The following is a 553,046-nucleotide window of genomic DNA, read 5'->3' as shown; positions in this document are numbered from 1 at the left end:
GATGGGAATGGACTCGGGTCGTCCTGTTCGACCCATAGCAACGGAGCCCAGAATTGTGGGGCGACGGTTCCCGGGCAACCTCAAAATCCTGTCCGACATTCCACTACTAGATAACGCACTCTGTGTTATCCCAGGTCGGCCTCTCATCATCAACGGATCTTTAATAGAGAGTAGACCCCTTAAAGTTATAATTTTCTAGATTTGGGAACGTTCAAACATACAAACTCCCTTTTCTTCTTTCTGAACGAGTATCATCAAAACTCGCTCTCTTTATTTACACTATTCGAAAGCAAATCACGGTTGTGCCTCATCATAGCATGTCAGTCACATGTTTTTATCGATCGTCATTGACATGGTCGCATATGCTTCCACCATATTGGATCTGTCTGTTCGATAGGTTATAACGTCTCTAAAGTTGTCCGATAATCTTTCCGGCAATTCTTCAATCTTGACTCCTTTGTTGTAATGCAAGTTGGACACGGTTCTGATGAACTGTAAGTAGTAGGTGGCAAAGTCTCCTTTGCCTTGCCTCAGAGGGACGAGTTGACGGTGGGTGGTACTTCGGGTGTTTAGGTCTCTAAACGAGTCTTCCATGTGGGCGACGAAGGAGGTGACGGAGAAAAAGAAGTCAGCAGGATTGGCATTAACGAGTGGTGTGACCTGATTAAGGGCTCTGCCCTCCAAACAGCTGACCACGTGGATAACCTTTACTGTCTCATTGCGGAACCGATTATGGTTGACTTCGAGCTTCATTCGGAGTTGGGTAACAAATCCGGGGATTTTGGTCCGGATATCATAGAACTTTTCAGACAACATTTCAGACCCAAAGGTGGAGAAAGTGGTTGGTGCAGTAGCAGCGAAAACGGGGATAGGAACATTGGGGGCAGGCGCAATGTGGTCAATATTGAGGTCAAGATTGACCTGCATTACTTGCTCTTCCAGCTGGTCAATGGTTTTGTGGATGGCGGAGAGCAGTGTACGAGCACTATCCCTCTCGTGTTGGATGCTTTAAAACAGAGTAGGGAGGTGGTCAAACAGGGTAGCAGTATTCTATTCGTACTGGTGGTTAAATTACTCGATTATGTTAGATGAGACTCATGTAGGTCGGTTGGGGGTGGACATGGCGTATGGTGCGGATTACGATTCAACGTAATCCTAGGGAGTTGGGTAGCGAGTATTCCGTAGGGTACGGGAGATGGTCATAGGGGCTGGTAGATTAATCAGTGAGGGGGACAGAGAAATGTGCAGTAGTTTAGAACTAGCGGTAATAAGGTCGGAGAAGTGAGATGGTCTCCTTAGAAAGGAACAGAAAATAGTACTTCAATAGTAATAGCCAGCGTAGATTATCTAAGCCATTGCGTACCAAAAGAAAGAGAAGAAAAGAGAGGGAAAGAGAATAGAATTGAGGGTAAAGCCCCTTAATATACCCAAGAAAACCCTAGCAATTACAAATCCAAAGTGACTCATACTCTTACAATCGACGGAACCCTCTAGAAATCCATAGAATCTTTCTGACCAATTCGACCCTTTGTAACCTAGTTTATTAACCAATCGATCCATGAAAATCGGAACATGTTTTATGATCTGAATTGAGTTACACTGAGAATGCCAATGCTATTAAGGGCTATACTGACCACCTGTTACAGGAAACACGAACACTGCTTCTAAGTCAAGGAATAAGGATAATACGAGTGATGGGTTGTGATGTGAGTACGGTCGGGTAACGAGGGAACCAGTATAGGAAGGTACCGAGGGGTGTGGGGGCACCGGGTGCAACCACACTAGTATTAGGCTGTTGTGAGGGCACGCTTACTATTGGGTGTCTCACCCGGAACGGAATAGAAGCGGGGCTTATGGCTGCAGGCCATTCTACTTAGGGAAGTAGCTCTAGGACAATAGCATGATACAGCTCGGTTACTGGCAATTGCGGGGTTCATGGTTACGTGTTGGAATTAGAATGGAGGAACGGAACTATGCGGGGGCGCTTTTCTATTGGGGGTTATCTTCGGGTTGATTGTCTTATTCTATCATCGTTATCTCATTAGTATTAGAAAACGGGCCTTGGTATAGGTTCCATTATGTATAAATAGGGAGGGTTCTGCCTCGTCTCAGTGGCATCATCAGTCACTCAGCGAGCGGAATCCGGTTTACAATATTATAAGTTTAAAAGCTACAGAACTATCGCTTAGCATTGGCATTTCCCCAAACACTATATTGTACCTTATCCACTACGCTATCATTTTCATCGATCGCATATTATCAACGTCCCGATAAGACCACTACTTGCTTATACCAATACTTGAGAGTATTTTGTTTGTGGCGGATAGTCACCGTGCGCTCAAGTAAAAGAATAAGAAAGTAGTCTATTAGAAGGACTCTTTGATACCGTATGCATCCCCGAGTAGCAACAGCAGCTATCAACAACTTTACTTGCACTACCTCTTTTGTCGTTCGCAGAGGCAGTGCCGAACACCTCTACTGCGGATACCTTGAGTACGCCGGGTTTTTTACCGAAACAGGTACTACTTGCACGTTCGAAGAACACGACCCGGAAATCCTCAACTATCCCGAACTCTTCCCCATCAAAGTTACCCTCAGTCAGCAATCCTACGGATTAGCTCACTCCGTCCCTTGGTTCGTCGCTCAACCCTGGTGCAGGAGACAGCCACAACTCAGAATCGAGCAACTTAGCGATGTCAAGGGGTCATCAGCAACAACAGGAGGAAGACTACAACATGGAGAGCTCGATCACCGTGAGAGATCGAGGTATAGTCGAGACCCAGGCGAGACAGCGCCACAGGAGGGATCTGGACATGCCGATCAGCGACCTCTTCAGATCGACTCAGCCGGCCGCATCCTATGGCCAACCCCGCTCCCGCAGGCAAGGGGACTATCGAGACTATTCCCCGTACAAAACGCCAATCAGAGAACGATCTTCTATTCCGAGGCCCTCGGTCCTCAGGGTAATGGACGACGATGAAGACACGAATATGGACGTGGAAGAACGCCGCATCGAGCACCCCTTTGGAGAAATCATCGGGCAGGAAATCGAACGGAGAGGAGCCCCAGTGGTTCAGCAGCTGAGTCGCGGACTTGGAGACCTCACTGTGAGCGTCCAAGACCTGCCCGCAATCAGGGAAATTACTCGGCAGCACGCGGCGCAGCTTACCCAGCAGCACGAAGAGCAGACCAAACTCATCCGCGAATTGCAGATGAAGTTCAACCAGGACCAAGAAGAACGGGAGCGCCGAGATGGGTACATCCTCGCGCAAGTGCGGGCAGAGACAGCCGCAACCACTACGAACCTCGGCCAAGTCTTGGAACAGATCGCCAATACCACTAGGGCCCACCAACAACGGCAGGAAGAGCAGGCCCAGCACATAACTACGCTGGCCGACTGGATTCAAAGGCTGCCGAAAGAAGGCCCAGCCCAAGTCCCAGACGGCATAGCGGCTACACTGGCACAGTTGGAGAGGACCATGCAGCAGCAGGTCTCCTTGGTAGATGGGTTGTCTGGAACAAGGACGGCTCTAGAAGAAATGATAGAGCAGATGAAGGAAACAGCCCGTAAAGCGGCTGCGGAAAAACCACTGGCCCCAGAGACAGGTGGCGGCGGATCAGGCCCACCTCCCAAACCACATCCCCAACAACCAGTCGCCCCTCCAGCCGGCTCCGAATCCAGTGATGACCTCGAAGACCAAGGCCAACGAGGGAAGCAAGGAGGTCAAGGAGCACAAGGTGGAGGTAACGGGGATGGCAATCAGGGAGGAGGTCAAGGAGCACAAGGTGGAGGTAACGGGAATGGCAATAAGGGAGGTAACGCCCCGGAAGCACCCGGATCATCCCCATCGGACTCCTCAGATTCGGAAGACGAACGCCGCAAGCGGCGGGAACGTAAAAAACGAAGACAGGAAAGGAGGTACCAACAAGGGAAAGATCTCTTGCACCCCCCTCGCGCCACCGTAGGTGATACACCCAAAAAGGCCAACATTCCCTTCTCCGGAAGAGCCGATCAAGACGTAAGACTCTGGATCGACCAGATGGAGATTCTAATCAGTCTCCAGAAGAAGGTCCAATGGGATGACGGCACCAAGATTATGTGGGCATCCCTCGAGTTTACCGGTAGTGCGGCAAACTTTTGGCGGAATTTTACGGAGAGGTTGGCTGTGGACAGAAGTATCGGAACCTGGGAACGGTTCAAGCAAGAGCTCCGCACTCAATATGGCAACCGCACAAGTCAGGAACAGGCCAAGCAGAAGATGGACAGACTCCGGCAAACTGGCCCAATCGACGACTACATCAACGAGATGCAGAACCTAGAATGGGACGCACGAGTTGGACCAGTTGTCATGAGATCCATGATCCTAACAGGAATAAACTCCTCGCTGGAACAACGGCTCTCCAATGCGATTGAGGAACCTGGGGATTTCGTGGACTGGTTAGCCTGGGTACGAAAAGTCGGACGTAAGGACCACGAGGTGAAGGCTCGGAAGGAAATCCTGCGAGGTAAAGATACTGTGAAACCTCGCGAGGAAAAGACGGAACGGCGGAAATCGCGCAACAACGCAAATCCTCGGAAAACTTTTCCCGCATCAGCCAACAACTCCAAAAACTCGGATGACTTAGGTGTCACCAAAGAAGAGAAGGAGAAATGGCAGAAGGAAGGAAAGTGTTTCCGTTGTGGTAGAGATAACCAGTTCGTAAAGGATTGCGTGGCGACGAGTAAGGTCAGGTTAACGAACCTGAAGAGAAAAGAGTATCCTTCCGGGAGAAAGGACCACGGAAGGGAGGGTGATAAGAAACGGAAATTGGGGCCACAAAATGAGGCATTCAGGGCAAGGATTACGAATTTGGAGGACTAAATTGATTGGGTATTTCTACTTTTGCGATGTTTCATTCTATGTTGTGTTACGGCTTTTCTATTCTGTTTTGGAAGGAAGACTTTTCTAAGGGATCGGGTTATGTTATGTTCTATCGGTTTTGTTATTTTTGCGCAATTTAAATTCTCTTTACACACATTTTGAGAAGCGGGGTCACATTTCGAAAACGCCTGGTGCATAAGTGTTGATCTTTATCAACGCCCGAATTTTCTATATAAACTCCCTCGCCCCGCGCTCAGAACAAGAACTATCAACATCAACCCACTTATACCAAAAGAACAATCCACCTTACCTTACACTTTCAAAGCATACAAACATGTCTTCACACAACCAAGAAACCCGCCTTGAGATTGAGATCTCTTGGAACCACCCCGCAACTAGTACCCAACATGCAGAAATAGTCAACGCACTTCTAGACAGTGGAACAGAGGACTGGGTTATGTCCTGGAACTGTGTCCACCGTCTCAAGACCCCAACTCAACCTCGACCCAAGCCTCTCATCATCAGACAGGCTGACGGTACCCCTATGCCTAACTCCGGTACTCACATCACCCAAGCCCTTACCCTCCACGTCGGCAACCATCTAGACAGAGACATCGTCTGTGAGGTTGGCTCATTCGCAGGAGAAGACCTCGTCATACCACATCGATGGCTCAAGGAGCATCAACCTACCATACATTGGGGTCAGAACAAGGTCACCTTCGACAACATCAATTGCCAAGTGAAGGGATGCTTCAGGACCATGTATGATATATACGAAGAAGACCCAGAAGAGCTGGTCATCAGGCTGTTGAGGTCGTCACCCGAGACACAGATGATGATCGAGCAACACCCCTTCTGGGCAAGGGCATTGGTAGGCGAGGCTCTCGCTAGTGCTATACCAATGGAGTACCAGGACTTCGTCGACGTCTTCTCTAAGGAGGGAGCCGATCGACTACCTGATCACTCTGAATGGGATCACACCATTCCCCTTATGGAAGGAAAGCAGCCTCCATGGGGACCGATCTATGCGCTCTCCCCAGTGGAACAAAAGGCACTCCGGGAATAATTGGACGAAATGCTAGCCTCGGGCAAAATAGTCCCCTCCACCAGCCCGGCAGCAGCACCGATCCTGTTCGTGAAGAAAGCCAATGGAAAACTGAGGCTATGCGTAGACTTTCGTGGCTTAAATGCTATCACGGTCAAGAATCGCTACCCTCTTCCACTCATGACAGAGCTGGCCGATTCAACGAAAGGAGCAGAGTTCTTTACCAAGATAGACCTAAAAAATGGCTATAACTTGATTAGGATTGCCGCTGGCGAGGAATGGAAAACAGCTTTTAGAACGAAGTACGGCCACTTCGAATATAGGGTGATGCCTTTTGGCTTAACCAATGCACCGGCGTCGTTCCAGGTCATGGTCAATACCATATTCAAGGATCTTCTAGATCAAGGCGTAGTAGTCTACTTGGATGATATTCTAATATATTCAAAGACTAAGGAAGAGCATACGGCTCTTGTGAGGAAGATATTGGGGCGACTGCAACAAAACCATCTATACGGGAACCTCGAGAAAACGGAATGGTACAAACAGGAGGTAGAATTCCTGGGATTTGTACTATCAGGGAAAGGGAACCAGGTCTCGCCTAAGAAGGTGAAGGCAATCATGGAATAGTTACCACCCACCAAGGTCAAGGAACTTCAATGATTCCTCGGATTCGCCAACTTCCTACGACGGTTCATCCACAGGTACTCCGAAGTTTGTCGACCAATGACCGACCTCTTGAAGAAGGATTCCGTATGGCGATGGAGCAGTGAACAGCAAAATGCTTTCGACGAACTCAAGGAGAGATTTACGTCTGCCCCAATACTACGACACTATGACGAACACCGCGAAGCGATCATAGAAACTGACGCAAGTGACTGGGCTGAGGCCGCAGTACTCTCTCAGGTGTTCGAGGACGGTATTCTACACCCGGTAGCTTACCACTCTCGCAAGTTCAACGAAGCAGAGGTAAACTACGAGATCTATGACAAGGAGATGCTCGCTATAGTTTCTGCTCTCTTGACTTGGAGACATTGGCTGGAAGGAACAGACATTCCTATCCAGATACATTCGGATCATCAGAACCTACAGTACTTCACAACGACCAAGAAGTTGTCGAGAAGACAAGCCAGGTGGGCCGAAAAGATAGCACCTTTTCGCTTCAGGATTCATTACCGACCAGGCGAAAAGAATGGCAAGCCAGATGCACTTACAAGGCGCCCAAAGTTCGCTATGGAAGGGGGAGTAATGCGCGAACAACCCGTAAAACAGTTGCTCAGCGCAGAACAATTTGTCAGGAAATCACAGACCAATGTAGAAACTGGCCCTGAAATCATTGGCAACTCCAAAGAAGAATGGACTCCGTTGGATCAGTGGTACGACATACCAGGTACTGAGCTGCCTCAGCCACTACAAGACTGGTATGAACAGGATAGACAATGGGTTCGGAGAGTGTTCCGGGATGAACCTCTCCCTGATGCAAACCTTGAAGTCTTCGGGACAGAGGAAGCTGATGCCGTAATAACGGAGCTTGCCACTGAATGGACCCCGGGATCGAATGAGGCCACCCACGATGGTCGTTGGGTAGTGCCAGGATACGCGGTCAGACAAGTCATTGAGGATCATCATGACAGACCCGTAGCGGGGCATCTAGGAAGGGATAAAACCCTTGAGTTGATCGATAGGAACTACTGGTGGCCAGGAATGTCCACAGATGTAGCCAACTTCGTCAAGACTTGCGACGTGTGCCAGAGAGCCAAGCAACGTCGGAGACACTTGTCACTCCCTCAACCCCTAGAGTTAGCCACCACACCTTGGACTGATATCTCAATGGATTTCGTAGTAGAAATGCCAAAGGAGAAATCAGGATTCCGTAACGTATTGGTGGTCGTGGACCGTTTTACGAAAATGGCTCACTTCATTCCAATGACGGGAATCAACGCGGAACAGACCGCTAACGCCTTTGTCAAGGACATTTGGCGCTTTCACGGACTTCCTAGGAGCATTGTCTCTGACAGGGGAACACAGTTCGTATCGGCATTCTGGGCTGCGGTCACAGAACGACTAGGGATTCGTAGAAGACTCTCGACCTCGTTCCACCCACAGACGGATGGACAAACAGAAAAGACCAACCAGCACCTCGAGTCCTACATCCGGGCCTATACCGCCGGAACAGGAAAGAAATGGAAGGACCTACTACCGATTTGCGAGTATGCATATAATAATGCGAAACACTCGTCGACAGGACAATCGCCGTTCTACTGTAACTATGGTTTCCACCCACGAACAGATTGGCCAACGGATGCGAAAATCGGACAGCTGGACGCCAAAGGAAGTACCTACCTGGAAGACCTTCTCCTAGCTCATGAGTCAGCGAGAGACACGCTGCAGAAGACCTTTGACAGGATGGCATCAAGGCCAGGACCAGCAGTTCAGCGGTTCACAATCGGTCAAAAGGTTTTGCTGGATACTCGGAACCTCGGCGGTTACAATAAATGGTCGGATAAGTTTACAGGCCCCTTCGAGGTTACCGCGACTGTAGGAAATAGGGCTTATAGATTGAATCTTCCGGTAGAATGGAAGGTTCATGACGTATTCCACGAGATGTTGCTGAGACCTTATCGAGAGGATCCCAACCCTGGCAGGCAACAGAACACACGAAAACGACTCGCAACACCCGAACCCCAAGAGGCACTCTTAGATGAGAACTTCAAACCGGTCACCAACACTCGGCCCCATACGCGGAGTCAAGGGTCAGTCATCGACTCGAGTCGGCCTCCGAAACGACAACGGACTAGGGAAGACTAGCTCGATACCTTTCCTACTCTATGACTTTTCCCACAGGGTTTTTATCATAGAGAGGTTTTAACGGTCGAGGGCGACGTCTAGGAAGGGGGAGTAGTGTTACAGGAAACACGAACACTGCTTCTAAGTCAAGGAATAAGGATAATACGAGTGATGGGTTGTGATGTGAGTACGGTCGGGTAACGAGGGAACCAGTATAGGAAGGTACCGAGGGGTGTGGGGGCACCGGGTGCAACCACACTAGTATTAGGCTTTTGTGAGGGCACGCTTACTATTGGGTGTCTCACCCGGAACGGAATAGAAGCGGGGCTTATGGCTGCAGGCCATTCTACTTAGGGAAGTAGCTCTAGGACAATAGCATGATACAGCTCGGTTACTGGCAATTGCGGGGTTCATGGTTACGTGTCGGAATTAGAATGGAGGAACGGAACTATGCGGGGGCGCTTTTCTATTGGGGGTTATCTTCGGGTTGATTGTCTTATTCTATCATCGTTATCTCATTAGTATTAGAAAGCGGGCCTTGGTATAGGTTCCATTATGTATAAATAGGGAGGGTTCTGCCTCGTCTCAGTGGCATCATCAGTCACTCAGCGAGCGGAATCCGGTTTACAATATTATAAGTTTAAAAGCTACAGAACTATCGCTTAGCATTGGCATTTCCCCAAACACCACCAGTCACTTCAAATATGACATTCTCAATCAAAACCCCCCATAATGTTAATTCTAAAGGTTTGGGGGAATTCGGGCGCATACTATTAATTGGTAGGTGAGGCGGAAGACATGTTATTTAGCGGACATCGTCAAATTCCAAGCCGTTTACAAGAATACAAAATATCAGGATACACATTATAAAGACTTTTATCAATTAAGATAATGAGTTTTAGTCATAAGTGATGAATATTGTTCACTCTCAAGTTCAGAATATGATAATGGATTGTATGTATTTCCGAATGGATTGGTAAGCCGCAACCTGGTGTTTTGCGAGAAGATATTTTGTAAACCGTAGTGAAGTATTCAATCTATTCAATATTGATCCAGAACATGGTAGACCAATCAAGCCATCAAATACGTTGAGTATCAATTCCAGTATTTTACTGTACCAATAAATTCTCAAGGGGGCGAGTAGCGAATATTCCGCAGGGTACGAAGGGTGTAGTAGGGATCGGTGTGGGAACTCGCAATAGGGGTCCTAAGGGACTCCAGCGTCGGTAAGGGTCAACAGGACAATGGGCGGCGAATCGGTGGTATTCTCGAGTAAAGAAGATGAGGATAATATTGTAAAGTAATAGACAGTGTAGAGTAATAGACAGCGTAGATACAGAAGACGTTGCTTAAGGAAAGAAAGAAAGAGAAAAGGACAAGAAATAAGAACGAACCCCTCTAATATACTCAAAGACATCCCAGCGATGACAAATCCCAAATAACTCATACATTAACGATCAACTGAACCCGTAGAACCCAATAGAACCTTTCTGACTAATCCAACTCCTCGTAACCTAGTACATTCCCTAATCGATCCATGAAAGTAGCCCCTCCCTTCAAGCGCGAGCTCCTGCGAGCTTTAACCTTAATCTTTCCTTCCAACGGTACAGGTTTGCCAGGGTAACGTGTATGAAAGATATCAACGGCGCCGGTATTATCGTGGTATGCGGCGGGTTCCCATGTAGGGTCGGTATAGCCTGTCCATTTAACAAAATATTGCAGGCCGTTCTTTCTTGTTTCCCGCGAGTCCAAGACCCCTCAACTGCGTACTCCTCTTCCTGCTCAACGATAATAGGTGGGGGTGGTGGTTGGATCTGCTCCGGACAGGATCATTTGCGGCGGGGTCTAGCAACGATACATGGAAGACGGGGTGCATTTTCATACTCCTAGGCAGGTCGACTCGGTACATATATAGCGAGATGATTTCTTTAACGGGGAACGGTCCTAGTTTCTTCCAGTGCAACTTCCGGGAGTTACGGGTAGTTCGGATGTTTTTTGCTGAAACAAACACCATATCGCCGATATCGTACCGCGGAGCCGGCGTTCGTTTGGTATTAACGGCCTGTTCTTGTTGATCTTGCGCCGTGTGGATATTGGAACGTAGGTATTCATGGAGTTCTTTCATCTTCGAGGCGAAGTCTTTAGCATTGAGGCTTGGTGGGATCCTATCAAGCGATTTGATCGTCACTGTGAACCGGGAGTGGAAACCAGAGTTCGCGAAGAGTGGTATAGCTTTGGTGGATACGGAGACCTGATTGTTGACGGAGAATTCTGCCATAGAGAACTATTTTACCCAATCGTCCTGTTGATGAGTGACATATCCATGTAGATATTGTTCCATTACGGCGTTCAACCTTTCAGCTTGGCCGTCGGTCTCCAGGTGAAAGGCGGTGGACATTCTTGCTTCGATGTCGAGGTATTTACAAAGAGCCCTCCAGAATTTGGCTGTAAATTGCGTACCGTGGTCGGAGGTGACATGTGTGGGTAGCCTATGGAGCTTCCATATATTTCGCAGATATATTTGGGCGACGTCTTCGGAGTTGACGGTGGTATTACAGGGCAGGAAATGTCGCATCTTTGTTAACTGGTCAACGACTACCATAATCGCATCGTACCCATCGCTCTCCGGTAGTCCAGTAACGAAGTCCATTGATACCTCCCGTCATGGTTGTTCGGGAATCGGTAAAGATCGAAGTACGCCGAGTTTTCCATGGGTGTTGGGTGTGCTTCGTTGACAGGTGGGGCAGTTCCGAACTTAGCGGGCAATATAATTCCGCATAAGGGGCCAGTAGTAGTCTCGACTGATGAGTTCGAATTTTTTTTCGCGTCCTGGGTGTCCAGCGGAGGCAGCGTCGTGGTAAAGTTGGAGGATCCAGAGCTTGAGAGGGTCGTAGCCGGGTACATATATACTATCTCGGTAAAGCAACCGGCCTTCAACCTCGGTGCATTCGGCGAGTGATATATTCTTTGATTATCGTTTACCTTTGTTCCGCATATCCAGTATCTTTTGTGGAAACGGTTCAGCGCTATATCCTTCATCGAGTAGTCTATTCAGTGAGGCGTTCTTTTCAGCGGGCTCATTTGAGAAAGAACCCGCCAACAAACTTAGCTTTGATTCAAGATTCTCTTTCTTCAATACAACTTGACTCTGGTGTAATTGCCTTTCATCCCCCTCTCGAGGGAGATCTCCTGATCTTCTTGTTAACGCGTCCGGTTTCCCCCCTTATTTCTCTGCTCGGTACTTAATGACAAAATTGAACCGTGATAGATATTCCACCCACCGTGCTTGTCTCCGGTTGAGTTGTTTAGTACCCATAAAGTATTCAAGATTGTTATGGTCGGATATGACGGCGATTGGGTGTTTGGCCCCTTCAAGTTCCGGTCGCCATTGCTCGAAGGATCAAATAATCGCTAGTAATTCTTTGTCGTTAATCTCGTAGTTGCATTCGGCTGGGGAGTGCTTTTTTGAGAAGTATGCAACTGGTCGAAGAGTAGCATTATCATCGTACTGGAAGAGTACACCGGCAGAGACGTAGTCTGATGCATCGGTTTCCACAGTAATTTCTTTCTCCGGGTCGAAATGGGAAAGGATGGGAGCTGTTGTGAAGGCTTCTTTCAGGGCGTTGAAGGCAGTTTGGGCTTCAGGTGCCCATTCGAATGATATATCCTTACGTGTCAGTCTGGTAAGGGGGGAAACCAGTTCTGAAAATCCACGTATGAATCGACGATAAAAGTTAGCGAAACCTAGAAACGCTTGCACATCCTTAACTGTTTTGGGGACGGTCCAATTCTTTACTGTCCCCACTTTCCTTGGATCCATTCTAATACCACTGGGTTCGATAATGAGGCCGAGGTAGGTGGTGCTTTGTGTATGAAATTCACATTTCTCTGGTTTCAGCAGTACTCCATTTCTTTGTAGGGCTTCCACAACCTTTTCGACATGTACTTGATGTTCTTCGAAGGTGTTGCTGTACATGAGAATATTGTCAAGGTAGGCTGTACAAAACATATCAAGGTAATCACGGACGCAATCGTTAATGAAGTGTTGGAAGGTGGCCGGTGCATTGGTAAGGCCGAAGGGCATCACCGTATATCCAAAATGCCCGTAACACGTACAGAAAGCTGTTTTCCATTCTTCACCCTCCGCCATTCAGATTTGGTTATATTCTTGGCGAAGGTCCAGTTTGGTGTACTAATTGGCTTTGGAGAGGCGGTCGAGAGTTTCCCGGATAAGCGGTAGCGGGTAGCGGTTTTTGACGGTGAGTTCATTGAGGCCAGGGTAATCGACACAGAGACGGAGTGTTCCATCAGCCTTTTTAACAAGTAGGACGGGAGCACCGGCGGGGGAAGAGCTGGCCTGAATAAAGCTCTTTTTAAGGTTGTCCTGGATGTATTGCTTAAGTACGATGAGTTCTTCATGGGACATTCTATAAAGTGGGCCAAATGGGGGCTCTTTTCCCTCCTTAAGCCGTATCTTATGGTAATAGGGGCGGCAAGTCGGCATTTCGTTAGCCAACTTCTCGTCCATTATCTCGTGGAACTTCTTGTACTGGGTTGGGACTCGGTTCCTCCAATCTCCCTTAAGGGCCTCGCCCATAGCTTGTTCGATTTCCTCGATAGTTGTGCTGAAGGTCTGGAGCTTGTCCCTTCGAAGAAAGCAGCAGAGGGCAGCTGAACTGACGAGGTGGAAACAGGGTGGTGGTGCAATCCCTCTAATAGGAACAGGTATTGTGGAGGAGTTGCACTTGCGTTTGCAGTATTCGGAGTCGAACATTATGCTATTGTTCTTAAACCGTAATGTGGCATCGTGTAATTGAAGTCAAGGGATTCTGAGTACGAGTGGATACGAGCCGAGTTTGGTGACAAAGAAGGGGATAGTTTCGTGGTGGGAGTCAATTGACAGCGGGAGGTAGCACAGGTGGGTAATCTGTCCGGAGGATATGGGCCGTCCGTCGATGACTTCAAGAGTACGGGGTGATTTAAGGGGGAGAAATGGAAGGTTGTTATGTCGTGTGAATGTTTCATCAATGAATGCAAACCCGGAGCAACCGGTATCGATCAATGCGTGGGTTTGAATAGGTATTTTATTGTTTACGATTTTACTAGAAGCAACAAAATGATTCCCATCCAATTTATCCTCCACAGACGATACCGAAAAGCCACAGATAGAGAATGCAGACAAAGGAGAAACATTAGAAGGTCCCGGGCAGGTGCCATTGATCAACCCCGGGACTACTGAAAACCCGACTCGGAGGAAGCAGGACTAGGTACTGGTGGGACAGCGGGGTCGGCGGCAGTATTGCCAGGTGCAAAGATGGGGCCCCTCATAACCAGTTGATTACCACGCGAGTGATTGGCAGAGGGGCAGTTGGCGAAGGTATGGCCGGGTTTAGCGCAGTACATACAGAGATTGTTGTCCCTCCGCCATTGTTTTTCGGCGGCAGAGGTTTTGCGTTGTCCATTGACAAAGGTGTATCGTTGTTCGGTGGCAGGGTGTTGAGTGGGACGGGTTTGGAGGGCGGAGAGGTCCATTGGGGTGAGGCCTCCGATGGTATAAGATGGGTGTGCGATAGCGGTGGGGGCGGTAAATTGTCCCATCGTATTGTGAATGGCCCATTGTTCAGCTTTATGGCCCCGAACCTGGTTGTCAATTGTCATCAACATGGTGGCATATGCCTCTACGCTCTTATACCTGTCTGTCCAGTATGTCATTGCATCCTTCAGGTCTTCCGACAGTCCTTCAGCTAGAGCATCGATCTTGGCTCCTTCGTTGTAGTCTAGGTAGGCCACAATACGGAGGAACTGGGAGTAATAGGTAGCAAAGTGCCCTTTGCTTTGCTTCAGGGCGACGAGCTGGCGATGGCCGGTACCCCGGGGATCTGGGTTTCTAAACGAGGCTTCCAGGTGGGCAACAAAGGCAGTGACGGAGGAGAAATGGGCAACAGGGTTAGCGTTAACGGGTGGAACGACCTGGTTAAGGGCCCTTCCTTCCAAGCGACTGACGGCATAGAGAACTTTTGCTGCCTCGTTTCGGAACCGATCGTGGTTGACTTCAAGTTTCATTCGAAGTTGGGTGGTGAATCCAGGAAGCTTGGTACAGGTGCCATCGAATTTTTCGGGGTCTGGGAACTTTTCAAACCTGAAGGCGGGGACAGTAGCAGGTGGGGGAGCAGCGGCAACGGGAACAGCGACAGTAGGGGTGGGAGCGGCACAGGCGATATTGAGGTCGAAGTTGAGCCGGGTTACCTGCTCCTCGAGGTTGTTAATGGTTTCATTGGCGGCGGCGAATTGTGTACTAAGGGTGTCCCTTTGGAGGCGAATGCGCTGGACAAGGACGGCGAGGTTGTTAAATAATTCGGCAGTGTCGACCTCATACTGCCGCTTGAATTCTTCTACATCGTTCGTTAGGGCCCATGTAGGTGCATCGGGGGTGGACATGTCATACGGTGCGGATGACGATGCAACTTAATCTCAAGGGGGTGAGCAGCGAATATTCCGCAGAGTACGAAGGATGTAGTAGGGATCGGTGTGAAAGCTCGCAATAGGGGTCCTAAGGGACTCCAGCATCGGTAAGGGTCTACTGGACAAGGGGCGGTGAAGTGGTAGTCTGCTCGAGTAAAGAAGAGGAGGATAATATTGTAGAGTAATAGACAGTGTAGAGTAATAGACAGCGTAGATACAGAAGACGTTGCGTAAGGAAAGAAAGAAAGAGAAAAGGACAAGAAATAAGAACGAACCCCCCTAATATACTCAAGGAAATCCCAGCAATGACAAATCCCAAATAACTCATACATTAACGATCAACTGAACCCGTAGAACCCAATGGAACCTTTCTGACTAATCCAACTCCTCGTAACCCAGTACATTCCTTAATGGATCCATGAAATAAATATTCATAGCTTTCAAACCTTCATAGACGATTGTAACAAATGAGAATTTGAATTTCTCATACACTTGCTATCCTGATAGATATACACACCTATCAAAGGATCGGAAATAATACAGAAGGTTTTGTTTGTCAATAACTGTTAAATTTGCTGTTCTGATAAGAACGCATAAGTATGAACTAATTATCAATGATATCAACTAATTCAACTGCCAATTACTGATTTGAATGTTTTTCTGACAGGTATCGACTCCCATTTAGTGTTGAAACATTATACAGAAAGGTTTTATTGTAGGTATACACTTCACTTGCCATTCCGATGTGTATGCATACGTATCAAGCAATTGCCAAAAATCCTCACAAATATAATTTACTATTCCTGATTTACATTCTGTCACAACAAGTGTGCATACAAATCAAATCATAGCAAACCATACCAACAAATCTCAATTGCAAACTATGATGTACTTTCTGTTCCGATTGATGTTTATACCTATCAAGCTATCACAAACAGTAGTAATCAATTTCACCATTAATGTTTGCTTTATATGCTGTCCTAGTAGGCATGCATATCTATGCAGCGATTCAATATTACTCAGTAGTATCTAGAACAATAATGCGATACAGCCGGAAGACTGGTAATTGCGAGGTTCATGGTTACGTATAGAAATTACAGTGTAGGACGGAATAATGAATTGATACTTTTCCATCTGTTTTTCTTCAGGTCGTTATGTTATTCTATTGTTACAAAATACAATTTTTGGTCAAAATTTAACATATCAATCTGTATTTCGTGGTGGTTGAAACCTGGTTGTGGGTAGTTAGGGTTACGAACGTTGAAAGCCGATTTTGTTGATACATCAATGTGTATTTGGTGGTGGTTGGAACCTGGATGTGGGTAGTAAGGGTTACGAACGTTGAAAGCGGATTTTGTTAGTACATCAATGGGAATTTGATGGTGGTTGAAACCTGTTTATGGGTAGTTAGGGTTACGTGCGTTGAAAGTGGATTGTGCAACGTAGGTCTATGGACGAGGGACTGTAGTGCCAAGGAATACAACCGAGACGAAGACGTAGTAGAGGATATTCAAGACTATGGACTATGAGGTGGCTTTGTTTGATCTGACAACCAAACTAAACCCGATAATGTAGCGTAGACCAAGAATAATATTCGTGGAGTAGAATACAGAGAGAGAGAGAGAGAGAATCTTATATTGCATCGAAGCCGCAGCTTATCGCACACCTAACTACCCGACTACAACCTCCACCGACTAACCCAAAAACAAAACCGAAGTACAAAAACTAACTACCGAAGCTACGAGAACTACGTACATAAATAAAAAGAACAGCGCACGAAGAGGGCGCAAATAACACGTGGTACAGGTAAGCAGAATCTAAGCGACAACAAAGAAACCTCCCCGTAGTAAGAAAGAACCCCAAACTTCTCCGTCAACTACATTAGCGAGCACAATCCTAAACATGGTGTTCAACCGAAACGGTATCATTACCAACGTTCCCGATGTCATATCTGTGGACGAACCTTAACAGGACTGGGAAACCACGCGCACGAAGGCAGGAGAGGCCAACCGCAACAGCGTCAGGTGTGAAAGCGAGGGGGGATGGATCGAATGTGGGTCCTCGGGCATCTGGTTGTCAGGCAGCGAGGAATTGAGGAGTGGTGACCGGTAGGTCAGGTAAAAATGGGTTGGGTCGTCAGTCCCAGGAGCAACGGCTAAAGACTGTGCTCGAGTCGTATTTAAAGTGGTGTCCTCTGGAGGGGACGTGCAAGTGGGGTGAGTCGGAGACTCAGTATGTATGGGGGGTCGCAATCGAAAGTGCCGACCGTATTGTGTTGAGGGGTGGTCTCGGGGACCGGTAGAAATGGATGAGGGGAGCGGGCCGTCTCGGTTAAAAAATGGGTTGCCTGGTTAAGGCCGATAGGGAGGGGTAAGGTCACGGGACCTTGGGTAAAAAATTTGACGATACTTTCGCGACCGAAAGGCCGCTAACTTCGCGGGCTGTCGAGCGCTTTGGCAGTAGGTTCTCACTAACTAGAGATTACTGACAGTGTCCGTACCCGATGTGTGGGATCACTCGTGCGATGAGTGAAAATAAGGAGGGGCGAGGGCGGCTTTCGAGAGTAGCCGCTGGTTTGGCGAGGGGTGAACGGTGGATGCATCCCGTGAGGGCACCAAACGAACAAAGCAGGGGGGTGTCGAGCGACGGAAGTTCAGGAACCGAAGCAATTCGAGAATCAGTATAACTCCATCTCGGGGGGAAGAAATCCTATGGCGAGCCAGAGGCGAGTCAGTAGAATACAGAAGAAGAAGAAGAAACTTATATTGCTTTGAAGTACAAGACTTATCGCATGCCGAACCAACCGCCTAAAAACACAAACCGAACCGAAAAGAAAAGAAAAGAAAAAAGAAAAGAAGAACAACAAACACAAACAATCAAGAACAAAGCAAACACAAACAAACATGAAAACCAAGGGAACTCGGGAACAACACTTAACCAGAAAACCCAACGACAAGGAGAAATAACATATCTCAGCGGACTCGAGCGCTGGATCCATCAAAAAATAAAATAAAAATAACAATAAAATTAAACGGTAAAAAGAAACTACCTTTCCTAATCCCATCCCTAATCATTTTCTTCCATCCCCTCTTCCAGGTCCGCCTCCGCCTCCGCCGACTCGTACCATTTCGAGAGTTGAGATTTTTTTGCAAATTGTAGGATGAGGTCCGTTCTCAGGTTTGTAAACATCCAGTTTTCCCAGGTCATCGCTCCGGGGATCTTTTCTATCAGAGGGGCACGGATTCGAGCCCACGCTGGGCATTCCATAAGTGTATATTTCGCTGAGTTTTCCATACCACACTGGGATGGTTCGGGGTCTGGATGTACTGCGTATTTGTCGATTCGGGTGGTTTGGCACCGGATTCGAAATAGTTTTTTTGCTTCCGTTAGGGTGAGTTTCGCTATCTTGGGAGGGGGGCGGAAATCCCCCCGATGGTGGTAGTTTGGTATTGGTTGTGTATTCCATTCTTCCAACAGGTGGTCGCGTAGTAGTTTATTTTGATTCCACTTATCTCTCGCATTTCCGGGTGTTTGATATGGGAGTAGTAGGGAGGCGATTCGGTGTAAGCCTGTTCCTTTGATATTTGCTTCTCTGTATGGGAGGAGCTCGATCAGGGATTCATTGTTGGGGTGGGTTGCATCGGTGCAGAGTATTCTGGTCCCGTATTTTCTTGAGCGATATGTCAGGAGATGTTCTAGGGGGGGTAGGCCTGGTTCTCGGAGTAATTTAGCTCTCTTGGTCCATCGTGGTAGGCCAGTAATGACCCGGGCCGCTTCGTTATATAGTGGTTCGAGGGATCTTATAATGTGGTCTGCGCCAGTCCAACAAGCCTCGGATCCGTAGAGCGGACTTGGGAGGAAGCCTTGTGTTATAAGGTGGTGGATTGTTTTAACCGTTATGCCTGGTAGGCGGGTGGTGTTTCGAATCTGGTGGAGGGCTTTAAGGCCTTTTGCGATCGCTGCTTCGATGTGGGGCCGGAAGGAGAGGGTCCGGTCTATGCAGACTCCTACATATTTCAGCCTCTCCTTGGGGTGTATATTGATATTGTTAATTTTGACCGGAAGTCGTGGTTGTTGTGTCGATGATGTGGTAGGCCGGAAGAAGATCAGGTCGGATTTATCCGGGTCGTATTTAATTTGGAGTGGCTCAGCTTTTATTAGTCTCTCTCTCATTCGTTCCTCCATTCTCTTGATTGTGAAGCCTGGTGTTTTGGATATTTGCACCAGCGCATCGTCATCAATATATGTGGTGTCCATCTCTTTCGGGCTGCTTGTTGGGTCCAGGATTACTCCAGCATAGATCATGAATAGTACCGGGGACATGGGGCTACCTTGCGGCACTGCAGAATCATAGGGCTGTGGTTCCTCTAGCTCATGGTTAAATTGAAACTGTAGTTTTCTGCCGGTATTGAAGTCCTTGCACCATTCTATTAAGTAGGTGGGGAATTTTTGTTGGTACATGATTTCCGCGAGGAGTAGGTGGTCGACGCAGTTAAATGCTCCTTGGATATCGTTGGTTAGGATCGCTGGTCTGTCTTGCCGAGCGATTCCGGTACTGTTTTTCAGTAGTAAGTTTTGTTGTATTGGTGTCAAGGTTCTCAGGAGGGCGTCGATTGCCGAGATGGTTGGTCTTCCTCCAAATTGATTCGCTGAGAGTGTGCCTAGGATTTCTCCAGCGGTGCAGAGTCTTTGAGCCACTATCTTCTCCAGGATTTTGCTGAAGCATTGTAGAAGGGAAATGAGCCGGTAGGCTTTTGCTTCATGATAGTTTGCTTTGCCGGGTTTCGGGATCGGGATACACTTAGCTATTTTCCATTCCGCTGGGTGTACTCCGTGCCGGAGCATGGCGGAGAAAATGTCTTGGATTAGAGTTGTATTTACTCTGACTATCGCTTTAATAAAGGTATAGGGGATGCCGTCTAGGCCGGTCGCCGAATGTGCTGGACAGGAGTCGATTGCTTTATTGAGTTCTTCGGGGGTGACTATGTCGAAGGTGTTGCTAAGGTCAAAAGAGGGGGGCCTAATGTTTAGGGGGGGATGGTCGGGGGACGTCCGTTTTGAGGGGAAAAGTTGAGCTCTTAGAGCTTGGCACTTCCCTGCAAACGTTTCTTCACCTTGTATTGTTGGTATGATTGTGTCTCTTCTCCTTCCTGCATTTAGGACTCTCCAGACCTCACTACCTTTCGCCTCGTTCATTGTCTTTTCCCGCTGGTCCACTTTTGCTTTCCGGATCATGACTGTCTATTCTCTGCATGCCTTCCGGTGCTCCTCCATGTGGTTGAGTTTCTTTGTGTTTCTCGCCTTCCTTTCTGCCGCATTTACCCTTGCCTTCATTTGTTTCATTTCCTCTGACCACCAGGAGTTGGCTCTTACTCCTTCCTTCGAGAGTGGTGTTACTATACTGATTGTTGCCCTGACCAGTTCTAGGAAGAAGTCGACAGTTTGTTCCGTATGTTCCTTGGTTTCCCATGCCTCTGCAGGGAGGGAAATGTTTGACATGTGGTTATCCAATAGCTTCCAGTCTGTTTGCCGCCACATCCGTCTTGGTACAAATGGTGGTTTTTCCAAGTGTAAGTGAACGGAGGTTCTCCCGTGGTCTGAGCCCGCTCCATAGGGTTCAGTGCTCCATCGTAGGTTGTGGTCGAGAATTGGGCCTTTTACAAATGTAAGGTCGATGATTGTAGGCCTTTTTCCTCTGTCTCTGGAGAAGTGCGTAAAGACGCCTGGTTCGTTCAGAAGGGTCAGTGTAACGGCAGCTAGACGGGTTGGCTATGTGAGTTGTCTGGGTACAAGGGAGAAGGATTATGTAGTGTGGTTGGGTTTTAGTGAAGCGGGTTTCTATTATGTTCTTTCTGTTTCTGTTATGCGAGGGTATGAGCCAGCATTGGGATAGGGTATGGATATATAAGGGGGGCGTTGTCTTGTGATTTCTTGTTTCTCTTTCTTTCTCTTTTCTCTTCATGCAACCTCTGTATTCTACTTGCTCGCTAAGGCTCGCAAAGAACTCCCTGATAACAAACCTCGCTTTAAAAACATTTTATTTATTCCCCTCGGTTTACCCTGGTATTCCATACCAGGCGGAGCCACTTTACCCCCGATCGTACGGTCGCGTTTTGTTGTTTCAAGCGAAAGAAAACCTACGAAAACTGGCTTCTAGCGAAGAATTCTCCAGCCTTGACCTCCCAAAGGGAAGGAAAAGAAACCTCTCCGAAACATCACTTTACGCCGCCAGAAGAACTGGACACTCAGTCATGTCGCAGCAAGCTTCGCTCCAGTCCTTTTTCACCCAGTCTTCCCAACAAGGGACAGCCCCCTCGCAGAACAGGAACACTCAGGTTCCCGACCCAACCCCATCCGGAGCTCAGGAACAGGAATTCTCCTCGACCTTTGCAACAGAATCCGACTACAACGACCCCTACCAGCCGAGAGTTGACTACCTCTACCCGAGCATTGTCCCCCAGGACACCCACACCCAGACGGACCTGAACTACATCACCTGGGCCATTAGACATGCCACCAGCCGGATCTGCCCACCCTCCGACAGGATTGAAATCCTCGAAGAGCAAACGACTACTCTCCGGAGAACAGTGGATACACTGAAACATCAGATCGAGGCGCAGACAAACATGAGCACCAATATGCATTCGGCGATCCACGCGCTCCTCAACAAACAACCACAACCACAGCAACCGCAGCAACCGCAACAACCGCAACAACAGCATCAACAGCAACAACAGCAACAGCAGCGAAAACCACAGCAACCGCAAGGACAGAGAATGCCCCCTCCAGCGGTCCCACAAACAGCTCCCCAAGCAGCGCCACAGGCAGCTCCTCAGGCCCCCCCACCCACACCCCCCCAACAAGCCCCACCTCATGGATGGAAGGCAGGCACCTGGGCCGCCGTGGCCTCGGCACCCGGTCCTGCCCAAGGTAACTTCCAGGTCATCGAGAGGAAAAAGAAGTCCGCAAAGCCAAAAGCGGATCCCCTCTTCAAACCAGAGTACACCAAGATCAACAGGGAGATCATCGTGGAAACTACTGCCCCATCCGACGTTAACCCCTCCGAGATCAGAACCCTCGTCAATGCAAGAATCCAAGACGAGTCCTGCCATTTCATTTCGGCAAGAAGAACACCCAAGGACAACTTCATCCTGGAAACAAAATTCGTTACCCCTGCAACAAAGGCAATGGAATATGCCAAAGAAATTGAGGAGGCCCTCCTCACCCTACAGGTACCGGTCGCTGTCATCCGCGCAAACTCCAAATGGTCAAAGTTTCTCCTCCATGGAATCCCCACAACGGTCGGGGAGGGCATTGAGGCGGGACAACTAGTAGCATCAGAAATCAGAAGCAACTATGGAGAGAACTTCCAACTTGCCCAGGTTCCCCGCTGGATATCCAGGGCAGAAACTCGAATGGAGAAAACCCACTCATCAATGGTCATCGCGCTCCCAGGGCAAATCACAATGGAAACACTAGGAGTTAAATTCCTATCTCTCTTCAACCGAAGCTGCCATATCGAGGCCTTCCTCCCAACCTTCCCGGATACCCAGTGTGCGAAGTGCCTCGAATACGGCCACCGCCAGGAGAAATGTAAGAACAATGGAAAATGCGGCCACTGCGCCGGAGATCACCTCACCAGTTTCCACCCATGCAATCAATGCCAGGGAGGATATAGATGCACCCACACCCCAATCAGATGTCTGAACTGTAAAGGAATCCATAAGGCCTCCGACCCAGCATGCCCTGAAAGAGTTAAACGCCGATTCCTTAACAAAGGAAAGGAAAACGCCCCACCCGCCCAAGACCCACCTGCCGCACCCACCCAGGAGCCAATTTCAATAATCCAAGTACCAGCCACCGCCCCGGTCGGAGCCACACCCGTTCCCGAAGACGACCAACCCATGACGAATAATGCCTAGGCTGCGAACAACCGCGCTCGCACACCAACTTAATTGTGCACGGAGCGAACTAATCACCAAGGCGGCGGTGGAAGAAGCAGAAACAGACTCGAGCATTTATTTCCTACTATTACAAGAACCATGGACCTCAACAGAAGGATATCCACCAGAATCAAATCTCTTTTACCTTTTTACAGCCAGCAATACCAACACGAAATACGCAACATACGTCCGCAAACATGCCAATCTCGAACCAAAACACCACTACACACACGATAATTTTATAGTATCGATCACGGTAGAAATCCAAACCAAAAAAACCCAAACCCTAAACATATACTCCCCAGGCCGAAGTGGCCCCTTCGCTCAAATAGCAAGTACAATCCAAACCCTTGATAACTGTCTAGTAATGGGAGACTTCAACTGCCACCATCAGATGTGGTACGGAGTAAATTCACATGAATACAGAAACAACATTCGAGCAGACCGCGTCAATGGCGCACGGCTAAAACGATGGATAACCCGACAGAAACTGACCCTCCTGAACGAACCAGGCGTCTTTACGCACTTCCCCAGAGACAGAGGGAAAAGGCCCACAACCATCGACCTGGCATTTGTAAAAGGCCCAATACTCGACCACAACCTACGATGGAGTACTGAACCCTACGGAGCGGGCTCAGACCACGGGAGAACCTCCGTCCACTTACACCTGGAAAAACCACCTTTTGTACCAAGACGAATGTGGGGACAAACAGACTGGAAACTATTGGAAAACCATATGTCAAACATCTCCATCCCTGCAGAGGCATGGGAAACCAAGGAACATACGGAACAAACTGTCGATTTCTTCCTAGAACTGGTCAGGTCAACAGTCAGCATAGTAACACCACTCTCGAAGGAAGGGGTAAGAGCCAACTCCTGGTGGTCAGATGAGATGAAACAAATGAAGGCAAGGGTAAATGCAGCAGAAAGGAAGGCGAGAAATACAAGGAAACCCAATCACGTGGAAGAACACCGGAAGGCTTGCAGAGAATGGACAGTCATGATCCGGAAAGCAAAAGCGGACCAGCGGGAAAAAAACGATGAACGAGGCGAAAGGTAGTGAAGTCTGGAGAATCCTAAGCGCGGGAAGGAGACGAGACACAATCATACCAACCATACAAGGTGAAGAAACGTTCGCGGGGAAGTGTCAAGCTCTAAGAGCCCAACTTTTCCCCTCGAAACGGACGTCCCCCGACCATCCCCCCTTGAACATTAGGCCCCCCTCTTTTGACCTTAGCAACACCTTCGACATAGTCACCCCCGAAGAACTTAATAAAGCAATCGACTCCTGTCCAGCGCATTCGGCGACCGGCCCGGATGGCATCCCTTATACCTTTATTAAAGCAATAGTCAGAGTAAATACAACTCTAATCCAAGACATTTTCTCCGCCATGCTCCGGCACGGAGTACACCCAGCGGAATGGAAAATAGCTAAGTGTATCCCGATCCCGAAACCCGGCAAAGCAAACTATCATGAAGCAAAAGCCTATCCGCCTATTTCCCTTCTACAATGCTTTAGCAAAATCCTGGAGAAGATAGTGGTCCAAAGACTCTGCACCGCTGGAGAAATCCTAGGCACACTCTCAGCAAACCAATTCGGAGGAAGACCAACCATCTCGGCAATCGACGCCCTCCTGAGAACCTTGACACCAATACAACAAAACCTACTACTGAAAAACAGCACCGGAATCGCCCGGCGAGATAGACCAGCGATCCTAACCAACGACATCCAAGGAGCATTCAATTGTGTCGACCACCTACTCCTCGCGGAAATCATGCATCAACAAAAATTCCCCACCTATCTGACAGAATGGTGCAAGGAATTTAATACCGGCAGAAAACTACAGTTCCAATTCAAGCATGAACTAGAGGAACCACAGCCCTATGATTCCGGAGTGCCGCAAGGTAGCCCCATGTCTCCAGTACTATTCATGATCTATGCCGGAGTAATTCTGGACCCAACTAGCAGCCCAAAGGAGATGGACACAACTTACATTGATGACGATTCGCTGGTGCAAATATCCAAAACACCAGGCTTTACAATCAAGAGAATGGAGGAACGAATGAGAGAAAGACTAATTAAAGCTGAGCCACTCCAAATTAAATACGACCCGGATAAATCCGATCTGATCTTCTTCCGGCCCACTACATCATCCACACAACAACCACGACTTCCAGTCAAAGTTAATAACATCAATATATATCCCAAGGAGAGGCTGAAATACGTAGGAGTCTGGATAGATCCGACCCTCTCCTTCCGGCCCCATATCGAAGCAGCAATCGCAAAAGGCCTAAAAGCCCTCCACCAAATCCGAAACACCGCCCGTCTGCCAGGGATAACAGTCAAGACAGTTCATCACCTAATAACACAAGGCTTCCTTCCAAGCCTACTCTACGGATCTGAGGCTTGGTGGACTGGTGCAGACCACATCATTAGATCGCTCGAACCACTATACAACGAAGCTGCCCGGATCATCACGGGCCTACCTCGATGGACCAAGAGAGCTAAACTCCTCCGAGAAGCAGGACTACCCCCCCTAGAACACCTCCTAACATATCGCTCAAGAAAGTACGGAACCAGAATACTCTGCACCGAGGCAACCCACCCCAACAATGAGTCCCTGATCGAGCTCCTTCCATACAGAGAAGCAAACATCAAAGGGACAGGTCTACACCGAATCGCCTCCCTTCTACTCCCATATCAAACCCCCGGAAATGCGAGAGACAAGTGGAATCAAAACAAACTACTACGCGACCACCTGTTGGAAGAATGGAATACACAACCAATACCGGACTACCATCACCGGGGGGATTTCCGCCCCCCTTCCAAGATTGCGAAACTCACCCTAACGGAAGCGAAGAAAGTTTTTCGAATCCGGTGCCAAACTACCCGAATCGATAAACACGCGGTATATACAAACCCCGAACCATGCCAGTGTGGTATGGAAAACTCAGCGAAACACACACTTATGGAATGCCCAGCGTGGGCTCGAATTCGCGCCCCTTTGATAGAAAAGATCCCCGGAGCGATGACCTGGGAGAACTGGATGTTTACAAACTTGAAAACGGACCTTATCTTACAATTTGCAAAAAATTCTCAACTCTCGAAGTGGTACGAGTCGGCGGAAGCGGAGGTGGACCTAGAAGAGGGGATGGAAGAAAATGATTAGGGACGGGATTAGGAAGGGTGGTTTCCTTTTACCTTTTTAACTTTGGTTTTAATTTGTTTTGATGGATCCAGCGCCCGAGTTCGCTGAGATATGTTATTTCTCCTTGTCGATAGGTTGTTTCTGGTTGAGTGTCGTTCTGGAATTTCTTTACCTTTGTTTGTGTTCGATCGTGTTCGCTTTTGTTCTTGTTTGTTTGTTTGCGTTTGTTGTTTCTTTTCCTTTTGTTCTGTTGTTCGGTTTGTGTTTTAGGTGGTTGGGTCGGCGTGCGATAAGTCTTGTACTTCAAAGCAATATAAGTTTCTTCTTCTTCTTCTGTATTCTACTTGCTCGCCTCTAGCTCGCAAAGAACTCCCTGATAATTAACCTCGCTTTAAAAACACTTTATTTTATTCCCCTCGGTTTACCCTGGTATACCATACCAGGTTGAGCCATTTCGTCCCCGATTGTACGGTCGCGTTTGTTGTTCCTAGCGAAAGAAACACCACGAAAACTGGCTTCTAGTGAAGAATTCTCCAGCCTTGACCTCCCGAAAGGAAGGAAAAGAAACCTTTCTGAAACGTCACTCTACGCCGCCAGGAGAACTGGACATTCAATCATGTCGCAGCAAGCTTCGCTCCAGTCCTTTTTCACCCAGTCTTCCCAGCAAGGGACAGCCCCCTCGCAGATCAGGAACACTCAGGTTCCCGACCCAACCCCATCCGGAGCTCAAGAACAGGAATTCTCCTCGACCTTTGCAACAGAATCCAACTACAACGACCCCTATCAACCGAGAATCGACTATCTCTACCCGAGCATTGTCCCCCAGGATAGTCACACCCAGACGGACCTGAACTATATTACCTGGGCCATCAGACATGCCACCAGCCGAATCTGCCCACCCACCGACAGGATTGAAATCCTCGAAGAGCAAACGACCACACTCCGGAGAACAGTGGATACACTGAGGCACCAAATCGAGGCGCAGACAACTATGATCACCAGTATGCACTCGGCGATCCATCTTCTCCTCAACAAACAACCACAACCGCAGCAACCGCAACAACCACAACAAAACCAACAACAGCAACAACAGCAACAACAGCGAAAACAACAACCGCAGGAACAGAGAATGCCCCCTCCAGCGGTCCCTCAAACAATTCCCCAAGCAGCGCCTCAGGCAGCCCCTCAGGCCCCCCCACCCACACCCCCCCAACAAGCCCCACCCCGTGGATGGAAAGCAGGCACCTGAGCCGCCGTGGCCTCGGCACCCGGTCCTGCTCAAGGAAGTTTCCAGGTTGTTGAGAGAAGAAAGAAGTCCGCAAAGCCAAAAGCGGACCCCCTCTTCAAGCCAGAATATACCAAAATCAATAGAGAAATCATTGTTGAAACTACTGCTCCATCCGACGTCAACCCCTCCGAGATCAGGACCCTAGTCAATGCAAGAATTCAGGACGAATCCTGCCACTTCATCTCAGCAAGGAGAACACCCAAGGATAATTTTATCCTGGAAACTAAGTTTGTCACCCCAGCAACGAAGGCAATGCAATACGCCAAAGAAATTGAGGAGGCTCTCCTCACCCTACAAGTACCAGTCGCCATCATCCGGGCAAATTCCAAATGGTCAAAGTTCCTCATTCACGGAATCCCCACAACGATCGGAGAAGGCGCCGAGGCAGGACAACTGGTAGCATCCGAAATTAGAAGCAACTATGGAGAGAACTTCCAACTTGCCCAGATTCCCCGCTGGATCTCCAGAGCAGAGACACGAATGGAGAAAACCCACTCATCAATGGTCATCGCGCTCCCAGGACAAGTTACAATGGAAACATTAGGAGTTAAGTTCCTATCCCTCTTTAACCGAAGCTGCCACATTGAGGCCTTCCTCCCAACCTTCCCAGACACCCAGTGCGCGAAGTGCCTCGAATACGGTCATCGCCAGGAGAAATGCAAAAACAATGGGAGATGCGGTCATTGTGCCGGAGATCACCTCACCAGCTTCCACCCATGCAATCAATGCCAGGGAGGATACAGATGCACCCACACCCCAATCAGATGTCTGAACTGTAAAGGAATCCATAAGGCCTCCGACCCAGCATGCCCCGAGAGAGTCAAACGCCGATTCCTCAACAAAGGAAAGGAAAACGCCCCACCCGCTCAAGACCCACCGGCCGCACCCGCCCAGGAGCCAATTTCAATAATCCAAGTACCAGCCACCGCCCCAGTCGGAGCTACACCCGTTCCCGAAGATGACCAACCTATGACAAATAATGCTTAGGCCTCGAACCACCGCGCTCGCACACCAACTCAATTGTGCACGGAGCGAACTCATTACCAAGGCGGCGGTAGAAGAAGCGGAAACAGACTCTAGTATTTATTTCCTATTATTACAAGAACCATAGACCTCAGCAGAGGGATACCCACCAGAATCAAACCTCTTTTATATTTTTACAGCCAGCAATACCAATACAAAATGCGTAACATACGTCCGCAAACATGCCAACCTCAAACCAAAACACGACTACACACACGATAATTTCATAGTATCGATTACGGTAGAAATCCAGAACAAGAAAACCCAAATCCTAAACATATACTCCCCAGGCCGAAGTGGCCCCTTCGCTCAGATAGCAAGTACAATTCAAACACTTGATAATTGTCTAGTAATGGGAGACTTCAACTGCCACCATCAAATGTGGTACGGAGTAAATTCACATGAATACAGAAACAATATTCGAGCAGACCGCGTCAATGGTGCACGGCTAAAACGATGGATAACCCGACAGAAACTGTCCCTCCTGAACGAACCAGGCGTCTTTACGCATTTCCCCAGAGACAGAGGGAAAAGGCCCACAACCATCGACCTTACATTTGTAAAAGGCCCAATACTCGATCACAACCTACGATGGAGCACTGAACCCTACGGAGCGGGCTCAGACAATGGGAGAACCTCCGTTCACTTACACTTGGAGAAACCACCTTTTGTACCAAGACGAATGTGGCGACAAACAGACTGGAAGCTATTGGAAAACCACATGTCAAACATTTCCATCCCTGCAGAGGCATGGGAAACCAAGGAACTTACGGAACAGACTGTTGATTTCTTTCTAGAACTGGTCAGGTCAACAGTCAGCATAGTAACACCGCTCTCGAAGGAGGGGGTAAGAGCCAACTCCTGGTGGTCAGATGAAATGAAACAAATGAAGGCAGAGGTAAATGCAGCAGAAAGGAAGGCGAGGAACACAAGGAAACCCAATCACGTGGAGGAACACCGGAAGGCTTGCAGAGAATGGACAGTCATGATCCGGAAAGCAAAAGCGGACCAGCGGGAAAAAACGATGAACGAGGCGAAAGGTAGTGAAGTCTGGAGAATCCTAAGCGCGGGAAGGAGACGAGACACAATCATACCAACCATACAAGGTGAAGAAACGTTTGCGGGGAAGTGTCAAGCTCTAAGAGCCCAACTCTTCCCCTCGAAATGGACGTTCCCCGACCACCCCCCCCTAAACATTAGACCCCCTTCTTTGGACCTTAGCAATACCTTCGACATAGTCACCCCCGAAGAACTGAATAAAGCAATCGACTCCTGTCCAGCGCACTCGGCGACCGGCCCGGATGGTATTCCTTATACCTTTATTAAAGCAATAGTCAAAGCAAACACAACTCTAATCCAAGACATGTTCTCCGCCATGCTCTGGCACGGCGCACACCCAGCGGAATGGAAAATAGCTAAGTGTATCCCAATCCCGAAACCGGGTAAAGCAAACTATCATGAAGCAAAAGCCTACCGGCCCATTTCCCTTCTACAATGTTTCAGCAAAATCCTGGAGAAGATAGTGGCCCAAAGACTCTGCACCGCTGGAGAAATTCTAGGCACACTCTCAGCGAATCAATTTGGAGGAAGACCAACCATCTCGGCAATCGACGCCCTGATGAGAACCTTAACGCCAATACAACAAAACCTACTACTGAAAAACAGTACCGGAGTCGCTCGGCGAGACAGACCAGCGATCCTAACCAATGATATCCAAGGAGCATTTAACTGCGTTGACCACCTACTCCTCGCGGAAATCATGCAACAACAAAAATTCCCTACCTACTTAACAGAATGGTGCAAGGAATTCAACACCGGCAGAAAACTACAGTTTCAATTCAACCATGAGCTAGAAGAGCCACAGCCCTATGATTCTGGAGTGCCGCAAGGTAGCCCCATGTCCCCGGTGCTATTTATGATCTACGCTGGAGTAATCCTGGACCCAACAAGCAGCCCGAAAGAGATGGACACTACTTACATCGATTACGACGCGCTGGTACAAATATCCAAAACACCAGGCTTCACAATTAAGAGAATGGAGGAACGAATGAGAGAGAGACTAATAAAAGTTGAGCCACTCCAAATTAAGTACGACCCGGATAAATCCGACCTGATCTTCTTCCGGCCCACCACATCATCCATACAACAACCACGACTTCCGGTCAAAGTTAACAATATCAATATACACCCCAAGGAAAGACTGAAATATGTAGGAGTCTGGATAGATCCGACCCTCTCCTTCCGGCCCCACATCGAAGCAGCGATCGCAAAAGGCCTTAAAGCCCTCCACCAGATTCGATACACCACCCGCCTACCAGGCATAACGGTTAAAACGATCCATCACATCATAACACAAGGCTTCCTCCCAAGCCTACTCTACGGATCCGAGGCTTGGTGGACTGGCGCAGACCACATTATAAGATCCCTCGAACCACTATATAATGAAGCGGCCCGGATCATCACCGGCCTACCACGATGGACCAAAAGAGCTAAACTCCTCCGAGAAGCAGGCCTACCCCCCTTAGAACACCTCCTGACATATCGCTCAAGAAAGTACGGAACCAGAATACTCAGCTCCGAGGCAACCCACCCCAACAATGAATCCCTGATCGAGCTCCTCCCTTACAAAGAAGCAAACATCAAAGGAACAGGCCTACACCGAATCGCTTCCCTACTACTCCCATACCAGACCCCCGGAAATGCGAGAGATAAGTGGAACCAAAACAAACTACTACGCGACCACCTGTTGGAAGAATGGAACACACAATCAATACCGAACTACCACCACCGGGGGGACTTCCGCCCCCCTCCTAAGATAGCGAAACTCACCCTTACGGAAGCAAAAAAAGTATTTCGAATCCGGTGCCAAACCACCCGAATCGACAAACACGCAGTACATACAGACCCCGAACCATGCCAGTGTGGTATGGAAAACTCAGCGAAACATATACTTATGGAATGCCCAGCGTGGGCTCGAATCCGCACCCCTCTGATAGAAAAGATCCCCGGAGCGAGGACCTGGGAAAACTGGATGTTTACAAAGCTGAGAACGGACCTCATCCTACAATTTGCAAAACAATCTCAACTCTCGAAATGGTACGAGTCGGCGGAGGCGGAGGCGGACCTGGAAGAGGGGATGGAAGAAAATGATTAGTGACGGGATTAGGAAGGGCAGTTTCCTTTTACTCTTTAATTTTGTTTTTATTTTTTGTTTTGATGGATCCAGCGCTCGAGTCCGCTGAGATATGTTATTTCTCCTTGTCGTTGGGTTTTCTGGTTGAGTGTCGTGCTGGAACTTCCTTGTTATTGTTTGTGTTTGTTTGCTCTTGCTTTGTTCTTGTTCTTGTTCGTTTGTGTTTGCGTTTGTTGTTTTTTCTTTCTTTCTTTTGTTCGATTCGTGTTTTAGGCGGTTGGGTCGGCGTGCGATAAGTCTTGTACTTCAAAGCAATATAAGTTTCTTCTTCTTCTTCTGTACTTCACAGTTACGAATACTATTTGGTTCGCGCTACGTCATAGGGTTTACCCGGTATACTAGATCAGGTACAACCATCCATAATCCATAGTCCACAGTCCCGGTCCTCGCCTTAGGTATACCCTTTGGCCCCATAGTCCATAGTCCACGAACCTCCTACATCCACGTCTTCGCCTCGGTTGTATTCCTTGGCTTTATAGTTCCTACGCCCATAGTCCCCGTTATACTTAGGTTGCATCTTCTACAGCCAACCAATAGAACACCGCATCGCTTAGCTCCGGTCGCGACCATGTCCGACACCACTCAAGATACGTTGTTGCAGCGTCTTTCAGAATTTCTGATCACCTATGGTCCCCTCCCAGCCGATATAGACTTCGGCGAAGAACTTACCGAGGCTCATGGTCTTATTGCTGAGTGTTTGGAGGCTCTCACCAAGCCTCTCAACACCCCCACGCCACCAGAACCCGTCATCGATACGGCCCAGGAAGAGGTTATTACCAGCCTCACCACAGAACTAGAAGCAGCCAATGAAAAGGCTGCCGATTTTTGGCAAACCTTGTGCGATAACCAGGAAGATTCTACCGAGATCATCCGAGGTCGCGACGAGGTTATCGTTGCTTTGAAGATTGAGCTGGAGGAGTCTAAGGCCGAAGAGGAGGAGCTTCGGTATCGCCTGGCACTACATCAGGAAAGCCTCGCCATCACTGACGAAAACCTCGTTGATGCTGAAGATGAGATTCTTCACATCACCTCTGTTGCAAAGGCCTGGGAGGCCCAAGCCAATGCTACCATCGCTGATCTTCGTTCTCGTGTTTCTGCCGGCACAGTCAAACCCCAACGCCTTTCATGGATCGACTAGTGGAGGTACGGGGTTATGGAGAGTCGGATTAGTCAGAAAGGTTCTATTGGGTTCTACCGGGTTCCGTTGATTGTTAATGTATGAGTCAGGTTGGATTTGTCATCGTTGGGATTTCCTTGAGTATATTAAGGGGGGTTTTGTTTGTATTTTGTCTTTCTCTTCTTCTTCTTCTTTCTTTACGCAACGTCTTCTGTATCTACGCTGTCTATTACTATATAATATCATCGTTCTCTTCTTTCCTTAAGAAGACCACCGCCTCGCTTTCTCCTCGTCTCGTCGAACCTTACCAACGCTAAGAGCCCCGTAGCATCCCTATTGCGAGCTCCCCTATCGTCCCCTATTACACTCTTCGTACCCTGCGGAATACTCGCTACTCACCCCCTTGAGAACGCCGCCATGCCTCCACCAAATCTCGTTACTTATCTCCTCGCTCTCAAGATCCCCGTACCATTAGCAATTGGCGAGAAAGGCCAATTGAACATGTGTCTCCAAAGCCGGCGCTAAAAGGCCAGCCCCTTTGGTAAAAAATGGCAAACCAAAGGGGCTAGCCCCGCCACCTGTTCCTGTTGTCCCTGTTGTCTCCACTGTCTCCGCTGCTGCCGTATCTGAGGACGAGATGTCCGAAGACTCTCTTGTCGTTACCTGCTCGGTTTCTCAGAATCCTGACTCTTTTATAACCACTTATGCCCTTATTGATACCGGAGCCTCTGGATATGCTTTTATCGACGAATCTTTTGTACGCCATAATAATCTCATAATGACCCGCCTTAAAGTACCTCGTCAGGTAGATGTTATGGATGGGAGGCCTATTGAATCAGGAAAGATCACCCATATTGTCAATGTGTTGCTGGATATTCATGGTCATCGGGAAACTGCATCATGTTTTGTAACGAAGCTGGGACACTATCCAATTGTGATGGGAATACCTTGGATGCGACGTCACGATGTTACGATTCGGCCGAAGGAAAATTTACTTGTTTTTGACTCTCAAAGCTGTTGTCAACACTGTTCACTCAGTGGAACGACAGTCACTGTCCATGGAATATCGATCCCTCTACCGGAACATCATACTGTTGTCGTTGCAGCAGTTGAGAAATCCACCGTCGACGTCAAGCAACTAGTACCAAAGGAGTTCCACCATCGTCTCCATATGTTCCAAGAATATGATGCTTCAGTCCTTCCACCACATCGGCCGTCACACGATATTGAGATCGTATTGGAGAAAGGTAAACGACCACCGTACGGACCAATATATGGATTATCCCAGGTTGAATTGAAAGCACTACGAGAATACCTTGACGAAAATCTACCTAAGGGATTCATTCGAGCCAGTGAGTCGCCAGCGGGAGCACCCATACTATTCGTAAAGAAAGGTGATGGGACCCTTCGGCTTTGTGTGGATTATAGAGGCCTTAATGCAATTACGATCAAGAATCGCTATCCGTTACCGTTGTTAAAGGAAACCCTGGCCAAGTTATCAAGAGCGCAATACTACACCAAGCTGGATCTACGTTGGGGTTATAACCAAATCAGGGTAGCCGAGGGAGATGAATGGAAGACGGCGTTCAGGACTCGTTATGGACATTTCGAGTATACTGTAATGCCGTTTGGATTAGCGAATGCCCCTGCCACATTCCAACATTGGATCAATGATATTCTACGTCCTTACCTCGATCAATTTGTAACAGCATATCTGGATGACATTCTGATCTATTCGGAGACTCTGTCGGAGGACAAAGAGCATATTCAGAAGGTTCTGAAGGTACTTGATGAGAATCATGTTCACTTTAAGCCTGAGAAATGCGAGTTTATGGTTCAGGAAACAAAGTATCTCGGCCTTATTCTCACTCCAAATGGGAATAGAATGGATCCAAAGAAAGTTATCGATGTTTTGGAATGGTCCATACCGAAAAACCTCCATGATGTTCAAGTGTTTCTGGGATTTGCAAATTTCTATAGGCGGTTTATTTTGGGATATTCGAAAATTGTTGCTCCGCTCACAGCTTTGACGAAAAAGAATGTTAAATTCGAATGGACGAATGAAAGGGAGGAAGCATTTCAGACTTTGAAAAGGATGTTCACCACGGCACCAATACTTGCGCATTTTGATCCGGATCGGAGGATTGTGGTGGAATCCGATGCATCCGACTATGTATCTGCCGGAATCTGGTCCCAACGCGACGACGAGGGAATTTTGCATCCAGTTGCTTTCTTCTCAAAGAAGCATTCCCCTGCGGAATGCAACTATGAAATCTATGACAAAGAACTCCTGGCAATTGTACGATGTTTTGAGGAATGGCGACATCATTTGGAAGGGGCACAATTCCCAATCGAAGTCCTCAGTGATCATAGGAACCTCGAATATTTTATGTCAACAAAGCTATTAAACCGTCGACAAGCCCGTTGGTCGGAATTTCTTTCACGTTTCGATTTCGTCATTCAATTTAGACCAGGAAAACAAGGGGCAAAGCCGGATGCATTGACTAGGAGGTCGGGTGACCTACCTAAGGAGGGGGATGAACGGTTGACGCATCAAAGCCAGGTGGTTTTGAAGCGAAAAAATTTGGATTCAAAGCTAAGTTTGTTCGCGGGTTCTTTTTCAAATGAATCCGCTGAAGGAATGTCCACTGTAGAAGAGTTGTTTTTAAATGCTTACCAAGTTGACAGTTTCCCGAACAAAGTACTCGCGATGCTTCGGAACGGTGTCCGCCATTCGAATAAGATCTCGCTTGCCGAATGTACGGAAGATAACAACGGTCGGCTACTTTACCGTGGGGCACTCTATGTACCGGACGTCAACGACCTTCGGTTAAGACTTTTGAAGGAATATCACGATAAACCATCAGCGGGACATCCCGGTAGAGCGAAGACACTGGAGCTCCTGAATCGAGAGTACTACTGGCCACAGATGCGAAAATATGTCGACCAGTATGTTAGGAATTGCAATGTGTGTGCCCGTAGCAAGGCACCACGCAATGCACCTTATGGGGTACTTCGACCTATGCCAATACCCGATGGACCATGGAGGGACGTATCAATGGATTTCGTTACTGACCTTCCGGAAAGCGATGGATATAATGCGATATTGGTGGTAGTCGATCGACTAACCAAGATGCGACATCTGATTCCCACAACTAAAGAAGCGGATTCAAAAGAAGTAGCGAGGTTGTATATCGATAATGTTTGGAAATTACATGGACTCCCGGAAACTATGGTATCTGATCGAGGAACACAATTTGTTGCGGAATTCTGGAGGTCCCTTTGCGATCGTTTGGAAATATCGCCAAAGTTCTCTACAGCATTTCACCCCCAGACGGACGGACAAACGGAAAGAATTAATGCTGTGATGGAACAATATCTTCGAAGTTATGTTTCTTATCAACAGGACGATTGGGTTCGATGGTTGCCAATGGCCGAGTTTGCAACAAACAACTATGCTTCTGAAACGACGAGAGTCTCTCCATTTTACGCCAACTCGGGGAGGAATCCAAGAATGACTTTTGGTCCCTTGGAACATGGTAGGACGACAGCGGAGGATCAGGCTAACAGTATTGCAAGGGAGATGAAGGATATATTAAATCTCCTAAAGGATGAACTATTTCGAGCACAAAGAATTCAGGAAGAATCGGCCAATATACGTCGAACTCCAGCACCTCACTATCGTGTGGGGGATAAAGTTTTCTTATCGACCCGCCATGTCCTTACCAAACGACCGTCGAAGAAACTCGATTGGAAGCGTATTGGGCCGTATGCCATTAAGCGAATCGTTAATCCCTATGCCTACGAGCTAGAACTTCCCCGGTCTATGAAGGTTCATCCCGTATTCCATGTCTCTTTATTGTCGTCTGCAGCAAACGATCCTTTACCAGGACAACAACAGTTACCACCACCGCCGGTCGAAGTTGAAGGACAGGAAGAGTGGGAAGTTGGGGATATTTTGGATTCCAGGGATCGTCGGGGAAGATTTGAATACTTAGTTAAGTATGCCGGTTATGATGAAGCTTCGTGGCAGCCATTGTCGGATGTCGAACATTCGCCCGATATTGTCAAACGATTTCACAAACGATATTCACGGAAGCCTGAGCCTACCAGGAGGTAGGCCTTAGAGGGAGGAATGGTCTGTAACGGCAGCTAGACGGGTTGGCTATGTGAGTTGTCTGGGTACAAGGGAGAAGGATTATGTAGTGTGGTTGGGTTTTAGTGAAGCGGGTTTCTATTATGTTCTTTCTGTTTCTGTTATGCGAGGGTATGAGTCAGCATTGGGATAGGGTATGGATATATAAGGGGGGCGTTGTCTTGTGATTTCTTGTTTCTCTTTCTTTCTCTTTTCTCTTCACGCAACCTCTGTATTCTACCCGCTCGCCTCTGGCTCGCGGTAGGATTTCTTCCCCCGAGATGGAGTTATACTGATTCTCGAATTGCTTCGGTCCCTGAACTTCCCTCGCTCGACACCCCCCATTCTTTGCTCGTTCGGTGCCCTCACGGGATGCGTCCACCGTTCACCCCTCGCCAAACCAGCGGCTACTCTCGAAAGCCGCCTTCGCCCCTCCTTATTTTTCATTCATCGCACGAGTGATCCCACACGTCGGGTACGCACACTGTCAGTAATCTCCAGTCAGCGAGAACCTACTGCCAAAGCGCTCGACAGCCCGCGAAGTTAGCGACCTCTCGGCCGCGAAACTATCGTCAAATTTTTTACCCGAGGTCCCGTGACCTTACCCCTCTTTATCGGCCTTAACCAGGCCACCCACTTTTACCCGAGGCGGCCCGCTCCCCTCACCCCAACCCAACCGGTCTCCGAGACCACCCTCAACACAACACGGTCGGCACTTTCGATTGCGACCCCCATACATACTGAGCCTTCGGCTCAACACTTTTTGCATGTCCCCTCCAGAGGACACCACTTCAAACACGACTCGGGCACAGTCTTTAGCCGTTGCTCCAGGGACCGACGACCCCACCCACTCCTTACTTGACCAACCGGTCACCACTCCTCAATTCCTCGCTGCCTGACAACCAGAAGCCCGAGGACCCAAACTCGACCCACCCCCCCTCGCTTTCACACCTGACGCTGTTGCGGTTGGCCTCTCCTGCCTTCGTGCGCGTGGTTTCCCAGTCCTGTTAAGGTTCGTCCACAGATATGACACCGGGAACGTTGGTAATGATATCGTTTCGATTGAACACTACGTTTAGGATTGTGCTCGCTAATGCAGTTGACGGAGAAGTTTGGGGTTCTTACTTTTACTACGGGGAGGTTTCTTTGTTGTCGCTTAGATTCTGCTTACCTGTACCACTTGTTATTCGCGCCCTCTTCGTGCGCTGTTTTTGTTTTATTATGTACGCAGTTCTTGTAGCTGCGGTAGTTAGTTTTTGTACTTCGTTTTTGCTTTCGGGTTAGTCGGTGGAGGTTGTAGTCGGGTAGTTAGGTGTGCGATAAGCTTCGGCTTCTATGCAATATAAGATTCTCTCTCTCTCTCTGTACTTCACAGTTACGAATACTATTTGGTTCGCACTACGTCATAGGGTTTATACGGTATACTAGACCAGGTACAACCATCCATAGTCCATAGTCCAAAGTCCCCGTCCTCGCCTTAGGTATACCCTTTGGCCCCATAGTCCATAGTCCACGAACCTCCTACGTCCATGTCTTCGCCTCGGTTGTATTCCTTGGCTTTATAGTTCCTACGCCCATAGTCCACATTATAGTCAGTTTCTGTCGAGTTATCCATTGTTTTAGCCGTGCACCGTTGGCGCGGTCTGCTCGGATGTTGTTCCTGTATTCATGTGATGTTACTCCGTACCACATTTGATGATGGCAGTTGAAGTCTCCCATTACTAGACAGTTATCAAGGGTTTGGATGGTTTTTGCTATTTGAGCAAAGGGGCCACTTCGGCCTGGGGAGTATATATTTAGGATTTGGGTTTTCTTGTTCTGGATTTCCACCGTAATCGATACTATGAAGTTATCGTATGTGTAGTGGTGTTTTGGTTTGAGGTTGGCATGTTTGCGGACGTATGTTGCGCATTTTGTATTGGTGTTGCTGGCTGTAAAAATATAAAAGAGATTTGATTCTGTTGGGTATCCCTCTGCTGAGGTCCATGGGTCTTGTAATAATAGAAAATAAATACTTGAGTCTGTTTCCGCTTCCTCTACCGTCGCCTTGGTAATAAGTTCGCTCCGTGCACAATTGAGTTGGTGTGCGAGCGCGGTGGTTCGGGGCCTAAGCATTATTTGTCATGTGTTGGTCATCTTCGGGAACGGGTATGGCTCCGACCGGGGCAGTGGCTGGTACTTGAACTATTGGAAGCAGCTCTTGGACGGGTGCGGCCAGTGGGTCTTGAGCGGGTGGGGCGTTTTCCTTCCCTTTGAGGAATCGGCGTTTGGCCCCCTCGGGGCATGCTGGGTCGGAGGCCTTATGGATTCCTTTACAGTTCAGACATCTGATTGGGGTGTGGGTGCATCTATATCCTCCCTGGTATTGATTGCATGGGTGGAAACTGGTGAGGTGATCTCCGGCGCAGTGGCCGCATTTCCCATTGTTCTTACATTTCTCCTAGCGGTGGCCGTACTCGAGGCACTTCGCACACTAGGTATCCGGGAAGGTTGGGAGGAAGGCCTCGATATGGCAGCTTCGGTTGAAGAGAGATAGGAATTTAACTCCTAGCGTTTCCATTGTAATTTGTCCTGGGAGCGCAATGACCATTGAGGAGTGGGTTTTCTCCATTCGAGTCTCTGCTCTGGAGATCCAGCGGGGAACTTGGGCAAGTTGGAAGTTCTCTCCATAGTTGCTTCTGATTTCTGATGCTACTAATTGTCCCGCCTCAATGCCCTCCCCGACCGTTGTGCGGATTCCATGGAGTAGAAACTTTGACCATTTAGAGTTTGCGCGGATGACAGCGACCGGTACCTGTAGGGTGAGGAGGGCCTCCTCGATTTCTTTGGCATATTCCATTGCCTTTGTTGCAGGGGTAACGAATTTTGTTTCCAGGATGAAGTTGTCCTTGGGTGTTCTTCTTGCCGAGATGAAATGGCAGGACTCGTCTTGGATTCTTGCATTGACAAGGGTCCTGATCTCGGAGGGGTTAACGTCGGATGGGGCAGTGATTTCAACAATGATCTCCCTGTTGATTTTTGTGTACTCTGGTTTGAAGAGGGGGCCCGCTTTTGGCTTTGCGGACTTCTTTTTCCTCTCGATGACCTGGAAATTTCCTTGAGCAGGACCGGGTGCCGAGGCCACGGCGGCCCAGATGCCTGCCTTCCATCCATGGGGTGGGGCTTGTTGGGGGGGTGTGGGTGGGGGGGCCTGAAGAGCTGCCTGTGGCGCTGCTTGAGGGATTGTTTGGGGGACCGCTGGAGGGGGCATTCTCTGTCCCTGCGGTTGTTGTGGTTTTCGCTGTTGTTGCTGTTGTTGGTTTTGTTGCGGTTGCTGCGGTTGCTGCGGTTGCTGCGGTTGCTGCGGTTGCTGCGGTTGTGGTTGTTTGTTGAGGAGGGCGTGGATCGCCGAATGCATGTTGGTGATCATGTTTGTCTGCGCCTCGATTTGATGTTTCAATGTGTCCACTGTTCTCCGGAGAGTGATCGATTGCTCTTCGAGGTATTCGATCCTGTCGGAGGGTGGGCAAATCCAGCTGGTAGCATGTCTGATGGCCCAGGTAATGTAGTTTAAGTCTGCCTGGGTGTGAGTGGTTTGGGGGACAGTACTCGGGTAGAGATAGTCGATGCTCGGTTGGTAGGGGTCGTTATAGTCAGATTCTTTTGCAAAGGTCGAGGAAAACTCCTGTTCCTGAGTTCCGGATGGGGTTGGGTTGGGGTCCTGGGTGTTCCTATTCTGTGGAGGAGCTGTCCTTTGCTGGGAAGACTGGGTGAAGAAGGACTGGAGCGAAGCTTGCTGCCACATGACTGAATGTCCAGTTCCTCTGACGGCGTAGAGTGATGTTTCAAATAGGTTTCTTTTCCTTCCTTTCGGGAGGTCAAGGCTGGAGAATTCTTCGCTGGAAGCCAGTTTTCGTAGGTTTCTTTCGCTTGGAACAACAAAACGCGACCGTACGATCGGGGACGAAATGGCTCAGCCTGGTATGGCATACCAGGGTAAACCAAGGGGAGTAAATAAAATGTTTTTGAAGCGAGGTTTGTTATCAGGGAGTTCTTTGCGAGCCTTTGGCGAGCAAGTAGAATACAGAAGAAGAAGAAGAAACTTATATTGCTTAGAAGCCGAAGCTTATCGCACACCTAACTACCCGACTACAACCTCCACCGACTAACCCGAAAGCAAAAACAAAGTACAAAAACTAACTACCGCAGCTACGAGAACTACGTACATAAGCAAAAGTAAACGACGCACGAAGAGGGAGCAAATAACAAGTGGTACAGGTGAGCAGAATCTAAGCGACAACAAAGAAACCTCCCCGTAGTAAGAATGAACCCCAAACTTCTCCGTCAACTACATAAGCGAGCACAATCCTAAACGTAGTGTTCAATCAAAACGATATCATTACCAACGTTCCCGATGTCATATCTGTGGACAAACCTTGACAGGACTGGGAAACCACGCGCACGAAGGCAGGAGAAGCCGACCGCAACAGCGTCAGGGTGGAAGCGAGGGGGGTGGTGTAAGAGTGGGTCCTCGGGCGTCTGGTTGTCAGGCAGCGAGGAATTGAGGAGTGGTGACCGGTAGATCAAGTAGGAATGGGTGGGGTCGTCGGTCCCTGCAGCAACGGCTAAACACTGTGCCCGAGTCGTAATTGAAGTGGTGTCCTCTGGAGGGGACATGCAAAAAGGGGTGAGCCGAAGGCTCAGTATGTATGGGGGTCGCAATCGAAAGTGTCGACCGTGTTGTATTGAGGGGTGGTCTCGGAGACCGGTTGGGTTGGGGTGAGGGGAGCGGGCCGCCTCGGTTAAAAAATGGGTGGCCTGGTTAACGCCGACAAAGAGGGGTAAGGTCACGGGACCTCAGGTAAAAATTTGACGATAGTTTCGCGACCGAGAGGTCGCTAACTTCGCGGGCTGTCGAGCGCTTTGGCAGTAGGTTCTCGCTGACTGAAGATTACTGACAGTGTGCGTACACGACGTGTGGGATCACTCCTGCGATGAGTGAAAATAAGAAGGGGCGAAGGCGGCTTTCGAGAGTAGCCGCTGGTTTGACGAGGGATGAACGGTGGACGCGTCCCATGAGGGCACCGATCGAACAAAGAATGGGGGGTGTCGAGCGAGGGAAGTTCAGGGACCGAAGCAATTCGAGAATCAGTATAACTCCATCTCGGGGGGAAGAAATCCTATCGCGAGCCAGAGGCGAGCGAGTAGAATGCAGAAGAAGAAGAAGAAACTTATATTGCTTTGAAGTACAAGACTTATCGCACGCCGACCCAACCGCCTAAAACACGAACCGAACAAAAGAAAGAAAGAAAGAAAAGAAAACCAACAAACGCAAACGCAAACGAACAAGAACAAAAACAAACGAACACAAACGGACACGAACAAAACGAGGAAATTCCAGAACAACACTCAACTGGAAAACCCAACGACAGGGAGAAATAACATATCTCAGCGGACTCGAGCGCTGGATCCATCAAAACAAAACAGATAAAAACAAAATTTAAAAGTTAAAAGGAAACCGCCCTTCCTAATCCCGTACCTAATCATTTTCTTCCATCCCCTCCTCCAGGTCCGCCTCCACCTCCGCCGACTCGTACCATTTCGAGAGTTGAGAATTTTTTGCAAATTGTAGGATGAGGTCCGTATTCAGGTTTGTAAACATCCAGTTTTCCCAGGTCATCGCTCCGGGGATCTTCTCTATCAGAGGGGCGCGGATTCGAGCCCACGCTGGGCATTCCATCAGTGCATGTTTCGCTGAGTTTTCCATACCACACTGGCATGGTTCGGGGTCTGTATGTACTGCGTGTTTGTCGATTCGGGTGGTTTGGCACCGGATTCGAAATACTTTTTTTACTGTTCCATTAAGGCATTGATTCTTTCCGTTTGTCCATCTGTTTGAGGGTGGAATGCGGTAGAGAATTTTGGTGATATTTCCAATCGATCACAAAGCGTCCTCCAGAATTCTGCAACGAACTGTGTTCCTCGATCGGATACCATAGTGTCGGGTAATCCATGTAGCTTCCAGACGTTATCAATATATAACCTTGCTACTTCCCGTGAATCCGCCTCCTTTGTCGTTGGTATCAGATGCCGCATTTTGGTTAGTCTATCTACCACAACCAAAATCGCATTATACCCATCACTCTCAGGAAGATCAGTCACAAAATCCATCGAGACATCTGTCCAGGGCCCATCGGGAATTGGCATGGGGCGAAGTACTCCATAAGGTGCATTGCGTGGTGCCTTGCTACGGGCACACACATTGCAATTCCTAACATACTGGTCGACATACTTTCTCATTTGTGGCCAGTAGTATTCTCGATTCAAAAGCTCTAGGGTCTTTGCTCTACCAGGATGTCCTGCTGATGGTTTATTACGGTGTTCTTTGAGAAGTCTTAGCCGAAGGTCGTTGACATCTGGTACATAGAGTGCGCCACGGTAAAGTAGCCGACCGTTGTTAGCTTCCGTGCATTCGGCAAGCGAGATCTTATTCGAGTGACGGACGCCGTTCCGAAGCATCGCGAGTACTTTATTCGGGAAACTGTCAACTTGGTAAGCATTTAAAAACAACTCTTCTACAGTGGACATTCCTTCAGCGGATTCATTTGAAAAAGAACCCGCGAACAAACTTAGCTTTGAATCCAAATTTTTTCGCTTCAAAACCACCTGGCTTTGATGCGTCAACCGTTCATCCCCCTCCTTAGGTAGGTCACCCGACCTCCTAGTCAATGCATCCGGCTTTGCCCCTTGTTTCCCTGGTCTAAATTGAATGACGAAATCAAAACGTGAAAGAAATTCCGACCAACGGGCTTGTCGACGGTTTAATAGCTTTGTTGACATGAAATATTCGAGGTTCCTATGATCGCTGAGGACTTCAATTGGGAATTGTGCCCCTTCCAAATGATGTCGCCATTCCTCAAAACATCGTACAATTGCCAGAAGTTCTTTGTCATAGATTTCATAGTTGCATTCCGCAGGGGAATGCTTCTTTGAGAAGAAAGCGACTGGATGTAGAATTCCTTCATCATCACGTTGGGACAGGATTGCAGCAGAAACATAGTCGGATGCATCGGTTTCTACTACGATTTTCCGATTCGGATCAAAGTGCGCTAATATGGGTGCCGTTGTGAACATCTTTTTCAATGTCTGGAATGCTTCCTCCCTTTCGTCTGTCCATTCGAACTTAACATTTTTCTTCGTCAAAGCCGTAAGTGGGGCAACAATCTTTGAGTATCCTAGGATAAACCGTCGATAGAAATTAGCGAATCCCAAAAATACCTGAACATCATGAAGGTTCTGCGGTGTAGACCACTCTAACACGTCGACAACCTTCTTCGGATCCATCCTATTCCCATCCGGAGTGAGAATATGACCGAGATACTTTGTTTCCTGAACCATAAATTCGCATTTCTCGGGTTTAAGATGGACATGATTCTCATCAAGTACCTTCAGAACTTTCTGAATATGCTCTTTGTGTTCCAATAGGGTCTCCGAATAAATCAAAATGTCATCCAGATATGCCGTTACAAATTGGTCAAGATAGGGACGTAGTATATCATTAATCCAATGTTGAAATGTGGCAGGGGCATTCGCTAATCCAAATGGCATTACTGTATACTCGAAATGTCCATATCGAGTTCTGAATGCCGTCTTCCATTCGTCCCCTTCTGCTACCCTAATCTGGTTATATCCCCATCGTAAATCCAGTTTGGTATAATATTGAGCCCTCGACAGCTTAGCCAAAGTTTCTTTCAACAACGGTAACGGATAGCGATTCTTGATCGTGATTGCATTAAGGCCTCTATAATCCACACAAAGCCGAAGGGTCCCATCACCTTTCTTTACGAATAGTATGGGTGCTCCCGCTGGCGACTCACTGGCTCGAATGAATCCCTTAGGTAGATTTTCATCAAGGTATTCTCGTAGTGCTTTCAATTCAACCTGGGATAATCCATATATCGGTCCGTACGGTGGTCGTTTACCTTCCTCCAATACGATCTCAATATCGTGTGATGGCCGATGTGGTGGAAGGACTGAAGCATCATATTCTTGGAACATATGGAGACGATGGTGGAACTCCTTTGGTACTAGTTGCTTGACGTCGACGGTGGATTTCTCAACTGCTGAAACGACAACAGTATGATGTTCCGGTAGAGGGATCGATATTCCATGGACAGTGACTGTCGTTCCACTGAGTGAACAGTGTTGACAACAGCTTTGAGAGTCAAAAACAAGTAATTTTTCCTTCGGCCGAATCATAACATCGTGACGTCGCATCCAAGGTATTCCCATCACAATTGGATAGTGTCCCAGCTTCGTGACAAAACATGATGCAGTTTCCCGATGACCATGGATATCCAGCGACACATTGACAATATGGGTGATCTTTCCTGATTCAATAGGCCTCCCATCCATAACATCTACCTGACGAGGTACCTTAAGGCGGGTCATTATGAGATTATTATGGCGTACAAAAGATTCGTCGATAAAAGCATATTCAGAGGCTCCGGTATCAATAAGGGCATAAGTGGGTATAAAAGAGTCAGGATTCTGAGAAACCGAGCAGGTAACGACAAGAGAGTCTTCGGACATCTCGTCCTCAGATACGGCAGCAGCGGAGACAGTGGAGACAACAGGGACAACAGGAACAGGTGGCGGGGCTAGCCCCTTTGGTTTGCCATTTTTTACCAAAGGGGCTGACCTTTTAGCGCCGGCTTTGGAGACACATGTTCAATTGGCCTTTCTCGCCAATTGCTAATGGTACGGGGATCTTGAGAGCGAGGAGATAAGTAACGAGATTTGGTGGAGGCATGGCGGCGTTGGGGTTTGACTGTGGCGGCAGAACCACGAGAACGAAGATCAGCGATGATGGCATTGGCTTGGGCCTCCCAGGCTTTTGCAACAGAGGTGATGTATAGAATCTCATCTTCAGCATCAGCGAGGTTCTCATCAGCGGTAGCGAGACTTTCCTGATGTAATGCCAGGCGATACCGAAGCTCCTCCTCTTCGGCCTTAGACTCCTCAAGCTCACCCTTCAGAGCAACGATAACTTCATCGCGGCCTCAGATAGTTTCGGTAGAGTCTTCCTGGCATTCGGACAAGGTTTGCAATAGATCGGCAGCCTTTTCGTCAGCTGCTTCGAGTTCCTTGGTGAGGCCAATAATGACCTCTTCTTGGACCGTGTCGATAACGGATTCCGGGATTTCGGAAGGCTTGATAAAAGCCTCCAAACATTCAGCAATAAGATTATGGGCCTCGGTAAGTTCATCACCGAAGTCTATATCTGCTGGGAGAGGACCATATGTGGTCAAAAATTCTGAAAGACGCTGCAGCAGCGTATCTTGAGTGATGTCGGACATGGTCGCGACCAGAGCTAAGCGAGGCGGTGTTGTATTGGTTGGCTGTAGAGGACGCAACCTAAGTATAACGGGGACAATGGGCGTAGGAACTATGAAGCCAAGGAATACAACCGAGGCGAAGACGTGGACGTAGGAGGTTCGTGGACTATAGACTATGGACTATGGGGCCGAAGGGTACACCTAAAGCAAGAACAGGGACTGTGGACTATGGACTATGGATGGTTGTACCTGGTCTAGTATACCGGGTAAACTCTATGACGTAGCGCGAACTAAATAGTATTCGTAACTGTAAAGTACAGAGGTTGCGTAAAGAAGAAAGGAAAGAAAAGAAAACAGAAGAAAGCCGAGACAACGCCCCTTTATATATCCAGACCTCAACCCACGATGACTCATCTTCTCGTGTAACAGAAATAAAAAGAACATAATAGAAACTCGCTTTAACAAATCCCACACACATTGCGCAATCCTTCCTTTACATACTCTGACACTCCGCATAATCAAAACGTATGGCTGCCGTTATAGGTGATCTCCGGCGCAGTGGCCGCATTTCCCATTATTCTTACATTTCTCTTGGCGGTGGCCGTATTCGAGGCACTTTGCACACTGGGTATCCGGGAAGGTTGGGAGGAAGGCCTCGATATGGCAGCTTCGGTTAAAGAGAGATAGGAATTTAACTCCTAGTGTTTCCATTGTGATTTGTCCTGGGAGCGCGATGACCATTCATGAGTGGGTTTTCTCCATTCGAGTTTCTGCCCTGGATATCCAGCGGGGGACCTGCGCAAGTTGGAAGTTCTCTCCATAGTTGCTTCTGATTTCTGATGCTACTAATTGTCCCGCCTCAATGCCCTCCCCGACCGTTGTGGGGATTCCATGGAGCAGAAACTTTGACCATTTAGAGTTTGCGCGGATCACAGCGACCGGTACCTGTAGGGTGAGGAGGGCCTCCTCAATTTCTTTGGCATATTCCATTGCCTTTGTTGCAGGGGTAACGAATTTTGTTTCCAGGATGAAGTTGTCCTTGGGTGTTCTTCTTGCCGAGATGAAATGGCAGGACTCGTCTTGGATTCTAGCATTGACAAGGGTCCTGATCTCGGAGGGGTTAACGTCGGATGGGGCAGTGGTTTCAACAATGATCTCCCTGTTGATTTTTGTGTACTCTGGTTTGAAGAGGGGGTCCGCTTTTGGCTTTGCGGACTTCTTTTTCCTCTCGATGACCTGGAAGTTTCCTTGGGCGGGACCGGGTGCTGAGGCCACGGCGGCTCAGGTGCCTGCCTTCAATCCACGAGGTGGGGCTTGTTGGGGGGGTGTGGGTGGGGGGGCCTGAGGAGCTGCCTGTGGCGCTGCTTGGGGAACTGTTTGTGGGACCGCTGGAGGGGACATTCTCTGTCCTTGCGGCTGTTGTGGTTTTCGCTGTTGTTGCTGTTGTTGCTGTTGTTGCGGTTGCTGCAGTTGCTGCGGTTGTGGTTGTTTGCTGAGGAGGGCGTGGATCGCCGAGTGCATATTGGTAATCATATTTGTCTGCGCCTCGATTTGGTGTTTCAGTGTGTCCACTGTTCTCCGGAGTGTAGTCGTTTGCTCTTCGAGGATTTCAATCCTGTCGGAGGGTGGGCAGATCCGGCTGGTGGCATGTCTAATGGCCCAGGTGATGTAGTTCAGGTCCGTCTGGGTGTGAGTGTCCTGGAGGACAACGCTCGGGTAGAGGTAGTCAATTCTCGGTTGGTATGAGTCGTTGTAGTCGGATTCTGTTGCAAAGGTCGAGGAGAATTCCGGTTCCTGAGTTCCGGATGGGGTTGGGTCGCAAACTGGAGTATTCCTGTTCTGCGGAGGGGCTGTCCCTTGTTGGGAAGACTGGGTAAAAAAGATCTGGAGCGATGCTTGCTGCGACATGATTGAATGTCCAGTTCTTCTGGCGGCGTAGAGTGATGTTTCGGAAAGGTTTCTTTTCCTTCCTTTCGGGAGGTCAAGGCTGGAGAATTCTTCACTGGAAGCCAGTTTTCGTAGGTTTCTTTCGCTTGGAACAACAAAACGCGACCGTACGATCGGGGGCGAAGTGGCTCAACCTGGTATGGTATACCAGGATAAACTGAGGGAAGTAAAAATAAAGTGTTTTAAAGCGAGGTTTGTTATCAGGGAGTTCTTTGCGAGCCTTAGCGAGCAAGTAGAATGCAGAAGAAGAAGAACAAGAAACTTATATTGCTTTGAAGTACAAGACTTATCGCACGCCGACCCGACCGCCTAAAACACGAACCGAAAAAGAAAGAAAAACAACAAACACAAACGCAAACGAACAAAACAAGAACAAAGCAAACGCAAACAAACACGAGCAATAACAGGAGAATTCCAGAACGACACTCAACCAGAAAACCCAACGACAAGGAAAGATAACATCTCTCAGCGGACTCGAGCGCTGGATCCATCAAAACAAAACAAAGTAAAACCAAAATTAACGAGTAAAAGGAAACTGCCCTTCCTAATCCCGTCCCTAATCATTTTCTTCCATCCCCTCTTCCAGGTCCGCCTCCGCCTCCGCCGACTCATGCCATTTCGAGAGTTGAGATTGTTTTGCAAATTGTAAGATGAGGTCCGTTCTCAGGTTTGTAAACATCCAGTTTTCCCAGGTCATCGCTCCGGGGATCTTTTCTATCAGAGGGGCACGGATTCGAGCCCACGCTGGGCATTCCATAAGTGTATATTTCGCTGAGTTTTCCATACCACACTGGCATGGTTCGGGGTCTGTATGTACTGCGTGTTTGTCGATTCGGGTGGTTTGGCACCGGATTCGAAATACTTTTTTTGCTTCCGTAAGGGTGAGTTTCGCTATCTTAGGAGGGGGGCGGAAGTCCCCCCGGTGGTGGTAGTTCGGTATTGATTGTGTGTTCCATTCTTCCAACAGGTGGTCGCGTAGTAGTTTGTTTTGGTTCCACTTGTCTCTCGCGTTGCTGGGGGTTTGATATGGGGGTAGTAGGGAGGCGATTCGGTGTAAGCCTGTTCCTTTGATATTTGCTTCTCTGTATGGGAGGAGCTCGATCAGGGATTCATTGTTGGGGTGGGTTGCATCGGTGCAGAGTATTCTGGTTCCGTACTTTCTTGAGCGATATGTCAAGAGATGTTCTAAGGGGGGTAGGCCTGCTTCTCGGAGGAGTTTAGCTCTTTTTGTCCATCGTGGTAGGCCGGTGATCATCCGGGCCGCTTCATTATATAGTGGTTCGAGAGATCTTATAATGTGGTCTGCGCCAGTCCACCACGCCTCGGACCCGTATTTCATGGATCGATCAGTGGAGGTACGGGGTTATGAAGAGTCGGATTAGTCAGAAAGGTTCTATTGGGTTCTACCGGGTTCTGTTGATCGTTGATGTATGAGTCATGTTGGGTTTGTGATCGCTGGGACTTCCTTGAGTATATTAAGGGGGGTGTTTGTTTGTATTTTGTGTTCTTCTTCTTCTCTCTTTACGCAACGTCTTCTGTATCTACGCTGTCTATTGCTATATAATACTCTCGTTCTCTTCGTTCCTCAAGAAGACCATCGCCTCGCTTTGTTCTCGTCCCCTTCAAACCTTACCGACGCTAGAGCCCCGTAGTACCCATATCGTGGAGCTCCTACACCGTCCCCTGCTACGCTCTTCGTGCCCTGTGGAATACTCGCTACTCACTCCCTTGAGATTACGTTGCGTCGTCATCCGCACCGTACGATATGTCCACCCCCGACCCACCTGCATGGAATGCACCCAAAGATGTAGAGGAATTCAGGCAGATGTATGAGGCCGGCCCTGCTGAACTATTCGACAACATCGCCACCCTCGTCCAGCGTGTCCGCCTCCAAAGGGACACCCTTCATGCACAACTCACCGCCGCCAACGAAACCATTGACAACCTCGAGGAGCAGATAAACCGGCTCAACCTCGACCTCAATGTCGCCCGCGCTGCTCCTGCCCCTACCGTCGCTGTCCCCGTTGCCCCCGCTCCTCCACCTGCTCCTGTCCCCGCCTTCAGGTCCGAAAAGTTTCCAGACCCTGAAAAATTCGATGGCACCCGTACCAAGCTCCCCGGATTCACTACCCAACTTCGAATGAAACTTGAAGTTAACCACGATCGGTTCCGGAACGAGGCAGCAAAGGTTATCTACGCCGTCAGCCGCTTGGAAGGAAGGGCCCTTGACCAAGTCGTCCCACTCGTTAACGCTAACCCTGCCGCCCCCTTCTCCTCTGTCACTGCCTTCGTCGCCCATTTGGAAGCCTCCTTTGGGGACCCAGACTCCCGGGGTACCACCCGTCGCCAACTCGTTGCCCTGAAGCAAGGCAAAGGGGACTTCGCTACCTATTATTCGCAGTTCCTCCGCATCGTGGCATACCTGGACTACAACGAGAGAGCCAAGATCGATGCCCTGGCCGAAGGACTGTCGGAAGACCTGAAGGATGCCGTGACATACCGGACAGATAGGCCTAACACCGTCGAAGCCTATGCCACCATTTTGATGACAATCGATAACCAGGTTCGGGGCCGCAAAGCTGAACAACGGGCAATTCGGAATACAATGGGACAATTCACCGCCCCCGCTGCTGTCGCACACCCATCTCATACCGCCGGAGGCCTCGCCTCAATGGACCTCTCTGCTCTCCAAAGCCGTCCCACTCAACGTCCTGCCATCGAACAACGATACACTTTTGTCAATGGACAACGCAAAACCTCTACCGCTGAAAAACAATGGCGAAGGGACAACAACCTCTGTATGTACTGTGCCAATCCCGGTCATGTCTTCGCCAACTGCCCCTCTGCCAATCGCCCGCGCGGTAACCAACCGGTAATGAGGGGCGCCCTCCTCGCACCCAGCCATACGGCCGTCGACCCCGCTGCTCCACCGGTCGCTAGTCCCGCCTCTTCTGGGTCGGGTTTTCAGTAGTCCCGGGGTTGATCAATGGCCCCTGCCCGGGACCTTCCAATGTCTCTCCTTTGTCTGCGTTTTCTATCTCTGGCTTCTCGGTATCGTCTGTGGAGGATAAATTGGATGGGGATCATTTTGTTGCTTCTTGTAAAATTATAAACAATAAAACACCCATTCAAACCCACGCACTGATCGATACCGGTTGCTCCGGATTCGCATTCATTGATGAAACATTTGCGCGCCATAACAACTTCCCACTTCTCCCCCTTAAATCGCCCCGCACTCTTGAAGTCATCGACGGTCGGCCCATATCTTCCGGACAAATTACCCACCTCTGCTATCTGCCGCTATCCATTGACTCCCACCATGAAACTACCCCTTTCTTCGTCACCAAACTCGGCTCGTATCCACTCTTCCTCGGAATCCCCTGGCTTCAATTGCACGACGCAACATTACGGTTTAAGAACAATAGCATACTGTTCGACTCCGAATACTGCAAACGCAAGTGCAACTCTTCCCCGATACCCGTTCCTATTAGAGGGGTTACACCACCGCCCCGTTTTCACCTCGTCAGTTCAGCTGCTCTTTGTCGCTTTGCTCGAAGAGACAAACTCCGAATCTTTAGTACAACTATTGAGGAAATAGATCAAGCAACGGGCGAGGCCCCTAAGCAAGACTGGAGGAACCGGGTCCCAACCCGGTATAAGAGATTTTATAAAATGATGGACGAAGAATTCGCTAACGGGATGCCGCCTCGCCGCCCCTATGATCATAAGATACCGCTCAAGGAAGGGAAAGAGCCCCCTTTTGGGCCACTTTATGGTATGTCCCGCGAGGAACTCATCGTGCTGAAACAATATATACAGGACAACCTTAAAAAGGGGTTCATTCAGGCCAGCTCTTCGCCTGCCGGTGCCCCTGTCCTATTTGTTAAAAAGGCCGATGGAACACTCCGCCTTTGTGTCGACTATCGTGGCCTCAACGAACTTACTGTCAAAAACCGCTACCCGCTACCACTCATCCGGGAAACTCTCGATCGCCTTTCCAAAGCCAAGTGGTACACCAAGCTTGATCTTCGCCAAGGGTACAATCAGATTCGAATGGCTGAGGGTGAGGAATGGAAAACAGCCTTCCGAACGCGTTACGGACATTTCGAATACACCGTAATGCCCTTCGGCCTTACCAATGCACCAGCCACCTTCCAACATTTTATTAATGATTGCGTCCGTGATTACCTTGACATGTTCTGTACAGCCTACCTTGACGATATCCTTATTTACAGCGACACCTTCGAGGAACAACAAGTACACGTCGAAAAAGTACTGGAAGCCCTACAAAAAAATGGAATACTGCTGAAACCGGAGAAATGCGAATTTCACACACAAAGCACCACCTATCTCGGCCTGATTATCGAACCCAATGGTATTAAAATGGACCCAAGGAAAGTGGAGACGGTGAAGAATTGGACCGTCCCCAAAACAGTTAAGGATGTACAAGCATTCCTAGGTTTCGCTAACTTTTACCGCCGATTCATACGCGGATTCTCTGAACTGGCTTCTCCTCTTACCAGACTGACACGTAAGGACACATCATTTGGATGGACACGCGAAGCCCAAACCGCCTTCAATGCCCTGAAAGAAGCCTTTACCACGGCGCCCATTCTCACTCATTTCGACCCGGAAAAGGAAATTACTGTGGAAACCGACGCATCTGACTATGTCTCCGCCGGTGTACTCTCCCAATACGATGACAATGGTATCCTCCGACCCGTTGCGTACTTCTCGAAAAAACACTCCCCCGCCGAATGCAACTACGAGATTTACGACAAGGAATTACTGGCAATCATTCGGTCTTTTGAAGAGTGGCGACCGGAACTTGAAGGGGCTGCACACCCAATCGCCGTCATATCCGATCATAAGAACCTCGAATACTTTATGAGTACTAAACAACTCAACCGGAGACAAGCACGGTGGGCAGAATACCTGTCACGATTTAATTTTGTTATCAAATACCGACCAGGGAAACAAGGAGGGAAACCGGACGCGTTGACAAGAAGATCAGGAGATCTCCCTGGAGAGGGGGATGAAAGACAATTGCATCAGAGTCAAGTTGTGTTGAAGAAGGAGAATCTTGATGCAAAGCTAAGTTTGTTGGCGGGTTCTTTCTCAAATGAGCCCGCTGAAAAGAACGCCTCACTGCAGGAATTATTTGATGAAGGATATAGCGCTGACCTGTTTCCCCAAAAAATACTGGATATGCGTAATAAAGGCGATCGACAATCAAAAGACATCTCACTCGCCGAATGCACCGAGGTTGAAGGCCGATTGCTTTACCGAGGCAGCATATATGTCCCTGATTACGACCCCCTTAAGCTTCGAATCCTCCAACTTTACCATGACGCTGCCTCTGCTGGACACCCGGGACGTGAAAAAACATTCGAACTCGTCAGTCGGGACTACTACTGGCCCCTCATGCGAAATTACATTGCCCGCTACGTTCGGAACTGTCACACCTGTCAACGAAGTAAACCCAACACCCATGGAAAACTCGGCATACTTCGACCTTTACCGATTCCCGAACAACCATGGCGGGAGGTATCGATGGACTTCATTACGGGCCTACCGGAAAGTGAAGGGTACGATGCAATTATGGTAGTGGTTGACCGGCTAACAAAGATGCGACATCTCCTGCCCTGCAATACTACTCTCAACTCCGAAGACGTCGCCCGACTATACCTGCGAAACATATGGAAGCTCCACGGGCTACCCACACACGTCACCTCCGACCGCGGTATGCAATTTACAGCTAAGTTTTGGAAGGCTCTTTGTAAACACCTCAACATCGAAGCAAGGATGTCCACCGCCTTCCACCCAGAGACCGACGGCCAAACCGAAAGGCTGAATGCTGTAATGGAGCAATATCTACGTGGGTATGTCTCTTATCAACAGGACGATTGGGTAAAATGGCTTCCTATGGCAGAATTCTCCGCCAACAATCAGGTCTCCGCATCCACCAAAGCTACACCATTCTTCGCGAACTATGGGTTCCACCCCCGGTTTACAGTGACGATCAAATCGTTGGACAAGACCCCACCGAGTCTTAACGCTAAGGACTTCGCCTCGAAGATGAAAGAACTCCACGAGCACCTACGTTCCAATATCCGTACAGCGCAGGATCAACAAGAGCAGGCCGTCAATACTAAACGAACGCCGGCCCCACAGTACGATGTCGGTGATATGGTGTTTGTTTCAGCAAAAAACATCCGAACCACGCGTAACTCCCGGAAACTGGACTGGAAGAAACTGGGACCGTTCCCCGTTAAGGAAATTATATCGCCATATGCGTATCGAGTCGACCTGCCTAGGAGTATGAAGATGCACCCCGTCTTTCATGTGTCATTGCTGGACCCCGCTGCGAATGATCCTGTCCCAGGGCAAATTCAACCACCACCCCCGCCCATTATCGTCGAACAAGAGGAGGAGTATGCAGTTGAGGAAATCTTGGACTCGCGAGAATTACGAAACACTGGCCTACAATACTTTGTTAAGTGGATGGGCTATACCGACCCTACCTGGGAACCCGCCGCATACCACGATAATACCGCCGCCGTTGATATCTTCCATATACGCTACCCCGACAAACCTGGACCATTGGAAGGAAGGATTAAGATTAAGGCTCGCAGGAGCTCGCGCTTGAAGGGAGGGGCTACTTTCATGGATCGATCAGTGGAGGTACGGGGTTATGAAGAGTCGGATTAGTCAAAAAGGTTCTATTGGGTTCTACCGGGTTCTGTTGATCGTTGATGTATGAGTCATGTTGGGTTTGTCATCGCTGGGACTTCCTTGAGTATATTAAGGGGGGTGTTTGTTTGTATTTTGTGTTCTTCTTCTTCTCTCTTTACGCAACGTCTTCTGTATCTACGCTGTCTATTGCTATATAATACTCTCGTTCTCTTCGTTCCTCAAGAAGACCATCGCCTCGCTTTGTTCTCGTCCCCTTCAAACCTTACCGACGCTAGAGCCACGTAGTACCCATATCGTGGAGCTCCCACACCGTCCCCTGCTACGCTCTTCGTGCCCTGCGGAATACTCGCTACTCACTCCCTTGAGACCGTAGAGTAGACTTGGGAGGAAGCTTTGTGTTATGATGTGATGGATCGTTTTAACCGTTATGCCTGGTAGGCGGGCGGTGTATCGAATCTGGTGGAGGGCTTTAAGGCCTTTTGCAATCGCTGCTTCGATGTGGGGCCGGAAGGAGAGGGTCAGGTCTATGCAGACTCCTACATATTTCAGCCTCTCCTTGGGGTGTATATTGATATTGTTAATTTTGACCGGAAGTCGTGGTTGTTGTGTCGATGATGTGGTAGGCCGGAAGAAGATCAGGTCGGATTTATCCGGGTCGTATTTAATTTGGAGTGGCTCAGCTTTTATTAGTCTCTCTCTCATTCGTTCCTCCATTCTCTTGATTGTGAAGCCTGGTGTTTTGGATATTTGCACCAGCGCATCGTCATCGATATATGTGGTGTCCATCTCTTTCGGGCTGCTTGTTGGGTCCAGGATTACTCCAGCATAGATCATAAATAGTACCGGGGACATGGGGCTTCCTTGCGGCACTCCAGAATCATAGGGCTGTGGTTCTTCTAGCTCATGGTTAAATTGGAACTGTAGTTTTCTGCCGGTATTGAATTCCTTGCACCATTCTGTTAAGTAGGTGGGGAATTTTTGTTGGTGCATGATTTCCGCGAGGAGTAGGTGGTCGACGCAGTTAAATGCTCCTTGGATATCGTTGGTTAGGATCGCTGGTCTGTCTTGCCGAGCGATTCCGGTACTGTTTTTCAGTAGTAAGTTTTGTTGTATTGGTGTCAAGGTTCTCAGGAGAGCGTCGATTGCCGAGATGGTTGGTCTTCCTCCAAATTGATTCGCTGAAAGTGTGCCTAGGATTTCTCCAGCGGTGCATAGTCTCTGAGCCACTATCTTCTCCAGGATTTTGCTAAAGCATTGTAGAAGGGAAATAGGCGGATAGGCTTTTGCTTCATGATAGTTTGCTTTGCCGGGTTTCGGGATCGGGATGCACTTAGCTATTTTCCATTCCGCTGGGTGTACTCCGTGCCGGAGCATGGCGGAGAACATGTCTTGGATTAGAGTTGTATTTACTCTGACTATCGCTTTAATAAAGGTATAGGGGATGCCGTCCGGACCGGTCGCCGAATGCGCTGGACAGGAGTCGATTGCTTTATTAAGTTCTTCGGGGGTGACTATGTCGAAGGTGTTGCTAAGGTCAAAAGAAGGGGGTCTAATGTTTAGGGGGGAATGGTCGGGGGACGTCCATTTCGAGGGGAACAGTTGGGCTCTTAGAGCTTGACACTTCCCCGCAAACGTTTCGTCACCTTGTATGGTTGGTATAATTGTGTCTCTTCTCCTTCCTGCGTTTAGGATTCTCCAGACTTCACTACCTTTCGCCTCGTTCATCGTCTTTTCCCGCTGGTCCGCTTTTGCTTTCCGGATCATGACTGTCCATTCTCTGCATGCCTTCCGGTGTTCCTCCACGTGGTTGGGTTTCTTTGTATTTCTCGCCTTCCTTTCTGCCGCGTTTACCCTTGCCTTCATTTGTTTCATTTCCTCTGTCTACTAGGAGTTGGCTCTTACTCCTTCCTTCGAGAGTGGTGTTACTATACTGATTGTTGCCCTGACCAGTTCTAGGAAGAAGTCGACAGTTTGTTCCGTATGTTCCTTAGTTTCCCATGCCTCTGCAGGGAGGGAAATGTTTGACATGTGGTTCTCCAATAGCTTCCAGTCTGTTTGTCGCCACATCCGTCTTGGTACGAATGGTGGTTTTTCCAAGTGTAAGTGAACGGAGGTTCTCCCGTGGTCTGAGCCCGCTCCATAGGGTTCAGTGCTCCATCGTAGGTTGTGGTCGAGAGTTGGGCCTTTTACAAATATAAGGTCGATGATTGTAGGCCTTTTTCCTCTGTCTCTGGGGAAGTGCGTGAAGGTGCCTGGTTTGTTCAGGAGGGTCAGTTTCTGTCAAGGTATCCATTGTTTTAGCCGTGCACCGTTGGCGCGGTCTGCTCGGATGTTGTTCTTGTATTCATATGATGTTACTCCGTACCACATTTGATGATGGCAGTTGAAGTCTCCCATTACTAGACAGTTATCAAGGGTTTGGATAGTTTTTGCTATTTGGGCAAAGGGGCCACTTCGGCCTGGGGAGTATATATTCAGGATTTGGGTTTTCTTGTTCTGGATTTCTACCGTAATCGATACTATGAAATTATCGTATGTGTAGTGGTGTTTTGGTTTGAGATTGGCATGTTTGCGGACGTATGTTGCGCATTTTGAATTGGTGTTGCTGGCTGTATAGATATAAAAGAGATTTGATTCTGGTGGGTATCCTTCTGCTGAGGTCCATGGTTCTTGTAATAATAGGAAATAAATACTGGAGTCTGTTTCCGCTTCCTCTACCGTCACCTTGGTAATAAGTTCGCTCCGTGCACAATTGAGTTGGTGTGCGAGCGCGGTGGTTCGGGGCCTAGGCATTATTCGTCATGTGTTGGTCATCTTCGGGAACGGGTGTGGCTCCGACCGGGGCGGTGGCTGGTACTTGTACGATTGGGAGCAGCTCTTGGACGGGTGCGGCCGGTGGGTCTTGAGCGGGTGGGGCGTTTTCCTTTCCTTTATTGAGGAAACGGCGTTTGGCCCTTTCGGGGCATGCTGGGTCGGAGGCCTTATGAGCTCCTTTACAGTTCAGGCATCTAATTGGGGTGTGGGTGCATCTATATCCTCCCTGGCATTCATTGCATGGGTGGAAACTGGTGAGGTGATCTCCGGCGCAGTGGCCGCATTTCCCGTTGTTCTTACATTTCTCCTGGCGATGGCAGTATTCGAGGCACTTCGCACACTGGGTGTCCGGGAAGGTTGGAAGGAAGGCCTCGATGTGACAGCTTCGGTAAAAAGAGAGATAGAAATTTAACTCCTAGTGTTTCCATTGTAATTTGTCCTGGGAGCGCGATGACCATTGATGAGTGGGTTTTCTCCATTCGAGTCTCTGCTCTGGAGATCTAGCGGGGAACCTGGGCAAGTTGGAAGTTCTCTCCATAGTTGCTTCTGATTTCTGATGCTACTAATTATCCCGCCTCGATGCCCTCCCCGGCCGTTGTGGGGATTCCATGGAGGAGGAGCTTTGACCATTTGGAGTTTGCGCGGATGACGGCGACTGGTACTTGTAGGGTGAGGAGGGCCTCCTCAATTTCTTTGGCATATTCCATTGCCTTTGTTGCAGGGGTAACGAATTTTGTTTCCAGGATGAAGTTGTCCTTGGGTGTTCTTCTTGCTGAAATAAAGTGGCAGGACTCGTCCTGGATTCTTGCATTGATCAGGGTCCTGATCTCGGAGGGGTTGACGTCCGATGGGGCAGTGGTTTCAACAATGATCTTCCTGTTGATTTTAGTGTACTCTGGTTTGAAGAGGGGGTCCGCTTTTGGCTTCGCGGGCTTCTTTCTTTTCTCGACAACCTGGAAATTTCCTTGGGCGGGACCGGGTGCTGAGGCCACGGCGGCCCAAGTGCCTGCCTTCCATCCACGGGGTGGGGCTTGTTGGGGAGGTGCGGGTGGGGGGGCCTGAGGAGCTGCCTGTGGCGCTGCTTGGGGAACTGTTTGGGGGACCGCTGGAGGGGGCATTCTCTGTCCTTGCGGTTGTTGTGGTTTTCGCTGTTGTTGCTGTTGTTGCTGTTGTTGCGGTTGCTGCAGTTCCTGCGGTTGTGGTTGTTTGTTGAGGAGCGCGTGGATCGCCGAATGCATATTGGTGATCATGTTCGTCTGCGCCTCGATTTGATGTTTCAGTGTATCCACTGTTCTCCGGAGTATGGTTGTTTGCTCTTCGAGGATTTCAATCCTGTCGGAGGGTGGGCAGATCCGGCTGGTGGCATGTCTAATGGCCCAGGTAATTTAGTTCAGGTCCGTCTGGGTGTGAGTGTCCTGGGGAACAATGCTTGGGTAGAGGTAGTCAACTCTCGGTTGGTATGGGTCGTTGTAGTCGGATTCTGTTGCAAAGGTCGAGGAAAATTCCTGTTCCTGAGCTCCGGACGGGGTTGGGTCGGGAACCTGGGTATTCCTGTTCTGCGAGGGGGCTGTCCCTTGCTGGGAAGACTGGGTAAAAAAGGACTGAAGCGAAGCTTGCTGCGACATGACTGAATGTCCAGTTCTTCTGGCAGCGTATAGTGATGTTTCAGATAGGTTTCTTTTCCTTCCCTTCGGGAGGTCAAGGCTGGAGAATTCTTCGCTAGAAGCCAGTTTTCGTAGGTTTCTTTTCGCTTGGAACAACAAAACGCGACCGTACGATCGGGGACGAAGTGGCTCAACCTGGTATGGTATACCAGGGTAAACCGAGGGGAATAAAATAAAGTGTTTTTAAAGCGAGGTTTGTTATCAGGGAGTTCTTTGCGAGCTTTAGCGAGCAAGTAGAATGCAGAAGAAGAAGAAGAAGAAACTTATATTGCTTTGAAGTACAAGACTTATCGCACACCGACCCGACCGCCTAAAACACGAACCAAACAAAAGAACGAAAGGAAAGAAAAACAACAAACACAAACAAACAAACACGAACAGAAACGAACACGAACGAACATCAACAAGAATAAGGAAATTCCGGAACGACACTCAACCAGAAACAACCCAACGACAAGGAGAAATAACATATCTCAGCGAACTCGGGCGCTGGATCCATCAAAACGAAGTAAAACCAAAGTTAAAAAGGTACAAAGGAAACCACCCTTTCCTAATCCCGTCCTTAATCATTTTCTTCCATCCCCTCTTCTAGGTCCGCCACCGCTTCCGCCGACTCGTACCACTTCGAGAGTTGAGAGTTTTTTGCAAATTGTAAGATAAGGTCCGTTTTCAGGTTTGTAAACATCCAGTTTTCCCAGGTCATCGCTCCGGGGATCTTCTCTATCAGGGGGGTACGGATTCGGGCCCACGCCGGGCATTCCATAAGTGTATGTTTCGCTGAGTTTTCCATACCACACTGGCATGGCTCGGGGTCTGTATGTGCTGCATGTTTATCGATTCGGGTGGTTTGACATCGGATTCGAAATACCTTTTTCGCTTCTGTAAGGGTGAGTTTCGCAATCTTTGGAGGGGGGCGGAGTTCCCCCCGGTGGTGGTAGTTCGGTATTGATTGTGTGTTCCATTCTTCCAACAGGTGGTCACGTAGTAGTTTATTTTGGTTCCACTTATCTCTCGCATTTCCGGGGGTCTGGTATGGGAGTAGTAGGGAAGCGATTCGGTGTAGGCCTGTTCCTTTGATATTTGCTTCTTTGTAAGGGAGGAGCTCGATCAGGGATTCATTGTTGGGGTGGGTTGCCTCGGAGCAGAGTATTCTGGTTCCGTACTTTCTTGAGCGATATGTCAGGAGGTGTTCTAAGGGGGGTAGGCCTGCTTCTCGGAGGAGTTTAGCTCTTTTGGTCCATCGTGGTAGGCCGGTGATGATCCGGGCCGCTTCATTATATAGTGGTTCGAGGGATCTTATAATGTGGTCTGCGCCGGTCCACCAAGCCTCGGATCCGTAGAGTAGGCTTGGGAGGAAGCCTTGTGTTATGATATGATGGATTGTTTTGACCGTTATGCCTGGCAAGCGGGCTGTGTATCGAATCTGGTGGAGGGCTTTAAGGCCTTTTGCGATCGCTGCTTCGATGTGGGGCCGGAAGGAGAGGGTCGGATCTATCCAGACTCCTACATATTTCAGTCTTTCCTTGGGGTGTATATTGATATTGTTAACTTTGACCGGAAGTCGTGGTTGTTGTGTGGATGATGTGGTGGGCCGGAAGAAGATCAGATCGGATTTATCCGGGTCGTATTTAATTTGGAGTGGTTCAGCTTTTATTAGTCTCTCCCTCATTCGTTCCTCCATTCTCTTGATTGTGAAGCCTGGTGTTTTGGATATTTGTACCAGTGCGTCGTCATCGATGTAAGTAGTGTCCATCTCTTTCGGGCTGCTTGTTGGGTCCAGGATTACTCCAGCATAGATCATAAATAGCACCGGGGACATGGGGCTACCTTGCGGCACTCCGGAATCATAGGGCTGTGGCTCTTCTAGCTCGTGGTTGAATTGAAACTGTAGTTTTCTGCCGGTATTGAATTCCTTGCACCATTCTGTTAAATAGGTAGGGAATTTTTGTTGTTGCATGATTTCCGCGAGGAGTAGGTGGTCGACGCAGTTAAATGCTCCTTGGATATCATTGGTTAGGATCGCTGGTCTGTCTCGCCGAGCTACTCCGGTACTGTTTTTCAGTAGTAGGTTCTGTTGTATTGGCGTTAAGGTTCTCAGCAGGGCGTCGATTGCCGAGATGGTTGGTCTTCCTCCAAATTGATTCGCTGAGAGTGTGCCTAGAATTTCTCCAGCGGTGCAGAGTCTTTGGGCCACTATCTTCTCCAGGATTTTGCTGAAGCATTGTAGAAGGGAAATGGGCCGGTAGGCTTTTGCTTCATGATAGTTTGCTTTACCGGGTTTCGGGATCGGGATACACTTAGCTATTTTCCATTCCGCTGGGTGTACGCCGTGCCGGAGCATGGCGGAGAACATGTCTTGGATTAGAGTTGTGTTTGCTTTGACTATTGCTTTAATAAAGGTATAAGGAATGCCATCCGGGCCGGTCGCCGAGTGCGCTGGACAGGAGTCGATAGCTTTATTAAGTTCTTCGGGGGTGACTATGTCGAAGGTGTTGCTAAGGTCAAAAGAGGGGGGTCTAATGTTTAGGGGGGGGTGGTCGGGGGACGTCCGTTTCGAGGGGAAAAGTTGGGCTCTTAGAGCTTGACACTTCCCCGCAAACGTTTCTTCACCTTGTATGGTTGGTATGATTGTGTCTCTTCTTCTTCCTACGTTTAGGATTCTCCAGACTTCACTACCTTTCGCCTCGTTCATCGTCTTTTCCCGCTGGTCCGCTTTTGCTTTCCGGATCATGACTGTCCATTCTCTGCAAGCCTTCCGGTGTTCCTCCACGTGATTGGGTTTCCTTGTGTTCCTCGCCTTCCTTTCTGCTGCATTTACCTTTGCCTTCATTTGTTTCATTTCATCTGACCACCAGGAGTTGGCTCTTACCCCCTCCTTCGAGAGCGGTGTTACTATGCTGACTGTTGACCTGACCAGTTCTAGAAAGAAATCAACAGTCTGTTCCGTAAGTTCCTTGGTTTCCCATGCCTCTGCAGGGATGGAAATGTTTGACATGTGGTTTTCCAATAGCTTCCAGTCTGTTTGTCGCCACATTCGTCTTGGTACAAAAGGTGGTTTCTCCAAGTGTAGGTGAACGGAGGTTCTCCCGTGGTCTGAGCCCGCTCCGTAGGGTTCAGTGCTCCATCGTAGATTGTGGTCAAGTGTTGGGCCTTTTACAAATGCAAGGTCGATGGTTGTGGGCCTTTTCCCTCTGTCTCTGGGGAAGTGTGTAAAGATGCCTGGTTCGTTCAGGAGGGACAGTTTCTGTCGGGTTATCCACCGTTTTAGTCGAGCACCATTAACGCGGTCTGCTCGAATATTGTTTCTGTATTCATGTGAATTTACTCCGTACCACATTTGATGGTGGCAGTTGAAGTCTCCCATTACTAGACAATTATCAAGGGTTTGGATTGTACTTGCTATCTGAGCGAAGGGGCCACTTCGGCCTGGGGAGTATATGTTTAGGATTTGGGTTTTCTTGTTCTGGATTTCTACCGTAATCGATACTATGAAATTATCGTGTGTGTAGTGGTGTTTTGGTTTGAGGTTGGCATGTTTGCGGACGTATGTTGCGCATTTTGTGTTGGTATTGCTGGCTGTAAAAATATAAAAGAGGTTCGATTCTGGTGGGTATCCCTCTGCTGAGGTCCATGGTTCTTGTAATAATAGGAAATAAATACTAGAGTCTGATTCCGCTTCTTCTACCGCCGCCTTGGTAATGAGTTCGCTCCGTGCACAATTGAGTTGGTGTGCGAGCGCGGTGGTTCGAGACCTAAGCATTATTTGTCATGGGTTGGTCATCTTCGGGAACGGGTGTAGCTCCGACTGGGGCGGTGGCTGGTACTTGAACTATCGACTCTTGGACGGGTGCGGCCGGTGGGTCTTGAGCGGGTGGGGCGTTTTCTTTTCCTTTGTTAAGGAATCGGCGTTTGACTCTTTCGGGGCATGCTGGGTCGGAGGCCTTATGGATTCCTTTGCAGTTCAGGCATCTGATTGGGGTGTGGGTGCATCTATATCCTCCCTGGCATTGATTGCATGGGTGGAAGCTGGTGAGATGGTCTCCGGCACAGTGACCGCATCTCCCGTTGTTTTTGCATTTCTCCTGGCGGTGACCGTATTCGAGGCACTTCGCGCATTGGGTGTCTGGGAAGGTTGGGAGGAAGGCCTCGATGTGGCAGCTTCGGTTAAAGAGGGATAGGAACTTAACTCCTAGTGTTTCCATTGTGACTTGTCCTGGGAGCGCGATGACCATTGATGAGTGGGTTTTCTCCATTCGAGTCTCTGCTCTGGAGATCCAGCGGGGAACCTGGGCAAGTTGGAAGTTATCTCCATAATTGCTTCTAATTTCGGATGCTACCAGTTGTCCTGCCTCGACGCCTTCTCCGACCGTTGTGGGGATTCCGTGAATAAGGAACTTTGACCATTTGGAGTTTGCCCGGATAATGGCGACTGGTACTTGTAGGGTGAGGAGAGCCTCCTCAATTTCTTTGGCATACTCCATTGCCTTTGTTGCTGGGGTGACAAACTTTGTTTCCAGGATGAAGTTGTCCTTGGGTGTTCTCCTTGCTGAAATAAAGTGGCAGGATTCGTCCTGAATTCTTGCATTAACTAGGGTCCTGATCTCGGAGGGATTAACGTCGGATGGGGCAGTGGTTTCAACAATGATTTCTCTGTTGATTTTAGTATATTCTGGCTTGAAGAGAGGGTCCGCTTTTGGCTTTGCGGGCTTCTTCCTTCTCTCCACAACCTGGAAATTTCCTTGAGCGGGACCGGGTGCCGAGGCCACGGCGGCCCAGGTGCCTGCTTTCCATCCACGGGGTGGGGCTTGTTGGGGGGGTGCGGGTGGGGGGGCCTGAGGAGCTGCCTGAGGCGCTGCTTGGGGAATTATTTGGGGGACCACTGGAGGGGGCATTCTCTGTCCCTGCGGTTGTTGTTTTCGCTGTTGTTGCTGTTGATGCTGTTGTTGGTTTTGTTGTGGTTGTTGCGGTTGCTGCGGTTGTGGTTGTTTGTTGAGGAGAAGATGGATCGCCGAGTGCATACTGGTGATCATGGTTGTCTGCGCCTCGATTTGGTGCCTCAGTGTATCCACTGTTCTCCGGAGTGTGGTTGTTTGCTCTTCGAGGATTTCAATCCTGTCGGTGGGTGGGCAGATTCGGCTGGTGGCATGTCTAATGGCCCAGGTAATGTAGTTCAGGTCCGTCTGGGTGTGAGTGTCCTGGGGAACGATGCTCGGATAGAGGTAGTCAATTCTCGGTTGGTATGGGTCGTTGTAGTCGGATTCTGTTGCAAAGGTCGAGGAGAACTCCTGTTCCTGAGCTCCGGATGGGGTTGGGTCGGGAACCTGGGTATTCCTGTTCTGCGAGGGGGCTGTCCCTTGCTGGGAAGACTGGGTAAAAAAGGACTGAAGCGAAGCTTGCTGCGACATGACTGAATGTCCAGTTCTTCTGGCAGCGTATAGTGATGTTTCAGATAGGTTTCTTTTCCTTCCCTTCGGGAGGTCAAGGCTGGAGAATTCTTCGCTAGAAGCCAGTTTTCGTAGGTTTCTTTTCGCTTGGAACAACAAAACGCGACCGTACGATCGGGGACGAAGTGGCTCAACCTGGTATGGTATACCAGGGTAAACCGAGGGGAATAAAATAAAGTGTTTTTAAAGCGAGGTTTGTTATCAGGGAGTTCTTTGCGAGCTTTAGCGAGCAAGTAGAATGCAGAGGTTGCGTAAAGAAAGAAGGAAAGAGAGAAAACAGGTATAAGCACGAGACAACGCCCCCTTATATATCCAACCATAGTCCGATAATGACTAATACCTCCGCGTAACAGAAACTAAAAGAACAGAACAGAAATCCCTATTACAAATACTAATCCCACTACACAATACCTCCTCTTCTCATTCCAATTTATCACCTAGCCGAAATGAATAGCTGCCATTACAGATTATATTAGATTTGCTACATCCTTCGGTCAAAATGAAATACATCAATGTGAACTTGGTGGTGGTTGAAACCTGGTTGTGGGTAGTTAGGGTTACAAGCGTTGAAACTTAGTATAGCGGTGACCTGGAGTACAGAACCTGAGAGCGTAAGAAAACACAGCGGAGACAAGAAGTGGGATTCACCCAATGCGGTAACCCGGAGTTCAGAATCCGAAATTTATGTATTCCATCGAAGCAGAGGATGGGGAAACGTGGTATCATTGAATTTCATGCACCATCATGATTGTGGGCTCGAGATTGTGCGTTCAGTGACATGCAATCATCGATTGTTGTACCCGTCCAGTGAGTGGCGGTGCCGGAATTGAACTAAAAGGGGTTGCCAAGACTCACAGTGAGTTACCCTACTCAACAGCCCCCAACCACCACCTCCGCCCCCGCAATCACAACTACGACCCCCTGTACGCGTATACCTGATGATGGGAATGGACTCGGATCATCGTGTTCAATCCATAGCCACAGAGCCCGGAATTGTGGGGCGACGGTTCCCGGGCAACCTCAAAATCCTGTCCAACATTGCCCTACTAGAGATGACGATAATCAAAGGGCAAAAGCATAACTACCCAACATTGGACAAAGATTAAAGCGGGTTCATGACTATCAGGACAATGCGGAAGAGAATTGGAAGCCCTCGGCACCGTTCAAAGACGCGGCGGAATGGAGATTGGCTCATTTCTTTATCGAGCACAAGCTGACATCTACCTCAATTAACACCTACTTCCATGAGGGGTTGCATAAGATGATAAAGAACGAGCGTTCCTTTCAGTCTGCTTATTCTTTCCAGAAACAGCTCGCCAAAATGACGGGCTCCCCACCTAACTTTCAATACGGGACCATCGGGGACGGCTTTGGAAGAACAACCGACTTATATTACAGGAATCCGGTCGAATGCGCGAGGTATCTCTTGGGTCAACGTTGTTACAAGTCGAGCATGATTTATCGCCCGGAGAGGGTTTACGACGTGGACGGATATCAACTTTATTCCGAGATGCATACAGTGGACTGGTGGTGGAATATGCAGGAAAGTCTTCTTACTAGGGTCACGATTGTCCCAATTATCTGCAGCTCCGGCATCACTCATCTGACAAACTTCTTCGGAGACAAGAAGACCTGGCCGATATATATGACGATAGGCAATATACTGGGAAAAGTACGATTCAAGCCGTCGACCAATGTGTATTTGCTACTCGCACTATTGCCAATACCTACTAAAATAATTGGCAACACGACATCAAAGGAGAGACTCCGGTCCTGGATGGCGGAGATGCTGAGGAGAGTCATGTCAGTTATATTGGAGCCTCTGCTGCACTTTTACCAAAGGCTCGGCGTCTTAATGGGCTGCTCAGACGGGTACGAGAGACGTTCTTGGCCGATTCTGACGGCATGGCTTTCGGACCACATGGAGAGCTGCAATATTCTGAATAACAAGTTCAACTTGTGCCCCAAGTGCGAGATACCCGTCAATAGACTGGGCGAATACGAAGCCGAACTGCTCAAGACCTACCCTCATGATCAGAATCAATACAAGAGAATGTATCATTAGTACAGGGTGCTGAAGGTACTGGAGGATGCGACAAGAGACGAAAGGTGGGAGCTGAAGATGCTGACCAAGTGGTGCGATTCTTGTGGTTTATGACCTCTGTACAACCTTTTCTGGCATCTCCCATTCGTCCAAGCCTACGACCTTCATAAGCCATACATGCTCCACATGGTATATTTGGGAATTCTGAAACATCTTATGGAATGGCTAGAGAACTTCCTGAAGGAACATGGTCGTTTGGATGAATTCAACACCATATGGACATGCATGCCACGTTACCCTGGATTTACCCCACCGATGAAGTCTTATCAAGCGATCAGTCAATGGCAAGGGAAAGAGATGTGTAATTTTCAGAAAATAATCTTACCAGCCCTTGCGTCTGCACTCAGGAATCCGTCATCTACCCAGGTAGAGCCATTCAAGAAAGCCTTTCAATACGTCCAGGAATTAGTTGAGTAGGCACTAGTCATCCAGCATCGTTCTCATAACGAGCTGACGATACACATGTTGGATAGTTACCTGAAGACTTTCCATAGAACGAAGGATATCTTCAAGAAATATCGTGCGACTAGAGAGACTGACAGACTTGTGGCGGAACAACGGGGGGAATTGCACGGGGAATACGACGTCGAGTTAGTAGGCCTAGAATGCTCTTTAGGCCAAAAACGAAAGGTTATCGTATACCAAAGGCTAAATCTCCAGGCTGAAACCGACGAGATCTTGCGACCAGAATCCCACTTCAACTTCCCTAAAATGTACCTCATGGGCCATTTCACAGAGCACATTCGTCAATACGGCAATATTCCGGACTATTCGACGAAGTCTTATGAGTCAGCCCACAGGGATCAGATCAAATACCGTATCGTCATAGCAATCGCATCGATCCCGCAATGCAGATACTTCGGACATTTAACCGTGATTATAAGTTTTCCATTTGGAAATTAAATCTTCTACAAATTGCCCAGGATGGTTATTCCAACACTGAACTTGTCAGCAATTTCGACGTCTTAGAACCATGTCTGAGGACGAGGATGTAAGCTACAAGATGGGTTCTTTGAGACCCTCAGGAAGACCCGGCATTTCAAGCGCAGGATATTGCGCCATTGGTCTATTTACCAAGTGATACAAGGGTGGAGAAGAGTTGCGTCAAATGCCCGGTCAAATTAACTAATGTCGGTAGTGTAGATATCGCAGGTGCTACAAAAAGATCGGGTTTTACATCCCGGGGTATTTCAGGAGGGAGCTATGTCTTGGATATGAAGATATACCTGAAGATATCGATAGCTGGTGGGTAAACACATTCAAACAGCTCAGTTTACCTATCTTTTTGCACGGCAAGGGCGACGAGAGGACAATTCACACACTTTGTACGATGGAAACATTGGGTTACAGACTGGGAAACGCACGCAACGACTGAGTCTGGTTTGGTGAAACGCACGCAACGACTGAGACTGGTTTGGTCAAAAGCTGACTGACGTCGAGGCTTTGCAGGGTTTATGCCCAGCAAGTCTGCTTGCGGTCTTTAAGCTCAGGGACCCAAGCCGAAGGAGGGCCAGACTTCTGGCTACAATACAACCATTGAAGTCGGACTTCAATGGAAACCCCAATGTTGACCACGGGCTAATAAGGGTATTACGCTGCTCAAGCTCTCCTGACGATATATAGGTAGTAAATATAAAAAGCATTTTAGGCGCCGCTTATTTGGTGCCTGAGACGACATCATCTACGAACAATAGATGGTTTATCAATAGTATGATTGATCTATCGATATACGGATCGATTTCCTGAAGTAATACGGGATGTTGGACTGACCTTTTTATAATGATACTGACGACATGAACACCGGACAAGAGACTTTAGACAGGTGAATTTCTGAGGAGAGATTCTGAGCAGGGGGGATTATTATGAACGGGGAAGACGAACGGGGAAGACAAACGGGAATTAGACAGGAGTCTTTAGACATCTTAAACAGTGGAGATTCGACACACTACATTGTATTCTACATATTAGGTGGAAAGTATTAGACAGGTCCGGGGGTCATTAGAGTTTGTATTTTAGCCGAAGTAATTATTGGACTTGGATTTTGGACAGAAGATTTGTAGTAGTATGATAAGTTATGAGAAAGAGAATTATGTCCGAGTCAAATGATTAGGATTTCTCAATTGAGCTATCTTCGTCTTTTCACGGGTAGTGAAGGTGGGAACATTTGCCATAAAATGAGCGTAGGATAGATTGATTCGAAAGACGAGCTAATGAGGTCGCACGACCGGTTTCGTAATTGGAGCTCTAAATAGACAACATTTTGTGGTCGACTGATAAGCGGCCAAAAATAGAGGAATATACGATGAGATACCAGAGCCAAAAGATGATGTTTTAGGGGCAAAAGACGAATTTGGGCATCTGAGTGCTGGAATTCGTCTTGGGGAAATCCATTTTTTGGTGATCAACGGGGCTTTTAGGAAAGGGAAAATAAGAAAGGAATGGATATGGGTGTCGGTAGCATCCTCAGAGGAGTGGAGAGTGTTTTGGAGGCGCTTACCAGTACGTTTGGAGGCTTTGTTCAAGCTGCGGAATAGGGGAAGTGAGCACGTAGACTATGTATAGTGGAGTTACTCGAGGCAAAGAATCGTGGTATTACTGATAGCTCACATGAGTTCTTGAAGGTTTGTAAGGGGAGGAGGAAGAGGATGTGAGTTGTTAATATTCAGAGTATATTGGGAATGGCCCATTTGTTTGAGGTGGAGACTGATAATTGGTTGATGGATACTAGGATAGACTTTCATATGTGGAATGAATTCAGTTGAAAGCTTGCAAAACTGTAAGGTCATTCGTAAGTGCTCTAGGAATGTTAGACCCAATTGAACTACCTAATTCAAAATTCGTGTCATTCTGCTATATATGCGGATTGGAAGAAGGAGGTAAAGTTTCAGCCGCTCAGTATCTGAGTCTGGCTATCCAGCAAGCTTACTCTAGGAAGGCAATTCCAGTCCATGTTTGCTGCTTATGCATGGACATTGAGCTTTTCACAAGAGACGTACCATTGACTCGACCTGAAGGCTAATAGTATCTTTCACGAATCAACAGAAACATACACCTCCATCAAAGGTATGCTAGTCATCACCACTATACAAGACAGTGCTCGTATCAGTATCCCGCGACTGACCGTACAGCGGCGTTGAGGATACCCAAGTTAGATATCATTTGAAGGACTAATGCCTTCCTATTCTTTGATGACGGCATATCAATACAAAGGGGGCAAAGTGAGGGTTGCCTCACTTTGAGTGGGTATGATGAATGCTTCAGCTCTGATAACGGTACCTACAAATGCAGCCCCCAAACACTCTCGCTCCAGAGTCAGGCGGCTATCTACCACCCTTCGAGCCACATCCTGTCCCCCCAAGGTCATGGACTGTGGCGCCTCCCGCTATCCCTGTCATTCGCCAGATTAATCTCGACAAGCCAATCGGGTTCCTCACAGCTCCAGAGTGGTATCAGTATCACAATAATCTTTGCAGCACTGTCCGACAGTACACACATTTAAAGCAGATATGCGTACACAACATATTTAGCCCCTCGGTCACTTAGTTACTGTCCAGCTGTCCAGCAGACGTATGTAGAGCGCCCAGGTTTCTCTCATGTCTAGATCCCTCGTGCATATGGGTCCTATCTCCTATATCTACCACTTTCCCAGTCTGAGTAGAGTAGCCTGTAGTGGTGGGCGCATGGGGCAAGCATTGGGGAGACTGTGACGGTATGGTTCTGGAAATCTCCAGTTGGACACGCTTTGCTGCTGAGAGTGTTTTGGTTTCCCCGCGTGGGAAGCGGAATGAATGAGCGCCTGAACCCAAAAACCTTCAACAGCTGAATCAGTTCAGCTGTTTGCTAGTAAGGGCAAAAATACCATTACATTCCGCACATTCGAAATCAACTTCGATCAGCAAGGCTGGACATAACCATCTATGCGCACAAGCAGGGAGAGTATCCGCATCTGGGAGTACTACGATCTTACTGTCATGTCCTTGGCGGTAACCCGCATAATTTTATCTAGAGGAGAGGGTTAGGTTTGTTGCAGAAATATTTCAAGTTTCAACCAAACATTGTAAACCAACCAGCAGGAGATTTATCCGTTGCCACCTCTCAACTTTGAATCCCATATCTCTCACGAATCCAGTATACCCGGTTCAGAAATGTTTAACAAGACTTTCCGCCAATCCGGCGGCCAAGTCGAGCGTGTACGAATATCGGGTATATTTTTGAGGGGACTTTAAAAGACCGGTTTCGAGGCATTATCTCTGCGCATTGCATATATATAAAGACACGAAAACGTGAAAACTGAATATCCGATTTGTATTATCTTCACAGGCCGTCTATCATGTTGAGTTGCGTGATATTCCATGTTTTCGAACGATCCTCCGCCGGAGCAATGATAGTGTATATATGGGGAACGGTATTGATCTTTTAATACACAGCATAATAAAAGCGTCCCTCAAATTCTTGTCCTAAAATTCCACATTGTAGGCGGAAGTTCCCTAACCCACCACATCAATGATCATGAATGCCTCAGTAACTCCTTTTTTCAAATCTTAGAGACATCGGAACAAATATCGCTCACCGTTTTTTTTTTTTTTTTTTTTTCGCTCCTCGAACTTCATACCAAGTGGTAAACGTAAATCTGTCAAATTTATTGCACCATCTCCAGTGAAAACATTATCCCGGCGTCGCAAAACACCAAGCGAAGCGGTACACAGAGCATCACTCGGCCTCAATAATTTCACACTCCCCAAAACTACATTTAGCATGTGTAACCTTTGATCTACCATGTACAACAGGCCACCAACAGTCCCAATATCATTGACGCCCAGGCAGGAAAACACTGAGCATCCGATATCAAGACAAAAACACCTCCCCCCCCTCTGCCATCTCGTCGAAGAACCTGACAACCGGCGTACGTAGTGATGAGCAGAAGCCGGGACGCCCCACCTCACAGCATGGGACTAACAAAGACATGACTCGATAGGAGGCAGTATCAACCAAGGAAAACCCACAAGCTGTTGCCCCTACACGTGTTGAAAAATCGAGTGATCCCGTATGTTCCGATAGCAAGAGTTTTCTTTTTTCTTTCTTTGTTTAATTCATTAATCGTATGCAGACCATAGTCTATGACGATATCGCACTACTCCAGAACCAGCCTACATCCACCGCCACTTATAAATAAAAATAAAAGAAAATAAAAAAAGTAACTTGCAAGAGTTTTTCACATCAAAAGCTTACAACATACTAACTAGATCCGCCCCCTTGGTGGTCTCGAAAGGCACTACCCAATTATTTTAGACAGAATTGTGACTTTCATTAACTCCATTATGACTTGAAAATACAATATATTACTGATTTCTTTGCAAATCCACATTCTCCCCGCTGTTGGCGTAAAATACAAGCTCGCTCCAAATCTCGCCCTGTTCAGAGCGTGTCAGTCCCTCAGCTGACGGCTAAACTATTTTTGACATTGTTCCATCCATCTATCCCTATATTTATCCTAACCTTCATAAAATGCGAGATAGTTCTTAACCGAAAACCCGCCAGCTCACCACCAGGCACCAAACCAGAAGCCTACACAAGGAAATTAAGACAGGCCCCACTAGCACATCCCCCAGTACTCACAACATCAAACAATATCCCTCACACCTCACACCGCACCCAACCCCAAAACCCAAAAGTTCCACATCCCGCCGCAACCCGTTAAACGAGTGATAGCCCATGACGCCCATTCGCACATCAATCATAGTCATAATAACGCCTTCGAGCTGACTCTTTCCCTCTTATCGATCATATCAGAGGGCCATAACCATTCCTGGAGGTACGAAGTCTATTCCAAGATGCATTAAACAGCGCAGCGTGGTGATAGCGGGGGGTATTACGATAAGACAGACCTATTCCATAGCTGTTATGTATCACCTATGCTGTACCTTTTCTGCAAACGGCATCTCGTCTGCTCATGTCCCCGTATCGGGATGGTCAGTGTTCGGCTACCCATGTGAAAGGGGCGGTGGTGCTCTTCTCCTGGCGAGAGATGATGGAATCAATGACCGTAGCTCTGGAGATTGTTTGTCAGGATCGGCCACTAGCTCTATCGCCTATCTATGCATGGACATATTAAGCTGTCTATTTTGAGGCATCGACGCTTGCTGCGGTCTTTGGCCGATTTATTCCACGTGCAGCCGTGCTTAACCGTTTCTTTGCATGGAAGGAGGGGAGGAGGGGAGGATGAAGGGGGTGGTGTTGGGCAAAAGGAAACAGGAAATCAGGAAACGCAGACAGCTCTAGGCCATCTAAAGTAGATCTACCTGACAAGACCCGTTGCTGTGCACATGTAGAGTAGCTATGTTGCCATGTGGTCCCTGTGTGTCCCTTTGCGGTCAGCAGCCAAACCTTCTTTCAACCACAACCCGATCACTCGATCAACCCAACTCCTCCGAACCCTCCCCCCTCCTCCCTCCTCCCTCCTCCCTCCACCTGCCCTCCACAGCTTCAACTGCAAGAGATAATCCCCAGCGCTTGTTGCACCATCCATCTCACGGCCCTGATTGGCCCACAGCCAGAATTAAAAACTTCCCACTCTCAATGATTGACACTAGAATAAACACCCCAAAACATCATGATGACCCTGTAGATTTCCAAACCGTCGATAATTAACAGCGCCCACGCACTTTCCCCATTCGCAGCCAATGCTCCGGTCCCAGCTTCCATCCCGCCCAAAGAGGACGGCGCATGGGAGGTATCCAACTATCAGCACCTTCATTATCACAAACCTCGGCTCTCCCGCGCCAACACCGCCACATTCCCCACCCACCGCCCGCCAGCTTGAAACTCGGCACACGACCAGACCAGACGAGCCTCTCCACGGCGCACATACCGGATGTAGAATGTCATCAACATATCTGCAGGGCTATGAACAATGCACCGATAAGGTGCCACGGGCAAGAAGGCGAGGGGGCCCACAGGACCGGTTACTTGGCATGTACCAAAATACCCTGATTTGCTCGCTATACATAGTTATAATCTCCTAGGGCGAGTTTAAATCGACCGCGCCAGATCGCTCACCGTAACGGCCAGCGCCGAGTCCCGCGACCTGATCCGTGTCGATGATCTACAGGCACGCCCTAGTTCCCTGCCACTACTGTAGATGTGCTGTGGGTTAGGGTTCGTGATCTGAGACGGAGATTATTGGGAAAAAGAAATATGTAATATTGCATGTCCACATCGCAGCGCATATGATAGTAATCATCGCGAAGACGACACGGCCACACATACCCAACGTCCATCGGCAGAGAGAGAGTGAAGGTCTGCACAGCTTCCGTTCGTGGGTCCGCCTGTGCTCTCCCCTGCGGCACAGCTGTCAGTCAGCGCCTTCACTCCATCTAGCATCTCACTTGCGGTGCTGCTATTCGCTGAAGCTTAGCAACGACCTACTCGATTGGCGATCCGGCACTCGACCCTGTTCCTTGCCCAGAGACGATCAGCGCTTGAAACGATTGCGCCCGTCACGAGAGCCTGTCACAGCTGGATGACGGTGATGGTGATGGTGATGGAAGAGTAATCCTGGCCATCATCATTTATCCCGTGGCCGACAGCCGAGAGCATAGAACACCGTTACGTCTCGACAACAGACTTGCCCGCCCAAGGAGGTCCCCGCCTGGCCACGGCGAACAGAGGCAGACAGGTTGTTCCCTTTTGGTCCCAAAGCAGTGAAACCCCCCCCCCCCCCCGAGGGCCCGGCAGACAGACATGCGCACGTAAAGAACGTCCATCCGACTCCCGACTCCCGACTCCCGAGACACACCCATAACGTCACCGGCAGCATCCGGGCCTGCGCTCGAGTGTCTGTTTTGTCTGCTGGCCCAGTGCTTGCTATATGACCCTGCGCATATGGGTGGGACTGACCTTCCTCCGTTCTTCTACCCCGCAATCAGGAAAAAGAAGGTGCCCGGCCGTTGGCGCGTGCTTCAGGAGCGCCATCTGGGCCGTGGGGTACTGATAAGGTTTCTCGAGGAGGGTGTGCTGCACCTTCTGCTTATAGCAGATTCTGCCCTCTCCCCCTGGGCGCGCCTGCCTGCCTGCCTGCCTGCCTGCCTGCCCTGCGCTGCTCGTGAATCGGATCTTCGATCGTGCAGAAACGCCGTGAAACAGCGAGGGAAAACGGAAGCTTCTCAGCAGCAAGCCTCTTTCGAAAGCCACACGGCGCCCCGACATGTGGTTTCTGTGGGCACAGCAGGGATGCCCCGTGGGTGTTGACAACCGACCGCATATGCCAAAAGCCTGCCTCTTTCCGAAACGACGATAGCGGTTGGGGGCGCGCCGCTGTGATTGGGCCACACGATACGCCAGTTCGATGTCCTATTGGCCCTGGTAAAGTCAAAATACCTGTCGCGAGTTTCCCCTGGAGCTACGTTTAATGCGGGTAAGCCGGTGGCAGAGGCAATTTCAAAGTCTTGGTTAGCGCAGTGGCTTGACTGGAAACGTACTACTTCCTCTGTTTTTCTACAGAACGGTGCCAGTGATCACCGCGAGTGCTGGGATTGCATTGCGAATTTGGAAACTCTGCCGAACAGAGAGTCTATGCAGAGTGGCTAGGGAGCTCTACCCCATCTCCCCGCTCCCTCTGCTTTCCCATGACGGACTGCCATCATCTCTGCGGTTTATTCCGCCTGCCTAAAATGGCCATGGTGAATGTTTACAGCGATGGAGCAGGAGCTTGGCCGTAAGGCTCAGTTACAGTAGGGGGCAAGAAGGAGCTGTGCGGAAAAAAATTGAAGATTTGCAATCTCACGAACAATCATCACCTCGGAACGCTCCGCAGAGCTCCCTTCTCGATACCTTCCAGCTTGAGAGCCATTCTACCGCCATCCCCACGACAATTCTCGTGATCGAATTGCGACTGAATTCAAGGCTTCGTTCGATATAAATACCGAGATATCCGCCCTCCCCCCCGGAAGAGCAATCTCCTTTCCCCCATCAGCCTTCGTCTCCAACAAACCATCTCTCTGACAGCAGCTTCTTCTGGCCTTTGATCTATTCGGTATTCCATCCTTCACAATGCAGCTTTTCACGAACCTCGCCCTTGCGGCCCTCGCGATCCTCCCCGTCTTTGGCAGCCCCGTCCCCTCGGCGCCCAAGGCTGGCGACATTGTCCCAGACTCGTACATTGTCGTCCTCAACGAGGGTGTCTCTGATGCCGCCTTCCAGGCCCACACCAGCTGGGCTTCGAGCGTCAACGCTGCGTCCATGAAGAAGCGTGGACTCGAGCCCCGCGCCGAGACCTTTGACTACACCTACACTCTGGGAAGCTTGAAGGGCTACGCCGGCACCTTTGACAAGGAGACCATCGACCAGATTGCCACCCGCTCCGAGGTGGCCTACATCGAGCCCAACGCGGTCGTCGTTGCCAGTGCCATTGTAAGTTCCCGATATCAATCCTGAATATATATATATAAATATCTGACCAGTGGCTAATCCGGCAAACAGACCACCCAGTCCCCCATCTCCTCGTGGGGTCTTGGCTCCGTCTCGCACAAGTCCGGCACCGGCTCCAACTACATCTACGACAGCAGCGCAGGCTCCGGCGTCTATGCCTACGTCGTCGACACCGGTGTCCTGACCACCCACAACGACTTTGGCGGCCGCGCCGTCTGGGGCTACAACGCCGTCTCGGGATCCAGCAACACCGACGCCAATGGCCACGGAACCCACGTCGCTGGAACCATCGCCGGCACCACATACGGGATCGCAAAGAAGGCCACCATCATTGCCGTCAAGGTCCTCGGAGACGATGGCTCCGGCACCAACGCCGGTGTCATTGCCGGCATCAACTGGGTCACCTCCAACGCCCAGAGCAACGGAAGAACCACAAAGTCCGGTAAGTATACCCGTCCGTATGGAAATCGACGTACATGGTACTGACAGTGACATTGACCAGTCGCAAACATGAGTCTCGGAGGCTCCTACTCCGCCGCCCTCAACAGCGCCGTCAACAACGCCGTCGCCGCAGGAATCACCTTTGCCGTCGCCGCCGGGAACGACAACGCCAACGCCGCAAACTACTCTCCCGCGTCCGCCGCCAGCGCCCTGACCGTCGGCGCCATCACCTCATCCCTCGTCCGCGCCTCGTACAGCAACTACGGCTCTGCCCTCGACATCTTCGCCCCCGGCTCCAGCATCACCTCCACCTGGATCGGCAGCAACTCCGCCACCAACACCATCTCGGGCACCTCCATGGCCTCTCCCCACGTTGCCGGTGTTGCCGCATACCTGATTGGCCTCGAGGGCCTGTCCACCCCCGCCGCCGTCCGTTCCCGCATTCTGGCCCTCGCAGGATCCGGACTCGTCAGTAGCCCCGGCTCGGGCAGCCCCAACTACCTCCTCTACAACGGAAACGGTGCGTAAATGAACTCCCCCAAGCTACCGGATCCGGATGGACGACCTTCCCCCATGGCCCAGGACTTTCCTCTCCTTCTCTTCCTTCTCCTCCTTCCTTCCTTTTCGCTTCTTGTCTCTGTGTGTTTTTTGGGTGGTGGTTGATCTGGCTGGACCTGGACTTACTGGGATGTTTTTTCTTCTGGCGGGGTAGATGCGGGAAAGGCAGAGAGCGGGTCATGTATTCTGTGCTCCGACACGCTGGGAGGACTCGGGCTGTGGTAGATGCGTGGTGGCGGTGGCGGTGGTGTGGCTGAAAATAAAAATGTCTCTTCTACATACAAGTACATACCTAGCTGCTGTGGATGGTGCGAGTGATTGTGTATGATGCGATGCGGTGATGCGGTGATGCGGCGATGCGGCGTGACGTGACTGGTTGCGGTGAATGTGATGCGGCGATGCGGCGTGACGTGACTGGTTGCGGTGATGTGATGACTGTGTCTTGCAAGGGCTTGGGCTGGCTGTGCGTGTGTTGCAGTGTGCTAGCTGGTACCCGTGGAACGCTGTGTGTGTGTACATGTATGTAATTTCATCAATGCGATATCTGTAATCAGGAGAGTACATATAATTTCCCACGACAAGAAATACATCTTTGGCGTGATCAAGAGCGTATGGTAAGCCACGCGTCAGCTGCAGCCGCCTTCGCACACAGCTTGGAGACTCTGCAATCGACTCACCCGCACCTTACACGCCGTCTCTCTCCCTCTCGAGCCCGCAGAGCTATATACGAGCCACACATATATGCATTACACACCGCCACGGAAGGCCTACAACCACTAGTAGCCTATATGGCCTACATTACCGGCAAAATGGGTATTTTTATAAGCCTCCGGTTATGATTTACTCCCAGATAAGGCTTAATTAAGCGCTTGTTTACCAAAAACGGTGGTTTTAGCGTTAATTTGGTATAAAACTGTATTCTGGGTAAGGGTTGATGCAAAATAAGGCACATATATGGCTTATTTTATGAGTAACCATTAAACTTAGATAATTATTACCAAATAGTTTAAGCCTTTATACTGGATCTCCCTTATCCATCAAATAAGCCTTTTAAAAGGCTTTTCGGTGGATAAGGTTTATATAAGGCTTATATAAGGCTTAAAATTCGCATTATCCTGGCCATATATTACTTCCAGCACCGGGGTTTCAGTTCTCCTATGGCTCAGTGGGTAGCATGAGGTATATGCTACCTGCCAGGCTCTGGGTTCAACCCCCCCCCCCCCCCCCGGGGCCTTTTTCTTTTTGTCTTTATTTAAAAATAATCCTTCAAAATTGACATAAGCCTTATAGTCATTATAATCCTTAATAACCCTTAACATCCGAAAAAGCCTTAAAATCCGAAATAACCATTATTTGAGATAATGATTATTGGTCCGAGTTCATTACTGTAGACGTAAAATTTGACTAAGCATTACGCTACCCAAAACGGTGATTTTATCATTATTTGAGCCTTACCTAACGCTTATCTTTTTCCCCTTTTTGCCGGTAAAGTAGCTGGCCATATTCAATTGGGACGACCACACATACAGCCCCAACCGACAACCTCAAACCCACGACATGCTAGCTATCCTGATTCGTTCCCTGACTAAAACTATAGACCCGACTCAAACACGTCCAGAGAGTTTCCAGGACCTGCGCGTATGCAGACGCCCGCGCCCAGACCGCCTCGCGCAGGTCTTCTTGTCCAGGGTTAGGGTTTCTTTAATTCGAGGAAGTCGACTACACACTAAAAGTACATGGCGGATTATGCTATGCGTACATGTATATATGCCAGCCATGTCAAAGGGTCGGCAAAGCAGCTTCCTCGGATATCCCGATACGAGTAGCGCGGCACGAAACTTCAAAAATAAAGATATGGCTGTTCTGGTACGAGGCCTGATGATCCAAGAGCTAGCGATATTATGATAGAGATGAAGCGTTCTGGCCAACCATGGTGTGGCAATTTGGCAGGATCAGAGCGCCAAGCAAACCCATAAACACCTGCTGTCGTGAGTCCAAACTTACACGTCTCTGTTATAGTGGAGAGGATAGGTGGAGGCCGATAAGCTCAATCTATCAATATATATGTATGTGCTCTGCGCATTGCTGTTCATAGCTCTTGTGATAGCTACCGATCTGGACTCGACACCTTCACCTTTACATGAATCCACACACGCATGCCAATCCACTAGAGATAATGCCTCCCACCAAATTCAAGGACGGCCCTATCAGATCCCCTTCCACTTCCCCTCTCTCACCACAACCTCGCTCTCAGCATTCCAGCAAACACAATATCCCCACCCCGACAGCATCTCCCGGCAAACCCTTCCCGCCCAACTGCCTAGCCCTACCTACTATCACATCCCTTCTCAGAGCAGCTCCAACCTCCCTCTCGGAAGTTCTCACCAGCAGCATAACGCCCAGACACCGCCACACACATACCACAACCAACTCGTGGCTATCTCGGCCGGCGAATTTTTTCATTTCTCTCCTTCCACGCAGGGAGCATCCATACACGGATATCTCCCCCCGTTTCCGGCTGCGGTCGGCGTTGCAGCGGGGGTCTTGGCGATGCCGTGGTGGTGATGTTCTAGGATATATGGGTCTTGGCAAGGCAGGACCTGCTGCTGCCAGGGTTCTGGATATCGGTGGGGTGAAGTGTGCTGGAGCCGGTGGACATCTGGAGAGGGGAGATAGGCGAGTAGGTGGAGGGTGAGAGGGGGCGGTTGGGTCATGGGTTATCACTCGGTCGAGGGCTGCACCGGGAGTGATTGGGGAAGGACCTTTTGAGTTTGGCGTAGACCTGACCAGTTCCACAGCGAAACTGCACGCATCATTAGCAACACATTCATCCGTGGCTCCACTTGAAATTATTATCTGGGCGGGCTTACTCACAGCAGGATTTTACATCAGCGCAAACAAGCCGCATCCATTCCAAGCGCGCGGATACCTGTCATTCGCTCTTCTAACAAACTAGTCATGACGCCCCTATACTCCGACCCCATCCCACGGTGCAGTCGTAGCCACGCCCTGAACGAAGACCCTGAACGAAGACCCCGAATTGGTTAATTTCCATAAGTGTCTCCTATCTCGCATCGATTCTCGATTTTTCCTCGCTCGCAAGGAGGGACAGCCATGTAGCCTCATATTACTCTAACTATTTAGAATTATTGCTATATTGTTATGGGTTAGGGTTATTGGTCCACATGGAGTACATAGACAACCAGAGAGCGCTATAAGCTCTTACCCCCCCCCCCCCCAAACCCTTCACTTCGTTCAGGGAACTACTATCTCACACGCATAGTAGCAATTCCCCGGTTCCTCGGCGGCGAATTTCAGGATATGGATTAGTAAATACCCAAACATCGGCAGCTGGTACTCCACCCGCGCCAATACCGCCGGAACTGCCAGTACGCCCGCTCCCTCGGGATGTATTACAGAAGGTACAGATCTCTACCGATACTGCGCCTCAAAATAAATCTTGGTACCTCCCTGATCACCAGAGATATGACCGTAGCTTCGGATACTTATAGCTTACATCAGTATCCCCACGAGTCATAATTCTTAGATATAACGTCTGGCTTAACTGTGAATTGGAGTGTGGGAGAATAGACGACTTGAGGAGGGTTTGAACACGTGACCTTTGTGAGGACTATGTTTATAGTGCAAAGAAGATACTATTTCGCCGCTGAGTTCCAGCGACAGCTATGGGAGTTTGTTGCTCCTTATATACAGATATTTCTTAGTACCACGTGATCCCCTGATTACATAATCCTAGCGCTAAGCCTCCTTGTTCCAACTATGAGTCACCCCTTATACATGAGTAATTACCATACATAACCGATGTCGCAATGCCATATTTTTACATTAACAAGTGTATTAGCGCTCGCCTAGTTCATCAATGTCAATCATGATATACCCGCAAACACAGGAAGCCCAGATAAAGTAACATCCTCTAGGAACAATATTGACGCCTGTGAATCCATCCGCTTCCCACTAATCCCGCTTCATAGGTATCATAAAAGAATCCAAAATCAAGGTTACTTAGGTTATTCTCCAACATAGCGACTTTATGTGTCCAGGTAGCCCTTCACCTCGAAATACATAGCCTGAGGTTGCAAAGTTCTCTTCGTGTTCGATGTCAGCTTTTACGGAAATCTCGGTCACAGGTCATCACTCGCTGCACTCGTTGTGGGGGCCATGCACGAGAACCCTTACCCATGTTATTCTCAACCCAAAACAAAGCTTCTCGAGTGTCGCACCAAACACGTGTATGTTTCTACACAAGGTGTGTCTTCTCCACAATGTGAGCCCGAGACTCGACATGGTTGTTCCAGCTACATACCTGAATCACCGCGCCACGAAATAAAATCCATGGAAATCTGCATCCCGAGGCCACAAGATGTTGTTGCCAAACGCCCAGATCTCTTTCTTCTTGGTCTCAACCATATCAAGCAAGATTCCTCTCCCCATAGTTAGCATGACTTCAGCATTACCTAGCACAAACACCGACAATGGCACAAGCCATATGCATCCTAAGATCTATACCACTACATGTAGTCCCTCTATGGACCGCCGTTATGTTGCGATCCGTGACTTGCAATTAACTCTTTCGAAAGTTTTGATCTCCTACGTAACTCGGGTCAATTGGCAAGTCCCCAAACAGCCACGAAAACCCGGGGCAAATTGGGTGATTGTTTCTTTTTGCTGCCCCACGCATTGCCGCTCCACGCACAATCACAGCCCATCACTCACCCTCCATTACATAGGTTGGTATTGTTGTTAACTCATTAATTACATGAGTTATGACGCAAACCCGTTAGAAATAACTGCACTAAGGACGTTTATCTCTCCATTTCTTCCCCCTCTGACCTTAAACGAAACGTGGTTGGTATATCCTATACACAACAAAGAAAGTCCGATGCATTCTCCACATTCCTATCCCACTATATTACAAAACCACACTGATAATCAAATCCGCCCTTGCATCTCGGTGTCATCTTCCCGTAACCACACAAACTCATCATCTGTACTTTATACAATCCATGATCAAAGAAAGAGACTCATGGAGATGCGTACGAAACCACAAAGGAAAAACAAACAAAAAAACAATGATCGCCAAATTTTAACCAGGTCTAACAAGACTCATGCCGACAGCCACAACCTCGCTCCAAAACCCTGACATTACCCAAAAAGAAAAATAAGAAATAAATGAAACTCCCCCACACACTTGGCTTATACTCATTCATTTACGCGTATGCCTTGTTTCCAGCAACCCGCTCGTCATGTTGAGCCTCGGCGAAGACACCGGAGGCGATAGCCTGTTGCTCTTTCGAGACATCGACAGCCTCGTTCCTGCTGGAAAGACCATGAGGAACCCATTCTATATCATGTTAGCATTGTTTTTTTTTTTTATTTGATCATCTAGAATAAATTCGACTTACTGCTAGAGTTCCAAGGGTTGACATTAGCGTCGTTGTACATGTCCTCGACCTGTTCCAACGAAAGGTTGCTGCTCTCGTAAAGGAAGAAGTACACGATAACGGCAGCCAAAAAGTTACATCCGGCAAAGACGTATCCGTATCTGTATCCAATAGCCTTGGTGATGAATGGTGTGAAGAAGGTCAACAAAAAGTTCCACATCCAGTTACCGGTGGTTGCGATGGCGCTGGAGTGTGACCTGGTGCGAAGAGGGTACATTTCTCCGACACAGACCCAGGTACCGGGTCCCCAGGTCGAGGCGAATGAAGCGATGAACATGCAGGCGCAGAGAATAAGAACACCACCAATGGACTTTTCAGAGGGATCCTTCTCGCTACCAATGGCACCAAAGATCAAAAGCCAAGCCATCTGCCAAAGAGCACCACCGATAAGGGTCTTGCGGCGCCCGAACTTCTCAATAAACCACAAACCAGGGAATGTGCAGACGACGTTGACGACACCGAGAATAATCTGAGTGGCGAAAGAGTTGGAGATACCGACAGACTTGAAGATACTCGCACCTAGGTTGTATTAGCTTTTATTTGAGCCGTTTCATCATATTGATATCTAGATTAGGCATACCATAGTAGAAGAAGTAGTTGGCTCCGGTGAGCTGTTGGCAAACCATCAACATGAAACCGAGAAGAGTCCGGTAAAGCGCCTTGCCCTTGGGATCGAAACTGGAGAAGAAACTGGCTTTGCCGGCGGCAGCTGCCTCACGGACAAGAACCTCGATATCCTGGTACTCGCTCTCGATAAATCCCTTCTTGTCCCTATTCTTTGCGCCGGCAATGAAGCGGAGAGCCGCAAGACACTCCTCGTTCTTGTCGTTTGCAAGAAGCCATCTGGGGGATTCGGGCAGGAAAAACATTCTGTTACAGGTTAGACACAGATCGAAGTAAAGATTGACGTGATATCTTACCCAACCATGAGGGAACTGGCCCAGAAGTAACCGATTGCGAGAGGTCCTCTCCATTCGCCGCTGTTACTGACACGAGAAGTACCCAAGTTGACACAGTATGAGGTCAAGAGACCGCAAGTGACAAAGAGCTGATAACTGGCAACCATCGCACCACGGACCTGTTTAGGGACCGTTTCAGACACGTACACAGGAACAAGTGCTGAAAGATGATGTTAGCTTTATTCCCACTGAACCAATTGGGATTGCTTGAGGGGCATACATGAAAGTGCACCGATGGCAATACCACTGAAAACACGACCGATGATAATTTGATACCACGCATGCTGAGCTGAGATGGAAATAGTATTTCCAATAAAGTAAACGAAAACAATACCAATCATAGCCTTCTTTCTTCCGAATGAGTTTCCTAGAGGACCAGCAATCAAAGCACCGATGAGAGCACCGATTGAGAGCATTCCCACAATGAGACCCTCTCGAGTCTGACTCCAGGCATAAACACCCAAACCGCGGTCCTCAGCGAAACGTTTCATGAAATCCTCCATGATGATGAAACCAGAGACTTGACCAGTGTCGGCACCGAAGAGAAAGCCTCCCATAGAGGCAACAAGGCCGAGAATCATGATGGGTCCGGAGACCACAGATCTGATCTCATCGAGACGAGAAGTAGCTACAGCAGACATTGTTTGAGATGTTGATAGGAATTGAGGATGGATAGAGGTTGAGGATAAGCGGGGAGAATAGAGTATTTAAAGAAAAAAAGATGGAGAAGAAGAATGTGGGTTAATAGGTCAGGGGGGAGGGGTGACCCACGGGGAAACGTACAGCAGGACCACAATTCACTAGGGACCCTGGCCAATGGTGGGGTGACGTCGAAGGGGTACCGAAGTGGATAGGTAGTGAAAAAAAGGTCAAGTGGGAAAATTGGGGAAAATGAAACAGCAGACAATTCCTGGTCCCGAGAGGCCGAAGGCTAGTTTGTGACATAGGGACGAGACCAGGAAGCTAGGGAGATGCCTACATCCTTAGAGACATCCAAACCTGGCGGTGAACATGATCATGACTGCAACGATGATGACGATGATGGCAAGAGATGTTTTCAGCTCTTGAATTAATTCGGGAATTGATTTCTACTGAAACAGAAGTACCAGGGTTTACGCCTACACCGAGAATTGTATCCACGAACCCCGCCAAACAATACACGTCTCGTCAGTCACGTCGTGACACTTGGGATTCTTTTTTTCTGTTTTCCCCTTTTACCCCACAGAACATGTATGTACTTTCCCCATGCAACATAATCCCTTAATTATGCTTTCTGTCCCTTTGTGAATCACCTCTAGTCCCGTTGAACCTGCATTCAATTCAACCGTCCTAAAGACCACACTATCCTACCCACAGACAAGATGCTTTACCCATTGTGATAAACACAGTTCTACGAGGGGAAGAATTGGTGGCGATTAAGCTGTGGACGGACATACGAGGTGGGGACGAGATCTGGAGGGGACGGAGTGGGATGGATGCAAGAGGTTGGCCCCTCCGGTTGATGTCGAGATGTCGAGTGACGAAGTGGGTCCGGACAAGGCACCGACACGGAACAAATGCTGTCGGAGGCACAATAATCCGATCCGCCTGCCGACAGCGCCTCCCACGTCACTTTGAACCTGAGATGGATCTCCGCCAAGCCCAGCCCTCCGATCCTAGAAAACCTCACGGAAAAATCTTAACGAGGATTCGGTCCCGGCATCAAGCCTTTCATCAAATCTCTTGTCGATGTGAACTCCGCAGTCCATGTCCGATGGCCCCCGAGACAGAATGTCTTCGGCCGGCATGCACAACGTTAACAACGGAATTCGAACCCCTCCGTAATTAACAGATCGATAGATCTAGAGGCAATATGCCATGCCGCCTCTACCCCTCCAAGAAAAAGATTTCAATTCACTGATTACTATACCACATCTGATTCTCTTCTACTACCTACATCAAGTTGTGGTCACTGGCCCGGTTGCTGACTGCGCTCAGTGAAAGTGGCCATGACATGAGCTTTTTCAACCTCCTCCAAAACAAAATGCAGATCTTTTCTCTTCTTCGACACACCTATGCGGCGACTAGCCCAAACAAATCGCCCTAACTAAACAAAAATGTTTTATCCGAAAAAAAAGTGGCCTGCAACTAGTCCATAGGGCAGCATTTCGCGAACTTCCTTACGGTCCCGTTGAGATTAGTTGAGATGGAAGGCTACTACAGCTACTCTACATACATAGCCCCGGCCCTGGGATCCCATCGAAAATAATTCATCCGTCACCATCGTTCGCCGTCGATATTGTCTCCTGTCTTGAATCACGGAATCTTCAGGCTCAATCATCAAGCATGCGGTGATTTTTTGTATTCTCCCTATCAGTTTGGCCGGTCCCAGTCGTACCATATCACGTCTCCGGAGATTTCAGACGGATGCATGCAAACCAACCTGCAAGAAAGCTACGGCGAGATCCCGGCCGGCATGTATCTAGCGCGCTGCGTGGTGCGGTACCTTTTTCCGATCAGCCACCACCCGTCGTTCGCACTGGCTTCCGAGGCATGCTACCCCTAACCCATAGCGATCAAACATTCCTTGGCATTTAAGCCCTAAGTTGTTCCGAGATGCCGCTAGAACACCGGCCAAAGGACCGCAGCTTCCCCTGGTTCAACAACGGAACCCTTTTCAAAAACGATATGAAAGGGAACAAGTCTGAAAAAAAAAAACCACTTCACACGCTACGAAGGTGAATCTAGTGGGTCTCCGTGAGATTTGATCCAATGATAATTTTCAATTGAAATTTGAAAATTCCATCACGTCAGAGAGCTCGCCGGTTTGCCGGTAACGTCTCGATACCTAGGCTTCAGGACTTGTAATCTTCAGGGTTCTCTATGCCGCGGTATTTCGAGGATTAAATGGTAGAAGGGTGAAGAAGAAGGAAAAAAAAACAAGATAGAAGAAAACAAAACGGAATCTAATGAAACCGAGTTTTTTTTTTTTTTTTTTTCTCCTCTTCCCATTTCGCTCAGAAGGGATACTCCACCACTGGGAAAACTACCGGCACCTTCATCATCCGACTGAAAAATAAAAATCAAACTTCAAAATCGAGATTTCAAAACAATCAGCTCATGAAATAGACTAAATCATCTGCCCGAATTTCGTTACATCTCCCGAATACGTACAGAGAAAATAGTAGCAGCAGGACCCTAACCTCCCACTGGATGATCCACCACGTTACTTCCAGGTACTTGCCAGCCAATCATTTGCCTTTTCCTGTACAGCTCCACTCAAGCGTCATGCGCGGTTAGTCCAACCCGTTGGAAATAATAACTCCGATACAAATTCACCGACAGATCCGACCCCTGTCTATCTAACCCTACGGTTCCTTGCAGAATGCACCGGGATGGAAAAACTTATCCCCGCTCTTTCACATCACTATACCCAAAACGTAGCTATCGGGCAACAACCTCCACCTCATTTCGTCGAGTAAAGGAGGAGAACCCCATTTCTTTGCATTCTCTCCACTCTTTCTTAATTGCCCCCTGGGGAAACCTTCTTTGATTTTCCCCAGTGAGGGGGATAGCTACGTGCTTCAGGTGGGGAAGCGGGGTTTAGACGATTCATTGAATGACCGAATGAGCTTTTGTCGGAGCAGCTTTTTGGAGGAAGAAACGGATCAATTGAATCGCGTACTACGGAACGGAAAAATTCATCTCATTTTCCCTATCGACATGTTAAAAATATCGGATAATTTAGTTGTTACTTTTTCACTCACAAAGGAGAGCGGTTCGTTTGTCACAATGAACGGTCACGGATTATCACTCGATCTTGAGACAACCACAACACGACGTGCTGCTGCTGCTTTAGACCCGGACACAAGAGCGTAATTAACTCAAGAGCACTGACCACTCATGAGCCACGTATGAAAGTCGAACCCCGGCATACAGGACACTCCCTATTAACCATACTCCCGCACAGACCTGGTCCACGCAAACAATCAACTGAGGACAAGATCTGTATTCTGCCTTTTTTTTTTTTTTTTTTTCTCCGCAGAAGTCAGTTCAATGGAGCTTTAACGATGAGATTCACGTGATTCTTACTTATCTCAGTCAAGTACACCATAGGGTTGGTGTTTGCCGCTTCATCCAGAATTGGGATATTCTTAGGAATTAGCATTTCGAGCTTTGTGAAATTGCAAGCTTATATTTGATCCGGATGCGAATGTCTCGGATAAAGCCGAGCACGTGAGTTGAAATTTGGTCTTTAAGTTGTAGCTAGGCTACATGTAAGCACATACCAATGAGGTCACAGAATAGCACGCGTTTACATCACCTGTTCTGTATCATACGTATCTGGGGCCGGACCTTGTTCTTAAGTCACACGCACGATAAACCAAGCGAGGCACTGAACGGCCTACGAAATAGGGAGACTTCTAAATAGTTATTAGTGCTCTTTCCCTAGCTATGTTCTGGAACGTGTCACGCCAAAATAGTTCCTTCAACACGAAAGAAGGGTCAAGTATTGGATATTCGATGCGGTCTTGTGATGCAAATTGCAACCTAGCAAATATACAGTTTCCGGTAGAATTATTGCGAAAGTCAGAGCTAAAAGAGTGGATTTTGTTGGTCTGTGCTCGTAGCAAAAGTCTTTTAAGGGCCAATAGGACTATCGGGTCACGGAGAACCCACTTTCGCAATAATTCTACCGGAATCTGTACTTTAATCCCCCTTCTCCCCCGATTTCCCCGAGGTACAAGCAGTAATAAAACAAGACTTAGACTACTTTGTTATGGGAAAACGGTGAAAACGGTTCCAAGCTTTGAGTATGGGGGACCGGAAATCGGAAATGAACTTCAGCATCTATACCCATATGTTGATCAAATTCGCGGCGTGCCGGTCGCCGTTGATCCAGAACCATAAGCTCTTTACCCATTAACTTATTACGCAGCGTACAAGGGCTTGGATTATCTCCAAACCGCGCGAGCCACACGTTTTCATCATCAATACTCCATTAGGACAAGCTCGGGCGATCTATTAGACGCTTCGACTTCATCACTTTGTCGGTTACACGCGAGCTCGCATAGGTTTATAGATACAAATATTTATTTAAAAACAACAACTCGCGGGGGTCTGTTTTGTACTCGTAAATACATACATGCAAAGCCATATGGGGCGGTAAATGTGTCAAAAGTAATTTTACCAACGGTAGTAAATTATTTTACCACCGGTGGTGAAAATAATACCAGTATTTATACCTATAATCCTAATTTTCATGATAAAAGCACAGACCTTTTGACCAAAAGGGGCCATATAATGCCAATATATATGAAGATTGTCCACCGGTGGGAAATTTTCATATGTTTTGGCATTAATGATTGAACATTTACTTATGTAGTATAACGCAGCATAAAGACCGAAACCCAGTGTTTATACGGTGGGAAATGTACTAATGTAGGATAGCGTGCAGACACAATGACTGAAATCCAGTGCTTATACCACCGGTGGTAAATAATTTACTACCGTTGGTAGAATTACTTTTGACACATTTACCGCTCCATAAAGCCAGAGAGAAAAGGAAGTAATAAATAGATAACCGAATTTGCCAGAGGCCCAACTTTCTTCATGAGGAACATACCCAGGGTGCCAGAAAATGATGTACATTTCCATTGAGCTTTTTACCACATCTTTTTGCAGTATGGTAGTGGCCTATTGGGATATTTATATTCAACTACCGCCAAATGATATATGTGTTCTTAGTCATAACAAAGATACCCCCAAAATGTGCGTGCGTAGGAATATTGAAAACTTCTTCCTTAATCAGGGTCAAGAATCACGTCGTTTCAGAACAATGCAGGCACGAACAGACAATCCTATTATTTGTATCTTCCTAGCCTGTTTATGTAATGTTTCCATTAATAAATCTATTACTTTTCAATATTATCAATTAATTGATCCATGCCGATCACCCGGAGACCTGGTCGTTGATCAAAAGATAATCTTGATCTAATCTGATGAATCATAATGACTAATCAGGATCAAGATCAAATGGAGTGATATCGTATGAAGCAGGTCCAATCTTCTGCCACGGGACAACTTAACGACAAACACCTTGAGGATTCAAGATTTCTGAACTTGGATAGGAAATTTCAAATGATCACGCAAAAACCGCTCCCCTTGGTACATGTATGTACTTGACAAGTCCGACTCAACGAAGCATTTTACTCAGTTTATCTCCACACAGGGCACAATCCAAAGCTTCGTATGTACAGTTTTAATATCAAAACTCCGCCACGGATCATGCAACTGATTCTGACCATTAATTGCGTTCGTCGAAGGCATCAACTGGCACGCGCACCGCTGGTACATGGCTAGCTTGGACCCCTAAGTGATTAATAATAGACGTCCTGCACGTATATTCAGTTATCAATAAGTTAGTACCGGTCTTTGACTTTGAGACGCTGGACGAGCATTAACTTTGGCAGTTGAAGCCACGTTATCACAAAATCTCACTCGCGTTTGTGTCTTGGCGTCATCAAGTTACATATGTTATGATATGTGCAGCCTGGTTCGGGTTTTTGGCTCAAATCCAAGTGTAGCTACAATCTGGCTACCCGCACCGCATATTAGATCAAGACTTTTCAGTCTTACACATGAGCAAATTCATAGAGCACAATGTTTGTTCGCTGTAACCGATTTTCACCAACCAATTTTCCCTTTCGATCTCAAGTCCCCAGCTCAGGCTCATTATCACAACTCTTCGCCTAATTAATCCCTTATTTGTCAATGCCGATCAATAAATACGGGACGAAACTCGTATAAATTTTTTATTGTCTGAAACGGATTTCCACACGCGCTAACTCGATTCTTCACCAGAATATTCGATGTCCCCAGGGATTCGCTAAACAACTACCGCGGCCAGGAGTCTACACTACCCACCAACAACTCGATTGCCAGCGATAATTCAGTTAGATGCCGGAAAGGCTGTGCTGATTAATTGTATATTAAACAGGCCCATTGGCAGATCTGCAGAGAGCTATGGGCCCAGATGGCGGGGAACAGTACTTCCAGGTCTGTGGCTCCGCATACTAGAGTTCTAAGATATATCTACGTTCTGGCACACAGCTGCAGTAAATACTTTCCGGACCCTTTAAGAATATTAAGGAAATGCATTGCGTATGTGTGGTTACAACGGCGCCGTGTAATCTTATAGAGATTCCCCTTCCAACTAATTCCGGAACGAACAAAGAATTGCATCAGAACTATAATCTGGGAAACCATCACCCCTCAGAGTTTTTCGAATGACTGATGATCGGTATTATTAGTAACGCTGTCACAGTTGTTGTGTGTGGAAGCTTTGCCCCAATTGGTGTAATATCTACATTCTCTTATCTGGAAGTTAGAAAATAACGTTTAGTTATAAAGATACACGAGAATGACTGCCCCACCGGGTACAAGCACATCTAAGAGCTCTGCCATTGGGTGCCTCATATAACTCTGAAAGTCTAAGTTACTGCGCATATTACGAAATGCGCATATGCAACAAAGTAATAAATTAGGGAAAGTGCTATATATATGATTGAGTCTCACACAGCGTTCAATTGAGCGAGACAGTGGACTGAGACAATTATTTAATTTGTCGAAAACAAAGAACAAACCTATTCTCCGAAGATGTTTCATTCCTTTTCCCTTTCGTCCTTAAGTTCAAAATTCGAACTCAGCCCCATACTAGGCGGAAGTTCAATGTAGAAACACTGATACAGCGATTCTCATCACCATATGTACTTGCTAGCTAGACAGGCACAACCGATATTGCAATACAAACACAAAATGAAAAGCCCTGGCTTGCGCGCTACAACCCATCCACGAACCGTTTTCATAATCACCCAAATCATTTTTCATTACAATCATTAACTATCCATAGCTACAAAAAAAAAATTGCCCCAAAAGAAAACCGCTCCAAAATTGCTCAAACCCGATATAGTACGCCCCTAGCGCTGCGGTGCATAATTCATCTGTCCCTGGGTCTGGGGCGCATAGCTCATCTGCTGCGGCGCTGCATACCCTCCCATCTGTGCCCTCGCCCGCTCTCTGTCTCTCACCTCCATATCCTCTTGAATCAACGTACAGCTACCGCAGCAACGATGTCTACAGCAATCGCCCACCCCGCCTCCTTGGAGGTTGTATCTGTATCTAATTTCATTCCGCTGACGACTCGAACCCGAGCCGCATGTGCAAAACCAGGATATACACTGTTCAATTAATCCTCTATTAGTATCGAGACTATAGCAGAGCGTACGGGCAGCGGAACGCTTACGGAGAGGTTTATACACGACCAGTTCTTCAAGGTTGAAGGTGAGGTCCGTATCCGCTCAAGGGTTCTACTGTAAAGAACGCAGGGGAGACAGAATCCCAGAAGACCTATTTGTGTCAATTTTCTATCAGCAAAGCTGTCCCCACAACATCATCAAGTGATTAAAGTGGTAAAGTAGTACATGTCGACATGTCGTCGAAGCAATCGCACATGTCATGCTGCCACGGGCCTGGGGGTCCATGCTGTGGTGTATAGTGTTCCGAAAGTCGCTGGGCAGGTTGGGCATATTGAGGGTGAAATTGGGTCTGCATTTGCATCTGTGGTTGTTGTTGCGGTTGCGGTGGCTGTTGGGACAGTGGATACTGATATATCGGCATTGAGTTTACTGGCGTTGGCATCGCGGGTACAGGGGAGGCGGCGACATTCGCGGTACGATTCTTCTGATAGTCTGACATTTGATTGTGGGTATTCATAATTGAATTTTAATAAATTGGTACTGAAAAGTAACAGGAAGAGTGGATGAGACCGGATGGTGGGTGGTGATCCTCTTATGCTGCAGTTATAGTGCTCATAAAATATATGTAGCTAGGTAGAGTAGGTACACAAAAAAGGCCAATGCAGCTTTGGTCTGAACTGTGGATTTCGGGGATGTCTTATGAGTTGAGTGCAACAGCGGTCTGCATGCCTCAATAATTGGTCACAAACACAACAAATGCCACTGATAATGTACCAATTAATGCAGGTACTAAATTAGAGTGCCTACAGTTGCACTTTGTTGAAATATACATGATTATGTAGAGTAGATACTCCATATCTGCTTTCTCACACTTATCATACCCCGTACACTAGATTTGGGCTATGAAAAAGATCACGCTACCATGCACATACAGGTTCCTCCATTTGATTCCTCTCCACTCTCCACTAAGTCCACTTTAGATAGTTGCATCACTAGACACGCTGGGGCTGAGGTTTGGTTATTTTCCAACGTTACACGATGCGTGTGCATGTAGCACGAATTCGCGAACGCAACCAAAGAACCAATTGAATGCCATAGAATAAAGCGGCCTATTGATGCACGCGGAGATTGCTTTAGAGCTGTTACACGAGTGAACTAATAAGACATATGTATTATAACATGAGAAACATACGTACATGCTGGTGTTGGACAAACGTCTTAGATCTTATCGAACTACAATACGTATCCCTTCGTCTGGCAAAAAAATGCTGTCCACCCCCCAAAAAGCAAATTTTATATGTGGCTTTACTAACAGATCCCGTTATTTCTCTTATCAAATAATAGATCTCACATACAAATATAATTCATGTGTTATAGGGTGGGCAGCATTGCCAGACGAAGGGATACCTAGAGTAGGTATATGTAGATTCTTGCACCTACAATAATTGTTTTGATTAATCGATTCGCGTATTCAAGTTTCCCTTTATGGCATTGCATTTGTTAGAAATCGGACGAATCATTTTCACTGTGTTACGGCCGTTCCTCGAGTCGTCGTCGTTGGAGGACCGGCTGTGCGATCGATAGAATTCTTGCAAGGTATTTTATTTCCCTAGCCAGTAACACAAACTCTACCTACAGTTCCCTGTTTCTCCAATAAATCAATCTCTCGTTATGCGTGTATTTAAGGGGGTGGTAGTATCTATATCTAATCCACCATCAATCGACCAAGTTCCTCTAGCGACCCAGGGCCAACTATAATTATAAGGTTAAGCTCAAGGATCTTCTTTCTTTATACCTGGTACTCCAGATGCCAAATCTTTCCCATATGTATCTACACACAGCCACTAATCGACCTCACCAACTTTCAATTTCCATAACTCTCCCAGCACCCCCTCCGTCTTACTTCGGAGTGCGTTATGAAACATTACGTTCGTCATGAATTCCTTCGCACCATTAATCTTCCCTGCAGTCTCCCTAGCAAATTCGTAGTCCACATACCTGCGCATTACTTAGAAAAGAGTTCAGCTAATCAGATTAATGATTTCACTTACATATCCTCGATATATGTGGCAGCGAACACTGGAACCTGATTCTGTGCTAATACTTCTTCATCGTAGAGTTTCGGCCAGTCTTCATATTCTGCAAGGTTCTCCGCCACTTCCTCCATCTTGTGGAGCTCAGCAAAGTCGCTGAACATCCACTGATATATCTGCTTCCATTAACCACCGCTATGAACTTTATAAGAATAAGCGGGAGATTACCATTTCACCAGTGAAGTAAACAGGCTCGGTGTCTTCGGCTTTTTTCATATCCTCCCACGAGAATATTGAGGGCTTACTAGAATCCTCTAAGACCCTTTGGGCGGACCATCGTGATGACTCACTGTATGAGCAGCAAGGTTATAGTTAGCTGTAGGTAATACCAAGAGATGTGGAGACGGACCCCTGGCAGTAAATCATTTCATGGCCGATGGCGTAGATGGGATTCGTGTCGAAGCTTTGGTGTGACTCAATAGAGGAGAGGGTTTTGTAGGTCAAAGCTCCAAATTGGTTAAGGTCACTGGCGGCATTTTGGACAAGGACTAATAGTTGTTAAATCGATATCGGATAAATGTACATCCGTTACAGTAAGGGGGTTGTTACTCACTATGCACAGAATCGATTCCTCCTATCCCGAAGTCAGCGCCCATCTAACAAAACAGAAAGGACAAAACGAGATAGAGGGCCATACCATGTCCCCCAAACGCCAAACCCAAACTCAGAAACCTCTCCGGTGTTAACATTCCCTCGCTTGGCATAAACACCTCATTATTTTCCAGATACTTCATAATATCCCTTACCCTTTTAATATCTCTGGGATATTTCTCGTAATATACTTTGTTCCTAGATTTGACCTTGAGGTACATACGCCTGTATACTTCATCTGGGTTGTTGACAAGTGGGGGCATTCCACCAGTGGTGAACACTAAGGGGGAATTAGTTGAGGTACGAGAGTACAGAGTGTAGAAAATGGACTATGGTGTACCTTGTTTAAGACCTTCGGGACTACGGCGAGGAAAGTATCAGCATAATATAGAAAACTACAGGAGTAGAGGATATGCATACTGAAGTGATAGATAAGTAACCGCACAAAAGCCCCCAAACGACTGCCCGATGACCGACCACTTCTCACCCTCCGGAAGCAATGATAAACGTATGGCCTCACAGTCTCTCACTATAAAAGTCATCAGGACTAACTTCATCTTCAATTACGAGGTGAGAAGGATCACCGATGTTATCTGCCCTGAAAAGCTTCACATAATCTGCTTGCTCTCGCACACTGCCCTGTTTCGCCAATGTGAAGGAAGTAATCGGTGTACTCATTCCCGTGCCGCGTTGGTCAATATATAAAACTTGATAGCCCTTTTCGAATAAGAAATCTGTTACCGGATGGGAGCTTGGAGGACCACATCCGAAGCCAGGGCCACCTATAGGATTGTCAAGACATAAGTTTTCATATTCATTCGGGGCGTAGGTACCTTGGAGGTAAATGACTACGCAGTATTGTAAGCATTAGAAGCTTCTTAGGCTTTAGAGATCTTACGAACAATAAGGAAGCTTTCCCCCAGTTGTGCCATCATCATCCTTCTTGTTTGGAATCGCGTTTCTCGCGAAAATCTTAATACTACCCTTCGCTGGATTAAAGTAATCCAGTGGAACCTGAAACCATCTATCCACTATCTTAAACCCACCTTTAACCAAGTTACTAGTTAGCTCATGTAAGGTATAAGTACGAAGCTGTGGCTGGAAACACGAACCGGTAACCCGATATGTCTCACTCTCAGCCTGCAATTGAAGTGCGGGATAGATTTTTGTTCGATTCATCTTAGACATGGCACGCTTGAATCCTATGGGTAAGGAGGTTATAGGCCTTGAGAAACCGCCCTGCCGGAATGTGAACATTCAAATGAAGCTTGCTGTGGTTGGCTGGCTGCCGGGTTGGTGAGAGCGGGGGTTGGAGGTGGTGTGGGCCACCAACCCTAACCCATTTAATCACGTGATCATGAGATGAAACTACTGCATGCTTAGCAAAGGAGGGTGTCAGGGAGCAAAATTGTGGCTCTTTCATAAAGACAAGGATCATGACATGCAGTCATAGTATATTAGTAACCCTCATCATCCTCGATGATGGGGACCATACTTGAATACAATACCTTTCTACGCCCGTTCATCGGACTAGATAGCGTGACTTAGTGTTGTTGGGAACCAGGTCAAATTACCGTCTATCACAGAGGGTTTCTATATATGTAGCAAACAAGGCGAGAGTGTAAACTTTAATTTAGGTGCTTAGTAAAATAGACATCTTTTATTAATAATTACGGTGATACTGTACATACTAAGACTACATACATGTACATAACGGGATTCCAATAGGAGTAACCGCTGCAGCACACAGTAAGTGCCGGGCCAAGCATCATAAAATATCACTCGGATAATTTGACCCTATCATGATTCCCTAAAGGGTGATTTGGTCTTCAGGCCCGGCAGTAGATACCCCTAGGAAGGCTGTAGAGCTCGAAAGAGCATACTCCATTCCTCCGCCGAGAAAGCCCAACATCCGACCTATAATTTAGGGCCCGTTTGGTTAATTGCAACTTCAACCTCAACTTGCAAGGATTATTGGCTTAATCCATGGAATAAATATTTGAAGTGTTTGGTAACAACAGTTGTTACCATCTGAAACCGAGCAAAACCACAGAAAGGCCATAATCTGAACAGATACTGATAGAGTTATAAAGTTGATTATAATGAGGAGCAATGGAGAGAAAAATAGTGCCCAACCAAACACCACCAGTTTTGCTTGCAACCCATGGAATGGCACAGGGACGCCAATGGGCCGTGGGTTGAGACGGGCGGCCCGGGCTATTTTTTGACGGGCCGGGCCGGGCCGGGCCATAGGTTTTATTTGATGGGCCGGGCCGGGCGGAGGTCAATATCTGGCCCGGGCTAAATAGTCACGCCCGGGCTTCAAGGTGTTCATACACTCTTAGTTGTTCGAAGGAGTGTGATACATGTATCTGTACTCTTTTTACCATAAAGGTGTAGCACATTCGATCTTATTCAACTCCAGCCCATGACCTGGACAATGAATCAAGCAGATGTAGACCAGTTCGCACGGAGGACCACTCAGTTCTTGCCAACGAACACCCCTATTCATGGAAGCCCGGGCTATTTTGCTTGGGCCAGGCCGTGGTTTTGATAGCATGGGCCGGGCCAGGCCGTCCCTCTTTTTCAGCCCGGGCTGGCCCATTGGCGTCCTTGGAATGGCAATAATTCGGTTTATTTTTCTTTGCAATCTAATACGGATTGACTTTCGTTGCAACCAAACGGGCCCTTATACATCTGTTCCTAGCCTGCTTGCAGATTTAGTAGCCATTTTTTTTGATGGTGTGAGCGCCCAAGACTTGGTGCGTAGGGAGCTCGTTCGGACTAGATCATGTATGCGAGTACTCTAGAGCAGAGTCGTAAATTATAAAGTTGAACTTATCAACGAGACCATCGATCTGCTCGAAATGCTTTTTCTAGCTGAAGGCGACACCATAACTATTTCCCAATAATAAAAGTCTGATATTCCCAAGACCGATAGTATTATTGTTAATTCGTTCATGATCAAGATTAATAATAGTCATGTTTGTTGATAATAAATCAGGACCGCCCAAAACCCAACAGTGAACTTGAGATTAAATCGTAGACGGAATGCTCACTGGTTCCATTTAGGCCGGTTCCGGAACTTACTCGCACTGGTGTTCGTAAAAGACAACAAAAAACACATTCCGTCAAGTAAACCGGCGCCACCATCGCCCCCTCGACCCAAAAAGTCATAAATGACCACCAGAATTAATATAATCACTACAAGTAGTCTGCCAAGTCTGCTCCTCCCTGATATCACTTCATGAATTCGAGTAATAACTCACCTAACACATGCATTTTTTCAATGCTAACCTGCACGGAGGTGCTACGTTAATTCAGAATCTGTTGGCCAAACCGCTTCCACTCACTTGCAGCAGAATTAGAATAAATGTTTAAAATTGCAAAAACAAGGAAGAAACATTAGAACGATAAACAGCCTGAACCCCCAAAAGACAATCAAGGAAAAACAACAAACAAAATAAAGAAACGCAAGAACAATTCCTGTTGCATCTTGTCCAGTGATAGTACAATACACAACGCCTTTCCCCTGTATAATAACTTCAAACACAATGGTAATCATGCGCAGAAGGCTACAGCTAGGGGAAACCACCTGGGGGATAAACAAAAACGATCAATAAGAGGAACTTCCCTGTAGAATATATAGCGGTTCACCCCTTCTCTCCACGAAATAAAGCTATAGAGTGACAGTAAGGTTTCATGCAAAAAGAAATCGACCAGAAAAATACTCCGTGGGAATATCATAAAACGCCTTGCCAGAGACACAGGTAGTAGTATGTACCGTACGGCGTATTTCGGACCAATCGATCTCAATATACAGAATGCTTTGCGCCGTGGAAGGAAGGTAGAAATAAACAAAAAGTCTTCACGAAGGAGAGTTCAAAAAGAAATGATAACACCGCGATTCCAAATCAAAAATGCACCGTTGCCATAATCCAAAATAACGCCGTCCCAATGCTATGGTTGATAACACCTCTCAGTTGCTGCCCGCAGCAAAAGATATTGTGGTGGATGGGAGTACACACCTAAGCCCTGAGCCCCATGAGCATCTGCATCATCCCCTTGAGTTCTGCAAACCCCTGCTGAGTCTCGCGTCTACTCTCCTCAAATAAACCTCTCAATTCTCCGATTTCTCCCTTGAGTCCCTCAACATCCCCCTTCAAACGTGTTAATTCTTCTCCAACCGAGCGTAGAGATTCGGATGTATCCCTGGTGTGTTCCTGGACAAAGCCCAAGGTTCGGCCCGAAACAGTTACCTGATTGGATATGCTGTGTACACTCTCCGAGAGATCGAAAACATGATTGGCTAGTGCATGCATGTTCTGGACAGGATTATAACGTTCATAATCCGATAGAAAGTGCTTCCGCCTAGACATATGTTCGTTCCAACGAAGAATTTCGCTAGCAGGAATAGGTTCGGTGGGTACTTCAGAGTAGTGGTTCGAAGGGCTCTCCGAAGTTGTGGAGCCAGGGGATGGCGGTGAGTGCGGATCTGTGTTCATTTTGTAGATAAAATAACGAGATAAAGAAATTTGTCGGTCTCAGTTTTTAAAAAATATAAAAGGTGTAATATTGAGTGTTAAAATATGTACGTGGCAAATTTTCGGGAAGTTACGGTGGGAGTTTGGCGATCTTGAATTTTGGGTGAGAGTTGTGAATGGTGGCGAGACTGCGAACTGATTGCCGACCGATGAGCTGTTAGCCGCGCCATGTCTTCGTTCCATCGGCTACTTTTCCACAAGGATATCGAGTCGAGATTTACCTGATTTTGAAGCTGGATATGAGGAGATTATGATGACGGTGTGGATTTCTTTGCAAAAGCAGTTATACGTTCGTTCGTGTGGGTGGCATTTTGTCGTTGGAGTGTGAAAGGGAGAAGAGGAGAAAACGGCGATGAATGAAGAGGGTAGGCGTGGCAGGAATTTCTTGGCAGACAACAAGAAGCAGCCAATATGGAGAGGGGATGTTTCACCCGGGGCGCAGGAATAAGTAATAGCAACATTGAGCAGGTTATTTCGGTTGGAGGACAACCGGCGGACTATCATAAACACCGAGATTCTGATTCTGGGGATGAGTACTGCAAAATTTAGTGAGTGAGCAAGAGAAGAAATATAATTGCAAACTCATCGCTGTCTAGCTGATGCCTTATGAATCATGGCACTAGAGCTATGATTAGAGAACTCAAAAGAGATGCACATACATCTAGGTATATAATAGTGCTTTGCGTTCGCGAAGTGAGCAATCCATGCGGTTGCACCTTTGTACTCATTTCTCAACAGATGCGCAATACAGCATTCGTACATAAACGTCCCGGGTATTCCGCGAGTAAAGTAGATATCTGTGGTTTCTGATAATACTCCATAAGGGCGCAACCCCAAGCCCTAACTACACCCAGAAACGTGCGAAATCAAATAAATACATGTCTTAGCCAGCAACCGCAGATGTATTAATATTATGCATGTAATACCGCATACCTCGCGACATAGCTCGCGCGAGTTATGGATTATTTTCTTTAGTTCATCCTCTAGTGGATTATCACAGGGTTTCAAGCCCCGGGTTAGCTTTGGTATTGTTGTAGGCCCTTTGCGCGGAGGGACTTCGGGTCTTGGTAAGACGATGCCAAGACCGCCAAAAACGATCGACTCCGGATCCCTCTGCGCAAAGAGCCCGATTGTGAGTATGTTGGTAGGTAAACAGAATAGGAGCTGCGAAACACCCTGAAGATTCCGGGTCCTCATGTTGGGATTGATGGGAGCAAATGATTCTATGGCATAGTGCTAAAGTCCGATTTCGGATCACTGCGCATCTACTATGTACTGGAATATAATTCTTCTGAGATTGCTGCAATCTGATTGGTTGACAGCGACAGGGATATTTAGTAAGCACGACACATCAAATTTCGTTTGTTTGGTGCTGTTACCCTGCCTGATTTGGTGCGGTTACCCTGCCTGATTTAGTGCTGTTACCCTGCCTGATTTGGTGCTGTTACCCTGCCTGATTTGGTGCAGTTACCCTGCCTGATTTGGTGCAGTTACCCTGCCTGATTTGGTGCAGTTACCCTGCCTGATTTGGTGCAGTTACCCTACCTGAGGTTACGCTGCCTGCAGGTAGCGGGTGCGCTCTGAATTTGAGGTGTCGCGCCCGTTGCTATGCACCTTTGAGGTACGGTGCGGGTTCTGAGTGTGGGTTGCGGAGTTGCGGAAATGCACCAAAAAAAACCCGTTTTCGACCCTGAAAATAACCCCCGGTGCGTCAAGTGGCCGGAACCCCCCTATTTTGCACCGGTGGGTCTATGGGAGCTGGGTGATAACACACACAACTCCTTGGGACCGGACTCTTTGCCAAAAATTCAATCTACTGAATAAAATCTACTGAACAAAATCTACTGAATAAAATCTACTGAACAAAATCTACTGAATAAAATCTACTGAATAAAATACCATCAACTCTTTAACAATCAATATCTTCGATTAAATTATCTGCTCCCGGGCCAAACAAAGTCCATTCCATACCGTTCCATAGTGTTCTCACCCAGCTCTCTCGGCAACATGTCGACAATTAAATGCACAACCTGTAAACAAGATAATGATATTGCAGATTATGATCTCGATCGTAATGGCCGGCCCCGTAAATCATGTCGGCCATGCTTAGTGAGTTTTTAAGTTACAACTATTAATTGAATTCTACTGATTCGGATCTTATTACAAGGCTCGCTCGCGTGAAAATACACGTCGTCGAACAGAATTAAGACGGCGGCAACAAATCGTAAATAATGTAGAGGTGAGTGGCAACATTGCTCTTTATAGTACCAATACGCGGGGCTCCTATTCTAATAGATACTCCTATGGCAGCCATCTCGGCCGCCGATTCAACCCGCGGTACCACTAGCATTCCAATCGTCACGGGCACGTTGGACGCCATTGGAGTTGGGCAGAATGACAGTGATTTGTCCTTCATGTCAAGCTTTACATTGGCTAAGCGAGCGCGTGCAAGGGAGTTCAATCACGTTACCGCGGTTTGAAAATTGTTGCAAGAAAGGCGATGTTCAGTTGCCGGCATTGGAACAAGCCCCCGAGTACTTACGGTACCTACTAGAATCTACTGATACAATTGCTAGACAGTTCCGTAGCCGCATTAGGGAGTACAACTCCGCTTTGACCTTTACTTCCGTTAAATATACCTCAGATGAACGCATCGACCGTCAAGCTGGGGGGGTTACATGCTTCCAAATCCATGGCGAGCTATATCACCTTCAGGGGCCCCTGACTGCAGCAGCAAACGATACGCCCGCTTTTGCTCAGTTATATTTCTATGACCCACTCTACGCTGCACAAATGATGCAGCAGGGACATCCAACTCTAGATATTGCGGTTTTGGAACGGTTGACACAAGAGATACACACAGTCAATCCATTTATTCCATTATACAAGACAGCGAAGGAAAGATTGGAAGCTGCATCCTCACAAGATGGAGATGTACGTGTCTTACTCAATCCGCAATTGCGGTTGATAGTGGAGAGTGGAGCGGACAAGCGGAGACACAATTTGCCTACAAGCAATGAAGTCGCTGCGATTATCCCGGATGAATATGGTGAAGCAGGATTCCGGGATATTGTCTTAGCACATAGAAATCCAGATGCCAATAGGCAGTTTAGTATAATTGATCCTAATCATGCCGCTTATATGCCCTTACATTATGTTCTGCTATTTCCAAATGGTGAGAGGGGTTGGCATTGGGGCTTACGGCTGCGGGATGAGTTGAACCGAAGGAAGAATTTAAGGTTACAGCAACGCGAATTTTACAGGTTAGTTATAAACACCAATGGCTCAAAGACTTTTTGATATGGCTAACTTTTTGATTACTATACATGGTGTGCAGGTACCGACTGCATACCAGGACGACTGAACCCATGACTTTATTCCTCTCGCAACGGCTATTTCAGCAGTATTTGGTAGATGCTTGGGCTGTTTGTGATCAGAATAAGTTGAATTGGCTTCGACTGAATCAAGCAAATATTCGGGCTGATCTGTACAATGGGTTGGCGGATAATATGTGGCAAGAGGACTTCAACTCGGAACAAACCGGGAAGCGTATCATTCTACCACGAAGCTATACAGGAGGCGACCGATACATGCTGCAGTTGTTCCAGGATTCCATGGCTATAGTCCGTCATTTTGGGCGTCCCTCACTATTTGTTACCTTTACCGCGAATCCAAAGTGGGAAGAGATTACTGCGGAGTTACTACCGGGGCAAACTGCTGTTGATAGGCCAGATTTAGTTGCAAGGGTGTTCCATCTCAAGCAACAACAACTCCTCCAAGAAATAAAGCGTAAACACATCTTTGGTCGCTATCTTGGGTCTGTATGGACCATTGAGTACCAGAAGAGAGGGCTGCCACACATGCATCTACTGATATTCCTTCATCCGGATGATCGCTTTCTGACAGCAGAGAGGATCGACGAAATTGTGTGTGCAGAGTTACCGGACCCCGCGACTGATCCTACGGGGGAACTAAATGCAATCATTAGAAGTTGTATGGTACACGGTCCATGTGGAGAGGCCAATATGCGATCGCCCTGCATGGCTTCAAAGAAGAATGGGGGACCAACTGCATGTTCGAAACGGTACCCTAAGGCCTATCAATCAGAAACAGTTGTACAGGAGGATGGCTATCCACTGTATAGAAGACGTAATGATGGCAGAACCTTTTCAGTGGTAGTAAGGGGCTCAGGGTTTAATCAAGAGTATCAGATGGACAACAGATGGGTGGTTCCATATAATCCTTATCTTTCTTTACGGTATAAAGCTCATATCAATGTCGAGATCTGTGGTTCTATCCACGCGATAAAATATATACACAAATATATATATAAAGGTTCAGATCGAACAACACTTCAAGTAGGGAGTGACTCGGATGAAATTACTAGATACCTCCAAGGGCGTTATATAGGACCCACTGAGGCTGTATGGCGTTTGTTCGAATACGGAATGCACGAAGAATACCCGTCAGTCATTCACTTGGCTGTTCACTTGCCCGGCGAGCAACCGGTATACTATGGAGATAACTCCAACCGGGAGGAGTTGATACAGAGGATGCAAAACTCGAGAACTACACTGATGGCTTATTTTGAGTACAATACAGAGCACGAGGATGGTACCCGGTATCTCTATCAAGATTTCCCGGTGTACTTTACCTATGACGCTAAATCGCGGAAGTGGGCATCCAGGAAGAAAGGTGTGGCTATTGGACGTATGTGGCATTGCAATCCTATGATGGGGGAGAAATACTATATGCGTCTACTGTTAACCGTTATCCCTGGCGCAAAATCTTTTGATTATCTGAAAACTGTCAATAATGTGCTGTATCCTACATTCAAGGCTGCATGCATTGCCCTTGGCTTATTGGACGATGATCAAGAGTGGGTGCAGTGCTTTACCGAAGCAAGCATATTCTCGAGCGGATATTCCCTCCGTACACTCTTCACCACTGCCTTGCTATTTGGCAACGTGACTGAACCTCTGCAATTATGGGATAAATTCAAGTCAAATATCTGCGATGACTTGCCCCGAGCTATGGAAAGAAACACAGGTCTCATTATCCCCCCTGAGCTTCCGGATGCCCATCTGGACTATGGTCTCTACCTGATATCACAGATTCTTGCCGACTCCAACAGAACGCTTAACGACTTTGGGTTGCCCCTCTATATAGTGGATTGGAACCGAACAGGTGGGAACGAGATGATTGCATCAGAACTACGATATGATATGGTTGCGGAAGCGGCAAGTCTACAGTTGAGGATCGCACAACTCAATTCAGATCAGTTGGAATGCTTTAATACTATTACACACAGTATTGAAGAAGCTGCGTCCGCCCTATTCTTCATTCAAGGGCCCGCAGGTACTGGAAAAACGTTCCTATACAACGTTATCTGTAACCATTTCCGCTCCCAGGGTAAGATTGTGCTTTGTGTTGCCTCTTCTGGCATTGCGGCACAGTTGCTCCCTGGAGGCAGAACATCCCATTCCAGATTCAAAATTCCGATTGCTATCCATGAGGGCTCAACATGTGACATCAAACGGGGCAGCCTGTTGGCCGGTTTAATTCAAAAGACCGCGCTGATCATCTGGGACGAGGTACCTATGCAGAACAAGTATTGCTTTGAAGCGGTCAGCCGGACCCTGAATGATATATGTAGTGTGGGGGATGATTGCCTGTTCGGAAATATTCCGGTCGTACTCGGAGGGGATTTTGCACAAATTTTACCAGTTGTGCAACGCGGTAATAGGGCTCAGATAGTGCAGGCATGCCTACAACGGTCTTCTTTATGGCAGCACTTCAAGATATTGAGACTCAAGATCAATATGAGGGTCCGCAATGGGGTTGAGAATGAGGCGTTTGCGGCTTGGCTTGGGCAGATGAGCCATGATTCCCGATGGTATGGTAGAATAACTCTACCACCATACATCCAGAGCTGTAAGACAATTGAGGACCTTTGTATGCATGTATTCCCGCAGCATATAATTGAATCAGCCCCAACAAATTACACCGCATTCTCGAAGCGGGCGATTCTGGCGATGAGAAACGATACAGTCGCTGAGTTTAATGATAGAGTTCTACAGCAAATTCAAGGCGAAGTGCACACGTACTATTCGGTAGACACTGTTGACAGTGGTAATTCAGAAGAGAATGCAAATCTGCTACCTCCAGAATATCTGCAGGGTCTCAATCCGTCTGGCCTCCCACCGTCTATCATCAAACTAAAGGTGGGAGCACCAATAATTCTTCTACGCAATCTATTTCCAAAGCAAGGTCTTTGCAATGGAACACGAATGACGGTAACTAAGCTGGGTGTACGGTGCATTGAAGCCAAGATTCTGGGTGGTGAGTTTGATGGGGAGCCAAAGGTTATACCACGTATACAGCTTTCGTCCACTGAGGGAGATCTACCTTTCACATTAATGAGAAGGCAGTTGCCTATTCGGCTATGCTTTGCGATGACTGTCAATAAATCGCAGGGTCAATCACTGGATGTCGTTGGGGTTGACTTGAGGTCTGATCCCTTCACTCACGGGCAGCTCTATGTAGCGCTCTCGAGAGTCACAGATGTAGCTGGCTTGATGGTGCTGCAACGAGATGAGACGCCGCCGCAAACGGACAACATTGTATACCGTGAAGTGCTGCTGTAAAGAAGTAAGTCCCCTTAATCCATATTTTTATTGATACTGACTGTCGGTTAGGGTAGAAAGGACTTACGCTGGAGCCAGTTGGAGGACTTGGGGGTATATGGTTGAAGGTGGTAGAAGGTGGATTTCTGTGTGGATGGTATGTATATGCCGCAAGGTGACAGTTTGGTATATGACACTAACATTTATTATAGGTTTTCGGTAAGGAAGGGAAAGAGGGGTCGGTTATGGTATTGGATGTAGGATGGGGGGAATGCAAGAAGTTGGGGGATTGGGTATCGAATGGTAAGTATATATACCGATCATGTACCACCCGGAAGTGCTTACCAAATTATTAGCTAGAATGACTTATGGAAATGGTGGGGAGGATCCAGGCATGGAGGAAATAGGAGAGAAGGATAGAGTTGGATACGGGAAGGTGGGTGAAATTGCATAGTAGGTGGGAGGAAATGTGGAGGAAGCGGGAAGGAATTGAGCGGTGGACTGTATTTAGTTAGCAATTTGTATTTTCTTTAGCGTGTATGTTTCTTAGCGTTTATCTGTCTTATTCCCTGTCTTATCGTTGTTTTGTAGCATGGTTTCTTTGTAATAGAGTGATAAAAAGTTGTTAAAAAGATATGCGATTAGTAGAAAAAAACTGCATCGAGTTACCCCGGTTATTTACACCATTCCCCGACTATGATCGTGTGAATTTATTAATTTTGTCACAGACTGCCGGATGGAGTAAATAACCGGGGCATTACACTCTTGGATCGTTGACTGTTCCCAGCCTCCCCAAGCGGACAACCCTCTTCCCTATAAGAGACATAAATGCCAACGTTATAGGGTTATCAATGACACATCCTCTAACTAACGTCTGAATTGCACAGCTCGCGCTCCCGCCATGAGTTGAACCCATAGCATTGAGGACATGTATCAGATATTTACCACTAAGCTAAGTACCTTTGTTGCACCAGCAACTCTTTTGGACCCTAAATACCTTGCAAGTATTATTTTTTATTTTTTAATTTTTTTATTTTTTATTATTATTTTTTTTTTTTATATCTAATTTAATATAATATTTCCGCTGCCTAAATTGTGTACACAACTCGCGGTCGCGAGGTGGCCCACCCCTAGTCCCTTCGTACGTTTTCACGACATGTGGCAATTGGTGGCTCACCATACAAATTGTAGAAGCTAACTGCAAATGTCGGCTGGCAGTGCAAGATAGACACAAAATTTCTCTAAAAGGTAGTGGAGTATACTCTGTTTCGTTAAAATTTTGTCTATCACGACGCCGTCGTGGGCCTAACATGTTGTGAATACCGGGAACAGACGAAGGGATATGCGCATGAAGGGTCACAACATTATGCATTGTCTACAAACTATTTTGGCCTTACTTGGATTGTATTGCAGCTTAACACGCACAATTCGAGTAGATAAGTGTTTCTATAAGCTCTTAAACTGTACCAAGATATGTAGAAGGTATTTTACTAATATAGCTGTGAGTAAGTTATATATAAGCTAGAGTACATCATCTGTGGAATTGCGGGTGATAGTTGGTGCGCCAAGATAAGTACCTAGATGATGACTCAAGAATGACTAAGGAAATCGTTCGTTGCATTGATGTCAAAACAACCAGTAAGGAATTGAATTTGTAAAAGCCCACAGAGGAATATAAGAGATTAATTAGACTCTTTATTTTTTTAGGTTAATATGAAGTATCATTTCTCCTACCTAGATTTAGTGGAAATAATTAGATAAGCTGTACATATGTAGAGGAGTGCCAAGCGAGTAACAACTCGCTTGGCACTCAACCGAAACTAATACTGCCCAATCAAATATTCCATGCTTCCCACACTGCCGAATCATTTGTCGGTTTCCCACCCTGTAATATTTCGATCGGTCCTGTTATGCCATAACTAACTAATACCATCACCGTTACTCCGAGAATTCCCAGAGTAGAAACCTATCACGTTTGATTCCGTCACTCGAGTGTTGAGATTGGCCCCTCAGCAAGCGTCTTTAGCCTATCACATTCGAAGGTTACTCAACGGGATCCTGACGTTCTACAAAGAAAATTCACGAGATGGATCGGGAAGGACGCATCTGAGGATTCAGGAACGGTGATTGAATTTCCCGAGCTTATTGAGGAAGAGTTGAAAGTAGGAAGTTGACCCTGGTATATTCCTCGGAATCCCGGGGATTCAGGATCATTGTTAAATAGAGCCTTCAAGTCCCTCGTCTGTTTTGTTTTCTCTCCATCTTCTTTCGAAAGTGAAGAGTACTAAGGCATTTTATCTATGGCTATCCTTCGTTACCTTGTTCTTTCGCTGTTGCCGTTTTCGGCTTATGCTCTGCAGGCGCCTGTTGATACCACAACATGTGGTGGAAAGACTTTCACTTATCAGGAGCTGAGCGGGTACGGATTTGTGCCGAGCGACTTTAGAGACAAGTTCGGGGACACTCTCTCATTTGGTTCCGGGATTGCGATTGAGCGGAGCTCGTGGAGAAAGACCAACGGGAGTTATGACGGGATCTTGTGGATGCTTCCTGATCGTGGCTGGTAAGTTGATGGTTGGCATCCGTACTAACCCTAGTGGGCCATTTATTAGGAGCCTGCTACTGTCGAACAATCATTGACAGACCAATCTTGTGCGCAGGAACACCGAAGGCACAACTGCCTACCAGCCCCGAATCCACAAGTTTAAGATCTCTTTCAACCCTGAGATAGCTACCACCCCCTCTCCTCCCAACCTTCACTTTAGCTACCTCGACTCAATCCTCTTCACCGATCCCTCGGGTGACGCACTCGCCGGACTCGACCCCACTACCTCACTTGCCTTCCCCAACTTTCCAAACCTTCCCGCGAGTAACTTTACCGGTAACGGCTTTGGCGATGCTGGCCCAGGCGGTGTGAGAGTCTCGTTGGATCCCGAGGCGGTAGTGCTTGGTAACAAAGGTTTTTGGATCAGCGATGAGTATGGCCCGTTCATATATCATTTCGACGAATCCGGGAAGATGACCCAGGCTATTAAGCCCCCGGCTGCACTTATCCCCATGAGAAATGGCGTTGAAGAGTGAGTTTAAGAGATTTTCCTTCTCCATCGGCGTTATCGATTCGTACACTTACGCGTCTCCGTGTAGCTTCTCATCCGACAACCCGCCCAGATACGATCCATCTCTTTCCCCGAGCCCAATCGATCCAACTTCTGGGCGATCAAACAACCAGGGCTTCGAGGGATTGGCGGTTTCTGGAGATGGCAAGAACTTGTTCGCTTTGCTTCAGTCCGCAACAGTGCAGGATGGCGGATTGGAGAAAACTAGTAATAGATTCGCGCGGATGCTAAAGTATGATATCTCGGAGGACGACAAGCCGAGATACGCCAATGAGTTTGTCGTTCCACTTCCGGGGTACCCTGATGTAAGTTAGCAGTTGTCTACAGATGTATTGGAAGGCGCCGGTATGACTGACTCTACTCCCAGCCTTCAAAGAAGAAAAACCCTCGCACAGCTGCCCAATCCGAGATCTTCGCTGTTGGCAAGAATCAGTTCTTCATCCTTTCCCGCGATAGTGGCTACGGCCACGGTGGCGATGGAACCGAGTCTCTCTACCGCCAAATCGACGTATTTGACATCACAAACGCCACAAGCATCAAAGGCTCCAAATATGACTCTCAAAACTCTTCAATCACCACTTCGTCTTCGAGCGGTGTTCTCAAGTCCGAAATCACGCCTGCGACATACTGCCCTTTTATCAACATGAACAATAATGATGAGCTTGCAAAGTTTGGCTTGCACAATGGCGGGGACCAGGACTCAAGCTTGCTCAATGAGAAGTGGGAGGGCCTGGCAATTGTTCCCGTTGATGGCAAGGATGGAGATGACGACTGGTGGTATGTTATTGCTGTCAGCGATAATGACTTTATCACTCAGAACGGTAAGTCCGCTTTCGAGAAAGAAAGAACAAAGTTCCCCTGAACATCCACTGATAATTGTGCATAGGAACCTACAACTTTGGCAAGGACACCTACGTCGACTCTTCAGGCTACAGCCTTGACAATCAAGCTTTGGTGTTCAAGGTGAAGCTCCCAGATCATTCGAGACCCTTTGACAGGTCCTCGAAATGATTGAGTGCGGGTAGTTATTGCGTGGATACCTGGGTGATCATCCATGGGTTTTGAAAGTTATAATTATGCACTCTAGTGTACAAGAGTTTTACTATTTATTAAATAGACTAATAAATATGTCGGTATTATATAAATAATTACCTATACTAGTGCAATTGTATGCGGTTAATTCGTTATAATATAATTATGCCCGGCGTAGCACACTAGGTCACCGTCACCACAGTGTACTTCTCGATGATATATCTCATACGTATAGCTGTACAGCGTTCTAGTATGCTATGGTGACGTTCCCAGCGGCAAAAATCCAGGATCACAGAGGTAAGGATCAAAACTGATCTCTGGCATTCGTTTCCGTTTCACGAACAATTCCGGGCCAAAGAGTTAATCGATCGTCAGTGCTGAGGAATCCGAGTCACTGGCCATAGCTTAAACATAGTCTCGCTTGATAATCAGCCGTTTAACTCACCTGTTTATTTGGCAAATTGCAAAGTGTGGACGTTAGAAGATCTAGAAATATTTCACCGAAAACTAGTGTACATGTGGTCGAGATGAACAGGAGGAAAAGCTCGACTCGGCTTGTGACGACAGATGCTCGTTTGGACCCGAATTGTGAAAGTTCGAGTGGCTCGGGCTCGAGCTTTTCGGTGGTTTCAGGTTTGGGTGTTGGCTCGCCGCTCACACCATCAAAACCCCAGCTTTCCGGGCCAAAAAGCAGTCTTCACGAAAGTTACATAGTGCCCGTATTGTCCCCGATACGATCCCCAGAAACCGAGCGAATAGGCACTACATACAATTCTAGAACATTGGAGGCCTAACTTAGTTACATGTAGCCATACAAACCCTGTTTTCAACCCATGCATGTTTCCTGCATGGTGTTTGAAAAGTAACTAGAGTACAGTTCGAGCCTGACAAGGGGCCAGGAGGACAAGCACTTCCGCAGCAGTCTCGTCGCACAACCTACCGTCATTTATTACCTGCATGCTGGTTGACCAATGCTGTAGAGTACATATAGGTACGTACTTACTCTAGCTCAATGGAACCCTGTTTGGTTTTCGGAAGGATGACGATCAGGCTCGATTTTTTTTTTTTTTTATTTAATGCAAGGCATTTACCAACGCTCTAATAGCTGTAGATGACTGGTACGAATACACGGCCATGAAACGTATCCTAGTCGTCTCAATTGAATTGCACAACACCAACCTTTCCAACGGAGTTGACCATGCATGAGGGACAATATTTATACTCGTTCACCGCGCTCGTAGGCTCTGCTCAACCATCGTGATCCTCTCGAACCTCAAGCTACAACGACTATTCCGTAACGTGGAAATGACAATTCGTCAGAACGATGCCGGCCCTGGTAAACCTGTTTCGAATGAAGAATCGGAGCCGCTTGCGCCAGTTAAATGTAGCGAAAGGTTTCTACATGGCAAACTTATTCAGGAGTATGTATTTCAACCTGAAGGAAGTTATACTGAGGAATGTGCTCCATGTACTTACCACCACTGCCCGCAGCTTGCCACATAAATGCTCGCAGCCCTATACTATAAACCCCTCCGGCAGAAGAATCTATAAAACGCAGATTGAATGCGCTTTTCCCGAATGTAAAGCGATCTTTAAGAAAGCAAGACAGTTCGACCGCCACTACCGCACAGTGCATATCCGTGCGGCAGACCAGAAGCTTGACTGTACCATTGAGGGATGTCGTCGTACTGGCGAGGAAGGGTTTAGTCGGAAAGATAACCTCATTCAGCACATGAGGAGTGTTCATGGCGAAGAAATCCCAAAGAACCTGGTAAGGTTTAATGGGACGAGGGCAGGAATAATGTGGGGCGGTTGGGTCGATGAATCGCAACCAAGGTATCTGGTGAAGGGAACCTCTGGATCGATAGGACTAGGAGTAGCCGGTTAGTGATAGCTATTAAAATCTGTTTGCACGGTCAGGATCTCTCATATATATATATCGGTATATATACTTCCTTTCCCTCTATCGATACCTCAATCTTCGGTCCTGGCACCTCCCGAGATTTTTTAATATTGTTCAACACTCCTTTCCTAATTAAGGGGAAGAACATTTACTTCGTTTCTGGATTAACTTGTTGTACCCCTGGCGTTTTTTTTCTTCGGGTTTTCTCTACACCTTTTCCACTGTTCGTTTTGAGGCTTATTTTATTTTCTGCTTCAGTGTAAACTCGCCCTTCGCACTCGAGTCTATGGATTGGGTTGGATTAGCCATATTTCTTATCGCGTGCTCTTTTTGATTTCTATGTATATCTACTACTGTCATTCACTAGTACTACTACGTGGTTAAAATACAAACATTGACAATTGCTTATTATTCATGACGATATCTGGGTGATAAAAGTGAACTCGTTCTGTTCTCATGAGTACCTGACCGACAGATCTAGATAGTGGAGAGTTTAGTATCTGTCTGTATTGGGTTGTACATATCTATGTATAACGTACACAACGTATACTAGGCACGGCGGCCAAGGGGCGACATAAGGGATGAAGGGTCGTACTAGGCGGTCTGGATTAATTAGATTCCGTATATCGAGGCGCTTCGATCTTAATCACACCGGCGCGGGTTGAGCGATTGAATTGTCTGTCAGTCAAGATGTGCTTACTCTACATACCTCAATAATAGTTTTAGGTTCGAGCCTTGTTGTACTAATCTCCTATACGCTGGTGTGTATGCGTCTCACCGCCAGCAGATGGGTGACGAGAAATTTAAAGTGAACAGGGGTGAGAGTATGTATAAATTCAGAGCCATCTCCCTACCTCTCTCTCCGCAAACTTCTGCCCGTTCTTACCTCCATTGCTACACCCACCGTACCTTCTTGATTCGTCAGACCCTCGCACACATACAAAGACACACAACATGCAGTCATCTACCATGCCGAAAACTAGCGCTGCGTGTGCAGGGTAAAGCTTTTTTTTTTAGGGTGCTGACGATCAGGCTCGAAACAGCAACTTCCACCGCCTACCAGCTGCATGCGCAGGCCAGTCCAGGTGGTGCCCAAATTGTTTCGATTGGGCCTTGCATGATGCCGAGTACTGGGTACGTGCGCATATGCCTGGTGCGCAGCGTAGTACGAGCATCTGTCCACCCGAAACCCCACCCTGTTCCACCCACAATATTCCGGGAGCTCTACCAAGATCATCACCCCAGCTGCAGGTAAACAATCGTGGTGATCGTTTATTCTTCAAGTGTTCTTTGAATGCCTGCGAGAAGAAGTTTCAGTATGCGTCCCCCATATTTCTTCCATGTCTTCTTTAAAGCCCAGCTACGTATACTAACAAGTCAAGACGTTGGCCGCATGAGTGCATACCAGATGCGAGTCGTCGTCAATGCAAAGCTACTTGCACAACCGAAATCAATGGCAAAGAATGCTTGAGGGTTTTTAAAAATATCACGGAATTCAAGCGACACTTTGACTCCGTTCACATCGGCACGAAATTCGACTGCACCGAGGCGGGATGTCATCGTGTCGGGGATTATGGATTCACGCGTAGGGACAACCTCATCGACCATATGCGAGCGGTCCATCGCATGACGATTACAAAGAGCTGGGTCCGCTTTGGTGGTAGGACTCAGGATGGAACCCCCGTCGTCGTCGAGACCACGACCGAGGAAATCGAAGAAGGTATGGACGAAGAATATTAGAAGACTTTGGTTATCGATAGCCATGAGAGCGGATATGGGTGACGTTTGGTTTTTTTCCTTTCGCTCACTCATTGCAACTATTTCGATTTATATTTTGCTGCTGTCTTTATCGGTTTTCGTATCATGCACGTTCTTTCAAACTTTTCTTTCTTCTCTTAATTGCCTGCCTAGCTAGTGGCAGGCATATTCATGCTTTTTTCTCTTTTTTCTTTTCATATCCTTATTCGATCTACATCGCTTTTCCTTTGAAATATTATCGCGACGTTTGTTTCACTCTTTTTACTCTCTTTGGATTGAAAATGTATCGTGGAGTTGTGTGGAGTTAGGTGGTCGTGTCAATCATTCAAAATCTTTCCTAATAATCATTACCACTCTCGTTCCACTCGTTCACACGTGAGGTTTAAATTCAGTAAAACTAAACCTTTTTGGTTATCTTACAGTTTCCGGTAGAATTATTGCGAAAGTGGGTTCTCCGTGACCCGATAGTCCTATTGGCCCTTAAAAGACTTTTGCTACGAGCACAGACCAACAAAATCCACTCTTTTAGCTCTGACTTTCGCAATAATTCTACCGGAAATTGTAGTGGTACCCTGCTGCCGTTGCCATGGCAACTCAAATACCTGAAAATACTTGACACATAGCTACAGATGAAGAATGGGTTTGAATTTTTCGGTGCTTTCAATTTTACGTGGATGTTGATAGTACTAGAGGTACATACTCCTCGCAGAGAATGCGAGGCTGAGGAATAAGTGCTATTAGCATGCCACGTCCACGTTTCGTATCTACAGCGTGACACGAGTAGGTTGTGCCTACGGCGTACGTACACAGATCAAGGAATTAGAAAAGCACAAGAGCACAACGACATATCCATGCTCCTAGAAAAACCTACGCGCACGTCCACCCCGTGGTGGCCGATCGAACTTTGCTGGAAAAGTATCGTAGGGATATGATTTAGAGAGAGGTTTTGTTAGCAAAACAAATGAAGTAGAATTTCGATAGCTATAGGTTGAATTACTGCATGGTCACGGCCGGCCGGTACATACCGTTGCCTCCCCACTGGACACGGGCCGGGTAATCCCTGTCCCCGAGACCTCGGCTGTCCACTAGCACCGACAGCGCCTCAGGCTGGAATATATCGAACCCACCCGACCGACATCCAATCCCACGGGCCCAGCCAGCATCATCGATAATTGATTCGCCCACTCCCAAGAAGAACAATGCGAACATTTCACCGCCTCCTCGCCTCACATGGCATCCCAAACAAGGCGAAATCCACTTTAGGTAATTAACTCCATCAAATAGGCCAGCTGGAGCTACAGCGGGGTGGTGTGCAGTGCTAATTGGAGGCCAACAAGCTGATAGCTCTTCTCCCGCCAATCCCGCTGTATCGGCGGCTGTTTAGGGCGCATAGGAATAAGCTGGGTCCCATGGTATGGTTTGGTTTTATCTGCGAATGGCTAACTGGGGGAAGGAGGCGGACGGTTGGTTAATTAGCTGTGGTGGTAGGAACGGTTCTTCGGGGATGAGTATATCAAGGCCGAGTTCAGGCGCCATAGGGATATTGACAACCCGCTGCAGATCGTAAGTATCACTATGGTGTCTTGAGGTTTCGGGGGGCTGGGTTTAAATTCTAATAGTGGCGCAGGTGGGGTTCTTGAAGGAGTGGCAGCTATATGCGCAGAAAATCGAAGGCGACACATGGCGGGATGAGAAGCTGGATGAGGAGAAGTTGAATAAGATGAGCGGTAGGTTCAATGTTCTTTTTGTAGTTTATTATTACTGAATACTGACCATCTTTTTAGATCAGCAAGTCGGACAGCTTTACGAATTAATGAAAGCCATCAGAGATCCTCATGGCGACGGTGGACACGGAGAGGGGGAAGGGGAAAATGCTCCCCCGGAGAAGATATAGAGGAAGATATCAATGTCTTTGTATTATACTCTGCTAAAAGACCTATATTCGCTTCCTTCCTCCACTTTAATTCCGGCGGTGGGCAAACTTGCACATCTTACTACAATCTACTTTTTCTGCGAAATCTCTATCGATGTGAAAAGTTGACAGTAAATTCAGATCATAAATCCCCCGCCCCTGAATCGTCGTCTCCCACTTCCTGGCGATCTCGAAAATCTTCATGAAATATCACTCGTGATCGGGAAAGCAGATTCCATAGAATTAATGTTCTAGGCGGGCAATCTATATTCTTACTCAATTTTAAACAAATCAAAAACCACTATGCATCAAGATATATCATATCGTCCGTTTCATTTTTGGTGGTTTTCCATTAAACAACCATCCTGCGTCAATGTCAGCACTCGGTTTGTACGCTTTCAGGATGAGAGGTCTTACCATCTACTCATCCAAGTGGAGGTGATGTTCTTGGCTTCATCAACCAATCCCATCTCGAGCATCAATTGCACAGTTCCTCTTACCGCAGATTCTAAAGCAGAGGAAATCCAGGCATGTGTATAGGCAGTGTGTTCTCCAATGAATATGACCTAAGTCACAAGCGTCAGTAAATAATTAATCCCTTGAAAAGTCGCCCTTTCTCATATACAGGACAAGATTGCGGCTACTTACATTGTTCTCGGTCTCAAAATAACTCGGAATGTACAACTCATGTTGTCCAACGCCGGGCGCTGCCCAACTAGCGGCAGCATTCTCATCCAGTAACCAACACTGGCGATCAAACCTGCGCACATGGTCAGCAAACAACGCATAGAAATGGATCAGGACACGAAAAGCTTACTTCCCGGTATACTGCTCCTCGACGATCGGCCCATGGATCTCGGCGATAGCGTTGAGAACGTACTGCACATGGTCCTCCTCGGACATGGCGCCGGCTCGGAAGGCAAAGTCGGAGGAGGTATAACTGGCGAGCATCACACCGGGACCGGTACGGTTGAGCTGGTAGGAGGGGTAGCAGATGGTGCCAATTCCTAGTGGGGTTGTTAGAATGTTTGGTGGAAAATATACGGAGAGGGCGAATTAGCTTACCATGGATGTCGGTGGAGGTACAGCCGCCAAGAATGGGCTGTTCTAGGTGCTCCCAGAAGCGGGTGCTGAATTGGAGAGATACCTGCGATTGCGTGTTAGCCTCCCATCACCGGGAATGTCTGTGGGGGTTGCTTAAATACTTTGCATGCACTGTTGTACTCCAATTTATCGATGGCCCTCGACAATACACTCGAGAACTCTACACGCAGTCGCCCGTTAGTCACCCACACCTCTTGTTCTTCTGCAAACTACCAACTCACTAGGAAGCCTCCAACGGCGGACCTGCGTAAACGGCACCGCAACGAACGCATAATCGAACTCCTCCTCCTGGAACACCTTCTCCGTCAGATTATCCCGCCACGAGAACTTTATCTTGTTACTTTCGGCCAGATACTCGGCCTTCTCGATACGCTGGTGAAACTTGACTCTGTCCCCGAGGAAAGGGCGGAATGCGAGTGGGAGCCTTTCAAGTCCTGTGGCATGTATGTATTAGTCACACAGCCCGGCAGAGAATGATACAAGTGGCCTTAATTTAATTACCTTTATCAATAGTCCTCCAGGTCGTTGCCGAAAAATAGAAGCTCTCGAATCTACAATTAACCCCGCACGTCAGCTATGAGTACCATGAAGCTAACAACCCATCGCCAACCGAAATTTAAAACTTACAACGCCCCCCAAAACGAAGCTTGTCCCGCGCCGTCAAGTGTGTCAAGCGCCAAATCAGTAATATTCAGCTCGGCACCCAAAAGATTTCTGATGAATCCGTACTCGGACCAACTATCCCATCCCTCGTCTGTGCTATAATTAGCCCGGAATTCAGGGTTAGGGTTACACTAGATGGTGGGATTTACTGATGAATTGTTTGTGCGCGCGGTACATATTGTTTGACAATAGGGCGAGCCTTTCCGGCGAGAGAAAGATTTCTCGGATTGAGTCATCGACCTGTTCGAGCCCAGGAGGGAGGACAGTCGTGGTGTTCATGGCAGCAATCTCGCCCACCTATCATCGTTAGCACATCACGCCCCCATCTAGAGACTGGCTATGAATACTTACAGTAGGGACACTTCCGTCCGCATTCCTAACGCCGCCGTTGTATGAAGGCGCGTTCAGCGAGCTCTGGATCCATGGGATGAAGTCGACGGAAAGGTCGTCCCCGGGGGTGGCACCGTTGAGCTTGTTGATGGTTTCAACGAGCTGGAAGACAATCTGGTGGTCCTTGATTTGGAGGGTTTCGTTGGTGGAGGGGTATTTGATTGATTCGGGAACTGTGTGGAGTCAGTATTCTTTAGAAGGGAGCTGCAGTGGATGCCAAGAGAGCTTACAGCGCATGGGTCCCATCTCTTGGTACTGGTAATCGGAAGGTTCGCCTTCGAGATAGATCGTACGGATACGACTGCGTGAGTTAGCTAGGTAGGCTTGTTCGTAATTGGAGAATGGTTTACGTACCCGCCAACACGATGGGAGGACTCGATGATCTCGAAATTATGGAAGCCATGGGATTCGAGGATGAGCTGTGGAATTATGCATGTTAGTGATTTACAAGTTGTCAATGATAGCAAAACACTTACAGAGCTCATCAACCCGGCCATCCCACCACCTATAATACCGATCCCTACGCCCCACGATATCAATATCAGCATATAAAACCCCGCGTATGATATACCCAGGTAACGGAGGTAATTAAAGCATACGTTTTCCCTTGGCAAGCTCCACATCAACCTGGCTAACGTTTTTCCCCTCTAGGTAGGCCACTCCATCAAACCACGGTCCGCTCGCATCAATCCCGCTTGCGTTATTCATCTTGATACTCTCCAAGTCTCTCCTTCTCCTCTTCCTCCGTAGGCTCAGATCCACGACCTCGCTCCGGCATACCTCATCACCGCTTGCCTCATCCCATGCAATCAGGCACCCGCCCTCAGGCGAGTCCTCGGGCAGACGCCATACAAGTCTCGAGGACTTGAGCGCATGCACGCTACTTGCGACGGTGTGGTGTGCAGAAACGGAGTCAGAGTCGGTGCACGGGCTGTAGGTTATCGTGAGAGGGTTTGGATGGGGCGTAGTCACAGTGAGGTGGATATTGGAGAGGCCAGTGTCGACTGGGGCTAAGATGTCCAAGCTGATTGAGCCAGCGAGAGCCCCGCTCAGGAGTGAGAGAAGGAGCACTTGGGGGCGGCGGAATGCCATATTCACTTGGAGGTTTGCAGTGCGTCTATGCTGCCTACTAGCTTGTGTGGATGGAGGACAAGAGGGAGTTCTTATATGTAGTGGGAGCTAGATTTGGGAGCTGGATGGTACGATATACTCTAGAGAGCCAGCGTGCGGCGGGCATTATTGTTGCGCTGCATTGGGGCATACACTACGCAAGCACCTACCTGGAACGGGGGGGGGGGGGGGGGGGGGGTTAGGCGGCTCATGGAGAGTGCATCATGGAGAGGGCAGGGCTCGGGGTGAGGCCGTGGTACCTGGAATACCTTGCGCTTGGGGGTGGGGGAAGCTGGGGGGTTCTTTGTGCTTTGAAATGCGTGTTGTAGTTTGCTTAATGTCATGTCAATTAACTGGATGCGTGCATATACAGCTCATGTACGTATAGTGATCATCTAGAAAACTCTGCGTAACAAAGGTTGTACGTATACCGAAATCAAATACGGACACAATTCGGCTTGTCAACTGGGCTGTGACCATGATGCTACTATTTCCTGGGGTGGTTGTACCTGTATTCATGTAGCACAAGGGCCGTTTCTATGCATGTAATCGAAGACGACAAGGCATATGCTTTGCCAAGAGCGTTCCCCATCCGTATCGATTAGCAGATATCCGGGGTACTGATTACGCCCTTCAGACTTGATCGGCCGCCTATCTAAGCCCTTGCGAGCGCGGAAACTCTCATTGGTAAAATCGAGGCGGGCGAATGTTACCTCGTTACGTAGATTTATTAATATATATATATGTGTATGACTGTATCCCACCAATGCGTTGGAACTATCCGACCCCGAGCCCAAGGCATTGTGCGTATACGTAGAGTGCTAAGTAGTCAGCTTAGAGCACTAGTGATGCGTCTAGAGATGAATGAAATACATGTATGTAGAGGACTATCGAGTGGGGTGAAAAGTACAATATATTGCAGAGTACTTATGTATACATATCGTTCTGTAGGTATAACATCCAACATGTTGGTACCTACAAGTACATGTAGCTATAGAGCTGGTACCGGCCGGTATAGAGGGTAATGCCAGAATACTGAATACGAGGGACCTACATGGTACCCGGCCAGTACTCTACTGATCTACGTGTATGTACTCTATATGTGTTACGGGCCGGGCTGTGAGCATTCAGTTGAGCCTCTGCCGCTTCTGCCCCAGGTCTGTTCCCCAGTACACCTCTCGACGCCATGTAGGGAGATTTTGTGGTATGTACGTGCTTCGAATTCTAGAAGCACGTAACCATCTGTTTTACCTTCTAGGTATTTATTATACTCTAGCGTACGATATGATATCAAGAGATCAGGTGGGTATGTAATTGACTGGTATCTATTACATATATACATATCTGGTACACAGCTAGGGAGTGTTGCCTTAACTTTGACAGTTTGATCGTATCGAGAAGGTGGGAAATTCCGGAGGAATGTTGGGCCACCACGGCCTTGTACATGTACTACGACGGATAAATACGGGGTTCGCTTAAATTGTGTGAGCCGAATTCGTGGATGGTAAAGATGATGTACACACATGTACAGTCGAACCTCGTTATGTCGTTAGCTTATTCTGGGAGCCAAACCCCTACGAGATAGCAAATATACGAGACAGCAAGAGATCCGAGATATCGAATTACGAGATAGCGAGGTGCGACTGTATGTAGGTCCATACATGTAGTTTACATCAGCAGGAGGTCTGATTACACATAGGTATTTACAAGTAATCTCGGGGTCCGAGAAACCGGCATGAGCTGGCCTGGGTTATGATGTATATGTATAGCGATCAGATTCCCGTAGGTGCGCGCATGTGTCGTTTGACATAGGTAGAATATAAACACGTACACACGCACATATGTAGCCGAAGTTATAGTTATGTACTTGATCATGACATAGACGTCGTCTGATTGATTCAGGGAGACTCTGATAGATACACGCATCCTCATTAATATTAACTCCCACCTCCTGAACCGGATTCACTTGCTCCCCTCGACCTCACATATGATATTTTGTCGTCTAACTCTAATTATTCTAGCAAGCAGCTATATATATCGGCCATCAACTACGTGCCAGCTATGTTCTGTGGTGATATGAAGTTGTATTAAATTTACTTTGAACTTCTTGGAGGTTGAGAGCCAACCGATTAAAGTCTCCCCGCAGTCAAGAGATCTGTGGTCCGAATTTCTGGCACAACGACCCGCACGTGCATTTCATCGGTCTCGGCGCTCAACGTCCATTCCTCTAGTTAATTGTTTCATAGGTGCCAACATCGACGGTGACTCGACGCCATGTGGCACATTTTGAGTAACAGCGTGCAAGATCTTCAGAACGATTTCCAGGAACCAAAATTTGAACCTGCCTGCATGAGGGAAAAAACGCTTTTTGCACCACTCAGTGAGGTCGGCACTTTAGGTGCACTACGCCTTCTACAAAGTCAATTGGGCAATTGCTGATCTAAGCTAAGCTCTAGACTACTCTATCTAAACTACCCACATAACCGGCTTTGTTCCCCACTTGAGAGTACTCTACACTTGCGCCGCTGGACTGCAGTCGTCCTGTTTGATAGTGATAGCCCGAGTGTGTTCGGGCACATAAACCGCTTTTAGAGCATGCAAGTTGGAAACCCGGTGCAAGCGTTTGTTGAATGGGTTGGATGCCTTTAAACATTGCACTAGCGGTATCTCACCATAGAAATGCTCCATTTTGCATCTTCTCAAGCGCGCCAGAGCGCTTGGATAAACCAAAGCCATACATTTCGATATTAGAACAGCTGTCGTGCATCAAACACAGATCCAGAGTGCATAATGCACGACAGCTATGCCTCGGCGCACATGCCCCGCCTTGAATTATTTGTTTTGCGAGTCCATGGTCACAGAGCGCTCCCTTATAAACGGTGTTAAGAATGCTCAATTCCCCCAAGACTCAAACTATAAAAAGTTTATCAAGAATTATTCCGGATCATGACTACTACCAGCAGACCCAGTAGTATCAGTTCCACGAAGAGGTCTCGGTTCAGCTTCTCCGGACTCACATCAGGTTCAAAATCATCCAAACGAGATTCTCTATTCCGCCGTACCCCCTCAAATACCGATAATGGCCTTAGCTCTCTTGACTCACGAAGCTATCTTGGTGGTGAGGGCTACTCGGAGGTTAGTGCTGGTAGCTCAGCTTCACAAATACGAACAATGAGCAGGGTGATTGTGAAGAAGTTTGATAAGATGTCGACTTCTACGCGCTCTGTCATCTCGTTCGGGGGAAGTAGTGGGGCAAATAAGGTGGGATACAAGAATGAGGAAGAGGGGCCTGATAGGCTGAGTTCTAGAGGACGGAGTCTAGAGATGATACTTGAGGCTGGGATGGATGTATCTATGAAGTTGCGGACATTCTTTGAGAAGAATAACGATATTCTGAAAGGCGATTCGAGGGCCGGAAATCTGAAGATGCAAAACGAAAGGATCCTGGAAGGGGACTGGGGGATGACTACGGAGATCGCCGTGTGTGGGGATAATGGAGCTGGTAATGATATCTTTGAACGGGGTCGAAGATGAGTTCTAATATTGTGTAGGAAAGAGCTCTTTGATCAACGCATTACTGGATGTCGGGTGTATCACTCCTATTGTAAGTTGAGATACATCTGTACCTGATACAGCTATAGTTGACATTGCCGCAAATAGAGTAACAGTAACTCCTGCACGGCCACGCCAATTGAATTCCGCGCTCGAGACCGGGCCCAAAAGATGAATTCCAAATATACAGTAACCAGCACCCTTCTGACGCAGGCTGAATGGTTACCTTTTGCGACACGGATTCTTGGAGATATTCAGGAGGATCCGGCAGATATGAAATACATCACCGCCAGGGGAATTCTTAAATCGCTGTTCAACCTATCGGAAGAATCAAAAGTAGTTTTGGAAGATATTCAAGCTATACCGGCATTCTTGAGGGATTTGGCGGATAAATTCAGCACTCAGGATATCTCGGAGGTAAATAAACATATACAGAGACTTAATTCTGAGTGTTGGGCTGTCTTGAAGAAAATAACGTAAGTTGTTCCTGATATCAGATTCCTTGTCTGGAATACTTATAAAACGTCGACAGAATTTATATGGATTCACCGGTTTTGAATACCGGTGTTGTACTTGTTGATTTACCTGGTACGGAAACTGGCTTTTAACATATATATCTTTAGTGAAGTAACTGTGCGCTAATTAAATGTAGGCCTTGGTAAAATCAACCCGATGAAGCTAGCTACAGTCAATGAATATCTCAAATCGTGTGAAAGTGTTCTGATCGTGTCGGATATTTCACGGGTCGGAATGGATGATTTGTTAATGGACCCCATATTTGAACCTATTGCTCCCCGAGCGCAATTAGAACCACCGTCGAAGTTCGCATTTATTCTCACTCAAATCGATGTCAGTTTATTCCTCCCATTAAAAATTACATTCTAACAGTAATTGTAGAACATACCCCGTGTTGCCAGTGATCCAAAATGGGATAAGTACTACTCCCGCTGCCCTGATGTAAAAAAAGAAAAACTCAACTGATTCCGCCTAGAAAACGCGAAATTCTTTTGCGCGTTGCAGCTACCCGTGACATGATTCACAAATCTCCTAAATCTCGTCTCAATACTTCCACAGTGATATTCACCTCCAGTCTCGAGTACCAGTGGCACCACCGCCGCCTTCTCCAACCAAAAAGGACTTCATGCATCTCACCCGAAGAATCTGGTATCCCAGCTCTGAGAAGGTTTATACAAGAAAAAGGATTAAAGAGGAGGGAGGCGGTGGTAAAGAGTCTGGTCCAGGGAAATATGACAACCTTTATGAACTCGGTGCAGAATTGGTGCAATGAGGAGGAGACAGTTCCGTCGACACCAGAGGAGGAAGTAATGGCACCAGAGGAGGAAGTAATGGCACCAGAGGAGTTGCAAATGTGTTTCGAGGGTATGCAAAAGGTTGGTTTTCATTTCAGAAGCGCCAAGTAAATGTATGGTGGTTAATCTGAGGAAAATCTAGAACATTCATGATTCTATAATTACGGGTGTCTCAAATCCATTGAGAGCTCTGGTTGGATCTCTTGAGCAGGATATCAGTACGGCAGCCTGGCATATATCCACATTGAATACTCTCACTAATGAACTGTAGAAAACGAGAATGTCCTGAGGACCAATGCAAATGAAGCCCAGGGAATTGTCAATAGGTGGATTAGTGTGAGATATCCTAACTTCCAAATTTTGAAGCCACTCTAATAATCCGATTCGACAGGCCTGCGATCACTGGGCCGCATTGGACAAAGTCTGCCGCCAGAATGGTTCCTTTACAGATAAGAGCTCTGGGAAGAATATCGATTGGAGTAAATCAATTGCGGATCTATTAGTAAATAGTGTCAATGAACACTGGGAATCGACTTTCAACCAGGCAGATGCAGCAATGTCATCCATGTTTGTGAAAGTTTCCGATACGGTTTTAAAGATGATATCTGGTGAGTATCATGATTGGAAAAAATTAGAAAAGGGAGTCCCTGTTATGTGCGCCGCTGACTTTACATCTGGTGCCTCAGAGGCGGTCAACCAAACTACCGACCCTGATAAGGTCGCTAATGAATTGCTACCCATAGCAGTCCGTATCTATAATATAATCCACACCCAAAAAAACCTGTGGCAGTCAAACTTAAGGTGAGCACAAAGTTTTCGCTTTCTAGCTCCACGATTCTAATAGGTCAAAATAACTAGAAACACAAACAACCTCGTCACTGGAAACCAAGATATTCTCCATCCAAAGCTTTGCTCCTTTTATAGCTCCATTCGTGAAATTAATGGAGCCGGGATGCTTGTTCGGCGTAAAGAATATTCATCTGAGACACTACCTGAGCTAGTTTTCTCTCACTATGAGGAGGTTTGCAATAGCGTTTTTGAAGAGCTTAACAAGCTTGTTAAGGAGTTGGAGGAAAGGTTAATTAGCGCATTGGATGGGGTCCTGGATGATGTTAGATCAAACTATTTTCACCGAGAACCTGTGGAAATAAAGCCTAGGGTATATGTGGATTTGAAGCCGGTGAAAGGGGAATTAATGGAGCTCTGCAGGTTAATGAAGCAGTTGGAGTTTCTGGCCATGAGACCGAGGGTAACTGTGGAGACTAATTCATAGAAGGAGATTAGGATTTAGTTAGGACTTGTAAATAATGTAAATAAGAAATTTGTTTTTGAATATTATGGCTTTTCTCACTGTAGGTAATTTAAAAATATTCGATTAGCTGGACCTTCGGTGTTGGTATGGGTGGTAGATTTGTTGTATGGTTGGTCGGGCGTTGTATAGTGGGAGTGGGTCGGCCATACTTCAAAGTTGTTACCACTTAATTCAAGGAATTCGGGGTCAAAGATACATACGAGTGTCATGTCAATCACTGACCACCAGGAGATCTAAAGAAAGTATAACGGGTATTAATGGAAGACGGTAAAGTAGATCATATCGACACCCTTCCAGCGATTTCTATTGATAATAAATACAGTTAAAAAGATACTAATAAAAAGAGCTCATCCAGGAGAACAATTAGTTCCCCCCAAACCACCCACGACGACGGTGCACACCCCCGTGCCTAACACCCGTAGAAACAACTTTAGTCGCCGCCGCAACATTTGCACTGACACTAGCGGTCGAAGTAGCGTTGTGTCCGTCAATCCAGATATCAGTCTGCGCACCCTCAAAATATCCATATCCTGTGTTGTAAGTAGGGGCATAGTGTCCCGGCTCAAACATGTTGTTACCCTCCAAGTTCATCCAGTACATTGGCGACTTTGCGCCCTTCACACACTTGCTCTTGTCACCTTCGCAGTTGATAGGAGCCACGGGCTTGCCCAGAGGAGTAGTGTTGGTGGCATTGGTGACATGGCAGACAAAGGGGACCATATACATCTGGTCGGTCCCGCCAATAGATTTGTGGATCCAGAACCAGGAGCACATGCAGCGGTCATTGGGACATGCGGGGAGGTCAGGAACATGGAAAGTCTCGAGCTGGCGGGCGGGGCTGTCGTGAACGACGGAGAAGACGACGAAGTCGCTGGGGAGGACAGATTCCGCGTCGCTTTTGTAGGCGATTGCGAGAGCGCTGCCGGCAACGTCGGTGCGGTTGGGGGCATGCATGTCTGGAGTTTTAGCTCGTTAGTGGTTGTGCTTCCTGGGACGGTGGAAGAAGCAGAGAAGAGGGTGTACTTACTTCCCCAGCCGTTCTGGTTGAGCCATGGGTCAGGTGCCATTCGAGGGTTTGCATCTTTGAAGCCGCGCCCAAGGGTTGTGAAGGCCTTGTTGGAGGATATCTCAACATCTACGGATCCGTTTGCAGGGAGGGCAAAACTCTCGTTGTCGGCAGGTGGGTTATCGAGGTTTCCGTGCCACCACCTTGGTATCATTAGCGTCGTTATAGCTTGTAGGTTAGAAATATGGCGGGGTTCATACCATTGTTCGAAAGTGTAACCTTGAAGAGGTTGACTAGCATTATCACTATTGATGTTGGTCGGATCAAGACCATACATGGAGGGCATCCAGACCGAGAGATGGGCATTGGACATCAACGCCTGTGAGAGGACCAAAGGGAGGAACGTTGAAAGGTTCTTGACGAAAACCATTTTGACAGATATCAAAAAATGGAAAATAAAGAATGGAGAAGCAAAGTGAATGTAAATGAGTGAGTAAATAACAAAAACGAATAGACCTGCCCCGGGTTGAATGAAGTTATCGACTAGCGGAATGAATGAATGAATGAATGGGTTAATAAATAAGAACCGGAGGGCCGGTAAGTTCGTCTTTTATGTACTATATCAAACAAAGCTTTGACATGAGGAATTATGGATTTACGTTTCGAGGGGTTCCAAGCTAACCTACCATGGGACTTGTAGGATGGAGTGATTTGTCATATTGGTGATCTCTAATCGATATCCGGTAGGTGATGATTAGTTATTTATTAGGATTAGTCCTTGGAAATTTAATTAATGTGGTAAGAGTAATAAACATGATACATAAAAACATCAAGGTGTAGGTAGAGCGGAAGGACGTATAAGGGAGGCATATAACCATTAGGTCGAATAGTCGTTGGATTGTTGATAGGTGCAGTACGTACTTTGTTTCTAGAAGAGAGCTCGAGCTGCAAACCCATCCATGGTCCTCGTACGACCATAATTATAACTGAGATTCATCGCATAAACTCAAGTTCTCTTTTTCTTTCACGGTGTGATACTTCACTTGTCCGCCCTGGAGGGATTAGAGGGTTCGAATATTCCTCACCGGCAATGATATCGCTGAAGAAACTTATTTCTGCATCTCTTGTACACCATATGCATGTACCGGTAAACCTGTGCGGCCAGTGATAAGTACATGTAATGAATGTTCCTGTTACACCCACTGTATATATGAAGAACTTCATATGTACCTCCATCATTTAATTACGCTCACCCACTATTCTCACTCCTGTTATCATAAGTCCACCCAGAGAATTCGTTTTCCCAGAGCATGAAAGATCCTTTAGTTTAAAGGCTGCGGGGGGTGGACTTCTCGAAGCGTTAGATTGATGTTACCAATGGCCAGGGAAACCCAATGTATTAAGGTAGTCGGATCTGGAGTACAACTACACTAGGGGTGGGCCACCTCGCGACCGCGAGTTGTGTACACAATTTAGGCAGCGGAAATATTATATTAAATTAGATATAAAAAAAAAAAATAATAATAAAAAATAAAAAAATTAAAAAATAAAAAATAATACTTGCAAGGTATTTAGGGTCCAAAAGAGTTGCTGGTGCAACAAAGGTACTTAGCTTAGTGGTAAATATCTGATACATGTCCTCAATGCTATGGGTTCAACTCATGGCGGGAGCGCGAGCTGTGCAATTCAGACGTTAGTTAGAGGATGTGTCATTGATAACCCTATAACGTTGGCATTTATGTCTCTTATAGGGAAGAGGGTTGTCCGCTTGGGGAGGCTGGGAACAGTCAACGATCCAAGAGTGTAATGCCCCGGTTATTTACTCCATCCGGCAGTCTGTGACAAAATTAATAAATTCACACGATCATAGTCGGGGAATGGTGTAAATAACCGGGGTAACTCGATGCAGTTTTTTTCTACTAATCGCATATCTTTTTAACAACTTTTTATCACTCTATTACAAAGAAACCATGCTACAAAACAACGATAAGACAGGGAATAAGACAGATAAACGCTAAGAAACATACACGCTAAAGAAAATACAAATTGCTAACTAAATACAGTCCACCGCTCAATTCCTTCCCGCTTCCTCCACATTTCCTCCCACCTACTATGCAATTTCACCCACCTTCCCGTATCCAACTCTATCCTTCTCTCCTATTTCCTCCATGCCTGGATCCTCCCCACCATTTCCATAAGTCATTCTAGCTAATAATTTGGTAAGCACTTCCGGGTGGTACATGATCGGTATATATACTTACCATTCGATACCCAATCCCCCAACTTCTTGCATTCCCCCCATCCTACATCCAATACCATAACCGACCCCTCTTTCCCTTCCTTACCGAAAACCTATAATAAATGTTAGTGTCATATACCAAACTGTCACCTTGCGGCATATACATACCATCCACACAGAAATCCACCTTCTACCACCTTCAACCATATACCCCCAAGTCCTCCAACTGGCTCCAGCGTAAGTCCTTTCTACCCTAACCGACAGTCAGTATCAATAAAAATATGGATTAAGGGGACTTACTTCTTTACAGCAGCACTTCACGGTATACAATGTTGTCCGTTTGCGGCGGCGTCTCATCTCGTTGCAGCACCATCAAGCCAGCTACATCTGTGACTCTCGAGAGCGCTACATAGAGCTGCCCGTGAGTGAAGGGATCAGACCTCAAGTCAACCCCAACGACATCCAGTGATTGACCCTGCGATTTATTGACAGTCATCGCAAAGCATAGCCGAATAGGCAACTGCCTTCTCATTAATGTGAAAGGTAGATCTCCCTCAGTGGACGAAAGCTGTATACGTGGTATAACCTTTGGCTCCCCATCAAACTCACCACCCAGAATCTTGGCTTCAATGCACCGTACACCCAGCTTAGTTACCGTCATTCGTGTTCCATTGCAAAGACCTTGCTTTGGAAATAGATTGCGTAGAAGAATTATTGGTGCTCCCACCTTTAGTTTGATGATAGACGGTGGGAGGCCAGACGGATTGAGACCCTGCAGATATTCTGGAGGTAGCAGATTTGCATTCTCTTCTGAATTACCACTGTCAACAGTGTCTACCGAATAGTACGTGTGCACTTCGCCTTGAATTTGCTGTAGAACTCTATCATTAAACTCAGCGACTGTATCGTTTCTCATCGCCAGAATCGCCCGCTTCGAGAATGCGGTGTAATTTGTTGGGGCTGATTCAATTATATGCTGCGGGAATACATGCATACAAAGGTCCTCAATTGTCTTACAGCTCTGGATGTATGGTGGTAGAGTTATTCTACCATACCATCGGGAATCATGGCTCATCTGCCCAAGCCAAGCCGCAAACGCCTCATTCTCAACCCCATTGCGGACCCTCATATTGATCTTGAGTCTCAATATCTTGAAGTGCTGCCATAAAGAAGACCGTTGTAGGCATGCCTGCACTATCTGAGCCCTATTACCGCGTTGCACAACTGGTAAAATTTGTGCAAAATCCCCTCCGAGTACGACCGGAATATTTCCGAACAGGCAATCATCCCCCACACTACATATATCATTCAGGGTCCGGCTGACCGCTTCAAAGCAATACTTGTTCTGCATAGGTACCTCGTCCCAGATGATCAGCGCGGTCTTTTGAATTAAACCGGCCAACAGGCTGCCCCGTTTGATGTCACATGTTGAGCCCTCATGGATAGCAATCGGAATTTTGAATCTGGAATGGGATGTTCTGCCTCCAGGGAGCAACTGTGCCGCAATGCCAGAAGAGGCAACACAAAGCACAATCTTACCCTGGGAGCGGAAATGGTTACAGATAACGTTGTATAGGAACGTTTTTCCAGTACCTGCGGGCCCTTGAATGAAGAATAGGGCGGACGCAGCTTCTTCAATACTGTGTGTAATAGTATTAAAGCATTCCAACTGATCTGAATTGAGTTGTGCGATCCTCAACTGTAGACTTGCCGCTTCCGCAACCATATCATATCGTAGTTCTGATGCAATCATCTCGTTCCCACCTGTTCGGTTCCAATCCACTATATAGAGGGGCAACCCAAAGTCGTTAAGCGTTCTGTTGGAGTCGGCAAGAATCTGTGATATCAGGTAGAGACCATAGTCCAGATGGGCATCCGGAAGCTCAGGGGGGATAATGAGACCTGTGTTTCTTTCCATAGCTCGGGGCAAGTCATCGCAGATATTTGACTTGAATTTATCCCATAATTGCAGAGGTTCAGTCACGTTGCCAAATAGCAAGGCAGTGGTGAAGAGTGTACGGAGGGAATATCCGCTCGAGAATATGCTTGCTTCGGTAAAGCACTGCACCCACTCTTGATCATCGTCCAATAAGCCAAGGGCAATGCATGCAGCCTTGAATGTAGGATACAGCACATTATTGACAGTTTTCAGATAATCAAAAGATTTTGCGCCAGGGATAACGGTTAACAGTAGACGCATATAGTATTTCTCCCCCATCATAGGATTGCAATGCCACATACGTCCAATAGCCACACCTTTCTTCCTGGATGCCCACTTCCGCGATTTAGCGTCATAGGTAAAGTACACCGGGAAATCTTGATAGAGATACCGGGTACCATCCTCGTGCTCTGTATTGTACTCAAAATAAGCCATCAGTGTAGTTCTCGAGTTTTGCATCCTCTGTATCAACTCCTCCCGGTTGGAGTTATCTCCATAGTATACCGGTTGCTCGCCGGGCAAGTGAACAGCCAAGTGAATGACTGACGGGTATTCTTCGTGCATTCCGTATTCGAACAAACGCCATACAGCCTCAGTGGGTCCTATATAACGCCCTTGGAGGTATCTAGTAATTTCATCCGAGTCACTCCCTACTTGAAGTGTTGTTCGATCTGAACCTTTATATATATATTTGTGTATATATTTTATCGCGTGGATAGAACCACAGATCTCGACATTGATATGAGCTTTATACCGTAAAGAAAGATAAGGATTATATGGAACCACCCATCTGTTGTCCATCTGATACTCTTGATTAAACCCTGAGCCCCTTACTACCACTGAAAAGGTTCTGCCATCATTACGTCTTCTATACAGTGGATAGCCATCCTCCTGTACAACTGTTTCTGATTGATAGGCCTTAGGGTACCGTTTCGAACATGCAGTTGGTCCCCCATTCTCCTTTGAAGCCATGCAGGGCGATCGCATATTGGCCTCTCCACATGGACCGTGTACCATACAACTTCTAATGATTGCATTTAGTTCCCCCGTAGGATCAGTCGCGGGGTCCGGTAACTCTGCACACACAATTTCGTCGATCCTCTCTGCTGTCAGAAAGCGATCATCCGGATGAAGGAATATCAGTAGATGCATGTGTGGCAGCCCTCTCTTCTGGTACTCAATGGTCCATACAGACCCAAGATAGCGACCAAAGATGTGTTTACGCTTTATTTCTTGGAGGAGTTGTTGTTGCTTGAGATGGAACACCCTTGCAACTAAATCTGGCCTATCAACAGCAGTTTGCCCCGGTAGTAACTCCGCAGTAATCTCTTCCCACTTTGGATTCGCGGTAAAGGTAACAAATAGTGAGGGACGCCCAAAATGACGGACTATAGCCATGGAATCCTGGAACAACTGCAGCATGTATCGGTCGCCTCCTGTATAGCTTCGTGGTAGAATGATACGCTTCCCGGTTTGTTCCGAGTTGAAGTCCTCTTGCCGCATATTATCCGCCAACCCATTGTACAGATCAGCCCGAATATTTGCTTGATTCAGTCGAAGCCAATTCAACTTATTCTGATCACAAACAGCCCAAGCATCTACCAAATACTGCTGAAATAGCCGTTGCGAGAGGAATAAAGTCATGGGTTCAGTCGTCCTGGTATGCAGTCGGTACCTGCACACCATGTATAGTAATCAAAAAGTTAGCCATATCAAAAAGTCTTTGAGCCATTGGTGTTTATAACTAACCTGTAAAATTCGCGTTGCTGTAACCTTAAATTCTTCCTTCGGTTCAACTCATCCCGCAGCCGTAAGCCCCAATGCCAACCCCTCTCACCATTTGGAAATAGCAGAACATAATGTAAGGGCATATAAGCGGCATGATTAGGATCAATTATACTAAACTGCCTATTGGCATCTGGATTTCTATGTGCTAAGACAATATCCTGGAATCCTGCTTCACCATATTCATCCGGGATAATCGCAGCGACTTCATTGCTTGTAGGCAAATTGTGTCTCCGCTTGTCCGCTCCACTCTCCACTATCAACCGCAATTGCGGATTGAGTAAGACACGTACATCTCCATCTTGTGAGGATGCAGCTTCCAATCTTTCCTTCGCTGTCTTGTATAATGGAATAAATGGATTGACTGTGTGTATCTCTTGTGTCAACCGTTCCAAAACCGCAATATCTAGAGTTGGATGTCCCTGCTGCATCATTTGTGCAGCGTAGAGTGGGTCATAGAAATATAACTGAGCAAAAGCGGGCGTATCGTTTGCTGCTGCAGTCAGGGGCCCCTGAAGGTGATATAGCTCGCCATGGATTTGGAAGCATGTAACCCCCCCAGCTTGACGGTCGATGCGTTCATCTGAGGTATATTTAACGGAAGTAAAGGTCAAAGCGGAGTTGTACTCCCTAATGCGGCTACGGAACTGTCTAGCAATTGTATCAGTAGATTCTAGTAGGTACCGTAAGTACTCGGGGGCTTGTTCCAATGCCGGCAACTGAACATCGCCTTTCTTGCAACAATTTTCAAACCGCGGTAACGTGATTGAACTCCCTTGCACGCGCTCGCTTAGCCAATGTAAAGCTTGACATGAAGGACAAATCACTGTCATTCTGCCCAACTCCAATGGCGTCCAACGTGCCCGTGACGATTGGAATGCTAGTGGTACCGCGGGTTGAATCGGCGGCCGAGATGGCTGCCATAGGAGTATCTATTAGAATAGGAGCCCCGCGTATTGGTACTATAAAGAGCAATGTTGCCACTCACCTCTACATTATTTACGATTTGTTGCCGCCGTCTTAATTCTGTTCGACGACGTGTATTTTCACGCGAGCGAGCCTTGTAATAAGATCCGAATCAGTAGAATTCAATTAATAGTTGTAACTTAAAAACTCACTAAGCATGGCCGACATGATTTACGGGGCCGGCCATTACGATCGAGATCATAATCTGCAATATCCTTATCTTGTTTACAGGTTGTGCATTTAATTGTCGACATGTTGCCGAGAGAGCTGGGTGAGAACACTATGGAACGGTATGGAATGGACTTTGTTTGGCCCGGGAGCAGATAATTTAATCGAAGATATTGATTGTTAAAGAGTTGATGGTATTTTATTCAGTAGATTTTATTCAGTAGATTTTGTTCAGTAGATTTTATTCAGTAGATTTTGTTCAGTAGATTTTATTCAGTAGATTGAATTTTTGGCAAAGAGTCCGGTCCCAAGGAGTTGTGTGTGTTATCACCCAGCTCCCATAGACCCACCGGTGCAAAATAGGGGGGTTCCGGCCACTTGACGCACCGGGGGTTATTTTCAGGGTCGAAAACGGGTTTTTTTTGGTGCATTTCCGCAACTCCGCAACCCACACTCAGAACCCGCACCGTACCTCAAAGGTGCATAGCAACGGGCGCGACACCTCAAATTCAGAGCGCACCCGCTACCTGCAGGCAGCGTAACCTCAGGTAGGGTAACTGCACCAAATCAGGCAGGGTAACTGCACCAAATCAGGCAGGGTAACTGCACCAAATCAGGCAGGGTAACTGCACCAAATCAGGCAGGGTAACAGCACCAAATCAGGCAGGGTAACAGCACTAAATCAGGCAGGGTAACCGCACCAAATCAGGCAGGGTAACAGCACCAAACAAACGAAATTTGATGTGTCGTGCTTACTAAATATCCCTGTCGCTGTCAACCAATCAGATTGCAGCAATCTCAGAAGAATTATATTCCAGTACATAGTAGATGTAGATAGTGCCTACATGAGTTGCCATCCAATGAGATCCCTGTATGGTTGTAAGAAGCTAGACCGAATTGGCCAGGTTAAGCGATTCTAATATTTCGTGCCAAGAGCTCACCACTCAGCCTCCGGACCTTTCGGAACTGTTTGTTTAGTGATGTTTATTATTATGAGTACGTGTAGTTCATGATTCTCTGTGCCATGTGGAATACAATTTATTTATTCGGCCAGAACACACGTAACTACCCTTCGTAAGACAAAAGTATTCTAAATTAATAAATGCTTTCGTACAGCAAACTCACCTACTACTCAACATGTGCTACTCATGCCTTGGCCAAGTGCTCAATTGATCAATTGATCAAGGTTTACGTTGTATCGGCGGGGAAAATTAAATTAACAAGCGACAGGCAAGGTACAGGGCCTAGAGAACGTATAGCTCGGCCATCACTACTTGCCGTAGCCCTGAAGAAGATTCAAGTCCGCTCTGGTGTTTCATGAACCATGATTTGTGTAACGGAGGTGAATTCTACTATGTAGTGTCAATCGATACCCCTTTCACGTGTTGTGAGTAGCCTACAGATTTAAGTACATGTACTTAGCGGATATGTGCAAAATAGCCTTTGTTGTCAAATAAATGATGATATCTAACGTCCATGCCCACTTTTAGTTACAAGTATTTGTTGAATTCAATCGCATCTTAAAATGCTGTCACATACTTTATATGATTGAATATTTTTTCAAACAAAACACATCTGATACAATTTCCTTCAAAGAAAATTTACGATCGCGAGCCCGTTTAAATGTACCTGCAAACGATACATAGACCCCCTATACCTGCGACCTAGAACTATTATTCCTCGGGATCTCTTGGCCCTTGCTTTTCTAAAACCTCTAAATAGTGCTCATCATCTTCGATATCAAATTCTAACGGTAAGGTGATTGGTGTCAACGGTATCCCTTTTTTCTCCAGCTGTGCAAGTCGCATTGCCGTTGGCAATTTATTTTTGTTAACGCTATAAATAAAAAGACGATGGCAGCTCGATGTCACATGGAGATCCCAATTCCTGTACAGATCTTACGTCAATGACATTTTCTCAGGAGATATGAGTGCGGGGATGTCATTACCATGCTGAACGGACATATGTTGGCTGAGTGTTGAGTGAATTATCCCAGCATCTGCACACAAATTCCAGCCAACCTTCTGCATCTACCGGCAAATCGATAGACCAGAGTCTCCACGCGTGATAATACTTTTTGCTCAAATTCTCCCATGGTACTTCATACCATACAGAACCTCCGTCACCTGAGACCTCCACTCTCTGCGGCCACCGTCCTCCACCACTATAAGCCCAACCTTTGACTGTAATTTTACCATCGTGCACAATGACAGCTTTATCGGTTGGGGTCATCATGGCGCTAGATACGGGCATGTCTTGGATTGAAAAGCCAGAGCTATAAGTCGTATTGTGTTTGCCAATTTGTTGATTGTAGTAGAGATATTCTTTGCGCTGGACAACGTTCTTGCTGGGTTCCGGAAGAGCGTTGACTTTGGTGAGCCATTTGCAGGATCTTGCTCCACTATTTCCACTGAAATTAGCGTCAAAGAAAACAAAAGGAATCGCCAAGCCGATAATAGAGAACAGAAGGATAAGCATACATGTAACCGAAGGTGACGGTTCTTAAGGGAAACCCATGAATCTTTGGTAACGGTTTATCGTTCATCTCCCATGCTAGGAGAACCTCGTTCATTTTAACCTTTCTCCACGGTACCGAAATGCCGTAGTTGGAGACATGGCCTTTTTTGAAATACGTGTCCGCACCAATAAACTCTAGATGTTTTGCTTCCGGCTTCAGTCCACCACAGTATTTGATTACCTTCTTCAAGCTTACGCCGGTCCATTTTGCTGTTCCAATCGCGCCCTCTGCCCACTATAGTACCCGCACTATCAGTTCACGATCACAGTCACTACCTATATGTTTATGCATTCCTGTAGGGCTTCTCACAGGAGCATTTATAAGCTCGTCACCTTCTCCTGGGTATAATGCAATCTGCTCCAATCTTCTAGTCCCCGAACACTGTATGGTGACGATATTACTCTGTCTCGGAAACAGACTTTCGTTTTTAAGTTCAGCGAGAGTTATCCGTTTAGGCTCGTTAACAAGTCCCCCGACGTCAAAAAAGTAGGCCGCTTCGTCAATTTCTGGAATTCCGCCATGGTTTCGGACGAAGTGGAGTTCGTTGGGTGTAACCGCTGATTCGATCAAACGATCCTTTGAGGCAGAAATTGTTGACCCTTATTTAGCATATTGGGGTCTTGTCGGAATTGACAGTGTTGACTTACTCTTGGGGGCTCTCCATTATAGGGAAACTGTAGAACATGCGTCATATCCTCCGCCTTCTCCTGCTTGACAATATTCCAGCTTTCCTCCGGCATCTTCTCCATAGTTGGACCAAGGGCTGCATGATATTGTTTCCAACGAACACCCTCCAAAATCGGATTTGTTTTTGGCAATGGAACCAGTTGAAACTCAGATGGCTATTCCGAATGATAATGGGGTTAATATAAATATCAAATCGAACATTTGGGGTGATTGGACCTACTGGAGCAAAATTATGCGTTTGCAAGACCTTTGCAGCTTGTTCCCGTTTCTCTGGGTAGTCTTCCCACTCGATATATCCATGCCAACCTTCCCTTTCCTCGGGAAAGTATGGGATAGTCGTCTCATCCGTTCGTGTCGAAACACTTAGAGTAGCCATTATAACTGTAGTAATCTGAGGTTGGTCGCAACAGACCTTGCCGGCCCTACTGCTCTTTAAAAACAACTCCCGTCGTATTTTCTCCTCGGGCCATACACAGGGCAACTCGAGCGGCTACCATATCCGATGACGAGGTTGTCATGATGACGACAAGGTGCTATGTATACTACTTTCATTCTTTGTTTAAGTCTCGTCGGTAAACAGTGATATAACTGGATAGAAGAATGAACGAATAATCTTCAACGAGAGTTTAATCTTGTTACAGTCGTTCACGGGGTGAGGACGAACACTGGGTGAAGACGAACCAGGGTTATTAATATGGCAAGAAACAGCCTGCCAAAGCGATCTTTCCCATCGCTTCCTATTTGTCCAAAAATCCCTGTCCGTCTACACCCAGTGTTCGTCCTCACACTGTGAACGACTGTACTAAAGCTCATCGCCCCATCTTAGATACAAGCGATAACTTGGTTGAAGATAAACCATGGCCATGCATGATAAGAAAATAGCCCAATATTGACAGACTTAACAGCGAATCGGCGCCGCTAGTAGGGTACTAATAGCTGAATCTTGGCAGCTTCCTGGTTCACAACATTTACTAGGATGCTGCCAAGCGGATGGCTAGTACAGCACATTCAAGTAATTCCCAGAGCTCCCCCCTCGTCACAACGATATGGGATGAATTCCCAGTCTCCGCAATAATATTTGTAAGGTAGTTTTCTCGGGCTCTTTCCTAGTGAACTAGCTACATGTATGCACATACACGATGCACATACTTGCTATATACCATAAGGCCCAGCTTGGCAAAACTACCAATTCTGGAAGTGGCCAGGTTTATACCTCGAAAAGAAAGGACCAGTATCCCGAGAGTGGAGCGAAATGCATGTAGATGTAAGCATTTCTGGGGTTTCACGGATAATAAACCCTCAAAGCTTTGACCGGGACGTATCCGGGAATTAGATATCATGAAATAGACATCAGGCTGTCTAGCAAATCTTCTAGGGTTCAAGTTTATAATTGTTCATGCCCAGTCATTCGTTGTCGGTCAGTATTTAGGATACTTCCCAGTGTTCTCGTGAATATCATACAGTATTAGAAGGCGGGATTAAACAAGACGCTTACAAGAAGCATGAGACGCAAGGAAACCAAATGCTTGTTAAGCACTACTTCTACCATCCTCCCAGTAATTGAAATTCTATTTATCACTTCCTTTCGACTTTGGCCTGTGAGAACCCCATTTTCCGGCTGGGGGGTTGAAATTCCTTTTCAAACTCCCCCAGCTTTCCGCATTATAGTCTTCTTGGACTTTTCTGCAGGTTTTCAAACCCCATTCCGTCACTCCGACCATAAACATGCCTGAGTTTTCGTCAGCTGCTGAAAATATAGAAAAGATAGACAAGGATCCATACTTTCGAACATAAATGCCATACTCCCTTCCCCAACCTTTTGCGGTTTGAGTATAGCATTACTCGCCTTCTCGTGTGTGCCATGATCTGGCCCATGAGCGGACATTACGTTATGCAGACTCGCACCGGCTGGGAGGAAGCCACCGCTTGCCTTAGCGTCATAGTCTCCTGAGATAAGGCCCATGAACTCCGACATTGTGTTACGGTGATACCATGGAGGTCGAAACGTATCTTCACCGACCAGCCAACGCGGTGGAAAGATAACAAAATCAGCGACAGCAGTACCATTTACAGCAGAATGCACAGTCAGCACTGTAAAGATACTTGGGTCTGGGTGGTCGAATGAAATGCTGCCAATGGTGTTAAAACGTCCGAGATCGTACTTCATCGGATAGTAGTTCCCATGCCAGGCAACTACATCGAAGGGGTTATGTCGCTGGGTAGCAACGAAAAGATTTCCATCGAATTTAGCTGTGATGCGGTAAGGTTTCGACGCACTTCCGACATCATCCGTAAAAGATGCTACAGGTGCCTGAAAATCACGAGCGTTGGCCAAACAGTTTGAACCAATGGGACCGAGCTCAGGAAGCTCAAAGTGCCCTGTTGTGAATGTTTCCAGTATATAACCACGGACCGGGCCATTAGGAAGAGTGATTCGAAAACGAATCCCACGTGGGATGATGAGGATTTCGTTTGGTCGGACATATAGTCTATATTTTTGTGAGTCTACTTCTCCACTTAAAAAGCATGTGGAGGGCGGCACCTTCCAAGCTCCGTCTCAACATCCATTTCTCCATGCTGCAATACAACAAGCCAGTCCCCATCGGCATTGTAAAAAGCGGAATGATAATCCATATTCTTCCCAGCAGCAAATGCGTAGATACCGATTCCATTCTTCGTACTCACATCACCTGCTCCAGCAATCATGTTTAGTCCTTGAACAAAATCCCTATCCTGGTAAATCTCAAACGGGTCCCATCTCAGCTGATTCGGGATCTGGTGAAATGCTGATGGGCGGAGAGTAGATTGAACCCCTGGGACAGAATCAGGGACTGGAGAAAACGAAGAGTGTGAGGCGGATGGCATAATTCGGTAAAGCCAGGACTGCTTGTTTGTTGCTCGCGGAGCTGTGAAGGCTGTACCGGAAAGTTTTTCCGCATAAAGTCCAAATGGTGGCTTCTGCGGAGAGTTCATACCCACTGGAAGGGCACCCGGTATAGCTTCCGTTCTAAGCGCAGCGGGGATCTTAGCAATAGTGAAGGAGAAAAAAAAAATTGAACATCCGGGATAGGTAATATCTCACTCATGATAAGAGTTAAAGCCATTCTGATATTTGTACGGATCTGGAGTACTGAATGATGTTAAGGGCATAGTGGATGGCAGCTCTTCGTGATGAGATGAGGTATAGTGGGAAAGTGACTTATATATTAAATTAAAGGGCTCCAGGATGAAGGCTAGGAGGTGATATACTAAATTAGAGGAGCTGTTTATTCTTCGACAGAGAAGAATTTCGGTGAACAGCAATTTCCTCGCTCTGATTTGGTGTTTGGGAGAGAAGGGATGGTGACGTCTCTTAAGGCTTGTTGGATCTCGGTTATTCACGGCCCTTCGAAGATCATGCAATCAACACCCCTGCAAGGGCTACCTGTCACGACCCGGGTTAGGCCTTATCTATCATGGCCAGTAGATACATGTAACTTAAATTTCTGGTTTTGAGTCCGATAGGATGTACTTACTCTACATCCTCATGTATTCAACCCTTGGACAATTCTTGAGATTCAATTGTTTAACGACCGTATTTAGTCGACGAGTTAACAACAACGATTCTTTCAAACGAGTAGGAAGCGGTTTAGTAATCCCTGCCAAGAGTTTATATACAATTGTTTGAAGACGTCGGGTGAAGACCGTTGCCAAGTCGGCAATCTCCCTTGCTACATGTAGGTACGCCTAACCCGAGTCCCGAGCCAGTGAGTTCATAGTCGCAGGTCAGACTACATGATATTCATGCGCTGGTGGTTAACGTTAGATCGATCCATACATCATATATACATACTAAGTACATACTTCGTATATGTAGCCAGGCCCTGTTAATTGGATTTCAATTCCAGAGATATTGATCTCCTTAGTTAAGCACACGGCGGGCCGTGAACTTCACCGTCATAAAAGAGTACGCGATTTAGTGGAAAAATCAATAGCTAGAGATCCAAAAATACCTCGAGCTCGTGTACGTTCATCACGGTACTAAACCTAATTGCTTCTGTTCATCCTCATATATACATGTATTTCAAGGGACATAAAATCTTTCATAAATTGATAAAAACTGTTTAACACGAAATGTCAGTTGGCATATCAAAGCTTTCTACTCTAGCATTCAACCCAGTCCCTTGTTTAGCAGATGCCCCAAGCCCACGTTTACTATTGATAATTAGCATTCATCTTTCTGGAACTTCGTAGAGAGAAACTTACGCAAACGCACTCCACAATTCACACAAGTTCTCACCCCCGGTAAGAGCTTGGTCTGCGTCTAGAATTGAATCCCTCGCCGTCAAGAATGTTGGCGAACAAGGCTGCAGCTTCATTCCCTCGAGAACTAGTTTCATCATCAGATGGCGGCCAGTAGTCGGAATGCTAGTGCCAGCACGGAAGGTTGGCATCACTTCTTTCTGGTAACCCCATTTGTCTTCGAGATTCCACATGGCTTCGTACAAGATATTGGCCCAGACAGAACCGATTGCATGAACCAGAGTGTTCCAATTTGAAAGATTGATGGTGGCATAAGTTGTGGGATTGATGGTCATGCTGGTGGAGTATGGGTACCTTCGGATTCCTATGTCGTTTTGTCAATAAGTTTATTCTTAGATCAGAGATTTATATCCATACCAGCCCCGTTAACCCAATCACCCATGGCATAATCTTTTGTACGGGTATCGTTCGGCTTGATCCTGATTGCAGTGGCATAGAAATCGCCCCATCCCTCGCCCATACCACCGGATTCAGTAGTACTCAAGCAAGTAGACCTTGAAGGACCACCAGTTAACCTATTACTGAGCCCGTGGGTGTACTCGTGAATAATAACACCATTATCAAAATCTCCGTCGCGCTGAACACCGGGAACCACATTCCATAAATACATCCTCATCCTTGGCCTTGATCCATCAGCAGGTGTGGCCATGTTGGCATTATTAAAACCAGAACCGTCTTGTGCGTTGAGTTGCACAGCATCGTTACCACGGCCACCAGCACCAGTATTTACGTCCTCAAAGTTTCCAGCCACCTCTGTGAACCCAAGGACTTCCAAGAGGTCGTGGTATGCATTGGCCGTATAGAACAACTGCGTAACAGCAGCATCGATATAGTCTTTGGGTGAATCATCTGATGGGCTGTATGCGAAGTTAAAATTTAGACTATTTCCAGAGGAGCTCGGACGTTGATTGTTTAAGTAATCAGAACCGGCATCCCAGTTCTCCTGAGCAATACCATTGTTACCCCGAGTTGTACTGTAGGATGTGCTTCCGGCGGTGTGCCAGCCATTGGGGGAGGCAAAAGTACTGGCGGGATTGGTCACAACGGTTCGGGCGCCATCGGTGGGATCATTTACACCGATTGGGCTATAAACGTTAGTGGTAATTCATATGCTGTATTGGATAAATACATACTAAACATTATAGGAAGCATCGGCAACATAATCGGCAACTGCGATGATAGAGCCCTTTTCTTGAGCATTGGCATAGGTGATGAGCCAGTTCTCATTGAGGTCAGTCTCGACCCTCCAGACAAGCTTAATGCCTTCAGGGGTCTGATAGTACGCGAGATCTGCCCTTGGTTCCTACACAAAACCACTGTCAGTGGCTGTCCTCGATCGAATCGTGCTCAATACTGAAGGTTTTATACCGAAACTGCGCCCTCAGACCCCATAATAGTAAATGACTGTCCACCTCCTACCAACGAAGACTCCGGAACTGCCTCTGCAGCGTCGACATTTAGTGGCAGATCCATTTTCTCGACAATTCCCTTCAAAGCCTCCAGCGGTGATAGTAACGTTTGTCTCCTGACAGGCGCGGGTACATTCAACCCCTCAGTCACAAAGCTCAACCCCACGGAGAGAATCGACCCATCACGCTTAATATTAACATTTGCCTGCGCATTCTCAATATCAAGTCCGTTGAGTGTCTGGGTAAAATACACATGTGTGATACCAGAATCGACATCCGTATAATCATCGCCGTTCTCACGGAACTCAACATTGGGGACTATGCTCTTGAGATGTTCGGCCGCGATAATCTTGGGGTCACTATCGGCGCGAGGTCTGAGGGCAGAGCTATCAAGTGAGGTTGAGTCGATATACGATCCATCAACCTGCCCAGGGATGGTGAGGAGCCTTCGGTGAGCTGCAACAGCTGTGGCAGCTGTTAATGCTAAAAGAGGAGCAAATGGAAAACGCATTGTTTGTGATTGATCTCTGAGGGACTCGAATACGTAAGAGAATCCTGAAGAACAGACTTCTGCTGCTTGCGAAAACCAGACTCTTGATTTTGAATTGAAGCCGATGCTTGGAGGTGGGAGTGTCTCCTTGGGGATTCATAAGGATATATATACTCATTATTCGATTTCTTTACCGCCTGAATTGGCATTAACTATCTTCAAGGCCATGTGGAGTGAGTTGCACACATGCTCTCAGGATTGCCTAGAAATATGGTATACAAGTATCCGATCACACGAACATACTTGTTTCAATATGGAAAGTGTGTATCTGCTCTTCAATTCCTCCTCAATGCTTTCGATCATCCTAACTGATACTATCGTGATAGGTAGTGTTCACGGATTGAGCAGGTGGAGTCATCTCGGGCCCCATCTCATAATATGAGATTATCTGATATATGCGGGGTGAATTGTTGCGATAAGCTGATTGAGCTGCCTGAAGCATACGTTTAGTACCCGTGACACTAAAATACTTTAAATTCATACCATAAAAGGGGAAAGTAAGATTTTATTACCTTAAGACGGAGTGATTCAAGGTGAAAGTCCTACCCTATAGATGATAATACTGACTTGAACTACACGGTGGACACCGTTATCTAGCTATATCGCACAGGTGTTTCTGGGGTGCGCCTAATTTTTCGGCACCTTGCGATACCCTTGCGATACCCTTGCAGGACACAAAAACTACTGAGCAATAAATATTAAGTTCTGTACCTGCTTTTTTGGAGGGCGATCTGCGGGGAATTCTAAATTACAGATAAGAACCTTGCTGAACTACTGAAGATGGTATGGCGTATACATCATTGTCATGGGATTGTGGATTTATACTCAAGTATGAATATCCATTTCAAACAGCATTTAAACTTTGGTTCACCATTTGCAGAATCCTGATATCGCAGATCCTCACCGACACTTAATTCCAACGACAAAGATCAACGGACCACGCTCTACCTCCTCCCCGAGCCAGGCCAAGGTTTCTGGAATAGTTTAAACTTACGATTTCTCTAACTTCATCCATATATTCAAATCAAACCAGTGACCTACTCTAACGGGTTTTGTCCCTATAGAGCATAGCTCCATAATCCGGGGTTATAACATCAATTCGGAAGTTGAGTTACAGTTGCTACCTAATCAGGAACCCAGCTACTATCCAACTTCCTAATATGGTTTTAAACAATAATTGGAGAACTCAACAGAGGGCTTACATCCAATAGTAAGGGTCTTCCCAGCTGCTAAGAACGATTGAAGATGCGGCCGCCTAAAAAGTAAGATAAGAACAGTCTTACAATTGAAGAAGTTGTTTCTTAACTACATGTATTGCTATCGCGGTGTTCTTGCCGGGATTCGAACACTATCTGTACATATTCCAAATCAGGCTCTTGTACCTACCATTAGGTTCAATAATGTGTGATTTGTACCGAGATGTAAGCTATAAGCCGCGTATACGCGTTGGGTCGAAAACGCTTGATCTGGCTACATAGTACAATACTGAGACGAGGGAAACGGAGAACCAGCTATCATTCAATGCGCCCTTCTCACCTCCACAGATCAACACATAGTCTAAGGCGGTTACACCTAGGATGATATCATTACCTTTTATCAGTATCTCGGCCAAGCCACACGCGGTTCCGTCCGCCAAATGCCTGCGCACTAAATCTCCCGCCGTACATACTCTATGTAGCTCCTCCCCGAGCTAGAACAGGGCCTTCCTTTTCAAAAGTCTGAGTATATTATTTACGTACACACCACACAAACCCATAAGCAATAGCCAATACTCCGCGCTCAGCTGGGATTTAAGCATCTTTCCACTGCCATTTCCGCTAATCTAGTTTACTAATCTAACGCATTGTCGGGGGGTCCCGAAGCCTGATCTGGACCTGCATTTCACATGCCTGGGCAAAGTATGCATCGATCAACATGGGTCGAAAAGCACCGAATGGCACCCCTTGAATTTAAGCAGGTCCCCATGGAGCCTAACTGGCTTGGCCCACTGGAGTGATGAAGGACCGCAGCGTGGGGGGTGGGGCTATGAAGAAACAAAAGTTCTATTGGCTAGCTTTTGGGCTTCGAACCAACCCACCAATGGTCGAATCCCCTGTGCCGTTTTTGACACAGAACCATCGCACTGAAAATTAAAGCAGAGAGAGGAAGGAAAAACCGGGCGCCTATCGAATGTGAGCGTTACAGTGCAACAAAACTTACATTCCGTTTTAAACAAGTATCACCTGCAAAAACACTCATCCTTACTTGCGCTATGATATCATAGATATCCGTCGAGGGAACTATAAGGAAGTATAACTACATGCATACGCACCTTATGTACCGCATTAATTCACCACCTCAGCGGACGATCACACAGTACGTTGGAATTCCCCTATCTGGTCATTTGTCTTGAAAAACGCCCACCAATCTTCCCTCATGCCCGCTGTAAAGGACCCTGTGTGACAGTCCACCGAGGCGAATTAATGCGGTAGCTGATACATGTGTCAAACCCCTCCCAGATGTCAAATAACCACAGTATTACCGCCAATTAACCCTCAATCGATCCATCGGAGTCTCCAAGTAGTACTTTGATTTCGCTTAATCCCGTACCTACTTTCTCACGAGGCTACCGATCTCTAGCGGTGCGACTCACGAAATATCACTCGACACCACCCATTGCACGTCAACAACGCTTGACCCAATACCAGCTCGGGGCGAACACAACGAAATAGTTTTGTATTGTTACAAGTGGAATGCAGCCTCCGGCCGCAAATTAGCTAAAGCCTAAGAGAGTGAAATAATACTGTCCAATCTATATACGACCTCTGAGTGGATATTGCAATGTCCAATCTATCTACGAAGCCAAATTTCATCCATGATCTATAGATCTATATCCCTATATATGAAAGTGCATGCTACATGTACATACGTCGCATCCCTTCCGAACTCGGGAGTGACTCTTTGTCTATTACACATCGTAATTATATATGGTAGAAGAAAATTAACCAATGATAATGCTTCCTGACCACAACGAGGAAGATTATACTATTCGGAGAATAATGTTCTAGTACATTAGAGAACTATCTATCGGGAGGAACCCTCCGATAAACATGTCGGACGAAGGAAACATTTGTATATCGTATGACTACTTATCTGACAGCCCAGGAAACGGCAGCCAACCTTGGAACTAAATAATACATCGCCGTGCGTTCACGATCTGGAATCCATACATACACATACAATACTAAGAACGATCCCCCGGGGGCCACCGGTCAGCCCTTACAACCTTTCTTTATAGGCATGGAGATATCATACAAGCCCGGCCCGTCCTCTCTCTTAAATATTTGTAAAGGAGGCATAGGGCAGATCAGCTAATATAATTTGAGCGTCAGTCCCCGGCTTAAGAGGCGATCAGTTCGCAAGAGGTATTTAGTACTTATCCGGTACAAAGAACCAGTCCCTAAACCGACATGTCTATCGAGGGTGTTTGACATGTCGATCGAGGGAAACCCCCTCGATAGATAGCTTCCTACAACGGACTACAACGTTAATAACCCTACCCTACTCCATACCACACAGAGCCATCTCCACTTCTATATCCACTCGGCATAAAGGCGTCGTGAGGATTTGGGCTAGGTTCTATTTGGATATTGGCGGGTGGATTTAATTCTATTTCTTCGTGCCCGGGGTAGTCGATTAACAGAGTGGGGGTGGGATTGTGGGCGTTATACTATGGCCCCAATATTGTTGGTATCGACAAGTGATTTGGTAAGCCTATTGTTGCGTGGGCATTCGCAGGGAGTGTCAAAATACAGCTATTAAATCTGGATTCACTTTTAACCATCTTCACTAAGACTGTACCAGTTGTAAAACAAGCCTTATGCACGAAATACCAAGATTTTAATTTTGACACCTCAAACTGACCACATTACTCCATCTAAAAAGATGTATTTACCTCTCGTTGACGGAGCCAATTCAGGACGGAGTTTTCAAGCCACCGGCATCAACTAAAACCTACATAGGTCGGTTGAATTTTGAAGATACTGAATTTTCTGCGCACAATACGAGGCTAAATATCCCGATTAAACCGCCAAAGATCTTGTTTTCTCGAGAAATATAATAGTCTTGACAGTTTTTATGGCCCTATCATTCCTATCGTGTGCCTTTTTAACCCCGTGTAAAGACTTACCGATTACTCTCTCTAGTACTCTGTCCTCTTTATTACACAATATTAACACCTAGGTACCTTAGTATCCAGATCCATAAAATCTTTCCAAAGGTAAAGGTCAAACAAATGTCTCCGCATCATCCCGCCCCAAATCTTCGTGGCCCGGCCATTCTACGATCAACGTAATGAAAGGAAAAAGATGCCCCACAATCCTCATCTGGCGCTCTCCTATCACCGACTCTCTCATCAACCTTTCCGTCTCATTTTACACGCCATCGGTCTCATGCCCAGCTTCCTCAGCAAGAAGGGCCCAGTTAAGGGGAGCCTTGCTTCTACCCCTACCTATATCCTGAACACATGTCCACTGTACAGACCAGTTCCGTGGCCGTCTCCACCGGGGACAGCGCTACAAGCTGACAATATTGCTCCTCCCTCTTGTTTCAAGCCCAAACCATGCAGCTCCATAGGTGTTTGGTGTCTATAGTACTGTTGCAATTACAGTGCGAGAAATCTCCGTGACAATGCCTTCACATCAAGTTAGGAATGCACTAGTTACAGAGAAGAGATGAGAAGAGACACATACAGCTCATGGACCGCCTCGAACAAACACACCCCTCGTCATTATCGCGCTTTGGTGCTGTGCGCCCAAAGGGAGATCAAGCCCACCAGGAACCAAGGATGGAATTCGGCATTATCGCATCGATGCATACCTTTTTAGGGGAAAGAGGTCTATTGGAGATAGGATGGAATGTTATTTGTGTATGCGTATGAGAATCTAATCAGGACGATGACGGTGGAGAGGAGAGATACTTGTAGTCCCTCGTGGTGCTGGTGTAGTATACGGGTAATGGAGTTCCGGAAGACACCCGCTGTCACAGCAAAGTAAGTTCCCCATCCCGGCCCACCTATCAGAACATCACCCACCAGCACATCGCTCGGATCTCCGCCCGCCCTCCATCTGCGCATGCACACCACAGCTACTGCATGCACGCGCACGATCCATCTCGCACCCACGATCCGGATGTCTCACCGCAACCCGATCCCGCACCCGATAGGCACTCTCCTCTCTGCTACCACTGCGACTGCTGCCACCGTCCGTGCAACGCAAGCGGAATCCCGCTTCCAGCACTATCGAGTGACGCCCCATGACGCCACGCAGCAACCAACCAGACAGGGCCTGTGTAGCAAAGTGCTTTCGGTCTTTTGTGCACTTTCGCTTCCACATCCACAGTCGACCATACGATCAGGCACACACTGTTGTGGCGTCCTTTTCTAAAAATACGATGCACGAGGACAGGACAGAGTGGTCAAGACGGGTTTGTTTGTTTTTAAAATAGGTACAGAACGATGATATGCACGCAGATGTAGTATCATCTTCTCGTCGACTTGTGTTGCCTTCTCAGAGGCAGGAATGCAATGGAGGAAGAAAGAGAAAAAAAGATCTCAAACCAGTTGGTAGGTAGTTAGTATGTAGATACATAAACTACTTAGCGATAGTAGAAAAGAAAAGAGAAAAGAAGATCCCCAACCCCACATGAATACGCAGAAACAGCAAAAGATAAATGAAAAAAAGAAATAACCCTGACAAAATAGACCGTGGAAAACCAAAAGGAAATTTTCGAAAGCAATGTTAAATACCCGCCCCCAGTACCACAACCAAACATCTAATAGTCAGTCAGTCCATCCAAGTTAAGCCCGCTCGCTCCCCTACGCGGTTAAAGAAAAAAAAGATTATAACGATGGCAAAAAAAACTATGTAAGAAAATTAAGACAATAAAGAGAGAATTAAAGAAGGGTGCTTTTTTCTAAACCGACTCCCACACACACACACACACACACTCACTCACTCACTCACTCACTCACACCATCCCATCCCATCCCATCCCATCCCATCCCGTCAAAACCCAAAAAAACTCCGGCTGACCAATGAGTTCCTGAATCACCATCGCAGCTTCTCCCTTTTTTTGTTTTCAGATCGTTTCCTCCCCATCATTAATTCTGCCCAACAAAGGCCCTGTCCATCTGCGACTCGATACTAGTACCAGATGAGTCGTCCTTGTGGGTAGGGCTCATGGGAAGCATGACTATTGTCGAGTTTTTGTGGCTTCCGGGGGCTGGGCCCTCGAAATCAAGAGGGGGCAAGGCTTTGACCCTGGAGGCATCTTGTGAACCCTGTGACTTGTGCGATCCATAGCTCTGCGGGCGCTCGCTTTCCAAGGGTGCTGCGGGCATGTATGTCAGAGGCCTGTATGTCGGCTGGTAAGTCTCGGAAAGGATGTTCTCTCGAGACTGGGCCGCTCCCTGCTGATGATATGGAACATATCCACCCTCGGTGTTGATCTCGGGGGACTGCGACTGGCTCCTCTCGCTGTTCGGATAGCTCTGTCTGAATGGCGCCGGACTCAATCCTGAGGGGCTCATGGGGCTCTCAGCCTTAGGAGAGTCGGGCATAGGCTGGTCCAGTGGGCGGTACTCAATAAAGTCCTCACCGCCAGACTCACCATCCATCTCAAATTCATCATCAACTCCAGGTACCCGCTGAACCATCCTCCAGTCCTCAGCAATATCGAAACAATGACTGCGTCGGTAGGTGTAATCTATCTCGTCGTCGCCGTTAAGATTGCTCGAGGATCCCGCGGGACCGAGACCTCCGTATGGCCCTGAAACTCCCCAGATTCCACTCATACGGCTGGCCCTGTTGTTGCTCCTCTCCCATGGCAGAGACCCCTTGACGTTTTCACACAGGAAGTACTCGACACCATCTCCATACTGGCAACCAACAGCATCAACAACCGTCATCGGAAGGTTCTGGAGAACACAGTACATGAAAATCCACCTTCCCCTGCGGGCCTCAATGATATCATCCAAGTTCTTCCCCTTTGCGAAATCTGCCTCGAGTTTCAGGTAAGCGCTGGCAAATTCATTCTGTCTTGCTCGTTCAGTAGTATCCTCGTTGTATGAGTTCTTCAACACCACCGCCAGCTCGTCCGACTTCAACTTCTTCTGCGATCTTGGCTTCTTTGACTTCTTTTTCTCGGTGGCAGGCGCTTCTGTGATGTGCAGCAGGCGAGGCTGATCGAACGGAATATTGGGCTGGACAGGGACAGTGGAGTTATCCAGAGCCGCCATAATCTTCCTCAATGCATTCCGCGCGCCCTCCTCCTTTGTCCTCTGCTCCTTCCCTTCTTCGCCCTCAGAGAAATGGGTAGCCTCAAAGCGAATCCTCTCACCGTGGATCCACTCGCGATCCACCAACAAGTCGTACAAAACACAGAAATCATCATAAAGCCGTTTCAGAACCAGCCTGTTCAGACCGCCGGTCTCGGTGTATCCACCTCCCTTCCCATGCTTCCCAGCCTTTGGTGGCCATGACCCGTAAACATTCTTGTAAAAGTTCAGCGTAAGTTTCCTCATGGCTTCAAATCCTGCCTTCCAGGGCTTCAATTCAGGGTATTTGTCATCACCAACCCACACGGACGGGTAGTCAAAATTAGTCAGCCCAGTCGTAACGTTGTACAAGCGAATCTGGTGAAGATTGAGCGAGGCACGATCCAGGCGTTTCTTTGTTTCCTGGGAGATATATTGCAGTCCCGTATGACCCTTAATATCCTCCCATCTACCGCTTGCATGGATGAATCCCTCCCTATACAACCTCTGGCACCTCCAGCGCTCGCCCATTATCAGAGCCTCGATAATCGCGTCATCATCATTTCGGATGTCATCAATCTTCAACTCCTCAACGTAATACAAGAAATTTCCCTCCGCCGCGTTGATCTTCTTTGACAGATTCAGGTCCTCAGCATGCAATTCTGGCGAATGGGGACCCTGTAGCTGCTTGAATATCTTTTCCATAATCTGAAAAGGGGTTTCCCTGTGCAGCGTAGAGACAAGGAAAGTGTAATTGAGAAACGCAAACAAGTTTCGGACGTCGATGAGCCTCTGAAATGAGTCATTGCTGGGGTCCGAGTTTGAATGCTTGTGCTTCTTTCCCTTCATGGGAACAGCAGATTTCGGCTCCGAGTCGGTCGGCGGATAGTAAACCTTGTACGCGACATTTTGGTCCATGAAACTGTCCCCCTCCCCTGTTTGAGCTAACTGGTTGAGAATGCCCGGTTGACCGGATAGATCCTCATCTCCCCCTGGACGCGATGACGTTGGCGCACTTCCCGGCCTGCTATCCTGCTTGAAAGGGGCCGACGGAACGCCCCTTGGAACCTCCAAAAACAGATCCTGCGAGTCCTCCGGGCCTTCAGAAAATTGCAAATCCTCGATATACTGACCGAGCGCAGCAAACATCAGCGGGCCCGAATTGATCCTAAAGCTCGGTGCAACCGGCTTTGCTGCATTCCTGGGTGCTAAAAATACCAGCGTATCACCCGTGGGGTCCCACAGATCCGGTACCTACAAATCAACCAAACCCGATGAGTCAGCCAACCTAATAAATAAAATCGAATACTACGAGCGAGTAGGGTTTAGTTAAAAATGGATCAAATGTCCAACGTACCTGACCACCCCGAGTCAGGGGGCCGAAATTGTATCCCTCCAGGTTCTCGCTGCTTCCATGAGCTAGCCTCCACGCAGCCGGGATCTCAACGTCATCCTTGCGCTTCTTGCCAAAGATCCCGCGACGGCCCTTCTTGCCCTTGAGCTGCCTGGGAATATCCGCCGTTGTCGGACTGGGCGGCATAGGAATCTGTGCTTGTGAGGATGATGTAGGTCGCGATGAGCCGTACGATGTGTATGATGCAGCCGAGGCAACCGAGATGCCAGACATGCCAGACATTCCCGACATTGCTGAGGCGCCAGAGAAGTTTCTCGAAGTTCGTGAGGATCCAACCGGCGACGAAGAAGGATGTAGGTATGGCGACAGAGAACCTGATGCAACAGGTGGGTGAGCTGGTGTAGGAGCTAATGATAATGATTCTACTCGTTTTGGGTGGACTGATGTTGAATCTTGGACTTTTGGTGATGAGGGCAGTGGCATAGAAAACGTGCGGGTAGCCTTTGGCGCGATCTCGCTGGTGGGTGTTCCGTTCAGAGCGGTGATGGGCGTCTGAAGACTATCCGACCTTTCTTTTTGTTGTCGAATGTTTGTGTTGAGAGGAGGGAGTGGCGGCGGTGTTATTGTTTGTGGCACGATTTCTTGCACTTTCTCTTGCACAACTTCCTCACTGGCTGGGGAGCCCCCAAAGAACCCGGTGAAACGCTTCATAGAGGTGCTGTCAAAGATTGACGAAGCTCTGCGCCTGGACGTCTTAGCCATGATTATTCAACACACACACACACGCACGCCCAATGATAATAATAAATAAATAAACAATCCTGCTGACAGTGGTTGTGGTGCTCTGCTGATCGATCTGCGGCTGCGATGGAAATAGAAGGGGACAGGGAAACAAAAATGATATGATAGAAACCAGATCGAGGAAAAATAATATGAGAAACGAAAAAGTAGATGTGGGGCGTCGAGATTTTCTTTATCGAAACCACTAGCAAGAGAATTGAGGGGAGAGGATGGGGGGGTGGGGAGATATAAAATAGAAAAAAGAGGTGAGGTACACACCGATATGCGTGTTGGAAGGGGGGGGGTGTTCAAATCCAACAATCAAGAGATTAAGTGCGCCTGGAACGGGAGTGTAACCACGGGGATCCCCACAGGCCAGTTTCTAAGGGAGAAAGAAAAGCTGCTACAAAATGATAGTCAGTACAACCTGGCCGCTTCTAGTATCTACTGTACGGGCATTGCCGCATAACCTGTTACGGCAAGATAAAATAATGGGAAATACGTACTTGACTGGCGTAGCAAAAAAGCAAATAGTGACCCAGAAGTGGAGATGATGGTAGATGGTATGATTCTTGGGAGGGGGACACGACAACCAAAAGAACACTGCCAACGTCTACTATATACCAAACGGGATGGGACGAGTAAGGGATGTTCTGTGAGTGACGAGGATGATGGTTGTGAGTTTGATGGTTGTGAGTTTGGATCTTGGAAACGGTAATACCAGTTAAGAACTGTGATATGCAGTACTAGTAGGTAGCTGTCCCTGGCTGGGGGCTTGAACCTGGCTGCAGCAGCGACAGGCGATGGGTATAAATGCTAGGGATAGGTATACAGCTCTGAGGCTGATGATGTCGATGGTCGATGTCTAACTCTGGCTCTTTTCGATGCTGGAGCTGTGTGTAATAATAATATAACGAACGAGCAAGAGGAGGGTTTGTAGCAGGTGGACCAGTCGGGTCATTCAGGTCACGCACTCGATGTATTTAGGGATACTCAAGTGTGTACACAAGGCCACCAGAAATATATTTAAAGAATAGAACGGATATGCGGTTGGGATGCACCTCTAAGTGTGCCTATATGTACGAAGTATGAGAAAGGTATATATGTGGTGGATAGAACGGATGTCGAAGAAGCACGAATAAGGCAGAAAACGAAAGGCTAGTCCACAAAAGAGACGGAGGGTTTAAAGTGAAAGGAACTGAGAGGGAAAAGAGAATTACCGTGAAAACCCATTAGCTTCCTTTCTCTACACACGATCCACCATCTAGCTAAAGATACTAGCTCAAGTGGAGAGAAAAAATCCATTTCTTCGGATGGATGGATGGGACGGACATGCAGAGGATTCTAAAATTACACAGCTCCTCACAGCTCCTCGCGCTCCACTCACTTCCCACCACCAACCCTCTTCCATCCGCCTTACCTGATCACCAAGAATTCAAGACAGAAAGTAGCGGAACAGAAAAAAAGACCGAACGACGACCCAGTTATGCAATGACGCAAGCCCCCGGACTCTTTCCGCCTGGTAATTGGTCGTCCCACAGCTGCGGCTCAACCACTCATCCACCCCTGACCTAACCGTTGCCAACTTACTCTATCCCAATCCAGCAAAGACCCTTTCTCTTTCTCCCTACTAGACCCTGTTTTAAACTCCGCCCCACCCTTCCATGTCCTTCCCTCTTACGGAAAGCTGTCAATGAAGGTTTTGTGGCTTTCCAAAGGTCAATCGGGGCAGGAAGGGCAAGCCAGGTACCAAAACCGCCAGACAGTTAACGCCTCGCCCGAGCTACAACTACAACTGCACTTTTTGCGTTGGTGACCGATGATGACCCCTTAAGAAGATCAAAAAAAATCTACTTTGGGATGACAGCATAAAAAAAACAATTCCTTTCTTCACTTTCATGTAGAGTAGCAATTATGCACTTTTCACGGAATGGGAAAGAAAGAGAGCAGAAAGGGAGAAAAAAAAAAAAATGAGCGCACTGTCCACGTTTCATGGGCTGCGTGTTTGTATGGCTACCTGTCGATTTCGGGCTTTCCTAAAGAAAGCTGAAACGTGTCTGGTATTCTACTTCTAGGAATGAGTTGAAGCTAGGGGGAAAGCAGGAGGGCGATGTCGGAGGAGGATGAGGAACCATGGAGCTTGGGAGGAAGTCCGGCTTGGAAGGTAAGGTAAGGAAAGATGTATCCCTTGGACGGATGAAAGTTGTCAAATTCGCGACCACACTCTTTCAGCTATCACTAGCTTAATATGGCAATTGTTCGAAATTCTTGATTGGCTCTGTTGTTATTGCCAACCGTAAAAAGCAAGATAATTCCCTTACTAAGTGGTGCACGGTCCAAGGGATACAAGGTGCCTAAGGTAAGGTAGAGGCTGTACGAAGTGCCAACCCCCGAGCCCTTGTTTACATCCATCCATCCACCACCACGGCCCAGGCTATGGCTCATGAATCGGTACCTTTTCAGCCGTCGGAAGCTACAGCTTACTCACTATGTACTCATATCCCCGAATGTTAATCCGTCGGTTAGGAGATGTGTTTTTTTTTTTTCATTTTTTTTTTCCTTTCCCATCCCGTTCGATCCGTCTGTGTCGTTGTGACAAAAACCTTTTTGTCTGGAGGTGAACATCCTGGGTCACAGAGACGCTCCCACTCCCACTCCCGCGGATCCTTGCCTTCTTTCCACCGCCAAGGGAGTGGGGATATTATTATTAGAACTCGATACCTTTAGACTCTCGAGGCCGCCAAAACCCTCTCGCTTGGATCAAGCGCGGGTAAAGACTTCGTTTACTGTACAGTGCTTGTAGAGCTACATATTATGTACATTGGACCGAAGTCTCTCTCAAGGGAATCCGGAAAGGTACCTACAGCAAACACATCACCATTCGATATCTCCATGTCCCTCTGCGGCGGCGGCATACAGCACAACCTCCAACCTCCATCCTTCCCCCTATATTCCTGTCATCCCACTCCACGGTACTACATATACGAGCGCTCTCATATAAGCACTCCAGCGGCGGCGAAAAGGTTAAAATACACCCTACCCCGATCCCTTCACCCCCCAATCCCATTACCTCAAATTACCAATGTTGGTATCCGGGAGGCGCCTTCCCACCAACCAACATTCCGACATGAATCACGTGGTGCGAATCCTTCTCGCGATGCAAGTGCTGTTTCTTGGTCGTTGGCGATGAGCATACAAGTACTCTCTCTACCAGCTAGTGAATGATTAAACTTGCTCTCTGCCACCCCCCATTTTTCCATATATATACCTACAGACTGCACTGAGGAAAAAAAAAAAAAAGAGCGCCAGCCAATCGATACGCATCGCATAGATCTACCAGGCCCCTAGCGAACGAACGCACAGGATATATTTAAGCCAGAGACAGAACCAAAGACACCGGCCGCGAGACAGCGCAAAGATTTGCGTGGCGTCTGCAGGGACCTAACACCAACCCACCTAACGCAGCAGCAGGACAACCTCGCATCCTCTCGAATCGGGCTTTTTCTCTTACGAACGAGCGACTCACGCTTCGAGTAGCTGTTAACTGATGCGATGCAGGACGTAAGAAAAAAAAAGGCAGCAATAATATGTCGTGCCGTCAGTCGCGCGCGAAAGGAGTTATGTGCTTCTGCCCTTTTTTCTCTCTCTTTCTGACAAACCCGCCTAGCTAGCCTAGCTAGCTAGCTGGGCAAGTAACACGCGCTGCACACACCACTCACCACCCATGGCCCATAAGGCATCATCACCACACGTCCTTCCGCAGAGTGCAATTAACATGATCGCTCATTAACAGTCCCCCGAGATTATTGCACCTCCCCCCAGGGGGCTGTTTCGGGACTCGGGTCGCGCAGCATCCGGTTAAGAAGCTTTCTGTCTGTCTGTGCTGCTCATGAATCGATAATATATGTAATAATAATATTGCACTTTCCAGGCAGCATCAGTCTACAGCGAGAGGGAAAATTATTGTAGAAGCAGGGGGTGACTCGGCCAATGGGACTCTTCCCATACTTCTACAATAATCTTACCACACGCTGTAACTATGGCAGCATCACTCTAACTATCCGCGATGGGCCCCCTCTCATAGCCACAAGTCGTACCTACGGCCTGCTTACACCTACAGCCAGCCAGCCCTTCCAGAAACCTACACTTGCGACACAGTAGAGCATGGGCGCAGACTGTAACTGCACAATAATATACGATGATCACAATTACCTACATAACTTCACTTGCACCTAGCTACCAATCACAATATTGACATCAAATCACGACATAACTAATTGGCCAACAACCCTAACCCACCAACGCTCGACCCCCCCGGAGATTAAAGGGTCGGGGATTTTTTTGATTGACCTGTTTTGCGGGCGAGAATTTTAAAATGTGGACAGACAGACAGTTCAATGAGTCAAAATGGGGCCAAGTCGAGTGAGAGCCAATGTATCGCATGTACGGACGGAAGTGCAATACTTGATGCGTCCACTTCAATTTTCGTATTTATATATATATTAGAAACTAGAGAAGTATACTAGTACTCGAGACCGGCACGGCGCAAAAAAGTATTTTCGGGACGACTGCAGGCCGGTAGGTTAAGATGTCTTTTTTTTCTCTTCTAAAACATTCGCATTCGCATTGCTATTATTTTTTGTGGGCCAGAACGGCGACCAGTGCTTGCCCAGAAAGACATGAGGTGGGAAATAGAGCTGCGATGCGAGAGAGGGTTAGGTATAGAATATGTGGACATATGGGGGTGGGTGCAATGTTCTGCCAAGTATTGCAATGTTCTGCCAAGTACATATGTGTGTCTGTAGAGGCACAGTACGGCTGGATGTGATATTGGGCTGGGAGCTGGAGCATGGGAATGGCTTTGACATATTCGCATATATATTTGTCTGTAGATTACTCTAGGGCTTGCGCTCGAGATGTAGAGTCACGATCTAATTGAGTTCAGCTTTCGAGTTTTCGACCCGTAATAGATAGCGCACATGTCCACATCTGCAGCCACGAAACGCACCGCGAAGGAAAATAGGAAAACAAAAAGAAAAGAGTATGTAGAGTAGAATCTATTCTCTCCTCCTTCTGCGCTGCTCTACATAAACAAACCAACAGGCGCCTAACAGCTATGTACATACACACATCGACTACATTTACCTACACACCCACACCGCACCACAACCGCCTACTCCACCTCCGGATCCACGCGGCGGCAAACAATTGACTTCTTCTCGAATTCCACCCCCCGTCCCGTTACCAGGTAATAAGCAATGCTGGTATACGGCGTGGCTTGAGCTAGTGCCTGTCCTCCCTCCCTCCCTCCCTCCCATCCCCATCCCCGTCCCCGTCCCCGTCCCCCTGTAGTCGTTAGGGTAGAGTGAAATGTAACTCTGTACCACCTGGCATGGGCTGCCTCTGTCCCACCATCACTCGTTATTTGTGTTTGCCTTGAGGAAATTCAGCTGGTGCGGAGTCGCACATACAGATTTCATCGAGTACTGATCGCAGAGTACAGCCGTGAACAAGCAACTCCCTCTCCGTGTCCCAGGTACTTTCTGTGACAAGCTCAACCCCCCCACCAGGTCCAAACCAGTAGGTGACACTGACACCCACCCACCTCCTCTCACCACTCCCCGCCTCATAACCTCTCACCACCCACCCACTCCCATCAAGCACCGCACCTCTAGCTCGCGCACCCCCCCCCCCCCCCAAACCCCAAAACACACGTGCTGCTCCTCCAATGTTACGGAATGGGACGATCGATCTCAAACCATCTCTATCCCGCCCACATGTCACCGCATCTAGAAGCCGGTAGAATAGGTAGGTACCCTAAAGAAAAGTATTAGTTAGGCTTTAGAGTAGCTGCTCTACTCTACATGCATTCAATTCAGCTCAGGGGTTCAGAGCATCCTCCCCCGCGAGCACGGAATGTCCATTGCTTGGCTTTCTGTCTCTTCTTGTCTGTCTGTTACCTGTATGTGTGTAGAGTAGCGGGCCGTACCCAGCCAGCGAGCTCGACGCCGACGAGTAAACACCATTCGGGCAGACGAGACCGGTTCCGCCGCGCAATAACGCACATATGTCGCCCTCTCTCTGTGTCTGTCTGTCTGTCTGTCTGTCTGTCTGTCTGTCGCCGGGCCACTCTAACTCTACTCATTCTCTCTGCTATGGCCCAATCCCAATCCCAATCGCAATTAGCTAGCTAGCCGGCCAGACGCAAAGACACCCCGGCCGGGAGCGGCGAGTGCCCCGAACACCCACTACCACTCACTGCCCATCATTTCAGCGCTCGGCCCGTCCTCGCTCTAGATCCCGGGGCCATCCCCTCCCATCCCATCTCCTCTAGCTAGCTGTCTGCCCCCCAAAAACGTGCTCAACGACAAAAAACGTGCTCGCTGTACGTACGCTTCCATCTACCTTCCTTCCTCCACCTTCCCTTCCTCCTCCTCCTCCTCCTCCTCCTACTCTAATTACATACTCTAACTACACTCTCCCCTCCCCCGAGCCAGCAGATCCCCGACGTCATCAATCTCCCGGCCGGGTGTACAGTCCGGCCCCTCGGCAGCCCTTCATGGATCGAATCCCATATGGCGCGACCACGGGAAATCACTCGATGCCTCGGGTAATGATTGGTTGGTTACCTACCTACCTACCGCACCCTGCCCCTACCCTTGAGGCTGCCAGCAGGGTGTTTCCCCGTCGTTTCGTCTGCTGCCGGGAAGGGCGGCCGGGTGCTTGCTTGCTTGGAGTCAGAGTAGACTAAGTGAAGTGCGACGAGTGTTGACTAAGGCGGGTGGGTGGGTGGGTTAGAGTATAGGGAGAGCGACAGAGGGGGGGGGTTGGGGTTGGGGTTGGGTTTGGGGGTGCATAGCATAGGTAGGTAGGTATTGTACTCTAGACAGACATACAGACAGACAGACAGACAGACTCTACGTACCGACAATGCGACAGCAGCTTCTGCAGAGGATGCTTTAGGATGTGCAGGTTGTTTTGTTTTGTTTTGTCACTTTTCTTTTGTGTGGTTTGTTTTGTTTTGTTTTGTTTTGTTTCCTTTTGCGCCGCTGCACGTTTCTCCCCGTGGAGCCCGACCGACGCATCTGGGAATGGCCCGCGCGCTGCGATACTCCGGGGTCCGGACCAGCGGTTGAGACCGATATGTAGAGTCGCTAAACTGTTCCGCATCTGGGTTACCGGGTCACAGTGTGTGCGCTTCTAAACATGAGCGCAGTTGGTTTGGTTATGCGTCTGAATTATCGATATCTGAACCAGTTATCAACATACGCGAATTGTCGTTATGTAAACAACTGCACTTCCCTCAATCGAGGACGGTACGTATCGCCGTACGTGTCGGCTTACACAGCACAGCTCAGTTACAGTAAGCTAAGTCAAAGTTTGGGATTCGTACGATCCTATTTACTAAAGCATCAATGATCAATATTCACTCCAACCACCTCACCTCACAACGCATGTGCATTCTGGAAATATTTGATTATTTGACATGACAGATCTCGATATTCCGTCGCAACCGGGGTTTTACCCTCCCCATTGCAGAGATCATCCTGGCTGCTACTGTATATAGTGTTAACTTGGTATTCTCCATATATGTAGGTACAGACTGCACTGCACAAAGTGAAGTGCACTACATGTATTAGTTAATTCGTGCGTGTGCGACGCGTATGAATTATTATAATTAGTACTGCACGTATGAGAGAATCTGATAAGCTAGCGATAAGATCCGCCAATACTACCACCATCTCCAGCTAGCAAGCACACCTCCTCTTCTCTCCCCACAAACCCACAAATACATTACATGTAGGTACCTCTATCGATGACGTGTATACTAACTCTCCCCATCCGGATATCCGGTGAGGTCAAATACGGAAAGGTTGTAGGGCTGATAGCACTGGGGCTGTGTAGGTACCTAGACATACGAAGGACGTGGTTGTGGCTGTGTGCCAACAGTTGGTATCAATATCTGTCGTACCACATGTAACTAACTGGAGTTGTATGTAGTTTTTATTGTAGATAGTCCCATACCCCACTCGAGTCCTCCGTCCAGAATTCCGTGCTGTACGGACCCCGCCGGAACGATCCGTGGGGCCTATGTACTGTATGTACCTGCAATTGCGAGAACATCCGATGTGATATGAAGTATTCCATACCGTTCCGTGCTAAAACAAAGACGGATAGTTCAATTTGTAACCTATGCAACATCTGTGTTAGTCATTTCTCTCACAACGATCGCAGTCAATCTACATGCTACTTCATAGGGACCACGACGTTTCGAAGATATAATATGAGGGGTAGACTGTGATATGCGAGTTATTCACCAGCGTTACACCACAGCGGGCTGTATCACTCTATCCAGTGAGGTGTGTTGTACACGCGCGCACATCAGCTGTGGTTGCATAAATGTAGTTTATGTATTTGAGAAAAGGCTGAAGTTGTGGTCCGGTGAGTGTGAGGGAAGTCATGAGTCATGACTCGATCGGCTGGGGGTTGATGAATGAAGGTATCATTTTTGCATCATGTTTCACCTTGTAATAACAGGTTATTATCATGTGTGCTCGGGTTGATTGGGTCGCAGGCGTTTGCTTGGATGAATTCTCCCGGCAAGGCGAAATACTGTTTAATAAAAGAAGGTGGGATGAAACCACTAAAGCATCAAACGGTAAATGTCTGGTCAAAGCCCTCACTTGGGCTTACAAGCCTTCGAGACCATACAATGCTGGTAAATCCCATACGCCTTGTCACCGCGGCACTGGTCCACAATTCCGAGTGATAATCCATGATTGTAATTACCATTTCCAAGATAGGACCCCACGTTTCAGGTATTGAAAAAACTGATTGGATGCTTAGCATTCCAGAGATTGTTTTAGGAGTCCTATTTATGAGGCAACCCTAGCGAGTATTTATGATGCCGAGTACCGTTATTGTCAAGCTTAATTTAAGGACTATGACTACCATGCACCAGTCACAACGACGAGTCAGTATCAAGTCAAACAAGACGTACTGTCATAAAGACTAAACTCACAAACTTCACTAACTTCCATCAAAATAGTCAGAATTGATGGTTGAGTCGCGGTGAGCTACGGTGGTTTCACAGATTCTTTTACCCCGGTCCAGAGAGGATTAGAGCAACTTCGGAATTGGAAAAAGTCACAAGTTCGTCAGACTATATCTAGTTGTCAGTACACCTTATGTGTAAGTGAAAATAACTCAGGTCAGGTATAATTTATCCGAACTAACCTCTTATGAATAGTTATGGACGGCAGGTTCGCCACTGCATCACCAGAACCACATGTTCCTTAAACCACCATATCCGTATGCATACTCGGTGTCTTCCATGGATGTAGGATACCTATCATCTTGGGTACTTCTCAAAGGTCGGATCATGTTGTCAAGTCTGCCTTTTTTTTTTTTTAAGCCGACGAGTACGTTTTTGCATGTGGAATTCTGGGCACATGCGCTTGCCACATAGAACTTATTGAATCAGTGCGTTGTCCCTTTCATGGTCCGCAATGTTTCTAATGGACCGAAACAGTGTTAAAGGCTGTTACAACGAACACCCTCTCTACGTCTCTCAGGCCCTCGGTTTCATCCGGGGCCTAAGATGGACAAGGAAAATGCTGGTTGGGTCCGGAGGATCCAGGGGATCCGGGAGAGCATACAAACACTTCCCACGCAGGGACGGCCAGTATAAAAGCAACCCTTAGCGTGATACTAGAAGGAAGAGAAAGGCCTGGTGTCCCGTGCTTTGGAGGAAGACAGGTTCTAGTAACCTTCCTGATGATAGGAGGGGCCGAGGGCGGAGAAACGTGATGATGTCCAGACGTAAGGCTTGTGACGAGAAGGAGGGGCCCGGGGTGGGGGTAGAGATAAGGGAAGTAAATGGAAGGAGCTATAGAAGCTGCCAGATGATGGATGAGCAAGGAGCTGGTATAGGTATGGCCAATATCATCCATGAACCGACTTTTCAAAATTCCATTTATCGTGCGTTTGGACACGGTAGGTACATACATGTAGTGTGGTGTTCTGAAAAGAAGGAGCAAAATCTATACGCCAAGTTTGCGTGTGTGTAAGAGTCTAGTCTAAACCTTATTTTAGGCCGGGTCGGGCCGAAGTATCATCGAACGACTAGCCAAAGTTGGCCATCGGGCAACTTAGTGCGCTGCTCAACGCACATACTACACGTACTAGTATCTTCCTGACGTTTTTGAACTGGGCCATTATTGCATACACCCAAAATCATGAGCTTGGCATATTTTTGTATGGCATGCAATATCAGTCGCGTCCACAAACGTCAGGAAAATACGAGTAGAGTAGAATAAGACATGACTGTACCCGACGAACGAATCAACCGATAGTAACATAAGATGGTCTTACCCCACCGGAAGACTGCATGTACTCAATGCATATAACGATAACAGAGGATGGTCTTTGTAGACCGAGTGATATCTTATGATCAAGTACTCTATGCTACCCGATAGGCATATATCCCGGGTCGTACGGACCGTTATTTCCGCCTTTTATAACTTACGAGCCGATGATAACTAACATGCTTTCCACCTATTCTGCCCTATGAAGGATTGATACTTCTCATCATGTAATATCACTCGAGTCATAAATAAGAAAAAACGAGATCTTGGCATTCTTGATAGATTTACTTGCAATTGGTTATCACACTCACGGAGAGAAATTTTAAATTAGAGAATCTTATGTCGAGGAGAGATGAGGTATGATTCCATCTAAAACATAATTACTGTCAGGCTACATGCATTTTACGCACAAGAATAACTACCGGTATGCGAAACCGCGCACAGCAGCGCCTTATGATCGGATAAGTATATCTTCTAAAGATTGTTCTGTCCTATTTGCCTCCCAGGCTCATCGCGGACTTATTTTATCTGCTCTTCTCTGTTTCTTTCGCAGGCTTACTATTGCATCTCCATGTCTCTCCCGACAGCATTTCGCTTCTCGTTGCATTTTATTATTTCTCCTCCGATAATATATCGATATCGCTTCTGGTTGTAGCTTATTATCCGTTTTTCTCTTTATTCTTCCATTCTTCTAGCACTCATAACTCACAGCGCTTCATATCTTTATTCACGCTACTGAACTGTTGGAAAACGTGACGGAGTCTCGTTCTCCGATAACATACACGTGGCAGCAGCAACGAAGTTCTTTTTGTTGCCCCAACATGCAGGCAACGTGGTAAAGGCGTGTCATTTCAGACCCCAACAGCACACCGTCCTGGGAAATCTATATTCATAATCCTCTGAATCATAATACTCATCATATGAAGGCTGACTACGTAAAAACTGTGAAGGAATGGATCGATTCTAAGGTAAGTGATTCGTCCACCCTGGCCATCCAGTACATTGCCGAGTCGATACTCACTCGTCCGAGCGTTGCGTTTACTGATTTGATCAGACAAAAAGATAGGATAGCTATTATTCGAATTCGCCTAGGACTCTTCTTTGGCCCATCCAGCGAAGCATCATAAGAACCAGCCCACAGACTAAGTAGGATACCGCCAATTATTGTATCGCCGGGCGACAAAAGTTCCTACGATTTCGCGCAATAACCAGCAAAAATTGCCTAAAACGACTAATTTTCAAAGTTGGTACGCGGGGTTCACACCTAGAAGACACGCTCTATCAACCTTCGACTTTCCGATCACATAGCTATCCCTCTCATATCTGTTATGATTCTGGGGTTATAGTGGTTCCAAGAGATACTTCACGCAAGATAAGGGGAACTTTTGTCACCAAGCAATATCAATTGATGCATATCTTGCAGTGGAGGAGGTAGATACCTTCCTAAGATTCATATAGTTAAACTATTTATGCCTACGATCGACTAGAGATCTCTAATGTTGGAGAATATCTTATCTTACTGGTACCTAAGCTCTACTAACGTCATGATCCTATCGTGGCCATGGACAGAGTACGGGCTCGGAAGGCGCAAAAGTAACAGCGCTATAGCATACAAGAAGGACTAATTACTAAAACTTTTGTCAGTTCTAACCTTGGCGTCTGTTTGGTTTATCCCAATAGCGGCCAAAATCACACCCGACTTGGCAGAACTTGGTTGCTATACCAGGGCCACCCCTCAGCAGCACTTCCTCCTCTCCAGAGTCCCCTGAGTCTCCCGGTTCAATTTTTGGGAGATGGGGACCGCGCCGGCGGAGCTACGGTGGAGTGATTGGTGGTGGGTTAGGCTGGTTCTATTTTGTAGATGTGGTATGTTACAGCTCTCGAGATGTGTAAAGGTGGTGTTGTTTTTCTTATCTTGCCCATGTTCTTGTCCTCGATTAATTACTGCGCAAGTCGAAGAATCTGAGGGGTGGTTTATATCAGAACCATTGATGACCGATCGTGGTGATTTAACGAAATTTTCTTGAGCTTCTGGGGCTGTGTTCTCCTTAGGTCGGTGTAGGCCGAGTGATAGTTCATGAACTCATTATCTAGGCTTTTGAAAATTTTCAAATCATGCGCTATGGCTATGTAGTGTTCAATTATACTTGCTATTTTGATTCAAAGGTCAATAATATAATAGAGGCCGGCCGAGATTCCCTGCAGCACTAGAGCACTCTAAATCCAGCTTACAGTTTCTCGACATGGCTACAGCACTTGAACACATCTACGTACGTAGGTAGGTGCACGCGCATATATCTACATAAATAGATATCTCTCTATCAATACGGACACCGAGCGTAGACCAACTTAGAATAATAGATAAAAAGACGGAATATCATGAAATCAATTTATTTGTACAATCAATCGCGTGTAGTATAATATCTCAAATAGGATATAGATTCTCGCGGCCATCAGCTGTTTCCACACCGCCGCGCCGGTTATGCAATAATTCCGTCATGAACTACATGAAATACATGGACTAGCCAGTATCCTAAGGAGCCGGAGCACGGCCTTTTGAATCTGCAATCGTGCCTACGGGGCAGGGTTTCTCTAGGGGGAATTTACTGATTTAAGCATTGGATAAACCGCGTCCGGCCGCCTGATATGTAGTAGTGTTTGTTGCGGTCGAAGAATGCTCACGACGTATATAAAAACAGCTGACAGGCTTATCTCAGAAGAGAAGATTGTCCGCTACTTAATCTAAGCGTGTTAATTAAGCTTTTCCTCTCTTTTTTTTTTTTCCTGCTTCTCTATCTTGAGGGGTTTTGAGGGTGGATTGATATCATCATTCAACGAATTAACGTGTACTGCCGGGAGGACTCAAATCATGGCTACATGTATCCATGTATCTATAGCCGTATCGTCATGTCAGAACCGTAGAAATAGGGTGATTAGGCCCACAGATCGTAGAAAAGAAGGATCTACATTCAATGCGTGACTTCCGTGCTCCGAAGGCAGAGAAGACGTATAGAAGCACTTACATGATCATAGACATATGTTTAGGCTAATTCGGAAATACATGGAGTATCTGTATCGGTATCCGTATCGAGGGTATCATAAATCTAGAGGTTGAAGATTGTGGCAATTGCTTGTGGCAATTACTTATCCCGAGCCGCTTGTTGGTCATGGCTGAGTATTAATCCATGGGGTGATCCGGCCGAATCCGGCACATTTGCCGATTTCAATACTCTTGCTCTGATTTCATGTATGTGTTAGTTGCCGTTCCCAGGGACAGATAAGTGAATCAGGACAGACGCAGCGTCGAACACTCTTGAAGATATCATGAAATGTCACTCGTTTTCAGGGTCACACCACTAATTTTATTTTGGACAATCAAGAAACATGTCTAGAATAATGTACCTATCATTGCAGTACTAGGTATCGGGTAACTCAATCAACAAAGTTCTGTATATTCTTTATCCCGTGCACGTGGTTGTGATCATGGCATCCGGTTAGTCCCGACAGAACTATATTGATATTGCACAACTTACATGTACTTATAATCACCGCCGAGGCATTTTTCATCAGTAAGAATTTTTCGGATTATATTCGTACGAGGAATGGAACCTTAGTTCAGAAGCCCTTTATCGTCGGACTTTTGTAAATATGCGAATCGGTTGCTTTGTTTAGACGTTCGTGGTATAAATGCTTGTACAGAGGTGCTCTAGATTCGATGACATTGATTAGTTAAATTTAAAATAACTCACTATGGGTTAAATTTCCGTAGTATGATTCTCAAGAGCTAGGCTGATGTTGAAAACTGAAACAACAGTCACTTATCGTCCCTGAGCGTAGCCTTACAGGATTAGTTGACGAAATCGTGATGGAAGAACATGCGCAATGACAACAATTCGGGAATTTACTTATGATGGCTGTTTATCTAAGATGCTTGTATTTGCAGGGCACCCGAATCTAGTATTTTTTTTTTCATTTTTGAATCAGGAGTGGGTTCAGTACCTGGCACCAGCGTCGGCGCCTAGATGCGTATCTGTACCTGCCTGAGGATGCCGTTCAGCCGATGGAAAGGTAGCCATCGCGAATCTCGGGCTTCAGATCGAGCAGTTGAGACAGAAATCTCGAATTCTGGGTATCTCTCCGTCGTTGCGTGCGTGCATATGCACAAAAAGTCTAATCAAGAATCACACTAGGGTCATAGCATATCACTCGAATAACAGGATTCAGCGGAGCCCTATCCGCGGGCATAAGTTTATCCAGATTTATCCGGTGATTGAGATTTGGACGGAGGTAAGCTTTCTTACCTATCTGCCGCTGTTGGTATGTTAAGTGCTTATCCGTTCGTGCATTGCAAGTGGAGAATCTTCTTTTTCCGGATACAACTATTCTGATATCTCTGTAGTGGTTCGGATACACTCTGATATCGCTATATTCGCCGGATATCCTTTTGCAAGCATTGTGTTAAGTAGGCGGGTATTGCACTCTAATGCCGCGTTGAGATTCCACGTTCAGTTTTTTGTAACTGTAGGTACAGTAAGAAATAAGAATTTAACCATTGAACTGGAGATCTTAATATTTCTATACTCTATCATGTATTTTCGCGTTATTGATTTGCTATAGGTATGGGCAGTTCTTATAAGGAATAATTATAATATGCAGGATATCTCGGAGAAAAGAAGTGGGAACAATTGTAATGTACATATTGTAACACCACACTTTTCAATGATTTCCAATGCAAGACGATCCTTAGTTCCTCTGTTTCCATCATATAGAGTGCTTCTTTCCTGGCCGCTGGAGCGGGGGGTGGGGAGGGGGGAGCAAGTGAGATGGGACGAACCCTTTGTATATGTCTTTCATGGTCTACGTATACGTATACCCCATGGCTGGCAGTTATTCTTGAGTCAGGGGTAACATACTCCGAACGTACCTCATTTCTCACTATTCATCCAAAACTACGGACCCAAAGAGAGAAAAGGTGGAACACGCCGAACACCCATTTTCTTAACATTATCCCGAAGCTAGGTATGCTAAGAACGCGTACCCCCGTATCTCACATTCGGGTTTTTGTTATTTCCGACCCGTGTATGGATAGCTACAGCGCCCATGGCTATAGATTAGTGCTCCACTATGTCGCAAAAATCTTTCCACAATAACTCACTTACTTCACCATGCATCAATCGGTTTGAATCAAGGAAAAGATGAAAGCATTCGTGAGCCCAATCCAATTCATGACCACAGTGGAAAGTCAATCTAGATCATTTTTGTAAAATAATCATGCTGGGGGCAGGTTTAACCGGAATTTAACCCTTATGTGTCTACTTTAAATTTACAGTAGTAAGAACATAGATTACCAGGGTAGCCGCGTAAAATTCCCATAGAGCTTCGAAGTTCAGGGATTTTGAAAATATCCCATCCAGGTCAGACAGACATACGGCAGGTAGTCGCGCACGCGCTAGATCGAGATTGACTCTTCTTGGGATAGATCGCTATGTTGGAATTCGTAAAGATCTCCATCACGTATACGCACCTGCTTTCGAAGGGAGGTAGAAGAAGAGCGAGAAGACCCCCCCTGCAATATGAGAGGAATTTTGGATTAATAAATTTCATGCCAATCATGAATGGAGAAATCTCTTGTGATAGATAGTTTGACACCAATCACAGAATGGATGCAAGTCGATATAGCCCGGAACCCTTTATTTTCCCTCTCCCAAGACATACGGGGAATATTATAGCGAAGATTGTCGAGGGATAAATTATGTCGGCTTAAATTTGAGCTTTTTTGGTGTTTGCTATGTAATATGTGGCTGAAGCTTCGGTCCTTTAAAGACTCGGATGCGCGCGTGAGGTAAAGCCAAGATTGAACAATTCACCACTAAAGTAAGAAACGGAAGGGCCTTGGAGTAACTACAATTTGCTTGGCGTGTGGGGTTAGTTAATTGGGCCAAGGTGTGGGCACTAGTTCCGCCCCCATATTTGAGAAAACGCCTCTGAAATCTGGGGTGAGCCAAGGGGCTGCTAATACAACGCCTTAGCTTTCTTCTGCTGGGCCACATGAGTTGAGCAAGTGGAAATCACCTGGCCCAGGAGTAACTAGAGTACATAACGCTTTCCATGTGCATCGAAAGCTGGAAAAAAACCTGGGTTTGACCACCCTATGTCCTCAATACAGAGGTCAATCGTTTCGTGAGTTCCTGCTTGTATACGTATGCATCTACCTGATACTAGGTATCTTACCGTATGCTAGTTGAACCTGCGGCAAGTTGTTGGTGTTTCTCCGTCTGTCCTGGTATTATGATTGGTGATCATCCCGAGTAGGCCATGGAATACAGTCTCGCATGAATTTTCAATTGACTGGCCATGATCCAAAGGTTGGTAATGCTAGATCATTTATCCATGCCAAAGTCGGACTCGTTAATAAAATATGCCTAACTAATCTGGCGCCCGTTGCCTGCTCTACAGTAGATGGTGCGGGACGTGTCTTTAGTGAGATTAGCCGGCTGTGGGGTAAAAAGTGGGGATGGGAGCCATGTACCTAGTGCACTCTAACAAATGCTTAGGAGTTCGGTAAAGCTGAGAGTGGCTTTTTAGGCATGATCCGTATGGACGCCAAACTGAAATAATGACTGTATACTCTACACCATCTTCTCGCACTGATGCCTGTACGGTTAGGAAAAATCTTCCGTGAAAGGTTTAATACACGGTCCTGTCATCCTCATCTACACGTGGTAATGTTAGATCTTGCACCGGCCAAGAAAAACCAAGGCGCTCAAGATTCTCCCGAGCACCGATAACTAAAAGTTAAAAAAAACAATAGGATTTAGTCTGTATGACTTTACCCTACCCTTGTTTAAGCAGGCGAACAAGCGAGTGGTGGCAAAGGCGCATATCATATGCATGAAAGCTACTATAATTCGAACTCCTCAATATGTGGAGGTGGAGTAAGTAGGGGTGTAGGGGAAGGGGGGGAGGAGGAGGATTGAGGGTATATATGAATGTCCAAAGGCCCCTTCAATTCATCTTGTGTTCGACAGGTCCACGGCGAGTTCATTCAGAGACCCTCCAGAAAAAACGCTCAAGATGTCTTTCCTCACAAAGATTGTCAAGAATGATGCTATGAAAAATGATCCCCCCCAGATTTACAACTGGAGGGTTTATGTCCTATCATGCTCAGCATGCTTTGCTGGTATGTTGTTTGGTATGGATATTGGTATCATTGGCGGTGTCCTGAAACTGGACACTTTCAGACAGTATGTTTCCTGTTCATGATATTATTAATTTTCTAAACCGTCACATGAGACTAATGGATTTGTTTTTCTTAGTATGTTTGGACTTCAGCATCTAGACAAAGTTGGTGGTGCCAACTTGGAGGCGAACATCGTGTCTACTCTACAGGCAGGGTGTTTCATTGGTGCATTGGCTGCCAGTTGGTTTGCCGATAAGTTTGGGCGAAGGGTTACACTCTTCGGATGTGCTGTGATTGCTATTGTTGGAACTGTCTTGCAAGCCGCGTCCATGGGTCACTTGCCTGCTATGTATATTGGAAGGTCAGTATTAACGAGCAGACTGCTGTGCATGTGAACGACGGCGACTAATATTTGAGTAGATTTGTCTCTGGTGTCGGTGTCGGTGCTGCTTCTATGGTCAACCCTCTTTACACATCTGAAAATGCCCCTCGTGCCATTCGTGGTGCTTTGACTGGTCTATATCAACTTTTTGTACGTATCTCACTTTTCCTTTTAGCTCTGACCTTCAGCTAATTCCTCACAAACAGATTGTCACTGGTGTCTGTATCGCTTTCTGGATTAATTACGGAAACCTTCTCCACGTCAAAGGAAATGCCCAATGGATTGTATCCCTTGCTATGCAGGGACTTCCCGCCGTCTTCCTCGCCCTTGGTATGCTGGTCAGCAACGAGTCACCACGTTGGCTCGCAAAGACCGATCAATGGGAGAAAGCTACTGCCACTCTTGGTCGTGTCCGTAACCTTCCAGGTGATCACGAATATGTCCAGGCGGAGCTCCACGAAATGAGGGAACAGCTCGAGTTTGAGGCACGCATAACAGGTGGAAGTGGCTTCTGGGATTTGCAGAAGGAGATGTGGACCATCCGAGGAAACCGTAACAGAGCTCTTCTTTCTGTCGGTCTCATGGTTTGTCAACAAATGACCGGTACCAACGCTATCAACTACTATGCTCCTCAGATCTTTGTAAGTAGTACTTTGATTTCTTTTGGCCTGTCCAATGTGCTAACAAAAAACTAGGCCAATCTCGGTCTCTCAGGAACTGAAACTGGTCTCTTCGCTACCGGTATCTATGGAATTGTCAAAATGATCACCTGCTCCATCTTCCTTCTCTTCGTTGCGGACTCCCTCGGTCGTCGTAAGTCTCTCCTCTGGACATCCATCGCTCAGGGTGCCTGCATGTTCTATATCGGCTTTTACGTCCGCTTCGATCCCCCACAAGAGGGCGCCGCTGTTCCCCCAGCCGGTTATGTCGCTATCGTCATGATTTTCTTGTTCGCTTCCTTTTTCCAATTTGGATGGGGTCCAGTCTGCTGGATCTATGTCTCCGAAATCCCTACCGCCCGTCTCAGAGCCACCAATGTCGCTTTGGCAGCTGCTACCCAATGGTTGTTCAACTTTGTTGTTGCGAGAGCTACGCCTAACATGATGGCTACTGTTGGAAAGGGAGGATACGGAACTTACTTCATCTATGGATCTTTCTGTTTCTCTATGTTCTTCTTCACATGGTTCTTCGTACCAGAAACCAAGGGTGTCTCACTCGAGAAGATGGACGAAATCTTTGGTGTTGTCGATACCAAGATTTCAGACTCGGAGAGAGGTTTGCCTCAGGGTGATTCAAACCTTGATGACGAGAAATTTCCTGTTGCTACTCATGTCGAGTCCAGGAACTAGGGGAATGTAGTGTATAAACGAATCTTTTCTGTTTTTATGATAGCCAGCTCATGTTTTGAGAGTGGGGGTTTTGTTGTTTCTGTGGATATAAAAAATGTATCAAAAGTAATTAATTGGCGTAATCCAAATTTCGTCCATGAAAAGTCTTGAGTTCATGTGAGTGATGCTTGCTGGCCATGGGAAAGTGACCTTTTGCAACGATTACAAGTCTAGCTTAGTCTATGTCGGGCACGACTAACCCGGCTTCCAATATGTCTTGTGAGCTTCGGCTAGCTATAAGCTCTCTGGGAGCACTAAGTACGGTACTGTAGTTTAGATAACGCAAGACGGAGCTAGAATGCCAATACTGATTTCATTGGTTTGACAGGAGCCCATATTCCCTCCTGAGATAAGGAGAGTCTTTCCACGCGTATGATAATGACGTTGCTCGAAGACTACAGCTGTTTTCAATTGCAAATTGGCATTAATTGTCTGCACCAAAATGATCTGCAATTTCGGGGCAACGTCAAGCGGGAAACCTCTAGCTCTAGTATATTATGTGAGTAAAATCTAGCTTCTTAAACTCACTTTCTCGCAATCTTCTGTCAACGCCATATAGTCATGGCGCTTCGGAGCTTACAATCCCTCCACAAAACTTACCCACCTAGAGCTTCTTGGTCTCTCACATGCTATTACTACTCGATACATCTTTAAAGTACTACCTTAGTACCACCTCCTAGACCTACAGTACACACATGCGTCAAAATAAATGCAAAACTTGCCTTCCCGGGAAAAATTCCCAGTTGATTGGTTTTATATATCAGCCCCCAAGGATAAATTGCATATTGCTGCCCCCATTTTCATCGTCCGATCCACCCCCATAATACAGTCCGTGATCGATATCACTGCATATATTATTCGGTGCTTAGCCCTGGTATTTAGATTTGCCTTCCGCTGACCCATCTGGCATCTATCTACCCTCCCAGATCAGGTGAGAGATCCTATCTAACTTGCTGACCGACTCACTAGTTTTTACTCACATCAATCTCTCAATCTACTTTATCTATCTCACTTTATGTGAGAAATATATTTGTAACCACAGTAGCGCGGTGGCAAAACGGCAACTGAATGCTTGTATCCAGAATACGTACATAGCTACATCTACGTCGCCAAGTAACGGTGAGTATCTAAGGTGCGCCACTATATTTCCCGGTTAAAAAGCTTAACCCCGGCTGATCTGTGCCTTGATCTTGTCTTGTCTCATGTATCGGCCCGTGACAAGATTGGCCAATCAGCTAGGCATTTTGAGAGTTTCGGGGTGAATTTTCCCGTTGTGTGTGGATGTGGCTTATGAACCCTCCATGTGATCACAAATGCGGCTTGTTTCTCAAAAAAAGAAAGGAAATGGTAATGATATTTAGAACAAGATAGAAGGCCAAGAAATTTATTTGAACAGTAGAGTACAGAAGTAGTAATACTTTAGACCAGCGTCAAAACACCTCCCACCTCTTTGATCTCCACACTTCGCTTCTCATCTAGCGAGACTCTTCCTGCATGGAGGATGGCCCCCGTAACCACTGTGTTCCTTAGTGTTGGAAGACCACGCTTATCGAGCGCCTCTAGAGTGATTTTCTTCTCATTCAGTAGGTTGCAGGCATCTACGAATTTCTCGAATGAGATATATCCGTAGCCAGTTTGACCGCCGAAGTTGCCCTCTTCATCAGGGGCGTAGCGCATGTAGAATCTGAATTCATCGACTTCAGTAAACGAACAATGTTGATATAGAATAGGGTTAGGGGAGTTCTTACGGATTATACCACGCTAAAGCACCAAGGTTGTCATCGGTGACATCATAACCTCTCTTGGCCTGGTTTGCCCTAATCTCACCCTGACTAGCCATGTAATGGAAGTACTGATTTGAGTGTACTCCGGCCTTCTGCGGCGCTGTCCAAGAAGCTGTGTAAACACCTGTTCCCACCTTTGACTTGTCACTGTTCTTCCTCCAGTCTACAAGAAGGGTGATTGTGTCCTCTGTGCCCTCGGCGCACCCAAGATCAGTGGCGGTACCACGGGAGCCGGAAGCGGTCACCTTGAAAGGTGTCCAGTCTGGAATCATGGATGCGTTGATATCAATGTGATGCGAGTTAAGGTAGTAGGAGATGTCAGAGTCGACACCGGCCCATGCTTTGAATGTCTCGAGCTGGGATTTGGGCTGTGACATGTAGGAGTAAAAGTAGTTGAAGTCACCCAGAGTCTTTGCTTTGGCACGGGCATCTGAGTAGGCTGGGTCGAATCTCTTGTGGTGCTCAACATAGACGAATACACCATGCTTATCCGCCTCCTCGATAAGCTTAAGGTGGTCTTCTAAAGTCTTTGTAGCCGGTTTAGTAACTAGTACGTGAATTCCCCTCTGGATGGCATATAAAGCGATAGGGAAATGTGTTGTGTCAGGCGTGAAGATTGTAATGGCATCACCAGGCTTTAGCGCGTCAATGGCGGCTTTGTAGGCTTCTGGGTCACGGGCGTCACCGGCGGGGAAAGCAGTGAAGGAGACATCAAGCCCGTTGTACACGTCTTTAATGTTCTTCTCGAGATGGTTCCCTAATATTTGTTGGTGAAATTCTATGATGAGTGGAGGACATCAACGGCAGAACATACTGATTGCGGGAAACTTAGAACCATTGGTTCCAACCATGCTGAGGTCGCCAACCTTTCCACGACGGCGGAGGTCGAAAAGAGTTAATCCGACAACACCGACCTATTGCGATTAGTTTTGTTTATTTGTTGAGGTAGGGTAGGGGTTATACCTTCTTATCGGATTGAGATCCACCACTTCCGGTCCAGCCAGTGGTGTACTCTCCAGTACCAACCTATTCATATATACACCGTCAGCAATTGACTCAGTACCTTCTCATAGAGAGATCCAGACCATCAAAACGTTGACAGGTGCCATTATTGCGTATTCTTAGGAGTAAACTATAGCTATGGATGAGGTGATGTCAATGTTAAGCTTCCTGAGCTGAGGGGCATCCAGGGCCCTACTTATCTAACTAACCAACCCCGCCAGACCCTAGGCATAGTCGACATTCTTGGCTAGAACGCACCACTACCTCCTTTTCAACAATTAGTTTTTCCGAGATGCGCCGCGGTAATGCTATCTCAAGATGGAGCTGCAGGGGCTAATTCCCCAAGTACCTCGCTGTTTTGTTCCTGAGAGACCGAATGTTTTACCCAGAGTTCGGTCATACTCAGCTCACGATCAAAGCGCAATTATGCCGAGAGGATACCAAGACGTTTCTCCGCATTTTCGGTTAATAATGTCATGATAATCCATCGAGTTAAGCTGTCAGGCACAATGCTACTATTTAGCCGAGATGATCATTGGTTCCCCGCAGTACTTGAGAGTGGGTTAGGGTTACGCTAGTTGCAGTGCTAGTACTAGGCTGCGGATATAGAGATACTCATGGTTAGCTGTTTTGCTATAGAAAGCTGTCACGGGTCTTTTATCGCTTCCGTAGCATATGCATCTAGCCTCCACGAATTCAATTTCACCAGAGAAAAACACCAGAGAGAGCTTCGGAACCTTTTGACTTGTTTTAGGAAAGATATCAACGTGCCAACAATGCCCCTTTCACCACATCCATTCTCTACAAACCCGTTGAAAACCCGTGCGGACCTCCACAATGCTCTCGAATCATTTCTTAACCCTTTAGCACATCATACATCTCCCAATGGTGCCCGTATCAAGATCGGCAGCACTGCCACACATTATGATGAGACTGCCGCACAACTTGAAGGATTTGCGCGTCCTCTTTGGGGGCTCGCATCTCTTCTTGCTGGCGGTGGTAAATACGAGGGTACAGAGAGGTGGATTCATGGATTAGCTGCAGGAACTGATCCGGAGAGTAATGAGTATTGGGGAGAAACGAGAGCGAGAGATCAGAGGATGGTTGAGATGTCGCCTATTGGGTTTTCGTTAGCAGTTGCGCCGGGGGCAATGTGGGAGCCGTTGGGAAAGAGGGAGAAGGAGAACGTGGTGAAGTGGCTGAATGCAATCAATGATAAAGAGGTATGAACAAACTGTAAAACTTTGGTTTTAGCATAATTTGCTGACTGAGTTGGGAGTAGATGCCAAACACGAATTGGTAAGGATTTCCTATTAAATGGACAAGTGTCTTGGCAATGATTGCTGAATGTTTTGGCGTTAGGCTCTGGTTCAGAGTGTTTGCGAATCTAGGACTTTCAAAGGTGGGGGCACCATTTGATCCTGAGAGGTTGAAGGCTGATCTGGATCACCTGGATACCTTCTATCTCGGTGACGGATGGTCCCGCGACGGACCTGAGGGGGTCCGGCAGCTTGATTATTATTCTGGATCATTTGCGATCCAGTACGCTCAACTGGTTTACTCAAAGTTAGCTGCAGATACAGACCCAGTCAGATCTAAGGAGTACAGGGACAGGGCCCGAAAATATGCTGCTGACTTTGTGCACATGTTTGATGAAGAAGGTAATACCTCAATCTCAACGACTGGAATTTCACTATTCTGACGATGACGAAGGGCGTGCAATTCCCTTCGGTCGTAGTACAACCTATCGAATGGCCATGGCCGCCTTCTGGGGTGCTGTAGCTTTTGCAGACGTTGAACTTCCCGCTCCTCTATCCTGGGGCGTGATCAAAGGCATTCTCCTACGAAACCTTCGTTGGTGGTCTCACCAGGACATTTTCTCCTCCGACGGAACCCTTTCAATAGGTTATTGCTACCCAAATATGTACTTCACCGAGAATTATAACTCCCCTGGATCCCCATATTGGGGAATGAAAGCATTCATCCCACTCGCCCTCTCAGAATCACACCCTTTCTGGAAAGCAGAAGAGCTACCATATCCGTCTTCGCAGCTCCCAAAAACCGTTGCGTTACATCACCCAAGTCATATTATCAGCCATCTGGGTGGACACACGTTTCTGTTGTCATCAGGCCAGGCGTGTCATTACCCACTTAAAGCCACGCAAGCCAAATATGGAAAATTCGCCTACTCTTCGGCATTTGGATTCAGTGTGCCCACCGGATCATTTGGCCTTGACCAACACGCAGCCGATAGCATGATTGCGTTTTCGGAAGATGAAGGGGAAACCTGGAAGACGAGACGACTGGCACCTGAGGCACGAATTGAGTCGATAGATGGTGAACCAGTGCTCATATCGAAATGGTTTCCATGGCCTGATGTGGAGGTTGAAACATGGCTGATACCGCCCGTCGAGAAAGTGTCTGAGAACTGGCATTTGAGAGTTCATAAACTTAAGAATCCGAACCGAAAGATCATGTCTGTAGAGGGAGCATTCGCAATATACGGGCAGACCAGCAAAGATGGAAGGACATTGGGTACATTTGATGGGGCGGAAGGGAGGTTCACAAAGTTGGGTGAAGCATTTGCAATTTCTTCTGCGGGAGCAGTGGGTATTTTGGATATGTCACCGGGTGATCAGAGGAAGGGAGTTGTGATGAACGTAGATGCGAATGCCAATTTAATGGCAGCAAGGACGGTTTTGCCACAGCTAGAGGCGATAAATTTGCCAAAGGAAGGAGAGACATGGTTGGTCTCGGCGGTGTTCGCATTGCCGGTAAGGTCTGGAGAGACAAGTGTGAAGGGTACTTGGGAGGAGAAGTGGGAGAAGAAGCCGGCGGTTCCAGAGTGGATCTCGAAGTTGATGAAGCAATGATTCATCGATATGTGGCATGTTTTTTTGTTCATACGGACATTGAGTCCCGACGATCTTCCTAAAGGATAGAAATTGAGAATATTAACAGATTGCCACTGCCCACAATTTTGAATTTTTCGAGAACCTAGGCCTCTACCTTAAGGTGCCTGTCCTTAATGCTGGTCAGGGGTTAAACATGGAATATCACTCGAGGCCTTAATAACTTTAGTTTTTCGAACTCACCAACACATTTAGACCAGAAGATTCTATGCCTCAGCCAATCATCTTTCAGTACGTACAAAAACTCTCATTCTCGTAGTAATTTGCCCCGATATCCCGACCTCGCGCCTTCCCCACATTTCAAGCTAAAAGCCAAGATAAATACCAAATATGTGGCGCAAAACGCGCGCGACGAGCTTAATCGCTGAGAGTCGGGGGTAAGACAGGTGCCCCTGTAGACAAAATCCCTATTGAGCTTATAGAGCAAGTATAGCATTATCGTGCATTGTTTCGCCATCGCAAATGCTCGTTCTACCTTGGCTATGGAAGCGAACACGACGCTTTTTTCACCAATGGATATGGTTTTAGTTTTGAGTCTCCCTTGAGTATTTAAGTAGACTCTGGTACATTTCTTTGCCTGATCAAGCGCAAATATATATCGGGTCATTAGGTTTCGAGATTTTCCGAGGTTACTCAAGCATATCCGAAAGGAACCGTGTCGGAGCTTTGAACACCCGGGCTTCTTAGTTTTGAAGACGTTTATAGGTGAGAATTAGAGTTGGTCGGGTGCAATCCATAAAACGCTGGCTCGAGACAGGCTGGTCCATCAGCTCAAGCTCGTCCGACTCATAAACCAAGTCCACTTATGGGGGAAGATGTTGAAAGGATCTAATATCTTTCCCGGCATCTGGCAATGGGAGACTAGAATGAGGTGAGATATAATAAAATTATCTACTTTCCTGATAAATCTGGATATTTGATTCCCCGATAGTTATACCTCTTAAGTACCGCAAGTCGGAATTGAAACTGAACGATTGATAGGCGAGAGTGTGCCCGGGACGAGTCTATCGTTGGCTCAATCAAGCCAGCTTGAGCCGTGGAGACAAAGGCGCTAATAATTCAAACACAAAATACTTAGATGACATAGGTATAAGCCTACTTAATTCCTAGAAAAGCTTTGTTACTTACTTATCTAGGTTTCAGTATAATAGGCATTCAGAGAGCAAAGATTGAATACCTACACTTGTTTCCTTAGAAATAATCGTTTCACTGTTATGTACAAGCGCTTAAGCCTGCTATTATGTAGTACTGCTGCTGCTGCTGCTGACAGTGATACGTGGAGATGCAATATAATATTGGCGATATTGTCTAAGCGCCTTTAATCAACCATAATTGATTCAGTAATGAAACAACCCCATTTTGATGCTGGTTGTGATGTCAACGGTGAGTTTATGGTGGGGTTGAGTGACAATAGCTTTGAAACAGACGTTTGGTGGTCGTGTTGGTAAGATGTGAGGTGGAGCCGTTTTTATAACAGGTGATTGAAAATAAGGTTTCATAGGGCAAAACTTAAAATTTCGTCTAAAGGACTGATAATTCAGCTAAACGACCCTAAAAACTCAAAATAATGTTAAAGCCATCTATATCGATTCATCAAACACTATTGGGTTTATATCTGCAGGACTCATTGTCCTGCACTAGCGCAGCTCTGGGTATGCAATGTTGGCACTTCTTCTCTACTAGATCACTGAGGAAGCGCTCCTCTTCCAAAAAGACTCCTTATAATTGGTAAGGAAACCCTCCATAGAGTCCATAGAGGGGGTACATTTCTGAAGGAGCTAGGATTCGCGAAGACTAATATAATGTTGAAGGAAGGATAAATTCATTGATCGATATGCTGTCATGATTGGCCAGCCCCCCGATGACATGTAATGCCCTGGCACCCTAGCTATAGTATGAACTCCAATCGACCTCCTTTAATCATTGTATCCAAGACTAACAAAGGGACGTAGGACACCAGTCGTATGCGCATTCGGTATTCTTTTAGTGGGGGCTGATTATTCCTAGAGATGTGGACCACAAATTTCTAGTTTAGCCAGGAATAGCATTCACTTAGGAACGTTCCCGAGGAAACTTCACTCGGGAAAGTGTTTTATCGGGCCCAGGGGCCTTTGATGCCTACCCCAAGTTTATTGAGAAATATCCACAGCGTAGGCGGAAAATGCCTTCAAAGAAAGAAAGACACGTGACTGTTAAAAGTACAGCACGTAAACCCAGAAAGTTACGTTATAATACACGATAATGAAAAAGGGGTTTCGAATCCTGCCTAGGTACGGATGTAACCTACTTCAACTAGAGTGCCATTACCGGGAGGTTGTATGAAAGATGGCTCATCATCCATGACAATGAGTTCTTCTCGAAGGGACTTTTATCTTACCTGGTTTTTGCTCTTTGTAATAGCTGACCGCTCCTGAATAATCTGGCTCACTGAGTAACGCCCTCCTCCCCCGGGAGCGAACCATGTTCGTCAGCAGCGAGAACTACAAGTTCCAACCACGTCAAAGTAGGAGATGAGAACGAGATTAGTAAGACGCATCTCTTTCAACAATTTATGCGTGTGCTCCGCCATTGCCACCTTCTGTTTCAATCTAGTGTCTTTTCACTAATAATAAAAGGTGTGCAGATCTGGATCTTCTTGATCACGAGATGTCACCCGGTCGAGTCGCCCTTGATCTCGTGCTATCTCAACGATCACTCCTGGCCGTGACACAAGTGGAAGTGGACTAAACTTTGCCATATAAGGAATATTTATATCTACATGTAGCTACTAGTGGCCTAAGTTAACATTATCAATGGGCACTCTCAGCGGATCGGCCCGTTGTGAATATATTAACTTTCCCTTTTAAGTCGGCCCCTTGGTGAAGACTAATCGATTTAGGAGTATTCCTGCATAATTAGGATCCCGCTACTCTATTTCGCTAAGTTGTATTAAAAAACGGCAATAGGTATATTAATTCGATTTCACTAGTTCGAGTGCGTCACTATGGAGCACTCGAATTCACAATATTGAAATAGAGTACATATATATAGGCCCAGCTTTTTCGTACCACACGATCAGTCATCGTACAGTGCATAGATATATTTTGTTATCTTAAGTATTGCGGCAAGATAGCATATAGTATGTATAGCGTGATCCACGAGGACGATCGTCCTTGTGTCCTCGCCTCGAGGACCCTCGAGGACAATTCTTAGCATATTATACACTTATATATGTGCCGAATTAAGATGAGGTCAACTAATTAAGGATAGAATGTGTTTCTTGATTGAAATAAATCTAAACACCGCTTTCTGCTCGCCCGGAATTGTCCTCGAGGTACCTCGAGAACAGCAGTGATCAACCTCGAGGACAGCCAAGGACATAGGTCAACGAGGACGAGGAACCTCGAGGACACCGTCAAACGGCCTCGCCTCAAGCGTCCTCGTGGATCACACTGAGTATGTATACATAAACCTCACCGACCCTCTCAAAGTTATAAACCCATCAATATTGAGACAATGCTTCGAAGAATATGATTATTCGATCCTCAGTGTACGTACTGTACTGAATCTTTGATTAATAAACTAGTCAGCTGGTGACGAAGTGATACTATAGCACCGAGTGCGATTCCATGAAATGAATACATATTGAAAAGGCACATGTAGTGCATCCACATGAATATGTCCCCCACGGCTAACATGCAGTAGGATAAAAAGAAACTCATTGATTGCCCACGTGTGGGGGTCGATTATAAGACTGTCTGTGCAAACTGGAAGGTTGATGTCAGTTCTTAACCAATAACTGTTTTAATACATACAAGTAACTCATGCCACTACGTTGTATGTACAGTAGTTTATTTCGCTCTTCCGACAGGCCGCCTCAGAACTGGCGAGGCCAAATCTAGACCCCTCTAACGAAACCCACCCCACTTACCAGTGAAACATGAAACACATATATGCGTCTAAGACATTCCGTGCCTGCATACGTATGGTTTTACTTTTGATCGGCGGGGCAGAAACCTGCATACTCGTAGTTTCCTGGCGTTTTTGGACTGGGCCACTATTGCACACACCCAAAATCAGGGTCTTGGCGTATTTTTGTATGGTATGCAATATCAGTCGCGTTCAAAAACGTTAGGAAGTTACGAGTAGAGTAGAGTACCTACATGTATTCTAGAGTACCAGATCTAGAGGCTATATACAGATGCATCATAAACCGCTGATTGCAGCCGATGCAGCGCAGAACTCGCAAATCAGGAGTATCGATAAAATATAAATGCTGCCTCGCGAAGTTTCAAGTAGCAAATCCCAACATCTCACTTAATTAACACCACTATTATTGAGAGGCCGGCCATCGGATATCATGTCATCTATCAGTTCGCAAAATTAAATGGTATCTCGATTACATGTACTTACTTAAAGTATAATATAATGACATCATTTAAGGATGCCGAAAAGCAAATCCAAGACGCCGCTATTGTACGCGTTGCCTGGGCTGCTCACGTCATCACGGTCTTGCGTGTTGTCCTGATTTCCCCACCTTCTTGCATCATCAGTATCCTACCAGTTAATATGATTCCATCTCCAGGCAACTCAATACTCAGTCACAATACACCTTCGCCCAAGCCATAAAAGCCTTGAAGTAATCAGCTGTAAGCCAGCCTTGCGGGGCATACTGGGACCGAGGCACCGGTACCATTCTCGCTAGTAGTTGAAACAGGGTATTATCTTGTGTCTTTGCCGAAGAAGATGTTCGATCATGGAATCATCTGTGTCTGACCATCATGCTACAGAATCATCTATTCTCACTCGAAACACATATTACCATTCATTTCACGACTAAATTCCAGCCAAGTCCTCCACTACCAAACGTTTCGGACTTAACCGATCTTTTTGGCACCGGACTTCCTTACAAAAAGGCAGGATTCGAATCCTCCCTGAATTTGGTGTGTGATTAATGCACGATCCCTTAGATAGATGGCACGGTCAAATTCGCAGCCTGTCTCTAGATGTTTGAGCTAGTACTGCCCCTATTTAGTAACCAATTCTAGATTTAGTTAGCTCTTTGGTTATTGTTATTCGCAAAATAAAAGAAAGTTGTCCACCAAGGTGCGTACAGGAACCAAGTTTGAATTCGACCGTGCCATTTGTCTAAGGGCTTTTTCTCTTATGTAGTTTCGAAACTCTTTCCGCCTTCAAATCCAGCCACTGACTGACCCCAAATGGTTGGTTATGAGGCGGTGCATGTGGTGTAGGTAGCGTGGGGTACGCTCGACATTAAGTCATACCTGAAACCACAAAAAATAAAAAGGAATCGAAAGAAGACAGGGATTAGATGGGTTGTTCTAGTTTGGCTCATGGCGCCGGCGGCGAGACTGAGAAATCTAGATTGACACATAAATGGTCAAGACTGGGAACATAAATTGATATTGTGGGTGATTCATTTCTTTGCTTCTTTCAACAAGCACTCAGTTCACACCGCCTTCTACTGATTTGACTTTTTTATCCCTTCGTCTGGCAAAAAATGCTGCCCACCCCCCAAAAAGCAAATTTTATATGTGGCTTTACTAACAGATCCCGTTATCTCTCTTATCAAATAATAGATCTCCCATACAAATCTGATTCCTGTGTTACAGGGTGGGCAGCATTGCCAGACGAAGGGATAAGCTTACACATATTTTCAATTACAGATAAACAAATCTAGTATCCTGAGAAGGGCCGAACGATCTATGTATGGGTTGCTACATGTATGTTCATAGGCCATCACTCGGCAGGACCATCAAATATTTATGTATCACATTCATACATGTGCATATGCTAGTACTAATGCCATCTTACCTTATTGTTGCCATCAAGTTGGACGTGGGTACATGTCTGTCGATTGAGGCTGGTGCCAAGGAATTTGATTGATTACATGTGGAACCTGGTAGAGGAGGCTCAGTTCATGCGTGGACCTGCGTGACCAACACCAACGTCGGATGATGTTTAAACAAAAGCAGTACCTACAAAGTTCTAAATAATAGTAGTAAGTCTTTACCCAACACTGAACACGTGTATATCGAGCGAAAATGAAGATATTGAAGTTGAAACATCCGGGTTACATCTGCAAGCTGCAGGCTATGCCCGGGCTCTCGAGGAAAAATAAAAACTTCCATTGTTCCGGCGGAGCTAGCTAAATCGTACGGGGCTTTTTAATACCCTTTATAACTCAATGTCTAGCAATGGTCCGACGATAATCAAGAGTGGTTTATATTCGGGCCCTCGGCCCTTGATGGCTTGCCTCGGCAGCTAGGAACATCCTGGAATTGTACTGAATACATGTACGTTACATTTACGCTACATGAAACATTCTACTCATCTCATCTATCAATTGACACTCTAAGGTTACAAAACAACGCCTTTACACACCCCACCACCCACTGACCGGGATGACGCGATCGATCCTGATCAGGTTTCTAGAATAAAACAAAACGCAAACGAAAAAAGAAAAACAAATGGGAAAAATACAGCCACCCAGGTTTCGTCTCATCAAAGGAAAGGGAAGAAAAATAGTTCCCGCCCGGCGGAAACATTCACACCCGTAAAATCGTACGGACGTTACGTACGTCACACGCGTCAGTCAGCTAGCCTGCCAGGACCGCAACTAACAAACAGAAGATATTCGTCTTGCCGGTGGAAGCGTTGTGTCTTTTTATATTTTTTTTATTCTTGATCGCCATGCATGGCTAGCCGCGTTTGCATCTATCGCAACGATGGTGAAGGCAGACAGAACATTCGCGCGTACCGAGGCCGTACTGGGAAGCGCAATTGCAACATGTCCAAATTCCCTGTGTTGCGCAGTTCCCGCATCGTGTATGTCGGCATACACTGCATCCCGGTTTGTCGAGCCCATAACCCGATGAGCAGACACAGCAAAGCGAGATTTTTGGAGGTGCTGGCATGGTTGATTGGCTTTTCGTTTGAAAGTAGGCGAGTCTGTTTGAGGATTACCGCTTGCTTGCGGTAGCTGGCAGGAATATAGAATTGCAGTTGGCCGGAGTGCTGTGTTGTATCGAATTTTTGTCTGTTGGATTTGTTCGTCTTGGATGCTTTGGATATGGGTGGTGAAGGAGTGATATTTATTCTGGAAGCCTCAGAGAAACTGTTTGGGAGATATGGGTTTAGATATGGATGGGGTGCGTTGACTGGCTGGGGTTGTGGTAAGATTAATTAAGGTTTGTGGGTTGGAGATGACCACTATTTATGTATGTGCAGCTTCCATGCCTCACATACTGTCTTTCAAAAAAGAACTTCTACTGTTCAACACCGTTTTCCGAAGTTAGGTAGGGGCAATTGGTATTACGCGGCAACAACAAATGAGAAGGACGACTATTTCAGTTCATTCCTGGGTGCTTTGAGCTGTTGCACATTTGACCGGGATAGGTTGCTCTGCCTAGCTCAGTACATGTAGCTATGATGATTTACCCTCGACTGCTCTCTGTTGGCTAACTAAGCAGTGCCAGTAAGTAACCTAACAGGGCATGCGAGTGATCCCCCATGGCCAATATGAGTATATAATATAAGTTCCTAGGATCAAGAGTAACCCTGGATTCCACGGTAATCGTCCATGCATGCAGCATCCCCATCGTTGATACATAAGCCGTTGTACACCTATTTAACTGTCTGTGCGCGAGGGGACATACAGATACATGTATGCGACGCAAATCATTCATGCACAATCACTCGAAGCCATTTTACATTGCATGCATGTACCTAAGCTTTTCTTACGGCTAAGCGGGTTCGACGTACATGACATGCCAGGCCGGGGAGAGATGTAAGTAAGCTTCGATGATAGTAAACCTTTAACAGGCGTATATTTTATATATACTCACTGACCTCTACCCCTTTAGAATACTTCAAGCCATATACGGGTGCATAGTTTCCGAACTTGTATTATTCGTACAAGCCAACATTGTAAAAAGTCGCACCACGGATCGTGTAAGTCCCGCAGAGCCTTAACGTTATAACAGTCATACCCAGCGATACCGCCGCCAACATCGTCACATCATCACTATTTGCCTCATGCTGCGCCGCGGTTGTAAAAAGGTATCAATCAGTTCCAGATCTATTTTAGTTTGATTTTGCCATGGCCAGGGGATGGCGCTGGAGTTTTCGGGTTGAATACCGATTTCGAAGGGCCGAGGCCAAAGTTAATGACAAAGGGCCGATATTCGAATAATCAAAGGCTACTAACTCTATAGTTTGAGTATATGTGATATGAATAGCTTTCATGGGTGATCACTCGAGCTTGTAAGTGTGGTCAACTTCAGCTGAGCGTCTCTACAGCAAGTGGGCTGTGGTGGTTCCATAATTAGGGTCACTCTTTGGTGGTGTTTCGGATACTGACTAACTAATATACCTCTAGTTACTATAGTAAAGTATAGTACCATACTGCTAGTGATTATGGGTACCGGCAGTAATTATCGGAGATCCAGAGGGATAACTACAATATGTACCTATGGTACGTGGATTATTGTTGTTTTTAGCCCCGGCCGAGCTGATAAGCTGTTAGCTGTGGTAGTTCCCGTCCGGCCGCGGCCGGGCCGAGTTACAACGGTCATTCTACCTCCTACCCAGCTACCTAGCCACCCTGTCCAGCTCTACCCCAACAAACAATAACGAAGAAGACCCCGGCCCAAATTGCGTGTGGGCTGCCGACCGTTGACGTGCGTGTGATGAGAGATGGATACAAAATGAAGAAGATGAGTACATACTAGTCGATGATGTCATCTTGCCTACGATCTTTGGTTCCTGAGATGCAGGGCTTAACGTGGTTGTTAAGTCCCTTCGTGGATCCAATTTCACTACCCCTGTGTAACCCCAGTCTACAAGATCCGGGGTAACTAATTGAGGGATTGTGTGTTACCCTTCCTAACAATAATGTCTGATTCTAGACCATTTCCATTCTCTCCTCCGTGCCTGTCGCCCCAGCGGACGAAACGATGCCCTCCATGTATTGTCTCGGCTATCACAGCGGAAGAACCTTATTTGATCATCCCTCTCTCCACCCCCAGCAACAGCTGTAGCTAAAGTTTATCCAGAAGGTTACTGCATGTTCGTAAGGATATGTCCTTGCTGGTTGTGTTGGTGTGGGGCATGGCCGGGCATGGGGACGTTTGGTTCGTGCCTCTGCCCGATCAACGGCTTTGGCTCCGGAAGATACATTGGCCGAGACAGTCGGCGTCCGCAGGCCGTCTCGAGCTTCGGAAATATAGGTATATCTTTGACAAAGGGTGTGTGGCCGTGGTGGAGCTTTGAAACACCCGGAGCTTGACCTGATTTGTGGAGTGATAATAATGGGATCCGGTACGTCGTATCCGTTCTGTTTCCTCTGTTCAGTAATGTTCGCCTTATAAATGCAATCATATCAGCTGCATACGGGTGATTAATTTCGTGAAGGACTAACTATCATGATCAACCGTGTGTACGCGCAGACATACTCTACTATCTATACTGGACCTTGCAATGTTATCTGAAGAGTGGAGATCATATGAATGCAACTGCCAACATGCACGTGGCCGACAATGTCTTTCTTTGGTAGTTGGTATAGACCCCCCCGGACCCCCACACGCGAAACCCTAGAAATAATACGTCGTTCAACTACATAACCACGGGACTACCCAGTGGTCCATCGATCAACCTTGCTAACGGCCCATGTGTTACTGTTATCTGGCTGATTAATATTTTATGTCCGTAGCCCTAGGAGCGAATCCGATAAGAAAAGGGCCCGTGAGTAACGTCTCTTATGACTGAATGTTATTGTTATGTTGATGTGTGTTATTATTTGAAGGGTACCGCAGTATTGGACTAGTTACTATTATCTACATGCGAAACCAAACATCCTCTCCGGGGCCCCGATCAATATACGCCAACTATACTAGGCAACCTAGGTATTCTAACCTCACCTCTACTACTTATTCCTTGCCCATATGAGCTGTCGAAACGTCAGTCAAGCCAGTCAGCCTCGTACCCTTACAAAACATCAAAAAGATCTTCTGAAACATGGAAGCTAGCCCCCAAGGTTCGCCATCGCAACCGCCATTTACAACGTTTTACCCTTATGGAACGCCTCCGAGGAATAAGTGGGGGAAAGGGAAACTGTGAATAGCCGTTCATGGGATCGACGATTTAGAAAAAAACTTACTTTCTTTTTCGCCCACTTTTGTTCGGACAATACCCGAGAAACCGTTGAGTTGCATACTCGGACGTTATACTCGTTATACAGGAAGCTCCTCATTTCAACTAGACACGCCGTGGGTTTCTCTTCCAGGAAACTTCGTAAGCCCTAAACAATTCCGCCCCACAAAAAGGTATTAGCAATGAAATTATTAAGTCATATATATGTCTTCTATATATAAATATATATATATAATAGTAGAAACCGCTCTGGGTGCTATTAATCTATATGGCTGAGCTGGCTAGTGGTAGGCAGGGCAGCAGTTACATCAAGCATTTCATCGTTCAGCGTACGTGGTCGTCCTTGTTTCAACGATCGTGGCGCAGTCGTTTTGCCAAACAGACAAATGTTCCGTTGTATCCGCCTCACCGTTATATACGCGCAAGGGACCGTTGGTGCGATCTTTTCAGGGAGCAGGCCTGCTTCCAGGGAGGTGCGAATGAACTCCCGCTGTGTCTCTGTCAGAAGCTTGCGGGTCTTGTAGGGCTTCTTTGCGGTCTTGACGGTGATGTATCTCATAACTTGATCCTTTGGGATAGGAAAGCTTGGTTTTCTGTTTGATTTGGTCTTGTTGGTATACGGAAACCTCACCGGGAACAGGGCGGAAGGAACGTCCGAGTGATTAAATATATATGTACAGCACAGCCAGCAAGCAAAGGCAAAGCAAAGGGTTTTAATCTCTAGCCAAGGATGATATAGGTAAAGAAGCTTCTTTTTCGATATGTGGTTATTATTCCCTTATTATTGATCATTTGCCTTGATGCAGAACTTAACTAAATTTCCAGGTGTCCAATCCTAGGGCCTTGACGAAGTATGTATCTAAAAAGAAATGCGGGGATATAGAGCAAATAACCTGCACTCGGCAAGCAGCCAGATCTAGACTCACGGTAAAGCTGTTGGTTGTCTTGAAGTGGGTACCAAAAACGCTCTTCCAGGCTGAGACAACTCAAGAGAATACTACCTCTTGTGCATGATGTGGGGTTGAGCCAATAGCTAAAACGTAGAACGTCTAATATTAATTCAATTGCCGTGTCCGGTAGCACCTATAATATCTTTAACTAAGCTGTTCTTGTTGTATACGTACCCCTCTTTCATTCACCATTAATTCCACACAAGCTTGACACTCTTTCTGAAAATGACAACAATATATCATTCCCCACTTTTTTTGCTTTTCTTTCTTCTCCCTCCAACGATTAGCTGTGGATATCAAGAATTATATTCTCAGACTCGAGCTCGCGAACCTACAGAAAAGTCGAACCTCGCACGTTGTGCCCAGCTCATGAGGCAATAATCACTTCCTACCTCTCCCCGCTTCTTGATTTGCAGGCCTGACGAGGAGGTTTATTAAACCAAATATTCTCCTCGCGTAGCGGCTACCGTATTAGACCCGGAGAGAATCGAAGCGGGGTAGAATATGCAGCGCGAGTGCCAACCCGTGCGCTTCCAGTAAGCGCAAAAGAAAGGACTGGTATCGTGACTACATGCTGATATTGTTGGATGTCTCAGCAGAAAAACAGAAGAAGAAGGCGCCATAACAAATCAACTACACACCTAACCATTTAAGGTCAATGTTTCCCTTTACCGGAATAGGAGGTTGTTCATACCCCGCTTTTCGGAACCTCAATTGACAGCGTTTTTGAAAATGACAGGTACACCTCATGGCAATTCAATGGGGGCATGGAAAATATCGTGGTTACGGCGCCTGTCCGAGTGTGGAGATATCATTACCAGCACTAACTCCGCCATCAACTCTTGAACTTTGCCATTTGCGCGCTAGGTGAGTCAAGAAGGAGCGATGGGTATATCAAGCAATAGTGCCCGAGACGCCATTCTTTGGATGAGAGTTTCCACAAGCTTAGATCTTATTTTACCAGTACAACGTGGCGAAGGAAAAAAGGGCGTTGTATCAAAATCTCAGGTCTAGGGATAGTACGGAGGAGTACGTAGGGACTCAGGCATTGTAGAGTAATTATTCTCCAAGTCGTGCGGGTCCATGTATGTACGAATGCATCTGCGAATTACTGTAATACCCCACCTTTCGCCTAAATGTGCACATCGAAAATCCAAATGTTTTGCAACCGGGTGAGGAGTGTAACCAGCGAACGAGGCGCCGCCAATAGTTAGGAAGTTATCAGCACAGACCAGATCATATCAGTCTCATTACGTTCTCCCCTGGCCTAAACTGCCCGATAGTTTAGAACTCTGCTTTTTAAAAATGAAAAATGAGATTCCACGGATATTGCGATTGGCCGCCTAAAGGTCTCGGGCCAAGGGAGCGCTCGAGCTCGAGCTGATCAAAATGAATCTGTGGATTTGACAATAAATGTCGTAATGTATGTCTGTGGAATCTTCAAGAAGCTCAATTGCGTAGGTACGCACAGAGCCATTCATAGATATTGGTATTTACTCCGGGGTCCTCTCGGTGCTAAAATGTCGGTATCGTGCTCTGGGACGTCGACACACACACCTATCTGTTCCTTTTCTGTTCGCCTTGTCACTGAAAAACAATTATTCACATTAGACAGAATTCTCTTTTTCCCGTGGCTACCGAACAACGAAGCAAGGCTGACATAGGTAGATACGGGTTCTGTTGGTTTTGTTTTAATTCAGATCCATTTTGTAGCATTGTTTTTCTTCTCCGTTTGGCCCGTCGGCCACTAATTCAAATTACCAATAGATGTTCTCAATAAATAATGTAGCCTCATGAGGTAGATCTCTATGTCGATAGATCAAACCTGGGGTAAAATATAATCTTTCCCTACAGGAGCACGATTAGCTAGCTGCGGGGTACATACATCCCATGCGGTTGTATTTACAATAACTAGGATGTTACTCTAAACGGCTTAGGTCTGAAATTCAAACCCACCAAAAGATGGAACTCCTTTAAAGACCAGCGATCACGAATCTACTGTATTCACTCTGGCGAGCCGGGGAAAAAATATTACAGATAGACTAAAATCAAGGCATAATGACATGCATAATGCAATGTACTACACCTCGTGAGGGATTTATTTCTACAGAATTTACTCTTGAGAATCTCAGGATACGAGTAAAGGTTCATTGCACTGCTGTCATATGAGTACCTACCTTTCTAGGTAATTATATCTGTTATGCAATGAAATAATCAGATATGGAACCACACTTGTAATATATACATTCATGCAGCGCGGTTCCTCCGTTAACAGTGTGATCCTAGAAATGTTGGGGTCGTCCACAGAGCTCATGGTTAATTGGACGTACTCCGAGGATACAACGTGGCACGTATTGGCCCCCATGAAGCCGAAACTCATAACTTTGTAGTTCGATACTTGCATAGTACTAATTGTTGAGTAGAGTTCACTTCTTCCATAAATCAAGTCAACTGTCCGCAATTTGGATGCCCACAGGCAGGGGGCCAATGATTGGTGGTGTTATAGCGCTGGGTCTTTTAACTGTGTAGCTACTACTGCAGGAAGTAGGGTAAATAGTAACAAAAGAAATCCAGATGTTCCTATAGGAGTAGCGCCCACACGAGTCGGAATATCGCCCAGTAATAGAATCGTCTGAATTTCCAGCCTCGAAATTCTTTCAAATTCGGCTATTAGTATCAGATAGGAAACACAGTTGTGCAGGACAGCGAGAATGTGCATAGTCAACTTCACAATCCATGTGTACATATCCATCCAGGTGTATACCTCGGGCATGAAACCGAGCATAAGAAGAACGAAGGAGCCTGTTTGTAGGAGATTCTACTTGGTACCCATGATTCATGATGTGCAATCCTAGGCACAATGGAATATCAAGGCTGCACACATACAAAGTGTAGGCAGTTGGTCTCCCGGAAGAGTGCCTTCGGTAGTTCTGGTTTTAAAAAATGATGCTGGTTGGTGTTATCGCGGTTATGGACGCCCGTCTTCTTGCAGAATAGTAGCTACGTAGACTAGAAGAGCTTGATCGAATTTTGAAGAAGGGTAGAGAGGAAGATATGATGCTATCATAGCGTACTCCTTGATAGAATGATACCCCTGAGCTATTTCTTCAAGTTTGATCAGTCTGGTTGGAAGAGCATGAGAGGGGAGGGTACTGGTTTGAGTGAGCTCTTCCCAGTCAAATAAGTAGGTATGTCTTCATGAATTCTTATTACTACTGCAAAGTTCCTCCTACATCGTCCTCCATGCCGTCCTCCACTAGTGAATCCCTCAAAAGTGTCTTCCACGGTGTCCACCGCAACGTTATCCTCCTCAGTGTCCTCCACGATGTTTTCCTCAGTGTACTTCTCCACGGAAGTATGTTGATATGATTTAATCCCATCTAGCGTGCTCCATAGATACGCGGTAGCATACATGTACCGAACGCCCAGCTACTAAAGTAATCATACACGTTATGAAGCCTGAGTTTGAACGAGATTCAAATTCATCCCGATATATGCTTCTCCCCGCATACAACAATTACCAACCTTGGAAACGTACATAATATAAATAGACAACGAATGGCACTACACCATCATAACTTGCTCGACAACAAAAGAAAAACATTCTGCAGTGCAAGCCTTGTGAAATCTACCGCCCGCTCGCTACTCAACCCGGTTACTGCTGCCGCTTAATTAAGTTGTCAGATACGACCTCGGGAGGTAAATCTCGACCATTTTGATACCCGAGATATATGTGAGATGATGGGATTGCCGAATACTTCAAGTTACGGGTCTCTGCCTTGACTGTAGATTCATGTATGTACCGAGAGATCGATATCCAGATAAGCCAACCTTATCACTGTCCATATGCGCGCTTATAATATGTTATTGCGCACATATGTGCGCACCTAGCTGCGCATAAAACTCCTTCTCTACCAAATCCCAGTTGCGTTAGACACATTTAGTAATTGACAAGTACATCCAGATATTTATTATTTATTGTAATTAGTTAAAATCTCGTATTACTATAATCGATATAGCTCACTCTGTTCCCCCGTAATAAAACGCTTGTTTAAACAAAACGACCGAAACAGCACATGCTGCCCCCACATGAATGATAAACGCAGATGGATGCCAACTAGTAAATAATAATTAATCAATCCGTGCGGAATATTGACATGTTTGATGTAGGAGATTTCAGGAACGTTTCCGGCCCGCCGTAACGTGCGATCGATTCTACATATTAGATTACCCAGTGTAACGGCCGGCTAATTTTTCCCGCCGATCTCCCTCAACCGGGTTGCAATGATGTAGCCACGAACCTAAATCTTATCTGATTAAAGAAAATTAAAGTGGAAGGTGGAACCGTACATTACAAGAGCTGCGTATTTATCTATTCAAACGTCCTGACGATGATACACCCTAATCAAAGGATTGGTGGATAAAGAAAGCTTGAGCAATTTACTTGTAATGACGTCCTCCACGCTATGCCCGCAAATAACCTCGCTAGCAAAAACGTGAAGCCGACCCTTATATTACTGGACTCAGAATCAAACCATGATATAAGTTTAGTGATTTCTATCGATATCGACAACATCTATCGCAATCAATTTGTGTTGCAGATAAAGACGAGTGACAACTTGTCGTTGTCCGTCACGTCGAATGTCACACCGGCATGCTTCAATTTTTTTTTTTAGCTCGCTTAATAAGTTTACATTCAACGGTTCTGTAGTGTAATGGTTAGCACCCGGGATTCTGATTCCCGTAATCCCGGTTCGACTCCGGGCAGGACCTTTTATCAGCTCTCTAATCTCGTGATTGACTTTTATTTTAAAGTGCGACAAAAAGTTTTCTTTTTCCATAGGTGTCTGTCCACCAGGACCATGCGTTGGATTCCGTCCTGTTGACATCCTTGAGTTTGTAGGAGCCTCTATGCACCCCAGTACAATCTAAGGATGCCGACAAAATGTTGCTGAGGATTTCCGTGCTTTAGTCCGCTTCACAGGACTTGAAGTGGTGAGCCGTTGCTACGCAAGGGTTCAGCTTTGAACGCCTAATTCAAGACATTCACGGGATGGATTACATTGACCTGTCAAGTAGGTACATCTATATAAACTCGGCTACCTTGGCTTGAATCAACTTATTAGTCTACACGGAAGGTTAATTGAAGTGACGGAAAATACTACTTAGTATGTTTAGATAGCGTGACAGATGGCTCGATGGTGGGAAATGTAGAGTGCATATCTCACTCACGCCTAGCCCTAGTCTGAAACGCATAAAAGTAGCACTGGACTAGACTGGAATGGGCCAATTACATAGCTTTGGAGCGGTCCGAGCAGTTAAACATGCTGTTCAGCCGATAAATAAAATAAACCCGAGAGTACGACCTGAACTACGAAACCTCCAACCCTGACTGAGTTGGAATGCAAAGTTCCGAACAGGTCCGACCATTGGTAGCATTCGAGCCGTGATGATGCGAATACGGAAAGTAAGGTCTCGCAAGATCATCTGAAGCAGAGATCAGTATCGACACCATGGTCTGCGAAGTGTTGTTTTAAGTTGGAGAAGACGGTCAGAATAAGGATTGATCAACATACCACAGATGTAGAATAGGTCCAGTTGTCATTCCCAATTCAATTGTTTCAAATATCCTGGTAGCTCTTTGAGTAATTTTTTGACTGACTCGACTCAGCGAACGTTCATAGTGGATTCCTCGCTCGGAGTTTATTGAAAATCCCAACGCACTCGGTATCTACTGACTAAAATGCGTCTCTCTAGCCGATATAAGCGTTTCTAACTGACGTTCGAATCGTACGCCCAGGACCGGAAACCGGTACCCTTATAGGGCGTGCACCCTTATAATAGTATTTAAAAAGCCCAATAAGAACCGAGAAGTCGTTAGGGCCATTATTCTTATAGCAAGTATCTTCATAGGGAGATTCGGCTGTACTCGGTTTTGATGGTATCTTAGATATGTAGGCTTACGGCCCGGTCATCTAAAGTTGGTTTGGACCCTGTCGAATTGTGAATCATGTTTCAAGATTAAACTTTTGCAGTCCCCGAGTTCCAGTATTTAAATTATTCATGAAACCAATACATCTGGTGATAGTTTAGCCCTGCTGGGCTGCTATCCCTTATGGTATCATTATAATTTCTGGAGAAAAGAAATTTCATATTTCTTATATGATAGTGAACTAGGCGGCTTCCCTTGTTAGGCAGAGCCTGATAGTCATTTCTCTGGCCCAAGTCAGCCCATCCCCAGGTTTGGAATCATCAAAGAGTTACACTAGAACTTACGTTACGGGAATAAGCCGAGGTTTCTGACTTGTACAACTTCCCCAAGATTATTTCACTTAACACTTCCCTGCCCATGATCATCCGTAGAGTCATTCGTAACGTATCATCACATGACCTCCGTGGTGGAAGGCACCCCAATCAAGTAAATTCCCCAGACCACTCTCGGCTGTTGATATGACTCCAGTTCGTTTCATTCTCATTTTGTCGTATAACAGCAATAGATATCAACATGTTATGCCGTGTGTAGCATGTGTATTCACTGCGTTTTGTGATTTTCAAGCATAAAACTCACACCCCTTGTCTTTTGGAACAGTTTTGTAAGACTCATGTTCGGGGTTGGGGGCTTATTGACAGTTTTGGCGTCAGAAGCCGAGCCCTGTAATCCACTCTTTAGAAAACGAATACGATGCAAGTAGCGTGCTCCCTCTGTGCTGCACAGCAACCATATACCAACATGGCAGTTGGGATCAGGGCTCTATAGGAGGATTGCCAGTGAAAGATGTCTTTTAATGCACGGCAAAGTACTATCGGCCTTTTATTGAAGGCGGTAACACCTCATTGGCCATTAGGTCTTACATCTTCGAGCGAACCTGGTATCTATTCTATGATAGGCCTGCAAACTTGATTACCTCTAAAGCCTCCACTCGGGGTACAAGGAAGTACGCTACTGTAGGGATCGAACTGTGCTTGAAGATTCCGTTTTCTTTGGGTAATCCGCCCTTATCATGTGGGCAATACGAACGACTCTGGTGATTATCGAGTGATAATGTATGATTTACCTGGTTTTCGCCGCCGCTAGGGGGTTAGGGAGAATCTCTGAACTAGTAGTCATAGATAATGGTGTTAGCAGATGAGTTCCACAGGCGGTTATGGAAGAAGCTTTTGGGACTCTTCTCATCATGAGTCCTAACAGGCCCATACGAAGTTCCAGATATACCGTCTCGAAAAGAGAAACCCAATCGCATATCAGATCGAACGCGGAAGAACACTATTACCTGAAGGAGTGAATACACTCTTGATAGCATTCATCGTCTTTCTATGATAAAATATGATTTAGTGATGTTTGGTTCTAGATAACGTTAGATTCGGCGAGGTACTATCTTTTTATCGGAAGCGGCCCACCCATTTGAAGCACTGGGCAGCGGATAAAGAACGTCCAATATGTGTTTGCCCATAGCCAGTGTTATTGTTATTGTTGTTAACTCATTAATTGCTACGAGAACATGGCCAGTATTGAAATGCCAACCTTTTGGAATAATTTGAGCGGTTGACCACCTGAGCCTTCGAGATAAAAAGCTCTATACATATCTTCGCTCATCGGCAGAGGAAGAACATAGATTCCATTCGGTGAACATACTTATCTTCATCGTACATGCGCTCCCCAGCTCTTCCAGGTCAACGACGCCTTGGTGAGATTTGCCAGGAAGTTCCCCCCGCTACATCCGCCTGAAAGTTCACATACTTTCAGCAAAGCCATTAATTGTAACAAGGGAAATACAGGCCCCGCATGCTTTTTATCTCAGACCTGAACATATTAGCTCAGAACTGATACTTTTGACGTGAAGGTAAGTTGGATAGAAATCATGGACAACAAGTCGATGAGCATTGCCATATATAGTGAAGTGACGTGCAATGAGAAGACAGACCTACGTAGGTGACGTTGCGAGTGAAAGTAAAGAGGACATGCTACACGCCCAAAATATTGATATGCTGTTAAGCCTGTGGAATGGGATTACTTATGAAATCTGATGCACGGCGGGCATAGGTGGACATTAGCTTGGCACGCCTATAACCAACTAGTTGGTCATAGGCGGGCATGCCACCTATGCCCGCTCGAGCAAAGAATAAATACTCCGTATCATAGATTGAATAGAAACTATCTTGCGCATCATACACCTTGAACTACGTACATTTGCGTAGCAGGACATAAACCTTAAAAATCCTTGGCGTACACACCTCTCCACCAAAACAAAACCCTAACCCTCCACCCAGCACCTTCACTATTGAATGGAGCCGGAGCCCAACCACGACAAAGGGACAAAAGGGGACACCGAGATTAATTTCATACTCAACCGATGAGGGGTCTGTGGGCTCCAGAAGATAGAAATAAACTTTGAAAGGACTCCGGTACACTCAAAAAGTACTGCAGAACATTAATTTGGATACTGATCTGTAGGCCTCGCAAGTACAGTGTTCTAGCCCTGACGCACCGTCTACCACTAGACCAACTCGCCCACATGACTGATATTTGCCCTCTCCCGAAGTGATACTTGAGAGATGGTCACTACTAAGTGCCAAGGCACCTTATGTAGCGATACTTACAATTATGTTTACAGAATACTTATCATCCTTCTCTACAACACCACTTCATCTAATTGAGAAGTAAGTTTAATGGCCCGGTGTTATCAAAGAAAACGGGATCTACTATAAACCTACCTAGAGAAAACGGGAGAGGCATAACTCCCTCTCTCCTCTCATTCCAAAGGTTCTCTAGCTTCTTTAATTCCCCTACCAATGTTTCCCTCCCCGTTATTAGTATGCATTTACCAATATATTCTCCGCAAGATAGTGTAAGGTAAAGTACTAACGGTCCATTTAGGATCTTAAGCCCAATAACATTTCCAGCTTTTCAGTCGATACTCGATCTAAGAACACCCGGTGTGGTTCTATCTAGGTCTATGTCACTAACTGTAGACAAAGAGTTCGAGCTTATGTGAATCTTGCCAATATCTTATCGCGATCCATATACATCCTTTGGACTGAGATATGACCGTTGGCATGTTCGATTTTTGCAAACATACATGTATATAAGGTCTTGCTTGTAAAAACCTGTGTCTGTAGCCTGCCTACATATTTTAACTAACTACGTGTAGCCTCTCCAGATACCGATCCCAGAAAAGGTACGAGCTTCTAAATATGTCTATATCATCCAAATATCAAATCCTTAGCTAATCGAGCTTGAAGACAATATAAAGAGTCGTGGGTTGTATGGGTCCACCGGTACTGTTACTGTCACTCTTATCAACAGAAACAGTGCATCTTCTGTAGATTGAGGAAATGCTATGCTGTTAGATTATCCTAAAAGTAACCCAATTAGCGACTATTCTTCGACAATTCTACAATCTTAAAAGCTCGATATTTCTTTTCGCTTCTGCGTTTAGCAGCACAGCCTGTCCACCAAAAAGGGTTTAGCTCACTCCGCTCCCGATACTAGTCCGAAAAAATTTGCAACACCAGCTGGAGGATTCCAGTGATGCCGAACTCTCAAGAAGGTCTTGCCCGGAGTCGAACCGGGATTACAAGAATCAGAATCTTGGGTGCTAACCATTACACTACAGAACCGCTGGCTAGGGCACCTCTACCTGAAATATTTTCGGTAGAGTCTGCCCCACTTGTGCCATGTTTTTCAACTAAAATGGATATATTGGCCTTCGTAAACATGGTTCTGTAGTGTAATGGTTAGCACCCAAGATTCTGATTCTTGTAATCCCGGTTCGACTCCGGGCAGGACCTTCTTGGACACATCCATAGATAGGGTCGACAGTTTAGTTTTTTATTTTTATTTTTAATTTTTGGGGGGGAATCTGCTTCCGTGGAAAGTATGTGGATGCCTCAATAAAACACAACAGGCAACCAGTATTACGCATTCATATGAACATCGAAAAAGCGGCATCGGCTTCATTGACCCAGGTAACAGGTGTAATTCTCTACTTTGACTACGTTATACCCGTCTATACTCAAGACAGCCATACGGTCGCAATCCCACCCTACTCACTCACAAGTCCCTGATACAAGAGTCAATGATCATTACTACAACTCCCAGAACCAACCCTCATAGAAAGACAACAACGGTGGGAAGCCAGTCCAATCAACTAGCCTACTCAGATAGCCTACGTAGGGTAGAAAGACGGTGATTGGCGCTCTGGTTTTAAAGCTACTGAACTGACAGCTTGGTGGTTAATTGGTGGTTGATACGGTCCATAGAAGGAGCGTAGGCCTCCGAGCTTGATAGCTGCGAAGACTTAATCATAAGCTCTCCTTCGTGAGTCGAATCATCAGTTCTGATCTACTAACCTCTCATATTCTCCTCGTCAGCTAATTTATAAAGACCCCACTAGGTGTCTAATACCTTCTACACCGCACACCATCTTGTGCCAGCTACTGGCGATAAATACCCTCTATAATTTCTTCTTCCCCTCCTTCTTAGGCTCCTTCTTAGGTTCTCACTCGTCCACTCAACACTACATTCACACCCGCTCACTCGTCCACTCGACATTATTCTCGCTCGTCCACTCAACGCTATATTCACACCTTCTCACTCATCTAATCAACACTAGATTCTCACTCGCTCACTCGTTCAATAAACACTACATTCACAACCTCTCACTCACTCACCATGAATCGGCTCTCTATAGACCCGAGCACCCTCTCCAACACCCAGCAAGAGCTGGAGCAACTCTTCGAAAACACCATCTACGACATCGACGACGCCGAGCTCCTCGCCCACCGATCTCTCCAAAGACCCCGCACGCCCTCCCAAGAGCTAGCACGCCACTTAACCAGACTAACACTACACATTCCGGGGCGGTCCAACGGTGCTAGGTATGGCCCTGGCGCTACTAATACATCGGTACTAACAACCACTGACGCTGACACCAGCGCCAGCCCTCCCGAAACCTCAATCGAGGACCTAACCCTCCTATTCTCGCAGCTATCACTCGAGCCCACTCCGCTTTCGCCGGCTAGTGCACTCAGGCTTGCGCTTCGAGAGGCGGTGGCAACGCCGCTGGAGGGCATTGCGGAGGAGGACGAGGGGGAGGAGAGTGATGGGACTATGTATAGCTGTGACGAGGGGGGTAGTGAGCGCGGCAGCGAGGGCACGGTGAATGAGTGGGATGAGTGGGTGTTGGAGGATGAGGAGGAGGTGGAGGTGCAGGTGGCGGATGAAGATGAGGTGGATGCGGAGGCGAATAGGGTTATGGATGCGATTGTGTTCAAGTCGTGGATTCAGGTTGTGCCGTGGGTTGTTTAGGATTTGGGGGGCTTCTTTGCAATTGGCGTTTTTTTTTTGACTTTTATCTAATTATGTGGGTGGGGTGTGGAGTTGGCTGGCTATTTTTTAAGATATCTTTTTCTTTGCTTCTCTTTGCAGTTGCAATTAATATTATAATGCGGTTTTGTGTGTTGTGGTTGATGAGGGACTAATGTCTCTCATATGTGGATCTCCTTGGAGAAGTTAAGGGTTTCTTTGGCGTTTTTTTGACTTTTATATGGGAGTTGTGCTGACTATTTTCATTTACGTTTTTACAATTGCTATTCTATGTTGTGCTTATGAGGGACTATACAATGTGCTTATGATCATAAAACTGGCTTTAATTGGGTATTGGGATGGGTAACGAATTGCTCTTTTTTTCTTTCCTTTTCTTTGATATATTTTACTTTATGCTAATGTGATCATTACCCCTTATTTTCGAATAAACTGCGTCAGTCCTCTGGTGACACAACTGAGTACTGACCCGATACTCCCAAGTCCGCGATGTTCTTTCTAGCCCACTCTGAAAAGTGAGCACGTGAATTGAGCTATGTATCAATGATAGCTATCTCAGATTCTCAACACCCAGTGCCCAGAGGCAACAGTCATTCCAGTAATATAAACAATATAAACACCCACAAATACAAATACAAAGTCTACAAACACCCCCTACTCCGCCTCCAACGGCGCATTCTCCTCCACCCCCTCCACCCGAATACCCCCCCTCTTCGCCTCCCCACTATCATGAAACGGCAGCGCCCACCCGCCCTCGCTCTCCGGCGTCGCCAGCCACAGCCTTAACAGATGCCTGCGTGGCGCGGGCGGCGCATGGTCCGTGTACTCCGTGCGCGCGTGGAACACATGCGTGTTACTGACGACCTGGAGGTCGCCGACGTCGAGGACCATGTGTAGCGACAGCCGGCGACAGGTGTTTTCTAGCACGTCGAGCGCGGTGAGTTGTGCGGGGGTGAGCGGCGGGATGAGGCCCGTGGAGGAGAAGCGCGTGAGGGAGCGGACGTAGTAGGGGTCCCATCTGCGGCGTGTTAGTGGGTGGTGGTGGTTGGGGGGGAGGGCAGAGGGGGGTTACTTGGAGTAGAGGCGCCCGCCCCACCAGTAGAAGACCGAAGCGCGGATCCACTCGGCTTGGCCGGGAGAGACCTCGCCTTTACGGTCGAAGTACCACGTCGGTTGGCACAGCGTCTCTACGACGTCTGGCCGCTCGCGCTGTAGGACGTTGAACACTGTGTGCGCCGACACAACATCGGACTCCCCGCCCTCCAGCGCCCGCGCAAGACATAGTAGTCCCACGAGGTCCGAGTCGTCGGCGTGGAAATACTGTCTTTATCCCCCGTCAGCGCTACCTCCCACCCAACCTTCCCCTTATCTAGTATAAAGAAGTAGACTTACCGCGCATTGGTGCGGTATATGCGCACTTTATCGATCTGCGTCGAGTCCTCGCCGAGATCCTTGACATGCCCGAGAACATGCCCGCGCCCGTTCTGGGACACGAAGTGGCCGAGATAGCTTCCGAGACCCATGTATGCGGCGGCGCACTTGCGGCGGTCCCATTGCGTGACGGGGAGGCCCTTGAAGAGAATGAGACCGCGGCCGTGGAGCAGTTCTTGCCGTGTGGTTTCGAGGAGGGAGGTGAGTGCTGGGGGGAGGGGGAAGCGCTCCTGGTGGAAATATAAGTATCAATTGTGTATGTCCATATCATATCAGGGCGTTCGTGAGCTGACCTTTGTGATCTCTGTAAGCTCCCAGCCAGCCGCGAGGAATGCAGTAGCGGCAGAGTCGATGGCCTGGATTTCGGCGGGCTGCCAAATATGGGTCCAGAGTTCGGGGTTGGCGCGGAGGGTGTCTGCGGACCAGGCGGTGGAGCCGTGGATCTGGTGCGGGAAGGAGGTGTAGGGTGCGAGGTCGGCGAAGAGGGGTTCGTGTTGCCCGGAGGTCCTGGGAGCGGTGAGGATTGTGGTGGTGGACATCGTGACGGTAGTGGGGGCCTTCAATTGAGCGAGATTTTGGGTGGTGGGTAGATCTGGAGTGGAGGTGGGAGGTTATTTATTCTTCTGCAATTGTGATATCTGTAGATCCGGGATGACATGACGTTAATTGTGGGGGGGGGGTTATGGTGATGTGGCCATGGGCGGGGTATTTCGATATTGAGTGTATGATACCATTCGCTGGTGTATGATGCCATTCGCTGGTGTATGATACCATTCGCTGACCAGGGAGCTGAGCAGGGAGTGACCGATAGCTACATACATAGCTAGCCAGCATCTCGAGCTGTGGTGTTGCTGCCAAGCATTAGCTGGGCTGGGAGGGAGCTCTCATCGATAACACGGCCAATACGTGCAGAGAGTCGAGACTACATGTACATGTCGGTGCAGAACAACTATATATACCGTAGATACAGCTAGCTATGTGCACCCACATTAGAGGTTAAGGGATGTCGTATTGTAAGGCGGTATGTGTTCCATTGGCGGTAACAAGACCAAATTAACTATTGGACAAGAAGAGAGCTGATCATGATGGATTATAGGACGTGGTCGAGGACAGGTTGTCATACCACCTATTCCTCGTTGTAGTAGTTATATGGAGCTGACAGTCACGTACGCCGTGCGGCAGTATTTAGTGAGGTTCCCTGATCCAAACCTCCTAGTAGAACCATCATCTACGATATCGATCGAAACTTCTGTCGAAATATCTCCTACACTGGCTACATGGCGCGAACTATCAACTGCACTCTCACAACATCGACCAGCTATGGCTTTATGAGTTTCCGACCATTATTATCGGCCTATGCGGTGGCTCAGCGCTGTAGACGTAAGGCCTAGGATGAACGACCAAAACACTCATTACTGAAAATATCACTCGGTAATCAACGAAAGAGATGACTCCAGTCGCTTCTAATAATGGATCAGCTGGGGCGGCCACTATCTACGTTGACCTGATTCAATTCTCTTTGTGGGTAACAATCTCAAATCAACAAAGTCGCACATCACCCGAGAACCGGCTGGGTATCCACAAATGTATCGAATTTAAACCCACTACTGACTAAAGACCTAGACAGTATAGATGACACACTCGAAGACAGATCCCTAGCTTTCTTATAACTAAGACTAGGGTCGCAAACACTTTACCAAACAATACCCTCTCCTCGCGGGGGATTCTCCTCGTCCCTTGCAGAATCACCAGCTAGCACCCGGTACCCGTTGCGTACCGACTTGTCACCGAGTGATCTTGGATGATCCAATAAGACTGAAACACCAAAATCACCCCTTACCTCGAGAATCTCCAGCAAAATGAAAGGCCTCAGTAAGGGCATCGAGATATGTTTATCGCGGAGATTAAAGCACCTGTCTCCTCGTAATATTCTCGCACAAAAATGATATTGCAGGCACGCTGTAAGGTCCTTCAATCTACATCACTGGCATTGGGGGGAGAAGGGCATAACAAACAACAAACCTGCCACTTTCTAGCATCAATAAATACAGTCCTCTCTCCGTCCTTCTTTTTCCGCACCGTACTCTATCTACCTACCTACTCGCTCTTTACAACTACCTCCAAGTTTTTCTACTCTACCAATACACTCCCTACATCACACTACCACACTCCTTAAGCCAACCCACCACACAATCAAAATGCAGTTCTCACGCATCCTCCCCACCCTCATCTTCCTCCTCCTTCCCTTCGCCCTCGCCAGCCCTCTCCCGCAAACCACCGCCTCCGGCAACGACGGCTCCGGCGACCAGGACGTCGGCAACAAGGGCCAGAACGCGGGCAACGCCGCCGCAAACAAGGGCACCGTCAAGGGCGACTACACCGTTGAGCAGGGCGTGCAGACATGCGGTAACGCGCAGCTCAACTGCTGCAACAAGATCGAGAAGAAGGGGGATACGACGAGTGCCGGGTTGTTGGGGTCTCTGTTTGGGTCTGGCGATATTGGCCTGCAGTGTTCGCCGATTAATTTGCCGGTTTTGGCTGGTATGTTTATGTTCCTTATAGCTTGGGGAGTAGGGAGACGGTGCTAATGAGGGTGATGGTTTGCAGCGCAAGTGCCAATTAATAAGGCGTGTGATGCCAAGGCGGCGTGCTGCCAGGGAGAGACTTCGCAGGTATGTGGTTTTTATGATCATTGGCTCTAACAGCCTCTTTCTTCCTCTCTTTCGATCATATACTAACATAGACGTTACAGAACGGACTCATCAATCTTGGATGTATCGCCCTTGCATCCCTCATCTAATCGATACTCGCCCTGGATAACGATAACGAGTGGAATTGGTTTATACAAAAAGATTGGTCTACGTTTATAATTTACATCACATCACATCACGGTCTTGCTGCGATGATTTTTCTAGTCTCTGTTTTTGCTTCGCTTCTTTGCCCGTCTACCCGTAGGTAGACGGTGCCTTTTGTTTTCTACATAGCTAGCTAGTTACTTGACTTTCAGTGGGCTTTTTGGAACCTTTTAATCCCCTCATCACGTAGATTAATTTTAAATTTTATATACATATCTGCGTAAAAATCTATATACACTACATAAACCTCGGTCCCTATTGCTTATTGCATGTTTTGTTTCTTCATTATGTGCAGCAAGGAGTCTTTTCTGTGCCTCAGACACAGTCAAAGCCCAGAGAAAAAATAAACACACGTGGGAAAAGACCTCAGAAAACGCGAATAGCCCCTCACAGTCAGAGCCAAACCTCACAAAATCCAACCGTAGTTACTGCTAGAAGAATCCTCTTCTCGGCCTCGGACAGAACCCAGGGAGAGACGAAGAAACCAAAACCCATATTACCAAAAGCGTTTTCTTCGCTGCTTCGGACGGAACCCAAGCAGCGACGAAATTACCAATAGCCAGAAAGAGCCAAGCCCCATGTTTCCAAATGACGTCTCCTCTCTACTTCGGACGAAAGCAGAGAGAAAGCAGCCCACGAGCCACAGCCCACAGCGGCAAGAGCCACTGCAGGGGAGCCAAAACTCACATTGCCAAAGGCGTTTTCTTCGCTGCCTCGGACAGAGCCCAGGCAGAGACGAAAACGCTAATGGTGAAGCTGGCCCTTAATGGCCAGCGGAAGCCAAAACCCGCGTTGCTAAATGACTTCTCCTCCCCACTCCGAGTGAAAGTAGAGAGAAGGGAGTCCATGGTCACAAGGCAAGGGCCCAGGGGAAAACACCACGGGACGAGTAGAACCCCACCAGCAGAGCCAAACCCCACTAGCCAAACCCCACAAAGCCGAACCCCACAAAAATACGAACCCCACAAAAATACGAACCCCACAAAAGCCAAAATTGCAAACCCACAAAAGAAATCTGAACGGATTTTCCTCTCTGCCTCGGACATCGCCCAAGCAGAAAGGAAAAAAACCAGACAGAAAATGGTACAAAGTACCAGGTTGGGAAATCAAAAATTAAACAACCCAGGCAACCCGAAGATTGCTGGCTGAACTCCCTGACCTCTATGTGCAATGAGGAAAGGGGCGATCAGGGGAACTGGTTTGCATGTTCTCCAGTTCCCGTCGTCAGGTAAGTATGAGGAGAGAAGAAGGGGTGTGGGGAAGAAGCTGCTTATATAGCTGGGGGAGCGTGGTGCCAAGCCTGGATTTTGGCCAACGGGTTGTGTGTAGGTATGGCTTATGTTTGGATGTGCGTGTGCGTGTGCGTGTGGATTAGGGGATTGGCGTGATGTGTTCGGGAGGGAGCTTGCGTAGGTGGTGTGCAGTGTCAAACTTACGAGTAAGCAAGGCATGGACGGACGCATCCCATCTCCTACGTATCCACCAAGGTGTTCACCACAGCCACACCCTGTAAAATTGAATCATGATAACTTCTAGTGTACATGTATTCATGAAAATCAGGCAGCGGACAAATGTATCTCCACCTGTATTTTGGAGGTATGTTCTTGGCAATCGAGTGATATTCTATGATTAAGGTACCGCTCGCTACACATAGTCCTATACAGCTGTCTTACCCAGACCTCAGTACTATCAACTCGCTACTATCGTCGCCTTCTTCTCCATAGTAAGAGTGTTCTATGCACACACCCGCGCCCTGTCAACAGCAAACCTACTACCCGCTTTTCTCTTCGCACCGCCCCCCGCCCCCCCCATGTACTCGGAGCTTATCACACAACCACCCCTCCCTCGGGTCTTCACATCACAAGGACTAACCGTGGGCAACCCGTCTCAACATCGGAGAGTTCACCCTCGCAAGGATGCGTTTTCCGTACTCACTCCACCATAAGATGAGCCTCATCTCACGATCTTTTCTGCTCCTGTTTGGCTCTGGGCGCTGCCGAGGACCCAAAAGGTATAGAAACATCACTTATAAGGTTACCTGGATACATATTTATAGCTGGTCTGATGCGGATATCAGTCGAGTCATCACATGAGCTTGGCTCGATTCATAGTCCTAAATCTATGCTCTAGAATGTGGAGATTGCGGATGCTCTTGTGCATCATGTGTCTCTGTACTTTGTGGCCACACCTACGGGACAACTATGCTTCCTATTGGATACTTGTTGATTGCCAAGTAGCTCTAGTACTAATAGTTTCTTACGCGTATATTGTACAGGCTTGTGGTGTCATCTTGGTAGATTTCTTATAAAAGGGCCGCACCACTTCTTTTCTTGCCGTTATTTCAATGAAACACCCTCCCTGTCCTTCAAGGGTTTCAGAGCCATCGTTATTTCCTTCAACCAACTCGTCTTCATGCATTCGAAGGACAGCTTTCGATCTTCGAGTGACATTCCATGATTATAGTCCTTGAAACGGGCCACACTATTTACCTCTCTCATTCTTATTCAACGCGATTGAAGAAAGCTAAAAGTGCATTCTATTCAAAGCCAATCACAATAGTGGCCATCCAGATGCATAGCGTTAGCTACAACTATGCACTCCAGCCCAGGTATCACCTATTAACTCCTAGCAGGCCTCACTACGCCCCTAACCTCTCCGAACCCAACACCTTCCCCACAAACACCTTTTAGGATAACTTCATCTCCATCTTCCAACCAATACCTTTCCACTTTCTCCCCATCAGTCCCGTCGCATAGTACGACAGCCTCTGCCCCATTCCGACTTGCCTCTAACAGACTCCCTAGAGATTCCCGCTCTGTACCAGAGATGGTCCCAGTTCCTAGAAGGTCCCCGGTACGCAGAGGACAGCCTGTGATGGTGTGGTGCGCAATCATCTGTGGGAAGGAGTAGAGGAGGTTTCGGGAAGAAGTTTGGCTGATGGTGTATGTACTCCCCTTGGGTACTGTTAGATAAAGAACACGTTAACTCACTTCATTTTCTTAATTCCTTAAAGAAACCGGTAGGATTTGATTTCTCTATTTCGCCTATCGGGTTTTCTAGCTAGCAATCCAAGGAGAGACTTACTGTTTAACAAAACCTCGAGATTAATGTCATACACGCTGTTTTTCTCAGCCTCCCTTAGATACTGGCTCAGCGGCGCAGCCCCGTCAGATCTCTGCAATGGTGCGGTGCGGAACGGCTCAAGTGCATCCATCAGAACTACCCAAGGCGATATTGACGTCGCAAAAGACTTGCTCGTGAACGGGCCAAGTGGAACATACTCCCATGCCTGAATATCTCGTGCTACACCATCCAAACCGTTAGCACATATCCACCACCAAAAAGACCTCGACGTAGCCCCCACAAGGAACCGTAAAACGATATATCGTTACTCACCGGACCAGTCATTCAACAGCACCACACCAAACAACCATTCCGCAGCTTCCCCCACTTCCACACTTTCCCCCATTGTGCTGTCCCTACACAAGAATGCCCCGAGCTCCAGTTCAAAGTCCAGTTTCCCACATGGCTTCACTACAGGTGCTCCACCAGGCTTATCTAATACCTGTCCACGCGGCCGCACTACAGGAGTCCCAGAGACAACAACAGAGGAGGCACGCCCATGGTATCCAATCGGCATATGCTCATAATTTGGCTGCAGCGCATTGGCGGCCCCACGGAACAGCGTGCCGACGTTGAAGGCGTGATGGCGGCCGGCATAGAAGTCGGTGTAGTCACCAATCTGCAGCGGGAGATGCATTGTCACATCAGCTAGTGCGAAGAGACATGACTTCTGGAGAGCTGCGTTGTCTTTCAGCACCTCCGGATGCGGTGTGTTCTCCGCAAGTACAGACTGGAGATACTCCCGCACGAGGCGGTGAGCAGGGCGGCCAAGTGCTGCGAATTCGTTAAGTGTACTGTGGGAGGTAAAGACGTGGCTTGATGTGAAATCGGGGAGCGCAGTGAAACCGCCGGAGAGGGTGAAGATGTGCAAATCGAGAGCTTGGGCTCCAATTGCGATGGCGGGGTGCGGGGAAGGGTAGGCGGGCGTGGTGATTATGCCGAAAGGGATGTTTGAGAGGCCGAAGTGGCTCCCGGTAGGGATTTGGAGCCAAGAAGTCATTGTTTGAGGTATGTCTATATCTAAATTGATAATGTGTGATTAAAGTACTTACAGGTATCCAAAGTTGAAGCTCGAGGTTAAAGCTCGAAGCTCTGCGGCTACCGTCGGCCCGCCGACACCTTAAGATCGCCGCATCACGTGGTGATAGCCGCCCCTAGCCACGTGGTGATAGCCGCCCCTAGCCACGCTATACATAACCCTAATCCCGCTGCATATTTCTAATCCAGTTAGCCACTGGGGATTTATGCAGCTTAACCCTAAACTGACATCCACCAGCGTTTATCTGACTGGCGACAAGCAAGCAGCATCAGCTTTAAGCCCTGGAACAGAAAATTCCCATCCCTTCAGAGCGCTCTTCTGATCCAAACCGTGGCTTTTTGTGCTCGTCAATCACAAAGCTTGTCTACCCGCGAACCGCACCACGAGAGCAAAGGTGCAGAAACAAGCAAGTCAAGTGCACAAAGCTGACATCAACCCACAGCCACCAAAACAATCCGGTACAGAGAGAGCAAAGTAGGTGGAATAGGTGGATACATGGCTACTCTACTTTACCCTCTTTATGCATGCAGCTTACAGCCACCAATCTCAGCCCAATCACACACCCCAGGTTATTTTTGCAAAATCGAGTCAAGAGCAGAGCAGAGTACTCTACCTACTCTAGGGCAGAGCGCCACAGTCGGCCAACGGTGTGTAAGACGCTCACAAAGCAAGGAGCAGAGACGTCTCGTCTGTATGTAGACTTGTCTTTTCAGTTGGTTCAAAAGTAACAATGGGCGCATGGCATCGGTGTTTTGGATGTAAGCAAGTGCATGTCTCAGACGACCCCCACCGCACAGATATATATTTACCCACTTCTTTATCGTTGGCCAGCCAGCCAGCCCCAGTTGAAAAGGTTGCCCTAGGCTCGACTCTGCTCCTCTGTGTATGTACGGCCGCGTAACCTGCGATAACAAACGAACAAACGGAAAGAAAATCCCAAGACGCGGGTCGGGTTGACTTGGGTGGAAAGTGTGTGGAAAGTGGGTGAACGTGGCTGTCGTGCACCACCACCAGACTAACAGTATGGAGTAAGTATTCCTCGTCCTCTTAATAATATGAAAAATAGGCTACACTGCAGCTATTAGATTATTCTGGAAGCGCCAGGGAGGGCTACATTATACATACTCTTACTCCACGAATTCGAAGGTGGTCATGTCAAAGAAGTAGCGTACCGGCGTGCAAGATCTCCGGCCGTGATTTAATCGGCCAGCCCGAAAGTGCAGAAAATCAAAGCCAAGTCAAGAAACCAAATCCAAGTCAGGGGATTGATTAGAAAGATCAAGAGAGCACCGCTTTTTATTTTTAAACGTCCAACCAACCAGCCCCATACATAGCTTACAAGTCGTAAACCCGGTAGAGTTATGAATGAATGAAACACACAAGAAATGAATGAACAATGATGAGATGAAAGCACGTACAATCCGCCCACAACACAACCGTGCCCTCTTCCCCCTGCCCATCCCTTGGCCAATATTGCGTATGGGTTCGGTACCAAAAGATAGATGGAAATACCGATACCGTGGGTATGGTTTATGGAAAGGGAAAATGGAAAGGGAAAATGGAAAGGGAAAAAAAAATCGGAAAAATGGAAAAAATAGAGTACAGTAGCAATAAATTTTCATACTGAATTACGTTGTTTATGACATTCACCCACCCTCCCTTCCTCAGCCGGCCCACAATTCCCACAACCATTCAACCATTCATTCACCCCACAAAAGATCCCCCAACACCAGCATAGCAAAAAAAACACAAGAGTAAAAGGTAAAAGGTAAAAGGTAAAAGTAAAAGGAAAAAGACATAGTAAAAACATCAAAAAAAGATACGAAGAGCCGTTTGTTGGTTAATATATTACACTACGAAGAACATTAAACTCCTCCTCCACCAGTATATCTACTCCGGCCCTGCCCATTTTCTACCGCCTATGAGGGGGCATATCCTCTGGGCCTGGCGTATAGATCTCTACGGGATCATACGTCGAACTATCCGGCAACTCCGAGATCCTGTGCGAGTTCTCACTCATCGGCACCCCACTCAACCTCGGATCCACCGGCTTATTATCCCACGGATTCGCCGCCGCGCCAGCCGGGAGTACAGAGTATCTGGGGTCCTGGTAGACCGGCGGGTGTTCGGTACCCATGAGCCCGTCCTCCGGCGTCGTCGTCTTGTTCTCCTTCATCTCCGCACCCTTCTTCTTGCGGCCCACAAAGAAGAACAAGAGTCCAATCAGAGCCAATGCACACACACCTCCAATTGCGATACCGGCGATGGCGCCGACGGAGAGGGAGACGCCTGATGAGTTGTGAGCCGCGCTACTGTCGGGGGTCGGGGTAGCGGTGCTGTCGCTGGGGATAGGTTCGCCGGGAGACAGTGCGAAGTCGGCTTGACCGGCGCGGGCGGCCACCTGTGCGACGTAGGTTGAGTTTGGGGGGTTGACGGCACCGACCATTTCGTAGGTGATGCAGCTGCCGATCTGGGAGCAGTAGTAGTAGAATGGCAGGGTGTCGTTGACGGTGATGTTCCATGTTGGGGGCTGTTAATTGATTTGGTTATTAGTATTTTTTTATTTTTTTATTTTTTTTGTGAATCGCAGATATATATATATATATATATAATATTTCTCTTCTCCGTTTATCCTCAGGACAGAGAGGAGGAGGAGGAGGAGGAGGAGGAGGAGATGGAGGAGGAGGAGATGGAGGAGGAGGAGATGGAGATGAACATACATTAGCTGATGGAGTATCAATAGGATAGAAATGTGACCACCATCCATTGCCCTTCCCGATATTATAAGTCTCCCATGGAATACAAGGATAGTCTGGATCCATCCTCACGACCGAATGGTTCGCAGGGAAGAATTGAAATGCTATATGAGCGAACAAACGCCATCAATCAGTTACAAGCTCTCAAATTCGCTGGAGCAGATAAAGGCCGAGATGGCAATAAACTCACAGATGATGTCTCCAGGATCAGCAGTGACGATTTTCGGACTGAAATCATGATCACCCTTCCCCACAGTCACGACGTGCACCGCTGCCATCACCGATTTCCCCATCATCAACGCAGACACCGCAAGCTGTAATCGTGATCCCAACATGATTGTGACTATCTTTATCTTTCCCTGCTGCTGTTGCTGCTACTGAAAAAAAAATATCGCCTTATTTTTTGTCGAAGAGAAGGCAGCAAGATGAAGAGAGGCTTCCTTCTTATTCTTGTCGATGGAAAATAAAAGAGAGGGAGGGAGAGGAAGGAAAGAAGAGAAGTGTGAGTGGGAAAGCATATCACTTTTAACGCACAGATGGGGGGGCTACCACCCACCCTCCACACACTCACAGTGACCCACTCACAAGTAAAGTTGGGGCTGGGTAACACTCTAATTGGCTACAGAGGGCCCTGTGCGCTGGTTTTTCCTGCGAAGGTATCGCAGCTGGTCTAGTGCTTATCCGCCACACCCAAACAATATTTCCGGGCTGTGGTTGACTGTGTGTCTCCGTTACTTGAAGTTATCACACATCCCCAACTAGAGTAACTGCGCCGCACAAAATCGGTGCAGGACGGGTTATATACACATGTACTTGCCAGATTGACCTACTCTTCCTGGAAGGAATTCCAGGGATGGGGATCGCAATGGTTAAATCTTGCGCGAGCATGAGACTGGCAGATGGGATAACTTACTCTACATCGCATTATTTAAACTGTATAACTTACACTCTCTTTTTTCCCAAAAGGCAGGTTATTCAATTGTTTTCTCCCACATTTTTGTTTCGGGGAAGACCGTATCTAATAGCTCTCGTGAGATTGGCCTATCATGTAGGTAGAGTATGTAGTCAGAGGCAGCCCCAACTGTTTTCCTCAGACATTTCGCTTATTATTAAAACAAGCCTTTCCCTCACAGAAACAACTAATCAACCATCCCGCCTTTTCTCTCCATACAGTTGGAGCGCGAAAAATAGCCAGCCTAGCGTTTGGCCACACAGACTTCAAGGCCTCAGAGTGGAGTGAACCTTCGTTTCTCGCTTAATCCTTAATCTGTCTTCCAATCAGGATGCGAATTGCGCGACAGGGCCCTCCAACTATCAGCCAGCCCCAGATGTTTCCAAGCCACTCACCCTAACCCATAATAGCCCGAACGGGATACTACTAGTGCATATCCCAACCGTCCGGGCCCGTCTCAGTGAAAAGCCACAGTGAGTTCTTACTGGCGACATCGACGATATCTATTCATGGTGGTACAGTAAGGCTGTTGTGGGTGACCGAGGAGGATGGGTGCCGAATCCCGGGAAAAGAAAGAAAAGGAAAAAGGAAAAAGAGAGAAACGAAAAACCAATACTCGCTGTCTTGATTCTATCCACGTATGTGCATGCAATGTGTCTATCCGTGATTGATGCTGTGAGGAAGAGAAGCGAACCAGTTTTCTTCAACCAAGCATCGCGCGCGTGTAATTACGCGTTTGTGGCTTAAGTAAACGCTGGGAATGCATGCACATTACAGCGGGTCTTTTTTTTTTCTTTTTAGTTGAAGGAATCTCAACTTCTGAAATTAGACGCTGTTTAGCTTTGTGGCTGAAAGAATTCGGTGACCCAACTCTTTTAGCCCCCGTTGAGTCCACGGTTGACATGACATGACATCCATCCATTTGTCTGTTTTTCTGTTGGACCAGAAGAGTCAACATCCTCACCGATTGAAGGATAATTTTTCTTCCGTTACGTTAGCTGCTATATAGGCTTTTGGCGAAGTCCCAGAGACCCTGTAGCGGGCACAGACGAAGTTTCCAGCCTTATGTATAGTGCCGGCCTACTCTATGTAAAGGTACGCATAGCCTCAGCCTTACTCATGAGATTCATCGTCACCAGCACAGGGCCTACTGTATTCCATTGGCTGATCGCACATCCTATGAGGCCATGCGATGGTATCCCTCTCCGGACTTGATCCCGTGCGGCTCTTTCGGTAGTGCTTTCCTGAGATAGGTGCAGGGAGGAGGGGTTCTACCTTGTACTTGCGGCCGCCGCCTGCCTATCGGGACTTGCATAACCTAGAGTACTCTCTACTCCATGTGCAGCGAGACTTCCAAGATATGTAGAGTAGAGAAGAGAAGTAATTTATACAAGGGAAGTAATACATTCCTAATCTAATGCCTTGTCATTTTAGGCACGACATTGAGCATTGAGCAGGTGTGTAGGTCTACAGTAGTGTACCTACTCCAAGACTCTACAATACTGTGCGGAGCATTAGAGTGGAGTATGTACATAGGTAGCACAAAATGTACCTTGATCTTCGTCATCAACTCTTGAAACGTCGAGCCCCGACGCCCCGGGATCGCATAAGAAAGCAACCAAAGAGAAAGTACCAAATGGGAGTGACGATCCTGGTTTATTTTTAAGAAAGAGGGGGAGGCGCGGAGAAGCGACTCTCTCTTTGTTGACACGACTCTTTCTACCTAGGCATCGAATCATTATCTTCTTCCATTCAACCCTACTACCTCGGGTACATGTAAGGTTCCAATTATCCAGAGATCTTCCCAATGTTTAAAGCGGATCAAGCCACTCAGAACCCAACGTTTTTTTGTGTGCAACTCTTGTGGTGCCGCTTATTTCACAGACATGTTTATAAACGTTTTTTCTTTTCTTCTTCTCGAGCTGTACCTGCTTCTCATTTTAGGTAGTCAAGTCCTGGTAGATAGGAATGTTTCCAATATGATCCCAGCTTCTGATTGTGGCTTGCCTCGCTAGTTAGGTATAACTTATGTGGCTCGGTTTTTATGTTATTTTTGGCCTCATCTGGGTCCAGGTGTTATGACTTGGGTATTCTTAAAGTCCCTACTGTGTTGTTATGACTAGATGATAAAGAAGCTCTGCAGGGTAGGATGTAAATCCTGAGGCACACCTCTCATTCTAGCAGCCTATCAAACAACAAGATCTGTCTTAACGGCCCATATTCCTGTGGCGAGCTGTGGCTTCCGCGTGACAAATATGTCGGCATCCCATCGGCACAGGGCTTCTTCCAATATCTGTAACCGTCAACTGAACTCCGTGCTCGAGTAGCAGTTTTGGATTCATAAGATGGTCAAAATACACTGAGTGTTTGACACAACTGACGTGTACATGTCCGTCAAGCTAGCCAGCTAGACACATGGGTAAGACATTTGAATCTGAAAAGTCTAATCAAACCTTTCGTCCCCAAGAACCGCAAGAAATATACCACCTGGAATATGTCTGTTAAACGTCAGTCTAGTAGCTTAGAATAGGACAAGTACGTTACCCACATCTCTAACCGCTCGTTTTCCCGTTCGTCACTTAGATGCTCTTGTTGTTTGTTGTCTCCTTAGATCTTATCAACGCCCTACGGGTCTCGGGTCAGCTGTAAATTACGAGTGCTACACAAGACTCGTTTCGAGATGATACCCCTGAGATTCCCATTACATAGCTCTGAGTCCCAAGTTCCCAGGCCAGGCACGCACTGACTCTCTGCGTGTGTGGCTGGTGTCTCGGCGAGAAACCACCACTCCGGATAGAGCGGAGGGAGTCCCCACGCTATTCGAGATGAGCAAGCTTGCTAAGTATTTGCCTCATCGCGTGGGTATCGGGCTCGAGTCTGATTTCTGTCAGTATTCTTCAATTCAGCCCTGTGAGCTTTTCCGTCGTTGCTGATTTCAAATGTGGATATAGCTCTTCGTGTGGGCCGGCTGGCCAACGCCACAGGGGAGTAAGTAACGATGAGAGATTCGGCAGCGGTATGCGGTCCCGACTAGCTAACGATGGTTAGTACATGTATTCCTGATAGAGTGTGGGATGGATCTTAAGGAAGGGTGGGAGTGGGATGTTCGTTGGGCCTAGAGGGATGGGAGGTAAGCCAGACATGTGGTGGGTGATATTACATATAACGATTTCTCTGTCCCAAATCCACCTACATCTAGCCAGATGTTACCGGCTTAGTTCTAGACACTTGGTCAGTAAAATGAGATTTCTCTACATGCCGCTTTGGTAATATACGAAATGGATCGTTTTCTCGTTGTTACTCATGGAATATCACTCGCCACGAGAGCCCATCTGCGTGCACACATCCACACATGCACCGATCGCGATCACGCCATGGTACCGTCTCGTCCATGATGTCAACCGCAACCACCAAAAAATACCGGAACGAGACTACTCGCTGCCATTCCCATCGCGATTCCGGGTGCAATGTACGCTCCACCTATCTACCACTGCCCGCCGCTGCCGTTGTTGGTGCATATATTTCCATCGCATCAATGCCGAGAAACAAGCTTTCAAACCTTCCAACCACAGCCCCTCACCTCCTTAATTTCATCTCCAAACTTCCTCACGCGCGCTGAAGCACATTCCAATGGCCCGGTGAGAGGTACTATATAATCCATGTGGTTGTTTCCGTAAGCACAAACCTAATCCATGCGCCTCTGACAGCTCGACTAATATACGTACCAGAAGAAGAGGGACTTCGAGCCACTCCACTGAACCCGTCATCTGCCGGTACATTAAGCCCGCACGGCAATCCAGCTTGGGCGGACACTGCTTCCCGCCACTGCTTCACCAACTGCTCCGTCCCCGATTCCTCGACGGCCCGCGTCTTGATATAGTTACCTACATATGTCTATCTACCGCCCATGGCCAGGGACAGCTATCCCATGCCTTTAATGCTCTCCGCGCCGACAGCGCCCGCTGTACATATCTCTCCCACCCACGATAGCACCTGCCCGTATCAGTGAACGGTTCACAAACTCTCCGACCTCTCGCCAACGACTCTCCCTCCCCATGCCCCGCCCCCTGCCGCCGGAAACCGGACGCTCTATACTAAACGTCACCCACGATACCAATTCGCATCCCACCCCACGGTAACGGCGCTCCCCACTCCATACTCCCCACCCGACGGAAGTACCGGAGTTTGCATGGCTGCCATTCACCCCTTACCTCTGCGAGCCACATGGCAGCGACAAACTACATCATAACGCGTCCAGCCCAGCCCATGACGTACGCAACCGACCGATATATACGCTCTCCACATATAGGTCGGTACTCTCGCGCGCAATATGGGCTGATTTCCTCCCCGTGCTACGGGTGGATATGTACCTACCCGCAACGCAAGCATGAGTCTTACCTGGGAACCTTCTAGAGCAGTGATCTTTCCCGGAATTTAACGGGTGCAAAATTATGCGAACCTGCGGGGTTCTGTGTGTTGTGCGGCCATCGAATGTGTAGGACCGGCGAGACGGATCATAGGGGATCACTCGGTATATCAACTCTCAAGGCTCAACAATTCTGGTCTTAGGCCATTACTGGATTTTGTTTCTCAGCTCAGTGTTTTTTTTTTGTGCTTTGGTGAGAGATTATTGAGCTGCTAATTACCAGGGCTACAACCCATACCCGTGGTCCTGTGGAAGGCGAATGCGAGTGATGTTGCATGATCGGCTGTGTACGCCGCTTGCTATATGCTATAGGGATCTTTGGAGGTACTTAGAGAGATGGGGTGTTGGGTGTGTTATGTGATCCGAGCTGGGAACCATGATGTTTGGGCTTGTGGGTGATAGGCTATAGTGAGCTTTTCGTTGAGAGATACGCGTCTGGCGGACAATCACCACCATGGCACATTCCATACCCATCCTAAATACACAGAACAAGGCTCTCGGGGACATATTAGACTTTTTATAACCTTGTCTCTATCTGGCATGTACCGCATCTTGCTCTTTTCCGAGGCCTTCTCGGGGGGTATTTTTTTTGCGAATTGGGGGGTACGGGAGTTGATGGTCCTGATACACAGTTTTGTGTTTTCTAGGTACCGGGTTCGGTGTCCCCTGGGGATGGTTGGAGTGAGATATGTCACTTAAGGCTGGCGCCGATGGGCCCGGTGTTGTTGGTTAGTTGATGATGATCCGCTCGGTCACTTCAAATGGGAAGCTAAATGAAATCACTTTATCGGTCATCGCGGAAGCCTTACAAGTAGCGGAGAGTCGCCGAGAAGGGCATTAAAATAACTACACTTTTTTTTTGTTTAATTCATTAATTGAATAACTACATCACTGTACCGGTTATCCATTTCGTGAACTGGAAAAGTCCGCCTATTGGGTAGAAAATATATCACTAATTCTATCTTGGAATCCCGGGATCGAGTGAGATCCCATGCATACGCGGTATTTCTTTGCTACCTACATATATCACTGTTGCTATTCTCCGCGCGTGCGTACGAATGCCAATAGGCTTTAAGCAAGCCGCGTTCCGTCAAGAAAAAAGGTTAGATATGCTCGGTGAAATGGACACCCGGCATGCCCACTCACAATCCGACGGGGTATATCTCTCCGCAAGCGGGGGTAAAAACTTATTAGACCTCTAGAACATACGCACGTCTCTTCTTTCCCACCCGCTGAGGCCGCCCTACCGGCGCGTAGTTTCTCCTGAGGGGGCGGTAAAAGTCCCATATCGAGAGAACAAGGAGGTCCGCAATGTCATATCTATATGAGTCGATTCTATAGAATTACGTGTGGGCCGGGGTGTGGGTGCTTTGTGGCTTTGCTATAAGTAGTGGTCCCATGGGTCTCTAGAAGCCGTCGTAATTACCGCGAGTTTACGGCGGTCGATTTTAGGTAAAGGTAGGTATCAGCTTCTCGTGACAGCTCTGGAGCAAAGTCTCGAGGCTCCTATAGTACTTGCGCTGGCGGTACCAATATACTTGAACGGTCGCATGAGGAGTACTTTATCGTACCGTCCGGCGATTACCTAGCCAAGTATATAGTAGGTACTTTTTTTCACTAAATTCTGAAATAATCTGGCCATGGGTGTATCGTGAAATCTGACAGCAAGAAGTCACGTTTAATGAGGTGCGGCGAAAAAAGGCTCCGCTGGACACATCAAAAAATCCTGCAAGTAGCGTAACCGAGTGACAGCTTGTGCGTGAGCATGTCTGCGGAGTATTAATGATCCGAGGCATGGGCGCTGCATGGTTCTGTAGTGTAATGGTTAGCACCCAGGATTCTGATTCCTGTAATCCCGGTTCGACTCCGGGCAGGACCTTTCGATACTTTTTCCTACACTTTTTTACTGGTGGGGAATTTTTATTAAGGTGGTTAGCCGCATCGGGTTTTATCTACTACGGCGATTGTCGCCTCTACTACCGGGAGAGGTAAGTGACCGTTAAATGTTACGGTAATTGACAGCGCCGGCGTTCTACTAATTCTCGTTCTTTACTAATCGGCGAGCAATTGATTATCTGCGCACAGTAGTGATCATGACATAAAGCCGTATATCATTGACCGTTATGTCAATAGTAGTTCACACACCACATCACCCCATTTTTCAACTACTATTTTCACTCCCGTAACAGCGGCGACCTTAAAAACACCCTCCTATACACCATATATACCCCGCAACCCGATCCTCGTGTCCCGCCAGTCAGCCACCAAGTCGTACGAACCTTTTGTTTTTTTTTCCAAACCTGCACTTTTAACGAAGAAGAAAAGAATTACCAAAATGCCCTTCTCCCCACACTACCGGTACATACTCACGCGACATGACTGTAGAGTACGCAAGCGCCTATCACCAATCCAGTCGACGTCACGACAAGACTTTTCACCAACGTAACGTGCAACCAGCGCGCGCTACACCACCATCACCACCTCACCAAGAGAACCAAGAGAACCAAGAGAACCAAGAGAAAAGGAAATGAAAAGGACCACCATTCCGAGGGTTAGGTTTTCGGGCGGGTGACTATCATCATCCCCGAAACCTAATCCCAAGCAAATTTGGTTACTACCGCACAGTAATCACTTCCGCGCCAAAGATTAGTACCCCATGTCACTTGTTGCTAACAGCAGCAACAAAATACCTCAAGAATCCAATTTCCCTCTTGTAGGGTAGTAGCATAGCCCACCTCTGCTGTGGGGGTGTAGAGTAGGTAGTGTTTCTTGGTCCATGGGTGCACTACAGTGCTGCTATATTTAGAGGGCCTGTCTAGGGCGGGAAGGAGGTAGGGGTCGTGAGATTGGTACTGGGCTAGATAAGTCTATCTACCACGTTCTGGTGGTACAGGCATTCTGTTTTCTGTTCTTTTCGCGGTCGAATGATGCTCTACCCTACTGTCATAGGTATTGTATATGCGCAGTTACGGCGGCGTGCTGTGGAATGCAATTGGGGGCGAGGGGGCACGACAGGATGGGAGTCGTATTGTACTATATGAATTGTATGTATCGGGTAGATTGATCAGATGATATTGAGGCAACTAGAAAGTACAGTACGTATGCAATGTCGCCGTCGACAACTTAATATCAGATTGTATTATAAACATCGTATTCTGAATTGGTGGCTTTTGATGGTTGACCTAGTTGATACTGACTTCAATGTGCATGTGCACTTTACGGTTTTTTTTACGAAAGCTTGTAAAGAACAGCACTCCACGATACGATCCACGATACGAGCTTCATGTAGAGTAGAACAGGGAAATAAACATATTACTATTTGCCTACTAACTTGACATGTACCAACCGCAAACCAACGAAATTATCTTACAGACTAGCATAGACCATTGCAGGAGCGCTTCCCACCGAGACTTGATATAAAGGGAAAAATAAGAACAAACAGAGAAATGATCGCAAAGACACAATGGGGCTAAAATCGCACGCTCACAAAGCAAAAAATAAGAGAGTTTTTAAAGAAGATCCGCTTTCATTTGTGCACACCGTAAACTTATACACAAGTGGCTCCCCCACATACCACCCACATTCCTCCCAAAAAAAAACTACTTGACACTCATCCCACCACACCTCGACCCCGACAACTCCAAGCTTTGCCATCCAGTCATGCTCAAGATTACAAAAGAACCAGATATCGCTCCGAATTATTAATGCAAGTGGCTACTAAAACAAATATGCTGAAAAAGAGAGAAAAAAATACAAAAAAGGTCGCTAAGCCTCACAAATGATTATATTTTATACTCTAGTTCAAGTAGACGACGGCACCGATCAAGCAGACCACCAAAGCAAGGGGGCTCTTGAGGAGACCGGCAGCGGCACCGGTAGAGATAGCGGTGTCAGTAGGAGTTGAGGTCTCGTCAGAGGTAGGCTTCGAAGAGCGGGTGGAGGTGCTGTGGGTGGAGTTTCCGTAGAGTCCGGTGGTGACGGTGGCGTTTGAAGACATGACAGAGGTGACCATGGTGGTGGAGTTTCCTTGGACAACAGTCATGACAGTAGTCTTGGGGGCCTCGGTGGTGGTAACGGAAGGAGTCTCAGTGGTTGAAGCAGCAGCCTTGGTGGAAGAAGCCTTGGTGGATGAAGGGGTGACGTAAGATGAGTATGCTGCGGAAGCCTCGGGGGAGGCGGCCTTAAGCTCAATGAGAGGGGTGTAGTTGATGTTACCCGCCTTGTCCGTGATCATGACCGCGTAGTCCTTGCCGGCGGGGAGGTCTGGGTTAGGGGTCCATGTGAAAGTACCGGTGTTGGTGTAGTCGCCTGTAATATTGTTAGCAATTGTCTAAATGGAGTAGTAGTAGTTAAACTATTAGAGTCTACTCACCAACAATGATCAAAATATCCTTAAGGTTTCCTGAAGGACCCTTTCGGAGAGTGAGCTTGATCAAATTGTTGTTGGTGGGAGTCCAAGTGATGGCGTAAGGCTCGCCAGCGGTCATGGGGTGGGTTGAATCAGGGAAGATGATCGGGTTCTCGCCAGCCAAAACGGAAGTGGCAAAGGCGGCAATGGCAAAAACTGAGCTCATGAAGAAACGCATGTTGACTGATTATTGGGATTGTTTGGGGTTGTTGGAAAAGTTGATTAATGAGTGTGTAAGTTGCGTAAAAATGTAAAGAGCGAAAGGAAACCGAAGAGACCGTGTGTGATAGCGAGATGAGGAGGGAAAGAATCTGCTGTTGGGGGGGGAAACGAGCTGGTTAAAAAGGAATGGATGTCGAGGGTTTGAGTGCTAAGGATTTGACGAAAGAGTAAAGGAGAGACAATTACCAGCCATACCACTAAGGCGGGATAGTGGGGACAGAAGCATAGCATAGAGGCATACAGCTCAGATGTGTGAATTGGTAACTGTCTCTGCGTCTGTAAGGGGAATAGCTTAGAGCAGCCGAGGGGTATCACTCCCGTGAGTGGTCCACTACTGCAGTCTAGTCTGCGCCCACGAAATGAGGTTTATGAGACCCATCATCAGAGCACCAGCCAGTGCCACAACCACCACCAGCACATCCTCCTCGAAATTTGAGAATTGGCCACCAGACTCTGTGCGCTGATTGCTTGATTTTGGCCGATTTCCTGTCTCTGCCTACTGTACATACATTAGAGTAGCAGCGACAGTTCAGAGTTGAGCTCCCCAGCACTGAAGCTAAGCCTGATGTTCAATCAATCCACAATCCACAATGACCCAAACCCCCTGCAACCTTTCCCCCACAATCTTCGAGCATGAATTCCCATCCATCCATCCACATCCACCCTATCCACTTCACTTCACCACTATAGCTGTAGGCAGGTACCTGCATGTACCTAACCCCAATACCACTACCCATCCCCCCTCCCCGTGACCCTCCCCCTGTTCCTAAATCCTGCTGAAGCTTCCTTAACAGACTAACTAACTCGCCATCTCACTTCCAGAATAAGTCGCGGGGGCCGAGTTCCTGCTCTAGCGGGCCGTCAACAGCCAATTTCCAATTTCCCAATCCATCCAGAATTATTCTTTCGGGAGATTGCCTCCATGTTCTACCCGGAGGATGTTTCCCATTCTCTGAATAATCCGTGAATTCTCACAGGTTGGTTATGTAAGTTAACTACACCAAATACTTCTTTCCCCCCTTCCCCCCAGATATCTCCTTCGGCCTAGCTTCACAAAGTGCTCACACCGTTGCCAGCTTGTTTTCGTTGTTGTCCTAGTACATAGCAACCGCACACGCGAGAATCTCGCTTCATTTTCAGGGGCAGTGCCACATTAGGTTTAAGCTGCGGCTCAAGCCTTGGCTACGACCGAGAGAGCGAAAAGGCTAATCCCCGGTAATGCCTCATCCCTGTAGACATGCTTAGAGCATTTTTCTCCTCCAGCCATCCAGATGGAATCATCCGAATTTTTTCGCCTCTCCCCTGGAGCGAAACCTGAATCAAGATTTGAAGAACGTTTATTCACTTGGCAGAGTTGGCAGTTTTGGATCGTTTGGCGCCTAACCGCCCACCCGACTCACATTTCACATCCAACGAAGATCGAAAAGATTTGTAGAAAAGTATTACACACATCTCCTCCCTCTCCTGTAGGTACTGCTGCAAAAAGCAGGTACCCGTCCGTTGCGATTACCAAAATGGTGTGTGATCTGGGCGCGAAGGCTTGAAGGGACAAGACAAAAAACTTCTGCCGATATGTAGAGTATGGCACACAGGCCGGACATGCATGCAGAAAGGAGAACTCTGATCGCCCTTTTTGCCCTGTCTTTGCCTTTTCACACGTTTGTCTGTGCCTTGCATGCCACACAAATCAGAAATAAGTCTAACCCCAAACCTCTCATCTCAACGGCTACCCCTGAAGCACGCACTGCAACGCACGATTAAGCATGCATAGGGGGGTAGTGGCCAGAAATTCAAGATGTACAAGCCTGTGAGTTCGATACCTATCATCGGTTCACCGTAACAATTACCTGAGGCGATTAGACACGATTCATTCTTCTTCGGTTCGGAGTCAAAAAGGGGGGGGGGGGGGCTTGAGAAAAATACCTGTTAATTGACCTAATTGTTTTTGCCCCTAAGCCTCCCCGTTCTAGACTTCCCCTACATAAAGTATTGGTAGAGTACCTCGGGCCCTCTTCGGCAAACTAGGAACAAAATGGGTTTTCCCGATAACCCCCTTCTCGTCGAGATCAGATCTTGATTTTGGATGGAATTTGAGACATTGTCGAGAACAGGACAGCATCCAACAAACACGTGCAGGGCGTGGGGATTGTTCTGGAATTGCAAGTGGTCAGTGCAGAAATCCCAGACAAGCGGATATGATTTCCCTGTTTAGGATGAGGGGCACAATGGTGATTTCCGTTAGATGGCGAGAGAACGTGAAACAGAGAAGGAGGATGTTTCGTTTGTGAGATTGAGTTAAGAAGAAATGAATGTGGGGAGCGAGATGCAAGTGCAAATGCGTGATGGCCAATCAAGGTAGCGGGAGAAGGGTAATTGAGGTGTAATACCTAAAAATAAAATAAACTTGAAGAAGCGATGCTTAGATGCCGTGGAGGAAACCGGGTGAGAGTTTAGAGTTCATGGCGAAAAAGTGGGCGGTTCATCATGACCGCACTAGTTAAGTTCACACGATGTTTCCTCTCGAAACGAACCAAGTGTACTACAACTACAGAACGAGTATGTATATTATATCGATGAAATTAAGATACTTCACTAATATACTCTATATTCATTCAATTCTATCGGAGCCCTGCTTTAATTCCATCATGATCATTCCACCTTTCATATTACAGGCACAATATAAAGTGCAACTACAGCAAAGTACCACCACTATATCACGGCACACTCCCTTGCCCAATATACACCAATACTTCATTTCACCATATCCTCCTCCTCATCCCATTGTTAATATTCTGCGAGGCTTAATCTCATCCAAGATTAAATACCCGACATCTCAACCTTCTAGAAGCCCGCGCCGTAAAAAAAATGAAAAAGCCTAATTCCGAGTGACACTCCATGATCGCCCATCGGCACAGATGAACCGTGCTTAGTCAGCATTTCACAATCTCGGAGCCGAGCGCCAGAACAGGTTCAGGGAAGGGATAAAGGATAAGGCTTGCTGACAGATTACTAGATGCCTGGCTATGGGGAATTAAATAGAGGAACAAGATGAACAAGATGAACAAGTATTTTAGTATCTGTAAGTCTACGGGTAGACGTAGCCAAGGTCAAGAGCACTATTTCGCATGTCATGACGACGAAGATGTTCCGTTTCAGTGCGGTGCACTGCAGTTATCGCATGAAACTGCAGTCACATTCGTCCTCGCTACTTCCTTATAAGGGGAATAATCCCCTTGTTTATAGTTCGCATGTGACCAGCTAGGACTAATAAATAAAGCTCGCATGAAAAGCTCTCAAGGAGCGAACGCGAGTGATCCTCTATGATCATCGGTAGTTACATGCCAAGAAGTATGTACATCCCCACCATCCGGAGCAGGGTCTGACCTGCATTTCTCGGTAGAGTGGACCGTAGGATGCTGTAAGGCAATATGCAAGGGGCTCTACGCGATGTCAACTCCAAGCGAATTAAAACTACAGTTGCAACTCGATATGCCGGATTGCCAAGATTCTAAGGATTTCGTACGGGATAGCAAAAAATCCGGGATAGCAAATTGATTTTGCAGTAGGAAAAATAATATTCTCAGAGGATCTCGTACGGGACAGCAAGGGATCCGGTGTATTGAGTTCCGGCATATCGAGTTGCGACTGTACAATGAATACCGCAAAAACAGGCCTCAGTGGCCGGTCACACAGGACGTCGAAGCTGCCTTTGTAGGCTAGTATGGAGGTTAAGGTCATATTCGAGACAAATAACCAAAGAGAGGAATTCTAATGTCTTGTGCGACCGGCCACTGAGGCCAGTTTTTGCGGTACATGTACTTATTTTCCATGGTGGTATCACTCGATATACTGACACCAACTACATATCCTCTCCATCGTTTTCACCTGATTTTATCGCAAGTAGTACGCGCGGTTGGTCCTAAACCGAGCTTGTTATTGGCACTCTGGGTGCTGATATCACTACTCCGGTCTGGCCTGGCTGCAAGTCTTTGTGATCCGTATTAACCTCCTCTTTTCCTGTCTTGAACAATCACAGGCCTAAAAGTCTTGAAAATCAGGGACGGTCTGGGAGATACACGAGCGTAATTACTCGACTTCATACCAAACAGTAAAAGACGAGGACGAGCCTACAAATGTAGCAAAATGTAATTGAGCCAGGTCTTAACTGGATACTATCTGAGTTGCTCTGACTCGGAGTTGAACCGAGGATCTCAGCATTACTAGTGCTGCGCCTTACCAACTTGGCCACCAGAGCTTGTGTAACAAGAGAATTTAGACGTTTATCAACTATAAAAGTCATGATAGTTGAAATCACAGAGAGAAATTTCTCACTGACACGTACTTGTACTGCGTATGCTTTTCTCCGTAGATTCGAGGGGGTAAAACTAGATATAAACTATTGCATTGACACTTACCTAAAACCCTTGCTCTGGCTAGAATATCCCAATAAGGCATAGTTGCTTCTTGTGATAGCTCACAGGATCTTATATAAGTTTATAGGCTCCCCGTGCACTCTATGAATTCAACGGTATCGTGATTATCACATAGAAGAAGGAGAGAAGGAGAAGGAGGAATATAAGTGTGGTATGATCATGATATCGTAACAAAGGTATCAAGTTCAAATTTATTTAACTACATGTAGGCCACGTGTGTCACTGCTATACTAAATAGGTGAGCAAACTCGCTACTTCATCTGGTAGTTACAATTAAGTATGTACGTACGTACTCGGGGCAGGTAAAAAGTACCGGACAATGCAGGTTTTTGGTTAACCAATGGGTCTGCGTGCTAGGCGTGAGCTACTGCAAAAAACCCCAGAGACAAAACTTGCATTGTCCAGTACTTTTTACCTGCCCCGAGTAGGTACATCGTATTTGTATCTATGAGGGAGTTTTTGAAATTTAGCTTTATATCGGCACTGCGGGCATCGCCGGCCAAATTCATCCACAGTTGATTCCCTGCTGTATCATCGCATAAATACTAAGCATATAGTAAGTACGTAAATATAATACTTTTTTTTTTTTTTTTTTTTTTTTTTTTTTGCTTAATTCATTAATTGCATGCAACCTTACAGTTATGGCAATATCGCACTAAGCCCCTGAACTTCCCATCTGCCTCCACCACCTCTCACACAATCCAAACGGACTTGAAGTAAAATGAAATAATACAATGGAAATATGTTAAACGCTGCCTCTTAGTCCTCCCCATCCATATCCCATTTCTCTCCTTTCCTCTTCTCCATCCTCTTCTCTTCCTCCTCTCTCATGTCGCCATTTCGTGAATCGCTTCCAAATTGCCAGCACTGTATCGATACCCGCTGCTGTCCAGAGCAGTTTGACCACAGTATTATGGTCATGGTCACCGGATCGGGTTTCCGCAGTCGCGTCGCATTCTGTCAGCACATGGGCTACGCTCTGCTCTCCGAAATATAATACTGAAGTACTACTATAGACTATTTGAAGAAGAACATAGTGAATTTAAGATACGCATATTTGATACAGTTGGATATTTATCTTTTCAAATAATGTCAAATCCGTATAGGTGAGCTGTCCGAACTTGTCATGTCGATATCTGTTATTGTCATGTTGATACTTGTCCGATCCGTGAATATATAATTAGTTAGATACTTTGTCGATAAAAAAAATCAAGCCACTTAAATATATCGCCCTACTTTTTTCAATAGATGTTTCAAGCATACACGAATGAATCATCAATCAATCAACAGATGCTTCGAAAACTCATACGAGTGATGATCTATGAAGAATACACCTGACGGTTTAAAGTTCGCTTGAAGAGTTCGCTATAGAACTGCTCCCGTCTCCCTGTTGGACAACCCCAGGGTATCTGGGCCGTAGACCTAGTTGCTGTGTAGAAACTTTATACTACATGCATGCGCATGGTTCGTAACTCAAGTTGGTGGATTAGCTGATGTTTCCGTGTTGTTCTATATTTCTCGAAAATCGCCAACCAAAGAAAGGCGTTATTGCATGTACTTTGAAGTCAACAGGCCCATAGTCAGATGGCGAGATTTATCTCTGATCATGGTAGAGCACTTACCCTTTCTCGATATACGTCGATATTACTAGTTCAAACAGAGGAAACTGTCCCTAGCAGGACGATATAGGGTGTAGAGGCTCGAAGAGGCGCCCGGGGATCAGCTTACCATACTCACTGGTAATGAGGATATATGTATATGTGATTGCGTGGGAGGCTATCCACGAATTCAACAGAGCCCTGACTTCCTGGAGGGGGTCGGCGCGGTTCGAGTTGGAGAAAACCGTACCGTTTTGAGCTGGAAATAATTAAGCCCAGGGGCCGGCTTTGAAAGCATAGAGCGAATTAGATTTTACTCATGGGGTAATTGTATGTTATTAAATCAACCTTATATGTACATAAATAGTAACAAATACTAATTATTAATGCGATGTATGTGTTGATAACATCCTTCGGACTCACGCTACTGCATAGAATCCCCGAAACACATATTATCATTTATCCGATCGTGGTCATGACACGTACGTACAAAGATAACATTTCCACATCCGTTAGTACCCTCTATGCAGTTCCTAAACCTCCCAAATTTGAAAACCCTACAGCTATCCTTCAATAACCTCTAGCCCATGAGTGCAGGGCCGCTCCACGAATCTCTCGCCGTTCCACACCTGCACCGGCAGCGTAGGGCAAAAATGCACCATATCAATTGTTTGATTAGTAACCCCGTCCTTCTCCTCCTCCTCTTCCCCCTCGTCCTCATATTCAGAGTCGTAGTCACTAGTGCAGGATTCTTCGTCACCCCCTGGGTCCTCCTCGTCAATAACTAGGCTGCAGTTCCACTTCGTATTCTTACAAGTGGAGCACTTCATACGGGGCCTAGGAACATTCCTCGGAAGAGGTGTAGAAACCGCTTGATCTAGTAGCGCAACGATGATGGCCCGAGACTCCTTAGGTTCGAGGTTAATATCATCTGGAGCTTCGGAAGCCTGGGACGAGGATGACGAGGATGACGAGGAGATCGGATCATCTTGGAATGCGTGGGCAGAGATCAATTCAAATGCCGTAGTTGCGAGCACCCATACCCCTTCTTGCAGGGCGTGAAGAGATGCTTTGGTGACATCGAGGGGGCAAAATTGTTTTGGAATAGCATGATCATCAGCTGCGGTGATGTTTGTAGTAAGGTGTGAACGTGGATTGGTGTTAAGGTCATCGGTTGTGTTGTTTAGTGGTGTGGCCATAGATTGGTGGATGAGTGTTTAATCGGGCGTGGAGGCCGTGTACATAAAAGAGGAAGAGCAGGAGATTTGAGAATAGTGAGATCAAGAGTGGGTAGGTCAGAGCAGGGACGATTCTCAAGTGCCACTGGCTACATGTAGTTATCCAATGGGTTGCATTTATGGGTACCAATTGATACCTTTCTGGTGCTTATACCTTTCTATGTTTGAGAACCCATAATATTAACGGCGGGTAATACAACGATACAGACATAGAGAGTACATCATTGTTATATATGAGCCAATCAATGAGTGGATGTAAGGAAGAGGGTAATATATATTGGCATATGGAAATACGGTACGTATACAATCAAGTAGCAGAAATCGAAACATGCTAACACCTAAAAATATTTGGTCAATTAAAAGCTTTAGATTCTACTAAGGTTGTTGATTAGCCGAATATTTCATGAATGCGAAAATCTACAGATAACCCTTTTTTTTTTTTTTTTTTTTTGTTTAACTCATGCTAAAGATGACTATTTTAATCGCTAGAAAAATGCAAATATTGATGATTGTATCAGCCAAAAGGAAAAAAAACTCAATTCAACTAGGGTAGTACCAGGTCACTAGTTTCATCAATTCTATGAACAGTTATCTTACAAATATTAGAAATCCAAATCTTTAGACGTTGTAAAATAGAGAAGTGATCTAAAAATAGATCGAGAAGATCTTAGCTTAAGTAATCGACGGAAATGATCAACCAGCGAGGAATGTCAAGAGGAAGGAATGTCGGGACCAAACAAAGATTTGGTGCATGAGACAAAACCTGAACTCGGCGACGCTGTTTTCGGAGAAAAATAGTACTCAGGGGAGCATTTTGCGGTCATAATGATAATGCGTCATTCCGGTTTGGGTTTTGGCTGGGCGTTAAGGAAGTTTTGGAGAGTATTTTTTGGCAATGGTTTGAAGTGTGCATGTGCTGTGCATGTGGTTACATGTAACTACTGAAGTTTTCGGTTCCTTCAGAAAGCTCTCATGATCTCCAGGTTACGAACAATGAGTGATCAATCGCAATTCAAGTAGGATATATAGGCTTTAGGGAGAACCCGTCTAATTATTGACCAGGACCCATAGGCCAGGTTGCAAGAAATCGGCTATAGATTGTAGGCAAAAACAAGATGTCCGAAAACGTCACTCCGTTTCTAGACTCTTAAGTCTCTCAGAGCTAAAGACCGAAAGCATTTCTTCCGAATCCGTCCTCATTTTCCAGCTATATAGCTTCATGCTTCGCATTCCTATTTCACATCTCCCACCATCCATCCGTTCGTTCACTCGTTAATTATACATCGATTGATAACTCCCAACAACTAAAATGTATTTCTATACCGTACTTTTCCTCACCGCTGCCCTCGCTAGCAGCACAATGGCTGACCTCTTGGTCCCGTCCGTGGTTGCAACGACAACCCTCACCTATCTCACCCCTACTGTCACTCCCACGCTCACCATATACCCAACTTGGAGCAAGAACTATACCTCCATGACATACCCAGGTACTGGGATGACTAGCATTTACACTCGTATGAATCACACTATGACTATGTCCCACAACACTACTAGGAGTAACAACACATCCACCAAGACTCAGACGTCCAAGTAAGTTTTTAGTGCTATACTTAAAACCCGATGGAGATACTAACTGTAGATTTAGTACAACGGTGACAAGGACGATCTGTGACGAACAGAGCCGCTGCAGTGTCACTGTATCTGTTGGTCCGACTGTGGTTATAACTGAAACCGGTACGGGGGTGATGCAACCTACCATGACCCCGTTTACTAGTGGTATTGGACGTGTTGTGGCTGGCAGCGGGTGGATCGTGGTGATCTTGTGTGGGCTTATGCTGTTAATGTGATTGTAGGGCAAATTGCAAAGAGATATCGGTTTTTTTGTATTCAGGAAATAATTAGTACTTGGGTTTGATTGTTATAATTTTTGCTTTTGAGAAACTAGGTTGCTGTTGGGCGGTATATAAGGAATAATACATGTATGGAAGCCCTTCCACCATTATGTATTGCGATCGAAGTACATTTTTGGTTAGGGTTGGTTTAATTTTATGGCGCACAATAAGAGAGAATTTCGAGCTTATGCATGTCCCAAGCTTGAATGTAAGCTCTCACAAAAACAATTTAGTATTGTTACATATACAGTGGTTTAGCTCAAGACAACGCACATGCATGTCCACTCCAAGTCTGAAAGTACCAGGAGATCAGCTAAGAATACATGTAAATGAGGGTATATTTTGATCTATTCCACTGTTAGTTCTTCATAGTCTAGAGATTTTGCACTCGACTTCGATTTCCTATAAGCTGCTACTAAATCCATACAAGCAGTAAGTATGAGCTCATTTCCCCTTGCTACTGATTCTACCGTATATCCTGCCCAATGATTCCCGCAGAAATCCATCTTCAGATCTCGAATTCATCAGCAACATTCAAATATACTGGAAGAAGAACAACCAGTAATGAATATCAACCTCTCATCCACAGACTCCTTTTCGCGACTTATCCTTCTTCAATTCGAATCCACAAGTTCATCCAGTCACCGAACAGACTTCCCCCATAATCTGCGATTGGCCCACAGACAAGATAAAAATGAAATTTTTTATCAAGCCAAACCAACTACTCCTGACGCACAGTAGTCTGGCACCCACTCCCATCCAACTTTTAACAAGCAATCCTTGACCTTTGATGTCACCTCTTGAACCCTCCACCACGCATCCCGAACACTCTCACACTCAACTACGGCCGATCTTCGACCGTCTGAGTCGTCATTGATCGTGACACCAATTAAATAATTGTTCTTACTGCCCCACCAAGCAATAACGCCCTCCTTGTCCACTGGGCTTCCGATACCTCCCTCGCCAATTACGGCTGCTTCTAAACCAGTAAACTTGACGATACGAGTTGCACCGCACTCGGCGATTCGACTAGCAACGTAATAGTCCATTCGAGCTATCGCTTGATCCGCCCAGTTAACATTGGCATTAGACTTTCCTGAAAACGGGTGCTTTTTGGTGGGAGTGTTTGCGGCCAAAAAAAAGGCATGTGCCTGAGCTGAGTGTACGAATATGAGAAGACAAGTTCCACGGTAAGGATACGGTATAATGCGTTCAAGTGCGCCCTGGGTGATACAGGCGAGAAGTGCAGGAAGAGAGAAATTGGGCCCGAGATTGACAACATAAATTGCACGCCGCTTGCTACGTGAATCGCTGACCAAATGGTCGGTTGTAATGCGGGGCGAAGTGTATCGAGGAGAGGGCCTAGAAACCACCCCCGGAGTAGCTCGGGGTACGGGAGGACGAGTCATTGCACTGCCATTCGTGGGAATGACAGCACGAGCGTTTTTAAAATGGTTAGGGCGCAAAATAGTCCGTGGGCCCAAAGGTACCGAATGAATGTTATGTTGCTTTTTTTCTACCGTAGGTTCCGCCTTCAACTTAGTTTCAGAGGTTTCTTCCTCGGCTTCAACGTGGTATTGACCACCATTGGTAGAGACCCTTTCCCTGTCCGTGATTCTTCCAGCAAGGATCAACTTTAGGCAATCCACCTTTGTTTCCAAATCCATGATCCTCTCCTGGGCGGTGACCAATTTTTCTTCCAATTCTTGACCTACCTTCATCTCCCCGTTTTCTTTTAAGTTTTGCTCCTTCACTGCACTATTGAGTGGTTCAGCTTTAGACTCTAGCTCGGCTACTCTCTTTGCCATCTTTTCCATATCTTCTTTGTATCGTTCCGATAAAGTAGCATTGTAAGTAGCCATGATTTCTTCGTAAGTCTTCTCGATCGACTTTCTAGCTTGCTCATGTAGCTCTCCCTCATTGGTGAGTTCGTGGTTCAGCGCCTCCCAATCGCTGCGTTTTACGATGATCAAATCAGATAAAGAGATCCCGTCGAACGAGTGCTGGACAAGGTTTGAGAAACGCTTGTAAGTCAAAGGCGACTCGCCCCCATCGGAGTTGAAGCTGTTGACAGAGGAACGACTAGAGGCTTCTGAAGGTGCAAGTTCAGATGGTATTTGAAGCCTCAGTTCGTGCTACTGAGCATTAGTTTAAACCGCTCTTTTATTATAGCAATAAAAACCACAACGCGGGGAGAGTTGTACTATGTGAGCCATGATGGGGAATCCTAAGTAGCTTGGACACTGATTTTATGGCCTTTGGTGTCGCTATCTATGTAGATACCAGGCAATGTGATGTGACGTTGGTTGCTAGATGGGAGATTGTGGCATGGACCAACATGAAGGCACTTTACTGCTCGCAAGCAAAGCGAGTGCCAAGAACCCAATGCACAAATCTGTCACATCTGCATATTGACGTCCAAATACTGCCTCTGGTTGGCCTATACCCCTACTGCAGCGCAACGAATTTTCTCAAATACAGCGGTAGGCAGGTAGGTACAACGTAAGATGATCAACAAAGATTTGATTTCTTTTTAAGCAGCTTATGAAGATCTAAATTTCAAAGCACAACACCTAAATGTTTGGCTATAGTTAGTAATCAACTATTCTAAATCTGAATCGATTTAGTCTGGCCGAGTGATGATTTGTGATGATACATGCGTACACGAATGGTTGCCCTGTGTCGATTCGTTGATAAGGCTCCTGCTGTAAAGACGATTCACAGCATGTCATTAAACTTAAATCAAACCATAGAAGGTGGGTAGGCATTGGAAGACTGTATGTACTTTTTTGTCTTGATTCACTCCCAAAGTGTTCATCAAAATTAGTATTTCTACTGGGCCATGACATTAAATAAGTAGCTGCATTTGTCATCAAACTGTAGAAATTTTATGCGGCTATTAAGTACTCATACTTTAAACTCTCTGGCTCTGTTAATGGACCCTACAAAAAAGGAATGTGTCATCTATCCCGTGATGCATTGAATTATGTGTCTAACTACGAAACAGGTTCCCTAAATACACATAGATTTGACCGGGTAGAAGAAAGCCGAAAGGAAATGTAACCGGATACCTAGAAATCATCCATCCAGCTCTCAAGGAGCTCCTTATCTAGAAGAGGTGGTGTGTTTTGAAGGAAATTCTCAGTAGAACCTTCGCTTGAGTTTGGCCCTGGCCGGGCCTGATTGTTGTCCAAGAGTTTTAAAGCATTCTTTTCGAGATTAAGCTCGGGCTCAAGCTCATTCGCGATCTCAACCTCTACCTTTCTTGGTGAAGGGCTCCGATAGATTAAGACTTCAGCTTGAGTTGCAACACATGGCACATCTTGGATTTGGCCTATTTCGTCAAGTTGAGAGGTTCTAGTCGATAGCATTTGTAAAACCTTAGCCACTTTTTCTTGTCATATGAATTAAAGATATGAATTACCTAAGCCTTGCAGTTTTATTAAGGGGTATTGAAAGCAGTACTTCGTTAAAAGATGAAGACATTTCCCCGGAGCTAGTCTTCCTCTTAGTATTCTCTCTGAGGTAGGGTAAGAAGGAATCGTTTCTTACTCTGGGCGAAAAGAGCCGACCACCAGCATAGAAGGTTTGAAATTCACTATGTTTACTGCAACTATTGGATCTCTAGATGATTGACTACAATCTGTTAGTTCTCAAAGTCATCCTGTCAGGTCAAGCACTAGTAGAGAAACCTACTATATCTCTTTCAGATATACATCTCTCTTGGGTTCTGCTTCTTTGGGAGTTATCACCTCATGTCGATAACTATATATATCAAACAAACAATTAACATCTATTGATGGGTGAAACGTTAAAAAGTCGGTTTTCAGGTATACCTCTCGCTGTCTCGGTCAATCTCATCGGGAAGGTAAGTGTTTGTCTCTAAAGATGGTGAAATTAATTCATCAACTATCGGTCTGTAACCATCTCTTTCTTCGTCTCTAATACCAGGGTGAATTTCTGGCCTCGGGCGGGGTGGAGAGTGATCCCTGGGTGTATGAGATAGATTCGTGAGACAAATCCTACTTGAACTGGTTGATATATATGGGAGGAACGCTTCTTTTGCGAGAGAAAAGGAAATCTCTCTATCGTCAATATCGGTATCACTCTCTTCTACCTCTGAATGTTCAACGATACAGCGGTAGTTATCAAGTTCGCCAACCGCGATGAAAGGACATAAATCGTTCTTTGGCAGACTCTTGTACATGTTGTCGTTTACTTCGGGCATACCAAGAGTCACACCGCGGCCCACGGATAGTATCTCAATTAGCTTAGGTTTTGAAACGTTATGCCAGCCAAGGTTCTCTATGGGTTTGTCTGTAGGACTTTTAACGTATCTGACGAACCTGCCGTCGGGACCCGAAAACGCTTTCTGGGAGGTGAGATAGGTCTTGAATATCGCCGCATCATGTACAGAACAGAAACAGATCGTTGTGGCCAATACTTTCGCTGATGCTAAAGCAGTAAGACGGCACGATTCAACTTTCTGTAATCACAAAATATAAATATTAGGGTTGAAGGGTATGGTAGGATTTGGGAAACAAACCAGCTCAGTAGCAAGGTAGCTCAGTGTTCTCTGGAGCTCTTTAGGCTCTATCCCAGGGATGATTCTTAAGCTCCTTGTGGCCCCTTTTTCAATCTCGCGAGAAACATTGCAGTAGCCACCTTCATTTCCAGTAATAAACTTCCCATCAGTCTTCCCAGGACCAAGCCATGGCTTGACTATCACATGAGGACTACGCCTAAAAAGGCATTGAAACTGAGAATCAGGGGAGGTATAAATGCACTCATCCTGCGTATCGCCGATAGCGTAGCCAGGAGGTAGTCTCTCACTGAGGAAGAACCCATGCTCAGAAACATACGAGAGGTACTCCTTTGCACAAGTTGGAGTTACAAATGTAATAAGAGTAGTCGTGTGAGGTACACTTCCTGGTACGGTAAACATTTGATAACAGCGTATTCCACGAACGGCCCGGAAGGAATTCATCAACTTTACCCCGCCCATAGAGGAAGGTAGGTTAGTGACGATGATTGTCTGAGTTAAGGGTACAGTCCAGATTCTATCGATCTTGTCGTTCAAACGCACAGCAAGGCATAAATCTTCATATAAACGGCTGTTTTCTCTGGATTTTGTGTGGTATTTGTCCCAGGCAGCAGCCTTTTTAATAAGCTCATCAAGATAATCTCTCTCCACTGGGACTAGGGGTATTGATCTATTCATGATGAAAATAGCAGCGGTGTAGGTAAAAGATGACTGAACAGGTACAAGTATTGGTTAAGGTTTGAAGATAGTGGGTGTTAGATGGTAAGCTCTATATATTCCATCTTGGTTGTCACAGCTATATTTATAAAGAGTGCGTAACTGCCGACTTGTATCTGGCTTACATGACCATTAATTGCACTTTGCTTAATACATGTAGTACATGTACGTAAGTTAACGACATGTACTTGCGCCTGCACGTACTAAGAATTGTTCCGGTGGTACAGTCATAAGACATACATGTAAGTACACACTTAGACAACTTCGGGGTACTACAATCTCTTCTATGAGTACATGTAGTACACAGGTACTACATGTAGTAGTACACAGGTACTACATGTAGTAGTACACAGGTACTACATGTAGTAGTACACAGGTACTACATGTAGTAGTAACGGCTCTCTGTCGTTAGAAAGGCTGTAACCGAGTAATCAATCATGATCATGATAAATCACAGCCAATATCGTAAAAGAGAATTACAATGCGGGAAATTGCGATGTAATTCGCACCGTCAGTGATGCGGCATTGTGACGAATTAACTCCACATACTGCTAGAAATACAGAGAACAGCCGCCATTGCCGTACAGATTTGTTAAATGTTCGTTTGTTGACTGGAGATTTCTTTATTTCTTTATATCCCATGGAAGGTTCCCCGGATGTATTTTCTATGTGCATGTATGAACCAGGTACAACCCACCTGACTATGTATACAGTACCAAAAAAGCGGGTGGATCCAGTACCATATCTGGCAAAATACCGTAGGGTTACGGTATTGTTACGGTATTGCTACGGTATAATAGTTAGGATTCCGATTTAATTCGGAAGTTTTACACAATTCCGTGTTAGTACAGTACCTATTACAGCCTCTTTTTTCGTACTGTATGTACATGTATTTACAAACACTTTCATCCTTTTGTTTTTTTAACAGAGATTCCCAACAGTTAGGCTATATATTACAAGTGGTTTCCGGCCTTCGGCCGGTACTACATGTATATTAACCAGTCCAATATACAGGCAAGCCGCTTTGCGGCTTATTTTCTCTATTTGCCTATCAGTCGGGACTCTCAGGCCGCTGCGCGGCCCTCGACCCCTCCTGACAGGCAAAGTCCATCACTATATCTGCTTGGTCGATATGTGCCTTTTCTGATATCCTCCATATATCAGTGGACAGGTCAGACAATTTCTCCAGTTCAAGCTGCAATTATATCCCTTTAGCAGCCACCAAACCGCTAAAATCGAACTATTAATCGATTCCCAAAACCAGTAGAAAACCTATTAACAATCTAACACCACTCAGCATAATACTCTATGTTCATATATATATCCAACACAACATGTTTCAAATGAAACAAAACCTCTCTCTATGAGCCAATCAGAAGCTTTTAAATGCACATGCATATGCAGGTTATAATTTCTAGTATTTCGCTGACGTTTTTGAACTGGGCCATTATTGCATACACCCAAAATCATGAGCTTGGCGTATTTTTGTATGGCATGCAATATCAGTCGCGTCCACAAACGTCAGAGAAATACGAGTACTTATTAGATGTATGTAGCTACATGTATGTCTTTCAACATTCGCAAGGTTCCCGGCCTTCTTTTCTGTTATAGGAGCTAGGTTACCTCCTTTCTTTCCCTTTTATTTATTTTTTTATTTTTTATTTTTTTGATAATGTGAGGAAACCGGATAGCCACAGTTAAGATTAAATAGCAGATAGTATATCGTGAGGTCTTTGCTAGCAAAGAGTTGGAGCAGATGCCCAGCTTTCTTGTGATTGGCTGCTAAGATGTAGCGAGAGGAGGGAGTCTCAGATATGGGTTAGGGCCTTGATGGTATGTAGTACAAGGGACAGGGCTAGGGTTGACGCGTTCACTCAACATCCCCTCGGAGGCCCTCGCTCAGCTACAAGATACCCCACACCCGACCAAACACCAGCGGTGTTCCTCGCCATGGCAAGCTCTTCTTTATCTATCCAACCGATTCCCATCTCTCAAACGTCTCGGCGGATCTTTGAGTCTGTGTTTCCTCCCTCGGCATCGGCGACACTCCCGACACCGCTCGCTTCACCCAGTCCAGCCCTTGCTCTCCAACCCCCTTCAACAACGCCGTCTCATGGGTACAATACTCGTCATCACCCAAATCTAATAACACCTCCGCCGGTCTCGCTGGTTCCTAGTCCTGCAGCTTTATTTGCCAAGGAATCAAGAGCATGGCATCTTGCAACATCATACTTGTCGTTCCAGAATGCTCAATTCCCCGGTTCTATTGAAGAATGGCTCGAATTATTTCATTCGGAACCTGCAAAGGATGTGCTCGAGGCCATGAGATATTTGATCTCGACTACAGATGATTCGGGCGAGGGGACGAGGGAGAGTCTATTGGAGTGGTATATCTGCGAAGTCCGGAGGCATTTCTTGGGGTGGGTCAAGCCGGATATTGGCATTCCCGCCGTATGGAACCTAGCCGCCCAGTTTGCTTGAGATAGTGATGGAAAACGATTGGGTAATAACTTTGGGCTAATTTGTTTGTGGTGATCTACAGGAGTACGATAATGCTCCCTTGGTTTTAGAGAAAATCCTATCAAAATTGACAACTGCTCAAAGCATTTATTTGCATCAACTCAAATCATACCTCATTCCATCAAAGAAGCGGAAATCAAAGAAACACCTGCACGTCCCTAGCTCTGAAGACGACGGGAACGATGATCCACGAGTTCAGAGTTTCATACGCTCGCTGAACTCCGTCATTTCTTATTCACTTCCAGATCCTGCGTGGGGTAGTCTCGTTTTTGCAGTCTTTTTAGAGCTTTGTGGGGTTTCTGTAGGGCTGTCTGTCAAGCAAGATGAAACAAGTGACACCAGAGATGATGACCAAGATACGGTAGTAGACGCAGGAGAGGCCAGTTTCAACAGTGAAGGAAGTTTGTCTTACCAAGGCGCTGGTTTGAGTCAGTTAAGTTTTAATACAGTTACCGATGTGGACGGTGATATCATTATTGATGATGACGGGAACTGCCTGGGTGATGTGGAAGAGATGGATGGAATCAATGAATTCGAAAAATTCAAGAAGATTGGTGAAGAAAGGACAAGGAAAAGGAAAGAGGAGAAACCAAGAGAAGAGGCAAGGAAGAAGGTACTGGAGATTTGGGGTAGCATGGAAAAATTAGGAGTTGGTGGGGGTGGAAGACGAGGCGAACGGGTATTTGCAGAAGTGAGTAGGATCACCTTATGTATAATCTCTCGAAAATTAGATGGCTAACGAAACGGACAGGTAATCAACTCGTTAATGACAACTTATATCCAAGAAAAATTTGCTAGAGTTTGGGAATCACCGAGTAAAGTGGGTCACGAACTTGACGATTGGGTAGAACATGTCCTCGGTGGTCTCGTAGTGGATGTTTTATTCTCGTCCAAAAGTACAAACGAACAGGATTGGACGGCTAGATTGAAAAAATTAAGTCCCAGAGAGAGCTTCAGGGCCAGCCGACAAAGTCTTGATAATCGCAGAAAGGGAGCGATGGAAGTAGATGCTGGAGCAGGCGCAGAGGAGGTTGACCTCAAGCGTAGGAAAGAGGATTTAGAGAGTTGGAAAAAAATTGCTATTGGTAGGCTGGGTCGCTTAAGGGTGGGCGAATTATTTGATATTGTGGTTGAATGGCCAGAGAGTCTTGGGGGCGTCGAGGATTTAAAGGTACTTACCATACCACAAACTCTGGATATATGAATACTGACATCAGAATATATATAGTCTTATATCACGTCTCCACCTACTCGTCTCCATCTCACGACTACATTCACATCTGCTCTCTCTAGTCGTCTTCTCCACCCTGCTGCAGCTACCTCGGATATTCTCCGAGCATATATCTCCCTGATCCGTGCCTTCACAGTCTTAGATCCCCGTGGTGTTCTGCTTGATCGTGTTTCACGTGGTATCCGCCGATACCTGCGTGATAGAGATGATACTGTACGTGTTATAGTCCGCGGGATAATGTCCGAATCTCTCCCTCCTGGCGAAGGTGATCCTGAAGAGCTGGGGGAACTTTCTAAAGAACTAGGAAGAGGCATTCCAGCTCTTATGGCGCAGCAAGGAGGCGGGTTTGAAGAGCTGGACTATGATGATATGACATGGGCACCCGATCCTGTCGATGCTGGCCCTGAATTTAGAAGGAGTAAGGGTTTAGATGTTGTCGGGAGCTTGATATCTCTCTGGGATAGCAAAGAAGTCTGGACAAAGGAGATTCAAGCCGTTTTATCTAGTAGTCTTCTGGGAACAGATGGATGGACCTTTGAGAAGGAAATCCGGACTGTGGAGTTGTTAAAGCTTCGCTTTGGAGAAACAGCAATGCAAGGCTGCGACGTTATGTTGAAGGATATCTCTGATTCAAAGCGCTCAAATACTGCCATCAGAATCAATGAAGAACTAGGCCCCCATGAATCTACAGATGAGGTTGATTTAGAAAAGGTACAGCTGCACGCAAAAATATTGAGTCGTTTGTTTTGGCCTGCGATGAAGGAAGACGAGTTTAAGGTGCCAGAGGAAGTCGAGGTGCTACAAAAACGCTACGAACGCGGCTTCGAGAATCTCAAATCTAAGAGAAAGCTCACTTGGCTGCACAGTATGGGGATTGTGGATGTTGAGTTGGAGCTTGCGGACCGCATCGTGAAGGTGCCTGACGCTGCAACATGGCAGGCTGCAGTTATCTACGAATTTGATGAAGATAAGGGGGGCGCTACATGGTCAATCAAAGATATTGCGGAACGCCTAGACATGGAAGAGAGCTTAGCTAAACGCGCCGTCTCTTTCTGGTGCAGTAAAGACGTTCTTCGGGATTCCGGTGATGGGGTATTCGTCGTCGTTGAGAATTTGGCCGAATACGAAGAGATCCTTGGGCGGCAACAGGAAGCAGATGGTTCAGAGGCAATGAGAAGTACTGCAGGAGGTGTTGAGGATGAGGAGATATCAGAAGAAAAGAAGAAGGAGCAGAAGACAGTTGAGCAGTTCATTGTTGGTTTGTTGACAAACCAAGGCGCGACATCGGCGGAACAGATTGGTACTATACTTGGGATGTTCTTGCCCGGGTTTAATTGGGGCGTTGACGAGCTGAGTGACTTCCTGAATATGATGAGAACAGGAGGTAAACTCGATTACGAAAACGGGTCCTGGAAAATCGCATCGGCTTAAATCGTTGCTTCTTGTGGATTTATTCTATTGGTAATTAGACACACATAGAGGTAGATATACATCTCTATACTAGCCTGGGAGTAATAACGAGTTCTCCTACATTAGTAGTTATCTAGTATCATATTGCAGCCCACAAAGTGAACTCGGCCAAATATAGTCGCCCCAAGAGTAATGACAAGAGAATACATGTAGCCAAAGAGAGCCAGTGGAAATTACTCGTACTCTAAAGTCCAGACGTACGTTTTTGGCCAGGACTGCTATTGCAATATACGTTTTTTAGGATTTTACGTGTAGCTGTGGCTGTAACTGTGGCGTCACATAAGTACATACATTCAAGCCACATCGCTTTCTTAGGGCTGACTCCAAACTCACAGTTCCTGCATGGAATCTGGGAAACCCAAAAAGCGTCTATTCTCCGAAATACGGTACTGTGTCCGGTATTTTCTGGATCAATGGCGAACCTGGGTCAAGAGCATGCTGTTTCATCTGTCGTTACCATTTTCTTCGTTCAAAACGGCTAGACACTTTCCTTATTTGGCATTTATTCCTTAATCTATGATCTTTTTCTTTATTATGATTCTTGCTTAGGATTACTGTATCGGGCTCAGAAACAGTCGTATACTATGACAACAGCACTTAAACTTTGGAGTTGTATGATAATGGCCCATTTCCCAGTCTGACAGTACTACATTATAGTCAAAAACGTTATACATAATACCATTAGAAGCAGACGCTTTCTGATAATTATCTTGCGATGTGAGGTTCTTCTGCAGATCTGACTCACCTATCTGTGTGCGAGTCATCACTAAAGCCTTTAAAGCTATCCCTTCCTGCTCTCGCCTCCCAACCTTCTCTATCCCCAATATCCCACTATCGCATCCAAATTATCTTCACAACATAACAGAAAGAGATATGTCTGTCTAATTCCCCTTCGAATTTATCTGGCCAGCACCTCCTGGTAGTTTGTCTCAATTTCAACGTCTTTATCCTCCCTAAATTTTCGTATCTACTATTTCAAGATGACTCCTCGGTTATCAACTATATCTCGCATTCATAATATAAGAATTACTCAGAGAAACCTGGTAATAATAATACAACTTATACTGTTTTTAGTAGCATTTATAGGAGCTGTACACGAGAAACAACTCGATACGGTAGCTCTCGTTAGCTGAAAGATCACAAACCAAAGCGAAACGAAATCGAACGACCCACAGGGTAGCTTCAATCGAAGAAGCGAGGAGTGTGCTGTGCTTTGCCGCCGGATTTTTTGGCCTTTCCATCCTTGTAAAAGCTACGTCAGCAGGGAATTCAGCTTTGCTCTCTTAGTCTCATCAGTTACCTACACCGTGTTATCTATTGTATCACCGATTATCTTTCACCATGTCGAGTATCTTCACCTTTAATCCCTCCCCGCCAAAGCCTGCTTCGCCTTGGGCCAATAATACACCTATTCATCCCTCTCCATCAACAACACCGAACCCATTGCCTACAGGAACAGAATCCATCACAGATGACACACCCGGTCATCTCAAGACAAATAGTAATTCCGGCCGGTTCCGTGGAAGCTTTATCGATGCCAACCACAAGAGGTGGGGTGAAGGTATTGCAACCGATGATGGGGGGGTGGTAAGGGGGCTGGTATCGGAACCTCAAATGGGACCGACCGAGTACAAGCTGAGTCTTATCAGAGGAGGGAAGAGTGAAGCACGGATGGATCAATTGACAACTCAATTGCTGTGGAGATTACAGCAGAGTAGCCCGTAAGCCAATCCCGCTATAGATTCTAGCGTCATTCGTTTCATGAGCTGATCTTAGATCTAAAATAGATATCATGGAAATTCTCTTACGTCTAAATCCTCGGGAGCTATCTCTTCTTTGTTACAGGAGTCACAGGGAGCGCTCTATGAGATCGGGGTAGCAGATGATGGGACTTTTGTCGGTCTCAGTGAGGAAGAATTACATGCGTCTCTTGATACTTTGCGTGGTATGGCGGCGAGACTTGGGTGTAGTGTAACCGTTGTCCGTAAAGTCTGCGTAGGCACGGTTGATGAGCGTGAGATCAAACGGGCTGAAGCGAAGCTTGCTGAGTATATCAAAGCTAGGCAACGAAATCAGAAAATTACGAAGATGAGCCCCGGAGATAATTACAATGGTGGTTCAACGGAGACAATCGATGGCGCTGATACGGAGAAATTTGGAATTCCTAGACTTGGAGACAGCCTGTGGGTTGCTGAAGCCTTTGTAAAACCGGGTGACGGATCCCCGACTATTCCGGCGAACGTGAACCCGGAAGAGGTTATAAAATTGCCTGAAACAAAAAGCAACACAGAGCAACTCCGAATAACACTGACCGGAGCAACGACTTGTGGTAAAACCACCCTTTTGGGAACTTTGAGCACAGGAGAGCTTGATAATGGGCGAGGCAAGAGTCGCTTGTCGTTACTGCGTCATAGGCACGAGCTTGTCTCTGGTATCACTTCCTCTGTCGCGTGGGAGATCGTGGGTTATCGGCCCGAACCGCCAGATACAGACAATGATAACCCAGCGAACGAAAGCGGAGCATCCAGAATAGTCAATTACGCTTCTGGTAACATATCTTCCTGGACAGATATCCATGCATCGGCAGTAGATGGTAGAATTGCGTTCTTGTCCGATTCCGCCGGTAATACAAGATTTATCAAAGCCACTTTCCGATCATTAATTGGATGGGCTCCGCATTACGCCGCTTATCTGATCGCTGCAAATAGTGAAGATGATAGTGGTGGGGTTTCTGGCCATGGTGTCCACGCCCATCTAACACTTTGTACTAAATTGGGGCTAAGGATGTTGGTCATTATTACAAAAATGGATCTAGCCTCGAAGACTGGGCTGAAGAAAGTATTCTCCTCTGTATTGACCTACTTGAAAGAGCATGGGAAAAAACCAGCACTTATCACATCAATGAAAACGCTTAAAGATGTTGTTCGTGATGTCGAAATGGATCCCGAGCATGTGGTGCCGATATTATTCACATCCTCGGTTAAGGGCGATGGAATCGACTTGTTGCATGCACTGATTGCAAGCTTGCCATTGCCAGAATCTCTCAGGGCACCGGTTATTGAGAGGGTTATTGAACCTCTGCCAGGCACGAGTCTCGTTGGCGTCACAACAGGGACAGAAAATCTTTCTGTCTTGGAAAACGGCGAAGGTATGACAGTGGAAGTGGACGTCACCAATGACAAGGAGGAGTTGCCTTCTACGCTGTTTCATGTTGAAGAGATTTATGGAATACAGCCAGCATATGGGAACGCAGATGCGGATGGCGGTGCAGTTGTGGGAGGGCACGTGAGATATGGCAAAATATCAATAGGAGATGAGCTTGTCATTGGGCCTTTCCCTCCTGTCAATGCTCCGCCTTCGAGAAGCGGAACGCCAACGCCGACAACAACCCCTATTCAGAACTTGAATCTGTCAACATCTGCAGGGCGTCTATCGAGGCAATTTTCAAAAAGTCCTGATAGCGGGGACGAAAGACGTGTTAGAATGACTTCTAGACAAACCCCGACTCCAAATAGCGGTGAGGATGACATAGAGGACATTAGTGGTGGAGAGTTTGAATGGAAGACTGTCAAGGTTATTTCAGTTCGAAGGTTAAGGCTACCTGTGAATACCCTTTATACAGGCGAGGCCGGAACATTGGGAGTTGTGCCCATTTCAGAGGAGTCTTCGATATCGGATCCTGTCCTACCAATTGATCTCCGAAATATAAATAGCAAACTAAGGATTACCATCGATGACGATAGTGATTGCAGCGACGGTATACACCATCTTTCGGGGACCCCGAAGAGTATGAAAGCTGTTACGTTTGCAAATCCTCCGCTGACAAACATTCACCATATCCCGATGAAGTTAAGGAGGGGTGTGGTCATCCTCAACCGCCCATCAACTAAGTTGTGGCCAAAAGCACACACTGGATTTACAACAAAGCTCGAAGATCCCGATGCATGCAATTCACTAGTAATCGGTAGTAGCGTCATGGTCTATATTGCATCCATCCGTGTTGCAGCTAGAGTGGTTTCCATTGAACCACCCCCTCCGCCTGCAACTGCCATCAAGAGAAAAGACAAAAGTGACGATGCACTTGGTGTTTTTAGCTTGGATGATGAATTTGACTCCCATTCTGAGGATGAACATACGGATGATGACGATATCAAGGAAAGATTATACACCTTTGAGTTCAATCACAGAGCGGAGTGGATTGAGGAAGGTGCCATCGTATTGATTATGCCTGGTGGTGGCGAAAAAGGGTTGGAAGCGTTTGTGGGAAAAGTTTTGAATAGATTGGTGTGAGGGGAAGTGATTAATTTATACTTTTATTTATTTTCCACAGTTTTTTTTGTTTTAGTATTTGTTTTTGTTTTCATAGCTCTCCCTGCCTAGAAACTCTGGGAAGAGTTTTTTTTTCTTTCTCTTTTTTTTTTTAAATCATATTCAATTTGATTCCGGGTAAAAATGATCGTATATAGTAGAAACTATGGCGTAAACCCCGGGAAGTGTTGCATATTTGTATTTTATATTTCCATGTTTAATGTTAGGTTAAAATTGCTAAAGGCTCGATAGTATTTCCAATTGCAATCTTGCCATCAAAGTATCTTGTATGAAGGCAGGACATCTATATCGATAAGCACCCCTGATTGTATTGATATCGATATTTATAGGTCTTTGGGTTTCGCACCTTAATTCTGTTTACGACTTTTCTGTTCAGATCTTCGTGTAGATTGCCAAGATCGGGACATACCGAGTGACTTTTTGTGATCTCATGAAGGTGTCAAATCTTATTCGGAAGGTTGCATTGCTGACGTACCGTTAATTCTCGAGCAATCCACTATATCCGTAGAGGCAGATGGTAAATCCGGACCAAAGAGAGAAAGGCTCGGCGCATATGCAGATAGGTGTAGGACAAGGTATGCGTTGGAGAGTGATGAGCCCGCGGCCATGATACATAGGTAGATCTGTCCGTAGTTATTGTAGTTAGGAACAATCATGGCGAGACTTACTCAACTTTCAGCAAGTGAACAGAATGCCGTTAAACATCATCATGTCCGAGTCCGCCCAGGACCAAAACCTAAGTCAATCAAGGACCGGGTCCTCCAGTCAAATGGAATCCAACCAATCCGGAAACAAGAGCGTTCATGGAGCCAGAAGCAGAAGATACGGGCTTTGGTGTTCCTCTATCATCATCGCATACCTCTAGCTACTAGTGGTAAATTGCGTCCACCAACACAGGCAGAGGCATCACTTCTGTTCGGTGTTCCTCAACGTACGTTGAGTGACTGGGTGAGAAAGCAAGACCAGATAGAATTGGTAGCTAAGGGTAGTTCAGCACGCACTGTACACTTACAACATACGATCTGTAAATGGCCTGAGCTAGAACGACAATTGTACTGTTTGTTTTTGGAGTGCAGAGAAAAAGGTCAAGCTGTTCGTCGTGGTTGGTTTAGATTGCATTCAGATGAGATTTTTCGAGAGCTGTTCCCTTCCGTTGGTACTCAGCTATCACTTTTCCGCTTTTCCAATGGCTGGTTTGCTCGCTTTTTGGGACGGTACCGTATCAGTCTTCGGTGTATCACCAAAACTGCTCAGAAAATTCCCGAGGATTACCGTAACTTGATTATCAGCTGGCTACAATTTAATCGCCGCAATTCTCAATTTGATCCTTATGAGTTTTACTCACACCGCGTACCTGTTGGTGGAGGTTTTATTCGACGCCAAAACCGATACGATCTCGCGAACATCTGCAATCTTGATGAAACACCAATCCCTTTCGAGTACTTATCCGGTAGAACTTCTAATCTAATCGGAGACAAAACTATATGGGTTAAAGAAACAAGAAGCGGCTGGGATAAGAGACAGGCAAGTCTCGTACTGTGTATCTTTGCGGATGGGGTCAATAGGATACCGCCTATGATTATATTCCATGGACAAGGCAAAAGATTGGGCAAGGAACAAGCCAAATACCACCCCGGTGTTCTTGTTGAGTTCAACGATACTGCATACATGACGGAGGTTCTGTTCATCAAATATATTGAAATGTATTTGATTCCAGCATTGAATGGCAAACCTTCACTATTTGCTATGGATCTCTGCACATCCCATAAGACTCCTGCCGTCCTCGAAATCCTGCGATCAAAACAAATTACACCAAGCCTGATTCCCGCTGGATGCACTAGCTTAGTGCAGCCTCTCGATGTCTCAATTAATAAACCTCTTAAAGAATATATACGTACATTGACAGAGGAAGCAATCAGGGACTGTGAGAGTGTGGAGAGGGTTGAAAAATGGACTGTTAGTGATAGGCGAATACTTACTACATGGAGTGTTGGGGACGCTTGGTATCTTTTTGCAGTTGAAAAGGATGAATTGATTAGAAGGGTCTTCCGTAAAGTGGGTCTTTCTCTCGCTGCAGATGGCAGCCAGGACGAAGAGTTGGATATTAAGGGGTTCAAAAGTATAGAAATTGGCGACTGGAAACTATCTGGATCACTACCCGCAACTCTAACAACTTTCGAAAACTTATACCAACCCGTTCCTCTTGATTTTGCAGATGTAGATATAGAACATGATGAGAACAAGTCTGTAGAATTTATAGCCTATGGAGAATAATTATATATGTACATGCATGCACCTATCTGCATATGCGCCGAGCCTTTCTCTCTTTGGTCCGGATTTACCATCTGCCTCTACGGATATAGTGGATTGCTCGAGAATTAACGGTACAAAGCTAGCTTGCAAAAGAGCTGAAAGCCTCCATTCGAGGAAGTGATTAGCTTATCATGGTAGGATCCGAGCCAAAACCGATACCTTTTGGGGTGAGGTCATTTGTTATGTGTGTGCATACATATGCACCTGAAAATCAAATACTCTCACATTCCTGCATGAACTGCGCTGCACTGAGGAGATTTTACGCGCCTGCAGATGTATGTAGCCACACCAGCAATCAAGCTTGGATTAACCGTACAACACAGCCCTAGATCGATATGGTATCTATGCATCTAGGCAGCTAATCGGACTATAATGCCAAGACTATGTATAATAATGGGAGGCCTGAATTTGAAGAGTATTAAATGGAGCCCATTATCTTCCGTATTCAAAGTTACGAGTAGAATCACTTGCAGAATATATCCATACGGTTGGTAACTCCCCAGGCTTGGAAGACTGCCACAGGAAGTATTCTTGGGTTTCCGATTTGTCCTTCCAGGAAGTTCAAGATTGTTTTACCTCAGAGCCAAGGTATGAATGTTCAAGTTTTTTGACTCAAATGGCGCTCACTATAATAGTATACGTTTGAACCTAGATCACCTGACCAGATACAATCGTCAAAATGGGTGGCAGCACATCAATTGTCAGGGTATGTGACATGTATCCCCAATTCTCAACTTGCTCATCTACTAGACTAGACGCACTAATATATATCGTGTGATAGGATTATGAAGAGGAGAAAAAAATACAAGAGAGGTATGAGAAAACCATCAACGACCAAAACGCGCGCCTTGAAAGAGAAAAGGCCGATTGGGAGCGTCACACAAAAGAGATGAAAGACAACTATGATCGGATTATCCGCGAACGGGACGAGCGCCGCGACCAGGAAAAGGAGCATGAAGCAAAAATGAAAGAGATCGAGGAGAGAACTAAAAGGGAGCGGATGGCGAGAGAGAAGTTAGAGGAGGAGATGAAAGTGATAAGAGATGAGAGAATTGCGAGGTACAAGCAAGAAGTAGATGAGAATGAAAGGAGGAAAAAAGAGGTGGAGGCGCTACTCAAAGAGCAAGAAAAAGAAAGGGTTAAAATGGAGAAGGAAAAAAAGGATAATATGGAGGCGATAGAAAAAGAGATAAAAGCCACAAAGGAGCTGCGAGAAGGGCTCCAGAGACAGATGAAAAAAGCTCTAGAGGAGGAGGAAGAAAGGAAGAAGAGGGAGGCAGAAAGGGAAGCCCGGCAAGAAGAGTTGAATAAACAACGAGACGAGGAAATAAGGGTTGCAAGGGAGGAAGCGGAGAAGGAAGCGGAAGCCCGTAAAAAGGCCGAGGATGATCTCAAAAAGGGAATTCGGCCAGAAATGATTCCTACAGAGAAGGATGTTCAAAAAGTAAAGGCCAAACTTCAATACACCGATGACCACTTTCACTTCGCTGTTTGTGGCCAGGCCGGAAGCGGAAAATCGTCTTTGATCAACGCGCTCCGTGGTATGAAAAATACCGATCCAATGTCGGCGAAAACGGGGGCTGTCGAGACCACTCAATTGATAGGCAGATACCCTGACATGGACAAACGACCCCCTCGAGCATGGATTGTCTGGTATGATATTCCAGGTGCCGGTACCACGAATATTTCCGACTGGCAGTACTTCAACGATCAAGGTCTTTTTATCTTTGATCTCATAATACTTGCAGTTGGAGACCGCCTTTCCACAATAGATATTTGGATCATAAAGAACTGCCGGCGGTTCAACGTTCCCTGTTTTATCGTTCGCTCAAAGTCTGATCAGCACATCAGAAACGTCGCCAAGAATGAGTTAGATTATGACAGTGAAGAAGAAGATCAGGATCATAAAGCCATCAAAGAGCAGGCCCGAAGGACATTTATCGAACAAACCCGACAAAGTTTTGCATCGATACTCGCAAAAGAAAATTTGCCCTCACAAAGGACGTACATCATCTCTGCTTCGACCATGTTTAGTTACATCAACGGAAAGCAAAAAAGTATGATAGATGAAGGGGATCTTATCGTAGATTTGTTGCAGGCAGCTTATTCAAGGGTTGAGATAAAGTGACCGAATGAAATCGTTCTTTCTCCGTTTCCTTTTTTTCGTTGTGGTTGTGTTAGTTCGTTTGCTATATGGGTATGTATGGACCTAGTATACATTTGGATCCATTGGTTGTAGATTCCATTGTTTGTCTTATTATATCATACTTCTTATCGTACCCTTACGTTTTTCGTATTATTTTATTAGATATGATATTTTCAAGGATCTGATTTGTGATTTCTTTGGAGGATTATGTTTTTTTCCCGTAACTACATGTACATCTAGTTATTATGTAGTTCATTAAATACTATCATTACTAGTACTATTCTAACAGCAGTCCAACTAAATAATCCTCGTTTGTTCGCGGTGTAACCAATCAAGTGAGGAATTAATTCATGAGGAGAATTATTATATGTAATCAACCAGTCGCATCATTTCGCTCACCGAGAATTGATAAGTCTTCTTGGTTCGAGTTGAAGCTTTTAGGGCTGTGTTGCCTGGTTTCGCTTATTAAATATTCACTATACCTGACGAAACCCTGTGATTCTACACCGGGTTTTGTAAAGAAGTCGGCATGATGATACTAGATATAGCATTTAACTGATTACTCATCCTCACCCCTGTCGGTACTGCAGTGTGTTCTTCACGAAGCTAAGCCAAGCTGTACCCTTTCTCTAATTTTTTCCGGAGGGCTAGAGGAATCAATACTAATTTTTCAGTGGTTTTAAACGTTTCCTCTCCGCGTCGTTTTTCTTACCATCCATCATACGCCGGCTATACCCAGAATCCTGGCTTGGATATGAAGTGTATGTGCATGTGTGTACCCTGCATGTAGATATTGTACTAGTACCTACATGTAGTCTAGCCTTGCTGTATGCTGAGGAATTATTAGAGCTGGAGTTAAGCTTAATTTCAGCTCTAGCAACAATTTCTTACTATGCACATACATGTACTCGTGCTTTGGGATGAATTAGCGACCTTAACCCATATCATATATACACCGGCCGGCTGCTGCTATTGAGAATCCGGTAAGGCTAAAACTAGAAGTAAAGCAATAGATCCCTTCCCGGTAGTAACATACATGTATGTATTGTAATGAGTAATATATTTTTACCGAGATCCGCAATCAGTCATGGATGGATGCTGGAATGTAGCTGATGATTCCCAAAGCTTTCCCAGGGATGGGGGTGGTCTGTGGGCCGGTGAAGCTTAATTCTTGTTGAGAATGTACGTATACCAGGCCATCAACACATGATATGGTGTCACACAGACAGGACGAACGTCGCACAGAAGAAAATTGCTTCACCGCAGTATATGTCTTTTTCTGTTTCGAGGCGGTGAAGAAATTTCTGTGTTGATGTGCGTTGATATGAGGGCCCAAATTTGGAATAATGTAACTAATTGTAGAAGGATGCACACCTTAATGGACCCATGGTTAGATGGAGGATCTAGATATAAATTCAACATATCTTCCCGATATTGGAAACAGCATCAAGAAAATCATCACTACATTCTTGCTCAAGCCAGCCTTTCCTTTCTTTCCTTCTTTACTTTCTTTTATCACACTCTTTTAGTATCAAGTTGACCTTGATACACCACTCTCTTTTAAAAAAAAACTACTCACCTTAGTCGATCCTTATTTCATCAAGATCCGGTATCTTCTTTTTTTCACAACACGAACATCATCCAGAAGCTTATCAAACGCTCCAAAATAATAACCACCCAAAATGTTGCTCCCACAAATGTCCTCAATTCTCGTCATGGCCCTCCTTGCGGGGTCCTCAGTAGCCATGCCGCAACCAGTAGTGGCCGGCGCTGTAGCCAATCCAGTGAATGGAGGTCTCGTCAAAGCCGGTGGGGCTGGTCCTATCAAAACACAAGTCATGCCAAACACGGGGGCCAATGTTGGAAATCTGAACGGTGACAAGAAGAAGAAGAGCAAAGCGACGACTCCGATAAACGCCCCAGTCGTCAATGGCAACGATAGCACTGGAGGTAAAAACAAGAAGAAGACTGGGTCGAACAACCAGACTGGAGTCAACGGCAACACCGGAGCCAAAGACAAGAAGAAGAAGACTGGGCTGAACAACCAGACTGGAGTCAACGGCAACACCGGAGCCAAAGACAAGAAGAAGAAGACTGGGCTGAACAACCAGACTGGAGTCAACGGCAACACCGGAGCCAAAGACAGGAAGAAGAAGACTGGGCTGAACAACCAGACTGGAGTCAACGGCAATACCGGAGCCAAAGACAAGAAGAAGAAGAAGAAGACTGGGCTCAACAACCAGACTGGAGTCAAAGGCAATACCGGAGCCAAAGACAAGTATAAGGACAAGAAACTGGCCGGGGCCGAGGCGAGGAAAGCAATTGATGCCAGGAAAAAGAAGGGGGTCGCCGGCGCCACTTCAGACAAGAAGACCAATTTCTACGGTAACAACAACAATCGGCCAGTCAACAACTACAACCAGCAGCCCAGCTACTATAATAATTTGCCATCGCAGAACTACGGTTCTCAGAACAGCTACAACTCTTACACCCCACCGGCCTACACTCCCCCGAGTTATAACACCCCGAGCTATACCCCGAGCTACAATGCCCAACCTGCCTATGCCGCCCCGGCCCCTGCTGCCCAGTACTATAACAGCTACCCAAGGAACTACTACAGACGTTAAACGGTTGTTTTTGTTCTCGGTGCTATTCGCCTTCATCATTTCAGCGTCGATACCAGCTATGAAGAGTTTGACCTTGATTTGATGGAGCCAATATAAGAGGTGGGAGGAGATGTAGTGAGAAGTGATTATGGAGACTGGTGGATACGAGTGTATGATTTTCTTTTGTTGGAATGGGTTGGTGGCGGGCTACATGTATTGGAGTTGGGTTCGTTTCCTTTTTGTTTATTCTGCAATGCTACGTATCACAGGAGTTCCTGCGTTTGAGAAAAACTTTTGTTATTTGATACTATATGGATGTAGCTGGTGCGTCATGTTTAGAGGTTGATACAGGTGAAGGGTACGCTTGTGGATGGAAAAACCTTTTTTTGGCTAGAAATATACAATATTACTGTCCGTTGATTGTCCATATGTTCCATTGCAAAAAGGTTGGGAACCGTGTCATGCATCGTGAATCAGTTTTCTCGTTTGTTTTCACAGTCAAACACAATAGATTCTATATATAGGGTATTGTGAATATCAAAAGATGGAATAAGAGTTTAAGATGGATAATGCCAAAGATCTGTATAGGAGAGATCGAGAGGTAGCGCATATACAAAGTACCTTACTTGAAACCACCCTACGTATATCAAGACAGATATCAAGCTGTAGATTCGAGTTTAGAGGAGAGAAAGCAATTATGCCGTAGGAATAAAGTAGCAAGATCGTAATTAACCTTGCCAGGTATGGTACTGGATCCATCCGCTTTTTTGGTATATATTGTGATAGACGGCTTATTGAGTTAGTTCCCAAAAACACCTAGGCACGCTATGTCTAATCCGATAAACGGGTGTAAAAAGGCGTTGCATATATTTCGTCGAGGCCGATAATGAGGGTCAATTGCTACATGTAATATAATATGACTAATGTTACCTGTCATAATTACGAAAGAGCCGGAATTTTGTTCCCCACGGTTTTAATTTCCTCTACATGTATTTGTATTTCTTACCCCACTTCGCATCTAATTATCACAGAATCGTGCTGAAATATGCCTTCCGAGCCTAGGATCAAATATGCAGTTTTCACTATGAATCATCAAATGCAATCACAATGGTGTCAATAGTAGATGATGTCAACGGATATATAGTCCGGTATATCAAGGGTTGTATGGGTATATAAAGACACCTATTTGCACTATAGTCGAGTATACAAGCAATACAAGCAACATATCTTTCTCCATCATACAAGCAGTCAAGAAAGCAGCCAACATCCGCCTATATCTATATTTCTAACAGTTTATGAGCCTGGCCAGTGCCACAATTCAATAAGCATATTTTATTCTTTCCCATATTATTTTCTTTATTATCTATAAAAGACTGATATAATGAATCAATAGTTCATAAACTTCATCATAGCCTCGGATTATCCCAAGCGTATAAAGATGGAGGAACAATCATGATCCAACATGAAAAATAAACCAAAAATTAATCGACCTCAAAGCTCCGAAGATCTTTGGCAGAGGCTCAACTTCCCGCTGTGCAATGGGAGTTTTGCGTTCTGGAACTCTGGTAAACTTGAGCAACCAGAGTTCGTCAGTTTAGTGACCTTCTACTTATCACCAAACGAATCAAAAATTAGCGACCACAAAGCTCCGAAGATCTTTGACAGAGGCTAACTTCCCGCTCGTGCAATGGGAAGTTAATATCCATCTGGAACTTGGTGTGCTTGAGCACCAGAGTTCGTCCGCTTACTTGTTCTAACACAAAGTATGCCATGAAGATTCAGAGGGAGGAAGGGTAGGAGGCATTATATAGTACATGGTCAAGTGGACAGCTATCGTGAGGGATTTAGCCACGACATCTATATCTAGCTATCTAGTAAACTTGGCCCGATTGTCGCGTATGTTGCATTATCAAGTTGTTCTCTTTAGACGTTAAACGTTGTCCGGAGAGGGGATTATCCATGTACTTAAGTACATATACGTGTTTTTGTCTATTAGCATGTACGAATACGTCTTATTTACTTCCGATTGACGTTTCAGAAGACAGTTGGGTTTATTAAAAGCCAAATTTTGTATTGTATTGTACACCTATAGCTACATGTAATTTTGAGACTTACATCTGTCTCCAGATAGGGAAAAAATATTTTATTGGTGAAAGTACTATATGTAGGCTTTCACCTAGCTGCACACGGCGTACCAAGATAAAATGATACTCAAATATTCAGCTGGCTCTAGTATCCAACGAGATTCATGCGGACCGTGATTACATGTGTACAACGAGTGACCTATCATGATCTCAACCATCCCGGTTGACCATCCAACCATCCATTGATCCGAGGGTCTCGGGTGCAGCAACTCGTCTCTGAAATGGTTTGGCACATTTGTTATCCGAGACGTTAAGGTTCACTTCATGACATAAGAAGAGCAATATCAACGACGTATGTACCGGTAAAACATATATATGTACATGTAAGTTAATTGGGTTACGTGGTTGCGGTTTCGGGCATTGCAAGTCTTACCTACTACACACGGATATATGCACAAAGGCCAGATCTTAAATACATACTTGTACCGTAGCAGCTCAGGGAACTCAAGCAAATGTAGCTACATGTACTACTGAGTTGGTGTTCCTTCAGTTTGATCGTCTACACTCATATTAGGGGTTGCTCAGTGCCCAGTGCCAACGGCTTGACCCGAGATGCCTAGCTCCCAAGATCTTCATATAAGATAAGATACGTATACTGGGGGCAGCATCAGACAGCCCCCTCTACACTATTGATCTCCCGGTAAAAACGGAAGGTTTGTCAATAGATTCTAAAACTCTCCAGGATGCAGGTATTCACATTGTACGTAACCACGACTGATCATGAGGCGGGAAGTATGGTGTTTAGTTGGGTTAAACAACTCAATGTTATGTAGATGCCCTTGAGGTTGAAGAAAGCTCGGCCATCAAAGGAACATGAGTTATCCTTATCACCCAGACATCACTACACCTACGTTTAGTTAATAAACAGGTTTCGGAGGTGCAATCATCTGGAACGAGGCAGGTACAGGCTGTTGTCAATTTATGCATATCTGTAGTACTGTCTGCCAAGAAAGGCTATGCTACATGTAATAAAGAACACAACCCATGGGTGCCTGCAGCTCCGGAACACTGTCGTTGGGCCAAGAATTCTGCGGTATACCGAAACGTTCACGGGACAAGCGGCATTGGAGGCCAAGAGGTATACGCGCGTCCTCGAGATTGTTTGTCCTCGGCGGGTGAATTTGAATATGTCGAGGATCGAAGCTGGAATGTGAATGTGGGGGTGTAAGCGTTCTGAGTAGTTAATGTGGTACTACTCAGAGTATCTGGAGGCTGAAGAAAAAGAGTTAGGCCGCTACTTCTATTCGTCACTGAAACGAACATCTTCGTAATAACGCCACTCCCGAAGGTCAGGCAGGAATGCGCAGGAGACATCAACATCTTTATTGGTGTCATATCCATCCAATACGTTCCCGGGCTTGCACTGAACGCTCTAGAAGGAAGTGCTCGGCACGATCCTTCCGATGCTTGCCCACAGACCCTTGTCCCTAACCGTCCAATTGACCCGCAGAAGCCACTCTACTCTATTTCGATTACCTACCTTGTGTGCGGATTCTGGTTAACGAAATGTCCCGGTCCGCCCCTTTTTGATTGGGTTCGGAGGCTGTGCAGTCAGTGCAGCGCAGTGACTTCTGTGTTTCATTCGAGGGTCTTGGCAGAACTTCACCAACCATCATTTCTGGATCTCTTGATACAGCTTGAAGCTCTGTGGCAACCATACTCACTGAGTTTGAATCAACTGATCTTATGCTGTACTCGTTCTGTAAACCGTGGGCCGTTATAGAGTAAATACATGTAACAATAGAACTCCCGAGTTGAGCTTTAAAGCAAAACTGATAAATTAAGAGCCTGCTATGGGGCTAGCTCGGTCTCAGAGTCAAGGATTAACCACGACGCCATGTACCAGTGGGGAATATTATTGAATACTAGTGGCTTTTGGTACCTCGAGGCTCTTGAGCCAAGCGATTTAGCTCTTCCCCAAGTTTTGGGCCGGGGCAGGGCAAGACAGCAAAAAGTTACCCCCCGAAAATATCTTGATAAACGGCAAGGTGGGTCATTTGGTAATGAGTTTAAGTTCAGGGACAAGTCAGAAGAAGGTACGTCAAGTGCTATCCTAACAGTCCCCCTCTTCCGTGTCGTGTTCTACATTACTGTGGCCCTTTGTTCTCTACTCTCTTTCAAGCTGTCTGTGACGCTCCTATCTTCCCACTTTTGTTACACCCTCCGTCCACAATGAAGACTCGACATGCCAGTGCGACTAATCTGCTATCTCTACTTGCAGCCTTTCTCCCCGCTGTAGTTGGGCAGGATGAGAGCAATCCAGGAACGCACAGCACTGTTTTTGACCCGAAATACAATGTACCTAATAGCCTCACAATAAACCCACGAACACACCCAGGTCTCTTCAGTGTAAGTCCGATCTGACCCCGCGTGCATATCCGGAGATCCCCAATGTTTCAAGCGCCTGACAAAAGTAAAAAAATCGTGTAGTTCACCGGTCGATGGCTCCTCTCTCCCGCACGCCCTACCCGGCCGCAGAATCCGGTTTACCAGTCAACACTTTGGCCCGGAAACTCCGTGACCGTTCTAGCCCATGGCACTGAAATCTCCGTGAAAATTGTGCCGAAACCGCAGGGCTGGATTGAGGACTACCATTTCTATGTGTCGGTCGATGGCGGAGAAGACGCCCGGTACAGCATCCCGGCTTTCAACTCAACCGAGATGAACAAAGCCGGAATGGCGACTTCTTTCAGTGTTCCGATCAAGGAATTGGTTGAAGGCGTGCAAGGCGCGCAAGGCGATCTGGGCGACATGCTTGAGCCACACTTGATCCGTCTTACAAGCGTCCCGGAAACACCACTATCTTTTGAGGGCCTGGAGGTACAGAAGACATTGATAAACGAAGGGAAAGGGTGGATGGAAGAGCAGGATGACAGGCTTTCGATCGAGTTTGTTGGTGAAGGAAGTGATGCGGAAAGAGAAACCGGGTTCTTTGACGTACAAAATGTTTATGGTGATGAGCCGAAACCTTCGCTCGACATCTGGCGACACAGTGTGCAGTATAGAGTAGGGGAAACATTGGGCGTGAGACACAGCCATATCTCCGCAGGTTCGTATTTTGTTTATTCTCTCCCAGAAAACAATAAATTAACAAAAATATCGATCATAGGAACCTGCCTCCTCACATCCTGTCCAGACCAGGCCGGGCTGTTTGATCAGTACTTCCAAACCTCTCCCTTCCTCAATTGGGTGGAATCTGATTCAGATCTCGATCCGCACCACAATTCCCAGCTCAAAACACCTTACCGCTTCCCCGAACTCTCTACCAAGCCACAAGTACCTATCCCGCCCGTCAATATCGTTGTCGTCGACCTTGGTGTTCTAGATATCCTGATCCACCGCCAAAACCCAGACGATTACTCCCGCGCACTTGTCCTCTTTCTCGCACGTCTCCGATCCCAAGCGCACCCAACAGCGCAAATCCTTGTAGTTGCGAGAAACAGCAAATATGTTGTATCTTCCTCCCCCCCATATGCCCTCGAATCTACTCCAGAAATCACACAACTTCGTGAGAAGTTGTATACGGCTACTGAAAAAGCGGTTAAAGTGCTGCGCAAAGAAGCAGCTGATGAGAACATCCATTTGGTCTCGCTGCCGTCCATTGCCACATCAGAAGCGAGTGCATATCTTCATGCCATCTGCCCATTTATAGTGCGATCTCCCTCAGTCCTCTCCAAGCTCTCCCTGAACAGATTTGGCGGAGTGGCCACACCGTCGAAAGCGCAGAAAGTATGTCTAGAGCTCGGTGGCCAAGAATATGGTAGCGGATTCAGTTATCTGGGATGGAACTTGACTCTGATATCGATTGTGCTCTTCGGTCTGTGGATGTCAAAGAGCATCCTCGTTGGAGCTTCGGCCGCGATATTTGGGAGAAAGACGTTGGGGATGGAGGAAGTTGAGGTTGAGAGGGGGCTGCTCAATACTGGCAGCGCAAAAAAGAATGAGAATTATGATAAGTCGGGTTAGTTCCTGGGTTTGGGTATATGGCGTTTTTGATACGACTGGAACGCTTGTTACGGCGTAATAGTATAGCAGCTAGGGTCGGGTATAGAATATGTAGTTGTAATAGCAGCCGATGTTGGGTAGGCATGTCCGCATCTTGGGCTGAGCGTTCATTCTGGGATTTTTTCTTTTGTTAGTAGAATTAGCACTCTCTCTTCATTTTCATATGTTGTCTTTCCTCGTAGTTTTATCGAGGTTTGCTCTTAATTAATATATCTGCCAATTGCAAAGAAGGAATTCGAAAGACTGGCTATCGTGGGTGTCTGCACATCTTTCGTTCACTATGTAACTGCAGGTAGAAATGAAGGAAAGAAGAGCTTCTGTTAGATATATAAACATTCTCCCTAGAAGCACTACGTACCCACCGGGGGTGGTGGGCGGCGGGGGCTACTCCGTCGCATCGCACATCACGACGGAGCTGACGCCGCAACGTACGCCGACGGGGATGTTTGGTGACGAAGCTGGTCGACATAGAAGCTTTTATAGCTTCGTTTTGGAGGGTATATGTAATAATTGCTTTTTCATAAATACATGTACATAAATAGATCTACAGTATCGAACCAGTGGCAGCGAACGCGTGTGCAGTGTTTAATTAGGGTTTGGGACGTCCTCCTGTTGTAATGCGTATCTGGTACCGATCTTTCATGTCTTCCAATAAATCAGGCAGTTTTACCAGACTAGAACCTTGCCAAATTCAAGAGTGCTCTTTACACATCTAGGTTTTCTCATAGCCTCTGGGAGCTCGGAGTCATAGGTACAGTATCTGTGTGTATGCAGGTACACCTAACCCTGTATCTGAAATTTTCCACAACACCATCATGATCGTGAGTTGGTACTTTTGCGTAGGGGTACATACAGTTTCGAGAGCAAACGTATCTACTGAACTTTTCAGAAGCTTTGTTCTAGCTCGAGAGTCGTAACCACCCGAATTAAAGCCATCCTTGGCGCCAAGATATTTTATAACTGGGGTTGGAGTATTATTCTTTCCAGAGCTCGAGGTTAAGGATCTAAATATACATAGAGCAGGATTGGCTCCCACGAACTAGTTTATTCGAATTGAATAGATATAATTATTTGTTGGTTATGTGCGTGTTCTGGCGCATCCGTGAACCAGATTTGTCGTCAATGGGCCAGACCACTAAATTTATAAAGAATGTTACTCTGTCTCCATGACAATTTATACATGTATTCAATCTTCACACATACTTCTTATGTATCCCTTCGAGAACTGTGTCCGGTACTGTCGTGCAGGATACGTGACTATCAGTCATTTATCCTATAACTATGGACTTATGACAAGGGATAGGTGGCGTGATAACTTGTCCTCAATTATGTTGTATAAGGAGCTAGAAACTCTAGTAGTCCTATTAATATCAACATTGTCTCTCTCCTAATCCAATAGTTTGGTCTCCCTACACCCATTAGAACACGCACTGCCTTGCAGTACGCATCGCACAATAGGTGGCAGGTGTGGTCACCCCGTATTTCATCCTCATCCTTCTCTAGATTGGAACTGAAACTACACGGATCCGAACCGGTCAATCAATCTCATCCCCCTCGGGAACAATCCTACGGTTTAGTCTTGGAATATTCTAGGAATCAGGATAGTACGTTTTACACCGAGTCACCCTGCCTATGATGCATGTTAACGGAAAGGAAAGGATAGAGCTGATACGAATGGGTGACTCAGATATTCGGGGGCCTGGCAGAGATAGTAGATACCCGGAGCTTGGTAAAATGATTACGGTGGTAGATTGAATTCAACTGATGGCATAGTCGAAAATTCTATAAATTCGGGTAGTATTTATGGCCATTCATCCACTTGGGACCCTTCTTTGACATGCATGTTGATTAACTGGGGACGAGCCTATTTCTCGTGAGTCCATAATATCGAACATAGAGTAATAAGGAGGGTTTTATCGAGAAGAATATTCGACTCCTTAGGAAAGCGGATAGTTTACGCACCAGTAAGAGATTTCCTGCCTTTCTTAATGCCAAGTTAGGGTCAATGATAGCTTGGCCTTTTTTCTCCATTCATCTATCTCATCAGTCGGGTGAGAGGCTCGAAATCAACTTGCTGATTCCATTCCACACGGCTAATTGAGAGAATCCGCTACAGACATACTCTCCATACTGATATAAATGGCAAAAACTTCTCGTGAGGCCAATTCCCTTTTCATACTTCTACCTGCCAAGTTATCGCTCACGTGACTGAAGACTTGGCATGTTCCAACCCTCACCCACCCGCCCCCGCGCCACTCTAACCCACCCCACCAAGGTGTGACATGAACACTTATCTACCACCCCCCCGACTTCAATTCCCGCTTCATGCTCACCCGCCAATGCCGAAGCCAATTCCTCATCGTTCACCCGCAGCAGCGCCTACTCCTTCGCAGCTTTTCCACCGGTAACGATGAGGACCACACGAGGAGGCTGCTCAGACGACGCATGAGCATTGGGCTCCCTGCCGACACAACAGGTATTGGTGGTGGCAGCGGTCATGGAGGTCTGGGGAGGTGGGATGAGGCGCCGCCGACCTTCTCGTGGAGTCGGATTCAAGATGGTGGTGGGTTTGGCCTCATCTTTCCTTCTTTTTTTCTCTTTTTCTCGTGGTGGAGGCGTTTGGTTGACCATATATGCATTGCAGTGTTACCCTCGACACGGCCGAAAGGTGTACATTACCAGCTCACCGACATTGGAACCACTACCTCCGCATTTCTTTCCGCAATCTTCAAGCCAATTCAGGCTTTCTTCCCAACGCGCATCAACGAGTACCCGCCGCCTCCTCCTCCGAAACCGCTCTCTATTGCTACACCAACATCAACACGCGCCCTGCGTGACCTCGAGGAAGGCATTCTATCTACTGAGAAGTCACTGAAATGGATTAGCAGTAAGCATAGGGCTCTAAAGTCGCACTCGCCATATCTACAGCTCAGCAGCCGGGCCGTGGTGTCGCTATTCCAGAGACTCTTAGAGGCAGGGATGTACAAGCGGTTTCTGGAGGTCCTGGAGAGCGAGGATGTGCTAGCTGAGGAAGGTGTGGATCTGGTATGGATGAGCCTGGAGAAGTACGATGCGGTGACGAGGCGGAGGATACTCGAGGGGCTGTGCGAGACATGCAAAACCCAGCATCGACAGCGGTTTAGAGGGATGTTGATGGGGCTGGATTATAAGGTGGAGAAGGATCTGCACATGGATGTGCTGAATGAGACGGCGCAGATGTTGTCGCAAATCCTTGTTGTGAAGGCGCCGACGGAGAAGGGGTATGCCGCTGAAGTGGCCAAGGCAACGGTTGTAGCAGAGCTGTCTGGGGTGTGTGATAAGATCGCTGCTGGGACTGTCAAGATAGGCGTCGAGACGAGTCAAGCGGTGTTCCGCCGGTTCTTGGAATTGGGCGGGATCAATGACGCGGTCAAGTATGCGCTGAAACCGGCGGTCAATGTCCCCGGAGCACATAATATCGCAAGGTTGTGTGATGCACTCTGTGATAAGTTCAGGTATCAGGATGCGTACAGGCTGATCATTGACGCTTTGAAGGTCCAGTCATTCGGATTCATCTCAGATTTAGATGTGCGGGCTGGTGTCCGCACTGTTGATAGACTGAGTGGGAGAACTGAGGATGAGCTTGTAGACTTATGGGAAGCCCTCAATGCATCTTACGCAATATCAATAAGAGATATTACCAAGGACACTTTTGCCGCGTTTATTGGACGAGCCTCCCGGCTCAAATTCGGGCGACGGTCACAATGGTGGGAGGGAAACGGGGCTACTCCGCTGCTCAAAATGTGTATGGAGATTATCATTCTGCGTCTGCGCGGAGAGGTGAACACCACACATCTTGCAACCCTCATGGAGGCCTGGATATGGAACTGGCAAGGGGACGAGGACAAGAGGGTCGATACTACGTCACTAGACGAAAGCATCCCATTTCTGCCAAACTTCTTGGATATCCTTTCTCATGAGCAGCTTGACCAGGTTCTCATCATGGTAATAAACAGGATAACTATAAACTGCCAGCGAAGAGGTAACGAGATATTCCCAGTGCGAGTATTGTGGCCGTTTGTTTCCTCCGTGGCCAAAAGTCAACTTTGGAGGAATGAGGAGAGCGTAGCACTGTGGGCTCTCGAGGGCGCTGTATTAAGGAAAGGCCTAGCATCCAAATACCTCGCCTTCCGCAGCGACCCCGAAATCGCTCGCTTTGTCGTGCGCCAGTACCTCCCCTTCCGCATGGCCGTCGAGGGCGCAGACGGCACCGAGAAGGAGAACGCCAAAGCCGTCTTCATGCAGCTGCGGGGAATGGACAATCCCGGCGGCATCACGATCACCAACTCCGAAGGCAACCCAGAGGCCATTGGCCCCTTCGCACATGCCATCCTCGCCTTCAAAGACACCGGCATCCCATGCCGCACCCTCCTCCTCGATATGGTGTACACCCTCTATCGCCTCATGCGGCCCCAAGAAATCGTCGAGCTCCTCCGCGCCCTCAACGCCCACGGCATCCGCCCCAGCTCATCCCAATACTCCCTCCTGATCCGCACCCTGACCCCCACCCACCCCTCCAGCGCCCTCTCCCTCCTCAAGCTCTACGCAAAATCCCAATACAGCGTCTTCGCCGCCTTCATCGCCTCCACAGCGTCAACACACCCCCACCTCGCCATCGCCGCATACCGCTTCCTCACCCGCCCCAACGTCTTCCCCTTCACGCCCGACCAGCCCTGTCTCGCGCCGCGCCGCCTCCCAAAACGCCGCCTCCTCCTCGCCATGGCGTGGAAATTTGCAAATTCCCCCGCTCTGACGGCGAGGCAATGTCAGCGCTGGGTCCACATCTGCTACGGGACCATGCTCAAGCTTGGCTATGCCCCCGGGCCAACGATGGGTCTAGCAATTGCTGTTGCAGCAGTCCAGAGAACGATCAGGGAGGGTATCCCCGTCAGCATCAATAGCGCGCGGCAGCGGTGGGTGATCCAGGCTGTCAAGAGACAGGCGGGGACGAGGAAGGCGGAGGAGGTGGCGAGAATCTTGAAGAGATGTGAGGATGTGCGCAGGGAGCGGAACCGGCATAGGAATCGGGAGGTGTCGGCGGGGCATCGGGATGTGGAGCTGTGGTTGGAAAAGATTAGAGGGCCGGATGCGCAGTGGTAATTGGTGTTTTTTTGTTTGTGTGGCCTTTTGTGTGTATAATGGACCCTGTGTGTATGTATTTTTTTTTTTCCTCTCGATTTTTCCCCTTCTTGTAAACTTTTCTTATTCTTGGTTGAGCGGGGGAAAAGTAGTGGGGTTCTAGTTGTTGCTGTTTTTTTTTTTTGGCTGGCTGGCTTTCTTGTATAAAACTTCTTGGGTTATTGCTTGCCTGTGGGTCTGATGATGTAGACGGGGCTTGTTGTTGCATTTTGAGCGTACAGGATATCATTTCATTATTGAAGGTGTGGTGCGGTGTGGTTGTAAACTTGTATACATATAGAGCCAAAAAAAATATGGATATGGGATATGGGGGTTGGTTGGTGTCTGTTCATCATACGAAATCACTCGGTCGGTATTATTTTCATTTTCTCCCCTCTGGTATACTCAGCGTTGGTACTTTGTACGTAAGAAAAAGAGCAATAGACAGTACTATTGTGATGGAATCAGAATTCTTAAATCAGGCACTGTTCCTATTACTTTTTCACCCCCGCCCACTGAAAACCAGGCTTCTAGCAATGATCAAACCACCCACAAAGCCAGATCCAACACAACCGCCAAAAACCAAAAGCCAAAGACAAAAAAAAAAAAAAAAAAACACCAAACAATAAAATTAACTACACACTAAAAAAACACACCTTACTGCCTCACTTACACCTCTTCTCCACAATGCCTGCACCATGCTCATCATACTCCTTCCTACTGATCCACAACTGATGGAACGCGCCCAAGCTCGCCAAAATACTCCCTCCCAGCCACCCGGCATACCGCCTCTCCACGCTATTCCCCGCCGCCATAACCCTGACCCTTGGGCCCGGGAAGGCGGCCGCAATCTCCGCATTGACGCGGTCCGTGAAGCCATACACGAGGGAGCCGGCGCCGGTGATGACGACGTTGTTGAGGATCAGCTGCTTGAGCTCGATATCGACGTCCTTCATCGACGCGTGGATGAGCGCGTTGAGGCCGAGGGTGCTGCTGGGGTCGGGGTGGCCGGCGTAGTTCGTGAACATGGAGGGCGGGTGGAAGATTCCCTCGGCCACGCGGTGGCGCTCAGAGTTGAAGACGAGGTTGTAGCCGTCGGGGAACTCGAACGGGCGGCCGGTGGTGGAGAGGAGGGATGTGGCGGCGTCGTGGGCGCCGGTCGAGGGCGGGAGGGGGCCGGGCCCCGTCCACACCTGCGCCGTGTACTCCTTGAACTCGGTGAGGACGCGCTCCTCCTGGAAGCGCTTGTAGGACTCTGTTGGCTCCTGGCCGGGCTCGAAGGCCTTGTAGACGGCGTCGGCGGGCTTCCACGCCTCGACGGGGTTCTTGGAGAGGACCTGGTAGTGCGCGGAGAGCGGGATGGCCGCGGAGGCGAAGTAGGCGCGGATCTGGTCGGAGAGGAAGTTGCCGCCGAGCGGGGAGCGCGTGCAGCCCTTGCGCAGGACGAGGCCGTCGTGGATGGGCGTGATGGAGATGTTGGAGGCGCCCACGTCGATGACGAGGCCCGTTGCTTTGCCGGAGGCGAAGCCGGCGCAGACGCCGGACTTTGCGAGGTAGAAGGCGGGCACGTCGAAGTCCTCGAAGGCGATCTCGATGGTCTTTTCGCGGTTCTTGGGCGGGTTCCAGGAGGGCTCGGTCATGAGGAGGGGGTGCTCGGCGAGCGTCGTGGTGAGGCGGGAGGTGATGGCTGCGCGCCAGAGAAGCGGCGCCGTGTCCCAGTCCGCGACTGCAGGGAGGGGATTGTCAGTTGGGGGGGGGGGGGGGGGCTCAATGTCACGGTTGGGGTAGGGGCCGCACCTATGCCGTCGCTCATGGGATTCCGGATCTCCATGCCGGGCCGTATCGCGTGGACGTCGTTGTCGCCGATGAACAGCTTGCGGGGCTCGTCGCCGGCGGCATCGATGACTCCGTAGTCGCTGGGAATGACGCTCTTGGGTGTGTCTTCGCCGGCAAAGCCGGCGCGGGTCCACGCTGTGCCCGGGTCTAGTACAATGGCGGAGATCTCATCTGTGGAGTCCGTTTGTTAGTTCTGAGCTGAATCTCTAGCTGCGAGATGTGTTTTGCGGGAATGTACCTCCTCCATACTCGACCGTTGAGGGCGCCTGGTTCGAGGAGAGCGTCTGGTGAAGGTGGGACATGGTTTCGTGAGTGTTGTGGGGGAGATTGAGGGGTGAGGCGCCGTGGATCGTTTCTTCGAGCTCAAGAGGGCCGTGGGGGGGGGAACGCGTTGTGTTGTGGGGCCTGGATCACAATCAGGGTAACGCGGCATCTGATTAGATAAGATAAGCCCGATAAGCAGTGGAATACTTCGATACGTCTGGAAGGCAGTGCGTGTTCCAGATGAATGGCTGTAGCAAGACCAGGCTAGAGTACTGGATGGGAGGAGAGACGAGAATGACGCTAACAGGACTACTGGAATTTTTGGTTTTATACAACATGACCGAGCACAGGTTGTCACCTCACAGCTGTAGTAGACGTACACAGCGGACAGTCACGACAATGCTGGAAGACACTGCAATTGTGCTTTCCACTGTCCTGGCCCACGGAAATAGCACCAAGGTCACTCCTAGTTATCTTTTCCTGGGGGGCCGCGCGGGACCGAGATGAAATATCAACCGAATCATAGGTGCGTGAGCTTTCAAAGTATAGATAATTGCATTGGCGAGAACCCTTATACATACATAGTTCCCGAATATATAGTTAATTCGTAATCGCAAAGCCATATACGCCAGCTTTTGTGCACTCGTATCTACAGTCGTTTACCATCTCTCTTGAATACTGCCACTGGACGATTCTGATTCACAGGGGCCCCAAGTATGGCAAGAAACAGGCAAGCATTGTCCTTGTCGTTGACAGTCAAGCGACTGCAAACGACTGTAGAGGTTTACTTCACAAAAGTGGGCGGTCGTGCCCTTGAAATATACGCCACCTTCACGCACATCCATCCCCTAACCCTCACGCACTATCCATACATTCCATTGCCACCCGCGCCAGCACCCAGCAAAGCACCGATGCCTAACAGCTCAACAACCTCCTACCACCTTCCTCCTCCTCACCCTATCTAAACATACCACCTCCTACCCTGATTCAAGAAACCTACAAACAAAACACATCCCTCACCCATTTCCTCACCCTCCTCCTCCTCCGCCCTTTCACAGGCCCCCCAGCTATCCCCGCGTCGTCACCTACCCACCACACCTGCTTCTCAGGTGTCTGTGTTCCGCTATCTGTGCGCCCGTTTGACGTCGGCGCTTCTGTATACATGATCGGCGCTGGATATGCACATATCTGCGCAGGTGTGAGGGTTGCCGGTGGCAGGGAGATGTACAGGCGGTGAGTCTCCATTTTTCGGTCTAATGGGGGGCTTGGTGGGTAGTCGAAGAAAGGGGAGATTGGGCGCTTTATGAAATTGTAATGCAGTATATGGCTGCTTTCTACGATGTGCTGATTGAGATCGATTGGTATCGAAGCATTCAATATATGCGTACGTCATGGAGTATCACTCGGCATAGAATTATATGCTATTTATTGGATATGAGGGGGGCAGGGTTTAGGCACCCAAATGCAGGGGGGCTTTTGTATTTGTTCTCCCGGCCATTATTTTTGAGGTCAGGTGCTTAGATATGGTGCACAGATTCCTCGATGCGAGTGTCCAGCTGCTCGCACTAATATAGTGGGAGTATATGACTTTGCTAGACCGGATGGATATCTCCTGACGCAGCTGACCAGATCCATCAGCAGATATTAGCGATTCGCTAAATTTCTCGCACGTTCCACAGCTCACTACTCATTGGCCATAACTCACTGGCCACTGGTTTGTGTCGTGTGCTCAACGCCCAGCACAGAGATGGCAAGCATCTGAATCCGGAGCCAAAATTACCTTAGAGCCATCCTTGGCGCGAGTGATACCACATGATTCAGCCTAGGCCTGCTGGTGTTGTAACTGGATTACGACTGTCACACTCGCAAACCTACATGTACGTACGTACGCACACACAAAAAGCACGTGTAGGCTGCCTCTTCTTTCTCTCGATCTCCCCTTCCAACAATCATCAACAGCTTCACCATTGGCCATCTATACAGATTTACCACTTATAGGATCGGCATCATAATGATTTCTCGTTCTCGTCTCAGTTTCTGTTACACTTTTTTCGGAGCACAGGATGGGAATACAAAAGCTCAGGGTTGAATTATCCATTACTGATTCTCGCCACATAACTATTTCAGGCCTAATTTCAGCTTTTCTTTGTACGGCCTGGAAGTAACATACAAGCTCCTAGAGTTGCAGAGGCTTGAAGCTGAGATTTCTGAAACCCGGGATTCCTTTTATGGCACATCACTAGATATACTAGCCAGCACCAGTATATATATATATATATATATATCCTTACGCATGTGGTTCGGCACGAGCAAGAGAGTTTAGAGGGTTAGGACTCACTCTCACTAACTAGCACTGTGGATACCGTTCTGTGGCAACAAAAAAAAAAAATAATGGCAAAACGTCCAAGCCGAAATAGGGTGGGGCTTAAACGGCTGATTGCCAACAAAAAAACCAAGCCATTGTGATAATGGCTCCAGCCCCTAGGCTCGAATGCTAGTGATGGGGGTGAAATGCAAGAGGGAAGAAGAAGACTTGAGCATAGCCTTATCTAGTCTTGGACATCTGCAAGCTACGTGTTTGTTTGTTGGCTTTGTCAATATACGAGAGAAGTCTTACATCTTGACAAAGCCTCGAGCCTGTCAAGTCCGAAGTATTTATCAAACGATACTCTTAATATATATATATATAATATAGGCTACACCTCCTACCAGTCACCCTGATATCTCTCGCAGTCCGCAATCATTCGACTACATGTAAATAAGATCATGACTGGCTGAAAGTTTTTGAGAGGTCTCGTAAAGCATATTACCTTGGGGTACTTCTTACCTTGCCTTAACCTGTATTTCAAGACAAAGGCTCGGCATAGTATTTGTTCCGAAGAACTGCATGCCTTAATAACTGCACGTCCTACCAACACGAGGCTTTTCTAGACCAAAAAAAAAAAAAGACATGCTCGTCTGTTCGTTATCTATAGGAGTCCACTGGTTGGTTGGGTTGGGTTGGGCAACCTGATTTGAGTGCCTATGGTGCCGAGTGATATCTAGTGACTCTACACCGAAATTGATTCATGCACACGATAGGGAATGCGGGTTCAGAGAGCAGGTATTTGGATAGGTATAATTGACAAAGCCCCTCGATCCTATTCCGTCACCAGGAAGCACTTCCATTGGCCAGGCTGAGACAAAGAACCGCCTCCGAGACTGGAAGGGGGTGGGAACTGGCACCAAAAAGTGTCGCGATATATGGCTCTGACAACAAACACTGCCAGAACTATAGCTACAGTTTTAAATATCAACTTTGGATTACCCACATAGATCTTCAGGGGGAAAAAAAAATTAGCACTTTAGAAAGCAGATATAACTAAAACAAATCTCAACCTCGCATGTATAACAATAAGTAACAGTAATACGAATATAATACTAATACTAATACCGCCGCCGCCACTGCACCTATATAAGTTAAGCATATATATAACACAATCATGACCACCCCACGGTCACCCCACCACCCACTAGACTACCACACCATACTACACCAGGACACAACCTACATTTATGATTCCAGAGAACAGAGTGAAAGACAGTGAAAGACAGAGAGAAGAGAAGAAGAAATAGTTAGGACAGACAGACGTCCGTTATAAAAAAGGTATTCACAAACGCCAACCAACCGCAACAAACAGACCCGTCCTTTCCCATACAAAAACCAGGAGCCATGTGATAATATAATAATAAAAAAAGACACAAAACACCAACACAGAGAAAAGACAGCATAGAGAGGAGTGAAAAGAAAAAGAGTAAAAGAATATAAAAAATACACCCTAAGACGGCATCGGTCTAATCCTCGAAGCCCCGCCTCCACCAAAGAAGCTTCCACCCCCGCCCCCACCTCCACCCCTACTACTATTCCCACCGTTTCCCCCGCTCCTCCCACCCCTACTCCCGCCCGCCTGGAACGCCCCTCCCCCGGAGCTCTTCTTGGCCCCACCCGACTGCTTCCTCTGCCCACCACTCCTCTTCCTCCCGCCCCTTCCTCCAAACGCCTTCTTCCTCGGCCTCGCCCCCGCACTACTCGCACTCCCACTCCCACCACCGCCGCCACCGCCAGCACGCGCAGCATTCGCAACCTGCTCCATCATCGCCTGCTGGGCCTGCGACATCTTCGGCGGATTGAAGTACTCGCTCTCAGCCGCAAAGTATCCAGACTTATCGCCCGTCTCTGCGCCGATCTCGTTGTCGTCGTCTTCGTCGTACTCGCTGCCGTCGTCGTCATCGGTGGTGCTAGGAATCTGCGTGGGTGCGGGCACTTGCGACAGGTCGGCGCCTTGCATGTTTGTTTCGCGCTCTTCCCGCAGCGGCGCGGTGAGCTTGAGGAAGGAGGCGCCGAAGTTGTCGGCTTTCTCGGTGGGGATGTTGGGGATTGCGCGGAGCTCGTCGAGTGCTGTGGGAGGGGGCTGTTAGTTACCGGTTTCTTGGGGGGGGGGGGGGGGGGTTAGTTACTTCGTGGGAGGCGCAGGCCAATGGTTCGTAAAATCTTGTCCGTAAAGACGCTTTCGATCCTCTGGATGCGCTTCCGCTCCATGATCTTCTGCCGCAGCTTCTTTGCGTCGGCCACAAAGCGCTCCATGATGTCCAGCGCATACGAATCATACCCCTCGAGCTCCGGGTCCCCTGTGATCGGCTTGCCCATCTTCTTCTTCTGCCCACTACCGGCAGTATTACGTTTCTTGCTCCCCCCCTGGCGCACAGGCATGAATCCGAGGCTGTCGGGCTGCTCATCGTCCTCTTCTTCGTCGTCGTCAACTACAAAGCCGTCAAGCTCATATTCGTTTTCCCCCCCGAAGTCCTCCTCTTCGTCTTCGGCTTCGGCTTCATAGTGGCGGGTGCGTTGTACTTTAGTGACTTTCTCCTTGAACTGGTACCGGCTGCGGATGCTCTCGACCTCGAGGGCCGCGGTCGTCAAGTGGCTTGCTGCTGTCCGCTTTGCCGCGGCGGCAGTCTTCTTGGGGAAGGCCATCGAGATTGCACGGCGGCTTTGCAGGATCGGGTTTGCTTTTGCGTTATTCAACTATAGAGATCCATCAGTATGGCAAGCTCCTTTTAGCACAAAAAAGTTGAGATGAAATAAATACTCACGTAGACATGGCTGACATAGAACCCCGCCTTATTCTGCACATGCTCCTCCGTGACGGCTCCAATCTGGACCAGATAATGAAACAGCCTCTCACAATCACTGCGATCCCACTTCTTCCCCGCGCCATATCCCGCCAGCCCATCACTACCACTATCCTTATGCGCCTTACTCGCGCTGCCACGGAACACATCAATACAGTACAGCAGCGTCTTCTCATTCAGCTGCGACACTACATTCAGCGCCGCAACCGCCATGTTCGTGATATCCACATCCTCATACTCAATGCCCGAGCAACAATTATCGCAGCTCTGGTCGCACTGCTCCTCCGGGAAGTTCTCGCCAAAGTAGCGCAGCACCTGGACACGGCGGCACTCGGCCTTATTCTCGCAGTACTGCACCACCATCTGCAGCATCTCAATCTGGCGCCTCTTCTGGTCGGCATTGCCGTCGCCGTCCTTGATCATGCGGTAGAGCGTGCCCGTGTCGCCGTAGTTGTAGAAGAGGAAGCAGCCGCTGGGCAGGCCGTCTCTGCCGGCACGGCCCGTCTCCTGGTAGTACCCCTCGAGACTCTTGGGGATGGTGTAGTGGATCACGAAGCGCACGTCTGGCTTGTCGATGCCCATGCCGAAGGCGATAGTCGCGACTATAACATTGAACTGTCTTGCCTGCCAGCCCTTCTGCAGCCGCACCTTCTCCTCCGCTGCCAGGCCCGCGTGGAAGTGCTGCGCCTTGATGCCGCGCATGCGCAGCTTCTCCGCGGTCTGCTCGCAGTTGGCGCGGGAGAGACAGTACACGATACCCGTCTTGTTCGCGTACTTTGGCTGCCTGCAGATGTCCACGATCTTGTCCAGTATGTCTTTCCCCTTCTGCAGGACCTGGTAGTGGAGATTCGGCCGATTGAAGCTCTGCTGAAACGACTCGCAGCGCGGCATCCGCAGGTTCGCCGTGACATCCATCTGCACCTTCTTCGTTGCCGTCGCCGTCAACGCGATCCAGGGCACATCCGGAAACTTCTCCCTTAGCTGCCCCAGCGACTTGTAGTCGGGCCTAAAGTCGTGCCCCCACTGCGAGACACAATGCGCCTCATCAATGACCACCCGCGCCAGCTTCCCGCGGCGATGGAGGTGCACCAGCGTATTCACCATCTTGTCGCTCTTCGCGATCATTTCCGGCGTGATATACAGCAGCTGTATCATCTCCTCGACATCCTGGTGGTAGAGCGAATCATACAGCACGCTCCTCTGCATCTCGCTGATCTCGCCATTGATGTAGAAGGCCATGACATTCAGCTTCTGCAGATGGTCGACCTGGTCCTGCATCAGCGACAGCAGCGGCGAGACCACGACCGTCACGCCGCGCGTCCTGCCCGTGCTGATGACGGCGGGCAGCTGGTAGATGAGCGACTTGCCGCCGCCCGTGGGCATGAGCACGAACACGTCCTTGCCCGACAGCGTGGCGTTGATGGCCTCCAGCTGGTTGTTGCGGAAGCCCTTGAGGTTGAATCTGCGGCGGAGCTGATCCGCGACGTCGCGCGACCAGGGGTGCCGCATGGCGGCGCTGTTCATGTCGATTGTGGCGGCGCGCTGGACATGGAGCCTTGCGTGGGGGCCTGCGGGCGCGATCTGGGACTTCTGCGGTGTCTGGCTGGACGGGTGCTGCTGCTGCTGCGTGGAGCGGCCGAGGGCGTTGTTGATAGTTCGTGGCTCGGGCGGGGAGTTGCCGGATGTCCTTGCGAGCGGTTCTCGTGGCTTTGCGGTTCTCGATGTGCTCTTCTGGATCTGGACAAGCTGGATGTCATCGTCGTCGTCGCTGATGACAATCTCGCTGAGCCTGTGTGAGGGCGTCTTTTTGGCCGGCTTCATATAACTGCTGACAGTATTTCCGAAGCTCTGCTGTTGCTGCTGGTGGTGATGGTGTTCCTGTCTACTACTCGTCGATGTATTGAAACCCGCCGCCATATTCCCCTTGAAACTCGACACCGTCCTCGACTGGTAACCAAACGTGCCCAACTGCTGCTGCTGCTGCTCCTCCTCCACCATCTCCTCCACATCAAAGTCCTCCCCATAATCGCTCCCATCGCTCTGCAGCGCCGGGTCCGGCGGCACATCGCAGTCCTCATACGCACTATAATCCCGCCTCTTCGCTGGCGACCTCTTACTCCTCTTCGGGGACTCAAACGCCGACGGGCTCGGCGGCGGCGGCGGCGAGCCCATGCCAATTATGAATGCATCCTGTCTCGCTGCTCTTTGTAGCTTCCGCGGCGAGGCCCACGCCTCTATCAATGACATATCCCGCTCGTCGCTGTCCTCCTCCAATATTTTCTGTCTTCTGATGGGGCTGCTGGGCGCATACTGCGTCTGCCTGATGATCTGCGACGCCACCCGCTTCCGAGTTGGCGTCTCGGGCACTACCGGCTGCGTTGCCTCTACGCACAGATTTGTCTCTGCCTCTCCAGCTTCAAACGCCTTGATGCGCGCCTCAATGGCTTTAACCTTCTTCCTGAGCGCTGCAGACTCCTGGACGAGCTCCATTGGCGGCATGGCGCCCTCAGCATTGTAGTCCGATACCTCCTCCATCTTGGCATAGCTCTGCCTTGTGACGCTCGGGAGCAGCTTCTTGAGCCCCTCTAGATCGTAGTCGGAGAGCCCGTCGTCGCTCTCGGTGCGGGCCTTCTTCTTGGTCCGGTCAGAGCGGGGCGTGGGCGGGATTGCGGTCCGTTTTGATACGCCAGCAAGCTTGGTTGGGCTGTCGCGCTGCAGCGGTGATGCCTCATCGCGCGGATGGGGTCGGCGGCGTTCCTGTGTTTGTGGTGGAATGGTTATTGACGATGCAGGGCCTCGACTGGAGGAGGATGTAGGAGCTCGACTGGAGGATGTAGGAGGCCGACTAGATGAGTCGGCCTGTGCGATGGCTTCTGTGAGGTCTAGGTCTGAGGCGCCATAGTCTTCATCGTCATCGGCTTCGGGCTCGAACGGCGGCGAGGGCTGTTCGTCGGAGCCTCCCTCGGCCTCGAGAAGCGCAATCTCGTCGAGTCTGGTGTCCATGTTCCGTCCCATGCCGTGGTCATCTTCCTCGTCGGCTGTCTCATCAGGCTCCTCGACCGACAATGCTCCGTCCGAGTCGTCTTGATCCGAGCTGGGTACTACCCGTCTCATTCTTCTCTTGGACGGAGACTTGGTGCCCTCAGCACGAGTCTTTTTCAGTCGCTCGCTCTCAGATATTACCGGTTTCGGCGGCCATGTCTCGCCCTGGGTCAGGTCCCTCGTGATCTTGACGGTCCTTCTTTTCTTGCGGACAACCTCCTCTTCCTGCTCCTCCGTGATCTCGATAGTCCCATTGCGTGCATCGTAAGAGTTTGACTTACGCAGCTTCCCCACCCTCGTCGTGACCTTCTGCTCCTCCACGCCCACTCCCCTCCTTCTACTCGACGTGGTGGCGGCCGGCTTCAACACCGGCTCCATCACCTGCGACAAATCCGGATAGTCCAGATCGTCACCATGATTCTCACCACTCGAATACGGCGGCGGCGGCTCCAATGGCCCCTCCTGCGCCTCAATCACATTCGCCTGCCTCGCACCATGGCTCCTCTCCGGCGTCGAGCGCCTCTCCGTGCGTGGCGACTTTGACGGGAACCGCTCCGCCCCGTGCTGGGGGTTGTCGTCCTCAAACTCCAGGGAGCTGCGTTTGTTCCTGTTCCGCCGGACGGGGGACGCCTGTCTGGTGGGACTGTTGCTGCCGTCCATGGTCTCGTCATATCTAAAGAGCGGCGTCGACGTCAGTGCGGGTGGTGGTGCCCTCTGCGTCCCTGGCAGTGGCATGGGGGCGGGTATTTTCTGCGGTGAGCTGGTGGGCTTGACGGTGGTGGGGGTGCGGCCAATGTAGACGGGCTCGTTGTCGTCGGATGTGAGGTCGATGGTGTCAATTTCCATTAGTACGTGTTTTGGCTGTGGTGGGCGTGCTGTCGACGGTGGGCGGGAGGACGATGATGGTGCGTTATCTACAGCACAGCCTCTCAGTAACGGTCCCTCCATATCCAGCACAGCAATGGGGGGAATAGTGGGGGTAATTACTAGTACTCAACCCCGGGGTCCTGGCCGCTGTCGCTGCCGCCGTCCTGGGCACCTGCGTCGCCGTCGGCGTCCCAACCTTCTTCCCCGCCGTGAGCCTCTCCCTCCTCACCTGCTCCAGCTGCAGTCTCGCCATCTCCTCCTGCTCTTCCAGTCCCTCCTGTCCGTCCCAATCTTCCTCCTCCTCCTCCTCCTCCTCCTCCTCCTTCCTTCTCTGCAGGCCCTTCTTCTCGGGGATTAGCACCGGCGGTAGTAGCGCTACGGGGGCGGCGGTGCGCGGCGGCGGAATCTGCGGGCGTTCTCGTCGGAGCCAGGTCAGGTGCGGTCCGAGGTTGTGTTTTGTGTTCATAGAGGCGGCGGGTGGTGCATTAGGTGGTGGGGGTTTGTTGTTTGTGCGAGGACGAGGGAGGGGCGATCGATGGACGCGGTGGGTGCAGTTGAAAGTTCGCGTTTGGGTGGGTCCGGGGTGAGGTGCACGTGACGGGTGGGCTTGGCGGTGGGTTGGTGTAAAGTGTTTTTTGGACTGGAGGCCTGTTTGAAACCTCTAATTCTCTTCTTCATTCCACTCCTTTGTTCGACTTCAGAACGGTCCTGCGCTAGTTACGCCTTCATTGTTCATGGCAAAAAAAAAATAGGTGTTTAATTATTGCAAATCACTTAGTTAAGCTGTGAACAACCCAATCGATAAGATCTCAGTGTCTCACACGCGTTTAATTCTGGAAGCTTGTATGTAATCTACTGCGCCGAGGAGTTCTCATCAAAGCCTACAGCATTCACTTTCCCATTCCCAAATTCTATCTATCGAGCAACACCCCTATGAACAGCCGGTAAAACATCTCTTTCTCTCCCTTTCTGCCTAGCCATGTATAGGAAACTCTCATGGATGTAGGGTGCATGAACCTCGCTCCTCAGATCCCACGTATACGCCTCCAACCGCTGACCAGGCTGGTACTCGGGATCGATCTCGTGCAATCCCGCCTGCGTCAGCAGCTGCGGCATCAGGGGGGATCAAGCCACTCCCATTGCCGCATTGCCGTCTCCGCCGCCCTCCAGATCGAGCACGGCCGTCGAGTGGAAGTCGGTCTCGACCGTACTGAAATGCGCGGGGTTGAAATACTCCCAGAACGAGATACGTGTGCCCTCCAAGACGGCCGCAAAGCATCTGTCGTCGTGGCGCATGGCCGCCGCGCATCTCGACAATTGTTCCATCGAGGGTATCAACGGAGCGCCTGCTTCCGTGTCCTCGACAAACACGTGCTCCACAAATCGAGGCTTGTTGGCCAGGCGCTCTTCGGCTTCGGTGAGTCTGAGCACAACGTAAGGAGCCTTCATGGTGTTCGGGGGCCCGACGCCAAACCCCGCTGTGCTTGAAAAGTAGTGTGCTAGAAGCGAGTTGGTTATTAACGGCCCGCGCCTCTCTGAATGGGCGTGGATTCTATTGAGGGCTACACCAAGCACGCGCATATCTCTGTAGAAGGCGGCCATTGTAATGGTGGTAGTATCTGATAATCTACAAGCTGTCAGCGTCAATGCAATAATGATGGTTAGATTATCATCTCCAGAGTTGGTTTGGGGTAAAGTTATTATACCCTTGATATAGCTGCGCTGGAGTATCGAACGCGGCGGTGAAGTACTGTGGGAGGAATGTAACTGTCCCGTACCCATCCCCTACGGGCAGCAAGCTCAAGCTGCCTTTATATACTCCTGTCATTTTAGAGTTATCCGCTGCGGGGTATGCTTATCTTCTCCTCTCTACTCTACTCTACGGCTTCACCTTACGTACCACTGTGGGGTGGGCTATGCTATGCTGATCATTGGCCCTCCTCAGCGGTGTAAGTAGTACAATCCTGTTTATGATACATCCCCTCGCTCGTTGCAGCAGGAGCGGAGACATATGAGATGCATCCCGTCACAGAAACGAGTTGGAGCCGGATTGAGCAGCTGTCTGGTTGCCTGGTCTTGAGTTTCCTTGCCAAAACTTCCTCCTTACTCAAGAGGAGCTGCACAAACAACAGCAACCATAAGAATATTTTTGAAACATGGCGGTGATAGATCTGCTTCTCAGCTATCTAGAAAACCAAAGATCTCTTGAGTCGGGGAAATATTCATCTAATTTGAGGATTTGACTGCTAGGTACTCTGGCTCCAAAACTAGAGCCGGCTCTGCTGAGTATGTACATGTACCCCTTCGTGCGTTCCGCAGATAAAGCCATATTAGGCCCACGATGTGATGGCCAATAATTCTAACTCTCTAGATATCTATATCCAGACTGCCAGAAACGGTGACTTCACAGCAAAAATTAAAGAGGTAGAGTGAGGGTTAGGTTTACTACTACTGAGTAATACAAAAAGGCTACATCTAAAAGCTGCCCTCTACTAGCATCCGGTCGTGAAAACACACGAAGGGACATATGCATGTAGTGGATGGTGGAAAGCACGTACAGTAACAAAAATCAGCCCTTTTCAAACATGACTTGTAGCAAATCAGTTATGACTACAAGTATGTATGGTATTCTCAAAAGATGTGCCAAGACCTTGAATACATACATTTATTTGCATGGGGTCTTGGCAAAACCCGCTCAAATGCTGAACAGCCTCCCACATATTTGATCAACAGACTTATATCTTGGAGTATATGTTCATCTACTGTGTATCTCCCTATCCTGAAAGCCTTTAATAAAGAATTGGAGGTTGGGGCGGTGGCTTAGCTCCTCTACCTGCATGTAATGCACCTACATGTATGTACGTACCGTACTGTCGGTGTTTGACCTAACCTACCAACCAACCTCCACCACAAACCTCCAAACCCTCCCAGATATCATATTTAAATATCACGCGAATTACACTCAAACGCAAAAGACCTCTCACTCACCTCGACACCGCCCACCTATCGACCCCTACCAGAGCCGCACCTAATCCGCAACTCCCCCGAGTCCACCACCACCACCACCACCACCACCGCCCACACCCGCAATGCCACCAAAACGCCCCCGCCCCGCTCCCGCCAACTTCGCCGCCCTCCGCCACTACTCCCTCACGCCGCTCCCCGCCAGCACCACCACCACCACCACCACCCCCACCCCCTCCTCCACCTCCACTCCCACCCCCTCCGCCGCGCTCACCACCGAGATCCAGTCCCTCCGCCGCCTCATCATGGACCAAGAACTCACCCTCTCAACACTGCGCCAGCAGCTCCCCTCCCCCACCCCCACCCCCACTCCCACCCCCACCACCACCACCTCCCCCGACCCCAAAACCAAGCTAAAAACCCTCAAAGCGCGCAAAAAAGCCCACGACACATCATTCGCCACAATCGACCACCTCCCGCCCGCCGACTCGCCGCTCAACCTCCTCCTCGCCTACCGCTCCGTGCTGCTCGTGACGGCGCGCACGGCCGAGTCGCTGGTGGCCGTCAAGGCCGCCATTGCGGCCGCCACTGCAACGCTGGACCGCGAGGTCGCGGAGCTGGCGCAGCAGCGGGCTATTACGGGTGCACTTACCGCGCGGCTCGAGCGGGAGGAAGGGTTGGGGGGTGGTGAAGAGGGGGAGGGGGCAAGGGGGGTGGCGGAGATGGTGAAGCGGCGGAAGGAGGTGGGGAGGCGGACGGCGGGGGTGTTGCGGGAGGCGAGGTGGTTCGTGGGGGGGGTGTTGGCGGGGATGTTGCTTGCTGAGGAGCGCGGGGGAGGTGTTGTTGGCGATGTGTTGGTGGAGGAGGGGGTGGAGGGGGGCGGGGGGGCGGGGAGGAGGAGGGGGGAGAGGAGGATTGATGAGATGTGGGGGCAGGAGGGGGGGGAGGAGCCCGAGAAGAGGGTGGCGAGGGAGTTCATGGAGGTGCTTGAGGTCAGTTCTTCTCTCCCCTATTCCTACTACTGTCTGGCTGTGATGTGTGTACTAATGTGTGTGTGGATGTAGGCACTGATGAACGCCGCCCTCGAGAACGACCCGTACATCCCGATGAAGAAGGACACCGCGATCGTGCGCTTCCTGGTCAGGGCCAAGGTTGCGGCGTTCCATCCCAAGGACGCCAGGAGACTGCGGTTGGTGGACTTTGGGAGCAGCGTGGAGGATGGGTAGTGTGTGGGGGTATTGGCCGGCGCTATGGTGTTTTTTTTCCCTCGTGTTTTTAGATAATGTAATTAATCAGTTGGCTTTAGTGGACGGTTTTAGCTGTGTTCTTGGGCGTGGATGTGCGGTTTCGTGGTCTTGGTGGTTATGGGCTTGTAAAGCATCTTTGTGAATTTTTATGAGCTCCGCCGTTATAGTGCACGTGGTGGTGGTGATGAGATAGCTATGTGTACCGTAGATGTCATGCTCAGACTTGGTGGCTCGATAATATAGATGGGCTTCTCTGATGTAGCTATGAGCACCGCAGGTCTCACGCTCAAACCGAGGAGCTCGAGAGCTTACAGGACCCAAAATCGTTATACACAAGACAAGCTAGCCTGCGCAGGCAATCCATCCAGACCAAACTTAAGCGCTGTAGATGCACTCGGGATAAGATACCAGCATCATAATAGGTCCAGCATACACACTATATAACAGTGCCTTCAACATCCACTCGCAATGATACCCGGATGTGATAAACGCAACAGATGCCCGACAGTGGCACTAGTAGTGTGGCCATATACACGGGCGAGTGATATCCAATGACGCACCAGCGCCCACCCACCCAATTACATGTACCCACCCAAACCAACTAGTGCCAAGACAGAACACAACCCACCTAGTATCCACACCCCCATGCACAGCCAATGAACGCCGCCTTCCGGAACGGGGGATAATCAGGGGCCCGAGGATGACTGCCTCCTAGCATTACATCCGTGGTTGTGGTGCTCTACAGGTGGTTTGGGTTTAGGCTGCGGTTTGTGCTGTGTTTTGATAGTTGGGTGGTTGGATACGACGAGTCGACAAGTAGACAAGTAGACAAGTAGACAAGTAGACAAGTAGACAAGTGTGCGAGTGATATACCATGACCGCACTCACCTCGACTCCCTAACTCTAGCTCTCCGACAGCCAATACCAGCTAGCTCACACTACTGCAAGGATTCTTGCTCTCACATTTGCACACTCCACACAGCACAGACACAAAGACCAGACCAAACCAGACCAGACCAGGAAGTACTTTTCATTATATTACCCCCTACCTAATGATTACACACCCCATACCCCCCCATACCCCCCCATACCCCATTCCCCAGCCGCCCAGCCCAACCCATGGCCACCAAAGAATACAGCGCGCTATAAATGGACAAGACCGCTATCTAACAACGTACCCGCTCATCGTATGCTACTAGAGGAGCATAATATAACCGCACCCAAGCCCACCAAGAAAGCCAAGAAAGCCAAGAAAGCTCAACGGAAGAAGAAAATAATACTAAAAAACAATATAAACAACTAAAAGCACCAAACTAAAAGAACGCCCTTTCTACCTACCTACCTACCAATTTCAACTACTAACCACTAACCACTAACTAATTACCTACTTTTCGCCCCCCCGCCCCCCCGGGGCACTAACACTTCAAATTAACCCCCATCCTCGCCTCCTCCTCCCTCACCTCCAGCATCACCTGCACCCCCACAAACAAACACCCGCCCACCACCATCATAAACACGCCGCCCTCCCACCCGCCCAGCACACCCCTCATCAAATCCCTCAACCCATCCACGCCAATCGCAAACCCCACAAGATTCGCCGCCATCATCATGAGACAATTGGCCACGCCCCCCAGCGCACACAGATTACGATACAGCCTCTCCCTCCCCGCAAACCTCCTCTTCGTCACGATCCTTCTTGCCACCAGCTCCGGCAGGATAAACAGCACCACCATCCACCCCCACGCCAGAAGCTTAAAACTCAAATCGTGCCACAGCGCCACAAACGTAAACACGACCACCATTCCGAGCACCGGCCGCGTAGAGCCGCCAAGGGGGACATAGATATAGCGGACAGTCCATCTATTATACGACCTATGCCACGCGCGCCAGAAGCTGACTGCCGAGTAATTATTGCTCATGCAGCGCAGCATATTCTCCGGTGGGTCAACCGCGTCGAGGAGACTCCACAGCCGGAAGAAGCGCCACGGGATCAGCAGCTTGAGCCAGATGATGTGCAAGTTGAAGTAGCCGATCATTGACAGCTGCGCGGGGGTGTCGCCGGCCCAGGAGCCGCGACTGGCAGTCTTGGAGATGGCGACGACGTAGGTGTAGTGCAGGATGAACTCCATAACGAGGATTGTGAGGAGGAGGCGGAGGCCGTATTTTAGGACGTGGCGGGTGGGGCCGATGGTGGGGGAGGGGTAGCGTTGCTGTACGATAGTTAGTAGGGGTTCGCCGGGGGAGAGAAGGGGAGATAAATACCTGGTAAACAAAGTCGTTGAACGTCAAGATGGGGCCAGCAAGGTATAGCGGCGAGTACAGCGCATATGCAAGGTAGCTCAAAAAGCCATAGTCCTCATACCGCGCTGGATGGTCGATGCGCTCCCGCTCCGTGAGCTTCCCGGGCTCCAGCGTCTTCTTCTGCACGTCCGCCATCAGCCGCTGGTCATTGCCGTCATCGTCACCGCCGGTGCTGGCGCGGTCCGTCGACACACGGCGCGACTCCTCGTCGCTCCGCCGGCGGTGATGGTGGTGCCCCGGTGGTGGTGGGGTGGTGCTGGTGGTGGCGACAGCCGTGAATGTACGTACCTCGATAGCGGCGCCACCGGCGGCGCCCTCCTCGCGGCGCTTGGCGGCCCAGTAGTGGTCGAGGTTGTAGGAGATGAGGCGCAGCACCGTGATGTTGAAGCTAAGGCTCCAGCGCGGGAGCAGGCCGCCGCCGAAGGCCTTGTCCATGGCTTCGCCGACGCCCGCGCCCTCGCCGGCAATGAGCCAGGGGAGGATCGTGGCGAAACGGTAGCCGTCGCAATACTCGTTGGCGAAGAGGACGGCCATGTTGAAGATCCATGTGAGAATGGGGTTTGCGATGGAGGTGGGGTGGAAGAACGAAATGAGGTAGTTGCCGGTGAGGATCACGAGGATCTTGACGACGCTGAAGGCGTGCAGGGCCGTCAGGAAGATGAGCGCAAAGAGGACGTCGAAAATGTTGCGGCGCGTGATGTTGTGCGAGGCACGGTGGGAGCTGGTGACGGGCGGGGGCGGGAAGACCGTATTGAAGACGTAGTCAAAGATGCGGCGGAGAACAGAGTGCAGGGCCAGCACGCAGAAGAGAATCGGCATGTTGGAGCGGAAGGACCGGAACTGGTGGTCCGAGTTGTCGACCTGGCGCCCGGGGATCCATCCCGGTGACAGCAGGTGCTTGTATTTGGGATAATTTGGGTGCGACTCTGCGGGGGGGGGGGGGAGGTCAATGCAGTCCTCCTCTCAATGATGGGGGGGGAATATCACACCTTGGGAGAGGTCAATGGCAACCTTGAACATGCTAGACACGGCAATGGCAAAGACAACGTAGTAGAGAAAGAACTCGGGGGTCTTCCACCGCGCAGGGCCAGCCTCCTCGCGCACCTTCTTGCTCTCACGGCTCTCGTGGGCGGTCTTTGAGGTGCCATCAGTGAAGCGGGAGTCAAGCGTCTCCAGCGAGAAGATGTCGCGGAGAGTAGATATCAGCCGCATTGTGAATGCAGTGACAGGGCGGAGAATATGGGAAGAGACGTGCCAAAAGGAGTTATTAATTAGAAGCCCAAAAACCAAAGGAGTGCTGTTGTTGGTTGGTTGGTTGTGGATGTGGATGTGGATGTGGATGTGGTTGTTGAGTAGTTGTGGTTGAGTGGTTGTGAGAAATGCACTTGACTGGTAGAGCAGTGCTACGGACAACTACTAATTACTAAACGGACCTCTCTGGCTGGACTGCGTCAGGGGGGACGGAGTGACAGCAGCGCGAGAGTGACAGCAGCGCGAGAGTGACAGCAGCGCGAGAGTGACAGCAGCGCGAGAGTGACTCTGGGCCGCGAGTGCAAGAGTGAGTGTGTCTGAGTGCAAGCTGAGTGAGTGAGTGCAAGCAAGCAGGAGTGGTGCAAGTGTCTAAAGCAGCAGCAGCACAGATCGGACTGCGGCTCTTCCACCGCCAAGAATTCAGGGGTCTTTTCCTATCCGTCCAATCCCAATGCGTCGAGAGATGTCTACTCTGTGAGTCTACAGCTGCCACTAGGAATCGTGGAATAACAACCCAATCCACAGAAAGAAAACCCTCATCTCCATCTGCACTCGGAACACACCCGATTGTCGCTTCGGAGCCTGGAGCCATCTACAAGCGACCGTGCTGTCCAATCCCGGGGGACACAATATGCTTAAACCGCGCAACGATAAGCATTCCAGCCCTAGGTTACCCCTGGACATGCCAACCGGCAGCGCGGCATCATTCGACAGCTCTCACAATGCAGAGCATCACCGAGCCGAGGCATCTGAAATATGCACATAGATTACCGATCGCCCACTCGGGGCCAAGCGTGGTGGTTCGGACCCGACACATCCGGGGATGCGAGTGATGGGGTATGATGGGAACCCTAGCCCTTAGGTATTTCTTGACGATTGATGCCAGGGCGCACACCTTTTTGTTCTGGCCTATCAAGGATCTAGCCTTGAGCCGTTTTCGGTGAGTTACTCTCTTTTCTTCTGCTTTAATTGGAACGCGCCTCCCCCCAAAAAAAGAATTGGGACTATATTTTTTTTTTTTTTTTTAGATCTAGAATGCACTAAACTGCATGCCGTAGCTTTTATATCAGCTAGTGCAGTCCGCAAAACACATCTAAGCTAGGTAATCTCTTCCTCACTTTCAACTTTTCGAGGCTGGGTTATATAAAGGGCCGGATCTGTCCTTAAAACTGCAGTAAAAACACTAGTCACGGGTAACTTACTATTGTGCAGATATGGCCACGGAAGAATACACATGGTGAGATTGAGCGAACAAGACTGGTCGCGGGTTAGTAAAGGGATCATCTTTCGCTCTTATCATGTCTCTGTCTCGCCATCTGCTTGTCTCGCCCGTAGAAGGTCTTCTCATTCCACACCCTCCAAGCTGCAGCGCCCACAAACTCCCACACGATGACATCGTAGTCTTCACCATTGATTTACGTTGCACTTGAACACAGCATTACGTCAAGGCCCACAAACCCACCGAAAGAGCAGCCACCAGACACAAACAGGTACTCTCAATACTCAACACCAGCCAGGTGTTTTGTATAGAGGGTATCTATCAGAGCCTCGTCCTGTTCGTTTCGTGTGGTTGAGATCTAAAGGTATCAAGTTGGTTGGTGTAGCTTTAGCTATGGATTAGAGCCGGAAGGGTGGGGACGAGAATTACTAGGGGACAAAGAAGGAGGTTAGGTATTGTTGTGATTCTGGCGACATTGGCGACATCGGTGACTTTCTCTGGCCAATATGGTGATGATGTGTTATGGTGGAGGAAGAGGGCGGATGGGCGGCATTAAATAGTCGACGCTTGTCCACATGTAGGTTTCAGAGAAGGTACAGGAGATCCGGACGGCAGACATACGCTTCAATACCACAAAAACACCGCAAAATGCCAAGAAAGGTTTCAGAACCTACCCCCCCAAGAAAAGGGACGGAAAAGTTTAGGTTTGGGTTTTGGTCTTCTTCATTTTACACTTACGGAGCACTCAACCCTGAAGAGTACCACACAATTTGAATCTGAGCACTCGTTGCTCATATGTCTAGAATCCCCAGTATGTGTAAAGTAGAATCTCACACCCACTCCTCAAACGCACCACACCTTAAGGGCTTCACCTATCAATAAGCATACTAGCGGATGTAAGGAGTACCAATACCTCTAGACCTTCCAAAACTACACTTTACCAACAGGGCCATACTTGCTAATGTGGGAGCTAGAGCTAGAGCTAGGTGAGTGTGTTTACACCCTTCCCTCGAGTAAACACTCAATCACGAACGATCACTCGCGCCAAGACACATGGCACGGAATACGCCCACACGCCCTACCACGGGATTAGAGATTCTCAAACAAGACACCAAGTCTAATATACCAATAGTTACAATGGGGCGGAATTAATACCAGTCACAGATCTAGATCCATTCGCAGCTATGTAGAAGAAAGCGCTCTATCCACACTACCCAAAACCACGCACACCACCACCAACGGCAGCATCATATATACCGCTCGACGTGCGCACACCGTACGTAGTACACGCATACCAAATTAATTCTACATTATGCAAACAATCCACTGCCCAATAAACAATTACACCGATGCCAACACCAACTTACGGGGTGTTATGGCTCATGGGCCACCTGGCCGGCCTAGCTAGCTAGCCCGTTGGCACCGACGTTCGATCTTTTGGATTTAGATTACACGTTGTGATATTGCCCCGGAAAACTCTACATAAGGGGGGTGTGGTGGGAAGGGTTGTCAGTGGAATAGCTGGGACCTACTTAATATTTGGTGTATCTGTTGTATTTCATGTTAACCTGACTCGACTCCTCGGATGCTATATGTATTTTCTGGTCTGAACGAACTGGAAGCTCGAGCGCGGTACATACATGCGATATCTTCTAAACTGTTCCAGTTTATAAACGGATACGTATAAGAATAAAGTATAAGAGATTGAAGAAAGAGCTAAAGTTCCCAAGCTTTGATCTTGGTTTATAATATACATATAGAGGATGTACTAGAACATCACCAATAACTGTGGTTGCTAGGCCAAACAACGGAAACTGGATCTATCAAAAACCTTCTCGGGAAATCCCTCGATAACCACTCCTACACATCTCTCTTATTCATGATAAGAGGATACTCCTATCAGAGTGTCTTTTGAAACAAAGACCAAGTCGTCGGGACATACAACTCCTCGCTATAACTCTAGTGCATTTATTTCCTCTTATACCTACGAGCGAGTTCTTGGAGAGCTGGCGGACCCAGTGGATTGTTCTCATTCAATCTTCTATAACCAGGCGGTTTCGGAACTCCGTACACAGAATACACGACAGGCGGTATTCCATTTCTAGCCCATTCTACGAATAAATGATCCGAAGTTTTTATAGCTGCCGTGACGAATTTAATGACAGTTCTTATCCAATCAAGAATATGGAACTCATCATCTGTTCCTATGGCTTCCCGAAACTCGATTGTTCCGTATGTGCTCAAGGGGGTAAAGTTGTATTTGAAGTATCTCGAAGGAATATTTTCACGGGGTTTTTCTCCATCTATAGCTAACGCTGCAACGACTCCGTTGACGTTGTAAACAATTTCATCAAGATTCGATCCCTTGTCAATTAAAGAAAGCGCCTCTTCGTCCGACAAACCCACTAGTGGTAGAGAGTTGCGACATAACTGCATCCTGAAAGGCCCTAGATCAGTACACCTTCGACTTTTGGGATGAAAATGGGACATATGTCTCTCAAAAATAAATAATGCTTTTGATATACGCCTTAGCTCTGCGAGTGTGAACGACCTATCCGCAATTGCTATATGAACGTGAAGCCCCGTTGTCGAGTTAAAAGAAAGTTGGGTTCCAGCAAATTGAGCGGCACACCTCATACTATCGCACACCCGGGGAACCACCCAGTTCCAAGCCTTATTTCTGAGTATCGGTGTTGCAATCTCTATCCGCCCATCTGAACTGTCTTCAGATTCGATACTATCGTCGGTTTTTACTTGAAAGAATTTAAAAACTTCGCGGCGCGCGACCGGTTCATTGATGGCAATTCCTGTTTTCATATCATCGGCCAGTGTCTTTAAAGCCTGAGAAACAAACTCAAAGCGATCTCCATGAAAGTGTTGCTGTCCTACTAAATAGGGTATAATCATTTCTATCTCGATACCGATTGTGAACTGATTCGGATTTATACCAGGAAAATCTCTAGGAGCCATAGGCTTGGGTGGTTGTATGAGGGAGCGGTGGTGTTGTATAAGAGATGCGTGGACCCTCGTATATAAGCTCTTAGCTTCCGCTATCATGATCAATGCATATATGTTTAGCCTTCATATTCTTTTCACAACTTCATAGGTGTAAAGTACTCAAGTAGTTACATGTAGTTATATCTATACCCCCACAGTAGAATTAGAGGTGTAACTATCGAAAAATGACGGGTCCCCTCAATTGATCAAAGGTGCTATTCCTGGTATTGATTCTTGGTGAGAAACAGCATCGTAGACCCGATATACCCGAGAAAAATTCTGTTCCATGACACTTCACGCGTCCTAACACGTGTTGAAGAAAATTCACCGCGGATCTTTCAGGCGTGGCTGCATGTACTTGCTTAATAATAATCAGTCAAACGTTCAGACATGGCCTCCTAAGTCCGAGTGATGGATTATGATCGACTCATGTATCGTCTGAGACATTATTTTGCGGATTGCGGTTTTAAAGAACACATAAAATTATCCCAATACGAAGTGAAAGGCCCACAATAGTTGATTGTGCTGTATAAATTGAAAGGCGAAAGCCGGGCAAGGACAAAGATCGAAAAGAGGCACCTGAATTTATGAACCACGTGTAGTACATGTATGCACCTGCTGAGATCTTAGATTGCCTATATTGACAATATTGTCAGGATGGAAATATACGCCTGCTACATGCATTTAGATTTAGTACCAATATCCCAGGCTTATCATCGTTCCTTGACTATATACATGTATGTAAGTGCATATCTGATTGTAGAAATGATTTACATACCACGCTAACATTGATGTTGCGGCTAGCTGTTCAGGAATTCACTCTCGATAGAAGGACAGGCTGAATAAATTTAACGAAATGAACTGAATTTTAGCAAAGACAATCAATGTGCTCCCTGTTCGCCGGTCCAGATGCCCCCACCATACCCTCCCTTACTACATCCTCTCATGGTCATTCATTATTGCGTAACAAAAAAAGAGAAAGAATGCGCAATCGGTTCATTTGTCCAAGACCGCAACAAAAAACCAGTGCGCAAATATTAAGAGAAAACGAAGAAAAACAGAAAGAAAAAATACTTAAAACGCGACGACACGAATTCGTATAAAAAGCTCTTATCTCTTCTTGTTAAAATTTCAAAGCAGCAAGATAAAAACACACTTGAACCTGAATCCCCGCATCGAGCAGTCCTCAGTTCACCACCCAAACTTTACAACTTTCCACTTCTGGCCCTAAACACCGCTACCTTATCGTCATAAAACAGTATTTCCCTCAACCTCACCCTTACTCCCCTTTCCGACTTCTCTTTGACCCATTCCTCATCCTCGCTAGAGTCTTTCTCCCCCGCACCTCCATCGGCGTCTGTATCTGTTTCATCCCCATCATCCGCATCGTCATAATCGTCCTCATCCTCATCAACATCGTCCTCATCGTCAACACCATCAGAATCCTCTTCACTGTTGGCTCCAGGTGGTACACCCGTAGTGCCAGGTGCCGTGCTATTATGTGTTACCCCAGGAGAAATTGCCGTATCAACATCGGAAAGATCATCGATTCCATCCGAGGATCCACCATCTTCAAGAAGCTCAAAACATTTACTCATTACACCCACGTAACAAAGCTCGATCTCGGGCCGAAGGATGACAGTATTGACGATTTGTTGAGCCATCTCTTTTGCCTCGAACTCAGTGATGTGAGGGCCGCCGCGGACGTAGTGAATATACAGAGAACGTAATTGCTGCATCAAGGGGAGGCGTGTGAGGAAGTAGTGCTTCGAAAAGTTAGCTAACTTTTATCGGCTCTGATATTACGAGAGAACATACCCAATTCTTCCAATCAATGGCCATTCCTAATTCCCTTAATTGCGGCATCTTTCCACTGCCTACAAACGCCAAAACCTCCTTCTCGAAAATCCATTTTGCGGCATGATCTCCGCCATTTCCCACATTACTATCTATCAACAGCTTCTTCAAACTTCCTTTATGCCTTCGTATCGCTGCTCTATATATAAATTCAACTGTGACAATACTTGAGAAATTTGGCGTTTCTTGTAGAAACAAGACTTCGAGGCTGTTTGGAGGTAGGGTGTCCCTGATGAAATATAGGAGTTGAGGTGTCACAGTATCTGTATGGAGTTTCTTTAGACGAATTCTGTAGTCACTGGGCCCTTGATACAATAAACCCCGTGATCGATGGCCAGGAGATGTATGATGGAGCAGGTACGTCGATTTGTTAGGGTTTTGGTGTGGAGAGAACTTCTGGCGCAATGCTTTCCAGAGTCGATCATGATCGTAACAGTTCAGAATCGTGAGATTGGATAAACATGTCCAGTCTATGCCTTTTATTAGAACGCGAACTGAAATTGGAACTCGTTCAAGCTCTAGAGTCTCGAGCTTGAGTTGCCGGATTGGCTTCTCTTCTTCTGGCTCGGGCGTCTTTACTTTAGCTGTTCGTGGGGCCACCGTGGGAGGTACTGGCGCTGCCTCCATGGCAAACAATGGCGTTGGTGCCGGAGTAATCGTAGCTGCCGATGAACTAACGCTGGGTACGGTTTCTTGTAATGCAGCTGGGCCAGCAATATTGTTAGATGGGCCAGGATTGTTAGGATTTGGATCAGCGATGTTGAAAGGCAGCGCAGGAACCTCAGTACTTGTCAATCCATCAGGGCTTACTATAACCATATTTGTGTCCGCTGATAGAGTTACTAGAGGCTCACTCGACAACGACAATAGGTCTGTAGATGAAATAGATCCCTGGGCTGATGTGACTGGAGCTAAGGGTGCCGCAGGTTCAACATTAGCATCTGCGTTCAGATACACAGACGCCAGAGCCGCTGGAGGCATTACTACCGTCTCCGAAACATCAATCAAATTTGCTGCAACACTCGGAGTACTTAAATTCGCTCCCTCTACAGTTCGGGTAGATTTCCTCCTGCGTCTCCCTTCTTCCAGATCAATGATCCTACTCACAATGACCCCTAATACACCACCGACAGCGGGTAAGGCAGCTGGTAAAGGCCCGCCAATACCGGTATTAATGCTGCTCGGAATCTCGTCTAGATCCCTAATCCATCCGCCAGATGGAGGAACATGGCCCGCTAATCCTAGTCTCAACTCCCTGAGAGAGTCAACGGAGTTTTCAATCGCATAGCTAATCTCCTCCAAGTACTGCCTCTCATCAATATCCAATACACTCAAGCTCCGCAGTCCCTTAAATCCCTTGAAAGTCGGCGTTTCCACCCTTCTCCGGGGATCTTGAGATGTCGGTGTAGTGGTGTCGGTATTATCGTGGAACCTGACATGGACATTCTTTAATCTGCCATTAAGATCATGGAGAGCTTTGAATACGTCCCGCAGTACCCCAGTCGGCATGTCCCAAGAAAAGGTTTCCAGAGAAATCATTCTCGTGATCGCAAGGCAAACTAGTGTCCCAAGCATCTTGCCCCCTTCTTTATTGATGTTATAGTCGCTCACCCATTCTGCTGGCCCATTACCTAGGGAGAATTTCTTCACCCATCGTGCGTAGTCATTACCCCGTACTCCCGCTGCAACAAGGGTTGCGAGACCATAGGTCAACGCATCAACCCCGGTACGGTCACCTGGAGTGAGAGCATCTGGCCAAACAATATCGAATCGGGAGTAGATGTGTGGGATAGCAAGAGCATGCAGACAGTGACATGTAAGGGATAGATTCGTGAGGTCATTCGTGTGGTTCACCTACAACCTGTCAGCCCCCAATAAAAGAACAAAGTGAATACGAATGGGATGAACGACGCAATGGTAAAAATAAGTTGAGCTATTGTTGATTGCGCATAAATCAGACATACCTCCTTAACGATTTCCTTCAACACATCCACTGGTAGCTCGATGAGTGTTAATGGCTTCTTCTTCTTCTTCTTTGGTTTACTTTGCGTGAAGGGTGGTTTGAGGTCTGTGGCTAATATCGCCTTCTTGATACACGGAGGTGTTATCGGTGCACCCTCCCCTTCCTTCTTGATTATCTCTTTCCCCTTAGCCCTCGATGAAGCTGGTACCCCTCCAGCGGGGACGAGTTCTACCAACAACTGCTCCTCCTCTTCACCCTCTACTTGATCCTCTTCCTCTGATTCCGCATCCGTATCCTGTCGGAATAGCTCGTTATCATCATCGAAGCTCATGCTCTCAAAATCTTGTGATTTATTTCCCGACACGCTGGCCATTTTTACCCCGACTTATAGCTCTGTTTCCGTCCGTGCTATGTTATTTGCGATATAGGCGAGGTTGAAGATGGGGGAATCGGAAGGTTTGTTGCAGAGAGGTAAGCGAACAAGAGAGCGGGAACGATTTTGAGGCTCAGCGAGGGACGCTGCCGGAATCGTACAGGCGGGATGCCTAGATGGGCAAATGGTTGTGCGAATTGTGCACCTGTAAAAGGCTCAATACCTTCTACAATAAAGATAAAGAAACTAACGATAAATAACGCACTAGTAATTAGATACCGGGAAGGAGAAAGAGTTCGATAAATAGTGCGTGGTTTGAACTGCTTTGCTTTGGCTTCTGCAAAAGAGGGGTCACGCAATGGGCTTCGCAGAGGTTATGTATCTTGATAGCTGATTTGATTACTGCAGGTGAAAGGCAAAGCAAGAGGAGATGATGCCAGATGTGATGCGATGTATGTTCTATTTATGTATGTAATGTCGTGAATGAGAGGAGCTGGAGGAGGCGTTCGGTTCGAGTGGAGAGCAAGCAAAACAAGCAACGGGCTACCTATGATATCCCCAGAGGCCGGGTCAAGATTGGTGGGTTAGGGTTTCTGGTGTATCCAATGGGGAGAGTGAAGCTTCATGGTGCTACAGCAGGTTCGACTGGGATGCTGATCTCCTCGGCGCGGGTTTAATGAGGCCGCTAGAAGCCTATCATGGAGCTTGGTAGCTCACTTGTAACAGTCTACAAAGCGTGCCTTACGAAGTCATCTTCTTCCTTGTCTAGTCATGTTTCATTTACCATGCACCGAGCTGTACCGTATGGGCATAAGGATATATGTAATTAATGTATTGATATATCTATATCTTGAATAAGTGTATCCCGTAGAAAATAGAACCCAACTCCAGAGGTATACTTTTAAAACCCTTCCCAAATACGCAACAGTAAAACTCCTTTACACTAGGTATAAAACTTATTACACCTCGTGTCTGTATGCACAGCACCACATTCCAACCCGCAATACCTTGCCGCGCACCTTTGGCATCGATATTTCCCCCAATACCCACAAATCTCACAGAATACCCTCTTGGGTTTTGTGGGGGGCGCCGAAGCCGCGGCCATGTATCCCAAAGGTTGGCCTGCGTCCTCCTCATCCTGTAACACTCTTGCTTGTGCATCTGATAATCCGGATGTTGGGTGAGAAGGTGTCGCTGCCGCGGAACCGGTAACGCTAGGGTGCAAAGCTTCTTCATCTGCTAAATGGTTTGCGAACGTCTTTTGGGAAGCAAGAATACGACGGACATTTTGTGTGCTGCTTGCTTTCGCCCTATTAGAAGCTATCCGTCTTGTTAGTTATAATCAGCTTTTTACAATCGCTGCAACTAGGAGCACTCACATCGTCCCCCCTTCCCTTTGATTGGAATCGGTATATTCACATCCCTATAGTTGTCATTTTCCAGCTCCAATATCCTGGTATTGATTTGCCGTTGCCTTGCTGCGCTATTCTCAAAATTATTGTTTCGAGTCGCCCGAACACGGGTCGCCACCGGTAGTGTATTCCTATGGGCGAGGGCTGGAGGAAGATTTGAGTAGGTCCAGTTTGGCCCACTGGTAGTCGAAGACGAAGGGAGGACTTCAATTGTCGGCATTGTGGTTATGTGAGGTTTGGAAATAATGGGAACGCCCAAGTCAACAGCTTGCTGCGGCTCCATAAAAACATCACTTTAGGGCTGAGGGTTGCCTGATAACCCCTGCTGACACGTCCGCCAAGCCTCGATAGCAACGTCACGTAGGTGGAGCTCCAACACCACGATACCCCACTATACGATCACGACCTTGAACTATCCTTCTTCCCCTGCCCGTCCGCGTTTTGTACAGCTATGTCGGGCAATACTTACATGCTAGTCGCCCTTCCTTTCTCTATTTCTCGCTCGAACGACTCGGAAGATGCGTTCGCTGAACTCCAGTCCACAGTTCCCTCTGATGCGGGGACCATCTCGCGTTTCCCAATTCCGGAATTCAAAATTGGGACGCTAGACGCGCTCGTGATTCAAGCAGATGAGCTTGGAAAGCTAGACGCAAATGTGGAAGGCGCGGTAGGAAAGGTTGTGGAGGTTCTAAGAAGTATAGTTAGCAGCCCACAAGAGGCAGAAAGACACAAGACAGTTAGTGATAGTATGTTGATCCCTTTGCGGGATATAGTGAGAGAGAGTGGAAGAGAGCACTATCCAAGATTGAAGCTAATCTGAGTTTGAGCGCATTTGTAGAGCCAGTGGAACATTATCTGAGGAGCTTCTCGTGGAATAAGGTCAAATACCGTAGCGACAAGTCAATTGCGGAGCATCTAGATGCTCTACAGAGGGTAGCTTAGCTTTCCACCGCATAAAAGGACCTTCAAAAGCTTATATGTATATTGTTACAGGAAGTATCTTCGCTCGATAACGACATCAAGACCAAATACACTGCCTACCAACAAGTCAAAAGCAATCTTGTCTTGGTCCAGCGAAAACAAACGTAGCTTCCTATGTTCTCCTAATAAGCTTATCTTGCTAATAACATGCTCACAGTGGTAACCTTTCTACTCGCTCCTTAGCCTCTATCGTTAAGAAGTCAGACTTTGTACAATCTTCCGAGTACCTCGAAACACTGCTCGTCGCCGTCCCTAAATCCTTATCCAAAGATTGGCTCCGCACCTATGAAACACTAGCCCCCATGGTCGTTCCACGCTCCTCCAAAAAGATTTCAGAAGACAACGATTACGTTCTCTTTTCAGTAGTAGTGTTCAAAAAGCATTCTGCCGAATTCATCATCAAAGCCCGCGCTGCCCGATATACCCCTCGTGAGTTTAAGTGGAGCGAAGGAGCAGAGGAGCAAGACAAAAGAGAGGCGAGGGATGTCGAAGCCAATGAGAGAAGATTATATGGTGATACCCTAAGGCTTGCGAGAACGGGATATAGTGATCTATTCATGGCCTGGGCCCATGTCAAGGCGCTCAGAGTCTTTGTGGAGAGCGTATTGAGATATGGGCTACCTTTGGAGTTCATTAGTGCTATTATCCAGGTTGGCTTCTCTCCCTCCTTGTTCGCACACGGGCTTCTCAATTAACCAAATTAGACCAACCCAAAAAACGCAAAACATGTCAAGAAGCCCCTCGACAAAGCTTACAGCTACCTTGGCGGCAACGCCTTCGGCCGCGACAAAAAGGGGAACATCAAAGACGATGTTGGTGATCTTGCCGCCGGGATCATGGGAGATGCGGAGTATCCTGCTTATTGTTATTTTGAATTCGAGGTAGCGTAAGTTGAAGTTGCGAGAATAAGAAGCTGGCTATGATATGATAGATACCTACATGTAATTGAATGGTGTGAGACTAAATGAGATGGGAAGAAAAATATTTTATAAGCATGTTGTATATAGCATTTTTGTCGCTATTAAGATTTACATTTTGCTTCCTCAATTACTGAACCTATAATACGTAAACATCTGCTAGGCTCGTTTCAAAGTGTCATTTTCCATGGGCGACAAAGGTCCACGGCGGATGATCCCACCGGGATGGGTTCGAAGTCAGGCTCAAGGACAAAGCGGGAATTCTTTTGATTTTATCCCAATATGAAAATCCTATTCCCCGTACTGCCTTCACGATCCACTAAAAAACCCATGATAAAAGAAAAGAAATCCCCCACCATCCCGTTGCCACTATATAAGGATCAAACGATCGCCCTTTTCCATCCCTCTACACCGAAAAAAGGAAAGAAAGAAAACAATTGGAGAAGTAAGATACTGTAAAATAAGACTTGAATCCCGCATACCGACCGTATTTTAAGCTTGTTGTCTTCGTCTCTTTCCAACGGTGGCCTGGAAACCAGTCTTGATGGCACTATGATATAGAAATATTAGTACTGCGCAAGATAACAATGGAGCAGGATAAAAGCATACGCAACGGAACGTCTGGAACCACAGCTGTTGCAAGTAACGAAGAACAATCTGTTTTCTCCCTTCTTGAGGTCGGTGTCAGGGGACTTGCAAGTCCTGCAGGTAACGTATTCCACTGCTCTTCTGTCAGTTCTTGATATCATGGGTAAACGGACAACTAGAGGGAAACGCACGGATATAACGTCTGAGAACGTTCTCCAGCTGTTTTTGCTGGAATTTACCCCTAATGACCAGACGCTTGCTTCCGTCGACGCTACCACTGGTTCCCAATTCTGCAAATAAGAACTGTGTAACGTGTTCGTCCTGTCTCTTCATACGCTTGCAAATATCCGAGATATTTGCAAAGATGGTCTTCTTGTTTCCTTCTCTGAGCACCTGAGGTGGCGGGATTTTGTAGCTTCTTCGTCCATCGCCAGTAAGGTCTGGGTGCTGTGTCCTCAGAAGAGTAAAGAATCGAGTGAGTAAGAGAGGATATGTCAGGTCGACGGTGCTCTTGGAGTTCCAGACACCTGTTCCAAGTAGAAGGTCGCCAGCATCTTCGGGAGCAATCTCTACGGCGGGCTCGGCGGCCTCATCCTCTCCTTCAGCGCGGGGAACCACACCGGCCTCAGCAAGTTGAGCCTCGAATTCGCCAGCTTCGGCGGACTTCTCCTTGGTTGACTTCTTCTTTTTCTTCTTCTTGAGAAGAGCTGTAGGGTCAAACTCCCCCTCCGCTGCAGGTGCCTCTTCGCCGTCTTCCTCGACCTTTTTGCTACTCTTCTTCTTCTTTTTGAGGCCCTTGAAGAGCTCTGTTACCTCAGCAACAGGGTCTTCTTCGTCAGCTCCGGCAGTGGCAACTGGACCTATGGTATTGATAGGTGTTAGTTTGGTACTTGATTTTTGTTGAGGGTTCGCAGAAGGATAGAAGAAACAAAGAGCATAAATACAGAAAGAAATAGTACAGGATTGAATTTAAAAAAAACGTTCAAAACATACTCAAGCTGTGGCTCTGAGCGGTAGTCTTATCCTCACCATTGGTATCGTCTTCGCCGTTCTGACCATCCTCAAAAGTAACACTCCTTCTTGGTTTCTTCCTCTTCAACGCCGAGGGGTCGAATGCAGGAGCTTCCTGAATCAATTATTAATATCTACTCCCCATGAATGGATATGGCGAAACCATGAAGACACTGTCGATGGCGATAAACGCCAAGTCCCCAGAATGAGTGGGGCGGAACCTACTTCATTATCAGACATGATTGCGATCTGTCTCTTGTTTTTCCGAGATGAGACTAGTTCGTATCGCGGAAATTATTGATGCGTTTGTGTGAATAGATGGAAAGATACGTGAAGTTGAGTTGCGGTGGCGGGGTTGTTGAAATGACTCCCACAAAAAAGTTAAGACCAACTGGATTGGGTTTGACAACGAAGATGAGGTGATGTGGGGAGAGAGGGCTTAGGGCTTGTTGCTAGCTTATATAATCTATTGAAGTCTCACTCGAACAAATTGCTTGCAGTACTAGCACATATTTACGTTCCTTTTAAACATGCTGATGTTGTAAAAGCAATCACATCAAATAGAAGACAATAGCAGCCTTTTTTTTAAAGTCAAGATTTTAAGCGCCTTGTAGATACTGGTAAGGGCCTGTTCGGTCAACCGCAAATACTATGGCATTAGGCCACAATGGACATTACTATGGTATTACCGAATACAATGTTCAATTGACCACAAACCTTTGTAGAAATAACATACATTTACATGATAAACGCCTCCAAACATTTTTATTCCAAACACCTACATGTGGTGCGCAACCCTAACCTCAACCCCAATTCTCCGTCTGACTACTGACGGTGGATATAAAAATTTAATAAATGAGTTGGTAACAGTGTTTATGGGGCAGGTGTGTATTCGCAATCAATGGAGAGTTATAGTCGTTGGTGGGGTAAATGCAAGTATGTCCATATTACGTTAGCAATGGCTACTCACATAAATTATTGGCTCGACCAAGCACTTCAATACTGGGGCAATATACAGTTTTGCTATGGGGACGAAATACCACGAAACCGCTCACACCATAGTGTTGAATACCACGCCCGCGCGACTGAACAGGCCCAAAAGTTCGTTTATGAGTGTATATAAGATCATATAGTTGTTATGAGGGAATAGAAAGGGGAGATAATTCGATCGAGAATGCGGGTATCTCTTCCTGGTGTTCATGATATAATACTAGTAACCGCTGTATATTTTCCAAGGCACTACATATAGCACTTCCGGGCTTGAGTGGGTTACAGATATTATTACAACAGTGGAAATATACAAGAAATGATCGATTTACTAGTTAGTATCGGACTCATCTACTGAGCCTGTGTTATGTGTAGGAATATGTAGCTATGAACGTATTAGAGGTTTATTTGGTAAGTCTACATGTGGTCGAGACAACGAAATGTGGTTTGACACTTCACTGAGGATCAAAACCTCGGATTGTTGAACCTCCGTTGGTGTGTTATATAGATAGGGAAATGTTATAAATTTGCAGATGGTGTGGGAAGAAGAACTGAATTGGTATTGCTTATCCAAAAGCGCCATTTTCAATAGATTAACGTTGTTTTATGAATATGAAAATAACATGCTGAACACAATTCATTTCCTCAAACGGCGTTTTAGCCGCCCCACAGGTCCTGAATTATCTCCTGGAAGGAGGGTTCCCGAAAAAACGAAATCGTTAGACCGTCTAGCCACATTAACTACCCTCAGGTTAGTTTATTATGTATGTATATGGAGGCCGAGATTTGGCCTCATATATGCGAATTGGTAACCTAGGGCCCCGGCAAGTGTTGATTTCGAGTATTATTTTTTTGGTTTCGTAAAATGGCAGGTGAGCCGAGAACTATTGAAGAAATATTTCGCGTGTAGATACCCCGCGGGAGAAAATTAAAACATCTAGGTAGATGGCATTAGTTACGTATATGAAGAATGCATTAGTGCTGTGAAAATAAGGGAATTTACCGCTCCCCCAATGACAAATAATCTCTCCTCCTCTCTTTTGACCCAGTTAACAATTGCCGTCGCTCCTTTGGCAAGCGCATTCCTATTTGCTCCGGCGCCGGCCACGCAATAAAGCTCAAAGGTAGGCGTAATCCAAGATAAAGACACAGAAGAGCTGCGGATGCAGTGATGGACCTTCAGATGCGCGTTCTTTGCATGGACGGCAGAGTGAAGTCGTTGGTACAGGTTCATCAACCTTCTTCGGGTGATAACGGTATAGAAATGTGGCTCGAATGAAGGCATAGTGAACTGGACATTGGCACGAGATTTGTACAAGAAGTGTCTTATAACGGTACCGGGAAGCACGTCGGTTGTTGTATAACGCCCGCGTGAGACAGCCTCTTCCACAATTTCTACACACCCAGTTTTCTCCAGTTGCTGCACCATAGGATCAAGTTAAAATCTCCTCGATGATCAAAGATTGGAATAGGATAAGCTCGCAGGAAAGGGGAATAAAATTTGTACCTCAACAACAACCTCCTTGACCTCCCTCATTTCAAAGAATGCATCCTTATCTGCAGATATCAATACCAGGGCAATTTCTTTCCTAAAGAAGCAAATATACGCATGCAAAAATCCTTTACTGTTAAACTTCGGCAGACAAATAGGAGTCCAGTGTTCCCCTCCATCTCTAAAAGTGCTCGCGTTGAAAAGCATCGAGAAAAGTAGTTGAAGATCCGGGGGATGAAGACTATGTCGCTTTGGTCTTATTACACTTACAAGACGCTCGTCCGCAATCACCAACCCATAAAGTAGTGAAGATGATCGAGACTTGAGGAGGATATTATTGATTTTCTCGCGATGATGTTTGCGCATCTTGACGCATTCCAGGGCGGAGAGAAGGATTTGAGGAGATCCCCTAGTCATAGCATCAGAGAGGCCGTCAAGGAAAACCTCAGTACCCCCAAGGAGGCGTCTAAGGTCAAAGTTTTCACGGGTGGCAAATATTTTCGACAGCTGACTCAGAGTGAGTGTAGAAAGGACTTGGGTATACAGAGCGTCGAGTTGAGCTCGCAGCTGGTCAGAGAAGTTAGTAACGACCCTCTGTTTGAAACTTGAAATATATTCCCCTCAAAAGATATCTGGTTACAGTGCAAGAGCTTTGGTAATGTTGAGGGAGACCGATCCCTTTGCATTTGTATTGGCGCTCTGGGGATAATATTTTGAACTTGTTCCAGACTCTTGATGTGAAACGGAAGCCTCAAACTAGGGAGTGTATATTTTCCTGGGAAGGAGTAATCTAGACTGATAGAAGAACGAAATTTGTATACCTGTGAATCTGACTCCCCCATTGAAGAGATTGCAACCAGGTATAGCGGTCCTTCAGCAACTACCGCAAATCTATGTTTCCCAGCACTAAAACATTTCAGAGTGTCGTCTCCATCTTGGAAGAAAGATATGATAGCCTGTATGACGCCCATGTATCCGGAAACGACGGTTTCATCTCCATATCTGCTGTAAATCGGTTTCCCGGCCGAGGAGAGGATGAAAAAGTGTTTCTTCCGCGCTCTCCACCTCGCAATTAATGCTTCTGTTTCTTGTCAGCAATCATTCGTATATACAAGTTGGCTCTGGGCAGATTTACCTTCCTCCAACCCCTCCTCGTCACTACTCTCATCCCATCCTTCATCCTCAATATTTCCATCTGAAAACCCAATCCCTCCCTGACCTTTACTTCTCATTCCTAAGAACCTTCCTTCACTCTCGCTGAGTATCTCACCCAACATACTCTCAACGTCATTGTCCCCTGTATTTAATGTCGGCACAAGGCTAACAATACTATTCGTGTCACTAAATGACGGAGCACCTGTAACAATTCCACTACCAGTACCGGAGCCAGCTCCATCAGTTTGGTGAGCATGAACACCCTCGGGGAGGGAGATAGCAGTTGTAGCTTTGGCCTGGAGGCCCGGAGTAGAGGAACCGCTTGAAGTCGCGGAATGTATATTCTGTAAAGAGAGAATATTAGAGGTTGCAGAGTCCAGTATTGGACGTGGAGGTAATGGCGGTGGAAAGTAATCTTCTTCCAGAGCTATTCGATTGAGTGCATCTGCATCCAAAGCCGTAACGGGCTGGTAAGTTGACGCACGAGGGGTTGCGATATCATCCTGATCGTCGGAGCTTGAAGAGGATAGAGGCTCGACATTTGGTTCTTCTATTAATTTCGGGTTTTGTGCCGAGTCTGGCTCGTGTGAAGGTGCTGGTGAATCCATGTTGTGTATGACCGTGCAGGGTGCACTGAGGCTTACTTATGAAGCTTATAGCATGTTCTTAGTAATCATTGAGTCATCATCCTAATCAGCTAGACATAGCTACATGCATACAGTAGCAAAAATCGTGGTGATATTACTACTGCAGTGCTATAGCAGCGCTGCGGCATTTCAAAGAATGCATTTGCAGGACTGCTCTGTGCTTTAAATGCCTAAATGATCGTATAAAATAAGGGACATAGAACTAAAAAAATATTTTTCAAAATTATTCCCCAGATCTTTCTAACCCATCGATGAGGGAGATGAATTCATAGACTTATTGACGAACTGGATTATTGTGTTCTGAGTCTCTGTGATGGTTTAATAAAATGTTGAGCTATGCTTCAATGCAGATAATCAAAACCTGTGTGTATAGGCAAATATTTAGTCAAACAGTGTACACCTCTGTGCAACATGGGTACATGTAGTACTAGCGAAATGCGGCAGTGCTGCCGGAGTAGATTTACCCCGATTTTTGCACTGTATGTACTAATTTCAATAAATACGTTGAACGGTAGGCTACCCTGGGCTCGATGGTCACGAGAATAATAATGAATCAGGCATAGGCACATATATCATGATCATTGTGGTAGTTAATCGATACCGGCTGTAGCACCACGACCCACTGTTTTCGAATTAATATCTAGATCTATTTGGCCAGAAATTAAACCGTATATACCATCACATTTATCTAATATGAAATATAGGCTGTTTCGAAAATATCACGCACTTGAGAAATCGGTACCGAATAGATAAATTTAGCGCATGAAACAAAAATGAGCTTCTCTTATATATTACACAGGGAATTTCCAAAAGTTGAGACCGGGCATGCATGTACTAAGGTACACTATATTTTGTGTATGTATTTAATACATATTCTAGCTAGCACGGAAGTCATCATCTCCCCACGGTATGACTTCTTGGGAATACTACATGTATATAAGCAACTGCTGTAACTCATGCCTTCCTAACCCCGAATTAAACTAAATTTCAGGGAATGAATGCTAAAATATAGGTATGGATACACATATATACTGCCCTTCATTTTTGTAGTGCTCTATGTATGTCAACGAAAGTCTGATTTCAAATTCCCTTTAAGCTTTACGAGATCAATATGTTCGAGTGATAAAGTATGATTGTGATTAATATTCAGTGATGTTGTTGTTGTTGTTAACCCATTAATCGTTTAATATTCACTGAGAGGACGGTTATGTGATAGTCATAGTTTATGATCTTAGATAGTACATATGTTTTGCTTAAACAATTCCTCGAAATTGTCTTGGGATTCATTTAATTTCATACTTCTTTCTTCCCTCTATGTATCCTGGTGTCAGGCCTTCGCTCTCGACAGGTCCGTAACCACTCTTAAAAATATCCAGCGGTCCAAGGTAAAGCTCCTGAAACTTGACTGGAACATCATGCTGTCCCCATAATGCAATACTTAGGCACCATATACGTTAGTTTATTTTCATCTATAAGCTCGATATACCTGGATCCACGGAAAGACTTACGCGATTGTGTTCTTCCCTTGAGGATGAATTATACCTGGGAAGACAGGAAACATTGTTTGTGGCCCAATATCGCTGACGTATTTCCCAAATTGCCATCCATTAACGAAAAGCTCAGCTCTGGCAGATGTTCCATTCTCAATCTTCATGAAGAACCCCAAGGGCACATCCCAACCGTCTGGAAGATCAAGCTTAACAGTGGTTCTATAAAACTTCACTCCAGGCCCTTCAAATCCGTCCATAGGCGATCCTTCCTCCCATTTGGAGTCGTCAAAGCCCGAGAAATGGGCACCAATACGCTCAGCATAAAGTCCGTCTTCGTTGTATGGCGCGCGGACCGCATCATCAAATTCCTCTTGACCAACATTCCCTTGGAGAGTCCAAGATGTAAAAGCGCTGCCACCGGTAAGAATTGCGGACCGGATACCACGAGGTTTCTTTGTGGAGTGTGGGTCTCCGAAGGCACCATCGTCGCGCTCGTAACCCATACGATCTGCAAGAACAACAAGTACATTCTCTTCCTCGTTAACGGTGACGTTGGTGAAAGGGTGAGATTTTTCAATATAACCAGCTGGGTCAGGGGTGCCTGCGTGATAACCAAGAAATTCACCATTGAGCCAGGCACTGTACCCGAATGCAGCTCCACCCCAAACTTCCAATGCAACACCTGTAGCAGTAGTCCCATTGGCGGTTTTACCAATAAAACGACCGCGGTAAATCGTATTCCCTGTGTGATAGCCGTATTCACCCGCATACAAAACAGGAAGGGTCTTTGGAGGGAAATATTGGTTTGTTGAGTTCATCTTGTCCGCCTTGACCCATGCGGAGTCATCAAAGTCTGGATCAATCTCAGGTAGCGAATCAATAGTTTTCCATTTTGTACCATTTAATGATGGAATTTTCAGCTTTTCCAGGTTTGGCCCGCTGAGATTCGCTATGCGACTTCCATATTTTGATTTTTTGGTGTTGAGTCTTTCACCGTTCCATGTGATTGAAGAGAAGGTTGAATTCGCAAAGACCTCGAGCTGAATGTCCTTGTTGATGTCTCCAACCAGGTCAAGGGTTTTTCCATGTGCAGTGGCGTTTCGTACAAGGTACGGTCCTGATACTAAAACGTGGGATTCTGGTGGTTCGTAGTATGCTGTCTTGATTCCTGGTGCCCAGAACTGATAGGCCGTTGACTTATCAGTAAGCAAGAAGGTTGCACCAGGAAGCTGAACAACTGAAAGTCCCGCTGTTTGAACAAAATCGATGATCAAAGTACCGTTGGTGGATTTGTGGGCGATCTTTGCTGATCCAGTTGTTGTGACCTCTCCACTATCAACACCAGAAACAGCGATCTCTGCGGCTTGACCTTCTTTAAGATAGAATAACACAAAATCTTCCCCATCTATCACAGTCCAGGTAGAAATCTCAGCAGTTGAGTATAGAATATTTGTTTTCCCCGCTTTGTAATCGGTGGGTATGATCTTTGTTTGACGACCTTCTAAGAGCAATGTTGAACTTCCGCTTGGAACAGTGATGGGTCCAAGACTAGTCTCAAGGTTAATAGAAAATGATTTGGTATCGGTAGAGTTTGTCACTGCGCTTCGAACAACATAGAAGCCCGCGTTAACTGCAGCGTTGCGAAGTTCTGTGACAAAAACAGCGGCATTGGTAGTGTAGTTTTGGGCGGTGCTATTGCCAACTTGGGGCGCATGCAAGAGGGAGGTGGTGGCACGAGTGAGGAGACCAAGGAGTTTAGATTCGTTGGCACGATCGCGGAGGAGACGGCCTTCAGTGATGCCACTGCCATAATCATAGGAAGTGTAGACGACAGGTGTTGCAACATGACCCCTATCAGATGTTAATAGGCTATTATCTGTCATTTAGACTTGATTATTACCAGTTGGTACCTCCGAAGGTCATGTAGTAGGATTGCATCGTGAAGCCTTGGGCAACATTATTTTTGTAGTAAACATCGACAAATTCCGGTCTATTTAGACATGTTAGCTGGGTTTATGCATATAATATATACGTGGTTCAATGCAATGTGGATAGCTCACCCAACCATCTCAGCACATTTTTCATAACCAGGACCTGCCCAAGGGTCAAACGCGCCTCCCTGGAACTCAGGAGTGAACGAAGGGCCCCCGTAATTAACTTGAGCAAAATGATTGTAGTATCCAGTATCGATATTAAAATTCATTTGTGGATTGGCACAGTCAAATCCTCTAGGGTAACTATCAAGCCCATAAATGTCCAAGACACCGGGGTAGTTACGAGGATTCCATGAACCGCCTCGAACGTTCTTGTTGAAATCGTTATGGAATATGGGCACAACTATTCCTACTTCTTTGTAGGTTGCAGAAAGATCTTCCATATATTCGTCGGCACCCTCGAAAGCACTAAAAAAAAAAAGATATCAGTTTAGATTTTAAAGAAAAACCATAATATAATGCCATCAAATCACTCACTATGACCCACTACCACTCCTGTACTCATTTTCGATCTGCGCCAGTATTACGGGGCCACCTTCGGTGACTTGGTTCTTGGCGATAATCGGGCCAATTTTTGCGATATATTCTTTCCAAGCCGTTGTATAGAGCGGATCGTTTGTGCGAACTTCCAAAGGCTGATTGATAAGCCAGCTATAGGTTTATTAGAACATCTCAATATTCTTAGCGTCGACTAGCTGGCCAACACAAGTCATACATACCCAGGGAACCCGCCTGCAGTTGTTTCTGCATGAAGATATGGGCCAGGACGAGCAATCACCCACAACCCAGCTTTCTTTGCCGCGTCAAACACGGGCTGTAGATCATGAGTTCCGGTCTCAAAGTCAAAGACACCATCTTTTGGACAGTGGAACCCCTATTTATAGTTTATTAATTCTAATCCTTTCCAAAGAGAGCGATATCTTGATCCATACCCAATGAAAGTAAATAGAGATTGCATTATAGCCAGTTGCCCGGATTTTTTGAAATATATCCAGGTACAGGGAAGGATTTGGAATTCTCCAGTAGTGAAACTCTCCTGAGAAAATGAATACTGGCTGTCCATCAATATAGAGAGAAGTAGCGTCCCTAAGGTTCAAGTAAGCAATTAGGACCGCTCAAAGGAGTTGGTGTAGCTTGAGCGGTGGAGGAACTAACCATTGAATGGCCTCTGTCAAGTTGTTTGATTTCAATAAAGTGCTCTGGCTTATAGCTTGCCCTGATAGCAGGGCAAATATCAGAGTCTTCAACCAAAACATTGAGCTCAGAATTCCAATAATCATTAAGAATTCCCAGGAAATCCTGTAGTCTCTGTCTGCTGCATTTCAGTCAGAGGGAAATCGATAGGAACGAGAACAATCCATAGCTTTATACGTAAAGTAATACCTCTTTCAAATTCAAAGTACCTTCCATATTTCTTTCCCCTCACCTCCATCCTGCATCGAATTCGGCCAGGACCATCTTCCGGGACGCGTTTGCATGGTTTTTTAGGCAGAAAGTACCTGGGTACTCATTAAATACGTGTAATTCGGTGATAAAAACTTGGAATCAGTAACAATTCGCTCTTGAGAGTCAATTCCAAAATCTTTCGCTGGCGGAGAGACGGGCGGTAATACACCGAGGAACCCAGTTATAGGACTGATTAAGAGTGATTGTGGGGTAAATGCTGCCTTGATCGACAGACGTCACATCAAGGACGGTTTTATTCTCGAAAGAAGCCACACCCGCCGTGCCAAGTTAAGGGAGACCGGGGTTTAGCGATAGGCTAAATTAAAATGATCGTACTCTCATACCCGGAAATATCACTAGCTGTACTATTGTCCGGGAATTCCCCGGGCAGATGCCTGTTACATGCACCTGATTATGCTATTCGGATAGCCAGGTGTCCGATATACTTCCCACTACATTCTTAAATAAATGTGCTGTATAGGTGACAGTTCTTTGAAGTATTAATCTGCACATATAATATATAGGGTGCAGGGAATCTAGTTGGGCCAGTCAGAATTGAAATGGGCATCAACTATGGCCTGACTACGCTGGCATGATACATTATCTCATTCTACTTGTACTCTACGTTGAGCCATTACACCTTGACCTCCAATATGGGCAATTGTACATGAGTTTAGTTTTACTATTACACATGTAATGTGGAATTGTGTTCGATTATGTATTGTACTTTAGTTGCAATTGATGAAGTTGGAAGTGCGGGGGATAAGAGTATTTTGTATTATAGGTACATGTACTTCGTACGCACATGTGCCTACATGTACTTATGTACCTAGCCGCAGCCGGGAATATCAGTTGTAGTACTAGGATTGCTTATTTAGGTAATATACCATACCGGTACGTGCATACATCTACACATGCATCTTTCGTAAAGAGAAGCTCGCTATATGTTGTACATTTTACCTGGTTAGCCTATGTAGGTACATTGGGTATCTTTTGGCTTGAGTAATTTAATAACTTCATTTATAGATGTTTGGTACGCGAATTTAGATGAGATTCCTTTCCAGGTTAGGCCGTACGCCGACCTCGAGCCTTTAGGCCATAGCTAGATAGATACATCGATAATTTATGTATATGCATAAAAAACATTCTAAACGTACAGCAACAAGTACATGTAATTGGGATGGTCTGTGATCATGAATAAAGTGAGAGCTACATGTATGCTAGATGGTGTATATATGGATGTCATCACGAACGTCAATTCATTATGTACTCTACACTTCATGTAGCCATATGTACAAAGTACATGTAGCATGCACCGCAAAAAATACAAACAATTACAATACATAATTATAAATGAACAAAGGTCAATTGCAAGCTGACAACTATTTTAGCACTCTATCATGAGTTCTAGCTGGCTCCCTTAATTCTGTAAAGGTATTGTTTAGATAAGTAAACTCTTCGTCTACCACAACCCACTAGCCTGCCCGTCAAAATCTATAACTATATGTAAATGCACACCAGCTGGTACACCGGGTACATGTACTTAAGTACTTTTTATATTGGCGAAAGAGGTTTGGTCTATATATGATCATGACGGGCATATGTATTGGGTTTAGCCCTTTGTTCATGTGCGCTCATATAGTTCCTTATAACTGTACTCCAAAATAGGTTTAAATGTATTTTTTGCAAAAGTGAGGATCGATCGAGAGGATAGGGTTTTCGGTATTGTGGATATTACAAATTGCCTTCAAGTTTGGTTTGTACTTATTTTGCCGGCGATTATTTGGCAAAATTTTCATCGCGCCAAGCTTTTGTACCGGATTTCTCCGTGTGATTTGAGTCAGATTCCAATGAGGCTCAACTCCTGCAGTTATTTAGGGTGCGATGATGCCCCGCCTTTTTTTTAGGCTCTCCATTTTTGGTTACCGTTGCTACAGTATTTTCTGGATCAATGGCGAACTTGGGACAATAGCGAGCCGGGTAAGTGCTATCTTATCCGTTTGAAATTAGTCATTTTCGTTTTCTTTATTCAAAACAGCTAGAGACTTTCCTTATTTGGTATTATTCCTTCGTCTATTCCGGATTTTTTTTCTCTTTATCCTGCATGGTTCTTATCGGGTCTAAGTCGAGTACTTGTCTACTTTATCTTTACTCTAATACATGTAGTTGCTGAGGTGTGGCCTAATTGCAAGGACAAATCACATAAATTACACATAATCCCACCATTGAAAACAGACTCTTTCTGATAGCAAATGTGAAGTCCTTCTACAGATCTGGTTTTGACCGACTAAATGATAAAACGTATATTGTTTTTTTAGCGGCCGCGGAAGAGGCGATGTCGGTGGTTGGAGATGAGGCTGGAACGGGCTGATTACTAGAGCTGAAGATGCAGCTGGCCCATCTCCTCACTGAATCCCCCTCTCTTCCTCCACCTCATAGTTACTAATTCTGCCGTTTTGTCTACTACTACCAACCAAACCCCCACCTCTGTTTGACCATTACCAGGCTTTGATTCGCGTAATCCTTCAGTTGATACCAAACCCGAGTCGATCGCAACATGGCTCACAATATTCCTTATTTCAATAGTGGTGCTTCACTAGCCAGTCTTCCTACCGAGATCTCGTATGTCTATAGCTAGCACGAAGCCTCTCAATTTCGCTTGCTAATACAAATAACGGAACAGCGAGCAGATTTACGCCTACCTCACGCCCACAATCCTAACACGGCTTGCCAAAGTGAGTAAAGCTGTTTATGCTTCTGTTCAATCACCTCTGTACCGGCATACAACCATCAGCTCCTATGAGAAGCTCCAACTTTTCGTTAGGACCTTACACAGCGCTGCTACATTTGATACCTGGGGCGAGGGTATAAGTAAGAATATTGTGAGTTTATGTATTTCAGTTGATCCAAATGCGGGGGCGAGGCCAACAGCCGTCATGCTCAGTAGAATGATTAGCGTTATCGGAAGGTATACTCCCCATCCTACATTTATAGCAAGTGTTGGGCTTTCAACCCTCTACGATTTTACATAAAACATGCTTTTGGTTTTTCCACCAGATACATGTACCTTCTTTTAATAATCTAATCATAGTTCAATATACTAACCTATCAATTGGCTCAGATATTGCCCTACCGTCAAGATCACTCTTGATATAAAGAACGGCTCTTGTGACGCTCAACCAATTTGTTCATTCGAGGGAGCCACTTTCAGTAGAATTAGTCGTCTAATCCTTCATGTGGGTACTGTTGCAGTGGGCGCTGTGAGTACAAGTTCTGGTGGTCCATCAGCTTCATCCCGTTCTCAGGTTATCCCCGTTCGTCGCTTCCCTATGAACGACTATAGAGCCGTAGGCCGGGGAGTTTGCAGACCAAACAAAAAGTTTTGGTCCGGCATCTTCAACGGGCAGAGCTTTCCAGACTTAAGAGAAGTAGAGATTAGGCATGATGCTGGGATAGGAGGGGCGGGAAGTACATGGAACCCAACACCAGTAGTCTTCGATAATGGGGATTTGAAGGGTCTTGATAAAATTACGAATCTAATCGTCGAGTCGGCCCCCGAACTCAATGATTCAGTTCTTATGAGCGCCTTGAACTTTGCGCATAAGCTGAAGGTATTGGAGCTGTGTAATATCAATGGCTTAAGCTACGAAGGTGATACATTCCCTCCAGTGCAGATTGTTCTCGTTGACTAAATCATCGTGCCTTTGAATTTCTAGCATTGTCTCAGCTTCTTCCGCATGCCCTGCCCAACTTGACCCATTTTACCCTCAAGATAGCCGCCAACCATGGCGCCTCAAACATGGCTAGACGTCAATTAGAAAACTACCAACTACCATCTCCATCTAACGGCAGAAACAACCCCTTACCCCCCCATCTCTGTCCCCTCTTTAGGCAGTTTGCCAGAAACCTTCAATATTTGAATCTCAAGGCGCCCTACCTTTGCCGTGACCTGTTCTTGGACGATGTGGAAAAGTCTAAACTTGAGGAGGTTGGTGTCAGAGCGGATATTGGTGGTGCAGCTGGTGCACCTCTCCTCTCGGGCAGTGGAGAGGAGGTAAGGGTAGATACAATAGCAATCAACGAAATAATCAAAACTTTTAGGAGGAAAAGGGAGGAAAATAGATTTAGGGCGGCAGTAAACGAAGCTCTGAAGGAAAAAGGTGTCAAGAAAGGTGACAGAAAATACGAAGTCGCAATTACCGGAGCTGAGTATGAAGAGGAGCAAAAACGAGTAAAGAGAGCGAGGAAGATCAACGAACAGAAGTGGACCAGAAAGATCAGGGTCTCACAGGGAATGTGTAGAGGGGGCGAATGTTGGGCTGAGATGGGTGTTCTTGCATCACTTGAGGAGGAAGGTGTAAATTGGCTTCTTGGAAGTACGAATCCGAATCCCACTCATCTCAAATTATTCTTCACTATTTTATACCAAGAATTGAAGGGCCAAAAAGCTAATAAACACAGATGAGGTCCTCGGACTCGTGGCTAGGTGCGCCCATGGTCATGTTGACACCGACCAAAAGTACGAAGATGTATTCCCAGGTCTTGTAACCACTGATCATGAGGGGACACCGAGATACAACAGAAATTACGGCCATGATTTCAATGATGACTTGTGAAAATTAAAAATCCAGGGCCGTTTCTTGTGAGGATATCCTTTAGGATCTCGGGGGAGATCAAGCTTACGTTTGTGTATTTTTTATATTATTGCCTTTTCTTTCTTTTTTCGCAGGAATGAACTCTTTCCAGAGCAGATATTTTAGGCGGATTATGAAAAAAAGAGTCTACATAATTGCACGTATCCTAAAATAAATTAGCTCTTGATATGGCCTCTACATGTACTACTAGCTAAACGTAAATACGTGTATGGACGCACTTATCAACCACACGAATTATCTACCACACTAAGCCTAATTATTGGGTCTGGCTCGAGACAATAGGTACATGTAGGCACCATACATATAAGAATTTTGCTTCTCTTGGACAACATTCTGCTAATGTGTGTTAGTTACATGTATCGATAAATTCTATTCACATCTGCACATGTTTGTGATGTTCAACCATGAGCTGTCAACATTTCCCTAAGCGCCCTTCTAAGATAATCACCAACCATATCGGGATGGCGCCACGCTATGTTAAGTATCCGACACCTCGCTTAATGTTATGCAGGGTGTGCAAGAGCCACACAGCTCCAATTATTTCTGGTGAAACTAGAAGATCCCGGAAATGACGTCGAGACCTCAACCAACTTCTTCAAACCATTCGCGCTACTATTTCCGCATCTTTTTTTGCTCATACCCGATCAAGCGCCTCCCGCTGTTTCATCAAGCTTTCACTACTTCTGAGTTTACAATAGTTTCCCTTACCGCTAGAGGTACCTACACTGCTACTAATTCCGGTTCACAAGGACTGGATACCCCTGCTTCGTTACACGGGTAACGAGTCTTATAAGAAGAAACTCTTCAGCCATCTCCTTTTGAAAATGTAAGCAGGTCTTCAACTCTAATTTTCTACACCACGATCATCAAAGGAATCCTTTCATCTCTTCTAATTACCCCAAATCTATATCTTTATAATTTCCCAATAAGACACGAAAATGGCCATCCCCCCACCCCCTTACACCATTCGAAAGTCCCCCACAATCCCCGCTGACCCAGCGCTTTCAAGGCACCGCACTCTCTCCACACGATCTAAACAACCCCCAGCCCGTAGCTCCCCCTCTCCTGCCCCTCCTCTGCGTCGCAAGGTATCCCTCTTTGCCTCTCTCCGTGCTTCAACTCGCCCCGATCTATCTCGTCGTCTGTTCCGCCTTATAAAATCAGAAAATCATGTCATCACAGCCTACAACACCGCTGCGCATGAGCGCCAATGCATTGCAACCCAGCTATCTGAATGGGGCGAGTCAACGGGCGACGATGCTGTGTCAGAGCTCTCTGACAAACTCGGTGTTATTCTTGCCGAGATTGGCGGTCTGGAGGAAGGTTTTGCAACAAACCTGGAAGGCTGCAGAACAATGTTAAAGACGATCAGGAACACCGAGAGTAGTGTCGGACCGAGTAGGGAGAATAGAGCCAGGATATTAGAGGATATTAGAAGATTGGAGTACAAGGAACCGAACTCGCCAAGACTAGCTATACTAGAGCAGGAGCTTGTCCGAGCAGAGGCCGAGAATCTGGTCGCGGAAGCACAGCTCACGAATATCACGAGAGCAAAATTAAAGGAGACTTATGTAAAGCACTTTGCGGCGGTAGTAGAACGGGCCGAGAAACAGGCAATACTAGCACGGCACGGGAGGAGGATGCTTGAGCTTCTCAACGATGAACCTGTTGTCCCAGGAGATATGCACGAACCCTTTGAACGCGAGGGAGAAGCTCGGCAGATTCTGAACGATGCAGAAGAAGAACTTCGACAGTGGACATCGGATATTGAAGAATCGCCTCCAGCACAGCAGGTCACGGCTACCGCCCCATCATCTGCCCTTATACAACAAACAACACCCCAGGTTGCAGAGGTTCACCCGGCGCATCGGGAGGTACATCCTGCTTTAAGAAACGGAAGCTCAACGGTTGAAAGTTTTGCGCCGAGTACATACGGGAGCGCATACAATGACCCACCGTACCCTATTAGTGAAGAGGAGAGGGCGGCAAGAACAATGATTGCAGCCTAGGAACGGATTAGGGGTTTCATTGAGCTTATACTCGCGCGTTAATTAAAAGATCGGAATTTTGTGTGGGGATTTGGTTGCAACGACTTCCGACCTTTTAATTAACGCGCGAGTATATGCTTTTCCTTTTTATTATTTTTATTACTTTATTCTTTGGGTCTGGATTAGATACAATGGTTGGTGGAATGGTTGGTGGAATGGTTGGTACGATACCTGGATGGGGCATTATTTCCTGTGCTTTAGCGAACCGAAATGATAGAAGGAAAGAAGGTGAATTGCATTGTGCTAAATCTTGTGTCACTCGTTTTCTATAAGAGTTTATTTGAAAAAGTTACACCTCTGTGTTCTGATACCAAAACAACAGAGGTACAGTTTTATTACCTACTGTATCCGACATTACCTGATCTCGTGGGTCGTGAGGGAGTATCTAAATGTCTGATTCTAGCATTTTGGCAGGATCTGCTGCAATCAGTTCTCCACCAATTAAGTGAGTTCAACAACGTAACCCCGTTTCTAAAGGATACCACGTCTCCTTGAGGGGGATGCATGGCTTAGGGATTGTTTGGTTGGGTATGAATTTCGTAACAGTGGTAAGAGGGCGCTCGATAGGCCAAACTAAATAGTGATATTAAGTACACGTATAGCCAACCGTCGACACAAAACAGCTAGAAAAGAGATGAAAAGTTTTGCACCTTTAGGATTAAAACGACTCAGAAAGTTCAAAAGGGTTAGAACAGCTCCTAGTAAAAAACTCTCGGGAGTATTTAATGCATGCAGTGCACCTCAACTCCCCCACAGCCCAACCTACCGAAACCCTTAACTAACACCGCAACCATACCCATTTTTAGGGGTAATAAAATTCCAGAAAACCAAGAATGCCATTTCTTAAAACCAGGATGTATATATCCGAACGGGGTTTTATAAGTTATAAGTATCCTCACGTTCAGCGTGCCTCATAGTCTATCACTCGGGACTTACATCTTACACGATCAGGCTTGATTGATAATTCATTAATTGTATGCAACCCTATACGATCAGGCTTTGCCACTATATCATGGTCAATTGTGTGCAACGAAAACATGCGCATCTATTCACGCGGATATAAATGACGAGTATCTACTATCCTCAGTACAAGTATATCTACATGTTATTAGGTAGAAAAAGGTATTGTGTGGGGAGGCGGACGAGATAGATTTAAAATGCATGCACTGCGTGCATACTTTTTTTCAGATATTATTATGGTGCTAATATCAATGTTCTTTTAGATACGTATATGCTGTAGTATACTCATCGCGCTTTATAATGTTCTACTATATAGGGTGAGGTAGAATTGTTGTAGAAACAGGGGTCTAAAAACAGGGCTTAGGTGGCTGACTCGTCTAATAGGGCTCTTCCCATACTTCTACAATAATGTTACCTCACGCTGTAGAAATAAGTGTAGCTTTAACGTTTTTGATTGACTATGTAGCTCTAACTAATCTAGGAAATGGCAGATGGTTCAATCAATTGCAATGTAAATATTACACATACACATCTATCTATAATATGGCCACGTATTAATATATGTTGTTAAATAAATTCTATTTACTCGATAGTCTTCTGTGATCTAGCCCCTATTTTAAATTTATTTCATCTAAAACTAAAAGACATACCTAGCACCCCATGGATATGGATATGGATTTGGATTTGGGAACTATAGTTCCCTTATTGATAGACCCAGATATCCCAACTGACCACCAAAGGGCCAGAGATCTTCCCCATCCTCATCATTACGCCTCACTACCGGTACCTCCAGCCGAGGCGCCGATATTACTTCCACCCCTCACCTCAGTCGAGGCGCCCCAGGACGAGGACGAGGGCGACGACGAAATGGATACCAGCTCTAGTTCGATACAGTCTGATATTGAAACCCTCCACCTACGAGTCCGCCCCGATCTCCAAAATCCGTTGAAGCGAATCATAACTACAGTTCTCTCAAACGGCGAAGAAGAGCCTCATCTCCCTGCTCAAAGACTCTGGGATATGGAGCAGCAGGTACAATGCGAGCTAGGCCCAGAGAGATTCCTTACGTATACGTTCATGATGCCGCCCCTGGATGTTCACAGCACAGATACATTCCTCATTGTGGAGTTTGTGGACTCAGGCCGGAGGTTCAAATACGAGAACTGCTGCGGGGTATCTCAATGGAACTTTCAGCCCCTATTGGGTGGGGTAGACTATTCGCAAGGTGAGGGGTGGGGCATTGGAAATCTTTATGGCTTTGAACCGAAGATGCATGATTTCTTTCGCGAGATGTTAGTGCCTGTGACACTGAGGACATATCGGAATCTGATGGCACTGCTAGAACTGAGGGATCCATACATGATCTGTGACGAAGCAGCGGAAATTCATGAAAATTATTCCGTCAAGATCGCCTTAAACCAGGATATACAAGCTAAACCCGAGTTCACAAAGCATTTGGTATGCGGGAATATAGAGATTGCTATACTGTTTGAAGTCCTGGCTAATGCATATGAAGACCAAAGGGGACTCATGCTTAGCAGAATTGGCACAGACCGCAAGGTTACTGGGGAGGCGATTACGTATGTGCAGGCAGTTCAAAGTGGATGGAAATTAGAAGAAATGGGGTTTCCAACAGGGTTTACTCTGTATCTTTTAGCATATTGCTGGAAAGAGTCAGACCAGTACAATCCCATGCCTGTCGATAGACGCCGGCTGATCTGATGGCCTGTCAAACAGTTGATGGGCGCCGATAACACATGTGTCACTAGCTTGGTGAGGGGTAAAAGCTATTTGTCTGATAGAACGTGGTATACAGGTAAAATGGAGCCCGAGAGAAGCTTTAAAATTGTGCAAGGCTTTTAATTACGGGTGAATGAAGAATTCTAGGGGTGCATTAGCCCAGCTAGATACCAAGCGCCTTCATCAAATAAAAGGCTTATTCATCAAATATCACTCACAATCCTCAATTTTATCGTAGTTTAAAGTAGCCCTCTTATATCCTCAATACATAGGATCTCAATCTTAACGTTGTCCACGATCCGAAAGAAGTTAAAATAAGTCATCATAGAAAGGGCCACACGAGGAATAGAAGACTCGTCAAGCCCTTTCTCTAAAATTCTATCCTATGCATATGAAAAATCCCAGAACAACATGTAAGATCGTTCGTATTTTAGGACAAAGTTCTGTACCCATACCACTAATCAGATGACTATGTCTTCTCCTGTTTACATATATAGATATTCCATCTTCCAACGCATGTTGCTAAATCAAAGACAAAGACAAAACGAGGTATCTTCTCCTGTTTTATAATAGTTGGCCTTATAAACATCTGCCATTCAGGACAGCGTGGTGTGTATCACACCGCCCTTGCAGCGGATACACATTCTACTACTGCTGTGTCTCTACAGATCTGTCTACTACATATTCCTCAAGATTTTGTATATTCTGAGTTGTATACACCTTCCACATGTGCTGTGGGGGGTGTATCACGACTAACTCTGTTAATCGAGTGATCTTTCATGATTTAAAATACGTCAGGTATTACCATAAACCACTGAAGACGCCTTGGATGGGTCATTGATGCAAGTATCTCCATATAAGAAGAGGTTTGATGGAATTCGCGTTCACATTCCAGGCTCCTCGGGGCGATTCTGAACATTATCATCCTCAGAACGATCACCAATTATCACTCGGCCGCAAATTCCGCATAGTCTCTCTTCGTCTGAACATTATCCTAGGTGATAGAAATAAATAGATGTACGTAAGCCGTTCTTATGACCCCTTGGAAGATACATTCTTTCTCCTTAGTCTACGGTAGGGTTTAAGGGGCCTTAATAATCGTAGACATGATTACATGTATCCTGTCAGGTTAGAATTTGCCCGGCTACATATAGTTCGGGTGGTAATACAGATGTCGTAGGCTTACATGCGCCTTTTCTTTTTCATAGTATGAGCTCAGATGCAATGTGGTGAGTTAACGTTTATTCCGCAGGATAGAATTTATACGGAGCATCCTAAACAATATAATACCGACACTAGAAACACTAATAGATGCGACAGATCAACAAAAACCCACTCACAGGATCCAAGTTGTTTAATACTTCGCATGCCGGCGCTATCGGGAAATGAAAGAAGGGCGTTATCACTTATTTGACTACTTGAACATCACATCACGCCTTTGCAGAGCTTCGGATGCCTTTAAGGGTAACCTTGCTTATTAAACCAAAGTCTAGAATTCCGTTCTATTAATCAACACGCATCGCTGATCAATAAAGCGCCCTATCCGCAAAGATGGCTAACAGAGGGCGTGGCTAGCTTGGCGTATGTACTCACAAACACTGACCAACAGAGCCCGGTTCTGAAACAACGAGCCTGGTGAACGGGTAACATAGACCTCTGGGTTCGGTCTGATAGTTATAAGTTTTTGCGCTAAATATCAAGCATACTTAGTGCATAGTTCGGGGTCGGTTTATAAAGAACTTGTGAATGGAGTGAGTTGGGTGCAAACTTGATGAACTTGTCGAACCGTTATGATTTCGTATGGACATGGTCATCCAGACACAGACGCCTCATTAACCGACCCGATGAGTAGGACGGCTGCACCCCGTCAGACAGCGGGTGGCTTGGTCATCGGAGCAAAATGGCACTCCTCCAGGTGGACATACCATCGGAGTGTGGTCCTCCCTAACGCTGCATCCGAGGGTATATACCCAACAGTCGCGCACCTAGACAACTCCTGTCTGCGCATCTCGGGCGTATGTGCCTCAAATTACGGGACAAATATCTTATCAAGCTTTCCAATGGTCATGCATGGTCAGGGACGTGAGGATGTTATTCAGCTTCCATTGCGTAGCGGCCGCGCGGCTCGTTGAGACTCGAAGCCGTTATCGCATCTTTGCCATTCTGTGTAATCTTGCTATATATAGTTGATTCAGTCAGCTCTCCATACCTCAAGCACATTGAAGTTCTGGTAGAGAGGGCGTATGGCGTGGATGGCGCTAGTTTGATGCACTCTCCGCCACGGAGCTTTGTGATGAATGATACAAAGATGATTTCTAACAGCATTAAGTAAATAAAACAGCTGGAGGTATAGGAAGGTGATTGAGTTCAGATTGATTGCTTAGCTCTGCAGGTACGCATGCAAGTACTATACATGTGCATGGGTGGAAGTATGTTTCGTGCATGGGAAGACCTCAAACTGAGCCGTTGTTACAAAGATGTAGGATATCTTGCCAGGCAATATCTTTGTGTAGACTGTGAGGAGCTCCGGTTCTAGGCCGTTGCCCATCAAACACGTATTGCCAAGCAAGGGTTAGGCTGAAGTTAGTCAAAGGTGCCAAAATAACCGCTACGAGCATTGGTTCAGCCCGCATTAACATTACTGATGATCTAGGGCAAAATGTGCCAGTCTAAACCCCCACCGTAGGTAGGGTACAAGAGTTAGAAACCTTTTTTCTTTTCTTCACAAAGATCAAAAGTCCGATATATAGAGAACAAGCTGACGAAAAGAATATACACCTTTGCCTATGTATTTATTGCTTATGAAGGGTTCCAACCCCAATACCCAAGAGGTCTAGGCTGTGGATCCTGGCCCAGATTTAAAGATCACTATCTTTGGGGAGATGTTACATTACGCCGCTCAAAAGCCATTCTAGAGGCCCAAGAATGCACGCGGGTCCGTCATAGAATATCACTCGCTCACTCCAATTTCAGCTATAAGCTCTGAGGCCAAATGTAGTCTACGAGAAATCACTACCGGAGATAGTCCAATGAACGGGGAGTCTGGCTAGTGACTCTGAATTCAGATCCAACCCCAATTCCGAGTAGTGTAACCTATATACATATGGGACATATTATTAAGGCGTAAAGAAAGTATACGTAGCTTGATGTGTATGAAATTTAATGTGACGGGCTACCTCGATGAGCTATGACGTATACTGCGCATACCGTACTGAGACCCGGACCTAGAAAGTCACATTACCATCAGCCAGGGGAGACGTTAGGGCAGTGGTTCCGATCAAAAACGATCTTTCTACCTACAAGGACTAATAAGGTACTACGCTACAGTAGATCCGAATACCAGCTGAATACAACTACAAGTACTTAGTATACTACATGTACATGTAGTAGCACTATTTCCCCTAGGCTTACTCATCCATACCAGACTATATATTCGAGGCATCATCTCCTTCGTTAAATTGATCAAGCGGGGAAAAGCACATTTGAGGCGTCTCGAGCTTAAGGTAAGTTGACTGCCCCCAACTCAACCCAACTCATCTCACAAAAATAAAAATTACAAGATGAGAATCAAATATGAATTCACGAGTATACAGTTTGATTAAAGATTTATTCCCCCAAAAGAAAATACTCCGAAGCTACAAGAAAACTTCCTGATTACCACGTTGTACAAAACAGACTCCCTTTCCCTGCAGCCAGCTTCTCAAACCCTTCGCTCTGTACCCGTATACTCCCATCTCCACCCATCTCCACGACTAACGAGGTGCTTTCTTCCATCCAGGCGCTCCGATAGAGAAACCAAAGCTCTCCTTAGTGAACGTAGACCGAAAGGTACCAGAATCGTCATCACTTTCCAACCCTCCTGGAGCAAAATAACCCTCCTCATCCTCGGACTTGATTTTACGCAGCTTGGGGGCTGGATAGGAGCCTGACTCGGAGTGATGCTCTTCAGATAGATCACCTTGAACCACGATAGGCTTACAACCGCCAACTCTGACTACGGTGTAGGTGTGTACGCGTTGAGGGAAACGGCCTTGGAGGACAGACAAGTTGTGAGTCTGGTCACTTTCTGCTTCAACTTCGATCTTCGTTTTGCCTTCGTTGTTGTCGCTCTGCTCGACATCGGAGGAATGGATCTCTTTTTGGCCTTGGTCGATTGGGGTTTCGACCTGGCGCTCAGTGTCAGACTGGTTGGTCTCAGGCTTGGGGCTTGGGGGATCCATGATTGTGTTTGCGGATGGAGGCGGAAAAAACAGGTCTGAAGAGGGGTTGTAGATTTGATCAACACTTTTACGTAGGAGATGGAAGGTCGTTGATGGTTCCGCCGAGCGAGTCTTTTATCCACATACAAGTTGAAGGGGGCTTGGTGCCATACTAAAAAATTAATGCTAATATCATTATTTTTCTTTTTGGGCGGGGGCCTCTCTAGTCAGGGCAACGAGATGTTTAACTGTTAATTGGATCCAGATGAAAGGGATATATGCCTTATGATGAGCATACCCTCTGATTTTTCTTTCGCAGCGGCAATGTACTAGGGTTATTTTGTTTTCATACGATGCAGCTTTCGTCTGAGTACGGGGTCCAGTTCGTAGTTTCCATTGAATTACATGTAGTGCTTTGACTTTTATCACAGAATCATTGACTGTTACACACACACGATCGCTAGAGACTGCTACTAAGCTCTGCGAATCACTGCGATGAAAGCTGCTCTGCCTATCTTGAGGAGGGCGACATGCCAAAACGTTCCATGGCAACAAATTTACCGAATGTTCGACTCTACGCCTTTTCCTAAGAAAGACTAAGCCATCATATGGCCGGAAAATCCCAAAGTATTTAAATTTTTCAACTATACCCCCAAAATCAAACATGACGGAAGTAACCCAAGGGGAACCATGTCAATCATGAGATATCACTCGATACTTTATTTGGTGTGCTGGTCGCAGGGGGTGGAGAGAGTGATGAGAGCGTTGGTTGACTAGCAACAGTATATTTTGCCGCCATAATGAAGCCCATGTTTTCCTCATCCCAAGGCTGGCCCAGGCATAACCATTAGTGCATCTCATCTTAAACTTTGGATTAAAACCTTTACCCACTATTAGAGTTGAGAACCACTGATATACATCCGGTTCTGCAGATCAGCTCTGTTCTAGTATCTATAGAACGAAATTGAGTAAATCACACTTGGTCAATTCATAATTGGGTTTCGCCTCACTCGCGATATTAGGATGGAGAATCACAAATATTATTTATGGTATGAAGAGAGTAAATTATTTCATTACTAAACACTCGGAGAGCTATTGTATACCACATTATAAAATTCGCAGACAAAACTGTAAATCCTAAAACCTGGACCCCGTGACCTGAAAACCTAAAATAACAAATGAAATAATGGGCTAAGGAGAATTCTCAACCCAAAGCGTTAGAGGTGCAAGCACTCTCTATAAAAAAATAGAAATATATCTGCCAAACCCAGAAACCGAAGATCTACCATAGCATCTCCTTCCACACTGCCTATGGCAAATAGAAGAGGCCACATTATCACTAACAAACATCACAAAGCACTATCTCCTAGTAGTGCGAATGTTGATGTTGACTTCCACTGTCTCCCCAGGTCGTGGCGCCGGTGTGGAAACCTTACCCCTCATACCCTGATGAACAGGGGCCTGGCCCAATGGCGATGGTACCACGGAACGGTGACTGGTCCTACCTCCGTGCTGGGTCATACTCATAGCCTGGGAGCCTGGTGATGCAGACTGGCGACTAGACGAAGAAATATGGGATCGGCCACTCGCGCCGGAGGCACCCGACATTGGAAACTCTGGCTGGCGGCTGCCAGAAGAACTGTTGCTCTGTCCGCTCATGTTGGAGACCATAGACAGTGGTGCGGAGGTGCGGTGGCTCCCGGAGGGGCCAGCCGCGCCCGACATCACGTATGAGGGCGCTCCCGTGTGGCGGCTGGGGGCATGCATACTGCCCTGGCCCCGCGAGGCATTGGAGGCTGAGCTCCCCTGGCTATGGGTCATCGCTTGATAAGCGCTGCGGGCATTCTCGTCCGAGAACCAAGGTGCATTCGAACCCTTTGATGATGGAGGGGGGCTGTCGAGTACGGGAGCGTGTCTGCTGTGCCTTGAAGAGCTCTGGGGAGTTGATCCACCCGAGACGTGGGACATAGGTGCCCAAGAAAGGTGGCTAGGCATCTTTGAGCCGTTGCTCATGTTGCTCGAAGCGCTGGCGGTGGACATCTCAGGTACCGCCGAGAGGTGGCTCGGTGCCCCATGTCGAGAGTAGCCGCTCATGCCAGAGATGTGAGACTTGGATGCCTTCGAAATGTGACTAGCATCAACCTGAGAGCTCTTCCGGCTCATCTGGCTCAAGCTATCGCCAGGCCCGAGAGTGGGAGCGTTGCGGATTTTGTCACTCATGTGGGAGGACTTTACGGTGGCAACACTGGGAGGTGGCATTGAATGACGAGAAGCGCGACTAGGAGTGTGTGAAGGCATTTAGTTTGATTTGAGTATATCTTTGAGGAGAAAGGTTAGTTATGGTAGTCTGGTTTTACCTGGAGTGCAAGGAAGGCAGTTAGTGCGGTGTGGGGATGTGTGAGTAGTGGATAAAGATCTAGAACGAAGAGGGCGGGACCATGGGTATTTAAGGGTCGTGGAGGTGGCTTGCACAAATAGAAGTTATCTTGTATCGGTGCTTGTTCATCGACCACATGATGCTATAGCGGCCATATGTTTGGCTCGTTTTCATGTATATCTTGTCCAGCGTGACATAAAGTAGAGACAGAACGTAGAAGGTTTCGTAGGCTCTATGTGTGACTAGTAGTGGGTTGTGGTGGTCCAATAGTATGACTGGTAAATTCGTTGCTAGAGCTGTCTGTAGATGATCGGTAAGAGACAGTGACTTGGACCGTTTTAGATGATATTGCGAGGTTAGAGTGCCATACTCCAGTGTTGGTGGAACAGAAATCACTCGATATTAACTTCTATAATTATAAGATAGTAAAAGTAATAGAAGAGAAACTATGACAGTATGCACAAGTACTTTGACGTAGACAAAAGTCGGAACATCAGATCATAGACCTAGGATGATACTGTGTTCTCATACTGTCAATTGACATGCATAATGCCAAAGATTGCCATCACGAATTTGAGCACATCATATTGCGGTAGAATATTGAGAGTGCCGATTAACTATAGCTAATGAAATTAGCTTTATTGTGGATTCATTACTTCATGTAATAAACTGAAGTGATTTCCTCTGAATCTGGCAATATAAACGACTGATTCCACCGACTCACGTTATTCAAGTAGGCGTGTAATCATTAGTGATATATACCCTAACTAAATACATCTTCATATTACTACATGTACAAATGATACGGGTCGAGTCCTCCCACACTCTACGGAGGAGACAGGGTCGGAAGTTGAAACGAGTGTATACGACGTAACACAAACAAGCGAAAACGAGTGACCGCTCATGCCCCAACCCCCAGCAACACTGTCAGCCACCGACCCATACTTCACACCAAATTCATCAGGATGGTCGAAGAGCTGTGTACCAAATAGGGAAAACGGAAGACTAGAGCGCAGCCATAAATGGTTCAAATAGTATTGACACCGTGACTCCTTCCTTAGCACAGTTGGCGGTGCGCCGTTGCTAAAATTATCACTTAATACAATGTACCGCTTGGCCAACGTATCCTCGATTACAAGAACAGTGGGGAATTCTATATAGATGGTGCTTGTACCCTGGTTTATGTATTAGTGTTATTTTCATGGTCCGTAAGCCTCGATGATTTGGTCCGGCTGGTCACAGTCGAGCACCCGGAATTCGATGCTTGCTGTCCTTGACTGTAGAGTAGGTATGGTGGATCTTCTACCTATTTAGTTGGGCATTCAGTAAAAGGTCTTGAAAGCAACACCCTGTTTTTACGACCTTTTACTGAATGCCTAAGTACATATCTAACTCATAGACAGTATCTGATTGAAATACTACTCCATTTAAAACATATTATTGGCGGGAGACCTACTAGCACTTTCTTTACAATTTTGCTGTATTAGAGCTGTACTCCTACTCACCCTCTACGATTATTCTCGCCATACCTCCCCTACTGTAATCGAGTCTCTGTCTCAGGTCCCTAGTACCCGCTACTACCCCTACACTATTCTGATTGATAATTAATAATTCACTCCTCTCGGATATCATCATAGCAGCATGTTCCGCAGATCAGATCAGACCCCTGCACTGCGCTACCAGTAATGCACAACCCTGTAGATCCCGATGACGTCAATTGCCGCACCGATTACGGATCCGATCATTACCCCACATTAGTTACCGCTCCGCACATGAAGCAGAATAGAGGAGTAGTTAAATATTGCGAGTTTCCCTCCACAAAAGAATACATCCAGTATTTCTGTACAAGATATCCATTAGCGTTCAATTCCAAACCCAAAATACCCATACTTTACCACCACACCACATAGCTCAAAATGGTCCAAGTTCTTCTTCTCGGAGGTACCCCATACCCTATAACCCCCCTCTAGGTTACTGTCCGACTTCTAACCTCATAAAGGCCACGGCAAGGTCGCCCTCCACATGACCAAGCTGCTCACAAAAGCCGGCCACATCGTAACCTCCATCATCCGCAGCGCCGACCACATCCCCGACATCAACGCGCACGCCGTCTCCCCAGGCATCGTCAAGCCAACCGTCAGCTCAATTGAAGAGGCCACGCCCGAATCTATCGCAGTACAGCTCGAGGGGATTGACTGGGTTATCTGGTCGGCCGGTAAGTCCCCGCTCCAGCCCCAGCCCATAGGGAAGTAGTAGTATATATAGCCCGGGCTCTGATCACTGACTCCCCACAGGCGCGGGCGGCAAAGGCGGGCCCGAACGCACCATCGCCGTCGACCAAGAAGCCGCGAAGAAGTACATCAGCGCCTCTCTCGCCGCTCCCTCCGTGTCCAAGTTCCTGATCGTCTCCGCGCTGATCTCGCGGCGCGAGCCAGCGCCATACTGGGGCGAGGAGGACGTGGCGTCGTTCCGTGCGGGATGGAAGGCGATCCCGACGTACTGCGAGGCGAAGCTGCAGGCGGATATCTGGCTGTATGATGAGAGCCGGAAGCTGGAGAAGGCGGGGGGGAAGAGCGTGGGGTGGGAGGATATACATTTGAGGCCCGGGGCGCTCTCGGATGCGGAGGCGACTGGGAAGGTCGAGTTGGGGAGGGCGAGGGCAAAGGGGGAGGTGAGTAGGGCGGATGTGGCGGCGGTGGGGGTGGCACTGTTGGAAAGGGGGGGTGCCGGAGGGTTGTGGGTGGATTTGGTGGGAGGGGAGGAGGAGATTGGGGAGGCGGTGGAGAGGGTGGTGAAGGGGAAGATTACCGCGAGGACGGACGCAGAGTAGAGGACTTGCTGCTAAGATAGCACTAGCGTATCGAGTTTCAGCCAAAGTCAGTTATCATCACCTTTTGTCGCTGGGAATCATGTAGTTATTCATCCTTGGATAGGTGAAGGCTTACGAAATGCAGATACAGTAATAGAATTCTTTCTTTGAGCTATCGTATTCCTAACACTAATGTGAACCAAATACCCCAAGAAATACGAATACGACAAGCCCAACCCACGAGATGTAGGTGCATAAATTGATATATCATACGGAAAAGGTCTAAAATGACACAGTTTTTGGTAGACGTGCTCTACAATAACACATGGCGCAAAATGGTACAGTTCGCTGTCCCAAAATGAAAAAGTATGATCGAATTGTTGAATGAACTACATGTATTGATTATATACACCAGCTTAGAACAGGTAAAAGTCAGCCCCGACAGCACAAGAGAAGACACTGGGTAAAGCAAGACAGAAAAAATAATAACTTAAAGCGAAATAAGACAGAAGAACCCTTACTTCTGAAACCGGTCCATCCAGGGTATGACCTTCTCGCTGAAGTCCTAATATTTCTAGACCACAGAGTTGGGTTCTTCCATATGAAATTCTGAGAGCTGTTGTTTTGACTTCGACAGTTTCTGGAGGTTGGAGAAAACGTGCAGCTTGCAGCGTGGAAGTCGAAGGTCAATAGTTGTGTAGTTAGTATGGCTTTACATAAAAACTGTGTCATTTTTCACCATGTGTTATTGTAGATCACGTCTGCTGAAAACTGTAACATTTAGACCTTTTCGAATTCCGTATAATGTAATACAGAGGTAAACGTGTGCGTGTGTAGGGCATTCAACGCTATTACATGTAGCTCCGTGTGCCCTCCGTTTTGTTGTACCAAGCTAGGGGCCATGCAACACAGAGAATCTGTCCTTGACTTTTCATCGCACGCCGTCGATTCAGATCTCCCACCACTTATCATTCTATCCGGCCTTCTCCCAGCACAGACCACCGACGCGACTAAGCACAACACAAAGTAGGGTTGGGAGAAGTATTTCAAGGTTTAGGGTTTGAGGTTTTGGCTTCACCATCCATATGTATTCCAGCACTTCATTATTCGTTCACATTGAATATATCTACGAGTAAACCGCCCCATTACATGTTCTAGTACTAGCCCTCGAACCGAAACCGGTATTGTAACAGAATCTAGAGGTCGTCCGCCGATAAGTGCTAGCCGATAGTTAGCAACACTGTATCCATAGCTAGAGAAAGCACTCAGCACTGGAAAAGTAGAACAGATATACCAGACTAGCCGGTATATCTTCACGGTTAAAGGACTCTTCCTCTAATATCCCTTAAGCCGTCAGGACCGATTTCAATCCTGTTACTCAAACCCAATACGGAAGTCGTGATATAAACATCGCAGAGAAGTGATCATGATGAGGTGATCTATCACGGTTTACCGATAAGAAATAGTGTGAGGAGCTATTCATCATGATCACTTCTCTGCGATGTTTATATCACGACTTCCGTATTGGGTTTGAGTAACAGGATTGAAATCGGTCCTGACGGCTTAAGGGATAATAATCTGCAGGTCACTTACTATAGCTACCTTACATTAAGCGTGACTTTCAGCATTTGTGATATCGGCTCATATGTCTAACAATAAGCGAGCGGAGATGCCTTATAATATCTTCTTTTTGAATGGCCTAGGAAGATGATGAGCTTTCGGGATGGTCCATACGTCGTAGATCATCGATTGTGCATCCCGGCCTCTGCCGAGAACACCACCACAGAATCTCACTCGGTCCTACTGCATCTCTACAGGGCGCACCACCCATCACGCCAAGCCACCGCGCCAAATCCTGATAGCCGGCTACATGTATCCTTGAACCTCAACCTCAAATTCCATCATCGATCCGAACGGCATCACCGACGACGACTACACAGCCAGAAATGTCCTTCCGCCTGCTCACCACCTCGCGGGTAACTCCTCAATTCCCCCATTTACCAAATTGTTGACTTTCTGCTAACCAAATGTAGCCCGCCGCCTTTGCGGGCGCTGCACTCACCACGGCTTTCTTCACCACCTCCACCGTATATGCCGACGAGGGCACCACCCGCCTCGTATCTCCCCCCACCCCCCCCCCCCCCCCCCCCCTTTCTCTTGCAGGCCAATTGCCGCCGCTGACAGACCCCCCAGGTTAAAAAATCACTCTACGACCCCCCCGCCCCCGAGCCGTCGGTCTCCACCCCCGAGTCCCACTCCCGCACCCCAACCCCCACCGATCGCCTCGCCGTGCACATCGGCACCGCCCGCCGCTTCGTCACCGCCCACGCCGCGCTCGCACAGCGCGAGATCGACTCCGCCTTCAGCAAGTACCTCTCTGTCGAGTCCACCGTCACCTCCACCATCGCCTCGCTCGCGCCCCCGCGCTCCTCCGAGGAGAAGGTGGTGCCGGGGCTCCTCTATGTTGCGGTAAGCACCATGGCGGGCTCGATCCTCGTGAGGAGGAGGATGTTGCCCATTAGGGTGGTGACGCCGCTGGCGGTCGCCGTGGGCGCCGGTTGGTATTTCATGCCCGAGACGAGCAGGAATGTGGGTGATTTGGTGTGGGAGTGGGAGAAGAAGGTGCCGCAGGTGGCGGAGACGCACTTGGCGGTCAGAGAGGGCGTGGAGAAGAGTATTAGGGAGAGTGCGAGGGTGTTGGTGGAGAGCAGGAAGGCGGTGGATGGGGTCGTGACGGATGCGAGGAGGACGGTAGAGGGGTGGGTGAAGAAGAGTGGCGGGGATAACTAGAGGGGAGGGAGTGGAAAAGTTCTTGCTGCTCCCCCTGACCGTTGGTGGGTGGTGTATAGATGTGCTTTTTTCCTTTCGTTCCTGGCTTTCTTTGCGTTGGTTTGTTTGTTCCTGTTTTCTCGTGGCAGATAAAATTATATACGGAATAAGATCCAATACCACTAGACTTTTAGACCGTTGGTTTTTTTTTTTTTTTTTTTTTTAATTGTGATTGTGATTATTTGTTGTAGTTGGCTAAAGGAAATCGACCATTTCTGGCCAGTGGGTCATGATGTACGTCTATGGAGCGGTAAATGTGTCAAAAGTAGTTTTACCACCGGTGGTATAAGAACTGAATTTCAGTCATTGTGTCTGCACGCTATCCTACATTAGTACGTTCCCCATTAGTATAAACACTGGGTTTCGGTCTTTATGCTGCGCTATACTAGGTAAGTAAATGTTCAATCATTAATGCTAAAACTTATGAAAATCTCCCACCGGTGGTAAAATTCCCCACCGGTGGACAATCTTCATATATATCGGCATTATATGGCTCCTTTTGGCCAAAAGGTCTGTAAAAATTAGCATTATAGGGTATAAATACTGGTATTACTTTCACCACCGGTGGTAAAATAATTTACTACCGTTGGTAAAATTACTTTTAACACATTTACCGCCCCATAGTACGTCATGGTAGATTATGGCAGGGTTAAGTATCCCTAGCTCCTATTACCCTCGCTCCCTTAAGTATTACTTCCGGTCAGTAGGTCATGGGTTCAATCCCGAGGGGTGGGAGTAGGAGCTGTGTTGTATGTTATAGCGGAACATGACCCATGACCCGTAAAAGGTATACCTCATAGCACCACCTTTTGTAAATTTATTTTCACATTTTTTTTTCTAGAGCTTCTTGGCCCTCCTCCTCGAAGTTTAAGTGTGATATCGATCAGATCTCTGCCCGTAACCGCAGCTTGAACAATTATCTTAGCGTCTCGCTCATTATTTGGCCAGTTGGTCTCCATCTCGAGATATCCCCCATAGTCTCCCTCTCCCCCATTGTCAGGGCCGGATGTAGGATTAGGGTTTAGCAAAACTTTTTCTTTTATAGTATAGTAGATTGTATAAGCACTCCCGATTAGGATATTATCAGATAATCCTACCAAACACATAGCAGCTTGCAAGTACGTTCTCTCATTATATAATATCGAATATCACCAAATTACAATCAGATAAGCTAACCAGATGCCACCGCCTGCTTACAGTATTGGAGTTAAGTATTTAGAATACTAGCTCAGAAAATGTTAAGGTTCCTTAAGTCTGGGCAGATATGGGACGTCTTGGCATCAGTTTCTGTGGGGTTTAAGATTGGTGGGAGCTGGTTTTTAATTTTAATACGTTGTCAAGATGACCGTGAACGGCCAGTATATAAGCCATTGAACAATGGGTTAGGTTCAAGTAGAATCTTTTGGTTTTTGTATTTTGTAGGTATGAACTGCTTGTGTTCGAATCCTACCTGTGGTTGTGGAGAGAGCGTACGGGTTTGCACGGTGCCAGGTTCACACGAGCTTTAGCTGTGGCTGGATGATATATGCCTTGTGGCCGAGGTGTTTGGATTTCAAGCAGTAGACATCACAGACTCGTAAAGATCAAATGAAATTGAAGAACCCGTTTATCTGACTACCTCAAAGACCTAGAATATATATTTAACAATCCTATGCGTATGCGGTGGACCAAACAATCCCGTCTATTGGGGCAGAGAGTCTCAACGCTAACAAGTAGATGGAGGAAGCTCGGATTCAGACTTCGGTGGTTCCCACGGACGTGAGAGTTATCTTCTTCAAGCTGCCTGGCGGTGGTGAGCTATAGTGATGTATGGAGCTCTCATAGGTTTGATAGCAGTTGACCAGAGAGCTCCAGACCAGACGGTATTACCAGAACTGGCCTATCCGAAAGCCTCTCTTTCGTCATGTCACCCACAAGATCGGCCATAAAGATTCGAGTAATACGGGATATACCATGAGACTGACAAGAGGATATGGTACGTAGTATGGTCGCTATCACTCCGAGATTCTTAACGAATTGAAGTCTAGAGACTAGTATACTAGCTTTGGTTAGCTAAGGAGCGTCAGGTGAGAAGTACATCAGATCAGATCATCTATTGCCTGGCGGTATCGCCGCTCTTTCTAACTTGGCGGTGCGGGATCAAGATCTAGAATTAAGACCATTGAGATGAATTCGCTCATGAAGCTGTACTGAATCAAAGCATAGTGTTGGAAACAAGTATTTTCTAGGCCGTTCAATTGCTAGTGGGGGCGGCTGTGGGGGATTGCATGGAGCTTTCCGTTGCGCGCCAGTCCTAACCGATCCTTGTGCAGTTACCCGAATTGCAAAACCACCACCACAAGTGCCGAAGCACAACAACGTCGTCGCTTTGCTTTTGGATTGTATGCAGCTGCGAGCTTATTTAGATAAGTGCTATGGGAATCATGGTATTCGGGGTACGTGCACGTTTCGTTTTGGGACGGGCACATGGAGGCCCAGTTATACAAAATTTGGACATTCCTATTTTGGTGAGAGGGGAGATCGTTTTCTGTAACACCAAGTAAAACATAAACCAAGTAAACACTGGACGAATCGGAGCGTAGACCAGAAACCGTCGGTGTTGTCTCAAAAACGTTCCTTGGCGCCGCGTACGCCATGTGAATCATGGTATATCACTCGCGTGTATACAATCAGAGTTTCAGCACGGTGTCTTGGGCCACCCCCCCCTCTTCTCTCATAACTCTTTTTCAAAGTTAAACAAGGTACTTCCATGATCATGAGCTCCATGTGACTGAACATGTGCCGTGTCGAGTATTTGGTGTAGTCTAGACTTCTCTGGCATCAAGAAATGTGGTCAATAAGGCGGTATTTCTACCAATTTCGCCTCGCGACATACAACGAAAGACAGTAGATCTATAACAACGAGGCTTTTAAGGTTGGAAGCGCTCCTCCATGGACGTCGATGTTGATAGGCTCAAGATACCTCAAAGAACTCACGATAGCGGACGTATCTTCATCCATCAAAAAAATGGTTTAATCACTTGGAGAGAGAAGGGATGTTCTCAAAGTGTACTCTCTTTAAGTGAGCTGCTGGGCTAGACCACAATGCCGAATTTATTTTCGGGTCACTACATCGACCGATTGTTTGAAATCAGAAATCCTTGGGAATGGAGTAGTCAATTGCGCCTTGCCGCCCTTGTGGCTTAGGTGGGCTAATCAATATATATGCTTATTTAGCCTTGATATACATGAAATATCTTCCAATACCAATTCGACTTTGGATTGAGGTAACTACCTTGCAATAGTGTTGATTTACTCTATAACTGTTCCTAATCTTCGTTTTTTAATTAGTTATCGGAATATCAAGGAAACCATTCTTGAAATACCCAGGTGAAGTCAGAGGACGACGGGATATTGAGCAGATTCTGCATTGAGACTTGAAATTGGCGGTAGTTCGCCTACTCACCAGCTGAGCAGGGTAGGAATTACTGTTACGTCGAAACGCTTGTAAGTGGGGAACACTGCACCTTGGATGTATCTAATTAGAAATTACCCTGCAGCTAAGCTACATTTAAAAATCGACGATTTTTCATCACATATATATATGAAGGCAATTGCAATTGTACAAGAAGTTGGCAATGTTTAATTAGAGGTCCGTGCACATATATTCTACCGTTTGGCTTCTATCTATGTTAATTTTCCTGGTGGCACAAATCCACAGAATACCTTACATACCTCAGATGTTAATTTTTTTTTTTTTTTTTTTGTAATACAGCTCGATCACGATCACCAATGACAACTCATGAGCTACCCACCTAAAGATCTTCAATTGACTCAAGTTAACTGTTTAGATATTCCTAGACATGTCTAACTCTAGAAAGTTATCCCTCAAGTTCGCGGAACACGGCTCGCATCCCAGATTTAGATAAAATCACGAGGCATTACAACAAGTAAAGCGAGCCCCGCAAAATTAAACAGAAAGAAACTCTTTAGTACCATATTCCTTGAGATCTTATATCCCGTGGGATCTTTTGTGGTTAGAATGCTTTGAATCTCACCAAACCCGACGCGGTAGGTGTTACTTTGATATGCATATATAGGGTTATCCTTGAAAGTGATCCTCATGATCTACTCGTGCATGCTTGCGTGCTTGATCTTGTGGCGCGGGTTTGTGTTACATATCTAAGTGAGCTTTTATTCAAGTTCTCCCCTCTTGGGCTCTAGTTAGTCAACTCAATTAACTGGGAAGCGCGCTCCAGATACTACATTAACATGGAAATGGGCCAATGTAGAGTTGAAGCACTAAGCAGATTTACGGCGTCTAACATAGAGTACATATTTAATCAAAGCTTAATCTCTCGTCGGCAAAGTACCTACATATACTTAGTGGGGCATATATCTGCAAAGGCTATCTAGCCGCTTATGCATGTTTTAGACGTACTTTTCAGCTGGTTCTGAACATCAACTACATCAATGAAGTACACGGCGCATTTCAGCTCGATATTTGTTTCTTTCGGATCTCGGCCTGCATAAGGATGATCAATTCGGACTAACTCCATGTATGTAGAACCACAAGGATTCACAAGAAAGTAGTATGTACTCTCAACTTCAAAGTATGTACATCAAATTGGATCGTCGAGATATCAATTGTATGGAATTTCCGTAGTATTTAATAGACCACAGTATCCCTCGTTTTGTAGCCAATTCGCTCTCTACAGCGTCTGTCTACTGTTCAGTTGACACTCAAGCTTCTCTACTCACCTTACTCTTCAAAACTTTATTCCAAAAATCCAAAATGGTCGCCGAAGGCCAGGTCTATGAAGTCCTCGTCCGCAACAAGCGTGGAAAGACCAAAATTGCCGATGAGGCCATAGCCCTCCAAGTCAAAAATATCACCATCGAAAGCGGTACTCTTATATTCGAGGGAATAAAACTTGTACCAAACTCAGATACATCCAAACCCCACGACCAAGTCACCTATACCAAAGTCGACCAGCAAATTGAGGAGCTTGAGATCCAAGCGGGCACCTTTGGAGCTCTTCGTGCTGTACCTTCGACCACCAGTCCTAAAACGCAGCCCAAAGGTAGCTTTGGCATCTTTGAGAAGGCCAGTGGTAACCTGATCGGCGAGTTTTCGTTCCCATGGGAGGGAAGCCCGAGCAAGAAGATTGGGAACTTTGTTGTGCAGGAAGAGTCTGATAACACTCTTACGTATACTGCGGGGAACTTTGACGTGTCTGCGGAGAGATTCATTCAGAAGGCCAAGTATCCGGAAGTTCTTATTGTTGGTTCTGGACCACTTGGTGCTACTTATGCCAGAAAGATCATTGAGGCGAATCATGAAGTTCTCATGGTGGAGATGGGAGCACAGTAAGTATAGTATGTACCCAAGTCTTATTAGTAGAGATTCTAATTATAAATGTCAACATATAGGGAGAGCTCGGTCGTTGGTAGACACAAGAAGAACGCTGTTGGGTTCCAGAAAGATATTGATAGCTTCGTAAAGTAGGCCTTTCACCAATCTTTGCTCAAGTTCCTCACTGACCACGTTTTCATCTTTGCAGTGTCATTAAGGGAGATCTCAGCACCCTTTCAGTCCCCGTCCGAGAGCGCTACACTGCAACACTCAGTCCCATTTCCTGGAACCACAGCAAGGCATTCACTCGTAACGGTCAGAATCCAGACCAAAAGGAGTTCGACAACCTCGGTGCCGCCGCAGCTACCCGCTGTGTCGGTGGTATGGGGACCCATTGGACCTGTGCAACACCCCGACAGCATAAGACCCTTGAACGTTCCACGATCTTCAGCGACGAGGAGTGGAACATGCTTTATACCAAGGCCGAAGGGTATCTTGGAACTTCCCGTGACCAGTTCCACCCATACTCGATCCGTGATCAGTTGGTGAAGTCAAAATTGGAGAAATCCTTTGATGTCTTGTTCCCCAACCCTGATCCGGAGAAAAAGAGAAAAGTGTTGAGTTTGCCGTTGGCGTGCAAGAGAAATACAGATACGAACCCTGATTTTGTTACCTGGGCTGCCTCAGACACCATCCTTGGTGAGACGGTAAACAGCGAGAAATTCCACTTGATGAGTGAACACCAGTGCACCAAGGTGCTCTATGATGGCAACAGTAAGAACGTTGTTTGTGCGACTATCAAGAACCTTGCGGGCAAGGGCCGCTTCTACGTGTTTGCAAAGAAGTATGTCATCTGTGGAGGTTCAGTCTTGACACCTCAGATTCTTTTCAACTCTGGATTCAGACCTGTCGAAGGGTCCCTTCCAGCTCTAGTAAGCTGCTACCGATTGAATTCATTCTATAAAAGCTAATGAAAATTATGATTGATAGGGTCATTACTTGACAGAGCAAACAATGTCGTTCTGTCAAATTATCCTCAAGGATGAGTTTGTCCAGGAAGTCGAGAACACCACCAACCCAGAATGGAAGAAAAAGGTCGACGCACATAGGCTAAAACATCCCGAGGACCCTCTTCCTTTCCCATACAATGACCCGGACCCACAGCTCACGACTCCTGTCACCGACGATCACCCATGGCACACGCAAGTATGTTAATAGATATTGTCTAAAACTGCGGTGTACCATGCTTACAAATTTATATAGATTCATCGTGATGCCTTCTCCTATGGAGAGGTTGCACAGTCTCTAGACTCCCGTCTTGTCGTCGACTTCCGTTTCTTTGGAATGGTGGACGTTGTGAAGAACAACTGTGTCGCCTTCAGCACCCACATCCGTGACCATTTCCATATGCCACAGCCAACCTTCCACTTTACTCTCGGTGAGGCAGATCGTGAGCGGTCTCACAGGATGATGCAGGAGTAAGACCACCCCATTCATTCCTCAACTCATTAATCGATACTAATGCTGCTGGTACGTACAGTATGTGCACCGTCGCAACCCAGATCGGAGGCTACCTTCCAGGCTCCGAACCACAATTCATGGAGCCAGGTTTGGCTCTCCATATCTGCGGCACTACTAGGGCTGGTGCAGACGATAAGGACTCGGTTGTAGACAAGTTCTCGAAGGTCCACAATACTACTAACCTGTACTTGGGTGGTAACAACGTGATTCCCACCAGGAATGCTTGTAACCCAACTTTGACAAGTATGTGTTTCGCTATCAAGGGTGCGGAACAGTTGATTTCAGAGTTGTGAGAAATTGCTGTATATAACATATTTTGGCCTTGCTTTTTATTTTTGAACAAGAAATAGTTTTTGGAGCCGCTTTGGCAAGCAAATCGTATAAGCAATGCGTACTTTCCCAGTTTATATTTATGCATAGGCATACGCCAGAGTGTAAAATATACCTTATCTCTTGGGTTAATATTGCAAATATGGTAGAAATTTCTCAAGTCCATCGCGAGGAGTTTTTATGCCGAACGACCAGCTACAGCGAGGCAAGCTTGGTCCTTTCCTAAGTTCCAGGAGTCTTGGCTGCGGTGACAACACGCATGATCGCGCATTCGAGTTCTATAGGTGTGAGCTCCATTTTAGGGCGAGTCTCTTAATGTCGAAGGTTAGTATGTCATTCCCCGGGATGTGGGAGTGGCACTTGAACCCTTGACGAAATCTGTACCTGTGTGTTGAAACTTTTAACTTTCGATCAAGTGTAATAAGCTATTCAGGATACACATAACTCAGTGCGTAAGGAGAGCTTGACGGGGGATCACTTGTATCTTTTCTTAACTCTTCTTCGACGAGCGCGCGAGAGCCCCAGATAAAATACATATAACAATGGCCGTTTTTCCAAACCATCATAACTAGAGCTGACTGTGGGATAGAAATATGTATCCCTGTATAGAGCCTATGTGTGATGTTGTTGATCAAGGTATTTGGGATTTGGTGTAGTTGACAGCACTGGTAGATAATGATAATGAGTGATATTGTTGATGTGCGACGTTATTGAAGGTGCTGTTGTTATTGAAGGCGCTGTTGTTATTGAAGGCGCTGTTGTTATGGTATGTGATGTTCAATATGTGTTTCCTTAGTGATCATGATGAGTGCCAGAGGTCGAAGAGATCTGAGGTTCTTGGCCCGCCAAGGTAGGTTTAGCCGACAGAAGGGCTTGGGGCCAAGTTACATACTTAATTTGTTGTCAATTATATAGAATTGAGGGGTTAGTCCAAAGTCTGAATTCCTCTATATACATGTAGCTAGGTAGAACCTTTGTATGTTTGCAATTTGTGCGTCCTGAAATGCCGAGCATATTACTTATCCGCCGCCCAGCCACAGTGTTCATAGATTTAAAAGGTATGGTGTATGTACATATAAGCACGAGCAACCCATTATTTAGGTGGACTCGATAAATCAAAAACGTAATCGCCAACAACCCGAGTGACAATTTATGATGGAAACCCTCCTGGCTACATGTACGTATGTATTCATCCATCCAAAATATAATCTCTAGCCACGTAATACCCCGAGAACCACACAGATATGTCCGTCTCGTGGCTAGAAACATCTCTATAAGTAGCACCCAAATCTCCTTCCTTTGCTCTCCTCTCCTCACCTCTCTCCACAAAACATCAACAAAACATCTAAACCACCATCTAAATACCCATGATGAAGTCTACCATCTCCATCGTCCCCCTTCTACTCATTCTCCTCCTACTCACCCCTCTCATCGCTGCGTGGGACACCGCCCCTGACCAGCGCAATCGCCCCCCGATCCTAGCAGAAGACGAGATCATCGACCAGCGCAACCGTCCCTCCGATGAAGCTCTCGAGCCAGTTGATAAGACCGACGACGTTGTCATTCCACGTGGCTTGAAGCACAGGCATCACAGCTACAGACACCATCATAGTGGTCGTACTACATAGGACGGGTATTTGGCGTAGCCCGCGGCCGCTGGAGCGGCTTTGGGACGGAGTTTGCGGAGGATTTAATTGACGGATTTTTCACCTTGTTGAAAAACATCTGATTGATCTATCTGTTTGATAGATTGACAGGTAAACAAAGGAAAGGTTTCGAGGACACTGAAGAAAGTTGGTTGGTTGGTAATTTTTAATCATACATACTTTGTAGCTTTGAATAGAATCTGGCAGTTTTTACTGTATTTTTTCTAGTGCTATGAAAAATATTCTGAGGTGATCAACAATCACATAAATGAAGCAATAAATAAAGTTACACGTCTTTCGTGCTTTGCTGAAATTGGCAAAAAAGCTACACATGCTTGATCTTTCAAACTTTTAGCGTGATACTAACTACCGAGTGATACACCATGACATAACCTCAAGGGGAGAAGCACGAGAAGCCACACACACTCTGGCCGATATCAAAGTGGCAAAGCGTGTGATCATCAAAAAAGAACAATACACGAAAGAGAAACCAACTTGTCCTGTATGCACAATAATGCTGATAAAGGAATCAAGTCATTAAGTAAGTACCCGGGCCCACCAAGGCATATATATCTGTCCCGAAGGACCGCCTATATAATTTATATTGGGGTAGTCTACAGCTCTTTGGTACGGCTATTTTCCCCGCAGTTAACAAGACCATAACGGATGACCAACTATATGGGGGCGCTCTGCAAGTTTCTTATTAACCGATATCTTCGTTTTAGACACGGACGGTTTTTGTAAATTGAGAGCCCAGCATTAACCTGAGATCCACATTTACAAGATTCACTGCAGCTAGCTCTCGAGTGATACCTTATGATGTAACCGTTTCGCGTCTATCACTCCCATCACAATTGATCACTCGCGTTACCAATTCGCCAATATCCAACCCATACGCACTTTCCCTTTTTCATTTGCATTCATTCTAAAATAATGACAAAGATCCAAACCAGTAGAGGAAAAGAATAATTTTTGAGAAGAGGAGGAAACAACCACCTATCCACACGACAAATCCACCGCCAGCGGTGCCAGAAAGAGGAAGAAAAGCAAGGCAAACAAAAAACCACAAAACACAAAACACCCATGTACAATCCAGGAAGTGAAGGGGGCAAGGGGTTGGAGGGGTGGAGGGGTGGAGGGAGTGGGGAATATGTAGTGTAAAGGAGACCTGGTAGCGTACTTATTAATGTCCATGGTTCGTAAGAGCAGAAGATTGAGGGGATATAGAAAAAGAGGAAAGAGGCAAAAATAGGAGAGGATAAGAGAAGAAGAATATCATAACCAAACACAAACATACCACGCCCAAGTGTAAGTAGAAAAGCAACAATGTCCAGATGGGGGTATTAGACAATCCAAGCCAGCCAAAAGCGCATAAAACAATCCAAGCCACAATAAAATTCCACGTAGCCAGCCAATCCGAACCCGCTTAGTCAGAATCAAAACGCAAACCGGTACCAGCAACCAAAACATAAAGCCAAAAACATAACCCACAGATCATATGCCATACGTCAAATCCTCCACCACATGCGGAGCACTAAGCATAAGTTCTTCCTCCGCCAGCAGCCTCCCCTCCTCTTTGCCCCGGTCAACATTCACCGCCGCTATCAACGGTATCGGCAATGCAAGTAGCACAGCAAGAAACCAGAACGCATATCTGATATCGCCATATTTGTCTGTAAGCGCGCCTACGATAGTAGGACCGAAGATGCTGGAGCCCTTGTCTGTGACAGCGTATAATGCATAGAAAGCTGCCTCGAATCCTGGTGGTACTGTTTCCTAAGTCAGTACTCGAGAGCCATTTATTTTCAAGGGGACGAGGAGCTGTTACTTAGTTCGCCGTAAACACTCCGGCAGTATCCGCTCACTCCGCCGAGGACAAAGCCGTACACGGCACCGAGAAGATACATCTCCCACGGGCTCGTCAACCCACCAAATCCAGACTCTTGAACCGCAGGAATGAAACCCAAGAGACCATATAGCGGGATCAACTCGAATACCATGCAGCAGATGAGGATAGTCTGACTTGGGGTCCTCTTGAAGACCTCAGCGATACGAGGCCACGCGAAAGCACCGCCAACACCGGAGACAGTAGAGATAACTGATATAAAGGCCAGTGCAGCAGGTTTCATTTTAAGATTCTGGAAGCCCAAAGAAGTATTGGTTAAAAGTTAGGACTGTATATTTTTCTAATATTTTCACAATCTGTGTTCAGGAGGGAGAGAGAGGGCATACAGTCTTCGCGAACAAAACCGCCGTGCCGCTAACTGTAGCTACACCGTCACTGACTAAGAACCACGCCGCCAGAAAGAGCATGATGTCTTTCAATCTCCGCGCTCTTCTAATTGTCTTGTACAGTCCCTTCCAGGAGTACTTGACGTAGCCCCACCAGCTACGATCACCTTCTAGCAGCCCTGTCAACGCGCTCCCATTCATGTCTTCCATGGGTAATGCTGGTAGTGGAGGGCCAGGCCGGGGTCTTATCCACATAGCTGTAGGAATGGTGAACATAAACCACCAAAACCCTACGAAAAACAACACGAGCTTCAAGGACCAGGTTGTGGACCCCGTCATGAGAACAAGGATAATTGCAAATATTTGAAGTATAACTGCAGCAGTGTAGCCAATTGCTATCCCATAGCTGCTGATTTGGCTGCTTAGTATTAAAGATGGGCTACTCTTCCCTCTCGTGTCCTCAATTATTATGCCGGGAATATCTAAGTTTGGTTGCGGTGAGTTTCCACGTAACAAATAATCCTCCTCGCTATCTGGCGTTCTGATGACCGGCGAAGCGGTGATGGGGGTCTCTGCATAGAGCAACTTCGGGTGCTGCCGTACAAGCACGGGAAGAAAGGCATTCAACAACACGAATGAGGCTCCAAAGCCAATGTTACCAAAGATTGCCCACACAGCCGCGAAAAGATAAAACTTCTGCGTCACCGTGATGAACATCATAGTAGACGCACTACCAAAAAAGGCAAAGAACAGTAGTAGACGCTTCCTGTATGCTCCTTCGGGGCCGTCAATAATCGCAAGAGGGAGTTGAAACCCGGGACGTATTTACCGTGATCTGCGGCTCCAGACATGGAAACTATTATGAGGGATTGAAGTAGGACAGATAAAGAAAATGTATACCTGAAACCGAGTTTGTTAGTATTCCTAGTCACGTCTCACGTCCAGTTGCGGATAACAATAACTAACATTGCAAAGGAAGCCGAATTCATCTGCCAGCCCCAGATGTCTATCACGCACTGATCTGAAGGCGAACCATCTGAGAAGATATCTGTGCCAGGACCGAGGCCAATATCAGGCCCTGCTGAATCTCCGCACCGCAAGGACTTGTCGGAGAGCAAGTGCCCATTGTCTCTAGCAAGCTGTTCAAGGGTGACGGGTATAAAGGAGCCTACGCCACAGACTACAAATACTTCTGCAGCCCATGCGTACGAGTACCAGCCCATCAGCTCCTTTCTGGACGTGGATCGCACATCTTGGCCGGGAAACTGGGGCATTTGAGCTCGATGTGAACGTGAACGGTACTCGTCCTCCCCGACGTCGGAGAAGGAGCGCTCGTCGTCAGCATCTTCGGGATCTGGATCTAATAGTGCCCGGTAATGGGGGGCGGCTGCCTGGGCGCGCATAGTGAGGGATGGACGAGAGAAGGGGAGAGGAGGAGGGGGACCAAAAGAGCTCAACACTTGGACAGGACCCTTGCCCAATCAAACCTTAGTCATCCGTAGGACTACGGAATGTACCGAGCGGATCGTTTACATAGCCCTGAGCCCTGGGCAGGTTGATTGACTGGCACTGTGTTGTGTATTATTATTAGAGCCGAGAGCACACGTCATAAGTCAGGATATTATCCGGCTATTTCTACACCCGGGGGTGAGTGCTACCAACTGCTCTATCTCAGGTTACAGCTTCACCCATGGCCCAGAACCTACGTACATGTAGTAGCAATGCCTTAAACTTATGATAACTACATGTACATATACCAATACTAGAAGTCGAAGAATTTTGTAATATGGTATGGCATGAAACTTTGTTGTCATGGGCAATGACATTGCCAGCATCAATTAACCCTGCCTAGTGTTTATTAACCCTTATCGGTATTCCTTGTCTCGCCCCCATGAGCTTAAGGGTGTAGTAGTTACCTGAGCTTAAGATCAGTGTACATAGATACCTACAAATCTCTAAAATTTCCATGAGACTTTCCCCAGATGCCTAACACTCGATCGAGGCGCAAACGTTCACCTCCTTTCCCCTCAGATTCTCCATACAACCTATACCGCGTATTTAAAGGGTGTTGATAAGTAATACACATTTTAACCTACAGCTAACAATTAACGCTCAATACAAATACCTAGAGTATTCCATCACAACACAACACACTCCCCAAGTTCGGTACTTAGATATAAAATATCTATGTATTTACCTGGCAATGAGCCACGTCTATGAGGCAGTAAAGAATATGTATGCAGTAAATGAGCCGTCTTTTTCTAGTTCCCATATCATGAAAGAATTTGAACACTGATATTGACCTTGAAACCGAGTGCGCATCATTTTCGGACACCCTAGCCATGTGTACTTATACTACAAGTATATTAAACAACCTTGAATCATTCTATGGTGATCAATCTAATGTGAGACCAGTGCCTGGCGCTTAGCTCTGAAGTAGCTTTATGATATGCGCTGCTACTCACGTTTTAATAGGCGCACCATTGGTCTGATATAACTACATGTACATACATGTAGAAGCGCGCTGAATGCCAGTGGTACTTGCTCCACAATATCCCATATATGCATTTAAGCACACGTTATATTTGTTCATACATCATACTCTAGAGTGTTCCTAATAAGGGTGATATAGCACATACTGGCCCTGTAGATATATAGCCATTTGTTCGCTCAAATAGAGTATAATTACATGTATAAATAAAACCTTGCTCATTCATACAGGGACCAGTGACTGCCCAGGTACCAAACGCTCAACCTCTTCATAGTTTCTCACCAAGTGACGCTCTTGTATAATTAGATATCTTCTCACCTTAGCCATATCGAAACCGGTCTCTCGGCCAGCATTGATCGTACTGACCCACCAGGCTTGGTCTGCGGTAAAAGGACGAGTTCCAGTCTCCAAATCGTTCAACATTTGCTCCCTGCTTTGCAGGATTCGCATTGCTCTAAGAACGTTGCAGGATATGTTCAACGAACTTCTGACCCGGAGATTGACTATAATGCGCGCCACAAGTTTAGTAGGAGCCTTCGTTTAGATCGACACAATATAGCTTCAACTCACCTGCTTCGTGGGTTGCTTTGGCTGCAGCTGCTCTCAATCTATCTCCCCTAGAATTAAAATAACCAAAAGCAGAGTACCCCACCCAAAGGGCACCCAACGCCAGAGTAGGCCAACTGGTAACATTAACACTAAGAGGCATCGCACCCCTCGCCAAAGCCCGAGTAACGTTGACCGAAGTGTAAATTTTCCTCGCTCCTAATCCGACCCCTACCGCCGTATAGCCCGCTTCGCCGACCCCTCCTGCTATCTGCGCGCTGAGGAGCAGATCGCACATCTCTTGATTTGCGGAAAATATAATGCAGGAAGATTCGATAGCTCCGTGTAGTGCGTTACAAATGGTGACCGTATCTCTCGCCATAAAGTCGTAATCTTTGGAATCGATTGTATTTAGCGTATGTACGATACTGTCTATAAAAATATGGTTTTTACTTACTTCCTAGTCTCTCCATCTCCGTGAATACAGAACGAATCTGTGCTTGATATTGCCTAGCCTCTATTTCAAATAGTCGATCCCGCCTCTCTACCGGAGAAGATAACATGTCGGACTATCGCCACCAGCAATCGCGTCAGTACAATCTACATGTAGATCTAATCTCATCCAATACAAAGTTGTACTAATACACATACAATGTATCCCCTCAGATAAACCGCCGCCCTATTGGAGGCGGTTGTCAACTGATTGGAATCGCTCTGTGCCCAAGAACTTAGAGGCTGTACACCGGCCATCGCCATCAACCTCAAGATTGAACCAAAACCCGCTGCCTCTCCCAAACCCAGAAAGAGGAAATGTGCCGTCATCGCGCGCGCCCTATTGAGTAAGAACCAGAATCGTCAGGTTATCCACAGATGATAGCATGTACACAACTACCAATCGATCAAACCTATACCCAGTTTTAAAATCACCAGGATTTGTATAACTTGGGTCCAATTTGACCCATTGGTAGATACAGAACTATTCACTTTATACATACCATCTAGGCCATCGCCTACGACTCGTAGTGTTAGCTTCAAGTAATGATGTTAAGAACCCCGGACCTAGTTGGGCACAGCTGCGATATAACGCCCTTCTCCAATATTGGCTGAAAATTGGTGATAGTGGAGAAAGGCCCAATCTCTCTGAAGCCGTCAGGAGTCTAGTGATAGGCCCCGACCTCTGGTGAAACACACGACTACAAAATTCTTCGGCGGCGCTGTGAAATGTGGTATTGTTTTGGGTCCCGTTAAGAGATAAGGCGAATTTTATCTATCGAGATTCAAACACTGATTAGGCAGGCTATGAGATAAAAGAGGAGGGGGACTAACGAACTCACCCTTACAATAGTTTCTCCTTCATCGTCGGGTATTGTGATGTGAGAATCATACTTCAGAGGTGAGTATGCCGTATTGGTTCTATCTATGCGGAAAAGTAGGCGAAGGAAGCCGTCAACCTCTTGACGATATTCGTCAACGTCATTGTAGTTTCCGTCGGCGGGGTTGACTTCGATATCATACTCTACCAAAACGCCGTCAAGTACTTCGCCCATAGGATCGTATGGGGGTGGAGGTGTAGAGGGACGAGAAGGTCCAGGCTCAAGCTTTTTTATTTGTAGTTCTCGTATTTCTTGTAGTTCCTTCTTTAGATCTTTTGATTCTTCTGGTTTTTGATTTTGATCATTTGTTTCCCGTGGCACAGGCTCCATTGTTTTTATGCTCAAGTCGGGTTTCTATAACAGACACTACTTGCACTGTTGTTGGGGGGAGTTTCCTGTTGTTGCAAGAAAGTGTCAATAAGCTGGAAGCGGGGAGCGTACTAGCTAGATCTATAACCACAGACGAAGGGATGGATACATACTCTACCCTCTCATACGCGTATCTACTCCAAGTTTGGGAGATTGATCTTTCAGTCGTCTAACTTGTATTGTGCACTAGGACTTGGAGTAGGACTGATCCCTCACTTAAGGCGCGATGAACTCCCGGGTTTTAGAGGGGTACTATGACAAGGCAGTAGTACTCTATTGATCATTTTTACCCTTCGGGAGGGCGTAAAAGGGCAGTTTAGGCATCCCATGTAATTATGTACAACAAATAATTTGACTGAATTATAGCCACTTCCGGGTCATTGACGAATTGACATAGGAGCCAACAATACCAATACCAGGTAAATTTAAAGAGCTGAGCCTCGTTTTTCTTTTCTTTATGGAGTTGGTTTTATGGCCTCGTTCATATGCCTGGGAATTGACCACTCAGGTAAAGTAGTCAAGACGGCTATACCGCTGTAACATGTTTTTATAATTTATAAACCATTAGATACTCGTGTAAAATCACTACCAGATAGCGCCAGTTTCAGCTGCCAGTCCAGGTAGCAGCGACTAGACCAAGTAAGTCAATTTCCGTTCATGTACGGCTATGGGACGGACAGAAATAGATTCAACTTATCTAGAGTACCGTACCAGTTCTATCATCTATCATAGGTTTGGCCCGCCCAAAGTAGACCTGGTTGCAGTCTCATATGTAATTGGACACTGTTATCCTCAATGGGCTCCAGCTAGAAGAGTAGGTGGTGGTGGACTCTAGATCTGCTGATTCAGACTGGCAATAGGAGAGATGCACACACAAATCCTTGGCTGCATGCATTCCTTCTCACCCCAAAAAAACCCGTGTTTACCTGAACAACTCTGACTTGACCTTCACCATGGCCGACGCTGACAACGATTCGAATTCGACCGTTGAGCTCCACCGTGACGACGATTTGGCCCTTGATCTAGCGCCCTTCGAGAGCCGTAATAGAGGCGCTAGGGGCCATTCGAACACCTCTCTCCTGCCCCAGGAAAGCTACGACTACGATAGTATTGACAGCATCCAGCTACCGTTTCTTGCCGATTCCATAAGACAAGATGCTTTTTATCATTTCGAGCGCATCAAAGAATTGGAGCCACCAAGAAACCCTGATAGTGGGAGTGGTAGCGAGAGCTCCGGTTGTTACCCACTACCCCACCTTCTTGATGAATGTTGCGAACAAAAGAGAACATTATTAACAAACAGATAGTTAGCGGGTCTATGATTCATGTTGAATCCTACGAAACGATGGAGGCGGATCGCCTTCGCGGTTTAACAATATTTCGGGATCTATTGCTGGCCGACCTCACAAGCCTGCTTAACAAGATCCAGGAACTAGAACATAAGCTTCTAGGAAGGAAACAACAATATCAGATGTTTGACCTCATCCCCCACGAGTTATTGACAGAAACAGAGCGCGCAACTATACTAACGCACATGCGCGCACCATTTAGAACCAGGAGGATACATTGTGGACTAGGTCTTGGGCTTGTGGGGATGAGTGCTCGTTGGTTCAAACCGCTCATCTTGACATCATCCTACGACCATTATTTCCAGAGCTATAGGTCAGAGATTAGAAGGATTTGCACTATCTTCGCCGCGATTGGCGTATACACCTTGTACGCGTTACATTCTGCGCATAGGTATAAAAAAGCCGTGGCCTCTACTTCTAATATGAGAAAGGAAATAGCTAGATTTGTCCGCCGGGTTGAGGGGAAGGAACCTTTGGTTGATAAGGATATCGAGTGTTTGAAGGGAGCAAAATGGGATCAGGTGCCGTGGAAAGAGGTGGAGACTGAGCCCTCGTGGAAATTGATGTCGGGTTTATAATTATACACTTTTGACAGTAAATATATGTAACGATAAAACAGAACCAGACACAAAAACTACGTAGCTAGACTCAACGCGAAGCTGATCTCAACTCGAAGCAGTACACACTAAACACATTAAACTAACGCAGATCATGCCTACTACCCTGCGAGCCAATATATCGTGCTTTGGTCAGTGGTGAATTGAATTTCGCTCTTTGTCGGGCTGAGTTGGTTTCACGACCATCCGTATGCCCTTTGGCGTTCAGGCCAAATCCTCATGTGTTACCGAAGCGTATGCTGTCTCATTGAGTTTATGCATCGCCTTAGCACATCTACATACTCTCAATCATCACCAACCAAACTAACCTATCACTCTCCACATCCGAGCTGATCACCATGATACAAACACAATTCGCCGCCCACTCGGAACACCCTCTCAATCCAGGACTCCATGCAGCCACCCCCTCTCCCGCTCGGCCATAATCAAGGCTTGTGATACTTGTGATATCGCTTACGCGGGAACTAGCCGGCACCATTTCCCGAGTGATGTTTCATGAGCCGTTGTCCCCGGCCATGCAGCACGCTAACGCTAACCTTAATTCTGTTCTCCTCCCTGTTGGTCTCTTGCTACGACGACCGACTCCTCGATTGCAACGGGACCTTTTCACAACTTCTGCTCTGCTCAAACGTAACGGTGCGGGAGAAGTTCATGCATCATCCTGGCACCGTCCCGTATGTGATGGGCGGATAGGCACTATTACGACTTGCTCCTGAGACTGAGTGATAATCCTTGAATCGGACCGCGGGGCCCTTTGCCTAAATTCTATGGAAGAAAAAAAAAAAAAAAATAAAGTACACGGGTACGTGAGCTAGCAGAATTTTGAGGCCCTAGTTATTTTTTTTGATAATTGATAATGATATCGGTTATAGTAGCCGATTCTCCAATTGACCGCCGACGGTAAAATGGAAAGGAAGAAAGAAGAAAAAAAGAAAAGAAAAAAAATATCTACAATGAAAGACTTTTTAAGGACAGGTCGCAATACCGCCAGTTAGAAGATGGCGGCTGCAAAAAAAGGGAGGGTTTAGAAAGACACAAAAGAAAAGTAAAAAAGAACGCTCAGGTTTTTTCGTGCACACAAGGAAAGGAAAAGCAAAAACTCCCCAACACCAAAGGAAAGAAAAAGAAAAATGATAAATTGTACAAATGGAGACTCAGAGACATCAAATTCTCCGTGGCGCAATTGGTTAGCGCGTCCGACTGTTAGAATTCACTCCCCCAGGAGTTGTTCTTCGGTATCGGGAGGTTGGAAGTTCAAGCCTTCCCGGGGAAGATTTTTTTGCTCTCGCTCGCTTTTTTATCCGGTAGGGGGTGTTCGTTGCAAAGGTCGGGGGGGGGAAGGCTTGGCTTGGCTTGCTAATTGAATAGCGTGTGGTATTTTTCCATTTGTGACCTGAACCAAACAATGATCATTAGCGTTGTACAAACAAATAATAGGGTACAATGATTCCAAATAATAGTAGCAATTCCCAAAGGAGTTAAAAGGGCAACTCACAAGTTCGCGCGCTTGCACTCTTTCTCCACAAAATATCTCATCCACCCCTGACAGCTCCCCTCAATCAGCTCTGTCACCTTCGTCTTTCCACCCTCCACCTCCTCAAACGTCCTCAGCTTCCATATAAACACGCCCTGCTTCTCCGCGACACTCTCATAGAGGCAGCACCGTCCCTCCCAGTCGGCCGTCTGCGAGCCGCGGACGGTGACCTTGTTCTTGAACAGGCCCTTCATGAACGGCACCTTCTCCTCGAGCACGAAGGTCGTGCGCTCGAGGCCGCTCTGTGCGGCGGCCGCCGAGGCGGGCAGCGAGGAGGTACCGCGCGCGGTGGACAGCAGCCCCGGCGAGATGGAGATGCTGCGCGTTTCGCCGGTCGTGAAGGTTGTGCATAGCTCTGAGAGGCGGGCGACGGTCTCGAGGTTGCTGCCGGAGGTGAGAACGGGGAAGACGGTGGTGAGTGGGTGCGGGAGGACGACGCTGTTTGTGGAGGTGAAGTTTGCGATGGGGATTTCGGGGGCTGGTGGGGGTGTTTTGGAGTCGGTGACTGTCATTGTTGCGGGTGGGGTGGGGGGAGGTGAGGTGGGTGGGTGGTGAGGTGGATTGAGGTGCTGAGGGTGCCTGTGAGGGAGCTGTAATGACTGACAGGCGGGCTTATACTAGACAGATAGCTACAGACTGGACTGATAGACTGGCAGGAAAGTAACGAGCAGAGGAAAGAAGGAAGAGAATCGAAAGTAGGGAAACCGATATCTAAGTAAAAACAGCCCTCGACTCATTATTTCACTAGCTACTACTCTACAAGCCATAGCCATGGTTCCCGGGCCTTCGGCGCCCCCCCTGACTTGGGTCGGGGGCCCGTCCCCGACGAGGTTAGTTCGACCCGGCCGCCCACACTCTCCTCCCACCCCTCCACCACCGCCCCCCCCCCCCCCATTCTCAGCGCCGGTAGATCATGCAGGAGATCTTGAGTGAGGGAGGGGAGGGGACGTGGTTTCGGGAGGGCCCGACGGTGTGAATTCTCCGGGAAGTGGGTTTTTTTTGGGGGGTCGAGTGCGAGGCTGTGAGTGGGATGGATTGGGGGGGGGGGAGGATTGGCTCATGTGGTAGGTCATGTAGTATGTAGTAGTAGTAGGTGGTAGCAGTAGTGGTAATGGTAGGCTCGTGGTAGGCTCGTGGTAGTAGCTAGAGTACATGTAGTGTTGTGCTTCAATCGGTACCTGCATATAGAGGCTAGCTGTTTCTGGATGTTGCGGGCTTACGAGGGTAGAGTGCTAACCAAGTTAGATAGAGTACGAGTACGGCAGTCTACCCTACTGCGGTACCCTCCTCTGCTCTACAATCTCGATAGCCCGCAACCCACTCTACTCGTCCCATGCCCATACCTACATGTGCCCTCTACTACATACCCTACCTACCCTCACTCCCACTCTTCTCCCCTCCTGCATCCCTCCATCCCCACCACCACCACACGCGCAAGCGAAATGAAATGAGGCCGCAATCTTAGTCCCACTCCTACATCAAACCTTGGCTAAGCGTAAGCCTCACACATGCACACTAAACCCTCAATCTGTGAACCCTCCCCAACGGTCCCAGCGACGGTATGAACCAAGATCACTTGCACACCCACACCCTTTGCTTTTCTCTCTGGTTTTTTTATTTTTCTTTGTGACGAGGGGATAACGTAACCTGCAAGCGAGCCCAGTGGGTGGAAATTACATTGACTCGCAGCTTAACTGTAGAGCAGAGATAGCTGTGTAGAGCTGGAATTCAAGGGCCCAGCGCTATGCACAAACCGCTTCGTGAACTGTCTGCAGGTAGAGTAGGAGGAGTACTGATGGACGGATCCCGGGTACGGGAAATGAGCGGTGCCTGCCAAGATCGAGGCGGAGGGAAAGAAGAGAGAAGAAACCTTTGACGGCAGACAATCTAGGGGGGTTTGGTTTAGTCTGGTTAGGGGATGGATGGAATTGAAAGACAGTCGGTCAATTTCGCTCGTTCGGTCGGGTAAATAGGATGTAGATATCTATGTCTATCATGTGTATGGCACTGGTTCAGAATTATATTTGGGTGTGTGTGATAGGCGATGCGGTTTCTGACCTCTACCTAGGTAGAGTACAACTTTGACGGGCGATCTCCCCAAGTGACGGGACCCGGTTTAACCTTCCTGGAGGCCAGTTGGAAATGGGAAGGAACCCGGTGCCATGTATGATGCCTCTAGCTCTCCGTTTAATCTATCTTTGTATTTTAACCTAACTGTATGAGTTCTACTCTCTGCCTGCGAAGCTCGAGCTTCTTCTTCTTCTTCTTCTTCTTTTCCTTCGTCTGCATTACATGCGCAGCGAGCTAGCTATAGCGAGCTTCGGCGACCAAACGAAGGTTTGAAATCAAGATCTTGTCATTCCATGTAGAGTTGCAATTGCTCTCTCTCACTCTATCATCATGCTCTCACTCTATCATCATGATCAGCTTGATCACCTACCTACCTACTTACCTACCTACCCACCTACTCTACCTACTCTACCTGTTTCCTCGCGGACCAGAAACCTGGCAAGTTGCTCCAGCCTCTGCCTCAGCCCAAAGACATATCTGATCAGCGCGGATCTCTCCCCCTGATACATTGTGTAGCACTCCACAAAGCCATCGGCGAACCCATGATCGTGAGACTTTGGGGTAAACATGAATCTGTCCCTCCATAGCCTGCACGGGGCGAACAAATGAGACTCAAAGAGGACGTGGTACAGTCGCTGGTTCTGCACCGCACAGAACTCGATCTGGTACTCGAGAAATTCGATTTGCTGTTTCATATGTATAATAGTGTGGGCGTTGCAGTTTGCCATTTCGGTTTTGGTTTTTGATTACTTGGTGCTAGCTAAGCTTGTTAGTTGGTTTGAATTGAGGTCGGTGGTTAAATATGCTCGCTAGCTTGAAGTTGTAGAGATAATCCGGCAAGGGCACTCTTATATATGTCAGACCCTGCAGCGGAGCAGAAGCCGTCAGTCAAACCCTTGAAAAGCTACGCATCTTTCAAGGTGTGTGTGTTCATGATAGATAGGAATAATCGCCGGAAGGTTGAAATCCTTATTTCGTACACAGGTGCATAACGCGTACTTCTCCCCGTTGACCCGGGGCGGGCATGCACACCATCAGCGCAACAAAATTGACGAAGAGCACGGGCTCGCAATTACGTACCCAAATTTGACTTTCATATGCGTCCCGAACTAACCCCCGGGCCCCTACCGGTGCCCGGCAGAGATATTGCGGTACCGAGTGGGTACTAATGGGGACGTTTCCTAACGCTTAGCCTTCCTAGCTAGGGGACCCTGAAGTTGCTCTATCTTCTCGGGTGTGTGTATGTACCTTTTGCGAGGTACCATCACGCACCGTTAATTGAGAGATCCTTCTTGTTTAGGGCTTCGGTGAGTTTTGCTTTGCTCTAGAATACCGCTAACTAAACGTCGGGGCTGTCGATCTAATCCTCGCACCAAGAATTACCGAGCGGCGCTACAGGTCAACGGCGGCACTTGCACTATCCTATCTATACCAAAGAGAGGCAGGATCAATCCCAATGGCAGGTGCAGGGAGAATTGGAATTGGATGGTTGCGGTCTTCGCCTGAACGTTAGTGCCATGTAGTATGGGCTTGTATTTTTGATGATCATGGCCAGGCAGGTATCACGAACCTCGAGAATTTATTATCCATTAGCACATTCTGTACCTCGGAGTGCAAGCAGGCAATCCAATTACCGCATATTGATGCGTGCTTTTCGCAAGATATCTGTGCCAGATTATTCGTTGTTTAAGATAGAGAGCGGGTGAGCCGGAAGTGTGGCTTATATTATGGAAGGGCCCAAATCTCTCTCGAAGCTGCCTGCTGTGGCCGGATACATACCCGTTGCCTTGGTCACTGGGACTTTGATATGTACCGAGATTCTTTTTTCACTACCGGCCCTAGGGTAACTATTCTTTTATTAATTCGATCAATCAATTGCCTACCAATCAACTCAAGCCAGCAGTAATAATCCAACTGATTAGTTGAGAGACAGGAATCACATCAAGCCTTCTGAAAGCGGTTCCTAAATGAAGTGCTCATTAATCAAGCATTCAACCTCGACTCCTCCTCCAACGCAGCCTGAATCTCCATATACTCACTCTTAAGCACCCCCCTATACCTCTCTAACGCTTCTCTCTGTCCTATATACCACTCACAGTTCCTTATAATCCACCTAGGGATCTCCCTCTCCTCCTCCCTGAGCTGCTCCTGCTCTCTTTGAATTGCTTGCAGTTCACTAGTCTCCCTGGCGGACAGGTGGCCAGATTGCAGCCTTTCCTGGAGGCCAGCATAGGAGCGGTAGTCTATGAAGTTGTCCAATAACCGCTCCTGCAAGCCCATAAAGGTGCTGTAGGGGTTGCGCTCGTCGTCGAGGTGCAACACGAGGAGGGTGATGTTGCTTTGAGTTGCGCAGAACTTGATCTTGTAGGCGAGGACGGAGAGGTGGTGCTCGAGGTGGGTGATTATGTGGGCGTTGTGGTTGGTGTTCATGTTTGCGAGTGGGTGTAAGTTAGTGGTTGATATATAATATGCTTGGTGTGTTGGTTATGAGTAAGTTACTTGTAATTGCAGTTGATGTGCTTTCTGTAGTGTACCATAGGTGATGCTTTATATGAGCGATTGTTGGACCTACCTTGTGATCTTGAGTGTTTTGGATTTCATCTTGAAACAGTTGTATGTCGGTATATATGATTCAATATAGCAAGCAGGCATTGTATCTACATGTCAAGATGACAGATAGTAGTTGGTCGTTGGTTGGACAACCTTCAAGAGCTAGCCCCTTGGTCTCACTGTATAATACGTACAGCAAAGACGTTGACATTGTAGCAGTTCTGTTGTCCGCAACATAGAGAGAATTGCGCGATCTAATCAAACAAGAAGAGTAGGAAACACCGTCCTTTTACACCGACAAGTAACCACATATCATTTGGACAACACATTTTAAACATTGTCCAATACTAACAAATATCCACATATTACAAGTACTGTCCGTAAGAATAAGTGTGTATAGCAAGGTCCGCCAAACTAACATACATACATGTACCCAAATAGAGATCGTTAGTGCGGGCCTGCTCGTACTCGATGTTTAGCTAGATGTTAGCGGTTACAATTACAACCCGGTACAACCCAGTTTCATTATCACAAATGCTGACCCCTCAAAAAAAGCAAATTTTTATGTGGCTTTACTAACAGATCCTGTTATCTCTCTTATCAAATAATAGATCTCCCATACAAATCTAATTCCTCTATTATGGGGGGGTCGATCAGCATGCCAACTTAAGGGATAAACAACGCATGCACAGCGAAACAAGTGCTCACCGCGCCTGGCGAAACCGTCTTGAAGCACACCGCAAGGGTTATTGGTACATATATGTACAGATTTCTTTAATTTCAAATCTGCGGATAAAAGTGAGGTACAGGCGCCCTTCACACGACATCACACGACATCACTCGTTTTTTCTTTTTCTCCTGCGCGCATGCAAGGCTTCTCCGATCCGGCGCATTGAATGACGTTGCGGTGATGGGACTCCTTACTTGCAACTTGTTCTTTAGACAGCAAAGCAAGCAAAACAAATAAACAAAGCTCCTATATGGTAAAAAAAATCAAAATATACATTGCCAATATTTTATATCCTTATCTACTTGCGAATTGACTTTGACTACGTTAAAAAATAAGTAAGTAGCAATAAGCTGACAGCACGGCCGTACCAGGGCTCCAAAAAAAGAAGGACAAACCAAAACCAAAACCAAAAGAAAAGAGAGTAAAGGGAGCCTCCCAAGTGTAAAAGTAATTTCAATCGTTACCACCCATCCACCCACCCACCATCCATTCATCAGTCCGTCTCATAAACAAACGAAACCAAAAAAGCCAAAGCGCCATTATAAACTACGACCAAAAAGAGAGCTCCATATCCGAGTCGTTTTTACGTTTTTACGTTTTCCCATCTCTCAATCCCCCATTACCCCATATATCCCTCTCTCTCCCTTTAAGTCTTCCCTACATGCGCCTGCGGCGGCGGCCCCGGCGGCGGCATACTATAATAATCGCTCTCCCTGGTCTCACCGGTACTATGATGGGTCACGCCTCCCATTCCCGGCGGCGATCCCGGCGGCGGGGGATAATACGGCTGCTGCTGCTGCGTAAACGGGGACGAGGCGGGCGGCATGTTCGGGCTGGGCGTATACGGTGGCGCGGGGGCAGTCGGGGGCGCGTAGTACTGCGTGTACTGCGGGTTATTGGGGTCGTAGGGCTGCGGCTGGCCGTACTGTGTGAACTGCGTGCCGTTGGGGTTGGTGTTGGGGTTGTTGGGGCGGAAGGGCATCCAGGCGGTGCCGTAGTAGGGTTGGAGGCCGCGGCGGCGGCGGCGGCGTGTTATGCAACTGTGGGGGGGGGAATGTTAGCTTTGAGACTTGGGTTTGGGGGGCAATTGGGAGGGGGAGGGCTTACGCGCAGAGCAAGAAGAGGATGAGGAAGGCAATTATGATGCCCGCGATGAAGATCCAGCGGCCCCAAGAGTACCAGTTGGAGTAGCAGTCATCGTAGTTTGAGTAGTAACGTCCGTTACAGCTACATTGAAAGGGTTGTTAGTCCTATCCGATCTGTAGAAGCAGACGATGAAGGTGAGGTGGGGTTTAGCGTACTAATAGGTGTTATCGTAAGCGTTATCATACGTCGACTGTCGACTCTTCAGATGTTGGACCACGTCCTCCATCCTTGTTCGTGAGAGTGTGAGTGATAGAGTATGAACAAGACAATCAAGATCAGGAATCGATAAGATGCAGCTCGCTGATTGCTATCTTTATCTCTCTCTAAGTCAAAATGTTTAAATGCAGAAAAAAAAAAAAGATTCCAAGTGTAAAAGCAGCGTGCCTGTTGTTCAAGAGATGTTTTCAACAGAAGGGAAGGGGAAAGTGAGGGTGCTTTTGTGTTGGCAGAACCTGTGGCCCGAACAAGCCAATGCTCGTCGTACATGTCTGGGATAGGCAAGAGAGTGGTTTTCGTGACAACCCTTCCATCCTCTTCCTTCCAGTATCCATCCATATCCATCCATCCTATCCACCCACCTACCCACCTACCCACCCACCCATCCTTCCTTCCTCCATCAACCAAGCAAGCGAGGCGGTGCGATGACGCGTAAACGGCGTCAGCCATTCCGTCTTGGCCTGCTTGGTACCTGGGCGCGGATCACACTACCAACATACGGGTTTAGGTTTTGTTTTGTTTTGTTTTACCAAACGTCATTCCCGGAAAGGTCAGTCCCCATCCTGACCTGAACAAAAAATCCGGACGGAGTATTTGCTGGAACTGGCTTCCTTTTTTGCTTCTTCACAAAAAAAGTGCTGTTTAAAAATGGTATGTGCAGTCTCGGAGATATTCCACGGACCATCTTTTCACGGCGCAGTGGACCGGTCCCCGTGTGTGCTGCTCCCGCCGATTCGAGGGAACTTGATGGCATCACGGGATCGTAAGTATGGGCAGGTAACAAGACAACAGATACTCTCTACATACCAGATCCAGAGTTGCGAACGACCGAACGGCCTCCGCAACCGGATACGAACACACAAATTCCCTCAAGTCTCAAGACTTTTTTGTCTGTCCAAGACAAAGCACTTAAGCAGCACAGCACCGCCCGCAACAATTTGTCAAGACCGAACTCTAGCCTAAATCACTGTCTTGGGAGGAGAGAGGAGAAGGAGCAGGAGGCTTGTATGTAGGTAGATTTGTCATCACCAATATTATCATCAGACCCTTGACGACAAGCCGGGCCCTTAGAGGTGCGCAGCAAACAGCAGTTAGTTCAAAAATCCAAATCACCAGTCAACAGTGAGACGGCGACATCTCCGCCTTGAACCCTCCATTCCTCCCAGAATTAAAGCTTACCATGTATCATATAGCCAGACAGCCCAGCGTTCTCAGGGCCCCAGGTGGAGTACTCTAAAGTAAGGACCGGTTCGTACGAACGAGTTGATCCGTTCCGTATGTCATGATCCATGATCATCGAGTCCTGACAATGCCTTGTACCTCCACGCACGCTCCTGACAAGATCTTACATATATCCCTCCTCTCAGAGAACTGAGAACCTCCAGTTCCCAATACCCCCAGCCAGAACCAAGCCACCTGTATCGCGACCGTTACAAAAGAACGGACCCCAGTAGGTAGATCTAGAATAGCTACATACATGTATCCAGCTAGTTAGAGCCCAGACACAGTGCGCTGTCCATGTTACATGTAGCTCCCACAGGGTCCAACAGTATCAGAACAGGATCGTCCACGTAAACCCCCACTCCCCCACCCACCAAGTGAGTGACCCTGCACCACACAAGTTGCACTCCAGCCAGCCCACCGCAGTACCGGCGACCGCACCACCAACACCCCCGGTAGATCTTACCCGGACGCCCACCCACTGCACCTCCACAACCCTAACCCACCACCTGCAAGCCACTTTACGCGTCTCATCTCGTCCCGCGCGTTCTGCAAGTCATCCGCTCCGCTGCCTTCCCCTTCGCTCCCGCACGTGTTTCGCGCGATCTCTACATGATACCATCCATACATACATAAATAGCAAGCCACTTAAGAATTACCTTCAGAATGTCGCATCACCACCGCGCAGACGAGAAGGCGAGGAAGCTGGCGAGGAAGCTGGAGTCCCGTATGTTGGCCGTAGTTGTAACTACATGTAGTTGTATGGTTATTGGTAGTGGGGAGCTGACAGGTGAGGTACATGTGTAGATGATTTCACGAACGAGGATGGCGACGAGTATGGGGCGTCGGAGTTTGGGGGGTTGAAAGAGTGAGTCCACGATCCTGACTACGGCTGCGATGCAACGCCGTGAGAGATATTGCGTGTTGGGCCATTTTGAAAAGCCTCTCTCAGCACCATATAAACTGGGTTTTCTGGTCTGTCCACTAGTAGCTCCTTTGTGCTCCCGGCTGAGGTCTACGGTGGTGGAGCTGCACCGACGCCGACACCCCGTAGTATGGATTATCGGGCATCACCAGATCTCAACCGGTAGTAGGAAAGGAGCTCGACGGACTGAAAAACCTGGCTAGTAGCTAGTGGGAGCTTTAAAAGCCGTGTGGAGGTGAATATGTGGAGCTTGAAGAGCCATATGGACTTTAAGGCCATCTGGATTTCTAAGAATTATCTATATGGATTTTGAGGAATTATGGATCTTCAAGCTCCGTATATATGGATTTACAATATCAACATGAACCCTCAGATACCCACATAGATCCCCAGACCCCACATATCCCCCAGAACCCCACATATCAAAAACCTACTAACACCCCCCCCCCCCTTCCACAGCTACAAATCCCGCAAACGCCGCAAACTACACAACCAATCCACACACCTACACTCCACCAGCCCCGCCACTTCCCCCCGCCTCTTCCACAACCTCACCATCCACATCACCGGCCACACCGTGCCCCCCGCCCGGGAACTTAGAACCCTAATCACCACCCACGGCGGCCTCTTCGCGCCGCACCTCGACGGCAAGACCACCGTCACACACATCGTGGCCGCCAACCTGCCGCACAAGAAGCGGCAGGAGCTGGCAAGGTACCGCGTGGTGAGGCCCGAGTGGATCGTGGATAGTGTGGCCGCGGGCAAGGTGCGGCCGTGGGGCGAGTATCGGCTGCTGGAGACGCCGGGGCAAGCGAAGTTGGCGGTTGGGAGTCCGAGTGGTAGTGGTAGTGCTGGGGCGGCGAGTCAGAAGACAGATGGGGCCGCTGGTGTGAAACGAGAGGCCGGGTGGCCGGCGAGCTCGTTGTCAAGAAGTATGACGATCCCCGCCTCCGACGGCGAAGAAGAGCTCGACTCCGACGTCGACGAAGAAGCACCACTCCCACCCCCAAACACCGCCATTCCAAACCCCATCCCCGCCACCGGCACACCCACGCCCGCCGCCTCCACACCCAAACACGCCCCCATCTCCACCATCAACGGCACGCCCCTCTGGTCCGCCGACAGCATCATCGGGCGCCGCACGCACCGGCGCCAGACGCAATACTGGATCCGCTGGACCGGCTACCCCGACGCCGAGGCCACCTGGGAGTCCGAGCGGTACCTCCTGCGCGACATCGGCAAAGCGGGGCTAGCGGAGCTGGTGCAGGAGTGGCGCGGGAAGCCGCAGCGGCGGGTTGGCCGCGCGGAGGTGCTGCGCGAGGTGCAGAGGGAGGTGCTGATGGCGTTTACGGTGGCCCGGGAGGGGTTTCCGAGGGACTATGGGGTGGGGGAGGTGGACGCGGCGTTCGCGGGGGAGGAGGGGGTGGTGAAGTCGGAGCCGGAGCTGGCGCCGGAAAAGACAGCTCCAGAAGAGCCGGAAAAGACAGCCCCAGAAGAGCTACCCGAAGACCCGTACCGCGAGATACGCGATAGCCTCTCGCCGCACAACCTCATGTCCAAAGAAGACGAGCTCGCGCTCCTCCAGGGCTCCATCTTCAGCGACGGCAGCCTCTCCGCCGCCCAAGAGCCGGCCACAGACGGCACTCCCACGCCCTGGCAGAACCCGGTAGCCTCGGACACGCCGTCGGTGCCGAACAAGAGCTCGCCTGCTGCCTTTGTACATCTGCAGTCGTCTATACCGCCCTTCAGCGGCGCCAATGTAGTGCCAGCGGCCACGCCAACGCCCGCAGCGGCGGTCGAGAAGGCCGCAGAAACACCAACCCAGAGCTCCGGGTCCGTGCAGGTGTCGCGGAGCTTCGACTACGGGTCGCCGGTCGACTTTGGGGCGCTGGTTTCTGGGCAGGAGGCGTTGGGGGCGGTGTCGGAAGAGGCGTCGGAAGAGGAGGGTGTGCCGGTGAGTTTCGATTTTGGCACGCCGGTGGACTTTGGGGATGGGGATGTCGGGGTGCTTACGCAGGCGGATCCGGTGGCTGAGGTTATGAGTGGGGATGTGGTGATGAGTGGGGATGTGGTGAGTGGGGATGTTGTAGGTGGGTGGATTGAGGATCTGATAGGGAAGGAGAGTATGCCTGAGGAGATGACTGAGGATCTGATAGTGAAGGAGAGTATGCCTGATGAAATCGTGGATTTGGTGAGTGAGGAGGAGGAGAGTACTCCCCGTAATACAGATTCTGTTGAAATTGTGGACGAAGCTGTAGCTGGTGAGATTGAGGGTGTTTTTACTGCAGACTATGATGAGTCCCCCGGTGATATACAGATGTCGCAGGCGGAGTTCCTGACGCCCAGAGAGGAGCTCGAGGAGTATGACGCCCGTATATACGACGACCCCGATGCCTCGCCTTCGCATTCCGCAGCTGTAGGGTCTCCTGAGCGGGAGTTATCAGAGCATCTATCACCAGATCAGAACTCTCCCAGTATCCCCGGGCCCGAAGAAGAACCCGATATCTCAGAACCCGAAGAAGAGCAAGAAGTAGATGTAGAGCCACCGCCCGGCCAGGCCACAAAAGATTCCTCCCCCCAGCAGCCCTCCCAGGAGCTCATGGCCGCGTTCCTCTCCAAGCCCGGAATCCGCTCGCAGACGGTCCTCGACCCAAATTTCCTACACAGCTACTTCTCGCACAGCCGTCTGCACCATCTAAGTACCTGTAAGCACCCCGCCCCCCCCCCCCCCCCCCTCTTCTATCAAACATGAATTCAAGAAGTAAAAACTTACCTCTATCATTTCCCAGGGAAATCCAAAATCCGCCTCGACCTCGCCCCGCACCTCCACACGCTCACTCCCAAGAAGCAGCGGCCACGCCACTACATCCTGCACGCCGACCTCGACAGCTTCTTCGCCTCCGTCTCCCTCCTCACCCGGCCCGACCTCTGCACCAAGCCCGTCGCCATCGCGCACGGCGCGCACGACAGCACCGGCGGCTCCGAGATCGCCGCCTGCAACTACCCCGCGCGGTCCTTCGGGCTCAAGGCCGGCATGTGGCTGTCGCGCGCCAAGGCGCTGTGCCCCGAGCTCACCGTGCTGCGGTACGAGTTCGCCAAGTACGAGGAGGCAAGCCGCGCGTTCTACGGGGTTGCGAAGCGCGTGGGTGCGGAGCGGATACACGCGGGCAGTGTGGACGAGGTGCTGCTGGACGTGAGTAATCTCGTGTGCGACGTCGGGTTAGGGAGCGTCGCGGAGGAGGAGGAGGAGCACCGGGCGCTGCAGATCGCGGAGGGGGTGCGGCGGGATGTGCGGGCCGCGACGGGGGGGCTGGAGGTGTCGGTCGGCATCGGGGGGAACATTCTCCTCGCGGGGCTGGCGCTGCGGCGGGCGAAGCCGGCGGGGGTGTATCTTGTGCGTGCTGCGGAGGTTGCGGCATTCCTGGACGGGGTGGAGGTCGGGGAGCTGCCGGGCGTGGGGCCGAGCGTGGTGGGGCGGGTTGTGGGCGCGGTGGGGACGGGGCGGGTGGCCGAGATCAGGGCCGTGCCGAGGGAGCGGCTGAGCGCCGTGCTGGGGGAGAAGACGGGGCTGATGCTGTGGCAGTATTGCCGTGGCGTGGACGGGCGCGTTGTGGGCGAGGTGGCGGTGCGGAAGAGCCTGTCGGTGGATGTGTAAGTCATGGCCTCTCACTCGGCGTTTGTTAGCCACTTCCCCCTCTTCCCCCTCTTCCCAGCTCGTCACACCCAATCACTCGCCCCCTCACTCGCCCCCTCACTCCGAACTAACCTCCACCAGCAACTGGGGCGTCCGCTTCGAGACCCCCGCCCAGTCAGAGCACTTCCTGCACCAACTCTCCGCCGAGGTCTCTGCCCGCCTCCACTCGGAGCGCCTGCACGGCCGCCACCTCGCCCTCACAATCAAGCAGCGCTCCCCCCACGCACCCTTCAAGCCCGCCAAGCACCTCGGCCACGGCGAGTGCACCACCCTCTCCCGCAGTACGCTCCTCCCCGCGCCCACCGCCTCCGCCCCCACAATCGGCAACGCCGCCATCGCGATGCTCCGCGCCATGAAGATACCCGCCTGGGAGCTGCGCGGGCTAGGGCTCACTCTGACGAAGCTGCAGGCTGTGGGCACGGGTGCGGGTGCGGGGGGCGGGCAGGGGCTGCTAAAGTTCGCCAAAGCCGAGCCGGCGCCGTCGAAGAACGAGGCGAAGGCGGTGAATGTACCGCCGTGGGACCGCCCGCTGCCGAAAGCGTATAGCCGCCCGAAGCCGGCGTCGCTGCTGGATACATTCCTCAAGAAGCCAGCAAAGACGCCAACCCAGCCCGAGCCCCAGCCCGAGCCGGCGACGCCCGGCTCGCAGTCGCAGTTCGAGATACCGGAAGATATCGACGAGTCTGTGATCCCGTTCCTGCCGGCGTCGCTGCAGGCGCGGATCCGCGAGAAGCAGCGCCTCCAGGCCCTGCAGAACCAGGCCCAAGCCGCAGCAGAACCCGCAGAGGCGGAGCAGGAGGAGGAAGAGAAAGAGGATGGGGATGGGGATCCATTAAGCCAGCCGCCCAACTCGCAGGACGACATCACAGTGTGGCGCGCCCTCCCCGCCGACATCCGCGCATTGCTCCGCTCCGAACACGTCGCGGAACAGGCCCGTCTCTCTGCCGCCACCTCCGCCGTTGCATCTGCAAACCCCTCACCGCGCAAAGAGAAAGAAAAAGAGCGCGAAAAAGAAAAGGAGAAACGCCAAACGCACCTCCCACACACACCCCGCAAGCCCCACCTCCCCCGCCTCCCCTGGGAGCGCTCCACACCCACGCCTTCTCCCGCCACCACACCCAGTAGAAACCACCCAGCAGCAATCGCAGGCCCCTCCCACAACCCCAACCCGCACCCGCACCCGCACGGCCCCATCCTCGACGCCCGCGGCACCGACGTCTCCCCATGGCTCTTCACCACGGGCGGCATCTCCCCCTCCTACTTCCACGCGCTGCCCCCGCCCGACCAGCAACACACCATCGCCATCGCCACGCGCACCCACAACGCCCATCTGGCCACTCAAGCCGCGCGGTCACGTCGCGCCGCGGCCTCCGCGCTGCGCCTGGCCGGGGCGCTGCGGCTGGAACCGCGGCCGCGGGTCGAGGTGCTGGACGACGGGACGCGCGTGGGGACGCTGGAGGAGGTGAAGGAGTTTGCGCGGCGGGTGGTGGCGGGGCGGGATGTGGAGGGGGTGAGGGTGCTGGGGGAGGTGTTGGGGGGGATGGCGGCGGAGGGGGCGGTGGCGGATGTGGAGGAGGTTGTGAGGCTTGTGGGGGTGTTGGCGGGGGAGGAGGGGGGGTGGGAGGGGATTGTGGGGAGGTTGGAGGGGGTTGTGGGGGGCCGGTTGGGGGGTGTGTAGGGGGAGGGAGAGGGGTGCCTGGTTGGCTGTTTTTTTTTTTTTTTTTTTTTTTTGGTTGGGGTGGCGGTGGAAAAGGTGCTGCTGTGATCATTGTCAGTAGTTAGTAGTGACCAGTAATGCCTGTAACAATTAGTAGAAAGACCTATCCTGTTTTAGGCATAACCCAACCAACCCCCTACCCCGGTAGTTAGCTAGTACTTTAGCCATTAGTTGTAGCCACCAGTCCATAATAATCCAAAAGCTACTATTACCAATTACCAAACCAACTGCAGCGAGCGGGCCATTTCTACCCCGCGTAATTACGTCCTTGGCGTGTAGTGGTTGTGTGACGGGGCGCTCTTGGATGCAGTGGTAGTGGCTAGGTAGCTAGACTGGCTGGGTGGGGGCGAGTGAGGCCCTATGAAGCACTTTTGCTCTAGCCAGGGAGACCTAGATGTTTGGCTGTGTGGGATGGTTACTCAGTGCTGGTTTAATTTATCAACTAGGTGCCGCTGATGACGGCGAGGATGGGAGGGGAAAGTGTAGTACTTTGAACCTTCTCTCCAATTTACCGTTCATTGATTTGTGAGCATGAGCCGTGCTCGTATGGGCTGCTAGCTGGTTCTTTATCGAAGCCGCGGAGGTATGCATGATGCAAGGGAGGGTAGATCGAGTATTGGTTCCTGGTGGTTTATTTGGTATCTGGACGTGGTGGGGCAGGTATTTTTTTTTGGCTTTTGTAGCTCCTTGCAAGAAGATGAAGTGTGGCGAATAACTAATTGTATTGATGATGAGAAGAAGGCCTCTCTATATATCTCTCTCTCTCTCTCTCTCTCTACAGCCACTCAGCAAAAGTGTTTGTGATCCAGCTTTTATGTCAGTGAGCAGTGAGTGTGGCGCACCTGTGACGTTGATGTTGTTTTAATGGAGAGATTCAAAATAATGAAAAAAAATATATATATAATATAGTTTGTGACTACATATAAAAGAAGATCAAGTAGGTCATTGATCTTATTCTTCATTGATTCCGGGCCCCATTGGTCACTGGGAAGGTTTTCTCTTAATTGGGGGTTCTTAATGGTCCGCCACGGTTGCATACATATAGAGAAATGTCTCACTCCGAAATCAGAATCACAAACTCTTTTTCAGAGTGGCTGTATGTCTGTTCGGTCTACATTGTATAGTTATACGCCAGTAAGGAAGACCGACGGACGGCTCGTTGGGACTGGTGGGCAGCTAGCTTGCTGCAGGGACGGGATGGTACTTGTATGGGGTACCAGACTACGTATACGTGTGGTGTGTGTGTGTGCGTTTACAATCTTCCCCAGCACGCAGTTTCCTCCAACAAGTTCTGTTTGTGTAGTGGTCTATGCCTCCGGTTTAGGAAACTTATGACGACAGCGGATACCGGGTTCGAATCCCGCTTAGATCCACTATACAAACAATTGTTTTTTTTTTTTTTTCCTTCTCTTTTACCTCAGTTCTATATATTGTTGAAATGGATCCATCCCGCACACCTGTGTGTACTTTACCGGGGGGAGTAAAATTAAGGTTTCGTGGGTTAGGGTTAGGCACTTGGCAGATATCAAGCCGCCTGCGCCTGCTCATCGACTCCATCACCTCTACCATCTCCGTACCATCTACCCCGCCCTCCCACCGTCTCCGTGCCATCTACCCCGCCCGCCTCCCCGCCCTGAGCATCAGAGTTATCATCAAAATATGCGCTAATGAGAGAATTGAACACTAGCAGCGACCTGGCACCAAATCTAGCAGCAAATCGAGCGCTAAGTCCAGCACTAAATCCAGCACCAAATCGAGCACTAAATGGAGCATCAAATCCAGCACCAAATACAGCATCGAATAGAGCACCAAATCGAGCACCAAATCTACCCAATTCAGCGAATTAGGTCGATAGACAGGCAGGCAGGCAGGGTAGCCATCGATGTACAGCGGTGGGTAATAAGTGATGGAACGGGCTGAGACACAGTGATACCTACCGACAGTAAACCGATCCACGCCACACTTATTAGGAGATAAATACATTCGACACAAAACTTTATAGCCTCCATTCCTGACCCACTCTATCTTAGTAGTGCCGAGAGTCAATCTTCATATACTATCACTCGACGCCGAGCCTTAGTAGTGCGAGACAAGCTTTTAGCTAAACTCGTTCAGGCCATCCGCAGGGGGGGGGATTAATTAGTTTTTGTGTTCCAGGAAATAAAATAAGAAAGCATGTGCGCCAGGTAGCGAGATCTACCCCTGGCCACGGTTTGTGCGGGCTAGGAGATTATTTTGCGTCCCTTGCATGCAGTCCTTGGCTATCTAGCTAGTCGGTCGATCGCCCCACATGACAAGAGCTTTTTGTGGGACGCAGATTAGCACCGAGGTTTCTGCCAGCCAGATATCAAGCACCCGGGTCCAGAGATCCGGAGGAAGGAGGAGTTATGCAAGTATGTATATGTGGGCGCCTAAACCAGAATACCAGTTCTGATTTCCCCCGATTAAAGATAATTATCTTCCCGAACATTAACTAATAGTTATTACGTTTCTATTGCTAAAGCGCTCAGAAATCACCAAGCCAAAATCCGCATTACGCATAAGCAGAGATTCATCCCTTCCTGATCCCCCTTCCTGATCCCTTCCCCCAGATCTCCCCCACCAATCCTCCAGATAAAAATACAACAGTCCCTCCTCCCCCTAAAAAAATAAAACAAGAATAACATTCCACTCCATCACTTACTAGCCCCCGGCTCTCTCTGCGGCGCAGATTCACCCGGCAGCTCCAGCGGCGGATGTGTCGATATGCCACCAGGCATTTCCGCCAGCGGTAGATTATCCTCACGGAACGCTGCGTCACCCTGCAGCTCGTGGTTCACCTTCAGTGTTCCGTCCTTCTCGTATAATGATTGGCTTCCTGCCTCAATTGCAGGGTCTCCAGCAGTGTATGCCGGCGCTGGCTGCTGGCGACGGCGGCGACGGAGGAAAAAGAGACCTGCGCCGAGCAAAGCGATGCCTGCAAGGCCGCCAATAACGCCGCCAGCGATGGCTCCAGTGTTCGACGACGAAGACGATGATGATGATGTGTCAACGGGTGCACCAGTTGCGGTGCCGGTGGCGGATGTTTGCCCGTCGGAGGAGTTTGGGAAGAGGGAGTAGAGCGCGGCGTCCTGGAAGCCGGAGGTTGGAGCTATTAGTTTTGCGCTGCCATTTCCGCTGTGTGGTTTGTTAGTGTAGTCCTTGTTGTGTACAGGCGTTTGGGGTGCAGGAAGAAACTCACTTTCCGCCGATAACGTCGGTGATGCGTCTTGGAACCTGATAAGGCGCAGCGTCTGCGAAGAAGGTAGGGCCCCATTCTGTTGTCGACATGTCATAGAACCCTACGCTTCTATATTCCCAATCACAGTTGTCTGTCCATCTTCCTTCTTGGGAACCACCAACCGTGATCATTTGGCGGTTTCCGGCGAGATGACATTTCATCCCGTAACGATAAGCAGTGCCGGAGTAGATCTTTGTCCATGTGAAGGATGGTATACTAAGTACGTGAACTATAATGAGAGAGCTGTCAGTCACTTGAATTATTAGTTGTCAATTTAGTAGAACTTACTGTCATCATAGTAGTCGCCACTGGTACCGCGTCCGCCGTGCATGTAAATGTTATGACTGGATCCGTCTGGTGCAGAGGCAACTACTAGGCAGAAATCAACCCTCGCAGCCGGAACATCACCAGTTGCCCTCTGTGAATACCACGTCCCGTCCGGTGTGCTCTCATTATAAAGTGATGCAACATCAAATATCTCAACTTGCGCCATCGAAACCTAGAGATTACCCCCAACTGTAAGCCCTGCCATCATCTAAAGAGATGGTCGACCTAAAGAACCGTGTAGAGTAGACATAAAACCTACCAAAGTACCATACTCCTGTGCATCCTCATATTCCGCCCCCTTCTCTCCTCCACCCATCAAAACCAATATCCCCCTTTCCCCAACTCCTGGAATATAAACCATCTCTCCTCTAACCCTCGCCAAGTCGCTGACTGCAGATGTTGAAAGATTCTTGGCTTCGCCAGTATTGAAATCCAAAACTATCATCCCCTTCAAAAACTTTACTGTGGTATACAAGTCTTTCGACTCAGACGACGTCCCATTATCCTGCTCTCCATTGAACCAAAATCCGAGCCCCAGCTCACTTGCCTCTGCGCTCGCACCGGATGCTGGCCTAATCAAAGTAGTATCACCGGTCGTGTTCTCATGCGCCCAGTTACCAGTATTAAGCTCATACGACCATAATGCATACTGGTTTGAAGTAGGGCGCTGGAAGCCATCCCATGAACTATTAAGTGATGAATCCACTGTTCCACCGTAGGTATAAAGCTTAGTATCATTTGAGGGGCCGGCATAGAATGCGCCACGGGAGAGGTTAGGAGGTGTTTCGCTGCTGGCGGTTTTTTGGATTAGTGAGATGGGAGAACTAGAGTTTCGCCAGTTCCAAGTTGCTGTCAAGTCCATCCTGATAACGTATTGATCTATTCTCGTCAGAAGATGTGATTAGTAATGTATAGGGGACATTTGACTTACTGATGCCATATGATAGATTCCCGTACTTCTCTCCAGTAGTGCTATTGACATTGCTGTACGATTGGAGTCCGCCATTAATATACAAGACTTCATCCCTAATAACCGCTACGCAAGTCAATAACCAGCAAAACAACCAATATCCGGTGTAGAACACTTACACGAATGCCATATCCTCCTGCAGAAATTCACAATTGGATCGGTTTGAACTTGGGCATCAACTACCAAAGCCAAAAACCCGAGCAGAAGAATCCCACGATACATCTTTTCACGTCCGGGTCCAAAAGTGTGGTAGCGAAATCAGAAGGAAAGAAGCGAAAATCTGTAAAGGCCCGGGGCACTACCGAGTAGAAGTAGAAGCAGCGGGGGTGGCAAGTAATAATAGTAGTGGAACCCCGAAACCTAGCTATTTTGCTTATTTATCAACATGGACACACCCCTTTGGCCGCGGGGGGCAGGGACAAGGTTGTGACTTGTCTTAATCAAAGTCTAGGCTATTAGTATGTTGATAGTCTATTTAGACCCTATGCGGCGATTCATTTTCCTCTCCCTCCCTGCAGTTGCAGTCTTTAAAACACCCCTTATGGGTGCGGCGTGACACCTATGAGCCCTGACGGAATGTCAAAGAGAAAAGCTTAACGATTGATTAACGGAACGTTGGTGCAATCAATGTTACTTCGAACCGCCATGCTAGAGGAGCTCAATAACTCAGCCCTGGGTCCTAATCCAGTAGAGGCCTGTCCTGGATCAAACATTATTATGTGTGGGTGCTCGTCTTCTTCAAGATCAACCTATGCGCGGCAGTCTGAATACCCCAAGTGGTCTGCCTGCTGATCATTAAATCCCCGCATCTTATTGTGCTTATGAACGTTTTCAGCGGGCGCCAGTAAAACCAATCGAAGAATAGAGCGTTTTGGCAACGGCACTTTTCCAAATTTCTAGGTCAAATTTTGAGTTCTTGGCTCTGCGCCGCTAGAAGCGATTCCGTTGCTTCTTTGGTGTGAAATCGCAGCAGATCCTGGAAGATCGACTTGTAAATGCTTGTAGTAGCGTAGAGCCAAGAACTCAAATTTTGACCTAGAAATTTGGAAAAGGGCGGTTGCCAAAAGCTCTAATTTAATCGTCTAGAATTGCACTAATACGCCTCCCAACTCTAATCGTTAATTTGACGATGGGCTTGCCTTTACATTCTTCATGCCGAGACATGGGAGTCATCAATGTGCCGGCATGACCAAGATGGCAAACCGTAGGCGGTGCTCAAGGTGTGATCGAAAATATCTGTTAATCAGCCGATGTGGGGGTTACATAAGGGGTTCCGGGAAATGATCAACATCACAGATGTTGCTCAATGTCCACATAGGAACATGTCTGAGCCCTGTCAGATACACAGATGCGGTATAGTATACGTATGTGACGGCTATAACCAATGAGTAATCCTCTGCAGCCGCCCCCAAGTAATCCAAAACCTTCTTTCAGCCCCATGGCCCCACGTTAAAGACTCCGGGGGTGTAAGTGTTTTTATTCGTGGACACTGGGCCACAGGCGTTGGAGGACAACTAGGGGGATTTCAGCCAATTAAAAAGAGCTTGGCTGCTCTGTTTTCTCTTTTTGGTCCGTGAACGACAGTCTTGAGCTCATCTCCGTCCTGTGCTACGTACAATCAACAACCGATAGCGATTCATGATGATGCATAGTGTTTAGAGTGCATGATTACAGTCGCAACTCGATATGCCGGAACTCAATACACCGGATCCCTTGCTGTCCCGTACGAGATCCTCTGAGAATATTATTTTTCCTACTGCAAAATCAATCTGCTATCCCGGATTTTTTGCTATCCCGTACGAAATCCTTAGAATCTTGGCAATCCGGCATATCGAGTTGCGACTGTACTCGACCAATTCCCACACCAGTAAGCCGAATAGGCAATCTGCAATCAAGAGGCAGTCTCATAAAGAATCTACTTAAGAGCGCGCCGGTTCATTAAATAGAGCCGTTTATGTGTCTCAAATCAACCCGCTCAAGTTCGATATCGATCTTAGGTTACTCAATGCCTATTGACAAATATTTAGCCCTTCCCCCCGGTGCATGTAATCCTGGTAACCGGTTATTTGCAATTTAATAAAAACCTTCTTCTTATTAATATATAATTTCACGGAAAGGGTTAATTCGAAATAGCAGCTTCATGCATGGGTTTGGTTGGTCCTTAAAGCTTCTGGGAGGCTATTTTGATGGCTGCATGTACAGAAAATCTGAGCCAATTATCTAAGCACTAGTTAATCTAAACGCCTGGATAGTATACTAGGCTCGAGTCTGAATCGTTCAGGTGAATAACCTCCTATATCGATCCATTCAGTTGTGGATAGACTTCCTACGAACTCTGTAGTTCTAAATAGCTATCTTTCTCGGAGAGGCATTCTACCGTTGGCTTCAGGCTCACCCGGGGTTCTCGGGCAATGAGTTTGGTACTGTGATGAAGCTTATAATGGCACCAGTGAGACGGGAGGTTTGCTTCATCGCAACACGTCACACTCTTCTGAAAGTACGTATGCTTGTGGCGAGCTTGATCGCAAAGGCCGTCATCTTTCCTATCTTTTCCGGACCTCATGGTTGAAGCTTCCTTCCTTTCATGCAGGTATCCAATTGGACACTTGTAGGGTAAACCTTTTCAAAACCACATGCACACGTTGTGATCTTGATACAACAGATGCTCCAATCATGCCAGCCCACGGTCTGAATCCATAATCATGTCACGTAAGGCTATGGTTTGCATTCTGCTACATGTCTTATCTGAAAATTGATCAGTATTTGTTCTAGAGGACCCGAGTTATCATGATTCTCACCGTCGATAGGAACGATATGTTCTAGAGAGGCAATAAAGGTCAAAGAATCTCTTAAGCAAGTTCCATCAGTTACGCCAGCTTTCGGGGTTAACTTATCAAAGTGAACCATCTCTGGAACAGTCACGGCTTGCTAGCCTAATTCCATCCACGGTTCATTGTGCCTCTAATATCCCAACCAAAAAAAAAACTTACGCTCCGACCTCACTGGCAGTGCAGGCGACACATGCATACCTCCCCCACCAGAATCAACACACTTCTTGGTTGATGGAGTATGTCCATAACGCAGGAGACAGGGGCTGGTGTTGAATGTCTGTCTTCCGACCGGGGGAAAGTTAACGAACTATTTAAACTCAAGTAGATTCTTCAGCCCCGGTCGGATCCCGATACTTTAACTATTACGTCCAGGTAGTAAACTTTAGTCCACGGGACTTCTCGAGGCCTTTAGATGTACTTGTGGCTTGGGTACATCCTTAGATAAAGGAACATCGCCCCAAGATTCACAAGGCAATTATCCATATGAGGTCATCTTGATGATTGTATTTTGCATCTTGAAAAAACTCATAGTAGGAGAAATGATCACTCCTATGAGGCTGTGTTTTTGTTAAATCTGTGCCACAAGCAGGCTTCACACCAGCTCGGTGGTATAGGTACCATAAACCTTGGGCGGTTCGGGGCCAGTAAAAGCACTTAACTTGCACCCCAATCTAGCTGAGACGCTGCAGCTGAAAGGGTGTAATTCTTTAGCGGAACACTCCACGTGAACTTTCCCCTGCCCTGTTACTGCACTTTCTAGGTACCCTCTTGTAAAGTGCATCTCCCTGAGATGAGCCCAGTTGAGTCCCACGCGGGTGCATAACTTAAAATGGCTCAAATGCACTTCAGGTGGAGGTATGTATTCTGAGAGTGCACATTAGATATTTTGGTGGATTTAGTTGCATAGCAATGCCCTAATTTAAACGACTCGAAGAAACAAAGACATGTGATCACCCCTTACTTAGATCGTGAAATAGCATGATTGACCACGTATGTACATACCTGTTAAGCTTTTAACAATAGATCATGGATTAGACCAATCTCTAAAGATGATGTCCTTATGTGCTGTAGTCCTTCAAACGGAGGTAGAGTGGCCGGCGCTAAGAAGTAGATGAAATTGAGACATGATAGGGTTGTTATTGTCTCTCATGTGTGGTCAGCTAGTAGGTAATTTTAGCGAGGAGGTTTAATTGCAGGAGTATCTCATAGGACGTCATTGAATCGTGTACCACTGAAATCAATGGATGGCATGTACCGAAGAACTTCTTGATCGTAGTTCTTTGGTAGCGATTTATCAGAGAGTACGACCTTTTGACTCACCCCCCCCGCCCAATGGTGTAATTAAGCTTTAGGGCCGTCACTATACAAGCTAATGCCCACGGAACATTCCAGGGAGGGAGATAGCCCAAGACCGCGGGTGTGCGAGTGACATGCTATGATCCCAAACGGGATATCAAATCAGTCTCTCCAGCCGCTCGCTACCTCTTCATGCATGAAGAATCGCTTTAAGATTCCGTTTCTGTTCGACTAGTCTACCTAACAAGTTTATGCTGGTTGTATCCTCTAAGCTGTAGTTGGTTGGTTGGTTTAACCATTAGCATAATTTGTATCCACGCATATTATGAAGTGATATAACTCCATGGGTTCTGATTAGTCGTGCAGCTGAGTGCGCCCGTCCTATGAATCTCGGGGGTAGTAGATATAAATTCAAATAGGGTGGTCAGCCGGTTAAATGAAACCGAATAGCATCTGTTGCCATGGCGCCAGCTATCAGTGTAGTTGGGGGGGGGCGAGGTCAACAGCGCTCCGTGAGGTGTGCTGGGTGTATTGATAGGACATGTACATGGAACTTTTAGGTGACATGAAGGGATAGGTCTTCGAAGAGTTGATGACTTTTGGGAAGATGCATGTAGTCTCTATAAACTCCGATGTTGTGAGTCTACGTGTAGTCAATTATATGTGTTCTACTGCTATTCGGTGTGGGATCTAAAGCTTAAATGCCCGTGAGCGCCCCTAGCGGGACACAACGCTTTATTGGCACTGCTTAGGTACATTGCCCACGGACCGCGGGGCAAGGGAAGAACAACAGCCATTTATCATATACGCAAAAAAAATATGTCAATATAGAAATTGAGAGAATGGATCATGGATATATAGTCATCCTTCTTAAAACGCTATCCAGGTAAGTAATTAATTATACGACGTCCGGCCTCTTTGAGTACCTCTTCTGTAAAGAAGGGTGCACGTACTTTATCCTGTCCTCGGCGCTGCAGTTATGAAAAATCAAGACAAGATCATTAATTAAAGGCTTTGGCACTAGGAATGAAAGCTAGCTAACCCACTCCTCAAATTATCACTTTATCCGAATTCGGCCACTCTAGAGAAACGATACAACCTATATGCAGTCTATATTATGCGTGACACTCTCTCTTACACTACTCAAACGCCCATTGATAATTATTCTACAAGTCGTGGTAAAGAAGTAAAGTACATGTATTTACAAACAACAGCCCTCAAAGACAGAGGCCAGCCATAGACCAACTTCAGGCCAACGATCCTTCTAGGCATATTAACACCTTAGCTTTAATTCATATTCACACGTATACCACATGTCCTTCTTTGATCTAAAATCTCAGATCAAAACCGATTCCCTACGTGTATACGTACTAAACCTCGCCACATTAGCATCGCGACTTCTTATCCGATAACAAAGCAAGATGAATACTCACAATTCTTCTACACGGCTCACACATCTCATCCGAAATATACATGAGATTTCCGCACGAGCACTTAATCTGGTTAGTTTTGGTTTTGGGACGGACATGAGGGCGCGAAGCGGGTGTGGAGGTGGAAGACTGTTTGGGTTTGTTGCCGAAACACATATTGTGGATATTAGATATTGTTGGTTTGGTGTGAGAGATGTTGTTATTTTTGTTCTTGTATGGTAATTAGACTGAACGTTTTGAGAGACTCTGAAGTTGAGAAATAGCAGGTTTTATTTGCATCGGGCGGGTAGGCGCTGATAGAATAACGCCTTTGGCTGTATAATAAGTTGTAAGTCACCTGAGGGTGGATACTATAGTATCAGGTCGGACGTCGTGGACTTGAGTGTTGAATATGTACATACATGTATGAACGTCGTTATTAGGGATTTAACGCTAGACATGGGATTCTATGTCCAACTATCGTTTTATTAGGAAACTTACCATTAAAGATACTAGGAGCCCATTTGTATATCTCCAACCTGGATCTAGACTTAATACCAAGAATCCATCAACATCTTCACCAGATAAAAGGGTAAAAATTGTATATATACGCTCCCAATTACATAGTAACAGCTACGAATACGTTTATTTGGGGTTATATCCCAGAGAAGGCTTCTTTTCATCATGAGATATCACTCGATTGAGCGTCCGTGTATCCAAACCCATATGTCTACAATGTGATCTGAGAGTAATCCTAAGCTCTAGATGGGATTAAAGAAGGAAGCTTGGGCCTGTGTGTTCGTGAAGGGCTACTGCATCCATGTAGAGCGCCGGTTTCCTGCAATTTTCTTTGTCGGATCAGTTACTCCCACACAGTGTGCCGAGAATTTTACGCATCGGTATTCTATGGCTTAGATTATAGTACCAATATGTATATAACTTTGAGCCCCTTATTTACTCCAGACGACCTACTTAACTGAGCGAAACTCATGGCCGAGTGATATCCTATGATTACTAACTCCTAGGCCAAATAGCCGAAATCACTGAGGGGGGGAGATGAACTACTTTAAGGGAGACTTTCATTAGACATACTATGCCAATCGAAGCTCCCCTGTAGTCTGTAGTGCTGTGAAGTCACAGAAGGGTCGCCGCTGACACTTCTATGACTGCTATAACCGAACTTGAGTTCGAACGCCAGGGACGGTTAACGAATTATAAAGCAACGATGCCGTGTGAAAAAGACAAATTCATGATTAAAAGATATACTCAAACCATCTCTTTAAGAGGTCTGGAATTAAAGAAAGTTGTTGTTGTTGATGCTGCAGTATTGCTGCGGGATTGATGTTTGGTTCGAAGAGTCCTGATGTGACTAGATCGGAACTCTGTTAAAAAAATAAAAGTGTTTGCGGGTAGACGATACTCGCTCCGTGACGTCCGTTGATTACAGAAGGCTTAGGCAATGCATACTATGGCGACAGAAATACGCTGCGCTACACCTCACCTTCCACCCCATTCACCATTCTTAGATTCTGGACATTGTAAGTTTTATCACACACAGAACTGCAACTACAATACCACGCGCGTTATTAAACAACGGCCTCAAACCATCCTATATCAACGCCCTAGATCCTCCCAAATACACTCTATTCAACCAAAAATCTCAACCTCCACACAATGTTCAAAGACGACTACAATTTCACCATCCGCCAGGAAAAGTACATGGCCATCATGAAGAAGTACCCAAAGTGTGTTCCGATCGTCTGCGAGTCCGGCTCACGTGGGCTTCACCACATGTGCCGCCGCGAATTCTCTGTCGAGCGCACCCAGACACTCGCCGGGGTCATGTGGAGGATCAGGAGGGACGCGAAGGTCTCCGAGACTGAGGCTCTATTCGTCATGGTTGATGGCGTCGTTCAGCCGAGCTCGGTCGAGATGGGCGTCCTCTACGATTGGGCGAAGGATGAGGATGGTTGGTTGTATATTACGTATGTCAAGGAGAATACGTTTGGCGAAGAGGTGGAGGAGGTGAAGAAGGCGTAGGCTCCTCCCGGCGTGATTAGCTCTAACGGCGGTGGCTTGGTACTTAGGTGTATGGAGTTACTAGAGGGTTTTATGGGGCTTGGGCTTTCGTTTCCTCTTTTTTCTGTTATTTTGTGTGTGTGGATCGCTAGAGGATGGAGATGTGTTCTGTCTTCTGCTCTAGCTCCGCTAGATAGGAATGGGTCTAGCTAAGCTCCATATTCAAATAGGAATATGTTGCTATTTTAAAACTACGTCTCATATGTGTTCTATCCACACCGTCCGTGGGTTTGTTGAAATAGCTAAAGTAAATTTAACACCGTGCCGAGCATCGAGTGATATCTCAGAGGGTTACATCATCCCAGAAGCCAAATCCCTGTCCGTTACCCTCTCTTTTTCTGCCACAACGCGCCTTGAACCTGTACCCTCCAGCGCCACACCCGTGATATCACGTATCACTTCTCCAACCCCCCCCCCCCCCCCCAAAACAAACCCGCAAACCATGGCGACCACCACCGCCGCCGCCGGCGCGCCCTCAGCCCCCAGTATTGCAGACCGCATCCTCAATCCCCAGCAGCAACTCGCCGGCCGCTTCGCGTTCAACGACTTCCTCCGCAAAGAGTACCGCTTCGGCCTCGACCCGAATCGCCGGACATGCCCGCTGTTTGTCCAGGGACATTGTCCCATGGGTAACTCGTGCCCCGATAAGCATGCCGTGAGCTCGAGCTTCAACAAGTGAGTTCTCCCCCGGGACGGCGATTTGTTACATAGCAGAGTAGAGATGCTAATAGGTCTCTGGGAGACAGTCTGGTGTGCAAGCATTGGCTCCGCTCGCTGTGCAAGAAGGGCGAAGCCTGTGAGTTTCTACACGAGTACAATCTGTAGGTTTTCTCTCCACAGCCATATATAAAACCTCCCATGCTAACAGCTGAACTCTTATAGTCGTAAAATGCCGGAATGCAACTTCTTTGTTCGCAACGGGTACTGCAGCAACGGCGAGGAATGTCTGTACCTACATGTCGACCCAGACTCCAAGATCCCGCTGTGCCCGCACTACGAGAACGGTTTCTGCCCGCTCGGACCAACTTGTTCAAAAAAGCATGTGAGGAAGCCGATCTGCAAATTCTATCTTGCAGGCTTCTGTCCAGATGGGAGGCAGGCGTGTAAGGAGGGGGCGCACCCGAGGTGGACGACAGGGTTGGCACCACCAACAGTGAGGAAGCCAAGAGAGGAGAGAGAGGAGGGCGGTGACATGGGGATGGAGGGCGGTAGGGACCGCGGGAGAGGGGATGGCGGTGATAGAGGAGATAGAGGCTTTGGCGGAAGGGGCGGTTTTGAGGGGAGAAGAAGGTATTATGGTGGGAGAGGTGGTGGAAGGAGAGATAGGGACCGGTAGAGGTGGGGTGGGGATTAGCTGTACTATGGTCTTAGTCAGTTGGTTATGGGCATGGTAATTTTTGGAATCCATTGCTTTGACCAGGTTTTCTCTTTCTTTTTTCTCTTTTTCTTATTTCTACACGGGTTTTGTATCAGATGTAGGGGCGTTATTGCTTTTAAGCTTGTTTCTTGTTTTCTCCCTCACTTTTTTCTCATTTACTCGGGACGAGTAATTATGTAATGATAGATATTATCAAGACGGAAATATTCAATACAGCTTTCGGTAGTGGTTCGTGGTGCGTTTATGTAAATGTTGTGGTATCAGTTGTTTGCAGCACTGCAGATTTCAGATGACGAGTGACCACCTATGACAGAAAACTGGCTACTTCTTTTATAAGTCTACATCTACGCTCCTAATCCTTTCTAATCCTCACTTACATCTCTAACCACGCTCGTTCCTATCACGCTCGTTATATAATACGCTCGTTATTCATATCTAACAAATCCCCCATCCTGTATCATTCACACCTCCTCACCCCACGTACGTTGAGAATTTCTACACATATATCATAAACTACCAGAAGTTCACCTCCTCACATTTCAAATTTATAAACATGGTCAACGATCCCACCACTGGCCCCCGCTCTCACCATGACCACGACTGTCGTGGTGCTCATGCAGTAGACATAAACTGTAGGACCGCAGCCCAACTCAGGAAGTCCTACATCGGTGTACGAGAAATGACGAACTCTCACTCTTCCAGCTCGTTACCTAGGTTATCAACACTTAATCGGGACCCGGGGTCCCAGGCACCGGTACAGACTTCGAGTTCGGCGCCGTCTTTATTTGGGACTTCGAATTTCCGGCGCACCCATAGGTCAACAGTTGCGGGTTCGAGAGAAGGAATTCCGATGCAAAATCTAACCCCGGCTGGAGCTTCGGCGAGGCGTGCAGTTTCAGTGGGGCGTGGAGTTGTGAGCCATGGTAACAGCTCCAGGCAAAGACGGAGAAGTTGTGGTTGGTTGTGCCTTGGTTACTTCGGCGGCAATCGCGAATCCGGAGAACTTCCTGGGCCACATCCGGACCAGCATTTGCACAATCCTCGGCAAGATAGTAATGATGAAGATGAAGAGCCGATTTTTGTGCCAGATGAAGGGCCTCTTCCTAATCCTGCGCTGGATCCTGCGCAGAACCCTTCGGCGCATATTGCGAGGCAGCTTCTTGTAAAGAGCGGTGAGATTGAGGAGATCTCAGGGCCCACTACAGATGCGGCGGTGCAAAACAGTACTGATGGTAGGCTACCGGAAATTCTTGAAGAAGTACCAGCAGATGATGGGGAGTTGGCCACTGGTAATGATCAGAGTGTTTCGGCTTCGGGAAATTCAGCGAATGAAAGAAGTGGAGAAACATTGCAGTTCGCTCGAAGACCACTTCCTATCGTACATCCCGTTGCTACCTCAGGGATTACTACTGGCTTACAGGCGCTTCCGCCTTCACAGATGGGAATTGATTTGCAGCCTGGGGGTATTTCCCAGAGAGTTCTGGATTCACGACCGTACACCGATTGGCTATCGTCTAGATCTACTTATTCGCATCCACCCGTTTCTCCTCATGAACTAGACACCAGTTATCAAAGACGAGCGAGTGTCTAAGTAATCACAATGGTGAATTTGAAGGTAGTGTACGCTAGCCAAGAGATGAGAAGGTAAACAACAGGTTGAGGCGCCTGAGGAAACTTTTACATGGAGGATTATATTATCAACTTTGCTTAGTACTTGTTAGCTATGGCCTGGAATTGTACTTTTTGTACTTTATCCTGGAATTCATAAATAGAATCTATTGAAGTAGTTCATCTGATGACTAGTCCAATTCGTGTCGAAACTTACTTGCTTGCGTGCGCACACAAGCTACATACTTCTGAGTTATACCCTTAACCACCGGCAAGATTATTAGTATTGATCGTGGCCGGATCGATCATAATCACTCACTCGCTCGCTAGCTATCATTACCCTTACCCTAGGTAAAACTCAAGACTAGTACTAAAATATAGTGTCAGTTCGTTACGCCAAAGTTCCATTCAAAGACTGAGAGTAGGAGCCACATATATAAATCTTTGCAATTGAAAATTTATCATATAAATAATCGACTTGAGCATTTACTATCTCGCGCCCAGCCACATCCTAATTGGCGGACCCCCTCCCCTGCTGTGACCGCGTGGGGTCCAAACCCCCAATGCCAAGCCCCGCCTACTTTTTGCAGCCCATCCAAATTTTTGTTTTGGCAGCCGCCGTCACTCCATCTCTTCTTCCGCAACACCATTCGCATCATCATCATATCACCGTTCCGTTCATCGCGACTCTACAATTTCACGATGGCCGGCCCGGCCGGCCATCTAACGGAGGTTCTGTCTCCTGATTGATCATTCACACAATGTCCATACTCCAATGAAAATAAAGTAATTCCAATTCCACTCCATCTGCTCCCCGTCCATCCCTCCCCAATAATCCCAATCCCAATCCCAATCCCCAACACACAAACATGCACATCTTTGAGTTATCCCTCCCCCGCCTGACGGCGGGCCTCAGTGGAAGGGTATTCTAGTCTATGTGCAAAGAGCAACGACCCCCTCTTCCTGCCCACCGCTTGTCCCCCCACATTTGTGGCTCCGTCCCTTGCGGCGTTCTGCTTCGGGGGATGGGTTTGTGGGATTGGTGGGTAGTGGGGGGGTTGCCAGTCGTCCTTTTTACCTTGGGGTGTTTCTCCCCTTTCTGGGGAGAGATGTGCTCATGCAGGTTGCCCGCTTTAGGCGGGGTTGGTGGGCCTGTGGTGGGGGGTGCTGGAACATTTCGTATCTTTTTTTTTGTCTTTGTATGTAGGAATAGGAGGAGTAGGAGTAGTAGTGAGAGAGAATTAATTGAATTGGTTTATGGATACGTACTCGGGCTGAAGGCCCGGAATAAACTACATAATCATTACATCTACATCTTCATCTTCATCTGATCATTAAACGTCCCCGAGCAAAACAAAGGAGCGTCATGGCTCATCAATCGTGTTCACAACAAGTATACCTACTCCACCAGCCTAAAGCCTCTCCCCCCTCCCCATCCCACTGCTCCTCTCCGGACTCCCCTTCCTCCCCTTACCGCCCCAATCCTTGACCCACTCCGCGATCAGGTCACGACTCAGATGCCCCATCTCCGGGTACCACGGGTTCGTCTTCGGCGAGAACATGGACACATGCGCATCCACCTCATCGCTCGCCTTCGGGTTGACGCAGCGATAGAACATGCCGGCATGCTCCGTGTTGGACGCGGGCAGGATGATGAATGTGCGCTCGCCCTTGTCCTGCCCGCGCGCCCCCAGCGCCGTGTACAGCGTTGCAAAGCCCACGCCGGGCACGCTGCTGGCGCGCTTGGTGCGGTTGCGCAGCTCCTCGCCCTTCATGAGGGCACCGACGAACTCGAGGTGGGAGGAGACCCAGCCGATGCCGTGGCCGAGCTCTTCACGCTTGAAGTATGCAATTGCGCCGCCGGCGGCGAGGAGGGATGCGGCGCCGGCGTACGCGGCGACTTTACCCCAGCCGCCCCAGAGGCCTGCTGCAGGGGCTGCGGCGGCAGGTGGGGGAGCTGGGGGTTCCCTGTGGGAGTGAGAATGGGAGCGCGAGCGCGAGGAGGAGGAAGAGCGGGAGGAGCGGCGCGAGGAGGAGGAGCCAGAGGAGCGCTTTGTGGCGTCGGCCTCTTTGTTTTTTTGCACTACGTTTGCGCCTTCGGAGGCGGCGCGGGATGCGAGGAGACCGGATGCGAGGGTGGAGATCTGCGAGATTGTGGTTGATGCGGATCGAAGCTTGGTGTCGGTTCCGTATGCAAACATGGCAGGGGAGAGACCGAGATATGGGGTGTCGAATGCGAGGATGCCTTGGATGTGGGGGAACATGAAACCGGCTCCTTTGCGCTGTTTGCGGCCGTTGGGTAGCGTGATGGTTTCATCGTCGAGGATGGAAAGAAGGGTATCAGCTGCTACAATCCCGCCCATGGAGTGGGCTACGAGGATTGTGCGGACGCTGGGCTCGACAATTGGAGAGGGAGTACCAGCGGCGACCTCGAGGTCGATTACGCGGTTCTGTAACCTATGAGCCTGTCAGAGATATTGTATGCCTGGGGGGATAACATGAGGGAGCCGTACCATTCTCGGAAATTTGCGACGCAGCTAGGTAGGTCTCCACGGGTTTCGTATTGCGGGTAAACGACCGTCTTCACGTTGAGGTTGGGAAATGCGTTACTCACGAGAGCTCTGAGGTCCTATGCATATGAATCGCGCATCAGAATCTTCATATATTCCATCGCAAACTGGTGGGGGAAGAGAACTTACTCCTGGGAAGCCATCGAACGTATCATCGGTTCCCTACGATATCCACCCAACCGATTAGCCCAGTGCCTTAGAAATCGGAAACTGGAGGGGAGAAAGCTTGATCGTAAAATACGCACCTTGAAGCCATGGATGAAACAGAGCAGCAGAGTCTTTCTTCTCATGGCTGGTTGATAGATAACGTGATAATTTTTTTTTTTTTTGCTTGGTTGAGGATTCTGCAACGTCAAAGGACAAAGCAGGTCAAGGTCAGTCAGTCCGCCAGCTTGCCACGCCCGGGAGCTGTGGGAAAACAGAGGTAAACTCAGGGCCAGGGTTGCCAGCCATACTTAGATTCTCTTTGGGGTTAGCGGACAGAACACGTCGGCCCCTGCAGCGCAAGCGTCTGCTAGTGCCCTAATGCCCGAGACGTCTTGGTCTCCGCGATAACCGAAAATCATCTTCGATCCGGCAAAAGATGCCGATACGAGTTAGTTAGCCAGGCGAGCACCTCTCGAGTGATGTATCATGTCTCACGGCCTGGTTTGGAGGTTCTCATCTTCTAGAACATTTTAGGAAGATGATTGTCTATTACTATTAATTAATTGTTTTCACAAAACAACTTCTGGTGCTCGCAACCAATGATAATCTTAAAGCCAATCAATCAGACCAACCGGTATACAATTACATTTCCTCCCCAGCCTTGACGGAAAATCTTTCCACTGACTTTGTAGTGCCCATCAATTAGCTCCTCGCAACGTCTTATAAGCTCGAAAATTTGTTTTCCTACATCACCACAAACAGCCTGCCAGCCAAGGTAGTGATCACAGACACCAATAGAAGCACTTCTTATTCCTCCTATCCTAGTGCACCGATTAACCTGGAGGGGATCTACTCTGCAAATTCTGTTTAGACCATCGTTGTTGAAGTATTCTGCTATTCTAAAGACATCAACTGATAACGGAGAAAGTCTGTTGGTTGTGCAGACGAATTCCAGAAGGGTGACGGGTATAGTCTCCTTTTGCTTGGTAGAGAAGTCACTGTCGAGAATTTCGTCAATAGAAGAGTCTTCTATATGACCATTAGTATCTTCAATGTCACTATCCATGTCGCTCTCCATGTCGCTGTCCATGTCGCACTCCATGTCGCTGCCCATGTCGCTGTCCATGCCCTCTTCGCTTTCAGAATTGTAGTTATTTGTTTCATGAAGTTGGCCTTCCCCTGTTTCGTAGATGCTATCCTCAGAGTCGAAGACAGGCCCATCCTTTTCATGAATTTGGCCTTCTTCTGTCTCAAATACGTTGCTTTCCCATGAGTCTGCATTATCCCTTCTCCTCCTTTGAAAGCATTCACTTTGTAGATCCTGGTAATAGTCTTCATAGGTCTTCTGCAACTGGAGCTCATTTTCTTCACAATCACTGCAATCTGCTTGAGCACCCTTCTCATGCCCTTCAGCTGTAGCTGTTGGTGCGGATTTCATCGAAGGATTTTTCTTCCTATAGTCGTTATATATCTTCTCTGCGCACTGGTCCTCCTTGAGATCCGTCAATAGTCCATCACCCCAGTCCTCACCTACTACGGCATGACATTCACAGTCTCTCGCGCTAATGAGCCCTTTCTCTGTATAACCGTTGCAACAACCCTTCTCATGATCTACCATCTTAGAATGGCCAGCCTTTCTCTCATCGTCATTTTCTTCGCGCCGTTTTGACTTGTATTGTACTCTCTTCCGAGATTCGTGGCTACGAAAAGCGTTTCTCTCTTGGAGGTGCTTTCTCTTAAGCTCATGGTCGTCCTCGAAGGGAAATCCATTGTCTCTTTTTGAGAAGTAGCCGTAGTGTGCCTGCATGTCACCAGACGCATCGTATCCCATTCGAAAATCCCGTTGGAAATCATCGCTTACGTCCTCGTCATCATCAACTCTCTTTTTGATATGCATCGTGCTTCTCTTTGCACGATACTTAGCATTATATGAGCCATCTTTCTTCAGAGGAAAGCTATATGCAGCGGGATCTTCGGTTACAGTCTCCATCTCTGGATTCCGAGGATAAAGACGGGGATGAGCCAATGCTGTTGCCGTCATCATGAAAAGGTAGATGAGAACCAGAATTAAGATTCTCATTTTGATAGATTGATATAGGTCTTGTGGACTTAGTATTAGCTTTATACAGCGTTAAAAAAAGATAGGACAGACCTTGTGGGGTAGAAAAAGTTGCCGAAATGGTTGTTCGTGAGAGTATTTGATGAGTATGTATGTAAGTGATGGATGAGACACGGGGTAAGAGAAAGGAGGAATTAATGGATTAGGTTCTTATGTAAAACTAAGATGTATTAGAGAGGACACATAGACCGATTCAAAAAGCGCATGGTATGTAGGTTTTTGAGGACAACTGTGTATGACGTGTTGTAAGTGATACGAGTGACGTTACATGAAGTATTCACAATCTGACATCGCCGCTATGGTGTCAACAATCTAATCTAATCTTGAATTTGGTGTAGGATTAGGTTTTTGGATATCGGCCACGCACGCCAGGAGCGAATTAAGGGACGGTTTGGCAAGGTTGGGCTCTCAGAGGTAGAGCAGGTCATAAGTCGGAACCCCTAACCCTATCAATGTCAACCACTGTATGACTTGTTGATATAATGTAAGTTAGAAGTAAATAGATATTGATATCATTACCATTAACATTGATCATGGACTGATACATGTATATAGGTCAAAAAAAAAACTACACAAAAGAAATACTGTCCTTAAAAAAGAAATCTAAAGAGTGTACACATATGGGAGATCCTTCAGAGCGGGGATGGAAACTATGCCATCCATTTACTCCATCACAGCCTTTTCCGCCGATACTTCGCCAGCGGTCTTCGGCACTCTCGGTTTAATTTGAACTGTCCAAGCAGGTCAGTGCAGACCGCAAACTTTCCTCCAAGTATACTTACACTTCTGCATCATTCTCACTACAAAACCGTTTTGGTCCCTCTTATTCTCCTCACTGTCAATTTTCTTTTGTAGCTCTTTGTCTGGTGCGGGCCTCCTCGTTGCGTCCGTAGTCGTATTTCCATCCACTATAGCCTGTTCTTTTCTCTCGTCGTGGTGGGCCATAGTTTCAGGTAGGGCTTTATTTGCTGCATCTCGCGCGGCACGCTTTGTTTTCTTCTTGCCTTTGCGGAAGTTTCCGTATGCCTCTAGACCAACAAGTATCGCATACGATTTCGAGATCGAGACATGGGACATGTCTACACCCGCCTCCTTAAGTGAGTTTACGAACTTGCGGAAATTCTATTCAGAATTAGTAGGAATCCATAAGTGTATAGGAAGCATTAACCAACAGTAGCTGGCGGTCTATAATGTCCGGATAACGGGCTCAGGCTACAGCATCATCAGCAAAACATATATAATCGACTTGAATCAGTGAACCTATACCTCTTCAACCTCCCATCTTTAATCTTGATTAAACCCGCCGCACTTACTCGTGCCCCGTGTAGAAAGCTGCTATGCTGGAAAGCACCGCTTTGTTTGATCCCTACATAGAGCCTAAACGAGTTATCGGCCACAAAGATCCAAGTGTTCTTTTTCGTCGTTTTGCGGAGCAATCTATTCAGAACTGTGGAGGCTGATACATGGAAGATCTTTTTCGGTCCATGATGTTCCTGCATCTCTGGATTAATATATCGGTCCGCCCTCTCACTCTGACCCGAGTCACTCGACGATGATGAGGAGGATGATGATGACGATGACGATGAACTGCTAGAGCCCGGGCGGCGTGCAGAAATATGGTGATGATAATGGCACCCCCCGGGAGTAGTCGGTGCATTTTCTTCCAACGGGACAATGCCATGTTTCGAATCCTGGTATTTCTCAGAGGTGTCGATACGTTCCCCATTTTTGGCCCAGCAGAGACGACCTTCTTGGTCAAACTTAACCAGATATGCCGCTCGCTCTTCTCGCGAGAGATAACGGACTCGCTCTCTGTCTAGTTGCTCCCGAGGGCAGACAGAGAGGTCAATATTTAGTCCAGAACCATAATCAAGCCAGTAAAAGAAGTTTTCGTGCGTGGGCTGGGTCTGCCAGTATGCGTGGTAGGCACGGAGGTTGGAGCCATAACGATGCTAAAGTGGATCAATGATATATATGCTTAGACCTCTGCATTTTTAGGGGAAATACCTTTACTAAGGTCGAGTTAGTTAAGTAAAAAGGCATAAGTGAGGATAGAGGGCTTACAGTCAACCATTTCAAGGAAATACCTTCGAATCAGTGTCAACAGTTTTCTAACTCAGCAAGGAAACGATAATTCATACTGCATATCCATAGCTTTTGAGTACTCAATCCGCTCCCTTCGCTTCTGCAGCCTTTTTTGCCTCCTTTCCTCTCTTCTCTCCTCTCGACCTTGGCTGTTCTCCTCATCTTCATTATCACTATCGCTATCCGAAGATAGCTCATCGTCATGTTGCGCCTGTTGCCTCCTATCAATATCATTTCCCCCAACGTATATATTTAGTAACGGACCTGCTTTGCGAATAATACTGCTTTGTCCCATTTCTCCTTTGATTGCGAAACCCTCCGTTTCTCACTTCCCCCTGGCCTCCCGCCGCTCTCCTCGGCCGGGAGGAGTTGTGCGCTCGGCCGAGCATCGCGGGAAACTGGACGGGCGACTTGACGGTAATGCGCTTCTTTTAGCGCCTAAGAATTTTTAGCTTCAAACCATGCGAACAGAGACTAGAGGAGCTACCTCGTTCCATCGTTGAGTTGGTGTAAGTTGATGGCCCTTCAAATGCCGTCTTTCGCGATGGCCTCTGTAATGGCGCTGATGATCAGAAGGACCAGCATTAGAATCCATTTCAAAGCTCCAAATTTGACCCAACGGCTTTTTCTCGGAAACTCGCCGGAGCGGACTTTAAAGGCGATTTTAGAAATATTTGTTTCAATATTCCAAGAGTAAAAACGAACCTGTATCTCCACCGCAGCTCTCGACCGTTCCTCTGCTGATGACTCTGCCCGCGCTATTGGAGCAACTGTCGCCATAACTGATTCTTGTACTCGCGCAATAGGGTGTTAATAAATACGGGGATAGCTGCAATAAAAAAATTGAATAGATACGTGGTCCTCTAGAAACTATTGTTGGAACAAAGAGCGGAGTCTTTCGAGGGCTGAGTTCTTCCTTGTTGATTAGTTTGTTGAATCTGGGATAGCCGGATATCGAGCAACCAAGATGCTTGCGCGTCATCAGACAACTTGTCGGAGAGAACCTTGGCAGATATAATCCTCTTGGCAGGGTCTGTCAGTTATTTAGATAAGAGTTGGGCATATGTATGCCCGGAAAGGTGGGGTGGGTGGTCCGGAATCACAGGTTAAATACGGTATTCTATGGGCTATCATAACGTTATGTGTTCGGTTGTGGTAAATGTCCGGGAAAGGCTGCAAACCCTGGTCAGACAGATACGATCAAATGGCACAGCCAGGACTGACTGTATCTTCTTAATCATAGAATGTCACTCATACTCAGACGCACCGTTGGCGACATATGCGGGATGGATGGGGTGACCATAAACTTGGCTCTTGGTGGAATCACATTTAGCTACCCTAATAACGTTCTAGCTTTACATATATCTACGCCCTAACCATAGATAATAATCAATAGACGCAAATTCTACATACCGTAGCCCAAATCCTACAAACTGGAGTCAGCGAGATCTGAAAAAGACCCGTACCCGAGCCCTCGAGTGATTCATTGTGTATTGCATCTGGACAACTGTGGCGCAGAGAGTTCAACGCCACAGTAGCATCAATAATTCTGCCAAGAGGCTCCAAGGCATGCCGCGTTGTCGGAGCTACGCGCCACATTCGGAACTGTTCTCCTCGCCATCCTGTATCGATAAACCCTCGATCCCGATTCTTTCTCAACCCCAACCCATCTCCCACCCATACCCCCATCGCCTCACACTCATCTCCTCTACATCTTACACTTTATACAGCAGCGAAAGAATCTCAGCCGAGATATGAATCGGGGTGGTAAACTCGCTCCCGAAGTCCAGAGAGTTCTGTTCGTGAAGAACTTGAGGTTCGTAAAGCTCTCGCTGTCCTCCCCGACCAATCTTCCTTCTCGCTGACTCAAAGACAACAGCTACAACGTTTCTTCTGAGGAACTATTTGACCTCTTCGGAAAGTTCGGTCCAATCCGGTATGTGTTCTGTCTTGTTTTCAGATTCATTCATACGCTGACAGAGCGCGTCAAAGTCAAATTCGCCAAGGAATAGCAAACAACACCAAGGGAACCGCGTTTGTAGTTTACGAAGATGTTATGGACGCGAAGACAGCGTGCGACAAGTTGAACGGTTTTAATTTCCAGAATCGTTACCTTGTTGGTAAGTCATTGCCATAATCCCCCCTTCTCGCGAGCGATACATAAGGAATTCCTCTGACACTGGGTGGGAATGAACAGTATTATACCATCAGCCCGAGAAGATGGCGCGTGCAGAGAACGACCTAGCGAAACGCCAGGAAAGTTTAGAAAAGCTCAAGAAACAACACGGGATCGATTAAGGTGCCTTTGGTCTGCGATGAGTCGATGCGCTCCGGGAAACAGGGTTATCGGTACAACGCAGCAACGTAAAGAAAATAACTCATTTCGATAATACTATACCTTATGTTTTCACTTGGCATACCTGGGAAAAGGGAAAGGAAACGGAAAGGGGAAAGGGCTGTACGTCTATGGGGTGTGTATCTGCAGGGCTACGATTACGGGAAGGGATTGAAGGCGTTGATTCTGATTCTTTCCGTTCTCAAATTTGTTTTTTTATCTGCTTTTTTCCCTCTCAATTATCTCTACTTTTGCTTTGAATTGTTCTTGGTTTTATTCTATTACTTAACCTGCAAATACTACTATGTTCTGGGGATGTACGATTCAGTAGGTACAACTACTTAACCTAAAAACATGCACGTCTCCTTTCATTTGCTACTTTTTAGTGACCAGTGGTACCGATACATGCACTTAGTAGTGGTGTAAACCAATGACCAGAGAACAGTGACTAATATCAACCCCATTTGATCTAGTGACAGGATATACTTAATAATGGTGATCACATCTGCGAGAAACTCATCTCCAGCAATTTTATTTGGTGACTTTTTGCTTACTAGGAATAAGAAAATATTCACTGATGACATCTACCCACATCTCAATTACAAAAAGAAAAATAAAGGTACATATATATTAAGATATGACTACATCATCTAACATGCTTCGGATTCCAGAAGGGGAGAAAAGAAAGAAGAAAAAAACGAATCCCCTGTTCAGCTCATATGTGTTCTCTTAATGTCTCTCCACCAATCTCCACCAATGACCGGGGGTGCTAGAGCCAAGAACTTATTGGATTAATGTCTCCATTGAGCAATATGTATGGAAGAAAGGAAGGATGAAGGAAGAAAGTATGAGCAAGGATCGAAGCAGGGGGTGAATTTCAATGGCCACGAAATATCTAGGTATTTATCCAAAGTGATCTCCTCCCCGAGATTCCATTGGTTACAAAGTGTACTTTCTCCTCTCTTTTAATCTCATATGGTGGACCCCGGTCTCTCTCGCTTGTGCTAAGCACTCATATGCAAGGTATCAAAGACATAGGGTACTTCAGAGGTTCCGGGGATCATTATTGCATGGTGGCAAGCACGATGGCACTTTAGCTGCATTATGTAGGTACACTGCTAGATTATAGAGTAGGTACTTCCAGTCACAGTTCGAAGCTTAAGGTGGGAAGAGACTTCTTGCTGTTACATTACGCGGCCGTGGAAGAAAAAATAAATATGAGATTAGATTTATATGATTCTAGAATATGGCTTCAACCAAAGAAATGTCGTCGAGACCGATTACAAAGAGTGGAGAAAATCAATCAAAAGAAGAACTTTTTTATATCCCAGACTCACGCCGGAGCCATCAGCAATTACCGGACAGCATTGCCCATTCCCACGTCCCATAAGAAAACCCTACCCAACCCGGACCCTGAAAGAAAAACCCGGTGCATGAAAACAAAAACGGGAAAAAACAAAAAAACAATATCCTTTCTATCCAGTTGGATGTGATGTGATGTGTGATATGTGGTGGTGTGGTGTTTGACGTTTCGTTCCTCGACCAATCATTACCCCCCAGTAGTACATGCCGCGGCGATCCATGCCACTGGCGAACCACCTATAAACCGCGCCCTGTGAGGCTGTCAGAATTGAACTGTGATCCTGCAAATCAAATCTCGATGGGTAAAAATGTTCCGTACCTTGCATATCTACAACCTCACATGGCTGTGATGCTGCGAGAGAGATTTCGTCCCAACTTCACCACCAAACGGAAACGACGGGTATCGTTGTTCTGTAGGTGATGGTGGAGGAGGAGGAGGAAATGGAGAGTCTTTGATGAAACGGCTAGGAATCTTGATTGACAACTGGTTTCCTCTTGGTGACATGATTGCGGTGGATGATATTTAGCTTTCGGGGTAGAGGGAAAGGCGGACTATATATATATTTGAGGATGGATATAATAAATAACTGGTTTAATTGATCGCCGAGGTAGTTGAACTAGTAGAAGATGCTAGGTAGCTAGGCAAGATACAGTCTGAGAGATCTGATGAGGACTCAAGAGAAAAGCAGGATGAGATCTTCAAGTAAGTATTATATGCACTTCGGAAAATCAAATCTTGGGTACCTTGGACCGCCTCCGGCGCCACAGACTTGACAGCGGGTAAAAAACCATTGATTGACCGCCTATCTCTCTCATCTTCGCATCGTCATCACCTGAGAAGGCAGTAATCTACAGGTTTCTTTTCCTCAGCCCCAGCTCTACGCAGGGCACAGAAGCACAGAGGGGACTCCTGACGAACAAAAACTGAACGCGTTGGCCTGATGAGCATGAGTGTGCACCCAAGAGAAAAAAAAATCCGGCCTGGATCCACAATGGTGTGCATACCAAGAGAGATAATAAGTTTTGGAAGATTCTATTTTTGAAGGTACATAACCAGAGCTGGTCTAGTTATCGAGAATATTTGGCCTATTAACTGGCATCAGATCAGATTGCAATCGTCTCGCAGTAGTAGAGCACTCGCAGCAAGCTCATCGTTAATTTTCCGCCTCCGGCCCCAGCTTAGAGGTATGTAGTTGCCCGGGTGTAGTTTCCGATGTAGCATCTGGGGTCTGTATTTTTCCTAGTGCATTCCCCTTGCTTCATTACTTCTAATAGGATATATGCATATCCCAGGGTCTCTTTTCCAAGTCTGAGATATGCATATACCCTATAAGAACTAATATGGCAACGATGGCTGAGAATTTCAGTTGTGTGATGGTGTTGAAAATCAATGTAGCGGTAATGCTCAAGCACAAACAGTTCATCACTGATTTGCGGGAGCACAAGATTCGAGACAACGGGCATCGAGATGAGACGAAAAGGGGCAAGTAAGTGGCGTGGCAGGTTGAGATGGATGGGGAGAAGACCTCTCCACAGTCCCAAAAGCCCATAAGCCACCTGTAGTTGCCAGTAGTAAATTAGGAGTGACCCCTTATTGGTCAAAGTATATAATTTTTTTTTTCCAAGCTGCGCATAAAGAATGCTGCTGGGTGAGCGGTGATGTGCTGGATCAGGTATAGGTGATCAAGCAAGTGGCCTTGCTGGCGGAGACATGAGTGGTGCCGCGTGGAATCTGGGGAAAATCTAAAAGATATTCAGGCACAGATGAGAGTTACCTTCCGTTATCCACTCGGTGGCCTGTATTCTGGAATTTCTTCAGCAAAAATATGGGAAGAATACTATAGATTTCTCTCGATATAGCTCCCCGATGTCGGGTCTACCAAGGTGTATGAACGATGTGAAGTTTGATGCTGCCATCGAGCAAATGGTCGTATTGTGCACAAAGGAACACAAACGTCCACCAACCCACCTATTCATCCATCATCATCATCTATCTCGACATCTTGTTGTTGGCCTTCCGCTGAACGGGAGGCTTCGCAGGGCAGGTAGGGAAAGGATGAAGAATTCGGTAACCCACTGGAAGAGATTTAGACGAGTCCCGAGTCCGAAGAGTCGAAGCATGAGCCGGGATTGGGGTTCGAGCCAGACGCCGTGTACAGGCTAAGCGGGCGTCAGCATCGGCAGTTTATGTACGTCAAAAGCCATCACGGCATCTGCGATACGTACATACATCTCGGCCTGAAATCCGCTTCAGGTTTTACACCAACCAAACAATGGGAGTCACCCATCGATTTCTCTCCTCCTCTCACAAGAGGCTGATAATTCTCGGGGAAGCAACAGGATATGCGATACTAGGTTGCTCGCGCTGTGCTGACTGACTACGTGCCTTTAAAATATGCGTTGTCGAGCGTTTCACGATACACCAAAGCAGATAGCTGTGTCTCGCGTCCAACTCTATTGAACATGCTGGTGACCGACCACAGCCCACGACCAGTCGTGAGTCCAGAATCCATGCGTTTCTCTTTCCCACCCCTGCGTGATTCACGGGTCCCAGGATTTCAGGATGATGCTGTGGAGCAGGTCCCGTTCAACCGTTCAAGCAAGGTAGGGTATGCGCAGAACAGGAAAGGCTACATGTATGCTCGCGTTTCTTTATCAGGGTCCTATCAAATCTGAAGATAGATAGGCACAGCAGTATGTATTGTATTGATTGTACTCTGGAGGTCCCATTACTATCCTTAACTCAATCTTACGGGGTTGGTATGTCGTGCGTAAATTTCTTATTTTGCTTTTCTCGATTGTTCTCTTGTTCTTCCTTTCTGACTTCCTTTTTTTTTCTTTCTTTTTCTTTTCATTCTGGTTTGTGCCCTTCCTATTTCGCTTCATATTTTGTCTGTTTCATTCCCAGGTAATGGAAACAGCCCGTCTTATCAATTTACAGCCTATCATCTATCTTTGGACTTGTGGACCCTCTTCCACTGAACCCCACGAATACCCCAAGTCCACAAGTGGTAAACACCCTCAAGACATTGTAATTCTCCCGCTCTCGTCCCGTACTGCTCCCGCTTTTTTTACAATTCACCCTGGAAGCAGGAGGAGTTGCAGAGACTGCCGACCATGTTCCAAAGAAACAACAAATAGAAATCCCTCCCTGAGTGATTACACCATGCGATTATGAGAGAAAAAAGTCGCAGGAAAAAAAACGCCGCCTACATGTACTGAGTGCTTCCAAGTAAATGTTTTGCAGAAGTTCGCCCAGATTGGAATTGTATGAGGTGACGGTGGTGTGCCCCACCAACAAGCAGTAAACAACCCCTCCAAGCTGCGGCAACGACCCCTCCTCAAATCCTGTCAGTCAGTTCCACGAACGGCTATCCCCCATTCTCTCCACTTCTTTCCCCTCCGCCTCTCCCCTCCATCCATTCTTCTGTCCTTCATCATCGTCAAAGGTCGAATTCTTACGAGTTCTGACTTTGCCGCCGCTCACATCACAATATTTCCCCCCAGTCTGCTTAACTCCGTCGCCTAGAGCATCATGTATCTCAACACCTCGAGAAAACCCCCCAGCCGTAAAGGTTCGTATCTGTTATCTTACTTTATAAACATCCCCCTTGTAAACGGAGCCAATAATTAGATCGTGAATTGAATGCTCGCTCCCCTTAAAGAAAAAAGAAATAAAAAAGAGATCCTCAGAGATCTTTAGAGCAATCACTGATGACCATTCCATCGAGCAGGCTCTATGCACGATGTGCCCAAGGATCTGATGGACCACATCAAGGAGCTGGAGAAAATCTTTACCATTGATACTCCTAAGCTTCATGAGATTGTCGATGTCTTTGTGGAAGAGCTCAAAAAAGGTGATGATTCCCCGCATCTTGAGGCGCTGTGAATCATCTGTTAATAGTTGTCTTCCAGGTTTGGCAAAGGAGGGCTCAACAATTGTAAGGCATCTGCATAGCCCACGTTTCATTCATCACCCTGCAGCGTTACAAACACCCAATGGAAACTAATTCGTTCCTGTGCCTTCATACAGCCCATGAACCCTACATGGGTTATTGGATACCCCACTGGAGACGAAACAGGAACCTACCTTGCTCTTGATATGGGTGGAACAAATCTTCGAGTATGTGAGGTTGAGCTACCCGAAGAGAAGGGGCAGTATGACATCTACCAATCCAAGTACCGCCTGCCCGAAGAGATCAAGAACGGTACTGGTGAACAGCTGTTCGACTATATCGCAGAGTGTGTCAAGCAATTTTTGATTGCCAATCACGAGGGCCAGGATATCAGCGAGCTCAAGGAGCTGCATCTCGGTTTCACTTTCTCGTATCCATGTACACAAAACGCTATTGATCATGGTATCTTGCAACGTTGGACAAAGGGTTTTGATATCGAAGGCGTTGAAGGCCATGACGTCGTGCCGATGTTTGAAGCAGCTTTGGAGAGAAAGGCAGGTGATCATGGTACAGAATGAGTTAATCTAGATACTAACCTAAGCTCTTTCAGGGTGTTCCCATCAAAATTACCGCTTTGGTGAACGATACTACCGGAACTTTGATCGCATCTGCCTACACCGACAACACTACAAAGATTGGGTGCATCTTTGGAACAGGATGCAATGCTGCTTACATGGAGGAGGTCGGTTGTATTCCCAAACTTGCACACATGAACCTTGACCCTACCCTTCCTATTGCCATCAACTGTGAATGGGGTGCGTTCGACAACGAGCACCGCGTGCTTCCTCGCACTACCTATGACATCCATATCGACAAGCACTCTCCTCGCCCTGGGCAGCAAACCTTCGAGAAGATGGTCGCAGGTCTTTACTTGGGCGAGATCTTCCGTTTGGTTCTCGTTGACTTGTATGCCAACCCGGATGTTAGTCTTTTCAAAGATCAAGATATCAGCGCATTGCAGGTGGAATATTCCCTCGATGCGTCTTTCCTGGCTGAGATTGAAAGGTAAGTCTAAATTCCTGCCAATCATACACGAGTAATCCTCTAATGAGAGGCGATAGTGATCCATGGGAAAATCTGATGGAGACCCATGCGCTCTTCGAGAAGAAGCTCAAGATCGCCCCAACGGAACCCGAGCGCAAGCTTATCCGCCGTCTTGCTGAGTTGATCGGCACCCGCGCCGCGCGTCTATCTGCCTGTGGTGTTGGAGCTATTTGCAAGATGAAGGATATCAAGTCTTGCCACGTCGGTGCTGATGGCTCTGTGTTCAACAAGTACCCTAACTTCCAGCAACGAGGAGCACATGCCCTTCGTGAAATCTTCGGCTGGGACAAATCTGTGAGGAAAGATCCTATCCAGATTGTTCCTTCTGAAGATGGAAGTGGTGTTGGCGCTGCTCTGATTGCCGCCTTGACCATGAAGCGTATCAGGAGAGGTATCCATGCAGGTGTGAACGTCAAGAGAAAGAACTCTCTTATCCCCCCAATCCCTTAAGCTATCCGAGTTGAGGACCTTCTTCAATGCGAAGAGCAACTAGCTGTATTCGGGACATTTTTTTTTTCTTTCTTTCTTGCTATTGTTCTATATGGTTGTTTGGAATCTGCTCGGTACATGTTTGAAGGCCAGGATTGATCGCACATTCTTTCTATTTCCTTTCTAGAATGTCTTGCTTGGGGGTTGTGAGAGTGAGCCAATAGAAGGGCTGAATGAGAGATAAGATACCCGACCAACTGCAAGTTCTTACCAGTATTTTCAAGTTTTTCTAAACCTGGTTTTGTGTACTGCCCATGCATGCATTTGACCATCCGTCTGAGCGCTTTATTCTAGTATGGCGACTACTTGAGTGGTGTTTCTTATTTCTGCCTGTGTAAACGCCTCAATAGTCGACGAGCTCTCTTCGCTTCAAGGAAACAATTAATGGTTGTGCAATCATTACCAATTTCAGAAAATAGCCCATGCACGAATCCGGGATGACGTAGCTGTCGCCTGAGGTGCACATCCCGGTTTGGACCAGGGTCAGCTAAGCCGTGATTGCGGCATCTCCCGGGAAACATCCGAGTGAGAGATTATGATTTGCAGACCCGAAGTGAGACCTGAACATACAGAGCGTTAAGTAATCCCGGTACGCGCCCATATCCTAGACATAAATACATATGTACATAATAACCGATAAATTTTCTAGCTAATATATCAGATGGGATGAATCTCGTCAAATATTCCAACGGCAATGACGTCATAAAATCTTTTCTTTGCGAACGTCATAAAAAAAAAAGAAAATAGAAATAATACCGCAATACATATGACTCAGATATATTGAAGTATACAGGAAACTAAATACCGTGGGGCTGACTTTACGAAGTATATGCTCACGTGTAATGTTAAAACTGAGTGTTTGGCCACGGCATCCATTCAGCTGGGGGCTTATGCAGTGGAACAAACGTACTCCAGCACGCGCGGTACAAACCATGTATATGCAAATCTTACATGCAATCGGAGAAATAGAAGTCAGTGAAGAACCTTCCACTACAGTCGTGGTCGTGTTTCGATTTTCACTAATGTATCCACGGGAAGTATAGTACATGGGGCGGGAGAAAAATGTGGACGATAATATCATTGGCTCAGGACATATTGACGAGTGATATGCCGTGATTGGGGATGCTCTTCCTCCCCGCGGAAAAGTGGCAATGAGAATGAGCATCGGACGGGAGATTGTTCCCCCCCCCTCCCCCGAAAAATGCCCCCCCCGGATGCTTCCGGCGCATGATCCTTGTTTCTAGAAGGGCACGTGAGAAGGGGTTTTCTCAAACGTGATTGCTTGATAATTGTCTGCTAGAGTGGTAGCGATTTTTGTGGCAAGAAAGATTGATTCGAGGGTTTATGCCCCAATAAAATCCATCATTACGGTTTACGTACTTCTATGGTCGGAATCATTCCATATTCGTTGTGCTTACTCACTAGATTCGGTATAAGGCGGAGTAGCTGTATTGAATTCTCCCTTTTGAGGGATTATCATTGTCACTGGAATGTCTGGCCCTGACAAATTGCCAAGTTAATACATCTTCTTTGGACCAAAAACACTTAAATAACAAGCCTCGTTAGTGGAGTGGTGTACCGTCGTTAAACTGGATGGAAGAGTAACGCTTAATTGCAGATGTACGGTGGCTGGGTTTTGACCCCCCACCGAGTCATAATTCAAATTTACTTACCCACATGGTGGGATTTCTATGGGAAAATTGATTGAATGAACCCCAGGAGTTTAAACCCCGCTTACCTCTACACCCTTTACTGCAGGTGGCATAGTTACATGTAGCGCCCGGCCCTCCAGTGAGTATCAATCATATACTCATTAAGATGGAAGATGACGCCTCCTACGCTCGGAAACTAGCCGATGAGTAGTAGGGCGAAAGCTTGCCCTCCAATCCCTCAATAGCGCATCGATGAGTTAGCTTCCTTGCCCTTGCCAGCCTTGCCAACCATTGCGTCGAGAATATCAACACCGCCAGCAGTTTCTTCGAGTCCCAAGTGGCTGTACGTAGCCAATTCCCAACAGAAGCCAGCTCACGGTCGAAATAATTATATTGAGTATGCGGGAGTTGTTACGGCAGGGAATTGTATCGTTGCAGTGTTTCTAAGCTTTAATGGTTGACGGTACTTGACCGGTGGTTAATTGCAATCAAGCCACAGAGGCCTGTATGGAGAGGTTTGACTATCTGTTCATAAGAGTTCTGCTCGTTTGTGGTGACCCAATCAAAAGATCTCCTGAGGTGTACTTTTGAAACATTACCGCCCCATTATGCACTACGGCTCTTTTTTTTTCTCCAACCCCTGAAAAACACATTCCTGGTTAAATATCGATGCACATGTAGTTTAAAACTAACATTGCATTGCATAAAGTACGGCTCATGAACCCCTACCAAGCCATTGGGTTAGGGTTCTTACGCTAGTTGAGCCAGCCCGTGTTTTTGTTCGAAGTTTTCTTATCTTTCTGTCTCAGATGAAGTGTTTTAATCGGTTGCAAATTGTACCGTGGAGGGACTCGGGCTAAATGGTGGCTAGGATTTTCTCACCGCGGAGGCTTGGAGTGGATTGGTGAAGGAGCAGGTTATTCATGAATGATCACTCGGTGAGTGGGGTTAGTGGGGGGTTAGTGGGGGCGTCTCTCCTGTTTCCCCTTCCCTATCGATTGTTGTTGTTAACTCGCTGATTGTACCCCTTCCTACCAAACCCAAAAGGTACGAAGGGATTTATTCGGCGGTGACTCCAAGATTAGGGAGAATTCCTGAGAAATTATTCATTTTCTCTTCTTTCTTCTTTTCATTCTGCAGGCCAGCTACATGCCCTTATCCCTAAAGAAATAATGTAGAGGTTCTTGCCTATGAACCCTTCCTACACTCCCTTTCTAACCAGACACACCGTAATAAATAACATAAAACTAAATAATTAAAGATAAAATAACACATATTACACTCATCATATGTAACGAAAGGAAATCCAAAATTACGGTATCAGCTAGTTAAGCCGGTGTCGGTCCGATCTTCCCCGTCCACTCCGTTTGCAGATCCCCCAGGGACACAGTGCTAAAATTAATCGCAATAAATTCTGCTGTTGTTGCTGCTGCTAGAGGAACTGTAAGATCTAATGAGGATTCTAAGGCTGTTGTAGTTGCTATTACGGCGGTAGTAATCTCGGCGGCTGTTAATACGCTCGTATCCAAGACCAAACTCTCCGCAATAGACGACACCGGGTCCGCAATAAGGATTGACGTCGGAGCAATAGCACTGATAAAACCGGTTCTGACTACAGTTGCCATCGTAGACTCTACCTGTGTGGGTATTGCTGGGAGACCTGGAGGATTGATGGCTTCGGCGACCTTGAAAGCAGCCGCCGGGCATAAACACTGGCAAGCGCACGCCGCACCAGGAACGGCAGTACCTGTTACTACAGCGGCTGTAGTGGTGACTAATTCTGTTGCTGCTGCTGTTGTAGTAGTAGCGGCGGTTCCGTTCAGTGCGATGGCGGCGTCTTGGAATGCCTTGAATGTTTTCTCGGCAGTTGGGTTAATGGCAAATACCATTCCCTTCCCACAGTGGGTAGTTTGTGCACAATACCACCAAGTCGGCTCAGTAGCTGTAACTGTGTAATCAAATGTTGGCGCAGGAGTAATGGTGTCATTAATATTACTCATAAAACCTGAGTCGATTCCCTCCGCGGATATCTTATTGCATGGAGCGCCAAAGGTGGACTGAGTAACTGTATGATTCTGCTTCATGAATACGAAGTGTACTACATCGCCGACCGCAGCAATAATCTCCGAAGGGGTATAAACAAGGCCTGTCTCCCCGCCAACAATTATATTATGGGTCGCGGCGGCGGCGACGGCCGAGGTTGAGCTTGCAGCAGCAGGAGGGGAACTTAGTGTTCCGTTTAGGGTGATAGCGGCATCTTGAAATGCCTTGAACGTCTTTTCACAGGTGGGATTTATGGCAAATACCATCCCCCTTCCACAGTGGGTAGTTTGTGCACAATACCACCATGTGGGGTCTTTCGAAGTAACAGTGTAGTTCCAAGTGGGCGCAGGAACGACTGTGTTGTTGATGTTACTCAGGAAGCCAGAATCGGCTGCGTCAATTGCCAATTTGTTACATGGAGTACCAAAGGTTGATTGAGTCACTGTGTGATTCTGTTTCATGAAGACGAAACTGACGACGTCACCGACCTCAGCAATGATTTCTGAGGGTGTGTAGATAAGACCCGCGTCGCCTCCGACTATAACGGTGTGCGTAGCTCCGCCAGTTGGTGTCGGGCATACAGTTGTGGTGAGACTAATAACCTTATAAATTGTTGAAAACTCTGCGGCCGACTGGGTTTCCGTGGTGATGAGTGTTTCCTGGTGGAGACGGATTTGTTAGCGAGTGATAATTCATGAAGTGAAAGTAAGAGCTTACGGTCGCGACGCTGGCCACAGTTTCGGTCAGGACAGTACTCAAGACCTGAGTTTCCGTTGCAAGTTTTGTCTCAGTTGCGATACTGTGAATGACTTTTGTCGCTGTTTCGGTCAAGATCTTATCCACTGTAGCGATAGCAGTGGCTGTCGCGATGCTATGGACGGTCTCAGTAGTAACACTGTTAACTACCTTAGTTTCAGTTGCCAGCCTTGTTTCTGTGGCTATGCTGTGAATAATCTGAGTTTCGGTAGCTAACTTAGTCTCAGTAGCGATACTTTGAATAACCTCAGTCGATACTCTGTCGACCGTGGCAGTGCTGTGAACGGTCTCTGTTGCAATGCTGTTAACAACTTTCGTCTCAGTCGCCAACTTTGTCTCCGTGGCAATGCTATGAATGATCTGAACCTGAGTTTCTGTCGCCAATTCTGTCGCAGTAGAAATCTGGGTCTCTATCGCAACACTATGAATAACCTGCGTTGCCGTCTCTGTAGACACACTCTCAACCACTTTCGTCTTCGTAGCAAGCTTAGTCTCCGTAGCTAGCTTCGTCTCTGTAGCAACACTATGAATAACCTGTGTCGCCGTCTCCGTCTTAAGACTTTCAATCACCTTCGTCTCCGTAGCAAGCTTAGTCTCCGTAGCCAGCTTCGTCTCAATCCTATTAACCACCTCCGTCGCGGTCTCCGTCGCGGTCTCCGTCGCCGTCTTCTCTTGCGTCAAAATCTCCGTCTGCACGATGTGAGAAACCTGCACTTCTGTCTTCGTCTTCACCGCTGTCTCCGTCACCTTTACTTCAATAGTCTTCAAATCCGTCTGGGTGACAAGTTTCTCAACCGGAACAGCCACCTCAATAGTATGCTACCCAACCAACCCCACGTTTCAAGTTAATAATCCCCTTATCTTTGCTTTTTATGCGACAGGGGTCAAATGAAACTAACCAAAAGTGTTTCGGTAGCAGATTCTGTTACGGTCACATGAACTGGTGGAAGGGTTTCAATAACCTATTTTATCGTGATTAGTGGATGTGTGGGTATGTTATAATTGCTTGTCTGGGTTATTTACGGTATTGTGGATTGTTACATGCTGTGTCTCCGTTATAGGCTGTGTTCTGTTTCGTGTTTCGATGGTTAGACTTTCGTTTTTCTCCAATAGTAGAATGATTGCATGCATTAATAGAAGATAATAAAAATATACTTACTCGGTAACGTGCATAACTTCTGTTGAGACATCTGTAACATGCAATGTCCTAAAAGATTATAGTTAGTTGGGTTAACTTCCAAAGCATTGAGAGTACTCACTCAGTAACATGCACCTGTATTTGTTCAGTAACGTGTATAACCTTAGTCGAAACATCAGTGGCATGTAATGTCCTATAACAGTCAACAACCAACTCAACTCAACCTCGGGGTTTACTCACTCAGTAACATGCACTTGAACTTTCTCTGTCTGTACCACCGTTACCACAATCGCCGCCGCACCATTACTATCAGTCTGTGGCTGTCCTCGTTCTAACAATATTCTATTGTTCGCTTTTGATTGGTCTGTTTCTGCCGCCCGTACTGCCACTGCTACTAGCTGCAGTACTGCAGCGAGGAAATTGAAAATTCTCATAGGACAGATTGACGTGTCAGGAATGGATAGATGCACAATAGATGAATTAATAAACAGATCCTCTCCTGGAGGTGTAAATGTCTAGATGCTTAGTTAGTGTGCGCAGTTAAGCTCAAAGGCATACGTAATACGTATGGAAATAGATTTAACAACGAACATTAAAATTGGTATGTAGCCCGGGCTTTAGTCAGAAGTGGAACGTAAAGCGCACGCGCCAGAGGTTGATAGTGATAAAGGAATGAAAGTTGACGACTTCGTCGACAGAAAAGAAACGTTCAAAGATAGAAGTGTAAAACGTGGATGATGATGAGAATTAGAACTAGAGGGAATAGACAGAAAGAAGTAAGTAAGATCAAAAAGGGGGAGGAAAAAACATTTCATAACAAAAGCCATTATTGTACAAAGACTCAAACGCCAAATCTCATAGAACAGGACTTTTCATCAGGAATATGAGTCGGTATGAGTCGTTATCTGTATCATCAAAGTCTGAACCTTTTCACACTGCAGTTCACACAAACTCGCTTGCCCGAGTTTCCCCCTGAGGTAAAGTTTTCACATCGTGATGTCAAAGTTCTCAATTGGCATGTGTGTAACCAGGCTCCATGAAACACACAGTGTTTTGGCATAGAGGATAAATTCCACATAACTGTGCGCATACCCCGTCACAGAGAACAACCCGTTGTAAAAGAGTTTCCGACAAGGAAGGTTCTCCTTCAGAGTATGTAGGCCATGCACATATCGTACGATTCAGACTCCATGGAGGAATAAGGTTAAGCACTCATCCATGCAAGCTGGTTGCCCTGTGCAAACCCAGAGGGAAGGCTGGTTGCACTGCAATCTATGATGCATGAGAGTTGTGAAATCGAAGGATGCCTATTACGGATTGGCGCTCGTCCGTATCTCTAGTTCCAGGTTGGAAAACTCGATGCATCTGTTTTTAAAGACTAAACTCTTGGTAGAATAATATGCGGGCGCTATTAACGGAAATGGGTTTATCGAGATGCAAGCAGGGGTTCCTATCCCCTAGTCTTTGCCATGTAGAGTAGGAGGGATTTCTCCCTACGGTTGTCTCCGTCGTCTCACAGCACAATGATTTCAGAATTACGATAAAGAAACGGGAGACCTAAAGACATGATCGAATGAGAGGTAAAAAAAGCGGAAAGCTCTAATTACATGAGTCTCTACTTGTAATAATATCAGACGGCACAGAGAGCGGCTGCCAAGCCTGTCAACCATACGAGAAGTTGACTTGACTCAATCCAGGGTAAGGGTTTTTAGATGAGGCTGAGATTAGTAAACTCCCCAAACGGGACACACCAGCAGCTCTTTGTTCCACCACCTTTGAGCTTCCCCGCAGTCTCTGACGTCGGCTTTGAAGCCGTAGCACTTCTCCAAGGAGCTTGACTTTTGAAGTTGTTTACGAAGGCAGTTGCAGCTCTAAACTTCCTCTCGTCCTCGGTAGTAAATCGGATGTTAACTCGTATGATCAACGTTATGCTGTCTCTCCTGTTCGCCGACCCTTTGGACCGTGGGCTGGTACTACAATAAGAGCCACCCATGACCCGGCACGCAGAAAATCCGAGATCGCGAGCAGTGAGAATGCTTGTCTGAGGTGCAGAGATTACAGGTGAGAGTACAGGTGATACACCGTCAAAAGCCTCCGTAGGGCTTATGTTGTCTCGCCACTCGAGCGAGAGCATCTATCGATGCTGTGTCTAGTCAATTATTAGAGGTTTTATGCGGGTTGTGATTGGTCGAGTTAGGGATTATATGCTACCGCCATATGCGGTTGATCACCCCACGCCGCAGATGCCCCTCCAGAAACAGACTGCAGTGCGTCATTGTTACTAAGAAATAGCGGCAGAGATGGACCCAGGAGTATACGTACTCTAACAGGTGCAATCTGTAGCATCAGGAGCTTTCACTTAGGAACGACAGGCCACATGAAATAGATCCCCTTATAGTTTATAAAGAAGTTACTTCTTCCTACTCGTTACTCTCTCAGTTCTTAAGCCCCTCAGCTTGTAGACCTCCACCGAATCTACTACTACTATCCCCTTTCAATTTCAATTCTTTCCCAAACTTAACTCCCAAATCAATCAATACTATCAACAATGGCCGGACAAATCCCAGCGATGCAATGGGCTCAAGTGTTCGAGAAGAACAATGGCCCCATCGAATACAAGCAGATTCCTGTCCCCAAGCCAGGTCCTGATGAAGTTTTAGTAAACATCAAATACACCGGTGTTTGCCATACCGATCTTCACGTAAGGCACATCAAACATCATTGCCCACCTGCAGAAGAATACTGATAGATATCTACGAATAGGCATGGAAGGGCGATTGGCCATTGGCAGCGAAGTTGCCTCTTGTTGGTGGTCACGAAGGTTTGTCTTTACCTAGTCTATAGCTCTTAGTAGTCGGCACTAGTGCCAACTAATGTAAAACAGGTGCTGGAGTTGTCGTCGCAGTCGGAGAGCTCGTCAATGATATTAAGGTTGGTGATCACGCTGGTATCAAGTGGCTCAATGGTAGCTGTGGGGCTTGTGACTTCTGTAAGTGCCAGAAATTTCGAAAAGGTTATTATCCACCAAGATTTGATTCCTAACACGCAATTAAAAATAGGCATGGCCTCCGACGAGCCCCTCTGTGGACAGGCATTACTATCCGGGTACACCGTCGATGGTACATTTCAACAATACTGCATTGGCAAGGCTGCTCATGTAGCCCGTATCCCCAAGGAAGTTAAACTTGATGCCATTGCCCCTGTCCTTTGTGCCGGTATCACTGTAAGTCATCAGACATCTCGTGGTGAGATTGTCATAGGCTAACTCTACCAGGTCTATAAAGCACTCAAAGAATCCGGTGCCCGCTCAGGTAACACTGTGGCTATTACTGGTGCCGGTGGTGGACTTGGATCCCTTGCCTGCCAGTATGCCAAAGCTATGGGCTTCCGTGTCCTCGCCATCGATGGCGGCGACGAAAAGAAGGATATGTGCCTTAACAAGCTCGGCGCAGAGGACTTTGTCGACTTCACAAAACAGGATGTTGTCGCCACAGTCAAGGACCTTACCGGCGGGCTTGGAGCTCATGCTGTTATTCTGCTTGCTGTGAGTGAGAAGCCATTCCAGCAGGCAACTGAGTATTGTCGTAGCCGTGGTACGGTGGTTTGTGTTGGCCTTCCGGCAAAGGCGAGAATCAGTGCAGAGGTCTTCCCGACTGTGGTTAGAATGATCACAATCAAGGGGTCTTACGTTGGCAACCGTCTCGACACACAGGAAGCGATTGACTTCTTTAAGAGAGGACTCATCAATGCCCCATTCAAGACTGCGAAGTTGAGTGAGTTGCCTGAGATCTTCAAGCTTATGGAGGAAGGAAAGATTGTCGGAAGATATGTCCTAGATTGCAACGTGAGCTTCCCTCAATTTAGTACATGGAGGTATTGATCTACAACTGACATTAAACAGGCATAAACGAATAGAATTGATAGGAAATATACAAATGTATGGGCTTTGAGTTTGGTGTTTATTTGGCGGGTCGACGGTTTGGGGCGTGATTGATGATTTATTTTCCTGTTTCTTATCTTTTGTGCGTTTGTCGTGCGAGCTTCCAGATGAAGGATAGCCTATTATCTTAAGCTTACTATACGCGATGAGGGGCAATCTCCGCTCCCATACATGTACTTGAGAATTTAGTACCCAAAGGGGGGATTAAAATACCTAGATACTGTTAATAGTGCTGCGCAGTTACGTGAAAAATGACAGAATCCCATAGCAATAGTGCGGCAACACCGAAATTGAACAATAATCTTCTAAGCGTATTTGATTTCATATCCGTCTTTCTAGGATATTACAATAATAGAGCCAATCGCAATTACGTGTGGTCGAACGTTGAATACATATAGCCATATGGAGTGATCGTGAAGAATGCAGGCATGTATACGTATCTGTGATAGCTATATAGACTAGGAGCTCTTACGACTTTGGGCGAGCTTTCTTTCGGAAACCCTAGACCTATGGGGATCGTTTGAGGATTCTGCCTGGTCTCTTAGCTGTATACGTACTCGAGCTTCACTCTGAGTTATAATGGATACTGGACATACAATAAGCCAGAAACACCCTTCCTGATAATAGATAAGCTGATTATTCGATCACGAGGATTCTCACTTAGGTTATACTGACATATCTCCCAGCAATCTTGATAATTATTCCTCCCTCCTATCCTGTCCTTGATTAGACGCTTGCGTTGGGAAAATATTGAGTTTGAGTATATATAAGGGTTGAAGTCAATATTAGTTATGACCACCTTAAGCCAACCAATTAGCGCTCTGCATTTCTTAGGTGGCTAAAAGATCGATTTGTACCTGCATCGAATCCTAGATCAAAATTCTCCGACCCGGTACGATTCGTTTCACCTGGCTGGCGGGTGGGTAGAATTTTCTGGATTTCTGGGCGTCCGAGAGTTTTTTTTCCTGGCTGGTGGCCAACAAGGGACACATACGGTACGGCCCGAAATCGGAAGTTCCCCCGGCTATGACAGGCAATGGTGGCGTGAGCGCAACGCTGTCAGAAAAGAGCTATTATCTAATATGGAGCAATGACTTCGAGTGTTTAAATACGATGATATATATTGTGGAAAGCCCATCTCCTGATAGCTATAGGCATATGGGCGGCCATAGTGTGACTTCGGAACGAAATCCTATATTCGGCCTCAGCTTTTGAAGAAAATTTCATAACTTATGACATTAACTCTAGAGATTATGTAGGAGATCAATAGTCCGCCGGCCTAGTACAAAGATAAATGCTAGAGTTACGTATAATAATTAGATCATCGCAACATCGAGAAACAGTTCAATGTATCTTAAACGGCTCGAGTTCGGCTTCACTACTCATATAGGAGGTGCTACTTCAACTGAATATAATTTCACAAAGTCACCGGTTATCATTGCAATGAGTACTTACATGTATCCATCTGACTGGCCGATGTTGAATTAGGAGAGGGTTACTAGGGTTAGGGTTAAAGCATCTCTGAGCCCTAATCCCTAGTATTGCCTTTTTTGACTGCCTTCAAAATTATCATTGTCACCATGTCAAGAGAACTGTCTTTTGGAAAATCGCCATAAATTAATCCCAATACCTGGTCTATCGAATCAATATATGTACATACTTTAAATCTCTGAATCCTATGGTAGGAAGAAGCTGACATTAAATACTCGATCAAGAACATTCATAAAACACTGTATACATGTATATGTATATATAGAGAGCCCGACACCATGCGCGATAAATCGGCTTTCTTTGAATTATAGGAATAGTGACTCGGAATATAATTACAGTGTGCCGTAGTCTTTCCACCGCCCCCTCTCGGGACCGCAGTTAATCACCAGCCATTGGTCAAAAAAAAAAAAAGAAAAAGAAAAAGAAGAAAAAAAGAAGAATGAAATAAAAGAAAAGAAGAAAAGTATAAGATAGAAATTTGGTATTGGGATTAATTCTCCTAACTGTACGTCGATCGATGAGTACAGATGTGAGAGCGTTGGAACCACATATACCTATCCAATTGTTCAGGGCTCAATCTCTGATATGAGATATTAGTCCTTCACGACTCTTCTCCTGCTTGAGCGTCTGCCTGCTGCAGAACCCTTGGCCTTAGCCTTTCCTTTTCCCTTTCCCTTCCCCATCGACTCCTCCGACTCCTCCGCCTCCGCCTCTTCCTCTTCCTCTTCCTCCCTCGCCTTCCTCTTGCTCGCAGCCTTCATCGCCCTGGAGTCCTCGTAGATATTCCCCAGGCTCAAATCCGTCCTGAGATACCCCTGCCAGTTACGATCCTTGACGAAGCACCATCCAGCCTCCATTTCGCCCTCATCCACCATGAGCCTTAGGTAGTCGTCCCTCCATTGCTTCGACGCAGTGCTCATGAATGCAAATGCCTTGAGATTCGCCTCCGGGTCCGGCCCACAGATGATTCTCTGGAAGCGCTGAGCGGTCAACTGAGGGTTACCCTCGGCGTATTGCATAAACGCATTAAAGACTGGCGATGCTGCAATCTTTGCTGGGGTGCTGGAGGCCTCGTGAGGGAAGGCGACATACTTGTAGGTGGTGTGGTCCAGGAGGCCGCCTGGGCCAGCGTCAGGCTCAGACTCCCAGGGGACGTAGCCGAGTTTAGACAAAATAGCAGATTCGCTGATGATGGGATCCGCCGCGGTCGCTTCGATTGCCATTTTGTGGGTGGGGTGTGGGTGTGGGGGTGGGGGTGTTAATGTGGTGTCTTGTGTGTCTAGGTGTGACTTGCGCGTAGGTGAGGTGGAAATGATCGGTTGGGAAGTGTGATTTTTGTGGCTGTGAATGCGATATTGTGGGGTTGACTCTTGACGAGTGGAGGGGGAAGCTGCTGCGAAGTCGATTTCGTCACGTCATAAAGGTGGGGGAAAGATCGTATATTGTCGTTGTGTGTGAGTGAGGTCGTAGGCTTTCTTGCTTTCCTCGTTAGAAAGCTGCTCTATGTAACGAACGCGCCCTGGGTAGGCTTAGGTTGATGGAGTCACGTGAATGGCAGGCCCGCGTTGGGTGACTAAGTGTTTATTAATATCTAGCAGCGACTAGAGTGTTCTTGGATCAGTGGAAATGATTGTTTTAATGGGACGATTTTATATTATTAACATAACTCTAGACGAAATGTCTTGGAAACTAACTTAAAGGGAACTGACCCTTGATAGCCGGAGCTTGATTTGGGCCCTCAGAATATTCTTAAAATGGCTAAATATTCATTTTTATTGATGCGATGGGCATATGGGGCCGGGTTAATTAATTCTTCATATCAATGACTACATGTACATACCTGTATCTCATTATAAGATGTCTTCCGAACTACTCAAGATTTATCTTTAACCCTTTTTCCTGTCATTGTTTCGGGATACGTGTCTTTATGTGCGAAGCTATGTGTTATGCCAAGTAAGACATTGCAAAAGTGGTTGACCGTACCCTCTGAATAGCATGTAGTGCGGTATAACCCCTCATATATAACAGTGTATATACCGTCATACTAGGGGAACCCAGCATATACGCAGATATCTGTACCTAGGGTAGAATGAAAGTCCAGGTTTCATTCGCGAATTCGGCATTCTCAAACGAGGCCGCATCCCGTTTTCCTCTGCAGTGTACGTTTATCAAGATGTCGTTATTGAAACGTCAGATATATAAGTACATGTACATATACGTATGTCGTGTCGAGTGATGTATATATTGATAACAGGTGTGTGTTTGGTCGGTGATGCTGGATTTGTCTATATGGAACTGCGCCGTCAACTGCATCTTGTAGCACTATCGTGTCCTAAAGGTATAGATGTGCTCAGCTGGTAACGCACAGCGTAATTTATGACTAACTTGCATGCAATTTATCAGTACGTGTACGTGATCAGACTATTATACCTACGGGGACTGTATTTGAAGGAGTATTGCTTTGGTTTAATAAGGAGAGATTGTTGGCAAGATGTAATGTATCCTATCTTCAAATTATCAATTCCTATTCACCCGAAATGGCGGTAAGCTCACGATCACGGGCAATGGGTCTTACCAGTATAATTATATAATCTAGGCTAGTAATCTCCATCATTAGCGAATCCAATAACACTAGTATGAATAAATTTCCAAAGAGAATAGCTTGGGTATTCGGAGAAGCTTGTGGGTAATATCAAGATGTCTAGATCCCCGCAGGAGAGACGGTAAGCAGCAGAATTAATCAAACAACAAAGTAATCCGCCTAGCTTATATATCAGACTCACCAGTATTACCCGGACGATATATATTTGAATTTGAAGCCTCCTATTATGGCGGCCATAATGATGTTTACTTCTAATCTCAGCCTCTTGAGCCCCAATCAATATTATTCATGCACCACCGCCAAGCCCTCCCCACCGGAAACGTTTTAAGCAATATACATACCATAGCCTTGTATGTTTACGAATTGAGCTGAAAGACTCAAGCGTTGCTTCTTTATCCGTCGTTCGCTGCTGCTATCTGCACGTTCGACTCATTAATTCTAGGCTTCCAACCCAACCCCACACTAACCAGTAACAGGGAGGCTTTGCGCGGGGCTCACTGTTTGGCAGGCTTGGCAAGGAATAAGCAACAAGCTCTTGCCTTACTCGAGAGCAAGTGGGACAGTCCACTTAAGGTGAGGATACATTCAACCATCCCATCTCTCACAACTCCAGTAGCAGCGACACGGCAAACATTCCCCCAAAGCTTCATCTCGTCCATTCACAATTTCCCTTCTCCTTCTCCCTTTCCCCCCACCAACACCCCCCACCTTCTCTCCCCTTCGCCACAACATTAGATAGAAATCATGAACCGCACCCGTGGCAAGATTCGGCCTCCTCGGAGAGTAAGTTCCTCGTCCTTCCATTCCCATTACCATCCGTTATACTCATAACCGATTACCCCAGGGCCTCGCGACCGACCCTGTTGACTTCGACGAATACTGGGACACCCTCGCCCAATCGCTGCGCGAGATCCACGCCAAAAACGCCTCCCGGTTATCATTCGAAGAACTCTACCGCAACGCCTACAAGCTCGTTCTCAAGAAGCACGGTGAGAAGCTGTACGCGAATGTTAAGCAGCTAGTAGTCGAACACCTCAAGGTTGTTGCAGTACGGGATGTACGGCCACTGGTGCCTAGCGCCATTGTCACAGGTGGCGCGGCGTTCGGGACGGCGAGCAGCGTGGAAAAGAGGATTGGGGGGGATAAGTTTTTGGACCGGCTGAAGGTGGTGTGGGAAGACCACCAGCTATGTATGGGCATGATGAAGGATGTATTGATGTATATGGTTTGCGATACTCCTCTACTTTCTTGCTCTTCCGGGAATGCGGCGGGAATGCTGATTGTAATGTGGTGGTAGGATCGTGTGTTTTGTGCAGATCATAAAATACCGTCTATATATGTCACCTGTATGGGACTGTTCCGGGACCATATCCTAAGGAATCCACAGTATAACATCGGGAAAGCACTAAATACGGTGATCCTTGACCAGATCAAGATGGAGAGGGAGGGTGATATCATCAACCACGCTACCATCAGGTCTTGCGTCTATATGCTGGAAGCTCTCTATGAAAACGAAGACGAGAATGAAAACGAGAAGATCTATCTAACCAGCTTTGAGGGTAAGTACACCTCTGCACTACCCGTCGGTAGCCTGGCCTGCCACTAACCATACCCATAGGCGAGTTCCTTGCAGCATCCGGCGAATTCTATAAACAAGAAGGTGTCCGGCTCCTCCGAGAATGTGATGCTGCAACTTATCTCCGAAAAACGGATAAGCGCCTATCTGAGGAGTATTCCCGTTCCCATGACACCCTTTCCACACTATCCGAGCCCAAGATTCGCGCGGTGGTGGAACGGGAATTGATTACAAACAATATCAAGGAGGTAATGGATATGGATACCGGCCTACGGTTCATGCTCGATAACGATCGCTTTGAAGATTTAAAGCTCGTTTATAAACTTGTTGCCAGGGTAGATCCAGAGAAGCAGGCGCTCAAGACTATGATGTGCAAGAGGCTAGTAGAGCTGGGTAGAGAAATCAATAAGAATGCCAATCCCACTGCTGCTGTAGCGGTGCTACCGGCAGCAGTGCCGGCAGAGAATGGCGATTCGGCAAAGAACTCTGGTGCTGCTGCTGCGAGCGAGGATAAGGCTGCAAACAACCTCACAGTGGTTGCTATCCGCTGGGTCGACGAGGTTATCGCATTAAAAGATAAATATGAGCAGGTATGGACCAAATCATTTGATGAGGACAAGGGAATTCAGGCGTCAATGACTGGCGCATTCCGGGAGTTCATAAATCTATTCCAACGATCTCCGGAGTATATGTCGCTTTTCATAGATGATAATCTGCGGAAGGGCCTGAAGGGCAAGTCGGAAGCGGAGGTAGATGCGGTACTGGACAAGGCAATTACCCTCTTCCGGTACATCAACGATAAGGATGTTTTCGAGAGATACTACAAGAAACATCTGAGTCGTCGCCTCCTCATGAACCGATCTGTCTCCCAAGATGCCGAAAAGCAGATGATTGGGAAACTGAAGATGGAGGTTGGGGTGGCCTTTACGAACAAATTGGAAGGAATGTTTAAGGATATGAATATCTCTGACGAGATGACCTCAGAGTTCAAGAAGATGCTCCAGAACAAGGAGGGCAGCGATGAGGGCAAGAAAATCGATCTGACGGTCAATGTTTTGACATCGACTTTCTGGCCGATGACGAGTATGGGCGCGGATGGCATGCAGACTTGCTCGTTCCCCAAGGAGCTAGAGGCGCTGAAGGATAGCTTCACAGCGTACTACTTGGGGCGGCATAGCGGGAGGAAATTGAGCTGGCAGGCGAATATGGGGAATGCGGACCTGAAAACGTCGTTCAAAGGTGTGAAGAAAGAGCTGAACGTGTCTACATATGCCATGGTGGTATTATTGGCCTTCAACAACATCCCTGCTGGGGAGTCGATATCGTTCGAGGTAACTCCCTCTATTTTCACTCACCTAAAGTGTGCTAACCACATCCACAGGACCTAACAACCATCACGTCGATTCCCCAAGCCGAGCTGATCCGGACCCTTCAATCCCTTGCTGCGGTCCCCAAAACGCGTATTTTACGTAAAAATCCGGCCACAAAAGACGTCCGTCCCACCGACACATTCGCCATCAACGAGTCATTTACTTCCAAATTCACTCGGATAAAGGTCGGGATGGTATCCGCCAACCGGGCAGAAACTGAGAAGGAGCGAAAGGATACCAGCGAGAAGGTCGACGAGACGCGGGCGCATCAGATCGAGGCGGCCGTGGTAAGGATCATGAAGCAGCGGAAGGTATTGAGCCATGCCGAGCTCGTCAGCGAGGTTATCAGTCAGTTGAAGGGGCGGTTTAATCCCGATGTGGCCATGATTAAGAAGAGGATTGAAAGTCTGATGGAGAGGGAGTATCTGGCGAGAATTGACGGTGAGAGGCATACTTACAAGTATTTGGTACGTTTTAATATTTTCCCTCTTGGCTGGTTATTACGGTGCTAACAGGGTTTTTGGTGATTTGTAGGCTTAATTTTAGTCTTGGTCTTCTCGAGGTTGTATCCGCTTCGCTTCATATATAGCGAAGCAAAGAGTATTACTTAAAAACTACCCCAAATGCGCCCCGTCCTTACTTATGCATGTATTTCTCCTTCTGGATATCAAACGCGTTGGGACCTTTTTTCTTTTTTTTTCCTTCCAACTTCATTGGGGTCCTTGAGACTTGTTTTTTCCACTTTTCATTGGCGGTTCCATTTCTCTGTTTTCTTCACCTTTCATGTGATTTATTGTTTGTGGGTAGGGCGTTCTGTTAGCGAGATTGAGAGGATTTGATGCTTGCGGAGGAGAAGCTCAGGGGTGGAGGAGAGGCTCGGGGGTGGAGGAGAGGCTCAGGGGTGGAGGGGAGGAGAAGAGATTCGGGGGTGGAGGGGGGAGAGTGTATTATTCTACATATGATTACCTTCTTGATCATGACCTCTTCTCGTGGTGCGGGTGTGCGTGCGTGTATGAGTAAAGCCCGAAATATCTGCGATGAGGCCTGTGGCGAACTAGGGTCAGTAGCTGTTATCTTTTCAACCTTCTTTGCGGTACTGATATCCTCGTAGTCGTAGTAATCATGGGAGAGTAGAAAAGTACCAATATTCAAGCCCCAAACAATATATATAAAAAAAAACAGCGAGGTCTAGAAGTACATAGCACCCGCTAAATAAAATACAATCACAAACTATCACTCGCTCCGCAATCCCCTCAGCCCTACGAAAGCGGGCCGGGCTAACGAGAGGCAGAGAAGTACAGGGCCTTATCATCGCTAGAGGAGTATATCATATACAGAACACCCCGAACACAGTAAACTACGCGGGAGGTTCCTACTCACAGGCATTGTAGGTGATGGTGGTGGTTGTGCTGCTGGTGGAATTTCAAGTCTGCTTATACGCGCTCTGCACTACACACATACACAGTGGAGGTACATGTAACGTGTTGGTGCTCTGGGCTTCCTTGTTGCTGTTGTTAGCGTTCTCTTGGGTCTGCACATGGTGGTGTCTGGTATAGTGTGTGGTATGGTGTAGTTATGCTGGATCATAGATTATCACTCGCTGTATTTACCAGTGTTGCGGGAACCTTTTTGAACGAAGAAAGCTATTTTATTTACCACCCATGCATGTTTAAAAGCTAGCTACACCGAATCCCACCTACTACCAGAAAGTAAAGGGAAAAAAAGAAAGAAAAAAAAGAGAAAAAGAACAAACAAGAGAGGGGGCACAACCAGCTACATGTAGCCATGCCCCCGGATATCAAACCCCCCCACCCTCACCCTCACCCCTCCCCCCGGCCCCGCCCCCACAACCATTACCTCCCCCCTCCTCCCTTTCCCCCCAACGTTACCCACTACTCCAAATCCCTCCCCCAAATCAACGCCACCTTCCTCCGATACCCCTCGCGGCACTTCTTCTTCTTCCCCACCTTCCCCAGCCCCTCGATGCCCCTCGCCACCATCACCGCCTCCGCCCTCTCGTCCCCCCCCCTAGTCCTCACCTTCAGCACCACCACCGCCCCCTCATCATACGCGAAGAATCGAAGCCGCTCAACATCACCCACAATCCCCGCCGGATACACGTCCCCCACGACACCCGCCACGGCGCCGCAGTAGCGTGCCCAGTACGCGAACTCGGGGCCGACGAGGTCCTCCAGCCGCGTTTTGAGGTCGGAGTCACTCACCTCGCCGCCCCACCGCTCGCAGAGGGCCAGCGCCAGCAGCGCCCGCGTCTCGTGTGTCAGCCCGTGTGCAGACGCCAGGATGCCCGTCGTGGTAGCGTGGAGTCCGCAGCTCGGCCGCGACTCCTTCGGGATGTTGGAGTGGTAGATGAGCATGTTGGCGAGCGCAGGCACGATCTCCGCGCGGAAGATATACGGCGTCGACCGCGGGAGGGCGTAGTTGAGGAGCTCTCTGATCTTGAGTGTGTCGCGGGGTGCGTGTGCGGAGGTAGCGACGACGAGCGGGTCCTGCGCGCGCGTGGCGGTGTCGAGGCGCTCGTAGAGCGCGCCCTCGCGCACGCCGCCTTGGCAGAAGATGACGGTCTTGATGGTGGGGAGGGTCTCGACGAGGGCCGAGATGAGGAATGCGACGGCGGGGACCTGGCGCGCGCGCCGCTCCGAGATGCGGAATTTGTCGTCGAGGCGCCGTGTCGTCTCGGAGGTTAGGTGGAAGTCGGCTAGGTCGGAGAAGGCGCTGCCGGGCGCTTTGAACCCATTGATGATGGGGACGGGGTAGGGCTGGATGGGGTGCTGGTCTAGCAGGAGGAAGCCGAAGCCCCGGAACCCCCCGCCGGAGAGGTACAGTGTGTACCCGCCCTCGTCGTCGGCGTAGTCGGCGAGCTCCTTCGGGATGTCGAGGCCTGTGATGGCGGCCGCGACACGGCCCTTGATCTCGTCCTTCAGCTGCGCGATGGCCTCGTCGTTGATTGCCGTCTCGCGGCGCTTCGTCAGTGCCGCGGCACCATACGGCAGCGACACCGCCGCGGCCGGCATGCGAGTCTTTCCGTTCTTCGAGATCATCCACGTGAGCTGCGTGCTGCCGCCGCCCAGATCCATCACCAGGCCGCTGACCTCGTTGAACGAGCTCGCCACGCCCTCGGCGCCGATGCGGCCCTCGTCCTCCTTCGTCAGCAGCTCGACGGTCCAGCCCGTGGCGGCGTGGATGCGTTCGCGGAACTCGAGGGAGTTTTGGGCCTCGCGGGTGGCCTCGGTGGCTACGACGCGGATGTTGCCGGGGGGCACGTTGAAGTCGGCGCAGACGGATGCGAAGCGGCGCATGGAGACGAGGATGGCGGTGATGACGTCTTCGCTGATGGGCGACTTTGTGGTGCCGGTGAATTGGGCGTCGTAGAGGGAGATGGGGGCGCGGTCTTGGAAGATTGTGGGCATGATGCGGGCGGTGGAGGGGTGTAGGTTAGAGATGGAGAAGCGGACGCCATTGCTGTGGTGGGTGGGGCTGTTAGTTGGCTATAGCTATAGCTGTGGGAGGGGGGGAGCTTGGGGGGAGCTTGGGGAGGGGAGCTGGGAGCTGGAGCTTACCTTCCAATGTCCACTAGGCCCCTTAGCAGCGAATTGTCGGTGGTGGTATCAGCTTGCACCATGGCTGTTAGTTTTGGGAGGAGTAACAGCTTCCAGAGGTAGTAGAGGGAAGCAATCGTGACGGTATTGGAGGTTAGATGTTATATAGATAGAGCAGCTTTCTGCTAATGGTGATGTCAAGCTGTCTCAGAGCAAGCAAAGTAGGGATGGATGGATGGATGGATGGATGGATGGATGGATGCTGAGAGATTGACCGTTTCCTTGGACAAGCGGGGTCCCATGACGCGGGGCAGCAATCACCCACGACCACCACCCACCAGAGGACAGATGACTAAGCCTGAAAACTGGATTTACCCAGCTTTGGGTGTCGTTGCCCATGAGCTAGCTTCTGCGTCAATTGCTATAGCTGTCGCGTCTTAAGCACACAGCTACATGTAGCCATCAATACAACACCAATGCCCTTATCAGTACCCTCTATTCCGACAGTATACCTCTAATAACTTACCAGAAACACGGTATATCATATCAGCTCCCCACATCTCCCCAAAGCTGTAGATTCCAAAAGTCCTGTCTTCTGTCCGTCTTCTGTCATCTCGTAGCGGGGTCAGGAACACATGACGTGGTCTTGGCGATCAGGGTCCAACCGGGTTCTAAACTAGTAGCCCCGGGATGTTTTCTTGGCGGTGGTCGCGTGACTGGCTGCTTCTATCGATATCGATGTCAATTGTAGGCTCTGAGATTAATTGTAGCAGTGGTTTTTTTCTTCTTTTTTCAATTGAATAATTGTGATGATGGTAGTTGGGTGTAGGTGGTGTGGGTGTATTAGTAGGTAGTGAATACCATGAGGAAGAATCTTGAATGCGGAATCATTGACACTCGCACACTACTAGCCAAAAAGCTAAATACTGTAAAAGCTCGATAGGTGAGTTTGGGCTCATCTATCGAATCCGAGCTCTCTGATTCTCTACTGTTATTCACCCTGCATTTTTGGTTTAGGCCCGGGCTCACCTATCAAGATTATCTGTATTTCCGGATTGAAAAATGCTAAGAGTTAAGATTCTAAGCTAAACCACCTCTGTCACTTAACAGCTAAAAGCTACGTATCTATCACAAATCACAGCTACACACAACTCACTCACCCAGAAAAAAAAACTCCATTAAGCCACACAAATGCTACAATACATGACCCGGCCCTCCCCCCGCTACAGGCTGAAATCAAACTCCTTAAACGCCCCCTTAAACCTCTCGGCATCACCCTTCTCCTCCTCCAGGCTCAGCACACAGTCCTTCCAGTGCACCGTCTGCAGCCCCAGCACCTTCGCCAGCACTCTGCGTCCTACACGCCCACACACACCTCCGTTAGCACACCCAACCCCAAAAAACCCAAACCCAAAAACAGAGGGAAAAGAGAAACTAACCAAACTGCAAATCAAAATACTCGCCACCCCTCAATGGCAGCACCAGCGCGCCCTCCTGCCCCCCCAACCACACCCTAAAATAGTCCTCCCCTTCCCGGACCTCCCGCCTCTCCAACGCCGCCAATCCGTCCTTCTCCGCCTCGCTCCTAAACGCCGCCTCCACGTCCGCCATCTTGTCTGCCGGCACGGGCACAACCTGCCAATGCGCATGCACGCCGCCCGCGCGCGCAATCTCGAAGGTGACGGTGCCGTAGCCGCGGGGCTCGAGCATCTGGCTGATTGCGTCCTTGTACCGCGTCATCTCGGCGAGCGTGCTCTCGCGTGAATCGGCGTCGTCGATGAGCGGGAGTGTGGGCGTGTGGGTGAGGGGGATGATGAGGATGTGGGATGCGAAGGGGAGGGTGGCGGATGCTTTTGTGAGGGGCCCTTTGGCGGTGGTGAGGTAGGCGTCGTTGCCGATGGAGACGATGAGGTGCTTTTCGAGCTTGGGGTATGAGAGGCAGAAGAAGCAGTTTTCGGCTGTTGGTTCTGTTTGTTAGCCTTGGTAACTCTGGGTTATAGGATAGGTAGAGGAGATACATACGTCCAAGTGGGGGTTTTGGCGCCCTTGATCCGCCATGCGGCCCCTTCCCTCTCTTGCCGCCTCGGTCATCGCGGATGTGCTCGCCCCAGAAGAAGGAGCCGCCGCCGTCCGCCTGGCCCGCCGTCCGCTTCTTGGTCTTCTCCTTGTACGGGCTCTGCGTGGCGTTCGGCGGCACAACGACATTGGTCTCCTTCGGTGTGATGCTGAACGCATACAAGCTCTTCGCCTTCGCGTCATTCCCCCAATCGCCCACGCCCAGAAACCTCGTCACCCGCACCTCCCCCTTCCCATCGCTGTCCCTCGCCACATTTTTATATGGTTCCCGCTCCCAGAACGCCGCACCCGCCGCCGCAAAATGGTACCGCGGGCGAATCATCATGGCGAGCTCCGCAATCGACGGACTACCACCACCGCCGAGAGCAGCGGGCAGAGGCACTGCGCTACCACGCTCGATATCTGCCGGCCAATCGTACGTCAGCAGCAGGTCGGCGCTGTTGCAGCCCTTCAGCGTCTTCGCGTCCTGCGGGGAGTAGTACGGGAGGTCTGCCGCTTCGCCAGCCTCTGCCTTCGCGTCAGTCTGGACATTTGCGTCGAGACGGCCGCCGAGCGCGACGATGCGCACGCCCTCGGAGGTGTTGAGGACGGTCTTCTTGCCGAGGAAGAAGAGGTTCTCGCAGACCTCGCCGGAGGAGGCGATTTTATCGCGGACGCTGGGCGGCAGCGAGTGACGCCCGAGGCCGAAGTAGGTGGGCAGGGGGACCTTGATCTCGCCGCGGAGGAGCTTCTGGATGTTTTCGGTGTCGCTGGGGACATCGGAGGTGCCCGGGGCGGCGAAGAGGTCGCCGAGGAGGAGGGCGAGGGAGAATTTGTTTTTTGTGTGTAGGGCGGTGGCTTTTGTGAATGCTTCGATGAAGCGGCCGTTTGTGGCTCCGATGACGAGGCTGCGGAGAGATGTAGAGAGTCAGTGGGGGGGCGAGGGGATCTTGAGGGGATTGTGGGAGGTGGGAGGGGAGGGAATGCGTACATTTTGGCAGCCATTGTGGGCATGGGGGAGAAGTGAGGAGGAGTGAGGATGGGTCGTTGAGGATCTTTAAAGAAAGGCAAATTCAGGAAAACGCGACGTTGGCGACGGTTGCACGCGCCAAGGGTTTGCGTCATGGATTCTCGTTCGGGTGCCTGCCAAGAAGCATGGGGTTGTGGAAGCGTTCCAGAAAGCGACTGCAATCTCTGGTGCCTCATGCGAGTTTCGCTTTACACTGATTTATAGCATGAAACAATAGCGGCAATAGTGGAGATAAAGACTTAGAGATCATATTCTCCATAACGTACTGCCGTAAAATCCCCGGAACAATATTGTTAGGGGATATTTCCCCTTGAGCTCAAATCCACTTAGCCCAAAGCATAGCTCGACCACTGATAGTGCAGTTTCCACTCCCGATCTTCGTTATTTCCAGGTCATGCAGTGCATGTATAATGTAAATACTTAGTAGTTCGATCTAGCTAGAGGTTCCGGCGTATTGCGGCGTTTTCCCAATCCATATTCTAGCATGCATCCCCAACCAACTTATATTGAAACCCACATATTTTTGGTGATTTCAATGCCGTTATTTTTAATATTGACGGAATATGGGCTGGTATATTTAATAACTCTCACTAGATGCCAGAACATCGAGTGATACCTGATGATCGGACCTGCTGTTGTAGATATTCAATGGACGGCATTTCTGACACGGAGTATGTAGTCATCTCGATCAGTACAATATTGTAGGCTTGTTGTAGGAGATGTGAGAAGACCCAATAGGTAATAGGATGGATGATTCCATTACGAAGGAGGATGAAAGCCGATCTGCTTATACATAAAGGTGACACGTCTAGTTAGGCTAGACTATGGACACCGTTATTAAAATCATCTTAAAACCGAGAGCCAGTCGACGTAACGTATAGACACTTGGAGAATAAGAACGAACTAGCCGTTTCTAGAGATATAACCTTCCCTATCCCCCTTTGTACTTACTCTTCCGGATAGGAATAGAAAGCGCCCCGGAGGACCGAAAAGCACCTACGCATCGCGGCTTTGCGTGATATATGAAGGGGAGTTTATTGACGGAACTAATGTGGCTTGCGCATTCACCGACCGGCCACAGTTTTGGATAGGTTCCTGTTTTGACGCTCCTAGCTGGTCTCTGGAACAGATACATGTAGAGGACATACATGTTTGCGGTGCTATCTTATGGAATATAGAATTTGATTCCGGTATCATATTTTGCTCCAGGAGTTCCTACGACAGGATACCCAGTGTCCCGAGTAGAAGGCCCATAATCTTCATCACACCCACTCACTCGTTATCCTTCTATTACTTCGCATACCATATTCAAACCCATGGCTAGCGGCAAAAATTCCAGCCCTTCAAAGCAATATTAAATCCTTCAATTTCCGCACTCCCACCCCTACCAGCTGAGAAATAGTATTCCAGAAACACTCGATATGGAACATAAATATCCCACACTCACCCTCGTTGTCAGCACCTCAAAACTTCCCCAAAACACAAACTCCGCCACCACTGCAACAAACCACAACCTTCTACTCTTCACAATGGGTCTCATCGACAACGTCTTTAAAACCAAGGCCGTCCGCGAGGACAAGCGCTCATCCCGACTAATAAAGAAGGACAATAAAGCGCAGGTCCGCACATCAAGCTCGACGTTGTGTAGGGGGTGTAATAAGCACTTTGTTCTCAACGGGAAGATTTGTGAGAGATGTATGTATACGTCTGACCCCGTAGATGACCTAGACTTTTTGCTGATAGGGATATAGGTGAAACGTGGTCCAAGGTTCCGCAGAAACTTTACTGATTAAACGAAGGGTGTTACAGTCGGGGGGCGTGTCTAATACATCTCTCGAACTTGTTGGCGGAATTAGGGTTTTTTTTAAAAGTTGTTTGTTATTTATTGAGCTTAGGTTATTTATTTTCTTTCTTTCTCGGTTGATCTGGGCTCTGTTCCTTCTTGTTGGAGGACCTGAGTGCAGTGCGAAGGCTTCAGCTGGCTGGACCCAGTTGAGGTGCTGTTATTTTTCTTAGCGGATTGTACATATGGAGTTAGATATGTACATACGTATAATAAATTTGTATTAACTTGAAGGCTTACTATAGGAAGGCTGTATATGTGCTTGTATATTGTGATTTTAATCAATATAAGTAATAGCGTTTTTCGGCCTCCACAGATGATATGATATCTCTGTAGATGTTGATGGAGGTGTGTTGGTAAGTTGCTAGTTTTGTATACATACGTAGAAATATTCCCTAGAGTTATTGTCGCGTGCCATTTAATGGATATAAATTATAAATAAGAAATCGAGTACTCTCAGAGAATTTGAGCTCTGGCTAGTAAAGGGATCAAAACCAAGCCCTCGCCCATTCCATAGACTGTATGTACATACTTCATACTCAATCATGAAGACCTGGCCTATATAGTCGACTTTCGATATAAGGGTACAGTCGGGACCGAAAATCTGTATCCTTATAAGGCGAGTATCATTATAAGTAAAGAGGGATAGATGAAACAGCATTTCGGGACCGCTGATTACGACATCATGATATAATAAAAGCTCTTAGGACAGCTCTGACCCGCGGAGCAAGCAAGGCACATCTTGCTAAACGCCGCTAGAGACTTTCCCGCCATCTGAAGATCCAGGGTAGCTTTGAAACAGGCAACTGCGAGTGAGCAAAATGCACACTACACACCCAAGCTGCCTCCCAGAATTTTGTGAGACAGTAGCCATGGCTACAATCAAGGTGCTCAGGTTGGTGAAGAATCCATAAATCCTGGCTGTAGTTGTGGGACCTACATTGCGGGGGTGGGACAAAGCGTTTGGCTTACTGGCTGTAAGAGGCGGCGGCGGGGTCGGTTGCATATGCAAAGAGGGTAATGTGGTGTGGTCGCTATGAGGGGGGTGGGGGGGTTACAAAGTGGAGGGTCGGTTCCTGAGTCCTGACGAGGTCAGGCCCGGGAGGAAGATCTTTTCGTTGCTGTGAATCAGGAACTCGCAAACCCACATGTGGCTTACCCCCCGGGCACTGCATGACCTGCAACCTATATGGCCGTTCGTACCTATCAGTATTCGTGATAGTCAAACCTCTTTGCTTACTCTCTTGTGTGCGTTGGTAATGTAGGGGAAAGCTGTGCCTACATACCTAACACAGTTCCATGCCACGGGCAAGAAGGTCAAACCTCGGATACGTGTGTAAAAGGTTTTCTGCTTCGCTGGAGAGCTCTGGGTTGTTTTCATATATTGAATGCTCCCTGCCTATATCACGGGTAGTGTAGTCGACTGTCGTACATTGTTTGCACACCGGAAACGTTGAGGCGAGAGAGAGCTGTGTTGGTGAGTGAGAGCTCATGAAGAAGAAGAATGTGATGTCCGGTAAAGCTGTTTTCACAAACGAGCCTTGGTCAGTCGTCACAGCTCGGGATGGTAATTTTGTGCATGTAGTACTGCGGCTCCGGTTCTTGTGTTACAGCAAGTCGGTATCGGTGGTGTAGTATGTGGACAAGTATCAATGCCAGTTGCAATGGGACCAAGGGGAGGCCTGATGATGAATTTTAGCAACTAAGCCGAATAGTTTTGGGTATTGACGTTTCTCGGCAGATGTAAATCCAAATCAATATGCACAGATAAGAAGAATTGTAGGTACAACTAGAGCTTACCGACCCACCATTCTCGTTTCTTAGTACCTTTAAGGATGAATCGAGCCGCAGTACCGTACCACACTTGCACAAATAGTATTGAGAATGACAAAGTGGCAATCTCCTGTCCCACTAGATGATGGTCCCCGCTCACAGCAAACTGAGCCAGCCTTCCTCAGCTGCAGTCAAGCTTCGATCCCAAGGAACATGTACCTGTCAATTGATCCTCAAGGCGCTCTTTATTCGCTGACAGTCATTTAGACTGTAATCACACTAACGCATTATGGCTTAGCTCACCACCTTGTCTTGGCAGGTGTCTTCGCAGCCAATTCATTCCCTTACCCGCCCCCCAACATCGCTTTTCCTTTCTGTGTGTGAGAAGGAAAGTTCAGTGCAGTGGGAGCTCTCTATCTGGATAAGCTCTGGAGGTGTCCCCCAACGACGCGAGATATTCTTCATCATACACACCCACTCTCCCTACACACACATTTACGACCCTGCACGAACGATACGGAAAAAGGAAACATCTCATCACCATCTTACACGCACCTACAGTACAGCACCCATCAAGTCAAGTCATCCACTCACCCGGACAGACAGCAAACGACCCATAGATTCTCATCCTGGCACCCACCTTTCTATAGATCTACACGACGTACCGAAAGATCTCACCGTCCCCCCCCCCCCCCCCCCCCCCCCCCGCGGGACCGTCAGAGCTCTACAACTTAGCAGACACTGAACCATACCTTAACGCGCGCGCCGTACAGAACCTCACGACCCAGCAGCAGTCTACGTCCCTCCCCCGCGTGTCCGACCACTCAGCGCCAAAAATACCCCCTCGTCGCGCGCAGGCGGTGAAGTCGTAGCAGCACCGTTCTAGCACCACCACCACCACCATGCCTCAAGCCATGACGCCCACCGAGGAGGTCGCTAAAGCGCCCACAAAACCCAACACGACACTCGAGATCCGCGCGCCGCCACTGCCGCACATCACGATGGGCTTTATACCTCTGTCGTTACTCATCAATCGTCTGGTGCAGAACTCACACAACAAGCTCGTGGAGCTAATCGACTCGCTACAGAGCTCGGGGCAGAGCGACGGGGAGAAGAAGTTGCGCATCATTGAGCATATGCAGGAGACGCGGAAGCAGTTCATCAAGGTGCTGGTGCTGGTTACGTGGGCTAAGAATGCGTCGGCCGTCAGCGAGGTGATTGATTTGAAGGTGTATCTGGATAGCAGGCAGGATGTCTTTCACAAGGTGGTGTGGAACCTGTACGAGGTGCGCAGGAAGATGAGTTATGCGAGGTACTACTATTCCCCCGTATACTATGTGTGCGGCCTGGTCTTGTGGGCTGCCGGAGGTGACGTGGTAATTATGTACTAAATTGCTATAGAGTCCCGAATCCCGACCTTGATACCGCGGTTCAGGTGCTGTCTACGGGGGTGGCCACAACTTCTATGACTCGCCGCTATGTACCGCCGCCCCCGCTCAGTTCTACGGAGATTCTTAAGACGCTATCCAATATCAATACGCTCCTTGCACTCCGATTTTCGCTGCACTCACCACCGCCCCCGTATTTCAAAGACTATACTATTTCCTCTGGCCGCGCTACATTCAAGGTCGAACATGAATTTGAGGTCGACATGTCTATCGGGGACGAAGACCCTACTTCACAGCTATACCTAATCGACTTCCGACTGGCCTTCGAGCCGGCTGCCGGGGCGCCTTTCCCAGAAACTCTCAAGAACGAGATTGAAGGCCGCGGTAACACGGTACTGAAATCGAAGGGCCTTGAGGGTATCCATGACTTCCTGCACGATTTCTGTCTCACGCACAAGATCAACATCCTGATGCGGCAAGCTCATGAAATGCTCCAAGGGCGCTGGACAGAAAACCTTCGAATCCAGCAGATCAAGCGTACCCTTGTGATCCAGTACTGGACCAACCGTGCTGGTGAAGGCAAGTCATGGATCGAGGTCGGTGTCAAGCGCGGTGTTGCGGGAAAGCCAAGTAGACTAGGTGTGCGATGGATGCGGGAGGGCAAGGAGGTGAAAGACGTCGAGGTACCGCTCAACATCGCGGTACTCTCCGCAGAGGAACTACTCAAGACTGTAATAGCACTGCATACAAAGTGGATATTGACAGGAATACGGGATCGCTTTTCACCACTTCCACTCTTTCCACCGTCATCCCTGCAGCTGAACACACACCCTACCGACTCATTTAACAGCTTCTTGAAGCTGCGACTGACGCCGTCTCGGGCAATCAAAGTGCTCATAGAGCCTATCACTGGACGCTTTGCACTACAGAAGCCCGGATTACTAGCATCGAGCGTAGAGGGAAGAATGAACCAGCAGCCTGGGCAGATTGCGGAGTTGCTGAAGTTGAAATTCTTGGTGCTGCAGGAGGAGATTGAGAGCAGGGCGCGATCAATGGGGTGGGAGATACTGAAGATGATTAGCGTTAGGAAGGAGGAATTCAAGACATTCTTTCCGTCCACAACTCGCTACATGACATTTATGCGTCGGCAAGGCTGGAGTAAAGAATGGGTTATTACGATAGGTCTCGGCGAGACTGGAGAATGCTTCTATGTCAGCAGGATGTAAGTATCATTACCCATGAGTGACAATTCATGAAGCAACTCATACTAACAACTAAACCCACAGCCACGAAGCACCCCAGCAATGGACAGTCTCCCTCAACATCCCTATACCTGTGAATGGTGCTTTAGACGTGACCTATGGCTTCCTAGCCAACCTCGAGAAGATTTCCGCCTCTATCATTACCCTGCACACCATTACAGAAGACCTTACCTCCCGCTCCGTCCAACATCAACTCAAGCCTTCAAAGACAGCAGATACAAAGCTCATCATCCCTGACCTTTACATCCGCTTCTCTTCCCTTATCCCGCGTGCAAATTGGGGCATTGACGCTCTGCGTGTGACCTTTCAATCTCTCTCTGACTCCGGTGCCTGCACACTCACGGTCTGTGGCCGCACCGCCGAGGCAATGACGCACCTTGGCGTCGTAGGAAAGGACATCGCATCAGCCGACTCTGATGTCTCCTTCCACCCGCAGACTGGGAGCTACGCAATCCGCTTTGTAGTCCCAGTCGGCGAGTCAATCATTGACCCCCTAATCGAAAAGCTCTCTCGCATTGAGACGCTCATCAAGTTTGTGGCAGTTATACGCCGGTTCCAGCTACCATGCTTGCATGTGAGCCTTGGCCGGATAGGCTTCAAGTACTCGAATGATGCGCACAGCACAGCGGAGGTGTCGTTCGGCGCGGACGATAATAATGACACCAAGATGCGACTGCACTTGCCCCCGCGAAGCCCGCACGCGCGGATAAAGCACTTCCTCGAGAACTCGCTGAACACTTCTGGGCTCGAGATCGTAGTCATGGCCTTGACTGTGACACTACCCCTACTTCTAGCCTTCACAGATCTCGAGTCAACCCCCCCCAACCAGCGTGACGACGCACTGTTCATACTTCCTCGAAACGTAGACTGGTACCGTGTAGAGTATAGACTTGCGGGTGTGGTGCTAGACTGGCGACTCAAGTGCCGCAAGAGCGTGCTGTACTGGTATGTTCAGGACGCGGCAGTAGCAGGCGCGGAAAGCGAACGCGGCGTTAGGGGTGGCGAGAATAGGCGGAAGGCAGAGATGCTCAAGCCGCTCTGGTGTGGTGAGATTGAGGGCGAGTGGGAGGCGCTGAAGATTGGCGCCGCTGCTGGCGTCAGGGGAGTCGGGGCGCTAGTGAAGGCCGTAGATGCGCTGGTGAGAAGGCCTATACCTGGCCAACAGCAGCAATCACAGCAGGCATAGGGTGTGAAGAATTAGGATTAGGAGTAAACTTGAATCTGGGCGGCTGTATTATATCTTTCCCGTTCTCTTTGCTTAAAATCTTTGTGTTTTCTTTATTCTGTCACTTGGTTTTTTTTATGGTGTTTTTGTGTCTAATTTTCTTCTTTCCTGTTTTTTCTTCCTTCTTACTTAACTTACTACCTTTGAGGAGCGGATCGGTTTGGACAATGGACCTACATGCATATAAGTATCAGAGCTCTATCGAGGGCCACAGCGAAGTACCCTCGTTTGCTGCACACTCTTCCTGTTTTGCTGTTGATTTCTGTTTGACCTATATTTACCCGCCCCCACCCCCTATTGCATTTTACTCATGCCTCTAGCTCTTCTTCTATTATCACTATTTTTGGTGCATGGCCGATGGCGGGGGTTCATTTCATTTGTTCCATGTGTTACGACCTGGGGCGGCGGCGGTGGGCGGGGTGGAGGGTAATCTTTAAAAAAAATTGGGAATGGTGGGGCGGGGCGGGGGTGGGGATATAGATAGATGTGGATTTGAAAGACTTTTCTCGGTGGAAGAATCGGGCGTGTGTGGGGGCCGGTAGAGAGGCGGGTTGAGCTGATCTGTGGTGTCTTTGATTGTGCGTGGTGCTTGCTAAGATTAAGGTAGAGAGATCAGTGGTTATATACATCATGTAGTGATAGTACTGTGACACTTCATCGGAGTTGCGTGCACGTACGCGTGGGGAATGTACTGTAGCTCCATGAAGGCGAGATTTATTCATGCCCTCCATCTTCTTGGAATGAACATGTTATGTAGTTTTCTTTGGAAATCAGCTTGATGATGGGAGGCCGTTGGTGCTCTCCCCGCCGAATTAAAAAAAATTATGATTTTCGTTAGGGTTCCCTATTCTTGATGCGTTGACATGAAGAATCATGTATTTCTGTATATGCAGGCCCTGCTTATTATAACCACTGGGGAGTTCCCCCCCCCTCACCTGTCCCATTTTATGATTAGGTAGCTAGGTTAAAATCCGAGTCTTCGCCAGCGCTGTTTGTTCCTGTCGTCGATGCAGTATGTAGGTTATATGAGAGGACAAGATAACAAGGTACTGAAGCCTAAAGCAGCCCACAATATCAGTGGCAACGGCAGCTAAGTTAGAACTCGGCTGAGAAAGTTTTTCCAGTTGAAGTTTCGGTCCTAGCATAGTCGGGAATAAGATGGTGGCTATAATGGGAGGGGGGCTCGTACGAACAGGTGGCCACGCCTTCGATATCTCTTCTTTCCTGTTTTCCTTCGATCGTCTTCCTATGTTGTCGCCAATACAACATGCGTGCTGTCGTCGTTCTACCTCTTATTAGCTCTGGATCTACCCTCACCCGCAAAGGACCATCATTGAATTGCTATAAATACTCTACTGCTTTCACGGTTTTCAGTAAATGTGCTCTACACCGCCCGTGAATCTCTCATAGACTAGCTCTCTATTTTTCTTTCTAGGCATAGGGTCACAACTTTAAGTGGAGTGTCTTAACCCATCTGACATCTCCTTATGGATAGATACTATAATGAAAACTCCCTACTACGCTTCTCTGGCACGGCCGCTGCTATCTTAGTTGACATAGAGATTACTCGGGGCAGGTAAAAAGTACCGGACAATGCAGGTTTTTGGTTCACCAATGGGTGCGCGTGCTAGGCGTGAACTACTGCAAAAAAGGCCCAGAGACAAAACTTGCATTATCCGGTACTTTTTGCCTGCCCCGAGTAGTATCGGAAATGACAACTAGTCCCATAGTAACAGACGGCCAAGACACTGCCTGCCCGGAGATAAAGCGGTTTTGACTCCGCTTCAGATGAACCCCCACGAAAAGGGGCTGCAGGTACGGCTGGAGACCGTCGGTCCCAGATGAAATTGTAGTAGGAGTACTGGCTGACTCGGAGATGCGTTTTCAGTTGAGTTTAGTGCTCGAACTTAATATGTTGGAGCAGATAAGCTACGAGAGCCGTGAACCGGGTGAGACTCGAGGGCAGATGCAGGGTCGCTGAGCTTTTTAGGGGCCTACCCGGCCCACGCCAGCAAAGACCAGTAGAAGAGCATTCTAGGGCGAAAGAAGCTATCTCCACTACGTATTTCTTAATTCTCTAAGATATACTCACTTACGAGACCATGTTTGTTTCTAGGGCCGTGGGACATTCGATAAAAGTTAATCTCTCGCCAGTAACCCATGTGGGCTTTTTGCACCTGCACCAACATCATCCACAGCAAAACTAAAACTCCTCTAAAACGACACCTACCTATAGGGAAACGTTTTCACCCTGTCGCGAAAATTATCATCTAGATTTGGTCATAGCTATCATTACCACTTCATAGGACGTCACTCGGGCTTGGCACAGAAATATATTTAGCTGACATATAAGTACATGTAGTATCCATCCCTCTCATCCTCTGACAACGCCTCGTCAACACCGCCAAGACTTGACGAGAGCGGGGTATCCTCTCTAATAAAGACTTTTCTTTGGCTTCACCACCAAAGATTAGTCGCACCGATCCTTTTCCTCCCATGACTCGGGTCACATAAAAAGGAGTGACATTTCGCACGATCGCCTGGAGAGCCTTCGTCAACCTCATCCTAGTTCTTGTCTTCATTGACAAGAACCCCACCACTCTGGGGACCTTTCATACAGGTCCCTTTCGGTCGCAAACACTACTCTCACTTCGAGGCAACACGCCCTCATCCGCACAACCAAAGTCCCACTGAGGGCACCTCGGCATGATGCCACTGTCAGACTTTTGCCTTTTTATTTGTGTTATCCGGAATTTTTTTTTATTTTTTCTTAGGCAGGGGTTTCCTTAGTCATCAACCTTGTAAGAGGAGTGCGGTTGGTAGCATACCATAGTTACTATATCTGGGGGAATCGGCATTGGGGATAGGTCTTTACGCCATAGTTTATACTTTATACGGAGCTTGTACCTAGAAACAATAGCACTTGATATAAAAAAATAAAAAAAAAAAAGTACATGTAGTATCGACACCAGAAACCAGTGGAGAATTATCGGTTACTTCGGTTAAGCTATGTAGATTCATTAGATTCGCTTGTGGTTGGGCTATTCCACGGCTTGTGCGAGGATGGGCTGAATCTAAGTATTTGGTTCTTGGGTTTACTGTTATCTGAGTGACTATCTGATATTTGAACCCATATTGTTTCGAATATTTCGTGGTCTGGCATTAGGAAGTCAAAATGGAACAGTATAAAGGTTACTCGGGACACGTGTAGGACCCGCGGGATTGTTGAGTAGCGGCCGCGGGTTGAGGGCCTAGATTTTATGGCTAGATGTCGGTGGCTAGCCGCTTTTCGCAGGTTTTCTCCGAAACAAACATCATATTATATCCAGAGACCCTCCCCAACTTTCACCCTCAATCACTCCATTCCCAAGCGGTGCCGACCCAGTCCGCATCCAGTCCGAACCAATCCCAATCGTCCTGAAAGCCAGACTTCGGGTGCAGAACTTTTTTATTCTCGGGCAAAGTTGACTCTCTGCGGGACCAGGATTGATGCTGGTCGCACTATAGTAGCTATTACATGGCGATCACTACTTACTCGTGTGACTGAATCGCCTGGCCGGCCGAGACCTGCTCAGAATCTGGTGCTCTGCAGCCTTGGCAACTTTGGACCAAAAATTACTGTTTGTGGGAGTTGCTTTTGGAAATCTCAACTATATCATTACCCTATATGGAAAGCCAAGAACCAAGTTTGTACGATATGCAGAGCACCAGATTCTGAGCAGTTCTCGGCCGACCAGGCGATAGTGGGAAAATAATCTCAATTACTACTAATAGAGACTGAACCAAAAAAATGCAAGTATGTACCCGAGACAAAGATCATCTTATTTGTATTAGAAACTTTAGGCCAAGCATTAATTTTGGTCAAAATTGATGTTTGCAGGGATTATTTTGCTGGGTGGCGAATAGCATTTTTCAAAATTGATCGTTGGCCTAAAGTTTCTATTGCAGGGTGGTGCCCCTACATACAAGCCTTGTCTTGAGCACTTGCATCTTTTTTGTTCCTTTCTTCTGCACACACCAGTAGATGCGACGCAGAATGAAGACGAGTCACAAGTAGCAAAGAAAATTACATGAACTACAAAATAAGGATCAACAGAACATATACCCAACGCCAGAAGGAATACCCTCTCCCATAAGACAAAAGGAAAACAGGAAATTAATATAAGAAATACTCTTTCTCACTACGTACCGGCGCAGTAATCTTTTCCGTCAACCAATTCGGCTCCAAACAGATGTTTACATTACCGGTACCAACCTTTCCAGCCCGTTCCCCCTAGTTTACGATGACATCCGCGCGCGGTACCGAAGATACGCTCATCGCATCTTTGGCATGTACGCGGTTGTATCGGCAAATTCAGGAAACGGGTAGATTGATTGGCACTAGTATCATAGCCATCTGAGAGGAGCGAAGTGGAGGCAGGAGCAGACTACATTGTAGCGGATGGAGAGGGAAGAAGAAAGGGAATAGAGGGCGGGTAGAGGGGGTTTATATACAATTTAGACCACCTTGAAAGGTGCTCGTATGGGACCAGTTTAGTAATCGAAGCGGGGCTGTTGCCTAACAGTGGTTGCCTGAATTAATTCTGTTCGCCTTGTTTATTTACTTGGCGATTCTTGGCAATACTGGTGGGGTTTGTTCCCCGGGTCCTATCCGTGATTATCGCTTTGGGCTTCTCTAAACGAGATAGATTACGTTTACTGTGTAACCTGTTATGTTCAACATTTTGTTAGAACACACTGTTGATAGATGGTGAGAATAATCATAGAATCTCACTCGTTCTTGGCATTTACACATTTATGAAAGAAGGCACTGGCAGATATATTTACCTCAACAAGGATTAGGCTAACCCGGGTAGTAATATTGGCAACGAAAAATATTGCATTAATCACGTAGGCAAGGTCCCTATATATGTGTGTTCTCAATTCTGTGGTCTGGTGCTTCAGATTGGAGAGTTATTTCTTAGGCATAGCAGTGTCACATCAGTTGATCAAATATCAAACGGATTTAAACACTTCCGGCGGTACTATACTGGTTGGGCATACAGGAAAGTTCACAGTGGTTGATATGGGTAGTTTTATATAGAAGAGGTAATTGATTGGTAGTGCTGAAAAGGAAAGAAAATGATAGATTAATGAGTACTACGCTCAAGAAATTGACTAATGATGAAGGGCTTTCATGGTTGTCAGAAAATATTATAAAGTGATGCGGAGTATAGACAAAACCTTACCTATGTATATTTGATTTTAAAACCACCCCTCACTCGGATGGTTTCACTCCTCTATTTCCGGACGTGGCCAAAAAACCCCGAAGGCTCTCCCGAGTTAATGGCTTGGGGGTTGCGGCATCAGTTGATGACCACAACCCCTTGGAGCCTCTTGCCGCAATTGTCTCCTTCACTGGATCGACCAACTGCCTCGTTTCGACTTCGTCCGAATTTCTCGGATTGTAAGGATTGATGGGGGGAAGTCCAATGCTCGCAATGCTTGGGGAATCCTCCGGGAGGTTGGCTACTGGAGTGATTTCGACCCCTTCGGGATTTTCTCCGCCGTCGGGCACTTCTCCTCTGCTTCTACCGCCCAGCCCCATCGTGTACTTGACCCTCTCACTCAGGGTTGGAGTCACTCGGGCACCCCTCATGTAGACTGGCTGGGACTTTACCTTGGCCATAACAACCTTGCGTTTGAGCTTACCGAACGTTGGCTCGATGCCAACGTTCCAGATCCTGCTCAAGGTTGTCAGGGTTTCACTGCAGAATCCTGAGACTCTTCCGCTCAGTGGGGTTGATGATACAACATCAGTTGTATCTGGCTCGACAGGTTGGGGCGGGTGGAGATTGGAGCTACCCCCCATCGATGTTTTGCCTCCCAACGCAGTATCGCCAGTACTACGTTTAGCAGCGGGAATCTCCTGTTCCTCTCGTGCGTCATCATTTGGGGCGTTGTTCACAGGGGCTTCCCCTAGAAGCAGCCACAAGTTAGAGTCTTAAACACATTTCATCTATAGTTTCTTGAAATGTTGGCCATAACTAGATCGCTGAAGACCCGTAGGTACATGTAGTGACACATTAAAAAATAAGATGATTTTCTTACCATCCACGTGGTCAGCACTTGTAGAGTTGACATGAGGATTCCTCCTCATGTGACTGGTCTTTTTGACCAGCCTTTTGGTTCTCTTTGCTGGTGCAGTTTTTGTGGTGGTGGGTTCTGGGTCCGAAGATGACCTCGGTCCACCCTTGCCCCTAAGAGATGACCACACAGTCCCGCCCTATTTGATAAATAGACTTTGATTAGAGGAGTTGCTTCTACAGACTTAAGATAGATTCAAAATTGGAATTGAACTCACCGAGATTTTACCCCGAATCCCCGCCCATCCCACCCTCCAACCCCTAGAGTCCCTTTTTCCAGCACCTGCCATTGTTTTTGTTTTACTGAGGTTATCTTGTTCGATAAAAGGGTCTGGTGATGAGAGTCTTGAAGTCGAAGCAGGTGATGAAGGTGAATTGGGGGCTGAGGGGGTTCCCTCTCTGGACCTGGAACCAAAGCGTGCCGGAGTATTAGCGTCCTGTGTAGCGTCACTGACCCGTGGCTTGTTGGTATATCCCCTAGATCCCGCCCACATAAGTGGAAGGTGTCCCAGGCTATTTCCCGGACCAGTTAAGCTTCTCGGTACGGCAGTAGCTTGACAGGTACTGTCGTCATTCTCGAACGAAACACTGGGTTTGTTTGAAATTGGGTTCAAGAGCGCCTTTTCAGGAACCTTTGGGTTTTGAAATATTCCTAGTCCTTCGGGTTCTTGTGCCTGGTCATTATCAATCAAATCTCTAGGAACCGGATTCCCTTCTTCTTCTCCTGGCCCAGATTCAGATGAGTAAGGGGAGCTAACGTTGGCCAGAAGTGTACCAGAAACATTGCTAGGTATAGAACTACTCCCAGCGGTATTGTGAACGTGATTAAGCTCCTCGGCTTTTGGAGGAATTGCAAAAGATTTCGAAAAATCTATCAAATAATTATAATACGATGAAAAGCTGCTGGTACTAATAGGCCTAGGAGCGGAAACTGGTGGTTGATAGGTATCGTTCAATGCGTGTCTCATACCAATACGAGCTTCAGCCAACTGTTGTGAATTCGTCTTCGTAATATTAAACCCTCTAGCTGGGGTTCTAAATAAAGTCAGTTCTATCATATCGTTACGGAATTTGCTGATTGACTTGCAGTTGTAGTTCTCCTTGCCTTGTAGGTGGTAGATTCTCATACGTCTGCCTTGGAAATATTTCCGAAAAATTGGAATGCGACTCAGATAAATTGTTGCCAGCAGTATCGCGTGCGACCAGTTCCGGATACTCTGTTGGATGCATTGTTTCCTGTCTCACGCATTTCCAATCATTCGATTCACGCTGAGGCTCGGCATTGACGTCTTGGCTGGCATTATTACAGTTTGGAAAGCTGAAATCCTGGGCATTATTATCTGCTGAAAGGATTTGATGAGAATCTGTCGAACTTGGATTGACTAAAGACCTCCGTGAGTGACGAAATGGGCTGTTCTCATTTACGTGAGAGACTCCCGGTTCATTCATAGACTCGGGCTCAGGGCTAGTCTGCCTATTGATATCTTGATACCTATTTTCCTGAAGAGGGCTGCCATGTTGAAATATATTACTGTTAAGCTCATAATGGCTCTCATGACCTTCTGGTCTAAGTATAGAGCTCCACGAATCCTTTGAAATATATTCATTTGGGGCTGCAAGGCATCTCTCATTAGTGTCCAGATAAAAGGAAAACTCGCAATTAAAAAGAGCGACAGAATCATACAACTAGGGCTACTATAGACTACATGCCCTTCAGCATCGAGATCTCTGAACAAAGTTCGTGGTTGCTCTGAAGGATCAACTCTAGGTTGCGCCTGAGATCTATTTTGATTGTACTCTCTTAAATCCTCAAATGTTTTGAGTGTCTGACGAGGCCTCTTTGCCCTGGTTGGAGTTCTGGAAAACCGAGGTGAAGTCCCATTTGGCTCAAGAACTATAGTAGGGGAATGAGTGCTAGCCAAGCTCACATCCTTTTTCCCCAAGCTCAGCGGTATTACCGTCGTACTAGGTGGCAGCGGGAAGTTGTAACCATCAATATTAAGGCCATCCTCCTCCTCATTATCATCATTATCATCTAGTTCATGATCTTCGCTGTGCTTAGTGAGTCCAGAGTCTTCATTATTCAGTGACATTTTTGATATTTCAACAATTGATCTCCCGGCCCGGCGGTGCGGTTATGGGCCGCAAATCTGAAAGAATTAGGAACCGTCAGAGGCGAAAAAACCAAACTCAACGGGGAATTACCTAAACGTTCCCCCTTAGTCCCTGTTTATGCGAGGGAGGTATGTGACTTAGTATAGAGATAGATTCTATAAAGAAAGAAAGAAAGAAAAGAAAGGGATCTCTTGTATGCCGATGAATTTCCACGAGAACGAATGTACAGGCGGGTAATGAGAAGAGCTCGAGGCGAGGTGCAGAACCCTCGCGGTATACATTGTATTCAACTGTTTACATCGACATGTCGTACCCTTGTCTATAGCCAGAGCTAAGCTTTGCGGCTCGGGAGCTATCAGTCTACCCGCAGGTGGTTCTAGTACTCATACGGAAAGTTTAAATTCTAAAAATCGTCATCATGTCACCGTACCCTCGGTATCACAATTTGTATAAAGTCAGATTTTCATTTATGAAATTCAAAACGTTACATATAACTACATCATATATTAATAGAATGAAATATAGAGTAGACCAACATTCCAGAATTCTTAAAAGTGGTGTAAGGAGGTCTTTCAGAAGTGTACGTTAATATTGATTTTGTTCGAAATAATTCAAGCCACCGATCAAGCAGATACAACGTACAGGTGTAGATATTAAATAGGCTACAATCTATGCGTAATTATTCAAACCCTTTTTTAGAGATGTATCTCTTAAGACTGCTTATCCATCACTTTAAAGGTTTATTACCTAATCAAGGTTAGTCTCATGTTGTGTCACTACGCGCAATTATGCTATCGCCGCGTCTTCCAAGAGTCAGCGCGGCACCCTTGAGATCTCTCAAAGTACCCAAAGAGTTATATATCCACACGGTAGACCGCCAGCCTAACTCACTCCTCTAGCTGCTCCTACTCCGCAAACTTCGTAGTCAACGCTCTCTACGAGGTTATTTGCCACAATGCCTTTGGGTTTCGAACGTATATTCACCGGTTCCACTATCCTGGTGAAATCTAACTAATTACTGGGCATGGGCCTATGCATAGGACTGAATGTCCGAAAACAACCTCCAAACAAACTCATCACCTTCATTTCACCTCTTGATGGACCAGACAAAGCTATCGCTCAGGACTTTCTGGAGAGGGTCGCTGCAATAGTCTATCCAGTGGGTTTCCAGTCAACAGTATAATATATACCTAGAGCCTTCACTGATATCAATCACTGGATAGATAATGAGAGATAACGGCCTAACCGTCATGTCGTATGTTTCAATATGTCATATAAGTATATTCTTGGAATAAATAACCTGAAATACCGGCGATAGTCTCGATGAGTTCCCCACGAATAAAGAGTTTTGGGGAAGAAACTGTGCGTGAATCTACCTTTAAATTACAGCAGAAAACTGTGGCTTATATAGACAATACAGTCAATGCCGGCGAATGCATCCAGCTTGTCCTCAAGAACCCCAACACAGGCCTCTGGCTCCCCTTCCAGTTTGTCCAAGGAGTTATGATTCACGAGTTAGCACACATCAAGCAAATGGTACTCGCCACCGGGATGTTGAATAGACGAATAACAAGATACAAACCCACTAACCCTTGCCCAGAATCACTCTCGTGCATTCTGGTCAGTTAACAACAAGTTCTCTGCTCAACTCCGCACTCTCCGCTCCACTGGCTACACCGGAGAAGGCTTCTGGTCCGCGGGCCGTGTTCTAATCTCCTCGGAATGTACCCAGGACCGGCCTCTTGCTGAAGTAGACATGCCGAATTCTCTCTGTGGTGGAACCTACCGTACCCGTACACGCACCCGCAAGAACAGAACTGGTGCAGACCAGGCCACAAAAAAGCCAAAATTAACGTATGCCGAAGTCCAGCAACGCAAAAAGGAGCGGAAATTCGGCACAAGTGAAGGTAATAAGGTTGGCGCAGATGAAGACACAAGAGTCCAGCTCGAAAAGGGTGTGAAGGTAAAGAGCGCCCCAAAGGTTGCCAAGAGCGTTAGAGGGAGAGAGCTACGAGCTGCAGCGGCGTTGAAGAGATTTGAGACCCAGGCGAAAGAATCACCGAAGAATGAGGATGAGGATAGTACGGATTATAGTGATGGGGAAGACGAGAAAGCCATTGACGTTGGTGGGGGTAAATTTTTGGTACCTGTTAGCAAAGGGGAAGACGGCGAGGACGAGGAAAAAGCTATGAAGAACGAACTTATGGGATTGGCGGGAGCTTGTGGGACGGGCGGGGATAGCGGCGAAATAGGCACTGGTGAGAAGGATGGGAGGCAGCGAGTTATCGGGGATGCGCGGAAGCAGAAGTCAACCTCAAAAGAGGGGCCAGAGGCAATCACTATCTGCGATACGTCAGATGATGAACTTATCTACGTCGATTCGAAAAGTTCACCCAAAAAATCAACAACTAAAAAACAGATAAGAGGAGAAACTGCTGCTTCCCCCATCAGCATAGGACAAGGACTTCTTCAATCACGGTTTGAGATCTCAGGAGGTGCGAGGGGAATATCCTGCTCGTGCTGTTCAGTCACCAATGAGCCCAACGCAGTACTTTGTATGGTTTGTTCGAATGTTCTGGAGCCAGACAAGATGGAAAATAAGTGGAAGTGCCTAAGGGCCCCATGCAAAGATACCTCATATATAAATGCTGGAGATGCGGGAATCTGCGGTGTCTGTGGTCAGAGGAAGCAAACATAGGAGACTTGAAAATTTGTTGAAATTGGTTAGATTAGATGGGAGTTTTGGTTTGTATTTCGGAATATCAAATACCATAAAGAATATAAGGAATGCGGTTATATTGGCTCTGAGTGGCTTGTGGTATTATTTACGGCTAGGATTTGGAATGACTGGATAAAATCCTATAGAACAAACTACTAGAGCACCTCTCAACTCCAATAATCTACAACATAGGTTCGGCCCTATCAAAGGGGGGAGAGTGCAAGAAGAACCAGGTCCTTCAAGAATCTGGAGTTCTCAGGTATGTTACAGTACCGCGGACCACTTGAGATGAAGTAACGTGGAACCCCCGCTGAGTGATCACCTCCAAACTCCCGATTTCTATCTCATTAGTATATCTTTTCAGTAATAAATGGACTGGAAGATTGATGTCATTATTCTAATTTGGCTTGTTGAAGCTGATCACTGTCACTGGATGAGCCAAAAAGACTTTCAAGGTGCTAATGTTTGAGATGGGTCTAACTAAGTGATGAAATCTTGCTCCAGCTTCCTGTAAGTGGTGGTGGATAAATATCTTTATATTTTACCGTCCGAATTGTTTGGATAAGAGTATCGTTCGGAAGCGAATTTACGGCCTAAGATTTCTCTGAAACCAAAAAGTACCGAGTACCAATAGAATGAATCGGGTAACAAAGCAACTTTCAGTTGAGTGTCTCAGCACCTAGTGGTAGAGTTTCCTACTTGCTCCAAAGACCAAATCTCAGACACATGTAGACACCATGGTCAGATGCCTGAGACACGTAGGTACATGTCGACATGGACACCACTCTGACATCCTTTTCACACACCAATTAGACAATCTGAACCATCCCATCTTTTGTTAGACACTGACACCAGCCCTTGGCGTGAACCAACCCGAACAACGCAGCTATCATCTCTAGAGTGCCTTCTCTTAAGGACACTTAGTTCATTCTTCAATACATGATCGTCATCATTAAGATTGGCCTTCCAATTCCTCCCCTAAGGACAGTCCAAACAATTCTCCGAAACGGCTTAGTCGTACCTGGAGGGATGTGGAAAACTCGGAGATTACCTGTGCGCTAACTCGCTGGGTCAGCCAGCAGAGTTTAGAGCCGGCGAGAGGTATTTATGTTCGGGCTGCTTCTTGCTCGAGTATTCTACTTGGCTGGATTTGAGACCCTCCTGCTTGCTTGACCCTATTCCGAAAATCTCTGCTTCAGAATTCAAAAAAGGGGGCCCCAGACTGACGTCGAGGGTTGCAGTTGCAATTGCGGGTAGACTAGTACAGACTTCTGAGTAATCAATCCCCCATCCCGACGAGGCGGGTCTTGGCGGCAGATCCCGCGATTCAGGGCTCTCCGGGCTCTATTTTAAGCTCAATTGAGCACAGACGGCAACTCCTCCACCTACATCATACATCATACGGTTTAACGAGAGGAGAGGGGGGAGGGTTTTTCAAAAGACGACAAAGAAAAGGAAAGAAGAAGCAGGATAAGCTCGGATCGAACCAATTAGTCCGCTCACGCGAGTGCAAAAAAAATACGAGGTTTCTATGTACTCTATTTCTTCAATACAGGGAGGGTGTTTCTCGAAATAGAACCAAGAGTGAATAAAGAAAGTTGAAGATCGATTAATTGACGTGCATGCATACATCCAGGGCCGTTGGAGATGGAGTTGCTTTTGAAAGTGGCTTCATGGGCGTGAACAGGGGGATGGGCAATTGATCATGGGGCATATCTGATAGAGTTTGATAGCATAATTGCACGAACAACGTGAGAACCGACATATGGGTTTACAGGTTCATAAGCTTAAGTGGGATACTAATTATATTTCTGATAGTTACTCTACTTTATACTTTTGAGGTGAATGTTCGGTATTCTGACCAGTACCTTCCAGGAATACCTGTCACCCAACAATCCTGATAGAAAAGCCTAATGCCTAGCCTACAATCGTAGCCAAATCAGACTCTTGATAACGCACAAGAAAAATCACTTTGAACTCTGGGGCCTGGATACTCGGGTCTAAGTTATCAGGTTGAGTAATACCATAACTGTCAGAACCTTGAACAGACAGATGAACATCCAATTCACAGCCTTATATTATGGGGAACATCCATACAATCTCCTGTCGGTATGTAAGTATTACTGCGCCGTTACCCTGAACAAAATTATCAAATCCGTTGGTTAGATACCAACAGCCAATCAGAGTACGCGCCTTCACCAAGCTGGCTATTGGTTCAGGGCTTCACACGAAACTTGTCACCCCAAAGTGCGTGACATTCCGTGACACCTTCCTCTGCTCTATGCACAACTTCTTCAGTAAGTCCTTGGCAAAATCTCCTTCCCGGGACCCAAAATCCACGGAATAACCCGTCCACTTACATGAGCTCGGAGCCAACGACCAGTGAGCGCTCCTTTGTGCACCAATTGATCCTCGCAAAGATATCATTGCAGCAAAGTGTAATTGTTTGCTCGTTTCCACAAGGAAGGGGAAGCAAGATGTGCGTCTAATGCGCATAGGTTGGATTGAGCGAGGACCCAAGGTCGAGAATGTAGGGAGAATCTCCTACCCTACCGATAACTCACCTCCAAGACAGTGAGGGGAAATCGATGCCGTGCTGGCAGTGATAGGACATGTCTCAGTGCCAGGAATTTGAGATGTGTGATGTGGCTCGATGGTAACTTGACTATCGGCCTGGGTTGGGGTTGGGCACTACGCGTACATGGGCGTTGGTGGTGGCAAATATTGCAAGCAGGAAAAAAGACTGTCGAGATCTTTTTGGTTCTCATTCCTTCCTTAATCTACTAACGAATCAAAAGACAGGGGGGAGACAAGGCAAGATTTCCGAGAGTACATGTAGGTAATCAATAAAAAAAAAAAAGTCCTACAACTCGGCAGCAAGTCTTCCGAGTAGCAGAAAAGAAAATTCATGAAGCATCACCAAAGGTACCTACAAAGGAAAGGCAAGAGCAGAAGGGGAAAAAAAGTCTCCCTGGGCCAAAGCGCACTCAAAGAAAAAAGGAACGCTCCAGAATGAACAGCCAAAAATAAAATAACAATAAACAACCCGCTAAACCGAGGAAAGAGGAAAAGGAACAACAAATCCATTCCAAATGCCAGATCCCTACCCTAGCCTTGCTCCAATCCATGTAAAAAAATCCCGACCCACCCGCTGTTCCAACCTAACCAAACCCAGAAATGAACGCCGAAAAGTGAAAGTGTCCTCCCAAAATTTATACAGGTCGAAGTGAATGAAGTTCAACAGGAAATAAAAAGAATAAAAATAAAGGTGTAAGCATCGTATAGCTTATGTAGAGTCGCCAGTTCGCGGGCGGACGGAGGAGGAGGTAGTGGTGGTAGCGGTAGTGATAATGAAGTGTGGTAGGCGGTATGTAGCGAATGTCGGCCGGTATACGATCCATAAACGAGCGAAATAAAACAAAAAAAGCCTCTCCGAGTTTCTCAAGTCTGGCACTTCTCCATGGCCAAATGATCCGCAAACGGATCATAGTTCATCTGGTTCTGTAGCTGCTTCTCATAATAGATCCTAATACAACGCACACAAGTCAATCCCCTACTCTCCCACAAAAAAACCAAGAACCACACATACCTTCCACAGAGCAAGAAATCATCGATATTCGCAACCCTCCGCGCCTCCTCCCGCTCCCGGACCTCCATCTTGGCCGCCTTCTTCTCCTTCCGTGCCTTGACGGGCGACACAATCGCCTTGACGGCGGCCTTGACGCGGACGGACTTTGACGGCTTGAGGCCGCCGGCCTTGCGCTGCTGCTGCATCGTGGTGGGGTGGTTGTTGGTGCCGAGGGGGAGCAGTGAGGCCGAGGAGGGCTCGCGCGAGTAGCTGGTGGGGAGCTGCTTGTAGGTTGTGGTCGTCATTGTGGTTTGAGTGTTTGGGGGTTGAGTATTGAGGGGGTTTTTGAGTTTGAGTATTGAGGAGTACTGAGGAGGGAGGTATGAGTACTGACGTAGACCGATCCGATACTTGTAATGTTGTAGAGCGACCAAGTTACTGTAGGTATTTCCTCAGAATTCTCTGGCGCAGTGTAGCGTGGTAATAGAAATAAAATTCAATAAGAGTGGGGGCGTGCGATCGAGGTGCGGGAATCCCATTGCCTTTAAAGTCTGCTTTGCTTCCCCCCATGGCCATACTTACTACCCAACTAGCTAGCCCTGATCACAGCAGGGAACGTACCCATAACCCACCCACCCATCCACCCACCTACGTAGACAGACAGCGCTGGGGCCAGTCCGGCGGTAGGTAGATGTCGGTCGGTTGCAACGGCTTGAACCAATCCGTGCCCCTACCAACCACAGGGCTGTGTGCGTGGGTGGTGTTAGTTAATCCGGATCGGATAGCTAGCTAGGGCCCCGGGGATGGGTTCTGCGCGCGGGCATGCGTTGAGATGGGACTGGAGGCGTGGTGGTGTGGGATTGGCGTTTTGCACTTGGTTATCGTGAGTGCTATCCCGCGGTCGCTTTTCGGCTGCAGATATGTAGAATGGAGGCAGAGTAGAATGTAGGTAGGAGGATGCGATACTCTACGTCGGGAGAGACTACAGATCTACTCTAGCTGCTATTGGCGCATGACAATGTCCGGCGCCGGCGCGGGCCCGGTTACGTTACGTTAACTGCAAGTTATCTGGGGTTTTGGGTTTTGTGTAGAGTATCATCGTGCATCTGATGGGGCTTATGATATGATATGCAGAAAATGGGGTAGTTGAGTGCGCGTGTTAATACTCGACTCTGCCCTGGGCAGACAGGAGGTGGTGAAGTAAAGCAGGCGCAGCACCCAGTGAGTGCACTTCTGCGCGCGGCAAAGATTGGATTCGGATTTGTAGTTTTCGGTAACCCTCCCGGCCCGATGTCTTTTTTTTGCACTCGCGTGAGGATTTTTAGTTTTGTGTCGTGCGATCGCGACGGTGGACGGTGAGGGGGTGCTTTAATTGAAACACTGTTTTACGGTGTTTTACGGTGTTGGAGTGCTTTTCTAAAGACTCTGTCTGCAAGCAAGCATTCTATCTACACGGAGATACCTAGCAAGAAGCTGTCATCACTCCAATCCACGATACCTACGTAATACCCATCCCTCCTCTCCCCCGTCTTAGACAGCTGTCGCATCCGTCTGTCTGTTCGTTGTCATCCTCCCCCGTCCTAGTTACATTCCTCAAGTGACAGCCAGTGCCACCTCTAATAATTGTTCCCCATCCGGTTAGTCCCCGCTGTGTGTACTGCTTGGCATCTAGCTGTATTGTACAACAAACACCGGAAACAACTACTCTACTCACCGGGACCCCACAGAAGACAGAACAAAGACGACGGATGTCTCAAGTATATAAGTACATGTAGGCCGGGTAGTTGGATGGGATGGATACGCGTGGGAAAAATAAAATAGAGTAGAGTAGGGAGAGCACACGCGCGTAGGCAGCAGCAGTAGGCTTATTGCATTGCGGATCATATGGAAAATGGGTTTTAGACGTTTAGTAGATACACAGGGCCCTGGCTAGATCAAGTGATGATGATGAGTCGAAGCACCTGGTGGGATACTGTAGTGGATGTTTGTTAAGGCCCCCCATATTATATATCTGTGGAAAGCCGGCCGCGCGAGGAAAATAATTTTTGAAATTTCTCTATGATGCGGATTACGGGTGGATGATGTCGATCAACATACCTTTCTCATATGCACCATCGAGCTATCGATAGCATCCTGATGGATGATCGGGTGGTCTGTTTGTTCTTTCAGGAGCCTCCTTGCTCTCTCTAGCTAGCCCATAATATACAAAGAGCTATGGCGCCATAGTACTGGGTGGGATCCAGATCAAGTATTGATATTGGAAGCAGTTCTTTAAAAACCAAACGATGTAGCGAATAAAAACCCGAAACTTCACTCCCCGTCGACGTCGTCATCACCACCGCTCACCCGTCACCATCCCACGAGCCTGCGTCGTTTGTGCATCCATAAGTACTACTACATTTCGGCCGAGGCCCCTGTTTTTTTCTCACCAGATAAGCTTTCCGAAGATGGACACGGGGACATACTCGAGCCTAAGCGCACCTGCCCGTTATTCCCCCCTCTAGCTCTCCCCTCTCCCCTAGTCTCCCCCTCTCTTCGAATTCCTCGACTTTGTGCCCCTCTCGCTTCCCGGTTACTAACAACTCATCCTCCTCCAGTCCGTGTTTCTTGTTTTTCTTTGTTCAGGCCGAGTACCCTACCCTTGTTGTGCCGTATCATGCTAGCATGTAGCCAGTTAACTTGTCTAAATTACTCGGTCATCGTGCAGTACGAGTGAGCACCTTGGTATCTTGAAAAACCCTTTTCTCCAGCGGTGCTAATGGCGGTGTTTGGGGTTTGGGATTGTCTATATAGATGGTACTTGTAGTTTTTCCAGTATGCGATTTTCTAGCTACAACCATAGCTAGATAGTCGCTATAGAATCTATCTATTTACCGGTCAGTTGCTATATCAGCACCAGTACTCGTCCATTATTCAGCAATTCAGCAACCTACAATCTCGAGTCATCAATGGAGGATCCCCAGGCCCAACCTCCGCCCGCACCGCCGCTCCCTAATACCGCCACTCCCCCCACTTCTCCTCTCACCTCACCCCCAACCACACCCACCCACAACGAAGACATCGAGCCCCAGTTCTCCTCACCGCCCCATGAAGAACTCGTCCACCAGACTGCCCAAATTCTCTGCACTCTCTCCGCCGCTCCCCGCGTGCACCCTAATCTCAGCCCCAACTCGAGCGCTCTCGAAGAGGACGCAATGACATTCCTCAGCTCCGCGCTCCAATACACCATCCACCCCGTCACTCCCTTGCCCTCGCCCTCGCAAGCTATCTACCTACCTGCGGGAGGTAAGCTGATGCAGTACGAGGCCGCAGACCCGAAAAAGATGTATCCGGACATCAGTGTGAGCGAGGAGGAGTGGACGGCGCTGGTGAGCACAGAGTATGTGCCGAGTCCTATCGTGGAGGAGTTTTTGCGCGGGGTGATGCCGATCGATGGGACGGTCGAGGATCAGCAGGGGTGGTATGAGTTTCTGTGTGCCGACGGAGGAAGTGGCGGGGAGGAGTGGTCGAGGTTTTTGAGCGGGGATGTTGAGGTGGACGGTAGTGGGGAGGTGTGGTAGGGGTGGCAGAGGGGTGAGTATTGTAGAGGTAAGTGGTTTACGGTGGGTTATTTGGAAAGGCCTTGGTGTTCTTTTTTTTTGTAGGACTTGTCCGTGGGTTCTAGAGATATATTACGATTATTATTGTTTTGTTAGCGAGAATAAATCATATCCTTGGGAATAGTTACGTGTAGCTTGAATTCAATCACGTTGTGATGTCTTGTCAAACCAATGTCGAATGCAGTAAAGCATCCAGCCCAAGATCGTAGGACAACTTTAGCGAATTTAGACTCTGCTTCGAAGGATCGAACCACTCCTTCCTTTCCACGCATTCAAGAAGTCCGAGTGACCATCCATGATGCAGAAATCAACCGATTCCACACACCCAGCCCCGCGATGATTAGGTATAGTCGGCAACGTTTCAGATTTGTAGTAGAACTTTATATATTGCACTAACGGCCATTCCCCAGACTGTCTACCAACGGCCGTGACAGTATCTCATCGATCGACCAAGGGGCGTGCGGGCTTTGGAGAAGGGTGCGGTCCGTTGCTAGCCATATTTAGAGTGCCCGGGACTACTAGCTAGCTTAGCCGCCCGAATATTCTGAGTGAAGATAGGACTCTCCGGGTGTGCTGGTTGTTTGCTTGTGTGGCTGTGGAAAAAGACAGCCACTCTTAAGCGCGCGGGTGGCGGCTTGGGCTAAACCACCAACGTCGCCCGACCGCATATCCTTCCGTCGTGTATATAGCGCCTACACATGGGCAACTTCAACCGCCTCATGAGCCGGAGCCAATCCTTCTTAGACGCTATGACCCTGAGGCTCTGCCATGTAATTCAAGCGCGCCCCGGATTGAACTGTCAAAAATCCCCGGGTCTGAGATATATTATATACTCTAGCCGCAGACCGTAGTGTTGGCGAAGGTTTTCCGGCCGTGCAGCGGACTTGGCTGGATCTTTTGGTAGCTGCTTCAATTGATGGTTCAAAGGTAAGGTGTAAGTTTATACTTTTCCGAGTCTTCTTCATGGGATATCACTCGGCGGTACAAACCGTAGAAGCCACTCAATTTATAGATTTTTTTATTTTTTTGGTTTAACTCATTAATCGTATACAACCTTACAGTTATGACGACTCAATCTATAGACTTATTCCTAGCAACCTCGTGGTAGTTCATGGCTACTCGGGGAACTCGTGGATTGTAGAATAATACCATCAATCGAATGGCCGCGGATCGCGGTAGTGTAGATTTTCAGAAAGAATAAAGGTCTATTCTCGAATACTAAAAGAGGAGAAACGAACAAGGGATATATTATGCGACTTGCACCATGACTCGTGTCATCATACTCTCCCGTGTGCGTGTCCTCTAGTGACTGTGTCCTTTGGTGATCGTGTCCTTGCGGTAACATTCTCTAATCACACTTAGTGCAATGTGTTCTCCATCCGCCGAATCCCCAGTGGTGGGAAGTGAGTTTTGTGTCTCTTGGCAGTACCACGGGGTGTTCGCGCCGGTATGGGTTGTTGTCCAGCTCCGCTCATGCAGCTTAGGGGTGAGCACGAGGTCAATGGTGTCGAGAGTAAGTCACAAGAACTTTTGGCAAAACAAGATGAGACCTGAGAGTGGACAAGGCAAGACGAGATAGATCTAGGTCCCTGATTATACTCAAAAATTAAACAAATTAAATTGTCGGGGCTCTGGTTCAATTCACTCTTCAGTTTCATATTATTTAAGAACTGCAGCTGAAGGGAGATAAAAAAGGTTGAAGTAAGGCTCTACCCGGGATTTGAACCCGAATACTCGCTGTCGTACTAAGTTTCTGTTCGAGTACACATTCCACTATGCCAATAGAGCTTAAAGGATTAAAGGCTGGGGGGGATGGTAAAGGATGGATTTATATTAATCAGTGTCACTTAAGCCCTAAACTCACACGAGGAAATATAATATACAACACAGCTCCTACCCCCACCCCTTGGGGTTGAGCCCATGACCTACTGATGGTCATGGGGACTCAACCCACTCAGTGTCCTTCGTTGACGAGTCGTCTACCACTAGACCACGCTCGCCCACACAACTATCAAAGGCCGGGAAGTAATACTTAGGGAAGTGAGGGCAAAGTGAGCTAGCTAGGGGGACATCTAACCCTGCAATCACAATCTGCCACGAACCCACTGGCCACCCTCTTTTGTAGTATAATACATGAATTCAATGTTGGAAATTCGAAACAGAGACCGCTAGTACAGAACATCGACGAGGACGACCAGACCCGGAATCAGAAATCACTCCAGCTACCGAAAACCCGGGCAGGCCTGAGATAAATCGGCTCACATTCCCGGGTTGCAGCTTCCGATCTTTCTTATTCAATCTAGCTCCGTTTCCTCGTCTCCGAATAGCATATGTCTCTGCTTCCCATATTTCTTGTTGCCTACGCTGTAGCCCGCTCTGTTCAATTCTCACATCACACTGAAGAGTGAAGTTATGAACACAAGCGAAGGTAACTATGAATAAGAGTTTAGATGGTTTATCAGAAGTCTAGGAGGGATCGGGCTGTTTAAATAGCTCTGGCCAGGTCGGGACACGGTGGTCTAATTCCTTGGGATGACCGTGTGGCACAATATGTGTCCAATAGACAGGAGTCAAGACACGTACACGTTGTGACACCGTGGTCTAATTCTACGTTATGACTACGTGGCTTAACACGCGTCCGATAGACAGGAATCAGGACATGTTGTTTCTAGTCCTTGGCTTGTTTGGTGTGAGGCAGAATCAGGTCGGAGCTACTATGTACTTATTAATTACTGCCCGGATAGCGACCTCTGGGTTACGGGTATCACAGCTAGCTTTATATCAGTAGTACAAGCGATATTATATACGAGGTACTTTGAGAGGAACATGTTGCATAAAGTATAAATTTACTTCTACCTCAGACTACCTCGAGGTTTTGACAACACTTATGAAAATGGATATGTGGTTCCTAGCTCGTACAACAGGTACCGAGCAAAACAACTGAAACGGGGCCGGGAAGATCAGCTTCTGCTTTTGATGCGCTTTAATATATCTTCTGGGCGGAATAATTGATGCTCAGGAGATGACTACTGCTATATAAATTCAACCTTTATAAACAATCCTACTTAGAATATTTACACCTACTCCTCCCCCTTCTCCTCCGCCGCACGCTTTATAACCCCCTCCAGCACCTCCTCCACAAGCCCCCACCCCTCCGCACAAACCCTCCAGTTTCCCACCGCACACCTCACCGCCTCCCTCCCCTCCCACATAGTACCACTAACATACATCCTCCCATCACTGTTAATCCTCTCCTTCAACCGCTTATTAACCCTCTCCTCCCTCGCCCTAAACAGCACCACGACAAACACCCTCCCCACCGCCTCCTCCTCGCCCCCGGCACCCGCAGGCAGCAGCTCATACGCCGCATGCCGGTATATGAAGCGTGCGATTCCGCGGGCGTGGGTGACGAGATGCGTGACGAGCTTTTCGTAGCCAGTGCTGCCATAGGCGTGGAGCGTGGCGTAGACTGGGAGGGCGCGGAAGCGGCGGGAGTTCTCGAGGCCTATGTTCAGCGGGGAGGGGATTGCTGCGGGAGTGGCCGTGGGCGGGCTGGAGAGGTAGGGGGCGGAGTTGAGGAATGTGCTGGTGAGGAGGGCGGGGTCGCGGGTGAAGAAGAAGCCGCAGTCGTAGGGCTGGGTGTGTTAGTAGTGTAGAGTAGGGGGTTTGGGAGATGGGTAAGGGGAGGGGATGCTTACGACGTTGAGGAGCTTGTGCCCGTCGCCGGTGATACTGTCGGCGAGTTCTAGCCCGTCGGCCCATTTCCCGACGTCGCCCATGGCGCCCTCGGCGCCAGCAAGGACCCGCGCAAAGATGCCGAAGGCCGCATCGATATGGAGCCATGCCCCGTACTTTGTTGTCAGCGCCCTAATCTCCCGGATGCTCGTTGTGAACATCCCAGTATTCACCTCTCCGAACCCGACCACCACAATACTCACAACGCCCCTCTGGCTCCCCGCCTCCAGCCGGCGCTCCAGCTCCTCTAGATCAAACTCCCACGGGGCGGCGGGGAGGGATAGGTCATGTATATTCCTCCTTCCAATCCCGACCGTCGACGCCGCCTTCGCAATCGACGAGTGCGCCGCCGCAGAGAGGATCTGGATTCCCGTGATGCCCGCCTCTACACATGCCCCCAGCACACCCATCTCGCCGACCGAGGCCTCCGCCGGGATGTACCCCGCGAGTATTAGCTTCTCCCGCAGGAGGTGCTCACGCGCGCACGCAAGGCCGAGGATGTTACTCGCCGTTGCGCCCGTCGTGAGCGTGCGGCCGCGCCACTCCGCCGTGTCGAGGTGGAACAGCTGCAGCAGCATAGAGAGCGCGGCGTTCTCGAGGTCAGTGGAGACGCTCTCGTGGGGCAGGTGGACCTGCACGTTCTGGTCTGTGACCGTCACGATGATGTCGGCGGCGAGGGCGGCGGGGGTGGTGCCGCCGGTGACGAAGCCATAGTAGTGCGGGGAGGTGGACTGCGCGGTGAGGCCCGGGAGGATTTCGGTGAGGAGGTGGGAGAGCGTTTCTTTGGCGCCGAGGCCGCTGTGGGGGAGGGTGGTGATGGAGGATTTGGCGGCTGAGAGGGCGTGGGCGGCGGGGGTGGGGGTGGTGCGGGGGGCAGTGGGCGGGTGGATGAGGGTTGAGGTGATGGCCATTTCCAGGAGGTTCAGGATTTGGGGGAGGTCCGAGGCGGGGACGGACATGGGGTTTGCGGGGTTAGTCATTATGGGATATGGGTGCTAGAATTGACTCGTATTAATGCAGGCACGTACTATCTTAGGAATTGGAGCCAGGAGGTATCTAGATGGATTATACTCACCTCAATTGACAATAATAATTGCTGTATCCTCTGCGTGTGATGTAAGAGTAGATATCTCCGACCTGAGATCTATATATCCCCAGCTACCACTCCTATGACTCCTCCATGCAGTCAGTCACATGTATGCGGGGTGCTTCTCTGACGTCGGAATAGAGACCCTGTCAGTGGCTGTCCTCGTTACCTGTCACCCTCCCATAGTTATGTTCCCTGCATGATGCTGCAGCTCTCGTGGACTAACCGGAAAAATAATGTTCCGTCACAGCCGGAAGTCAGCGTCGTACAATTATTATCATTGGACGAATTCAACTGCACGAGGTGTTTATTTCTGGTAACGGCTGTGTCCTATTATGTTGAGCACTGCAGATGGTACGTAGGATGGTAACCTTCGTGTGGTAGAGCGATAAAGTCTGTAATTTTGTCAGCAGCAGCTTGCCGGAGCCAAACCCTAGATCAAACTTACTGTCCTCTTTAATTGCAGTATTTTATCGTCTCCTGTTTCAATTGTTTTACCCGACACCTTATCTTGCACGAACTAAGAACCTATATCCATTTTCATAAGTGTTGTCAAGCTTCGAGGTAGCCCGGGTATACGTATATATACCTTATGAGGTAAAGTAATTTTATGCAACGTCCTCGTCTCCGAGTTCCTCGTGGAGCACATTGTTTGTATTGATACAAATTTAGCCCCAGAGAGCACGGAGCACCGCTATGAGATCCGTAACCTAGAGGCCAGGTCTTTTTTGTTTGTTTGTTTAATTCATTAATTGCATGCAGCCTTACGGCTATGGAAATTAGAGGCCGGGTCGCTATCCGGGCAGTAATTAACAAGTAACGTAGCTCCGGTCTGATTCTGTCACTCACCAAACAAGCCAGAAGATCCAAGCGACTCAAGGAAGGACTAGAAACAACATGTCCTGACTCCTGTCTACCAGACACGTGTTAAGCCACACTGTCATAACGTAGAGCCAGACCACGGTGTCGCAACCTCGCTAGACTATTTAACCAGACAGACTCCTCCTAGACTTCTGATAAAACCATGGCCATCCTCGCCTGTGTTCATCTGCAGACTAGAGTGTGTGACTCATATCCAAGGGGACACAACGCCCCACAGCGTGTCGCGAGGAAAGCGACGTAGGAAACAGGAATCATAGGAATCAGAGGTATATGCTATTTGGAGGCGAGGAAGGGAGAGAGAGAAAGGAAAGATCAAAAGTAACCCGGGTCCCCTTTATTCACTGCCCGACGCCTCCTACTCTCACTGCCCTGCCCTGGTTTGCTGGAGTGATTTCCGATCATAATTTCCATTTTTCCTTGTCGTTATTCTGTAATTATAGCTATCTCTTTTCCAACATTCATATACTACATGTACTCAATTTCTATATTGCGAGTGATATTATGTGTATAAAAAAGGATATCAAGAGCACCACCCCAAAGTTTATACACACTAGTTCGATATTCAAAAGAGTCTACATGCAATTCAAATATTCGAATTCTAGTAACAAGGCCTCTTGAAAGGTTACCGATGATTGAACAAACGAACACCCCACCGTGTCCCCATAGAAAAAGGACACAGAGCGCTATCTTTTGTTCAAAGCTACAAGGCATTATATAGCATTTTCAAAGGGAATACGTATACCACTAGCTACAAATATTCCAACTTCCACATAACACATCCATCTCATGGTCTCAACACCCGGCCATCCAGCCAGACAACCACCCCGTACGCGCCAAGCACACATATACCACCTCTCCATGCCTCCCCCCGCGCCCCTTCCCCCTCTCAAGGTCCACCAAACCGTCGAACTACTCCTCACAGAGCCCGAAAGCCGTACCTACAAGCGCCGGCACATCATCTGCCTAATCGACAAAATCAACTCCTCCCACACCCGTTTCCAACTCCTCAGCGAGTGGGGCGTCATCGATGAGTGGTTCCCCCGCGACAGGGTGGTAGCTGCTCCGGAGAAGTTCTTCAATCCGGCGAAGCGCGCAGCGTACATCTTGCTGGATCTGGAGAAGGCGCTGATGCAGGACGGGGGTTATGGGTTTCGGAAGGTATGTGCTCTTTTTTAATGTTTTTTTGGGGGGGTGGTGGTTGATGTGGATCGTGTAGGCATCACTCGTGTGTCTGCTCGACGAAATGCCGGTCGAGGTTTTGTCCGTGCTTCAGGGCGGGACTGACTTGTGATGATACATGCCATATCTACCATCCTGGCGGCAAGAGCGAGACGTGTGCCAACTATGAGAAAGTCGGTTCTGATGTAGGTGGACACGGCGCTTCATTTACGTGGTTTGATATTAGGGAGCTTTGCTAATGTTGCAATGGGGGAGATCTAGGGACATTAAGACTATTGGAGCGGTTTACGAACTCCTGGCTAGCTCCTGATATGGGGGAATTACTTAATTAGCTAGTATTTTGCATGTTTCATATATACATGTAGCTACACATTAAAGTTGCAACGGCAACGCCTTGAGCTGTAGACAGTACTATAGTTTGCTATAACGATGCTCTGCGAGGCTTGAGGGGAATGGGATTGCTTTTCTTTTCGCTCATGCGGCTTATTTCAAGTATAAGCAGGTGTGCGGAGAGTGGTGCGGGGGTGCGGGGGTGCGGGCGGTAGTACGTCGGCGTCCGGCTGTGCACGTGCGCTTAGACAGATACCCGCATGGCCCGCATTCTGGCATGCAGAGCGTTGGCTGGCCGGTAGTCAAGTCGTTCCAGGGCGGGACACCCGCAAAGCCCGGCCAAATAACAGGGTGTTGTTTAGTGGACCGCGCCCTCCGCACCAAGTGGGCTACCGACAGACGTGGTGACCTAGCTTGGTAGATAGAAGAAGTGATAACTCGAGCGTAACTAGACAAGGTCCAACCCGGTCGGTTTGGGGGAGGTATATTTCTATTGTATACGGCCAGTTACAGACGGGGAGTGGGAACGAATATAGTGCCGGATTTTCTGGCTAAAGATATCATTTCCACTGAACCACACCGCCAAAGTAATTTAAGTTAACACCAGATCACCCAGTAACCTACGCTAAACAACTCAGCTACGCGAAACAGAGTACATCTACTCGCGCCATCTAGTCCGTTACCTCACCTCCAATAACTGGATTATCCATCCGTCACCTCACCTCCCGAACCGTTAGTCACAGACTATCACTCGGTAAACTATCGGTGTCGACCAACATGCTGCATCCAAATAGGTAATGAAACTGACCTCAATGGGGCCCAGGTACATTATTCTAGTCTATACTACCTGAGTATGCTTAAGGCTGCACTACAACTACCACTAATGAAGCTGGATTACAACGGTGAGCTTCATTGCTGGATATGATCTCTTCACGCCCGGCTGGCCGGGCATATACCTGGCACAGGACGTACGTACCTAAGAAGTATGTGATGAAAGTTGGAACGACGTCATATATGCAGTACGTTGTATTTCAGTCAGGCTATATATAGGAGAAGATATGAAAGCGGATTGAGACAGAAAGAAGGTGGTCGGTGTTGGTGGGCTGGCCACGTGCTCAGGTGAGCCCCCTTTCCACTAAGCCTCCCTCTAGTCGCTCCCGACTGAGCTTATGGCCAACACTTCAAGTATAGTTTACGTATGTATACACATTGATCTTACTAGCAACGTCGTATAGACTATTAGCCATCGAGTGTAAAGAATATCAGTACCAACCAACCTTCACCTCACTGCTAGCCCTTCTGGTCTTCGCGTGACCCATGCATATTCCAAGCGACGTTGCTAGAACTTCCTCCAACGCTGAACATTTCGATATGTACATTACGAACCAAACAACTCAAATTCAAGCGCTACTATTCTCACCTACGCTTGAACAGGCTCTATGCATCCCCCAAGCACGCTTCCCTCTAATACACATACTCGGTGTCGTCAGGAATTAACAAGTAGCCAGAGCGAGTGATAACTTATCAAGAGAATGTAGTCAAACGAGCATCGTAGATGAGATGTACTTCTAAGCTATAGGAGTAGAGTAATAGGGACTGCTACATGTAGGTATAATATGTGATAGTATACATATCACTAGAGCCTAGAGTACTCGGTGCATACATATGTACTCTATGTGACGCGGCGGGCCGTGCTCTACATAAGCTAGGGGTAGCAGCACTGTCAAACCGGGTGTCAGTTGATATTGTGTACCTGCATCTGAGCACACATCGATCGACACCGCGCGCACCTCACCTGCATCTCTCAAACGCAGGGCCTAGGCCCGTCACCACATTCGAAAAAAGGCATACCGTGCCATGCGGGGGGGGGGAGGTAGGAAACATGATATATTTCCAATGAATTTTTTGAAACTCTAGTATTACACTACGCATATGTATAAGATTAACAATCACAAAGAAGGAAAGAAAAAAAAAGTTGCAGGTTTTTTTTCTTCAAAAAGATATAAAAAAAAATAAAAAAAAGAGAAAACGCCGCGCCGCAACCGCAAAGTGTCCCCCCCTTTCCCCCCTTCCCCGCTGGAAAAATCGTTTCCATACATAAACCCATGATAAAACAAGAAACAGGACCACGCCCAATGACGAATAATTGTAAAAAAGCCGCACCAGGGAAAAGAAAAAAACAACCACAGACAGATAGACGGCGAGGGACCAGGCAAGCTGGTTTGGCCGGTCTGATGGTCTGCACATTTTTTTCTTTTTTCTTTTCCATAGCTTCTCCTCCAAAGAATCAGAATATCTCCCTCCCTCTCTCTTTCTTCCTTTTTTTACCTCCTATATATATATATAAATAAACGCCAAAGTCGTCACTCACTGGTTTTTTGGTAGTGTGGGGGTTGTTGGGATTAAACGCGGTTGTACATTCCGTTTCCATACATCTTGCTATGTCTCTGTGACATGGTATTCTCGATGGGCGAGGTTGACTTTCTCTTCTTTGACCTGCAGCACATGCAGAGACCCAGGATGATGAACCCGCAGAGGACGATACCACCCGCACCGATACCAGCAATAAACAAGATGTTGGGGGGAGAGCTCTGCGACTCCGCAACCTCAGCATCAGCCGATGTGCTAGTAGCCTTTGCAGCAGCAGTGGTCTTTGTCGCGAAAGTGGTCGCCGCGGCTGAAGCTCCTGTCTCAACTGGTTGCTCCTGGATGATGGTTGGTGTAGCAGTTGCCTCCGCGGTGGTACTCTGTGCGATTGCGGTGGTCTTCTGCGCGGCAGATGTGCTCTCGGCAGCAGATGTGGAGGTGGCCTTTTTTGAGGTTGACACGACCGCTGAAGAGGCTGAAGAGGCTGAAGAGCCGGAGGACCCGGAGACACCGCCGTAGGTGGAACCGGGGACGGAAATGTCGAATGGGGGACTATACTCGTAGGTGCCAGTTGCGTCGTCGAGAATTTTAAAACCGTATTTGTCGCCTTCGGGCATGGTACTGCTGTCTTGGAGACTTTGGGGGATGTTCCATGTGTATGATCCGGAGTTTTCGATGTAGGCTATGGATAGTTGGTATAAGGTTAGAAATACGTTCCCATTCATGGACTGATGTGGTAATAGTAGGGAGTGAATAGATAACATACTTGCAACTATGTCGATATCGAGGATATTTGTTGTTGGTCCCTTCAAGAGCTTGATAGTGACGGTTCCCGTTGTGGTAGGCTAATAATAATGGACCACAGTCAGATCCATAACCCCAAGCAAAAATTGTAGCAGTGACGTCCGCCAGAAAGGTATTGAAGAAAGGACTATTATCATACAGTCCACTTCAATGTCAGGGGTTCTGAGGCGTCTATCGTGCCACCGAGCGGGTGCGTGAACGCATTCTGGCCTGTCTTTTGCTGAGCACAAACGACGGCCGCAAACGAAAGGGCAATTGAAAAAAGTGTTGAAAACTGCATATTTGTTTCTAGATAATTAATTTGTTTGTTGTTATTTTTTATATGTCTGTATGTATAGTATACTGATCTGCGTGTTTAAAAAGAATGGACGCACAAAGGCGAGTAAAAAACAATAGCTGGGGAGAAAAAAAAAAGAGGGCGGAATCCAAAGGACGGCGGGCGTATCAAAGGAGTGAGATTTTGCCAACGAGGGATTGAAAGAGAAAAGAAAGAAAGATGGGATCGGGGGCAGTGGGGTTAGAGTTATATCTCAGTATCATAGTAACCTAGCTCCAAATCTCCCTATATAGCCTAGCCGCATGGCTAGACAGGGAATGAGTCCTATGGTGTATAGCGACGGGTGGGTGGGTAACACCGCCCCCGTGCACGATGATGTTTAAACGCTGCAAATAATAGTGTGGCAAGCAAGGACCGAGTATGGTAAACCGTCATTATGCTTCAATCCTAAAAATTAGTAGGCCTTTAGTCTGTCAAGCTTCAATCTTCCTCCTCTTGATAATATTTATCATGGTCACTAGGGGGTGGGTTATGATATGTGCCATATTTGATGCAGCTGCAGGTATGTACGTACACAAGCAAGACCCAAGAAAGTCGACTCCCGTTTGGCCATTCGTCGTGATAGGTTTGGGGTTTTGTTTCTTTCTTTCCCCAGTTTTCTCGGGGTAAACGTCCTCCCCTTCCCTGGTCCCGACTCAATATCCGATCGCTCCTTCCTTAACCGACGATGAATCAAGCTTTGGAGAACTTCAGCCGAGACATTTTCCTCCAATTCGCCAAATGTCGAAAACCAACCCGTGGATCTGGGTTTAGAGTTTTTTCTTCGAGCTTGAGGTTTGCATTACCAGCATGATGTAGGTAGGACAGCTCAGCTAGGAGAGAGCAAGGGTCCTGGGAGTAATAATCAATTCAAGATTCGAGATTTCCACACGCGGGCCGCTCGTCCTTTGGTGGCACAACGAATAAGACGTTATTCCTACTAGCCGTTTATTCACAGCACCTTGCAAGATGTGCCTGAATTTCTCGAAAAGGGGGGGGAAGGGGGAGGTCTTCCACGAACGTTCGATAGTTGCTATGGCCAAGCCTTTAGTAACCCCAATCATGAGGTTACTAATTGGCGCCCTAGCCATTAATCCTCTGGGCTCAAACAGCGAAGAAAAAAAAGGGAGATCTTTTTTTTTCCCTTTGAACTTTGAACCAATCGGTCGCTAATTGTCTCATAGCAGCTCCCCCCTATAGCATAGGTGCCATCCCCATACGGGCGACAGTGTGGTGTTTAGATGTCCACTTTCAGACGAAATAGTACTGTTTAGGGGTGGTGTTGCTAGGCTACGGCACGGGGCTGAGCCAAGCCGTTTTTAGTGGAGACCGTGGCTAGATGCCGGAAACTGCAAGCTCTGTGCACAAAAGATCACTCGAGGGACCAACCGCCGCCCCAATAGCCAACGGGATTGTCCGTAACGTAGAGCAGAAACGAAACTGGTCCGCATTTCGCTGCTCTGGGGCAAGCAGGCAGGGGCAGTGCCGGAGCGATCTGGACAGCTTCTACTCCCTCTCTCCCCACTGGTTCAAATTTTACAATTCTTCATGCCTTAGATGTTAATAAACCTTGTCGCGTGGGGCTCTCTTCCTCTAGCATCGGGCCAAGTTTCTTGTCTTTATGAGCTCCATCTTCAGCGACTAGCCGTCACCATCGTCATCGGGGTTTCTCTTTTCCCCCTACAAAGAGGTGAAAGTGCTGTTCTGGAGTAAATGAATTCCCATGCGCGGGTCGGAAGTTTCGCAGATTCACGTCGGAGCAAGAATGGATATGTAGGATAGTGGACATGGCAGCGGTCTGTTTGGACAAATTTCCACCTTGGAAGCACACTGACTGAACTTGAACAACTGCAGGCATAATTGCACTTTGACTGTCTGTCTTGGAACACCTCTTTACTTCTGCACAGATGCGGTTAGGGTCTGTGGGTGGCCTTTGCAAATCTCGCTTGTGTTTCTGTATTTTATTTTTTGTCTCGATGTGGTATGCAGACATACACAGATCATGTTTCATCTACACACCCTGCAGCTAGCTCTGCAACTATATAACCTCCAAGGCCGCCGGTGCGGCGACGGGGATGCACAGGGGCCGGGAAGGTGGGGGCGGGCAGGCAGCAGCAGCTCATCCAACTCAACTCAATCGTTCTGCGGCTGCGTTTCGCACTCTTTCAATTTCCCCTTCCGCGCCAGATAAGCTAATTACATTCATCACCATCAGCCAACCCACCATTCTCGCCAACGCCAAGTTACACTAATCAGTACTCACCAGCACCCGTATCCGCCCACACCTCATACTTCCTCACCTTGACCTCCCCGCCTTCCTCCACAAAGCCCAACGTATACGTAAACACCTCATTCCACGCCTCTCCCGTCGCCGTCCAGACGAACCTCGACCGTCCCCGCACACTCACCTTTTGCTCTCTTGTGTCGACTACGTAGTCGTCAAACTCCATGTTGCGGAACGACAGCTGGTCCGCCAGGATGCCGAAGTACTCGGCCACCTCGTCGGCGCCCCGGAACTCGCGGCCGACGAACGGGGCGAGGCACGGAAGACCGTGCTCGTGCGCGATGGGCGGCGGGGTGGTGCTAAAGTGCGTGAGGAGGGTGGAGGGCGGCTGCTCGTTGGCGAAGGCGGTGCAGAGGGAGGTGGCGGCGGTTTTGAGTGTGTCGTAGGATGCCATTTTGGTGGATGTTTGTGCGGATTTGGGCTTGGGAGGTAGAAGTGCAGCGGAGTTTATATGCTGCGGGAGTGTTTGGGGGTGATGTCATTGTTGACTGCGGCGGTATCCGAAGCTCATGTTGGGATGGGGATGATCTTCGTAAGGCTGCAACCGGCGAAGCGTATCGAGAAGGGTGCAGGGTGTTATTTGAAGAGAGAGTATATCATGATGCAGTATTTTCTTATACGAGGTGATGATTATATTGCGGAACCAACCAGTTTCATTAACATTACAAATAGCTATCGATACAAGCAAGAAGACATCAATCAACCCAAGGAAACTCCCAGCAACTAACAAATTAATAATACAACCAAAGAAACGAGCAAACAACTAATCATCCCCGATCAGATTATGAGATCTCAATCCTCCTCGACACCGGCGCCATCTTCGGCACCACAATCCTCAACACCCCATGCTCCAACCCCGCCGTTACCCCCTCCTGCTCAATCCCCGCCGGGAATGTAAAGCTCCTCTGGAACGCGCCAACCGTCCTCTCACTCACCCACTGCCTTGTCTTGAACTCCCTCTCCTTCCTCTTCTCGCCGCGCTTCTCTACCACCGCATCACTCTTCTTCTCCTTCCTGTCCTCCTCGTCGACATCATCCTCGACCGTCGCTTTGAGTGATCTTTCCGGTGAGGGTGTCCGTGACCCGCTCTTGAGCGTCTCGGAGGTGGTAGTTGAGGGGGACTTCTTTGAGATATGGCCCTTGATGACGAGCGTTACGGGGTCGGTGAACTCGATGCTGAGGTTTTGCTTCTCGAGGCCGGGAAGATCACCTTCGAGCGTGTAGGAGGTGGCGGTCTCGTAGACGTCGAACTTTGGGGAGAAGGTGCGGCGTTGGTGCTCGAGGTTGTGGAAGAAGAGGGTGGAGAAGTCGGGGGTGGTGGTGTAGTGTGGCATTGTGTATGGTAGTATGTTTAGGTTTTTGGGAGAGGTGGTAGGTATGGTAGGTTTGTAGTAGGTGGGCTTTTGAGTGTTTAGATAGAGGTACTTGATAGAGATTTTGATAGAGGCTTTGGAGCTTTAATAGCTAGCTAGGTAGGTATGTAGCGTAGATAGTAGTAGATAGTAGTAATAGACTTGTCTTGATGTTTTTTCTGATGATACTCCTCGACATCGGGAGACATCGCAGCGTTTATAACCACATTTGACTCGACACTTGGAAATATCTAGACGTCTCTTACCAACCCAGTGTCTATTGCGAATCACTCTCGAAGGCTCGCGAAGTTAGTAAGAACCCTGTCGAAGCTTCTGGAAATCCCTGGTTGCTACCGCACTATTCCGTTTGTGGACATCAGTTGGTTGTGCTGTGGATGAGTCAGCATATCGGCGTGTCACTCGGAAAAGGGCGTTCCTGAAGCTTCGCCTAGGAAAAAATGTGGTTTACTGAAATGTCAGCCACCAACCAAAGATGAAGATTTTATTACGATATGGGCAACCTCAGTTAGCAAATTAGGAATAAGTTTTGAGATTTACTTTTTATGGGCTTTCTAGGCATCTTGGTACATGCTTGGAACATCTAGATCAATATTTGGAGTTATGCGTTTAGGGTTACTTAAACCATATTTTGGGTGCAGAAAACCATATTCTTTGGCCTGCTATAAGTGTATGGGGCCACAGGCTATTCGGGAAGGGCCCGGGTCCATTCGTGAAACCGTCAAATCCTTGAATGGCCCCGAACAAATGGCAACGAAAGCCCAAACCAGAACCCCGGAAGGAGCCCCCCAAAAAAGGAAACCAAAAGAGAAAAAGTTAATTGGTATAGGATCAGTTCCTCGCTATGATGCCAGAAATTGGTTCCCGCAGTAACAATACAGTGAACTGAGAAAGTCTTGATTTTTTTCAGTCTTCTTATCTTTCAACTAGTTCCTTAACAAAGTGTCAAAAAGAAGGCACTGGCTTATCCTAATAGCGGAGAGTGTTATGGCCTATGGGCTGCATACATGAATGACTTATCAATCAATATATCATTCAATTCTGATAGCGGCCAAAATGTTTAAACCCCACAGTGCCGTGCGCTACTTCTACGATTACTAGGGCCAGTTGCCAGCCAGGACTACCCCCCGGAAGCGTGACCGGCCCCCTTCTCGAGTCCCCTGGTCTTCTGGCTCAAAATCATTTGAGCTGGGAACATAGCTCTTTTACTAGTTTCCCCGTTTCAATACTCCTTGGTACGGGGGCTGGCAAATCTACGGTTGGGCCGATTGAACGTGGGGTTTAAATATTTCCTCGTCGTTACCTTTTACAGAAGGGACATATACGAAATACGAGAAATCTCCTACAATATAAAAGCTAGGTCAGGACGAAAATGGTTTCACAAATGACGGGCACTGATTAGTCAGACCACATAAGATCGGAGACCAATCGTAGCAACTTAAGGACGATTATATATCAATGGAAGGGACCTAAAGCATGATCTGATAAATCTACAATCAAATCCTTTTATAAAGTTATGGATCCACCGAAATTGTTACCATATATCTAGGTCGTCAACGATTCTTCGCGGTGATAACACCGGGACAGCCCTTAGTACAAGAATAAAAGAAGTGGGGTCGTAGAGTAGACAGAAAGATAAACATAAAAGAAACAAAGAAAAGTAGACATGATAAATGAGATATAGATAGATGAATACATGTATCTTCCACGCGCATCCACAAGCCTTGAATCATAGACTCGAGAGTATGAAAATCGTCTCGAACGTTTTTACTGATTTTCGTCGATATGGATCTATTCTATGGTCAGTCTAATCTTAAGATCAGAATTGAGTGTCTGTAATGTTATAGCATACATCTGCCCTAGTTGCATTTCAAGAGTGAAAAGAGCTTTCTCCTGTAACGGCCATTTGATGGATACGACCCCCCATACCAACCGAAGCACGGCAACGATGTTTTTCACAGAATCCATATCTCAGAGATTTCTGTAGTGTGTCTGATCGTAGGAAGTTGTGGTCCGGATTATTCTCGTTCTTTGGGCCGGGGATGTAGTTAGTATTTATGTATATAAGGTATTGGGATAGTCTCGTTCCCAGACTGTTTTGTTGTCGCACTGCGTGCAGACACATGTCGAGCCACATCTTGTGTGCGTTCAGAGGCTACTCCGGGCAGGTAAAAAGTACCGGACAATGCAAGTTTTGTCTCTGGGCTTTTTTTGCAGTACCGTTATTTCTGGGTTATACGCCCATGGGCTTAAAGCAAAGTGGTGGGAGGAAAGCTAAGGAAAACTGGTGATGTATGCATATTCCCGTAACTTAAGCCTCTTTTCTACCAGCACTTTGCTTTAAGCCCATGGGCGTATAGATAACCCAGAAATAACGGTAGCTCACGCCTAGCACACGCACCCATTATTAGTGAACCAAAAATCTGCATTGTCCGGTACTTTTTACCTGCCCCGAGTATCCCCCCGGCCCCCCCCGCGCTGGCCCAACTCCGGCGCGCGTGTGCACGTGTGCCTATCTGTACCCAATCTTAAGCTTCATCGACTCTCCCCATGAAACTGAATCTTGGGTGATTCTCAGGAATTAACCTCCACTCGTATTAATTAAGACATACATTTCTGTATCTCCTGGTCCTGTTAACTCTTTTTCACAGGGTCTTTGGGAAGTCAAAATGAGCACAAACGTGAGTTGATCAGGGTCTTAACTTTACGCGTGGATGAAAGTCAGGCAGGGTGTTGTAGAATTGACGGATGGGACTAGGCTACATGAGACGTGACCACCACCACCACCACCACCACCACCACCACCACCGCTACCGCCACCATTGCAACTACTCTAGAATATGCTTATCTCGACAACCATCTTCACTTATTAAATACCAAATTTCAATTTGAAAATGAAACGCACCATAGAGTAGAGTCCTCGACTAACTTTGGAGGCTGTGGACGGAGAGATATATGGGAGGATTCAAGTGGGTCTTTCCACACTATGATAGCAATGGACACTTATGAAAACACCTTTTTTGATGTTATCCAACTTACGAAAGGTGTGCCTGGCGTGCCCACTACCTGTACATGGAGGAATAGGTACATGTACCTACATCAACTTAGAACTCGCAGCGGTTACTCCTAGGCCCATAATCCTCTCCCTGCTTGTACTATATACAAAACTACATAGGTATAAATGTACTACGTCATGGTCTTGTATCCTTACACGCATAAGCTATAGAAAATCCAAGTGTTTTTTTTCTCTCTCCTCCCCCGCTCCCCCCAAGTGTCTGCATACATGTAGGTACTCCACCTCCCCCCCCTCCCGGGCACCCTCCCCCCTTCTTTATTCGCGTCACTAAATGCATGTACCTACATGTATCTAGTGAGTCCTCCAATGTAATTGAGGGAAAGATCATTCAACTGACCAGGAATAAAATCACGTCAAAACTAACCGTCCTCAGCGTGGTGCCAGCACGCGTTCGAAAATTTAAATTGACGCGATATCCACGTGCGGGCCCTCTACCCCACCACACATCACTATGTAGTAGCAATCCCTTAAGCCGTCAGGACCGATTTCAATCCTGTTACTCAAACCCAATACGGAAGTCGTGATATAAACATCGCAGAGAAGTGATCATGATGCATAGCTCCTCACACTACTTCTTATCGTTAAACCGTGATAGATCACCTCATCATGATCACTTCTCTGCGATGTTTATATCACGACTTCCGTATTGGGTTTGAGTAACAGGATTGAAATCGGTCCTGAGCCTCGTTAATATTTTCTATTTAGCCTAAAGAGGTGGGACCACAAGCCATGGCTCAGTCGCATCAGGACCTGATTTATGGTGCCCCCAGTCTTAAAGGTAACATAAGAAAAACGCCAAGTCCCTTATAACTTTTCTACCGAAAAATCTGTCAGGTCATTCTCTTGTTTTTACTATTTCTAGAACTTGTTCTGACTGATTTTTAATATCTATCGTGGTTGAAAAGTTATAAGGGACTTGGCGTTTTTCTCAGGAATCGTCTTCGAGAATACGAACCCTGGTCGACTTCGCCCCAGGAATTGTGCGAATACATATTTGCCTCAAAGCTGCATAAATTATACTGTAAGCTAGCACCAGCTCCTCGTTCTAACTACCGCAGTAATTCGTCTCAGCCAGTGTGGTCCACGAGGCACGAAGTGCTTCGCCCTCGTGGACCACACTGGTCTCAGCGGACGCTCACATTGACGTTGAAATTCCTTGATCTGGTCATTTGTCTTGAAAACGCCCCCCCTCAACTTCCCTCATACACGCTGTAAATGGCAACTTCGACGTCTGTGTAACCGTCCGCTGAGACGAATTACTACGGTAAGTACCAGAAATGATCAGATTTATGGAGGACAGACTCGCATCAATTTACATTACGCCGCGGGAGCTGCATTAATGGCATTCCGAAATTGTTTTTGGTCCATCGACCTATTCCAGCCTTCTCGATTGCGGCCTTCTCGTTGCCAAGTCATTCGTGCTCTGCCTTCCCCATCGGTATTGAATAAACGAGAATAAATTATTTTCGCCTACAAAACTTTCAATGCCATGTATGTACCTACATGGACCTGCAGTTCATGCCCAATGTGTACGTTTCACAAGAGTATCTGTTAGCAAGGGTCGGTATAGCTAACGCGCCTTAGAACAACAAACAGAAGGTTCAAGAATTAGAGAAGGCTGGGGCCGAGCCTTGTCCTATCCCCAGCTTCAAGATATGATATACAAAGCTTGACAAAGCATAGATCTCTCCAAGGCTACGATAAAGTTGACCCGGGACTCGAGCTGCTCGACGTACGCACTTACATATGTCGACTAGCTCCAATTATCAGGGCATTATAAGAACTTCACTCTTTCCGATTGGGTGTCATTTTTTTTGACCTTATGGGTCTACTCATAAACAAATAAGACATAGATGTGGGAGGATCGCTCGGATGGAGTTTGCGAATGGAGATATAAGCCGTACCAATAAACAAAATGTTTAGGCGTCAATGGAAGGATTTGGGGCTGCGTTATCCCCCAGACCCCCTGGGGCCCCGAGGCGAACGTGGCTAAGCATTCGCTTCACATCTAAGCTCGAAGAACACAAAATCAAGCCCTAAGGATCACCATAACAGCACACGCTTAAAGTTTCTTCGTTCCACGTCTCGAGACCGAAAAGCTGGGTCATCCTCGAGAACAAGGAATCCACAGCTGCCGCTGCCAGGATGCAACCATGGCAAGCCAGCCCCATTATATTCTGATGGCAGTCTAGCTGGGCGATGTCTGCGTAAAGGTAAAGAACAACAGAAATGAGAACACCCCGCTCGCCCCCACATCTCCCTTCCTTAACCAGGTTCCAATCTAAGCCCGAGAGGAAAAGGTATGGCACATTGGTAGCTCAGTGTAACCGCCAAAACTCGAAAAATTTGCTATGTCCATCCAGGGATTATCTCTCGGGTGATTGGTTGAATGGCATCGATCTGTATCAGGGTTGTTTGGTTGGTGGTTCGTTAATTGATTTGTATCAGAAGTCTCTCATAGAAGTAATTTTGATCTCACGAGAGCTGGTCAATTTTTCTCAAGTTATGATGGTACTCCATCATGTAGTCCAAGATACCGCTCATCTTCAACACAAACAAGAGGTTTAGTCGGAGGCACGGGAATTCTCGAAAAATACAGCATGAATCTTTCCAGGCAAATAGAAGAGGTAACGTGCGGAAATGAGAAGAAGGGGATAGAATCATTCAACCTGTAACCTGTCAAAACTTTCTGACCCGTTTTCGTGTAGTGATACAAAGATAAGGCAAGGCAAGAAATTGAACAGGTCATACAAGAACAGAAGTAAGGATATAATGAACTAACAACCGCCAAAAAAGGCACCGGCTAGCCTTAACCCTAGCAGCGAACACCATGCACCAATCTTGACGCCTTGTGATAAAGAACATGTACTCCTCTCTCCCGGGACAGCTTCCGATAGGTATCAGAATACCTATACCTGCTTTATTCTGATCATAGTAATATGTGCAGCACGAAAAAGAAATGGCTGGAGGGTTGGAGAACAATCCATGGTGGGTTAGGGCTACAGAGCGTTAGGTTTTTCTTGCTTTGTCTGACGTGCAGGCCCCGGCACTGATTCTGCTATAGTTGTCCTTTCTAGAAAGGTATGAAATCTGAAAGTCTCACCAAGAAAGGGAACATTGACTGATCAATTAATTTATTCGGTATACAACCTGGAGATCATGACGCTCGCTGGTCTTTGCCTGCAGCCTCAGTCAGTACAGACTTTTATCGCCAGAACTAATTCCCTCCATCCACCGCCACAAGAAAATGAATATCATGTATGAAGGAAATGAATATGTACGCATACCAACTCCTGGTCAATAGCTGAGTGTATCGATCTAGTATTACAACTCTGACACGATTATGATCGATTAAACTGGCAATATTATCCTCGAGGCGTGTAAAAAGCCATCAACAGTGACTAAGGTAATTCCAATAAATCCCGAGCCATGTATCAGACCAATTAACGAGATCAGTGAACACAAATACGAAGGTTATGGCATGCGAGTGACGATCTATGAGTAAATTAATGGCTGCTCGACATAAGAGTAAATATGCAGAATAGCCCATGATATACGACCATTATCCAAGTCAGTGATGGCGAGAAAGATCCTTTGATAAATGCGGTTTTCACATCAATTTTAAAGCTGTGACTAGCCTCACCGGACAGAACAGATCTTTCTAAAGCACGATATCTACAGTAACCTACTCAACCACATAGATCTCACTTCTACTTCACCCTATCTAGCTTTACTGTCAAGTATTATCACCAGTAGCCCACAACCAGCTCTTCAGACCCGGAAGCCCCAAGTAACGGAAGCAACCTATTCAAGTGACAAATCATGATGCACCCGGCGAAGGAAACCCTATTTTGTTGCTATTCGATAGGATAGAAGCAACCAAAAACCAAACTAGTGGAAACTAAGGCCTCTCTATTCTATTCCGTCGCTAGTCCAGTTGTGGAAGGTGCAGGGACTGGATTCGTTGCAATGAGCAATAGAGGAAAGAAAACCCTGCAAAAAATGCGGTTACCACAACAACGTCCATAGAAGGATAGTCAAGTTCAGAGGGTAGGGGTAGGGGTAGGGGTGTCCTATTGTAGAAAAACAATAATAAAGCTAAAAGGTGTAAACTAATTTATTAGGCAACCACCATTCTTGTTCGGCTCTCTCTAAAATTTCCCTACACTTTGACTATAGAAGTCACCTAACGAACACCCCACACCTAGGTCTTCTTTGCCGGAACTCTTCGTGCTGAGAAGGACCGCAAAACGTCTGGAAAATAGAACTCTCGGCCTTTTCCCTTTGCGGTGCCGGATCCCTCTATTTGCACACTTCTACCTCTATCGTCACCACAAGCACCACCATCAACTTCGACAGTACTACACCAAGTTAATGGCACCCATGTATAACCGCTATAAGCAGCCAGCTAACTACTGATGATGATGCAGCCCGATAGCACCTATATCCAACACCGTAATACCAGCCATTCCTCGATGCCTATACCCCCACCCCTTCTGCCAAAACGGCTATCTGATGCCAAACAAAGGCGGGGCATATGCAAAGACAACAATGGGTACACCCATGCCGCTAGCGCCCAGACGCCTAAGTCATATTAAGGACTTCCTGTCTTCCGAAGGGGGACAGTGCTCAACCGTGGCGATGCAAAATGGAGGTGGTGCATGACTTTTGGGATTCCCTAAGGCCCAGTCTTATCTCGCCAGCTCGTAGGGTGAGGGGATCGGCTACACCTGTTGCAAAAGACAGCCTCTCGGTGAATGGTCTTCGCAGTCAGCAGCTTAAGGCTAGCTCGAGCTCGCGCAACTATAGCTATTAGCCCTATATCGCACGCAAAACACGGCTATTGCACTTAAGGACACAAACAAAGAAAACTTCAATCTCTTTCATCCCTTCCATGCCTTCCACCGCAACCATGACTGCTAAGATGGTAGGCCCCATAGCCGTTAACGTTCGATCGCCGCCAAGGAGAGAATCATGATCTATCACTCGAGCGCCAAGAGCTCACCCCCTGCACGTGTCTCCCGTCAGCGTAGCCCACCATGTCCTACCAATTGTTTAGACTTGTGGTATCAAAACCGGTATTACAACCGCTGCTGCTGCGGGAGGTCCGGAAGGCCAAAATACTAGTGTTGATTAATATTATCCACCACAGAACATCGCGCAGTCTAGTCTTTGCACCCGGGATACGTCCGGAAATCCGGAGACCGTTTCCAGAAAGAAACAACCCGCACTCCTAACCAGGTCAGTCCCTCTGGGGCCGTGGAATACCTATCTGTTCCCCCTTTTTTTCTGATATGCAGAGAGTGGTTTGCAGCGGCCGCGCACCGATAGTGTTGCGGCGAGAACAAGCGTGGGAAAAAGAATATCGCGAGTTCTACTGATCGGCGGGATATTAGCTGCCGGTATAGTGGACGTTGAAGGGTCTTTGAGGTGCTAGGCGACCCGGCTATGTAGGATGTATAGCGTCGAGGGGCGGGCCGGGCCTACATATATCAGCGCCCCCGGGACGGGAGGCTATTGATGCGCTTTTTGGTCATGCCGGTTCAGGTGTTTATAGGGGAGTGGGTATTGAGGGGAGGAAATTGTTTAATAGCAGAAGCTCTTCTGTACGCCGCATGGGAAGCCCTCGCCAGTACCAGAGAAATGCAAGCCCTCTTACAATACAAAACTTCATTTGGCCGGAACTGCAACACGATTAATTAGTAGGAATAGGGTGTCATTTGTGTGGCCCTAGGAGCCGGTAATTAGATCCACAGAGCGCTCGAGCCAGGGACAAACAAATTATTAAACAGGGCATAAGTTCCCCGATTTATAAACCTCTTGGGACGTACACGATTCTCCACAGATTATAACACACCTACAGCTTAGGCCTTGTCAAAATGCACAAACCAAATTTTCCAGGTTGGGGATTCATGCCGCTCAATAATATATATCTTGCCTTGTGAAATGAGGGGGGCGGCCTCCACACAATTAATGAGTTATCAATCGATCAATCAAGGGGGACAGTCTCGTCTTATACAATTAATGAATTAAACAAAAAAAGGTCTCGTCTTGGGCTCGAGAAACCGAGTGACTAACTGTGAGCCAAGACTTTTGAGGAAAGATTTCCTTATCTACAAATCTTTGAGGGACTCACCACGTATTCTTTTGAAGTGACAGCTAACTCCCAGTGCATGCCAGTAACTAGTATTCATGGTGTTAGTAGATCTTGGCAGATTTTGGCCTATGGAGACCAGTGGCTTAATCTTCACGATAAAGCACAGCGAGCTGCGAGCAGCAAGTTAAAACGAGACATCAACTACCAAAACGGGTTCTGTATTCCTCTAGCTACCCAGCACCACACACCACTTCCCCTAGGCCTTCTTCACACCGGCCGGCCCCGCCCCAGTCAATAAAGGAAACTCATTACATATAACCATTATGATTACGCATACCATATCAATCCATCACACAATATCACTCGCACCCATATAGCAACGGAAGAAAAAAAGAGAAAGCGGGTGAAACTGCCTATATATCCACCGAGTACAGCGCGCAGAAAAGAAGAGAGAGAGCAGAACCTCCAAATCCTGATGATGCATTCACTTCTACACTACCGGCGCACCAGAAAAGAAAAGCGAGAGAGAGAGAGAGAAGAGAGGGTAAGAGGGGGCGGAGAGAGAGGGAAAGACAAAAATTTCCAAAATAAAAGTGAGTAAGAGTAAACTGGACAGACAGACAGAGCGGTGAGAAGAAGAAAAAAACGTCAATTCGCGCTCTTCTCCAATTTCAAAATTGAAAAGGAAAGGGAAAAAGAAAGGGAAAGAGAAAAAAAAAATTTGAAAAAACGCCTAATAACCCCCCCGCCATCCCCCCGCCCCACAAAAAAACCAATTGCACATCAACATCTTTTGCGAAACCAATCTCGCAGGTAAAGTAAGAAAAGACAGAACAAGGTGGGAACGGAAACAAGCAAACAAAAAAAAATCAGACGCTCATGATACTGCAAATACAACACAAAAAGACAATGACCGCAGAGAAAAAATGAAGAAAACTATTCTCACAATGCTTGAGCTCAACCAGCGCTAACTATGACGCTAGAAACAGTAAAGAGGGGAAGGAAGATGGAATAGAAGGAATACGGGTGATGGTGCTGACGGGCCAAATGTTTATCTTAGTAATAGTCCTCCAAAGAATCAAATACAGAAGAAAGGAAAGAGCAGTAGGCGAAAAGCGAATGAGAAATCACCGCACCAATCCACAAGGTAGGTCGGTCGGTTTGTTTCCCCTCATCGGTTAATAAAAAAGGGTATCAAAGTCAAAAAAAAATACAAACTGTCTCTTTCCTTCATCTGGCTGTCCAGAACAACAAAAAAATTATCACCCTCTCTCTATTCTACCCGTTTAATGCTTCCACTTTGGCCTTCCATCATACCCCCATCCTTTCGATACAGGTGGCATGCTCATCCTCTTCCCTCTCGAATCGGTACTTCCCGCAACGCTGTTTCTTCCGGACAGACCAGCGCTGCCGTGGGCACCAATGTGATCCCCGCCACCACTAGGCCTGCCATTCGGTGTCGTGGGTCTTGGCAACATGCTCATCCTGTTACCCCTCAAGTAGCCAAGCGCACTGCTAGCCATCGCACTCGCCGGTCTAGATGACCTCCTCTGCTCCCTCGGCTCCTCTTGCTGCTCTTCCTCATCTTGATATTCGTTGTTGAATTGAGCAGTCTTAGGGGAGTTAGTTGTGGATTGTGATTGACGATTAGACTGGAAGCGAAGCTGACTTGTGCTAGTCTGTCTTCGCAACTCAGGTCTACCCGACGTAGGCTGCTGCTGCTGTGGCGGGTACCCAGTCCTTGGAGCAGGGCTCGGGCTCTTTCGGATACCAGCACTAGCCCGGCGACCCATAGATGTAATGGACGACGTGAGTCTATGGTGGTAGCTTGGTGATCCGGGGTTTGACCCATTTGCCTGGCTCAATGGGCTCGGCATGGGAATACGTGTGTGGTTGCCCTGGGAGGAAGCAGAGCGAGGCGTGGTGATCGTGTGTCTCTTTGGAGATGCAGGGGTAGCAAGACTAAGAGGCTTATAGCTTTGACCATAGAGGCCATCACTAATATTAGTGGATGTGTTCCATCTAGGTCTACCATCAAATTTCTTAGCACTAGATGAGGAGCCAACTGACGACTTCCTCGGACTATCCCTTGAGGGCGTCGTCTGATTCGAGGGTGCAGACGTTGTCCTAACCATCCCAGTCGAGATGGGAGCCAGTGATGAACCTCCAGTCGACAAAAGACGAGAGTGCGGCGATTTCTTCGGGATACCGCTCGTGGAACTCCTGTCCCCAGGGCTTGTTGAGTGGCTCATTCGTCTGCCTCCAGATATGGGTGACCGTTTACGCTCGAGGGTTGTTGGGGAAGTAGCCATGATGACTGAGCTTGCCGGCGAGCTGCCGGGAGTGATCATTCCAGAGCTGTTGTACGAGCGAACATCCAATGAGGTGATCGTCGACATTGAGTCACGGAGAGTCTGGGAGTCCAGCTGCAGTTCATTCAGGTCTTGTTCCATATCTGCCATTGAAGCTTCAAGGTTCTTCCACCGCGTTCGCATCGCCGTCTCGAGCCTAATAATCTCGCCATTGACAGTAATACGATCACGGACACCCTTACTGATGAGCCCCAAGGCCCGGTCGATCGCGCTGCCTGTTTGTTCCATCGATATCAGTATCCTACCAAGACTTAGGCCGCGTAGCCACAGATACATACCGTAATGCACCTTTTTAGCCTCGTAGTTCTGCATCCTGGAAACTAGGCCTTCATCGATCCGGCCGCCGCTTTCTTCCCAGACGGTCACGGCATCTCGAAGTTTTGCCAGACTTCGCTCGACGCTCCCGATCATAGATGCAGTCTGCTTGCCAGCGTTTCGGAATAACGCAACCCATTTGTCTTCTCCCAGCTCTTTCTTCAACCCTTCCACATCCGAATTGAGCTTTGTCCACTTCTTTTCAAGGGTGCTTCGTCGTGACATCAAATCTTCACACGCGCTGGGGAATATTTCTTCGGCTCTTGCCTGGAAGCTCTGAAGCCTCATGGGGAGGAAATCTAAACTGACTCTCAACGGTTGCATCCGAGCGATCAACCCCAGGAGGGAGCTGTCTTCGAGTTTAACGACCACCTTTGCCTGCGAGGAATTTGGCGCGTCTTCTATAATGGTTTGCAGAGTGTCTAGGTCCACTCCTCCAACCAGTGATCCGTCCTCCATCAAACTCCGGTGGCGTTTCTCCTCTTCCTCAAACACAATCGTCTGGCATGCATCGAGCTCGGCTTGAATATCCTGGAGGATCATTGTCCACAGCTCTGTCCACTCCATGGCCGTCTCGACTTGGTCCTTTACGCCCTTCAAAATCTCCTTGACCTCCTTCCATCCATCCAATACAACATCCATACTCTTCAAGATTTCCATCAGGGTCTCCTTTACAGGATTGATATCTTCCCTCTGCCGCAGCTCCTCAATGAGCTCAACGTACACATTGATAAGACCCGAGAACTTGCTGACAGCACCATCTACGCTATTCAGTGACTCACGCCCCTGTGCAGCCCACTCTACATCATCCTCCGCGTCGAGCCCGCGGAGAACCTTCTTGGCAGTGTCGATCCATCGAGTGATCTGATCGCCCGCACTGATAAGCGCGTTGCAAGCTTCTCCGGCTGTAGGCAACTGCCGGATTCGCGACGAGATATCGGACGATAACGGAAGCGAGAGCGAGGTGAGGCGTGACAGTTGTGCGGAGAAGGAAACGCGGGATAGGGAGAACACGGAGGCCCGTCGTGATAGCGAGGTCGACGACGAGCTCGAGTTACCCCCGTAGATGCTGCCGCTGCTGGGCGGGTCCGTCGTGTCGTCCGTGAAGCGGGCTGTCGACGGTGTTTTGATTTCCTCCGTCAGGATGGAGTGGGATGTGTCGGGACGCTCCCGCACGGGGGAGGTCATTTGGACGAAAGGGTCCTCCTTTGCAGGCACGGCTGGGGGGGTTTCTTCGTACTCATCAATGACACCGCCACCTTCTTCACTCGGTTCTTCCGGAATGTCGTGCTCGTGGTCTTCTTGCTCAATAACTTCTTCCTCTATTGCCCCTCCATTCTCCTGTTGTTGGTGTTGGTGTTCCCCCTCTTGTTGGTGGGCGTATTCGTCGTCCTCCTCCTCGATAGGAGTAGGGGGCAATTCCTTTTGTAGAGGTAGAGACATACCGTGTGATGTGGTTGTGACGGGAGACGGCGTAGTAGTAGATTGCACCAGGTCGGGCAGGAGTTTCCTGTGAGGTGAGGGAGAAGGAGATAAACGGTCCCTATTCGAGTTACGTTTCTCAGCGTCTGCCTCAAGCATCTTGATCCTTGCAGCCAGGCCGGGGGAAGGTTTTCGGGTAGAACGGGTAATTATTCGGGGATCTTGTATGCGACCGCGTGAGTCCTCTGGCATTTTAATCAGAGGGCTGGTCGGCGTCGGTGCTGCTGCTGCTGCTGTTGTTGTGGTTGTTGTGGTTGCTGCTGCTGCTGCTGCTGTCGCCGCCGCCGCCGTGTTGTGAGCGTGTTGCTTCCAGAAGTTGGTTAGACTGCTGTGGAAGGAGTAGCGGTGGTCTGTGGTTGCCTCCGTGATTCCGGTTGATTGGGGTTGGGCTGCTGGGGGGTTGGTGGTAAAGGTTGTGGGTGAAGAGGTTGTGGTGGTGGGAGGGAACGGGGCGGATTTGCACAGCGAGGGGAGAAGAACCGGTACAGCCAGCGTGACAGACAGAACAGGGAACAACGGGGATAAAGGTTGATGATGATGGCCAGCAGGCAAAAAAAAAAAGGGACAAGGTATGCAAGAGAGCGAGAATAGTAATGAAGGGAGGGGGGGGTGTATACAGTAAGATAGTAGTAGTAGTAGTAAATAGTATGCAGTATGGTAGTAGTAGTAGTAGTAGTATGAAGCAGTAGTTGTGTAGTAGGTGTGTAGGTAGGTGTGTGTGTGTGTGGTGGGTTGTGAATGCTCAAAAAGGGACTCTCTAATGTTTCCCCGGTATTGTCGGTATTATATTTGGTTCCCCCTTCGTTTTATTACGTCTGTCCTTATTTTCTTTAGAGCGCCGATTTTCGTAGAAAAGATCACCAGTGGCTGGCTGGCTGGCTGGCTGGTAGGGTACGTAGGGCAGGCAGGTAAGGTAGGGACGGGTGGGGAGTGAACGAGTGAACGAGTGAGTGATCGAGAAGCTAGGGGAGGAGGAGGAGGAGGAAAAAAAAAAGGGTTCGCCAGTCAATAAGATCAGTTACAGTCTGTGTGTTTCACTTGTTCACTTGCTCTCTCACTCACTCACCCGTTGTCGTTGTTGTCCTGGATCGAGAATTCCTGGACGTCTACCTATGGCCCTATGGGGCCCTACATGTAGCTGATTCCCCCAGATTCTCACAAGTGCAGAAGATCTATGTAGAGCAGATTGTAATTATTTTTTTTCTCCCGGCGGCAAAGCAAAGAAGCGTGCAGTCTTTCTGCCTGCTTTCTCCATCATGGGAAAGCCGCGTATCTTGTAGGAGGTTGTACATTACATTACATGGAGGTTAATTAAAGCTCTAGCTACATGCACCTTAGACAGTATAGCAGACAGAGGTTGAGTGACGATTGGCCAGCTGTGGGAGGTGCAACTTAAAACTCGGACCACGTAGGTAGGATGTGTGAGAGTGTGTGAGTGCGAAGCAGCAAGCAACAGCCGATCAGGCTTCCTCACTTCCTCACTCACTTCACTCACACTCACTCACTCACTCATTCACGCCTTCTCACTCACTCATTCATGCTTTCATTACTAACCGCCCGCCCGCCCGCCCGCCCGCCAGTAGTGCCTCTTTCACAAACCTCTGTCTGTCTGTCTGTCTGTCTGTACGAACAAGAAAAGAAGGTGCAGTTCTCCAGCAGCAAGCAGCATGTATGTACGATGATGCCCTGCCTGCCGCGCTTCTCGTCCTTTTTTTTTTCTTTTCGCTAAGCAAAGCAACCTGTACCTGTACCTACATGACCACCAAAAAAAAAAAAAAAAAAAAAAAAAAGGGCCCTGCGTCTTCTCCCCCCGCCCCCCCCCCCCCCCTGGTGAAATTCCCACCATCGGGATTCTCCCTCAGAGTAACCGTGCACTGCTGCTGTCTGTTGGAAGTGGGAAAGTGAGAGAGAGCGAATAAGCTACCCGGTACGACACGCCCGGCTGGGAAATGGCACTAATCTCTGTTCTGCTTGCTGCTCCCCACGTTGTTCTGTTGTGCATGCTGCCAGTGCTGGGGGGGGGGGGGGGGAGAGAGGTGGAGGTGGGAGGTATGATGATGCTGGGTAGGTAGAGCTAGGTTGTGCTGGAGAGTACCTACAGCTAGCAGCAAGCAAGCAAGCACATCAACCTACATCCATCACGAGCTCATCTCAAACCAGTGGCCCACGTACTCTATGGTGCGAGTTGTTGAGGTGAGAAATGCGTGTGTGTGTGTGTGTGTGTGTGTGCCTCCTCTCCACCCTACACACTCCTCACCTCTGCACCTCCATTCCCCGCAGCAGAATTTGAAAAGTTCCCTTGGGGGCCGCGAAACTTGAGGTTTTCTTTTGAGTGTGTGTCTGTTTTGCTCATATGATACATGAAACGAAACGGGATCGGAAAACTATAATAATTTCCATCCCTCCCTTCTTCCCTCTCTCCACCCTTCCTCATCTCTTCGAAGACGCCCGCCGCCCCCCCGCGCGACTCACTCACCCACTTCACACCCTCTCCATCTCCATCTCCATCTCGTCCCCAACAACTAACCTCAGCACTCTACGCAGCATCATCATTCTCGTCACAGTTCAGCTCTCATCACAGTTCGTAAGCTAACACCTCCACACCCCCCCAAAAATAAAAAAAAAAAAGGCGAGAAATAGAAATGCCCGTGCCCCATCCCCCATCCATCATCTACTCTAGCTCTAGCTCTATGCGGCCTCCCTCCGCAGAAACCGCAGAGACCACAGAAAAACGCAAAAAGCAAAAGGCTACAAGATTGATGCACAAGACCCAAACGGGCTTGATGACAGTGGTAATAAACAACAGCCCTAACCCTTGTGGGTAAGGGGTGAGGCCCCTACATGATACGGCTATTTCTTTATTTATTACAAGTGCCAAGTGGGTAAGGGTTACGGTTACATGTAGGTGCAGAAGAACAGAACAGCGAGAGAAAGAGGCGTTACGCGCCAAGCAAATGTCTGTCTGTTCTACGACAGCCCGAGCTCACGCTCGATGCTGCCGACGCGGGAGAAGATGAATGCTTTATCGTTCCTATATTCACGAGAGACGTCAGTATATATTTCTCCACCCCTTCTCCCCACCACCACCACCAAAGGGAAAGCAAAAAAACCAACCTCAGCGAAAACTCCGCCAAATCATCCGACACCCTATTCCAGCTCCAAAAGCCCTCCCACGCCAACTTGCGACCCCCCACCCATCTCCCGCCACTCCTCACACTCCCCAGCCGCAGCTGCATGCGGAACAAATACCTCTCCATGCCCCTCTGCACCGTCTCCACATCCACGCGGCCGTCCGCATCAATCCGCCACCTCCCCCTCGCCACATACCTCGCGACGGAGCTCGGCAGCACGCCCGTCCCCGCGCCGCCGGCACCGCCGCCCTGCACCCCGGTGCGCGAGAACCCGTACACCACCTCCGACGGCTCGCACGACGTCAAGAGCGACAGCACCGTGCCGTCGCCGTAGAAGCGGAGATAGCGGTAGTAGGTCACGATGTGCACGGGCGTGTTCCAGCCCAACTGCGAGGCGCCCTGCCGCACGTAGTTGCAGGTGCTGATGTACACGCCGTTGAAGCGGATGCGCGGGCGGGCCTGGAACATTGCGCGCCAGCTGCCGCCGTATTTCGGGAGGTGGGCCTCGTCGTCGGGGACTGTGCGCTGCTCCTCCTCGTCTTCCTCGGCTTCCTCGGCTTCTTCGGCTTCGGCTTCGGCTTCTGCCTCTGCCTCCGCGGCGGTTGTGGTGGGGGGAGGGACGCCGCCATCGTCGCCGAGCACGCGGTGGAGTATGGGCGTGCCGTCGACGCTGACACGCCAGTCCCAGGCCATCTTTGCGAATGCGGCGGTGCACACGTCGCGCCAGATGGCTTCCTCGGTGGAGACGACGTAGGAGAGGGCCTTGCACACCTTTGCGCAGCGCGCGAAGGAGGCGATGTCGGTGGTTGCGAGCGTGTGCAGGATGTGCAGGAGGAGCTCGTGCGGGAGGGTGGTGAGCGGGGAGTAGACGACTGTGTCTTCGGTTCCTGCGGGCGGGATGGCGAGGTGCGCAAAGGACTCGATCAGCGCGGCGATTGACGCCGGGGGTTGTTTCTGCGCTGCTGCTGGCGCGGCGGGGGTGGGTGCTGATGATGATGATGAGGCGGCGCCGGCGCCGGCGGTGGGGTGCGCACCGGGGGCGGGACGGGGGTAGTATTTATCGCGGTATTGGGAGTCGACTTTGGCGTCCATCTATCATTGACCCCCCTCCCCCGTTAGCACCTCCCTCCCTAGCTCCCTCCCTAACCTACCTTCCTGCCTACCCACGTAGAAACCCACGCCCCGGGAGTGAGAAAGAACATACCCGAAAAGCCTTCCGGTACAGACTCAGACTCTCGCCCAAGCTCCCCTGCATCTCCTTCTCCACCGCCTTCTCATAATGCTCCAACGCGCTCGCCGGCCCCGCCGACCTCCGTGTCGCCTGCGGCGACGTGCTGCGCTCTCTCTGCGGCGGCGCGAAGTCCGCGTGCTCGCCGTTGTCGTCGTCGTCGTCGTCGGATTCGGGCGCCTCGGGCACGACCTCGCGGTGCGAGAGACGGCGGGGGGCGAACGGTGCTGGTTTCGGGTGGCTGGACGAGGAGGAGGCGGCGGTGGTGGTGGTGGTGGTGGAGGAGGAGCTGGAGGTGGCGGCGGGGGTGGGGTGGGTGCGCGCGGTGACTTCGGCTTGCCATTGCTGGCGGAAGCGGGAGAGTTCTGTTTCGCGGTCGTCCATTGCGGGTTCTGGGGGGTGTTGTTGTTGTGGTGGTGGTGAGGGTGTGGATTGGAGCTGTGGGTTCGGTGTAGCTTTTAAAGTACCTTAGGTTGTAGGTGGTTGTTATCGGTAGATAGATATGGATGGAAGCTAAGAAAGACGCAGGGGGGATGCAAGTGTTGCACAGGCACAGGTGCTACCGAGTCACAGCTCTGATGCGTAGCTGAGTCACTCACTGCTCTGGTGAATGGGCGGGCCGTGAGTGAGTGAGGAGCACGAGAGCCTGGAGGACAGCCGTGGTAGATGTGCCGGGCAGAGAGTGGCACCGTGTAGAGAAGAGAGTGTGTCTGTCTGTCTGCACTCACACCGCTCTATGGCGGGAACAGGAGATAACCGAGATAGCATCCAGCTGCAACCCTAACCCTGGAGCTATGTACATATGTAGATCCCCCCCCCCCCACTCGATCAGCAAACGAGATCATGTTCTGGAAGGATGGTGTTGCATCATAGCTGATCATGGCTTTCTTTTCTTTTTTGGTTTGTGGAGAGGAGAGGAGCAGGATGGAGAGAGGCGAGGCAGCAAGAACCCGGGTTTTCGGTGACTCTGCCAGTGCCCTGCCCTGCGCTGTGCTGTGTTTGCTTTTGGACTCTGCCCTTGAGCTTATCTTTGGTCTTTTGGTGGCAGGGACCCGTGGGGATTGGGGATGTAGACTCTACTCTAGAGCAGGTACATGTAGTTAAAGGGCACCCGCAGACTTTCATCCCCAAGAGAGAACAAAGGGAAGTGAGAACAGCAGGCAGGAAGATGATGGCATGCATCCTTTATCGTTCAGGGTTCATTTCCTACTCTAGAGTAACATACCTGCAGACAGAAACCCTAACCCTGCGTGGCAGCAGTGAGATGACATCGGATCTGATTGCGGGGACCTCGCTCATTCGCCCGAACCGTGGCGACAGGACAAAAAAAAAAAAAGACGTCAACGGTTCAACCACCTCTTATCAGATCCTTCCTTCCCTCCACCCCCCAGTGCACACCCCAGCACCTTTTTTTTTTCTTTCCCATTCCCGCGGTAAACGGTGGCCCGCGCCCTGGCTAGGTAGGTACTTGGAGTAACCTCTCTCTACTAAAGAACCCCACATTTTTTTTTTTGTGTAGTCGAATCTAGCCACTGGACTACAGACCTAGCCGAACCCGTGGAAGTGGAGAGAACGAGAGAGAAAAACGTCACCCCCAGGCTTCCTTTGATCGCGGGCGCCCTTCTGCAGAAACAGAACTCTAGTAGTATCTAGTGATATCCGGGAGCGATAGAAGATAACCCGACCCGAGAGAGACTACCAGCCCAGCAAGCACCACGACGATGGCGAATAATACAAACCACCTACACCTAGACAGCAGCGACAACTACCACTTTACAAACCACGCACCACACAGCAATCCATACCGTTCCAACAGCAGGAATATGAGCGCGGCGGACGGATTCGTGACGACGGCGAGGGCCGAGACGGGCGGCGGTGGGATCAAGGAAGAGGAGGTGGAGATAACGGCGACGCAGAAGATGTTGGCGGCCTGTTCGGGGAGTCTGTTGACGAGTTTGTTGGGTGAGTAACGGCAATGCAATGTGATTCCTTTCTTTTCTTTGTTCTATTTTGTGTCTTCTTTTTCTTTTCCTGTTGCGGGTGTTGAGCATTGGAGGGTGCTTGCTGCTTGGGGTGGAGGAGGTTGTGCTCTGCTCTTATGCAGACCCGAGTTATTGCTCATGACGTATCTTGTTCACAACCACCACGGCTTGAGCTTTGGGCTTTGGGTGTTGCGATTCCCCTGGGCAGAGTTGAGCTCTGTTATACCCTTCTACCTTTTATCTTATTGCTATCAGCTTTCTTTCGAGCAATGCGTCCTGTATCAATTCCTATCAGTCGTGACTCTACGTTTACCTATCTACCCCCCGTCACTATATTTTCCTATATACAACTTTAGTACTATATCGAGGCCATGCTAACACCTCCTAGTAACACCTCTCGACGTGGTCCGAGTACGTCTGCAATCACAGCACCATACCCCCGCCCACCGCTCCTCGACGCTCCTCCGCTCCAAGATCCCCCTCACGCCCCTCACCTTCACCTCCACGACGGCCGCCCTCCCCCCCAACCTCGGCGTGACCGCCTGCTGCCGCGAAGTCTTCTGGCTCACGCCCACGCCCACCGCCTGCCTCGCCGCGGCCCCCTCCCTCCCCTCCTGCCAACTCACCACCCCCTCCCTCCCCTCCGCCGTGGCCCACCACCACCGCATAAACGGCACCTTCGAAGGCCTCGTCAAGATCGCCAAACACGAGGGCCTCACCTCCCTCTGGCGCGGCCTCTCCCCAACCCTCCTCATGGCCATCCCCGCCAACGTAATCTACTTCACCGGCTACGACTCCCTCCGCGACACGCTCTCGCCCCTCGGCCCCACCGCCGCACCCCTCATCGCCGGCTCCGCAGCCCGCACCATCGCCGCAACCGTCATCTCCCCCGTCGAGCTCTTCCGCACACGCCTCCAGGCCGCCGGCGCAGACCACACCTTCTCCAGCACCCTCGCCGGCGTCCGGTCCATGGTCGCCGCGGAGGGGGTTGCCTCCCTGTGGCGCGGGCTGGGCCTCACGCTCTGGCGCGACGTGCCCTTCTCGGGCGTGTACTGGTTCGGCTACGAGATGGTGAAGGCGCGGCTGCGGCGGGAGCGCGAGCAGAATTGGCACATGGGGGCGGCGCCGCTGCAGACGCTGCCGGGCGACCTGCATGCGGAGAGCACGTTTGTGGATGCGTTTGTGGCGGGGGCGGCGTCGGGGGCGGTTGCGGCGCTGCTGACGACGCCGTTCGATGTGGGCAAGACGCGGAGGCAGGTGGCGATGCAGGTGGGTGGCGGCGGGAGTATGCCGCGGTTGTTGTGGGGCATTTGGAGGATGGAGGGTGTGGCGGGGTTGATGAGGGGGTGTGTGCCGAGGATGTTGAAGGTGGCGCCGGCGTGTGCGATTATGGTGTGTTTCCCCTTTTGTCCTCTGTGTGGTTTGTGAGTGTGAGCTAACGGGTGCGTAGATCTCGAGTTATGAAGTGGGAAAGAAGGCTGCCGCGAGGATGAACTCTAGGAGTGCGTCTTTGTGAGGTGGCGGTATAAAGGTGCGGTACATAACAAAGTAGCAGCATGCATGCATCTGCAGCAGTAAGCAGTAAGCAGTAGTAGTGGGGTGGTAGACTTAGTTAGGGGTAGACTAGCTGGTTTGGCGGCGGCGGCGTCATTGCATCTTTTCCTTGTCCTCTCTCCTCTTGTCTTGGTCCTCTTCTCCGTTTGTTTTGTCCTCATGTACGAATAGGTTCTTCTCCTCTCCGCGTTCTTTTATCTGGCTTTTTTTTTTTTTTTTTTTTTCTCACTCTCACTCTCCTCCCCGAGCCCTTCCAGTTGTTCAGTTCTAAAAAAAAAGGCTATATGGCTGCTTTGTTTTTTTTTCTTCTTCGTTAACTATATTCTTTATAGCTGGGCTGGGCTGGGCTGGGCTGGGCTGGGCTGGGCTGGGTGGGTTCTGCATATTCCTTTTTTTTTTTTTTTTTTTGTCTGGCTGGCATCGAGCTCTTAAAATGCATCACTACATGTAGCTCATCTCCATCTTTGGCTTCGATCATAACGGCCGGAGAAACGGGGATTGGTTTTTGGTCCTTGGATCTTACACCCTTTTCTCGGTTTGTTTATGCTTTCTTGTCGATATTTGTTGTTGGTTTTTTTTTTTTTTTTTTTTTTTTTTGCAGGAGGAGGAGGTAAGTGGGCGAGGGGAGAGAGGGTGGTTTATATTTATATACATAGCTTATTTTTTTTATTTTTTTTATTTTTTTTTTTGCTTGCTTGCTTGCTTGCTTGCTTGTGGATACTTTTGTTTTTGGGATTGGGTTGGTGGATGGGGATTGGGGTGGATTTGGGGGGGGGGGGGGGGGGTGGAAAATGGAAAAAGGTGTAATATATATATAACTTTGGTTTAAATTTCTGTGTGTACGTGTATGTGAAGTGTGCGGTACCTATGTGATGAACGAAGGGTGGGTGGAGGAGGTGGTGATGATAAGATTGAAGATTTCCGCTGTCTGTGTATTATGGTCATAGATTATCACTCGTCTCTTGCCTCCTGCGCCGGGGGGGGGGGGGGGAGGGGCTTGGCCAGATAAAAGTTAGCGAGCTTTACACGGGTTGAACTACATGTATCCCTTCGTTTGTCCCGCGTTCGTTCCACTCAGTTTTAGCGTGATGTTCACCATGCAGGCTAGCTGTTATCAGGGCTGTAACGCTGGCCAAAATAGTAAGAATCTGCTCCAACTCCAAAGTAGAAAAGATCTGTTGATGGAGGAGGGGTGACGGGCTCACGGTGACTTTGCAAGAAAACTTGCCTAGCTGCTCCGCGAGATAACTGCCGTGCTACATAGATACGGCCGGAGATGTTATGTACGTAGAGATCGAGAGCGGAACGGAAGGTGTCCCTCCCCCCCGCGCGAGGAGGTGCCTGGTCGATCCGCGGAGAGATCACAAGTAGGCCAAGACACAGTACACACACCCGCACGGCCAATCTCGCAGGTAATTTACATAGAACTTGTTGACATGATCTCACCACAAAACTGGGATTGTTGGGGGGGGCTAGGAGTACTCACAGCCATGCTAGCTAGCTGAGGCCGGCTGGTGCTAGTGCGAGAATGCTTGTTTGTGAATCCATTCGGCTGTCTAAGCTACGTATGTATATGGTCGCCAGTTGCGGCCCGGTGGCTCTATCGTAGACTTCTGGCAGTGGTTTTATCGGAGATTTTCGGCAGTGCCTCTATGTACATAATCGGCGAGCGGCGAGCGGCGCGCGGCCCATCGATGGAGCTGCGATTGCCACATAGAGTTTAATTAGGGCTCGATTTCTCGGGAAAGAAGTAGTGTGGTCCACGAGCCATTGTCTCAAGCCTGTCCAAGCCCAACCCTTCACGAGGCCGGGCCGGCTCGAGCCCATAGGCCGGCTCAGCTTGAGCCGGCTTGTGAAATAGTCTTTTCATACTGGCATGAACGGGAAGTTTGTAGTGGCCGTTGGAGGGTACTAAAGCACAGTTGGAAGTTGCGGAGGTCATACATTTCGTTGTATATTCACGAAAATTTCAGTACTCTGGGAAAACTGTCTATATAAAGGCAGTTTTGTGCCCACCTCAACTGTTAGCAACAATGGACTCATTCACCATGACTGATTCCTTTTGGCTCGAGCCAGGCTCAAGCCCTCGAGCTTTTAACATGCAAGCCGAGCCCAAGCACTGATATCACAAGCCGGCTCGAGTCATATCAAAAATCGGGCTCGAGCCGGCTCGTGGACCACACTAGAAAGAAATGAGTACTTTAGGACTTAGATTCGCTGTATCGGCCGATGCCCATCATTAAAACCCTTAGAATTAAAATTTAGCGTTAGTCCCAGGACCAGAAACCACGAGTGAATCACTGAGTATCACTCGTTTCTGGCGTGGGGTTTAACCATCTTGGCGCTAGTATTCTAAAACTGGTGGGGCCAATAAAAACACTCACAAAATAACCTGTACACACGATCATTGAATCAGCCCATATTCGTTTAGCGCCGGGAATTTGAAACCCTTCCAATGGGAGGGTTGTCTTTTACTACGATAAGGGGAAAACAGCCTATTAAATAGTAAGTAAGCGCGGGGGTGCACAGTGTGCAGGGAAGTTCCTTGCGCGCATTAGTAGGAGTTTCATAAATCCCGTAGGCGAAAGACCGAAGCTGTGTAGAGAGAGAAAGTTACCGAGTTGTATCTCTACTCGCTCTGCTCGCTCACCCAGGACTCTCCACATCTCGGCAATTTACGTCACTGCGGCACTGCGGGTGTTGCCGAGGGTATCTCAGGGACCGATTAGTTTAGTACAGAGCTAACATATCCGCTCCAAAAACGCGGGGCAATTCTTCCCCTCCCCGACTATAAGAACCCACGCCCTCCAGCCCTCAAAGTGCTCTCCATATTCCCAAACCCTCTCTTCTCCATACCCATAATGTCCAACATAACACTCATCGGCGCGGGCACCATCGGCCTCTCCTTCTGCGCCCTCCACCTAACGCACCACCCAACGAGCAAGATCACAATCCATGACCCGCGCCCCGATCTCGCCGCCCACATCCGCACTCTCCTCCCTGGATATCTCCTCACCCTCTCCGTCGACGCCCTCCTCGCGTCCGGCCAGCTCCGCACCGCAGCAACCCTCGAGGAGGCCATCACCCCCGAAACCGACATCGTCCAGGAACAGGGCCCCGAGAACCCCGCCTTCAAGACGGCGCTCTGGCCGCGCGTGGAAGAGCTCGTCAGCAATGCCTGTCTCCTGTGGACATCGACCTCGGGGATCCCCGCGAGCGTGCAGAGCGTCGGCATGAAGGACCCCGGACGCCTCTGCGTGGTCCATCCGTTCAATCCGCCGCACATCATGCCGCTGATTGAGGTTGTGCCGTCGCCGCTGACGCCCGAGGCGCTGGTGCAGAAGGCTGTGGACTACTTTGAGGGCATACAGTACAAGCCGGTGGTGCTCCGGAAGGAGTGTAAAGGGTTTGTGCTGAACCGGCTGGCGTTTGCGCTGCTGAGGGAGGCGTGCCATCTGGTGCGCGAGGGCGTCACGGATGTGAAGGGGATTGACGAGATTGTTGAGAACTCGCTGGGGATCAGGTGGAGTATTAAAGGTCCGTTTGCGTCATATCATGATGGCGGCGGGAAGGGTGGGTTGGGCGCATTTGTGGCAAATCTGGAGGGGACGATTCAGAACTGTTGGGATGATGCGGGGACCTTGGGGATGCAAGATGAGATGCTAGGAGGCGGCGGAAAGTGGAAAGATGAGGTTGTGAGGCAGACAATGGAGGCGTATGGGGAGGTGAAGGAGCAGAATTTTGTTGTAAGGGATAGGGTGTCGAGGGATGTTATTAAGACTATCAGAGAGGGGAAGGCGAAGACAGATTAGCTAGGCCTCTTTGCATAATCGTTTGTATAAAACTAGATTTCATATGATATCTTACAAGAGCAAATGTCTTTATTTCGTTCTTTGGTGATTTCTCGGGGGTGCATCAACAATGAGTCCAAACCATCTGTAGCTATGGATCAAGTTAGTTCTCAATAACAAAAATACTCACCTGTAATACCTGACCCATCCCGGGTCTAAAACCAATGGTTTTGCCTGAGGAACAAAAAAAAAAAAACCATTCCAAGTCACACTCAATCACAAAAACTCACTCGTCTCAACCATCCATAACAACGACCTCAACCTCCCCATCCCACCTCCCTCTCCCACCTCCCTCCCACCCCCCTTCTCTCTTCCTACCGCCCTCACCCCCTCATACAACCGGCTAGCTTTCAAACACTCCTCAATCCCCCGGTCGGGGTAATCTCCACCAGGACTCAGAGATAACAGTCCTAGCGACCGGAGAGAAGGCCGACCCTATCACGTGATTTGTCATTCGAGACTTTTTTTCGGATTTCGGGCAGAATGGTGCCGGCGTGAGGGGTATATGAGCATGTTCTATCTAGCGTCATGTACCGCTAAAAGAAGAGAGTTTGGGGGGATGAATGAGGTTGCGTTTAAGTGGAGTTGTTGTAGGTAACCCTAACCCTTGAGAGTCATAGATTAGTACAGAGAATTCGTCAGTTTAGGTGGTAAAATTCGGCGTGGAGAGCTACTTAGAATGAGGTGAAACTAACTGTTTAGAGAAATGGGTGTGTGTTTTCCATTGAGGTCGAATTCACCCAGACTAGGTTAACGGCGGAGACGAGTGATAGATTATGACCTGAACGCTTTTTTTGTCAGCCGATGAGGACCAGTTCCTTGTTTGCTTGTTATAGGTATATTCGAATGTATAGAATAACATATATTCTTATACAGTGTCATCTTTAACGACCAAGCAGCGGTTTAGAGGAGCCATTTGACGAATCTGATGTCCTAACAACCTTCGAGAATGAGGGGAGAATACCTATGTGCCGTCTCTAGATCTCAACACGAGCCTATAGATGGTTTGTAGTTCGCGATCGCAAGCGTTTTGTAATTCGTGCGGCTAGCTACTAGCCGTGACGAGTTTATGATGGATTTTGGACTTCTTGAACCTGACAGAGATAGCAACATAAAGTGGTAATAGCCAAAATTAGAGAATGCAATTGCAGGGGACAGATCGTTAGTGATAAAGCAATGGCTAGTACAACTCAAACGTTATATAGAGAATGGAAGTACATCGAGATAATCGAGATCAAAGGGTGGGATAGCCAGACCTGAGGGCGTTAAATAGGTCATTGGAAACAGGCCTAGGTGGGACCCGAGTAGACTTGAAACGGCACGCCCAGAAAAGTACCGGATCATTCTGTATATATCGCTGCTCGTAAAGAATATCTTTAGACCAAGCTGTATTGTGGAGGATTTGTGGTCTATTACACCAAATAACTTTGTGTTTTTCCTTCTGGATCAAGGCCTGAACTGGACGAGGCTTTAGAAAATACCGGACCTCAAAGTCAAAGGTAGATGGGATTGATAAGTTGAGTGGATCGATCACGCTAGTTAATGGATGAGAGGTGTAGTCTGGATATCGTGTACATACATAAATATAATTAAATCGTTCCAGTGAAAGTACGCTACACGCGCTTACCCGGTCCAGTAGTACAAAGTACATGTATATATGAAGGGGCACGGCAGAAGAAGGCACTATGAGGCCAGAGAGGCGCCACATGTGCCACATAGCTTTTATAATATAATGCTATATATGTAGAATCCTTTCTACCATAGATCACCACTCTTTCCTCTCATCCCATCATTCTAGCGTTACAACAACCTGACACCGCGCGCGTGCTCGAGTCAATAGGGAGCAATTTTTAAGACAGGAAACCCACGGCCTAGCTATAGAGCTAGATCTGACTGACCCATACTCGAGTCATTAGTATCTAGGAATTGGGGTGGTGTTCCATGGTCCGGGAGCTCGCTTGGTACGCCTCAGCAACGACATAGACTAGTATTCTAATATCTGGTACAAGCAACTTGAGTCGCTGATGTGAATTTAGATGCCAAGTTATTCGATGTCCCTACACACTAAGACTTGCATCTTCTACCCGGAAAGAAGTTTGGACTAAGTGTATGCTCATATCTGCTTAGATAACATCTAAAGACGCGTAGAAGTCTAGTCTCTGGGGTTTCTTTCCGCTTGAGTCTCATAAGGGTGAGGTTCTCGATTCGGACGATGCGTTAACCTTCCCGCGGATTATAATGCATTGAGAACCTACAAGTTATAACCAGGTTAAGATTTTGACTCATACATGTAGGTTTGTCGTATCTGCATCGGACGATCTTAACGCAAAGCCCTAAATTAAAGGTATCTTGAAGACTAGCTAGGAGTGGCTAGTTGAATACATTGTACATACGTGTTAATAGGGGGTAACCAAATTTCCCAGGACTGTCCTGGTTTCTGGGGGATAACATATTTGATTGTGGCTCTGATTTCTGGGATTACAATTGTAGCTGTCGATAGGGGTTGGCTTGGAGCCAATCGCTAACCGCACTCTGAAGTATCCTTCTTCACCGGAACCCTCCCCTGGTATTTATAGTGTGTACACGCTTACCAGCATAAGAACCAGAAAATGCAGTTGCTCAGGGCAAGGATAATTTGTATGGAGTGGCGCCGTTCTCTCATACAAATAATCCCTGTTTCCGTTACTTTCATTTTCTGGTTCAATTGCTGGTAAGCGTGTACTTTACACATCACTACGTATACGCGTCGATCATAACCCCTCTCAATTCGGCCCCCACTTCGATCTATTTCTTTCCAGGTTCAAATTGCTCATTATATCAACTGACGTTTCAAACACAGTTCCGCAGCGGGTTTTGTCTCGTTATTATCCTGCATTCCTCCTTTCATAGGTTGTGGAATTTTAGAAGTACATATTCTATGGCGCGAGAAGGCATAGGGGGTAGGTGTGTCAACTTCAGAGGAACCTTTTTTGTATGGGAATTAGAGAAAATTCCACCGTTAGGCTAGGCGCTAGTACCATTATGTGAGTAGATCTCCCAACTTCTATAGATTGATTGGCTGCAAACGCCGAAGTTTACACACCTACCCACCATAGCTTCTCGAGCCATAGTTACCTCCACGAAATAGTGCCCGATAAAATATTGACATGAGTCGTGTAACCCCGGGTATGTGTGGCGTTAAACGTTTGGGCAAATGTTACCATGCAAGTGGCACACAACGTTTAGTATTTTGGTGTCGGCGTTTGTCTCGGCTAGGATCAGCCTTATGAAAACAAGTCTTATCTAACTTGTCCTAGTTTTGCAGGTTTCCGAAAACCGAATTTGGGACGCTACCAATATTCAGGATTGGCATGAAAATTCCCAAGGGACGCACACGCGTATTGGAAAAAGGGAATGAATTCTCCCTACCTAATGAAAACAAAGAAAACAATGCGATGACCCACATCTCTATGATACAATTCTCCAGAGGTAAAAGACAAAAGAACTCCTTAAATGCGCCGCAACCTTTATGCTAATACCCTCGCAATCCTGCGACCTGCCATGACGTGATCAACAACGCCCGTAAACATCACAAAAACATTGATTATATTCAGGGCAACTTCAAAAACACGCAGCTGAGTCAGTTTCAAGATAACCAGGATCATGGTTTGGAGCAGGGAATTGCTTCTAGACTTACAAAACATTAGACTCGCCAAAGATAATATGCCACATATACTCCATGATTCTCCCGCTGGTTGCATTATCCAGGGGTGTGGTTAAAATCCAATTCCGGTACTGCTCATATTCGGCCTTGGTCCGCGCTAGTATCTGGTCTCTACTAACAGCAAATTGTGCGCAACATGCAGCACCCACAGTCTCTGGAACCGGCGGACTCGTAGAAGAATTTCCAAACATGGCTTTCCATGCGATGCTATAGTCGTGCTCCGCTGTTCTATCTGCGTCTGTATTCCGGAACGGCTGTATTTCATCCGGGCAACCCGGAATCCAATTGCATCGCAGGTTAACATAACCCCTCTCCAGAACTGTGTCGAGACGAAGTTTTTTAAGCGATACAACATTAGAGTAGCCTTCGGCGTCGGTATGCCATGCTTTTGGGTAGCCATCTTTATGAGAATGGACAAAGGCGCTGACTGGGGGGAGGTTATCATAGAAGTCGATTATATACGACAAGTAAACCATAGCCTCATTTCCCTTATTCTTTGGAGGTTGTAACCTGGCGGTAGGATCATCAACTTTATATATGACTGGTTCCCAACTATCACCCAACGTTAGTTTAATAATCGCGAATTTATGGAATGGAAGCCTACTCTGCAAGCTCATGGACCCATTCTGTGTTCTCTTTTTGGAGCTTTGCCATTACGACGGCATTCTTCGTTGGTGCGAAAACATTCTTTGGTGCGGTCTCTGGCGGCGGTGGTTCCTTGAGGACCTCGTTTTTGGCCCCCGGAGGAGAAACTGGAGCTGGCTCAGCGACCTTGACGATTTCGCCGCCTGAAGGTGTAGTATGAAAGAAAGCACTTGAGATTCCCAGGTACCAATGACCAAAAAGTAAAGAAAAAAAGGTGAGTCCAAGTAGTGCAAAAGCCCAACGGTTTCGTAGCTTTGGTAGAGGAAGCATTTTTTAAAGATCGATAGATCGGTGTTGAAGGGAGGAAGTCGGTAAAAACGGATTTCACTGCCAGTAATAAGGAGATGGAATTACGCGACAAGGCTCCTGTTTTATGAGGGGTCATATTGTGAGACTAAAAACAATGCAGCGCTTGTTACCAGGTGTCGGGATCCGGCATCACGACGAAACAGGGATCTTTCAATACCGCCCAGCTATGACAAAGCTGTGAATGATAATATTAGTTGAATGTGGGCTTCTGAGACATCTCGATTTAGTAATCATACGTTGTGGCTGGTGCCTTGCGATTTGCAGTATCCACATCAAGCTGGGTATCTCTTGATTGGAGCCATAGCCTTCGAGATGCTAACATGCCTACAAGTCATGGGAAAACAAGATATTCCTACAAGCCGTACCCAAGGGGGGTTGTTCATCCCAAAACGTATATTTGAGGCTGTGCTGGAGACTCATATCATTGGAATGTTGGTCTGAGATATTATGCTATGGCCAGTGCCCTCTGATGCTACAAGCATGATACAATTTAATCTCACTGTTATCTCCTTGCTCAATTAACGTTATTCTTAGGTTAACTAAATGCAATTCTCATCCCGTGGATTAGTATACACCATGTCGTATCCACTTCATGCAGCACGGACACCGGACCTTCAATTCTAGATACCAAAAGGTATAGTAGGTATGGTCTCAAGACCCACTAAGGAAACACATTTATAGAAATACTAACACCTGCTGGTCCAAGGCTTAGATTCTCTTTCTAATTAAATCGAACAATTACTAATACTTTATCGGCTTCAAAAAGATAGTATTTCTGCCTATATGTAACGGTAAAAAAGTAAATTTGAGAATTTACTATCCCAAATAAGTAAGCGGTCGCCTACATGATTCTTCAGGGCGAAAGCCCTGCTAGATATCGCTCACCTCATGGGTACTCTCTACAAATTTCTCAAGCTTCCAAATCAACGCTGATCGTCATCCACTTCCAAAAATCCATGAAAACCCTTCGGGTACAATTTCTTTACCTCAATGTGCTGTTTGGAACATAATGTCTCCGAAATGTAAAACGCGGTACTCGGGTCTAGCACTGGCAACAATCTCTGGCTCGTTAGCCAGACCCTAGGCCTGGAAGGTTTGCTTCTATGCGAGATTGAGGCTTGGGGGAATTTCGAAACAGCAAGTTAATAATCCTAGCCGCTGAAGTTGATAGCATGCACATGGGCATGGATGCATGCATACCACGAGGGAACTCTTGTTCCTATTCAAATTGCATAGACAATGGATCCTGGTTTTATTGCGTTGAGTAGTTACTTAATATTACTTGCCCATCCCTCAGTCGCTTATATGACCAGTGCTTAAAACTTCAAGGCTTTCCCTCCCTTTGTTATTTTTGCACCTTTAGTAGGAGTTGTATTGTACTGCATTTGCAGCTTGGGCATCTTTTTACCTCATCCAAAAGCATGTTTCTCACCAAGCACTGCTTCTCAGCAGTATCAATATCATTGACCCTCCTCTCCCTCCTCCCGTCTCTAACCACCGCAGAAAACTGTAGCTCACTCCCCCTCGCAATTCCAATAACAAATGTCACCCTCTCCACTGGCTATATCAGGCGTGGAATCGCCGCATCACTAGGCACGCCCGCCCAAGACTTCTCAATGCGCATCTCTACCAGCCTTAACAGCACCGTCTTCACCACATCTACAAACTGCGTTGACAGCTCTACCAGCACCGAGAACCGCTGCATCATGGTCAAGGGTGGTGTCTACGACCGCGACAACTCAAATACTTGGTCTGGGCCCATGACGAAGCAGGAGTTTCTCAAAGTCGCCGCCGCAGACACTCTTAAGACCGTCGATACTCTCGGCGAGGAGACGTTCAAAATCGATGGCGTGACTGTGACAAGCTTGCCGATTGGCGTGGAGGATGGTACGGATATAGGCACGAGCTCTCTTGGGCTCGCCATGAACTCGAGTCTGGTGGATGCGATGGTGGACGCGGGGGATATTCCGTCGAGGATGTGGGGAGTGGATTATGGGTGGGTGGGTGCAACGTCGGATACGTGGGCGGACGGAGAGCTGGTGTTGGGAGGATATGATAAGGCTAGGGTGAAGGATGATAAGCTGTACTCGCAGGCGTTTCCGGCGAATCTGGCGGACTCGGATGGGTGTGCACTGATTGTCTATATCACGGGCATCACGATGAAGAATAGTACGGATAGTCTGGATCTGATGGAGTCAAAGGGGGATTCTTTGAGGTGGGTGAAAATCTAGTTGTTAGGATCATTGACTTTATTTGGAGTTTAGCGGGAAGTATTTGGGGGAACTAATGGCTAATGGGAATTATAGGGCATGCGTGTCACCCGACTATGATTTGATGACGATGCCCTACGACTTGTTTACAGTGTTCAACAACGCAATGAACGGCGTCTACGACAACCGTACCACCGGTGATTTCTACCTCTGGGGTTTCGAATCCGACAAAGCAAAAGGGTAAGTCTCAATCTCAATATCAATGTCCAAAACCTATATAACACACAACTCACTAACCTACCCTTAGCTACGATGGCGATATGGAGATCAAATTCTCTACGGGCCTGACCGTGACAATCCCCAACCACCAGTTGATCCTTCCCTACCGCGACTACGACAACGATGGCAAGCCTTACATTAAAAACGCCAAACAAAACGTTCTCATGATCAACAGCCTACAACAGGTAAACCAAAACGATCTCCCGCTCCTCGGCCTCCCCTTCCTCTCCTCGGCATACCTCGTCGTCGACCCCGACCAGGGCAGATTCCTCCTCGGCGAATCCCAGCGCTCAACAACATCCAACCTCGTCGCCGGCTCCCTCGACCTCTGTCCCGCCAACGCCGACTCCACCCCCACAGGGATCATCAATAGCCCCTCATCCACATCCACGAGCTCCATCTCTGCATCAGCAACAAATTCGACATCATCCTCTTCATCCTCGGGCGCGGTCATCGGCGGCAGTATCGGCGGTGTTGCCGCTGTGGCGATCATTGGCATCCTCGCATTCGTGTTTTGGAGGCGCTCAAAGAAGCAGAAGATGGACGAGGTGGAGAGCAGCGGCGCGACCGCCGGCGAGACAATGCATATGGTGAGCGTGCCGCCGGAGCTGGACGGCAGCTCGACCTCCGGAAGTATGAATGTGGCGGGCGCGGGAGGGATTATGGAGCACTATAAGCCGCCCGCGGTGTCGTATGAGCTGCCGGAGACGATACATGAGCCCGTGTATGAGGCCGACTCGAACCCGGTCTATTACACGGAACAACCACAGCAGCAGCAGAAGGAGCAGCAGCACGCGAAATGAGCGGCGCCGCTTGCACTATCCTTTATTTTCTTTTCTTTTTGAGTGTATATATTTTGGAGCGTGACTTATGTAGGTATCTATGGATTAGCGAAGTAATATGAGTTATAGAAGTATATACATGTAGGTTGTTTGAAAGCTTGATTTGCTATTGGGATGTATAGTACAGAGGCGGGGGACGAAGTACAGAGCGGGCGGGTTACAGTGCGTCGAGCGCATGCAATACAGTAATGAACAACGAAACATAAACACCAAATGAAGCCCAATCTACAGTATCCAAACCGCTCGCGAACTGCGAATGCACGCGGTACGCACCTCGAAACAAACAACTGTATTCTACCCACCACATCATGGCCACCCGACCAGCCAACACTCGGAACACCCGGCCGGCTGCTGCCTATGAACCCGCACCAAGTATCCCCATTGCGTGGACAATGTGGGGGCCTAAAACTGCAGCATCTGTACTCTACCGGGTGCTCTACCGGGTGCTCTACATATGGGTATTGCCATCACGTCAGCAGACACATTCCTCCAACGAGCCTCATCCCACGTATAGGCCAACTAACCCACTACTGTGATAAGCACTGCATTGGTGCTCTAGAAGAGCTAGCTAGCGAGTGTTTATATGGGTGGCTTAGCCTTTCCCATGTCTCTCTGCTCTAGCTTAGAGCAAGCGGTTCCCCGGCCGGCACAAAAGCCGAGCGGTCTCTCCCTTTCTTGATGTCGAACGATGGATCGTTAGCTAATGCGCGTGGGGGACAGGGTTCACCCATGCGGGTGGAAGATCCATGGGCTACTGCAGGCAGCGCCAGGGGCGTTAATTGCTGGGGAGACCAGGTACCTACGCTAGAGAGATCGAGAAAAGGATGGAAAGAAAGAAATAAGGGTAGAAGGAAGGAAGTAAAAGCTTGGTCTACGGAGAGGCCGGCTGCGGTGAGCTTAATTGTGCGGTGTGGGATGATGAGTGATTTTCGGTGATTCGAGGGGAGGTGTATGTAACTAGAGGAACGGCGGGCTGTGGTTGGTTGGTGTTGTAGTTCTTTTCCGGGTAACTAGTAATTTAAATACTGGCGTAGCTTCATGGGCTATCACTCGCATGAATACATGAATGGTGCCAGGTCGTCTTTAGTTTAGCTCTGCTTGGCAAGGAATCGTCTGAAGTCAAAGAAATCACTATGGAAGATTTTTCCCAAATGTTATGTTCGGGGGGGGAGGGGGGAGTGGGCCAGCCCGCGAACCAGGCCAGTTACAGTCCATCTGGGCGGCGGGCGGGTCAGTTATCTGGTACTTGTGGTCTCCGTCCCAGAGCAGACCGGTACTTTATACAGTTGCGAACCCCAAATTATATTATATAAAAGAGCTATTTTCCTCGGAATATAAACCCACTTCTACGATTAGGAAACCGATGGTATGGACACTGGGATCTCTCTATAATATGGATATTTGAATGCGCTATCTCTTGATAAATTGCTATGTTTACCCCATGTTATTGTTGGCTCCGGATCCTTTGAACGCACGATTTGAGTTACTGCCGCCGTCTATGCACACGTTGAGCAAGCGAAGCATGGATTCCAACTAATGATAGTAGGGGGTGAGTGAGGACCACGAGATATCTCCTCCGGAGCCGTTACTTCGATATCCACCCGCCGTGAGGCGCCCTGAAGCACCGGAAGCTTTGAGGTCAACTAGCATACTCGAGTTGTAAGATACCTCCTTCGCTGGATGTTCTTAAACCTCGTTAAAATTTGTTGTTATGCCTCGGCGCTAGCGCTGGAGATGGGGTTTAAGCTTCCTATGGTCTTGTCGGAGATGCCTTCGAATTCTTTTTGATGCTTTGGGTGTTGAATGTCCTTTATCTCGTGTCTTCTCTCCACTCCGCTACTTTAGGTACCCACCACCGTCGATTTCTGGAGAAGACTCTTCTCGTTCTTAACGGGACGCACCTAGATAGTCCCCGGTTACATGTAACTGCATATAAGGACCTGCATACCTGTACTTTGAAGCAATGTGCGATGACGTACATGGCCGGACTTCATGCTCTTCCAGCTCACCCACCGGTTGGGGACTTGCCCTTACTTAAGCTTGCCCCCCCCCCAAAACTCCTTGATTCGGCTCTAGAAGGCGTTTCTACGGCGTCTCACCCTCTTTCCTGCTCACCACGAATGATCGCCCAAGTTTCTGACCTCTTTCTCACCAACAGGGCTAATACTAGAGTCAGCACTGTTATGATGGCGTGACCCCGTCTTGGGACATTCGCATCCTTTCCTCTCCCCACATCTCCAACAGGAGGTAACAGGTCCGGATAGCTCACCGGCAATTTTTTCTCCTACAACCTTCCCTCCTGTTTTGATCTCTTCTTGTGTGTTAGTATCCTACCGATTTTTGTATGTCCTGTTTATGATTTTGTACGTGGCTTGTTTTTTTTGTCTTTTTAAAGTTTTTCTTTCTTTTTTGATATATATGCATTTATGCATAGCGGTAACCCCGCTATAAAATCGCAATTAGCGGCCCTGATGTCTGTTTTATTAGTCACTCCATGGTGGTAATGTCTATAATGATACAGGCTTCCGCTGCCAACTCAAGAGTCCACTATATGTATATCAAGCATGTCAACGAGGTTATAAGCTCGAGACTGGATGAGATTGTCAAAGGCTCAAAGACTGAAAGTAGAGAGCATCTCAAACGAGTACTAACCCCCTTATAGCCGTATATAACTAGGCCATATGAGAGTAATAAAGCCTGATTTCGATGCCGTTGTTTGAAAGCCCGAACCTACAATCGTCCTCAAATGGTGATAGTAGAGCCCCAAACCTTGAGTTATTCTACACCACAGGGCATATTTTCATCTCCATTCTTTGCCGGAGATACTATAGCCGATCCAGATCTTGGTTGCGGGGTTTGTCGCGTCATAGAACATCACTCGGGTGCCAAGACAACACACACACCCACCCATGCTGCCCCCTAGCTTTCAGAGTCTGGTAGTGACCCATAAACGGGACAAGCTTTTGTACGCAGAACGCTCGGTGGAGACTCTGTTTGAGATATTGGTGGGTATGAGCTATGTGCTCGCGAGTTTTGCCGGGACACGTGAGGGAGCACATATCTGGAAGCTTCCTCTTTGCAGGATTTTCATGGGTATCCTGGTGTCGCAGCCTAAGACTGCTCCTTGCGGAAGCCATGGAAGTTCCCAAAGGCCGCAAAGTCTATCCTGGGCTAGATGTTATCTGGTAAGCTGAGGTCGAGGGGTGAAAGATTCCGTGCCGGTGGAGTTGGAGTCAAAGAGTTGGTAGTTTTCTCTCTTTGGGTTTATACCCCGTTTGAATCGTACCTTGATGCCTTGACCTATCACCAGATACATGGGTTAGATGCATGCTGGGGCCGTTCACGACCACGGCGTTTTAAAAAATAGATGTTATGAACAGATTTGTATTCGCGGAAATGACGATGGCTGAATTAGAAATCGTTTGTCAAAGTCCAGCGGTCGCCTTGACTCATGATAATGAATCGCACGCGATGAGATTTCCCGGGACTCAAGCTAATCTGCGGGTATGTTCTGGGAGGGGTCATAGAGGGGATGACAGGACTTCATAACCTAAACTCGTTGGCGGTGCTACCTCTGGTGTCGGTTGAAAAACCACCATTCTTTTTTGAGATGGTGGTACGTTCTTTGGTATTGCGAGTGTTGTCACGTGGACGATGGGCCAATATTTCGCTGGAGTGGAATGAATACTATGTTTATAGGTGGATATGTGGACGAATAGATCTGATGGGCGATAAAAGAACACATTATAAGCCGCTCGTATGGTAAGGGCATGAGACTAGGGCAAACATTATTTGATGCTTGGGTGTTAGCTTGTGGCCTCATGGAGCATCACTCGCGCCAAGAAATAATATTCTAACCTCACCATACACAACCAGGGTTTATATGTATCTCATTCAACCCTCCCCACCATTTTCACCCTCTGGTGGACAGGATATAAAAAAATCCGTTCTGGTTCTTGGATCCGCTGACATAGCCTGAAACCCTATCTGTTATTAATTGTAGTCTGCACTAGACGAGGCCTCATTCTTGGCCATGGTATCATCCGGGACGCCGACTGACTCGCGATCGGATGCTCTACAAAACCAAAGGGTCCTAGTCCTCCCAGAGTACTCGGTAGTCATTTGATGCTTCTATCAAGGTGAGTATTTAGCTTATTTTAATAGAACCGTGTTAACCAGATAATACAGGCGTTGACTCTAGTCCTACAATACGGGAACTGCATAGCCCTTCTGTTTTCCACGATGTGCCTTGACCGAGTTGCTCCGCTTGCCAATAGAATACCCGGGCCATTAAGTCAACACATATCTCAACGGCTCAATCTATTTGTCGGAATTAATGAATTAAACAAAAAAAAAATCTATTTGTCGGTCTACATCTCAGCCATCACAAAGCTCATCTGGAAACTCACGAGTGATGAAGCTTGATAATTGATTATTGACCTCTACTGTGAGTGATATATTACACAAAGTTCAGGCTAGGCGAAGGTCCTATCACCGCACAGAGACCAAAGTCTAACGAGGAGGACCTGTATGTCTCGACGCGTACGGAGCAGCAATAGAAATTGCGGGCGGCTTGCCTCCTACTTACCCCCTTGATGAAGTTATTAGAGCCAACGTGAACATAATCTCAAAGCTATAGAGAAGTTACGCTTTGTATTACACTTGTGATTGGCATGTTCGAAATGTTTCCGGCAACATACTTGGTTAACGAAACAGGAGAACGTGGTGTAGTACTCCATTCATTAAGCTCGAGCTTATGAAGTTCTCCGGTTGAGCGGACCAAGTTCACTCCAGTAGCCAGATCAGCGAGAACACATATATACAGGTGGAATATCTACGTGAATTGCGTCATAGGTAACCACGCGCTATATTCCCATAAACACCTCTAGATCCTATAAAGTGACTATCGAATTCAATTAGATCAAAGAATCAAAGTGAGCATTTGTATATCATAATGCGCGGGATTTCAGGTAGTTTGTCCAGAGCCTGCCATTACGAGGCCGGACGCTTCAAGCCCAAGACCAAGCGTGCACCCAAGGAATTGATTGCACTTCGTCGTGCACGCGTGTCGAAAAGTTTAATTCGAAACAAAGATTTAGTAGAATACCCTAGAAAGTGACGTTTTGGTGTAGAATTCCCGTAAGTGATTGTAGGTCATTTAAAACTCCAGCTGGCCAGTTCGTCGCATATGCCTGCCCTAATATCAAACGTTAGCTCAGAAACCGAAGCCTGGCCAAAGCCACGCCGTTCTGCGATTCATTGCAAAGAGCTTCCTCTCATTCTTACTTCTCGTGATAACACCTAGAGAGGACGGGAGTGAGAGAGCATTCCCTTCGCATCAAGTAAGAACGGTACTATGTATTCAGTCTGCCCCGAAACGACTGCCTGCCGGGTATTTTACATCTTTAAGTTTCCTCTTTGATTCGCCTCCCGCGTTAATGGTGATCTATTACTCTATGCTAGTACAGTATGGAGGTAGATAAAATAGGAGGTCTCGCATTTGAAGATGTCTAATAGACTAATGGTATCTAAAATCCAATCTTAGAGAACGAAGCATGGTTACGTGTACAAAAAAGAAAACCTACAGCAGAGTTTGTGAAATTCAAACATCCGCGTCTAACCTGACCAGCCGTCATAGTCCCACTCTATATATCACAAGGCACATATCAAAAATCATATCTACCAAACTCCATCCAATTGCTATTATCCCAGAGCGCTCCCAACATCTCAAAAAGCACACAAATCATAATACAAAACCACACAAGAGTTAACTACTACTACATGCACACACACGGCAAACCATGTCCTCAACTTAAATACTAACAGTACAAGAAACAAATTAACGATTGGGTTATTCTCTACCCAGAGATTCTCCCTCCCATTCCGCGGAATATGTTTATCTTCTTGGGGTAGGAAAAGTTGAAAAGACACCAAACATAGGAAACACGCCACCGTGGAAAGAAGCTCGAGTGGATGATAAATCCCCTTCCCAACCCTCTCTCTCCTCGTGCTGTGAATAATCGGTCCAAATCCCGTGGAAATAGCAAGATAATAATAGCTCCCATAATGAGAGGGAGTGAGGAAAGGGGAAGCCATATAAAACCAATAAAACAAGGAAGAAAAAGAAGATATCCAAGCAACTATGCAGGAGCCAAAATCACCAAGCCACCAAACCGCCGACCAGTAAGATATTGGAGATAGAAAGAGAAAGAAAATATAAGACCGTAAACAGAGGAGAAGGGGTCAGTGATGAGGAGGACCGGGGGAGAAGAAGTAGAATATATACAGTAATGTAAAATCATTGATTTTGTGCTAATATTGTTAGCATAGCCAGCCCCCCCCTGGTAACCGCGAAAATGTCAACAGAAAAAATAATAAAAACAAAATAGAAAGAAAAAAGAAAGCCGAACATCTAATAACACCGGATTTTTTTATATCGAGGGGTTGGCTGCGCTGATGTTTCACATCAACCCCATTCCTAGAAACCTGACCGTGCTCCATTCTTCTTCATCACTACCTTCACAACAGCATTCATCGTGGTCATAATCGCCAAAACGCCTCGTTTCAAATCTTTAGAGATTTTTTCCCATCATGCAATTTTTTAATCCATTAGTGAGTTGTTAAAAGTGGCATTTCACTCAACGTCATCCACCGGAGCAGTATCCATATCCTTCTCGAGCTCCACGGCCAAGCCTTGCCCAGGAATGATAAGCTCTTCCTCACCCTCCTCGCCGCTGGTAAACTTTCGGTCGCTAACATGGCTTTTTGTTCCACCGGCCGTCCAGATCTTATGCTCGAATGATCCTTTCTGCTGACCCTCATCGTGCTTGTAGATACAAGTAGGGTTGAGGCAAGGGGTGAACTTGCACTTGATCTCAGCGTGGGTAAAGTGGCAGCCGGGGCGAGTACAGCTAGGGCCGTTTCGGCAAGGTGGCATAGTGGTAGTAGGACTATTTATCGGGTCAATTATTGAAACCAAAAGAAAGAAAGAAAGAAGAATGTCACTAGGGAACTTACTGTTTATAAGGGCAAGCAGGATTCGTACAGTTAGGAAAGTACCTGCACTCCTGGTCTGGCTTTGGAATACTTGGCCTTACAGCTGCTGGTGATGGATGGGACCCAGTGCACTTTCGGTTTTTACAGGAAGCGGCAAAGGGGCACCTTTCTCCACTAACATATACAGCCCCACGTCCTGGTAAGGCGACAGGCGAGGGATGTCCAAATTGGCATTCTGGCTTTGTACACCCTGCACTGAACTTGCAAGGGATCTCCTCAGGCTTCGAGTTCGGCGGAGTTTGGGAACCCTGGTCTCCTGATGATCTTTGATCCATTGACATGTCATCACTGGTATCCATTCCTCCGTTATGCGTTGATGGCTCCGGAGGCGCTTGTATGCGATCAAATAATGATCCTCCTCCACCGGCCCGTCGGGGCTGCGATAGATTGTTTTGGTATGGGTCCTCGGGACCCATAGGCATGCCAATCGGAATCTGGTGGTGCATTGGCCCACCCATCTGACCTCCCATAGGCCCCCCCATAGGCCCTCTTACCGGTCCTCCCATCGGTCCGTTCATCGCGTTCATCGGCCCACCCATAGGACCACCCATATGCCCCATCGGCCCCCCCATTGGCCCCCCCATTGGCCCTGGCATCTGCATATTCATATGCGGTGGTGGGTTTTGTCCTGGAATGAACGGAATCATATGCGACTGTTGCTGAAACATATGGTAGAACTGCATTTGCTGCTGCGGGTTCAAGTTCCCAAAATTTCCTGCAAACCCATTTCTGCCGCCGCCCATGCGATTTTGATGGGGTCGGTTGTTGTTCATACCTCCCCGCATCGGCCCTTTTGACGGTCCCTTAGGAGGCTCGCGTTTATGGGTATCGATTCTACCGGACGCCCCCGCATTGACGCGATGAAGGGGGTCATCCGGCTTCCTCTCCATAGCTTTGAACAGCTGGTTCATCAATCGCCGGTTCGGCTGGTTCGTCTGTCTCATCGCTTTTGGCGCAGTTGGCCTAGAGAAAAAAAATGTTAGAACGTCACGATTACCGCCACAACGTTTTTTTTTTTTTTTATCACCAGGCGAATTTGACTTACACTCCATCCTGGGGAGCGATCTCATCCATCAGATCCCCCATCTCGTGATCTAACGAGGCTGACACCGGAGGTTGTTGTGCTGGCTGCTCATTGCTCGGCTCTGCCTTCTGCTGCTCCGTCATAACACTTCCCTTCAAAGCGTCCACCTGCTCGAACAACCATTTAGAAAACTCAGTTGCGCTAGAGTCCTCGGGGCTAAGTCCAAGAAGATCACCCGACAACTCTGACGCAATCTGTTCCTGGTTCTTCCCATTCACGATCATGAGGCATATGTACTCGCTGAGGGGAGAACTGTCCTCGCCACCGATGCTCCAGCCTATATCCACCAGCTTTGGCTGAATACGGGTCGCGAGTGCGTCCGTAAGTGAGGTGTTCATGACGAGGGCCATGGTGCGGTTAGATTTGCAAGTTGTGAATAAACGAGGGTAGTTTGAACTGAACGGAAAAAAATCGCGTCTATGTTCGGAGAGCTGGATGCGCCTCTCGGAAAGAGAGAAGGCGGTACTCGCTCACAGGGGCAAACGAGTCCGTGTTTTTGGGGTCGCAGGCGGGCAGGCAAACAGGGGGCTACAGATGATGAGGGCTAGGTGCAAGGGGAAAAACGATCGTATATTAAGCTGTTGGCTAGGTACACGAGGTGATCGATAAAGATGAGAGGGGGTGGGTGGTGTTAGAGGCGAGAGAGTCTTCTATGGAGAGAAAGAGAGAGTTGTGTGATGTGAGGTGGGAAGAAGCTTCGGGGGATGACTGAGCAGCCGCTGCCAAGGCTCAGGGCAGACACATCTTACAAAGTTACATACCACCAAACGACTTGATACTTCTCTTCTGGGTACTAGTAGTTCACCACAAGCAAATGGTGTAACGTGCATACATCATGTCCTGCATCATTGCATGGAAGTCTGACAGCGAACAAATTGCGCACTACTCAAAACACATTCAGGCACACAACACGATTACTTTAAACCACTTCACCTCATAGCCGCGTAGGAAAGGGTGAACTACATACTTTCACTGCAACTCACTTCACAATAGTATAAAATATACAATTCTCATAACGTCGTTAACATTCGCACTAAAGTAAATACATAGAAAAGAAAACCATCTCCAAACGAGTGCCAGGACCCCTGAAGAAAAAGGAGAAAAAATCATCGAAAATTTTCGAACCCTTGCTGCCTAGAAGCTCTGCACTAGCACTTGGCGGGCTTGAAAGAAAGCACCACGTCTTCTCCCGGCGACCCAACAATCTCAGTCTGCATCCACTGTACCTTCGTCATCCGTGGCTCAATCGCCTCAAACTCCTGGAACAGTCTAACGATCGTGTAACCCATCTCTGTCAGGGCAAATTGCTGCCCAATACAGATCCGTGGGCCGCCGTTGAATGGGATATATTGCCAGCTCTTGGGTACCCTTTTTAATGTTAGTCTTTCACCTTTGTTTATGGGTTTTGAAGGCTGGATTTGAGGGTGTACCATTTGCTCCACCTATCAGGGTCAAATTCATTGACGCCGGGCCCAAAGATATCTTCTCTTCTTTGCATTGTCAAGGTTGAGTATGCGATGGGTGTATCTTTGGGAACTCCAACAGGCTAGAAAGAGATCAGTCACCAAGCTATGAACTTAACGAAGCAGTGTCTTACTTCGTTCCCATCAACACCAGCTCCGCGAGGCAGATATGTATCTTTCAAAGAAGTTCTGACATTAAATGGCACTACCCTCTAAGTTAGTGACCCCCCTATATAATGATGGGGAAATAAGGATTTGGCCTACCGGCAGGATATAATCTAAGAGTTTCATTAATGATTGCTGCCAAATATTTCATATTCTTCAAATCTGAGTATGTTGGGTTATTATCCGGCCCAACGGAACTCAAGATCTCCTCCCTCAACTTTCGCACCACCTCCGGCTTTTTCGACAACTCGTGGAAGGTCCAACTTAGAGTAGCAGCTGTCGTATCCCTCGCAGCTAATAACACCGCTACAAGCTGATCTCGCAACATACGTTTATCGCGTGTAAATTCGGCAAGAGCATGCAGGAAGTTGTAGTTCTTCTCGGTCTTGTCCTTAAGTTCGGAGGGCTTCAACTGGAGGGTTTGTTCAACATAGGGTTCGACAAAGGAGTTGAGAATAGCGAGGTTCTTGTTGAATTTTCCGCGGGGAAAGAGATGTTCGGCTGGTCTAATATGACATCAGCTCACCTCTCTTCTGGAAAATAGAAAGAAAAATACGAAGATCCCGTACCCAACTCTTGAAATATCGTTCATAAACTTCTGCAAGTCCGCGAACGCTACTGCAAACTCTGCACGTGGACTTCCCAAACTGTTGACGGTATTCCCTAATAGAAACTCTGTGGCTATATCCAGAGTGTATCGATAAAACAGATCTTTTATATCAACAGTGCTACCATCATGCGGGATGAGGGACATCATGTGGGTGATGTTTCGTTCGAAGGTTTCGAGGTCAGAGATACGGTCTTTGATGAACTGGGGTCGGATGAGTTGACGGGAAGAGTGCCATTCACTGCCATCGGTTGTGAAGATACTGTTGCCCAGGAATGGAAGCCATTGTCGATGGAAATCTTCGCCCTTGCCTATGTTTGAAGAGAAACATTAGCTGGTTGACTTTCATGTCAAGAAACCTCATTTACTACACCGTTCCAGCCACTAGACAAGCAGAAGGCAAACCCCCAAAGCTAAGAATTAGTCGTAGGAAGACACATACCATAATCAGAAAACTGTGCTGCCAAGATCGCCTTGATATTCTCTGGATCCTCTGTCAAGATGATTCTCTGTCCAAGCAGCTCCATCTCCACCGTATGCCCCGAACTATCAAATCTCCTCCTCCAAAGCTCAAAGTTTTGATTTTTCCATGCCATGTGCATTGTGTCTGCTATCACATCCAGACCTAACCACCGCCAAAATTACCATCATATCGCCGACAACTCAAAGAATGGGTTGAAAAAATATCTACCAAAGAGAAATGGGTAAGTATTAACATTTGGAGCTCGGGCTCCTAGCTTTCGAATCCGGAGGTTCTGGCGAATTTTGGCGAAGCAGAAGGTCAAAATTGAAGTCACTAGGAGAGTGAGTGCTATCCCAGGGGCAGATTGCTGCAGTGCGTCGAGCAACATTGTTTAATGTTACTTGAGTTTGAAAGTACTTGTGTAAGGAAAGCAAGTAAGTGATTTTATGAGTTTATGGTTATTGTAGATATGTAGGCACCGGTAGAATATGTATTAGGAGTAAAGAAAACCCTATATCGACGTAAATCAAGTCGTTATATAAATCATGGATGCCATGATCTGCCCTAGCCAGTTCGCGGGCATAAATTGTCCGCTAGTGCTCCCCCTCTCGTGGTACCGGACTCCGGGTTCCCTGGCCGGGGGAATTCATGTCCCTCAAGCAAAGATGATGCGGACTAAAATAAAAACAATTCGTCCGCGCTGGAACCGAGCCCGTGCTGCTCCTTGGTGTTGAATCCACATTCTGTTTTGCGTTAAACCTTGGAGCCTTGACGCTGTGGCCAGCGGCCACCCTTGCTTTGCCGTTCTCTGGGGTGTGCGCAAGCAAGGCAAGCATTATGTTTAGGATCTTCCTTCAAAGTTTAAGCGAGCACCACCAAAACCTTTGTAACCTCCAGAGTCCTTACTACTAGATCCTGGCTAAAACGCCTACCTCGCATTGGAAAAATAGTAACAAACCTGGAGAGACGTTATTAAAAACACTATCAATGATTGTTCGAATCGGCGTACCGAGCCATCAACCAATTGTCTTACAAGTGAAACCCAAAAAAACTGTTCGTTGATCTTGGCAGATCCCCCTTTCGAATTGTAACGGATGCGGGGCGGGAACAGATGCAATCGATATCACAAGCTCCCTCGGTAGAATGAAATATAAAATGTTGAGATCTGATCTCGAAGCGAGCAACCACACTCTCATTTTTCTGTAACTACTCTATGAACGACGTTTCATGTGTTGTTGTCACTGGCGTGACGTTACTAATATTGTATCTCGGGATTGACCGAGCCAGTAAGGATGAATTAAGGTTTGAGGTTGAATTGCAAGGTTCGCCGTCACGCCTTGGACCTTCCACTTAGGCCCAGAAATCAGGTGTATTTAGCTCTCATCCTAACTTCTGGCATTTCCTTTGGCTTTTGGAGGAGGCGAAAAGGAATTATGAAAAGCCAGTCGACGTAGCACGACCGCTGCCCAGAGAACGACATCGATGAGCACACCATCTTTTCTCTTGACCCTGGTGGCAGTTATCAGGCGGTTTTAATTTATATATATTCGAAAGATCCGCCCGTTAATATGTTAAAGTACATGTAGATGGCATACAGCCGTTCAGCAGCCCTGTCGCTCAAATGGCTGTTGAGGTCATTATCGACGACGATATACCACTGGGAAGAAAAGGCTATCACCGGATTGTTTCTCTTCCGAACCATGCACACTGGTGGGGTTCGGTACGAGAGGATGATGGTTGTATGTATTCCGCCGATTTGTATCCGAGTAGGTTGGGGTAGATGGGTCATGTGGGGATGAGTTATTTGGATGCCCTTGGATTCGACTGAGTAATGACAATCTATCCCATGGCCACGCTCAAAGGTTCGACGTCATTACATACCTAACTAAAGTGCGCACTATATGAGTTTTCACGAAACTATCATGCCTCCTATGACCAATCACTTAGTTGTTTGCATACGCAAGCTATTACTCCGGCCCTCTCCCTCTTCTTCTCAACCTAGACGCATGTTTGGTTGGGCCATGCTAGTCATGGGAGGAATGTGAAAACTTTTTTGATTCAGGGATCTACCTAGATTCTTTAAATCCATGATTGCGTGCTTGGAGTTGAAATCCTTTGCGCCTTTACTGACACTATGCTATCGTATGCGGGGACGGAGCTTTTCAAAATCAAGCCTATAGGTCATTATTGTAAGTTTTCCTCTTTTCAGTTATCGTCAATACACTTAGCTGACTTGAGAAAACCGACCAAAAGAGCTATCCAAAACTCCCTAGGCCATTTGTTCCCTCAGTGCCAAGTTCGGCCATCAAGGTAAACTGTGAAGGACGACCTACACGTACGCCCCACGGCCGCTCTAGCCAGATGTTGGAATAACTTTTAATGCAAACCCAAAACCTCGATTCCACCTCAAGCTCATATAGTACCAGTACCATGGTCAGATGCCGCCTCCCCTGCCTTGTCCCAATAATAGCTCTATTTTGAATTTTCGGCAACGATCATATATTATCACTCGCCACGCCTAACCACGCTTTACCTATGTTTCCCACCCTCCTACATGAAACATAGAACACTTTCTACCAATTCAATGCGATAGCTAGTTCTACAACCACGCCCTTAACATCAGACGCACCTTGCGCAATCTGGCTGTTATCTACTGGCTAAATTCAACTACCGCTTACCTTCCTGGACCCTCCTAGCGAGTACAAACTCTGCCATTAGAGACTTTAAGCCACCAAAGATTTCTAGCAAGAACAAAAAGGATCAGCGCAAAAAAGATCGACCCTCGTCGCTCACTTCCAAACTGGTAGTTTTGAGGCTCTTACTACTGCTTAATATAGCCAAAAAATTACCAGTCTTGTGTTAGTTTCTCCTTTGACCCTGGATCGCTGATCTTTTTTGTCCGACGATCTTTTTTGTTGTTGTTAAAAATTTGGATGGCTTAAACTCTCTATTAATACTATGCAATGATGTCGGACCTCGCCTGTGGACATCATTGCCGGTGGATATTTGAAACCGCTTACTATGCTGTAGGTATATGCAGTACTGCGCTGGGTACCATGAGTCGAATCGGATGAACCGGTGGAGGTGCCTTATAAAGCGAGTGCTGGAGGTACCTACCAAAAGAAGAGAGACATAGGACACTTGGCGCATCTCCATGTCTCATACATAACAGTTTTAACCTCCTCTGCCTTTTTTCTCGACGTCCTCTATTCCCTCAAGTCAGAGGTGGCCAGATATAATTGAATCGGGTAATATACTAGGCTCGTTCCAACCTTCTACCCACGACCAGCACCTTGCTTCTCGTATAGGATGTACACAAGACATGCAGTAATATACCTTTTTTCACGCACTCAATAATCGGCCTTGGCTTTAAATTTTGGGTGATGATGCAATCCCTCGAAACTCGCCACGAACCCCGGGCCGCTGTACACCAGAGAAATTTTATTTAAACAGGTCCAACTCTCCCTCTTGTGTCTTATTCTAATTTCTTCATCAGTAATGCCGTTGTCATCCATCATTCAATGTTATCTTGAGCAAGACCCATCAAATTATCGGAACACACACCGGAATATACTATTTTCGAGCGAGACAACCTAAATTAGGGCGTTATCATAAATATATAGAGTTATCACGGCAATGAAACTCTTAAAATTCAGGAACTAAGTCGTTCCATTCAAAAAATCTTCGTTAGAGGTTTTGCCCAAATTTACGTGGATCTTGATAGTTTCCTTCATTCTCTTCATTTACGATGAAATTTGTGAGGATATTACAGAGATAGTCGTTCAGAGATATTCATTCAGAGATGTAAGGAATTGAAGAAGGTTGACACTTCTATCTGTTGTTCTGAGTGGTGATTCTTATAGGCCTAGGACTTTAATTGACTTGCAGCCTAAGGATTCGGTCATGACCAATGGCTATAGTGTTAAACCAGTATCAACTATCGTACAGGGTGTACCTACATCCTAAAATATCTATAGTTTGAATACCTAACTTTCATCATTACCATATCTTGAGTGATGATAGAGTTGGCAGAAACGCGGAAGGAATTTAAGACAGACCATATATAGTAAGAAATCCGGTAGCTACTCTCATACAAGGTTTCGTGAGAGCAACACTTGAAAGAAAGCTTCTTTGAAGGTGGCTTGTGGGAGTGGCTAATGGCGCCTCCGCCTTCAGTTCAAGTAATGACTGTTACTGGGTAATACATACATCGATTATGGTCGACGGCCCGGTGGTGTTACGGATTGGGCTCCAAACCCATTTGTAGAATATAATCCCCGCCCCGGCCCTTCACCTTGAAGATACTACTAGTTACTCCCAAGTCCATTGAATATCTCTTCATAAAATATAGCGTACGTACATCGCAAATTCCAACTCAAGATGTGTCATTGGACGGTTGGCTGAGGCCAAGCGAGTGATATCTTGTGCGCCGGTCAACCACCCATCAACGCAACTTGATATCGAAGCCATGTGCACACCAAAACAGAATGAAAATTCTCATCAAACTACGCACAGATCATTCTACTCCACCTGATTGATGCTGGTGTTAGCGAAATGTAACAAACATTCTGGCTTGGGCGGCGGGCATCTGAAGTGGGGTTCTTCTTTTCCAGCACTAGCAAAGACAAAGTGAGGGCCCTCATGCTGTTTCCCATTATAGCGATATCTTTATCGAAAGGTAGCGGGATGTATAGCTGGATGAGCTCGTTGGGGCTATTTCCTCAATTTGCTGATGAAGGCATGAGTTTTATGGAAACCTTGATGGGGTGGTGGTCGGTGACTGTAGGTGAAGTGCTCGCGGATAGTGTTTGTGGTTGCGATCACAAGGGGTTGATAGTTGTAGTTACGATTATGGCGGGGCTGTTCTCGAAAGAAAAAAGAAGAGCTGTTTGAGTACCAAAGCAACTACATACTTATACGTAGCTAAATTTCCTACATCAACATGTACACTAGCTAGCTAGTATATAGCGAAAGCTTGCTATAACGGTACCTTCTATAAGGGTAATCTCTCTATAACGGTAGCACTTCTCGGTCCTTTTTGCCCGGATTTCAGCACAATCACCTCTTATATAAGGGTAATCTCTCTATAACGGTACCAAATTCCGGTCCCGAGCGTACCGTTATAGCAAGCTTTCGCTGTACATGTAGTTACAACCAACCATCACGCACAGTACTTACACCATAGAAGGCTCCTTTCCATCCCAACTCACCACATTTTCCTTCCATGGAAAAATGCTCTGAAGCACTCTCTATACGATTTTGACCGAATGGAAATGATCGGTATTGCATGAATTTCTGACACTCATGCCATGCATGAAAATAAAAATCTTAAAAATTCGAGCAGTGGTTATAAATAAATTCTATATGGTGCCTATATAGAGCGCGAAGGTTAGACACACACACAATCGTACTAGATGCACCAATGGTATCTAGAGGGTTCTAGCATTGGCTGGCAGTTAGATAGCGACTCGAAGCATCTACCCAAAAATATCACCCCAAGTTAGACCTTTTTAGAAACATATATGTACTCGCCAAAAAATAAAGTCTGGCGGTGAAATAAGTACCGTTGCAGCGCAGCCATTCGGCCAGGTACTTAATTCACCCCCAGACTTTATTTTTTGGCGAGTAGAAGAGTATAAACTGTTGAGAACAAAAAGCAGGCGGTCACACGGACACCACAAGAAAAATGATTAGCAGGACAATAAGCTCTCATTGGCCTCATCCGCAATCTGTTCAATATAAAGTACACCAGCTACAACCAGCTACAACCAGCAAGCAATGCAAGAAAAAGACAACAAAAATTCAAAACCAAAAACAAAGCTTCATCCCGCTAACAAACCATCTATTAAAAACACATTCATAATAAAAATACAGACAAAGTTATGACTCAGCTAGGCTTTCCCTTTCCCTTTCCCATACCTCTCCTCGACTAGTTTCCCTACCACTCCCGCATCGTTCTTATCACCTTTCTTCACTTTTGCACCGCCACCTCTCTTCCGTTTCGATCCAGAACCCTTTTTCTTCTCCTGGTAGCCGTCATCTTCGTCTTCGTCGCCAAAGTCCCTGCTGCCTCCAAAGCCGAAGTCAATGTCGAAGGCATCACGATCTGCGGATTCAAGGAGTGCCGCATGGCGTTTTGCTTTTTCTGCATCTTCTCTTGAAGTGGTAGAGGAGGAAGAGATTGGGTTGAGGCTTGAGGCTTTTGCAAGAGCTGCTGCGAGAGCGGGGTCGGAGAGGAGTGAGCTAGCGGTAGGTGGTTGGTACTTTTGCTCTCGTGATGAGGAACTGCTGCTGGGTTCGTCGCCAAAGTAATTTAGTTTTGGTCGTGGTGGAGGAGGCATTGATGTTGGTGGTGGAGGCGGGATGTTCTCGTCGTTGTCGGGTTTGAGCTTTTTGCTACTTCCGGGCTCGCGATCCGAGTCATCAGAGTCGGAATCAGAGTCAGAGTCTTGTAGGCCGGCGAGAGGATTGTATTCCGTCCCTGCACCCTCGAAGATATCAATATCTTCGTCCTCTTCGTCCTCTTTGATCTGCACCCCCGGCCTCGGAGGTGGTGGCATCATCCCTAACGGCGCACTCGTTGGGTCTGGAGCTTCTAAAGCTGCCTTCTTCCCCTTGTCGCGTTTTACCATCTTTTTGACACGGCCGTCCGGAAGTGTGACATACTTCACCTTCTCCCGTTCTGGTTCTACCGGCTTCTGTTTTTCCTTCGGCTTCACTTCACCGATCTTTCGAAACTTTGCGCCCAATGCCGGTTGGGCGGCCTCTTTTGCCGCTCTCCGTGACTCTTTTAGTGCCGCCAGGATCTCAGCTCGCGTTTTCGGTACCGGCGCTGCCTTTACTCCCTTCTTCTCCTTCTTTTCCTTCTCGGCCACCACAACCTCGCTCTCGAGCGCCTTCTCGAGCTTATCCTCCACATCTTCTTCCTCTTCTTCTTCCATGCCTACATCATTCTCCTGGTCTTTATTCATGACGTCCTCTCCGCGCCGAATCTTCTCTAGTAGTGCAAAATCGAGACCCTTGACCAGATGTGTACTCTTGACATCACCCCCGAGAAGCTTTGTCTGGCGCACATACTCGTCACGATCTATTTTTCCTTCTTTTGCCAGTTCTGCTAGTGCTTCGAGGCGCTCATCATCTGCGCCGTCATCGCGGGTCTTCGAACGGTCTACGTATCCTTCAGGTAAAGCTGTACCCAAAGGGGCGGCGGAAGAACGGAATTTCCGTGCGGGCTTCGGATTGAGAGCGGCGTTATGGGCGGCAACTTGTTTCGCAAAGTCGGATTGGGTCGCTACGGAGCGCCTACTTGTATGGCATGGTTAGTGGTGTGAGCTCGGGGGAGGTAGAAGGAGGGAGCTTGCGTACGGGGTCATGGGCATTGAGGAACGCTGGCGGGAACCAAGACTGGGGGTAGCAGATGTACCGCCATTGTTGGGACGCTCGGAGCGAGGGGTTTCGAGGAGTTTGCGGAACTGCGCGTTGTTCATGATGGATGGGGGGGTTGTTAATGAAGTATCTGGGATGTCTGCCAGACATCGCGAGAATGGCCAAGGTAGGTAGGGTAACCTGTCTTTAGTCAGCTGACGCATATGCGGGTGATATTTGATGATACAAACATGCGCGTAATTGTAGGTGCGTACCGCCAATGCGATATCTCAGAGATGCATGTTCCGTGTTGGCCCGAAAGGAAGCCAAAGTGGGCGACGGACACATCTTCTTCAACTCGCCCGCCTTAATCCTCATGGAGATGGATAGAACTATTAACAATCATAATTCTTCCTCAGATCCATGAGTATATATACACCACACAACCGCGATTATACAACGCTCGACACGACTGTTATAGCACTTGGCTTATCTTCAGGTTTTATCCGCTAGGGTGAATGACATCCAGTCTTGAGAAACTAGAGATTGAGCAAGAAGAGCCTGTCAACCATAATTATATATAAGGCCACTTCGATCAATTATTATAATATCTACGTCCCGCAAGCGATAGAGACAAAGGATGGGCATGTTTTATCAAGTACTGAGCTTAACTATTGGAACGTTACCTGAAATACTATGCTGATCAAGGCCCTCTCAGTTGCAAACTCTATATTCTCAAGCTCATGATCAACAATGACCTCGAAATTAGGTAATCGGCGCTGGTGCAAATCAAAAGCCCAAGTCATCATTCTCATGTACGTAGCCGCCCTCTTTATGTAATAAACCCCGCATCTATATGGTACTACTCATCTACTCTACGGCCCATCTTGCATATATACATACATGTATATCATCAAAAGCAGCCAAGCACTTCCGTTTCTTAACAGCCGTGGTACCAAGAATTGAGGTAAAGTACCGAGTAAACAATAAAAATAGGTAGGCCTCCGAGCGTAACCATCAAAAACTTGTTATCAACGTAGGCTTAATTCTGGTTTGTTTGGCGATAGGTACAAGGCTGGAAGGAAATGTTCGGTATTCTATTCTGGGGTATGTAGCAACCTGATAACGATAGTGCGGCAACCGACATGCGCAGTATCAAACAAGGCTGAAATGCAAGAAAGAAACATTCGTTTCACAAGAGTTGTCAAACTCGAATTCTCGAATTTCAATTCAAATCACCGCGGAGAAGTAGTGATTTAATTTGAGATATGTCTGCAATTTAATGGCACCGGTTAATAGAAGATGTGTATTGATCATGAAGATGTTTCTCTTTCAGGCCCTGAAAGATTCTGACGATGTACCTACCTACATCCTACCTACATACCTACACTGTAAGGGCTTTTGACGTGGCCTTAACAGCACGGGCCGTTCGTGCGCGCGCCGCAGCTCAACATCTCTGGAGTTGAAAACTCAAGACAGCGAATCAAACCCCAAAGGCGAAAGTGTGTGTGTGTGTATGTAATCAATCCCATCACGTTTTGGCTTGGCAGAAAACTCACCTCCTTCTTCCCCGGAGCCTTTCTCTCCTTCCTTTCTTTCGACCATTCTGAGGCTTCTTCCCCAGTCATACACTCATCTCCAGTTGTCCACCCAAAACAGACACCTTTCACCCACTCATATTCCTTCTCCTCCCTCCCTCTCCTTCTTACTCTCCCCCCTCCTCCTTCTCCCTCTAATCCCCCCCATCCATCCCCCCCCCCTGTAGGCGCAAGTAATTGTCAACGTCGCGATCACGTCTACACGGGAATCTGTTACCACTTCTACACGCCTCCCCAGCCTTCAATCACGTCTATTTCAACTATTTACTACTAGCAGCAGCAGCAGAAGCAGCAGCTAGGTTTTTCATCTCCTACTGACTTCTTCATCTGTCTACTGCTCCCCCATCTACATTTGGCCCTTTTCCGCTTCCTTTCGGCCTCACTCTTCCCCAAATCTTTACCACCATCCAGTCTACATCTATTCTCTCGCCTACCCATCCATCTATTCATCATCATCACAGCCGCCACCCATCCCGACCCTTCTGATTAATATCATTGTTCACCTCTCACCTTCACGTTCTTACCCGCTACCTGCTTCCTCCAGCCTAGAAAATACCGCGCCCGCTATTTCTTGCCCCAGGTGTACACAGCAAGGAATAAATTCAGAATATTAGCAATATCAGTTTCCGTACGTAACTTTTTGTTCAAAAAAGGCAAGCAAGAAAAATGAGCTCTCCAAGCGCTTCTGGAGCTACTAAGCGTCCTCTTGAGGACTCTTCTTCCCCCAATATTAAGGATGAGCATGATTCCAAGCGTCCTGCCCTCGACAAGGAGGTCAAGGGCGGTGATAGCAACGACAGTGCTCCTTCATCCCCAAGCCCGGTCAGGGCCGAGGTCGCGGTTGTTCCAGCTACTAAGGCTGAGCCCGAGGCCGGGGAAGTGAAAAAGGATGGTGATACTGATGTTCCTGATGCTCCCACTGGTGCCGATGCACAAAGTGCCGATGCGCAAAGTGTCGATACACAAAATCAGCAGGCCGTTCCCCAGGTGGATGAGAGCAATTGGATCCACATGCGAGCGGTAATCACTTCTGCTGAGGCAGCTACCGTAATTGGAAAGGGTGGAGAAAATGTAACACAGATAAGGAGGATGGCAGAGGCAAAATGCACTGTCTCGGACTACCAGAGAGGAGCAGGTGAAAGAATCTTGACAGTCAGCGGTGCTGTTGATGCTGTGGCCAAGGTTTGTTCTCAATTTTGGGGGCTCAATTGACTAGGATTGCTAAACTAACGTTAACAGGCATTTGGTCTTATCATTCGCACATTGAACAATGAGCCACTTGAGGAGGCCTCGTCCCCTCAGTCGAAGACTTACCCCCTTCGTCTGCTTGTCCCCCATATTCTTATTGGCTCAATCATTGGGAAATCAGGTTCTCGAATTCGTGAGATTCAGGAAGCCTCTGGTGCGCGCCTTAACGCGTCTGGCTCCTGCCTTCCCCTCTCTACAGAGCGTTCCCTCGTCGTTCTAGGTGTTGCCGATGCCGTTCATATTGCCACATACTACATTGCCAACACCCTCGTTGAGCAATTGACCGAGAGGTTTGGAGGTCCCGCTGCGTCAGCTTACGCGACCCGCTCTGGTGGCCCCGCTGGACCAATTCCAGGAGGAATGCAGGTTGTCCCTTACCAACCTCAACCTCTCCACGGCTCGTATGGCAATCCAGACACCTACAAGCGTCATAACAACAGCGCGCAGCGAACTCCCACTAACCCGTACGGAATCCCCTACCTCCATGGGCCTGCGCCAGCTCCCGTGCCACAAGCGCCTCTCCACTATGCCGATCCTCAAACTTCCAACGGGTATTCTGGCGCTGGACCACACCAACCCGGCCAGCCTGCTCCTACGCCTCAGCAACCGGCATCTAACCCAATGGCTGCTATGCTACCAGGCCAGCCGCTTACTCAACAAATCTTCATTCCCAACGACATGGTTGGTGCTATCATCGGAAAGGGTGGTGCCAAGATCAACGAAATCCGACAGTTGTCGGGTAGTGTCATCAAGATCAATGAGCCACAGGATAACAGCAACGAGAGACTGGTTACAATCACCGGCACACAGGAGTGCAACCAGATGGCTCTGTACATGTTGTACTCGAGACTCGGTAAGTTGTTGGCAACCATTTTATCCCTGAGGAGTACGAGCGCTAATATAATGTTTCACCTGTACAGAGAGCGAGAAGCACAGAATCTAGTCACCCTCATCCATCAAACAAAACAAAACAAGGTAGCACATGGAGATTCGAGGGCGGAAAAAATTGGTTTCGGAAATGGCGCTTGGTTTTTTTTCTTCCACTGTTTCTTTCTTTTACTCTTTGCTCCAAGATAACCTCTGGATATCGCCTCATTTAACCTAATTGTTTTCTTAAACTCGTCCTCTGTGCAAAAAACCGTAAATTCTTTGTCTTGTGGAAAAAAAAAAAAAAAGGGAGTGGGAGAGAAGGGATGGATGGGTTTGGAACGGAACGGAATGGAGGGTATTCGGTATTAGGTGGGTGGGTTTGGGCGTGAGTACGATAGCAGCGGTTATGTGGGATGAGTTTTTTCCTTTTCTTCACAGAGAAATAAGTATCTTTTGAGTTCTTTTCTTTCTTTACTTCAACCTACTTCTGTTTGCCTACCGGTCTGCCTACTCTATTCTTGTCACTTTTTTTTATATTTTGCTTGCCTTTACCAACCGCCTGCCTATCTACCTACCTGTCCAGTCGTTGCATGGCCCCATGCCTTGTTTTGCTTTTGTGTCTTATGTCTGTGTTCTTATAGGGTATTGAGTACCGACCGAATTGAATCTTGCCTACCTACTACCCTGCCCGCCTGCCTGATCCACTGCACCTACCTACCTAGCACTTGCACCTTCTCCATCCTTAAGGGGGCGAGCGACTAACTAGCTAGCTAGGGCGATGTTTTTAATTGGTGCTGGTGGGCAGTGGGTGGCGTAGGGTAGGGTATACGAGTGATGAGCTATGATCTGTAAGTTTTGGGGCGTTTATGGCAACTGGGTATGGGTATGGGTATGGGTATGGGGGTGTTGTAAGATAAAAAATATAGTGTACTCTCTGGGGCTGGAGTTTGTGACCAGAATGAATTGGGAACGAATTTTAAGGTTGCGATTTATGGATGGGTTAATTTTGTTGTGCAGTTCTGGAAATAAGATGAGTTTGAGCGGTTGTAAGATACTTCGAGTTGAATAGTTGTGATGGGTGTGGAGTTAATTTGGTATTTTCGAGTCACAGTTGCATGCGCCTGTGTTTGTATAGAGATCCACAAACTATGAGTCTTCTTTGGAGGTGACATGCCGCATGAACTATTGGAAATCCCCTTAAAGCACCAGTTCACTGTACTATGAGTGGGGAGGACGTAGACATAACATTTAATCTTGATACATCGCACCGGTTTTGATAAGCTATCACCAAAATGGACCCCGTAGGTACGGCGGTGGCGTTGTGATACAACCTTGCGAGTGATATTCCATGACGGAAGGGCCCGAGAGAATTCCAGCACTGGATCCTTGGCAACTAATGACGTTACTATTTCACTATTATGAGGACATTTCGCCACCCTAATCCCCATTGGGTCTTAATCAGTTAAAATAATAATAATAGGAAAGTCACAACAGGACTAGCGTAGCCCTAGTCAGGGAGAGAAATGATTATTTAGAAGGAATATCAAAAACCAAACTTTTATTAGTGTATCTGATACTATGGAACCCCCCTGAGAAATTTACTGATATCCTCCACGTTATGCCCCCTCACCAGATAGGGAGCGCCAACAAACCCGCCCAGCTCCCCGAGGCTGGGAACGGGCCTTCGCCGTCGTCCTCGTCGTGCTCCCCGTCAACCTCTCCTTCCCCGGCCTTTCCCTCCTCCGGCTCCGTAGCCGGAACGCCCTGTCCCATCTTCAACACCTGCTTCTCCACCCCCTTCCTCATCAACGGCTCCAACGCAGCCCGATACGAGCTCAACCCCTCCCTCAGCGCCCTCCCCTCCTCCTCCATAATGCGCCTCGAGTCCTTCAGCGCCGCCTCATACCTTCCCACCAAAACCCCCAACCGTGCAATCTCGCCCTCCATCTCCGCAACACGGGACAAGGCCTTCTCGGCCGCGTCCTTCTCGTAGTCTGGCTCGGCGGACTCGCTGGGGTAGCTGCGGCAGAGATAGGCGTAGTAGGCGGGCGCGTAGGACTTGTGCGCGGGGATGGTGTGCAGCCAGGAGCGGTAGCGGGCGAGGGTGCCGCCGAGCGCGGCGAGCTCGGCGTGTAGGCGCGTGATGTTGAGGCTGAGGTTGAGGTCGTGGAGGGTGCGCTCGCCCGGGGACATTTTGCGCCGGTGCGGGGTGGGGGCGGGAGTGGGGGTGTTGGGCGCGGGCCCGGGGGGCGCCATGTGGTGGGGGTACATGGTGGAGGCGCGTGTTGTGGCGGTGGTGAGGGAGGTGTTTTTTTTGATGGGGTGGGATGATGGTGGGGTACCGCGGGATGGTGGTGGGGGGGGCTTCGGGGGTGCGAGTGAGCGGTGGTGATTATGCGCACGGGCCCTTGGCAGCTACATGTATGTACGTACATCGACTACCCTTCGTCCACCAATGCTGCCCCCCCGCCCTGTAATGGAAAGCCGAGGCTTGTATGAGAGATCCATTATTAGATAAGAAAGACAATGGGACCTGTGTACGTGTGTGAAAGCCAACTTGGCGGGGCAGCGTTTCGCTGACAATTGAAGGGATAGGTAGTGAAAGTCATTTTGGAGCATGGAATATGAGCGACAACTAAGCCGTCAACAGGCTCCAACACTCGGCCCGGGCTATCACCGCTCGTGAAAGCTTAACTCCAATGGGAACACCTACATGTAACCACCACTGCTAGAGCCAGAGGCGTGTCCGCTCCAGAAACGCCAGCTATGTACGCCCCGAACCACAAGAACACGTAACTCCTAGCTAGAACGCCCAATTTAAATCACCCTTTCGTGCCCGAATCTTCAATATCCTTCATTATCACAGAACCAACTCCTCTTCTCTTACTGGTCTGACCAGAATTAAGAGGCATATACTCGCTGGAGCCATATCGACTCAAGATAACTGGCGCTACGGGCCTGCCACCTGCGGGAGAGCATAAGATAGTTTCACGCATCCGCATGGTATAATACCTATTCCTTATAAACAGCAACCAAGTAACAGAGCCTAGAATCTTCATTCATCACCGGCCTTGGGTGAGGACACTAGACGTAAAAGTTATCACTGTTGATCAAAGCGCCCGAGTGATCGTCCATGATGCATATAATCAACCTACTAGGTAGTCTTGGCACAAGGAAATTTGATATACCTATCTATCACGCAATCCATTTGTTTCTTGTAGGTGTATGCATAGTGTCGTAGCTAACTACAGGTTTTTGACTGCCTCTGCTAATCACCTTGCCACAGCTGGAACGTCAACGGCTGACCAATAATATAGAAATACCGCCTTAATCCACCAAGCTGAATATCAGCAGCACTCTACCTATCGGGTAGGGAGTAGCGCGGAATAGATAAAAGTGCACATCTAGCACGTGCTCACCCACCCCGCAAGCTTTGGAATGAAGTGTGCATGAGACATGGAATTCAGCCTGACCCCCAGTACCGGTCTCGGGATATGCAGAGTCCATGCGGCAGGGCACTCTGTTATTGTTGTTTACCTCGAGTTTTCAGGTTCAGGAAATAATAGGTATGCATTTATTTCATTATATTTTAATACCGGAAGACTTTTGATAAACCGGTAGCTAGCTTAAGATACATGTCGGTCATAGTCATCACAAATAAAGAAATAAAAGGAAAGACTCATAAGCTTCAAAAAGGTATAAGGTAAAAATTAATCCACAAGAAGGGTAGTCCACAAAAAACTTAAAGAGAAGAAAAAAAATAAAAACGCCGTCCCCTACAACTACGCTCTAATTCAGCGCACAATCGCCCTCATTCTGGTGGCACCAAAGCTGCATGATCGGACCGGCACCGACTCCCCTCAACACAAGCCTCTCCCTAAACTCCGCCAATCTTGGGCTCGCATCTGCAAACGTCCTGTTCACGCCCTGTGCATCGGTTCTACCACTCCAGAGAACTTCTCCGGCAGCTGAGGCCCTCGGCCAGACGACGCCGTCGAGGCTGACACCGTCAATCTGCTCACTCCATGCGTGGACTTCACCGCCGAGGACAAGAGCAGCCTGTTCGGGTGTGAGTCCGGCAACGGGGTCGAAGGAGTAGACTGTCATACTGTTAGCTGGTTTGGTTAGAGAATAGGGATGGAGGGGGTGGTCTTACTAAGACGCCAGTTCTTCTTGGGTGAGCAGTAGTCGTTGAAGGGGTAGAACTGCTTGTAGACGTTCGGGCCGAAATCGAGCCACTGACCATTCCCGCAGTCGAGATACCAGAAGTTGTAGTTGCCAGCGATGACTCTGTGGCCCTTCTCTACGGCAGTCTTGGTCGACGCATCGCTGATCCATGTCTGCACAATGACATCCTTGGGCAACGTGAGTTTCCAATCAATCAACATCTCCTCCCACACCACCGGCGACATCTTGCCGTTCCGGACCTCGCTGTGCACATGGTCGATAAACTTCTGCAACGCCGGCGTAAGCACCTCTGTCGCATTCGATGCAATTCCCTCGTCAAACAGATAGACGTTCTTGTTGACCTCGTCACCACCGGTATGGAAGTAGCTCGTGTGGTCTCTCAGCCTCGGTAGCAGGTCGCCAAATAGCGTGGTCAGGAACTTGCGCACGGCCTCGTTGTTCAGCTTCAGAGAGCCTGATGGCGGCTGGGCGGCATAGCGGTCCCAGTTGGGCTGGATGTTCCACCCCGCGATCAGCTCTGGATAGGCCTCAGCAATGGCCGACGTGTGTCCGGGCATGTCAATCTCGATAATCACCTGCACGCCGCGCTTCTCAGCAAAGTCGAGAATCTCGGCGAGGTCCTCGGTAGTGTAGATGAGACCCTCGGCATACGCACCGCAGGGCGCAAGGTCGGGGAGCGCCGGGATCTCGAGAGGCCAGGACTGCGAGTCGGTGACGTGGAGGTGGAGGCGGTTCATCTTGTTCCATGCGAGCGCATCGATGGTGCGGAGGATGTCCTCTTTGGGGTACCACTGCCGGGCGACATCGAGGTTGAGGCCGCGGTGCTGGAACTTTGGCTTGTCGAGGACCTCGACGGGGGCGAGGGGCGAATATACGCCGTTGTTTTTGTGCTTGTTGGAGGCGTAGAAGAGCTGGGTGAGGGTGTTGAGGGCGTGTAGGACACCGAAGGAGGTGGGCGCAGTGATGTAGGCGCTGTCGCCAGCGTCGGGGATCGTGAGGTTGTAGCTCTCGTCCGTACCGTATTCGGCGGGGGCGGAGGTTTCGGAGGTTGTCTGCGTGATGACGATGTTCTTGAGCTTGGGGCCGTTGGTGTCGGCGGGCTCGAAGTTGTCGCCGCGCTTGTGGAACTTCCAGGGGACGAGGTTGTCGCTGAAGAGGATCGTCTTTGTGCGGTCCCAGGCCTGGTTGACTTTGTCGGTGGCTTTTTGGGAGTTCTGATTCTGGTTGTTAGTATGTGGGGGTTACTCTAGGAGGAGGGGGGTCTAGGAGGGTTTATTTGGAACTGACGTTGGTGGGCCCTGAGAAGGTCATTGATATGTCATCTGAAATCCAGACAACCGTGGATCCATGCTCGTAGCTAACGGGCTGGGGCCAAATGGCATTGGCAGCACCGGCAAAAAGCGCCAGTGCGGTAAGAGACTTGAAGCCGGTCATGATGTTGGGGTGAAAAGCGTATGTATTAATGGATGTTTGTTAATTCTGGCTTTGGAGGAGTGTAAAAGCTTCGAAATAGAGGATTGAGAAAATAATGAGTCGACAGTGGATTCCCACAATAGTTTTATAACTACCAATGGCTCTAGGGGAATATAGAAAGCCACGCACACTCTGGACAATAGAAGAAATACAATGGAGGACTCCTTCGCGTTTAAGTATTCCTCCGCCCACCCCCCCCTTCCTCTCTACAAATACTACATGTACTACGCCCATGTGTGTATCTTGGCCTAAACCCTCTTTTGTAATGTTCCGCAATGAGACATGGGGTCCTAGAAACGCAAAATTCCCGTGCCTTATGCAGTAGTGATGAATTATTAATGAGGCAGGTGTGTGTGAGTGTGAGTGAGCGAACGAGTGTGGGTCAAATCCGCCGCCGCCGATCGTCAATTCGCTAAACCTGCAGGAGTCTTATTTGTATGTGCATTTTTTTTCTTTCTTGTTGGGCAAAGCTAGTACTAGTCGTTTTTTTTTACTCTACTCCTACTTTTTACATTATCACCAGTAGTGCAAAGTGCAGTGCTAGTTAGCTGTCTCAAGCTGATGTCTGATGTTTGAAAAAAACACAACATCCCACCGCTTCCACTGTACCTTTCCAGCGGACACTCCATTCATTCCTCGCTCGCGCCCCAGCCACATATGTACTTCTAGAAAACCGCACACTTATTAAATCAATATGTATGTGAGTGGTACCCAAAAATAACCTGTACCTGTCGGTCCGGGCCGAACGAGGGTATATACAAGTACATACTCTAATGTAACCATGTACTTAAGTTAGTCTGGAATAAGCTTCACACCCGTTACTGCTACTCTACTTGTACCGGGAATGCGTGCTAGCCAGGGTAGGGAAATAAGGGCGCATGGTTTGTGTTGTTGGTAACCATTTTCCGCGATCCTTGTCTGATAATGTAGTTTACAGTACTCACATGTACCATGTCTGTACTCTAATTCAAGGGATCGACATACTAGTAACTAGACGTTGGTACTGTGCCATCTGAAGGGAAGGGAGGGTAGAAGGAGGAGGTGCCGTTCGTATTCTGGGTGGGGTTCAGGGGCGCTGCAGTTTTCTTTCTTTGATTCACTGACTGCGCTGCTGCATGAAACTGTACTCAGTCACAATGGTAGTACTTAGGCCGGTATCCTATAGCTTAATGAATAGAGTAGGCAACTTGAAAGCTGAGCATGAGGGGGTAGATAGGTAGGTACTCGACGGTACCCCGCGGATTCACCTAACTATAGAATAGAGGCGAAAGTACCTGTCTGAGCTTGTCTCTCTATAGACTGCTGTATCTCTGTGTATGTAAGTATCTGGCACAGGCTGTGAGGCAGTGAAGCTCGCAGTGTAAATAAACATTCCGCGCTTTTTTACCAGGTCACCTCACCTCACGTGCACCGTTGGTAAACAGCTTGATTTCATTTCATTTCGTCCGCAATACTACAAATCCATACAAGCCCATGTCTACAGGTACATACACAGTCAGCCAATCAGTCTATCAGAGTCACACTCTCTAATTTCAAGCCTCACTCACCTCACCACCAACGAACCACAATACATTCCAGCCCCACCCACAAGCCTCACAATCTTTATCCTATCTTTAGGGCGCGCTTCGATCCGTGCCCGCCGCCGCCACAATATTGATGACTGTATACGCGTGTTTGGTTAAATAACAGCATCATTTCGGAGACATATTGGGCGAGAAAAGGGCAGGATTGTTTTTGGGAATGCACTTTGCTGTCGACTCAGGTGTGGGTAGCGAATCTTTTTGACGGGTTTTAGCACTTAGGTGTGTTGGTGTAACTATGTGTCGTAGTGTTGGTATCGATAATATTGGTATCGGTATCGGTATTAGTATCGGTATTGGTACTTGATAGTATTGGTATTTGGTACTTGATGGTTTATGAGTACATGTATGTATCTACTTAGAGGTAAGTACAATACCAAAAATGGTGCAGGGATTAGTATGGTAGTGCTACGGTAGTCTTGCTACAATGCGGTATTTTCGGGACTGCTGCATCATTTCGGCATTTCAAGGAGTATATTTTTCATAGAATGCCGTAGCAATACCATAGCAATACCGTAGCACTACCACAGCAATATAGACACATTTTAGCGTTGTGACCAGCACCAGGTCCAGCGCGCCAGCACCATGTCCAGTGTGCCAGCACCAGGTCTAGCGTGCCAGTACGCCAGGTCCATGACCAGGACCACACCTACATGTAGGCTCGTCGACACTATGTTACAAGACTAGACCACACCTATACGACTTCATCATTATCATCATCATCATCATCACCAACATGAGCGTATCATAATCGAATAGTAGACGCAACTTCTAATTAAAATGATGTGTATATGTATGCCTAAGAGCCCAAAATTTATTTTTCAAAAGTATATCCCAATTGTTTAAACCCCATCCTAGGATGATAAGAATTGATGGATCGGTGGATGAAACAATATCTGGTGATCTTTGATTCTGAAATGCTTCATCACCAAATATGATATTCCAGGGTTAGGGGAATGGCATTGTCCTAAATACCACAAGAATGCCGTATTTTAGGAAATGCGGAAGTACTAGGGCAGTATAAATATACCACCCACACTGCAGAATCCAGGGAATATATAGATTATATAATACAGTATTGATACGGCATTGATAGAGCATTTGCTGCAAGGCGGCTTTACTCGCTCGACAACCGGAGTGCTACCCGATTTTATGGGATGGCGTAGTACTACCGTACTAACCCCCACCCGTTTTTTGGTACTGTAAGCGTGTAGATTTATTCAACTGCGGTAAGGGAGCCAAGGCTAACCCCCCCCCCCCCCCCCCCCTCTTTTCTCCCCCGGGCTTCACTGGAGTATCTCGGACGGTGGGAAAACCTACTTGTACGACAGACAGCCAGACAGACAACTTACAAGCTCGACTGCCCAGGTTCCCGTTCACATACAAGTACCACGGTATTGTACGACCTAAGCCAAACCCCGACCCCAAAATAGACACCCGACAGCCTCAATTCAGTTTGATTAGAGGCTCTGCTCGATATCTCTACCATCGAATATTCGAATTGGCGGGGTACCTGTGTCACCGAAAACAAAAGTTGGACAAAATTAAGCTTACTGGGTTGGCACGGGCCTACTTACCTACCTGCTACTCTACTCTCAATCTCTCATACTGTAGAGCAGTTACTCTAGATACCCAGAAGTCTCTCTTTTACTCTACGAACAGAGCAGTTCATGATAATGCATCTAAAGACGTCATTCAGCCTCACGGGGGGATATTTTTTCCTTTCTGAAGATGGATTCGGTCGTGGGTGCACAGGACATATGCGTGCATGTAGAGTACCTGATGCAGAGACCCCTAAAAGATTACACCAATCGGCAGGTCCAGTAGAGTAGGAGTGGGTACATAGAGAATGCTTATTTTAGATTGGAGGGTAGTGGGAGATCTGTAGTGGAGATCTAGCTAGCGAGGGTAGAGTAGAGTAAAACAGAGACACATCTCTACTTTGGGGTGCTAGCTCAACTTTGAGACACACGACGTCAAAAGCACAAATATGCCCTTTACTAGAGGCCAGACATCGATATCATAATTGTCATTCAACTAAGCAGGTTTCCATCACTTCACACCACCTGGATATGTATTGTCGTTTACGGCAACCAAACAGAAAAGAACAGAGTGATCAAGTTCCTCCCCATTGGCCCAGATCCCCTGGCCACTTTGGCACCAGTGTTTGTGAACGACGGAGACCGTAATAAAAGCGCTTTAACCACCACCACCATCACACCGCATTGCAGAGATTTTTCCAGAACCCTTCTCCGCAACACCCAATCCCAGGCTCTCGCTCAACGCCAGTCAGCAAAACGAAAAGGAAAGACCATCTTAAACTCCAAAGTGCAGAGTTAAAGATAATCTTTACGAACACGACGATCCTGGTGTTGTGAGTAGTCAAGACGTCAGGTGCGTGTTCGTAATGGTGATGATAATAACCATGCTCTCTTTCTCCCATAGCTATGGGTGCAATTGTGGTCCGAACACAGTCGGCGATATCTATAGGTACAAGCATGTCACATGTATAAACTACACATGTAGGGCAACGTCTCTACCTCTTATGGATAGGGCGAGTCATCTGTGCATACCCGGTTAGACGCTTTCCTTATTCTGGTACAGTATTTCTTTATTCGGGAATAATTGGCTTAAATTTCTTTGTCTATGCCTCATTGAACTATTCGCCATTCACTACTTCTTATGTGAGCTTGTTTTTTAGTGGAGATGGATATGAAATCATTACGGGTATGATCACACACTATTCTGCACGTGACTTACCTTTCCTTTTAAATATATTTTTGCAAACTCTACTACTACATATGGGGTCGAAACAGCCCCTCTTGCATAAAACAGCACACCCTGCGTCGAGGGATATTGCATGGCTATTTCAAGAAAGGCTGAGTAGTTGGGTTGATGGGAATGCCGAGACCCGCACGTAGGGCATACTTAAAGTGCTCTACATGATCAAGTGCGCACAACAGTTGTCCCGGTATATATCGTGTGGGAAGGTTGAAATCTATCATATCAGCTGTGCGGTTGACTTGACCGGGCCGGTACTGTTAATTTCCTATGATACTTGGTCAGACATTAACCTGCTAGGAATGTTCGGTCAACATCGCGATCAAGTGGTCCAATTCAATTCCATTGCTCATTTCAAGTTACTAACGCTATATAACTTTTACATGTAATAACTATCTTTCCCCGAATCCCCGAATCCCCGAATCCCAGTCTCCTCTTCCCTCCCTCCCGCCTAAATAAAAAAACAAAAAAGTCATAACTAATTATAGAACAAAAAGCCAAATGTTACACTAGCTCGATGGTAGCGTCAATGTGACTTTGTTCGTACTGTCACCCTTCGATGATGGCTGCAGTGTAAATACGAACGTTCCAGGTTCAACTCTCCACTTCATCCACCTGTCGTATCCACTGAGGTAGCGGTTCACATCGAGCTGAATCGAAACTTTTTGAGTCTCGCCGGGTTGCAAATCGACCTCCGTGAACCCCACGAGCTGTTTTACAGGCTGAGAAATTGAGGCTACACGTTGTAGCAGATATATCTTGAAGATTATTGCAGGTTAGATGGTGTCACCACTAAATTTGAAGCTTGCGAATAACTTACCTGAGGAACCTCCCTTCCCGCAACAGCACCAGTATTGGTTACAGAAAACTCAAACGTGATTGTGTCCTCCGCCGTAAAACTCGACTTATCGGCCGTGATCTGCGAGTAATTGAACGAGGTATAACTCAATCCATGCCCAAAGTGGTATAATGGATTGTATGTGATTCCTCCTCCATATGCCACGTTGGGGATCTGGTTCCCATCAACATCGCGATTGGGGATATCCACATACTTGTATCTGTACGCGGCATTATCGTGGTTATAGTACGCCGGACTGGTGCCAACAGAATACGGAACTGCGATAGGCAAGCGACCAGACGGGTTGACTTTTCCATAGAGAATGTCAGCGATTGCCTGGCCACCTGCTTGCCCGTTGTAGCCAGTGTATAGCACTGCTGCTGCTTGACGGTAGTATTCTGGGAGTGCCAGTGGTCTAGCACCTGTCGTGACGAAAATCACAGGCTTCCCAGCAGCAAATACGGCGTCCGCTAGGGCGGTCTGGTTCGGGGAGAGGGCAAGTGTGGACATGTCGTTTGTTTCCTGATCAACAACAGCAGAACCGCCGGCAATGAAGATAACATAGTCAGCTTCCCTTGCTGCTCGTGTTGCTTTCTCGAGCTCGTCCTTTCGGTCAACGAGATTCCAGGCTGGTGCTACCAATCGTTGACCAGATGCAGCGTTTGAGCCTTGATACTCGATGCGGATTTTGATGGAGGCTCCCTTCTTGAATGTGAATTCGGCAGAGCCAGTAGGAACCATGGTGGAGTTTTGCTCGTAAACCTGCCAGAACTGGTCAGGGGTATCGCTGTAGGTATTCTTGACACTTCCGCTGGCAGCCTTTGAATGCAGAACATCGTTGACATATACAGTAACGTTTCCACTGCGTGTCATGGCGCCGAGGACAGCTTTTGCGTCGACTGGGGAGTGGAGATATCCCTCCCAACGAACAGAGAAGGCGTTACTTGGGAGTTGTTTACCATCAGGTCCTGACGGTGGATAATGTTCGTATTCGAGCATTGGACCTTCGACTACTCCCCAGGCCTTATTCTTCCACTCATTGTCAGTGTAATAAGTTGCCTTAATCCGCTCTGGCTTGAATTTCCCAGAGGTGTAAAAAGGTAGTTAGGAATGACATTAAGGTCATAATAAAGAAATGTCGGCGCGCCCCAATGAGTCTCAAGGTCCTTCTCGTCAACATATGTATCCACAATAGCCTGACGAGGTGTAATCATCCGCTCATGCACTCCCATACGGATATAACCGCCCAAGTTTACCGTATCTACAAACGGCCCGATCAATGCAACCTTCTTCCCGCTTTTCGGCTTGAGAGGAAGTATTCCGGTATTCTTGACCAGAACAATAGACTTCTCGGCAACCTCGGAGGCAATTGCTGCAGCCTCATCAGTATCGATCTTGCCTTCCGTAAAGTCATCGGGAAGGTATGGACTGTCAAAGAGGCCGAGATCGTACTTGATTTTCAACAAGCCTTTGACACGGGACTTAAGGGTGTCTACAGTGAGGGTGCTACCATTTATGGCGGCGACGATACCACGAGTCCATTCTTGGATACCCCAGTCGGCGTAGTTGCCCTTAAATTCTTATGGTTAGTCACATTGTCCTTCCCTATCAAATACTGCCCAGAAACTCACCATTCCACCAGCATTGAGATACTGAGTAATAGCGTCTTGAGAATTTTCAGCAACTTGGTGCCAGGCCATAGATCTTTGAATCATGTGATCATCCGAGATAATTCTATTCAAATAATGGATCAGTACCAAGAATGCGATACCAGGCGTGGTTTGCTCGTGTATTTACCGTCCGTCAAACCCCCACTCGTTCAATGCCGCATGAAGATCCGGGTCAAACGCTGCCGGCGACCCATCGATGGTGTTATATGCAAACATAATACCCAGCGCTCCACCCCGCTGAATGGCATCTCTAAAGGGCAGTGCAAATTCGTTCCATAGTTGTCTCTTTCCAACGTGAACCGGTCCCGCATTCCTGCATGGCGACTAAGTCAGCTAACCCATCACAATAATCATTACCCCCAAGTCTTAAAAGAAAAATAAAAAGCTGAGGATGCAAAAGAGAAATAGTGTTAAAAGTAACGTTAAGGAAATGTCTATTGTTAAGAGTCTTTGATAAATAGAATAAAATGTAACTTTCGAATTATGCATAACGAGTGACCGTGCATGATAAACTCAGTAGAATACCACGGTGTCAATAGAATCGAAGAGGGAAACATGCGCAGAAACGAACAAAATGAGACGAAGGAAAGCCAAAAAAAAACACAAGTGATGAAAGACAACGATTGACATACCTTCCACCCTCCGGGCTCCCATGCGCCAAGAAATGTTTCACTGATGCAATTGCACCTTTTCTATCACTCAGTTCCCCATCATTCTGCAAGCCTTTGACATAGTTCCATCCCAGCTGCGCCGTGAGAAATTTATCCTCCCCAAAGTTCTCACCAATCCTCCCCCATCTGGGCTCCTTTGCAAGGTCGAGAACAGGGCAGTAACAAGATCCTTGGCCAATTGCCCGAGCTTCGAGAGCAATTGCTTGGCTGGTGTTCTTGACGAGGGCAGGAGACCATGTGGCGGCCATGTTGATAGAGGCGGGGAAGATGGTAGTGCCTGGGGTGAGGACTGCGCGGAGACTACGTTTTGCAGATGTTAGGTATCATCTTTAGTTGCGAGTATGGAGTTAGGAATTTACCATTCACCGCCTTGGAGAATTGGAAGAGGGAAGCGTGATGTTTCGATAACTTTGCGCTGGAGATCATTGTACGTAGTGGCGTTTTTAGCACCCCTAGAGCGTTCTAAAAGACCAGGTTAACACCCTCTTCTATCACCCATCAGCTTCCTACCCAGGGCAACATACCAAAAGTTTATCTCTCCAATCCCTCTCACCCCCACCACAGAATTAAACTTCGCCAATCGCCCCTCGCCATCCGATATCTCGGTGAACTTGAACAGATGCAGATGCTGGGCCAGCTCCTCCACGGTCATCTGGTCGAGGATACCATCCAGGAACTCATCTTTTGATTTCCCGGCGGTGCTGCCCCAGGGATACGAGGTTGAGTTCGAATATGTCGCGTTCTGTGAAGACACCAGTGGGAGTATCTGCGCTGCGAGTAGGCCGAGGGCTACGTATCGTGCCATGTTGGAAACTCAGTGGTATGTAGCTCCTGGGGAGTACTGGGCTGTGGTAGTTTAAAGAAATATAGGCTGGTGAGCATGGTATATAATGTAGCTCTTGAGATTCGCTCACTTCCACTATCAATGACATCATGAAATCCAACGCGTACGCCTACGGTAGCTTTCCTTGCTGGTGAAAGCTGTGTTACAGGAATATAGGAGGAACTTTTATTTCACTCCGGCAATCCCTCCATCCTCCGGGGCTGCAAAATGTGGGAGTCGGTGAAGTACTCGCTGCTCACAAAATCTACATATCGGACTAACTTAAAACCAACAGCGTTCGGACTATCTTACGGTCCGACTTTATTTGGGCAATAATCCCTGTTACTACTCCTTTCGCTTGTGGTTAAACACGATCGATGTCCTATTCTGCCTAGTCCAACCTCTGTTTATTCACCTAGATAGAAGGCTAGGAGGACGGGTGAATCCCCGGGGGCTCCGCTACTCGGGAGTACTATGCGGGGGGTCAGGCCATTTCTGGGGAAGGAACAATTTAAGGTTTATGTGGGGTATGGGGCAGGATGAATCTTCGAGTGATCGGTTGTGATGCAACGGGCTCCGACGACGAGCTTCCTTTTCGGGTTGACAATGTTTCTGTTACCCCAGTTATTCTACTTTACGGGAGTGAATGCCTGTTGTGGAGATGTTTATCAGCCAGCACATGAAGAACGAGAGACACCTTGTTGTCTCTCAAGCTCGTGCTTCCAAAGACGTGCTAGCTCAAAGAGGGGTTTTGCCAAGCACGTCTATCACTCGTCCCCGACTCCCCGCAATTGTAGCCTTGGCAGGAACTCCACACCCGGACGATCAGCTAGCTCGCCGATTTTGGGTCCGCATTATCTTTATCTCTTTATATCTCCATTCAGGATGAGTATATCGGAATTCTCAGACTGTCAATTAGCTATTCCCATAATCTGGGTTTGTTATTAAGACCATACCAGGCGCTATGCCAAACAGCACTTGGTAGTTTTCCTCTCAAATGCCAGAACGAAAATTGGGTACGTACCGGAAGACCTTGGTATCTTGGATCTTTTTCTTCTTCTGACTACTCCCTGGGCGGAGGGTACCTACATCCTTCAGCCAAGATTGTGGGGACTGAGGTAACACTAGCAGGGTTAGAGACGGGTACCCAATTTTCTTTTTCTGTTTTCACTGAGGTTCAAATTGGCTTGCACCCATCGACTTCAACCAGCCATTAGGGTTTAGGCTAATGAAAAAATTTCAGGCTACGTAACTTGGCAATTTGTATAAAGTTCGTGTAATCCCATGTGGAAGTGGTATCATATTCCGATAACTACTCAAAGTCAAGATGATTCCCTTTTAGATGTTGAGCGCCTATAAACTTTGGTCAGTTTTTCAAGACAAGGCATCATATTACATGAATTCATACCTGTCAAGAACTTTTCAATGACCATTAGGGATGACAATCACTGCGGGTAATCAAAGTCGTCAATTGTCCCAGAAGCCAAAACCATGGGTTTTATGATGTTAGATCTGATTACATCGCTGTTTGAGGGTTGGGGTGTGGGTAATCGATGATAGATACATAGCGTTATCACGATCGTGATTGCAGGCACTGGATGTACGGCCGACGAAAGTCTTCATATCAGTTCCCTATGTAGTTTGTCTACGGATACATTAATCTCGGATTGACAACATCTCGATGGAAGGGACCCCGCATATACCTAAGTATGATAACAGCATGGCCTCTGGAAACAATGAGGTGGCCTTTAATTCACTTTCTACACGCATTCCAGCGTTGCTTCAAAGTCGTTGAACGGAATTAACACTCCTCCGGCCTACACTCTACGCTTTCAGCTATGTATCCAGAACTCCACAGTACTTTAATTCAATAATCACAATAAATACTCTTATTATATCGGGGATATAATACAACGGATATTTTCTGACTATATCCTTCGTTACCGGTATAATTTAACATGTATCCTTCGGGCCGACTTGTACGTTTTGCCGGAATATAGTGTACCTGACATAAACTCCATGTATCAGTCCCGGAGAAGACTTTAGGTATATAGTAGCTTAATACTACTCTTTCATATATCTCTAAATAATTCCTTAATTCAACTAGTCAGTACTAACCATATTTTCTTCCTGTAGACTCAACCCCCGCCAAGCCATACCAGTCAGTCTCCATGCAGCCACCATGCACAGGCAGCTGCAAGGCTTATATAATTCTGCATACGCCAATAACCTACCTCACTGGCAGAAACCTTCCAAACCTGTGCAAACCACCTCACCAACCCTTCGTCTCAAGTCCTTCCCCCAGGAAAAATCCACAACCTCCCTCCACCCATACATACAACCCAACCATGGTGTCTCTAACACGAAGCTCCGACAACCTCGACCTCCTCCTCTATGACGCCGCGGCCACACCTCTCATCGAGCCTCCCGCACCCAGCAACGCCAGCCTCTCGGAAATCCTCACGGAGCTCGCACACCTCATCAACGAGCGTGAAGCCTCCAAACACACCACCGTCGAGGATGACAACGAGGACGAGGTGCCCCAGTATGATCCTGCGGTGATTGGCCAGCTCGAAACTATCACGTCGGAAATGCAGACTATGAATAACCGCCTGAGTAGAGCAATATGGCAGATGGACAACGGCTTCGACGGCGTGGGTATCAGAATGACGAGATTGAATAATAGGTTGTGCGCTATTGAGAATGGGCTCAAGAGCTTGAGGGAGGAGCCGGGAGGGAAAGTGCTGGAGAGGGCGGCGCTGTAAGTTTTGGTCCTGTTTGGGGGGCTGAGTGCGGGGGGGGTAGTTGGTTGCTGTTGATGCTAGCTAGCTGCCTGCCTGCCTATCATATGCTATGTACATATATTGACTGACAAATAATAGAGAGCACAACCGCCGCGCTAGAATCCATAACAGTCGTGTTAAATCACAGGAGAAATTAATGCCCATGCACACGCCTCGTAACGTTCCGGTACCAGGCTTTACCGCCGACACGCCTTACAAGTTGGCAAACGAGCATCAAAATCGTTAGAACCCCTCCTCCTCAACTATTTTTCAAATAAGCTGACCAAAATAAAAATACAGAGGACAAGATAATCGAGTGGCTCGACGCCCTTGATCTGAGTACCGAGAGAAAGGGATGCCACATGCGGTTGACGGAGTTCGTAGGAGTGCCCTGGGACAGAGTTTTAGACAATATGGAAGTCTGGCCAAAGGTTGCTAGCTAGCTACTAAGCTACATGTAGGTTCTATATTGCTTGCTACTGCTTGGTACTGGGAGGAGTTTTTTGTGTTTTGGCTAGAATTGATTTTGGGCTTGGGACGGGGTTTGCACACACTGGCGCAGGGATTTTTGTATGAAATAGCATTCGTTTATTGTATGAAGCCAGGAGGGTTGGCAGGGGAGGGGACTGAAGAGCCCGGATATTTTCTTTCTTTTTTGTGTAACAGAATAAATAATATATATTTCGTCCTAACTATTTCTACACCCGCGGAGAATTTGTACATTTCTGGGACAAGGTCATACAGGAGATGTTGGGTGCCATGGCCTGCGATTGGTTGAATCCGTATCGGAGTGATATAAGTGGCTGGTGATAAGGCAAAAGTGCAAAACGCTGTAATTCGATCACCCTGGTTTCGTTCTCAATGCCTAGCTTCATGTATTTGCATTGCGTCTGGGATCTGACTCCAAGAAAAGGCAGGACGTCTAAAACATATGCCTTGTACCTAGACCACGTTGTTTAGGTGCTCCACTCCCCCGCAATGCAGGCAGTGTTGCTCAGCTGACACAACCGAATTGATACTCTGTTTCCTAGCCTAGCTTGGTCTTTACCTGAATACATGCAACTCATGCGTATGTCGACGTCCAAAAGCTGAATGTTGTCGTCCTGGCCAAGGCCGTACGCGTCCAGTACGGTGAATTGAAGTCAAGCCCACCTCCCCGTCATTACCCGAACCTACAGTTCACCAGACCCCAGAAGCAAGTAGAACCTCCTACCTCCCTCGGGGGTGGTCAGAATCGAGGATCGAGTGATAAACCGTGATCAAAATTCAATCAGCCCGCAACACGGGGCTGGGGCTGGGGAATATAATTAGAGTTGGGGAATAGCATTCGAGATGGATCTCCCGCTGGTAGAGATACAAGCTATGGCTTTCGAATATAATTACATATGCAGCGGTCCGGTGGTCGGTTTGGGTTCTGTCGGATAGTCGTAGCTGGTGTGGGAGAAGATGAGATTTTGATGGGCAGGTGGGCGGGAGGGAGCTAGCTGGCTGGTCCCGCTTCTATTGTAGGTGGATCTTGTTACTCAAAGGCCAGATTTCTGTTACGATCCCCGGGCCGGGGCGGGTGGTAGATGAGTCTACGGTCGGCCCACCGGGGTCGGAGGTCTAGGTATACTCGCACCTCCCGATCTCACCAACACATAAGAAGCGCCTGGGAGTGCTTGAGACTCTGTCAAAACAGGATCCGGCTCTTTACTACCTAAAGGCCATAGATACTATGTGTTCCGCAACATAATCCATATTGCAAGTGGCGCTTGCCGAGTGATAATTCATGATTGTCCCACCCAACACAACAACAGAAGGCCACACCAGAACACACAAACACTGCACACAAAACCGGTAACTATGTGACACCGAGGCCTACAGTTACATTAGAATGGAGAGGTAGGTAACTCTCCTTGGTGACCCTTCGAATCACCCACCTCATCTCGACAGCTGGTGGGCTTCAGCTGGGATAAACCCTCCTGTCCTGGCGCGGTCCATACTAAGCTTTGGAGTGCTTGGGGCCGGCGGGGTTAAATGAGGGGGTGGGATGGAGATGCGGCGGGATGTAGTAGTGTGATGGGCTTTATCTCGGGGTCAGGATGGGGGTGCAGGGAGTGGTGGGGCTGCTTCTATGTGCTCTGTGTGCATGTGTGTGTGGGCTTAGTGACCGGCCGGTCAATCGTATCGATTACTGCAGGAGGTATCACTCGCCCGGGTGATTTTGTATGATGGGCGTCTGGTGCTGTTCTGGGGGCTTTGTCCGGGCTAGCTTGGCGTTGTGTGTTCATTGTAATCGGGGCTTGGTGGTGGTGGTGGTGGTGATGGTGGTGGTGGTTGTTTGGTATGCATATTGGAAGTGTGTGTGTGTTGGGCACAAGCCGAGCTTTAGGCTCGAATACTCAGAGCTCGAGCTAGCCTAAGTCTTTCATTCTTTGCTACTGCTCCTAGAGCTTATTATCTCCCCCAGCAGCCAGACCTACAAGCTTTGTTAGCATAGTGGTCTATGCACCCTGATTTAGGAAACTTATGACGACAGCAGGGAGATCTTGGGTTCGAATCCCTGACGGAGCCGATTCAATATTTTTTTTTTATTTCTTTCTTATTTATATATAGATCCTAGAAATGAAAAAAGTATATGGAGATGACTATTTTCAGCTATGCTAATGGGAGGTCGAGCCATGCTCCCGAGCTCGAACATCCCGAGCCTTCCTTTCCACAATCTAAGCCAGCTCAAGCTCTGTCAGGCTCGTCTGGAACAGGCTCGTGCCCAACACTAAGTGGGTGTGCTTACTGTTAGTAGTACATGTACATACATAGTTAATGTGAGGATGTATTAGTAGTGGGTGCTAGTATTGTTATGAGTATAACTATGAACGCTAGTACTTGCTATTATGAGTATAATTGTGAGAATAATGAGTACGATTATGAGTATAGTTATGAATATTAGCATGAGTGATGTCAATATTACTATGAGTATAATTACGAATATTAGTATTGTAAACAGCACAGATACCAGCACATATTAATTGAGCTACTTGATAATGGTGTATTGTGTAGATCTAAGACAACAAGGGTAGTTATTACAATGCTATGCTATTTCGTCATCATTTCCTAAAAAATAAAGTCTATGGTACAGGAAGCAGGAACAAGCCAAGAAGAAGGAGAAGAAGGAGAAGAACAGGAAGAAGGAAGGGGTATCTACTCAATATCCATTTTATCCACCTCTTCCTCCTCTACTACCATCTTCTCCCCCTCTTCCCCCTCCTCCTCTTCCCCTTCTTCCTCTTCCCCCTCCTCCCTCTCCCCCTCCCGCTGCGTCGCCACCTCCGCATCCCCAACCTCCACATCCCCCTCCGCCCCAACCCCCTCCTCACTCTCCTCCCCCTCCTCCATCTCCTCCTCCGCCTCCGCCCCCACCCCCACACTCGGCGTCATCCCCGCCGGCGTCGCCGCATCACCACTCTCCCCACCCCCCACAACCTTCAACCCCGCCACCGCCCCGCCCTCCACCTCCTCGCCCTCCTCCTCCTCCGACATGCCCTCGCGCCGGTCCTGCTCGTCCTTGTCCTCCTTGATTTGAGCCCACATCTTCTCGAGCTGATCAACGATCTGAACGAACTGCCCGCGCCGCGCAGCCCACACGGTGCGGTAGTCCTCGCGCTCGCGCTCGAGCGCGCTGATCTCCTTGTGCAGACGGTCGAGGTTCACGGTCTGCTCGTCGCGCGCTTTGAGACCGCCGGTCCGTAGGATGTCGGTGGCGATCGCGTCGTAGAGGAGCTTGTTGGCTTTTTCGTTCTGGGTCTTTTGTAGCGTGGTGCGCAGGGAGATGAGGGTGCTGCGGGCGGTGGAGGCCGTTTCGACTATTGCCCCGGGGGGGGGGGTTAGTTAGGGGAGATGGGGAATTGGGGTTTTGGGGGGGGGGGGGGGATAGGGAGGGGGAGGTACGGATATCGCCCTTCTCCTTCTCGTAGCGCTCGACTTCGCGGCGGTTGGTGTCCTTGAGCAGCTGGATGCGCGTGATCACGCTCTCGAAGTACTTGAAGTCGGCGTCGATGTCGTCGCGCAGGCGGGCGGCGGCGTCGGGCGTGAGCGGGGTGTCGGGCGTCGTGAGGCTGCTGCAGCGCTTCACGAGGCGGTTGTAGGGGCGGGCTTCGTGCGCGAGGACGCGGGCTTTGACGAGTGCTTCTTCTGTGCGGGTGTTAGTGGGTGTCTGTATGGGGGGGGGGGGGGTTTGGGGAGGGGGGTGCACCATCTTCGGGTTGGGTGTTGGACATGGTGGGGGTGCGTGTGGAATGGGGTTGATTGGATTGAGATTGGGAGTGGGAGTGAGGTTGGATGGTTGGATGGTTGGATGGTTGGATAGTTCGGCGGTGGTGGCAATGATCGTGAGAGAGCTTGGGAGGTTAGGTTTGTGCTGTGGAGAAGTTGGGAATGATTGAATTCTGGTTGGGTGCTGTGTTGTGGCGGTGCCAGCTGTCGGCAGCCCTTCAGCCACGGCATTGCCGGAGCGAGTCTCAGCGGGTCTGGGGAGTTAAGCTCACACAGCCACAGCCACATCCAGCCAGCCATTGAATCATTCAGACGAGATCGACACAGGAAGAAGAAGTCTTTCTCTCTCTCTCTCTCTCTTTCTCTTCTATTGCATCTCCACCTCTTCTTTTCTTGTATCCACAACAGATAGTTATCTACACACACAGCTATCTGCACCCCCGGGGTAAATGCTCTTGAACCTCTAACCTCTATCTACATATCCATCTACCCTTCTATCCCCCCACACATACTAGCTACATCTAAGCTCTCCACATCCCCCCAACCACACCACAATGCCGGCCCCCCAAGGCCCCGTCAAGAGCCTCTACGCTCTCTGCAAAAACGTCCTCATAAAATACGTCGACAGTGCGTCCCCCCTCTCCCCCGCTTCCACCTCCCCTCTCCCAACTAACCCCCTCCCCCCACAGCAATCGACGACGTCGGCGACATCGACTACCACATCCTGCGCCCCATCCTCCTCAAAATCACCACCCCCAACCAGCTCAAAAAGCTCGAACGCAACTGCCCCCACCTCCTCCCGCACACCTCCGAGATCTGGCACAAGCTCATCACCCGCGACTTCGGCGCCTCCGCGCTCTCGAAGCGCGCCCCGCCCACCAGCAACCCCCACGCCTGGGCCCGCGTCTACGAGGAGCACCTCCGCGACTCCGAGGCCGCGTCGGCGGCCTCCGCCAAAACCCTCCGCGAGCAGATGAGCTCCCTCAACAACGCGAAGGCGTCGCAGCGCGCAAGGATCGTGCAGAGTACGGCGGGCTTGCCTCCGACGGGACGCAGGCCCGGTACCGGCTGGGGCCGCCCGAGTGACAGCTGGGCCGTCAAGGCGGGCAGCAAGACGAAGAATATTGTGCAGAAGGCGCGCAGGGAGGCGAAGGAGGTGGGGAAGTTCCTGGGCAGGAACAGCCGCTTGGCGGCGCCGACGCATACGCTAGGCCGCGCGGAGGTGAATCGCACGATGAGGGAGAAGATTAAGGATCCCGTGGTGCTGCCGGAGAGGGAGGTGGTGGAGAGTTCTACGGCGGCGGCGGGGGGGAAGAGGAGGAGAGAGGAGGGGGAGGGGGGAGATGTGGATGAGAGGACGAGGAGCTGGATTGGGGGTGGCGCGAAGAGGGTCGCCGTGGGGAAGTTGAATAGGCCTGGTGCGGCTGGGGCGGGGGCGGCGGCGGCGGGCGCGCAGCAGCAGCAGGGGAGGCAGAGGGTCGAGGCGGATCCGTTTATGAGACGGAAGCCGGCCGCGGGAGCGAGGAGGTAATTGGCTAATTAGATAGATATGTGGCCGATCTGTAGGCCGAAGGGGCAGAGCTTGATATCTTGCACCCATTTTCGTAATTTCTGCTTTTCTTTCTCCTGTTCTTTGGTATATTGGCGTGTGGTGGTGCTGTGATAGAGGATCCCTTTTCTTTTTTCTTCTTCTTCTTCTTCTTCTGCTTCTTGTTCTTATCGTTTGTGTTAGTTGACTTCCGGATCCGTGTATGGCTGGCTCTGTTTTATAAATATTGAATTCTTGCTTTCTTAGTACTGTGACTTGATTAGTAGTGCAGAGATATACCTGTGAGTTAATAGTGCGTGTTTGCCTCAGTAAATGTGGCTTAATGTAATGCGGTGAATGGTAGCTGAGATCCAGTAGTTAGATACTACTTAGAGTTAATTGCTGCTCTGGTAGTTCAATTTTTATAAATAGTAGCTCCGTCAGATAGAGCCGCTATTTGGGATGCGAAGGTAGGCTTCTCTCAGAGTCTTTGGCTGTTCCCGTCTTGTTACGGGAGTCGAATCCGTCATGGTGATATAGCCGGGTTCGACTAGTAGAAATAGCATCATATACTATCACTCGGTTTTGTTACCGCAATTGCAACATAGCCCAATGCGAGGGAGCAGGTAGCTCTAGGGGAATGTGCTTGGCTGTGGTGATTTGCGTCTCTGGAAGTCGTTATGAACGTACTGCTGTGGGTGAGTTGATATATGCTGTGTTTGTTAACAGCTGATGTTTGATGCTAGCGCTCTGTCTAGGTTTCCCGAACTATAAAGGGGCCCAGTCCCCCCTGAGAGGAATAGAGTGGCGGTGTGCCATGGCATTTCTACCCTTCTCCCCGGGTACTGTCAACTTCGAAATATATATACGGTCTTCATAAAATTCCAGGGCGGGCGATGAGTATAGCTAGTCAGACTCTAGTAAGTTTAAGTTCCTGCCAGCTCCCGTCGGGGGCGGGGAAAAGCTTAGTCAGGGAGAATAATGATATGTCACCGATCTTATAGATTTTGTTATTTTGGGGCATTTCGAATCTCTTCACGCGCCCTGTGCAAATATGACATGTAAGTTTGGGTTGGTCATGGGATATCACCCGTTCCGAGGAGCATCCGTCGGCGGGCTTTTTTTTTTTGCATGCAACCTTACAGTTATGGTAGTATCCGTCGGCGGACAGCTCAAGCGGGAATATCGGGTTAAATGACGTCAGATTCGAAACCCTGGTGCTATTGAGGGGGGGGGGGGGGCTTATGTACGCGCTTTACACGTGATAATCGGAGAGTTTACCTCGTCTCATGCTTTCTAGTCTCTCATCGATTCACGCAACTCTGTACTCCACTATCTCAGTGTCTACATCTCATGTTGAGTGGTGTGGAGACAACACCATAGTACAACTCCACAGTCATCTAAATCCGTGCCGCACAACCCGCACACAAAAAAGACACAGTGCGCACAACTATTAAACCTACACCACGGCGGTTTATCCACCACTCTTGTGGAGAGAATTTGGTGCTGGTCAGGATCTTGCGGGGAGCAGCAAGCTGCTCGTGGGGGAAAAGTACGAGACTCATTGAATACCTATCGGACACAGCAATGTCCCAGAAGACAGCCAGATACAAATGTTATTCGTGGAAAGTCATTACAGTTGCTGTTGACAAATACACTGTTGTCAACTTTTCATCTTTGCCTTGGGGCCATCTTGTTCTCTAAACTGTACATATGTATAAAGAGGGACCTTCTCTCCCTCTTCGGTTTCATCATCGGTCCTCATACACGATGGGTTTCATTCATCAGTTCCACACTTCTCAAAAGATCACCTCAACATATAACAAGAAGTACATGGAGCTGAGCCCGCGCATAATGAACAAACACCACCGGCTCTAATACAGCAAGACCTGCCCGAATCACATAAGCTTGAACATGTCCTAGGCGCCTTTGGAAAGGAGAATCTAACGCAGCAGAAATTCCATCAATATCCACTACTACCGTCTCCTGAAGGGCTAGACGGTAGAGGCGTTCTTAACCAATCGGACAATAGCACAAACGCGAGATGGTACATCCTCGTACGGTCACTCTATCAGCTACCGACAAAAGTACAGAATATTTGAGCAAGGATGCATTATCAATGACAGCTATGTAGTAATGTTGTCCAATTGGCCTTTAGTGATGTGACTAAGACTAGCTTCTAGGGTGTCGGTGTACCGACCTCAATTGTGAGTTGAGGTTTGCACTTCGAATTCATCAACCTTCTGCGCTACGAGCTTTGTTTCGTCTGCCCCAGAAAGAAGAGATAGTGTCGATAAGAGGCCAGTTCTTTAAGCTGATTCTACACTACTTCACGTTTCCGGATTGATCTCGAATGCCCAGACCGGAGTATTTCACCTCTCGGATAGTGGTTATACGAACTAGGTCCTCGCAAAGACGAGGCCTTGTGGACCGAAAATACGCAGGCATTTATGTTTTTCAATAGTATTGTTAACTTCCGTTGCACATTTTAGTACGTCATTTTCAGTCTGCAGTTACACAAGGTAGCAGCTACTATTATTTAGTACTAACCTGAATCTCAATTGGACGGTGATGGGCCATACGAATAACCCTTGAAGCCTATGGTAATTCGTGTATGCATGGTAGCTCGGCAACAGGTCCCAAGGCAGTCCGAGGTCCAGGTCCCATTGACCTAATTTCACTTCTTTTGTCACTGACACCGACACATGTCGGGTCACAGCCTCTATAGTTTGACCCTCCTACATCCGCCAAGGTTTCTATCACAGGGAGTCACTCGACGTAAAAGCACAGCCAAACAATCTTTAACGTACCGTTATGAGGACATATTTGCATATATGTGGTGGTCACCAAAGACCAATATGTATCTAGAATCAGATCGGAAGTACACAGCCAGGTCGAACTTACATGCATGATGTAGTGTGAACAAGAGATATTTTCTGGGCAGAAGCAGGTGGGGACTTACCTCGATATAGTGAGTTCGAGGCTCATGAGCGCAGCATGATATCAGCGGCCCTGTACTGCAGTGCCCACTTTAAATCTTCCTATAACGGCAAGATTCCTCAGACTCGTTATCAGTATCGACGAACCATATGTCCGTTTCCATTCTCCTCGAGCAGTCACAGGGCTCTCTGCAGTGAAACAACTTTGGGAGGGGGCCTCAAACGGCTTCACATTGGTCGATAGGAAGGCTTGAGCCCGGGCCATGCGGGCTATGACATAGATGGAGACTCAGTAATGGTCTAGAGAGACCGGCGCTATCCCTATAAGGAAGAAGATACCACAAATGAGGTAAAAAGTGTTTACTTCGTATTCCTGCATGTCTCGAGCCATGCACAGCAGGACAGGGAGGGGTCCGAGAAAAACCAACATTGGCCTGTTATATGGAAACACGAGCACACCCACTCGCCCTATTCGTGAAGATATTGTCCACTAGGAGCCCGGCTTTGTCCACACAAAGCTGTCAGCTGGGCATTGTCAAGGATGGCTTGACTTTGGAGACTGGGACATATATGATTGATCGAGATATATATTTTATCTATCAGGGCTTAGATTCTTTGATCGATGGAACGGGCTTCCATATCTACTGTAGTGTGGGTTTGGGTTTTCTTTAAAAGCCTCGAACTGTGGGATTTCAAGGCCGATTCCCACTAAATCGTCCGATTAAAACTAGAGGCAAGCTACAGCTCTTTTGAGAGCCTTTGTTTGCTTTGGGAGAGGGTTGTAATTATAATAAAGTCTGCAGGGCGATAACAATAGCTCCAGGAGTGAACAAGTAAGAAACTGGAACGGAAAATCATTGGCTCACACATCTACCTACTGGAAACGGTCAAAGAATGAAGGTTTAAGTTAGCCTGCGGGGTAAATAGGAACCAAAAGAGGAATCATGCCGTTCATTTAAGCTAATTATGGAAGAGCAGAAGACTGATTGATATGATATATGTCGAGTTGTGTTCGTTCAATATCGCTCTACTTGGGCTATCATTCATGCGTTCCGACTGTTCTGAAACGCTAACCGTCTCCAAGGTAACCCCCACTGTCTTTATTAGTAACAGTGTATGTACACCTAAGCACGGGTGCTATCGAGTGAAACGAGGTAGGAGGTATTTACCCGGTTGAGTTGACTTTTCATGGGGACTCTATCTACATGTAGTTATGTGTAGGGTAGGGGCTGTAAGATTGATTGCTTACCTACATGTTTCCTGGGCATGACGCTCTGTTTCTGGCCGACGAAACATACCATCCCCTGCAAGCGCCAGAAGAGGGTAGGAATTATGTTTACCCACCGGAATCCCATTGTAAGCCCGAAGATCTCGCCACCAAGAAAAAGGAAGGAAAGAACCCATTACTACTACATGTAGCCAGCCCCTAGCCCATAGCTCCGATCAAGCTGAACCATGATCCAAAGTCAATCGACCACCTATCCATCCCCTGTAACTCACTTAAACCCTACACTACCCACTCTCTCAAGAGTAAACAAATAAGTAAATAAACAATCGCCACCTACGTACAAATGCCCATCAGCCGCTGTTTACGAGTATCTGCCACTCTCCCACCACAAAACAAGCGACCCCAACCACAGGCCAGAACGGTGCTACCCGAGTGAGACTCCATGAAGCCACGGCTCACCAACCAACCAAACCGCAACAACTGATAGGCCAAACCTAACCGCCCATCACATTCCAGTCCCTGAAACTCTCCCCCCCTGAGCGTCTAACTATAACACCCCGTGTTTCGCGCAATATGGAAGAGAGCCCCAGAAACAACATTGCGAGCAAGTGATCCGCCCACGGCCAGGGCAAGGGGATGGATGAGATGGCCGAAGGGGGAGGGGAGGATGATGCGTTAGATGTGATCTTTAATTTTACCATACATAGATACCTACTTATCACAGAGCACCCTCCGAGAGTCGGAACCCTCCTTCCCTGCCATGCGCAACGCCTTGTAAGGCCTGCCCTACCTACCACACTCCCATACCTACCATACCCCACCTAGCTTACTCTACATCTCTACCAATATCAGCTGCGCGTGCGCCGCTGCCTCGCTCGCTTACCACAAGCGACGAGAGGACGAGAGCAATAGTGTTGGTAGGGGGAGGCCCAATTCCTAATATTGCGCAGGGCCGAGATTATTGCGCTTGCAGTAAGGGATTGAATTGGGGGGCCTGCAGCCGGCTGGCGAGACGAGATTGACAGCGGAGATTATGGACCGGGTTTTTGATATTTTTCGCGTGGAGAGGGAGGGGGGGATTACGTAGCGAAGGGGGGGTCGCTGTTTTTTTACTGTATGTTAGCGGATAGGGAAGTGAATAGTGGAGTAGGTATAGTAGATGATGGTATTAGATTGTGGTATCGAGGTTTCAAACTCAAGCTATCCCGATATCGATAGGTCGATACCCATTCCAACGGCGTGGGTTTACTTTTTTTCTTTCTCTTTCTTTATTCTTTGAGGGGCTAGACAGACGTTTAGAAGTTGCCTGCCTGTGCCCAGCTAGGCCGGGACCCTGGGGGCTACCTATATGATATTATATATTATAATATTGCCATGACAATATTATGTGGGGAAGGAAGGAGCCGCTGTCGCTGTTAAGAAAACGTCATCCCCGCCTCACCCCTCCATACCTTCGAATTCGGTCTTAGCTCTTGCTTCCGCTTTTAGGTGGGTGTAGAGGGTATAATATGAATAAATAAGTATAAGACTTAATAACTCATTTCCTCCATGGTCTACGCACGCAGCAGCTGAGCTATAGCTTTATAAGTAGCTATGTAGGCTGGCGATATGCGTAGTAAGTAGATGTAGTTAATATAAACATAATACAAGTAATACAATGATACAAAAGGAAACCATTTTTTTTTTAGTCGTAAAAAAGAAGAGGCATAAAAAAGAAGCAATGCAACTATATAAATAAAAAAACCAGATAAGCGAATACTTTTACTTTTCGTCTCCATTCTCTCTCTCCCATGCTCGCAGATAAAAAGTCAGAGGCTAAAAATAAATAAAAATAAAACAGTGAGAACCTAGGCAACTTTGATCGTCGCTAAAACTCTCAGATGCTCGCTTTCTGTGACTTTTGTACGTAGTTGCTGCCATCCAAAACCAGCCATCCAAAAGTGTATGCCATGCAAAGTTGTCTTCGCTGAGTCTTCGACCCACTATCACCCAACCAAATAATAAGTCGCTTGCTCAAAACTCTAGAACAAAGACACTGTTCTATGAAGAACAGAATCTGGTAAGTATAGGTAAGATCAAAAAAAAGACAGAACCGCTGGTATGCAATCCTCGACGCTAGAGGTTAAGAACGGTTAAGAAAAAGGACGAAGAAAATATTGTACAAAAGAAACTCGTGGATCCCGTATGAAAAAAAGAAACTGAATAGAAGGAGAAAAGATATACAGTGGAGAACTTAGGATGATTGGGTGTTGATGAGAAATGGTGTATGCGTGTTGGTACATGTATATAACTATCCGTTGTGCAATGGATAAGTTTCCTGCTAAAGAGTTTAAAAATTACCCTGAACAAGAGGAGTATAAGAAAGGTAAATGGAATCATAGAAGATGGTATGACAACCAGCTCTCCAAATACACCCCCATGACCCATTTTTTGAATGCAACAAGAAGGGGAAACATAGAAATATACAAGATTTCACTCAGGGCGGAACGCAATGCTTCAAAAGCAATTGAACAGACTGCCGAAAGGAAAGAAAAAAAATAGACGCTTCCAAAACTGATCAATGAATGCCCAGACCCCGGCGTAAATAGTGAAAGAATTTGCTGAAGAGAAAAAAGAATGCTATGAATGGTAAAGGAGCTCCAAAGATGCTGCTTCCGAAAGTCGATAACCGAATGTTGTGAAACCGACTACCTGGCTGAAAAAAGGTGGATGCTAAAGGAAAGTGTAGAAAACCAGACCCATTTCACGAAATCCAAAACGAAGGACCCAAAACATTAAAAATCGCCATTAATGAAACTCAAACGCCGTGCCAATATAACTGTACTTAAAAGGATGCCATCCGGCGAGGGTCACCGCGACTTTTTGAACTGAAGGAAAGCAGTCCTTCTGAATCCCTGGAACAACCCCCGGAAGAGCGCTTTCCAAAACTGGGACTGCCATCGAGGGCCTGCTTAGCTCCAAAGGTAAAGCTTTGAGTCCGGCTGATCTTTCCACGTTTCTGCTGAAGTTTGGCCATTTCCCTTTCGCATGTCTGGAGATGAGAAGAGTCCTTCATCTGAACATATTGCTCCGGCTCGCATCGAACACGGTACTGGTTAAAAAACGAGCAATAACCGCCCTCGAGAATATAGACATCAGGGTAGTAGAGCGCGGGGTATCGTTGCATATTCAACTGCCTATCACGACTGCGAAGATGAAGAGCCCTGAAAAAACCTGTGAGTAAAAGGCGCGAGGAGATATTTCAAGACACGACCGAACTTACATCCTAGGAGCACGATGGGCGGAAAATTCACAATGGAAAATGATGAGCAACTTCTCGGTTTTGGGCCTTTTGAAGAACATATTTTCCAAAGCTTCTGTTGAATTAACGTTGACAGCGCCTGAAATGTGGCCGCCTTCATACTCATACTCAAAACGACAATCTACGACCATGAGTTCATCGTACTCGTCTTTGTACTGGCCATCCATAACTTTGCAAAGTGTAGCTTTATCAATGCGCCTCAAAGTATCCTCCTTACTAGTGAAGCAGGGGAGAATTGATTTTTCGCCAGGTGAATCTTTGATGGGCGATAGCTCTGTGCCCTTTGTACGGACATTCCGCTTCATAAGATCGTCGGGGTTATCAAACATACTCAAAGTCCTCCTGATCTTCCCTCTGGGACGCTGAAACCTGTGGCGGTTAAGTGGAGCAATTGGAGATCCATCGAGACTAGTTTTTAAAGGGCCGGCATCTTTGGGAAATCCCTTGGACTTGGACTTTGAAGACATCAGTGAAAGTGGCGCGCCCAATTCCCTCTTACTCAATTCCTTCTGTTTCCGTGGGGGAGGCGAACAAGCAAACATATCCTCTAACTTGGCAGAGGATACGGTTGGAGATTTTCGAGGAGAACAAGCAAATAAGTCATCTAACTTAGTAGAGGATACTGCAGGAGATTTTCGAGGAGAACAGGCAAATAAGTCATCTAACTTAGTAGCGGATACCGCAGGAGATTTGCGAGGAGAAGAAGCAAACAAGTCTTCCAACTTAGCAGAGGATACTGTAGGGGATCTTCCGAAGAGACTGGATGTCGAGAGACCAGAAAGGGCTTTAGCATTGATAGCTTTGAAGGAAGTACTGCGACTGTTATGTTTTAGGAGAGAAGGTCTAGTGAAATTAGATGACTTCTTACGTCTGAAAATTCAATATTAGCAAGATATTGGCTTTAGACCAGATTCCATTAGCATACTCAACAGGGGCTTCAAGGTTTTTAGTAAGATCCATTCTCGGGATATCCGGTGTTGGAGTGGAAATAGGATCGGGACCAGGTGGACTTGAGCACAAGCTCATCGTGCGACTCAAAGAGCGGGACTGGTTTTTTGTGCGTGCTTCTGTTGGAGACGAGGGCACCATCAAGGACGCGGAAAACGCGGGCTTATGAGGTAATGGAGACAAGTCCATATTTTCGTGACAGGGCGATGAGGATGGAATTACAGGAGTTGTTGGCAATGCTGCGAATATTAGCTAAGAAAGTCTATATGGGAGACGTTTTACACACCTCTTCCATTCTGAGCATTGGGCCCAAAAGGAAACAGAGAACGCCTCGGTGTTGGGACCTGAGGACTATAATTCTAGTTTAGCAAACAATCAACCCAAAATACAATGTCTTTCGGCGCTCACGTTTTGTCAATGTGAAAATTTTGAGTGATGTCCGCTACCAGCAATGATGTTGGAGATGACTCTTTTCTTCGCTCCTTCTCAAAACAACCTCTCGCCTCCGATCTTACCCCCACGCTAAGTTTTGGTCCAAATAATGACTTGCCAGTCGCATTGCTTGGGCGAGAAAACTCATTGCCGCCTATTGTCCAAGGTGTATGAGACGCAAAAGCGCCCTGCATACGGATAGGTGATGATGCTGCTTCGAATTCCATTTTCCGTCAAGTCTGAATACCCTTCTATTTAAACCCGGTGAAATTGGTGATTTCGAGGTGCACTTGAGGCTTTGCAGCTAATGTTGTTTATTCAAATCCGCCGATTGTTTATATTACTACCAGCCTTGGCACTGTTCTTAACGTGTCCAATAAGTACCGAAATGATCCTCCTTTTTTTTTTGGCGATGCAATTTCCAACGAAAACCCAGTATTATCGTAGAGATTTTCTAGTGCAATTAAGCACAAGAATTTCCGAATAAACCTGTAGATAGGGCCAGGCTTCACTACGTGATTAAAGGTCCACTTAAGTTCACGGAGGTGGTGGAAGTGGGTCGTCAAGACGGTTTTTGACTCGAGATGTTGTTGATACTGCTTCTGCTAAATGCAGGTTCAGAAAAGAATTAAAGGAGGATGGATCCGGAGGGCGGTGAAGGGGAAGTAGAAGAAGAAAAAGAAGAAGAAGGAAGGAGTGAGCAGCCAACGAGGATGAGTCTCCACAGCAAAGAAGGGCTTTCTGCACAAGCTGAGATGCTTATGTACAACGGGGGGTGGAGACGTCGTTACTGCGGCGACAGGCCTTGGCGCACTACTTTTCAAGAGTCCTTGCTTGCTGCTTCGGCTGAGACTGGTTATTGGTCGCTGGGATCTATCCTTCGCGAGACCCACCAAAAAAACTGCCTGGCTTGGCCTTCTTCCTTGCTGTCACTTTCACAGTTTCTTTATTCGTTGCTTTCTGTGTGCTTTCCTCTGCATGCATAAGTATGGGCAACGACTGGGTTCTGAGGATCCGATAGGCAGAGCAAACAAGATGGGTCCGAGAAAGATTCAACAAGGGTAGGGGATAGGTTAACCCTCGTGAGTAGGGACCTGCTCGTGAGACAGCAGCAGCAGGCAGCTATGTATGTAGAGTAAAAGCTCTTCCCTGTGAGTTACATGTACTCTACCCTACCCACCATAGATACAACGCTGTAGTGGGGGAGAGAGACACCGCCACTTGCGAGTCCGACAACAGCTACAAGTGACAAACTTGATACCAAATCCGGAAATTAATTATATTTATGAATGCTATTCTGGGATCTATCTCGACAAAATCCAGCCACCCAAAGGAGGAATTCATCAATTCCTCATAAATAAATTTATAGAGGTCACACAACTTAGGTGGGATTTTACTTTACTGCATCACGACGCGTTCAATACACGCTCACATGTGACATATCGCGAGTGTCCAGGAGCAGTTGTTCCATCCTTCAGGGACCACCCCCATCAATTCTTATTGTTATGGTTCATTACATATATTCTACACTCATACACAAAGGTCACTTCCAGTAAAAGGATTATGTACTCTACTTAGGCAGAGTACATGTAGGTACATGTACATGTACATGTACTTACTCTATTAGCTCTACGGAAGTACATGGTTCTCCTCTACTCTACTCTAGAGTAGATACTCTACATGTAACCCTAGGCCGCCGCTGTATGTATGTACATAAGGGTCTCGTCATACCCACGCAATTAAGAAGATCGTAGCTAGATCGTGACCAAGGCACAGACCATTTTAGGGTAAGCAGTGGCCCCTGCTTTTTCTTGAGCTCTTGTTTAAATATCAGGTACATAGAGTACATGTAAATGTGTTGACTCCGCCTTGCATTGATTCTCTGTATATAGTTGTTACAGTCACTCACGGGGTGAAGGCGGATCCTGTCTGATGGCGGTCAGGGATTTGAGGCCAATAACAGAGTTAACTTTGGGACGCCAAGGGGAAATTACTGCAAACACAACCATCAGACAGGATCCGCCGTCACTAGGTGAGCGACTGTACCTGTTGTATCAACGCTCACGTTTTGCAGGTGGTACATGGAAAACTACATAGGGAATTTTCTCGACGATGAAAACAGCCGTCCCTGCAAGGTCCCATGCCACAAGCCTTAGTGGTAATGGAATGGCCACAGCGGCTAGCCACCGCAGCTAGAAATCGGAAAGAAGGCGGGGAGAAATGCGTGTAAATCGAAACGGCCTCTGAAGGTAAAGAAGTCTAATAAAATGTACCATATGGAACATTAAGACTGTAAGACATACACACACAAAACAGAAGACAGAAATCAGTTGACGTGATAACTGATTATTTGATTATCAGACAATCAATAAAATGTGGGGGAACGATAGGCTAATAGGTAGTTGGCACATCCATAAAGAGGAGTGGTGCAGCATAGGATGTTTCCTCTTCGCTGTAAGTGGGTGTCGGCAGGGCTGAATTGATCGCGGCAGCGGGTCTTTATCGGTTATAACCTTGTCTCAAACACTCTGAATCCTTGTTATCGGCCGGTGTGAGGAGTTCCTACCTAGCCAAGGAGGACGTTCTATTTACAAATAACACGTCCTGACTCGGAGACTCCACGCGTCATCTCGTGACTTCTCGCGCTAATAACCCGAACGCAGCATCATAAGTTTTTCTTCAAGCATGATAACCAATGCGAATGCATGTAAACATTCTACTAGAGAATCAACAAACAACGGGAACAAGTTCATACATGGACTATGAAAACATACATACTCTCTGAAAGTTCGAAGGGAGGTACTCTATTTACAGAAGCAATCGGGGGTCTGCACCATCTGCAACTCATACTTTCTTATCGTGGAGACTGCATAGGGCCGACAAATTGAAGACCCACAATTCTGCAGCGCCCGTTTCATTGAGGGTACCGAATAGCACCGGTAGCAAAGAAATGAGCAAGAGAGAATCAGAACACAGCAGAAACATGTAGGTACATCTGTACATACACAGTGCACACCACGGAAACAGTTCGATTCAACTGGAATAATCAATCGATAAACATAACACACCTCATCGAGGTATGCATCTGGACGTTCTTGTCTTACACAACTGCAGCAGCAGTTCAGTAATATCAATGGAGATGGTTGTTGACATTACAAGTTGGGGGAGGCTGAAGCCGGGAGGTTACTATGGTTACGGTACCAGTAATTCCAGCAGTTGCCCGTTTCAAGATCATCCCGGCCTCTGGATTTTCTTGGTTGGTCTTCGTATGAACAGGCTGGTTTCACATAAAAAAGGCCTCAAGCTTAAGGAGGAGGCTCAACGCAAACAGCCGGAGTACGTACAAGATGATCATCGCGAGATAACGTGATGTGACCCGACCCCACGTTTTTCAGCCATCCAAATAATAAACAAAACAACGGGTCAGCGAAAGACTTGCCCCCGCATCTTCATGCAGGCTGTTGATAGGTGATATTAATATATGTTAGGACAAATTAAATAAACCCACCAAGAGGTTTACGAAATTGAGGCCAACGCAGTGTCACAGGTACTGACCTGCCTCCATGGAGATTAAAATTCATTGTTAACAAATAATTTCTACATAAATACTCCACGGCACACCGAACTACATACATTGAATTATTGATCTTTATTTTAATTTCTTTTATACTTTAATTTACGACTTTTCTTCTTCATGCGGAGGGGCTCTGTTTCGACCAGTCTTTACACCAATCAATGGTCTTTCTTTCTCTGGTTAACGTATCCATTGACAGCTCACCGAGGAGTAAACCTACATGTATGTACTCTACCTACAGTATGTAAATTGCTATCTGCATAAGGCCAGAGTATCTGTATGCATACCTACCCAACCTAACTTAAGCACCTGGAACCGTCACTGAACCATTCCTTTTGGGTCCGACCTTACATGCCTACTCTACTTTACATACATTCATGCGTGACACGCTGTATCCGGTTTTTTCCTTCTCGATATGGATCGAGGGCATACGGTTGAGGATGCACTATGCAGGTCTCAATTAACAACAGTGCCCGTACCCTGGGTTCTGGAAACTCACCCACTGGAAGGGTGTCTAGGCACAGAGAGAGGGAAAATCAAGGGCTTTGCTGTCTCCTGACAGCTTTACATACGATATGAAATCGATATGATACTTATGTCAACGGCCGACGCAAGGGATCTGTAAATAAGATTTAGGTCAACTTAATGGGCAAAGCACCTACCCCCTCATTATTACTTGGATAGTGGTTTCCCAACAGCTGCGGACTTGCCAGCGATCAGGACCCTTCCGGTACCTGCTGTGCCAGATACTAGACCGTACTACACTACCGGCATAAAGCCAGCACAGTCACCCGCACAATTTCAATCATGTCTCGTAAAGGTGTCGACGTGGAACTTTAACATCCGTATGTGCGAGCTTCTGTGGAAACCAACTTACATACTTTACAGTCAGTCCTCGGACGCTTCGGAGCTCTCTCACCTAACCTACGTATGTAGGTCTGTTGAGGGTGAGGGGTAATGCATATAAGCGATGAAAATAATAGGAAAGCTTCTGGAAATTTTCCTAATCCACTCCAATGTCGACCCGGGAAACCCTATCATAGAGCTCTAGATAGGTATCTAGAGTATCTCCACAGTGGCGTTCGTTTTGGAGTTTTAGATATTACCTATCTAGGTTAAGTTCCTATGTCGATATGCAGAGACTGCTTTCAGGCATTAACGTGGCCTTTATACATACATCGAGGTCAAGATTGATATCGTAACATGTACTTTATCTGCTTTATTACTATTCATCTAATCTATTTCTAAAGATAACAAAGGAATCACCACTAAAAAGAACGCTACCACAAGAGATCGTCAAGCCATACATATATGCACATAAGCACGTAATTATAGAGGCCCAGCCGAGATTAAGCACTCAAAAGAAAGGACCTCAAACATAAGAACCTCATATTCCCCCCACACAAGATTGGATTCAAGCTTGCTTGTTCCCCTTGAAAACTCTAGCAAAGAACCTCTTCCATCGAAATTCTCTGAACGCCCAGTAAATTGTATATGTGAGAACGACGTTGCTGACCATGTAGACGACAAAGATCCCAAGGTCACGCCAGCGTGTATTGTAGCTAGGGCTGCATGTTAGCTTGACGATCGCCCACAGAATCTAAAGACGCCCACAGAATCTAAAGACGCCCACAGAGTCCAAAGACGCAGGTAGAGTAGGGTGTAAGAGAATGGACTTACTCGATATTGACTGTTTGAAGGTACTCATCACCAGATTTAAACTGGCAATATCTGCAGTCCTCCGTAGAATCTAGGTTTACGATGTACCCATATGCCGTTGAAACCCACTCGCCCGCATATTCGCCACAGGTCTGATTGGCTGGGGGCTGGAACTTCACAAACTCATTCTCTCCGCACTGAACCTCGATTCCATGGATGATGTTTCCAATCAAGCCTCGAACAAGCCAGGTGAGGGGGTTCAGCCAATACAGCCAGGCCTTGTAAAAACCCTGAAGCCCGCTGTATGGCACTAAGATACCGGTAAAACCATTGGTGACGAGGAAAATGAATGGGTTCACTAAGAGTCATTGGATGTTGCGTTAGCTTTTGCTGATCATCGGTGTACTATATAGGTATTTAGTCAATGAGGGGTGAGCGGATCGAGCTTACCGATACTGATGATGGTCATATCCTTGCACATGGCCGCAATCCACATTGCAAACGATGGGATGAAAATTTCAAACAATAGTACGAAGAGAAACGCATAACCTGCGGTTCCTGAATTGTTGGGCATTCCGATCATGTAGTACCATGGCAAGAAAAAGAAGACTGTCCCGAGAATCGCATATGGAATTTCAGCAAGTAACATGGCTGTGATAAATGCTGCCGCCGAGTAGATCTTGCTGTTCCTCTCACGAGTCTCGTAAAGTTCTCTGAGATTCAAAAACTTTGGCTGAATAGCTGTGAGAACCATAGGCGAAAGAATCAAGACCGCAAAGACAGCAAACCCGCGAGATTGCATTTCCAAGACCGTGTTTCCAGATTGAAGGAAGAGAACACCAGCAATAAGTGCCATACTCAAGTTTGAAAACATCTTTGAATAACCATACGACGAATCCCTCCAGTAGTGGAGCCAGACACGCTTAGTGACCTCTTTTATTTGAGCCGACAAAGGCATTGCATATTCCGTTGGCAGACTGGTGAGTTTAGAAGGTATCAAGGCCCTACTGATGTTTACGCTTTCGATGTCATCGGCGACAGCTTTCCCTTCGGGTGACTCTGACCAGATCGTTGGCCAGTCTTTGTTACCGGGAGGCTTCCGAATCGTATCAAGAATATACTCTGCCGGGTTTGCGTCGTGTGCTGCCGCAGGTCCATGGTTGCGTTCAAAGTAGTCAATGATCGTAGCGCCGTTTTCACCGATGGGTCCAAAGTATACCTGCTTACCGCCCCTTGCGAGGAGGCAGATATCATCGAATTCCTGGAACAGAATAGCACTAGGTTGATGGATCGTGCAGAGAATCGCCAGACCGGACTCATTGGCCAATTTCCTAAGGAACCGTACAATCGAAAGAGCACCATTAGAATCAAGACCGGAGGTAGGTTCGTCGAGGAAAAGCAATGCTTGTGGCTGGGCAGCCAGTTCGACACCAATTGTCACTCGCTTCCTCTCCTCAACCGATAATCCAAAACCAGGCTCCCCGATCAGCGCATCTGCAAGGGGTTCAAGCTCCAGCAGCTGAATGATTTTTTCAACGAACGCGTATTTTTCTTCTTTAGACACTATAGCCGGTTGCCTAAGCATAGCCGAGAATCTTAAAGCTTCTCTGACAGTTGATGTACCATCATGCACGTCCTGCTGTTCCACGAATCCAGTGTTTCGTTCGAAATCCGGTCCCAATGGCTTCCCATCCAGAAGAAAATCTCCGCCAACGATACCAACACGTTTTCTTTGTGCCAGATTGTCAAGCAGCGTTGTCTTTCCTGCACCACTGGGACCCATAAGTGCAGTGAGTCGTCCTGGTTTCACAAAGCCGTTGACACCATGAAGAAGCTGCTTGGTGTCATCGCCGGTACCAACAGTATAGTTGACGTTATTCCATGTATAGTAGGACCCGTTGCTCTGAAGCGCTGAACTGGTTTTCTTCATTGCCAGTTCCTGATCATCAGGCACCTTTTCCGAATCATGAAGGCTGCGCGGAGGTGTTGCAACCGCCATTGGTGCTTCGGTCTTTTCAGTCTCCTTAGTGGGTAGCATTGATTCTTTCGAAGCATTTTTGGTGAACGTCTTTTTGGAAGCCCCTCCACCACCAAATTTCATAAATTCAGTTCCAAGCATGGCAATGCCAAGGTATCCGAATGTGAAAACTAGGATAATGCCAAAGTTGCGCCAAAGGTGATCCGGCTTGTAACCGAACTGAACATCGAGGAAGCGAGTTCCAGAGACAGTATCTGACATAGGTTCGGCCCCAGCGAGAAAACAGACTAGAAGCCATTAGCATTTTCATAAAGGTCGATGAAGAACTACAGCATACCTTGATTTGCAACGGAGGCGCCCTTTACCCCAGGAATTAATTGCGAAGGTGAGCATTCAAGTTGAATACCGTGCAACTGGTTAATCATGAGAACTTCTTGACTGTAAGTAACAGGTGATGCCCAGAGGATCCACTTGTAGACCCAAGATTTCATGTTGGAAGACGTCTGCATATAACCCGCAAACAGGCCCATGACGTTCAACCCAAGGAACGCGGTCCTGATAGATATGTTGAGATCCTTACTGAAAGCACCAACAGCACGGTAGAACGCCGTCAAACAAACAGTCGTCATCTAAACAAGTCAGTCAGTTAGTAAATATGGCCAGTGTTATTAGTAGAACAATATAAAGGGAAACGTACGAAAACAAACAACAGGTTTATGAAGAATTTCCCCGCTTCTGCTGTCAATCCAGCCATAAAGTACAAGATTACGGTATAAATTGAGCACTGCGCCGCTAAAATTGGTAGATCTGCAATAGTTCTCGCAAGCACAAGGGCAGATGGCCTGTAAAATGCAAATGCAGTCTGCTTCGACGTGATCGATCTTCCAGTTGTCATGTGAATAGCCTCGGGCATTTGCATCCAGCCAACGATAATGATGTTGAAAAACAGCACACCGCCAATAGCGAATGATCCTTCTGAGGTAAACGGGGTATTGTAGAAAAGACTGCCAATGATAAGTCCCATAACGACGACATTGAAGAAGCGACTTCTCAGTGCTGTGGTATCTTGGAGTTGGAGCTGAAATTCACGCTGCACAAGGTAGTAAACTTGACGAGCCAGGGATACTGTGTAAGGAGAGCCTTTACCAGCCCTAGGAGATTTATCATCCTCCACTGCCTTGGAAAACTCTTGTGCGCAACCTGTTTTCGTTTCCTCGTTATATTCAATCAATTCCTTCTGTACCTCCTCCCAATACACACTCTTTCTGAAAGCCGCCTCCAACTCTGCGGGAGTAGAGGGGACCTTGCCTTCCCATCCCGGCTTGATACGTCGTTCAACTGGATCCGTAACCAAGGTGAGGAAATCTGCAGTTGTACTTCTTGAGTTGCAGTAAAACCCTAGGGACTCAAAGTACTCCCGTGCAGCTGAAGCCTTCCCAAAGAAAATCTGACGTCCAGAGTCGATCACGCAAACTTTATCAAATTCCTTATAAATTTGCTCGCCAGCTTGGTACAGTGTAACAATATTGGTTGAATGGGTCAATGTAGTTAAGATACGCAGAGATCTAATATAATCCACAGCTGTGGAGCTATCGAGACCCCTGGTAGAATTGTCCCAGGCGTTGATGGTAGCTCTAGATGCGAGGGCTTCAATGATTGATACACGCTTTCGTTCACCGCCACTGACACCGCGGATGAAAGAGTTTCCCACTTTGGTGTCGAGCACGTGGGCCATTCCAAACATCTTTACAAAGAGACCTAGCATTTGCTCGACGAATACGCCTCTTGATTCACCCGGAGTTCTCTTGAAGGGTGTTTTGGTCCGCATTGCGAAGCGGAGAGTCTGCTGTACTGTCAAAGTTGGTAGATGGATATCCTCTATAAATCAAGATATGTTAGAATTTGATTCCACCTATTCCAGAAGGGAAGAAAGAAATGCAATTTCTCGTACCTTCTCCATTAAACATGATCTCTCCTCTATACCTTCCCTTGGCCTCTTTGAAAGGTACCCCGCTATAATTGATATCCCCCGCGATACTGGTAAGTTCTCTCCTCTGGTTCGTCAACGCCCTCAAAAACGTTGACGTTCCAGACCCTGGCCTCCCTAGCACCAACAACATCTCTCCCGGCTTGACAACCCCGGAGAAGCCCTGAATGATATTCTTTACTTCTGGCTTCTTCCTAAAATATTCTCTTGCCATGTCATAGATCCCCTTCCCAAATAGCTCCGCCAGTTCATCTGGGAATGTCTTGACATATTCTCGACCAGATCCAGTTCCTGTGACGGTCAGATTCTCAAATGAAACTCCAATCTTCTTAGGGAGAATCCCAGACTCAGAGGCTTCCTTGGTGCGTCGCTGAAGATACTCTTCGAGATCGACCATGTCTACCTGTGGTGATTCCTCGCCTTCTTCAACATCTGGTTTACGCCTGTGAGTAGAATGGCGGGTCGTCACTTTCGAAGCTTTAGTGAGCTCTCTTCGGAGACTAGTAAATTCCCATTGTTAGCAATATAATGGGAGCCAGTTGCACACCAATGATGATGGGCTCTTAGGATAGAGTATTAGCTTACTCCTCATAGTCTTGATAAGCTTCGTTGATATTGACAGGCTCCTCAACGATTTCTCCCCACAGTCCTGCGCCGGATTTCTTGCTTTCATCACTAAAAGAACTTCCTGCTGATTTCGCGACGGCCGTAGCATCTGTACCAATCTTATCGTCTTCCATTTGATAAAATAATTCCACACCCGGAAGTGAGTGATTGATGGAAATGTTTATCAAGACTTATACAAGTCACCGGCACCGACAACGTACGGTAGTATGGTCAGAGGATTGATCAAGGCCAAATGCTATCGATATAAAAGTAGAAAAGGGAGAGATTCAGATACTTATATTCATTAACTAGAGTATATTCAACTCTCAGGCAACCTACATGTAGCTAGCCAGCCTCTGGGCCGTATAACCGTCAAAAAAAAAAAAAAAAGGAGGATCCACGATACCATTTCTGGGAGAGAGAAAAAAAAAGTTCTGACAAATGCCTATACGAAGCCACCAGAAATAATAAGGCCGACCTGCATGGCATATGCGGCTCGTTGAGCATGGGTGTGGTGGTAGAACCCTTTTTTTTTCCCTTCGATTCCAGATAGTGATAGCGATAGGGGGGGTTATGGATTTCTAAACCGCGAGGGAATCCCATGCAAGATGTAATTACATACCCCCGATGGAACTTCAAGTTATCCTTATTTTTTTTGAGAATGGTTGAATGATATGACGGCTCTAGAAGCCTGCGCAATCAAAGCTAACACCAGCCCAAAATCTTAGTATCGAATCCGGTCGGTGATAGTCAATTCTATCAATTCCCATGAAAAACTTGGAAATATGACAAAATGATGCTGCATCTTCGGCCATCGGTTCTTCTAACCAAGCACGGCTCGGGAAACCCCAGATATCTGGCAGATGAGATATTCCTGCATAGAACCACGTTAGTGCCCTCTAAAGGTACTCTACCATACATGTATGTTCCCTACCGGTAGTCTAAAGTACGTAGGGTAAAGTAGAGTACTCCATCCAATCTAGAGTATCTACTTACCTACAGTACCGAGCAGAGTATGGTTGAAGGCTCTCCTCCCTTCCCCTCCTTTGGCTTTTCTCGGCAAATGTTCCGATTGACGACAGTAGTTGTGCACGTCCCTTGCTTGCATTCGGCACACACGCAAGGCAGAGGTGGTGGCTTTCTGGAGTCTTTCCTATAGGTAGGCCTGATAGCAATCCAGAAATTATCAATAATGCAATTACTCTATAAGGTCGAGCATAAACCCTTCCTTTACTAGAAGGAGTGTACCGGGTGTTGAGGGTAAGTGATCAGAATCTGATAAGTGAATGTTGCGGTGAATACGTCTATTTGTCTTATCAGATTCTGATCACTTTCCGCTACACCCTAGTACAGTTGTACCTAAGAGAGATGGATGCGTTTAATTTCCCCATTTCGACGGTAAGGATGATAAGGGGATAGATTGGTCATCTAACCTTCAAGGTCAATTTAGTTTGAGCACATACTAAATTTGCAATCCTCAAGCAAATGACGATAAGGGAGTCAACAGTCAATAATTAGCAGTTGACAACAAAAGGAGGGAACAAGCATGAATTTTGATGCGGAAGTTGCGGGAGTACTCTAAAAGTCCTACCGCCCCGAGTAAAGAACCGGGCAGAGATAGAAAAATCTCTGACAAACCTTCATTTTCAGCGTTCTCGTTCCACGGCTTGGCGGGGCCTTTTATTTGTTTTTAAAACCTTTCCTTTCTTTTTACTAGTGTAAGATGGCGTGTATGGCTGCGGTTCAAATGCGACATTCCCCGGTACCATATAGCTGAGAGTTGTGATTGGATTAGAGCCAGAAAACAACCGATGCCCAGGCCTATATCCTACTCTACCTACATGCCGAGTAATAGATGGCTCACTCATGTAGGTACTATAATCTACCTTAAATCCAGTGCCGAGAAATCCACTATCTCCGCTTCGTTAAATCCGCACGAATCTGTGAAGTTTGATACGCCAATTCGCCTTGGCCCGGACTTACCACATACAAATACGGGTATAGTGGATTTTTCGAGAATTAACGGTACTCTGTCATCTACCTTCACACTAGAGCGTATTTGCCAACCGTCAATTTCAACTATTGACACTTCAAACTTGACAGTTTCGGGAGGCAAAATTGACAGTTCCCCGCAGTGGCCAAAATCGATCTGGTTAATGGTATGACAGAATAAACCCCGAAAACCAGACAACCCATCATGCTACCTGTGAAGTACGCTGTTGGAACTGAAAATTCATACCCATGATACTAGCTTCGGTAATAACAAAACTGGGTACTTGTGATCCTCCTGGTATATCTCACAGCACGCTGCCCCACCGAAATTCAAAATTAACAGCCCCGGTTGCCATTTCGGAGCCCCACAATTTGTAAATTCTTGAAATTGACGGTTGGCAAATACGCTCTACTGGGCTTTCGGTTTCCAATATCTCACTGAAGACTCACTTCTCTCTAGAGCCATCGTAAAGTGCGTAGGCGAGTATGTATCTCAGATGAATAATAGGGTAGTTTATCCGAAAGGTAGATTGAAGCGAGAAAAACCCGCGATAACGGTTCAGTGCCGCATCTTGAGCATGTAGAGTACAGCGA

General features: G+C 47.6%; 153 protein-coding genes across 153 annotated transcripts; 64 read left to right on the top strand and 89 right to left on the bottom strand.

Moving 5' to 3' along the window:
- Nucleotides 1–324: 324 nt before the first annotated feature.
- Nucleotides 325–927, bottom strand: H6S33_006249 (uncharacterized protein; the record flags this gene model as incomplete). The annotated part of the gene is made up of 1 exon (XM_044837684.1): nt 325–927. One exon carries the CDS (start codon nt 925–927, stop codon nt 325–327), a length of 603 nt encoding a protein of 200 aa, XP_044699558.1.
- Nucleotides 928–2,693: 1,766 nt separating this feature from the next.
- H6S33_006248 (uncharacterized protein) lies at nt 2,694–4,862 on the top strand (the record flags this gene model as incomplete). The annotated part of the gene is made up of 1 exon (XM_044837683.1): nt 2,694–4,862. One exon carries the CDS (start codon nt 2,694–2,696, stop codon nt 4,860–4,862), a length of 2,169 nt encoding a protein of 722 aa, XP_044699557.1.
- A 334-nt stretch (nt 4,863–5,196) lies between these two features.
- Nucleotides 5,197–5,928, top strand: H6S33_006247 (uncharacterized protein; the record flags this gene model as incomplete). The annotated part of the gene is made up of 1 exon (XM_044837682.1): nt 5,197–5,928. The coding sequence occupies one exon, from the start codon at nt 5,197–5,199 to the stop codon at nt 5,926–5,928; it is 732 nt and encodes a 243-aa protein (XP_044699556.1).
- Nucleotides 5,929–6,087: 159 nt separating this feature from the next.
- On the top strand, nt 6,088–6,534 carry H6S33_006246 (uncharacterized protein; the record flags this gene model as incomplete). The annotated part of the gene is made up of 1 exon (XM_044837681.1): nt 6,088–6,534. One exon carries the CDS (start codon nt 6,088–6,090, stop codon nt 6,532–6,534), a length of 447 nt encoding a protein of 148 aa, XP_044699555.1.
- Nucleotides 6,535–6,630: 96 nt separating this feature from the next.
- On the top strand, nt 6,631–8,712 carry H6S33_006245 (uncharacterized protein; the record flags this gene model as incomplete). The annotated part of the gene is made up of 1 exon (XM_044837679.1): nt 6,631–8,712. The coding sequence occupies one exon, from the start codon at nt 6,631–6,633 to the stop codon at nt 8,710–8,712; it is 2,082 nt and encodes a 693-aa protein (XP_044699554.1).
- Nucleotides 8,713–10,185: 1,473 nt separating this feature from the next.
- On the bottom strand, nt 10,186–10,975 carry H6S33_006244 (uncharacterized protein; the record flags this gene model as incomplete). The annotated part of the gene is made up of 2 exons (XM_044837678.1): nt 10,186–10,388; nt 10,462–10,975. Coding segments are annotated over 2 exons (717 nt in total), but the record flags the coding sequence as incomplete, so codon positions are not given.
- A 9,901-nt stretch (nt 10,976–20,876) lies between these two features.
- Nucleotides 20,877–21,173, bottom strand: H6S33_006243 (uncharacterized protein; the record flags this gene model as incomplete). Its single annotated transcript, XM_044837677.1, has 1 exon — nt 20,877–21,173. A coding segment is annotated over one exon (297 nt), but the record flags the coding sequence as incomplete, so codon positions are not given.
- Nucleotides 21,174–21,404: 231 nt separating this feature from the next.
- On the top strand, nt 21,405–23,036 carry H6S33_006242 (uncharacterized protein; the record flags this gene model as incomplete). Its single annotated transcript, XM_044837676.1, has 1 exon — nt 21,405–23,036. A coding segment is annotated over one exon (1,632 nt), but the record flags the coding sequence as incomplete, so codon positions are not given.
- A 100-nt stretch (nt 23,037–23,136) lies between these two features.
- H6S33_006241 (uncharacterized protein) lies at nt 23,137–24,152 on the top strand (the record flags this gene model as incomplete). Its single annotated transcript, XM_044837675.1, has 1 exon — nt 23,137–24,152. A coding segment is annotated over one exon (1,016 nt), but the record flags the coding sequence as incomplete, so codon positions are not given.
- Nucleotides 24,153–24,186: 34 nt separating this feature from the next.
- H6S33_006240 (uncharacterized protein) lies at nt 24,187–26,266 on the top strand (the record flags this gene model as incomplete). The annotated part of the gene is made up of 1 exon (XM_044837674.1): nt 24,187–26,266. A coding segment is annotated over one exon (2,080 nt), but the record flags the coding sequence as incomplete, so codon positions are not given.
- A 595-nt stretch (nt 26,267–26,861) lies between these two features.
- On the top strand, nt 26,862–27,471 carry H6S33_006239 (uncharacterized protein; the record flags this gene model as incomplete). Its single annotated transcript, XM_044837673.1, has 1 exon — nt 26,862–27,471. A coding segment is annotated over one exon (610 nt), but the record flags the coding sequence as incomplete, so codon positions are not given.
- Nucleotides 27,472–27,528: 57 nt separating this feature from the next.
- H6S33_006238 (uncharacterized protein) lies at nt 27,529–28,481 on the top strand (the record flags this gene model as incomplete). The annotated part of the gene is made up of 1 exon (XM_044837672.1): nt 27,529–28,481. A coding segment is annotated over one exon (953 nt), but the record flags the coding sequence as incomplete, so codon positions are not given.
- A 163-nt stretch (nt 28,482–28,644) lies between these two features.
- On the top strand, nt 28,645–31,710 carry H6S33_006237 (uncharacterized protein; the record flags this gene model as incomplete). Its single annotated transcript, XM_044837671.1, has 1 exon — nt 28,645–31,710. A coding segment is annotated over one exon (3,066 nt), but the record flags the coding sequence as incomplete, so codon positions are not given.
- A 607-nt stretch (nt 31,711–32,317) lies between these two features.
- On the top strand, nt 32,318–32,887 carry H6S33_006236 (uncharacterized protein; the record flags this gene model as incomplete). The annotated part of the gene is made up of 1 exon (XM_044837670.1): nt 32,318–32,887. One exon carries the CDS (start codon nt 32,318–32,320, stop codon nt 32,885–32,887), a length of 570 nt encoding a protein of 189 aa, XP_044699545.1.
- A 10,038-nt stretch (nt 32,888–42,925) lies between these two features.
- H6S33_006235 (uncharacterized protein) lies at nt 42,926–45,676 on the bottom strand (the record flags this gene model as incomplete). Its single annotated transcript, XM_044837668.1, has 1 exon — nt 42,926–45,676. A coding segment is annotated over one exon (2,751 nt), but the record flags the coding sequence as incomplete, so codon positions are not given.
- Nucleotides 45,677–45,744: 68 nt separating this feature from the next.
- On the bottom strand, nt 45,745–46,029 carry H6S33_006234 (uncharacterized protein; the record flags this gene model as incomplete). The annotated part of the gene is made up of 1 exon (XM_044837667.1): nt 45,745–46,029. A coding segment is annotated over one exon (285 nt), but the record flags the coding sequence as incomplete, so codon positions are not given.
- Nucleotides 46,030–46,071: 42 nt separating this feature from the next.
- Nucleotides 46,072–46,339, bottom strand: H6S33_006233 (uncharacterized protein; the record flags this gene model as incomplete). Its single annotated transcript, XM_044837666.1, has 1 exon — nt 46,072–46,339. A coding segment is annotated over one exon (268 nt), but the record flags the coding sequence as incomplete, so codon positions are not given.
- A 516-nt stretch (nt 46,340–46,855) lies between these two features.
- On the bottom strand, nt 46,856–47,029 carry H6S33_006232 (uncharacterized protein; the record flags this gene model as incomplete). Its single annotated transcript, XM_044837665.1, has 1 exon — nt 46,856–47,029. One exon carries the CDS (start codon nt 47,027–47,029, stop codon nt 46,856–46,858), a length of 174 nt encoding a protein of 57 aa, XP_044699541.1.
- Nucleotides 47,030–47,059: 30 nt separating this feature from the next.
- H6S33_006231 (uncharacterized protein) lies at nt 47,060–47,583 on the bottom strand (the record flags this gene model as incomplete). Its single annotated transcript, XM_044837664.1, has 1 exon — nt 47,060–47,583. A coding segment is annotated over one exon (524 nt), but the record flags the coding sequence as incomplete, so codon positions are not given.
- Nucleotides 47,584–47,622: 39 nt separating this feature from the next.
- H6S33_006230 (uncharacterized protein) lies at nt 47,623–48,226 on the bottom strand (the record flags this gene model as incomplete). The annotated part of the gene is made up of 1 exon (XM_044837663.1): nt 47,623–48,226. A coding segment is annotated over one exon (604 nt), but the record flags the coding sequence as incomplete, so codon positions are not given.
- Nucleotides 48,227–48,821: 595 nt separating this feature from the next.
- On the bottom strand, nt 48,822–49,604 carry H6S33_006229 (uncharacterized protein; the record flags this gene model as incomplete). The annotated part of the gene is made up of 1 exon (XM_044837662.1): nt 48,822–49,604. One exon carries the CDS (start codon nt 49,602–49,604, stop codon nt 48,822–48,824), a length of 783 nt encoding a protein of 260 aa, XP_044699538.1.
- A 426-nt stretch (nt 49,605–50,030) lies between these two features.
- Nucleotides 50,031–51,204, top strand: H6S33_006228 (uncharacterized protein; the record flags this gene model as incomplete). Its single annotated transcript, XM_044837661.1, has 1 exon — nt 50,031–51,204. A coding segment is annotated over one exon (1,174 nt), but the record flags the coding sequence as incomplete, so codon positions are not given.
- Nucleotides 51,205–51,236: 32 nt separating this feature from the next.
- On the top strand, nt 51,237–54,976 carry H6S33_006227 (uncharacterized protein; the record flags this gene model as incomplete). Its single annotated transcript, XM_044837660.1, has 1 exon — nt 51,237–54,976. A coding segment is annotated over one exon (3,740 nt), but the record flags the coding sequence as incomplete, so codon positions are not given.
- A 240-nt stretch (nt 54,977–55,216) lies between these two features.
- H6S33_006226 (uncharacterized protein) lies at nt 55,217–56,824 on the bottom strand (the record flags this gene model as incomplete). The annotated part of the gene is made up of 1 exon (XM_044837659.1): nt 55,217–56,824. One exon carries the CDS (start codon nt 56,822–56,824, stop codon nt 55,217–55,219), a length of 1,608 nt encoding a protein of 535 aa, XP_044699535.1.
- Nucleotides 56,825–56,845: 21 nt separating this feature from the next.
- H6S33_006225 (uncharacterized protein) lies at nt 56,846–57,213 on the bottom strand (the record flags this gene model as incomplete). Its single annotated transcript, XM_044837657.1, has 1 exon — nt 56,846–57,213. A coding segment is annotated over one exon (368 nt), but the record flags the coding sequence as incomplete, so codon positions are not given.
- Nucleotides 57,214–57,270: 57 nt separating this feature from the next.
- H6S33_006224 (uncharacterized protein) lies at nt 57,271–57,685 on the bottom strand (the record flags this gene model as incomplete). The annotated part of the gene is made up of 1 exon (XM_044837656.1): nt 57,271–57,685. A coding segment is annotated over one exon (415 nt), but the record flags the coding sequence as incomplete, so codon positions are not given.
- Nucleotides 57,686–57,785: 100 nt separating this feature from the next.
- Nucleotides 57,786–58,115, bottom strand: H6S33_006223 (uncharacterized protein; the record flags this gene model as incomplete). The annotated part of the gene is made up of 1 exon (XM_044837655.1): nt 57,786–58,115. A coding segment is annotated over one exon (330 nt), but the record flags the coding sequence as incomplete, so codon positions are not given.
- Nucleotides 58,116–58,341: 226 nt separating this feature from the next.
- Nucleotides 58,342–59,013, bottom strand: H6S33_006222 (uncharacterized protein; the record flags this gene model as incomplete). The annotated part of the gene is made up of 1 exon (XM_044837654.1): nt 58,342–59,013. The coding sequence occupies one exon, from the start codon at nt 59,011–59,013 to the stop codon at nt 58,342–58,344; it is 672 nt and encodes a 223-aa protein (XP_044699531.1).
- Nucleotides 59,014–59,160: 147 nt separating this feature from the next.
- Nucleotides 59,161–59,400, bottom strand: H6S33_006221 (uncharacterized protein; the record flags this gene model as incomplete). Its single annotated transcript, XM_044837653.1, has 1 exon — nt 59,161–59,400. The coding sequence occupies one exon, from the start codon at nt 59,398–59,400 to the stop codon at nt 59,161–59,163; it is 240 nt and encodes a 79-aa protein (XP_044699530.1).
- A 601-nt stretch (nt 59,401–60,001) lies between these two features.
- On the bottom strand, nt 60,002–63,191 carry H6S33_006220 (uncharacterized protein; the record flags this gene model as incomplete). The annotated part of the gene is made up of 1 exon (XM_044837652.1): nt 60,002–63,191. A coding segment is annotated over one exon (3,190 nt), but the record flags the coding sequence as incomplete, so codon positions are not given.
- A 3,013-nt stretch (nt 63,192–66,204) lies between these two features.
- H6S33_006219 (uncharacterized protein) lies at nt 66,205–66,948 on the top strand (the record flags this gene model as incomplete). Its single annotated transcript, XM_044837651.1, has 1 exon — nt 66,205–66,948. One exon carries the CDS (start codon nt 66,205–66,207, stop codon nt 66,946–66,948), a length of 744 nt encoding a protein of 247 aa, XP_044699528.1.
- Nucleotides 66,949–72,326: 5,378 nt separating this feature from the next.
- Nucleotides 72,327–75,192, bottom strand: H6S33_006218 (uncharacterized protein; the record flags this gene model as incomplete). Its single annotated transcript, XM_044837650.1, has 12 exons — nt 72,327–72,398; nt 72,531–72,552; nt 72,604–72,746; nt 72,789–72,808; nt 72,873–72,897; nt 72,973–73,034; nt 73,752–73,888; nt 73,954–73,973; nt 74,044–74,119; nt 74,254–74,324; nt 74,413–74,493; nt 74,884–75,192. The coding sequence occupies 12 exons, from the start codon at nt 75,190–75,192 to the stop codon at nt 72,327–72,329; spliced, it is 1,038 nt and encodes a 345-aa protein (XP_044699527.1).
- An 843-nt stretch (nt 75,193–76,035) lies between these two features.
- On the top strand, nt 76,036–77,382 carry H6S33_006217 (uncharacterized protein; the record flags this gene model as incomplete). The annotated part of the gene is made up of 3 exons (XM_044837649.1): nt 76,036–76,395; nt 76,465–76,855; nt 76,916–77,382. The coding sequence occupies 3 exons, from the start codon at nt 76,036–76,038 to the stop codon at nt 77,380–77,382; spliced, it is 1,218 nt and encodes a 405-aa protein (XP_044699526.1).
- A 5,258-nt stretch (nt 77,383–82,640) lies between these two features.
- On the bottom strand, nt 82,641–84,474 carry H6S33_006216 (uncharacterized protein; the record flags this gene model as incomplete). The annotated part of the gene is made up of 5 exons (XM_044837648.1): nt 82,641–82,774; nt 82,836–83,393; nt 83,455–83,744; nt 83,795–83,993; nt 84,054–84,474. 5 exons carry the CDS (start codon nt 84,472–84,474, stop codon nt 82,641–82,643), a joined length of 1,602 nt encoding a protein of 533 aa, XP_044699525.1.
- A 7,317-nt stretch (nt 84,475–91,791) lies between these two features.
- On the bottom strand, nt 91,792–92,587 carry H6S33_006215 (uncharacterized protein; the record flags this gene model as incomplete). The annotated part of the gene is made up of 3 exons (XM_044837646.1): nt 91,792–92,052; nt 92,118–92,221; nt 92,296–92,587. 3 exons carry the CDS (start codon nt 92,585–92,587, stop codon nt 91,792–91,794), a joined length of 657 nt encoding a protein of 218 aa, XP_044699524.1.
- A 1,327-nt stretch (nt 92,588–93,914) lies between these two features.
- H6S33_006214 (uncharacterized protein) lies at nt 93,915–95,942 on the bottom strand (the record flags this gene model as incomplete). The annotated part of the gene is made up of 11 exons (XM_044837645.1): nt 93,915–94,068; nt 94,122–94,279; nt 94,332–94,452; nt 94,513–94,651; nt 94,717–94,737; nt 94,801–95,034; nt 95,095–95,114; nt 95,175–95,283; nt 95,339–95,602; nt 95,657–95,800; nt 95,867–95,942. The coding sequence occupies 11 exons, from the start codon at nt 95,940–95,942 to the stop codon at nt 93,915–93,917; spliced, it is 1,440 nt and encodes a 479-aa protein (XP_044699523.1).
- A 2,840-nt stretch (nt 95,943–98,782) lies between these two features.
- On the bottom strand, nt 98,783–99,259 carry H6S33_006213 (uncharacterized protein; the record flags this gene model as incomplete). Its single annotated transcript, XM_044837644.1, has 2 exons — nt 98,783–98,914; nt 99,014–99,259. 2 exons carry the CDS (start codon nt 99,257–99,259, stop codon nt 98,783–98,785), a joined length of 378 nt encoding a protein of 125 aa, XP_044699522.1.
- A 2,342-nt stretch (nt 99,260–101,601) lies between these two features.
- H6S33_006212 (uncharacterized protein) lies at nt 101,602–106,378 on the top strand (the record flags this gene model as incomplete). Its single annotated transcript, XM_044837643.1, has 6 exons — nt 101,602–101,772; nt 101,879–102,561; nt 102,636–105,941; nt 105,997–106,081; nt 106,137–106,227; nt 106,281–106,378. The coding sequence occupies 6 exons, from the start codon at nt 101,602–101,604 to the stop codon at nt 106,376–106,378; spliced, it is 4,434 nt and encodes a 1,477-aa protein (XP_044699521.1).
- A 1,846-nt stretch (nt 106,379–108,224) lies between these two features.
- H6S33_006211 (uncharacterized protein) lies at nt 108,225–110,051 on the top strand (the record flags this gene model as incomplete). The annotated part of the gene is made up of 5 exons (XM_044837642.1): nt 108,225–108,487; nt 108,585–109,001; nt 109,069–109,345; nt 109,408–109,861; nt 109,927–110,051. The coding sequence occupies 5 exons, from the start codon at nt 108,225–108,227 to the stop codon at nt 110,049–110,051; spliced, it is 1,536 nt and encodes a 511-aa protein (XP_044699520.1).
- Nucleotides 110,052–111,377: 1,326 nt separating this feature from the next.
- H6S33_006210 (uncharacterized protein) lies at nt 111,378–111,960 on the top strand (the record flags this gene model as incomplete). The annotated part of the gene is made up of 2 exons (XM_044837641.1): nt 111,378–111,493; nt 111,564–111,960. 2 exons carry the CDS (start codon nt 111,378–111,380, stop codon nt 111,958–111,960), a joined length of 513 nt encoding a protein of 170 aa, XP_044699519.1.
- Nucleotides 111,961–112,929: 969 nt separating this feature from the next.
- On the top strand, nt 112,930–113,715 carry H6S33_006209 (uncharacterized protein; the record flags this gene model as incomplete). The annotated part of the gene is made up of 3 exons (XM_044837640.1): nt 112,930–112,973; nt 113,019–113,291; nt 113,358–113,715. The coding sequence occupies 3 exons, from the start codon at nt 112,930–112,932 to the stop codon at nt 113,713–113,715; spliced, it is 675 nt and encodes a 224-aa protein (XP_044699518.1).
- A 1,217-nt stretch (nt 113,716–114,932) lies between these two features.
- Nucleotides 114,933–115,627, top strand: H6S33_006208 (uncharacterized protein; the record flags this gene model as incomplete). Its single annotated transcript, XM_044837639.1, has 5 exons — nt 114,933–114,996; nt 115,078–115,145; nt 115,222–115,296; nt 115,361–115,460; nt 115,518–115,627. 5 exons carry the CDS (start codon nt 114,933–114,935, stop codon nt 115,625–115,627), a joined length of 417 nt encoding a protein of 138 aa, XP_044699517.1.
- Nucleotides 115,628–115,997: 370 nt separating this feature from the next.
- On the bottom strand, nt 115,998–118,894 carry H6S33_006207 (uncharacterized protein; the record flags this gene model as incomplete). The annotated part of the gene is made up of 15 exons (XM_044837638.1): nt 115,998–116,010; nt 116,063–116,211; nt 116,294–116,405; nt 116,463–116,652; nt 116,711–116,792; nt 116,851–116,909; nt 116,971–117,183; nt 117,251–117,300; nt 117,377–117,503; nt 117,562–117,709; nt 117,764–117,975; nt 118,033–118,103; nt 118,157–118,221; nt 118,279–118,322; nt 118,402–118,894. The coding sequence occupies 15 exons, from the start codon at nt 118,892–118,894 to the stop codon at nt 115,998–116,000; spliced, it is 2,028 nt and encodes a 675-aa protein (XP_044699516.1).
- Nucleotides 118,895–121,858: 2,964 nt separating this feature from the next.
- H6S33_006206 (uncharacterized protein) lies at nt 121,859–125,047 on the top strand (the record flags this gene model as incomplete). Its single annotated transcript, XM_044837637.1, has 12 exons — nt 121,859–122,414; nt 122,464–122,516; nt 122,573–122,940; nt 122,997–123,052; nt 123,117–123,313; nt 123,362–123,399; nt 123,456–123,855; nt 123,917–123,992; nt 124,046–124,110; nt 124,166–124,382; nt 124,461–124,575; nt 124,633–125,047. 12 exons carry the CDS (start codon nt 121,859–121,861, stop codon nt 125,045–125,047), a joined length of 2,556 nt encoding a protein of 851 aa, XP_044699515.1.
- A 402-nt stretch (nt 125,048–125,449) lies between these two features.
- Nucleotides 125,450–126,522, bottom strand: H6S33_006205 (uncharacterized protein; the record flags this gene model as incomplete). Its single annotated transcript, XM_044837635.1, has 3 exons — nt 125,450–126,042; nt 126,114–126,295; nt 126,353–126,522. 3 exons carry the CDS (start codon nt 126,520–126,522, stop codon nt 125,450–125,452), a joined length of 945 nt encoding a protein of 314 aa, XP_044699514.1.
- Nucleotides 126,523–128,202: 1,680 nt separating this feature from the next.
- H6S33_006204 (uncharacterized protein) lies at nt 128,203–133,189 on the bottom strand (the record flags this gene model as incomplete). The annotated part of the gene is made up of 7 exons (XM_044837634.1): nt 128,203–128,300; nt 128,354–128,444; nt 128,500–128,584; nt 128,640–131,945; nt 132,020–132,702; nt 132,809–132,972; nt 133,174–133,189. 7 exons carry the CDS (start codon nt 133,187–133,189, stop codon nt 128,203–128,205), a joined length of 4,443 nt encoding a protein of 1,480 aa, XP_044699513.1.
- Nucleotides 133,190–134,862: 1,673 nt separating this feature from the next.
- H6S33_006203 (uncharacterized protein) lies at nt 134,863–136,770 on the bottom strand (the record flags this gene model as incomplete). The annotated part of the gene is made up of 6 exons (XM_044837633.1): nt 134,863–135,076; nt 135,138–135,590; nt 135,670–135,941; nt 136,017–136,283; nt 136,355–136,549; nt 136,615–136,770. 6 exons carry the CDS (start codon nt 136,768–136,770, stop codon nt 134,863–134,865), a joined length of 1,557 nt encoding a protein of 518 aa, XP_044699512.1.
- A 1,192-nt stretch (nt 136,771–137,962) lies between these two features.
- On the bottom strand, nt 137,963–139,544 carry H6S33_006202 (uncharacterized protein; the record flags this gene model as incomplete). Its single annotated transcript, XM_044837632.1, has 4 exons — nt 137,963–138,123; nt 138,177–138,883; nt 138,937–139,401; nt 139,477–139,544. 4 exons carry the CDS (start codon nt 139,542–139,544, stop codon nt 137,963–137,965), a joined length of 1,401 nt encoding a protein of 466 aa, XP_044699511.1.
- Nucleotides 139,545–140,497: 953 nt separating this feature from the next.
- Nucleotides 140,498–142,616, bottom strand: H6S33_006201 (uncharacterized protein; the record flags this gene model as incomplete). Its single annotated transcript, XM_044837631.1, has 5 exons — nt 140,498–140,588; nt 140,640–141,000; nt 141,054–141,781; nt 141,830–141,999; nt 142,065–142,616. The coding sequence occupies 5 exons, from the start codon at nt 142,614–142,616 to the stop codon at nt 140,498–140,500; spliced, it is 1,902 nt and encodes a 633-aa protein (XP_044699510.1).
- A 6,178-nt stretch (nt 142,617–148,794) lies between these two features.
- Nucleotides 148,795–152,065, bottom strand: H6S33_006200 (uncharacterized protein; the record flags this gene model as incomplete). Its single annotated transcript, XM_044837630.1, has 2 exons — nt 148,795–151,203; nt 151,307–152,065. 2 exons carry the CDS (start codon nt 152,063–152,065, stop codon nt 148,795–148,797), a joined length of 3,168 nt encoding a protein of 1,055 aa, XP_044699509.1.
- Nucleotides 152,066–157,438: 5,373 nt separating this feature from the next.
- Nucleotides 157,439–157,962, bottom strand: H6S33_006199 (uncharacterized protein; the record flags this gene model as incomplete). The annotated part of the gene is made up of 4 exons (XM_044837629.1): nt 157,439–157,486; nt 157,555–157,673; nt 157,798–157,900; nt 157,952–157,962. Coding segments are annotated over 4 exons (281 nt in total), but the record flags the coding sequence as incomplete, so codon positions are not given.
- A 774-nt stretch (nt 157,963–158,736) lies between these two features.
- H6S33_006198 (uncharacterized protein) lies at nt 158,737–159,629 on the bottom strand (the record flags this gene model as incomplete). The annotated part of the gene is made up of 4 exons (XM_044837628.1): nt 158,737–158,809; nt 159,009–159,283; nt 159,353–159,422; nt 159,598–159,629. 4 exons carry the CDS (start codon nt 159,627–159,629, stop codon nt 158,737–158,739), a joined length of 450 nt encoding a protein of 149 aa, XP_044699507.1.
- A 9,895-nt stretch (nt 159,630–169,524) lies between these two features.
- H6S33_006197 (uncharacterized protein) lies at nt 169,525–171,361 on the top strand (the record flags this gene model as incomplete). The annotated part of the gene is made up of 5 exons (XM_044837627.1): nt 169,525–169,694; nt 169,767–169,991; nt 170,051–170,162; nt 170,219–170,653; nt 170,708–171,361. The coding sequence occupies 5 exons, from the start codon at nt 169,525–169,527 to the stop codon at nt 171,359–171,361; spliced, it is 1,596 nt and encodes a 531-aa protein (XP_044699506.1).
- Nucleotides 171,362–172,819: 1,458 nt separating this feature from the next.
- On the bottom strand, nt 172,820–174,293 carry H6S33_006196 (uncharacterized protein; the record flags this gene model as incomplete). The annotated part of the gene is made up of 5 exons (XM_044837626.1): nt 172,820–173,084; nt 173,149–173,941; nt 173,999–174,098; nt 174,148–174,210; nt 174,270–174,293. 5 exons carry the CDS (start codon nt 174,291–174,293, stop codon nt 172,820–172,822), a joined length of 1,245 nt encoding a protein of 414 aa, XP_044699505.1.
- A 669-nt stretch (nt 174,294–174,962) lies between these two features.
- Nucleotides 174,963–177,059, top strand: H6S33_006195 (uncharacterized protein; the record flags this gene model as incomplete). The annotated part of the gene is made up of 4 exons (XM_044837624.1): nt 174,963–175,409; nt 175,469–175,485; nt 175,549–175,847; nt 175,900–177,059. 4 exons carry the CDS (start codon nt 174,963–174,965, stop codon nt 177,057–177,059), a joined length of 1,923 nt encoding a protein of 640 aa, XP_044699504.1.
- Nucleotides 177,060–181,511: 4,452 nt separating this feature from the next.
- H6S33_006194 (uncharacterized protein) lies at nt 181,512–181,773 on the bottom strand (the record flags this gene model as incomplete). The annotated part of the gene is made up of 2 exons (XM_044837623.1): nt 181,512–181,634; nt 181,690–181,773. 2 exons carry the CDS (start codon nt 181,771–181,773, stop codon nt 181,512–181,514), a joined length of 207 nt encoding a protein of 68 aa, XP_044699503.1.
- A 17,099-nt stretch (nt 181,774–198,872) lies between these two features.
- Nucleotides 198,873–199,508, top strand: H6S33_006193 (uncharacterized protein; the record flags this gene model as incomplete). The annotated part of the gene is made up of 2 exons (XM_044837622.1): nt 198,873–199,078; nt 199,136–199,508. The coding sequence occupies 2 exons, from the start codon at nt 198,873–198,875 to the stop codon at nt 199,506–199,508; spliced, it is 579 nt and encodes a 192-aa protein (XP_044699502.1).
- A 669-nt stretch (nt 199,509–200,177) lies between these two features.
- Nucleotides 200,178–201,493, bottom strand: H6S33_006192 (uncharacterized protein; the record flags this gene model as incomplete). Its single annotated transcript, XM_044837621.1, has 4 exons — nt 200,178–200,541; nt 200,596–200,847; nt 200,916–201,184; nt 201,248–201,493. 4 exons carry the CDS (start codon nt 201,491–201,493, stop codon nt 200,178–200,180), a joined length of 1,131 nt encoding a protein of 376 aa, XP_044699501.1.
- Nucleotides 201,494–203,152: 1,659 nt separating this feature from the next.
- Nucleotides 203,153–203,754, top strand: H6S33_006191 (uncharacterized protein; the record flags this gene model as incomplete). Its single annotated transcript, XM_044837620.1, has 3 exons — nt 203,153–203,495; nt 203,562–203,626; nt 203,707–203,754. 3 exons carry the CDS (start codon nt 203,153–203,155, stop codon nt 203,752–203,754), a joined length of 456 nt encoding a protein of 151 aa, XP_044699500.1.
- A 2,673-nt stretch (nt 203,755–206,427) lies between these two features.
- Nucleotides 206,428–207,932, bottom strand: H6S33_006190 (uncharacterized protein; the record flags this gene model as incomplete). The annotated part of the gene is made up of 3 exons (XM_044837619.1): nt 206,428–206,771; nt 206,894–207,112; nt 207,206–207,932. 3 exons carry the CDS (start codon nt 207,930–207,932, stop codon nt 206,428–206,430), a joined length of 1,290 nt encoding a protein of 429 aa, XP_044699499.1.
- Nucleotides 207,933–209,883: 1,951 nt separating this feature from the next.
- Nucleotides 209,884–211,062, bottom strand: H6S33_006189 (uncharacterized protein; the record flags this gene model as incomplete). Its single annotated transcript, XM_044837618.1, has 3 exons — nt 209,884–210,501; nt 210,692–210,831; nt 210,918–211,062. 3 exons carry the CDS (start codon nt 211,060–211,062, stop codon nt 209,884–209,886), a joined length of 903 nt encoding a protein of 300 aa, XP_044699498.1.
- An 8,839-nt stretch (nt 211,063–219,901) lies between these two features.
- On the bottom strand, nt 219,902–220,691 carry H6S33_006188 (uncharacterized protein; the record flags this gene model as incomplete). The annotated part of the gene is made up of 2 exons (XM_044837617.1): nt 219,902–220,413; nt 220,478–220,691. 2 exons carry the CDS (start codon nt 220,689–220,691, stop codon nt 219,902–219,904), a joined length of 726 nt encoding a protein of 241 aa, XP_044699497.1.
- A 1,550-nt stretch (nt 220,692–222,241) lies between these two features.
- On the bottom strand, nt 222,242–223,347 carry H6S33_006187 (uncharacterized protein; the record flags this gene model as incomplete). Its single annotated transcript, XM_044837616.1, has 6 exons — nt 222,242–222,405; nt 222,481–222,582; nt 222,659–222,670; nt 222,737–222,886; nt 223,123–223,138; nt 223,324–223,347. The coding sequence occupies 6 exons, from the start codon at nt 223,345–223,347 to the stop codon at nt 222,242–222,244; spliced, it is 468 nt and encodes a 155-aa protein (XP_044699496.1).
- Nucleotides 223,348–227,329: 3,982 nt separating this feature from the next.
- H6S33_006186 (uncharacterized protein) lies at nt 227,330–227,965 on the bottom strand (the record flags this gene model as incomplete). Its single annotated transcript, XM_044837615.1, has 1 exon — nt 227,330–227,965. The coding sequence occupies one exon, from the start codon at nt 227,963–227,965 to the stop codon at nt 227,330–227,332; it is 636 nt and encodes a 211-aa protein (XP_044699495.1).
- Nucleotides 227,966–229,313: 1,348 nt separating this feature from the next.
- H6S33_006185 (uncharacterized protein) lies at nt 229,314–229,851 on the top strand (the record flags this gene model as incomplete). Its single annotated transcript, XM_044837612.1, has 2 exons — nt 229,314–229,594; nt 229,650–229,851. 2 exons carry the CDS (start codon nt 229,314–229,316, stop codon nt 229,849–229,851), a joined length of 483 nt encoding a protein of 160 aa, XP_044699494.1.
- A 752-nt stretch (nt 229,852–230,603) lies between these two features.
- H6S33_006184 (uncharacterized protein) lies at nt 230,604–232,112 on the bottom strand (the record flags this gene model as incomplete). The annotated part of the gene is made up of 3 exons (XM_044837611.1): nt 230,604–231,530; nt 231,612–232,031; nt 232,101–232,112. 3 exons carry the CDS (start codon nt 232,110–232,112, stop codon nt 230,604–230,606), a joined length of 1,359 nt encoding a protein of 452 aa, XP_044699493.1.
- An 855-nt stretch (nt 232,113–232,967) lies between these two features.
- Nucleotides 232,968–234,841, bottom strand: H6S33_006183 (uncharacterized protein; the record flags this gene model as incomplete). The annotated part of the gene is made up of 6 exons (XM_044837610.1): nt 232,968–233,253; nt 233,321–233,392; nt 233,449–233,532; nt 233,593–233,661; nt 233,733–234,382; nt 234,443–234,841. 6 exons carry the CDS (start codon nt 234,839–234,841, stop codon nt 232,968–232,970), a joined length of 1,560 nt encoding a protein of 519 aa, XP_044699492.1.
- A 2,265-nt stretch (nt 234,842–237,106) lies between these two features.
- On the top strand, nt 237,107–240,338 carry H6S33_006182 (uncharacterized protein; the record flags this gene model as incomplete). Its single annotated transcript, XM_044837609.1, has 4 exons — nt 237,107–237,607; nt 237,699–238,367; nt 238,428–238,847; nt 238,905–240,338. 4 exons carry the CDS (start codon nt 237,107–237,109, stop codon nt 240,336–240,338), a joined length of 3,024 nt encoding a protein of 1,007 aa, XP_044699491.1.
- A 1,380-nt stretch (nt 240,339–241,718) lies between these two features.
- H6S33_006181 (uncharacterized protein) lies at nt 241,719–244,667 on the top strand (the record flags this gene model as incomplete). Its single annotated transcript, XM_044837608.1, has 2 exons — nt 241,719–242,098; nt 242,165–244,667. 2 exons carry the CDS (start codon nt 241,719–241,721, stop codon nt 244,665–244,667), a joined length of 2,883 nt encoding a protein of 960 aa, XP_044699490.1.
- Nucleotides 244,668–245,360: 693 nt separating this feature from the next.
- H6S33_006180 (uncharacterized protein) lies at nt 245,361–246,980 on the top strand (the record flags this gene model as incomplete). Its single annotated transcript, XM_044837607.1, has 1 exon — nt 245,361–246,980. The coding sequence occupies one exon, from the start codon at nt 245,361–245,363 to the stop codon at nt 246,978–246,980; it is 1,620 nt and encodes a 539-aa protein (XP_044699489.1).
- A 718-nt stretch (nt 246,981–247,698) lies between these two features.
- On the top strand, nt 247,699–249,147 carry H6S33_006179 (uncharacterized protein; the record flags this gene model as incomplete). The annotated part of the gene is made up of 2 exons (XM_044837606.1): nt 247,699–247,725; nt 247,801–249,147. The coding sequence occupies 2 exons, from the start codon at nt 247,699–247,701 to the stop codon at nt 249,145–249,147; spliced, it is 1,374 nt and encodes a 457-aa protein (XP_044699488.1).
- A 1,700-nt stretch (nt 249,148–250,847) lies between these two features.
- Nucleotides 250,848–251,792, top strand: H6S33_006178 (uncharacterized protein; the record flags this gene model as incomplete). Its single annotated transcript, XM_044837605.1, has 1 exon — nt 250,848–251,792. One exon carries the CDS (start codon nt 250,848–250,850, stop codon nt 251,790–251,792), a length of 945 nt encoding a protein of 314 aa, XP_044699487.1.
- Nucleotides 251,793–256,087: 4,295 nt separating this feature from the next.
- On the top strand, nt 256,088–257,881 carry H6S33_006177 (uncharacterized protein; the record flags this gene model as incomplete). Its single annotated transcript, XM_044837604.1, has 3 exons — nt 256,088–256,264; nt 256,346–256,964; nt 257,025–257,881. 3 exons carry the CDS (start codon nt 256,088–256,090, stop codon nt 257,879–257,881), a joined length of 1,653 nt encoding a protein of 550 aa, XP_044699486.1.
- A 2,364-nt stretch (nt 257,882–260,245) lies between these two features.
- Nucleotides 260,246–263,059, top strand: H6S33_006176 (uncharacterized protein; the record flags this gene model as incomplete). The annotated part of the gene is made up of 4 exons (XM_044837603.1): nt 260,246–260,483; nt 260,565–261,904; nt 261,960–261,975; nt 262,029–263,059. The coding sequence occupies 4 exons, from the start codon at nt 260,246–260,248 to the stop codon at nt 263,057–263,059; spliced, it is 2,625 nt and encodes an 874-aa protein (XP_044699485.1).
- A 683-nt stretch (nt 263,060–263,742) lies between these two features.
- On the bottom strand, nt 263,743–265,215 carry H6S33_006175 (uncharacterized protein; the record flags this gene model as incomplete). The annotated part of the gene is made up of 3 exons (XM_044837601.1): nt 263,743–264,803; nt 264,875–265,084; nt 265,152–265,215. 3 exons carry the CDS (start codon nt 265,213–265,215, stop codon nt 263,743–263,745), a joined length of 1,335 nt encoding a protein of 444 aa, XP_044699484.1.
- Nucleotides 265,216–268,995: 3,780 nt separating this feature from the next.
- On the bottom strand, nt 268,996–274,724 carry H6S33_006174 (uncharacterized protein; the record flags this gene model as incomplete). The annotated part of the gene is made up of 4 exons (XM_044837600.1): nt 268,996–269,615; nt 269,675–270,242; nt 270,311–274,305; nt 274,379–274,724. The coding sequence occupies 4 exons, from the start codon at nt 274,722–274,724 to the stop codon at nt 268,996–268,998; spliced, it is 5,529 nt and encodes a 1,842-aa protein (XP_044699483.1).
- A 659-nt stretch (nt 274,725–275,383) lies between these two features.
- H6S33_006173 (uncharacterized protein) lies at nt 275,384–276,086 on the bottom strand (the record flags this gene model as incomplete). Its single annotated transcript, XM_044837599.1, has 2 exons — nt 275,384–275,885; nt 275,965–276,086. The coding sequence occupies 2 exons, from the start codon at nt 276,084–276,086 to the stop codon at nt 275,384–275,386; spliced, it is 624 nt and encodes a 207-aa protein (XP_044699482.1).
- A 1,261-nt stretch (nt 276,087–277,347) lies between these two features.
- Nucleotides 277,348–278,448, top strand: H6S33_006172 (uncharacterized protein; the record flags this gene model as incomplete). Its single annotated transcript, XM_044837598.1, has 2 exons — nt 277,348–278,214; nt 278,287–278,448. 2 exons carry the CDS (start codon nt 277,348–277,350, stop codon nt 278,446–278,448), a joined length of 1,029 nt encoding a protein of 342 aa, XP_044699481.1.
- Nucleotides 278,449–279,884: 1,436 nt separating this feature from the next.
- H6S33_006171 (uncharacterized protein) lies at nt 279,885–281,982 on the bottom strand (the record flags this gene model as incomplete). Its single annotated transcript, XM_044837597.1, has 3 exons — nt 279,885–280,679; nt 280,732–281,696; nt 281,760–281,982. The coding sequence occupies 3 exons, from the start codon at nt 281,980–281,982 to the stop codon at nt 279,885–279,887; spliced, it is 1,983 nt and encodes a 660-aa protein (XP_044699480.1).
- Nucleotides 281,983–285,208: 3,226 nt separating this feature from the next.
- Nucleotides 285,209–286,210, bottom strand: H6S33_006170 (uncharacterized protein; the record flags this gene model as incomplete). Its single annotated transcript, XM_044837596.1, has 1 exon — nt 285,209–286,210. One exon carries the CDS (start codon nt 286,208–286,210, stop codon nt 285,209–285,211), a length of 1,002 nt encoding a protein of 333 aa, XP_044699479.1.
- Nucleotides 286,211–287,442: 1,232 nt separating this feature from the next.
- Nucleotides 287,443–290,430, bottom strand: H6S33_006169 (uncharacterized protein; the record flags this gene model as incomplete). The annotated part of the gene is made up of 3 exons (XM_044837595.1): nt 287,443–288,003; nt 288,056–289,948; nt 290,059–290,430. 3 exons carry the CDS (start codon nt 290,428–290,430, stop codon nt 287,443–287,445), a joined length of 2,826 nt encoding a protein of 941 aa, XP_044699478.1.
- A 943-nt stretch (nt 290,431–291,373) lies between these two features.
- On the bottom strand, nt 291,374–292,062 carry H6S33_006168 (uncharacterized protein; the record flags this gene model as incomplete). Its single annotated transcript, XM_044837594.1, has 4 exons — nt 291,374–291,402; nt 291,450–291,666; nt 291,716–291,750; nt 291,810–292,062. 4 exons carry the CDS (start codon nt 292,060–292,062, stop codon nt 291,374–291,376), a joined length of 534 nt encoding a protein of 177 aa, XP_044699477.1.
- A 231-nt stretch (nt 292,063–292,293) lies between these two features.
- Nucleotides 292,294–293,713, top strand: H6S33_006167 (uncharacterized protein; the record flags this gene model as incomplete). Its single annotated transcript, XM_044837593.1, has 5 exons — nt 292,294–292,588; nt 292,681–292,775; nt 292,836–292,927; nt 292,981–293,473; nt 293,528–293,713. 5 exons carry the CDS (start codon nt 292,294–292,296, stop codon nt 293,711–293,713), a joined length of 1,161 nt encoding a protein of 386 aa, XP_044699476.1.
- A 519-nt stretch (nt 293,714–294,232) lies between these two features.
- On the bottom strand, nt 294,233–295,579 carry H6S33_006166 (uncharacterized protein; the record flags this gene model as incomplete). Its single annotated transcript, XM_044837592.1, has 5 exons — nt 294,233–294,290; nt 294,350–294,461; nt 294,520–295,188; nt 295,322–295,454; nt 295,565–295,579. The coding sequence occupies 5 exons, from the start codon at nt 295,577–295,579 to the stop codon at nt 294,233–294,235; spliced, it is 987 nt and encodes a 328-aa protein (XP_044699475.1).
- A 1,675-nt stretch (nt 295,580–297,254) lies between these two features.
- H6S33_006165 (uncharacterized protein) lies at nt 297,255–299,581 on the bottom strand (the record flags this gene model as incomplete). The annotated part of the gene is made up of 6 exons (XM_044837590.1): nt 297,255–297,263; nt 297,330–297,746; nt 297,834–298,385; nt 298,640–298,899; nt 298,954–299,115; nt 299,176–299,581. The coding sequence occupies 6 exons, from the start codon at nt 299,579–299,581 to the stop codon at nt 297,255–297,257; spliced, it is 1,806 nt and encodes a 601-aa protein (XP_044699474.1).
- A 1,322-nt stretch (nt 299,582–300,903) lies between these two features.
- Nucleotides 300,904–304,536, bottom strand: H6S33_006164 (uncharacterized protein; the record flags this gene model as incomplete). Its single annotated transcript, XM_044837589.1, has 9 exons — nt 300,904–301,057; nt 301,129–302,961; nt 303,011–303,100; nt 303,171–303,512; nt 303,582–303,755; nt 303,824–303,978; nt 304,037–304,190; nt 304,260–304,416; nt 304,488–304,536. The coding sequence occupies 9 exons, from the start codon at nt 304,534–304,536 to the stop codon at nt 300,904–300,906; spliced, it is 3,108 nt and encodes a 1,035-aa protein (XP_044699473.1).
- Nucleotides 304,537–307,107: 2,571 nt separating this feature from the next.
- On the top strand, nt 307,108–309,166 carry H6S33_006163 (uncharacterized protein; the record flags this gene model as incomplete). The annotated part of the gene is made up of 5 exons (XM_044837588.1): nt 307,108–307,172; nt 307,234–307,518; nt 307,672–308,201; nt 308,267–308,926; nt 309,012–309,166. 5 exons carry the CDS (start codon nt 307,108–307,110, stop codon nt 309,164–309,166), a joined length of 1,695 nt encoding a protein of 564 aa, XP_044699472.1.
- Nucleotides 309,167–310,143: 977 nt separating this feature from the next.
- Nucleotides 310,144–311,214, top strand: H6S33_006162 (uncharacterized protein; the record flags this gene model as incomplete). The annotated part of the gene is made up of 1 exon (XM_044837587.1): nt 310,144–311,214. The coding sequence occupies one exon, from the start codon at nt 310,144–310,146 to the stop codon at nt 311,212–311,214; it is 1,071 nt and encodes a 356-aa protein (XP_044699471.1).
- Nucleotides 311,215–312,873: 1,659 nt separating this feature from the next.
- Nucleotides 312,874–313,935, top strand: H6S33_006161 (uncharacterized protein; the record flags this gene model as incomplete). The annotated part of the gene is made up of 3 exons (XM_044837586.1): nt 312,874–313,671; nt 313,730–313,793; nt 313,850–313,935. 3 exons carry the CDS (start codon nt 312,874–312,876, stop codon nt 313,933–313,935), a joined length of 948 nt encoding a protein of 315 aa, XP_044699470.1.
- Nucleotides 313,936–315,743: 1,808 nt separating this feature from the next.
- Nucleotides 315,744–316,085, top strand: H6S33_006160 (uncharacterized protein; the record flags this gene model as incomplete). The annotated part of the gene is made up of 1 exon (XM_044837585.1): nt 315,744–316,085. The coding sequence occupies one exon, from the start codon at nt 315,744–315,746 to the stop codon at nt 316,083–316,085; it is 342 nt and encodes a 113-aa protein (XP_044699469.1).
- Nucleotides 316,086–317,705: 1,620 nt separating this feature from the next.
- On the bottom strand, nt 317,706–318,173 carry H6S33_006159 (uncharacterized protein; the record flags this gene model as incomplete). The annotated part of the gene is made up of 1 exon (XM_044837584.1): nt 317,706–318,173. The coding sequence occupies one exon, from the start codon at nt 318,171–318,173 to the stop codon at nt 317,706–317,708; it is 468 nt and encodes a 155-aa protein (XP_044699468.1).
- A 1,338-nt stretch (nt 318,174–319,511) lies between these two features.
- H6S33_006158 (uncharacterized protein) lies at nt 319,512–320,411 on the bottom strand (the record flags this gene model as incomplete). The annotated part of the gene is made up of 1 exon (XM_044837583.1): nt 319,512–320,411. The coding sequence occupies one exon, from the start codon at nt 320,409–320,411 to the stop codon at nt 319,512–319,514; it is 900 nt and encodes a 299-aa protein (XP_044699467.1).
- Nucleotides 320,412–322,445: 2,034 nt separating this feature from the next.
- On the top strand, nt 322,446–323,359 carry H6S33_006157 (uncharacterized protein; the record flags this gene model as incomplete). Its single annotated transcript, XM_044837582.1, has 3 exons — nt 322,446–322,470; nt 322,529–322,744; nt 322,824–323,359. 3 exons carry the CDS (start codon nt 322,446–322,448, stop codon nt 323,357–323,359), a joined length of 777 nt encoding a protein of 258 aa, XP_044699466.1.
- Nucleotides 323,360–325,284: 1,925 nt separating this feature from the next.
- H6S33_006156 (uncharacterized protein) lies at nt 325,285–326,128 on the top strand (the record flags this gene model as incomplete). Its single annotated transcript, XM_044837581.1, has 3 exons — nt 325,285–325,314; nt 325,372–325,455; nt 325,532–326,128. 3 exons carry the CDS (start codon nt 325,285–325,287, stop codon nt 326,126–326,128), a joined length of 711 nt encoding a protein of 236 aa, XP_044699465.1.
- A 2,355-nt stretch (nt 326,129–328,483) lies between these two features.
- Nucleotides 328,484–328,812, bottom strand: H6S33_006155 (uncharacterized protein; the record flags this gene model as incomplete). The annotated part of the gene is made up of 1 exon (XM_044837579.1): nt 328,484–328,812. A coding segment is annotated over one exon (329 nt), but the record flags the coding sequence as incomplete, so codon positions are not given.
- A 2,129-nt stretch (nt 328,813–330,941) lies between these two features.
- On the top strand, nt 330,942–333,316 carry H6S33_006154 (uncharacterized protein; the record flags this gene model as incomplete). Its single annotated transcript, XM_044837578.1, has 6 exons — nt 330,942–331,516; nt 331,580–331,651; nt 331,711–332,434; nt 332,493–332,708; nt 332,766–332,980; nt 333,043–333,316. 6 exons carry the CDS (start codon nt 330,942–330,944, stop codon nt 333,314–333,316), a joined length of 2,076 nt encoding a protein of 691 aa, XP_044699463.1.
- A 1,407-nt stretch (nt 333,317–334,723) lies between these two features.
- Nucleotides 334,724–335,082, top strand: H6S33_006153 (uncharacterized protein; the record flags this gene model as incomplete). Its single annotated transcript, XM_044837577.1, has 2 exons — nt 334,724–334,912; nt 334,966–335,082. The coding sequence occupies 2 exons, from the start codon at nt 334,724–334,726 to the stop codon at nt 335,080–335,082; spliced, it is 306 nt and encodes a 101-aa protein (XP_044699462.1).
- A 1,411-nt stretch (nt 335,083–336,493) lies between these two features.
- H6S33_006152 (uncharacterized protein) lies at nt 336,494–338,634 on the bottom strand (the record flags this gene model as incomplete). The annotated part of the gene is made up of 5 exons (XM_044837576.1): nt 336,494–336,768; nt 336,828–337,137; nt 337,232–338,007; nt 338,061–338,131; nt 338,198–338,634. The coding sequence occupies 5 exons, from the start codon at nt 338,632–338,634 to the stop codon at nt 336,494–336,496; spliced, it is 1,869 nt and encodes a 622-aa protein (XP_044699461.1).
- A 1,310-nt stretch (nt 338,635–339,944) lies between these two features.
- H6S33_006151 (uncharacterized protein) lies at nt 339,945–341,018 on the bottom strand (the record flags this gene model as incomplete). The annotated part of the gene is made up of 4 exons (XM_044837575.1): nt 339,945–340,225; nt 340,293–340,661; nt 340,726–340,837; nt 340,920–341,018. The coding sequence occupies 4 exons, from the start codon at nt 341,016–341,018 to the stop codon at nt 339,945–339,947; spliced, it is 861 nt and encodes a 286-aa protein (XP_044699460.1).
- A 248-nt stretch (nt 341,019–341,266) lies between these two features.
- On the bottom strand, nt 341,267–341,971 carry H6S33_006150 (uncharacterized protein; the record flags this gene model as incomplete). Its single annotated transcript, XM_044837574.1, has 2 exons — nt 341,267–341,278; nt 341,603–341,971. 2 exons carry the CDS (start codon nt 341,969–341,971, stop codon nt 341,267–341,269), a joined length of 381 nt encoding a protein of 126 aa, XP_044699459.1.
- Nucleotides 341,972–342,963: 992 nt separating this feature from the next.
- Nucleotides 342,964–343,937, top strand: H6S33_006149 (uncharacterized protein; the record flags this gene model as incomplete). Its single annotated transcript, XM_044837573.1, has 2 exons — nt 342,964–343,246; nt 343,318–343,937. 2 exons carry the CDS (start codon nt 342,964–342,966, stop codon nt 343,935–343,937), a joined length of 903 nt encoding a protein of 300 aa, XP_044699458.1.
- Nucleotides 343,938–345,467: 1,530 nt separating this feature from the next.
- H6S33_006148 (uncharacterized protein) lies at nt 345,468–346,022 on the bottom strand (the record flags this gene model as incomplete). The annotated part of the gene is made up of 1 exon (XM_044837572.1): nt 345,468–346,022. The coding sequence occupies one exon, from the start codon at nt 346,020–346,022 to the stop codon at nt 345,468–345,470; it is 555 nt and encodes a 184-aa protein (XP_044699457.1).
- Nucleotides 346,023–347,966: 1,944 nt separating this feature from the next.
- Nucleotides 347,967–348,308, bottom strand: H6S33_006147 (uncharacterized protein; the record flags this gene model as incomplete). Its single annotated transcript, XM_044837571.1, has 1 exon — nt 347,967–348,308. The coding sequence occupies one exon, from the start codon at nt 348,306–348,308 to the stop codon at nt 347,967–347,969; it is 342 nt and encodes a 113-aa protein (XP_044699456.1).
- A 156-nt stretch (nt 348,309–348,464) lies between these two features.
- Nucleotides 348,465–348,845, bottom strand: H6S33_006146 (uncharacterized protein; the record flags this gene model as incomplete). Its single annotated transcript, XM_044837570.1, has 3 exons — nt 348,465–348,578; nt 348,661–348,745; nt 348,829–348,845. The coding sequence occupies 3 exons, from the start codon at nt 348,843–348,845 to the stop codon at nt 348,465–348,467; spliced, it is 216 nt and encodes a 71-aa protein (XP_044699455.1).
- A 718-nt stretch (nt 348,846–349,563) lies between these two features.
- H6S33_006145 (uncharacterized protein) lies at nt 349,564–350,010 on the bottom strand (the record flags this gene model as incomplete). Its single annotated transcript, XM_044837568.1, has 1 exon — nt 349,564–350,010. One exon carries the CDS (start codon nt 350,008–350,010, stop codon nt 349,564–349,566), a length of 447 nt encoding a protein of 148 aa, XP_044699454.1.
- A 1,496-nt stretch (nt 350,011–351,506) lies between these two features.
- Nucleotides 351,507–352,232, bottom strand: H6S33_006144 (uncharacterized protein; the record flags this gene model as incomplete). Its single annotated transcript, XM_044837567.1, has 3 exons — nt 351,507–351,900; nt 351,968–352,087; nt 352,162–352,232. 3 exons carry the CDS (start codon nt 352,230–352,232, stop codon nt 351,507–351,509), a joined length of 585 nt encoding a protein of 194 aa, XP_044699453.1.
- A 1,877-nt stretch (nt 352,233–354,109) lies between these two features.
- On the top strand, nt 354,110–359,740 carry H6S33_006143 (uncharacterized protein; the record flags this gene model as incomplete). The annotated part of the gene is made up of 5 exons (XM_044837566.1): nt 354,110–354,170; nt 354,251–354,311; nt 354,888–357,073; nt 357,158–358,019; nt 358,144–359,740. 5 exons carry the CDS (start codon nt 354,110–354,112, stop codon nt 359,738–359,740), a joined length of 4,767 nt encoding a protein of 1,588 aa, XP_044699452.1.
- Nucleotides 359,741–361,304: 1,564 nt separating this feature from the next.
- Nucleotides 361,305–364,557, bottom strand: H6S33_006142 (uncharacterized protein; the record flags this gene model as incomplete). Its single annotated transcript, XM_044837565.1, has 7 exons — nt 361,305–361,605; nt 362,459–362,935; nt 363,000–363,267; nt 363,327–363,537; nt 363,625–364,244; nt 364,297–364,401; nt 364,455–364,557. The coding sequence occupies 7 exons, from the start codon at nt 364,555–364,557 to the stop codon at nt 361,305–361,307; spliced, it is 2,085 nt and encodes a 694-aa protein (XP_044699451.1).
- Nucleotides 364,558–371,545: 6,988 nt separating this feature from the next.
- On the top strand, nt 371,546–371,911 carry H6S33_006141 (uncharacterized protein; the record flags this gene model as incomplete). The annotated part of the gene is made up of 1 exon (XM_044837564.1): nt 371,546–371,911. The coding sequence occupies one exon, from the start codon at nt 371,546–371,548 to the stop codon at nt 371,909–371,911; it is 366 nt and encodes a 121-aa protein (XP_044699450.1).
- Nucleotides 371,912–372,392: 481 nt separating this feature from the next.
- Nucleotides 372,393–373,286, top strand: H6S33_006140 (uncharacterized protein; the record flags this gene model as incomplete). Its single annotated transcript, XM_044837563.1, has 3 exons — nt 372,393–372,625; nt 372,697–372,771; nt 372,833–373,286. The coding sequence occupies 3 exons, from the start codon at nt 372,393–372,395 to the stop codon at nt 373,284–373,286; spliced, it is 762 nt and encodes a 253-aa protein (XP_044699449.1).
- A 595-nt stretch (nt 373,287–373,881) lies between these two features.
- H6S33_006139 (uncharacterized protein) lies at nt 373,882–374,919 on the top strand (the record flags this gene model as incomplete). Its single annotated transcript, XM_044837562.1, has 1 exon — nt 373,882–374,919. One exon carries the CDS (start codon nt 373,882–373,884, stop codon nt 374,917–374,919), a length of 1,038 nt encoding a protein of 345 aa, XP_044699448.1.
- Nucleotides 374,920–376,348: 1,429 nt separating this feature from the next.
- Nucleotides 376,349–377,796, bottom strand: H6S33_006138 (uncharacterized protein; the record flags this gene model as incomplete). Its single annotated transcript, XM_044837561.1, has 4 exons — nt 376,349–377,393; nt 377,450–377,565; nt 377,636–377,668; nt 377,752–377,796. 4 exons carry the CDS (start codon nt 377,794–377,796, stop codon nt 376,349–376,351), a joined length of 1,239 nt encoding a protein of 412 aa, XP_044699447.1.
- Nucleotides 377,797–378,275: 479 nt separating this feature from the next.
- On the bottom strand, nt 378,276–379,733 carry H6S33_006137 (uncharacterized protein; the record flags this gene model as incomplete). The annotated part of the gene is made up of 1 exon (XM_044837560.1): nt 378,276–379,733. The coding sequence occupies one exon, from the start codon at nt 379,731–379,733 to the stop codon at nt 378,276–378,278; it is 1,458 nt and encodes a 485-aa protein (XP_044699446.1).
- Nucleotides 379,734–380,435: 702 nt separating this feature from the next.
- Nucleotides 380,436–382,637, bottom strand: H6S33_006136 (uncharacterized protein; the record flags this gene model as incomplete). Its single annotated transcript, XM_044837559.1, has 10 exons — nt 380,436–380,503; nt 380,555–380,894; nt 380,945–380,984; nt 381,039–381,724; nt 381,757–381,779; nt 381,837–381,859; nt 381,914–382,068; nt 382,122–382,295; nt 382,345–382,419; nt 382,563–382,637. 10 exons carry the CDS (start codon nt 382,635–382,637, stop codon nt 380,436–380,438), a joined length of 1,659 nt encoding a protein of 552 aa, XP_044699445.1.
- A 974-nt stretch (nt 382,638–383,611) lies between these two features.
- H6S33_006135 (uncharacterized protein) lies at nt 383,612–384,155 on the top strand (the record flags this gene model as incomplete). Its single annotated transcript, XM_044837557.1, has 4 exons — nt 383,612–383,673; nt 383,737–383,793; nt 383,850–383,977; nt 384,055–384,155. The coding sequence occupies 4 exons, from the start codon at nt 383,612–383,614 to the stop codon at nt 384,153–384,155; spliced, it is 348 nt and encodes a 115-aa protein (XP_044699444.1).
- A 2,029-nt stretch (nt 384,156–386,184) lies between these two features.
- On the bottom strand, nt 386,185–387,018 carry H6S33_006134 (uncharacterized protein; the record flags this gene model as incomplete). Its single annotated transcript, XM_044837556.1, has 5 exons — nt 386,185–386,208; nt 386,299–386,403; nt 386,470–386,478; nt 386,560–386,587; nt 386,972–387,018. The coding sequence occupies 5 exons, from the start codon at nt 387,016–387,018 to the stop codon at nt 386,185–386,187; spliced, it is 213 nt and encodes a 70-aa protein (XP_044699443.1).
- A 2,071-nt stretch (nt 387,019–389,089) lies between these two features.
- On the top strand, nt 389,090–391,004 carry H6S33_006133 (uncharacterized protein; the record flags this gene model as incomplete). Its single annotated transcript, XM_044837555.1, has 6 exons — nt 389,090–389,129; nt 389,289–389,411; nt 389,470–389,495; nt 389,588–390,004; nt 390,061–390,515; nt 390,572–391,004. 6 exons carry the CDS (start codon nt 389,090–389,092, stop codon nt 391,002–391,004), a joined length of 1,494 nt encoding a protein of 497 aa, XP_044699442.1.
- A 3,019-nt stretch (nt 391,005–394,023) lies between these two features.
- Nucleotides 394,024–397,066, bottom strand: H6S33_006132 (uncharacterized protein; the record flags this gene model as incomplete). Its single annotated transcript, XM_044837554.1, has 7 exons — nt 394,024–395,397; nt 395,456–396,313; nt 396,394–396,456; nt 396,518–396,563; nt 396,654–396,701; nt 396,754–396,825; nt 396,873–397,066. 7 exons carry the CDS (start codon nt 397,064–397,066, stop codon nt 394,024–394,026), a joined length of 2,655 nt encoding a protein of 884 aa, XP_044699441.1.
- Nucleotides 397,067–399,180: 2,114 nt separating this feature from the next.
- H6S33_006131 (uncharacterized protein) lies at nt 399,181–400,539 on the top strand (the record flags this gene model as incomplete). The annotated part of the gene is made up of 6 exons (XM_044837553.1): nt 399,181–399,333; nt 399,396–399,453; nt 399,517–399,621; nt 399,692–399,855; nt 399,907–400,476; nt 400,534–400,539. The coding sequence occupies 6 exons, from the start codon at nt 399,181–399,183 to the stop codon at nt 400,537–400,539; spliced, it is 1,056 nt and encodes a 351-aa protein (XP_044699440.1).
- Nucleotides 400,540–402,656: 2,117 nt separating this feature from the next.
- Nucleotides 402,657–403,286, bottom strand: H6S33_006130 (uncharacterized protein; the record flags this gene model as incomplete). The annotated part of the gene is made up of 1 exon (XM_044837552.1): nt 402,657–403,286. The coding sequence occupies one exon, from the start codon at nt 403,284–403,286 to the stop codon at nt 402,657–402,659; it is 630 nt and encodes a 209-aa protein (XP_044699439.1).
- Nucleotides 403,287–405,409: 2,123 nt separating this feature from the next.
- On the top strand, nt 405,410–408,151 carry H6S33_006129 (uncharacterized protein; the record flags this gene model as incomplete). The annotated part of the gene is made up of 6 exons (XM_044837551.1): nt 405,410–405,448; nt 405,510–405,890; nt 405,963–406,224; nt 406,284–407,572; nt 407,623–408,078; nt 408,146–408,151. 6 exons carry the CDS (start codon nt 405,410–405,412, stop codon nt 408,149–408,151), a joined length of 2,433 nt encoding a protein of 810 aa, XP_044699438.1.
- A 1,352-nt stretch (nt 408,152–409,503) lies between these two features.
- On the bottom strand, nt 409,504–411,251 carry H6S33_006128 (uncharacterized protein; the record flags this gene model as incomplete). The annotated part of the gene is made up of 2 exons (XM_044837550.1): nt 409,504–411,091; nt 411,190–411,251. 2 exons carry the CDS (start codon nt 411,249–411,251, stop codon nt 409,504–409,506), a joined length of 1,650 nt encoding a protein of 549 aa, XP_044699437.1.
- A 1,140-nt stretch (nt 411,252–412,391) lies between these two features.
- Nucleotides 412,392–414,228, bottom strand: H6S33_006127 (uncharacterized protein; the record flags this gene model as incomplete). The annotated part of the gene is made up of 4 exons (XM_044837549.1): nt 412,392–412,525; nt 412,608–413,126; nt 413,191–414,131; nt 414,215–414,228. The coding sequence occupies 4 exons, from the start codon at nt 414,226–414,228 to the stop codon at nt 412,392–412,394; spliced, it is 1,608 nt and encodes a 535-aa protein (XP_044699436.1).
- Nucleotides 414,229–415,674: 1,446 nt separating this feature from the next.
- On the top strand, nt 415,675–416,042 carry H6S33_006126 (uncharacterized protein; the record flags this gene model as incomplete). The annotated part of the gene is made up of 2 exons (XM_044837548.1): nt 415,675–415,948; nt 416,005–416,042. 2 exons carry the CDS (start codon nt 415,675–415,677, stop codon nt 416,040–416,042), a joined length of 312 nt encoding a protein of 103 aa, XP_044699435.1.
- Nucleotides 416,043–418,771: 2,729 nt separating this feature from the next.
- H6S33_006125 (uncharacterized protein) lies at nt 418,772–421,705 on the top strand (the record flags this gene model as incomplete). Its single annotated transcript, XM_044837546.1, has 3 exons — nt 418,772–419,181; nt 419,271–420,479; nt 420,544–421,705. The coding sequence occupies 3 exons, from the start codon at nt 418,772–418,774 to the stop codon at nt 421,703–421,705; spliced, it is 2,781 nt and encodes a 926-aa protein (XP_044699434.1).
- Nucleotides 421,706–427,001: 5,296 nt separating this feature from the next.
- H6S33_006124 (uncharacterized protein) lies at nt 427,002–429,962 on the bottom strand (the record flags this gene model as incomplete). Its single annotated transcript, XM_044837545.1, has 5 exons — nt 427,002–427,702; nt 427,835–428,009; nt 428,088–428,904; nt 428,999–429,482; nt 429,554–429,962. The coding sequence occupies 5 exons, from the start codon at nt 429,960–429,962 to the stop codon at nt 427,002–427,004; spliced, it is 2,586 nt and encodes an 861-aa protein (XP_044699433.1).
- Nucleotides 429,963–430,939: 977 nt separating this feature from the next.
- H6S33_006123 (uncharacterized protein) lies at nt 430,940–432,682 on the top strand (the record flags this gene model as incomplete). Its single annotated transcript, XM_044837544.1, has 6 exons — nt 430,940–430,958; nt 431,025–431,143; nt 431,208–431,239; nt 431,303–431,346; nt 431,405–431,520; nt 431,585–432,682. 6 exons carry the CDS (start codon nt 430,940–430,942, stop codon nt 432,680–432,682), a joined length of 1,428 nt encoding a protein of 475 aa, XP_044699432.1.
- A 2,094-nt stretch (nt 432,683–434,776) lies between these two features.
- Nucleotides 434,777–435,471, bottom strand: H6S33_006122 (uncharacterized protein; the record flags this gene model as incomplete). Its single annotated transcript, XM_044837543.1, has 5 exons — nt 434,777–434,806; nt 434,874–434,896; nt 434,945–434,982; nt 435,064–435,188; nt 435,268–435,471. 5 exons carry the CDS (start codon nt 435,469–435,471, stop codon nt 434,777–434,779), a joined length of 420 nt encoding a protein of 139 aa, XP_044699431.1.
- A 673-nt stretch (nt 435,472–436,144) lies between these two features.
- H6S33_006121 (uncharacterized protein) lies at nt 436,145–436,576 on the bottom strand (the record flags this gene model as incomplete). The annotated part of the gene is made up of 2 exons (XM_044837542.1): nt 436,145–436,229; nt 436,293–436,576. 2 exons carry the CDS (start codon nt 436,574–436,576, stop codon nt 436,145–436,147), a joined length of 369 nt encoding a protein of 122 aa, XP_044699430.1.
- Nucleotides 436,577–439,219: 2,643 nt separating this feature from the next.
- On the top strand, nt 439,220–439,831 carry H6S33_006120 (uncharacterized protein; the record flags this gene model as incomplete). Its single annotated transcript, XM_044837541.1, has 1 exon — nt 439,220–439,831. One exon carries the CDS (start codon nt 439,220–439,222, stop codon nt 439,829–439,831), a length of 612 nt encoding a protein of 203 aa, XP_044699429.1.
- A 3,119-nt stretch (nt 439,832–442,950) lies between these two features.
- On the bottom strand, nt 442,951–444,585 carry H6S33_006119 (uncharacterized protein; the record flags this gene model as incomplete). Its single annotated transcript, XM_044837540.1, has 2 exons — nt 442,951–443,505; nt 443,569–444,585. The coding sequence occupies 2 exons, from the start codon at nt 444,583–444,585 to the stop codon at nt 442,951–442,953; spliced, it is 1,572 nt and encodes a 523-aa protein (XP_044699428.1).
- Nucleotides 444,586–446,432: 1,847 nt separating this feature from the next.
- On the top strand, nt 446,433–446,865 carry H6S33_006118 (uncharacterized protein; the record flags this gene model as incomplete). Its single annotated transcript, XM_044837539.1, has 2 exons — nt 446,433–446,732; nt 446,791–446,865. 2 exons carry the CDS (start codon nt 446,433–446,435, stop codon nt 446,863–446,865), a joined length of 375 nt encoding a protein of 124 aa, XP_044699427.1.
- A 2,620-nt stretch (nt 446,866–449,485) lies between these two features.
- On the bottom strand, nt 449,486–450,534 carry H6S33_006117 (uncharacterized protein; the record flags this gene model as incomplete). Its single annotated transcript, XM_044837538.1, has 3 exons — nt 449,486–450,132; nt 450,217–450,295; nt 450,394–450,534. The coding sequence occupies 3 exons, from the start codon at nt 450,532–450,534 to the stop codon at nt 449,486–449,488; spliced, it is 867 nt and encodes a 288-aa protein (XP_044699426.1).
- A 2,169-nt stretch (nt 450,535–452,703) lies between these two features.
- Nucleotides 452,704–453,248, bottom strand: H6S33_006116 (uncharacterized protein; the record flags this gene model as incomplete). The annotated part of the gene is made up of 2 exons (XM_044837537.1): nt 452,704–452,762; nt 452,834–453,248. 2 exons carry the CDS (start codon nt 453,246–453,248, stop codon nt 452,704–452,706), a joined length of 474 nt encoding a protein of 157 aa, XP_044699425.1.
- A 388-nt stretch (nt 453,249–453,636) lies between these two features.
- Nucleotides 453,637–454,188, bottom strand: H6S33_006115 (uncharacterized protein; the record flags this gene model as incomplete). The annotated part of the gene is made up of 1 exon (XM_044837535.1): nt 453,637–454,188. The coding sequence occupies one exon, from the start codon at nt 454,186–454,188 to the stop codon at nt 453,637–453,639; it is 552 nt and encodes a 183-aa protein (XP_044699424.1).
- A 10,495-nt stretch (nt 454,189–464,683) lies between these two features.
- On the bottom strand, nt 464,684–472,309 carry H6S33_006114 (uncharacterized protein; the record flags this gene model as incomplete). The annotated part of the gene is made up of 5 exons (XM_044837534.1): nt 464,684–465,984; nt 466,048–467,958; nt 470,554–470,597; nt 470,681–471,789; nt 471,902–472,309. The coding sequence occupies 5 exons, from the start codon at nt 472,307–472,309 to the stop codon at nt 464,684–464,686; spliced, it is 4,773 nt and encodes a 1,590-aa protein (XP_044699423.1).
- A 1,337-nt stretch (nt 472,310–473,646) lies between these two features.
- On the top strand, nt 473,647–475,423 carry H6S33_006113 (uncharacterized protein; the record flags this gene model as incomplete). The annotated part of the gene is made up of 3 exons (XM_044837533.1): nt 473,647–473,887; nt 474,296–475,299; nt 475,358–475,423. The coding sequence occupies 3 exons, from the start codon at nt 473,647–473,649 to the stop codon at nt 475,421–475,423; spliced, it is 1,311 nt and encodes a 436-aa protein (XP_044699422.1).
- Nucleotides 475,424–478,322: 2,899 nt separating this feature from the next.
- Nucleotides 478,323–479,273, top strand: H6S33_006112 (uncharacterized protein; the record flags this gene model as incomplete). Its single annotated transcript, XM_044837532.1, has 1 exon — nt 478,323–479,273. The coding sequence occupies one exon, from the start codon at nt 478,323–478,325 to the stop codon at nt 479,271–479,273; it is 951 nt and encodes a 316-aa protein (XP_044699421.1).
- Nucleotides 479,274–482,984: 3,711 nt separating this feature from the next.
- Nucleotides 482,985–483,930, bottom strand: H6S33_006111 (uncharacterized protein; the record flags this gene model as incomplete). The annotated part of the gene is made up of 2 exons (XM_044837531.1): nt 482,985–483,567; nt 483,620–483,930. The coding sequence occupies 2 exons, from the start codon at nt 483,928–483,930 to the stop codon at nt 482,985–482,987; spliced, it is 894 nt and encodes a 297-aa protein (XP_044699420.1).
- A 1,460-nt stretch (nt 483,931–485,390) lies between these two features.
- Nucleotides 485,391–487,261, top strand: H6S33_006110 (uncharacterized protein; the record flags this gene model as incomplete). Its single annotated transcript, XM_044837530.1, has 3 exons — nt 485,391–486,184; nt 486,276–486,419; nt 486,487–487,261. 3 exons carry the CDS (start codon nt 485,391–485,393, stop codon nt 487,259–487,261), a joined length of 1,713 nt encoding a protein of 570 aa, XP_044699419.1.
- Nucleotides 487,262–493,934: 6,673 nt separating this feature from the next.
- Nucleotides 493,935–495,790, bottom strand: H6S33_006109 (uncharacterized protein; the record flags this gene model as incomplete). The annotated part of the gene is made up of 3 exons (XM_044837529.1): nt 493,935–494,250; nt 494,318–495,319; nt 495,402–495,790. The coding sequence occupies 3 exons, from the start codon at nt 495,788–495,790 to the stop codon at nt 493,935–493,937; spliced, it is 1,707 nt and encodes a 568-aa protein (XP_044699418.1).
- Nucleotides 495,791–496,588: 798 nt separating this feature from the next.
- Nucleotides 496,589–498,277, bottom strand: H6S33_006108 (uncharacterized protein; the record flags this gene model as incomplete). The annotated part of the gene is made up of 6 exons (XM_044837528.1): nt 496,589–496,808; nt 496,871–496,986; nt 497,038–497,108; nt 497,168–497,574; nt 497,638–497,986; nt 498,118–498,277. The coding sequence occupies 6 exons, from the start codon at nt 498,275–498,277 to the stop codon at nt 496,589–496,591; spliced, it is 1,323 nt and encodes a 440-aa protein (XP_044699417.1).
- Nucleotides 498,278–504,029: 5,752 nt separating this feature from the next.
- H6S33_006107 (uncharacterized protein) lies at nt 504,030–505,625 on the bottom strand (the record flags this gene model as incomplete). The annotated part of the gene is made up of 2 exons (XM_044837527.1): nt 504,030–505,440; nt 505,504–505,625. The coding sequence occupies 2 exons, from the start codon at nt 505,623–505,625 to the stop codon at nt 504,030–504,032; spliced, it is 1,533 nt and encodes a 510-aa protein (XP_044699416.1).
- A 56-nt stretch (nt 505,626–505,681) lies between these two features.
- Nucleotides 505,682–506,768, top strand: H6S33_006106 (uncharacterized protein; the record flags this gene model as incomplete). The annotated part of the gene is made up of 9 exons (XM_044837526.1): nt 505,682–505,690; nt 505,771–505,834; nt 505,894–505,930; nt 506,003–506,017; nt 506,135–506,161; nt 506,222–506,272; nt 506,464–506,499; nt 506,571–506,610; nt 506,685–506,768. 9 exons carry the CDS (start codon nt 505,682–505,684, stop codon nt 506,766–506,768), a joined length of 363 nt encoding a protein of 120 aa, XP_044699415.1.
- Nucleotides 506,769–507,767: 999 nt separating this feature from the next.
- Nucleotides 507,768–509,292, top strand: H6S33_006105 (uncharacterized protein; the record flags this gene model as incomplete). Its single annotated transcript, XM_044837524.1, has 3 exons — nt 507,768–508,283; nt 508,341–509,202; nt 509,270–509,292. The coding sequence occupies 3 exons, from the start codon at nt 507,768–507,770 to the stop codon at nt 509,290–509,292; spliced, it is 1,401 nt and encodes a 466-aa protein (XP_044699414.1).
- Nucleotides 509,293–510,845: 1,553 nt separating this feature from the next.
- Nucleotides 510,846–511,490, bottom strand: H6S33_006104 (uncharacterized protein; the record flags this gene model as incomplete). Its single annotated transcript, XM_044837523.1, has 1 exon — nt 510,846–511,490. One exon carries the CDS (start codon nt 511,488–511,490, stop codon nt 510,846–510,848), a length of 645 nt encoding a protein of 214 aa, XP_044699413.1.
- A 1,518-nt stretch (nt 511,491–513,008) lies between these two features.
- H6S33_006103 (uncharacterized protein) lies at nt 513,009–514,841 on the bottom strand (the record flags this gene model as incomplete). Its single annotated transcript, XM_044837522.1, has 3 exons — nt 513,009–513,319; nt 513,376–514,621; nt 514,695–514,841. 3 exons carry the CDS (start codon nt 514,839–514,841, stop codon nt 513,009–513,011), a joined length of 1,704 nt encoding a protein of 567 aa, XP_044699412.1.
- Nucleotides 514,842–519,750: 4,909 nt separating this feature from the next.
- On the bottom strand, nt 519,751–523,225 carry H6S33_006102 (uncharacterized protein; the record flags this gene model as incomplete). The annotated part of the gene is made up of 8 exons (XM_044837521.1): nt 519,751–519,999; nt 520,062–521,108; nt 521,195–521,650; nt 521,711–521,813; nt 521,877–522,062; nt 522,382–522,720; nt 522,780–522,872; nt 522,945–523,225. 8 exons carry the CDS (start codon nt 523,223–523,225, stop codon nt 519,751–519,753), a joined length of 2,754 nt encoding a protein of 917 aa, XP_044699411.1.
- A 2,366-nt stretch (nt 523,226–525,591) lies between these two features.
- Nucleotides 525,592–526,469, top strand: H6S33_006101 (uncharacterized protein; the record flags this gene model as incomplete). The annotated part of the gene is made up of 3 exons (XM_044837520.1): nt 525,592–526,004; nt 526,126–526,268; nt 526,327–526,469. The coding sequence occupies 3 exons, from the start codon at nt 525,592–525,594 to the stop codon at nt 526,467–526,469; spliced, it is 699 nt and encodes a 232-aa protein (XP_044699410.1).
- A 2,740-nt stretch (nt 526,470–529,209) lies between these two features.
- On the bottom strand, nt 529,210–530,285 carry H6S33_006100 (uncharacterized protein; the record flags this gene model as incomplete). Its single annotated transcript, XM_044837519.1, has 3 exons — nt 529,210–529,871; nt 529,957–530,199; nt 530,261–530,285. 3 exons carry the CDS (start codon nt 530,283–530,285, stop codon nt 529,210–529,212), a joined length of 930 nt encoding a protein of 309 aa, XP_044699409.1.
- A 549-nt stretch (nt 530,286–530,834) lies between these two features.
- H6S33_006099 (uncharacterized protein) lies at nt 530,835–531,811 on the top strand (the record flags this gene model as incomplete). Its single annotated transcript, XM_044837518.1, has 2 exons — nt 530,835–530,907; nt 530,970–531,811. 2 exons carry the CDS (start codon nt 530,835–530,837, stop codon nt 531,809–531,811), a joined length of 915 nt encoding a protein of 304 aa, XP_044699408.1.
- A 6,988-nt stretch (nt 531,812–538,799) lies between these two features.
- H6S33_006098 (uncharacterized protein) lies at nt 538,800–540,883 on the bottom strand (the record flags this gene model as incomplete). The annotated part of the gene is made up of 5 exons (XM_044837517.1): nt 538,800–539,178; nt 539,238–540,146; nt 540,202–540,463; nt 540,511–540,575; nt 540,633–540,883. 5 exons carry the CDS (start codon nt 540,881–540,883, stop codon nt 538,800–538,802), a joined length of 1,866 nt encoding a protein of 621 aa, XP_044699407.1.
- A 4,761-nt stretch (nt 540,884–545,644) lies between these two features.
- Nucleotides 545,645–550,594, bottom strand: H6S33_006097 (uncharacterized protein; the record flags this gene model as incomplete). The annotated part of the gene is made up of 7 exons (XM_044837516.1): nt 545,645–545,792; nt 545,911–546,247; nt 546,340–548,154; nt 548,205–548,496; nt 548,565–549,745; nt 549,819–550,354; nt 550,440–550,594. The coding sequence occupies 7 exons, from the start codon at nt 550,592–550,594 to the stop codon at nt 545,645–545,647; spliced, it is 4,464 nt and encodes a 1,487-aa protein (XP_044699406.1).
- Between the last annotated feature and the right edge of the window lie 2,452 nt (nt 550,595–553,046).

Source organism: Morchella sextelata (assembly GCF_020137385.1).
Source record: "Morchella sextelata strain SCLS chromosome Unknown scls_2, whole genome shotgun sequence".
NCBI lineage: Eukaryota > Fungi > Ascomycota > Pezizomycetes > Pezizales > Morchellaceae > Morchella > Morchella sextelata.
This window is presented reverse-complemented; position numbering and strand designations above follow the sequence as displayed.